The 572196-nt window shown below is 43.1% G+C and overlaps 18 protein-coding genes, 23 non-coding genes and 1 pseudogene across 73 annotated transcripts; 24 read left to right on the top strand and 18 right to left on the bottom strand.

Moving 5' to 3' along the window:
- Positions 1-6200: 6200 nt before the first annotated feature.
- Positions 6201-6273, bottom strand: TRNAV-CAC (transfer RNA valine (anticodon CAC)). Its single transcript has one exon. It is a non-coding gene; the product is annotated as a tRNA-Val (tRNA).
- Positions 6274-16401: 10128 nt separating this feature from the next.
- On the bottom strand, positions 16402-16474 carry TRNAV-CAC (transfer RNA valine (anticodon CAC)). Its single transcript has one exon. It is a non-coding gene; the product is annotated as a tRNA-Val (tRNA).
- Positions 16475-24563: 8089 nt separating this feature from the next.
- On the bottom strand, positions 24564-24637 carry TRNAN-GUU (transfer RNA asparagine (anticodon GUU)). The gene has a single exon. It is a non-coding gene; the product is annotated as a tRNA-Asn (tRNA).
- Positions 24638-26832: 2195 nt separating this feature from the next.
- TRNAV-CAC (transfer RNA valine (anticodon CAC)) lies at positions 26833-26905 on the bottom strand. The gene has a single exon. It is a non-coding gene; the product is annotated as a tRNA-Val (tRNA).
- A 7895-nt stretch (positions 26906-34800) lies between these two features.
- TRNAN-GUU (transfer RNA asparagine (anticodon GUU)) lies at positions 34801-34874 on the bottom strand. Its single transcript has one exon. It is a non-coding gene; the product is annotated as a tRNA-Asn (tRNA).
- A 1933-nt stretch (positions 34875-36807) lies between these two features.
- On the top strand, positions 36808-36879 carry TRNAQ-CUG (transfer RNA glutamine (anticodon CUG)). Its single transcript has one exon. It is a non-coding gene; the product is annotated as a tRNA-Gln (tRNA).
- Positions 36880-42375: 5496 nt separating this feature from the next.
- Positions 42376-42539, bottom strand: LOC132516492 (U1 spliceosomal RNA). The gene has a single exon (XR_009539327.1). It is a non-coding gene; the product is annotated as a U1 spliceosomal RNA (small nuclear RNA).
- A 4642-nt stretch (positions 42540-47181) lies between these two features.
- LOC132516504 (U1 spliceosomal RNA) lies at positions 47182-47345 on the top strand. Its single transcript, XR_009539338.1, has one exon. It is a non-coding gene; the product is annotated as a U1 spliceosomal RNA (small nuclear RNA).
- Positions 47346-52841: 5496 nt separating this feature from the next.
- On the bottom strand, positions 52842-52913 carry TRNAQ-CUG (transfer RNA glutamine (anticodon CUG)). The gene has a single exon. It is a non-coding gene; the product is annotated as a tRNA-Gln (tRNA).
- A 1933-nt stretch (positions 52914-54846) lies between these two features.
- Positions 54847-54920, top strand: TRNAN-GUU (transfer RNA asparagine (anticodon GUU)). The gene has a single exon. It is a non-coding gene; the product is annotated as a tRNA-Asn (tRNA).
- Positions 54921-62815: 7895 nt separating this feature from the next.
- TRNAV-CAC (transfer RNA valine (anticodon CAC)) lies at positions 62816-62888 on the top strand. Its single transcript has one exon. It is a non-coding gene; the product is annotated as a tRNA-Val (tRNA).
- Positions 62889-65083: 2195 nt separating this feature from the next.
- On the top strand, positions 65084-65157 carry TRNAN-GUU (transfer RNA asparagine (anticodon GUU)). The gene has a single exon. It is a non-coding gene; the product is annotated as a tRNA-Asn (tRNA).
- Positions 65158-70980: 5823 nt separating this feature from the next.
- Positions 70981-71053, top strand: TRNAV-CAC (transfer RNA valine (anticodon CAC)). Its single transcript has one exon. It is a non-coding gene; the product is annotated as a tRNA-Val (tRNA).
- A 10131-nt stretch (positions 71054-81184) lies between these two features.
- TRNAV-CAC (transfer RNA valine (anticodon CAC)) lies at positions 81185-81257 on the top strand. Its single transcript has one exon. It is a non-coding gene; the product is annotated as a tRNA-Val (tRNA).
- A 3998-nt stretch (positions 81258-85255) lies between these two features.
- Positions 85256-85328, top strand: TRNAV-CAC (transfer RNA valine (anticodon CAC)). Its single transcript has one exon. It is a non-coding gene; the product is annotated as a tRNA-Val (tRNA).
- Positions 85329-95425: 10097 nt separating this feature from the next.
- Positions 95426-95498, top strand: TRNAV-CAC (transfer RNA valine (anticodon CAC)). The gene has a single exon. It is a non-coding gene; the product is annotated as a tRNA-Val (tRNA).
- Positions 95499-105595: 10097 nt separating this feature from the next.
- On the top strand, positions 105596-105668 carry TRNAV-CAC (transfer RNA valine (anticodon CAC)). The gene has a single exon. It is a non-coding gene; the product is annotated as a tRNA-Val (tRNA).
- A 2199-nt stretch (positions 105669-107867) lies between these two features.
- TRNAN-GUU (transfer RNA asparagine (anticodon GUU)) lies at positions 107868-107941 on the top strand. Its single transcript has one exon. It is a non-coding gene; the product is annotated as a tRNA-Asn (tRNA).
- Positions 107942-115749: 7808 nt separating this feature from the next.
- On the top strand, positions 115750-115913 carry LOC132516561 (U1 spliceosomal RNA). Its single transcript, XR_009539387.1, has one exon. It is a non-coding gene; the product is annotated as a U1 spliceosomal RNA (small nuclear RNA).
- Positions 115914-122229: 6316 nt separating this feature from the next.
- Positions 122230-122303, top strand: TRNAN-GUU (transfer RNA asparagine (anticodon GUU)). The gene has a single exon. It is a non-coding gene; the product is annotated as a tRNA-Asn (tRNA).
- A 7073-nt stretch (positions 122304-129376) lies between these two features.
- On the bottom strand, positions 129377-129449 carry TRNAK-CUU (transfer RNA lysine (anticodon CUU)). The gene has a single exon. It is a non-coding gene; the product is annotated as a tRNA-Lys (tRNA).
- A 1878-nt stretch (positions 129450-131327) lies between these two features.
- Positions 131328-131399, bottom strand: TRNAG-UCC (transfer RNA glycine (anticodon UCC)). The gene has a single exon. It is a non-coding gene; the product is annotated as a tRNA-Gly (tRNA).
- Positions 131400-133676: 2277 nt separating this feature from the next.
- On the bottom strand, positions 133677-133748 carry TRNAE-CUC (transfer RNA glutamic acid (anticodon CUC)). Its single transcript has one exon. It is a non-coding gene; the product is annotated as a tRNA-Glu (tRNA).
- An 11956-nt stretch (positions 133749-145704) lies between these two features.
- HJV (hemojuvelin BMP co-receptor) lies at positions 145705-150085 on the top strand. 5 transcript variants are annotated; one of them, XM_060139103.1, is made up of 4 exons: positions 145705-145870; positions 147142-147346; positions 147761-148323; positions 148824-150085. In XM_060139103.1, the coding sequence occupies exons 2-4, from the start codon at positions 147250-147252 to the stop codon at positions 149445-149447; spliced, it is 1284 nt and encodes a 427-aa protein (XP_059995086.1). In that variant the 5' UTR covers positions 145705-145870; positions 147142-147249; the 3' UTR covers positions 149448-150085. The 5 variants fall into 5 exon arrangements, with proteins under 5 accessions (XP_059995086.1, XP_059995085.1, XP_059995087.1 ...); XM_060139102.1 differs by having other exon boundaries at positions 147160-147346; XM_060139104.1 differs by lacking the exon at positions 147142-147346 and having other exon boundaries at positions 147761-147797.
- Positions 150086-160926: 10841 nt separating this feature from the next.
- On the top strand, positions 160927-164817 carry TXNIP (thioredoxin interacting protein). Its single transcript, XM_060139108.1, has 8 exons — positions 160927-161461; positions 161992-162064; positions 162172-162319; positions 162534-162636; positions 162770-163026; positions 163128-163284; positions 163398-163549; positions 163679-164817. The coding sequence occupies exons 1-8, from the start codon at positions 161212-161214 to the stop codon at positions 163712-163714; spliced, it is 1176 nt and encodes a 391-aa protein (XP_059995091.1). The 5' UTR covers positions 160927-161211; the 3' UTR covers positions 163715-164817.
- Positions 164818-176641: 11824 nt separating this feature from the next.
- Positions 176642-189748, bottom strand: POLR3GL (RNA polymerase III subunit GL). Of its 2 annotated transcripts, none has more exons than XM_060139111.1 (9): positions 189304-189748; positions 186140-186302; positions 179798-179965; positions 179328-179457; positions 178402-178470; positions 178004-178060; positions 177690-177763; positions 177452-177565; positions 176642-177156 (listed from the first exon to the last, which is right to left on the bottom strand). In XM_060139111.1, exons 1-9 carry the CDS (start codon positions 189330-189332, stop codon positions 177070-177072), a joined length of 891 nt encoding a protein of 296 aa, XP_059995094.1. In that variant the 5' UTR covers positions 189333-189748; the 3' UTR covers positions 176642-177069. The 2 variants fall into 2 exon arrangements, with proteins under 2 accessions (XP_059995094.1, XP_059995095.1); XM_060139112.1 differs by having other exon boundaries at positions 186140-186343; positions 189304-189740.
- Positions 189118-190608, top strand: ANKRD34A (ankyrin repeat domain 34A). Its single transcript, XM_060139107.1, has one exon. It carries the CDS (start codon positions 189118-189120, stop codon positions 190606-190608), a length of 1491 nt encoding a protein of 496 aa, XP_059995090.1.
- A 2288-nt stretch (positions 190609-192896) lies between these two features.
- Positions 192897-212392, top strand: LIX1L (limb and CNS expressed 1 like). Its single transcript, XM_060139113.1, has 6 exons — positions 192897-193288; positions 201901-202064; positions 204552-204692; positions 209147-209242; positions 209541-209618; positions 210173-212392. The coding sequence occupies exons 1-6, from the start codon at positions 192997-192999 to the stop codon at positions 210413-210415; spliced, it is 1014 nt and encodes a 337-aa protein (XP_059995096.1). The 5' UTR covers positions 192897-192996; the 3' UTR covers positions 210416-212392.
- A 3021-nt stretch (positions 212393-215413) lies between these two features.
- Positions 215414-217157, top strand: RBM8A (RNA binding motif protein 8A). Of its 2 annotated transcripts, none has more exons than XM_060139116.1 (6): positions 215414-215542; positions 215821-215880; positions 216008-216085; positions 216265-216401; positions 216696-216832; positions 216944-217157. In XM_060139116.1, exons 1-6 carry the CDS (start codon positions 215476-215478, stop codon positions 216987-216989), a joined length of 525 nt encoding a protein of 174 aa, XP_059995099.1. In that variant the 5' UTR covers positions 215414-215475; the 3' UTR covers positions 216990-217157. The 2 variants fall into 2 exon arrangements, with proteins under 2 accessions (XP_059995099.1, XP_059995100.1); XM_060139117.1 differs by having other exon boundaries at positions 216011-216085.
- An 846-nt stretch (positions 217158-218003) lies between these two features.
- LOC132514437 (gonadotropin-releasing hormone II receptor-like) lies at positions 218004-222584 on the bottom strand (annotated as a pseudogene).
- Positions 222585-222786: 202 nt separating this feature from the next.
- On the top strand, positions 222787-228552 carry PEX11B (peroxisomal biogenesis factor 11 beta). 2 transcript variants are annotated; one of them, XM_060139114.1, is made up of 4 exons: positions 222787-223004; positions 223762-223877; positions 224287-224488; positions 227350-228552. In XM_060139114.1, exons 1-4 carry the CDS (start codon positions 222787-222789, stop codon positions 227753-227755), a joined length of 942 nt encoding a protein of 313 aa, XP_059995097.1. In that variant the 3' UTR covers positions 227756-228552. The 2 variants fall into 2 exon arrangements, with proteins under 2 accessions (XP_059995097.1, XP_059995098.1); XM_060139115.1 differs by having other exon boundaries at positions 222864-222946.
- A 199-nt stretch (positions 228553-228751) lies between these two features.
- Positions 228752-245158, top strand: ITGA10 (integrin subunit alpha 10). Of its 2 annotated transcripts, XM_060139120.1 has the most exons (30): positions 228754-229468; positions 230968-231079; positions 231279-231388; positions 231983-232074; positions 232300-232414; positions 233128-233255; positions 233414-233562; positions 234207-234357; positions 234561-234726; positions 234865-234938; positions 235169-235313; positions 235542-235690; positions 235912-236055; positions 236192-236395; positions 236696-236826; positions 237561-237727; positions 237824-237966; positions 238396-238509; positions 238706-238791; positions 238946-239087; positions 239237-239329; positions 239480-239556; positions 239716-239805; positions 240244-240328; positions 240499-240612; positions 240873-240953; positions 241100-241213; positions 242760-242855; positions 243132-243245; positions 243555-245158. In XM_060139120.1, exons 1-30 carry the CDS (start codon positions 229417-229419, stop codon positions 243618-243620), a joined length of 3504 nt encoding a protein of 1167 aa, XP_059995103.1. In that variant the 5' UTR covers positions 228754-229416; the 3' UTR covers positions 243621-245158. The 2 variants fall into 2 exon arrangements, with proteins under 2 accessions (XP_059995102.1, XP_059995103.1); XM_060139119.1 differs by lacking the exons at positions 243132-243245; positions 243555-245158 and having other exon boundaries at positions 228752-229468; positions 242760-243107.
- A 2158-nt stretch (positions 245159-247316) lies between these two features.
- ANKRD35 (ankyrin repeat domain 35) lies at positions 247317-264723 on the top strand. The gene is made up of 15 exons (XM_060139121.1): positions 247317-247585; positions 253174-253304; positions 254086-254174; positions 254546-254610; positions 255432-255489; positions 255682-255752; positions 256071-256177; positions 256818-257002; positions 257629-257666; positions 257832-259046; positions 259089-259886; positions 261163-261252; positions 261502-261567; positions 262143-262243; positions 262784-264723. Exons 1-14 carry the CDS (start codon positions 247547-247549, stop codon positions 262203-262205), a joined length of 3015 nt encoding a protein of 1004 aa, XP_059995104.1. The 5' UTR covers positions 247317-247546; the 3' UTR covers positions 262206-262243; positions 262784-264723.
- Positions 262145-286933, top strand: PIAS3 (protein inhibitor of activated STAT 3). Of its 14 annotated transcripts, none has more exons than XR_009538780.1 (18): positions 262145-262243; positions 269809-270226; positions 270386-270470; positions 270707-270757; positions 270994-271084; positions 271557-271691; positions 271911-272016; positions 272590-272663; positions 272798-272958; positions 273944-274077; positions 274158-274326; positions 274475-274608; positions 274864-274901; positions 275466-275904; positions 279435-279548; positions 284525-284982; positions 285589-285984; positions 286358-286928. XR_009538780.1 is itself a non-coding variant. In XM_060139122.1 (14 exons), the coding sequence occupies exons 1-14, from the start codon at positions 267832-267834 to the stop codon at positions 275730-275732; spliced, it is 1887 nt and encodes a 628-aa protein (XP_059995105.1). In that variant the 5' UTR covers positions 267757-267831; the 3' UTR covers positions 275733-276657. The 14 variants fall into 14 exon arrangements, 1 of the variants encoding a protein (XP_059995105.1); XR_009538779.1 differs by lacking the exon at positions 262145-262243 and adding an exon at positions 266978-267163; XR_009538776.1 differs by lacking the exon at positions 262145-262243 and adding an exon at positions 267757-267855 and having other exon boundaries at positions 286358-286929.
- On the bottom strand, positions 273750-281138 carry NUDT17 (nudix hydrolase 17). Of its 5 annotated transcripts, none has more exons than XM_060139131.1 (8): positions 279167-281138; positions 278640-278823; positions 278371-278396; positions 278141-278233; positions 277807-277905; positions 277442-277578; positions 276921-277073; positions 273750-274313 (listed from the first exon to the last, which is right to left on the bottom strand). In XM_060139131.1, exons 1-8 carry the CDS (start codon positions 279209-279211, stop codon positions 274310-274312), a joined length of 741 nt encoding a protein of 246 aa, XP_059995114.1. In that variant the 5' UTR covers positions 279212-281138; the 3' UTR covers positions 273750-274309. The 5 variants fall into 5 exon arrangements, with proteins under 5 accessions (XP_059995114.1, XP_059995112.1, XP_059995111.1 ...); XM_060139129.1 differs by having other exon boundaries at positions 278640-278784; positions 279023-281138; XM_060139128.1 differs by having other exon boundaries at positions 278640-278787; positions 279023-281138.
- POLR3C (RNA polymerase III subunit C) lies at positions 281360-296003 on the bottom strand. Of its 3 annotated transcripts, none has more exons than XM_060139124.1 (15): positions 295449-296000; positions 294275-294441; positions 293109-293364; positions 292813-292998; positions 291682-291770; positions 288192-288296; positions 287970-288080; positions 285920-286000; positions 285633-285684; positions 285218-285278; positions 284616-284766; positions 283765-283866; positions 283601-283650; positions 283021-283170; positions 281360-281524 (listed from the first exon to the last, which is right to left on the bottom strand). In XM_060139124.1, exons 2-15 carry the CDS (start codon positions 294419-294421, stop codon positions 281443-281445), a joined length of 1623 nt encoding a protein of 540 aa, XP_059995107.1. In that variant the 5' UTR covers positions 294422-294441; positions 295449-296000; the 3' UTR covers positions 281360-281442. The 3 variants fall into 3 exon arrangements, with proteins under 3 accessions (XP_059995107.1, XP_059995109.1, XP_059995106.1); XM_060139126.1 differs by having other exon boundaries at positions 287970-288062; positions 295449-295999; XM_060139123.1 differs by having other exon boundaries at positions 287970-288296; positions 295449-296003.
- On the top strand, positions 295624-356247 carry RNF115 (ring finger protein 115). Of its 5 annotated transcripts, XM_060139134.1 has the most exons (11): positions 295624-296063; positions 296483-296602; positions 315545-315603; positions 316469-316520; positions 319493-319535; positions 327680-327891; positions 348782-348832; positions 350009-350081; positions 351017-351110; positions 353643-353758; positions 354960-356247. In XM_060139134.1, the coding sequence occupies exons 3-11, from the start codon at positions 315594-315596 to the stop codon at positions 355089-355091; spliced, it is 783 nt and encodes a 260-aa protein (XP_059995117.1). In that variant the 5' UTR covers positions 295624-296063; positions 296483-296602; positions 315545-315593; the 3' UTR covers positions 355092-356247. The 5 variants fall into 5 exon arrangements, with proteins under 5 accessions (XP_059995117.1, XP_059995116.1, XP_059995120.1 ...); XM_060139137.1 differs by lacking the exon at positions 316469-316520 and having other exon boundaries at positions 295626-296063; XM_060139136.1 differs by lacking the exon at positions 296483-296602 and having other exon boundaries at positions 295985-296063.
- A 7453-nt stretch (positions 356248-363700) lies between these two features.
- Positions 363701-369455, bottom strand: CD160 (CD160 molecule). Its single transcript, XM_060141880.1, is given in 7 exon segments — positions 363701-363861; positions 363864-363892; positions 368278-368372; positions 368374-368567; positions 368570-368620; positions 369269-369331; positions 369440-369455. Coding segments are annotated over 7 exon segments (609 nt in total).
- Positions 369456-382245: 12790 nt separating this feature from the next.
- LOC132514445 (ras-related C3 botulinum toxin substrate 1) lies at positions 382246-383452 on the bottom strand. Its single transcript, XM_060139138.1, has one exon. It carries the CDS (start codon positions 383358-383360, stop codon positions 382782-382784), a length of 579 nt encoding a protein of 192 aa, XP_059995121.1. The 5' UTR covers positions 383361-383452; the 3' UTR covers positions 382246-382781.
- Positions 383453-389933: 6481 nt separating this feature from the next.
- On the top strand, positions 389934-432769 carry PDZK1 (PDZ domain containing 1). The gene is made up of 9 exons (XM_060139139.1): positions 389934-390115; positions 416823-417034; positions 418027-418273; positions 419990-420126; positions 421387-421582; positions 423915-424111; positions 429378-429602; positions 430276-430566; positions 432180-432769. Exons 1-9 carry the CDS (start codon positions 389983-389985, stop codon positions 432231-432233), a joined length of 1692 nt encoding a protein of 563 aa, XP_059995122.1. The 5' UTR covers positions 389934-389982; the 3' UTR covers positions 432234-432769.
- Positions 431558-473548, bottom strand: GPR89A (G protein-coupled receptor 89A). Of its 2 annotated transcripts, XM_060139141.1 has the most exons (15): positions 473390-473548; positions 464954-465013; positions 463426-463529; positions 458826-458932; positions 457561-457662; positions 454598-454718; positions 453870-453950; positions 446447-446556; positions 444432-444520; positions 443409-443501; positions 436788-436883; positions 435579-435705; positions 435066-435155; positions 434071-434136; positions 433792-433931 (listed from the first exon to the last, which is right to left on the bottom strand). In XM_060139141.1, exons 1-14 carry the CDS (start codon positions 473429-473431, stop codon positions 434111-434113), a joined length of 1248 nt encoding a protein of 415 aa, XP_059995124.1. In that variant the 5' UTR covers positions 473432-473548; the 3' UTR covers positions 433792-433931; positions 434071-434110. The 2 variants fall into 2 exon arrangements, with proteins under 2 accessions (XP_059995123.1, XP_059995124.1); XM_060139140.1 differs by lacking the exon at positions 435579-435705 and having other exon boundaries at positions 431558-433931.
- Positions 473549-490077: 16529 nt separating this feature from the next.
- Positions 490078-491436, bottom strand: GJA8 (gap junction protein alpha 8). The gene has a single exon (XM_060142376.1). The coding sequence runs from the start codon at positions 491434-491436 to the stop codon at positions 490078-490080; it is 1359 nt and encodes a 452-aa protein (XP_059998359.1).
- Positions 491437-572196: the final 80760 nt, after the last annotated feature.

Consider the following 572196-nt stretch of genomic DNA (forward strand, 5'->3'; position numbering starts at 1 on the left):
TTCTCACTTTCATTGCTTCTGATGAGAAATCTGACATTTATTTTTGTTTCTGTATGTACCCTATCTTTTTCCTCTGGTCCCTTTGGGGATTTTATTCTTTTTCAATGGATTTGAGCAATTTAATTATGATGTGACTAGATGTGGTTTTCTCATGTTTCTTGTGCTCATTCATTTTGTTCATTTGGCTCATTGGATTGGTGGGTTTATAATCTTTACTGTGACTGGAATTTTCTGATATTGTTTCTTCAAAGATTGTTTCTTCTCCCTATGTATTTTCAGGGACATCAGTCACGCGTGTATCAAGTCTTTTAATGTTGCCCTACCACTCAATGACACTATGTTCATTAAAAACATTTTTTTTGACAGTGAGTTTCATTTTGGATCTTGTCAGTTGTTCATGGCTTTGTGTTCCCTAATCTTTTTTTTTTTCCTGCAATGTCTAATCTGCTGTTCAACCTGGTGAATTTATTGTCTTAGATGTTATAGTTTTCATCTCTAGAGTTTAATTTTGGCCATGTTCCATATTTCTAGTTAACTTTTTGGACATATGTAACAGTCATGATAACTGTTTGAAGTCCTCTCTGCTGATTTTTACATCATGTCAGTTGTGGTTCAGTTTTGATTGATTGATTAGTCTCCTCCTTATGCATCATATTTTCCTGCCTCTTTGCATGCCTGGCATTCTTTGATTGGATACCAGACATTGTCAAAGTTTCCCTTCTTGGGCACTGGCTATTTTGGTATTCCTATAAAACTTCTTGAGTTTTGTTCTGGGGTACAGTTAAGTGCCTTGTAAACAGTTTGATCCCTTTGGATCTTGCTTTGATGATTTTTTAGGTAGGTCAGTTCAGGGCTGATTATTCCCACCACTGAAACAAGAGTTTCCTGGGTGTTCTTCCCAATAGCCCATGAATTATGTGTAGTCTAGTCTGGCTGGGGGGAGCAAGTACAATTGCCTGTCCTGAGTAAGCACCAGGCATTTTTCCATGATCTTTTTAAAAGTTTCTTTCCTTAGCCTCAGGCAGTTTCTTCATAAGTATACCCTGCTCATTACTCTGCTGAGTACTTGAGGGAGACCCTGTCATATCCCTGCATTCTCTCTCTCCCTCTCTCTCTTATCACTGGATCTTTGTCCCGTGAACTCTAGCTGCCTTGCTCTCCACCGACACTCAGCTTCATCCCCACAGTCCAAGGAATAGACCTCAGATCCCCCTCGTGGGGCCCAGCCTGGAAACTCTTTGAAAGCAGTAAGCTGGGCCAATGGCAGGACTCATCTTGTTTGTTTCTCATCTCTCAGGGGTTGCTGTCCTTTGCTGCCTGATTTCCAGTGTCTTGAAAACCAGTATTTCATGTCTTTTATCCTTTTTTTTCCCTTTAGGGGTGGGGAAAAGGGGAGAGTGAGATTTAGGCAGGAAGGTAAATCTGATTTCTGTCACTCCACCTTTGTCAGAAGCTGAAGGCATCTCTTTATGTTCTTATTTTTACTGCAATAGGTGGGCTAATTTATATTCCAGTGTATTTTTCCAACTCAGGGAAAGAGCCTTTTTCTTCATAGTCTTGCCATCACAACAAACTTTCTGTACATCTACCTGTTACTCTAACAAGGGGAGTGGTGCCCTACTGACTCAACTAAGTGGGAGGTACAACAGAAGGACAATGTGGGCATTACCCAGAGATACCATATTGCATATGTTCAGCAGCTATATTCTCAAGATGTTTGGAAAGTCTTCCAATAATTATAATTGTTTTCAGTGGTGACCTACTTAACTGAATCCAGAGAAGACCAGCCAGAATGCCTATGGATTGCTTCCTGTCAAGCAGCTTATCAGTTAGAGAGGAAAAAAACAAACAAGCAAACAAAAAACACTGGTCCCAGACATTTATTCCTCTTCCCTTTTCTTTATAAGTTTCATTTTTGCTTTGGTTGGATGCATACGATCTAATGACTGGTCTCCCTCCTATACCAGGGTGCATTTGCATGCCCATGACTGTCTTTATCTGATTTCTTGACAGTATGTGGCTATTTGTGCAAAAATTATCCCATTTGAGACAGGTTGTTGCAACCTACAGAATTCTGCACCCAATAATGCCTCTTGTGCAAACCTGGATCCTTAAAGTTATTGGTTCAACTTCCATTGATTCCTCTGTTGAATCTCATGAGCAAACAAGAGCTCTTTGGTTTTCACATACTAAATCTAGGATGTTTCTAGGTTCTAGGATATTTCCCTGGCTCTCTCTTTGAGTGTTTGCCTATCTGTCTCTCTCTGTCCCTTATACTCTAGGCAGCTGTGGATCTTATCCACTTTCTTCTCCTCCTCTTCAGCTTTCCAGGACCTTGCAGTAGGTTGCCTTCAATCAGCAAGCACTTATTAGTTGCTTACGGTACCAGACCCCTCTCCAGGAGAGATGCTGCATCAGGAGCAAACTCAAGGTCCCTGCCCCTACTGCATCCATATCTGGATGACTCCACATCTGGAGTCATCAAAAATAAGAATCACCGCGGGACCAAACCCCATGATGTCTTTCCCAGGCTTATCCACCTTCCAGAGCCTAAGGGCACCAGCAGTGAGTGAAACAAGAGATGCATAGCACAGGGGGAAACGGGTGACTTCAGATCTAGAAGGCAAGTAACCAAGAATCAGGATTTTAAAAAAATAAACAAGGACCTCAGGTAAACAACAGGTCCTTACTTCCTGGCTTAGAAAGTCCATGTGTTTTACACTTCTTCAAGTGACATGATGGCTGCATTCACCAACATCTCCTAAAGGTTCCCACACATCTTAATCTTTTAACCTATGGCCACTCTATAATCTATAAGAATATGAGGCAGCATATTAAAACAGTGTTTTGTTATTTCTACCTTAATTAGAAATTCTCCAGGCAAAGATTACACATTAATTAACCCGATTTAGTATCAGTCAAAGAACTTAAAGATGATAGATCTTAAAATCGCAAATTGAGCTGAATTGTAACACAGAAATGCAAGTTGGAATCACATATTAGATGATACCTAAAAACATTTACCCCAAAATTGTAAGTGGAATAATTAAGTCACTATGATTTCTAGAATTATAAGAGTTAATCTTCATTTAAAAGATGTTATATGAGGGGCTTCCCTGGTGGTGCAGTGGTTGAGAGTCTGCCTGCCAATGCAGGGGACACGGGTTCGTGCCCCGGTCCAGGAAGATCCCACATGCCGTGGAGCAGCTAGGGCCGTGAGCCATCACCCCTGAGCCTGTGCGTCCGGAGCATGTGCTGTGCAACAGGAGAGGCTGCAACAGTGAGAGGACCGCGTACCACAAAAAAAAAAAAAAAAAAGATATTATATGGTATATTTAATATACTGGAACATAATTTTTTTAAACTTTTATTGGAGTATAGTTGACTTACAATGTTGTGTTAGTTTCAGGTGTACAGCAAAATGAATCAGTTATACATATACATATCTCCACTCTTTATTAGATTCTTCCCCCATATATGTCATTACACAGTATTGAGTAGAGTGGAACACATAATTTTAAATTTTGAAAACATAAATATTTATTGGAATTAAAGTTTGCTTAAGGGATACTAAAACCAATACAGGAAATTTAGGGAGTTCACTTTCATTAGGATTTTGAATAGAAAATAAATGCAAGACTTATACAAACTAGAATACTGTACCACCCATATTTTCCACATTGTTAGAAAATCTGGAAGACAACATAAAGTAGATTTTAGACCAAAATTATTAAACCACTGTGATGCATACAAGCAGTTCTCTCTGGAACTATGATAGGACATAAATATTTTCTATGCAGTTATACATCAATTATTAGAATTCTCTAGCGTGTTAAAAGTATTCGAGATTCATCCTAATTATCAACCTGAATTTGTTTTCTTGTACCTAGTATGGAGAGCACTAATTTATCTAAAGTGAAACCTTTTTTCTTTTCCTGACGTACATTTCAGCAAAACAGAAAGTTCAAGGAAAAAAAAAACCCATGGTTGCTATCCACTGGGATCCTGGAAATAGAAGTTGGATCACTACCTCACTTTGGAGGGAGGCACAATGGAATATGTACAGTAAACCGAGATGCCTCTGAGCTTGGATTCAGACTGGACCTGGGACTGGGTCAAGGCCAGGACAAGACACGATTAAGCACTATTATCATAGGGCATACAACCACATGACAGCGCCCATGCAGGCAATTCTGGAAAGCTCTTGAGAATACTCCCCCTCCCTTTGACTCATTTCCCATCTGGTCTTCTCATCCTCCCACCAAAGGGAAGGATTTTTCACCTTTGTGTTATGTCAGAAAACTTTACGCTCCCTGCAGGGCAACGAGAGCCAGGCAACAGCCAAGGGGCAGCTGCACTTCCCTGAAGGGCCTTTCCCCAGGTAGGCGGTTCCAGCGCTCAGGATGACCCAAGACCCCACTGCCCGCCAAGGCAACCGGCAGAAGTCCGGAGGGCAGCTGGTCCGGGGTGATTCCTACTAGCACAGGGCGTGCCTGGCCTGCACTTGGGGGAGAGCCGAATAAAATACGACCTAAAGCTTCTCTACAGCCTGAAGAGAACAGATCCCAGGTTCCTGAAAGGGCAACGGGGCGTCCCTGCGAGGACAAAGGCTTCCCCTGGTCTTCGAGGACAAGTCCCACAGAAACTGGCTTTGAGAGACACGCCAAACGAGAGGAGCAATCTTGAGTGGAGATGTCTGCAAGGAACTCTCAAGTGGTGTCGCCATTCTTATATACGGAGAGAGAGTGAGAAACACAACGTGGGAAAATGTTTACTGTGTACTTACGTATAGAATATACGATGTTATTACTCTTGCAACTTTTTTGTATGTTTCAAAGGGTTTTGGTTTTGGTTTTTCATGAATTTTTGGAACTCGAGTCCCCGATGCTCTTGGGATGAAAAGTCTGTAAATAAGTCTCCGGGTTTGTAACATGCAGGGAGAAAAGAGCCGAGGCGAGAGCTGGCCAGCCCAGGCTGTTCATTACATCTCCCCTCCTCCAGCCTGCGCGATGTCAAGGACCCTGAGGCCGGGACTCACCGGCATTTGGGGACTCAGTGCAGAAGCTCTACTGCATCTGAACCTTGAAATAAAACACAGCTCTGGTCGGGGCAGGAAGAGGAAGACTCCTGCCAGTGGAGATGCTGAAGGGGAAAAAAAAGGAAAAAAAAAAAAAAAACAGAAAGAAAAAGAAAAAAGTCTTCCCTGACCGGGAATCGAACCCGGGCCGCAGCGGTGAAAGCGCCGAATCCTAGCCACTAGACCACCAGGGAACCATTGAGAAGCCTCGACTTCGCGTCTCCAGATGAAAATTGTAAAACTACAGATTGCACTTCAGAGACCCGGAGAGCAGGAACGGAGATTTCCCAGAAGCCCAGGGCTGAATGCAGCTGTGCAAGGCTCCCAGCCCTTGCCCGGCTGCTCATCACCCTTCACATCTGCAGTCTTGGGCGACGCTGTGGGCTCTGACACAGGACACAAGGTCCGTCCTGGTCTAGCTTCAGTGCTGTGTGCTGCGAGCCAAGGTCATACTCTCTTTCTGAACCTCGGTTTACTCTTGAGTCAGGTGCCGACTGGGATGTCAGCAGGTGATGGGCGGATCCGTCCACTTCCTGATGTCTGCCCTGGTTCTGGGCGCTCTCCTGGTTAACGGACCGGTACGGGCTCCTTCCCCTCCGCGACCAGCTCAGTTCGTGGAGCCTGACATTGTTCATTTCCGTGTCTTTGGCTCGAGTCCCCGGTGCACAGTTGGGTTCGGTCTCTTTTGTTCCGTCACGCAAATCAAACTGTTGCGTAAGTGTGCCGAGGTGGGGGAAAGCCAAGTGTGAAGGGATGAACTTGTGTGCAGCCAAGCCAGGGATGAACTCCTTGGTTGCCAGAGACATAACTCGCGTGAACATGTGCAAGAGATTTAGGCGCCTGCTTAGGAGGTGAGGGGATTTCCGGATGTAAAAATGAGCCGAAGTCAGCCTTGTCCTTTGCGCACTTGGGTCAGCTGGCTGTGGCCTGGACTCCGCAGTGACTCAGAGCGGAGAAAGGAGGGCTGGCTCCTAGCGCTGAGCAGGCTCTCAGGCAGCAACGGAACTCCTGGCCTGTACCTTGGGGATGGAAAATGCAGCTGCGCCCGCTGCCTCAGCCCCTGCCTTTCGGCCGTTTTGCCTTTTTGAAAGGGAAGGTAAAAGTTTCAGAAAGGAAGAACGTCTGTTTCCGCCCGGTTTCGAACCGGGGACCTTTCGCGTGTGAGGCGAACGTGATAACCACTACACTACGGAAACACGGCGGGTGCTATACCTCAGTGACACATCCCTGAAATCCGTAGGTCCTGCCAGCACTGCCCTACTCGCCAACTTTTTAAACTGAAGAATGAAACTTGAAGCCCCAAGACCTCTCAGGCAAGGAGTCTGCGGCTTCCGAGAGGCCCTGCTTTTAGGGTTCCGAGCCAGCCCCGAAGGGAGAACCCCCGAGCCTCCCACAGTCGGCCTTTGGGCTCCCGCACCGACCGCAGAGTCCTCGGATCCACAGCTATGCCCCCGAGTGCAGCGGTCGCCCCCGCTGACTCCTCAGCTCCCAGAAACCGCGGGAGCCGGGGGTTCGCGCAAGTGCCCTTTGGGCCTAAGGGGGAAAAGTAGAGAATTAGGTTCATTCCGGTGAGCTTTTCTCTCTCTGGAGCTGATCCTGTGGGTCCCAGCTGCATTTCTCCAAAGGCTTCAAACAAAATTCCTTTAATCCACACTTGACTTAGTCGTTTTCAGGGTGAATGCTAGCTTGCTACAAACACCCCATCATAACTGAAGGAGGAAATCTACAACTTCCAGGTAAATTCTATTATCTTCCTTTGATTTCTTCAAACAACAACAACCAAAGAGACATGTCACTGGTACATACTTGCACTTTTCTTATAATACTAAAGGTATGTCTGACTATCTATGAAAAGCTCTTGCTATAGATACATGTGCAAGAGATTGTCTACCATGAGCTAAACAATCGTCATGCCTGCCCAGGGTCCAAGAATCTGATGAAGCTGGATGCAGTGCCCCACTGTCTTTAGATCACCAGTTAGATCACCATCCAAACCAGCCAGTTTTCCAGATGCAGGTCACTAATATGAGGGAGAAGAGGTCATCTAAACATTTAAACAATCGTAATTTGTTCTGGGGAATGTTGAAGGTCATCAGTGGTACAGTTAGAAGGGGAAATAAAAGCCTTCATAATAAGGATAATAGCAGCTTTCTCGAGCTTTACTGAGTGACCAGCACTGTTCCTCAGTGCTTTACTGTGGAATTTACTAAGTCCACATAACAGCCCTGGAAGATAGTGTAGGACTTTACCACCCTTGTTACAGATGAGAACACTGAGGCACTGAAAAGCTGAGCTAACCTTTTCACGGTCTCACCCCCGTGACAGTGAGAGCCAGCACTCAGACCCAGGCACTTTGCCTCCAGAGCCCTTCCCCTTGGCCACCATGCTCACGGGTAACTGAGAAAACTTCACTGAGATTTGCATCCCTTCCTTGTTCAACCTCCAAGATTTCAAAAGGAAAAGAAGTTTGAAGGGTAGGCCTACAAAACTCCCAAGACTAATTAATGAAATGAAGAAGAAGAGGAGATAGAGGAAACGGGCCCTTTGGAGAAGCCACGACGTTAGACGCAGAGAGAATGACAATGAGCTTGTTAAAGACATACTAACTGGAAACTATTTAAAGACTAAGAAGGACCTATCTTCCAACAATTGAAGGCCTAAACTTTCCCTTTCCGTGGCAGTCTCCACCCAAGAATACATTTCAAAGCTACCAATATAGTATATACAGTTGTGAATATGAAAATCATACTTCAACATTAGTAGTAAAGAAGATTATTTTTGAATTTTCTTTATATTTATACAGCAGGTTCTTGTTAGTAATTTTATACATATTAGTGTATATATGTCAATCCCAATCTCCCAGTTCACCCCACCACCATGAACCCCTTTGCCACTTTCCCCGCGTTGATGTCCGGTGTTTGTTCTCTACAGCTGTGTCTCTCTTTCTGCGCTACAAACCGGTTCATCTGAACCATTTTTCGAGGTTCCACATATATGCATTAATATACGATATTTGTTTTCCTCTTTCTCACTTACTTCAAGTAGTAAAGAGACTTTGAATGAGTTAGCTCACATGGTTCCTAATAAAAATGGGAAACAGTTATTAGGATGTTGTCATTAAAAAAAGACAGGATTTATAAAAGAGCCAGAAGTGAGAAGAGAGGAAACACACACACACACACACACACACACACACACACACACACTCACACACACACACACAAAGCCTGAGAAAGGGGAGTTTTCCCTTTCCTTGAGGAACAGATAGCTGAAAGCCATCAAACACCTAGTCTGGACGGGTTAATCTCGTGACGTTCCGAACTAATCAGGTAAACGCTTTTGGCTATGTGTGGAGGCTCCAAAACTTCTTCAGAGTTTAGTGGTGACGTGAATGTGGCGGCTTTTCTTTGTGTACGACCTGCCAGTGTCCTCCCTTTGGCACCTCTGAGTTACTTAAGCCTAATTGAACTACTTTCCTCATCAGAATTTCTCAATTTCATATACCCTCCCCCTTCCTTGACTCATATTGATTCTTAACAGAGCAAGATTTGATCATGAACACTTGCTTCTATCTTTGCCGCAGTATTAACAGTGGAATGTCAGCTTAGGGTCATGGTTGTGAGCAACATACAAGTAAGTAGTCAGATATCCAATACTGAAGGGAAGCCAAAAATCTGAGGACAACAAAAATATCCCAGTAAGTACTTTGAACTTACTTTTCCTCCTAGCCCAGGACAAAGCAGAAGAAAAAGTATCAACATCACTTTAACAATAACCAAGTGGCATTAAACTTTTAAAAACTTAGGCATAATATGCATAAAGTACAAAGAGTGTACAGTTCCCAAACCATTACCAGTGTACACCAACGTGAATAACTGATGAAGCAAGCTGAATAACTAAGGTATGGAAAATGACCAGACCACAGAAGACTTCCTCATGACTCTTCCCATGCAAGAGCTCAGAGGAATCACGCACATACCCCTCCCAACCTCTCTGCCTGTTACTTTCACATAAATTGGATCACAGGGCATGCACTGGATTTGGGGGCCTGGAGGGGCATGGGTCTGACTTCTTTCACTCAACATTATGTCTATGAAATATAACCCTATTTTTTACGTACTTCTTTGTCTCTCTGTGTACTCCTTGTAAGAATATAACTCTCCATAGATTTCTACTGTTGGACATTTCAGTTGTTTCCAGTTGAGGATATTCTGAAATGGTACGAACATTTTTTTTGTGTGAATTTTGGTGGACATACACATTTTTCTATGGCACCCCATTCCAGCAGAATAATGCCAGTGTTGACTTTAAAAATAATACTTTTGGGGGCTTCCCTGGTTGCGCATTGGTTAAGAATCCGCCTGCGAAGGGAGGGGACACGGGGAGACCCCACATGTTGTGCAGCAACTAAGCCCGTGCACCCCAGCTACTGAGCCTACACTCTAGAGCCCGTGAGCCACAACTACTGAGCCCTCATGCCACAACTACTGATGCCTGTATGCCGACAGCCCATGCTCCACAACAAGAGAAGCCACCACGATGAAGAGTAGGCCCCAATCATTGCAACTACAGAAAGCACTCCCCCAGCAAAGGAGACCCAACGCAGCCAAAAACAAAGAAGCAAAATAAATGTAAAAACTTTATAAATATAAAAATATATAAAAGTTGGGTTTTTTTTTGTTTTTTTCCAGCAAAAAGGGTTTATTCAGGAATAGCAGAAGAATTGCAATTCAGGACAAGCAAGCTATAGCAAAAGCCATAGGCAAGTCCTACAGACAAAGGACAGGAAGGAACCTTACTTTACAGAGAAAGAGGAGGAAGCTGAGGGAGGTTGTTGTGAACCCAAGCCCATTGGAGAAAAGTGAAAGTTCAGGGTGATGACGGTTTCTCATTGCCAAACTGCTGATTTCTTGCAGGAGATGCTACGTACATGTTTTTCTGTTGGGGCCTGTAATCGATGATTCTTTCCTATTGATGCTCCTTCTGTTTGGGTCTGTAATTGACGATACTTCCTGTCTTTGGACTTGAGTGGTACCCCATGACAGCTCCCACTTCTGGTCTCCCGACTTCATTTTAGTGACGTTTCCCTTTATTGGTTTTCAAACCTGTCACAAGGAATTTTGAATTTTCAAGTTTAATCTATTTTAATGCTTTAGGAGCCTAACTACATCAAAATATTATCATTACAACCTGTGGCCCTAGCAACTTTCAAGTGTTCAGTAGCTACATGTGGCTTGTCCCTATCATATTGGAGAGCACAGGTCAAAGGTGTAGCACAGCTAAAAGTACGATTTCTGGGCCACAGCATATAACTGTGTATGTATGACCCTCAGCTGATGCTGCCAAATTTTTTTCCAACCTGTTGAACTTTTTTTTACCCTTTCCAGAAATGAATAAGAATTTCCAGTGCTCTCCATCCTGTCAACATTTGGTGTTTTTTGTCCTTTTTTGTTAAAAGTAAGCTTTATTGAGGTGTAATTTACATAGTAAAATCTGCCAACATTAGATTATCCTACATTCTTTTCAATGATATCATTTCTGTGCAAAGCTGGATTTTGGTGCTTGCTGTGATAAAATGCAAGGGCCATGCAAAAATGAATGTGTAACGAGAAGCAAGGAGGCGACTCAGAAGGTTTCAGAGGCTGTGCAGTGCGCAGCATTAAGGTTATGATTCTGCCGTGTCAGAGCAGTGAAAACACAAGCCATGCTACTGAACTTTTGTCAAGGGGACACATAAGAATAGCCACAGCACCAGCCGCAAACCTACAAAATATAGAAACATATGTGAACCCAGAAAACAACAGCATTCCCCAAGGAAAGCGCTGTTGTCAGCCAACCTATCAGGAAATCAGGGCAAATGGGAAGCACAAAGACAGAGAGAATTTTCAGGCAACCAAAGAGAATTCGTTAATTAAATCAATTTAATATCAGTCAAAGGATTAAAGTTAACTCTAGATATTGAATTTGTAATTTAAGCGGACACATGATGGAACATGAGAATGTTGGAATCATATATTGGTATATATGGAATCATATATTAGATGACACCTAAAAATATTTACCAGAAATTGTAAGTGGAATAATTGAGTCGTCTGGTTTCTAGAATTACAAGTATTCATTCCTCTTTAAAGATATTAGTATATTTAATGTACTTGGCTAGTATATTTAATATACTTCAACACATAAATTTAAATGTTTAGACGTTGAAAACTTATTCGATATGTTTGCTTATTTAACCGGTACAACCAGTATAGGAAATTTAGGAAGTCCAACTTAACTCAGACGTTCAAGACAAAATAAAGACAAGAATTACGTACCAGAATACTATACCACCATTATTTTCTACATTATATGATAAACTGAAAATATATATATATTAGTTTTTAGACAAAAATTATTAAACGAATCTAAGTTTTCTGAGTAACCTCGATAAAAACACACCACGTGATATAAACATTTTAAATGCCATTATATATTAAATGTATAACTAATTTAAATTGCTTAAAAATATTAAGGGTCATGTTTGTAATCAATTTCATTTCGTTTCTCACTGTTCTTCCAAGTAATCAAGACCATTAATTTAATCTACAGCTAAATCTGTTATTGTTCCTTATCACCAGTTCAACAACAAAATTTTTCCTTATATAAATACCACATTGAAAGCATAAGTAGTAAAGCATTTTTCCCAGATATTCTTAATTTTCTTATTTTAAAGTTATATAAGTGATTATTACTTTCCCGAAATTAATTGGGGAAGTAATTTTTAATTAATTAAAATTTTAGAGGCCTGATTTATCTATTCTCTCCCAAGGAAGAGAAAGTATATTGTTTAGTTTCTGAGAAAATATATTTAAAGGGGAAAAAATTCATCAAACTAGTGCGCATTATTTAACGTGAAAGCAGAGGCAACGATATGTATTAACAGCAACTGACAGTGAGGGAAAAAAAATGAAATAAGTCAGCCACATTAGGTCCTTGAAGGAATCTCATTAGTGAAAATCGGAGTGCTTCTGTGATATGCTTTTGAGTCTCCAGGGTATGTATCTGTGCAACGTCATTGCTCCTCATCCATCTGTATTAAGGACTGAACTGGCTTACAGTTCTGGAAGGTTTAAATCTTGACTTGTAGGGTTGTCACAAATGCTCGTTGCTAACTTTGTTGCTTGTTTCTAATGATATAAATGTCTTTCCTCTGCTTTCTGTAGTCTGATATAAGCAATTCCTAAAGGACATTTGTTTGAATTTTTTCAGTTTTTTAGAAACTTCGGTATACTAGTGAAAGAAAATTGCCTATTCCATTCTAAAAATTCAATATTCTTCCTCTATTAATTCCCCTTACTACTGTGGAGCTCCATTTGAGGGAACCATTGCATATTAAGATCATCCTTATTGTAGCTCCTACACTTTTGCAGTTATTGACAAGGATTGCCTGGGCCCATGTGGTTTTTACGTAATACTGGAAATACAAGAGGTGGACAGCTTCTCATTGTTGCGGTGTCACATACCGGGAAATACCAGAATCCTCAGGACAAGCATCAGACAAAAAAGACTCATGGTCCAGATTAGCTGTCATCTTCTACCTAACAGGGAATAGATCCCTGTAAACCACCACCCAACAGGGATTATCCCCGAAGTTCACTTCCTAAAATTAAAACCAGAATCCCGCACTGAGAGGAGAAATTAGTGATGCACAAATGAGAGGGAGAGAGAGAGAAAATCCTTGTCCAGTAACCACACAGTATGAAAAAGCCAAAATGCTCAATTTCTGCACATGAGATTTAACAGAACAGAGGAAACATGAGCTAATAACTCTAAGGGTCCAGGTCTGAAGCAGGAACCTGTGGGGGGGCAGGATTCTGTTGGCTCCCACGATGTGTCTTACATGGGCTAATTTTTATAGTCACAGCCAAAAAACACAGAAACAAAGAAACAAATAAAAAACTGACAAGGAGTAACATAGAAACACTTATTCCCATGCTAATTCCCCATTTTATAGGAGGAAGGACAGGCATTAGATTGTTTTCATCAAATTAAAAGTATAAGCAAAATTTATAAATAAAAGAGAAAAGGGGAGAAGGTAAAAACCTCTGGGATCAGTGAGATTCTTCTCTTTGGATAAGATGCTTGGCAGGACGTTATCAAAGAGGTCATTCTGGGCAGTCTTCTCTGGACCCTGTTGACTAGGTCAGCAGAGAAAACAATTACATTTATTGGAGGATTTTTAAAATATTGAATGTTGAGCTTTCGAACATATGCAATAGAATATCTCTGGGTAATGCCCACAATGTCCCTCTGTTGTCCTTCCCCTTAGTTATGTCGGAAGGGCACTGCTCCCTTTATTAGTTAGACTATCTTAGAGAGATGTATACAAAGATTGCTGAGTTGGCAAGTAAATGAAGAAAGGGACATTGAAAGACTGGAAAATAAAATAGAACATGATCAGTCCCACTTCTGTGGAAGGAAAATTTGAAGGATTTACCAACATTAGAAGCATAGAAACACTAAAGGTAGCACTTGCACTTCCAGTTCTCTAAGCTATGGAAACACCTGCATGGGTGGTCAGAGGTGTGTGTACAATAATGATGGTTGCAGCATATTCGTCATCGTGAAACCATGAAACCAAGTAATACAAAACCAGGGAAGAAAGCCCTTTATCAAAAATAATGCAGAGGAGAATTATGATGATGAGTTCACTGCTAATATCATTCATAGAACAATTACTAACGTTCACACATGAAAACTTTAAGACACATAAAATATGACTTTCTTGTCCAAGAATATAGACTTGGCCGAATAAAGACTATCCCACCAGACCGCGGATTCCTGGATCTCTTTCAGGAGGCCGTAAGTTAGGCAAGTATAGAGTCCAATAGAGACGACAGACAATAGAGCTGGGAAGGGGAGTATGGCCCAAGACTGGCAGCAGTTGTGAGGTGGATAGAACCCCGAACACAGTTCGGTAAACTTTGTGGAAGCAGATGTACAGGTAATAATCAGCATGGAACACCGGGAATGGTAATCAACACGGAAAACCTTGAATTGGTTCTAAAACCTCTCCCACCGTCCCTGGGTGGGCTCGAACCACAAACCTTCCCATTAACAGCCGATCGCGCTAACCCACTGCACCACAGAGACAGCAACACGTGACTCTTCTGGACTCCCTGTGGAGTAGACACTTACGAATTCCCAGGATGTGCCGCCTTTCTCGCAGGAAAATGGTACCAGTTCCAAAGCCTCGGAAGAATGGACGGTTTAGAGCACTTAATCACACAGGACCTGAGACTGGGTCAAGGTCAGGAAAAGACAACACTAAGCACTAGTATCACAGGGCATCCACCCATGCAGACAATTCTGACAAGCACTTGAGAATACTCCCCCTGCCTTTGACGCATTTCCCATCTGCTCCTCTCATCCTCCCACTCACTACAGGGAAGGATTCGTCACCTTTGTGTCAGAATCCTTTACGCTCCCTGCAGGGCACAGAGATCCAGGCAACAGCCAAGGGGCAGCTGCACTTCCCTGAAGGGCCTTTCCCCAGGTAGGCGGTTCAGGCGCTCAGGCTGACCCAAGACCCCACTGCCCGCCAAGGCAACCGGGAGGAGACCGGAGGGCAGCCGGTCCAGGGGGATTCCTACTAGCACAGAACGTGTCTGGCCTGCACTTCGGGGGGAGCTGAATAAAACTCCTCCTGAAGCTTCTCTACAGCCTGAAGAGAACGGATTTCAGGTTCCTGAAAGGGCAAGGGGGCGGCCCCGCGAGGACAAAGGCTTCCCCTTGTCTTGGAGGACAAGTCCCGCAGACGCTGGCTTTGAGAGACATGCCAAACGAAAGGAGCAATCTTGAGTGGAGATGTCTGCAAGGAACTCTCAAGTGGTGTCGCCATTCTTATAGACGGAGAGAGAGTGAGAAACCCAACGTGGGAAAATGTTTACTGTGCACTTACGTATAGAATATACGATGTTATTACTCTTGCAACTTTTTTGTATGTTTCAAAGAGTTTTCCTTTTGGTTTTCAATGAACTCGAGTCCCCGATGCTCTTGGGATGAAAACTGTGTAAATAAGTCTTCGGGTTTGTAACATGCAGGGAGAAAAGAGCCGAGGCGAGAGCTGGCCAGCCCAGGCTGTTCATTACATCTCACCTTCTCCAGCCTGCGTGATGTCAAGGACCCTGAGGCCGGGACTCACCGGCATCTGGGGACTCAGTGCAGAAGCTCTTCTGCATCTGAACCTTGAAGTAAAACACAGCTTTAGTCGCGGCAGGAAGAGGAAGACTCCTGCCAGTGGAGCTGCTGAAGGCGAAAAAACATGGAAAAAAAAAAGTCTTCCCTGACCGGGAATCGAACCCGGGCCGCAGCGGTGAAAGCGCCGAATCCTAGCCACTAGACCACCAGGGAACCATTGAGAAGCCTCGACTTCGCGTCTCCAGATGAAAATTGTAAAACTACAGATTGCACTTCAGAGACCCGGAGAGCAGGAACGGAGATTTCCCAGAAGCCCAGGGCTGAATGCAGCTGTGCAAGGCTCCCAGCCCTTGCCCGGCTGCTCATCACCCTTCACATCTGCAGTCTTGGGCGACGCTGTGGGCTCTGACACAGGACACAAGGTCCGTCCTGGTCTAGCTTCAGTGCTGTGTGCTGCGAGCCAAGGTCATACTCTCTTTCTGAACCTCGGTTTACTCTTGAGTCAGGTGCCGACTGGGATGTCAGCAGGTGATGGGCGGATCCGTCCACTTCCTGATGTCTGCCCTGGTTCTGGGCGCTCTCCTGGTTAACGGACCGGTACGGGCTCCTTCCCCTCCGCGACCAGCTCAGTTCGTGGAGCCTGACATTGTTCATTTCCGTGTCTTTGGCTCGAGTCCCCGGTGCACAGTTGGGTTCGGTCTCTTTTGTTCCGTCACGCAAATCAAACTGTTGCGTAAGTGTGGCGAGGTGGGGGAAAGCCAAGTGTGAAGGGATGAACTTGTGTGCAGCCAAGCCAGGGATGAACTCCTTGGTTGCCAGAGACATAACTCGCGTGAACATGTGCAAGAGATTTAGGCGCCTGCTTAGGAGGTGAGGGGATTTCCGGATGTAAAAATGAGCCGAAGTCAGCCTTGTCCTTTGCGCACTTGGGTCAGCTGGCTGTGGCCTGGACTCCGCAGTGACTCAGAGCGGAGAAAGGAGGGCTGGCTCCTAGCGCTGAGCAGGCTCTCAGGCAGCAACGGAACTCCTGGCCTGTACCTTGGGGATGGAAAATGCAGCTGCGCCCGCTGCCTCAGCCCCTGCTTTTTGGCCGTTTTGCTTTTTTGAAAGGGAAGGTAGAAGTCTCAGAAAGGAAGAACATCTGTTTCCGCCTGGTTTCGAACCGGGGACCTTTCGCGTGTGAGGTGAACGTGATAACCACTACACTACGGAAACACGGCGGGTGCTACAGTTTAGTGACATATCCCTGAAATCCGTACGTCCTACCATCACTGCCCTACTCTCCAAGTTTTTAAACTGAAGAATGAACCTTGAAGCCCCAAGACCTCTCAGGCAAGGAGACTGCGGCTTCCGAGAGGCCCTGCTTTTAGGGCTCCGAGCCTGCCCAGAAGGGAGGACCCCCCGAGCCTCCCACAGTCGGCCTTTGGGCTCCCGCACCGACCGCAGAGTCCTCGGATCCACAGCTTTGCCCCCGAGTGCAGGGGTCGCCCCCGCTGACTCCTCAGCTCCCAGAAGCCGCGGGAGCCGGGGGTTCGCGCAAGTGCCCTTTGGGCCTAAGGGGAAAAGGTAGAGAATTAGGTTCATTCCGGTGAGCTTTTCTCTCTCTGGAGCTGATCCTGTGGGTCCCAGCTGCATTTCTCCAAAGGCTTCAAACAGAATTCCTTTAATCCACACTTGACTTAGTCGTTTTCAGGGTGAATGCCAGCTTGCTACAAACACTCCATCATAACTGAAGGAGGAAATCTACAACTTCCAGGTAAATTCTAGTTTCTTCCTTTCATTTCTTCAAACAACAACAACCAAAAAGACAGGTCACTGGTACATACTTGCACTTTTTTTATAATACTTAAGGTATGTCTGACTATCTATGAAAAGCTCTTGCTATAGAAACATGTGCAAGAGATTGTCTACCAGGAGCTAAACAATCGTCATGCCTGCCCAGGGTCCAAGAAGCTGATGAAGCTGGATGCAGTGCCCCACTGCCTTTAGATCACCAGTTAGATGACCATCCAAACCAACCAGTTTTCCAGATTGAGGTCACTTATATGAGGGAGAAGAGGTCGCTAAACATTTAAACAATCGTAATTTGTTCTGGGGAAGGTTGAAGGTCAGCAGTGGTACAGTTAGAAGGGGAAATAAAAGACTTCACAATATTAGGATAACAGCAGCTTTCTCGAGCTTTACTGAGTGAGCAGCACTGTTCCTCAGTGCTTTACTGTGGAATAACTTACTAAGTCCACATAACAACCCTGGAGGACAATGTAGGGCTTTACTACCCCTTGTTGCAGATGAGAACACCGAGGCACTGAAAAGCCGAGCTAACCTTTTCAAGGTCTCACTCCCGTGACAGTGAGAGCCAGCACTCAGACCCAGGCACTTTGCCTCCAGAGCCCTTCCCCTTGGCCACCATGCTCACGGGTATCTGAGGAAACTTCACTGAGATTTGCATCCCTTCCTTGTTCAACCTCCAAGATTTCAAAAGGAAAAGAAGTTTGAAAGGTAGGCCTACAAAACTCCCAAGACTAATTAATGAAATGAAGAAGAAGAAGAGGAGAAAGAGGAAACGGGCCCTTGGGAGAAGCCACAACGTTAGACGCAGAGAGAATGACGATGAGCTTGTTAAACACATACTAACTGGAAACTGCCTATTTAAAGACTAAGAAGGACTCATCTTTCAACAATTTAAGGCCTAAACTTTCCCTTTCCACGGCAGTCTCCACCCAAGAATACATTTCAAAGCTACCAATAGAGTGTATACAGATGTGAACATGAAAATCATATGTCAACATTAGTGGTAAAGAGATTATTTTTGAATTTTGTTTATTTTTTATACAGCAGGTTCTTATTAGTAATTTTATACATATTAGTGTATATATGTCAATCCCAATCTCCCAATTCGCCCCAGCACCACGAACCCCTCTGCCACTTTTTCCGCGTTGGTGTCCATATGTTTGTTCTCTACAGCTGTGTCTCTCTTTCTGCCCTGCAAACCGGTTCATCTTAACCATTTGTCTAGCATCCACATATATGCATTAATCTACAATATTTGTTTTCGTCTTTCTAACTTACTTCAAATAGCAAAGAGACTTTGAATGAGTTAGCTCCCATGGTTCCTAATAAAAATGGGAGACAGTTATTAGGATGTTGTCATTAAAAAAGACAGGATTTATAAAAGAGCCAGAAAAGAGAAGAGAGGAAACACACACACACATATACACAAACACACACACACACACACAAAGCCTGACAAGGGGAGTTTTCCCTTTCCTTGAGGAACAGATAGCTGAAAGCCATCAAACACCTAGTCTGGACGGGTTAATCTCGTGACGTTCCGAACTAACAAGGTAAACGCTTTTGGCTATGTGTGGAGGCTCCAAAAATTCTTCAGAGTTTAGTGGTGACGTGAATGTGGCGGGTGTTCTTTGTGTACGACCTGCCAGTGTCCTCCCTTTGGCACCTCTGAGTTACTTAAGCCTAATTGAACTACTTTCCTCATCAGAATTTCTCAATTTCATATACCCTCCCCCTTCCTTGTCTCATATTGATTCTTAACAGAGCAAGATTTGATCATGAACTCTTGCTTCTCTCTTTGCCGCAGTAAGAACAGTGGAATGTCAGATTAGGGTCATGGTTGTGAGCAACATATAAGTAAGTAGTCAGACATCCGATACTGAAGGGAAGCCAGAAATCTGAGGACAGAAAAGTATCCCAGTAAGTACTTTGAACTTACTTTTCCTCCTAGCCCAGGACAAAGCAGAAGAAAAAGTATCAACATCACTTTAACAATAACCAAGTGGCATTAAATTTTAACAAATGAGGCAGAATATGCATAAAGTACAAAGAGTGTACAGTTCCCAAACCATTACCAGTGTACACCAATGTGAATAACTGATGAAGCAACCTGAATAACTAAGGTATGGAAAATGACCAGACCACAAAAGGCTTCCTCATGACTCTTCCCATGCAAGAGCTCAGAGGAATCACGCACATACCCCTCCCAACCTCTCTGCCTGTTACTTTCACATAAATTGGATCACAGGGCATGCACTGTGTTTGGGGGCCTGGAGGGGCATGGGTCTGACTTCTTTCACTCAACATTATGTCTATGAAATTTAACCCTATTTTTCACGTACTTCTTTGTCTCTCTGTGTAGTCCTTGTAAGAATATAACTCTCCACAGATTTCTACTGTTGGACATTTCAGTTGTTTCCAGGTGAGGATGTCTGAAATGCTACGAACATTTTTTTGTGACTTTTGGTGAACATACACATTTTTCTATGGCACCCCATTCCAGCAGAATAATGCCAGTGTTGACTTTAAAAATAATACTTTTGGGGGCATCCCTGCTTCCGCATTGGTTAAGAATCCGCCTGCGAAGGCAGGGGACACGGGGTCAAGCCCTGGTCCGGTAAGATTCCACGTGTTGAGCAGCAGCTAAGCCCGTGCAGCCCAGCTACTGGGCCTACGCTCTAAAACCCAGGAGCCACAACTACTGAGCCCTAATGCCACAACTACTGACGCCTGCGCGCCGAGAGCACAGGCTCCGCAAGAAGAGAAGCCACCATGACGAAGAGTACGCCCCAATCACTGCAACTAGAGAAAGCCCTCGCCCAGCAACAGAGACCCAACGCAGCCAAAAACAAAGAAGCAAAATAAATGTAAAAAATTTATAAATATAAAAATATATAAAAGTTGGGGGTTTTTTTGTTTTTTTTTTTTCCAGCAAAAAGGGTTTATTCAGGAATAGCGGAAGAATTGCAATTCAGGACAAGCAAGCTATAGCAAAAGCCATAGGCAAGTCCCACAAACAAAGGACAGGAAGGAAACTTACTTTACAGAGAGAGAGGAGGAAGCTGAGGGAGGTTGTTGTGAACCCAAGCCCATTGGAGAAAAGTGCAAGTTCAGGGTGATGACGGTTTCTCATTGCCAAACTGCTGATTTCTTGCAGGAGATACAACGTACATGTTTTTCTGTTGGGGCCTGTAATCGATGATTCTTTCCTATTGATGCTTCTTCTGTTTGGGTCTGTAATTGATGATACTTCCTGTCTTTGGACTTGAGTGGTACCCCATGACAGCTCCCACTTCTGGTCTCCCGACTTCATTTTAGTGACGTTTCCCTTTTTTCGTTTTCAAACCCGTTACAAGGAATTTTGAATTTTCTAGTTTAATCTATTTTAATATTTTAGGAGACTTACTACATCAAAATATTATCATTACAACCTGTGGCCCTAGCAACTTTCAAGTGTTCAGTAGCTACATGTGGCTTGTACCTATCATATTGGAGAGCACAGGTCAAAGGTGTAGCACAGCTAAAAGTACGATTTCTGGGCCACAGCATATAACTGTGTATGTATGACCCTCAGCTGATGCTGCCAAATTTTTTTCCAACTTGTTGAACTATTTTATACCCTTTCCAGAAATGAATAAGAATTTCCAGTGCTCTCCATCCTGTCAACATTTGGTTTTGTTTGTCCTTTTTTGTTAAAAGTAAGCTTTAGGGCTTCCCTGGTGGCGCAGTGGTTGAGAGTCTGCCTGCCAATGCAGGGGACACGGGTTTGTGCCCCGGTCCGGGAAGATCCCACATGCTGCAGTGGCTGGGCCTGTGAGCCATGGTCGCTGAGCGTGTGCGTTCAGAGCCTGTGCTCCGCAACGGGAGAGGCCAAAACAGTGAGAGGCCCACGTACCACAAAAAAAAAAAAAAAAGTAAGCTTTATTGAGGTGTAATTTACATAGTAAAATCTGCCAACATTAGATTATCCTACATTCTTTTCAATGATATCATTTCTGTGCAAAGCTGGATTTTGGTGCTTGCTGTGATAAAAAGCAAGGACCATGCAAAAATGAATGTGTAAGGAGAAGCAAGGAGGCGACTCAGAAGGTTTCAGAGGCTGTGCAGTGCGCAGCATTAAGGTTATGATTCTGCCGTGTCACAGCAGTGAAAACACAAGCCACGCTACTGAACTTTTGTCAAGCGAACACATAAGAATAGCCACAGCACCAGCCGCAAACCTACAAAATATAGAAACATATGTGAACCCAGAAAACAACAGCATTCCCCAAGGAAAGCGCTGTTGTCAGCCAACCTATCAGGAAATCAGGGCAAACGGGAATCACAAAGACAGAGAGAATTTGCAGGCAACCAAGGATGATTCGTTAATTAAATCAATTTAATGTTAGTCAAAGGATTAAAGTTAACTCTAGGTCTTGAATTTGTAATTTAAGCTGACACATGATGGAACATGAGAATGTTGAAATCATATATTCGTATATATGGAATCACATATTAGATGACACCTAAAAATATTTACCAGAAATTGTAAGCGGAATAATTGAGTCGTCTGGATTCTAGAATTACAAGTATTCATTCCTCTTTAAAGATATTAGTATATTTAATCTACTTGGCTAGTATATTTAATATACTTCAACACAGAAATTTAAATGATTTTTTCAATGACATTGAAATCTTCCTGAATATTTCCTTATTTAACTGGTACAACCAGTATAAGAAATGTAGGAAGTCCAACTTAACTCAGATGTTCAAGCTAAAATAAAGCCAAGACTTACATTCCAGAATATTATACCACCATTATTTTCTACATTATAAGATAATCTGAAAAAAAATATGTAGTCATTTTCAGACCAAAATTATTAAACCAATCTAAGTTTTATGAGTAACCTTGATAAAAACACACCACATGACATAAACATTTTAAATGTCGTTATATATAAAATGTATAAATTATTTAAATTGCTTAAAAGTATTAAGGGTCATCTTTGTAATCAATTTCATTTCATTTCTCACTGTTCTTCCCAGTAATCAAGACTATTAATTTACTCTACAGCTAAATCTGTTATAGTTCCTTGTCACCAATTCAACAACAAAATTTTTCTTCATATAAATACCACATTGAAAGCATAAGTAGTAATGCATTTTTCCCAGAAATTCTTAATTCTCTTATTTTATATTTACATAAGTGATTATTACTTTTCTGAAATTAATTGGGAAATTAATTTTTAATTTATTTAAATTTTTAGAGGTCAAATTGTCTATTCTATCCTAAGGAATAGAAAGTATATTGTTTTGTTTCTGAGAAAATATATTTAAAGGGAAAAAAATTTATCAAACTAGTGGGCATTATTTAAGGTGAAAGCAGAGGCAATGATATGTATTAACAGCAACAGACAGTGAGGGAAACAAAATGAAATAAGTAAGCCACATTAGGTCCTTGAAGGAAGTTCGTTAGTGAAAATCGGAGTACTTCTGTGATATGCTTTTGAGTCTCCAGGGTATGTATCTGTGCATGACGTCATTGCTCCTCATCCATCTGTATTAAGGACTGAACTGGCTTACAGTTCTGGAAGGTTTAAATCTTGACTTGTAGGGTTGCCACAAGTGCTCATGTTGCTGACTTGGTTGCTTGTTTGTAATGATGTGTCTTTCCTCTGCTTACTGTAGTCTGAAGTAAGCAATCCCTAAAGGACATTTGTTTGAATTTTTTCAGTTATTTAAACTTGAGTATACCAATGAAAAGAAACCTGCGTATTCCAAGCTAAAAATTCAATACTCTTCCTGTAATAATCCCCTTATTACTGTGGAGCTCCTTATGAGGGAACCATTGCATATTAAGATCATCCTTATTGTAGCTACTACACTTTTGCAGTTATTGACAAGGATTGCATTGGCCCACGCGGTTTTTACCAAATAGTGGAAAGACAAGAGGTGGACAGCTTCTCACTGCTGTGGTGTCACATACCAGGAAATACCAGAATCCTCAGGACAAGCATCAGACAAAAAAGACTCATGGTCCAGATTAGCTGTCATCTTCTACCTAACAGGGAATGGATCCCTGTCAACCACCACCAAACAGGGATTATCCCCAGAAGTTCACTTCCTAGGATTAAAACCAGAATCCCGCACTGAGAGGAGAAATTAGTGATGCACAAATGAGACGGAGAGAGAGAAAATACCCTTGTCCAGTAACCACACAGTATGTAAAAGCCAAAATACTCAATTTCTGCACATGAGATTTAACAGAACAGAGGAAACATGAGCTAATAACTCTAAGGGTCCAGGTCTGAAGCAGGAACCTGTGGGGGGGCAGGATTCTGTTGGCTCCCACGATGTGTCTTAGATGGGCTAATTTTTATAGTCACAGCCAAAAAACACAGAAACAAAGAAAAAAACAAACAACTGACAAGGAATAACATAGAAACACTTATTCCCATGCTAATTCCCCTTTTTATACGGGGAAGGACAGGCATTAGATTGTTTTCATCAATTTAAAAGTATAAGCAAAATTTATAAATAACAGAGAAAACGGGAGAAGGAAAAAACCTCTGGGATCAGTGAGATTCTTCTCTTTGGATAAGTTGCTTGGCAGGACGTTATCAAAGAGGTCATTCTGGGCAGTCTTCTCTGGACCCTGTTGACTAGGTCAGCAGAGAAAACAATTACAGTTCTTGGAGGATTTTAAAAATATTCAATGTTGAGCTTTCGAACATATGCAATAGAATATCTCTGTGTAATGCGCACAATGTCCCTCTGTTGTCCTTCCCCTTAGTTATGACGGGAGGGCACTGCTCCCTTTATTAGTTAGACTATCATAGAGAGATGTATAGAAAGATTTCCGTGTTGGCAAGTAAATGAAGAAAGGGACATTGAAAGACTGGAAAATAAAATGGAATATGATTTAGTCCCAGTTCTGTGGAAGGAAAATTTGAAGGATTTACCAACATTAGAAACACTAAAGGTAGCACTTGCACTTCCAGTTCCCTATGCTATGGAAACACTTTCATGAGTGGTCAGAGGTGTGCGTACGATAATGATGGTTGCAGCATATTTGTCATCGTGAAACCATGAAAGCAAGTAATACACAACCATGGAAGAAAGGCCTTTATCAAAAATAATGCAAAGGAGAATTATGATGATGAGTTCACTGCTAACATCATTCATAGAACAATTACTAACGTTCACAGATGAAAAGTTTAAGACACATAAAATATGACTTTCAGTCCAAGTCTATAGACTTGCCGAATAAAGACTATCCCACCAGACCGTGGATTCCTGGATCTCTTTCAGGAGGCCGTAAATTAGGCAAGTATAGAGTCCAATAGAGACGACAGACAATAGAGCTGGGAAGGGGAGTGTAGCCCAAGACTGGCAGCAGTCAGGAGGTGGACAGGACCCCGAACTGCATTCGGTAAATTTTGTGGGAGCAAATGTACAGGTAATAATCAGCATGGAACACCGGGAATGGTAATCAACACGGAAAACGCTGAATGAGTTCTAAAACCTCTCCCACCGTCCCTGGGTGGGCTCGAACCACCAACCTTCCGATTAACAGCTGAACGCGCTAACCCACTGCACCACAGAGACAGCAGCACGTGACTCTTCTGGACTCTCTGTGGAGTAGACACTTACGAATTCCCAGGATGTGCTGCCTTTCTCACAGGAAAATTGTACCAGTTCCACAGTCTCAGAAAAACGGACGGTTTAGAGCACTTAATCACACTGGACCTGAGACTGGGTCAAGGTCAGGAAAAGACAACACTAAGCACTAGTATCACAGGGCAGCCACCCATGCAGACAATTCTGACAAGCACTTGAGAATACTCCCCTGCCTTTGACGCATTTCCCATCTGCTCCTCTCATCCTCCCACTCACTACAGAGAAGGATTCGTCACCTTTGTGTCCTGTCAGAACACTTTACGCTCCCTGCAGGGCACAGAGATCCAGGCAACAGCCAAGGGGCAGCTGCACTTCCCTGAAGGGCCTTTCCCCAGGTAGGCGGTTCAGGCGCTCAGGCTGACCCAAGACCCCACTGCCCGCCAAGGCAACCGGGAGGAGACCGGAGGGCAGCCGGTCCAGGGGGATTCCTACTAGCACAGAACGTGTCTGGCCTGCACTTCGGGGGGAGCTGAATAAAACTCCTCCTGAAGCTTCTCTACAGCCTGAAGAGAACGGATTTCAGGTTCCTGAAAGGGCAAGGGGGCGGCCCCGCGAGGACAAAGGCTTCCCCTGGTCTTGGAGGACAAGTCCCGCAGAAGCTGGCTTTGAGAGACACGCCAAACGAAAGGAGCAATCTTGAGTGGAGATGTCTGCAAGGAACTCTCAAGTGGTGTCGCCATTCTTATATACGGAGAGAGAGTGAGAAACCCAACGTGGGAAAATGTTTACTGTGCACTTACGTATAGAATATACGATGTTATTACTCTTGCAACACTTTTGTATGTTTTAAAGTGTTTTCCTTTTGGTTTTCAATGAACTCGAGTACCCGATGCTCTTGGGATGAAAACTGTGTAAATAAATCTTCGGGTTTGTAACATGCAGGGAGAAAAGAGCCGAGGCGAGAGCTGGCCAGCCCAGGCTGTTCTTCACATCTCCCCTCCTCCAGCCTGCGCGATGTCAAGGACCCTGAGGCCAGGACTCACCGGCATCTGGGGACTCAGTGCAGAAGCTCTTCTGCATCTGAACCTTGAAATAAACACAGCTCTGGTCGGGGCAGGAAGAGGAAGGCTCCTGCCAGTGGAGATGCTGAAGGGGAAAAAAAAGAAAGAAAGAAAAAAGTCTTCCCTGACCGGGAATCGAACCCGGGCCGCAGCGGTGAAAGCGCCGAATCCTAGCCACTAGACCACCAGGGAAACATAGAGAAGCGTCGGCTGAGCATATTCGGATGAAAATTGTAAAAGTAAAGATTCCACTTCAGAGACCCGGAGAGCAGGAACGGAGATTTCCCAGAAGCCCAGGGCTGAATGCAGCTGTGCAAGGCTCCCAGCCCTTGCCCGGCTGCTCATCACCCTTCACATCTGCAGTCTTGGGCGACGCTGTGGGCTCTGAACCAGGACACAAGGTCCGTCCTGGTCTAGCATCAGTGCTGTGTGCTGCGAGCCAAGGTCATACTCTCTTTCTGAACCTCGGTTTTCTCTTGAGTCAGGTGCCCACTGGGATGTCAGCAGGTGATGGGCAGATCCGTCCACTTCCTGATGTCTGACCTGGCTCTGGGGGCTGTCCTGGTTAACGGCACCGGTACGGGCTCCTTCCCCTCCGCGACCAGCTCAGTTCGTGGAGCCTGACATTGTTCATTTCCGTGTCTTTGGCTCGAGTCCCCGGTGCACAGTTGGGTTCGGTCTCTTTTGTTCCGTCACGCAAATCAAACTGTTGCGTAAGTGTGCCGAGGTGGGGGAAAGCCAAGTGTGAAGGGATGAACTTGTGTGCAGCCAAGCCAGGGATGAACTCCTTGGTTGCCAGAGACATAACTCGCGTGAACATGTGCAAGAGATTTAGGCGCCTGCTTAGGAGGTGAGGGGATTTCCGGATGTAAAAATGAGCCGAAGTCAGCCTTGTCCTTTGCGCACTTGGGTCAGCTGGCTGTGGCCTGGACTCCGCAGTGACTCAGAGCGGAGAAAGGAGGGCTGGCTCCTAGCGCTGAGCAGGCTCTCAGGCAGCAACGGAACTCCTGGCCTGTACCTTGGGGATGGAAAATGCAGCTGCGCCCGCTGCCTCAGCCCCTGCCTTTCGGCCGTTTCGCTTTTTTGAAAGGGAAGGTAAAAGTTTCAGAAAGGAAGAACGTCTGTTTCCGCCCGGTTTCGAACCGGGGACCTTTCGCGTGTGAGGCGAACGTGATAACCACTACACTACGGAAACACGGCAGGTGCTACAGCTCAGTGACACACCCCTGAAATCCGTAGTTCCTGCCAGCACTGCCCTACTCGCCAACTTTTTAAACTGAAGGATGAACCTTGAAGCCCCAAGACCTCTCAGGCAAGGAGTCTGCGGCTTCCAAGAGGGCCTGCTTTTAGGGCTCCGAGCCTGCCCCGAAGGGAGGACCCCCGAGCCTCCCACAGTCGGCCTTTGGGCTCCCGCACCGACCGCAGAGTCCTCGGATCCACAGCTATGCCCCCGAGTGCAGGGGTCGCCCCCTCTGACTCAGCTCCCAGGAGCCTCGGGAGCCGGGGGTTCGCGCAAGTGCCCTTTGGGCCTAAGGGGAAAAGGGAGAGAATTAGGTTCATTCCAGTGAGCTTCTCTCTCTCTGGAGCTGATCCTGTGGGTCTCAGCTGCATTTCTCCAAAGGCTTCAAACAGAATTCCTTTAATCCACACTTGACTTAGTCGTTTTCAGGGTGAATGCCAGCTTGCTACAAACACCCCATCATAACTGAGGGAGGAAATCTACAACTTCCAGGTAAATTCTAGTTTCTTCCTCTGATTTCTTCAAACAACAACAACCAAAAAGACATGTCACTGGTACATACTTGCACTTTTCTTATAATACTAAAGGTATGTCTGACTATCTATGAAAAGCTCTTGCTATAGAAACATGTGCAAGAGATTGTCTACCATGAGCTAAACAATCGTCATGCCTGCCCAGGGTCCAAGAAGCTGATGAAGTCGGATCCAGTCCCTCACTGCCTTTAGATCACCAGTTAGATCACCATCCACACCAACCAGTTTTCCAGATGCAGGTCACTAATATGAGGGAGAAGAGGTCAGCTAAACAATCGTAATTTGTTCTGGGGAATGTTGAAGGTCAGCAGTGGTACAGTTAGAGGGGGAAATAAAAGACTTCACAATATTAGGATAACAGCAGCTTTCTCGAGCTTTACTGAGTGAGCAGCAGTGTTCCCCAGTGCTTTACTGTGGAATAACTTACTAAGTCCACATAACAACCCTGGAGGACAGTGTAGGACTTTACTACCCCTTGTTGCAGATGAGAACACCGAGGCACTGAAAAGCTGAGCTAACCTTTTCACGGTCTCACCCCCGTGACAGTGAGAGCCAGCACTCAGACCCAGGCACTTTGCCTCCAGAGCCCTTCCCCTTGGCCACCATGCTCACGGGTAACTGAGAAAACTTCACTGAGATTTGCATCCCTTCCTTGTTCAACCTCCAAGATTTCAAAAGAAAAAGAAGATTGAAAGGTAGGCCTACAAAACTCCCCAAACTAATTAATGAAATGAAGAAGAAGAAGAGGAGAAAGAGTAAACAGGTCCTTTGGAGAAGCCACGACGTTAGACGCAGAGAGAATGACGATGAGCTTGTTAAACACATACTAACTGGAAACTGTCTATTTAAAGACTGAGAAGGACCTATCTTCCAACAATTTAAGGCCTAAACTTTCCCTTTCCACGGCAGTCTCCACCCAAGAATACATTTCAAAGCTCCCAATATAGTGTATACAGATGTGAATATGAAAATCATACTTCAACATTAGTGGTAAAGAGATTATTTTTGAATTTTGTTTATTTTTTATACAGCAGGTTCTTATTAGCAATTTTATACATATTAGTGTATATATGTCAATCCCAATCTCCCAATTCACCCCACCACCACGAACCCGTCTGCCACTTTCCCCACGTTGGTGTCCATACGTTTGTTCTCTACAGCTGTGTCTCTCTTTCTGCCCTGCAAACTGGTTCATCTGTACCATTTTGCTAGGTTCCACATATATGCGTTAATATACGATATTTCTTTCCCTCTTTCTGACTTACTTCAAGTAGTAAAGAGATTTTGAATGAGTTAGCTCACATGGTTCCTAATAAAAATGGGAGACAGTTATTAGGATGTTGTCATTAAAAAAGACAGGATTTATAAAAGAGCCAGAAAAGAGAAGAGAGGAAACACACACACACAGACACACATACACACAAACACACACACACACACACAAAGCCTGAGAAAGGGGAGTTTTCCCTTTCCTTGAGGAACAGATAGCGGAAAGCCATCAAACACCTAGTCTGGACGGGTTAATCTCGTGATGTTCTGAACTAACAAGGTAAACGCTTTTGGCTATGTGTGGAGGCTCCAAAAATTCTTCAGAGTTTAGTGGTGACGTGAATGTGGCGGGTGTTCTTTGTGTACGACTTGCCAGTGTCCTCCCTTTGGCACCTCTGAGTTACTTAAGCCTAATTGAACTACTTTCCTCATCAGAATTTCTCAATTTCATATACCCTCCCCCTTCCTTGACTCATATTGATTCTTAACAGAGCAAGATTTGATCATGAACACTTGCTTCTCTCTTTGCCGCAGTAAGAACAGTGGAATGTCAGCTTAGGGTCATGGCTGTGAGCAACATATAAGTAAGTAGTCAGACATCCGATACTGAAGGGAAGCCAAAAATCTGAGGACAACAAAAATATCCCAGTAAGTACTTTGAACTTACTTTTCCTCCTAGCCCAGGACAAAGCCGAAGAAAAAGTATCAACATCACTTTAACAATAACCAAGTGGCATTAAACTTTTTAAAAATGAGGCATAATATGCATAAAGTACAAAGAGTGTACAGTTCCCAAACCATTACCAGTGTACACCAACGTGAATAACTGATGAAGCAACCTGAATAACTAAGGTATGGAAAATGACCAGACCACAAAAGGCTTCCTCATGACTCTTCCCATGCAAGAGCTCAGAGGAATCACGCACATACCCCTCCCAACCTCTCTGCCTGTTACTTTCACATAAATTGGTTCACAGGCCATGCACTGGGTTGGGGGGCCTGGAGGGGCATGGGTCTGACTTCTTGCACTCAACATTATGTCTGTGAAATTTAACCCTATTTTTCACGTAGTTCTTTGTCTCTGTGTGTATTCCTTGTAAGAATATAACTCTCCATAGATTTCTACTGTTGGACATTTCAGTTGTTTCCAGTTGAGGATATTCTGAAAAGGTACGAACATTTTTTTGTGACTTTTGGTGAACATACACATTTTTCTATGGCACCCCATTCCAGCAGAATAATGCCAGTGTTGCCTTTAAAAATAATACTTTTGGGGGCTTCCCTGGTTGCACATTGGTTAAGAATCCGCCTGCCAAGGCAGGGGACACGGGGTCAAGTCCTGGTCTGGGAAGATCCCACGTGTTGTGGAGCAACTAAGCCCGTGCACCCCAGCCAGTGAGCCTACGCTCTAGAGCCCGTGAGCCACAACTACTGAGCCGTCATGCCACAACTACTGACGCCTGCGTGCCGAGGTCCCATGCTCTGCCACAAAAGAGGCCACCACGATGAAGAGTAGGCCCCAATCACTGCAACTAGAGAAAGCCATAGCCGAGCAACGGAGACCCAACGCAGCCAAAAACAAAGAAGCAAAATAAATGTAAAAACTTTATAAATATAAAAATATAGAAAAGTTGGGATTTTTTTTGTTTTTTTCCTGCAAAAAGGGTTTATTCAGGAATAGCGGAAGAATTGCAATTCAGGACAAGCAAGCTATAGCAAAAGCCATAGGCAAGTCCCACAAACAAAAGACAGGAAGGAACCTTACTTAACAGAAAGAGGAGGATGCTGAGGGAGGATGTTTTGAAACCTAGCCCTTTGAAGAAAAGTGAAAGTTCAGGGTGATGACTTTCTCATTGCCAAGTTGCTGATTTCCTGCAGGAGATACAATGTACATGTTTTTCTGTTGGGGCCTGTAATCGATGATTCTTTCCTATTGATGCTTCTTCTGTCTGGGTCTGTAATTGACGATACTTCCTGTCTTTGGACTTGAGTGGTACCCCATGAGAGCTCCCACTTCTGGCCTCCCGACTTCATTTTAGTGACGTTTCCTTTTATTAGTTTCAAACCTGTCAGAAGGAATTTTGATTTTTCTAGTTTAATCTATTTTAATGCTTTAGGAGACTTACTACATCATAATATTATCATTACAACCTGTGGCCCTAGCAACTTTCAAGAGTTCAGTAGCTACATGTGGCTTGTACCTATCATATTGGAGAGCACAGGTCAAAGGTGTAGCACAGCTAAAAGTACGATTTCTGGGCCACAGCATATAACTGTGTATGTATGACTGTCCGTTGATGCTGCCAAAGTTTTTTCCAACCTGTTGAACTTTTTTTTACCCTTTCCAGAAATGAATAAGAATTTCCTGTGCTCTCCATCCTGTCAACATTTGGTTTTGTTTGTCCATTTTTGTTAAAAGTAAGCTTTATTGAGGTGTAATTTACATAGTAAAATCTGCCAACATTAGATTCTCCTACAATCTTTTCAATGATATCATTTCTGTGCAAAGCTGGATTTTGGTGCTTGCTGTGATAAAAAGCAAGGGCCATGCAAAAATGAATGTGTAACGAGAAGCAAGGAGGCGATTGAGAAGGTTTCAGAGGCTGTGCAGTGCGCAGCATTAAGGTTATGATTCTGCCGTGTCAGAGCAGTGAAAACACAAGCCACGCTACTGAACTTTTGTCAAGCGAACACATAAGAATAGCCACAGCACCAGCCAGAAACCTACAAAATATAGAAATATATGTGAACCCAGAAAACAACAGCATTCCGCAACGAAAGCGCTGTTGTCAGCCAACCTATTAGGAAGTCAGGGCAAACGGGAAGGACAAAGACAGAGAGAATTTGCAGGCAACCAAAGATGATTCGTTAATTAAATCAATTTAATGTTAGTCAAAGATTTAAAGTTAACTCTAGATGTTGAATTTGTAATTTAAGCTGACACATGATGGAACATGAGAATGTTGGAATCATATATTCGTATATATGGAATCACATATTAGATGACACCTAAAAATATTTACCAGAAATTGTAAGCAGAATAATTGAGCCGTGTGTTTCTAGAATTACAAGTATTCATTCCTCTTTAAAGATATTAGTATATTTAATGTACTTGGCTAATATATTTAATATACTTCAACACATAAATTTAAATGATTTTTTCAATGACATTGAAATCTTCCTGAATATGTTTCCTTATTTAACTGGTACAACCAGTATAAGAAATTTAAGAAGTCCAACTTCACTCAGATGTTCAAGCGAAAATAAAGCCAAGACTTACATACCAGAATATTATACAACCATTATTTTGTACATTATAAGATAATCTGAAAAAATATATATAGTCATTTTTAGACCAAAATTATTAAACCAATCTAAGTTTTCTGGGTAACCTCGATAAAAACACACCACATGACATAAACATTTTAAATGTCATTATATATAAAATGTATAAATTATTTAAATTGCCTAAAAGTATTAAGGGTCGTCTTTGTAATCAATTTCATTTCATTTCTCACTGTTCTTCCCAGTAATCAAGACTATTAATTTAATCTACAGCTAAATCTGTTATAGTTCCTTGTCACCAATTCAACAACAAAATTTTTCCTCATATAAATACCACATTAAAAGCATAAGTACTAATGCATTTTTCCCAGAAATTCTTAATTTTCTTATTTTATATTTACATAAGTGATTATTACTTTTCTGAAATTAATTGGGAAATTAATTTTTAATTTATTTAAACTTTTAGAGGCCCAATTTGTCTATTCTATCCCAAGGAATAGAAAGAATATTGTTTTCTTTCTGAGAAAATATATTTAAAGGGAAAAAAATTTATCAAAGTAGTGCGCATTATTTAAGGTGAAAGCAGAGGCAACGATATGTATTAACAGCAACTGACAGTGAGGGAAACAAAATGAAATAAGTCAGCCACATCAGGTCCTTGAAGGAAGCTCATTAATTAAAATCGGAGTACTTCTGTGATATGCTTTTGAGTCTCCAGGGTATGTATGTGTGCATGACGTCATTGCTCCTCATCCATCTGTATTAAGGACTGAACTGGCTTACAGTTCTGGAAGGTTTAAATCTTGACTTGTAGGGTTGCCACAAGTGCTCATGTTGCTGACTTGGTTGCTTGTTTGTAATGATGTGTCTTTCCTCTGCTTTCTGTAGTCTGATGTAAGCAATCCCTAAAGGACATTTGTTTGAATTTTTTCAGTTATTCAGAGACTTGAGTATACCAATGAAAGAAAGCTGCGTATTCCATGCTAAAAATTCAATATTCTTCCTGTATTAATCCCCTTATTACTGTGGAGCTCCCTTTGAGGGAACCATTGCATATTAAGATCATCCTTATTGTAGCTACTACACATTTGCAGTTCTTGACAAGGATTGCCTTGGCCCACGCGGTTTTTACCAAATAGTGGAAAGACAAGAGGTGGACAGCTTCTCACTGCTGCGGTGTCACATACCAGGAAATACCAGAATCCTCAGGACAAGCATCAGACAAAAAAGGCTCATGGTCCAGATTAGCTGTCATCTTCTACCTAACGGGGAATAGATCCCTGTAAACCACCACCAAACAGGGATTATCCCCAGAAGTTCACTTCCTAAAATTAAAACCAGAATCCTGCACTGAGAGGAGAAATTAGTGATGCACAAATGAGAGGGAGAGACAGAGAAAATCCATGTCCAGAAACCACACAGCATGAAAAAGCCAAAATGCTCAATTTCTGCACATGAGATTTAACAGAACAGAGCAAACATGAGCTAATAACTCTAAGGGTCCAGGTCTGAAGCAGGAACCTGTGGGGGGGCAGGATTCTGTTGGCTCCCACTATGTGTCTTAGATGGGCTAATTTTTATAGTCACAGCCAAAAAACACAGAAACAAAGAAACAAATAAAAAACTGACAAGGAGTAACACTGAAACACTTATTCCCATGCTAATTCCCCATTTTATACGAGGAAGGACAGGCATTTGATTGTTTTCATCAAATTAAATGTATAACCAAAATTTATAAATAAAAGAGAAAAGGGGAGAAGGAAAAAATCTCTGGGATCAGCGAGATTCTTCTCTTTGGATGAGTTGCTTTGCAGGACGTTATCAAAGAGGTCATTCTGGGCAGTCTTCTCTGGACCCTGTTGACTAGGTCAGCAGAGAAAATAATTTCAGTTCTTGGAGGATTTTAAAAATATTCAATATTGAGCTTTCGAACATATGCAATAGAATATCTCTGTGTAATGCCCACGATGTCCCTCTGTTGTCCTTCCCCTTAGTTATGTCGGGAGGGCACTGCTCCCTTTATTAGTTAGACTATCATACAGAGATGTATACAAAGATTGCTGAGTTGGCAAGTAAATGAAGAAAGGGACATTGAAAGACTGGAAAATAAACTGGAATATGATTCAGTCCCACTTCTGTGGAAGGAAAATTTGAAGGATTTACCAACATTAGAAGCATAGAAACACTAAAGGTAGCACTTGCACTTCCAGTTCTCTAAGCTATGGAAACACCTGCACGAGTGGTCAGAGGTGTGTGTACGATAATGATGGTTGCAGCATATTCGTCATCGTGAAACCATGAAAGCAAGCAATACACAACCATGGAAGAAAGCCCTTTATCAGAAACAATGCAGTGGAGAATTATGATGATGAGCTCACTTATAACATCATTCACAGAACAAGTGCTAACGTTCAGAGATGAAAAATTTGAGGCACACAACATATAACTTTCTTCTCCAAGTCTACAGACTTGGCAGAATAAAGACTTTATCCCACCAGACCGTGGCTTCCTTGATCTCTTTCAGGAGGTCGTGAGTTAGGCAAGTATGGAGTCCAGTAGAGACGATAGACAATAGAGCTGGGAAGTCGGGGTGGCCCACGACTGGCAGCAGTGGTGAGGTGGACATGACCCCGAACACAGTTCGGTAAACTTTGTGGGAGCAGATGTGCAGGTAATAATCAGCATGGAACACCTGGAATGGTATTCAGCACCGAAAACCCTGGATGGGTTCTGGGGAAAAAGAAGAAAAGAAAACTCTCCCACCGTCCCTGGGTGGGCTCGAACCACCAACCTTTCGGTTAACAGCCGAACGCGCTAACCGATTGCACCACAGAGACAACAGCACATGCCTTTTCTGGACTCTCTTTGCAGTAGACACTTAATAATTCCCAGGATGTGCCGCCTGTCCCGCAGGAGAACGGTGCCCGTTCGAAAGCCTCGGAAAACGGAAAGTTTACAGCGATGAATGATGTTCTTTATCCTGTTTGAAACTGGTGCCTCAGGTGCCTTATCCGAAACTAAAAGGGCAGCAGAATGGCCTGACCCCGCCTTGCCCCTCACTCGCCTCAGACGCCAGCGCCCCCGGAGACACCCGGAGCCCGGGCCGGGACCCTCCGGGCCTGAACCGAATGGGGTCCAAGGATAGCTGAACTCCCGGTGGGCATCCATGACGGCTCTTCCGGTTTCCTCGCCGACACCCAATGAATGTGACTTTGCCCACCCTCCCGAGAGGCCTCCGGGGGCCGGTGTGGTGTTTTGGTTTCCTGTGTCCGTCACGCGATTTCCACAACGGCAGCAGTCGCCGTGATGGTCGCCCCTGCGTCCCCACGCCCAGAACAGGGTCTGGCACTCAGCAGGACGCTCCGAGTTTCCCGGCCATTCTGTGATCCCTCAACGTCCTTTCCACGGATTTCTTTTCTTCCTGTATCAGCCAGAGACCCCTTGTGGTCCTTGCACTCATAAACCTTGACTGACCTTGAAGTTCTCCTGGAGGAGCGCTTCGTGTTGTTTGTTGCTGCTCAGCTTCTTGATTTTCCAGAAGGAAGTTTCATCTTCTCCTCAGCCCGGTGCTGTGAACTTCCTTCTGGTAACAAGGGCCTCCTTCCTCCTTGAGTCAACTCTTGTCCAGTCCCTGGGACGTCTCCCAGCAACACTGGGCATCTTACTGACTCTGTTTTTTGGCCGACAGCTCTTTTCTTTTAATGCGAATTTTTCTGTTCTGTGTATTGGATAAGGGGTGAAATGGCTTTGGGAGAAAATGAAGAAGTAAAGGGGAAATGAAATAACGCAGATTATTATTTTGAGACATAGTGTGGATTTATACCTATTACACATGTGAATATTTAGTGTGGTGGTATTTTGTGTACATAAATACTGTATACACTGTCAGACAACTCGGAGGCACGTGCTCTATGACCCAGCAATGAGTGCTCTTGGGTACCTGGGTATGTGTACACTTCTTTTAAGCCGTGCAACTTCTGGGTCATGATATATTAAGAAATTGGAATGAAACTGACTTGCCCACGCTGTGAGGAAAGAGTCTGTGACTGCCGAAGTGTCAGAGCGCTGCCTTGTGGCCTCCACAGCATGTCGTTGATTTTGAGTCACCCCAGGTGAGTATGGCCTGGTTTGTCTCAGTGTTTGGTGTAAACGTTAATTTTCACTTGCGCGGTAAATCTAACGAATCTACAGTGGTTGTAAGAAAAACTTAGCCCCCCTTCATCAGAAGTGTATGAAGAAGAAAAGGAGAGGTCTCCTGCCTCCCATGCCCACTCCACTGCGGACACACTTTATATATTACACGTAGGAGGTGGTGGCAGCTTTGGAGTGTCATCGGTGCTGTGTAGCCAAGGGACCCAGGAAGTCCCAAGTCCTGCCCTGACAATCGTCTGCCCTCTCTGGGCAATGGGAAAAGTGTGAAGGCGAAGAAAAGTAACACTATTATCTGCAGAAATTTTACCTCAGGATGGGACACTCTGGCAAAGTGAGGCAGAATATGTGGTTTATGATGGAGACTTTCAGGGGCTTTTCCCTGGCCCGAAGCCCAAAGTGGATTTTACCTCGTTTTCTGAGGTGCAAGTGAACTGAGAGAAGTCAATCAAAGGAGAGGAGCAGAGAGAAAGCAAGACGGAGGACCACCCACGCGGGTCAACCGTATTCAAGTCTTGTCGGGACCGTAGAAGAAATGCCCTGGGATTATCGCTGGGACGCGTGGAGGCTGAATAAGTACTTCCCCATCTCTGGCGGCATAGAGCGAGCACGTTTCGAGCAGGTTCCATGGTGTAATGGTGAGCACTCTGGACTCTGAATCCAGCGATCCGAGTTCAAATCTCGGTGGGACCTTTCTGCTTAGTTAGAAGAAGGGCTTTTTTTTTACTCCTCAGATGGGACGTGCTTTCCCGCTCCCGCGTCCCGGAGAGGCGCGGTCCGCGCGCTGCACGCGGACGTGGAGGGCAGGTGAGGGGACGAGCCCGCGGCGTCCCCGCTGGACCCTGGCGACTCTGCCCGTCGCTGGCCACCGGAGGCCCCGGCCCCGCCGCCCAGGGGCGCAGCGACCGAGCCGGTGGCACCCCCTCGTCGGGTCACCCTGGGTCTCGGGGGCAAAAGGCAGAGGCTGCGCCCACTGACTCCTGCCCCGCGAGAGGGGTTCGCACCGCACGTCCTGTAACTAACTGCGCGCTTGTCCCTGTGAGTAAAGGGTCGCGGTGCGGGGCTGTGACGTCGCTGAGCAGCCAGGGTGACAGCGTCTTAGCTTTCGGGTCGAGGGTTCCAGACCTGGATGGGAAGTACTGTATTGTATTCAGGTGCCCTATTTATTATTCCGAATATCAATGGATCCTATCCCAGTTTATACCCATTTTATTCAGAACTGCTCGCTCCTAAGTCTCCGTTGGACACGAAAAGCTGCTGTTAGGCTAAGATTTGAACCTTCACTCCAGGAAACCTCGTCCTTTCTTTCCAAGCTCAGCCAGAAAGGGGAGCCCCGGCCGCGGATTCCGGCGTCTGAGGAGACTCCAAGTCCCTGACCCACGGCCGCCCGGCCCGGCTCCTCCGGGGCCGAAGGTGAGACGAGCCGGGGCCGCTCCGAGTCCGGGACCGGCGGGCGCCCCTTCGTCCTGCCGCGACTCTGCTCCACCGAGAAGACGCCCCAGGACGTGACCGGATGGAAACACTTTTGTCCTCTACTGCTCGGTAGAAGCGTATGGATGAGGCTTGTGATGGACTTGAATAGCTAATTAAAACGTTCTCTTCCAGGTGCTAAGGAGCATCTCTCTGAGTTTGAGATTTTGGAACTTTCAGAGGTTACGAAGGACCGAACGACACAGGTGTCTTTGGAGGACTTGACGAGAAAGGTGTGAGGCCGGCGAAAAGATCCGAGGAAGGGCAAGAGCAGGAAAGAGGAGAGAATGACACAGAAGGGAGAAAGGGGCTGGAAGGGAGAGGAGCTGGGCGGGCACTGCAGCGGGGGCAGTCGCTGGGTTTGGGCGACCACAGCTCCTCACTCTGGAGCGCTCCCACCCTTTACCGACCTACCCGAGAACCCGGTTCCACCCCAAATCGCCAAGCTGCTTGCCTGGCATTTGTTCTTGCAAAGTTTCCTTCGCCGTTGGGTTTGGAGGGGTGAGGTGGGCTGTGTTGGTTTGCAAGCCAGTGGAAGTCCTGGCGGCTGCCTTGGAGACGACTGGCGGGTAGGGAAACACACAAACTCCACTCTTCCCTTTGCAGGCCGGTCTGCAGGGCCTGGGGTGGGAAACTGGAAAATCAGAGTCTCAATATTTATTTAGAGATAAGGAGATAAATAGCCAAACAGTAGGTTGTGTGAGTTGAAAGTGGTTATCCCTGGAAAAAAAGAAATGTGGGATGGGATCAGGGGACTGCTGTTTCCCATAACAAGTTTTGGGGCATATGTAACTTTGTACCACATGTATGATATTTTTAAAGTTCATTGCTTGTATTTTGAATATAAATTTTTATGTAGTCATATGTATCACTCTTTTAAAATTCTGGGTCTTGTGTCATGTGTAGAAATGTTTTCCACTGTAAAATCATGATTTTTATTTTGTTTACATTGGGGCATTCTTGAAGCAAGGAATTGGACCATTATTCCCCCTTTGATGAGCTGATCACATGAGCTAATACACTTGCAGATCCTCCCAGCCCAGGAGGTTACTGCTGGTCAGAGAGGATTGCTTTACTCTCTCTAGGAGGGTCCACAGCCACTCAAAAGTATCAGTAACTTAAATAAAATCCCACCGAGTCTTTATGCAGTGCTGTGCCCAAAACACAAGAGCTTACACTCAATGATTACATGTTAGTGCCGTGTGCCCAGGCATAGTCTACAAGTTTCACATGGGTTTACTCATTTAATCCTTTCAACAGGCCTATATCATATCATCGTCCTCACTTCCCACATGAGAAAACTGAGGCGTGGAAAGGTTAAGTAACTTGTCTCATCGCTCAGTCAGTGAGCGGGATTTGAAAGCAGGAATTTGAACGGAAGCCCGCCTGGCTCCACAAGATACGCTCCCAATCAAAGAGGAACAAAAATGGTAAAGATGCTTGACAAGAAATTTAAGTCTGTATATTTCTTTTGAAAAAAACACCAAGGAGGAGTCACGTAACGGGCATAAAACTGTCCTAAATATCCTCATGACCCACCTGCCTCCCAAACATCCTTCTTATCCCAACAGCTGCTCCCCGCACATCTCCAACTTAAACACAATTCCTGCCAGAACTAGGTTTTTCCTTCCCCTTATCTTTTCCTCTCACCTACGCCATACTTCTTCCATAGCTATTCTGTTCCTTCACTTCCAGGTCATTCATTTTCTTTAAATTTAAAAATGTTAAATATATATATAAAGAAGTAAATAAGCAGCCATCCATAGTCCCACCTCCTGGAATTAACTGCTGGTAACATCTTTACGTATTTTTCTTCGATTCTATTTTTAAGTTACTCTAATTTTTGCAAAAATTATATATGCTTATTATGTAAAATTCAAATGATGCAGAAAATGCAAATATGTAAAATTTTGAAACATCTGAAATTCAAAAATAACTTCTGTTAAGGTAGGTAAATATTGATGGAGTCATTTTGGTATATCTATATCTATATTTGTTTTTATAAAATTGAGCTCTTATAGATTCTAGTTTTATTTTAAAGTATGCAATTTAACAGTGCATAAAGTTAATGGAAGAAAAAGATACAAAAATGAAGAAATTGCTGAAATTTCAATCAAATTGTTTACCACAAGAGAGAGATTTTTCTAAAAGGACCCTCTAAGGCTAATAATAATAATGATAATAATTAAGACATTAAAATTTGGAATGATTCTTCTTATTACTTTTTAAAATCAAATTTCTTGAGTTGTAATTTGAAAATAATACAATGCATCCATTTCAAGTTTGATGACTTTTGACAGCTGAATGTACCCACGTAACCACTACCCTGTTCAAGAAGGAAGAACATTTCCAGTACTCCAAAATGTCCTCTGCCGTCGATCCCCCTACCACTTCCTGTCCCAGGAAATCAGTGATCTAGTTCCTGTCACTATGGATTAGTTTTGCCTGTTCTAGAAATTCACATAAATGGAACCACAGACTATGTACTCTTTTCATCACTCAGCATGATGTTTTCGGGAGTAATGCATATTGGGGCCCTGTATCAGGAATCTGTTTCATTTCATCAAAGAGTAGTTAGTATTCCTTTGAATGAATATATCACAATTATATCCGTTCACCTCGTGCTGGACATTTGCATTGATGAACAAAGCTGCTATAAACAAGTCCCGTTTGTGGGCATATGTTTCATAAATTCCATATAAAATCTTTTCTTCTTTAATACGAATTTATTTTGTGAATGGATGTTACATCCGCAAATACAAAATGTATTCAAATGTTACAAAAACCTGAAGTACAAGCTTATCTTTGATTGTTTCCTATCAGGACATACTTAATATAAGCCACACACTATGCTAGGTGTGTTATTAGATTATCTCATTTAATCTACACAAGTTCACGAAGTACGTAATATTATTTTCATATGACGCTTGCAAAATCGGCCTAGCAAATCGGAGTTGGCCCAAGCTCCAACAGAAGGCACCAGGACTGAAAAGGAGCCCTCCCCCGGAGCACCCCCCCCCCCGCGCGAGGTTGGGCTCCTAACCCCAGAGGCAACCCAATGTCTTCGTAATAACCTCGCTATGTCTGATAGGCCTGGAAACCAATATCCAAGCAGTTCCTAGTCCCGGTATTTATTGTTCGGCTTCTTTTGGTCAGAAACTCCTCGATCCGGGATCCAGAGCATAATACTGTGGACAACCTTGAGACTAAGGAAATCTGTTAAAAACTCTAAAAACCCGTTCTCTCATCAGTAGGGCATTGAAAGTTAACTTTCGTCTTGGTTCAGCTATTTTATATTTGAGCAGGGAAAACGCCCGCTGCTGGGGAGAAGAGCACTTTTGTTTTTTACTTTCACTTCCAATGATCTACATACTCGACCTGGGTCCTGTGCTTTTCAGTTAGTTTTCTTTGGACCTAGTTTTCTTTAGACCTACCCTTAAGTATCACCCCTTCCCCCACCTCCATCTCCATCTCCACTCGCCCATCTTCACTCCCCCTCTCCCTGACAGCACCCCCACGGGTCGCAGAGGCTTCCGGAGCTGAGCGGATCTAGGAGTGCCGTCCCCGAGGTAGCCACGCGGGGGCGACAGTCTTTTCGTCCATGGTCCTACCTTGACTGTTTGGCCCAGCAGATTGTTTGCCAGGACTTCGTGGATCAGCAGTGACGGTGAAGCAAGGGAATACCACATCCTGGGAAAGGAGTTTGTGAAAAGCCCACAACTGCCAACGCTGGGCCTGGGGTTTTTTCCTAAACTGTAGTTCAATAGGGAAAAAACTAAAACTACTCCTTAGTAAATGAAAAAATGTTATGTACAACTCCTGCGGCTACTTAACGAAAACGGATGTGAAGGTAATTTCTTAACTTGCCAGGCCAGTGAAGCAGGTCTCGTGCAAACTGAAGACTGAAAGAGAACTGCTGTTTTTTGTCTATGCAAGTAAGTAGTGAGAGAAGGACTGCAAAGAAAGGCTAAAGGAAGGAAAAGGAACAGGACTGAGAAATACGAAGAGACTGCTTGAGACGGAAAAAAGGAATGAGTAGGCGGGTACCTACCGAAATCCCCAGCCATGATTGCAAACGATGCAGCTGATCACTTCAGAATATTAGTTCAGAATTACAAAAGCATGGAACCGGTCAGAAGCGCATCTATCTGCTCTTTGGCTTCTCACCACACAAACCGGTAAAAAACCGGTTACGCGGCACCCGGTTATTTTCTTCGGGTCCGTTCGCGGAGCGAACGCTGACGTCCCAGTGTAGACCTAAACTCCAACCACAGTTGCGTTTCACGTCGTTTACACACGAAAAGCGTTCCGCGTACCGCAAAGCACAGCCGTGGTTTCATACGACAGCCCGAATTTTCGCCGCTCAGCGGTGAAAAACTCAGTACACCACATACAGGCGAGTCGCGCGGGCGCCGCTATTTTCAGCGCAGTAACGCTGGCATCGTATTCCAGTGATAACAACCGAAACCCTCACGAGACCAAATCGCGTCTTTAGTAACTCAGCTGCCGGCACTTTACACAACGTACTGCGGGCAGCTAAACCCAAGCGCTGTCTCCAGCCGGGTGGCACTGACGTGTTCACCACGTAAACCAACACCATATCTGACCACAGAAGCAAGTACATCACAGCACCGCCCCGACAATAAAACCCTATAAACCACGGAACTCGGTACACCCCGCACGCAGTTCCATAAATCTGATTTTATACCTCATAAATGTCAGGGGAAAGCGCGAACGCAGTCCCCCACTATCACAAATTTTGCAGTCGAGTTTCCCACATTTGGGGAAATCGCAGGGGTCAGCAAACCCGCAGTGCAATGGGTAAGCCTCGCCCTGGGAAAACCACCTTCGTGATCATGGTATCTCCTCTGCCAGGTAAGTATGAACTGAAGTCGCTTCGGCCCTGACACACCCTCAGACGCCTTATACTGTACACACACGGTCACTTTCCTCCCCGCAGCCCCGAGCCTTCCTGCCCCTTCCAGACAGCTGATCCATGCACTTGCAACCAACAGCCCTCGATTCGCTCCCATACCACGGGAGATCATGTGTCTTTCACCACCAGATCACGAACCAGCAGACCCTGCGCTGAGATATCTACATACGACACGCCCCATCCGTCAAGCCAACGGGAATTACCGCTCCCATCCAGCCCACGCCCCGCCCTACTCCGCGCCTCCCTCCTCCCACGCCGTCCAGCCAAGCCTACCAGAGGGCCGGCGCCCTCTGGGGGAAGTGACGTCGACCGCTCGCTCTTTTCCTCCCACCCGCCCCCACCCGCCCCCACCCGCCCCCACCCGTTGGGGCCGTGCGCGCGTGGCTGGCTGCTTAATCTCTGTCCTGCCGAGCACCTGTCTGGCGGCCTGCTGAAGCCTGAGCACCTTTTGGGAACTGTAACGGCTTTCAATGCGCAGAATAGAGAACATTCAGGAGTCCAGGGGAAACCGGTTCCTTTCAAATCCAGTTGTCTTTGTGATGTACTATTGTGTGTACGTCTAGTAAAACGCATTAACCATTATGACTGGCGGTGAACTCTGTTCCATTCTTGAAAGTTCAATTTCGTTCATCGGAAATTTCATTCCTTTTATTCCCCGTCTTCAGGTGTTGTTTTGACTCTGTCCTTGAACAGATTTTAACACCTATCTGTTACCCTCTGACTTCGGAGTCAAATACCTTCTTTAACACAGGTTCATTTGTTAATTATTTTAGGTCTAAGTAAAAAGAGAGTCTTTCATTTTGAAATGTCACTTTTCCATAAGTTATTGTTTTTCATGTGTGCAGAGAGCATGGCCTAGGGGTCATTAACTTACTGAGCTCACTGGGCAGGATGTGGCTCTCATGCCAGGATTATTTTATTGTTTTGGGGCATATCTCATGCTCTGTTGCATGGTTTAGTTGCTAAGCAGGGCTGCTTGGTTTTGTGGTTGAGCAAACCCGCTTTCTTGAGTGATCATTAACTTTCGGGGGTCTCCCATACTTTTTTCTTTACCAACAAACCCCTGGTGGGATTAACTATTTAATTACCTACTTTGTCCCTTTACTCTGTCCCTATCACTATCATATAAGTTAGTTTCAAGTTACCAAAATTTGGAGAGACTATTTAATAGCCTTTCTTTCTTTTTTAAAAAAATTTTATTTATTTTTGGCTGTGTTGGGTCTTTGTTGTTGTATGCGGGCTTTCTCTAGCTGTGGACAGCGGGGGCTACTCTTCATTGCAGTGCGCGGACTTCTGATTATGGTGGCAAGGGCTCTCGGTTTGCGGGCTTCAGTAGTTGCAGCACTGGGCTCCGTAGTTGTGGCGCATGGGCTCTGTAATTGTGGTGCGCGGGCTCCAGAACGCGTGGGCTCTGTAATTTGTGGCACATGAGCTCTTTCACTGAGGCGCACGAGCTCGGTAGTTGTCGTGTGCAGGCTTAGTTGCCCCATGGCATGTGGGATCCCCTACCAGGCATGAAACCCACATCCCCTGCATTGGAAGGAGGATTCTTTACCACTGGACCACCAGAGAAGTCCCAGATCTGTATTTATTTTTGAAATCTTTTTTTTCACCTTAGGTCAACGAATAATTGTATCATAGCAACCTACGATTGATTCTATCTGACCAGGTGTTTTAAAACTTTTTGAGATTTTTGACAGACTTCCCAAGTATCAAATTCTAACTAAAGTTCTTTTGACCTCCAGCTAACTTTGGGGTGCTTCAAAGGGCACCTGGAACATCCCAAAGAGAGATCCTAAACATACTGGGTTCATTTGATATGTTAAATTACATGGGAAACATTGTCCAAACTCGCTGTTGCCTGTGTCAGCTGGAATCATCAGGCTCTCCCCAATCTTATTGCAGCTGCCAAACAGATAGGAGAAAGGGTTTTAGGTTCTTTTGCTGTCTAGTCTCTCACCTTACTCTATGTCCAAAAAATCCCCTGTGGGAATACTCCCACCTCTAGGCCTTCGGGTCCTGACCCCTCCGTGACATTTTCCATTGCACCCAACTCCAATTCCTGTAGGAGTTCCTTTTTGCACCTCTAGGACCCTCTTCACTCCAGGCCTTGGCAGCCCATACCTTTACAGACTACCTATTGGGCTCGCCACTTCCAAGCAGCCCACATCCTAGGCTTTATAAATGCTCAATCTCAAGGAATACACCCCAACATAGGGAAACTTGTTATAGGACATAAGCTTTATAGACAACAGATCCTCCTCAAGGAGAGTCCTGGCAATGCACTGGCACTGGTTCAAACGTCCCCTATCGGGGACCCCTCACGCAAGGGACTGGGTCGACCTGAGAATTCTGGTTAGGAATTGATGGGAGAGTAGACGACGCTCAAAATCCCGTTAGGTAAGAAGTGTATTCAGAGGACACTCCGACCCGCTTTCAACAGAAGCCTCCTGGTAAAATGTCTCTGGGACGCCAGACTTCATTTCTAGGAGTGCTCTCAGTTGCAGGTTACTCAGCATGGGAGGGTCCTCTTCTAAGCCAGAAGAAATACCTCTGGAATGTATCCTTAAAAACTGGAAAATTTTTTAAATAGATGGGCTGAAAAGGAAAATACTTAAACTCTACCGTAACACGGCCTGGACTTTATATAAGTTGGGGGGGTGGGGGTGGGGATGGAGTTAAATGGCCTGAAAATTTGTCTCTAAATTACAATACCATCTTGCAATTGGATCTTTACTGTCGCAAGATGGGAAAATGGACTGAGATTCCATATATCCAAGCCTTCATAGTCCTTTACCAAAAGCCTGCTCTATGTGACTCCTGTAATCAAAAGCCTGGGGAATCAGAAAGCACTCCTGACGTTTTAGATGATCCCCTTCTAAGCTTCCCCAGCTCCCGGGGGTGGGGGTGGGGCGCGGGGAGCCAAGTTTCCCCTGCTTCTCCGGAGGCACCTACTTCTCCAGATCCTCTGACCAATCCCAAACTCCACCTTCCTATGTCCCTTTATACCCGCTGTTACCCCAGGAGGGAGAGACTAGTCACTCCGGAGTAACTCATAGTGGAACTTCCTATCACCCAGGATCGGGAAAAGGATGCCCTCTTAGGGAAGTGGCAAATGGCAAAGGGACAATCGGAGTACATGTGCCCTTTTCTTTAACCGATTTAGCCCAATGCAAACAGAGAACGGGCCGATTTTCTGAACACCCTAGTAAGTTTGTTGAAGGGTTTCAGGCCCTAACTGTGGCCTTCGATTTAACTTGGAAGGATGTCCAAACAGTCCTATCAACTTTCTGTGCCCGTGAGGAAAAACAGAATTCGGCAGCAGCACAGGGGCACACTGACCAGCTTGCCAAGGACCAGCCTGAACATTTTGTTATGGGTGGAGACACAGTCCCAAATCAGAAGCCTTGTTGGAGTTATAATTCCCGGGAGGGAACAGAAGCCAGGAAACACATGATACAGTGTGTATTAGAAGGGATGAGAAAGTGTATCAAAAAGCCAGATAAGGGCTTCCCTGGTGGCGCAGTTGTTGAGAGTCCGCCTGCCGATGCAGGGGACACGGGTTCGTGCCCCAGTCCGGGAAGATCCCACATGCCGCGGAGCGCCTGGGCCCGTGAGCCGTGGCCGCTGAGCCTGCGCATCCGGAACCTGTGCTCCGCAACGGGAGAGGCCACAACAGTGAGAGGCCCGCGTACCACAAAATAAATAAATAAATAAATAATAATTAATAAAAATAATTTACAGAGAAAGGTAAAATTATGACTCGCGTAGTGATAACAAATGAACCTGTGTTAAAGAAGGTATTTGACTCCGAAGTCAGAGGGTAACAGATAGGTGTTAAAATCTGTTCAAGGACAGAGTCAAAACAACACCTGAAGACGGGGAATAAAAGGAATGAAATTTCCGATGAACGAAATTGAACTTTCAAGAATGGAACAGAGTTCACCGCCAGTCATAATGGTTAATGCGTTTTACTAGACGTACACACAATAGTACATCACAAAGACAACTGGATTTGAAAGGAACCGGTTTCCCCTGGACTCCTGAATGTTCTCTATTCTGCGCATTGAAAGCCGTTACAGTTCCCAAAAGGTGCTCAGGCTTCAGCAGGCCGCCAGACAGGTGCTCGGCAGGACAGAGATTAAGCAGCCAGCCACGCGCGCACGGCCCCAACGGGTGGGGGCGGGTGGGGGCGGGTGGGGGCGGGTGGGAGGAAAAGAGCGAGCGGTCGACGTCACTTCCCCCAGAGGGCGCCGGCCCTCTGGTAGGCTTGGCTGGACGGCGTGGGAGGAGGGAGGCGCGGAGTAGGGCGGGGCGTGGGCTGGATGGGAGCGGTAATTCCCGTTGGCTTGACGGATGGGGCGTGTCGTATGTAGATATCTCAGCGCAGGGTCTGCTGGTTCGTGATCTGGTGGTGAAAGACACATGATCTCCCGTGGTATGGGAGCGAATCAGGGCTGTTGGTTGCAAGTGCATGGATCAGCTGTCTGGAAGGGGCAGGAAGGCTCGGGGCTGCGGGGAGGAAAGTGACCGTGTGTGTACAGTATAAGGCGTCTGAGGGTGTGTCAGGGCCGAAGCGACTTCAGTTCATACTTACCTGGCAGAGGAGATACCATGATCACGAAGGTGGTTTTCCCAGGGCGAGGCTTACCCATTGCACTGCGGGTTTGCTGACCCCTGCGATTTCCCCAAATGTGGGAAACTCGACTGCAAAATTTGTGATAGTGGGGGACTGCGTTCGCGCTTTCCCCTGACATTTATGAGGTATAAAATCAGATTTGTGGAACTGCGTGCGGGGTGTACCGAGTTCCGTGGTTTATAGGGTTTTATTGTCGGGGCGGTGCTGTGATGTACTTGCTTCTGTGGTCAGATATGGTGTTGGTTTACGTGGTGAACACGTCAGTGCCACCCGGCTGGAGACAGCGCTTGGGTTTAGCTGCCCGCAGTACGTTGTGTAAAGTGCCGGCAGCTGAGTTACTAAAGACGCGATTTGGTCTCGTGAGGGTTTCGGTTGTTATCACTGGAATACGATGCCAGCGTTACTGCGCTGAAAATAGCGGCGCCCGCGCGACTCGCCTGTATGTGGTGTACTGAGTTTTTCACCGCTGAGCGGCGAAAATTCGGGCTGTCGTATGAAACCACGGCTGTGCTTTGCGGTACGCGGAACGCTTTTCGTGTGTAAACGACGTGAAACGCAACTGTGGTTGGAGTTTAGGTCTACACTGGGACGTCAGCGTTCGCTCCGCGAACGGACCCGAAGAAAATAACCGGGTGCCGCGTAACCGGTTTTTTACCGGTTTGTGTGGTGAGAAGCCAAAGAGCAGATAGATGCGCTTCTGACCGGTTCCATGCTTTTGTAATTCTGAACTAATATTCTGAAGTGATCAGCTGCATCGTTTGCAATCATGGCTGGGGATTTCGGTAGGTACCCGCCTACTCATTCCTTTTTTCCGTCTCAAGCAGTCTCTTCGTATTTCTCAGTCCTGTTCCTTTTCCTTCCTTTAGCCTTTCTTTGCAGTCCTTCTCTCACTACTTACTTGCATAGACAAAAAACAGCAGTTCTCTTTCAGTCTTCAGTTTGCACGAGACCTGCTTCACTGGCCTGGCAAGTTAAGAAATTACCTTCACATCCGTTTTCGTTAAGTAGCCGCAGGAGTTGTACATAACATTTTTTCATTTACTAAGGAGTAGTTTTAGTTTTTTCCCTATTGAACTACAGTTTAGGAAAAAACCCCAGGCCCAGCGTTGGCAGTTGTGGGCTTTTCACAAACTCCTTTCCCAGGATGTGGTATTCCCTTGCTTCACCGTCACTGCTGATCCACGAAGTCCTGGCAAACAATCTGCTGGGCCAAACAGTCAAGGTAGGACCATGGACGAAAAGACTGTCGCCCCCGCGTGGCTACCTCGGGGACGGCACTCCTAGATCCGCTCAGCTCCGGAAGCCTCTGCGACCCGTGGGGGTGCTGTCAGGGAGAGGGGGAGTGAAGATGGGCGAGTGGAGATGGAGATGGAGGTGGGGGAAGGGGTGATACTTAAGGGTAGGTCTAAAGAAAACTAGGTCCAAAGAAAACTAACTGAAAAGCACAGGACCCAGGTCGAGTATGTAGATCATTGGAAGTGAAAGTAAAAAACAAAAGTGCTCTTCTCCCCAGCAGCGGGCGTTTTCCCTGCTCAAATATAAAATAGCTGAACCAAGACGAAAGTTAACTTTCAATGCCCTACTGATGAGAGAACGGGTTTTTAGAGTTTTTAACAGATTTCCTTAGTCTCAAGGTTGTCCACAGTATTATGCTCTGGATCCCGGATCGAGGAGTTTCTGACCAAAAGAAGCCGAACAATAAATACCGGGACTAGGAACTGCTTGGATATTGGTTTCCAGGCCTATCAGACATAGCGAGGTTATTACGAAGACATTGGGTTGCCTCTGGGGTTAGGAGCCCAACCTCGCGCGGGGGGGGGGGTGCTCCGGGGGAGGGCTCCTTTTCAGTCCTGGTGCCTTCTGTTGGAGCTTGGGCCAACTCCGATTTGCTAGGCCGATTTTGCAAGCGTCATATGAAAATAATATTACGTACTTCGTGAACTTGTGTAGATTAAATGAGATAATCTAATAACACACCTAGCATAGTGTGTGGCTTATATTAAGTATGTCCTGATAGGAAACAATCAAAGATAAGCTTGTACTTCAGGTTTTTGTAACATTTGAATACATTTTGTATTTGCGGATGTAACATCCATTCACAAAATAAATTCGTATTAAAGAAGAAAAGATTTTATATGGAATTTATGAAACATATGCCCACAAACGGGACTTGTTTATAGCAGCTTTGTTCATCAATGCAAATGTCCAGCACGAGGTGAACGGATATAATTGTGATATATTCATTCAAAGGAATACTAACTACTCTTTGATGAAATGAAACAGATTCCTGATACAGGGCCCCAATATGCATTACTCCCGAAAACATCATGCTGAGTGATGAAAAGAGTACATAGTCTGTGGTTCCATTTATGTGAATTTCTAGAACAGGCAAAACTAATCCATAGTGACAGGAACTAGATCACTGATTTCCTGGGACAGGAAGTGGTAGGGGGATCGACGGCAGAGGACATTTTGGAGTACTGGAAATGTTCTTCCTTCTTGAACAGGGTAGTGGTTACGTGGGTACATTCAGCTGTCAAAAGTCATCAAACTTGAAATGGATGCATTGTATTATTTTCAAATTACAACTCAAGAAATTTGATTTTAAAAAGTAATAAGAAGAATCATTCCAAATTTTAATGTCTTAATTATTATCATTATTATTATTAGCCTTAGAGGGTCCTTTTAGAAAAATCTCTCTCTTGTGGTAAACAATTTGATTGAAATTTCAGCAATTTCTTCATTTTTGTATCTTTTTCTTCCATTAACTTTATGCACTGTTAAATTGCATACTTTAAAATAAAACTAGAATCTATAAGAGCTCAATTTTATAAAAACAAATATAGATATAGATATACCAAAATGACTCCATCAATATTTACCTACCTTAACAGAAGTTATTTTTGAATTTCAGATGTTTCAAAATTTTACATATTTGCATTTTCTGCATCATTTGAATTTTACATAATAAGCATATATAATTTTTGCAAAAATTAGAGTAACTTAAAAATAGAATCGAAGAAAAATACGTAAAGATGTTACCAGCAGTTAATTCCAGGAGGTGGGACTATGGATGGCTGCTTATTTACTTCTTTATATATATATTTAACATTTTTAAATTTAAAGAAAATGAATGACCTGGAAGTGAAGGAACAGAATAGCTATGGAAGAAGTATGGCGTAGGTGAGAGGAAAAGATAAGGGGAAGGAAAAACCTAGTTCTGGCAGGAATTGTGTTTAAGTTGGAGATGTGCGGGGAGCAGCTGTTGGGATAAGAAGGATGTTTGGGAGGCAGGTGGGTCATGAGGATATTTAGGACAGTTTTATGCCCGTTACGTGACTCCTCCTTGGTGTTTTTTTCAAAAGAAATATACAGACTTAAATTTCTTGTCAAGCATCTTTACCATTTTTGTTCCTCTTTGATTGGGAGCGTATCTTGTGGAGCCAGGCGGGCTTCCGTTCAAATTCCTGCTTTCAAATCCCGCTCACTGACTGAGCGATGAGACAAGTTACTTAACCTTTCCACGCCTCAGTTTTCTCATGTGGGAAGTGAGGACGATGATATGATATAGGCCTGTTGAAAGGATTAAATGAGTAAACCCATGTGAAACTTGTAGACTATGCCTGGGCACACGGCACTAACATGTAATCATTGAGTGTAAGCTCTTGTGTTTTGGGCACAGCACTGCATAAAGACTCGGTGGGATTTTATTTAAGTTACTGATACTTTTGAGTGGCTGTGGACCCTCCTAGAGAGAGTAAAGCAATCCTCTCTGACCAGCAGTAACCTCCTGGGCTGGGAGGATCTGCAAGTGTATTAGCTCATGTGATCAGCTCATCAAAGGGGGAATAATGGTCCAATTCCTTGCTTCAAGAATGCCCCAATGTAAACAAAATAAAAATCATGATTTTACAGTGGAAAACATTTCTACACATGACACAAGACCCAGAATTTTAAAAGAGTGATACATATGACTACATAAAAATTTATATTCAAAATACAAGCAATGAACTTTAAAAATATCATACATGTGGTACAAAGTTACATATGCCCCAAAACTTGTTATGGGAAACAGCAGTCCCCTGATCCCATCCCACATTTCTTTTTTTCCAGGGATAACCACTTTCAACTCACACAACCTACTGTTTGGCTATTTATCTCCTTATCTCTAAATAAATATTGAGACTCTGATTTTCCAGTTTCCCACCCCAGGCCCTGCAGACCGGCCTGCAAAGGGAAGAGTGGAGTTTGTGTGTTTCCCTACCCGCCAGTCGTCTCCAAGGCAGCCGCCAGGACTTCCACTGGCTTGCAAACCAACACAGCCCACCTCACCCCTCCAAACCCAACGGCGAAGGAAACTTTGCAAGAACAAATGCCAGGCAAGCAGCTTGGCGATTTGGGGTGGAACCGGGTTCTCGGGTAGGTCGGTAAAGGGTGGGAGCGCTCCAGAGTGAGGAGCTGTGGTCGCCCAAACCCAGCGACTGCCCCCGCTGCAGTGCCCGCCCAGCTCCTCTCCCTTCCAGCCCCTTTCTCCCTTCTGTGTCATTCTCTCCTCTTTCCTGCTCTTGCCCTTCCTCGGATCTTTTCGCCGGCCTCACACCTTTCTCGTCAAGTCCTCCAAAGACACCTGTGTCGTTCGGTCCTTCGTAACCTCTGAAAGTTCCAAAATCTCAAACTCAGAGAGATGCTCCTTAGCACCTGGAAGAGAACGTTTTAATTAGCTATTCAAGTCCATCACAAGCCTCATCCATACGCTTCTACCGAGCAGTAGAGGACAAAAGTGTTTCCATCCGGTCACGTCCTGGGGCGTCTTCTCGGTGGAGCAGAGTCGCGGCAGGACGAAGGGGCGCCCGCCGGTCCCGGACTCGGAGCGGCCCCGGCTCGTCTCACCTTCGGCCCCGGAGGAGCCGGGCCGGGCGGCCGTGGGTCAGGGACTTGGAGTCTCCTCAGACGCCGGAATCCGCGGCCGGGGCTCCCCTTTCTGGCTGAGCTTGGAAAGAAAGGACGAGGTTTCCTGGAGTGAAGGTTCAAATCTTAGCCTAACAGCAGCTTTTCGTGTCCAACGGAGACTTAGGAGCGAGCAGTTCTGAATAAAATGGGTATAAACTGGGATAGGATCCATTGATATTCGGAATAATAAATAGGGCACCTGAATACAATACAGTACTTCCCATCCAGGTCTGGAACCCTCGACCCGAAAGCTAAGACGCTGTCACCCTGGCTGCTCAGCGACGTCACAGCCCCGCACCGCGACCCTTTACTCACAGGGACAAGCGCGCAGTTAGTTACAGGACGTGCGGTGCGAACCCCTCTCGCGGGGCAGGAGTCAGTGGGCGCAGCCTCTGCCTTTTGCCCCCGAGACCCAGGGTGACCCGACGAGGGGGTGCCACCGGCTCGGTCGCTGCGCCCCTGGGCGGCGGGGCCGGGGCCTCCGGTGGCCAGCGACGGGCAGAGTCGCCAGGGTCCAGCGGGGACGCCGCGGGCTCGTCCCCTCACCTGCCCTCCACGTCCGCGTGCAGCGCGCGGACCGCGCCTCTCCGGGACGCGGGAGCGGGAAAGCACGTCCCATCTGAGGAGTAAAAAAAAAGCCCTTCTTCTAACTAAGCAGAAAGGTCCCACCGAGATTTGAACTCGGATCGCTGGATTCAGAGTCCAGAGTGCTCACCATTACACCATGGAACCTGCTCGAAACGTGCTCGCTCTATGCCGCCAGAGATGGGGAAGTACTTATTCAGCCTCCACGCGTCCCAGCGATAATCCCAGGGCATTTCTTCTACGGTCCCGACAAGACTTGAATACGGTTGACCCGCGTGGGTGGTCCTCCGTCTTGCTTTCTCTCTGCTCCTCTCCTTTGATTGACTTCTCTCAGTTCACTTGCACCTCAGAAAACGAGGTAAAATCCACTTTGGGCTTCGGGCCAGGGAAAAGCCCCTGAAAGTCTCCATCATAAACCACATATTCTGCCTCACTTTGCCAGAGTGTCCCATCCTGAGGTAAAATTTCTGCAGATAATAGTGTTACTTTTCTTCGCCTTCACACTTTTCCCATTGCCCAGAGAGGGCAGACGATTGTCAGGGCAGGACTTGGGACTTCCTGGGTCCCTTGGCTACACAGCACCGATGACACTCCAAAGCTGCCACCACCTCCTACGTGTAATATATAAAGTGTGTCCGCAGTGGAGTGGGCATGGGAGGCAGGAGACCTCTCCTTTTCTTCTTCATACACTTCTGATGAAGGGGGGCTAAGTTTTTCTTACAACCACTGTAGATTCGTTAGATTTACCGCGCAAGTGAAAATTAACGTTTACACCAAACACTGAGACAAACCAGGCCATACTCACCTGGGGTGACTCAAAATCAACGACATGCTGTGGAGGCCACAAGGCAGCGCTCTGACACTTCGGCAGTCACAGACTCTTTCCTCACAGCGTGGGCAAGTCAGTTTCATTCCAATTTCTTAATATATCATGACCCAGAAGTTGCACGGCTTAAAAGAAGTGTACACATACCCAGGTACCCAAGAGCACTCATTGCTGGGTCATAGAGCACGTGCCTCCGAGTTGTCTGACAGTGTATACAGTATTTATGTACACAAAATACCACCACACTAAATATTCACATGTGTAATAGGTATAAATCCACACTATGTCTCAAAATAATAATCTGCGTTATTTCATTTCCCCTTTACTTCTTCATTTTCTCCCAAAGCCATTTCACCCCTTATCCAATACACAGAACAGAAAAATTCGCATTAAAAGAAAAGAGCTGTCGGCCAAAAAACAGAGTCAGTAAGATGCCCAGTGTTGCTGGGAGACGTCCCAGGGACTGGACAAGAGTTGACTCAAGGAGGAAGGAGGCCCTTGTTACCAGAAGGAAGTTCACAGCACCGGGCTGAGGAGAAGATGAAACTTCCTTCTGGAAAATCAAGAAGCTGAGCAGCAACAAACAACACGAAGCGCTCCTCCAGGAGAACTTCAAGGTCAGTCAAGGTTTATGAGTGCAAGGACCACAAGGGGTCTCTGGCTGATACAGGAAGAAAAGAAATCCGTGGAAAGGACGTTGAGGGATCACAGAATGGCCGGGAAACTCGGAGCGTCCTGCTGAGTGCCAGACCCTGTTCTGGGCGTGGGGACGCAGGGGCGACCATCACGGCGACTGCTGCCGTTGTGGAAATCGCGTGACGGACACAGGAAACCAAAACACCACACCGGCCCCCGGAGGCCTCTCGGGAGGGTGGGCAAAGTCACATTCATTGGGTGTCGGCGAGGAAACCGGAAGAGCCGTCATGGATGCCCACCGGGAGTTCAGCTATCCTTGGACCCCATTCGGTTCAGGCCCGGAGGGTCCCGGCCCGGGCTCCGGGTGTCTCCGGGGGCGCTGGCGTCTGAGGCGAGTGAGGGGCAAGGCGGGGTCAGGCCATTCTGCTGCCCTTTTAGTTTCGGATAAGGCACCTGAGGCACCAGTTTCAAACAGGATAAAGAACATCATTCATCGCTGTAAACTTTCCGTTTTCCGAGGCTTTCGAACGGGCACCGTTCTCCTGCGGGACAGGCGGCACATCCTGGGAATTATTAAGTGTCTACTGCAAAGAGAGTCCAGAAAAGGCATGTGCTGTTGTCTCTGTGGCGCAATCGGTTAGCGCGTTCGGCTGTTAACCGAAAGGTTGGTGGTTCGAGCCCACCCAGGGACGGTGGGAGAGTTTTCTTTTCTTCTTTTTCCCCAGAACCCATCCAGGGTTTTCGGTGCTGAATACCATTCCAGGTGTTCCATGCTGATTATTACCTGCACATCTGCTCCCACAAAGTTTACCGAACTGTGTTCGGGGTCATGTCCACCTCACCACTGCTGCCAGTCGTGGGCCACCCCGACTTCCCAGCTCTATTGTCTATCGTCTCTACTGGACTCCATACTTGCCTAACTCACGACCTCCTGAAAGAGATCAAGGAAGCCACGGTCTGGTGGGATAAAGTCTTTATTCTGCCAAGTCTGTAGACTTGGAGAAGAAAGTTATATGTTGTGTGCCTCAAATTTTTCATCTCTGAACGTTAGCACTTGTTCTGTGAATGATGTTATAAGTGAGCTCATCATCATAATTCTCCACTGCATTGTTTCTGATAAAGGGCTTTCTTCCATGGTTGTGTATTGCTTGCTTTCATGGTTTCACGATGACGAATATGCTGCAACCATCATTATCGTACACACACCTCTGACCACTCGTGCAGGTGTTTCCATAGCTTAGAGAACTGGAAGTGCAAGTGCTACCTTTAGTGTTTCTATGCTTCTAATGTTGGTAAATCCTTCAAATTTTCCTTCCACAGAAGTGGGACTGAATCATATTCCAGTTTATTTTCCAGTCTTTCAATGTCCCTTTCTTCATTTACTTGCCAACTCAGCAATCTTTGTATACATCTCTGTATGATAGTCTAACTAATAAAGGGAGCAGTGCCCTCCCGACATAACTAAGGGGAAGGACAACAGAGGGACATCGTGGGCATTACACAGAGATATTCTATTGCATATGTTCGAAAGCTCAATATTGAATATTTTTAAAATCCTCCAAGAACTGAAATTATTTTCTCTGCTGACCTAGTCAACAGGGTCCAGAGAAGACTGCCCAGAATGACCTCTTTGATAACGTCCTGCAAAGCAACTCATCCAAAGAGAAGAATCTCGCTGATCCCAGAGATTTTTTCCTTCTCCCCTTTTCTCTTTTATTTATAAATTTTGGTTATACATTTAATTTGATGAAAACAATCAAATGCCTGTCCTTCCTCGTATAAAATGGGGAATTAGCATGGGAATAAGTGTTTCAGTGTTACTCCTTGTCAGTTTTTTATTTGTTTCTTTGTTTCTGTGTTTTTTGGCTGTGACTATAAAAATTAGCCCATCTAAGACACATAGTGGGAGCCAACAGAATCCTGCCCCCCCACAGGTTCCTGCTTCAGACCTGGACCCTTAGAGTTATTAGCTCATGTTTGCTCTGTTCTGTTAAATCTCATGTGCAGAAATTGAGCATTTTGGCTTTTTCATGCTGTGTGGTTTCTGGACATGGATTTTCTCTGTCTCTCCCTCTCATTTGTGCATCACTAATTTCTCCTCTCAGTGCAGGATTCTGGTTTTAATTTTAGGAAGTGAACTTCTGGGGATAATCCCTGTTTGGTGGTGGTTTACAGGGATCTATTCCCCGTTAGGTAGAAGATGACAGCTAATCTGGACCATGAGCCTTTTTTGTCTGATGCTTGTCCTGAGGATTCTGGTATTTCCTGGTATGTGACACCGCAGCAGTGAGAAGCTGTCCACCTCTTGTCTTTCCACTATTTGGTAAAAACCGCGTGGGCCAAGGCAATCCTTGTCAAGAACTGCAAATGTGTAGTAGCTACAATAAGGATGATCTTAATATGCAATGGTTCCCTCAAAGGGAGCTCCACAGTAATAAGGGGATTAATACAGGAAGAATATTGAATTTTTAGCATGGAATACGCAGCTTTCTTTCATTGGTATACTCAAGTCTCTGAATAACTGAAAAAATTCAAACAAATGTCCTTTAGGGATTGCTTACATCAGACTACAGAAAGCAGAGGAAAGACACATCATTACAAACAAGCAACCAAGTCAGCAACATGAGCACTTGTGGCAACCCTACAAGTCAAGATTTAAACCTTCCAGAACTGTAAGCCAGTTCAGTCCTTAATACAGATGGATGAGGAGCAATGACGTCATGCACACATACATACCCTGGAGACTCAAAAGCATATCACAGAAGTACTCCGATTTTAATTAATGAGCTTCCTTCAAGGACCTGATGTGGCTGACTTATTTCATTTTGTTTCCCTCACTGTCAGTTGCTGTTAATACATATCGTTGCCTCTGCTTTCACCTTAAATAATGCGCACTACTTTGATAAATTTTTTTCCCTTTAAATATATTTTCTCAGAAAGAAAACAATATTCTTTCTATTCCTTGGGATAGAATAGACAAATTGGGCCTCTAAAAGTTTAAATAAATTAAAAATTAATTTCCCAATTAATTTCAGAAAAGTAATAATCACTTATGTAAATATAAAATAAGAAAATTAAGAATTTCTGGGAAAAATGCATTAGTACTTATGCTTTTAATGTGGTATTTATATGAGGAAAAATTTTGTTGTTGAATTGGTGACAAGGAACTATAACAGATTTAGCTGTAGATTAAATTAATAGTCTTGATTACTGGGAAGAACAGTGAGAAATGAAATGAAATTGATTACAAAGACGACCCTTAATACTTTTAGGCAATTTAAATAATTTATACATTTTATATATAATGACATTTAAAATGTTTATGTCATGTGGTGTGTTTTTATCGAGGTTACCCAGAAAACTTAGATTGGTTTAATAATTTTGGTCTAAAAATGACTATATATATTTTTTCAGATTATCTTATAATGTACAAAATAATGGTTGTATAATATTCTGGTATGTAAGTCTTGGCTTTATTTTCGCTTGAACATCTGAGTGAAGTTGGACTTCTTAAATTCCTTATACTGGTTGTACCAGTTAAATAAGGAAACATATTCAGGAAGATTTCAATGTCATTGAAAAAATCATTTAAATTTATGTGTTGAAGTATATTAAATATATTAGCCAAGTACATTAAATATACTAATATCTTTAAAGAGGAATGAATACTTGTAATTCTAGAAACACACGGCTCAATTATTCTGCTTACAATTTCTGGTAAATATTTTTAGGTGTCATCTAATATGTGATTCCATATATACGAATATATGATTCCAACATTCTCATGTTCCATCATGTGTCAGCTTAAATTACAAATTCAACATCTAGAGTTAACTTTAAATCTTTGACTAACATTAAATTGATTTAATTAACGAATCATCTTTGGTTGCCTGCAAATTCTCTCTGTCTTTGTCCTTCCCGTTTGCCCTGACTTCCTAATAGGTTGGCTGACAACAGCGCTTTCGTTGCGGAATGCTGTTGTTTTCTGGGTTCACATATATTTCTATATTTTGTAGGTTTCTGGCTGGTGCTGTGGCTATTCTTATGTGTTCGCTTGACAAAAGTTCAGTAGCGTGGCTTGTGTTTTCACTGCTCTGACACGGCAGAATCATAACCTTAATGCTGCGCACTGCACAGCCTCTGAAACCTTCTCAATCGCCTCCTTGCTTCTCGTTACACATTCATTTTTGCATGGCCCTTGCTTTTTATCACAGCAAGCACCAAAATCCAGCTTTGCACAGAAATGATATCATTGAAAAGATTGTAGGAGAATCTAATGTTGGCAGATTTTACTATGTAAATTACACCTCAATAAAGCTTACTTTTAACAAAAATGGACAAACAAAACCAAATGTTGACAGGATGGAGAGCACAGGAAATTCTTATTCATTTCTGGAAAGGGTAAAAAAAAGTTCAACAGGTTGGAAAAAACTTTGGCAGCATCAACGGACAGTCATACATACACAGTTATATGCTGTGGCCCAGAAATCGTACTTTTAGCTGTGCTACACCTTTGACCTGTGCTCTCCAATATGATAGGTACAAGCCACATGTAGCTACTGAACTCTTGAAAGTTGCTAGGGCCACAGGTTGTAATGATAATATTATGATGTAGTAAGTCTCCTAAAGCATTAAAATAGATTAAACTAGAAAAATCAAAATTCCTTCTGACAGGTTTGAAACTAATAAAAGGAAACGTCACTAAAATGAAGTCGGGAGGCCAGAAGTGGGAGCTCTCATGGGGTACCACTCAAGTCCAAAGACAGGAAGTATCGTCAATTACAGACCCAGACAGAAGAAGCATCAATAGGAAAGAATCATCGATTACAGGCCCCAACAGAAAAACATGTACATTGTATCTCCTGCAGGAAATCAGCAACTTGGCAATGAGAAAGTCATCACCCTGAACTTTCACTTTTCTTCAAAGGGCTAGGTTTCAAAACATCCTCCCTCAGCATCCTCCTCTTTCTGTTAAGTAAGGTTCCTTCCTGTCTTTTGTTTGTGGGACTTGCCTATGGCTTTTGCTATAGCTTGCTTGTCCTGAATTGCAATTCTTCCGCTATTCCTGAATAAACCCTTTTTGCAGGAAAAAAACAAAAAAAATCCCAACTTTTCTATATTTTTATATTTATAAAGTTTTTACATTTATTTTGCTTCTTTGTTTTTGGCTGCGTTGGGTCTCCGTTGCTCGGCTATGGCTTTCTCTAGTTGCAGTGATTGGGGCCTACTCTTCATCGTGGTGGCCTCTTTTGTGGCAGAGCATGGGACCTCGGCACGCAGGCGTCAGTAGTTGTGGCATGACGGCTCAGTAGTTGTGGCTCACGGGCTCTAGAGCGTAGGCTCACTGGCTGGGGTGCACGGGCTTAGTTGCTCCACAACACGTGGGATCTTCCCAGACCAGGACTTGACCCCGTGTCCCCTGCCTTGGCAGGCGGATTCTTAACCAATGTGCAACCAGGGAAGCCCCCAAAAGTATTATTTTTAAAGGCAACACTGGCATTATTCTGCTGGAATGGGGTGCCATAGAAAAATGTGTATGTTCACCAAAAGTCACAAAAAAATGTTCGTACCTTTTCAGAATATCCTCAACTGGAAACAACTGAAATGTCCAACAGTAGAAATCTATGGAGAGTTATATTCTTACAAGGAATACACACAGAGACAAAGAACTACGTGAAAAATAGGGTTAAATTTCACAGACATAATGTTGAGTGCAAGAAGTCAGACCCATGCCCCTCCAGGCCCCCCAACCCAGTGCATGGCCTGTGAACCAATTTATGTGAAAGTAACAGGCAGAGAGGTTGGGAGGGGTATGTGCGTGATTCCTCTGAGCTCTTGCATGGGAAGAGTCATGAGGAAGCCTTTTGTGGTCTGGTCATTTTCCATACCTTAGTTATTCAGGTTGCTTCATCAGTTATTCACGTTGGTGTACACTGGTAATGGTTTGGGAACTGTACACTCTTTGTACTTTATGCATATTATGCCTCATTTTTAAAAAGTTTAATGCCACTTGGTTATTGTTAAAGTGATGTTGATACTTTTTCTTCGGCTTTGTCCTGGGCTAGGAGGAAAAGTAAGTTCAAAGTACTTACTGGGATATTTTTGTTGTCCTCAGATTTTTGGCTTCCCTTCAGTATCGGATGTCTGACTACTTACTTATATGTTGCTCACAGCCATGACCCTAAGCTGACATTCCACTGTTCTTACTGCGGCAAAGAGAGAAGCAAGTGTTCATGATCAAATCTTGCTCTGTTAAGAATCAATATGAGTCAAGGAAGGGGGAGGGTATATGAAATTGAGAAATTCTGATGAGGAAAGTAGTTCAATTAGGCTTAAGTAACTCAGAGGTGCCAAAGGGAGGACACTGGCAAGTCGTACACAAAGAACACCCGCCACATTCACGTCACCACTAAACTCTGAAGAATTTTTGGAGCCTCCACACATAGCCAAAAGCGTTTACCTTGTTAGTTCAGAACATCACGAGATTAACCCGTCCAGACTAGGTGTTTGATGGCTTTCCGCTATCTGTTCCTCAAGGAAAGGGAAAACTCCCCTTTCTCAGGCTTTGTGTGTGTGTGTGTGTGTTTGTGTGTATGTGTGTCTGTGTGTGTGTGTTTCCTCTCTTCTCTTTTCTGGCTCTTTTATAAATCCTGTCTTTTTTAATGACAACATCCTAATAACTGTCTCCCATTTTTATTAGGAACCATGTGAGCTAACTCATTCAAAATCTCTTTACTACTTGAAGTAAGTCAGAAAGAGGGAAAGAAATATCGTATATTAACGCATATATGTGGAACCTAGCAAAATGGTACAGATGAACCAGTTTGCAGGGCAGAAAGAGAGACACAGCTGTAGAGAACAAACGTATGGACACCAACGTGGGGAAAGTGGCAGACGGGTTCGTGGTGGTGGGGTGAATTGGGAGATTGGGATTGACATATATACACTAATATGTATAAAATTGCTAATAAGAACCTGCTGTATAAAAAATAAACAAAATTCAAAAATAATCTCTTTACCACTAATGTTGAAGTATGATTTTCATATTCACATCTGTATACACTATATTGGGAGCTTTGAAATGTATTCTTGGGTGGAGACTGCCGTGGAAAGGGAAAGTTTAGGCCTTAAATTGTTGGAAGATAGGTCCTTCTCAGTCTTTAAATAGACAGTTTCCAGTTAGTATGTGTTTAACAAGCTCATCGTCATTCTCTCTGCGTCTAACGTCGTGGCTTCTCCAAAGGACCTGTTTACTCTTTCTCCTCTTCTTCTTCTTCATTTCATTAATTAGTTTGGGGAGTTTTGTAGGCCTACCTTTCAATCTTCTTTTTCTTTTGAAATCTTGGAGGTTGAACAAGGAAGGGATGCAAATCTCAGTGAAGTTTTCTCAGTTACCCGTGAGCATGGTGGCCAAGGGGAAGGGCTCTGGAGGCAAAGTGCCTGGGTCTGAGTGCTGGCTCTCACTGTCACGGGGGTGAGACCGTGAAAAGGTTAGCTCAGCTTTTCAGTGCCTCGGTGTTCTCATCTGCAACAAGGGGTAGTAAAGTCCTACACTGTCCTCCAGGGTTGTTATGTGGACTTAGTAAGTTATTCCACAGTAAAGCACTGGGGAACACTGCTGCTCACTCAGTAAAGCTCGAGAAAGCTGCTGTTATCCTAATATTGTGAAGTCTTTTATTTCCCCCTCTAACTGTACCACTGCTGACCTTCAACATTCCCCAGAACAAATTACGATTGTTTAGCTGACCTCTTCTCCCTCATATTAGTGACCTGCATCTGGAAAACTGGTTGGTGTGGATGGTGATCTAACTGGTGATCTAAAGGCAGTGAGGGACTGGATCCGACTTCATCAGCTTCTTGGACCCTGGGCAGGCATGACGATTGTTTAGCTCATGGTAGACAATCTCTTGCACATGTTTCTATAGCAAGAGCTTTTCATAGATAGTCAGACATACCTTTAGTATTATAAGAAAAGTGCAAGTATGTACCAGTGACATGTCTTTTTGGTTGTTGTTGTTTGAAGAAATCAGAGGAAGAAACTAGAATTTACCTGGAAGTTGTAGATTTCCTCCCTCAGTTATGATGGGGTGTTTGTAGCAAGCTGGCATTCACCCTGAAAACGACTAAGTCAAGTGTGGATTAAAGGAATTCTGTTTGAAGCCTTTGGAGAAATGCAGCTGAGACCCACAGGATCAGCTCCAGAGAGAGAGAAGCTCACTGGAATGAACCTAATTCTCTCCCTTTTCCCCTTAGGCCCAAAGGGCACTTGCGCGAACCCCCGGCTCCCGAGGCTCCTGGGAGCTGAGTCAGAGGGGGCGACCCCTGCACTCGGGGGCATAGCTGTGGATCCGAGGACTCTGCGGTCGGTGCGGGAGCCCAAAGGCCGACTGTGGGAGGCTCGGGGGTCCTCCCTTCGGGGCAGGCTCGGAGCCCTAAAAGCAGGCCCTCTTGGAAGCCGCAGACTCCTTGCCTGAGAGGTCTTGGGGCTTCAAGGTTCATCCTTCAGTTTAAAAAGTTGGCGAGTAGGGCAGTGCTGGCAGGAACTACGGATTTCAGGGGTGTGTCACTGAGCTGTAGCACCTGCCGTGTTTCCGTAGTGTAGTGGTTATCACGTTCGCCTCACACGCGAAAGGTCCCCGGTTCGAAACCGGGCGGAAACAGACGTTCTTCCTTTCTGAAACTTTTACCTTCCCTTTCAAAAAAGCGAAACGGCCGAAAGGCAGGGGCTGAGGCAGCGGGCGCAGCTGCATTTTCCATCCCCAAGGTACAGGCCAGGAGTTCCGTTGCTGCCTGAGAGCCTGCTCAGCGCTAGGAGCCAGCCCTCCTTTCTCCGCTCTGAGTCACTGCGGAGTCCAGGCCACAGCCAGCTGACCCAAGTGCGCAAAGGACAAGGCTGACTTCGGCTCATTTTTACATCCGGAAATCCCCTCACCTCCTAAGCAGGCGCCTAAATCTCTTGCACATGTTCACGCGAGTTATGTCTCTGGCAACCAAGGAGTTCATCCCTGGCTTGGCTGCACACAAGTTCATCCCTTCACACTTGGCTTTCCCCCACCTCGGCACACTTACGCAACAGTTTGATTTGCGTGACGGAACAAAAGAGACCGAACCCAACTGTGCACCGGGGACTCGAGCCAAAGACACGGAAATGAACAATGTCAGGCTCCACGAACTGAGCTGGTCGCGGAGGGGAAGGAGCCCGTACCGGTGCCGTTAACCAGGACAGCCCCCAGAGCCAGGTCAGACATCAGGAAGTGGACGGATCTGCCCATCACCTGCTGACATCCCAGTGGGCACCTGACTCAAGAGAAAACCGAGGTTCAGAAAGAGAGTATGACCTTGGCTCGCAGCACACAGCACTGATGCTAGACCAGGACGGACCTTGTGTCCTGGTTCAGAGCCCACAGCGTCGCCCAAGACTGCAGATGTGAAGGGTGATGAGCAGCCGGGCAAGGGCTGGGAGCCTTGCACAGCTGCATTCAGCCCTGGGCTTCTGGGAAATCTCCGTTCCTGCTCTCCGGGTCTCTGAAGTGGAATCTTTACTTTTACAATTTTCATCCGAATATGCTCAGCCGACGCTTCTCTATGTTTCCCTGGTGGTCTAGTGGCTAGGATTCGGCGCTTTCACCGCTGCGGCCCGGGTTCGATTCCCGGTCAGGGAAGACTTTTTTCTTTCTTTCTTTTTTTTCCCCTTCAGCATCTCCACTGGCAGGAGCCTTCCTCTTCCTGCCCCGACCAGAGCTGTGTTTATTTCAAGGTTCAGATGCAGAAGAGCTTCTGCACTGAGTCCCCAGATGCCGGTGAGTCCTGGCCTCAGGGTCCTTGACATCGCGCAGGCTGGAGGAGGGGAGATGTGAAGAACAGCCTGGGCTGGCCAGCTCTCGCCTCGGCTCTTTTCTCCCTGCATGTTACAAACCCGAAGATTTATTTACACAGTTTTCATCCCAAGAGCATCGGGTACTCGAGTTCATTGAAAACCAAAAGGAAAACACTTTAAAACATACAAAAGTGTTGCAAGAGTAATAACATCGTATATTCTATACGTAAGTGCACAGTAAACATTTTCCCACGTTGGGTTTCTCACTCTCTCTCCGTATATAAGAATGGCGACACCACTTGAGAGTTCCTTGCAGACATCTCCACTCAAGATTGCTCCTTTCGTTTGGCGTGTCTCTCAAAGCCAGCTTCTGCGGGACTTGTCCTCCAAGACCAGGGGAAGCCTTTGTCCTCGCGGGGCCGCCCCCTTGCCCTTTCAGGAACCTGAAATCCGTTCTCTTCAGGCTGTAGAGAAGCTTCAGGAGGAGTTTTATTCAGCTCCCCCCGAAGTGCAGGCCAGACACGTTCTGTGCTAGTAGGAATCCCCCTGGACCGGCTGCCCTCCGGTCTCCTCCCGGTTGCCTTGGCGGGCAGTGGGGTCTTGGGTCAGCCTGAGCGCCTGAACCGCCTACCTGGGGAAAGGCCCTTCAGGGAAGTGCAGCTGCCCCTTGGCTGTTGCCTGGATCTCTGTGCCCTGCAGGGAGCGTAAAGTGTTCTGACAGGACACAAAGGTGACGAATCCTTCTCTGTAGTGAGTGGGAGGATGAGAGGAGCAGATGGGAAATGCGTCAAAGGCAGGGGAGTATTCTCAAGTGCTTGTCAGAATTGTCTGCATGGGTGGCTGCCCTGTGATACTAGTGCTTAGTGTTGTCTTTTCCTGACCTTGACCCAGTCTCAGGTCCAGTGTGATTAAGTGCTCTAAACCGTCCGTTTTTCTGAGACTGTGGAACTGGTACAATTTTCCTGTGAGAAAGGCAGCACATCCTGGGAATTCGTAAGTGTCTACTCCACAGAGAGTCCAGAAGAGTCACGTGCTGCTGTCTCTGTGGTGCAGTGGGTTAGCGCGTTCAGCTGTTAATCGGAAGGTTGGTGGTTCGAGCCCACCCAGGGACGGTGGGAGAGGTTTTAGAACTCATTCAGCGTTTTCCGTGTTGATTACCATTCCCGGTGTTCCATGCTGATTATTACCTGTACATTTGCTCCCACAAAATTTACCGAATGCAGTTCGGGGTCCTGTCCACCTCCTGACTGCTGCCAGTCTTGGGCTACACTCCCCTTCCCAGCTCTATTGTCTGTCGTCTCTATTGGACTCTATACTTGCCTAATTTACGGCCTCCTGAAAGAGATCCAGGAATCCACGGTCTGGTGGGATAGTCTTTATTCGGCAAGTCTATAGACTTGGACTGAAAGTCATATTTTATGTGTCTTAAACTTTTCATCTGTGAACGTTAGTAATTGTTCTATGAATGATGTTAGCAGTGAACTCATCATCATAATTCTCCTCTGCATTATTTTTGATAAAGGCCTTTCTTCCATGGTTGTGTATTACTTGCTTTCATGGTTTCACGATGACAAATATGCTGCAACCATCATTATCGTACGCACACCTCTGACCACTCATGAAAGTGTTTCCATAGCATAGGGAACTGGAAGTGCAAGTGCTACCTTTAGTGTTTCTAATGTTGGTAAATCCTTCAAATTTTCCTTCCACAGAACTGGGACTAAATCATATTCCATTTTATTTTCCAGTCTTTCAATGTCCCTTTCTTCATTTACTTGCCAACACGGAAATCTTTCTATACATCTCTCTATGATAGTCTAACTAATAAAGGGAGCAGTGCCCTCCCGTCATAACTAAGGGGAAGGACAACAGAGGGACATTGTGGGCATTACACAGAGATATTCTATTGCATATGTTCGAAAGCTCAACATTGAATATTTTTAAAATCCTCCAAGAACTGTAATTGTTTTCTCTGCTGACCTAGTCAACAGGGTCCAGAGAAGACTGCCCAGAATGACCTCTTTGATAACGTCCTGCCAAGCAACTTATCCAAAGAGAAGAATCTCACTGATCCCAGAGGTTTTTTCCTTCTCCCGTTTTCTCTGTTATTTATAAATTTTGCTTATACTTTTAAATTGATGAAAACAATCTAATGCCTGTCCTTCCCCGTATAAAAAGGGGAATTAGCATGGGAATAAGTGTTTCTATGTTATTCCTTGTCAGTTGTTTGTTTTTTTCTTTGTTTCTGTGTTTTTTGGCTGTGACTATAAAAATTAGCCCATCTAAGACACATAGTGGGAGCCAACAGAATCCTGCCCCCCCACAGGTTCCTGCTTCAGACCTGGACCCTTAGAGTTATTAGCTCATGTTTGCTCTGTTCTGTTAAATCTCATGTGCAGAAATTGAGTATTTTGGCTTTTACATACTGTGTGGTTACTGGACAAGGGTATTATCTCTCTCTCTCTCTCTCTCTCTCCCTCTCATTTTTGCATCACTAATTTCTCCAAAAGTGTAGTAGCTACAATAAGGATGATCTTAATATGCAATGGTTCCCTCAAATGGAGCTCCAGAGTAATGAGGGGGATTAATACAGAAAGAATATTGAATATTCAGCGTGGAATACGCAGCTTTCTTTTCATGGTATACTCAAGTTTCTAAATAACTGAAAAAATTCAAACAAATGTCCTTTAGGGATTGCTTACTTCAGGCTACAGAAAGCAGAGGAAAGACATTTATATCATTACAAACAAACAACAAAGTCAGCAACATGAGCACTTGTGGCAACCCTACAAGTCAAGATTTAAACCTTCCAGAACTGTAAGCCAGTTCAGTCCTTAATACAGATGGATGAGGAGCAATGACGTCATGCACACATACATACCCTGGAGACTCAAAAGCATATCACAGAAGCACTCCGATTTTCACTGATGAGCTTCCTTCAAGGACCTAATGTGGCTGACTTATTTCATTTTGTTTCCCTCACTGTCAGTTGCTGTTAATACATATCGTTGCCTCTGCTTTCACCTTAAATAATGAGCACTAGTTTGATAAATTTTTTTCCCTTTAAATATATTTTCTCAGAAACAAAACAATATATTTTATATTCCTTGGGATAGAATAGACAAATTGGGCCTCTAAAAGTTTAAATTAATTAAAAATTAATTTCCCAATTAATTTCAGAAAAGTAATAATCACTTAGGTAAATATAAAAGAAGAAAATTAAGAATTTCTGGGAAAAATGCATTACTACTTATGCTTTCAATGTGGTATTTATATGTGGAAAATTTTTGTTGTTGAATTGGTGACAAGGAACTATAAGAGATTCAGCTGTAGATTAAATTAATGGTCTTGATTACTGGGAAGAACAGTGAGAAATGAAATGAAATTGATTACAAAGACAACCCTTAATACTTTTAAGCAATTTAATTAATTTATACATTTTATATATAATGACATTTAAAATGTTTATGTCATGTGTTGTGTTTTTATCGACATTACTCAGAACACTTAGATTGGTTTAATAATTTTGGTCTAAAAATAACTATATATATTTTTTCAGATTATCTTATAATGTAGAAAATAATGGTTGTATAATATTCTGGTATGTAAGTCTTGGCTTTATTTTGGCTTAAACATCTGAGTTATGTTGGACTTCTTAAATTTCTTATACTGGTTGTAGCAGCTAAATAAGGAAACATATTCAGGAAGATTTCAATGTCATTGAAAAAATCATTTAAATTTATGTGTTGAAGTATATTAAATATACTAGTCAAATACATTAAATATACTAATATCTTTAAAGAGGAATGAATACTTGTAATTCTAGAAACCAGACGACTCAATTATTCCGCTTACAATTTCTGGTAAATATTTTTAGGTGTCATCTAATATGTGATTCCATATATACGAATATATGATTCCAACATTCTCAGGTTCCATCATGTGTCAGCTTAAATTACAAATTCAACATCTAGAGTTAACTTTAAATCTTTGACTAACATTAAATTGATTTAATTAACGAATCATCTTTGGTTGCCTGCAAATTCTCTCTGTCTTTGTCCTTCCCGTTTGCCCTGATTTCCTGATAGGTTGGCTGACAACAGTGCTTTCGTTGCGGAATGCTGTTGTTTTCTGGGTTCACAGATTTCTGGGTTCACCTATTTTGTAGGTTTGTGGCTGGTGCTGTGGCTATTCTTATGTGTCCCCTTGACAAAAGTTCAGTAGTGTGGCTTGTGTTTTCACTGCTCTGACACGGCAGAATCATAACCTTAATGCTGCGCACTGCACAGCCTCTGAAACCTTCTCAATCGCCTCCTTGCTTCTCGTTACACATTCATTTTTGCATGGCCCTTGCTTTTTATCACAGCAAGCACCAAAATCCAGCTTTGCACAGAAATGATATCATTGAAAAGATTGTAGGAGAATCTAATGTTGGCAGATTTTACTATGTAAATTACACCTCAATAAAGCTTACTTTTAACAAAAATGGACAAACACAACCAAATGTTGACAGGATGGAGAGCACTGGAAATTCTTATTCATTTCTGGAAAGTGTATAAAAATGTTCAACAGGTTGGAAAAAACTTTGGCAGCATCAACTGAGGGTCATACATACACAGTTATATGCTGTGGCCCAGAAATCGTAGTTTTAGCTGTGCTACACCTTTGACCTGTGCTCTCCAATATGATAGGTACAAGCCACATGTAGCTACTGAACACTTGAAAGTTGCTAGAGCCACAGGGTGTAATGATACTAGTCTGATGTACTAAGTCTCCTAAAGCATTAAAATAGATTAAACTAGAAAAATCAAAATTCCTTGTGACAGGTTTGAAAACTAATAAAGGGAAACGTCACTAAAATGAAGTCGGGAGACCAGAAGTGGGAGCTCTCATGGGGTACAACTCAAGTCCAAAGACAGGAAGTATCGTCAATTACAGACCCAGACAGAAGAAGCATCAATAGGAAAGAATCATCGATCACAGGCCCCAACAGAAAAACATGTACATTGCATCTCCTGCAGGAAACCAGCAACTTGGCAATGAGAAACAATCATCACCCTGAACTTTCACTTTTCTTCAAAGGGCTTGGTTTCAAAACAACCTCCCTCAGCTTCCTCCTCTTTCTGTTAAGTAAAGTTCCTTCCTGTCTTTTGTTTGTGGGACTTCCCTATGGCTTTTGCTATAGCTTGCTTGTCCTGAATTGCAATTCTTCCGCTATTCCTGAATAAACCCTTTTTGCAGGAAAAAAACAAAAAAAATCCCAACTTTTATATATTTTTACATTTGTAAAGTTTTTACATTTATTTTGCTTCTTTGTTTTTGGCTGCGTTGGGTCTCCGTTGCTCGGCTATGGCTTTCTCTAGTTGCAGTGATTGGGGCCTACTCTTCATCGTGGTGGCTTCTTCTGTTGCGGAGCATGGGATCTCGGCGCGCAGGCGTCAGTAGTTGTGGCATGACGGCTCAATAGTTGTGGCTCACGGGCTCTAGAGCATAGGCTCAGTGGCTGGGGTGCACGGGCTTAGTTGCTCCACAACACGTGGGATCTTCCCAGACCAGGGCTTGACCCCGTGTCCCCTGCCTTGGCAGGCGGATTCTTAACCAATGTGCAACCGGGGAAGCCCCCAAAAGTATTATTTTTAAAGTCAACACTGGCATTATTCTGCTGGAATGGGATGCCCTAGAAAAATGAGTATGTCCACCAAAAGTCAAAAAAAAAAAATGTTCATACCTTTTCAGAATATCCTCAACTGGAAACAACTGAAATGTCCAACAGTAGAAATCTATGGAGAGTTATATTCTTACAAGGAATACACACAGAGACAAAGAACTACGTGAAAAATAGGATTAAATTTTATAGACATAATGTTGAGTGAAAGAAGTCAGACCCATGCCCCTCCAGGCCCCCAACCCCAGTGCATGCCCTGTGATCCAATTTATGCAAAGTAACAGGCAGAGAAGTTGGGAGGGGTATGTGTGTGATTCCTCTGAGCTCTTGCATGGGAAGAGTCATGAGGAAACTTTTGTGGTCTGGTCATTTTCCATACCTTAGTTATTCAGGTTGCTTCATCAGTTATTCACGGTGCTGTACACTGGTAATGCTTTGGGAACTGTACACTCTTTGTACTTTATGCATATTCTGCCTCATTTTTTAAAAGTTTAATGCCACTTGGTTATTGTTAAAGTGATGTTGATACTTTTTCTTCTGCTTTGTCCTGGGCTAGGAGGAAAAGTAGGTTCAAAGTACTTACTGGGATATTTTTGTTGTCCTTAGATTTTTGGCTTCCCTTCAGTATCGGATGTCTGACTACATACTTATATGTTGCAAGTATGTACCAGGGACCTCTCTTTTTCGTTGTTTTTGTTTGAAGAAATCACAGGAAGAAAATAGAATTTACCTGGAAGTTGTAGATTTCCTCCCTCAGTTATGACGAGGTGTTTGTAGCAAGCTAGCATTCACCCTGAAAACGACTAAGTCAAGTGTGGATTGAAGGAACTCTGTTTGAAGGGTTTGGAGAAATGCAGCTGGGATCCACAGGATCAGCTCCAGAGAGAGAGAAGCTCACTGGAATGAACCTAATTCTCTACCTTTTCCCCTCAGGCCCAAAGGGCACTTGTGCGAACCCCCAGCTCCCGCGGCTTCTGGGAGCTGAGGAGTCAGCGGGGGCGACCCCTGCACTCGGGGGCATAGCTGTGGATCCGAGGACTCTGCGGTCGGTGCGGGAGCCCAAAGGCCGACTGTGGGAGGCTCGGGGGTCCTCCCTTCGGGGCAGGCTCGGAACCCTAAAACCAGGGCCTCTTGGGAGCCACAGACTCCTTGCCTGAGAGATCTTGGGGCTTTAAGGTTCATTCTTCAGTTTAAAAAGTTGGCGACTAGGATATTGGTGGCAGGACCTACGGATTGCAGGGGTATGTCTCTAAGCTGTAGCATCTGCCGTGTTTCCGTAGTGTAGCGGTTATTACGTTTGCCTCACACGCGAAAGGTCCCCGGTTCAAAACCAGGCGGAAACAAACGTTCTTCCTTTCCGAAACGTTTACTTACCTTCCCTTTTAAAAAAGCAAAAAGGGCGAAAAGCAGCGGCTGAGGCAGCGGGCGCAGCTGCATTTTCCATCCCCAAGGTACAGGCCAGGAGTTCCGTTGCTGCCTGAGAGCCTGCTCAGCGCTAGGAGCCAGCCCTCCTTTCTCCGCTCTGAGTCACTGCGGAGTCCAGGCCACAGCCAGCTGACCCAAGTGCGCAAAGGACAAGGCTGACTTCGGCTCATTTTTACATCCGGAAATCCCCTCACCTCCTAAGCAGGCGCCTAAATCTCTTGCACATGTTCACGCGAGTTATGTCTCTGGAAACCAAGGAGTTCATCCCTGGCTTGGCTGCACACAAGTTCATCCCTTCACACTTGGCTTTCCCCCACCTCGCCACACTTACGCAACAGTTTGATTTGCGTGACGGAACAAAAGAGACCGAACCCAACTGTGCACCGGGGACTCGAGCCAAAGACACGGAAATGAAAAATGTCAGGCTCCACGAACTGAGCTGGTCGCGGAGGGGAAGGAGCCCGTACCGGTGCCGTTAACCAGGAGAGCCCCCAGAGCCAGGGCAGACATCAGGAAGTGGATGGATCCGCCCATCACCTGCTGACATCCCAGTGGGCACCTGACTCAAGAGAAAACCGAGGTTCAGAAAGAGAGCGTGACCTTGGCTCGGCAGCACACAGCACTGAAGCTAGACCAGGACGGACCTTGTGTCCTGGTTCAGAGCCCACAGCGTCGCCCAAGACTGCAGATGTGAAGGGTGATGAGCAGCCGGGCAAGGGCTGGGAGCCTTGCACAGCTGCATTCAGCCCTGGGCTTCTGGGAAATCTCCGTTCCTGCTCTCCGGGTCTCTGAAGTGTAATCCTTACTTTTACAATTTTCATTTGGAGACACTAAGTCACTGCTCATTAGTGGTTCCCTGGTGGTCTAGTGGCTAGATTTCGGCGCTTTTACCCCTGCGGCCCGGGTTCGATTCCTAGTCCGGGAAGCTTCTTTTTTTTCCCCTTCAGCATCTCCACTGGCAGGAGCCTTCCTCTTCCTGCCCCGTCCAGAGCTGTGTTTTACTTCAAGGTTCAGATGCAGAAGAGCTTCTGCACTGAGTCCCCAGATGCCGGTGAGTCCGGGCCTCAGGGTCTTTGACATCGCGCAGGCTGGAGGAGGGGAGATGTGAAGAACAGCCTGGGCTGGCCAGCTCTCGCCTCGGCTCTTTTCTCCCTGCATGTTACAAACCCGAAGATTTATTTACACAGTTTTCATCCCAAGAGCATCGGGTACTCGAGTTCATTGAAAACCAAAAGGAAAACACTTTAAAACATACAAAAGTGTTGCAAGAGTAATAACATCGTATATTCTATACGTAAGTGCACAGTAAACATTTTCCCACGTTGGGTTTCTCACTCTCTCTCCGTATATAAGAATGGCGACACCACTTGAGAGTTCCTTGCAGACATCTCCACTCAAGATTGCTCCTTTCGTTTGGCGTGTCTCTCAAAGCCAGCTTCTGCGGGACTTGTCCTCCAAGACCAGGGGAAGCCTTTGTGTTCGCGGGGACGCCCCCTTGCCCTTTCAGGAACCTGAAATCCGTTCTCTTCAGGCTGTAGAGAAGCTTCAGGAGGAGTTTTATTCAGCTCCCCGCGAAGTGCAGGCCAGACACGTTCTGTGCTAGTAGGAATCCCCCTGGACCGGCTGCCCTCCGGTCTCCTCCCGGTTGCCTTGGCGGGCAGTGGGGTCTTGGGTCAGCCTGAGCGCCTGAACCGCCTACCTGGGGAAAGGCCCTTCAGGGAAGTGCAGCTGCCCCTTGGCTGTTGCCTGGATCTCTGTGCCCTGCAGGGAGTGTAAAGTGTTCTGACAGGACACAAAGGTGACGAATCCTTCCCTGTAGTGAGTGGGAGGATGAGAGGAGCAGATGGGAAATGTGTCAAAGGCAGGGGAGTATTCTCAAGTGCTTGTCAGAATTGTCTGCATGGGTGGCTGCCCTGTGATACTAGTGCTTAGTGTTGTCTTTTCCTGACCTTGACCCAGTCTCAGGTCCAGTGTGATTAAGTGCTCTAAACCATCCGTTCTTCCGAGGCTTTGGAACTGGTATCATTTTCCTGCGAGAAAGGCGGCACATCCTGGGAATTCGTAAGTGTCTACTCCACAGAGAGTCCAGAAGAGACACATGCTGCTGTCTCTGTGGCGCAGTGGGTTAGTGCGTTCGGTGTCAATCGGAAGGTTTGTGGTTCGAGCCAACACAGAGAAGGTGGAGAGGTTTTAGAACCAATTCAAGGTTTTCCGTGTTGATTACCATTCCCGGTGTTCCATGCTGATTATTACCTGTACATCTGCTCCCACAAAATTTACCGAATGCAGTTCGGGGTCCTGTCCACCTCACGACTGCTGCCAGTCTTGGGCCACACTCCCCTTCCCAGCTCTATTGTCTGTCGTCTCTATTGGACTCTATACTTGCCTAATTTACGGCCTCGTGAAAAAGATCCAGGAATCCACGGTCTGGTGGGATAGTCTTTATTCGGCCAAGTCTATATTCTTGGACAAGAAAGTCATATTTTATGTGTCTTAAACTTTTCATCTGTGAACGTTAGTAATTGCTCTATGAATGATGTTAGCAGTGAACTCATCATCATAATTCTCCTCTGCATTATTTTTGATAAAGGCCTTTCTTCCATGGTTGTGTATTGCTTGCTTTCATGGTTTCACGATGACGAATATGCTGCAACCATCATTATCGTACACACACCTCTGACCACTCGTGCAGGTGTTTCCATAGCTTAGAGAACTGGAAGTGCAAGTGCTACCTTTAGTGTTTCTATGCTTCTAATGTTGGTAAATCCTTCAAATTTTCCTTCCACAGAAGTGGGACTGAATCATATTCCATTTTAGTTTCCACTCTTTCAATGTCCCTTTCTTCATTTACTTGCCAACACAGCAATCTTTCTATACATCTCTCTATGATAGTCTAACTAATAAAGGGAGCAGTGCCCTCCCGTCATAACTAAGAGGAAGGACAACAGAGGGACATTGTGGGCATTACACAGAGATATTCTATTGCATACATTCGAAAGCTCAACGTTCAATATTTTTAAAATCCTCCAATAACTGTTATTGTTTTCTCTGTTGACCTAGTCAACAGGGTCCAGAGAAGACTGCCCAGAATGACCTCTTTGATAACGTCCTGCCAAGCAACTTATCCAAAGAGAAGAATCTCGCTGATCCCAGAGGTTTTTTCCTTCTCCCCTTTTCTCTTTTATTTATAAATTTTGCTTATACTTTTAATTTGATGAAAACAATCTAATGTCTGTCCTTCCTCCTATAAAATGGGGAATTAGCATGGGAATAAGTGTTTCTATATTATTCCTTGTCAGTTTTTTGTTTGTTTGTTTGTTTCTGTGTTTTTTGGCTGTGACTATAAAAATTAGCCCATCTAAGACACATCGTGGGAGCCAAAAGAATCCTGCCCCCCCCACAGGTTCCTGCTTCAGACCTGGACCCTTAGAGTTATTAGCTCACGTTTGCTCTGTTCTGTTAAATCTCATGTGCAGAAATTGAGTATTTTGGCTTTTTCATATTGTATGGTTACTGGACAAGGATTTTTCTTCTCTCTCTGTCTCTCCCTCTCATTTGTGCATCACTAATTTCTCCTCTCAGTGCGGGATTCTGGTTTTAATTTTAGGAAGTGAACTTCGGGGATAATCCCTGTTGGGTGGTGGTTTACAGGGATCTATTCCCTGTTAGGTAGAAGATGACGGCTAATCTGGACCATGAGCCTTTTTTGTCTGATGCTTGTCTTGAGGATTCTGGTATTTCCTGGTATGTGACACCGCAGCAGTGAGAAACTGTCCACCTCTTGTCTTTCCTATATTTGGTAAAAATCGCATGGGCCCAGGCAATCCTTGTCAATAACTGCAAAAGTATAGGAGCTACAATAAGGATAATCTTAATACGCAGTGGTTCCCTCATAAGGAGCTCCACAGTAATAAGGGGATTAATACAGGAAGAATATTGAATTTTTAGCATGGAATACGCAGCTTTCTTTCGTTGGTATACTCAAGTCTCTGAATAACTGAAAAAAATCAAACAAATGTCCTTTAGGGATTGCTTACTTCAGGCTACAGAAAGCAGAGGAAAGACATTTATATCATTACAAACAAGTAACCAAGTCAGCAACATGAGCACTTGTGGCAACCCTACAAGTCGAGATTTAAACCTTCCAGAACTGTAAGCCAGTTCAGTCCTTAATACAGATGGATGAGGAGCAATGACGTCATGCACACATACATACCCTGGAGACTCAAAAGCATATCACAGAAGCACTCCGATTTTCATTAATGAGCTTCCTTCAAGGACCTAATGTGGCTGACTTATTTCATTTTGTTTCCCTCACTGTCAGTTGCTATTAATACATATTATTGCCTCTGCTTTCACGTTAAATAATGCCCACTAGTTTGATGAATTTTTTTCCCTTTAAATATATTTTTTCAGAAACAAAACAATATACTTTCTCTTCCTTGGGAGAGAATAGACAAATCAGGCCTCCAAAAATTTAAATTAATTAAAAATTAATTCCCCAATTAATTTCAGAATAGTAATAATCAGTTACATAAATTTAAAATAAGAAAATTAAGAATTACAGGGGAAAATGCATTACTACTTATGCTTTCAATGTGGTACTTATATAAGGAAAAATTATGTTGTTGAATTGGTGACAAGGAACAATAACAGATTTAGCTGTAGATTAAATTAATGGTCTTGATTACTTGGAAGAACAGTGAGAAATGAAATGAAATTGATTACAAAGATGACCCTTAATACTTTTAAGCAATTTAAATAATTTATACATTTTATATATAATGACATTTAAAATGTTTATGTCATGTGTTGTGTTTTTATCGAGGTTACTCACAAAACTTAGACTGGTTTAATAATTTTGGTCTAAAAATGACTATATATATTTTTTCAGATTATCTTATAATGTAGAAAATAATGGTGGTATAATATTCTAGTATGTAAGTCTTGGCTTTACTTTGGTTTGAACATCTGAGTTAAGTTGGACTTCCTCAATTTCTTATACTGGTTGTACCGGTTAAATAAGCAAACATATTCAGTAAGATTTCAACGTCTAATCATTTAAATTTATCTGTTGAAGTATATTAAATATACTAGTCAAGTACATTAAGTATACTAATATCTTTAAATAGGAATGAATACTCATAATTCTAGAAACCAGACAACTGAATTATTCCACTTACAATTTCTGGTAAATATTTTTAGGTGTCATCTAATATGTGATTCCATATATACGAATATATAATTCCAAAATTCTCAGGTTCCAACATCTGTCAACTTAAATTACAAGTTCAAGAGTTAACTTTAATCTTTTGACTGACATTAAATTGATTTAATTAACGAATCATCTTTGGTTGCCTGCAAATTCTCTCTGTCTTTGTCCTTCCCGTTTGCCCTGATTTCCTGATAGGTTGGCTGACAACAGCGCTTTCCTTGGGGAATGCTGTTGTTTTCTGGGTTCACATATATTTCTATATTTTGTAGGTTCGCGGCTGGTGCTGTGGCTATTCTTATGTGTTCGCTTGACAAAAGTTCAGTAGCGTGGCTTGTGTTTTCACTGCTCTGACACGGCAGAATCATAACCTTAATGCTGCGCACTGCACAGCCTCTGAAACCTTCTCAATCGCCTCCTTGCTTCTCGTTACACATTCATTTTTGCATGGCCCTTGCTTTTTATCACAGCAAGCACCAAAATCCAGCTTTGCACAGAAATGATATCATTGAAAAGATTGTAGGAGAATCTAATGTTGGCAGATTTTACTATGTAAGTTACACCTCAATAAAGCTTACTTTTAACAAAAAAGGACAAACACAACCAAATGTTGACAGGATGGAGAGCACTGGAAATTCTTATTCATTTCTGGAAAGTGTATAAAAATGTTCAACAGGTTGGAAAAAACTTTGGCAGCATCAACTGAGGGTCATACATACATACACAGTTATATGCTGTGGCCCAGAAATCGTACTTTTAGCTGTGCTACACCTTTGACCTGTGCTCTCCAATATGATAGGTACAAGCCACATGTAGCTACTGAACTCTTGAAAGTTGTTAGGGCCACAGGTTGTAATGATACTAGTCTGATGTAGTAAGTCTCCTAAAGCATTAAAATAGATTAAACTAGAAAATTCAAAATTCCTTGTGACCGGTTTGAAAACTAATAAAGTGAAACGTCACTAAAATGAAGTCGGGAGACCAGAAGTGGGAGCTCTCACGGGGTACCACTCAAGTTCAAAGACAGGAAGTATCGTCAATTATAGACTCAAACAGAAGAAGCATCAATAGGAAAGAATCATCGATTACAGGCCCCAACAGTAAAACATGTACGTTGCATCTCCTGCAAGAAATCAGCAACTTGGCAATGAGAAACCGTCATCACCCTGAACGTTCACTTTTCTCCAATGGGCTTGGGTTCACAACAACCTCCCTCAGCTTCCTCCTCTTTCTCTGTAAGTAAGGTTCCTTCCTGTCCTTTGTTTGTGGGACTTGCCTATGGCTTTTGCTATAGCTTGCTTGTCCTGAATTGCAATTCTTCCGCTATTCCTGAATAAACACTTTTTGCTGGAAAAAAACAAAAAACAACCCCCCCCAACTTTTATATATTTTTATATTTGTAAATTTTTTACATTTAATTTGCTTATTTGTTTTTGGCTGTGTTCGGTCTCCGTTGCTGGGCGAGGGCTTTCTCTAGTTGCAGTGATTGGGGCCTACCCTTTATCGTGATGGCTTCTCTTGTTGCGGAGCATGGGCTCTCTGCGCGCAGGCGTCGGTAGTTGTGGCAAGAGGGCTCAGTCGTTCTGCCTCACGGGCTCTAGAGCATAAGCTAAGTAGCTGGGGTGCATGGGCTTAGTTGCTCCACAACACGTGGGATCTTCCCGGACCAGGTCTCAACCCCGTGTCCTCTGCCTTGGCAGGCGGATTCTTAACCAATGTGCAACCAGGGAAGCCCCCAAAAGTATTATTTTTAAAGGCAACACTGGCATTATTCTGCTGGAATGGGGTGCCTTAGAAAAATGTGTATGTCCACCAAAATCACAAAGAAATTTTTGTACCATTTCAGAATATCCTCAACTGGAAACAACTGAAATGTCCAACAGTAGAAATCTATGGAGAGTTATATTCTTACAAGGACTACACAGAGAGACAAAGAAGTATGTGAAAAATAGGGTTAAATTTCATAGACATAATGTTGAGTGAAAGAAGTCAGACCCATGCCCCTCCAGACCCCAAAACCCAGTGCATGGCCTGTGATCCAATTTATGTGAAAGTAACAGGCAGAGAGGTTGGGAGCGTGATTCCTCTGAGCTCTTGCATGGGAAGAGTCATGAGGAAGCCTCTTGTGGTCTGGTCATTTTCCACACCTTAGTTATTCAGGTTGCTTCATCAGTTATTCTCGTTGGTGTACACTGGTAATGGTTTGGGAACTGTACACTCTTTGTACTTTATGAATATTATGCCTCATTTTTTAAGTTTAATGCCACTTGGTTATTGTTAAATTGCTGTTGATACTTTTTCTTCGGCTTTATCCTGGGCTAGGAGGAAAAGTAAGTTCAAAGTAGTTACTGGGATACTTTTCTTGTCCTCAGATTTCTGGCTTCCCTTCAGTATTGGTTGTCTGACTACTCACTTATATGTTGCTCACAACCATGACCCTAAGCTGACATTCCACTGTTCATACTGTGGCAAAGAGAGAAGCAAGAGTTCATGATCAAATCTTGCTCTGTTAAGAATCAATATGAGTCAAGGAAGGGGGAAGGTATATGAAATTGAGAAATTCTGATGAGGAAAGTATTTCAATTAGGCTTAAGTAACTCAGAGGTGCCAAAGGGAGGACACCGGCAGGTCGTACACAAAGAAAAGCCGCCACATTCACGTCACCACTAAACTCTGAAGAAGTTTTGGAGCCTCCACACATAGCCAAAAGCGTTTACCTGATTAGTTCGGAACGTCACGAGATTAACCCGTCCAGACTAGGTGTTTGATGGCTTTCAGCTATCTGTTCCTCAAGGAAAGGGAAAACTCCCCTTGCTCAGGCTGTGTGTGTGTGTGTGTGTGTGTGTGTGTGTGTGTGTGTGTGTGTGTGTTTCCTCTCTTCTCTTTTCTGGCTCTTATAAATCCTGTCTTTTTTAATGACAACATCCTAATAACTGTCTCCCATTTTTATTAGGAACCATGTGAGCTAACTCATTCAAAGTCTCTTTACTACTTGAAGTAAGTCAGAAAGAGGAAAACAAATATCGTATATTAACGCATATATGTGGAACCTCGAAAAATCGTTCAGATGAACCGGTTTGCAGCACAGAAAGAGAGACACAGCTGTAGAGAGCAAGCATACGGACACCAACGCGGGGAAAGTGGCAGAGGGGTTGGTGGTGGTGGGATGAATTGGGAGATTGGGATTGACATATATACACTAATATGTATAAAATTACTAATAAGAACCTGCTGTATAAAAAAAATTCAAAAATAATCTCTTTACTACTAATGTTGAAGTATGATTTTCATATTCACATCTGTATACACTATATTGGGAGCTTTGAAATGTATTCTTGGGTGGAGACTGCCATGGATAGGGAAAGTTTAGGCCTTTAATTGTTGGAAGATAGGTCCTTCTCAGTCTTTCAATAGTTTCCAGTTAGTATGTGTTTAACAAGCTCATCGTCATTCTCTCTGCGTCTAACGTCGTGGCTTCTCCAAAGGTCCTGTTTACTCTTTCTCCTCTTCTTCTTCTTCATTTCATTAATTAGTTTGGGAGTTTTGTAGGCCTACCTTTCAATCTTCTTTTCCTTTTGAAATCTTGGAGGTTGAACAAGGAAGGGATGCAAATCTCAGTGAAGTTTTCTCAGTTACCTGTGAGCATGGTGCCAAGGGGAAGGGCTCTGGAGGCAAAGTGCCTGGGTCTGAGTGCTGGCTCTCACTGTCACGGGGGTGAGACCCTGAAAAGCTTAGCTCTGCTTTTCAGTGCCTCGGTGTTCTCATCTGCAATAAGAGGTGGTAAACTCCTACACTGTCCTCCAGGGTTGTTATGTGGACTTAGTAAGTTATTCCACAGTAAAGCACTGAGGAACAGTGCTGGTCACTCAGTAAAGCTCGAGAAAGCTGCTATTATACTTAATATGAAGGCTTTTATTTCCCCTTCTAACTGTACCACTGCTGACCTTCAACATTCCCCAGAACAAATTACGATTGTTTAAATGTTTAGATGACCTCTTCTCCCTCATATTAGTGACCTGCATCTGGAAAACTGGTTGGTTTGGATGGTCATCTAACTGGTGATCTAAAGGCAGTGGGGCACTGCATCCAGCTTCATCAGATTCTTGGACCCTGGGCAGGCATGACGATTGTTTAGCTCATGGTAGACAATCTCTTGCACATGTATCTATAGCAAGAGCTTTTCATAGATAGTCAGACATACCTTTAGTATTATAAGAAAAGTGCAAGTATGTACCAGTGACATGTGTCTTTGGTTGTTGTTGTTTGAAGAAATCAAAGGAAGAAAATAGAATTTACCTGGAAGTTGTAGATTTCCTCCTTCAGTTATGATGGGGTGTTTGTAGCAAGCTGGCATTCACCCTGAAAACGACTAAGTCAAGTGTGGATTAAAGGAACTCTGTTTGAAGGCTTTGGAGAAATGCAGCTGGGACCCACAGGATCAGCTCCAGAGAGAGAGAAGCTCACTGGAATGAACCTAATTCTCTACCTTTTCCCCTCAGCCCCAAAGGGCACTTGCGCGAACCCCCGGCTCCCGCGGCTTCTGGGAGCTGAGGAGTCAGCGGGGGCGACCCCTGCACTCGGGGGCATAGCTGTGGATCCGAGGACTCTGCGGTCGGTGCGGGAGCCCAAAGGCCGACTGTGGGAGGCTCGGGGGGTCCTCCCTTCGGGGCAGGCTCAGAACCCTAAAACCAGGGCCTCTCGGAAGCCGCAGACTCCTTGCCTGAGAGGTCTTGGGGCCTCAAGGTTCATTCTTCAGCTTGAAAAGTTGGCGACTAGGATAGTGGTGGCAGGACCTACGGATTTCAGGGATGTGTCACTGAGCTGTAGCACCTGCCGTGTTTCCGTAGTGTAGTGGTTATCATGTTCGCCTCACACGCGAAAGGTCCCCGGTTCAAAACCAGGCGGAAACGGACGTTCTTCCTTTCTGAAACTTTTACCTTCCCTTTCAAAAACTTGAAAATTCAAAATTCCTTGTGACAGGTTTGAAAATTAATAAAGGGAAACGTCACTAAAATGAAGTGGGGAGACCAGAAGTGGGAGCTCTCATGGGGTACCACTCAAGTCCAAAGATAGGAAGTATCGTCAATTACACACCCAAACAGAAGAAGCATCAATAGGAAAGAATCATCGATTACAGGCCCCAACAGAAAAACATGTACGTTGCATCTCCTGCAAGAAATCAGCAGCTTGGCAATGAGAAACCGTCATCACCCTGAATTTTCGCTTTTCTTCAAAGAGCTTGGTTTCAAAACAACCTCCTTCAGCTTCCTCCTCTTTCTCTGTAAAGTAAGGTTCCTTCCTGTCCTTTGTTTGTGGGACTTGCCTATGGCTTTTGCTATAGCTTGCTTATCCTGAATTGCAATTCTTCCGCTATTCCTAAATAAACCCTTTTTGCTGGAAAAAAACAACAAAAAAAACCCCCGAAACTTTTATATTTATAAATTTTTTACATTTATTTTGCTTCTTTGTTTTTGGTTGCATTAGGTCTCCTTTGCAGCGAGGACTTTCTCTAGTTGCAATGATTGGGGCATACTCTTCATCATGGTGGCTCTCTTGTTGCGAAGCATGGGCTCTCGGCACGCAGGCGTCAGTAGTTCTGGCATGAGGGCTCAGTAGTTGTGAGTCACGGGTTGTAGAGCGTAGGCTCAGTAGCTGGGGTGCACGGACTTAGTTGCTGCACAATATGTGGGATCTTCCCGGACCAGAGCTCGAACCCGTGTCCCCTGCCTTGCCAGGCGGATTATTAACCAATGCGCAACCAGGGAAGCCCCCAAAAGTATTACTTTTAAAGTCAACACTGGCATTATTCTGCTGTAATATGGTGACCTAGAAAAATGTGTATGTCCACCAAAAGTCACAAAAAAATGTTTGTACCATTTCAGAACATCCTCAACTGGAAACAAGTGAAATGTCCAACAGTAGAAAACTATGTAGAGTTATATTCTTACAAGGACTACACAGAGAGACAAAGAAATATGTGAAAAATAAGTTTAAGTTTCATAGACATAATGTTGAGTGAAAGAAGTCAGACCCATGCCCCTCCAGGCCCCCCAACCCAGTGCCTGGCCTGTTATCCAATTAATGTGAAAGTTAGAGGCAGAGAGGTTGGGAGGGGTATGTGCGTGATTCCTCTGAGCTCTTGCATGGGAAGAGTCATGAGGAAGCCTTTTGTGGTCTGGTCATTTTCCATACCTTAGTTATTCAGGTTGCTTCATCAGTTATTCACGTTGGTGTACACTGGTAATGGTTGGGGAACTGTACACTCTTTGTACTTTATGCATATTATGCCTCAGTTTTTAAAAGTTTAATGCCACTTGGTTACTGCTAAAGTGATGTTGATACTTTTTCTTCTGCTTTGTCCTGGGCTAGGAGGAAAAGTAAGTTCAAAGTAGTTACTGGGATATATTTGCTGTCCTCAGATTTTTGGCTTCCCTTCAGTATGGGAAGTCTGACTACTTACTTATATGTTGCTCACAACCATTACTCTAAGCTGACATTCCGCAGTTAATACTGTGTCAAAGAGAGAACCATGTGTTCATGATATAATCTGCTCTTTTTAGAATGAATATGAGTCAAGGAAAGGGGAGGGTATATGAAATTGAGAAATTCTGATGAGGAAAGTAGTTCAATTAGGCTAAAGTAACTCAGAGGTGCCAATGGGAGGACACCGGCAGGTCGTCCACAAAGAAAAGCCGCCACATTCACGTCACCACTAAACTCTGAAGAATATTTGGAGCCTCCACACATAGCCAAAAGCGTTTACCTTGTTAGTTTGGAACGTCACTAAATTAACCCGTCCAGACTAGCTGTTTGATGGCTTTCAGCTATCTGTTCCTCAAGGAAAGGGAAAACTCCCTTCTCATGTTTTGTGTGTGTGTTTGTGTGTGTGTGTGTTTGTGTGTGTGCGCGTGTGTGAGTGTACGTGCTTTCCCTTTCTTCTCTTTTCTGGCTCTTTTATAAATCCTGTCTTTTTTAATGACAACATCCTAATAACTGTCTCCCATTTTTATTAGGAACCATGTGAGCTAACTCATTCAAAATCTCTTTACTAATTGAAGTAAGTCAGAAAGAGGAAAACAAATATCGTATATTAATGCATATATGTGGAACCTCGAAAAATGGTTCAGATGAACCAGTTTGCAGGACAGAGAGAGAGACACAGCTGTAGGGAACAAACTTATGGACACTAACGCGGGGAAAGTGGCAGAGGGCCTCGTGGTGGTGGGGTGAATTGGGAGATTGGGATTGACATATATACACTAATATGTATAAAATTACTAATAAGAACCTTCAGTATAAAAAATAAACAAAATTCAAAAATAATCTCTTTACAACTATTGTTGAAGTATGATTTTTATATTCACATCTGTATACACTATATTGGTAGCTTTGAAATGTATTCCTGGGTGGAGACTGCCATGGAAAGGGAAAGTTTAGGCCTTAAGTTGTGGGAAGATAGGTCCTTCTTAGTCTTTAAATAGACAGTTTCCAGTTAGTATGTGTTTAACAGGCTCATCGTCATTCTCTCTGCTTCTAACGTCGTGGCTTCTCCAAAGGACCTGTTTACTCTTTCTCCTCTTCTTCTTCTTCATTTCATTAATTAGTTTGGGAGTTTTGTAGGCCTACCTTTCAATCTTCTTTTTCTTTTGAAATCTTGGAGGTTGAACAAGGAAGGGATGCAAATCTCAGTGAAGTTTTCTCAGTTACCCGTGAGCATGGTGGCCAAGGGGAAGGGCTCTGGAGGCAAAGTGCCTGGGTCTGAGTGCTGGCTCTCACTGTCACGGGGGTGAGACCGTGAAAAGGTTAGCTCAGCTTTTCAGTGCCTCAGTGTTCTCATCTGCAACAAGGGGTAGTAAAGTCCTACACTGTCCTCCAGGGTTGTTATGTGGACTTAGTAAGTTATTCCACAGTAAAGCACTGAGGAACAGTGCTGGTCACTCAGTAAAGCTCGAGAAAGCTGCTGTTATCCTAATATTGTGAAGTCTTTTATTTCCCCCTCTAACTGTACCACTGCTGACCTTCAACATTCCCCAGAACAAATCACGATTGTTTAAATGTTTAGCTGACCTCTTGTCCCTCATATTAGTGACCTGCATCTGGAAAACTGGTTGGTTTGGATGGTCATCTAACTGGTGATCTAAAGGCAGTGGGGCACTGCATCCAGCTTCATCAGATTCTTGGACCCTGGGCAGGCATGACGATTGTTCAGCTCACGGTAGACAATCTCTTGCACATGTATCTATAGCAAGAGCTTTTCACAGATAGTCAGACATACCTTAAGTATTATAAGAAAAGTGCAAGTATGTACCAGTGACATGTCTCTTTGCTTGTTGTTGTTTGAAGAAATCAAAGGAAGAAAATAGAATTTACCTGGAAGTTGTAGATTTCCTCCTTCAGTTATGACGAGGTGTTTGTAGCAAGCTAGCATTCACCCTGAAAACGACTAAATCAAGTGTGGATTAAAGGAATTCTGTTTGAAGCCTTTGGAGAAATGCAGCTGGGACCCACAGGATCAGCTCCAGAGAGAGAGAAGCTCACTGGAATGAACCTAATTCTCTACCTTTTCTCCCTAGGCCCAAAGGGCATTGCGCGAACTCCCGGCTCCCGCGGCTTCTGGGAGCTGAGGAGTCAGCGGGGGCGACCCCTGCACTCGGGGGCAGCTGTGGATCCGAGGACTCTGCGGTCGGTGCGGGAGCCCAAAGGCCGACTGTGGGAGGCTCGGGGGTCCTCCCTTCGGGGCAGGCTGGGAACCCTAAAAGCAGGGCCTCTCGGAAGCCGCAGTCTCCTTGCCTGAGAGGTCTTGGGGCGTCAAGGTTCATTCTTCAGTTTTTAAAAGTTGGCGAGTAGGGCAGTGCTGGCAGGACCTACGGATTTCAGGGATGTGTCAGTGAGCTGTAGCACGCGCCTTGTTTCCGTAGTGTAGTGGTTATCACGTTCGCCTCACACGCGAAAGGTCCCCGGTTCGAAACCGGGCGGAAACAGACGTTCTTCCTTTCTGAAACTTTTACCTTCCCTTTCAAAAAAGCAAAACGGCCGAAAGGCAGCGGCTGAGGCAGCGGGCGCAGCTGCATTTTCCATCCCCAAGGTACAGGCCAGGAGTTCCGTTGCTGCCTGAGAGCCTGCTCAGCGCTAGGAGCCAGCCCTCCTTTCTCCGCTCTGAGTCACTGCGGAGTCCAGGCCACAGCCAGCTGACCCAAGTGCTCAAAGGACAAGGCTGACTTCGGCTCATTTTTACATCCGGAAATCCCCTCACCTCCTAAGCAGGCGCCTAAATCTCTTGCACATGTTCACGCGAGTTATGTCTCTGGCAACCAAGGAGTTCATCCCTGGCTTGGCTGCACACAAGTTCATCCCTTCACACTTGGCTTTCCCCCACCTCGGCACACTTACGCAACAGTTTGATTTGCGTGACGGAACAAAAGAGACCGAACCCAACTGTGCACCGGGGACTCGAGCCAAAGACACGGAAATGAACAATGTCAGGCTCCACGAACTGAGCTGGTCGCGGAGGGGAAGGAGCCCGTACCGGTGCCGTTAACCAGGAGAGCCCCCAGAGCCAGGGCAGACATCAGGAAGTGGACGGATCCGCCCATCACCTATTGACATCCCAGTCGGCACCTGACTCAAGAGAAAACGGAGGTTCACAGAGCATGACCTTGGCTCGGCAGCACACAGCGCTGAAGCTAGACCAGGACGGACCTTGTGTCCTGTGTCAGAGCCCACAGCGTCGCCCAAGACTGCAGATGTGAAGGGTGATGAGCAGCCGGGCAAGGGCTGGGAGCCTTGCACAGCTGCATTCAGCCCTGGGCTTCTGGGAAATCTCCGTTCCTGCTCTCCGGGTCTCTGAAGTGGAATCTTTACTTTTACAATTTTCATCCGAATATGCTCAGCCGACGCTTCTCTATGTTTCCCTGGTGGTCTAGTGGCTAGGATTCGGCGCTTTCACCGCTGCGGCCCAGGTTCGATTCCCGGTCAGGGAAGCCTTTTTTTTTTTTCCCTTTTTTTCCCCTTCAGCATCTCCACTGGCAGGAGTCTTCCTCTTCCTGCCCCGACCAGAGCTGTGTTTTATTTCAAGGTTCAGATGCAGAAGAGCTTCTGCACTGAGTCCCCAAATGCCGGTGAGTCCCGGCCTCAGGGTCCTTGACATCGCGCAGGCTGGAGGAGGTGAGATGTAAAGAACAGCCTGGGCTGGCCAGCTCTCGCCTCGGCTCTTTTCTCCCTGCATGTTACAAACCCGAAGACTTATTTACAGAGTTTTCATCCCAAGAGCATCGGGGACTCGAGTTCAGTGAAAACCAAAACGAACACCCTTTGAAACATACAAAAAAGTTACAAGAGTAATAACATCGTATATTCTATACGTAAGTGCACAGTAAACATTTTCCCACGTTGGGTTTCTCACTCTCTCTCCGTATATAAGAATGGCGACACCACTTGAGAGTTCCTTGCAGACATCTCCACTCAAGATTGCTCCTTTCGTTTGGCGTGTCTCTCAAAGCCAGCGTCTGCGGGACTTGTCCTCCAAGACCAGGGGAAGCCTTTGTGTTCGCGGGGACGCCCCCTTGCCCTTTCAGGAACCTGAAATCCGTTCTTTTCAGGCTGTAGAGAAGCTTCAGGAGGAGTTTTATTCAGCTCCCCACGAAGTGCAGGCCAGACACGTTCTGTGCTAGTAGGAATCCCCCGGACTGGCTGCCCTCCGGTCTCCTCCCGGTTGCCTTGGCGGGCAGTGGGGTCTTGGGTCATCCTGAGCGCCTGAACCGCCTACCTGGGGAAAGGCCCTTCAGGGAAGTGCAGCTGCCCCTTGGCTGTTGCCTGGATCTCTGTGCCCTGCAGGGAGTGTAAAGGGTTCTGATAGGACGCAAAGGTGACGAATCCTTCCCTGTAGTGAGTGGGAGGATGAGAGGAGCAGATGGGAAATGCGACAAAGGCAGGGGAGTATTCTCAAGTGCTTGTCAGAATTGTCTGCATGGGTGGCTGCCCTATGATAATAGGGCTTAGTGTTGTATTTTCCTGACCTTGACCCAGTCTCAGGTCCAGTGTGATTAAGTGCTCTAAACCGTCCGTTTTTCTGAGGCTTTGGAACTGGTACAATTTTCCTGCGAGAAAGACGCACATCCTGGGAATTAGTAAGTGTCAACTCCACAGAGAGTCCAGAAGAGTCATGTGCTGCTGTCTCTGTGGCGCAGTGGGTTAGCGCGTCCAGCTGTTAATTATAAGGTTGGTGGTTCGAGCCTACCCAGGGACGGTGGGAGAGGTTTTAGAACCCATTCAGCGTTTTCCGTGTTGATTACCATTCCCGGTGTTCCATGCTGATTATTACCTGTACATCTGCTCCCACAAAGTTTACCGAATGCAGTTCGGGGTCCTGTCCACCTCACGACTGCTGCCAGTCTTGGACCACACTCCCCTTCCCAGCTCTATTGTCTGTCGTCTCTATTGGACTCCATACTTGCCTAACTTACGGCCTCCTGAAAGAGATCCAGGAATCCACGGTCTGGTGGGATAGTCTTTATTCGGCCAAGTCTATAGACTTGGACAAGAAAGTCATATTTTATGTGTCTTAAACTTTTCATCTGTGAACGTTAGTAATTGTTCTATGAATGATGTTAGCAGTGAACTCATCATCATAATTCTCCTCTGCATTATTTTTGATAAAGGCCTTTCTTCCATGGTTGTGTATTACTTGCTTTCATGGTTTCACGATGACAAATATGCTGCAACCATCATTATCGTACACACACCTCTGACCACTCGTGCAGGTGTTTCCATAGCTTAGAGAACTGGAAGTGCAAGTGCTACCTTTAGTGTTTCTAATGTTGGTAAATCCTTCAAATTTTCCTTCCACAGAAGTGGGACTAAATCATATTCCATTTTATTTTCCACTCTTTCAATGTCCCTTTCTTCATTTACTTGCCAACACAGTAATCTTTCTATACATCTCTCTATGATAGTCTAACTAATAAAGGGAGCAGTGCCCTCCTGACATAACTAAGGGGAAGGACAACAGAGGGACATTGTGGGCATTACACAGAGATATTCTATTACATATGTTCAAAAGCTCAACATTCAATATTTTTTAAATCCTCCAAGAACTGTAATTGTTTTCTCTGCTGACCTAGTCAACAGGGTCCAGAGAAGACTGCCCAGAATGACTTCTTTGATAACGTCCTGCCAAGCAACTTATCCAAAGAGAAGAATCTCACTGATCCCAGAGGTTTTTTCCTTCTCCCGTTATCTCTTTTATTTATAAATTTTGCTTATACTTTTAATTTGATGAAAACAATCTAATGCCTGTCCTTCCTCATATAAAAAGGGGAATTAGCATGGGAATAAGTGTTTCTATGTTATTCCTTGTCAGTTTTTTGTTTGTTTGTTTGTTTCTGTGTTTTTTGGCTGTGACTATAAAAATTAGCCCATGTAAGACACATCGTGGGAGCCAACAGAATCCTGCCCCCCCACAGGTTCCTGCTTCAGACCTGGACCCTTAGAGTTATTAGCTCATGTTTCCTCTGTTCTGTTAAATCTCATGTGACGAAATTGAGTATTTTGGCTTTTACATACTGTGTGGTTACTGGACAATGGTGTTTTCTCTCTCTCTCTCTCTCTCCCTCTCATTTTTGCATCACTAATTTCTCCTCTCAGTGCGGGATTCTGGTTTTAATTTTAGGAAGTGAACTTCTGGGGATAATCCCTGTTGGGTGGTGGTTTACAGGGATCTATTCCCTGTTAGGTAGAAGATGACAGCTAATCTGGACCATGAGTCTTTCTTGTCTGATGCTTGTCCTGAGGATTCTGGTATTTCCTGGTATGTGACACCACAGCAGTGAGAAGCTGTCCACCTCTTGTCTTTCCTCTATTTGGTAAAAACCGCATGGGCCAAGGCAATCCTTGTCAATAACTGCAAAAGTCTAGGAGCTACAATAAGGGTAATCTTAATATGCAATGGTTTCCTCATAAGGAGCTCCACAGTAATAAGGGGATTAATACAGGAAGAATATAGAATTTTTAGCATGGAATACACAGCTTTATTTCGTTGGTATACTCAAGTCTCTGAATAACTGAAAAAATTCAAACAAATGTCCTTTAGGGATTACTTAAATCAGACTACAGAAAGCAGAGGAAAGACATGTATATCATTACAAACAAGCAACCAAGTCAGCAACATGAGCACTTGTGACAACCCTACAAGTCAAGATTTAAATCTTCCAGAACTGTAAGCCAGTTCAGTCCTTAATACAGATGGATGAGGAGTAATGACGTCATGCACAGATACATACCCTGGAGACTCAAAAGCATATCACAGAAGCACTCTAATTTTCACTAATGAGCTTCCTTCAAGGACCTAATTTGGCTTACTTATTTCATTTTGTTTCCCTCACTGTCAGTTGCTGTTAATCCATATGGTTGCCTCTGCTTTCACGTTAAATAATGCCCACTAGTTTGATGAATTTTTTTCCCTTTAAATATATTTTTTCAGAAACAAAACAATATACTTTCTCTTCCTTGGGAGAGAATAGACAAATCAGGCCTCTAAAAATTTAAATTAATTAAAAATTAATTCCCCAATTAATTTCAGAATAGTAGTAATCAGTTACATAAATTTAAAATAAGAAAATTAAGAATTACAGGGGAAAGTGGTTTACTATGTATGCTTTCAATGTGGTACTTATATAAGGAAAAATTATGTTGTTGAATTGGTGACAAGGAACAATAACAGATTTAGCTGTAGATTAAATTAATGGTCTTGATTACTTGGAAGAACAGTGAGAAATGAAATGAAATTGATTACAAAGATGACCCTTAATACTTTTAAGCAATTTAAAAAATTTATACATTTAATATATAATGACATTTAAAATGTTTATGTCATGTGTTGTGTTTTTATCGAGTTTACTCACAAAACTTAGATTGGTTTAATAATTTTGGTCTAAAAATGACTATATATATATTTTCAGATTATCTTATAATGTAGAAAATAATGGTGGTATAATATTCTAATATGTAAGTCTTGGCTTTATTTTGGTTTGAACATCTGAGTTAAGTTGGACTTCCTCAATATCTTATACTGGTTGTACCGGTTAAATAAGCAAACATATTCAGTAAGACTTCAACGTCTAATCATTTAAATTTATCTGTTGAAGTATATTAAATATACTAGTCAAGTACACTAAATATACTAATATTTTTAAAGAGGAATGAATACCTGTAATGCTAGAAACCAGATGACTCAATTATTCCACTTACAATTTCTGGTAGATATTTTAGGTGTCATCTAATATGTGATTCCATATATACGAATATATGATTCCAACATTCTCAGGTTCCAACATGTGTCAGCTTAAATTACAAGTTCAAGAGTTAACTTTAATCCTTTGACTAACATTAAATTGATTTAATTAACGAATCATCTTTGGTTGCCTGCAAATTCTCTCTGTCTTTGTGCTTCCCGTTTGCCCTGATTTCCTGATAGGTTGGCTGACAACAGCGCTTTCCTTGGGGAATGCTGTTGTTTTCTGGGTTCACATATATTTCTATAGTTTGTAGGTTTGCGGCTGGTGCTGTGGCTATTCTTCTGTGTCCCCTTGACAAAAGTTCAGTAGCGTGGCTTGTGTTTTCACTGCTCTGACACGGCAGAATCATAACCTTAATGCTGCGCACTGCACAGCCTCTGAAACCTTCTCAATCGCCTCCTTGCTTCTCGTTACACATTCATTTTTGCATGGCCCTTGCTTTTTATCACAGCAAGCACCAAAATCCAGCTTTGCACAGAAATGATATCATTGAAAAGGATGTAGGATAATCTAATGTTGGCAGATTTTACTATGTAAATTACACCTCAATAAAGCTTACTTTTAACAAAAAAGGACAAACACAACCAAATGTTGACAGGATGGAGAGCACTGGAAATTCTTATTCATTTCTGGAAAGGGTATAAAAATGTTCAACAGGTTGGAAAAAAATTTAGCAGCATCAACTGAGGGTCATACATACACAGTTATATGCTGCGGCCCAGAAATCGTACTTTTAGCTGTGCTACACCTTTGACCTGTGCTCTCCAATATGATAGGTACAAGCCACATGTAGCTACTGAACACTTGGAAGTTGCTAGGGCCACAGGTTGTAATGATAATAGTCGATGTAGTAAGTCTCCTAAAGCATTAAAATAGATTAAACTAGAAAAATCAAAATTCCTTGTGACAGGTTTGAAAACTAATAAAGGGAAACGTCACTAAAATGAAGTCGGGAGACCAGAAGTGGGAGCTCTCACGGGGTACCACTCAAGTTCAAAGACAGGAAGTATCGTCAATTACAGACCCAAACAGAAGAAGCATCAATAGGAAAGAATCATCGATTACAGGCCCCAACAGAAAAACATGTACATTGCATCTCCTGCAGGAAACCAGCAACTTGGCAATGAGAAACCGTCATCACCCTGAACGTTCACTTTTCTCCAATGGGCTTGGGTTCACAACAACCTCCCTCAGCTTCCTCCTCTTTCTCTGTAAGTAAGGTTCCTTCCTGTCCTTTGTTTGTGGGACTTGCCTATGGCTTTTGCTATAGCTTGCTTGTCCTGAATTGCAATTCTTCCGCTATTCCTGAATAAACACTTTTTGCTGGAAAAAAACAAAAAACAACCCCCCCCAACTTTTATATATTTTTATATTTGTAAATTTTTTACATTTAATTTGCTTATTTGTTTTTGGCTGCATTGGGTCTCCGTTGCTGGGCGAGGACTTTCTCTAGTTGCAGTGATTGGGGCCTACTCTTCGTCATTGTGGCTTCTCTTGTTGCGGAGCATGGGCTCTCTGCGCGCAGGCATCAGTAGTTGTGGCATGAGGGCTCTGTCGTTCTGCCTCACGGGCTCTAGAGCATAGGTTCAGTAGCTGGGGTGCATGGGCTTAGTTGCTCCACAACACGTGGGATCTTCCCAGACCAGGGCTCGACCCCGTGTCCCCTGCCTTGGCAGGCGGATTCTTAACCAATACGCAACCAGGGAAGCCCGCAAAAGTATTATTTTTAAAGTCAACACTGGCATTATCCTGCTGGAATGGGGTGCCTTAGAAAAATGTGTATGTCCACCAAAAGTCACAAAGAAATTTTTGTACCATTTCAGAATATCCTCAACTGGAAACAACTGAAATGTCCAACAGTAGAAAAGTATGTAGAGTTATATTCTTACAAGTACTACACACAGAGACAAAGAAGTACGCGAAAAATAGGGTTAAATTTCATAGACATAATGTTGAGTGAAAGAAGACAGACCCATGCCCCTCCAGGCCCCCAAAACCAGTGCATGCCCTGTGATCCAATTTATGTGGAAGTAACAGGCAGAGAGGTTGGGAGGGGTATGTGCGTGATTCCTCTGAGCTCTTGCATGGGAAGAGTCATGAGGAAGCCTTTTGTGGTCTGGTCATTTTCCATACCTTAGTTATTCAGGTTGCTTCATCAGTTATTCTCGTTGGTGTACACTGGTAATGGTTGGGGAACTGTACACTCTTTGTACTTTATGCATATTATGCCTCATTTGTTAAAATTTAATGCCACTTGGTTATTGTTAAAGTGATGTTGATACTTTTTCTTCGGCTTTGTCCTGGGCTAGGAGGAAAAGTAAGTTCAAAGTACTTACTGGGATATTTTTGTTGTCCTCAGATTTTTGGCTTCTCTTCAGTATTGGATATCTGACTACTTACTTATATGTTGCTCACAACCATGACCCTAAGCTGACATTCCACTGTTCATACTGCGGCAAAGAGAGAAGCAAGAGTTCATGATCAAATCTTGCTCTGTTAATATGAGTCAAGGAAGGGGGAGGGTATATGAAATTGAGAAATTCTGATGAGGAAAGTAGTTCAATTAGGCTTAAGTAACTCAGAGGTGCCAAAGGGAGGACGCTGGCAGGTCGTACACAAAGAAAAGCCGCCACATTCACGTCACCACTAAACTCTGAAGAATATTTGGAGCCTCCACACATAGCCAAAAGCGTTTACCTGATTAGTTCGGAAAGTCACGAGATTAACCCGTCCAGACTAGGTGTTTGATGGCTTTCAGCTATCTGTTCCTCAAGGAAAGGGAAAACTCCCCTTTTTTAGGCTTTGTGTGTGTGTGTGTGTGTGTGTCCTCTCTTCTCTTTTCTGGCTCCTTTATAAATCCTGTCTTTTTTAATGACAACATCCTAAAACTGTTTTTATTAGGAACCATGTGAGCTAACTCATTCAAAATCTCTTTACTACTTGAAGTAAGTCAGAAAGAGGGAAAGAAATATCGTATATTAACGCATATATGTGGAACCTAGCAAAATGGTACAGATGAACCGGTTTGCAGGGCAGAAAGAGAGACACAGCTGTAGAGAACAAACATATGGACACCAACGCGGAGAGAGTGGCAGAGGGGTTCGTGGTGCTGGGGTGAATTGGGAGATTGGGTTTGACATATATACACTAATATGTGTAAAATAACTAACAAGAACCTGCTGTATAAAAAATAAAGAATTTTCAAAAATAATCTCTTTACCACTAATGTTGAAGTATGATTCTCATGTTCACATCTGTATACACTATATTGGTAGCTTTGAAATGTATTCTTGGGTGGAGACTGCCATGGAAAGGGAAAGTTTAGGCCTTACATTGTTGGAAGATGGGTCCTTCTTAGTCTTTAAATAGACAGTTTCCACTTAGTATGTGTTTAACAAGCTCATCGTCATTCTCTCTGCGTCTAACGTCGTGGCTTCTCCAAAGGTCCCGTTTCCTTTTTCTCCTCTTCTTCTTCTTCATTTCATTAATTAGTTTGGGGAGTTTTGTAGGCCTACCTTTCAAACTTCTTTTACTTTTGAAACCTTGGAGGTTGAACAAGGAATGGATGCAAATCTCAGTGAAGTTTCCTCAGATACCCGTGAGCATGGTGGCCAAGGGGAAGGGCTCTGGAGGTAAAGTGCCTGGGTCTGAGTGCTGGCTCTCATTGTCACAGGGGTGAGACCGTGAAAAGGTTAGCTCAGCTTTTCAGTGCCTCAGTGTTCTCATCTGTAACAAGGGGTGGTAAAGTCCTACACTGTCCTCCAGGGTTGTTATGTGGACTTAATAAGTTATTCCAGAGTAAAGCACTGAGGAACAGTGCTGGTCACTCAGTAAAGCTCGAGAAAGCTGCTATTATCCTTATTGTGAAGTCTTTTATTTCCCCTTCTAACTGTACCAGTGCTGACCTTCAACATTCCCCAGAACAAATTACGGTTGTTTAGCTGATTTCTTCTCCCTCATATAAGTGACCTGCATCTGGAAAACTGGTTGGTGTGGATGGTGATCTACCTGGTGATCTAAAGGCAGTGAGGGACTGGATCCAACTTCATCAGCTCTTGGACCTTGGGCAGGCATGACAATTGTTTAGCTCATGGTAGACAATCTCTTGCACATGTTTCTATAGCAAGAGCTTTTCATAGGTAGTCAGACATACCTTAAGTATTATAAGAAAAGTGCAAGTATGTACCAGTGACCTGTCTTTTTGGTTGTTGTTGTTTGAAGAAATCAAAGGAAGAAAATAGAATTTACCTGGAAGTTGTAGATTTCCTCCTTCAGTTATGATGGGGTGTTTGTAGCAAGCTAGCATTCACCCTGAAAACGACTAAGTCAAGTGTGGATTAAAGGAACTCTGTTTGAAGGCTTTGGAGAAATGCAGCTGGGACCCACAGGATCAGCTCCAGAGAGAGAGAAGCTCACTGGAATGAACCTAATTCTCTCCCTTTTCCCCTTAGGCCCAAAGGGCACTTGTGCGAACCCCCGGCTCCCGCGGCTTCTGGGAGCTGAGGAGTCAGCGGGGGCGACCCCTGCACTCGGGGGCAGCTGTGGATCCGAGGACTCTGCGGTCGGTGCGGGAGCCCAAAGGCCGACTGTGGGAGGCTCGGGGGTCCTCCCTTCGGGGCAGGCTGGGAACCCTAAAAGCAGGGCCTCTCGGAAGCCGCAGTCTCCTTGCCTGAGAGGTCTTGGGGCGTCAAGGTTCATTCTTCAGTTTTTAAAAGTTGGCGAGTAGGGCAGTGCTGGCAGGACCTACGGATTTCAGGGATGTGTCAGTGAGCTGTAGCACGCGCCTTGTTTCCGTAGTGTAGTGGTTATCACGTTCGCCTCACACGCGAAAGGTCCCCGGTTCGAAACCGGGCGGAAACAGACGTTCTTCCTTTCTGAAACTTTTACCTTCCCTTTCAAAAAAGCAAAACGGCCGAAAGGCAGCGGCTGAGGCAGCGGGCGCAGCTGCATTTTCCATCCCCAAGGTACAGGCCAGGAGTTCCGTTGCTGCCTGAGAGCCTGCTCAGCGCTAGGAGCCAGCCCTCCTTTCTCCGCTCTGAGTCACTGCGGAGTCCAGGCCACAGCCAGCTGACCCAAGTGCTCAAAGGACAAGGCTGACTTCGGCTCATTTTTACATCCGGAAATCCCCTCACCTCCTAAGCAGTCGCCTAAGTCTCTTGCACATGTTCACGCGAGTTATGTCTCTGGAAACCAAGGAGTTCATCCCTGGCTTGGCTGCACACAAGTTCATCCCTTCACACTTGGCTTTCCCCCACCTCGCCACACTTACGCAACAGTTTGATTTGCGTGACGGAACAAAAGAGACCGAACCCAACTGTGCACCGGGGACTCGAGCCAAAGACACGGAAATGAACAATGTCAGGCTCCACGAACTGAGCTGGTCGCGGAGGGGAAGGAGCCCGTACCGGTGCCGTTAACCAGGACAGCCCCCAGAGCCAGGGCAGACATCAGGAAGTGGATGGATCCGCCCATCACCTGCTGACATCCCAGTCGGCACCTGACTCAAGAGAAAACGGAGGTTCACAGAGCATGACCTTGGCTCGGCAGCACACAGCGCTGAAGCTAGACCAGGACGGACCTTGTGTCCTGTGTCAGAGCCCACAGCGTCGCCCAAGACTGCAGATGTGAAGGGTGATGAGCAGCCGGGCAAGGGCTGGGAGCCTTGCACAGCTGCATTCAGCCCTGGGCTTCTGGGAAATCTCCGTTCCTGCTCTCCGGGTCTCTGAAGTGGAATCTTTACTTTTACAATTTTCATCCGAATATGCTCAGCCGACGCTTCTCTATGTTTCCCTGGTGGTCTAGTGGCTAGGATTCGGCGCTTTCACCGCTGCGGCCCGGGTTCGATTCCCGGTCAGGGAAGCCTTTTTTTTTTTTCCCTTTTTTTCCCCTTCAGCATCTCCACTGGCAGGAGTCTTCCTCTTCCTGCCCCGACCAGAGCTGTGTTTTATTTCAAGGTTCAGATGCAGAAGAGCTTCTGCACTGAGTCCCCAAATGCCGGTGAGTCCCGGCCTCAGGGTCCTTGACATCGCGCAGGCTGGAGGAGGTGAGATGTAAAGAACAGCCTGGGCTGGCCAGCTCTCGCCTCGGCTCTTTTCTCCCTGCATGTTACAAACCCGAAGACTTATTTACAGAGTTTTCATCCCAAGAGCATCGGGGACTCGAGTTCAGTGAAAACCAAAACGAACACCCTTTGAAACATACAAAAAAGTTACAAGAGTAATAACATCGTATATTCTATACGTAAGTGCACAGTAAACATTTTCCCACGTTGGGTTTCTCACTCTCTCTCCGTATATAAGAATGGCGACACCACTTGAGAGTTCCTTGCAGACATCTCCACTCAAGATTGCTCCTTTCGTTTGGCGTGTCTCTCAAAGCCAGCGTCTGCGGGACTTGTCCTCCAAGACCAGGGGAAGCCTTTGTGTTCGCGGGGACGCCCCCTTGCCCTTTCAGGAACCTGAAATCCGTTCTTTTCAGGCTGTAGAGAAGCTTCAGGAGGAGTTTTATTCAGCTCCCCACGAAGTGCAGGCCAGACACGTTCTGTGCTAGTAGGAATCCCCCGGACTGGCTGCCCTCCGGTCTCCTCCCGGTTGCCTTGGCGGGCAGTGGGGTCTTGGGTCATCCTGAGCGCCTGAACCGCCTACCTGGGGAAAGGCCCTTCAGGGAAGTGCAGCTGCCCCTTGGCTGTTGCCTGGATCTCTGTGCCCTGCAGGGAGTGTAAAGGGTTCTGATAGGACGCAAAGGTGACGAATCCTTCCCTGTAGTGAGTGGGAGGATGAGAGGAGCAGATGGGAAATGCGACAAAGGCAGGGGAGTATTCTCAAGTGCTTGTCAGAATTGTCTGCATGGGTGGCTGCCCTATGATAATAGGGCTTAGTGTTGTATTTTCCTGACCTTGACCCAGTCTCAGGTCCAGTGTGATTAAGTGCTCTAAACCGTCCGTTTTTCTGAGGCTTTGGAACTGGTACAATTTTCCTGCGAGAAAGACGCACATCCTGGGAATTAGTAAGTGTCAACTCCACAGAGAGTCCAGAAGAGTCATGTGCTGCTGTCTCTGTGGCGCAGTGGGTTAGCGCGTCCAGCTGTTAATTATAAGGTTGGTGGTTCGAGCCTACCCAGGGACGGTGGGAGAGGTTTTAGAACCCATTCAGCGTTTTCCGTGTTGATTACCATTCCCGGTGTTCCATGCTGATTATTACCTGTACATCTGCTCCCACAAAGTTTACCGAATGCAGTTCGGGGTCCTGTCCACCTCACGACTGCTGCCAGTCTTGGACCACACTCCCCTTCCCAGCTCTATTGTCTGTCGTCTCTATTGGACTCCATACTTGCCTAACTTACGGCCTCCTGAAAGAGATCCAGGAATCCACGGTCTGGTGGGATAGTCTTTATTCGGCCAAGTCTATAGACTTGGACAAGAAAGTCATATTTTATGTGTCTTAAACTTTTCATCTGTGAACGTTAGTAATTGTTCTATGAATGATGTTAGCAGTGAACTCATCATCATAATTCTCCTCTGCATTATTTTTGATAAAGGCCTTTCTTCCATGGTTGTGTATTACTTGCTTTCATGGTTTCACGATGACAAATATGCTGCAACCATCATTATCGTACACACACCTCTGACCACTCGTGCAGGTGTTTCCATAGCTTAGAGAACTGGAAGTGCAAGTGCTACCTTTAGTGTTTCTAATGTTGGTAAATCCTTCAAATTTTCCTTCCACAGAAGTGGGACTAAATCATATTCCATTTTATTTTCCACTCTTTCAATGTCCCTTTCTTCATTTACTTGCCAACACAGTAATCTTTCTATACATCTCTCTATGATAGTCTAACTAATAAAGGGAGCAGTGCCCTCCTGACATAACTAAGGGGAAGGACAACAGAGGGACATTGTGGGCATTACACAGAGATATTCTATTACATATGTTCAAAAGCTCAACATTCAATATTTTTTAAATCCTCCAAGAACTGTAATTGTTTTCTCTGCTGACCTAGTCAACAGGGTCCAGAGAAGACTGCCCAGAATGACTTCTTTGATAACGTCCTGCCAAGCAACTTATCCAAAGAGAAGAATCTCACTGATCCCAGAGGTTTTTTCCTTCTCCCGTTATCTCTTTTATTTATAAATTTTGCTTATACTTTTAATTTGATGAAAACAATCTAATGCCTGTCCTTCCTCATATAAAAAGGGGAATTAGCATGGGAATAAGTGTTTCTATGTTATTCCTTGTCAGTTTTTTGTTTGTTTGTTTGTTTCTGTGTTTTTTGGCTGTGACTATAAAAATTAGCCCATGTAAGACACATCGTGGGAGCCAACAGAATCCTGCCCCCCCACAGGTTCCTGCTTCAGACCTGGACCCTTAGAGTTATTAGCTCATGTTTCCTCTGTTCTGTTAAATCTCATGTGACGAAATTGAGTATTTTGGCTTTTACATACTGTGTGGTTACTGGACAATGGTGTTTTCTCTCTCTCTCTCTCTCTCCCTCTCATTTTTGCATCACTAATTTCTCCTCTCAGTGCGGGATTCTGGTTTTAATTTTAGGAAGTGAACTTCTGGGGATAATCCCTGTTGGGTGGTGGTTTACAGGGATCTATTCCCTGTTAGGTAGAAGATGACAGCTAATCTGGACCATGAGTCTTTCTTGTCTGATGCTTGTCCTGAGGATTCTGGTATTTCCTGGTATGTGACACCACAGCAGTGAGAAGCTGTCCACCTCTTGTCTTTCCTCTATTTGGTAAAAACCGCATGGGCCAAGGCAATCCTTGTCAATAACTGCAAAAGTCTAGGAGCTACAATAAGGGTAATCTTAATATGCAATGGTTTCCTCATAAGGAGCTCCACAGTAATAAGGGGATTAATACAGGAAGAATATAGAATTTTTAGCATGGAATACACAGCTTTATTTCGTTGGTATACTCAAGTCTCTGAATAACTGAAAAAATTCAAACAAATGTCCTTTAGGGATTACTTAAATCAGACTACAGAAAGCAGAGGAAAGACATGTATATCATTACAAACAAGCAACCAAGTCAGCAACATGAGCACTTGTGACAACCCTACAAGTCAAGATTTAAATCTTCCAGAACTGTAAGCCAGTTCAGTCCTTAATACAGATGGATGAGGAGTAATGACGTCATGCACAGATACATACCCTGGAGACTCAAAAGCATATCACAGAAGCACTCTAATTTTCACTAATGAGCTTCCTTCAAGGACCTAATTTGGCTTACTTATTTCATTTTGTTTCCCTCACTGTCAGTTGCTGTTAATCCATATGGTTGCCTCTGCTTTCACGTTAAATAATGCCCACTAGTTTGATGAATTTTTTTCCCTTTAAATATATTTTTTCAGAAACAAAACAATATACTTTCTCTTCCTTGGGAGAGAATAGACAAATCAGGCCTCTAAAAATTTAAATTAATTAAAAATTAATTCCCCAATTAATTTCAGAATAGTAGTAATCAGTTACATAAATTTAAAATAAGAAAATTAAGAATTACAGGGGAAAGTGGTTTACTATGTATGCTTTCAATGTGGTACTTATATAAGGAAAAATTATGTTGTTGAATTGGTGACAAGGAACAATAACAGATTTAGCTGTAGATTAAATTAATGGTCTTGATTACTTGGAAGAACAGTGAGAAATGAAATGAAATTGATTACAAAGATGACCCTTAATACTTTTAAGCAATTTAAAAAATTTATACATTTAATATATAATGACATTTAAAATGTTTATGTCATGTGTTGTGTTTTTATCGAGTTTACTCACAAAACTTAGATTGGTTTAATAATTTTGGTCTAAAAATGACTATATATATATTTTCAGATTATCTTATAATGTAGAAAATAATGGTGGTATAATATTCTAATATGTAAGTCTTGGCTTTATTTTGGTTTGAACATCTGAGTTAAGTTGGACTTCCTCAATATCTTATACTGGTTGTACCGGTTAAATAAGCAAACATATTCAGTAAGACTTCAACGTCTAATCATTTAAATTTATCTGTTGAAGTATATTAAATATACTAGTCAAGTACACTAAATATACTAATATTTTTAAAGAGGAATGAATACCTGTAATGCTAGAAACCAGATGACTCAATTATTCCACTTACAATTTCTGGTAGATATTTTAGGTGTCATCTAATATGTGATTCCATATATACGAATATATGATTCCAACATTCTCAGGTTCCAACATGTGTCAGCTTAAATTACAAGTTCAAGAGTTAACTTTAATCCTTTGACTAACATTAAATTGATTTAATTAACGAATCATCTTTGGTTGCCTGCAAATTCTCTCTGTCTTTGTGCTTCCCGTTTGCCCTGATTTCCTGATAGGTTGGCTGACAACAGCGCTTTCCTTGGGGAATGCTGTTGTTTTCTGGGTTCACATATATTTCTATAGTTTGTAGGTTTGCGGCTGGTGCTGTGGCTATTCTTCTGTGTCCCCTTGACAAAAGTTCAGTAGCGTGGCTTGTGTTTTCACTGCTCTGACACGGCAGAATCATAACCTTAATGCTGCGCACTGCACAGCCTCTGAAACCTTCTCAATCGCCTCCTTGCTTCTCGTTACACATTCATTTTTGCATGGCCCTTGCTTTTTATCACAGCAAGCACCAAAATCCAGCTTTGCACAGAAATGATATCATTGAAAAGGATGTAGGATAATCTAATGTTGGCAGATTTTACTATGTAAATTACACCTCAATAAAGCTTACTTTTAACAAAAAAGGACAAACACAACCAAATGTTGACAGGATGGAGAGCACTGGAAATTCTTATTCATTTCTGGAAAGGGTATAAAAATGTTCAACAGGTTGGAAAAAAATTTAGCAGCATCAACTGAGGGTCATACATACACAGTTATATGCTGCGGCCCAGAAATCGTACTTTTAGCTGTGCTACACCTTTGACCTGTGCTCTCCAATATGATAGGTACAAGCCACATGTAGCTACTGAACACTTGAAAGTTGCTAGGGCCACAGGTTGTAATGATAATAGTCGATGTAGTAAGTCTCCTAAAGCATTAAAATAGATTAAACTAGAAAAATCAAAATTCCTTGTGACAGGTTTGAAAACTAATAAAGGGAAACGTCACTAAAATGAAGTCGGGAGACCAGAAGTGGGAGCTCTCACGGGGTACCACTCAAGTTCAAAGACAGGAAGTATCGTCAATTACAGACCCAAACAGAAGAAGCATCAATAGGAAAGAATCATCGATTACAGGCCCCAACAGAAAAACATGTACATTGCATCTCCTGCAGGAAACCAGCAACTTGGCAATGAGAAACCGTCATCACCCTGAACGTTCACTTTTCTCCAATGGGCTTGGGTTCACAACAACCTCCCTCAGCTTCCTCCTCTTTCTCTGTAAGTAAGGTTCCTTCCTGTCCTTTGTTTGTGGGACTTGCCTATGGCTTTTGCTATAGCTTGCTTGTCCTGAATTGCAATTCTTCCGCTATTCCTGAATAAACACTTTTTGCTGGAAAAAAACAAAAAACAACCCCCCCCAACTTTTATATATTTTTATATTTGTAAATTTTTTACATTTAATTTGCTTATTTGTTTTTGGCTGCATTGGGTCTCCGTTGCTGGGCGAGGACTTTCTCTAGTTGCAGTGATTGGGGCCTACTCTTCGTCATTGTGGCTTCTCTTGTTGCGGAGCATGGGCTCTCTGCGCGCAGGCATCAGTAGTTGTGGCATGAGGGCTCTGTCGTTCTGCCTCACGGGCTCTAGAGCATAGGTTCAGTAGCTGGGGTGCATGGGCTTAGTTGCTCCACAACACGTGGGATCTTCCCAGACCAGGGCTCGACCCCGTGTCCCCTGCCTTGGCAGGCGGATTCTTAACCAATACGCAACCAGGGAAGCCCGCAAAAGTATTATTTTTAAAGTCAACACTGGCATTATCCTGCTGGAATGGGGTGCCTTAGAAAAATGTGTATGTCCACCAAAAGTCACAAAGAAATTTTTGTACCATTTCAGAATATCCTCAACTGGAAACAACTGAAATGTCCAACAGTAGAAAAGTATGTAGAGTTATATTCTTACAAGTACTACACACAGAGACAAAGAAGTACGCGAAAAATAGGGTTAAATTTCATAGACATAATGTTGAGTGAAAGAAGACAGACCCATGCCCCTCCAGGCCCCCAAAACCAGTGCATGCCCTGTGATCCAATTTATGTGGAAGTAACAGGCAGAGAGGTTGGGAGGGGTATGTGCGTGATTCCTCTGAGCTCTTGCATGGGAAGAGTCATGAGGAAGCCTTTTGTGGTCTGGTCATTTTCCATACCTTAGTTATTCAGGTTGCTTCATCAGTTATTCTCGTTGGTGTACACTGGTAATGGTTGGGGAACTGTACACTCTTTGTACTTTATGCATATTATGCCTCATTTGTTAAAATTTAATGCCACTTGGTTATTGTTAAAGTGATGTTGATACTTTTTCTTCGGCTTTGTCCTGGGCTAGGAGGAAAAGTAAGTTCAAAGTACTTACTGGGATATTTTTGTTGTCCTCAGATTTTTGGCTTCTCTTCAGTATTGGATATCTGACTACTTACTTATATGTTGCTCACAACCATGACCCTAAGCTGACATTCCACTGTTCATACTGCGGCAAAGAGAGAAGCAAGAGTTCATGATCAAATCTTGCTCTGTTAATATGAGTCAAGGAAGGGGGAGGGTATATGAAATTGAGAAATTCTGATGAGGAAAGTAGTTCAATTAGGCTTAAGTAACTCAGAGGTGCCAAAGGGAGGACGCTGGCAGGTCGTACACAAAGAAAAGCCGCCACATTCACGTCACCACTAAACTCTGAAGAATATTTGGAGCCTCCACACATAGCCAAAAGCGTTTACCTGATTAGTTCGGAAAGTCACGAGATTAACCCGTCCAGACTAGGTGTTTGATGGCTTTCAGCTATCTGTTCCTCAAGGAAAGGGAAAACTCCCCTTTTTTAGGCTTTGTGTGTGTGTGTGTGTGTGTGTCCTCTCTTCTCTTTTCTGGCTCCTTTATAAATCCTGTCTTTTTTAATGACAACATCCTAAAACTGTTTTTATTAGGAACCATGTGAGCTAACTCATTCAAAATCTCTTTACTACTTGAAGTAAGTCAGAAAGAGGGAAAGAAATATCGTATATTAACGCATATATGTGGAACCTAGCAAAATGGTACAGATGAACCGGTTTGCAGGGCAGAAAGAGAGACACAGCTGTAGAGAACAAACATATGGACACCAACGCGGAGAGAGTGGCAGAGGGGTTCGTGGTGCTGGGGTGAATTGGGAGATTGGGTTTGACATATATACACTAATATGTGTAAAATAACTAACAAGAACCTGCTGTATAAAAAATAAAGAATTTTCAAAAATAATCTCTTTACCACTAATGTTGAAGTATGATTCTCATGTTCACATCTGTATACACTATATTGGTAGCTTTGAAATGTATTCTTGGGTGGAGACTGCCATGGAAAGGGAAAGTTTAGGCCTTACATTGTTGGAAGATGGGTCCTTCTTAGTCTTTAAATAGACAGTTTCCACTTAGTATGTGTTTAACAAGCTCATCGTCATTCTCTCTGCGTCTAACGTCGTGGCTTCTCCAAAGGTCCCGTTTCCTTTTTCTCCTCTTCTTCTTCTTCATTTCATTAATTAGTTTGGGGAGTTTTGTAGGCCTACCTTTCAAACTTCTTTTACTTTTGAAACCTTGGAGGTTGAACAAGGAATGGATGCAAATCTCAGTGAAGTTTCCTCAGATACCCGTGAGCATGGTGGCCAAGGGGAAGGGCTCTGGAGGTAAAGTGCCTGGGTCTGAGTGCTGGCTCTCATTGTCACAGGGGTGAGACCGTGAAAAGGTTAGCTCAGCTTTTCAGTGCCTCAGTGTTCTCATCTGTAACAAGGGGTGGTAAAGTCCTACACTGTCCTCCAGGGTTGTTATGTGGACTTAATAAGTTATTCCAGAGTAAAGCACTGAGGAACAGTGCTGGTCACTCAGTAAAGCTCGAGAAAGCTGCTATTATCCTTATTGTGAAGTCTTTTATTTCCCCTTCTAACTGTACCAGTGCTGACCTTCAACATTCCCCAGAACAAATTACGGTTGTTTAGCTGATTTCTTCTCCCTCATATAAGTGACCTGCATCTGGAAAACTGGTTGGTGTGGATGGTGATCTACCTGGTGATCTAAAGGCAGTGAGGGACTGGATCCAACTTCATCAGCTCTTGGACCTTGGGCAGGCATGACAATTGTTTAGCTCATGGTAGACAATCTCTTGCACATGTTTCTATAGCAAGAGCTTTTCATAGGTAGTCAGACATACCTTAAGTATTATAAGAAAAGTGCAAGTATGTACCAGTGACCTGTCTTTTTGGTTGTTGTTGTTTGAAGAAATCAAAGGAAGAAAATAGAATTTACCTGGAAGTTGTAGATTTCCTCCTTCAGTTATGATGGGGTGTTTGTAGCAAGCTAGCATTCACCCTGAAAACGACTAAGTCAAGTGTGGATTAAAGGAACTCTGTTTGAAGGCTTTGGAGAAATGCAGCTGGGACCCACAGGATCAGCTCCAGAGAGAGAGAAGCTCACTGGAATGAACCTAATTCTCTCCCTTTTCCCCTTAGGCCCAAAGGGCACTTGTGCGAACCCCCGGCTCCCGCGGCTTCTGGGAGCTGAGGAGTCAGCGGGGGCGACCCCTGCACTCGGGGGCAGCTGTGGATCCGAGGACTCTGCGGTCGGTGCGGGAGCCCAAAGGCCGACTGTGGGAGGCTCGGGGGTCCTCCCTTCGGGGCAGGCTGGGAACCCTAAAAGCAGGGCCTCTCGGAAGCCGCAGTCTCCTTGCCTGAGAGGTCTTGGGGCGTCAAGGTTCATTCTTCAGTTTTTAAAAGTTGGCGAGTAGGGCAGTGCTGGCAGGACCTACGGATTTCAGGGATGTGTCAGTGAGCTGTAGCACGCGCCTTGTTTCCGTAGTGTAGTGGTTATCACGTTCGCCTCACACGCGAAAGGTCCCCGGTTCGAAACCGGGCGGAAACAGACGTTCTTCCTTTCTGAAACTTTTACCTTCCCTTTCAAAAAAGCAAAACGGCCGAAAGGCAGCGGCTGAGGCAGCGGGCGCAGCTGCATTTTCCATCCCCAAGGTACAGGCCAGGAGTTCCGTTGCTGCCTGAGAGCCTGCTCAGCGCTAGGAGCCAGCCCTCCTTTCTCCGCTCTGAGTCACTGCGGAGTCCAGGCCACAGCCAGCTGACCCAAGTGCTCAAAGGACAAGGCTGACTTCGGCTCATTTTTACATCCGGAAATCCCCTCACCTCCTAAGCAGTCGCCTAAGTCTCTTGCACATGTTCACGCGAGTTATGTCTCTGGAAACCAAGGAGTTCATCCCTGGCTTGGCTGCACACAAGTTCATCCCTTCACACTTGGCTTTCCCCCACCTCGCCACACTTACGCAACAGTTTGATTTGCGTGACGGAACAAAAGAGACCGAACCCAACTGTGCACCGGGGACTCGAGCCAAAGACACGGAAATGAACAATGTCAGGCTCCACGAACTGAGCTGGTCGCGGAGGGGAAGGAGCCCGTACCGGTGCCGTTAACCAGGACAGCCCCCAGAGCCAGGGCAGACATCAGGAAGTGGATGGATCCGCCCATCACCTGCTGACATCCCAGTCGGCACCTGACTCAAGAGAAAACCGAGGTTCAGAAAGAGAGCATGACCTTGGCTCGGCAGCACACAGCGCTGAAGCTAGACCAGGACGGACCTTGTGTCCTGTGTCAGAGCCCACAGCGTCGCCCAAGACTGCAGATGTGAAGGGTGATGAGCAGCCGGGCAAGGGCTGGGAGCCTTGCACAGCTGCATTCAGCCCTGGGCTTCTGGGAAATCTCCGTTCCTGCTCTCCGGGTCTCTGAAGTGGAATCTTTACTTTTACAATTTTCATTTGGAGACACTAAATCGCCCCTCCTCAGTGGTTCCCTGGTGGTCTAGTGGCTAGGATTCGGCGCTTTCACCGCTGCGGCCCGGGTTCGATTCCCGGTCAGGGAAGGTGGGTTTTTTTTCCCCTTTTTTTACCCCTTCAGCAATTCCACTGGCAGGAGTCTTCCTCTTCCTCTCCAGACCAGAGCTGTGTTTTACTTCAAGGTTCAGATGCAGAAGAGCTTCTGCACTGAGTCCCCAAATGCCGGTGAGTCCTGGCCTCAGGGTCCTTGACATCGCGCAGGCTGGAGGAGGTGAGATGTAAAGAACAGCCTGGGCTGGCCAGCTCTCCCCTCGGCTCTTTTCTCCCTGCATGTTACAGACCCGAAGACTTATTTACAGAGTTTTCATACCAAGAGCATCGGGGACACGAGTTCATTGAAAACCAAAACGAACACCCTTTGAAACATACAAAAAAGTTGCAAGAGTAATAACATCGTATATTCTATACGTAAGTGCACAGTAAACATTTTCCCACGTTGCGTTTCTCACTCTCTCCGTCTATAAGAATGGCGACACCACATGAGAGTTCCTTGCAGACATCTCCACTCAAGATTGCTCCTTTCGTTTGGCATGTCTCTCAAAGCCAGCTTCTGTGGGACTTGTCCTCCAAGACCAGGGGAAGCCTTTGTGTTCGCGGGGCCGCCCCCTTGCCCTTTCAGGAACCTGAAATCCGTTCTCTTCAGGCTGTAGAGAAGCTTCAGGAGGAGTTTTATTCAGCTCCCCCCGAAGTGCAGGCCAGGCACGTTCTGTGCTAGTAGGAATCCCCCCGGACCGGCTGCCCTCCGGTCTCCTCCCGGTTGCCTTGGCGGGTAGTGGGGTCTTGGGTCAGCCTGAGCGCCTGAACCGCCTACCTGGGGAAAGGCCCTTCAGGGAAGTGCAGCTGCCCCTTGGCTGTTGCCTGGATCTCTGTGCCCTGCAGGGAGCGTAAAGGGTTCTGACAGGACACAAAGGTGACGACGAATCCTTCCCTGTAGTGAGTGGGAGGATGAGAGGAGCAGATGGGAAATGCGTCAAAGGCAGGGGGAGTATTCTCAAGTGCTTGTCAGAATTGTCTGCATGGGTGGCTGCCCTATGATAATAGGGCTTAGTGTTGTCTTTTCCTGACCTTGACCCAGTCTCAGGTCCAGTGTGATTAATTGCTCTAAACCGTCCATTCTTCCGAGGCTTTGGAACTGCTACCATTTTCCTGCGAGAAAGGCGGCACATCCTGGGAATTCGTAAGTGTCTACTCCATAGAGAGTCCAGAAGAGTCACGTGTTGCTGTCTCTGTGGTGCAGTGGGTTAGCGCGTTCAGCTGTTAATCGGGAGGTTGGTGGTTCGAGCCCACCCAGGGACGGTGGGAGAGGTTTTAGAGGTTTAGAACCAATTCAAGGTTTTCCGTGTTGATTACCATTCCCGGTGTTCCATGCTGATTATTACCTGTACATCTGCTTCCACAAAGTTTACCGAACTGCGTTCGGGGTCCTGTCCACCTCACGACTGCTGCCAGTCTTGGGCCACACTCCCCTTCCCAGCTCTATTGTCTGTCGTCTCTATTGGACTCTATACTTGCCTAACTTACGGCCTCCTGAAAGAGATGCAGGAATCCCCGGTTTGGTGGTATAGTCTTTATTTGGCCAAGTCTATATTCTTGGACAAGAAAGTCATATTTTATGTGTCTTAAACTTTTCATGTGTGAACGTTAGTAATTGTTCTATGAATGATGTTAGCAGTGAACTCATCATCATAATTCTCCTCTGCATTGTTTCTGATAAAGGCCTTTCTTCCCTGGTTGTGTATTGCTTGGTCTCATGGTTTCACGATGACGAATATGCTGCAACCATCATTATTGTACACACACCTCTGACCACTCGTGCAGGTGTTTCCATAGCTTAGAGAACTGGAAGTGCAAGTGCTACCTTTAGTGTTTCTATGCTTCTAATGTTGGTAAATCCTTCAAATTTTCCTTCCACAGAAGTGGGACTGAATCATGTTCTATTTTATTTTCCAGTCTTTAAATGTCCCTTTCTTCATTTACTTGCTAACTCAGCAATCTTTGTATACATCTCTCTATGATAGTCTAACTAATAAAGGGAGCAGTGCCCTCCCGACATAACTAAGGGGAAGGACAACAGAGGGACATTGTGGGCATTACACAGAGATATTCTATTGTATATGTTCAAAAGCTCAACATTCAATATTTTTAAAATCCTCCAAGAACTGTAATTGTTTTCTCTGCTGACCTAGTCAACAGGGTCCAGAGAAGACTGCCCAGAATGACCTCTTTGATAACGTCCTGCCAAGCAACTTATCCAAAGAGAAGAATCTCACTGATCCCAAAGGTTTTTTCCTTCTCCCGTTTTCTCTTTTATTTATAAATTTTGCTTATACTTTTAATTTGATGAAAACAATCTAATGCCTGTCCTTCCTCGTATAAAATGGGAAATTAGCATGGGAATAAGTGTTTCTATGTTATTCCTTGTCAGTTTTTGTTTGTTTGTTTCTGTGTTTTTTGGCTGTGACTATAAAACTTAGCCCAACTAAGACACATCGTGGGAGCCAAAAGAATCCTGCCCCCCCACAGGTTCCTGCTTCAGACCTGGACTCTTAGAGTTATTAGCTCATGTTTGCTCTGTTCTGTTAAATCTCATGTGCAGAAATTGAGCATTTTGGCTTTTTCATACTGTGCGGTTACTGGACAAGGATTTTCTCTCTCTCTCTCTCCCTCTCATTTGTGCATCACTAATTTCTCCTCTCAGTGCGGGATTCTGGTTTTAATTTTAGGAAGTGAACTTCTGGGGATAATCCCTGTTGGGTGGTGGTTTACAGGGATCTATTCCCTGTTAGGTAGAAGATGACAGCTAATCTGGACCATGAGTCTTTTTTGTCTGATGCTTGTCCTGAGGATTCTGGTATTTCCTGGTATGTGACATCGCAACAATGAGAAGCTGTCCACCTCTTGTTTTTCCACTATGACGTAAAAACCACATGGGCCCAGGCAGTCCTTGTCAATAACTGCAAAAGTGTAGGAGCTACAATAAGGATGACCTTAATATGCAATTTTTCCCTCAAATGGAGCTCCACAGTAATAAGGGGATTAATACAGGAAGAATATTGAATTTTAGCATGGAATAGGCAAGTTTCTTTCATTGGTATACCCAAGTTTCTAAAAAACTGAAAAACTTCAAACAAATGTCCTTTAGGAATTGCTTACATCAGACTACAGAAAGCAGAGGAAAGACATTTATATCATTAGAAACAAACAACAAAGTCAGCAACGAGCACTTGTGACAACCCTACAAGTCAAGATTTAAACGTTCCAGAACTGTAAGCCAGTTCAGTCCTCAATACAGATGGATGAGGAGCAATGACGTCATGCACAGATACATACCCTGGAGACTCAAAAGCATATCTCAGAAGCACTCCGATTTTCACTAATGAGCTTCCTTCAAGGACCTAATGTGGCTGACTTATTTCATTTTGTTTCCCTCACTGTCAGTTGCTATTAATACATATCGTTGCCTCTGCTTTCACCTTAAATAATGCCTACTAGTTTGATGAATTTTTTCCCCTTTAAATATATTTTCTCAGAAACTAAACAATATACTTTCTCTTCCTTGGGAGAGAATAGATAAATCAGGCCTCTAAAATTTTAATTAATTAAAAATTAATTCCCCAATTAATTTCAGGAAAGTAATAATCACTTATATAAATTTAAAATAAGAAAATTAAGAATTTCTGGGAAATATGCTTTACTACTTATGCTTTCAATGTGGTATTTATATAAGGAAAAATTTTGTTGTTGAACTGGTGATAAGGAACAATAACAGATTTAGCTGTAGTTTAAATTAATGGTCTTGATTACTTGGAAGAACAGTGAGAAACGAAATGAAATTGATTACAAAGATGGCCCTTAATACTTTTAAGCAATTTAAATAATTTATACATTAAATATATAATGGCATTTAAAATGTTTATATCACGTGGTGTGTTTTTTTCGAGGTTAGTCAGAAAACTTAGATTGGTTTAATAATTTTGGTCTAAAAACGACTATATATATATTTTCAGATTATCATATAATGTAGAAAATAATGGTGGTATAGTATTCTGGTACGTAAGTCTTGGCTTTATTTTGTCTTGAACGTCTGAGTTAAGTTGGACTTCCTAAATTTCCTATACTGGTTGTACTGGTTAAATAAGCAAACATATCCAATAAGTTTTCATCGTCTAAAACTTTAAATTTATGTGTTGAAGTATATTAAATATACTAGTCAAGTACATTAAATATACTAATATCTTTAAAGAGGAATGAATACTTGTAATTCTAGAAACCAGACGACTCAATTATTCCACTTACAATTTTTGGTAAATATTTTTAGGTGTCATCTAATATGTGATTCCATATATACGAATATATGATTCCAACATTCTCATGTTCCAACATGTGTCCACTTAAATTACAAATTCAAGATCTAGAGTTACCTTTAATCCTTTGACTGACATTAAATTGATTTAATTAACGAATCATCTTTGGTTGCCTGCAAATGCTCTCTGTCTTTGCGCTTCGCGTTTGCCCTGATTTCCTGATAGGTTGGCTGACAACAGCGCTTTCCTTGGGGAATGCTGTTGTTTTCTGGGTTCACATATATTTCTATATTTTGTAGGTTTGCGGCTGGTGCTGTGGCTATTCTTCTGTGTCCCCTTGACAAAAGTTCAGTAGCGTGGCTTGTGTTTTCACTGCTCTGACATGGCAGAATCATAACCTTAATGCTGCGCACTGCACAGCCTCTGAACCTTCTCAATCGCCTCCTTGCTTCTCGTTACACATTCATTTTTGCATGGCCCTTGCTTTTTATCACAGCAAGCACCAAAATCCAGCTTTGCACAGAAATGATATCATTGAAAAGGATGTAGGATAATCTAATGTTGGCAGATTTTACTATGTAAATTACACCTCAATAAAGCTTACTTTTAACAAAAAAGGACAAACACAACCAAATGTTGACAGGATGGAGAGCACTGGAAATTCTTATTCATTTCTGGAAAGGGTATAAAAATGTTCAACAGGTTGGAAAAAAATTTAGCAGCATCAACTGAGGGTCATACATACACAGTTATATGCTGCGGCCCAGAAATCGTACTTTTAGCTGTGCTACACCTTTGACCTGTGCTCTCCAATATGATAGGGACAAGCCACATGTAGCTACTGAACACTTGAAAGTTGCTAGGGCCACAGGTTGTAATGATACTAGTTTGATGTAGTAAGTCTCCTAAAGCATTAAAATAGATTAAACTAGAAAATTCAAAATTCCTTGTGACAGGTTTGAAAACTAATAAAGGGAAACGTCACTAAAATGAAGTCGGGAGACCAGAAGTGGGAGCTCTCACGGGGTACCACTCAAGTTCAAAGACAGGAAGTATCGTCAATTACAGACCCAAACAGAAGAAGCATCAATAGGAAAGAATCATCGATTACAGGCCCCAACAGAAAAACATGTATGTTGCATCTCCTGCAAGAAATCAGCAGCTTGGCAATGAGAAACCGTCATCACGCTGAACTTTCACTTTTTTCCAATGGGCTTGGGTTCACAACAACCTCCTTCAGCTTCCTCCTCTTTCTCTGTAAAGTAAGGTTCCTTCCTGTCCTTTGTTTGTGGGACTTGCCTATGGCTTTTGCTATAGCTTGCTTGTCCTGAATTGCAATTCTTCCGCTATTCCTGAATAAACTGTTTTTGCTAGAGAAAAAAGAAAAAAACCCAACTTTTATATATTTATAAAGTTTTTACATTTATTTTGCTTATTTGTTTTGGGCTGCATTGGGTCTCCGTTGCTGGGCGAGGGCTTTCTCTAGTTGCAATGATTGGGGCCTACTCTTAATCATGGTGGCTTCTCTTGTTGCTTCTCTTATTGCTTCTCTTGTTGCTTCTCTTGTTGCCTGTCGTCAGGCATCAGTAGTTGTGGCATGAGGGCTCAGTAGTTGTGGCTCACAGGCTCTAGAGCGTAGGCTCAGTAGCTGGGGTGCACGGGCTTAGTTGCACCACAACACGTGGGATCTTCCCGGACCATGGCTCTACCCCGTGTCCCATGCATTGTCAGGCAGATTCTTAACCAATGCGCAACCAGGGAAGCCCCCAAAAGTATTAATTTTAAAGTCAACATTGGCATTATTCTGCTGGAATGGGGTGCCTTAGAAAAATATGTATGTTCAACCAAAGTCACAAAAAAATGTTCGTACCATTTCAGAACATCCTCAACTGGAAACAAGTGAAATGTCCAACAGTAGAAAACTATGGAGAGTTATATTCTTACAAGGACTACACAGAGAGACAAAGAAGTACGTGAAAAATAGGGTTAAATTTCATAGACATAATGTTGAGTGAAAGAAGACAGACCCATGCTCCTCCAGGTCCCCAAACCCAGTGCATGCCCTGTGATCCAATTTATGTGAAAGTAACAGGCAGACAGGTTGGGAGGGGTATGTGCGTGATTCCTCTGAGCTCTTGCATGGGAAGAGTCATGAGGAAGCCTTTTGTGGTCTCGTAATTTTCCATACCTTAGTTATTCAGGTTGCTTCATCAGTTATTCACGTTGGTGTACACTGGTAATGGCTTGGGAACTGTACACTCTTTGTACTTCATGAATATTATGCCTACGTTTTTAAAAGTTTAATGCCACTTGGTTACTGTTAAAGTGATGTTGATACTTTTTCATCGGCTTTGTCCTGGGCTAGGAGGAAAAGTAAGTTCAAAGTACTTACTGGGATATTTTTGTTGTCCTCAGATTTCTGGCTTCCCTTCAGTATCTGACTACTACAGGATATCTGACTACTTAGTTATATGTTGCTCACAACCATGACCCTAAGCTGACATTCCACTGTTAATACTGCGGCAAAGAGAGAAGCAAGAGTTCATGATCAAATCTTGCTCTGTTAAGAATCAATATGAGTCAAGGAAGGGGGAGGGTATATGAAATTGAGAAATTCTGATGAGGAAAGTAGTTCAAATAGGCTCAAGTAATTCAGGGAGTACACTGGCAGGTCGTACACAAAGAAAAGCCGCCACATTCACGTCACCACTAAACTCTGAAGAATTTTTGGAGCCTCCACACATAGCCAAAAGCGTTTACCTGATTAGTTAGTCATCTTCACCAAATTTACCTATCCGGACTAGCTGTTTGATTGTTTTCAGCTTATTTGTTTACCAAGGGTTCTTGGCCTTTCTTAATCAATAGAAATTGATAACAGGCCAGACAAGGAATTCAGGCAAGTCTTTACTGCGATCCCTGACGCAGGAAAACAAATAACAGGTTCCCTTGCTTGGAGGTGGGGGCTGGGGGCAGCGGCCAGCTGGTTCCTTATATGGGGCCAGGATAGGGGTGGGTTCCGGGGTTGGGCTGAGCTGTAGCTTAGGTTTGCCCATCCATTTAGTGGTGTTGTGTGCAGGGGGCATGTGCAGTTCCCTATTTTTGCTACCAGCTCTTCAGAGATGGCAGTTAGGTTTTTGGTCTTTTTGTATCTTGTTGTTCATAATTCTTCCCAACGGAGCATGCACGCAGTTATTTTTAGTCTCATATAGTTTCTTTGTATTTTGTTGAAGAAGGAGACGTTTTGATCTCGAGGAGATAGCAGCCAGTGGTGGCTTGAATTGAGATTTTTGTTTCCTGCTCAGGAATTGAATGTGGCTGGCCTGGGTGAAAAGCAGGAATCCTAGCCACCAGTCCACAAGGGGCTAGGGCTAGAAGCAAACTTGCCCTGGCTCTTGCCCGTATTGAAAAATGAATTTTTCAAGGAGGCAAAAACTGTAAAAACAGGCTCAAAGTTTATTATTAAAGCCACAGCACAAGTGGGAGGGCACACAGAGAAACAGTTTAAGACGGAAGCAAGGCAGAGATACACACCCGGAGATAAAGGGTGTGGCCATCCTCCCTAATGAGGAAGAGCGCACCAGAGAGGTGATTCAAATCACTTATATATTGCATTTCTTCCGGGTCTTTGTTTACCTTTAGCCAATTATCTCGATTCTTTTTCACACCTAACCTGTCCTAGCGCCCTTCCCGACATGCGTGTGCATCTTTTTGCCAAGATAGATTCTGGCCCAGAGGCCTACGTGGAGGTTGACATCACCTATTATGGGGTGGCTCCCTCCCTCCCTTTTGACCCCAGAGGAACCTTTCTGAGCATGTATAGTTTGGGAGGTCTCCTTGACCTCAAGAATAAGAAATATGTGGTCTCTTGATATTCTATCCAAGTAGGACTCAGCTCCACCTTGCTGCTGCTATTAGCTTTACCTTGGAGTATCTGTCCACAGGGGACGGATTCCAACTGCTCAGCCTGGGGCCCATCTATCTTCTGCCCCAGTTTTTCCAGGTGCAAACACTTCAGGAAAGGGTCCCAGGTCCCAGCCTGTCTCGGTAAGACAGAGGGTAGTAGATAGATGTTAAGATCTGTTCGAAGATAGAATCAAAACAACACCTGAAAATGGAAATAAAATGAATGAAATTTCCGATGAATGAAACTGAACTTTCAAGATGGAATAGAGTTCACCGCCAGTCATAATGGTTAATGCGTTTTACTAGACGTACACACAATAGTACATCACAAAGGCAACTGGATTTGAAAGGAACCGGTTTCCCCTGGACTGTTAAATGTTCTCTATTCTGCGCATTGAAAGCCGTTACAGTTCAAAAAGGTGCTCAGGCTTCAGCAGGCCGCCAGACAGGAGCTCGGCAGGACAGAGGTTATGCAGCCAGCCACCCGCGCACAGCCCCAACGTGTGGGGGCGGGTGGGAGGAAAAGAGCGAGCGGTCGACGTCACTTCCCCCAGAGGGTGCCCGCCCTCTGGTAGGGTTGTCTGGACGGCGTGGGAGGAGGGAGGCGCGGAGTAGGGCGGGGCGTGGGCTGGAGGAGAGCCGTAATTCCCGTTGGCTTGACGGATGGGGCGTGTCGTATGTAGATATCTCAGCACAGGGTCTGCTGGTTCGTGATCTGGTGGTGAAAGACGTCATGATCTCCCGTAGTGTGGAAGCGAATCGAGGGCTGTTGGTTGCAAGTGCATGGATCAGCTGTCTGGAAGGGGCAGGAAGGCTCGGGGCTGCGGGGAGGAAAGTGACCGTGTGTGTACAGTATAGGGCGCCTGAGGGTGCGTCAGGGCAGAACATAATAAGCTCATACTTACCTGGCAGAGGAAATACTATGCTCACGAAGGTGGTTTTCCCAGAGTGAGGCTTCTTCATTGCCCTTCGGATTTGCTGACCCCTGCGGTTTCCCCAAATGTGGGAAACTCGACTGCAAAATTTGTGGTAGTGGGGGACTGCGGTCGCGCTTTCCCCTGCTTATTTCTATATATAAAAAACAGCGTTAGTTTTAGTTGCTTTGGCAGTAGTTTGCACTGTGATACCGGTATTTTTATCAGATAAAATCACTGAGTGTTACCTGAGGGTTAACTGTGTGTTTTCAGATATGACAATCGGAGTACGTATGTGAAGCAGTACTGATTTTCCAGAAATACCTTTTCATTTTATTACTGCAGGAAGATTATTTGTTATTAGGTAATTAAACGAGCTAAGTTAGTGATTGTCAGGGAGAAAGAAAATAGCTGCAGATCATTGAAATACTATTAACAGCCGTGAGTGAAAAGATTCGGTTTTTTTGCGAATCTCTGTTCTGGTTCGGGAAGACAGTAGAGCGCACAGATCTCTGGTAATGCAACGTATCGCGGCGTGGAAGTTGAAAAAGCGTTTTCGTTCTTGTATGTATGTCGAGTTCTTTGTTTTTCTTTTCAGTTTCACTGTGCTTCCTTATTACACCTTAGAATTTAGGAAATTTCAATTGTTTTACGTTTGTGTCTGGGAATTATTGTTCTTTACCACACAGACTTGCGTGAGATCAGATGCAAGAAAGTTTTTGCAGGATCCTGAGCAGATGCTTCAGGAAACTCAATGAAGAAATGAGAAGTTCTCAAGAAAAGAAAAATTGGAGTTCTCGTCGGTCTGTTACTACTGTTGTTGGCCGAGAAAAGTGTTTTGTTACTGATGTTTGCCAGAAGCTAAACACCTTGCTGGGTCAAGGATCCAGAGCAGTAGGAAGAAATGTGAGAGGAGCTTTAGGTTGTTGCAAGCCTGCCTGTTATCAGCTGATAAATTGCATGTGCAAGTAGTAAAAAGCGCTGGTGACTTCTCTAACCTTTTCAGGGTCCAAATGAATGTGGTAGCCGCTTCCTTTTCCGTTTTCAAAGTCTCAGCTGATGTCGTCCTATGGTCGAAGTTAACCCAGAACTATGCAGAGAAGGGAGTTCTGGGAGATTTTTTTTCTAGCCTAGTAATATCGACACGAATCTTCCACAATAAACATCTTCTGCACTTGACATCCATATATATGGAGGTATCTATATTTATATATCTTTTCCTTTTCCTCCTTTGGTAGCCATTCTTAACTTTCAAACAAAGCCAATAACAAAATTATGCTTATCTCAAACAATGAAAACATGCCAATCTTTCCACAGAAGAGGGTAAAGTTTGAATGTTTTTTGTTCTTCCAGCAGAGTCACATTCTTTTTACCTTAGATATGCTGTAATAAATACTGCAATTAAAAGTTAACTCCTAGCAACAGATTGTGTTAGCTGGTAGTGGGATGAAAGAGGAAAAGAGAAAAATATTGGTTGATACATATAAAACTATTAGTAATATAATAAGGAAATATTCATACCTGTTATGGACCTCCTTTCTGCAACTGTCAGTGATATCTATAACAACTGTCTTCTTAGCTACTATCAACAAATAAAATTCAGCCAGATAAATGTGAACATCTAGTTGTCTTTATTCAACGATTTAGGGACTGCTGTCATTATCAGGGGCGGAGTTGTTCTCTGCTGTTGACTGTTTGGGCACCACTAGTGATTGTAGCTAGATTAGCCATGATGAGTGGAACCCACGTTGCTGAACCACACATAAAATGCAACCCTGCTTTAAAGTCTGCTAAATCCAACATCTGAGACATCTTGGAGTTGGTTTCTTTTACCTGCTTTGTTTTCCTTTTTAAGAATATGTATTGAACGGGTCACATTTTTCTGTTTCTTTGCGTGTTTAGTATTTTTTATAGTTTACTGGACACTTTGAATGATGCAATGTAGAGACTCTGGATTCTGATATCTTCCTCCAAAGAGTATCAACATTTGTCTACTACGCACTTTGATTACTGGCCAGTGACCTTGAACTTGTGTAGGACTGGATTAATGGTTTCTCAGTAGATCTGAGGAAAGTCCAGGGTGTTTCCCAAAGCCCTCTTTGGTGTGACTCAACGTCCAAACCCTGCTCATCTTGTCAGGTCTTGGTTTTATCCTTTTTTAGGGAGGATCAAGAGTAGGCCTCACACTAGGTTGTGGTCTTTACTCCTAAAGCAGCCTTTCTGGAGTATCAACTGGATGCTCAGGGTGGTAAAGAGGCATTAACAAAGCCTGAATTCCAATGTTGCCAGCAGAGACTTCTAAGATCTCTGTTCTGTTTTCCATCCTGTAGCATCTGTTGTCCGGTAAGCCTTGGTAGTAGCTCTCCACACACGAGCAGCCCAGCACTCAGCAAATGACTCGCAGGAGACCCAGTATGGATTTCTGAAAACTAGCCTGTAAACTGTCTTCTCCTTTCTGGTTCTCTGCAGATTCCAGTTGCTTCAGCTGTCCTCTGATATCTACATTAGCTCGGTGTGAACACCATGCTCTCCTGGGATTCCAGCTTGCTATATACCACCATCAGGTCATTTCCGCAACCCTCTCTCAGGCAATCATAGTCTTGCACTGCCTCTGTCCAGTGTCTATAACAGGTGCTTCACATATTTTGTCCATTTTTATAGTTGTTTACAGCAAGAAGACTAAACTGGTGGCATTACTATACTATAGCTGTAGGTGGAAGTCCTGGATTCTTTTCAGTGCCTTAAAATTAAGTTTTAATCGCACGCATTACTGATGTCTAAATAATTTGAACACTGTTTTCCACATTTAAAATGACCTGGTCCAAGGGTTTTGTTTTTACTTTATTAACAAGTACAACTAAACCAATCTAGGCTTGCTGGATTCACTTTCAGCATGGTGACCCCCCAGCACCACAAGGACATCTGCGCTGAGGATCCTGTTCTTTGGCTATATTCCAATGCTTTGACTATATGCCACTCCAACGTATGCCAATTTGGCATAAAAATTATTTTGAGCTAAAGGCATTTGGAAAACAGCAAGTACAATCATTCTTGTCACCAGAGACAGGAAGTCAAGGCCGAGAGAAATCCACACAAACAGACTTTGTTTAAATAACTTGTATCTTCCTTTAGTCTTCCAATGTGTTTTACTTTTCCATAATCACTTCTCTTTGTTCAACCTAGTATATAAATACTTAGGCCTAGCCACTTCTTTGGGTTTTCATTTTCCTATTGTAGCTCCCATGTTCATGTGAAAATCTGGATGCTTTCCTCCTCTTAATCTGTCTTATGTCAATCTAATTCTCAGGCCTAGCTGGAGACCCTAAGAGGGTTGAGGTGAAGTTTGCCTCCCCTACAGGCTGTCCTAGGACCACAAAAGAAAGGATTAGTAAAAGACTATCTGTAAGGGGCCAGAACTGGTCCTGGTAGAGGGGACTTGGTGTAGGCTTGGTAGACCTCATAGGAAATGCTAGAATTCCCAGAATCATATGGGTGGAAGGGTGAGAGGCTACCTTAAAAGACAATGGTTGCCTGGGGAAGCCCAGAGAGACCAGCTGTCATACAACTGGGGACCAGTAAATACATTTCTCCTTTGAATCCATCTCTTTCCTCCCCTTTCCTCTTCCTCCTCCCAGTTCTGCCGTTCTTCCCTCTGAGTCTTCCTTCCCATTTCTACCCTGCCTGTGTTTAGGCTGCACCCGGGGCCTGGGTCTTTGTCCCACCAATGTCTCTCTCCATGTGTTTGGGTTTTTAATCTTTCTTCTACCAAGAACTCCTCTGGTGATCTGCTGAAACCTGCACACCCTTCTCAGAATAATGAATTTTTTAATTAAAAAAGATATTTATCGAACATCTCCTATTTATATCCACTATTCTAGGTCCTGGGGTGATAATAATGAATTTTAATATGTTGAATCAAATACAGTTTTCTTTGTGAGGCTTCCCCAGTCTGATAGAATGAGCAGGAAGGCTGAGCTTACACAATCAACCTCCCATGCCTCGACCCAAGATGACCCTAGAGTTGAGGTGGTGAAAAATAAGAGATCTTGGGTTCCGCCGGTCTCAGAGGAATTAAAACTACTGGACATCACTATTCTATACTAGCCAAACTGAGACAAAGTAGTGGTTCCTGGGACGGAGTTCCAAGGAGAAGGACCACGCGCCCTCTCGTGGCCACTGCGGGGAGCAGTACAGCCCTGCAACTGCGGATACTAATCCAAAGAAAACCAAATAAAACGCACTGGAAGCTGGGCTATGCTCAAGCCTTTGAAATTAGAAGTCGTGCACGCTACAAACTGAGCTAGCAGGAAGACGAAAAGCCGTGAGCGTCTCTTCTCCCTACCAGCTTGGTATCAGTTGCCCAAATGGAAAATGTCTGCGCCAAGACTGAAGGCAACCACGGCGAGTTGCTGATGAGGAAATAGGTTTGTAGAGAGTTTAATGGATTTCCTCCGGCCCAGGGCTCATCGGCAGTAAGTCACGGACCAGGCCTACGATCGTCCTACTTCCGACTTCAAGGAGGAACCGGGGTAGTGGGTAGAAACTGCTGCGCAGAGGTGGAGTCGGGTTGAGGGAGCGACTCCGCCCTCCTCTGGGACTTTTACAACGGCCTCTCCCTGTGCTCATTTCCGCTCAGATGGAACCCCAGACTTCAATGGAAAGGACGTCCAGGATAAAAGGGTCTTTTCCAATTCATCCCAAAAGGTCCCACCGAGGTTTACCGGATCCACCTCCTTAGTCCTGTTACTGGAATTTTCTAACTTTCCACGACAATCGTGAATGCTTTTCTCCAAGCTCTTCAGTCACGAGGAAGAATTCAGGCAGCGCCAAGTGCACTTTCGGTGCTTCAGCCCTGCGCATCCTCCACCTCTTCTGTGGGGCTGTTGGGGAAATAAGAAATCGAGACTCAAAGGAGCACGCATGTTGACCAACTGAGTATTAGCTAATTTTATTATTGAGAAAAAAAAACCCTCAGAGTGCATGCTTGCAGGTAGCCCGCACATGACTACAAAGCTATTGTGGACTTCCAGCTCTATTTATGTGGGATTAAAGCTACAGTTGTCATCATCCTACCTTTAGTAAACAGTCAGCATTACTCAGTCTGCTCCAGGAATGAGATTAAGCTTACTCAGACGTTCTGTTCTTCAGAATTTTTATCAGTATCTCTCTACGGTTGCTTCTGACAGTGCATCTACCCGACAGTACAAGTGGTTGGATAACATTCTTCAGCATTCCTCCGCAAGGCACAGGGCGTAGGGGAAGGGGGAGAGGAGGCGCGCAGCCGACTCCCGGCCTCGGAGGGCTGGGGCGGAGTCGGAGTCCTGTCTCACCCTCCAGCGGTGAGCAGGGGATTGTGCGCCCCCTACGGCGCGGGGCCGGGGGCGCCTCGCCACCTGCTCCGAGGTCTGGACTCCGGTGACATCTCACGGCGTTGCGGTCTTTAACCAAGCATTTCAAAGAGGAACCTCAGTCATTCGGATTCGAGAGCATCCAACAGTACACAATCATGGTCAGCGCGGTGGCCGACAAAGAGGAGGCAGGGGGAGGGTAATCAAAGTTATTTAACGAAAATAGGCATTTTCCGTTTTCTTTTCGCCTTTTCCTTCAGTGGCCAGAGCACTAGCTCGCTCTCTCCCCGTCCGTCACTGGGTTGCCTCCACTCCCACTCGCTTTCTTCTCCTCTTCTTCAGCTTTCCCTATTCAACCCCTCAGGACGGACGACCCCAGACCGAGGCTGAGTCGCAGTCCAGGGTGGGGAACTCAGCTCGGTCCCGGGGCGCACGTGTCCAAAGTCAAGATTTTTGCCTTGTTCTCAGTCAGCTGCGGGAATAAAAGCGCCTCCGGCTTTGAGAAACCTTTCCAGCCTTCCGTTTCCGGAGTTACTCGTAGGCCTAAAAGCTTACAGCACACACTGGAATTCTTGGTTGCCTAGGACCCTGCGGCAGAATGCATCCTTCACCGGGCATTTATTGAGTGCCTACTAGGTGCGAGGCCCTGCCCTGGAGGGCGGGCTGCATCGCGAGCAGTTCTGAGGTCTTGCCGGTCGGAGTCCACATCTAGAGAGAGGCGCAGAACGTGGGCAGCGCAGTGGGGGCACAGCTGGTTCGTGTCCTTCGCACGCGCGCCCACAGAGTCAACTGGGGACTCACGGCGAGCGAAGCTAAGAAGGGTAACGTGGCCTTCAGCCCGGGAGGCTGCGGTCGTCACCTGGAGCCGGGCGGCTGTTGAGGCGGGGAGCAGGTGGGAAGGCCATTGATCTGGCGTTCGGCAGTCAGAGTCCCCTAGCTGACTCCCAAATGTTCTATCGATGTCCAAACGTGCCCGATGACACCAACTCTTGGCTTCAATGTCTCCCGCGCGCACCCTCGGCTTCCGGAATATGAGAATCTAAGGATGTCCCCAGCCAGAGGTTGAAAAGCAATTTCTTGAATCAGGAAACGAGTTAGGGGGAATGTGCTCTCATGTCTCTGTAGCGCAATCGGTTAGCGCGTTCGGCTGTTAACCGAAAGGTTGGTGGTTCAAGCCCACCCAGGGACGTCACCTTTTGCTTCATCGAAGTCCTTGCTAGCTACTTGCAACTTTAGGTTATCTATTCACTTTACAGCCTCTCACAGTTCTGGAGGCTGTAAAGTCCAAGATCAAGGTGCCGACAGAATTCAGTTCTTGTTGAGGGCCTCCTCCCCAGCTTGCAGAAGACCTTGTCACAGCATCCTCACATGGCAGAGAAAGGAAATTCTGGTGTCTCTTCTGTTTTTATAAGTACTAATCCCAGCATGGGGGCTTCATCTTCATGAACTCATTTAAACCTAATTACCTCCCAAAGGCTCCACCTCCTAATACCATTACATTGGGGAGTTAGGGCTTCAACATAGGAATTTGGGACGGACAACAACATTCAGTGCAGAATAGGTGGTAACACAGAGAGACATTCCTCAAGTGTCTAAAATGCCTTTATGGTGACCGGATTGCACAGACTTAACAGTCACATGAAGGTGGGAGAGAACTTGTCCAGCAGTTCTTTTCTTTCTTCCTGGAGGCACTGTGTGTGTGTGTGTGTGTGTGTGTGTGTGTGTGTGTGTGTGTGTGTGTGTGTGAACAGAAAAATCAAGGGATTATAGAAAGGTACATACATTGAGAAAATTCTCACCTCCACTACTCAAGCTCCCAGTTCCCAAAGGCCAAATAATACCAACCTGGTGGTTTTTAATAAACAATTTTATTTTTAATAAAATAAAATAATTTTATTTTCAATAAAGTCAACCGGCATGACTTTATTATTTTTATAACAAAGTAGTCACCTACTTTATAAGTATATATTAAAAACCTCAGACAAACCCAGCTGTAACTCAGACTTGACTATAGGAGGCTGAAGCCACAAGGCAGGCCATTAACCACACTCACAGCCTTTCCTCTGGGAGCTTGGGCAAGTAGCAATCTCTGTGAACTTAAAGCATCATGATCCAGAGGTTCCGAAGGATTTTCTTTTGCTTCTTTCTTCCATTGTCTGCTTGTCTGATCTGAGCTAGAAATTCACAGATATTAATCCAACAAACAAAAACGAAAAGAAAGAAACTAAAACCCCTGCATTTTGAAATTTCATTCACATTACCAGCATTTTTGTGGAAAAGAGACTCTAGCTATGGTATGAAAAACATATACCAGTTATAGAACTTTGCTTTAATGAAGTTGGAAAGCTCTGACAAGAAAATAAGGTTCTGACAAACAATGATTGGAAGAAAATTTAACCTAGGGTTTATAATGATCAGAGGGAAAAAAGATGGAATCAAATACATACATACATATCTCCAGTCCAGATATCATACAGGTCTAAAGACAACAAACAGATGTCAAATAAATGAAAGAATTCAGGAAATACAAAACCTTTTTTGAAAAACCTAGTTGACACTAAAACTCACCTCATAATGAGATGCTTTCACAATTAAAATCTCAGGAATAGAACTATGCAACACAAAGCATGAACCCTAATGGAAACTATGCACTTTAGTTAATAATAATGAATCAATATTGGTTCATCAATTGTAACAAATGTACCACACCAATGCAAGATGTTAATAACAGGGGAAGCAGTGTGGGTGGAGGAGAGGGAGTATATGGGATTTTTTTTTTAATCACAAGAATGAAAATTGCTGAGTATTTTGCATTTGTCCCTCCAGATACATTCTCAACATTTTCCACCCTATTATATGCCCCAGAAAGTTAATCTTTTTGAACTGTGCAAAAGGGCTCCTCTACCCACCGACTTCTTGCTGGCTACAGCCAATGGGATTCACTGACTGGGAATGGGAGTGTAGGAGGAATATGAGGTCAGGGTAATTATTTCCTGCAGGTTGGCAGTAGCTGTGTTCTCCGCCACCCCCCAAGACCACAGTTATTGTTTAGTGGCACTCTACTACAGTTACAGCCTTACCTACAACTATCACTTTCCCAGGTTCCAGGAACAGCTCTCTCCCCTTGCCCAATCAGGTCTAGTAATTGCTCTCCACTGTTGCTAGGCCTGGGATGTTGCACCATCTGTTTAGTGGCTACATCCCCCTCTTAGAGCCCAGGGTTCCTGAGTTGGGAGGTCCCAGGAAACCCTCTCAATCCTCAGCAGGTCTGGGTTTCAGAGAGCCTCGGGGAATGTGCCACAAAGTTATCTGGGAGCTCATTGCATCTCTGTTCAGCTCATAAGCAGAATAATTACACCTTTCTTCCTTCAAAAAATACCCCAAAAAATTTTCAAAAAATTTTTAGTCTTGTAGGGAAAATCCTTTCTAAGCATGACAAAACTCAAAATCCCTAAGGAAAAAGTTTAATACATTTAGCTACATAAAAAGTTTAAGAATTTGTTTAACAAAAAATCAATCAAGCAAGCACTCAACATCTGGCAAAGCCAAGGCCTGAGTGATTCAGCTTGTAAAGCTATAACAAGTCACTTTTAGATTCAGAAAGTTTATTACTTACATAGACAGCAAAAGGAAGAGTAGTTGAAGGTATAGACTTCCTGGGCCTTCAACCCACACATCCAAAGGGATGACACTGAAACAAAAGGGGTCAGTGACTACAATGCAAGTTGTGGGGATACCTGTTATTGAGAAGCCAATTCTAGACTGCAGCTAAGTAGTTTTGCAGTCTGCAGCTGTCCCCAGGGAAGGGATAAGGAGGTGAGCAGAATGCCTCATATGTGATTAGAACCTGAAGGGCAATGAGAAACTGTCCCAGGGTAGACAGGGAGGGGAATGGAAGCTGTCTCCTGGCACTCTTCACAACCCTCCCATCCTCTCTTGCTTTGGGACAATCACAAGGTGCTCTGCCTTGTGGTAAGATTCAGAATAGTTTTAGTTCAAGCCTTGGCTGGTGTGGCCTGTGGAAATACATACAAGGTCACCTGGGTGCCACAGCTGAGCCATTCCCCTACAAAATTCAAAAGACAATAGTTTGGTAAAATACTTGAAAAACTACAACATAGAAAAAGCCTTTTTTATTTAGTATTTATTTTTATCAAGCTTATATATGCACATAGTTTAGAGAGTCAAACTCATAAACTCGGTAATGAAAACCAACAGGCCCCTGAAACTCTCCCCATTTCCTACTCCCTAGAAGTAATTTCTTTAAATTCTTTTAATCAGTGATTTGTTATTCACCTCTGTCTCTGTAGACAAATATTGTTAATTCTTGGGCTTCCCTGGTGGCGCAGTGGTTGAGAGTCCGCCTGCCGCTGCAGGGGACACGGGTTCGTGCCCCAGTCTGGGAAGATCCCACATGCCGCCGAGCGGCTGGGCCCGTGAGCCATGGCCCCTGAACTTGCACGTCCAGAGCCTGTGGTCCACAATGGGAGAGGCCACAACAGTGAGAGGCCCGCATACTGGAAAAAAAAAATATATTGTTAATTCTTGATTTTCTAGTTTTAGGCACTTTATCTCTCTTTTCCGGACTCCCCCTACACTTACCACTTCACACACACACACACACTTTTCCCACTCCTCCATCTTCCCAATTGTGATGGCTAATTTTATGTGTCAACCTGGCTAGGCCATGGTACCCAGATATTTGGTCAAACATCAGTCTAGATGTTTCTGGGAAGGTATTTTTTAGATGAGATTAGCATTTAAATCAGTGGACTCCGAGTAAAGCAGATTACCCTCCATAATGTGAGTAGGCCTCATCCAATCCATTGAAGGCCTTAAGAGAAAAAGACTGAGGTCCCCAGAGGAAGGGGGAGTTCTGCCTCCAGACCCTGCTTTCAGATTAGAGTTACAATATCTGTTCTTCCCTGGCTATCCAGCCTGTTGGCCTACCCTGAAGATTTTAGATTTACCAACCTCCACAACAACATGAGTCCATTCCTTAAACTAAATCTCTATATACATACATGTGTATCTTCTATTGGTTCTGTTTTTCTGGGGAACCCTAATACATCAATATACTTATATCTTAATTTTGATGAGATCAATGATTATTATTTTTAATATATAAACTATTAACAGAGAAGCCACATAATTTAACATGATCACTTTTTGAATATAATCTTCCCTTGGCAGTAACAATTATGTTACTTTTCCATTTGTTTAGTTTTCCATGTATTTATTACTGAATTATAACCAATTTCTATAAATCTCCCCTCAAGAGCTTCCTTATTCTTTTTTACAGCTAGCTGAACTATATTTCATTGTATGGTTGTACTGTCATTTATTTAGTCACCCCCAAAACTGATGGACATTTAGAGAGTTTACAATCTTTTGCGTAATAAAAAGTGCTCCGTGAATAACTTTGTATACACTTAATTTCACATAAGTATAGGAATATTGTAGGATAAACTTCTAAATGTGGATTACTGAAGTTAAAAAAAAGTTTAAATTTTTGATAGATATTGTTCAAAACACCCTGTAGAACTTAAACCAATTTACCCTCTCTTCAACAATATTTATTAACTCTCCAACATATTAAACTTTAAAAAATTTACCATATTATAGTTGAAAATATTATCTCAACTTAGTTTTAAATTGCACTACTTTCATTAATAGTAATGTTGAATGTTAAGTATCTTTTCATATGGGCAATAGCCTTTTATATTTTCTATTCTTTATATGTTTGCTACTTTTTATTGGGTTATTGGTTTACTTCTTATTGGCTTATAGTTCTGTAAATATTAGGGAAATTAGCCTTTTGTACATGATGTATGTTCTAAGAATGTAGATGTCTAGTATGGTATGGTAAATTTGGTGCCTCCACAGGAAGGGAAGAGAACCAGAAGAGAAGTTTATTATGCTCACAGGTCCCAGAGGGGGTCACCGCGGGCGTGCGCAGGGCCACACAGGAGTCCAACTGGCAGTGTGTTCAATTGAACAGGTGGGGAGCAGTGAGAGCCAGGACCTGTGGGCCAAAGCCTTCACTGGGGTCCTGAGTGGGGTCTAAGGAAAGCAAACCAAGTTGGGGAAAGAGAGGAAGGAAAGAGGAGGAGGAAGGGGGGCGGGGCCGGGAGAAGAGGATGGAGGAGGGGAAAGTTAGAGTCCAGGGGTTGGGTTGCTTATCAGGGTGTTTCAGCTGTTTTTGAGTGTGCATTCACAATTAGGGCTGTGAGAAGGATGTTGATATGCCAAAGCATTAACTCAAAATGGAGGATTTTTAACACAATGTGAGTTGCAAATACTTCCCCAAATTGTCATTTGTCTTTGGACTTTGCTTATGCAGATTCCATTTGGTTTATATAGTCAAACTCATCAATATTTTCTCTCAGGACTTCTGAGTTTGTGTCATAGTTAGAACAGGCTTTTCCACACACACCCCAAGATAATAAAATAATTGTTTCATGCTTCTACAAGAACTTTTATGTTCCTTTTCATTATTATTTAAATCTTTGATCAATTTGGAATTTACCCTTATGTAAAGGGTATGATATTCATTGACCATTATTTTTTCCCATTATTTTGTCACAGCCCTTCTGTTGACAGTTACCTAGTTATTAAAAAATTGGTCATTAGAATTATTGATTTGAGTCCCTCTTTCTAATGTATTACATTTCTTCATGTATTTTGGTCCATTTCTGGACTCTGTGCTGTCCCATTAATTGTTGTTTACCCATACACGATATTTTACTGCTTTAATCATTATAATTTATGGCATTTTAATATTTCATAGGGTTAATCCTTCCTTATTGTTCTTTTAAAAAAAGAATTTCCTGAGTATTACTGCTTATTTTTCCATTTAAACTTTAGAATTATATTGTCCAGTTTGAATAAAAAAGAAAAATATTTTTGATATTTTAATGAAAACTATGTTAAATTCAGACACCAAGTTAAAGAGAGGTGTTATCTTTATGACGTTGAGTCTCCTACCCAAGAACATGGTACATCTTGGTTGATAGGAAAGGAAGTTGCCTTAATGCAGTGGTTCCTGAACTCGAGCATTTATCCAAATCACCTGGAGAGCTTAAGTCTCAGATTGTTGGGCCCACCTCCAGAGTTTCTGAATCTGTAGGTCTGAGGTAGGGCTTGAGAATTTGCGTTTCTCAAAAGTTTCCAGATGATGCTGGTGATGTTTGTCCCGGCACAACACCTTGAGAATAATCGGCTAGTGTTTTGATGATTTTGGAGATGGTTGGCGGGATATATAAAGGAGATTAAAGCACATTTACAAACTTAAAAAAAAAAAGTATGACTGGTAAATGATCCTTAGGGAGATGTGGGAAAGACCTGTATGAGGAGTTAAAAGCGAGTGTCCGCGTTGTGGTGGAGAAGCCTGATGACTGGGGACAAACTCTGCTTCCACTCACTTTGAAAACCCACTTTACTCACACCACTCATCCCAACACTGAATGAGAGATTTAGCAGGAACAAATATCAGACAAACAACTTCAGGCCTTCGGGGTAGAACAGAGTTCTCCGGTCGATCAATAGCTAACTCGGAACGCTTGGGCGCAGCGCTCCAGAGAGTCCGCTTACATGCATCTGACGAGACCGCTGCAATCTCTCCACTTGCCAGCTCCGGGCCGTCGTCCTTGCTCCTCCCTCCCCTTCCTATCGTACTTGCCCCTTTCTTCGCTCTTCCGCGTCCCTCCTCCTCAGCTCCATTTCCAGCGGCCTCTCCTCTTTTTCGTTTCGAGATCTTCCTAAACTAGTTGTATTTTACAGCCCTTTGAGGCTGATGAACGTTTCAAAACCTAAAAAGCAAAGGCACGCTCCTTAGCACCTAATGGAGAACATTTTAACTACTTAAGAAGGCCCTTCAACACTTCATCCAAAATTTCCCGCAGACGAGAAGAGAACGAAAGTGTTTCCTTTTGGTCATGTCCTAAGATGTCTTCTCAGTGGAGCAGAGTCGAGGCAGGACGAAGGGGGAGCCCCGCGGGGAGGAGGAGGAGCCTCCTCGGAGGAGCCTGGGTTCGGGCGGCTGTAGATCTGTGACCCCTGATCTCAACCTGAGATGCTGGAATCGGTAGCTCGGATTCCTCTTCTTCGCTAGATTTGGGGCGAGTAGAGGCGGTTTCTGGAACAATTTACCGAAGTTTAAAACAACAGTGACCACAATGGCTATTTAGAAGCTGCTGGTTCAGTTGGTAGCTAACAAGAGAAGATTCAATAAAACAGAGGTAGGCGGGGAAAAACAAGTACCGCCCAACGTGGGGCTCGAACCCACGACCCTGAGATTAAGAGTCTCATGCTCTACCGACTGAGCTAGCCGGGCGCTGCTTCACAAACCTTCTTACAGGAATATAATTTCTTTTGAGGGACAGCTTGCACGGTCAAAGATATACACAGCTTAGTTTGAAAGAGTTCTCTGGCTCCAGGATTTTAAACGCAGCACTAGCTTTTGTCACCGAGAAACTCCAGGCTTCTAGAGTGATGGGATTGCACGGGGCTAGAAGAGCTTGCAGAGGGCGCGGGAATCACTAGTCCTGAAACTTCGACATTTCTTCAAATTCCTTTTAGACAGGTCTTGAGACCTTTTGGACAGCAAATTCTTTTGGAGAACCCGGTTTCTAGGACCCGGAATCCAGAAGAGGAGGCGAAAAAGCGCGAGGGAATGGGGATGAGAGGCGCAAACTGCCGCGAGTAGTAGAGGGGGCGCGGGGACTTGTGCTCCCGGGACCTTGGTGCTGCAGCCTCGTTCTTCCTTCTTCTCGGTCCGAAACCGTTTCCCCCCCAAACCGTGACCACCAGGGCATGGGGTGGGGGTGAGGCTGAAGGACGCGTCAGTCGAAGTTAGGTCCAATTGACTATTCATTTGGGGGCACGATTTTGTTTTTAAATACTAAAATTTTGTGGGACCTGAAGGTCCCGCTGAGATTTAAAGTCGGATGGGATTTAGAGCCTCAGGCGTGGGCGCTCGCGGGAGATTTCACTGCACTCTCCAAAACGTTCATTTCTTCAACCTCTGGAAGAGGCGCTGAGTTCCAGAGTCACCAGCGAAGGGCTCTATCCTCTGCTCAGGTGAAGGTAGGCCTTGCTTGCTGCTCCGAGGCGCTCCACACCGCCCTGTAGCAGCTTTGCCAGGGCTGGTTAGATTCGCTTAGGTGGGAGAGCCGCAAAGGGAGCTGAGTGGAGACAGTTATTTATCTAATTCGTAGACTGCACTTCTGCGATGCAGCCTTGAGCAGAGACGTATTACAAGCTTTTTTTAACCTTTAAAGGGTTCCAAAAAGGGAGGCCACCAAGGTGAACTACAATCATTTGCCGTGGCTCGGATTCGAACCGAGGTTGCTGCGGCCACAACGCAGAGTACTAACCACTATACGATCACGGCGCGCCACCTCCAAGGCGGCGCACTGCGGTTGGATTTAATGTCTTTACAAACAGGATTGTCTAAGTGGTGCTGCAGCTTTCTTTGCTTAGTTCGTGTGATTCGCCTAGGTTAAAATCCCAAACGTTTCCACCCATAACCTCGAAGCCCTGACACCCGAATCTGGGTCTCAGAATCCCGCCGTGCCCGCGCCATCATCACCCCCTCCGCTGGACGGCGGCGCACCCAGTCCCGACGAGGTCTGAGAGTGTCGCCTGCAGCTCAGGGACCGCGTCCCCAGTCGCCCGCCACAAGCCACTTCTCTCTTTCCCCTCCAAATAATCAAGCCGTCCCCACTAGGCAACCCGAGGATTTTCCTATTTACATCTCCACCTTGTACCCTGCGAATGTTGGAACCGGCAGAGAAGCGAAGCTGGTGAGCTGCTAAACGGCGTGAGGTCCCCCTTTATTACTTTTCTTGCTTCCCTCACTGCTCCTTGGCGCGCTCTCTCAGGAACTTCGGAGTCTTGGGCTGACTTCCTTATTCTGACTCTTTAGTAAATCTAAGTCGCCTCCGAGTATTCAGAAAAACATATCCGATCAGCCTCCATTTCTGACATTCCCTAAAGACCCCCAAAAGGAGATTTATCGTGAACTGGTGCGAAGCAAGAGGCCAAACGCAGCAAATGGGCTTGCCTTGGTAGCTGCATGAAGTCTGGAGGTTCGCTCACGGTAGAGTCTCCCAGAAGGTTCAGAGTTTGAGGACGGATGGGTGGTCAAAGGTTTTTCTTTATCCCCCTATTTGCTCTACTCGAGCTTCCGGAGAAAAGAAGAGATCAGTAGTGCGTTGGCCGGGAATCGAACCCGGGTCAACTGCTTGGAAAGCAGCTATGCTCACCACTATACCACCAACGCACACGAGAAAGTCTTTGTTTGTATCCTTATTACTAGTTCGTCATGGTTTGCTCCAACCAAAGTCTTTCATATTTAGGGATTCGTGCTAAGAGAACTATTCAACACAAAGCCAAAGGACGAAGAGGAAAAAAAGACCTCTAGGATTTTACCTATGATTATATTGATAATGTTGTGGTAGTTTTTCTAGTCGTTTCAGAGGTTTAGGGAAGGAAAATCATTAATTCTAGTTTATTGTCTTTTGAAGGGAGCCTCTGAAATCAAGTGGACGAGTTGCCTCTGAAATCAAGTGGACGAGTTAAGGCCTTAATGTGAGTGTTATCTCTGTACACATATCGTTACGCATTTGAGAGTACTTCCTCAGCACGAATGCATAAAGGTAAAGTTGCCATTGAAAAGATAACCCACATTTTAAAGCTTTGAATACATATTGCCAAATTGCTGTGTGGAGCGATATCACCAATTTTCACTTTTCAATGAGTATTACCAAATTACCTCAGGCAACTAGATATCATTCTTTTTATCTTTACGAAAGTGCAACATAAAAATTTGGAGTCTCATTTTAACTTGCATTTATTGTATTACTATTGAGGTTGATCATTTTTCATAAACTTACTAATTATTTGTATTAGTTTGGGACTTACTAAATCATACGCTTTGTCGATTTTTGCTATTGGGTAATTTATGTTATATTACTTACATATTAGTTTGGCATTTGTCTTATATTATTATTTATAGGATTTTCAGATGGGCAGTTTTCTGTTTTTATGTAGTCTAACCTATCAGTTTTATCCTTTATGATTTCTGTGTTTGCTTTTACCTTGAAAAAGCCCAATAAGATAATTATCCACCGATTTTTTTATTGTTTCAATTCTTATATTTAATTATTTAACCCATCTAATATATGATATGAAGTGGTAATTCCACTTCTATGAATTTATCCTAAAGCAGTCCCTAAGGATATACAAAGATGTATTCACACAGATGTTCATCAAAGTGTTATTTGTAAAACCAAAATTTTAGGGAGGAAAAACCTAAAAGTCCAGAAATACGATTGATGAAATCCATTTTGATGAAAACCCACATTTTTTTTTTATATTGTACATTGCTGGTGGGAGTATAAATTGGCAGGACCTCTAAGGAGGGCATATTGGCACTACCCATCCACAAATGCACATATCTTTTGAACCAACATTTTAATTCTTGGACATTTATTCTACACACGTACAAAATAACATATGTAGAAGATTATTTTTATGGCCGCAAAGGATTAGAATAACCAAAGTGTCATCAATAGGAAGCTGGTTTGATTAATTATGGAATATCAATATAATGGAATACTATGTGCCATAGAAAAGAATGAGGAAGCTCTTCATGTGTAATCTGCAACTATTTCTAAAATTAAGTGAAAAAGGCAAAGTTCAGAAAAGTGTGTATAGATTGCTATCATTTGTGCGAGCGAGGGGAACATACTGAAATATATACGTATGTGTGCATGTACTTGTATTTACAATCTATTTATATTTTATATTTACAACATACTTATATTACAATATAGTTATGAAACTTACTACTGGCTGCCTTATTAGAAGAAAACTAGATGGCCGAGGTGAAAAGTAGGTTTATCAGTTATGCCTTTTTGGATATTTGAATCCTAAACCATGTAAATATATTACCTTTACAAAAATTAAATAATTAAATTGAAAGAAAATATCATGTTGCTGAAGTGTATTTATTTCTACTGGAAAGTGTTAGAAATATATTAACTTTAAAAATAGCTGGTAAAAATGTAAAATAGGTAGCTAGTGGGAAGCAGCCGCATAGCACAAGGAGATCAGCTCGGTGCTTTGTGACCACCTAGAGGGGTGGGATAGGGAGGGTGGGAGGGAGGGAGACGCAAGAGGGAAGAGATATGGGGACATATGTATATGTATAACTGATTCACTTTGTTATAAAGCAGAAACTAACACACCATTGTAAGGCAATTATACTCTAATAAAGATGTTTAAAAAAAGCTGATAATTAAATAGTATGTACAGCATTATTCCATTTTCTGTTTCAAAAACTGGATAATAGCTACCGATGGTTGGTAGAATGGTAAACGATTTTTTCTTTATGTTTTCCTGCATTTCCTGTATTTCAGCTAAGGTCAGCCATGTGGCAACTGAGTAGAAGAAACAAAATTAATCATTAAAAGTGTTCTATAGGAACTGTCATTAAAAGTATTTTGTAGGAAGAAAAACGAACACAAAGTATTGTGTAGGTAGGAAAAAACACTCTTTCCCTGACCGGGAATCGAACCCGGGCCGCGGCGGTGAGAGCGCCGAATCCTAACCACTAGACCACCAGGGAATGTGGAAAAGCTTTGCGACAGAGAATGTATGAGGCTAATTCAACGTGTGTCTCCACCCTTTTTGTGACACATATTGTTTCAACCACCTAGATTTTGAGATTCTTGACTACTGGGCCTTCCCCACGTCAAAGCTACCTTTTCCTCGTATTTCTTTTTTGGAGTAGAAAACCCTTGAGAGAACTCCTCTGCATGGTTCCCAGAGCTGAGGGAGGATCGTGTACACACGATCGCAGTTCCCAAGACCAGAGACAAATGTCTGGAGAAAAGATAGACGGACAAATAGGAAACTCTCAGCTTCCTGTAGTTGCAGTGATTTCCTGAATTGGGATCAGCAGAAAAGTAGAGGTCTCCAACTGGGCTTTGCCAAATTGACTAGGAACTTTTCCTTAAGGAATATAAAGGTTGTCGTGTAAGCAACTCTAGGAGATCCTGGTCCTATAGCAGCTTTTTTTTTTTTTTTCCATCTCGTGTGAATTTAAGCCGAACTCTGTTGGCCAAAACGAATATTACAGACAAGTGAAAGTGACTCAGCCTACGGGTGCTTGGTGGTCAGCAGGATCTGAGCACAGCTCGCTGGTGGGAAACTAAGAGAAAGAGTTTTGGAGCTTCAAAATTTTCAAATATGAAGAAGGAAGAGAGGAAGTGAGGAGAAAGAAAAGAAAACTAGGGTGCATACCTAGACTAAAGGAACCTTGAAAGCCATACCTATCAATGTCTGCAAATAAGCTTTATATGAGACAGAAAAGAAAGCAAATATGGCAAAATGTTAACAATGAATCTAGGTGAAGGGTAATTGAATGTTCAATATTTTATTCTTTTAACTTCTCTGTAGGTTTGAAATTTTTCAAAATAAAAATTTGAGAAAACCAAAAATGAAACAAACAATCAAAAGCCTCCCCTCAGACCTTTTTTGGTCAGATGACTGCAGTGTGATTAATTCTTTGCACATGAGTTCAAATATAAATTTTAAAAAGCCACCCCCATGCACTAACATCAGAAAACACCTTTGACAATAAGTGAAAACGAGAATTAAAAAATTGAATCATATATGTGTACATATCAGCAGGGCCTGATAGAAAAAATGAGTGATAGGATATGGGGTGTTTCTGGGGGTTTTGTTGCGCTTTCAAAGTATCAGTGTTGTTTAAAGAAAGTATTAATTCTCCAGTCATCCAATCTCCACCTTCCTAGGGAGAAGAGTAACTAAATGCTAGACATTTATTTTCACAAAACCCAAGTAATCCTGGTGTCATATGTCACCAAGGAGCCTAACAAAGCCCATTCCTTTTACTCCAGCTCTATTCCCACTGGGCAGCTACCTGTACTCAAAGGCTGATAAAGAGTATCTAACCCTCAGAACAAAATCTTGGGATTGTATCCAGGGTGGGTGCAAGGTAATAGATTTTATTTCCCTATGTCACAAAGGAAATCAGCCTTCTTATGTTTTGGTGAACAGTCCATTTTCATCAGCTATTCTGCCACCTGCCGGTAATTTTCGGTATCATGGGAAACTAGGAAGTATCAATAGTATTAACAACAACAAAACCTGCTCTCTCTAGCCAAAGGACCAGGGAAGAGGTAGCCTAGCAAAATAGAAAACTTTTAGATAATAACTGCTCTACTTCCAGCCAAATGCCACAGAAAGAATTGTGGCTCACTTCTACCCATACCTAGTAAAGTCTAGGTATATGGGGTACCTAGACTTCCTCTCAGCAGGCCAGTAAAGAAGTGGTCCTCCTCTTCACTGCTGGATTGGTATCAGAGGAAACATGGTAGAGAATCGTACTTTCACCAACACCTGGTGATAGCAAGGTTATTCCTATTTCCCAGTATCAGTGGAGGCCATATGGGAAGGTGGAACTCCTACCCCTGCCCATCAGTAATGAGGAGCCCCTCTTCTCAGGTGTTAATGGAGACTAAGTGGGGAACCTGGATTCCTACACCTACCTGGCTGTAACAAGGTACCTTACTCCCACTTCCTCTACTTGATTAGTATCAGAAGAAGCCAACTGAAACAGAAGGTTTAAATATGATCCAGAGTCCCAAATGTCCAGGCTTTAATAAAAAAGCACTCATCATATCAAGAATGAGAAAGATCTTGAACTGAATGAAAACAGACAATACCTAGATGATCAACGCGGTAGAATTATCTGACAAAGATTTTAAAACAGTCATCATAAAAATGTTTCAACAAGCAACTATGAAGATACTTGAAACAAACAAAAAAATAGAAAGTCCCAGCAAAGAAAAGTTTCAGCAAAGAAATAGAAGAACTGAATGGAAATTTTGTAACTAAAAAATACAATAACAACAAAACCCCTCAATGGATGGGCTCAACAGCAGAGTGGAGGGGACAGAGGAAAGAATCAGTGACTTGAAAGATAAAACAATGGAAATTACTCAATCTGAACAACAGAGAAAATAGAATGAAAAAAAAAAAAGGACAGAGTCACACGGACTTGTGGGATTATAACAAAAGATCTAACATTTGTGTCATCAGATTCCCAGAAGAAGAGAAAAAGAACAGGACTGAAAAACGTACTAAAAGAAATAATGAGTAAAACTCCCCAAATTTAGCAGATGATAAACCTACAGATTCAAGAAGCTGAGCAAACCCCAAAGAAGATAAACCCAAACAAATTCATGCCAAGACACATCATAGTCAAATTGCAGAAAACTAAAAACAAAGAAAAAAAATCTTGAAATCCGTGAAAAATGACACCTTACATACCATGGATAAACAATTTGAATGACAGCACATTTCTCATCAGAGACCATGGAGGCCAGAGAAGTGGTACAAATTTTTCAAGCACTGAAAGAAGACTGTCAACCCAGATTCCTATATCCAGCAAAAATATCCTTTAAGAATGAAGGGGCGGGCTTCCCTGGTGGCGCAGTGGTTGAGAGTCCGCCTGCCGATGCAGGGGACACGGGTTCGTGCCCCGGTCCGGGAAGATCCCACATGCCGCGGAGCGGCTGGGCCCGTGAGCCATGGCCGCTGAGCCTGTGCTCCGTGACGGGAGAAGCCACAACAGTGAGAGGCCCGCATACCGCAAAAAAAAAAAAAAAAAGAATGAAGGGGCTACCACTCAACAACAAAAAAGACAAACAACTCAATTAAAAAGTGAGCAAGAGATTTGAATAGAATTTCTCCAAAGAAGATATCTAAATGGTCAGCAAGCACATGGAAAGATGTTCAATGCCATTAGTCATTAGGGAAATGCAAATCAATACCACAGTAAGATACCCCTTCACACTTTCCAGAATGGCTGTAATTTTTAAAAATGGAAAATAACAAGTGTGGTGAGGATGAGGTGAAATTGAAACCCTAATACACTGGTGGCAGGAATGTAAAATGTTGCAGCTGCTGTGGAACACAGTTTGGAGGCTCCTCAATATGTTAAACATAGAACACAGTCCAGTAATTTCACTCTAGGTAGATCCCAAAGAACTAAAAGCAGGTACTCATACAAATACTTGTACGTGCATACTCATAGCAGCATGATATTCATAATAGCCCAAAGTTATAAACAACCCAAATGTCCATGGATGAATGAATGGATAAAAAAAACTGTGGTATATACATACAATGGCATATTATTTGGACATAACAAAGAAGTACTGACGTGCTACAAGTTGGATGAACCTCGAAAACATTATGCTAAATGAAATAAGCCAGGCTTCAGTTGTTGCAGCACGCAGGCTCAGTAGTTGTGGCACACCGGCCCAGCTGCTCCGTGGCACGTGGGACCCTCGCGCACCAGGCATCAAACTCATGTCCCCTCGCACTGACAGGCAGATTCTCAACCACCGCGCCTCCTTCCCTTGCGGGAAGTCCCGCAAACTTTTACTACAAGGTGAATTTATCAAGTAGGCCCTTATACCCATAACAACTGAACACCATAACCATCACTGGCTTTATCTGAAATGAATTTGAAAAAGTATCTTGTGGGCTTCACTGGTGGCGCAGTGGTTGGGAGTCTGCCTGCCGATACGGGGGGCGCGGGTTCGTGCCCCGGTCCAGGAGAATCCCACATCCGGCATGTGGCGGGGCGGCTGGGCCTGCGTGTCCGGAGCCTGTGCGGCGGGAGAGACCGCAGCAGTAAGAGGCCCATATACCGCAAAAAAAAAAAAAAAAAAAAAAAAAACACAAAAAAAGTATCTTGTTTCCTTGTTTGTTTTTTTGTTTTGTTTTTTCATTTGACACAAAATAAAGAGGCTATCAAATGTTATCTTCTTTTTTTTTTAGCATACTGCTATAAGTTAAGGGTTGTAACATAGTTTAAATGAGTCAAAACACAAATTTTGTTGAACTCCTTAGGTATATAAAAGCTGGATGCCAGCCTGTCTCTATTCTTATTATTTACTAATGATAGGCCCATTCTCCGAGCCAGCATTCTAATTTGAAGATCTAGGGATTGTTCTTTCTGTTCTGCCAATACTGTCTCTCACATCCCTGTCTAAATCTGTATCTTTTCTGTTTTCCTTTTCATCCTTTAAACTCAGCCACCGTTGAACCTATAAAAGACATTATAATGCAAAGAGTATTGGCACCTGAGTCAGGTAAATCTGGGCTTGAATTAGGTAAACCTTGGGCAAGATGGTCCTTTGAACTTCAGCTTCCATATCTGTAAAATGGGAATAAAATCTACCTTTCAGGGTTGTTGTAAGGATTAGAAATATTATCATGCAGATCACTCAGCATAGCATATGGCACCAGCAGATATTCAGCAATGCTATTATTTAAACTACTTTCATTACTATGGTTACCCTTGTCCAGGTTGGTCTGCTTTACTGTGTCACATGACAATTCTCCCTACCCATTTCTAAGACTACTCCCCTATTGTAAAACCAACATAATATTCTCTGCTGTGTTTCTCCTATCATTTAACCTTGTCTATACTTTCAAAGGTAGCACTACCCTCAGCCACAGCTGGGATGTTTTTTATCCTAGCACAAAGAGTACACAAATTAGTAGCTGTTATCCGGTTCATTCCACTACTTTTCCTGTTGCAGCTTCTTTACAGCTTCCTAACACTGAATGAACATGTAGTAACTTACAACTACAATATAAATGAATCCAAAGGGGTAAAGGAGAAAGGTCTGTAAATGGGATGGGAAAGATCTAAAGGACCTGAACCATGCTCCAAATCATCCTGGGGCAACAATGAGTTAGTGACCATCTTCTAGGAGAGAAGGGAAACTTTTCCTATCAAAAGCCATGGATTTAGAGAAAATAGACTAGTTTAAAGCTTTATAAGGAACAGAATCATGAGAGAAATGATCTACCTTTAAAAATAGACATTGTCAAAAGTAGTAAAAATTAGTCTCAAGAACAATATCTGAGCATCAGCAAGTCCTATAGTTTTACCTGCAAAATATATCCTAAGACTGACCACTTCTCATTGTTTCCTTGGCCACAATCATAGTTCTGAATGGCTGACCCTGCTTCCACTCTTCCCCCACTTCCAAAATCATTTTCTACAGATCAGTGAGAATTACCTGATTTTAAAATTTGGCTTATGATATTATTATGGTGTTTTGATTTATACTTTTTTTCCTCCTCTTTCTTATCTTCTTTTGAATTAATCAAGTTTTGGTCTTATTTTGTTATTTTAATTCCCCTTTTTCTCCTCTTGGTTCAGAAATAACACACTGTTTTTTCCTATTATTTTGGTACCTACCCTTACAATACATACTTAAATATTCATTAATTAAAATAATTAATTAAAGCATAAATCCAATAAATCTTGACAAAAAATATGACAGCTTTAATTACAATTCCTCTCCTGCTTTATGTGTTACTATTGTGTTTTTTTACTGCCAGAAGCAGTTGTTTTTTTCTGATGTAATTTTATTTTATTTATTTATTTTAACATCTTTATTGGGGTATAATTGCTTTACAATGGTGTGTTAGTTTCTGCTCCATAACAAAGTGAATCAGCTATACACATACACATGTTCCCATATCTCCTCCCTCTTGCATCTCCCTCCCTCCCACCCTCCCTATCCCACCCCTTCAGGCGGTCACAAAGCACCGAGCTGATATCCCTGTGCCATGCGGCTGCTTCCCACCAGCTATCTACCTTAAGTTTGCTACTGTATATATGTCCATGCCTCTCTCCCGCCCTGTCACAGCTCACCCTTCCCCCTCCCCGTATCCTCAAGTCCGTTCTCCAGTAGGTCTGTGTCTTTATTCCTGTCTTACCCCTAGGTTCTTCATGACATTTTTTTTTCTTAAATTCCATATATATGTGTTAGCATACGGTATTTGTCTTTTTCTTTCTGACTTACTTCACTCTGTATGACAGACTCTAGGTCTATCCACCTCATTACAAATAGCTCAATTTCGTTTCTTTTTACGGCTGAGTAATATTCCATTGTATATATGTGCCACATCTTCTTTATCCAATCATCCGATGATGGGCACTTAGGTTGTTTCCATCTCCAGGCTATTGTAAATAGAGCTGCAATGAACATTTTGGTACATGACTCTTTTTGAATTATGGTTTTCTCAGGGTATATGCCCAGTAGTGGGATTGCTGGGTCATATGGTAGTTCTATTTGTGGTTTTTTAAGGAACCTCCATACTGTTCTCCATAGTGGCTGAACCAATTCACATTCCCACCAGCAGTGCAAGAGTGTTCCCTTTTCTCCACACCCTCTCCAGCATTTATTGTTTCTAGATTTTTTGATGATGGCCATTCTGACTGGTGTGAGATGATATTTCATTGTAGTTTTGATTTGCATTTCTCTAATGATTAATGATGTTGAGCATTCTTTCATGTGTTTGTTGGCAGTCTGTATATCTTCTTTGGAGAAATGTCTATTTAGGTTTTCTGCCCATTTTTGGATTGGGTTGTTTGTTTTTTTGTTATTGAGCTGCGTGAGCTGCTTGTAAATTTTGGAGATTAATCCTTTGTCAGTTGCTTCATTTGCAAATATTTTCTCCCATTCTGAGGGTTGTCTTTTGGTCTTGTTTATGGTTTCCCTTGCTGTGCAAAAGCTTTGAAGTTTCATTAGGTCCCATTTGTTTATTTTTGTTTTTATTTCCATTTCTCTAGGAGGTGGGTCAGAAAGGATCTTGCTGTGATTTATGTCATAAAGTGTTCTGCCTATGTTTTCCTCTAAGAGTTTGATAGTTTCTGGCCTTACATTTAGGTCTTTAATCCATTTTGAGCTTATTTTTGTGTATGGTGTTAGGGAGTGATCTAATCTCATAGTTTTACATGTACCTGTCCAGTTTTCCCAGCACCACTTATTGAAGAGGCTGTCCTTTCTCCACTGTACATTCCTGCCACCTTTATCAAAGATAAGGTGTCCATATGTGCGTGGGTTTATCTCTGGGCTTTCTATCCTGTTCCATTGATCTATATTTCTGTTTTTGTGCCAGTACCATACTGTCTTGATTACTGTAGCTTTGTAGTATAGTCTGAAGTCAGGGAGCCTGATTCCTCCAGCTCCATTTTTCGTTCTCAAGATTGCTTTGGCTATTCGGGGTCTTTTGTGTTTCCATACAAATTGTGAAAATTTTTGTTCTAGTTCTGTGAAAAATGCCAGTGGTAGTTTGATAGGGATTGCACTGAATCTATAGATTGCTTTGGGTAGTAGAGTCATTTTCACAATGTTGATTCTTCCAATCCAAGAACATGGTATATCTCTCCATCTATTTGTATCATCTTTAATTTCTTTCATCAGTGTCTTATAATTTTCTGCATACAGGTCTTTTGTCTCCTTAGGTAGGTTTATTCCAAGATATTTTATTCTTTTTGTTGCAATGGTAAATGGGAATGTTTTCTTGATTTCACTTTCAGATTTTTCATCATTAGTATATAGGAATGCCAGAGATTTCTGTGCACTAATTTTGTATCCTTCTACTTTACCAAATTCATTGATTAGCTCTAGTGGTTTTCTGGTAGCATCTTTAGTATTCTCTATGTATAGTATCATGTCATCTGCAAACAGTGACAGCTTTACTTCTTCTTTTCCGATTTGGATTCCTTTTATTTCCTTTTCTTCTCTGATTGCTGTGGCTAAAACTTCCAAAACTATGTTGAATAAGAGTGGTGAGAGTGGGCAACCTTGTCTTGTTCCTGATCTTAGTGGAAATGCTTTCAGTTTTTCACCATTGAGGATGATGTTGGCTGTGGGCTTGTCATATATGGCCTTTATTATGTTGAGGAAAGTTCCCTCTATGCCTACTTTCAGAAGCAGTTGTTTTTTAAATGCAGTAATTATTTATTTAGATTTAGCCACACATTTCTTGGTTTACCAGTTCTTCTCCCATCTAATCCATCTTCTTTGCTCAAATCATCCTTTCTGTAGTAAATCTTTTTAAAAGTTCTTTTATTTTTTAACAGTTCTTTTGACAAGGATATATTAGTGGTAAATTCCTTCAGGTTTCAATTTGTTTGAAATGTTTTACTTATTTTTGATTCTGGAATAATATTTTAGCTAAGTATAGAAGTCAAGGTTGGCAATTATTATCTCTCAGCTTATCAGACCCACATTGCAACTTTGGAATAAAACAGAGACAAGACCACTCTGCAATTACAAAAATGTGCAAACATCCCCTCTTAACATGCATATTTGCTACTTTTTGTTGTTGTTTTAACCAATTTTAGCTCCAATCCCTCTTTAATCCTTCCATCTCCTAGATAAAAATTTAGATACCCAACCATTGAAATACCCCTGCTTCTTGACAATATTCAGTCCAGAATTGGCCCTTACTATTCTAAACTCTAGTTGAGAATCATCCAACAGCAGCCCAGTCTCTACAAGAGGCTCCTCCTAACTTCCCCTTACTGAACTGATCCCATAGTCCCACTGCAGCATTCTCTTCCTTGCTGCAGCAAGAAACCCAATTTTTTTTTTTTTTTTTTTTTTTTTTTTTTTTTTTTGCATTACGCGGGCCTCTCACTGTTGTGGCCTCTCCCGTTGTGGAGCACAGGCTCCGGACGCGAAAGCTCAGCGGCCATGGCTCACGGACCTAGCCTCTCCGTGTCATGTGGGATCTTCCCGGACCGGGGCACGAACCCATATCCCCTGCATCGGTAGGGGGACTCTCCACCACTGCGCCACCAGGGAAGCCCAAGAAACACAATTTTTTGACTTCAGGTTTGTTCCCAGTGGTCTTTGGTCAATGGGCTTTGACAAGGATGTTGGTAAAAATTCTCCAATAATCTCACAGGGCCCACAGATGACTTCTGACTTTAAAATTTTATTATGGAAAATTTCAAACATTTACAAAAAGAAAGAGACTAGTATAACAAATCCCTGTGTATCCATCGCCCAGTTTTAACAATGATCACTTCATGTTTCAATCTTATTTTACCCCCACCCACTTCTCCCCCATCCTGGATTATTTGGAAGCAAACCCCAGCTATCATATCTTTTCACCTGCAACTATTTCAAGATGTATCGCTAAAAGATAAGCACTTTTTAAAAAATGTATCACATCAACAACTTTAATAATAATTCCTTATAAATCATTAAGTATCCAGTAAGTGTTTATCAACATTCAAGTTTCTCCAAATATCTCATAATATTTTTTCTTGAATTAGAATACAATAAAGTCCATACTCTGCAACTGCTTGATGTCTCTTAATTCTCTTTTAGGCTATAGGTTTCCTCTCCATCTTCGTCTTTTTTTTTTTTCCCCCCAATTTATTTGTTGAAGAACCCAGGTCATTTGCTCTGAAGAGTATGCCCATAGTCTGGATTTGCACCTCTGAGGTATCATTTTATGTCTCCTGTATTCCTTCTAAATAAGTAGTAAGCTAACTACCGGCTGATCAGATTCAGACCGAAGGGGTTGTGTTTTTTTTCTGCAGGACTACTTCATAGGTGGAATTGTGTACTCCACCTATGATCAGAAGGACATGCTTGTCTCTCCTTTTGTGATGGATAACAGCTATCATTGATCATTGACTAGATACATTAATTCATTAGGAGTTACAAAATGCTGATATTGTAAAATGCCATTCCTTCTTCATTCATTTGCTAGAAAACTTCTAAAAAGAGAAAATTTCCCCTCATCTTGTGTTCCCACAGAAAAAATAGGATAAATGCTTACTGCTTTCCAGTTTCAACATAATGAATTAGTTGTTCCCCTAGCATTCTCCAACAATGACCAATGAGTTTGTATGTTTAAGAATCACTGTAAACTCATAGATTTAAACAAACCTGATATGTTTAGATCCACTGCATATAGTATCCATTTTGACACTCAAATTGTCCCATCTTTGGCCAGTGGGAACTGTTTTAGTTGCTTCTGAGTCCTTTTGATAGAATTCTAACAGTTTTTGAAAACTTCCTTGCTTATCTTGGACAATTCCTGCCCCATACCTGAAATTAGCCATTTCTCCAAGGAGTTCCTTTTAGTGTGAAATGGTATTGAGATAGCTCAGATTGGACACCAGGGGTGTTCATTGCTACTGGGCTATTGTTTCTAGGTCTTTTCAGGATAAAGTTAGAATATGTTTTAGGATAAAATACACCATGAGCTCTGTATAACTATGAGTATATACCATGTATAAGAGTATAACTATGAGTTATACTTCCAATTTAAATTCAGAATATAGAGTTTTTACTTAACTTCATCCATCATAAATCTGTATCTCTTTATTCTACATCAAAAATCCTGGTTCACAAAGACACTAACATTATTACTCATTTGTTTTATCCCACAATACACCCACAATACTTTCAAAATAACAATACCGACACTACCACCAACAATATGACTACCTAAAATGTTTTTGCACTTCTTTTTGTCCTTAGAGTATATCCCACTTGGGATGTCATAGTCAAATTATTGTGTTTTAAAATCATTTGGATAGTTTGGTTGGGGTCATTTTACATTTTTATAATAAAAGCCCTTGTGATACGGCTTCATGTGGTGGAGAGAAAATTTTTCAGATCTATATGTATAAAAAAGAGAAGAGTACTCTGTGGACTTCTAAATTCTGAATTAAATGTAGAGTAACTTAAGATGCTTTAATGACAGTATTTGGAATCAGTCCTTCTGTTAATTTCACTTGGCAAGTACTAAGAGATGATGATCCCTGGTGCCTATGGCTGCAAAAATACGACATGGCTAAATTCCTTGGTTGCAATATCTTAAAAGGTCACTAGATTATGCTACTTCACAAAAGTATCTTTCTGAATCTCTTTTTCTCTCAGTTTATCTCTCCAAGTTCTTCTTCCCTGTGGATTACTAACCTTCAAAAAATTCTGTCCCCATTCCTTCTTCTTCTCTTTGCCTTTGCTAGCTTCCTCCCCAGAAACTCAGGAGCTTATATGTTTGTGTGTATACTTGGGAAGAGGAATTGCTACATAAACTAGGGAGTGAGAATGGAGGAGGTAGGGGGATAGACAGCTGCAAGGATCTGAGCTGGTAGACTGAAACAAACCCTCATCCTAAACAACTCAGAGCTCAGATTTCTTCTTTAGACAGCTGGCTTTTCTAGTCTCGAAATCTCTACAAAAATGGGGGAGGGGCTGTGAACTACCTCTGCTATGCACCTTATTTAAAGTCAGCTACCTCCTAGATATGTTCTGTAGAAACTAAACGCAATATTCAGTACAGCAGGGATGAGGGTGGTGAATGAAATGCATACAGTTGTCCACTCTAATTTTTAAAGGCCAGGAGCTCATTACTGACAATGCTGAAGGGCTGCCTGCAGTAGGCAGTGACTAGAATCATATAAGCTCGAACTGGATATCTGACTTGCTTGTCATATTTCTGTCCTCCCACCCGCACTTGGCACCCTATACTCCATATTGTTTCTAATCCTACCCTCCCCACTCCCCCCACTCCAACACCCTACCCCCACCAATGCTCCTGGAATCTTGGACTTAGCTATTTTTAAAACAGTCAACTCAGTAGCCACCTCCCTCCCCTGCTCAGCTGTCCAGTACTCCAGCCAGCCATATACTCCCCCTTCCCCCCACACCAGACCTTCTCTGGTTCCCTGACCTCAGTGAGATTGCAGCCGGTCTGGGGACCTAGGGGAGACATGGAGAAAGAGACGGGGGATCCCCTGGCTGGAGCTGACTGACAGTAGACAGTCATGGCTGGAGAATTGGATATCAGACTAATGTTTGACCTCTGGAAACAGTAAGTCAAAATGAAACTGCAATTCCTCTAATAAGCTTTTGGAGTTAGAATTGAAGTTAGAATTTCATAAAATTACAAAATCTACTTGGATGTCTCTGGTCCAAAAGCTAGGATCTCTCCCATACCAAGGTGCCCCAATCTCCATTTCTCCTTCTGTCTTATTTCTTTCTGGCCTCTGGCCATTAGAAATTTAAACCTCCGTCTCTCCTCTGAGAGTCAGCTCTCTTCTTATCTTGTTACCTCAAGACTTCTGATGAAGTCTCCTTCTTTAATATGTGTCCCACATTTCCTATTCTGTGGTTTTCTCACCAAGGCCAAATTTAGCCTGAGATGATTAGCCACTGATACCCTTCTACCCTGCTCCTACTTAGCAGTGCCCTTCACATTGGGCTTCCAAGGCTGGGGGTTACTCCTCATTGTAAATGATTTCTCCCCACAACTCTAGTCCCATCATCCTGTTCTTCCTCCTGCATGACTCTCCCTCAATTGTATCCTTATCCCAGGAGAGGGTAGTTTGGCAAAAGGGAGTTAGCCCCTCCCCAAGCTCTGTTCTCATCAAAAGATTGAGAACTTCTAAACTTGAAAGGTAAGGTTAATGGAAAGAGTGGTTCTTCAGTGAGGTTTGGAAAAATACAAGAAGAAATGTTGACTTACAAACAAATATTTATTTGCATGCTTGGCTTGCATCCCATTATCCCCTGAGAGAGAGGGATTATAATTTTTGCTCTCTAGAGTAGATGAAAGAGACTGGTTCCCTTTTCATTTGAATACTGACGTTCCAGAGAACAGGGATGGTTATACCACCCTTACCCCTTCTCGCTGAAAATTCTGACACAAAGGAGGAAAATAAATGAATGACCTCTGGAGGGTGTCCCCTCCTGATAGGGAAGGGCAAATAAGAGGTATGTTTCTGAAGCATTTTCAGATCCTAATTCTGTTGGGGAGCCCACTAGTATGATTGAGATCTGATCTATCCACATGATTCCTCCTTTTTTGACATTTCTGCTGTTTGGTAGCTCAGAATGGGGCAATACAGTGGACTCTGCCCCCCTGAGTTCACTCAACCTTTCTTCCACCCCCACCTAGGGATATTGCATAAGGGACCTGAAAGTGGCCACAAGAGCAGGGCACAGAGGCTTAACAGCCTCGCTTTTAGTTCAGGGAACCCCATTCTCCCCAAACTCCAGTCTGCTCATCTTTTTCCTGATCTCCCGAGATCCTCTTCACACGATTCTGAACAATCTTCAACTCTTCTCTTTCCCCATGCCCAGCCAAATCTCTTTTTTCAGTCCCTTACAGGACGTCCGGTCAAAATTCACTAGGTAGGAGGGTCACCAGCTGGAAAGAACCGGAACCTGGGGGGACCTGGCTGGATAGGTATGGGGGATCCAGGCCAGTCCCCTAGTCCCTGGTGCCCCCATGGCAGTCCCCCAACTCTAAGCATTCTCACTCTCCTGCTGCTCCTCTGTGGACATGGTAAGGAAGGGTTAGATAAGGGTTTGGGGAATCTAGGGGGTAGGCTGCTATGTAGGGGTGGGCATGTGAGCTTGGGTGAGTGAGAAGAGATGGGTGCTGAGGAATTCCAGTCACTCGCCCCACTCTCAGATAGGTATATTTTATTCTCCATTCAACTTGGGGAAGGGCACTGGGAAAGCCCTTGATCCACAGGGAGAATAGATCTAGCAGGGCTTACACATATTTAGCAAGATTGAAAGAGGGCAAGACTAGAAAGCTGGGGGGCTGGGGGCTCGCGGCTGCGCACTGGGGACTGTGGAAGGCTCTCAGTTGGGTTTTAGGACCGGCTGGAATCCCCTGATGAGGTTTGGGAGAGTTATGGTTGAGCGGGGATCTGGGGACCATCTCACAATCCTCTCTCCCTTCCGTCCTCAGCTCATTCTCAGTGCAAGATCCTCCGCTGCAATGCTGAGTATGTATCTTCCACTCTGAGCCTTAGAGGTGGGGGTTCACCAGGAGCCCTTCGAGGAGGAGGCCGGGGTGGAGGGGTGGGCTCCAGCGGCCTCTGCCGAGCCCTCCGCTCCTACGCGCTCTGCACTCGGCGCACGGCCCGCACCTGCCGCGGGGACCTCGCCTTCCATTCTGCTGTGCACGGCATCGAAGACCTGATGATCCAGCACAACTGCTCCCGCCAGGGCCCCACGGCCCCTCCCCCACCCCGGGGCCCAGCCCTTCCAGGCGCAGGCCCGGTGCGCTCCTCTGGTCCCCCAGCCCCGGACCCCTGTGACTATGAAGGCCGGTTTTTCCGGCTGAACGGTCAGCCCCCAGGCTTCTTGCATTGCGCCTCCTTCGGGGACCCTCACGTGCGCAGCTTCCATCACCACTTTCACACGTGCCGTGTCCAAGGAGCTTGGCCCTTGCTGGATAATGACTTCCTTTTTGTCCAGGCCACCAGCTCCCCCGTGGCATCGGGGGCCAACGCCACCACCACCCGGAAGGTCAGGGACTCAATTGCTCCTCCAGATCCTCCCAGGGTCACCTCAGGGTACCACTCCCATGCCGTTCCCACTATTTCTCAGCAATGCTCCCTATTCCCTTTCCTCCTCAACCACTCTCACATCTTGAATCACTCCCTCCTACCAAACACTCGCTCCTGTAAATCACTTTCCCTCAGTGGGAATTTCATGCCAATGCAGAAAACACTGAAGAGAAATTTGGAAAGAGGAAAGTTGAGGAGCCCTGGGTTGAGGAGTTACAGAAAGGAAACTTTTCCTTCTCCTGTGGGAGTTTCCGAGGTTGAGACCAAATAAGAAAGAGAGGGGTTGAGCAGGGATAAAGCAATATTGGAACATAAAGAAGGGATCAAGGAGTGAGAACCATGATAAGCCTTTCATCTCTGCTGGGATCAGATCCCTGACTATGTAATGAGGCCTGACTGGTGGAAGCGGGTAGGATGCACTGAGCCCAAAATAAACTGTTTTCCCTCTTGCCCTCACAGCTCACCATTATATTTAAGAACATGCAGGAATGCATTGATCAGAAGGTCTACCAGGCTGAGGTGGACAATCTTCCCGCAGCCTTTGAAGATGGTTCTATCAATGGAGGTGACCGACCTGGGGGCTCAAGTTTATCCATTCGAACTGCTAACCCTGGGAGCCATGTGGAGATCCGAGCTGCCTACATTGGCACAACTATAATCATTCGGCAGACAGCTGGGCAGCTCTCCTTCTCCATCAAAGTAGCAGAGGATGTGGCCAGGGCCTTCTCAGCTGAGCAGGACTTGCAGCTCTGCGTTGGGGGATGCCCTCCAAGTCAGCGACTCTCACGCTCAGAGCGCAGTCGCCGGGGAGCTATAACCATTGATACTGCCAGACAGCTGTGCAAGGAAGGGCTGCCAGTTGAAGACGCTTATTTCCATTCCTGTGTCTTTGATGTTTTAATCTCTGGTGACCCCAACTTTACCGTGGCAGCGCAGGCAGCTCTGGAGGACGCCCGAGCCTTCCTGCCGGACTTGGAAAAACTGCACCTCTTCCCCTCGGATGCTGGGGTTCCTCTTTCCTCAGCAACCCTCCTAGCCCCACTCCTCTCTGGGGTCTTTGTTCTGTGGCTTTGCATTCAATAACTAGGCCAGCAATCTCATGACTGGTTTAGAAGTGATTTGTGGATAGAGATTGGCAAGGAAGAACGTAAAGAATCACTGAAGGAAATAATGGGGACTAAGAGACACGTGAAACAATGACATTTATCCAGAGTGAGAGAGACTGCAGTCCAGGGTTGAAATGATCACAGAGGGAGGATTCTGGGCAAGGTTTCTGCATTCCAGACCTCAGTAGGGGCTCTTCACTAATTTTCCCAGTCTTGTTTATAGTAAGCAAATTGTTCCAGTCCATCTACTCCTGAGATCACCCCTACAAGCTTAGAGGTTATGGGGTCCTGACCATCAGTAGAAAACTTAATAGAGAAGAACTGAAATAGAGAAGAACTGAAAGAGAAAGAGGTGATCATTACCCATCAGAAACTCAAAATCTAATTATATTTTCTCTTGGAAGGTGGAAAGAGGAGGAAATGATAAGGAGAAGAGTCTATTTGATAAGAATATGTGGGTAAGATGTGTGCTGCTTTCTTGGTTCAGAGATGAAGTGGGGGTTGTCTGGATTTTTGGTGAAGGGAATCTCTGTCTTTGGAGAATAGCACAGATAGGAAAGAAGCTATCATCCCCACCCCTAACTAATCTGTTATTAAAGTTATGAATTCTTCACATTTATTGCCTATGTTGAATCTCTTTACAGACGCTTAAGATGGCATAAAGACAATGTGTTCACTCCACTGGAAGAGGGCTCAGAAGTATCAGATATTGTTTCTGCCCTCAGGAAGTTTACAGGCTATTAAGGAGACAAAACTGATTCACGTGAAGGAGTGATGAGAGTGTAATTATTCACTAAATTCTACGGTACTATGAATCCAAATGGGAAGATGGTTGATGAGAACTCAAGATATAATAAGAGGTAGTAGAGGAGATGGGATTTGAAGTGATCTTTGAAGATTGGGTAGGATTTGAATTAAGGACCTTCCAGGCAATGGACACCATCTGGATTTATACATAGATTCATGATTCAGTGAGGAAATCAGCAAAACTCAAATGAAGTAGACAAGAAGTAATGGGATAGAAGGGTAGATAGACAGAGGCCAGATTATGTAGTGCCTTGAAAGTGGGGCCAAAGAGTTTAAATTCAATTAACAGCTAACATTTATTGAGAGCTTAAAACTTGCCAGGTAATGTTCTAAACACTTCTCTGGTTTTTTTTTCGGCCATGCGGCATGGCTTAGTTCCCCAACCAGGGATTGGACCTGGGCCCGTGGCAGTGAAAGCGCCAAGTCTTAACCACTGGACCACCAGTCGTTCCCTAAACACTTTAAAATTATTAATTCATTTAATCCTCACAACTCTCTAAGGAAGGTAATATTCTTATCTCTATTTTTATACAAGGAAACTGAGGTACAGGAAGATTAAGCAACTTGCCCACAGTAATACAGCTAATAAATGGTAGAGCTAGAGACTGAACCCAGGCAATTTGGCTCCAGAGACCTAACGAACTCTAAACCACAAAACTATGCTGTCAAGGAAACAGCCATTAAAGATTTTGGTTGTGGAGCTTGGCAGGGAAGGGGAGCTGCAGGCAGTGGCTGCCACCACAAAAACTATTCTCTTCTTCTATCATATGAAACCCAAAAGGGAGAGCTGGAAAAGGGTGGGAAAGGCCCCAAATTGAAGGAATCTAGTTTGTAGAAGCAAACACTGAAGATAGAAGCTGTTCTAGTTCAGGATGTTCGAAAGTAACAGTTCTGTTCTGAACAAAACTATGAAGGAGAGAACACTAACATTCAGTGTTGTCCCCCTGCTTCTGGTCTCAGTCTCCCCTTTAGGCACTCCATTATCTAGGGCCTGCCCTCCCTAACATAATTGTGTATTCACCCTGTCTCCTCCCTCTTCTCTCAGTCTCACCCACCTGACCAAACTCCCCCAGGATACACATACACACCAGCCATTGCTTACCAGACAGGGGGTCCTATCTGGGCTGCCATTTCAAAATTCTTTTGCAATTCTTCATCCTCTATTCCGGTCTCTCCACCTTCTCTAAGGACCATAGCCACTCTGCCACTCCCACAAAGCACAGTCTCTATAAATTTTTTTCTATTTTGTTTTGGCCACGCCACGAGGCATGTGGGGTCTTAGTTCCCTGACCAGGGATGGCACCCACGCCCCCAGCAGTGGAAGCAGGAGTCTTAACCACTGGACCGCCAGGGAAGTCCCTATATGACCTTTAGCTAATCTAGAAAACAATCTGTTCTAATGGAAGAAAATTGGAGGAAACATATCCATTGCTGTCTTCACTTACAAATAACTTAGGCATTTTAACTCAAAACATCTTTTTTAGAAACTGCTCTTTATATTGGTTCTCTTAACTCAAAAGAGTACGTAACTTTGTCCCTCAGGTGTGGGAATTTCAAGTAAGTTAAGAAGAATTGCATAGCGAATTGGTGAGTGAGATTCTCTTATGGCACCTGTCATGCAACACTGCTTCCTTTGCCCAAACTTAGGTTAACCCTATTACCAATGGAGTATTTAAAAATGGGTAGCTCAAAATAAGCACATGAAAAGATGCTCAACATCATTACTCATTATGGAAATGCAAATCAAATTTTAAAAAAACAATAAGAAAACACTACACACCCATCAGAATGGCTAAAATTTAAAAGATTGACCATATCAAGTGTTGACAAATTGTGAAGCTCTCACATGCTACTGGTGGGAATGTAAAATAGTACAACTACTTTGTAAAATGGTTTGGCAGTTTCTTTTAAAGCATATACTTACCTTACAATCTAAACATTCCACTTCTAAGTATTGAAAGAAGAGAAATGATAACATGTGTCTGCACAATGACTTGCATACAATATCACTCAGCAATAAAATGAAATAAACTACTGATACACACAACAATATGAATTTCAAAATAAGAATGGAAGTGAAAGAAGCCAAACAACCACAAAAAAGACTACATACTGTATACTTCCATTTATATAAAATTATAGAAAGTGTAAACTAATATATAGTGACAGGAAAAAGATCAATGGTTGCCTGGCGATGGTCAGGGGGAGGGAGGGAGGGATGGTTTACAAAGACACATGAAGAAATTTTTTGGAGTAACATGTTCATTATCTTGATTGTGGCAGTGATTTCATTTCAAAAGCCATGAAAATATACACTTCAAATATGTGCAGTTCATCAAACATCCAGTATACCCATTAAATATGTAATTTAAAAAAATAGGTAGCCTGCATTTCCCTCTTCCTTTGGTGGATCAGTCAAAGGCTTAGAATGATCACAGTATAAAAAGGAAGATTAGAACAGAATTTCCTTCTTCTAGGAAAACACAGAAAAGAGGAGGATGATGGGGAAAGGAAAGAGAATATTTAAATATTGTACACTCTCTCTTCTACTCCTATCACAAGGACCATATTCCTTCCTCCAGATTGTCTTTCTCCAGGTCAGAGATCACAGAAAGGACATTTTCTGGTTTAAAAACATCAACCCTGTGCCTCAGTTTTGTCTTTCCACTTCATTTCACAGTCAGCAGATAGTACTGATGACTAAAAAGAATTACCCAGTGGGGATGGAGCAAACCTTCAGGAAAAAGAAAATTAATTTCTTAGATTATCTGATCTGTTGACCATTTGAGAGAAAATATTAATAAGTATTTGACAGAATTGGCATTTCAGACATAAACTGAGAATAGGTGCATAATAAACTAAATAAATTGCTTAAATAATTATAACTTCATAACAAACAAAGGGTTGTTCAGGACACAAAACAATCAAAATACACTACTTAGCTCCACAATTGATGCTATTTACACAGTGATGATAATGTAAACAATGACTACTGATTTGGCCCAAACCGTTATATAACTCTATAAGGAGGATGAGGTAGGAGGAACAGGAAGGTAGGGATACAATGTGATGTAAGATGCTTAAAATTTCAAATACTATAACAAAAAAAGAGCAGATATGTCTAATATTTCTAAATTAAGAAACAAAAGAAGAAACATATAATTTAGAAATATGAAGTAAATACCAGATGAAAAAGCTGAAATAATTGAAAGAGACTATCTCAGTGGAGTGAACTGAGGACTGCTGGGTTTTTGCATAAGCATCAAATATTATGTGATTTTTAACTACATTATGTTACATTATTTTGATTTTAAAAGGAGAGGGCATTTCCACCTTGGCCAGTCCTGAGCATTTCCCCTTAGCTTCTTATATTTGTGGATACCTCAACCATTTCTCAGGTCTACCCAACCCCCTTCTTACCCACTTCACTCCACCTTGTATACTTCATGGCAAGTTCCTTCCCACATTTCTTCTCAAGGAAACAGATAATTTCCATGGTCCAGTAATTACACGTTCTCAAAATCAGTGCCAAGAAACTGCACCAGCACTAAGGAAAGGAAGGAAGATAGAACATTAGAAAATAATAGGCCTTCCTCAATTTTTCTGCCTACTCCCACACCAAATTATTCATCATCCTCCTAATAGTTAATAAGAAGAAATAAGTTACATATGTTTTCTGAGGTAAAATTTGTGTGTGAATGGAGGGTGGGCTTTGAGAAAGTGAAAGAGAAATCAGGAAAGATAACTGGATTCTGCCTCCACTGCAGGGCTATTATGGAATCATTCTTTGCTACTGGTTCAATATTTTTAATATCAAAGGTTTTGTGTAATTGGTCTTTGACACAGCATTTCTACTTCTACCTATGAGGAACTAGTTAAGCTGGATTTTTAAAAAATATTAATCAGTCTCTTCATCCTGCCCTCCAACCCTGCCTCACCCCAGTGAAGAATCGAAAGGTCCTTTGCTGAAACTGTAGCACCTGGAACAGAAAATGTTCTGCCACGGTTTAATTTTCTCTTTATGGAGATCACTGTCCTGCATCTACCACGACCAAGCCTGGGGAGAATACCATCAGTGCTGGAGAAGAAGCCAAAACCAGAAGGATGAGCAATGGGATGGGCTAAATATGCTACATATTAGCTGATCAGGCTAAAATAATCCTCTACGGAGTGACTTTTACCCTTATCTAGAATTTTTGAAGCACAGAAACTATGCCAGGCCATAAGACAACATGGTTCCTATCTTTGGGAAACTCAGTTTAGTGGGAAGGAACAGACAAATAAACAGATAAATGATCAATATTCATAATATATATAAGTATGTCCAATATGCTGTTAGGAATACAAAGAAAGTGACAATTAAATCTGCTTGTAGAAATCAGAGAAATCGTTACAAAGGAGATGACTTTTTTTTTTTTAAAGGATAAGAGATGCTCTAGTGGAAAGATTTTTGAGCCATAAATTAGATGAATTTTGTCCTAATTGCATGAAGTTAATGTCACTTGAGCTCTCTACATTGCAATATTCCTTTCTACAAAATATCTGCCTGCCTATCTAGTGACAATCTAATGCTTGTGCAATTGCTTTATAATGCACATGTATATTTAGCTCTATGTACATTTGTAAAATGCTATTAACATAGAAAGTACTCTTAAATGGATAAAAAACAGAAAACTGTTTTCATATGTAATTTCTTCCTCTCAGTCACGAACATCATATTCCCTCCTCTGCTCCTTTCTCAGGATCAAAGAATCATCTGCGTCACTCAGGGGAGTGGTCTGGGTCAAGTTTCAGGTCTCAGAAAAGCTTCTGTATGGACTAAGGATCTCAATAGTACTTTAATTTATCCACTGGGTGGCAGGGCTGAGCCAACTGGATTACTGAATTGTGTAAGAAAGAATTTCTCAGAAAAGGGGAAGTTGGTTTAAGCACAAAATGTCCCATCTCTCTCATGTTTATAAACATCAACACAGTCCAAATTTCCCTCATAGAGAAATAAACCATCACCCCTCACCACTTCACCACCCTTGCTCTATACATAATTGGGCCACAGGCCTTGAGGAGGGACTGGTTATGTTCAAGTATAGCAGAAGGAACTGAGATTGAGGTTTCTTATTGTTGATAAGAAACTATACTAGGTTCTGAATTAGTAACATATTCTACTCCAGAGACATATCCCAGTCTACCAATGCAGTTTATACTTAATAACATATTTTCTCTATGAAATGTACTCTGCTAGATGCTATGAAGAATAAAAAAATTAAAAAGACACAGATCCTGCTCTCTAGGAATTCATTACCTAGGAGAGAAAAGAAACTTTACATGTAAGTTCCATATGAGAAATATAAACAATGTGGAATGGAGTATTCAAAGAGAATGAAATCCTATCTGGTTACAAGGTGAGAGATGAGGGGATTTGGGAATCAGGAAAGGTTTCATACAGGAAAAGTCATTTGGCTGTCTACTGAAGAGTGGGTAGGATTTCAAAAAGTAGAGATGGGGAGGAAAGTCAGGCATTCCAGGCAGAGAGAAAAGCATAAACAAATGCGGAGAACGATATATTAGAGGAATACTGAGTACTCAGGTTTGGCTGATGTGTAGGGTACATTTCTGAGGAAGTAGAGAGAAATGAGACTGGAAAGTTTTGTTTAGGTCAATTTGTGAAGGCTTTAAATACCAGGTTGAAGCATTTGAATTTGATTCAGTAAGTGGTGGGTTTTGGAGCATCACAGGAACAGATAGGAACTCAATTGTGTTAGATTAAACTAGTCATGGTCTATAGGTTATAGCAGAAAGATCAGCTAAAAGCTATTAAAATAATCTAGGCAAAAGTAACAAGGACATGAACCAGAGTGAATGCAGTGGAGTAAGAAATAAGAAATTCTAGAAACACTGGAAAGATGGCCTCTTCAGAATTTGGCAGTTGATTGAACATGGGGAATGTCAGAGAAGAAGGAATTGAAGACAATTTCAGGACTTTATGCCTTGATAACCAGGGGAATAGATAATGGTCCCATTAAAAGAAACAAGGGTAAGAACTGAGGTTGAGCACGAGGGAAGATTATGAGCTCCATACTAGACAAGCTGAATTTGAGATGCCAACTGGAAATCTCAAAACGGGCTAGAGGTTTCCTTGAGTGATGTACAGATGGGCAAACTGAACAGCAAAGCTTGAAGACAGAAAAGGAGAGGGCCAAGGAGAAAAGCTTTCGGGGAGGGGGGTGGGGGTAGAGAAAAAAGGAATTGCTAACAAGGGAGAAAAAGGATAAAATCCAAAAGTCAAGATGAACGTTTAAATTTTAAAAGATGACAGTTTTCAAATTATATAGGAGTCAAGGGAAATAAGGCCTAAGAAACTACTCTGGTTTCCTCTGGAAAACTTTAAGAAAAGCATTTCAGTGTTAGCAGAAGCGAGACTACAAAGGGACAAGTTTAGCCAACAGAGAAAGCTGGTATAAGTTACTCTCTTAAGAAATTTGACAGTAAAGGAAAGAAAATATATGGGTGATAGCATGAGAGGGGGAAACAATTTTTTTTATATAATAAGGCAACTTTAAGAAATATGTCTGCAGTAGTTCTGAACAAATTAATTTACCTCCTCTCCCCATCTTTCCCTGAAGTTGGACAACTTCTACATCTCCATTCCTTCCTCAACATAGTAGAAAAATAGACCCCAATAAACACGAAATGTGGCTTCCAGATCAGGATTTTTTTTTAATTGAGGTATAATTGCCATACAACATTATGTTAGTTTCAAGTGTACAACATAATGATTGGATATTTGAATATGTTGCAAAATGATCACTACAATTAGTCTAGTTAACATCTGTCACCATATATAGTTACAGAATTTTTTTTCTCGTGATGAGAACTTTTAAGATGTACCCTCTTAGCAACTTGCACATATGCAATACAGCATTATTAACTACGGTTGCCATGCTGTACATTACATCCCCATGACTTATTTATGACTAGAAGTTTATACCTTTTGACTCCCTTCACCCATTTCACCCAACCCCCCAACCCCCGGCAACCACCAATCTGTTCAGATGAAGTATTTTTTGATAATTAAACCTAAACTGAAAAACAAGAACCCTTACAAAGCAAACTAGAGATAAGACTCTAGATTAAGTATTAAGAATCCTGGGTTTGGAGAGTGGCTCCACCAGTTACAAGCTGTATGTCCTAGGGCAAGTCACTTAACTAAAATAAGGGAATAGTCTTTTTAAAAAAAGACTGCTAGAGTCCCCTTTAACATTTTATGAGTCTTGCTTGAATCCTTTACAGTGAAGATCAAACAGGATACCATGTGTTAAAGCACTGAGAGGCAGGACAACACATTAGAAAGGGTGTCTATAGACAGATCTGGGCTCAACATCTTGCTCTATTTACAAAATCTGTGACTGCAGGCAAATTACTTAACCCTCTGAGCCTGACTTCATCAACCCTGAGTCACAGGGTTATTGTGAGAATTAAATGAAATAATCTACCCTTAAATCCTTTCTGGAACAAGATGACAGATGAACCTGTAAATAAAATATTATTGAGCTAATTATGTAAAGGAACTGGTCCATTATAGGTGCTCAATAAATAGACAAAAAGTCACTTTGAACTCTAAGTTCTCAGTTATCTATGACTTGGAGGCACACGCAAAGTTGGTCAGCCTCAAATGCCACACTCCCTTTATTTGCCTCTAAAATAATATTCCCTAGAGGAGAATGGAAAAGATAAAAGGGAATTTTACAGAGTGGAGATGACAGTAGCAATTAAAAGGAAAAAAGAAGGGGTTATTAGGAAACTTGAGTCTTTAGAGTCCTAAATGTTTATCACACCAGAGGTTAAAGAAAAGAGAAATGCAACCAGCTCCTTGTCTCTGATTGGCAGTTGAGCACTGAGGGCACTTCTCTTCATGAACGATTTGGCTTTACTGAACCACCTCCTGTAAAGCAAACAACAATCACCACTTGGTTTCCTATTGGCGCTGGGATTGAAGAGGGTGGGGAAGGAGCAGGTAAAGATGATCTAATTTGCAAAACTGGACTTAGCCCTCCTTTGCTGTTCCTTACTGGACCTGCCCCTTTTCTCTCTTGCACCCCACAAATGTTTGTACTCTGTTTTCAGGACAGCAGTTTACAAGATTTTTTCTTCTTTGGCACAGGAACTGAGAAAGAAGAATCAGAAGGCACATTTTCCTCAGAATACCAGGTTATAAGGTGAAAGGTTGTAAACAACTCTGCCAGGGGGGACTCCATTTCAGAACATGCTTTGGCTACAGGCCTGGTAGGCAGCAGCTGCTGCCAAAGTGAAATAGGTTTTTGGCATTTAAGGGAACCCAGGCGTAGCACAGCGCAAACAAGTGGTCTGTACCAAGTTTTGAAAGGGAAAGAAGAAACTGGAGCCCAAGAGAGGAACTTAGAGCAAAAGGGAATGGTATTATGGGTTTTTTTTAAAGTCAGAAGTTCACAGATGTGCCCAAATAAATATCAGCATTCCCTTTTCTCTAAGATGTCCCAAATCAACACCACATCTCCTATTACACTCACATCTCCTCTCAGTCCCTCAAAATTTATGTAGTTACACATCACACACTGTTTAACAATATTGATTCATGTATTTCTTCGTAAACATTTTGATATTTCGTATTTATGTACTTTCATATCTATCAAGCTAAAAATTCTCTCAGAAGCTACAATTCAAAATTTTAAAATTACTTTAATGAGAGTCCCACCTTCCCTGCTCCAGATAACTCAATCAATACTGTTGACTGACTGAAAATAACTCAGGCCTTATTGCTTAACTTTCTTGAACAGGGTGCTGCCTCAAACCCACACACCCTAAGGATCAACATGTTCCCCTTTTTGTTCCTGGGGGTTGGTGCTGTGCGTGTGTCTGTGTTTTCCAGTAGTCTTGATGCCTGATTTTTGAGCTTGCTTGATGGTGGGGTTGAGTTGTAACTTGTTAGCCTTAGAGTGTCAACCCAGTTAGGGTGTGTGAGGAAGGAAAAACGATATTTCACAGCAATGAATAGCCATCTTTTTGCTGAGAGGGTAGGATTTCTGGATATTCTAATGCTTATTTACTTCCCCATCTCAATCTTGGGAACATTGTCTTTCTCTTTCCAGCACAAGAAATGAAGTCATCTCCTGATTCCCCAACAAATGGGAGGGAATCAGGAATCAAAGCCAAGGGAGAAGAATCCCTGTATCTCTGCACACAAGTTTTTCTTATTGCATTTATGAAAAATTTCTCAGGAGTCGGTTCCTAAGGCATCTCACGGCCAGCTAAGTAAAAGCCCATGTGACAGAGAGACAAATGACAACACAGGATGAAGAGTCAAGGCTTCTTTTAGCATGAATATATAGTGTGCTAGTGATCCCTCTGTTTTCTCTTCCCTTTCTCAACAATTTCTAAACAGCTTAGGGAAAAAAACAAAACACAACAAAAAACGAAAAACTTTTCAAAGACAGGGGAATGCTTCTTTCAAACAGGAATACGGCCATCTTTCCTCGGACACTTTGGTTACAAACAAGAGAACTTTCTTGCTTTTAACTAATTTGAAGGCTGTGAGGAACACAGGCAGCAGATTTAGGGATGTACCTTTGATTTCGTAAGTTGGAGAGCGGACGAAGACAAGAAAGAGTTAAAGTAACAGCGGGGGGGGTAGTGAAAAAAGTGAAGCACCCTTTTTTTTTTTTCCTTTCCTGGAGAAGCAGGGAGTGAGAGATACTTAGAGCCTAAAAAACACACTTTACTGAAGAGGTAATGAGGTAACTGGCGGAACATAAAGTGTTCCCCAACTTTGCAGTTAGGGACTGAAGAGATGAGGGGATGAGCAAGAGGATGTGGACACGCCCGCACTGTTTCCGGTCCCAAGAATAGAGTGGAGGGCGCATGGGCTGAGGCACACAGCCCCGCGCCCGGGGGCTAGAAAGGGAGGGGGAAGGCGGATCAATCCCACATACTCGCTTTCCTGTGAGCGCTGAAGAAAGGTTAAAATTTTGTGACAAGCTCTTTTCCTTCCCACACATCAGGTTTTTTAGGGGGTGGGGTGAGGTGTTGTTTGTTGGTTTTTAAGAGGTGCGGGGCAACAGAAGGACAAAGGGGATGTTCCTTAACAGTAACAGCGGCACTCCCTGTCCTCCGCCCCGATCCTAAATTATTCTGGAACTCTGGGATTGTTTTTCACACGACTTGCGATTTGTGAGTCGGAAATAAACAGTTGCCTCTAAATTAACTGCATTGGCTGAGGCTAGGCACGAAATTCCCTCATAAGCACATTTTCCTTTTACCTCAAAACATCGCTGGTACCCCAAAAGTATCCTTCGAAGGACTCTGGCCTCGGATAAATTTTACGGGAAGCGAAGCATTCCTTCCTTTGGGCCCAAGGGAAGCCGCCCCACAGCCCCTCCACCCCACAGCCCCTCCGCCCCCTCCTCCTGGCCCTGCAGCGATGCACAACAACTATTTTCCCCGCCAGGAGCACACTGTGTCCACGCGCTGCTGCGACCTCACTGATTGGTCGGGCTCCTGGTAAACAAGGAACGGGCAGCCAATGGGAGGGCTGTGCACGAGGGCAGCACGAGCCTCCAGGCCAGCGCTCGCGTGGCCCTGCCTGCCGGGCTACTATATAGAGCAGTTTCCGGCTCTTAGTTGTAACTCTCCTTTCGTCTCTTCAGGCGGTGTACTTTTAGCCTTTCCGCGGAGATCCGGGGCTCTCTTCCAGCTGTTGGAGGAAAGAAAGAAAAGAAAGGGTTTATTTTTCTCTTGAAATCCCTTGGCCTAAGCCGCAGCTTACAATTTCTGTGGACATCTTATCGAAAATTTAGTAGAGGATTGAAGAGTGAAATAATTTTAACTTATTGCTAAGGGTCCTTTGATTTGGGGTTCTGTTTTTCCTCCTTCGTTTTTAACTCCTAAGCCAACCCAGTCCAATTATGGTGATGTTCAAGAAGATCAAGTCTTTCGAGGTGGTCTTTAATGACCCCGAAAAGGTGTACGGCAGTGGGGAGAAGGTGGCTGGCCGGGTGATAGTGGAGGTGTGTGAAGTCACTGGAGTCAAAGCTGTCAGGATCCTGGCTTGCGGAATGGCCAAGGTCCTGTGGATGCAGGGATCCCAACAGTGCAAACAGACATTGAACTACCTGCGCTACGAAGACACGCTTCTCCTGGACGATCAGCCAACAGGTGAGTGACCCAGCTGATTGCTGGAAGGTGAAAGCTGATTCGAGAAGAGAATTGATACGAATAAATGGAGCCTACAGTGTAGATTCTAAGTTGCTCAGGTTGTGTGGTTTGCATTTTGTGTGGCTTCCTTATCTTTTTTAGTTTTAATTTGCAAACTCCTCCCACCCCCCACCCAAAAAAGGGTGATGTGTGCAATTTCTTATGGTGCTGGGTGCTGTGTTCTGTAGGTGATCCTGAGGGATGTTGCCTTAGCTATTGAAAGATTTTCTGTGTGCATAACTTGTTTATTCTGTTTGCTTCCTGTTTGAGATGATAGTAGCTTAACTGTCCTGGTTGAGCCTTTGAGCACTGCAGGGCTTTGCAACTTTTTGGCCCAACGAAATGCATCAGAAACTCTCGTTTAAGAACATAAGGGATGAAAATGGGGGTTCTACAATACTCTTGTATGCTGCCCAAGAATTCCATATTGCACAGATGCATTTTAAGTGTAACAAGAAACCTAATGGCTACTCGCTTTTCTCTGCCTTCAGGTGAGAATGAGATGGTGATCATGAGACCTGGAAACAAATATGAATACAAGTTTGGCTTTGAGCTTCCTCAGGGGTATGTATCAGCTAAATGCATCTGTGGACTTAATCTTCCCCTCTTTTGATCACTTACTCTTCTTGGAGAGCATTTTTAAATTAATTGTTTCTTTTTTCTTGATAAAGGCCTCTGGGAACATCTTTCAAAGGAAAATATGGGTGTGTAGACTACTGGGTGAAGGCTTTTCTTGATCGCCCCAGCCACCCAACTCAGGAGACAAAGAAAAACTTTGAAGTGATGGATCTAGTGGATGTCAATACCCCTGATTTACTGGTGAGGTTCATTTTAAGATTCTGTTCTTCTGGGTTTCAGGGATAAGAAGTCAAGTGTCTAGGGCATTAGAGTGAAGCCCCTCAGGGAATCAAGTCCTAAGTCATCAGGGTGGGAGGGAAAGCTGCCTATTCTAAATTAGCAGTGGAAAGGAAGGAGAAGCAGAGAAAGGATCTCTAGGAATTCTCAAAACGTTTTTTTCCTCCATTCTACATAGGCACCTGTGTCTGCTAAAAAGGAGAAGAAAGTTTCCTGCATGTTTATTCCTGATGGGCGGGTGTCCGTCTCTGCCCAAATAGACAGAAGAGGATTCTGTGAAGGTAAGGATCTAGTGCTTAAAATGGGAGACTATTAAAACAGGAACTGTGGGTTTGGGGGTGAGGGCAGGAGACAGGGACAGATGAAAAGTCATCAACTGTATTAAGCATCAGTTTTCATCTTTCTCGTTGCTAGGTGATGAGATTAACATCCATGCTGACTTTGAGAATACGAGTTCCCGCATTGTGGTCCCCAAAGCTGCCATTGTTGCCCGCCACACTTACCTTGCCAATGGCCAAACCAAGATGCTGACGCAGAAGTTGTCATCGGTCAGAGGCAATCATATTATCTCAGGAACTTGCGCATCATGGCGTGGCAAGAGCCTTCGGGTGCAGAAGATCAGGCCTTCTATCTTGGGCTGCAACATCCTTCGAGTTGAATACTCCTTACTGGTGAGTGAGTGGGGCTGGAGAGAGAAATTGTTCATCTGTCAGAACAAGAGTGGTGTTTTCTCCAGATCTCCAGTCTAACAAACCACCGTCTCCTTTTCTAGATCTATGTTAGCGTCCCTGGCTCCAAGAAAGTCATTCTTGACCTGCCCCTGGTAATTGGCAGCAGGTCAGGCCTCAGTAGCCGGACATCCAGCATGGCCAGCCGAACCAGTTCTGAGATGAGTTGGGTAGATCTAAACATCCCCGATACCCCAGAAGGTGAGCTAGACCTAATGTCTGTTCTTCCTCTCTGGCCTGCTTGGGTTTGTAAAATTGGTGATGGTCAAGCGTTCCTTGGCCAGGCTTCTTATCCCCATTCTTTCTCTCTCTAGCTCCTCCTTGCTATATGGATATCATTCCTGAAGATCACCGATTGGAGAGCCCCACTACTCCTCTGCTAGATGACACAGATGGTTCTCAAGACAGCCCTATTTTTATGTATGCTCCTGAGTTCAAGTTCATGCCACCACCTACTTACACTGAGGTGAGAATTGTCATTTTACCACTACATTTGCCCTAAGTCTACTATAGGAAGTTGACTTGGAGGGATTGCTAAACTGGGTTGTTCTTTTAGTTCTCACCCAAACTAAAGTGTTTTCTTTCTTCCTCCCAGGTGGATCCCTGCATCCTCAACAACAATGTGCAGTGAGCATGTGGAAGAAAAGAAGCAGCTGTACCTACTTGTTTCTTTTCATCTCTCCTCCTGGACTCGTACTTTTTTAGAGACTCAGCAGTCTCTACAGTGGGGTACCGGTCCACCCCAGCCTCTGACTCTCCAGTGTAGGAGGTGATCAGCATGCAATCTCCTGGGCTTTAATGGGTGCACACTCGTCCTCAGCCAGTGAGATGTGATACGGGGTATTTTGCTGGATGGGTTTAAAAACATACTAGAAAAATTCAGGCCAATCCCATTTTCTTAAATCTCTTTGAAAATTGAGGCATTTTCAGTAGTTTTGAATAAGGGGTAGAAATGGCCTCCTGGCATGGTCTTCCCAGTGTTTTATGGAGGGGATTATAGATTGGTATAACAATAGACCTTGAACCTCTGCCATGTAGAGGAGAGCCAATTTAGCAAACCAGGAAAATGAAAAGGAAAAAAATCACGGCCAAAACTTTGGGAAAAGGATGTTCTTAAAATCGTTGGTTTGTACACTTATAGAAAAAAAAAAATCCCTCCAGAGCTGATTTGGTTTGGACTTTGGAGTGAGCTTCCCATGTGGATTAAAGGGAAGAAGCTCAAAGGTTGTCTTTGTTCAGGAAGTACTTTAATCAGGTATAAAGCGGTAGTAACTGTACCCCACCAGAGGTCTTAAAAGCCATTTTTAGAGCCTATTGCACTGTATTCTCCTGTTGGCAAACATTTTCACGTGGGAGAATGTGTTTTTCTTTTCATGTGACTCCTTGGAATTGATTCTGAGGTGATGTTCTTAGCACTTTAGTTTGTGTCAAATTTGGGATTTTTTTCCTTTCTCAAGTGTAAGCTAAAACTGGTCTACTATGTCTCTAGGGGTAAGCACAATGACAAAAAAAAAAGTGTTACTGCTTTTGAGACTTTGTCCCAGTGTACAGAATTCTGCAATTCTGACACTCTAATTATATGAGAAGGGTTGCTGCTATCAGCCTTGCCCACTGTGACTTCTCCAAACCCAAGGAGGAACTCTAAATCAAAATGCCCCAACACTGTGATCAGAGCATACAGATGTTGCCATGAGAAACTAGAGGGCAGGTCTTCACAAAAGCTGTGCGGGCTCCCTTCCTGCCCAGTGTTAGGAGACAGGGATGTTGACAGCCCCTCTCTCACTGCAGCCTCTAGCACTTGCTCAGTCTCCCTCAGCCTTAGCACTTTGTTCACTGTCCTGTGTCAGAGCACTGAGCTCTATCTTCCCTTTCCTGAGAAAGTATGTGGGCTGAAGGTGGTTTCATTCTTTTGTTGTTTTTTAATTGTATATCTTTTTGTATGACAAAAACTATATTTTGTACTTAACCAGATATATTTTTTCACCCCAGGTGGGGGTATTCTTTGTAAAAAATAAATAAATAAAATAAAGTTTTTTTTAATGGCAAAAAAGTTTGTTTTCTTGTCTCTGAGATGGTGTTGAAGACGTTATTAGAAAGAAAATGTGCCCAAAGGAGCTTTCCCCCTACTTCACAATTCACATTGTTGGAAACCTTGTAGAGAAACCATTTCCTATTGACCATAATGAATATAGTCAGAATGCGGGTTGGTGGGGTGAAGAGGGAAGGAATTTGAGCTACATTGTCTTTTGTCGAATTCACTAAAGAACTGTAGTGGGATCTTCTGGTGGTCCAAGCTAGTTTTCTACATCTATAGTTAATCATTACTAAATTCCTTCAACTTTGGAGTGCATGAAGCTTTGATTTTTGTTTTGTTTAATGAGCTCTTGAAATACAGGGAAATGAAGTTTGTGAGGGGATTTGGAAGGAAAAGGTTATGGGTCTTTTTCATAATTTGGTTTCATCATAGTTTCTTCCCAGTATAAGCCTGGTTTATATGCAGGAAGACATAATACAGGACATAAGGATTCAGTTATGACTGTCAAATTATTATTTTTTTTTTCTTTTTTGGTACGCGGGCCTCTCACTGTTGTGGCCTCTCCCGTTGTGTAGCACAGGCTCTGGACACGCAAGCTCAGCGGCCATGGCTCACGGGCCCAGCCGCTCGGGGGCTTGTGGGATCTTCCCGGACCGGGGCACGAACCCGTGTACCCTGCACCGGCAGGCGGACTCTCAACCACTGCGCCACCAGGGAAGCCCCCGACCATCAAGTTATTTGAATGCAGCTACCGTTTTTTTTTTTTATCTCTGCAGCTCCCATTACAGTTCGTATCCAAGTACACGATCATAACGTAGTAAATGTTTGCTGAATATTCAAACCAACCGTCATTCCTTATGATATGCTTCAGCAGTTTCTGTTATTTCCTTGTAGAGTAATAACAGATTGATGGCGCAATTCCACCTCTAATTGAAATGATTTTTATTATTCCGAAAGGAGTGACTAAGAGTGACTAGTGATGAGAAACCCTGAGATGGCAGAGGTTAGAGTACGTTCTGATTTCTGGTTTATTTAAATCTGCAGACAAATCTAGTCCTAGCCCTAGCCCTTATTTGGGGGTTGGCTTTTCTATGGACCTCCACATAGTAATTCCAGACCTCAGGCTCCTGGAAGTTCATAAAATCAATGTAAATTGAACAAAAAGTAGGATTGAAAAGATTCTTTTCCACTTCAATCTTTGTCTGCATCTATCTTTCATTCTCAGCAGCTCTTTTGCTCTCTACTGGCCGTTGTCGTTTTTTTTTTTTACCAAGGTGTCAGTCTCTAGCTCTGCTGCCATGGTGACTGTGACCTTTACTCTCACCTCTGCCTCCTTTTCTTACCTGTTCAAGAATTTAGTGCCTCCGCCCTTTTTCAACTCTGTGACCAGAAAACTAAGTCAAAGTTGATGGAAAAGTTTTTCTGGAGCTTGTTTTGTAGGGACTGGAGGGATAGACCAAGGACAAGAGCAGGCCAGAGGGCAGGACAAAGAGATGGAGAGACCATGGAGCACAAAAGCCTGGTTGTTTGTGTATACAGCCTGGCTACTGGTACGTGATATGAGAAGGGGATGGAGAGGGTAGATAAGTTACACCCAAGGTCTGATAGAGATTTGATCCTTGAAGGGCCAGAACATATGCACACTTCTCCTGATACCCTAATACCTCAAATCCAGCACTGGCCAACAGAACTTTCTGTAATGATGGAAACGTTCTATATTTGCCTTAATACGGTAGCCACTATCCACATGTGACTAGTGAGCTCTGAAATGTGGCTACTCTTCCTGATGAACTGAATTTTTATTTCTGTTTATTTTAAACTTAGTTAGCTCCCTGTGACTAGTGACTATCATATTGAACAGCACAGCAAAATCTGAGGAAGGAAGGAAGCAGCTATAGCTGTTCATCCAGAGGAAACGCATCCCTCCCTTAGAGCACAAAAGTCTCCACTGGACTTCCTTTTGCCTTCAATACACAACTTCTACCCTACCCCAGGACATCTGCACATAGGCTTGCTTAAGTACTCTTCCTTAGGTCCCAGCCCAGCTGTTTCTCCACTTAAGTGGGTGGATACCTTGGGTCTTCCTTTCCTTTGCTCTTCTCATATGACTTTGAATTTTTAAAGAGCTATAACCTACATGTACAGCCATTTGAGGAGATCCAGTTCTTAGTATCATTTATTCATTAGGCCCAATCTGGTATAGGAAGATCTGAGAGAAGACAGAAAGAAAACTAAAGAGAGAAAAGAGCTAGAGAAAGTAAAATTAACAAGGAAACAACAGATACTTCCACAATCAGGATCCTTGGCTACCTTGATAACTCTGAACAGACTGGAAAAACAAGGATATAACTTGGGTTGAGGCATCGGGAGGGAAAAGTATGGAGAGAAGATCTGACCAAACACCTGGTCAACAAAAAACAATCACCTAAGAGCTGAAGGTTATGAAGTGGGGTAAAAGAGTTACTTTTGCCCAGTTCTTTCAGTAGTATACAGACCCCTTCCTAGTATTTTTTCCTCGGACTATCCCTAGGTGATGGAATGCATAAGATGGAAAAGGAGAATGTTTTACTGACCCTCTGACGGCCCCTGTCCCAAGCATCCTGACCTCAATAGTTCTGGAGTGGAAAGAAAGAAATTTTGCCCCATTCTCTGTTCTGACTCTACGTTCACTTCCATTTCCAAAGCTGAAAAACTCCCTCTCAGAGATGACTGCAGAACCAGGGCTGCAGCTCCTGGCCCGATAGGTGAGTCTATAGCCTAGAAGCAGCTCAGGGATCAGTCTCCCTATACTATTAAGGAGAAATAGTATAGTGTGGTAATTAAGCACAATACCAACTGGAGCCAAACGTTTATCTAAATTCAAATCCTACTTCGACCACTTAACTAGCTGTATGACCTTGCAACTTGTTTAACCTTCTCTGTGCTACAGTTTATCTGTAAAATGGGAAAGAGTAATAGTAACAACCTTAGAAGTGAGGATTTTAAAAATATATGTGGGGAAGGGAGGTGCCATGGCGGTGGCGGGAGCACATGTGGCGGCTTCGGGGCTCGCGTGGCGGCTGGCGGGGCTGCGGGAAGAAGACGCTCCCCGCCCGCGCCCCAACCTGTGAAAAGGGGTCATGCACCCTCCTCCCGTCACCGTGCCTTCATTTCCGGCCGCCCCACGTGGTTTATCCCCACCTTCTCAGTGATGATTGAGGCTGGATTTTCATCACTTTCAGTTATTTCCAGAATGCAGCCACTTTTCCCAGTTCTTGGGGAGAACACTGAACCCCACTTCTGGATGTTCCCAGCCACAGACTGTGATCCACATCCAGTGAGGAAACTCCACTCTTTGTGCAACTACTGAGTGGCTACTGACTGGCTTCTGACCAACAGAATACAGCAAGTCATGGGAGGCACTGGAAAGAATGATGCTGACTGAACCAGAATATCCATGATGCTTTAGAGGTCAGTGACCTTTGAAGACGTGTTTGTAGAACTCACCCACAAAGAGTGGGACCTGCTGGACACATTGCAGAGAAATATGTACATAGATGTGATGCTGGAGGACATCCATTGTCTCATCTTCTGGCAAAAATCGTGACCATTAAAAGCAAGAAATAATATCCAGGCAAGTTATTTTCCTGGTGGTCCAATGTAGCTGTAAGAAAATAGTAAAGTTCTTTAAGTGTGAACCCTGGTCATCCACATGTGAAACCTGGGAATGAGGAAAAATGAAAGACATTCTCACACAAAAGCTGAAGGAGTTCAGTACTATAATACCTACCCTTCAAGAAATGCTAAAGGGAGTACTGGAGGATGCCAGTAACTTGAGGCCGTATGAAAATATAAATTTCTCTGATAAAGTGTTCCAGGACTGACGCCCTCCTCAACCCCAGCACCTATAACACGGATTTGATTGAACTAACCTGGTGATGCACCTGCTTCCCAACTAGGATGTGACATCTGATTTCTCACTGTCTTCAGCTCCTGTGTTCATGGCTTGCCTCAGCATATTGGAGGCACTTATGTGGTTCCTCAGTGAGTTGTGTGCCTTCCAAGGCCAACCACTTGGTGACAAAAACATAACTTCTTTACTTCTTTTGTGAATACGTGGCCTCACAAAGGCTGAAATATTTAGTGAAAATGTACTAAGGACATAATTTCTTTTTCACTCCCTGACCTACACTCTCAGTCACTGAGGCATGTGGTAAAACAACAGGGAATCAGAGTCACGGTCATGACTTGGCTGGGTCAAGTTCTAGGCCATGTGGGAAGACTCCTCTCTCCTCTGAGAAGAGACTTCTGCTTCAACCAACAGGGAGACGCTGCTCTTATGGTCTGAACTGAAACCCCATAAATTCATATGTTGAAGTCCAGACCCTAGTACTTCAGAACGTGACTGTATTTGGAAATAGGGCCTTAAGAGAGGTGATGAAGTTAAAATGAGGTCATATGGCTGGGCCCTAATCCAATGTGCTGATGCCCCTATAAGAAGAGAAGATTAGGACACAGACATGCACACTCAGCTCGTAGAGGAAAGTCCATGTGAGGACACAGCAAGAATGTGGACAGGGGCTTCCCTGGTGGTGCAGTGGTTAAGAATCTGTCTGCCAATGCAGGGGACATGGGTTCAAGCCCTGGTCTGGGAACATCCCACATGCCGCGGAGCAACTAAGCCCGTGCGCCACAACTACTGTGCCTGCGCTCTAGAGCCCGTGAGCCACAACTACCGAAGCCCATGCACCTACAGCCCTTCCTCCGCAATAAGAGAAGCCACTGCAATGAGAAGCCTGCGTGCAGCAATGAAGACCCAACACAGCCTAAAATAAAATAAATTTTTTTAATTAAATGAAAAAACAAAAGAATGTGGCCATCTGCAAGCAAGGGAGGGAGGCCTCAGAAGAAACTAAACCTGTGGACACCTTGATCTTGGACTCAAAGCCTCCAAAACTGTGAGAAAATTAATTAAGCCTCCCAGTCTGTGGCATTTTGTTCTGGCAACCCTAGCAAACTAATACAGCTTTATTTCTCCTAAAAAAAAGTGTGTATATATATATATATATATATATATATATATATATATATATATAAAGAGTTAGAACAATGGTGAAGTTATTTTGCTTGTTATCTAAAATAAAAGAGGAGGCATATTCACCACCACTGCCTTGATTAGCTCACTCCCAGGCATGTCCTCAAATTTGTTCCTCCTCTCTGACCTATCATAAGTAACACCACTCTCTCTTTGGTACTCTTGATTCCCTTCCTGTGTTGGGGGAGCAAAACAGTCTGAGAAGAGGTCACTGTACAGAGGCTGACTCAACCTGTGTTAATTTTGTGGTGGGAGAGGTGGCCCACTATTGGGACTCCCACCCCCAGGCCAGGACAGGCCCTCTGCACACCCCCATGCTATAGCTCTGGGACCACTAGAGTTTTCTCTCTCATACTCCCAGCGTGCTTCACAGGCCTCTGGAGTAACTCTATCACCTTCTGGGAATTCATTAATTGAGCTTTCTTAACTTTTCAGTATACAACTCCAGGGGAAAGCTTCCCACCATTTGGAGTGATAAACTGAGAAACAGAGAGTGCTGTTTGTGACACTACAAAGAACTCTCAGACTCCTTATTTGAAGGTATTGCATCTCATTTAATTTATTTCCCTGAGGTGGGCTAGACTGAGTAGCACAAAAGCCAGTGGAGGCCCCACTGATGAGGCCCAATTTAGCCTATTTAGGCTATTCCTGTCTTGTCCTGACCTCTCCGTTGGTGTGACCCTGCTGTACTTTCTATGGAGCCCGTTACGAAAAGGATGGACAGACTGAAGACTGGGATTTTTCTGACTACCAACTGATTGGTCATCTCCAGGCCATGGAGTGATGGAAGAAGGAAGAGGAAAGGCAGAGCATGGGGACAGAATTGTGACACCCATGGGCCTTGAGTCCTGGAATGTCAAGCAAGGTCCATTCTCATTCCCTGTTGGGTGATGGAGCTGCTGACCACCTCTCCAAGTCAATCAGATGGTCGGTAAACAGGTTCTTGGAAATGTCTGGCTGGGTACCCAGCTAAGATATTTTTAACCTCATGGACAGATGGACAGGGGAAGGATTTCAGTTGCTGGGAGGGGAGGCGGGGTTCAGGAGCGTGAGAACTGTGTTTCCCTTATATGGTTCTGCGGCTAAAGACCCCTCCCTCTCCAGTTTACCTGTCTAAATTCTGACTTCCTCTTTCATCTATCCAGGCTCACAGCTTCCTTCCTTCATCTCCTGTTCTCCCATTTTTCTCTATGCGTGGGCTTTCATGCTTGTCTCATCTTCCAACTCTGAGGAATCTTTGGTTTCTGTTCCAGACCCCAAGATGTTTTTAGCTCCATATCCCTGAAGATCAAGGAAAAGGTGGTTGGGCAGGGACCAATGGCTCCTTCTCTCCTGCTGGAGAAAGGTGTCACCTGCCACTGGTACCCAAAGGGCTTCTCTTCAGTTCTACCTCCCCAAGCTGTCCTGCAGGAGAGCTCCATTCTCCCCTGTAACCTCATGAAGCTCACTGCCCCCAGCTCTTGGGAACAGAATTTGAGACCTTGGAAGCCTAGATTTGGACCACATACACCTTTGGGAAGTGGAAGAAATGTTGATAGAGGTCAGAGGCAGCTAACCGAGGGCCCATAGGTGGAATCAGCTTGCAGGCATTTAGAAACTTGTATAGCTTCTTCCTAAATATTTGAATTGGTTGTAAACATTAAAAAACCAGATCTCACTAAAATCTATTGTTCTGGCTTCCCTTAAAAAGCAACCACATTTGGTAACACTGAGCCCACATTCCTTCATGGCATCAACCTGCTAGAGCTAAAAGGGTCAGGCAGACTTATATCTGCCAGTTCTCACCACTCCCTATTGCATTACACTCACCTGCTTCACTCCTTTATACCCTTGGCTCTTGTCTGGTGTTAAGGTTTTTGCCTTAGGTTGTCACCTCTGCTCTAAGTAGAGCTTCTTCTCAAATATTTCCTCTGAAGGACCCCTAAGATTAGGGAAACTGAATTTTCCCCCGGGCTTCTGGAACAGTCCAAAGTAGCCTGTCACAAGCCAGAAATGTCTTTGAAGTACCCATTTTATGTTTAAAAAGTGCAAATTTTGATTCACACTGCATAATATATTTGTGTAATTTTAGTATAAGAATAATTTATCTTCCCCCAGCAAATCTTAAAAGTAAAATTGACATTCTGGAAGGTGTGTAGTCTGCGGCTCCAAATATTCCTCACCACATCACCCATTGATAACCTAATTTAAGTAGCATAATGCTAAAGACATAAGGCAAAGAGAGACATGGAAAGAAAGACGTGGTTAGAGAGTCAGAAAAGGAAAGGAATCTGAAAGACAATAAGAGAGTCTGAGTGACAAGCTCTCTTTCTGGCTCTCAGCCACCCCTCCTGACCTGGCCCAGTCCAGCTCCTGAGAAGTTTATAAACATCCCTGATAGCTCTGGACAGGTGTTAGAATGGTGGCTCAGGATGGAAAGCAAGTCTCAAAACAGGAGCCAAGTAAGGGAGAGGTGAGGGGCCAAGAGCATCCAAGTATGGTCAGACAAGAAAGACTGTCCAAGGGCCAAGAGAGAGGCTTGGAGACAGGAAGCAGAGGGCTGAGAAAAGGACCGGTCAGCATTTGGCCTTCCTTTCACTGACCCCATCTTTGTTTCACATCCTCTTACCATCCCTGCCCACAAAAAATGAGGTAAAAGAGTTATCTTGACTTCCTTAGTTGAGGGAATTTCCCCTCTAGAATGGCTATTTCTCTGGCCATAGCAGAGCATAAGGAGGATGAGTACCAGGGCTTCTTTCCCTGTCCACATGGGATTTCATCTATTCTCTCCAAGATAGGAAATATCCCAGATCGGTGTCCGTGACTCAGGTTAGTTTGTCCCCCCAATCCTTTTGGGTAAGGCAAAGACAGGTCTAACCTCCTTCCTATTCTAGCACTATTAAGGCTGCCCTGAGTGTAACAGAGAACATAAGACACAGGATTTGGATATTTCTCCTTGTCTATTTTATACCAAGGGAAATGGAATTAGAGAATGGAGAAGATTCAAGGAGAGGCGGGGGTCCAAGTCTTGGGAACCTCAGCTCACAGCTGAGAATTCCAGGAGGAGGAGAGGTTTGAGAATGAAGAACAGTCCCAGAGTCAGAGGTCACCGGGGCATAGCCCCTCCCTGCATTGGTCAGGACTGGGTCTGAGGAATCCCTGGATTCCTTCCCCCCAAATTTTGGGTGCCCAGGGTGATCGCACTTAGCCTCTCAGGTCCTGCAATTAGGGTTGGATCACTGTCTTTCCACTGACTCCCATTAGAGTTGCAGGGGGAACCTCCCTTCCCTCCGGAGTACAATGGCAAATTAAGTCCTGTTGGGAATAAGGCAAATAACTTTCTGAGGCGATACTAGGAAACTAGAACTTGTTATTTCCCACTTTCTGGTCCCAAATGACCTTGGGGAAAAAGTGAGTCTCAGTAGGGGAAAGGTCAGTGGAGAAAGGGTCACCACTGGTCTGGCCAGATCAGCTAACTGAACTATTCCTGTCTAGCTCATTTCTCTTCTCTGTCCTCTGGCCAGACATGCTACGTGAGGGGAGATAGGGAGGACCTGCCCCACAGGCCCCTTCCTCAGTCAGAAATTCCTTGGTGGCCTGCTTGATTTGAGTCCTGGCTTGCTGATCGTGACCTTGAACTCTGCTGCAGGGGTGTCTCCTTCCTTGCTAGTTAATGGACTTGCTGATCCTTCTGCTACTTGGGCTGAAGCAGGTTCCTGGAAAGGACTGGCTAGTTGCCTGAGGTATGTTTAGCCTGCCCAACTGAGAATAAGGTGGGGAAATCCAGCAGACGGAATGAATTCAGCAAAAGCTGGACACATCCTGACCTTTGTTCTCAGAACCATCTGGATTCTTGCAGGTGGATCAACGTCAGCTTGAAGGATTTCCTAGTGGACATCTAACTCAAATTCTCTTTCATACATGAGGAATTTGACGCTTGGAGACTACATGACTTTCCCAAGGGTACAAAGCTATGGAGTGGTGAAACTAGGACCATAAACCAGTGCTTTGCCCAGTTGAGATGGCAGCTTTTCCCTTTGGCTTAGTTCTTAAACTAGCCTAGGCCTACAAGCCACCCTTCGTTCCTTTCAAAGTGCAAACAGCAATAAAAATGAATTGAGGAAAATACATGTCTTTACCTCACCAACCATGGGTGTCCTGTCCACCCAATATTTGACCCTCCAATTTTCTTTGGTCTCTACTCCCAATCTTCTAAACTGCATGCTATAACCAGGTCTCTCATTCAGCCCTCCCTCAAATCACTTGAGTCCCTGAGCTTAAATTTGCAGACCCCAATCTCAAGCTTCCTGCCCGAGGTGGGAGGGGACCAGTAGGCTAGGGATGGAACATGGGGTATGGAAGGATAGGATTCTTGACTGAGAACCTACCCTGCCTGGGGCCAGAGCAGCCTAGGCTGTGGGCATGGGAGCAATCTATTCAACATAAGCAGGCACGCAGTACAGGGCTGAGCAAGAACCACGTGGGGCCTCTCTAAATGTTTGCAAGTAGTGCTTGGACCTCTACCCTTTCAGGTGGTCCTCCCGAGGACTAGGACCCCTGACTCTATTTACTGAGTCTTAGGCTTCTGCCTCAGCCTGCCCAATAGAACCTATGGAAAGTAGGGGAAAGGTCAATGGAAACAGTCTAGCTCATTCCTGGAACTGTTCCGGAATCTGGGGAAGCTGCTGGGTCCCCTGTCTCTGGCTTTGTTCAGCAAGGTCACCTGCCAGGAAGGGCAGGAGGCCAGATAGGAAAGAGTCCAAGAATGGTCTGGTCTCTCTGACACTTTGTCTTTGAGGAAGTACAACTGATCCCAAGAGGCCACTCTAACCTTTATCCTTCCCCTGTTTCATGGGAAAAGGATGTGTGTGTATAGAGGTGGGGGCAGGGGTGTGTTCAGTTCTCCTCTACTGTCTCTTGTCTAGAATCTTCTTTGTTCCCACTCTTTTGAGTACACATGCTGGCATTAGGTGGGATTTAGGAGGTCAACTGTGCCCCCAACATAGACACAAACATAGTTAACCAGATTAGGTCTGGTATGTGTGTATATGCAGAGGAGAAAGGTAAAAGGAGATTTTCCAGGGTCTTTTATTTTTGTTTTCTGCTAATTTCTCCCTAGCTACAATCACAGGCTACAGTGTGACTATGGGAAACCCCAGTGACAGGTCCCCTGGCCCCTCCCCCTACTCCACTCACACAATACCTCAGAGAACTAGAAAAGAGAACACATCAATCATCCAAATTGCTCAATAACTCTGGAATGTTCTATTTCTATTCCTGTTTCCTTCTCTGTTCTCTTGGCTCCTACCTTAACATCTACTACCACACCCAAACCAGGCTTTTAAGGTGCTTTCCCTCAATGGAGTCACAGCCCCTATTCATTCTTTACAATTGGGTCAGAAATATCTAACACTAGACTGCCAGTCTCTATCACTTGATGCCATAGGGAATTCAGTCTGCCTACCTGAATATGGCTGGGGAATTTCTTGAAGATTCTCCTACATCCCATCTTCATGGCTTTCAAATGTTTAGTAAGGTTGCTATGACAGCATCCCAGCTATCTGTTCCTGCCTCCTTATCTAGTCCCTATTCTGGACATGCAGCTTGCCTGTGACTGTTGCATGTCAAGTGGCTGGAACCAATCAGTACATCTAGGGCTTCCTCGGAAGCCAATCAGAGCCCAGGGAAGTGACCTCACCCAAGGGAGAACTGTGTGGGTGAGAATGCACATCTCAGAGCTGAGTGTCCCTAAGTCACCCCCTTCCTCTGCACCCTCCTTACTTCCTGTAAAGCAACACTGCCTGCCCCCTCCCCCTCCCCACAAGAAGGGAGTGAGAGAAAGGCTAACTAAATTCCACAAAGGAAGAACTAAATTCCACAGAAGGGAAACTGCAACTCAGCCACACGGCAGCTTCCGGAAGTGGAGAATAGGATATTTAGGGGGCTCCTGCTTCACAGACACACCTTTCAAAGTGGGGTCTCCAGGGCCTGGAAGAGGGCCAGCGTGCTGAAGAAGAATCGGCACTTCCTCCCTACTCCCTCCCCACACCTGGCTTTCTTGACTCTCCCCACAAAAATAGTTGTAATCATTCCTTGTAAACAAGGACAAGATCAAGGTCAAGCGTGGGAAAGTGAGGGCCTGTGTCCCTGTGAACACATGTGAACACACGTGAATCATGTCGTCCCCACTGCCTGAGGACCAGAAGCCCAGAAGCCAGCTGGTCTTCAGGGCGTGGGCTGTATACAACTCTCTCTGCGCAGCCCTGCAGATGAGCTCCTGAATGTGCCTTGGCAGAGCTAGATGGGGATTAGGTGTCCCACCATGGGGGTAGGAGGGAAGGGGCAAAGGACAGGAAGGCTGTAACCCCCAGCATGTCACACTGGACTCTTAACAGGTGAGAAGAATGGCTTACTAGGCATCCCCTTCATTCCTCCAGCCCTCTCCCACTAGGCTTCACCCTGGACAGAGAGACAGGTAAAAACATTTTATTTAAAAATATAAAACTGGCCTTATTCCTCCTAACTGCTTGCACCCCCAATTATCTCCACAAAGAACTATAAATGGGTAGGGGCATGTGCACAGCTGTCTCAGCTCTAATGATTCCAGTCCTTCTTTCGACCCTCCTTTCTCACTTTCATACAATTAAGACATTGGTCCTTTGTCCTTTCCCCAAGATATCAGAGGTGATACAATACCACAGGAGAGAGGGAGGGGAAGGGTAGAAAAGAGAGCTATCTGTGGTCACTCTCTATTCCTATCTCCAGGGACCAAACAGGTTATCTGGATTCTGAGCAAATGATTTGCTTGTCCACAAAACCTAATAATAGGGGACAGCTACTCTCTGTGTCCTAAATCAAGAAAGAGATGAACGTCCAGGGTATTGTTTAGAGTCCTTCTTCAGTATATAGCCTCGTCCATATTGTCATCACTGTCACCCCCAAAGTCCTCTCCATTGTCAAAATATGACATGATGTAATCAGTTTCCTGAAATAGAAAGAAAGAAAGGAAGGAAGAAAGGTATGTCGGCATGCTTTCAGCATTCTCCTTCATCCCTGTGTACCAGTCCCCTTCCCTCCCAATCGCAGCATTCCAGGCCTATAGTTCACTCGGCATTCAAGCTGTAGTTCACTCTTGAGAAGAGCCTAGGGACAGGTAAAGTGGAGGGCGCTATCCTTTGGAGGCACTATCTCCTTCGGCCCTCCAGCCTTCAGAAGTTGAGATCCCCAGAGCTTATGAGTGGAAGAAAGGGGGCCTGAGAATGAAAGGAGGTCCCCTTCACCTCTTCATGCTCTTCTTCATCATACTCCTCTTCTTCTTCCTCTTCCTTCTCTTCTTCTTCTTCTTTCTCCTCATCTTCCTCTGAAGTCACTTCTTCTTCCTTCTTCTCCAGGGTCTTATGTGAGGATGAATAGGAAGAGAAACTCAGCTCACAGAAGGGAAAAATTGAGGCACACATGGGCCAAGGGGGAGGAATGAATCTGGGGCCCAGGTGGTCTCTATGCGCATTTCTTCCTTACCTCTAGTTTCTGTATTGTCTCCTCCTTATCTTCTGTGGTCTTAGGGGGCCTCTTGGGGAGTAGAATGGTGGTCCCTGATGAGAGGATCAAAAGGTGAACCATCAGAGCAAACTTCCTAGATGGCTTTCTACCCCACCCTCTTGCATAGACCATGTCACTCTGCTGCCCTCATGTGGCCACCGTGGCACCCAGCAACAATACTGGGTAGACTGGGTAGGTAGGAATTGGGAGGGCAGGCAAGACCACCAGCAGCCTTGGCCCTACAGCTGATGAAGGAAACCTCTCCTTTCCCTCCTTTTTCCAGATACACTCACGCTCCTTCTGTAGCTTCCGTACTCGGATCTTTAGCTCCCGGGGTAGACGTCGCCAATCTAGGAATAGCGGGAATGAAAAAGTCAGCAAGACTCTGCCCTGGGGTGTCCTGTGAATGATGACTCTTTGAAAGGACAGGTAAGGATCAGGGTTAAGGGTGAGGAAGGAAGGGGCTGGGTCAAAGCTGCTTGGAACACAACTGTGGCTTGGATGCCTCCAGAGGAGTGGGGGCCATTTAATAGGTTTTTAGGTAGAGTCTGAGAGTGTTTTGGAGCACATCTAAGGCTCCTGAATAGGGTGAAGGTGGAGACGGAGGAGGGTGGATAGGGTGGTGGCTTGTGGCTTGAGGCATCTCAAGCATTTGAAAGAAGGGAGGTCAATGAAAGGGCCCATCACCTACCAGGGTTCCAATCTATGGCGTTGTCAATCGGCCCTGACATCTGATATTTGTCTGAGTAACGCTCCACATCTGAGGGATCAGAGGTCAAGGGTCAAAGTTTTATCCTTTCAGAGCCCTAGAACAGGGTTCTTCCTGAGGTCCAGCCCTCTCAAAACTCAGAAATTGCCTTTTTCCTCACCCCAGACCCAGAGCCCAGGGGGTCAGCTTCCATGAGGACCTTCAACACTCTTCTAACCTGTCCTTTTGCCACCTCAAATTACAATGTTTTTGTTATCTCCCTAACGCAAAGGCATGGCTATATTGACTGGTAGTGTGGTACAGTGGAAAGTATACTAGAGCAAGAAACGAGGGTTTCAGTGTTCCCTTTACTCCTCGTTAATGGGACTAACTTAGGCAATTGTTTCATCTCTCTGAACTTTAGCTTCTAGGGCTTAGGAGGAAAGCACTGGTTGTCAATACATTGAAATACTGTACTTCCACACCAGTTGGTAAATATCCACTATCCCAGACCTCCTAAGTACATCCTGTACTCCAGTCCCTCCTGGCTCCCTGACCTCTCATGATCCACAAACCAAAGGGGTAATATTTTAATTACAGGGCTTCTCAGAGACCCCTTCTCAAGTTCTTCTGATTGGTTGGTACCTGCAATATCCAGATTGTTAAAAAATTTTAATACATCTCCTCATTTCTATCTGTAAAATGGGCATCTTAATACTTAACCTCCTACTGTCCAAGACTACTGTGAGATTCAAAACAAACCATGGATACCATAATGCATTTCAAATGCAGGGGTAATTACTGTGGTCTCCCCAGTTAGGCAGTGAGCTTTCTGTGCCTCTTCTGGCCTCTCTGGGCCCCAGCGGTGCTAAGTATAGGGCACTACTCATGGAAGGCACTCAGAACATGATACTAGCATTCCAACTGACCTCTCTTGGGGACAGCAGGCCGGATGAAGTAGGGGAGCTGCCTCATGGCCCCTCGAAGCTCCTGCTTCAGTGCCAGGACATATTCCCCTTCCTCTCCTGAGGGCAGAGGCACTGGGCGGAACTCCAAGGGCTAAGGAGGCAGAGGCAATGGTCAATTCAGGGAGAACATGCTGGAGTACAAATCTGGGAGGGCCTCTCCTCTCCCCACAATTCAATCCAGTGCTCCCACTGAGCAGAGGACCAAGGCAAATGGGTGGAGCAACACAGCATTTTGAAAGCTGGGGAGCTGAGAATGTAAAAAGTGAGGGTAGATACTTCCTTGTCTGGAAAACATCCCATATAAGGTGGGAGTATACAGACAGGGAGGGGCAAGATGAGGATGATTTTATGATGGCTCAGGAGGAATCCAGGATCATACACAGTCAGCCAGGGGCATATGGGAGTCTTGGGAAAGGAGGGCAGACACTCACAGGGAAGAGTGGAGAAGGCTGCAGGGTGGGTGGGGGCAAAGCATCCCCCTTCCCAATGCCCACAGCCTCCATGCTGAAGGTCAACTGGCCACGGCCACGACCCCGGCCCCCACCCCGGCTGGCCATGATGGAGGGGGCCTGGGGATTCAGACATCCAATAGGAAAAACCTGATAAAGACAAAAACACAGAGAAAAAGTACAGTAGAACAGACAGGAAGCCAGGGAGGTACAAGACACTCAATCTTTTCTCCCAGAGACCTGAAAAGCCAGTTTAATTCAACAAATTTTGAGAAGGCATAGTGCCAAGCAAGGTATTTCTAAAAATATAAAATATGGATGAGACACGGTTCCAACAGGACAGATAATTGCAATATGGTGTGACTGTAGCACAATGAGGAAAGTGACTAGACCCTTGGATAAAACTTTCCTACGCCCCTAAGTTAATTCGATGTTTATCACCATCTGCATATCTACATATGATCTTTGAATTCTTTCTCTCCCTCACTTTCCAAACCCAACCAGGCCTAAACTCAATCTAATGCAATGCATTTCAACAAAACATTTATTAAGCATCTACCATGAAAAAGGTAGTGTGCCAGACACTGGGAGGGAACAGGAATGAGTCATCAGTCTCACTGTCCTTTGATTGGGGGTGGGGATGTATGTGATAAGAGCCATTACAATCAAGTTGATCTTTTTAAACACCACCTGGAAACACAGAATCTTAGAATGGAAGGACCCATGGAGTCTTCTAGCCCAAACACCCTCCCAGTACAGTACTATCCTCTGTAAGTTGTTGGTCATTCAGCTTCTGGTGGCATTTTCCTAAAGAGAGGGTGTCCATTTTCCTCTCCAAGGCAGCCCAGTCCACTGTGATGAACTGAAAGTTCCTCCTGCTACCGTAACTGAACTTTGCCTCTTGTCATTATTTTTGAGAAGCCAGTCAGATAGCATGGGGGATAAAGTCATCAAATGAAAATGAAACTTGAAGGAAATGAAATCCCAGTAGCAGGGAAGATACCTAGCACCCAGATCTTGGCTCCTAATACCATTTTCCAATAAAAGGAACCAGGGCTTCTTGGAGAAATGGCTGATTCTAGGACTGGGGCAGGAAATATACAAGATGAGACTGAAGCATCTTGTAGTGCCAGAAAGTAAGAAAGTGCTCAAAAACACAACACACACATTGATGGGGCTGTGTCAAAGGGGCATAAGAGTCGACTGAAAGAGCTCCCAATGGCCAAAGCCTGAACAATTTGAGCAATAAAGTAGTATTGGATTATAACACCAAAGTATAAAATAAATATCCAAGAGACCATACTGATATAAATAAACGTTTGAACAAATTAATACGTGGTAGAGAAAAAACAAATTTCTCATGCAGAATTCCAAATAAATTATGTAGATTCCACCCTAAAAAGGGAGAGTGTAATTCCCCACTCCTTAAGTATGGCCTGTGTATAGGGAATTTTGTCCAAAACAATTTTGGAAAGGTGAGGGGAGTAACTTTACAGTGTAGAAACTGGACAAGCATTACTTCAGTCAGATGACCAAGGTTTCAACATGAACAAAATTAAATCATATTGTTAGTATGTACCCTTAATATGATGTGATATCCTCTTCCCCAAAACTGATAACCCCAGTCTAATCAGGAGAAAAAAGCCAACAAATTCCAACAGAGGAGCATCCTATAATATATCTGACCAGTATTCTTCAAAACTGTCAAGGTCATCAAAAACAAGGAAAGGTCACACTTCCATTGTAAAAGAGAGAGAGCTGTCCTAGCGGTGACCTTCATAAAAACAAAGAAAACCATTCCTTTTGTTTTCTCATTATAGAAGTAGTATATATTTATTCTAGAAAATTTGGAAAAACATAAAGGTATATATAAAAATACCTATTATTTCATGACCATGATGTAGTAATAATCATTATTAGTATTTGCATATGGATCCTCTCAATTTCAGTTATGTATGTATACATACATATACATATATGTTTGTGCATGTAAGTATATGTATGTATAGACATATTCCATACATAACAGGGCCATGATAACTAAATATAATGTGGTATCCTGGATGGGATCCTGGAACAGAAAAAGAGCATTAGGTAAAACTAAGGAACTCCAAATCAAGTATGGACCTTGAATAATTACAATATTTGTTCATTAATTGTAACAAGTATACCATATTAATATATGACATTAATAATAGGGGAAACTGGTGCCAGGGCATATGGAAACTTTCTGTACTATCTGCTCAGTTTTTCTGTAAATCTAAAACTGTTTTAAGAAATAAATTTTCTTAATAAAAAAAGCAAGAAACTTGAGTAGCAATTCAAAATTCACAGTTTCTCAGACATTCCTTGTCTTTCATTACCCTGACAGTTTTAAGGAGTACTGGTTAGGTGTATTACAGGATGTTCCTCTGTTTGAATTTTTCTGATGTTTTTCTCTTGATTAGACTGGGGTTGTGTGTTTCAGGGAGGAAGATCACAGAGATGAAGAGCCATTTTCATCACATCATATTAAGGGAACATACTAACAATATGTTAGCTATGGAGCAACAAGAGACAATATAGTATAGAATTATGATCTCTTAAATTAGTGATTCATAATATAATTCCTCCCACGGAAAGCTAAGAGGACTGGGATGGTGAGGGAAGGCTTTAGGAATCACAAGGTCTGAAGTTTGGAACAGACCTTAGATATCATGTATTCATTCATTCTTTCTTTCAACAAATATTTATTGAGCATCTACTATATGCCAGACATAATGCTAGATAATGGAGATCATATTGAATCCTCTACTTTAGACCTGCATCCCTCCTTTGATAAACCATATTTAGTAAATTGTTATCCACCTTCAATTTAAACTTTTTAGTAAGAGAACCCCCTCTCTCACTTTGCAGGTCATTCCATTTTGGGATATTTGTTCTTCAATCAATATTCAACAAATAAAACAAGAAATACATGGCTCAACAAAATGCACTCCACTAAAGATTAGTTAGGGGGAAAAAAGATTTTAAAATATGTACAAGGTAATCTGTTTTGTCAAACACATACACCCACCCAGATATATGATTTAAAAAGTTGTTCTTGAAGGATATACAACAAAAATTAACATTGGTTAATTGGAGGTGATGGGTTTTGGGGTTTTTTTGATGATGTGTATTTTATGGGTTTTTTTTTCCTGTACTGAATAGGGGCTGCTTTTGTAATAAGAAAAAATATTCATTAAAAAATTAAAAATATAGTAAAACAGCATAGTAGATGAGATTAATAATATGCAGCAGGAAGGAGAGGTGGGAAAATGTGTGCCTGAGGAATTTGGAAAGTTTCAAGTCCAAGTGCCAAGAAAAATGTCAGGAAAAGATGGCTGTTAGTTAATAGATTAAACTGTGATCTGACTTAAAGAACACATTAGAGGAGAGAGGATGTCTTATGGACACTAGAGAAGTAGTAAGAATTTGCCACCATGTCTTCAAGCCCTTTCAAGGGAAAAGACACTCTAACTAGACAGCTTAGATGTCTTTCCACTTGATAGATACAGTTCTAGCAGTGGACACAGGAGCTGTTTTGACTGCAAAGCAGTGAGGAGTTAAGAAAAGGCCATGAACTTTCAGGTTAGACAAATCTAACTCCATTTCCACATACTAACCAAGTGACCCTCAAGGATGTGGGGTAAAAAGAAGACAAAACTTTAGTTAATTAAGGCACTAAACTGGTTGGGAAACTGTAAACTATCTGTACCCCACTCAGCTCAGGAATCTACAATGAGTCTCTTCTATTTAAGATTGTGATTGAGTCTAAATTCTTGAAGATGTTTAAGGTTTCCCATCACCTGGTCCCAGACTGCTCCTCCATAAACATCAACCCTCCCTAGTGTTTACCCCTGTACTCTCCTTCCCCTGCAAACAACAACATCTCATGTACATTATACTCATTCCCAATTAAGCATAACTGTGTGATGTGGTAGAAGTTACTATGAAGCAGGTTTCAACAGAACGTACAGAAAAACAATTACATCAAATTTAAGAAAGGCAGTATATGTAGTGGTTAAGAACATGGATTTGAATCCCAGTTCAGTCATTTTCTAGCTATACAACCTTCAGCAATTTATTTAATAACTGTAAACCCATTTCCTTATCTGTAAAATGGGAATAATAATAATTTAAAAACCATCTAAATTCATTCAATGAATACTTACTGAGTTCTTATTAAGTGCCAGGCACTGTTCTAAGTGCTAGGGATGTATCAGTGAGCAAAATGGACAAAAAACTCCTGCACCCATGGAGTTTAAATGGAGCTTACATTCTAGTGGTGTTCTCAGTATACAAATGTTTCAAGCCATGAGACTGGGTGAGATTCCTAAAGGAGTGGATGTGAAGAGAGAAAAGAAGAGATCCAGGGACTGAGGCCTGGAGCACTCTAATGTTTACAGTTTGCTATAATTGTAATAAATAAGACAAGGAGTTAACACTCATATTAGAACTCATGGAAATCCAAACGAAAAAAAATCACCCCAGTAGAATAAATGTGCAAAGAACATGAATAGAATAAATGTGCAAATAGGCAATTAAGGAAAGAATAGCCAATAAAACCATTCTTTACCTATCAAATTGACAAAGATTTAAAAAATAATCAGGCTGCCATGGGTTTTTTTGAGATGGACACTCTCATACCTTACTGGAAGGACTATAAACACAGTCTTTTGGGGGAGCAATTTGACCCCTTGAATCTACAGCCTTTTAAAAGTTTATATCCTCAACCCAGTAATCCCACTTTAAACACTTATCCTAAAGAAATCATCAGATATATAGTCAGAGATATAAGTAAAAGCATGTTTATCAAAGAGCTATCCATGGTAGCACAAATTCTGAAATAACCTAAATGGTCCAACAAAAAAATGAATGGTTAAAAAAAAATCAAACATCCATCTTAGACCATTATGTAGACATAATAATTATTTCAAATAATATTTAAAGGCAGAAAATGTTCACAATATAATGTAAAGTGGGGGAAGCATGATATAAAGTTGTATTTGTTGTATGGCCCTATGTGTGTAATATATATACAAACACACAGATGTATACATATGTATACAAGCAGAAAATAACTTGAAAGGATACATATTAAAATAATAACACTATATCACAGTCATGAAATAATAGATATTTTATACCTTTATGTATTTCCAAGTTTTCTAGGATACATGTATATTACTTCTATAATCAGAAAACAAAAGGGATGATTTTCTTTATCTTTAAGAATGTTACCACTAGGACAGCTCTTCCTCTTTTACAGTGGAAATGTGGATTGCATTTTGTTGAGCCACGTATTTGTTTTATTTGTTAGATACTGATTGAAGAACAAAGTGAGATAGGAAGTTCTTTTACTAAGAAGTCTAAACTGAAGCTGGATAACCATTTACTAAATATGGTTTATCAAAGGAAGAATGCATATCTAAAGTAGAGGATTCACTATGATCCCCATTGTCTAGCATTATGTCTGGCATATAGTAGATGCTCAATAAATATTTGCTTAAAAATGAATGAACGAATGAATACATGATTTCTAAGGTCTGTTCCAAACTTAAGACTTTGTGATTCCTAAAGCCTCCCCTCACCATCCCAGTCCTCTTAGCTTTCTCCCTTCTCTGGACTGTGGGAGCAATTATATTATGAAACACTAATTTAAGAGGTCATAATTATATACTGTATTGTATTTTGTTTTATCTTTTATTAATTTTTCCCTAATTACATCAGGAGTTTAAATTCTTCCTCCCCAATTAATTCCATCCAATTAACCTTTATTGGGCACTGTGTATTAAATATTAGAACCTGCCCTACAAAACCTTATATTCTAAAAAGAATAGAAACATTAAAGAGGGATTGAGCACTAAGTGCTCCAACAGAGGTATGCCTACAATGCTATCCTCAGACTGGGGAACAATTAATTCTGCAAAAAAAGGTGAACCAGGAAAGCTACAGGTAAAGGTAACATTTCATCAGAGTCTTGATAGATAACAGGAGTTTGTCAGGCTCTTAACAGTAATAGATTTAGGGGAAGCTGACCCCATAGCAAAGAGTCAGAGGTACCAGAGTGAGTCTTTCACTTTCTCCTTTAATATAACTCCCCTTTGCGCGAAAGAAAACTACGGTTCTCTGGCATAAAATCAACAGAGCAATGGGAGCCCAGAGGAAAAGGGTAGGGAACTAGAAGCGGGCTGATCCAACAGGCTGCCGGAAAGCGTTGTCTATCTAGCAGCTTGGCCTTGGTGAACTAGTTCGGAAGGTGTGGAACGGAACCAGGTCAGAGCCACCAAGTCGGGGCCTTACCTGCTGCCCCTCCCCCACGCGGAAAACACGCCGCAGCCAACTTGAAATTTGCTGGTCTTCCTCAAGCTGTTGGCGTTCTAGGTCCGCCTCCCAGAGCTCCCCATTGGTGAGTTCTCCCGGCCAATCTTGGAGAAGCCGAGGAGGGAGGTCCGCCCACTTGAAGCTGAGGAGTGGAGGGAGGGAGAGAGTTCGCCGGAACTCAGGCTAGAGAAGCCGGGTGAGGAGAGAGATGGAGTTGCAGAATCAACCAAGGGTCAGTCATTTCACACCTCATCTCAGATGGAGGATCCCCTTGGCTAGCGACAGTTCACAGAGGGAACCTGACTCTCACATCTCACCGAGGGACTCTGTTGAGGGAGCTTACACAGAGAAATAAACCTCTGTGAAACCTGCTTCTTAGGCGTCGTTCTTTTTGTGACTCTGTCTTCACACTGGGCCTCTCCTTCTTTACTCCAACCTTCCCTTCAATCCTGCACTGCTTCCCTCCAGCACCACCAATGAATATTTCTTTTCTAGAAAAATATTTTCCTGTGGATTGCTGCCATGTCTGTGAGAAGATGGAAAGAGGGTTTGGGAAAGGAAGGATTAGGAATCAGATAACCAGAGTTGAGGAGACAGGGAAGGAATCCAGTGTTTCCTGCATTTCCCACTGCCTTCCAGTTCCTCCTAGCCCTTGGTAAAAGGGGGCACGGGAGGAGGAGTCCCACTTCGCAAAAAAAAAAAAAAAAAAAAAAACAGAGGGAAAGAGTTCAGAGTAGAGATAGAATCTAGGAGTTAGTTAAGAACAATAACCCAGACGTCAGGGAAAATGGCCCTGGGAGTGAAGCCTCTGGACTGGGAAGGCTGTAGGTGGAGTGGCAAGCACAAAGTCTTTGGAATAGGACAGAAACAGAGCTGTGAGGCTTTGGAGAACTTACTTAACTTTACTAAGTCTCAGTTTCTTCATCTATAACAAGAAAATAATTCCTACTTTATAGTGTTGTTGTGAGGATTGGAGATAATGTATGTAAAGTACTTGGCACATGGTTGGTTTCCAATAAATGGCAGCTAGTAAAAATGGGTGGCTTCCCTGCAAATATTTCTCTCTCCCCCTTCTCCAGGAACATTGTATCTTGTGTCTGGTGGCCTCCAGCCTCTGAATTACCTCAGGTGAGTTTTCCAAATCCTTAGGATTTTTTCCTCACTCCCCCTCCCACTCCCCCTGATGCCTTCCAGCTGGACACAAACTCATTCCTAAAATATGCAGATGGAAGCTATGGTAACCATGGAGACAGGGCAGATGGTGAGGAGAGGCAGAGACAGACAGTGAGAGAAACCGACTGCTACAGACAGGGAGAAGAAGACTTTAAGGAGCGATTCAAACAGAGACCTTTAAGTGAGATGGAAAAATAATGATTCTAAGCAAGACTGAGAGTAAAGAGATGCAATGAGAGAGGATGTGTTACAAGGTTCACTCTTCTCTGCCCCTTTTCTATCTCTCTCCTTCCCACCCCTCCAAGAATATGGAGAGGCGACAACTGGGAATGCCCCTTGCTGTATCTAAAAATGATCCCAGATATCCAACCTCTTCATACTTATCTAAGAGGTCTGTACAAGAGAGCTGAGGTCCAAGTTTATTTGTGGTACATGTTCCGTTTTGGGGGAGGTGGAATGAAGATGTATCGCTGTGTGACTCCAGCTCCCCCTGACATTTAAACTACGAGAAGGCAGCCACAACTCTTGCCTCGCTCTGCACAGTAAGGACCCCGGCTGTGGATCGCCATCGCCTCTCTCCACCCCTCTGCACAGTGTGCCATGTGCTGTGTGTGGCAGGTCAGATCTGGCGCACAGGCGCGCATCAACACACCAAGCTCGGAGAATGGGGATCTGCTGAAGCTCAACGAAGAACTAGGATGGTCCCAGTCTGGGTCGCGGAGGAGTCTCCTAAGGAACACTTAGGTTTGTTGTGACTGAGGGGAGGTCGGCTAAGCAAGGGAAGTCAGGATTGGAGCCTCTAGCTTTTGAGGGTTTATGTGTGCATGAGTGGGGTAACGGTTTGGTGCCCGACGCCCCCACCCTCAGAGACTAGGCTATAAATAGAGAGGCAGAGCTCCGCCCCCCCCCCAGCTTCTCTCCTCCCGAGCCGGCGCTGTGCCCGGGGCGCACCGGGAGGAGGGACCAGGATTCTGTGCCCGGGCGCAGATACTGACACCCAGGGAATCCGGGTGCCCACCCCCACGCCATGTGGGCCCCCAGGAACCCGGCTCCGCCACCCCAGCTGCCCCGTGGCCCTGGCCTCAGTCCTGGCCCGGAGGAGATTCTGCGGACTTACAGGTATCTATTTGGGTGCACAGCCTGGGAAGGGGAAAGAGCAAGGAGTGATGGGGAATGTAGCAGGGGCAAAAGAAACCCGCAATTCTCCCCCTACCCGTTTTAGGTCCCAAACGCAAGCTGCCTCCCTCCCCCCATTCAGTTTGTGGGGCTGTGGCAACCTAAAAGAGGTTAGGAATGGGACTGTGTGTGAATGTATGGGTGCATGTGTGTCGGGGGGTGGCGTTCAGCATCCTAGGAAGGGGGATTCCAAGTACGGATAAGAAAAGGGGGATGCTGGAAAGGTCTGATAAGCCGTGGGGTGAGGGTGGCGGTGCGGATATCCCTGCGCGTGCACGTACGCATTTGCACTGGCGCTCGTCCTTCAGTGCGGGTGCACCCTTCCCACCTCCTCAGGCATGCGCTGGGGGGATGGGGGCGGCTCAAGGCAGGAGTTAGAAGAAGGACTGTGTGCAGTGCCGGGAGGATCTCCCCCGCCCCACGCCGATCCTTCCACCAGTGCCTCAGTTTCCCTGCCTGAATCAATAAATAAGATCTTTCTCTTTTTTGCAGGGATTGGCTTCGCCACTGAGCCTTCGGGCCTCTGCCAGCCACCACCCCCACTCCCCTAGCCATCCTCGGCAGGTCCCAGTCCCGGCTCCATCGGTGCTTTCGCCCCAGCGGCAGCTATGCTGCATACCGAGGGCCACGCTCTTCTTCGGGCCGTGGGTCAGGGTAAGCTACGCTTGGCCCGTTTGCTTCTGGAGGGGGGCGCCTACGTGAATGAGGGTGATGCTCAAGGGGAGACTGCGCTAATGGCGGCCTGTCGGGCCCGCTACGACGACCCCCAGAACAAGGCGCGCATGGTACGCTACCTTCTGGAGCAAGGCGCGGACCCCAACATCGCAGATCGCCTAGGGCGCACGGCGCTTATGCACGCTTGCGCCGGCGGCGGGGGCGCAGCGGTGGCCTCCCTGCTCCTTGCCCATGGCGCAGACCCTTCAGTCCGAGATCACGCCGGCGCCTCGGCGCTTGTCCACGCCCTGGACCGCGGGGATCGCGAGACCCTTGCCACGCTGCTGGACGCCTGTAAGGCCAAGGGCACGGAGGTCATCATCATCACCACCGACACCTCGCCCTCGGGCACCAAGAAGACCCGGCAGTATCTCAATTCCCCACCGTCCCCAGGGGTGGAGGACCCCGCTCCCGCTCCTCTTAGCCCGGGGGTCTGCACGTCGCCGTCGGAAATCCAACTGCAGACTGCAGGAGTAGGAGGACAGGGATTGTTATCCCCTCGCACCCAGGAAGAAGAGGAGAAGCGGGACGTATTTGAATTCCCTCTTCCTAAGCCCCCCGATGACCCCTCCCCTTCTGAGCCACTCCCCAAACCACCCCGTCATCCTCCAAAACCACTCAAAAGGCTCAACTCCGAGCCTTGGGGCCTAGTGGCCCCTCCTCAACCGGTCCCTCCTGCCGAAGTAAGGCCGGGGATTGAGCGCCTGACCACCGAATTCAACGGCCTGACCCTGACAGGTCGACCGCGTCTTTCCAGACGTCATAGCACTGAAGGCCCAGAGGACCCGCCCCCGTGGGCGGAGAAAGTGACGGGTGGGGGTCCTCTCTCGCGCCGAAACACAGCGCCAGAAGCTCAGGAGCCTGGCCCCCCTTCAGGGCTGAGGCAGAAACTGAGCCGCATGGAGCCGGTGGAGCTCGATATCCCCGGAAATCTTTGCCCCGACTCGCCGGAGTGCAGCCGCCCGTCCCTGGAGCGCCGCAGATACAGCGCCTCCCCGCTGACCCTCCCTCCAGCCGGCTCTGTTCCCTCCCCGCGCCAGTCCCAGGAGAGTCTGCCTGGGGCTGTGTCTCCGTTGAGCGGGCGGAGGCGGAGTCCAGGGTTGCTGGAGCGGAGGGGCTCGGGGACGTTGCTTCTGGACCACATCGCGCAAACACGGCCTGGTTTCCTGCCCCCGCTCAATGTCAGCCCCCACCCTCCCATCCCTGACATTCGTCCCCAACCCGGAGGTCGGGCGCCTTCGCTGCCCGCCCCTCCCCAGGCGGGGGCGCCAGGCTCTCCCAGGACCAAGCGCAAGTTGGTGAGGCGCCACTCCATGCAGACTGAGCAGATCCGCCTGCTAGGGGGCTTCCAGAGTCTAGGCGGGCCAGGGGAGCCTGGGCGCTGAGAGAAGTGAGAGGAACCAAGGAGGGTGGGGATCAAGACCTTGGGAAGGGTGGAAGAACCAGCTCACACACACACCTCGGACATAGGGGTCTGTTGCATGTGCTCATGGGCTCGGCGCACGCACACATGGGTAAACATGTGTCTACAAGCACAGTACTTGCACTTGCAGGGAAGGGTAAGTACTCTTATTTATTGGTCATATAGACACATGCACTCATGCCCTGGCCACTTCACATGCATATGGGAATTACTCACACACCGGACCATTTGTGCTAGGGCCCCAAAAGGGTCCCAAGCTCACTTGCATTTGTTCAGAAGCGTTAGGGAGCCCCTACTTATGAGTAGTATCCAATCTCTTTGACCTCCTGCAATAGTAACCCCTTGCTTTCCATGTATGCCCTGCAACACAGCCCACTCATGATTTTGGACACTCTACCCTCTTCGTGAATATCCCACCCCCATTCTGCAGGTCTTGCTTCTCTCTCCAGGCTTGGCTCCTTGTTCACACCCTGCTTCCAGCCCTAACCACTTTTCAGGATATCTTCTTCACTCTCCTTGGGAATTTGCTGCAGCAATCCCCAGCCTCAGTTCTGCTGCTGCCCTTCCTGCTCTCAGCTTTACTTCTCAGCTTCCTGCTTTTTCTTCCCATCCTGTTCCCCCAACCAATACAACAGGTTGTCTCATTTTTCCAGGAGGTGGGTCATGGGCTCTAAGCTGCTGTTCTGTCTGTCTGAGCTTATGAACACCCCCACAGGTAGAAGTGGGGAGTAACCCTAAATCACTCCTCTCTCCACTCGACATATCAAATAAATGTGTTCAGAAGTCTCTGTTTGGTCACTTCTGCTGGGGGTGGAGGGTGTGGGGAATGAGGAATAGGGAGGGAGGGTGATGCTAACTATAGCTATAACCATCTAGGGGATACTTCGAGGTTCCAGCCACCTTCTTTCCAGGAGACCAACTGTGGTTGTAGAAGAAAAGGCAAGTGTCCCATGTCCTGAAGGTTTTATGCCATCTGATAGGTTTTCATTTCCCTCAGTCTCCCCTATGTCCATCCTCAAATTCTTTAACTTAAGATTCCTACAAAGAATCCCTCCCTCCACCATCAGCAGATATATCCCAATAGATTAACTGTCCCTCTTTCAAGCTTCCTATGTCTTGACCACTCACAGTTTTTCCTTGGGGGCCTAACTTTTATCTCACCAGGTGCATTTCATTTTCTTCTACTTCTTGCTTCTGTTTTCTGTTTCCGCATCCTTGAGTTCTGAGCCACTGTAGGGTGGAGAGAGAGAGTGAGAGAGGAATCGTATAATCTCGCCTAGGTAAAAATGGTATGATAGTCAACTGACAAACAGGGTGAGTGTGTGTGTGTGTGTGTGTGTGTGTGCGCGCGCGCGTGCGCGTGTGCATGTAAGAGTAATTGGAGGAACCCAGCCTGACAGGTACCTGTGAACGAAGGTACCTGTCTTAATCTGTCCCCCTGGACCTTTCAGCTTGCTGGTTTTCTTCCTATAATCTAACTCTCCCTTGCTCTAATGAGAGGTATGGGAGCAACCCATTCTACTCTTCCTTACTCCCTCCCTCAACCTAGAATAGGTGAAATCAGAAAATGCCCCAACGATGTGGTATAACGAAAAGATTAAAATATTGGGGATCAGAAGATCTATGTCTGAACCCTCCTTTGCCATCTTCTGGCTATTTAATTTTGGACAATTTATCTAGCCTCTCTGTCAGTTTCTTTATCCGTAAAATAATAAAGTCTAGTTAGTGATTGTGACTATTAATGACAGTGCACTAAAGTACATTGTATAGTGTCTGACAAACGGTAAGTATATGCTCATTAAATGCCAGTATCTTTCCTTGCTTTAGCTCCACCACCAATTGCATGTGATCTTGGACAAGTCACGTCACTTCTCTGAGCCAGTTTCCTCATCTACATCTGTAAAATGAAGTGGTCGGACAAAGGCTCTCTAAGAATCCTCTCACTCTGTCTACAGTTCTCCCCAGCCATGCATCCAGGCCTTTTTTTTTTTTTTTGCCTCTAGCCTCGGCCCTGGGGTCTGGCCCGCTTTCTGGTACTCCCCACAGGACTCCCAAAGACGCGCCCAAGCTAAGCCTCTCCAGTACAGAGGATGTCGCTTTTTCTCTTTGTAATTGGTTGCTCAGAACCTCCGCCCTCCTCAGTAATTTGCCTATGGCGGAGCGGCAGCCGGCCAGCTCCCGCCCCCTCTCTGGTGATTGGCATAGGACCTGGCTCACCCCCGCCCCCGCTTGACTGACGGCTGGGCTCCGGCACCTCCTTCAGTCCCTGGGCGCTCGCTGGCGGGGGAGGCTGGGACCGTTAGCTCGCCAGGCTGGCAGGCTCTGGACCGCTACTCCACTGGCGGCCGGGATGGAGACGTTGCGAGCGCAGCGGCTGCAGCCTGGAGTGGGCACCAGCGGGAGGGGCACTCTGCGAGCGCTTCGGCCCGGAGTGACTGGGGCCGCTGCAGCCACCGCCACACCCCAGGCGGGCCCCCCGCCGGCTCCGCCGCCCCCCGCACCGCCCCCGCCGCCTCTGCTCCTGTCTGGGGCCGCCGGGCTGCCGCTGCCCCCCGGTGCCGCCGGCAGCCCCGCAGTGCTGCGGGAGGCCGTGGAGGCCGTGGTGAGGAGCTTCGCCAAACACACGCAGGGCTATGGCCGAGGTGAGTCTGCGGGGTCTGGCCTCCTGTGGGACACCCTCTCTGTAAGGGAGCTTTGCTCCCACAGTCCTTTGGATCGCTTTTCCTGGCGCAGAGCCTTCACATGCATTTCCTTTTGGGGAGTTTCCTTCTGGGCTACACACACACACACACACACACACACGCACACGCACACGCACAGACGCACACATTCATACACACGTTTAAGCCTCCCACCCCTCCCCTTTATTGAGTTACTACTATGTTCTCCAGGGACCCCTTTTTACAGGTATAACCCTCTTTTCTATCCAACCTCTTCTCCTTTAGAAATGGAATCCCTCCTGTAGCTTAATGCCTTAACATCTCTCTGCCTTTAGTCCCCGTTGTGTGGGATCCTATCCTTTATCTCAGATCCAAGACATTTCTCATCCATATCCTCTCAATCTTTCTTCTGTGATCTCAGCAATTCCTGGGCTCCCTGCTAATTTACTCCATCTCCTTAACCTTGACTTTTAAATTCTTTTCTTACTTATGTCACTCTGAGATTTCCAGTGCAACTTCAGATTTGCTGGGGAATTAGGCAGTGCTTTCACAAGTTCGCTATAATTGTGCCTTTAAATCTGGACCCATACCATTGAGCCCACACCAGCTTCCTGTGACTTAATACCTCTTTGGTGTCTTTTTAAGTATGGAGCCTCACGACTCCAGCCTCTCTGTCTGGCTGGCTCTGTTTTCCTGGCCCTTGCCCAGGAACTGAGGATAAATCCCAGGCCTTGGCTCTCTCAATGTTAAATTCAGTGGAAATGAGCCAGGCAGAAACCCTATTTCCATTAGAAATCTTCATCTTAAAGATGTCTAATTTCCAGGCTTTCTGAAAAGGGGGATGTGAGAATTTTCTTTGTTGTTTTTGTTTAACCAGTGCAGAATTTCCTGAGTTTGAGTTCCAGATTTATAGTGTAACAAGAAATATATAGTGAGCGGTGTGGGATACAGCATTCAGGTCTGGAATTTCTGAGACATCACTTCTCTCTGCTTGGCTAGGTCCTGCCTGACCTGGAAGTGACTATCTTTAATTTTCTAGTTTAACATTAATACAGAGAAAGGTTGTGGGGCTTTCTCTGTAGATAGTAATGACTTTTTTTTTTTTCCTCCCTGAGAAAGTGCAGTGAAAAGAGCACACACACAGGCTTTGGAGTAAGACTAGTCTGGATTAAATCCCAGATTAAATCTCTGTCACTTGCCAGCTGTGTCTCTGTGGAAGCAACTTAACCTCGCTGAGCTTCAGTTTCCTCAAGAATTATGATGTGGACTAAATGAGATATTGCACCTGACACATAATGGGTACTTTAAAAAATGACAAATATTCTCTCAAATTTATTGGTTCATATTTCTTTGGGAAGAACACATCATTTTCTCTCATTGTTAAATCCTAACAGTGTAAAACCAATGGTGCCTATGAAAACAGATTTTTAGATCCATTTTGCTTTATATGCGCAATGATACATTTCCCATCAGTTTCCCTTTGTTCTTCAGCATTTTGAACTCCTACCACTGGGGCAGTCACTCTGCTAGGTGCTGGGAATGCAAATGCACATGATCCTGAAATTCATCATGAGGGAATATAATTGTTTTTCTAGTTTAATTCCTAGACTTAATAGAGCAATGTAATGGAATTGCCATTAGCTATTGTCCTGTTGCTTCAGGTCTCTTTTAAGTCGGGACCAAGGGAAGATCTTTGCCTCTGGGCATAGGAGTAGCCAGGAGTGGGCGCCCTAAATCTGAAGCCACCTTCTTAGAAACTTATAGGTGTTTATTAAAATTGTAGAGGAGTGGCAGTTTTCTTCTCTGGGTTACCTGGAGAGGCTCTTGTCTAAACTGAGCATCCTGTAAAACCTTTTTCATTTCCTTAGAAAGGATGAGGGAACAAGGGGATTGTACTGACCAAGAGCAATCAGTCAGGATTCAGACTCTCCCGCAATTCTCCCCTCCAACCTCCCTACCTCCCACCACAGTCCTTCTCATTATTCTTGAGTTTCTCATTTCCAGTCTGGGTGTCCAGCCAGTACTTTGGGAAAGTTTGGCAGATAGTTTAGCTTCAGGCAAGTGGAATCTCTGCTGATTTGGCTCAGAAGTCCTTCACCACATGGAATCACTTATTCTGCTTCAATTAATAGGTAAAGCTGCCATTGGCATATGTCCACATACCTTTGTGACTGATGGCATGGTATTTGGGGGCTGGCTCTATTCCCCTGAATATAATTTACTTTAGTCATTGCCCAGACCAGTCCTCAATCCAGCAATGCTTTACTGCATCATCTTCAATTCAGATCTTTCATCATCTTCTTCCTGACTGCTCTAAATTTACCTTTGCCAGGCACAGTCTTTAGACCTGACTCATGTAGGATCTCAGCATTTATTTTTTTTAATTCTTCTGTCATTTCACTTGTTTGTCCTATATCTCTCCCCGCATTCCCTGCCCAAGATACACACCTAGCTCAGTATGCTACAGGATCTTAATCAGTCTATAGCATTTGGAATCAGAGAACCTGGCCCTGTCAAATAATGGCTGTGTGATCTTGGATAAATTACTTTATCTCTCTAGGCCTCATCTGTTCCATTCATTCATTTAACGAATATTTATTAATCACCAGTGGTGAACAAGACAGGTACTCAGTCCCTATCTTCATGGAGCTCACAGTCCACTTTATAGAGCCTCTGTGAGGATTAATGGTGCAATAAAACAGGATAGTACAACAGAAAGAGGGTTGGTTTTGGAGGCAAACAAACCTTGGTTCTAAATCCTGGTTCTGCCACTGTGGCTTGTTCCTTAGCTTGTTCACCATTTGTGCAATAGCTATTATAATACCTATCTTAATAGTTCTGCATGGATTAAATGAGATAATGAATGTAAAGCACACAGCACATAGTACTCAATGAGTGGCTGCTATTATTACGCATGTGGATATGCTTTGATAACTGTGCATTTGATAGGTATTGTTAGCATTACCGTTTCCTTTGCCCCTTTTTCCGCGTGGCATATAGACCCCTTCTTCTAACGGCTGACAGCTGGTAGTCTCTAAGCTGGCACGATTGCCTGAATGACCAAGTCACTTTCCTTGCTCTGTAACTTCTGTGTTGCCCTCTTCAAACCTATCTATTTTAAAATTATTGCTGTCCCTTTATATCACAATATGGTTACATGATTGGAAATTCTGCCCAGCTACTCCACTAGGCTGAACAAATGAATCTTGTGTGGTATTTTCTGTTTACAGTTTTTCCTTTCCCTCAGAATCACAGACAGCTGCTTTGTTGTAAGTGAGTATGTAGTTAAAATGATTGATCTGAATGTTTCTAATTTTTGGAATGTTGGATTAGACCCTGTATTACTTTCCTGTGGCTGCTGTAACAAATTATCACGAAGTTGGCTTAAAACAACAGAAATTTATTCTCTCACAGTTCTGGAGTCCAGAAGTTCAAAATCAGTATCACCGGGCCAAAGTCAAGGTGTCACAGCAGGTCTGTGCTCCCTCCAGAGGCTCTAGGGGAGAATCTGCTTCCTTGCTTCTTCCAGCTTCTGGGGGCTGCCAGCATTCCTTGGCTTGTGACTGCATCATTCCAATTTCTGCCTCCATGTTCATGCTGCCTTCTCCTCTTCTGTGTTTCATCAAGTCTCCTTCCCTAAGGACACCTGTGATTACATTTAGGGCCCACCAAAAATCCATGATAATTTCCCCATCTCAGATCCCTAACTTAATCACGGCTGCAAAATTGTTGCCACATAAGGTAACATTTACAGGTTCCAAGGATTAGGACATGGACATCTTGGCAGGGGGCATTATTCAGCTTACCATAGTCCTCTCCCAAAGTCACATCACTTTTCAATCCTTCCCTTCCATCCCTTCCAGAGACTATGCACTGTGGGCTATTCAGGGATACCTTCTACAAATTGAAATAGGAAATGTCAGATGAAGTATTGTTAACCAGCTTCCCTATCTTCATAATAATGTGAATTAAGCCAGGCCAGACTATTCTCATCATCCTGTATGATCAGAGAGAACCTTCTCACTCACCTCTCAATTTCATTATCTGTTTATTATCTATTTATCCATGCTGCCCCACTACAAGATTGTATTTATTTTTATAAAATTTTTATTATAGTTTCATGTGGTTTTTTTTTTAATTTTTAAAAAAATATTTATTTATTTAGCTGTGCTGGGTCTTAGTTGCAGCAAGTGGGATCCTCATTGCAGCATGCAGGCTTTTAGTTGCAGCATGCAGGATCTACTTCCCTGACCAGGGATCAAACCCAGGCCCCCTGCCTTGGGAGCATGGAGTCTTAACCACTAGACCACGAGGGAAGTCCCCATGTGTTGTTTTAATGTTTTTACTCTGGTGGGTATACAATCTGTCTGTCTTGCCTCTTAGACATTCATCTAATATTTTATCTCCTAAGGAAAAACCAAAAGTATTATCTTTCTTGTTGTTGTTCAACATTATGGTACAAGCACTTAAATATTCCTCACTATCTTGGTCTTTCGTGTCCCTTTCAGCCCAGCATCCATCAGTGACTTCCAAAAATTAATTGTAGCTGTCAGATATGTATGTCTCAGTAATTGCTACCCTCCTACCTCACTGTCCCTTTAACCATCCTTACGTAAACCATTATATCCATGATTCCTCACTGAAAATCTGATCAAAACTATGAGCACCCTCCCTACACCCACACACACACAAATACTCATACGCACACACACACACAGACACACACACATGCTTAATTTTACTTAGAGTGTTAGGGGACTTGTGAACCCCCACGAAGTTCAACCATGGACTGGACCTTGGGCCCTGGGTTAAGATTCCCAAATTGGAAAAAACACGGGCATCAGAATTTCTACTTTCATGCCCCACTTCTGCCACAGCTATGTGACCGCAACCAAGTCATTTCTTAGCCTGACTTGGACTAGATAATCTCTAAAGTCCCTTTCAGCTCTAGAAATGAATGTCTTATGAGCATTTTCAAACGTAGATCACAATTCATTGCTTTTTTCCTGATCACTTTGCCCAGTTTCTCATTTCATGCTCACGTTTCTGAAATAAGACTCCCTGTTTCATTTGGCTTTGAGTAATCATTAAAAAATAGTCCTGTACTCTGTGCCAAAAGGGATTTAACTGGACATGGAATGGACATATGCTTTTTAATAGGACCTTCCCCATTATAGCAGTCTCCTCCCCTTCCTCTTTATTTCAATATTCTCCCTGTTGTTTGCATGTCAGGAGAGCTGTCACCCAGCACATTGTGCTAAATTGTCTCAAAGAGGGAACTGGGCCTGAAAAGATCTCAATGAAAAGAACAAGAGTGGCTAAGCTTTCTGGGCAGCAGTGACCTCTGAAGAGCCTCTGCTAAAATCAATGGTGGGAAAAAGAGAGTTTTCTTTTCATGCTGTCTTTTAATGGAAGAATGAATATTTTTAAAAGTCAGTTAAATGTAGAGTATTAGTAAAGAGCTTATGCTGCTTTTCAAACCCTGGCTGGTACATGGAGTGCTTGCTTCAGTTTCAGAGCAGGTAAGATAAGTTATTATTGGCCACTAGCTTTTGAACACCTTCCTGGCAGGGAATGTATGTTATTCATCTTTGCATCTCTAATGCCTAGAATAGAGCTATGCACCTATTAAGTGCTCAAATTTGTGTTTAATGTGTGTGTGGCAGCCATGAAAACGTGTTTAATATCTCCAGCTGCCGGGAGCATAATTGACTGACAGCCTTAAACTGCTGTTCCCTCTGAGTTCATCACCACATTTGCACTGAGGCCACACATCCTGCAGGCTGCTCCCAGTCAATGACTGAGCACAGCAGGGGTACTAACTCAGGCACATCCTAGTGAGATGTGGGATTCCTTTGGCTTGAGGACTTCCTACTGGCCTGGCCAAGCCTTTCTTGGAACGGTGCTGCAGCCTGAGACTCACATATCCAAACTTCCTGCCTTCCCTTTCTCCTTCCACAGGTGTCAGACCTAGAACATGGTCTGAAGGCTCTCCTTTCTCCTGCTTCCTCCCCAGTAAATCTCTTGCCTGTCTGTCCCATCTTGGTGTCTTCTCCTTGTCAGATCTTAACTAATGTAATATAATAGAATTAACGAGTTCTTGTTGTAACTAAGAGTAGAGAGTGGTCATGTTGGAAGATATTGGAGAATGTGTGTGATGAATTTTTATTACGAGGCTTTAGTTAAAGCCATTTGAAATGTTTGGAACCTTAGAGTCAAAAGAGATCCTTTCTAGGCCTTCCCTGGTGGCGCAATGGTTGAGAGTCTGCTTGCCAATGCAGGGGACACGGGTTTGAGCTCTGGTCTGGGAAGATCCCCCATGCCACGGAGCAACTAGGCCCGTGAGCCACAATTACTGAGCCTGCGCGTCTGGAGCCTGTGCTCCGCAACAAGAGAGGCTGCCATAGTGAGAGACCCGCGCGTGAAGAGTGGCTCCTGCTTGCTGCAACTGGAGAAAGCCCTCGCACAGGAACGAGGACCCAACACAGCCATAAATAAATAAATAAAAATTAAAAAAAAGATCCTTTCCAAAAACAAACTGATTTTATCCCTCCTTCCATTTAAAACTCTTCAAGAGATTTCCATTTCTCCAAGGTAAAGCCAATATTCTAACATGACCCACCAGGTCTGACCTGATCTGGTGCCTGCTTTTTGTGTGTGTGTGTGTGTGTGTGTGTGTGTGTGTGTGTGCAACCTCACCTTGCATTTATACTACCCCTCACTCTCTCTTTTCTGGCCACACTAGTCCCTTTATTCACCATATTTCCTGCTGCTGCAGAGCCATCGTACATGCTATTCCTTCTGCTCAGAGCACTATTCTCTCACCTTTTTGCCTAAGGAATTCATACTTATATCTGAGCTTAAATATTACCTTGTCAGGGTAGCTTTCTTTGACCTTCTTAATTAGTCAGATGCTCCTACATTTACCACCATTTACCACTCCTTTATAGCATTTATCACTGTTGCAATTTTTCATTTGTAAAAATTGTATGGTGTATGTGTATGGTTTTGCTCACTATTGTAACAGCCTAGCACCCAGCACACAGTCTAGCACAGAGTAGGTACTCAATACATATTTGTGGAATAATTGAATCCAAGTATTGAGGGATGAAGGGAACTGTTCTGGAATTTCTGGAATACAGTGTCAAGTCTGGAGTTTGATTTTACCCTATATACAACTAATAACATAGCCGGTTACTGTTTCATGGATGCTGGCCGAAGTCAAGAGACTTCTGGGTCAGAGACAAAGGACTTTATTCCTTATAGAACAGCAAGTAGCATGAGCATCCTGTTTGCTTGCATTGGTTTCCCCTGTCTCCCAAGTCTGATGTGGAGGGCTCAGGTGGATGCTTACAGGCCATGGGTTGCATTACAGGAGAGGAACACTGAGCTTGGGGAACCTGCCATTTTATAGCAAACAGTAAGCAAGCTTGTTCTTTGTCCCAGAGGGAGATGTTACTTCATCCCTCAAGGTTTCTTGCTGCAAATTAAATCCTGAGAAAGGGCCCAAGTAAGGAGCAGTCAGAGCCTTGAAATCTTGGCATACCCAGCAAGATGGAAAGTAGTGCAGGAGACCTGTGGAGGAGTGTTTCCCAATATACAGTCCTTCCAAAGATCATTTATGCCTAGGGAAAGCCTCAGAATTCATTCCCTTCCTCCCTTCCCTCCTTCCTTCCTTCCTTCCTTCCTTCCTTCCTTCCTTCCTTCCTTCCTTCCTTCCTTCCTTCCTTCCTTCCTTCCTTCCTTTCTTTCTTTCTTTCTTTCTTTCTTTCTTTCTTTCTCTCTCTCTCTCTCTTCTCTCCCTTTCTCTCTCTCTGTCTCTCTCTCTCTCTCTCTCTCTCTGTCTCTCTCTCTCATATATGTATAGTATACACATAGTATTCCAGAATGGAAAAGGAATCTATTCATGGGTTTGCTCACCAGAAGCACAGCCTTGAAAATGGCTAATAGGGCCATATTTCCTTGAGTGACAGTATTATATAATTGACTCTGGAACATTGACTCTGGAACCAAGACTGCCTTGGTTTGAGTTCTTGCTCTTCTGCTTTCTAGCTGTTATATCCTTGGGCAAGTTATTTAACCTCCCTATGTCTCATTTCCCTCATCTGTAAAATGGGGAAAATGAAAGTACCTGCCTCATAAGATTGTTGTGATTAAATAGGTAAAGCACTTGGAGAAAATGTGACATACAGTAAGTGTTCAGTAAATGTTAGCACTTATGATCATGGTGGTTATTACTCTTCTAGGCCAGCTGACCAATTGTGGAATAATCTACTTCATCAGTCAGTGATAATGGTATGCTGACCTTGGAAACTCTGGCCTCCAATATTTATGCTATTCTCCTTTGGTGTCTAGGACTAATCAAATGTGAACTAGGGAAGTAGCGGAGGAGGGCAGGCATACTCTGGTCTTCCTATGCAAATGGACTTAATCACAGCATAGGCTTATTAATTAAAGTGCTTTTAAATGGTAATAGGTAGGGAGCTAAGGGGGCTAGATTCTTAATGTAAGTACAGGTTACAGATACTGTATTGAGGCAGAGCACTGCTTGGAAGCGTTCTTACTGCTGAACTTAACTACTTCTCTTTTTGCAGTGAATGTGGTGGAGGCACTTCAGGAATTCTGGCAGATGAAACAGTCCCGTGGGGCTGACTTGAAGAATGGGGCTCTCGTGGTTTATGAGATGGTTCCCTCCAACAGCCCTCCCTATGTCTGCTATGTCACCCTGCCTGGGGGAAGTTGCTTTGGGAGTTTCCAGGTAAGAGTTCTGAGGCAGCAGTAGCAAAGATAAACGCTTAGGTGCTACTAATGTCTTTCTCTATCACTTTGGCCATTAAATCTCTATCCAAAGTCACATATTTGAGGACTTGGACCAATTCTGGGCAGATCATTCTGATAAGCATCTGAGGCTCATTTGAGCAGAAAAAACCTCAGTAGCATGCTTTTCTTTTAACCATACTCAAATTCAAAGTGGGTTTGGGTTTTTGAAGGCTGAAAGAAAAGCAGACTACTAGCATCTAACTCACGTTCTAATCTGGCTTTCCAGCTTCCTGCTATCTCTTTTTGAGGACGTAGAATAATACTCATTGCCCCCAATACTTTTTCATATCACTATCACTAAGGAAAGCAATGTTTGAGCTCTCTAAGAGATCAAAGGAGAGGGACTATATATGGTGGAAATAGTACTCATCTAAGCATTAGGAGATCCAAATTCTTGTTCCCCTGACTGCTAACAGGGCAAGTCGAGTAATTTCTCTGGGCCTCAGTTTCCCCATCTATAATATGAAGGAGATAGATTAGATTATTTCTAACCAGTATTTCTGGTACTAGCATTCTACAGTTATATGAAAGTCCTGTAGTATATGATGATGAAAAGCGTTGATGCTATTACAGGGTAATGAGAAATTTGACTAGTGTGAATATTATCATCAAAGATGGATTTTTCACATTGCAGATAGGAAGGTAGCCTCCTGAAATGTCAACTTAGAGCCTGAGTAGGAATTTAGAGAAGAGACTAGACACTTTTTTTCTGTTTTCTGTATGGTTTGTATAACCCTTAGACAAAGTTATACCCTCTGCTCTGTGCTTCCATAGTGCCTTGAACTTCCCCTATCATATCATTTATCAAAACATATCATAATTGACTGTTTCTCTCTCCTAGTGGACTATGCTCCACGGAGGCAGAGGTAGTGTCTGTCTTCTTTCTTGTTCAGTTTTAAATCTCTACCATCAAACTCAGTGCCCAGCAGAGAACAGACACTTAATAAATCTGTTGCATGAATGAGTGCCATTGTAGCTCAGTTCCTGCCTCAAACGGAAACAGACCTAAGGAAGCTTCATTTCAAATCGGGTGACTAAATTTTTCTCTCAGAACCCCAGCCATTTCAGAGAAATAAACATATGCCCAAGATGACTAATGTTTATCTTTTGCTACTAGAAAATAAGACCTTTCCTTCCTTTTCCCACCTCACCATACTGTTGATTAAAGATTTAATAATTTTATGGGGATGCCCCAAACTGGACCATCAGAGTAATTTGATTTCTGTTATTTCCTGAAAGAGTAGAATTATCTATCTTGGCCCCTTTTAGCTTATATCTTTTATATCCACTTTGGCAGGTGAAATTTCTCCTGGTGGTTTTCTTCATAGATGACTTTTCAGAAAGAGCACTATATAGTAGAAAGAGCAGCAGGCTAATAAATAGTGAGAGAAGTGGAAACAGAGAAACTGAATAAGCAAGAAGACAGGATTAATGCACAAAACTCCATATGTTGTTTCAGAGAGACCTGTCAGCTAAAGGAAACTGGGAATTACTGATATTAAGGATGGTTAAGTAGCAAACATAACCTGGTCTACTTTTTAAAACTATAACATCACTTTCTTCCTTTTCTCTCATCCTAATCACAAGTGACAGAGGGCACAGAGGCCTTTGAGGCAGCCAGTGAAGATGAATTATAAAGGTGGCTAGGGATCTGAAGTTGAGTGATTTAAGACTTTTGAAAATCAGGCTTGTTCTATGATACTACATATGTTGGAAACAATGTAAAAACATGAATTAATTTAAAAATTTTTCTTGTTTTCCTCGGGTCAGCTTTCCTTTCCCTAGCCACCTCTCTTCTCTTTGCTTCTACTGGGAGCGGGTGGGGGAAGACTATAAAATCCTTCCTCAGACCTTAGACTCTGTTCAGAGATAGCTCCGTAGCTCACTACATTATTGGGGAAACTGCCTGCATATAGCTAAAAGTCCAAGAATCCCAAATGGGTGCTTCTGATAGAGACTAGAGGGTTCCTCTGCAGAAGCAGCTTAGACATAGCTTTGTTCTAATCTTAGGTTATCTAGAGGGATGAAAAAATTCTTGCCTGTCTGCAGAATAAGAGAACAAGATACAGATTTCTAACAGACTGGCCAGAATCTGGCTTTTGAGTAATTAATTCTCTTGACAGTTTAAACAGGGGTATTTTTCATATCCAGTGATTATATGCTGACCTCAGCAGTCTTCTTCATCCTGCATTCAATTTGGTATGAGCTACAGCTGTCTCCAGTTCCTTAATGACTTCAGGATGTTGAATCAAATTTATGTTTCCAAATGCCCCAACCATTTTACAATAAAAACTTTGGAGGGTGTGTTGAACAAACTGATTTCGCCAGAGTATCCAAGTGTCTTCTATCCCAAGTGTTTCCCTCCCACTTTTCCTTCCTCTCTCAGATACACATGCGCACATATTTTCTCTGTCTCCCTGCCTAGTTTTGCCCCACAAAAGCTGAAGCGCGGCGGAGTGCTGCAAAGATTGCGCTAATGAACTCTGTGTTTAATGAACATCCATCCCGAAGAATCACTGATGAGTTCATTGAGAAGAGTGTCTCTGAGGCCCTGGCATCTTTCAATGTAAGTTACTTGGAGTTGGAAGGGAGGAGAGTGGGGGATGGGAGAATTGGCTGATTGGGAAATCTTGTATATTCCCGGGAAACAGAGCCTGAATTCTTGGTTTTCTTTCCTGTCTGCATTTCTGTTCTTTCTGTTTATTTTCTGTCAGTCTTTTGTATTATATACTCCACATGTCTCAGTCTCTAATTCTATGTGTGTTTTTGTTTTTGTCTCTTTCATTATGTCTCTTTGGTATCTAGAAACCTTTACTTCAAGATTTATGGAAGTTTAGAGGTATTACAAAATAAAAATTGAGCTTGAATTTCACTTTTCCCAATTTTGGTTTAAGACCTTAGTCCCTTCTTCCTTCACTGTTCTTTTTTTTAATGATTGTTTTTATTGTCACTTGTTTCCTGCCTCCATTACTTCATCATATTAATGAAGAACACTTTATAATACAAGTGTCTTGTCTTTTTACCTGTCTAGGAATGGGGAGTGTAATTTATTTACTCCCTTTAAAAAGAACATCTGTTCTTTAAATGATAATGATAATGATGATAACCATAGCTAATCCTAACTGAGTATTTATTTTGTGCCAGGGACTCTTTGAGGGGATTTATATGTATTTTATCTAATTTGATCTTCACAACAATCCTATGAGGTATGAGTACTATTATTACCCCTGTTTTACAGATGAGGAAACTAAAAACACAGAAGTGAAGTTTTGCCTAAAATAATATAGCTTGTAAATGGTAGAGCCAAGACTAGAACCGAAGTCAACTTACAGACTTTTCTAGCTTAGAGGTACATCTTAGAAATTAGCACTGCCTTCTTCCTCCCTCTGCACAAGATCATTGATAGGGAGATAAAGTCAGATCAATTTTCTGTTTATGTTTTCTTTGCATTTATGATGTAATTACATATACTAACTCCTTCAGTTATCTGTTTTGTAGATTAGTATTGAACACTCTGAATCATAATCCCTCTGTAGCCTAGGACCCATCTGTTTTTCTCCTATTACTTTTTGCCCCAGTCAGCAGTATCTGCAAGGAATAAAAACATTTTTATATTAATCAAATCAGTTAAAATTAAGAAAGCACATTTTTCACTCTTAAGTCACCTAGTGTATTATAAAATGAAACATTAGATTGGATTATAGAAAGCAGTGGTTATGAGCATGGGCTCTGAATTCATCGTTTTGAAATTATGGTTCTACTTGTTATGTGACTTTGAACAAGATATTTAATCTGTCTTGGTTTCCTCATCTGTAGAATAGGATAACAATTATACCTATCACATAGGATTATTGGATAAAAGAGAATATGTTCCAGCACTTAGTATATGTTATCTGTTTAGGTGCCTTTAGATGCAAGTAATATAAAATCTCACTTCAAGTTGACTTAATAAATAAAGGAAGGAAATGTATTATCTAACATGATAAGAAGTCTAGAAGTAGGGCAGATTTCAGGGCTAGATAATTCGGTGGATCAAGAATGTCATCATCTAGGATGGCAGCCCCAACCTGGACTTCAAGCCTGAAGACCAGTCCCATTGTGACATAAAGGACGAGTTCTGATGTCCCATCTGTAGGAGCACACTCTTGGGAGGGTCTGGCAGGGAGACACTCAGGTGCAAAATCTCCCACAAAATTGGCTGCCTGGGCCTCTGGTCACTGGATCTGAATAAAGCAGACATTTAACCTGGGGAAAAAAAGAGAATGTCATCATCTACTGGCCCAAATTCTTTCCATCTCTCAACTCAGCCATCCTCTAGATATTGGCTTTGCCCTTGGGCTGACTCCCCTCAGGGTACAAGACAGCTACAGAGTTCCAGTTGTTAAATACAGACAAAACTAAACTCAGAGACAGAAAGAGACCATCTTTTCTCGTGTCTCTTTAGTAGTAAGGAATCTTTTCCCAGAAGCTCTCCGGCAGAACTCCCCTCTACCACCCAATGCCCAGAATTCCCACCTTAAAACCAGTCACAGGCAAAAGGGATTAGGATTTACCCACTGGAGTTAGGATAAAATCACTCTTCTCTGACGCAATTGGGAGATGTATAGGCACTAGAATAAGATTAAGGTTCTTTAGTAAGGAAGAAGGAAATAGATATTGGATAGGTCACCAGCAGTGTCTGCTACAAAGTGTTTAAGAAATGTAAACTATTATTCTTCTCATGCCAGTATTCTTTTTTGATTAACCCCCCAAATTGAGAACTTAATGGATTTCTCATTAATATCCCAATGGAATTCCCATACTCCAGAATAACAATTTTCATTTGGTCTTAGCCATGGGCAAAGAGTGATGTCCACATTCTTTGCTTTTAGCTTTTGTCCTTCAAAGTCCTGAATCTGATACTATATTATGTCTTTTGGCAAATCACCTAGCCTCTGTGGGTCTGAGTTTCCTCATTTGTAAAATAAGTAGGTTAAATTAAAATTAACTCTAATTCCTTTCCAATTATATTCTAATGTTCCTACCATTAATCAAGTATTCTGTGATTAAATGTTTATTGAATAAATGGAGCTCATATATCACCTTGTTAGGTGTAGAAGTGTCATATGTGGTGGAACTTGCCAATGGTGGGTCATTCCACACTGGTGTACTCCAAATAGGTTACAGATGTGCCATGATATTGATCCCCTCAACTCTCAGGGGAATTGAACAAGGCCTAGGGCAGATGGACTCCTCTGCCCCACAGCCTCTGCTGGCAGCTGCTCTGCCAGCAGTCTTCTCTGTATATCCCAGTTGGCTGTACAGATAGGGTCATTATTTTCTTTGGGCCATATCATGGAAAAGTTTGGAGGTACTGAATAAGGTATTGCATTGTACTATTAAAGATAAAAATGAAAACTATTGCTTGCTTTAAAGCCCTAAATCCTAATGGTGAAAATTACCACCATTTTCCTTCCTGCCTCTAGATTTTCACTTCTAAATACAAATTTTGTGATCTTTGCTTCACCACAAAGATTAACTACATGTGGCATGATTGTTTCTCATGAGCCACAAAACAAAGTGGGTTGATTTTGAGTAGTTCTGACTTCTTGTTAATTCTAGCACAGTGAAAGCAAATAATAATAATAAACTAGCACTTATGGTATACTTACTAAGTGCCTGGCATTATTTTAGGTGTGATACATGTACAGTACAACCTCATGATAAAGCATCCCACAATAAACTGAATTTGGATATAACTTGATTGGCTCCTGACCCCTATCCAGTCCCCTTGCTCAAAGAGAGCAGAATAAAGTTCTTATCTTGGGAGGTGGGGGTGTGTGTGGAACTGGCTAGAAAGAGCAGGAAACCTCTCAGGAAGCAGGAGGAGAAAGTTGGATCCCTGTGTTCCCAGTAGTCTCCTGGCCTTATTCTTCTAGATCAGGTTGACAAAAGGGTCACTAGTAAACCAGGAGATGCCCTTATTTTGGGAGTCCCTGCAAGACCTAGGATCTGGAATTATCTCCAGTAATATGAAACCACCACCAAATAGCACAAACCAGAGCCAGTACCTGAATGGATTTGGATTGTGTAACTGGACACCAGGTCCAGTACAATAATGCACCCAAATTGTATGATTGGAATTGTTAGACTGCATTTATCTCTTTTTAAGTTTAAATTTAAAAACTCTTTAATTCTTAAAACAATCCTGTAAGGTAGATCTATGATTGTTCTCATTTTACAGTTAAGGTAGCTGAGGAACAGAGAGGTTAAATAACTTCACCAAGGCCGCAAGACTAGTAGGAGCTCTAGTCCACGCTCTTAACTTCTATACTGTATTGTTTTTTTGTACACACTAGGCTTGCAGGTAGGACAATGTATCTTAGTTCTACCCCTGCGGGGTCATGTCGCCAGTAGAAGACACATGAAGCAAATGTCCAGGAGGCCAAACTGCTACCCAGAATTTGCCGTGCTTATGACTTTTATTGTTGCCCTTTAAAATGCATTTGTCAGTTGTCCTCTAGGCTAGTCCAATCCTGTATGCTGAACTCACTCTGTTATTTTAGCTAAATCAGGACTCTTCTCTATGTTTCAGTGTTCCCCCTTTTGTAAAATAGGGATAACCAGGTTGACTTTTCTCTGTCACCTAAGTTAAAATGTGTGGTGACTTTGGAGGCCTCTAGGACTGTGCTGACCAGCAGAATAGCCACTAGCCACATATAGCTATTGAGCATTTGAGATGTGGCTAGTATGAATTGAGATGTGCTGTAAGATGAAAGAGATACCAGATTTTGAAAACTTAGTACAAGAAAAAGATGTTTCATTAATAATTTTTATAATGATTATAGTTGAAACAATATTTTGAGTTTATTAGGTTAAATAAAATATGCTATTAAAATTAATATTTATTGTATATTTTTTACTGTAATGTGGCAACTACATTAAGCATGTGGCTTACATTATATCCCTCTTGGACAGTGCTCTTTGAGGTGATAATCCTGATTGAAAATCTATTTGTCTTTTCCTTTTCTCTGTTACCAGGGCAACAGGGAAGAAGCTGACAACCCAAATACAGGGATTGGTGCCTTCCGATTCATGTTGGAATCCAACAAGGGCAAGTCAATGTTGGAGTTCCAGGTACTATACTATTCTATCTACTTCCCTGGCTCTAATAACGTGGGTCAGCCTGTATACACACACACACACATACACACGTGCGCGCACCTCCTACTAACACTCAATTGGAAAGGAAGGCAGAAAAGGTTATTAGGATATTTTTCAAAATATAAATATCTTCCTTCCCCCAAAGACGTATCAGAGTTGGTATAAGAGATGCTGCCACAACTACATTTTGTGAAAGTTTCCCCATTTAATTCTGATGCAACCCCCCGATATATATGCCACTGTCCTGGCACTTCATATTTTCTTCCTCCAGGAGCTAATGACAGTTTTTCAACTGCTGCACTGGAATGGCAGCCTTAAGGCCATGAGAGAAAGACAGTGCTCTCGGCAGGTAAGAGTTCCTATGGGTGAGGGGAGTCTGGCAGAAGGACTATTTTTTTTTTAATATTTATTTATTTATTTTGGTTGCACCGGGTCTTAGTTGCGGCACATGGGCTCCTTAGTTGTGGCATGTGAACTCCTAGTTGTGGCATGCGAACTCTTAGTTGCAGCATGCACTTGGGATCTAGTTGCCTGACCAGGGATCGAACCCGGGCCCCCTGCATTGAGAGCACACAGTCTTAACCACTGTGCCACCAGGGAAGTCCCAGAAGGACTATTTGGAGGTGGATGTTGTGTTAGAATAAGCAAGCCTACCAGGTTGTGAATCTTGAAAGCCTTACTTAAAGACTTCATTCCCATAATCTTTCCTTTTAAAATCTTAACTGTGATTCTTTTACCTGCCTTGCTTCTCCCACCAGGAAATTCCCCATAAGAATCTCCTCAAAGGACTCCAGTGCTGACTTCAGTTACGACTCAAAGGCTGAGAGTTCCTAGTCCCAGTTGGGTCAATGTGGTATGAACCTTTACTTTGTCCGTGACTTTGACATTCCTCTCCCCCTCCAGGAAGTGTTGGCTCATTATTCACACCGGGCCCTAGACGATGATATTCGCCACCAAATGGCATTGGACTGGGTGAGCCGGGAGCAGAGTGTGCCAGGAGCGCTGTCTAGAGAGCTGGCCTCTACTGAGAGGGAGCTGGATGAAGCCCGGCTGGCAGGCAAGGAGCTGCGCTTCCACAAGGAGAAGAAAGATATTCTCATGCTGGCTGCTGGGCAGTTGGGCAACATGCATTCTTCCAGTTGCTAGGCATCTACCCACATACTCCCCATCCTCTCCAGGCCCGTTTTTTATATGTCCTTTCTAAGACTTAGTGTGATTTCTGTACATACTTTCTCAGTTTTATACTTTAAAATACATATATATATATATATATATATATATATGTATAAATTCTACACCTGGATTCCTATTTGCTGAGAGATCCCTCTTCTTACTTGTAGTTTTTGGATGTAGTTGCTTTTAAAACATCTCCACACCACTTTATAAGAAGAGCAGGCTGTCTTTGGAGCTTTGTTAGCTCTTACACTCCAGTAACTCTGTGTAGTCATTTCAATAGCACAGAGTGATTGACTAATTGTTCATGTCTCCTTCTTTTAAAATAACAGGGAGCTTGAATAAGGACTGTGTGCCTCACCCTCACCCTCATTCCTGCTTTCTCTTGGACCCAACAGGACATGAAAATGAAGACTTCGGCTTTGGTTTCTCTTGAGCTGGGGCTACTTGGTACCAAGTTGTTCCTCCAGTAACTAGATATTTCCTAACCTACACCCCCCGCCTCCACACCACTACCTTACTCCTCCTCTGCCTGCAAATGGTACTTCATTTTGGAGGCTTCCTTACTTTATTATTTGGAAGGAAGTGGAGATCTGGTTTCTTATTTTTAAAATAATTGCTGAGAAACTGCCCAGAAACAAGAGAGGGAGTATAAACACAAGCTGTAGGGGTTTATCACCTACGTTGCTTCTGGGGCATGCATACCATACCATACCATTGTCCAGATTTCCAGTATACTCTACTGAAGGGGTCAGGGCTGAAGTTGCTTACCTTTCAGTATTCTTTTTTTACTCCTCCTCCCCTGCTCACCTAGCTTAGTTAAGCCCTGGCTATAGATCTTCCTGCCTGCAAAGATTGGTAGAAGATAAAGCATATTTCCCTCCTTTTTCTCCTCCCATCGTTTTTCTCTTTGGAAGCATTATCTGTCCAATTTGGTGAGGGATATGTTCCTCCTACTCCCACGAAGTGGCTGCTGTTTACGACCTTAGATGTATATACCTTAGATTCACATTTGTTTTCCCTCTTTTCTTTCCTCTTCCTCCACATTGATTATTAGAGCATGAGTTGATCAGAAAAATTAGATGAGACTTTGGCATTATGGCACTTCCTAATTGGAACCATGAGAGACTGCAGGAGGGGAAAGAGAATCAATGATCAGCTACCTGTGTTTTTAATACTATTCTCTTCCCCCACCTCTTTCCTGGGTAAAATAGGAGAGAAATGATCTGGAGTACAGCTAAAGCATTTCCCTTTGGGAGAATTTTTTGTAGGTCTCTCTAAGATATATTTTCTCCTTGTTTCTGTAATCACCTTTATACTATATTAGAGCTCAGTGCACTTCCTAAACTGAGTTTGGGAAATTAATGTTCCTGCAATTACATTTTCCATTTAACAATTATACACTTTGCTTTTAGAAATGCGTTAGGAAACAGGCTACAGTTTGCTCTTTTGGATCAGATAGGGGAAAGGTGAAAGTCAGCTTTCTTGCTTTTGAAATCATCTTAGTGACCAGTACATATGGGATCAGAAGCAAGGAATCTAGCAACAATTGCGTTAGTGCTTGAAAGGGATTTCCTTGAATTCTCCAAGCTCCATCTCTGTATTCCATGAAGCACATGTAGGGTTGGAGCAGAGGCTCCTACATTAAACAATAGGTGTGTCTATTCAATTTTTATTGATATTTATAATCCAGATATCATAAACCCTCATTTCTCCTTTCCTCTTTTCTCTGGGAAGTGTTAAGGGGTGTTGAGTTATGGGAAGAACTTGTCTTTGCACCTCCTGGATTATTTTTCTCAAATACCAACCAGTAAGATCCCAAAGAACTTGAGAAAAATTGTTCCCTGATCTGTCTACTTTTGGTGTTAAAGTTTTACTTACCTTTTAGTACTTTCTATGTATTTTATATGTATAATTTTATACAATTAAAAATAGATTTTTGTCTAGTGAGCCAGATTGATTCTTTCTTGAGACCTATGTATCAGAGGAGCTCTAAAATGACCCTTTCTTTTACATATATATGAAAAAAGAACTTTTCTTAGTATTTTTTTGGTGGTAGAAATAAGGTTGTACTGCTGGGGGAAGGCATCTGCCTCTGCTTCTCCAGACATTTGAGGAGCCTGAGTTTTGTTCTTGGCCCTTTCTCCTGAAGCTCTACCCATTCCGCTGGCAGTCGCACCCACTATCATACAATGCTCAAAACTATTCCTCTCACCCCAAACTGTTATTTTCCATTTGCGGTACGCGGGCCTCTCACTGTCGTGGCCTCTCCCGTTGCGGAGCACAGGCTCCGGACGCGCAGGCTCAAGCGGCCATGGCTCACAGGCCCAGCCGCTCCGCAGCACGTGGGATCTTCCCGGACCGGGGCACGAACCCGTGTCGCCTGCATTGGCAGGTGGACTCTCAACCACTGCGCCACCAGGGAAGCCCCCCAAACTGTTGAGCTTTTACATCTATATTTCCACATATTGGACATTACCACCTGAATGACACAAGCTCTTTGAACTTACATATCTAAAATAAACCATTTCTCCATACGTGCTCCTCTGACTCCCCAGATCTGCTATAGAAATTATTATCTGCCCAGCTACCTAAGCTAGAACCTCAGATCCATCCTCAATGCCTCCCTATTATCACCTAATCAGTCACTCACTGTTGAGTTTACTTTCGGTACAAACTTCCCAATCTGTTTTGTCCATATCTACTGTCTTAGTTCAGTCCTTTATCATCTCGGGGCTGGACCACTGCAGTAGCTTCCTAATTAGTCTCTAACTTCGTTCTTAACATCCTCCACACTACTGTCAGATTTCTTTCTAAAATACTTATGACTGTACCACTCCCTTGCTTAAACCATCACTTAGCTAGCTGTACCTTTAGCGGCACTTCCCAAATTTTATATGTGAACCCTTGGTATTATCTGAGAAGATTTTAGGTGGTACATGGCCAAACATTTTTCATTTTTACTAGTTATGCTTTTAGCTGAATTTGTAATAGAAAAATATGTTTTCCATTTATGGCAGTGATATTTAAATTTAGTGTAAATTTGTTTAAAACGCCAGTCTATTTAAGGAAAAAACACAAATTGAAAATAGTATGGGGGCTATTTGCAAATGTTAAAAATTATGAATACTAAAATATTGAATTAGAAAAATTTCTTGCCTATAGGATAAGTTCCAAATCCTTAGCATGACATACAGTTTGGCCCTAAACTATATTTCCAGCTTTATTTCCTGATTACACAGCATCAGGCATACGGAATTTCTTGCCATTCTGATATTCATTCAATAATATTTACCAAGTGTCTACTATGAACCAGGCACTGGTCTAAACTTTGAGGATATAGTTGTACATAAGAATCTCTGCCATAAGGATTACATTCTAAGGGGAAAAACAGACGATAAACAAGTTAGAAAGTAAACAAGGTAATTAAAGATTTGGATTTAAGTTCTGTGAAGGAAATAAGAATGAAAGATAGAGTAGAGAAGACCCCTCTGGGTGACAGTAGTATCTCAGGGAGACCTACAGGACGGGGTTGAACTAGCCATGTGAAAAGCTGGAGCAAGAACATCAGGGACAGAGAGTTACAAAAAGTCCAGAGATGGGAAAGAGTAGAACATAGTTGAGGGAAAGTATAGGGAGAGCTTAATGGGTGAAAGGGAAGAATGGTGGTGGAAGAGTTTGGAGACATAGGCAGAGCAGGCTGTGTGAGTCTGAACTTTATTCTAAGTGCAAAAATAAGTCAAGTAAGGGTTTTTAGTAGAGATGTGACCAACTGATTTTTTAAAAGATCACACTACATATTGCAGAGAATGGATTAGTGTATCTTAGTCTCAATACAACTCCTTTGCCTGGAAAAGTACCCAGACTTAAAGGCCAAGTTTAAATGGAAGCCCTCCCTTAAATGCACTCTTACTTCCCATCCTATTAGAAACTTTCTTTTTATTGCCTTAGTGCGTTGTGATGGCAACGATCACTTTCATAATGTTATTATAAAGTGATTGTTGATAATGCAAGTATTTCCCCTTGTCTTGCTAGCACCTCTTCTAATATTAGACACACATATAGGCATTCATAACTGTTTGATTTAAAAATTAATAAATGAGTGAATATGCAGTCCACTATTGTTTGTGTAAGGCCTACGTCGGATTCCAGAATGTGGGGGCAATATTTTCCTTGCCTCAACTCCTGGGTTTTTAAACGTGAAATATCTGTACTATCCTCAAAGAAGCTAAAGCCCCTATTTTGTTTAAATCCATGCTATTTTAATTCCCAGAGGTGGTAGGCAGAGTTTGAGAGATTTTTAGTTTTATTTTTTTGGCCGCGCCAGGCAGCTTGCAGGATCTTAGTTCCCTGACCAGGGATTGAACCCCGCCTGCAGTGAAAGCGGGAGTCCTAACCACTGGACCACCAGGGAATTACCAGAGAGATTATTTTTAAAAAAAAGAAAAGTTGATATCTGTCTCATCAATCAACACGGACACCCAGGTCTGCTGATTTTCTGAGAGAGAAAGGCCATGCTGCAGTACGTTCCAGAAGCAGCTTTTTGAGGCAGCATTGCTGACCGAACAATTTTTTTTTTTAATGCTTCCATCACAGATCCGACTGCTCCTCGGGAACAGTATAGGCCTGCAAGTTTTTAGAGAAAAAACTTTCTTCAACTTCCATTTCCTGGTATGCAATGAAAAGAGACGAAAAGCAACCCTCTAATAAAATTAGGCTGGGCTCCACTGTCAGTACTGTTTCTCGTTGTCCGCTCTAGGTAAGAGTAAGTCACTAACTCCGCCCACACCCCCAGCGTGTCCCACACGGGGTTGCCCCCTTCTGCTCGCGACCCGCTCAAGATGGCTACAGGAGCACTTCCGGCATCTTCCCCAAGTAGGCCCGCCTCCACTGCGTATTATTACCGCGCCGAGGGCAGGACTTAGAGTTAGTTTTTAATTGGTCAACTTGACTGGAGACCTTTCCCATCCGCGACAGTTTCCCGAGGAGCCAAGTGCTTGAGCGCCACGGACGAGAGTTAGAGCTTAGGCAAGATGGCGGACGTACTGGATCTTCATGAGGCCGGGGGCGAGGATTTCGCCATGGATGAGGATGGGGACGGTGAGGACAGTGGAGGCGGCTGCGGGAAGCGGGGAAGGTGCGAGAGAAGGACGTATTAGGAAAATATAATCTTTCCCCCCAGCAGGGAGGATGGGAGCCGGGGAGGTGGGTTTCGGTTGGTTGGAGACTCCGCCCCCGATGGGAGGAATGGGGGCGGGCCGGGAAGGGACTGAACCTGGAGGTGGTGGGGTCTGGTTTCTGATAATGTCTTGGAAGGAGACTATTGTTGTAAATAACTGTTATCTTTCTCACTTATTCTTTCACTTCTGGGGCTGCAGAGAGCATCCACAAACTGAAAGAAAAAGCGAAGAAACGGAAGGGCCGTGGCTTTGGCTCCGGTGAGTGTTTGTGGGTGGAATGGGGTCTAGAATGGCGAGAGCGACGAGCTTTGGAGTCCCCATAAAGACACATGGTGAACAGTGGGAGGAGGGGGATTTCCGGTGATCTCCTGTGTCTTTCTAATAGAAGAGGGGTCTCGAGCGCGGATGCGTGAGGATTATGACAGCGTGGAGCAGGATGGCGATGAACCCGGACCACAGCGCTGTAAGTAAATGGAACCTGTCTGTCTGTAGAGAATTAGGGGCCAATGAAATAAAACCCAGTAGGAATGGGGTCAGAGGTAGCTTAACCAATCTCTGTGGAGTCTGCACACTCTACTTCTGTGATCTTGCTTGAAGTTTTTCTTTCATGTGCTCAAACAACCTCCCTCCTTTCCCGAACAGCTGTTGAAGGATGGATTCTCTTTGTTACTGGAGTCCATGAGGAAGCCACGGAAGAAGACATCCATGATAAATTTGCAGAGTATGGGGAAATAAAAAACATCCACCTCAACCTGGACAGACGTACAGGATATCTAAAGGTATTCTGAGTGATACTCCATTGCTTCTCTTCACCCATGAACCTTAGACAGCATTGGTAGTTCTCCCATGTTTGCTGTGGTTGGCCAAGAGTAAAGTTGAAATAAAATGACTTTGGGAATTGATTTTGTTAGACATAGCAAAGAGACAGGCAGAAACAGACAGACAAGTTGTATATATAGTAGGGATATGTAATGTACATTTGTTGTTTAGAGTTTATGGATTTTTCTGTTTGAGTAGAAAAAAGCTTGGTGGAATAGGAGAGTTTTGATAATCTGTCTTTTCACTTGTTCCAGGGGTATACTCTAGTTGAGTATGAAACATACAAGGAGGCCCAAGCTGCTATGGAAGGACTCAATGGCCAGGATTTGATGGGACAGCCGATCAGCGTAGACTGGTGTTTTGTTCGGGGTCCACCCAAGGGCAAGAGGAGGTAAAGTGGAGAGGGGAAACACTACCTTAGTGGAGGAAATATGAGCAAAACAGAATAAGGACATGGCATTATGTCCCTCTGATGGACCCTGCCCCTTTTCCTTCTCCCTAGAGGTGGCCGCAGACGCAGCAGGAGTCCAGACCGGAGGCGTCGCTGACCCATCCTCTGTTGTCCAGGTGTCCTCTCCAGAGATTCCGTTTGACTATGCAGCCTTGGAGAAATAGGGCTGGGGTGTAACTCACTGCATCTATACTTAATCTCTTACCCTACCTGCTTAGTGTTTCTTTTGAGTTATGAATAAATGTCCAATTTTTGTTTTCTAAAATTACTTTCCTGTTCTAACATTGCAAGCTCTGAAGCACTATTTACAGTAAGACACTCTGGGTCACTGTGAAGATACTTCTTCCAGGGACTGAATTCTGTGTGAGTTTCTACATTAAATATAGTCTCAAGTCTCACCTAGGGTCAAAGTAGAAACACTGCTCAGTATTTCTTTCTTTCTTTTGGAAGCTAAGGGAGCCAGGGGTACAAGTGAGATGTTCTCATGATACTAGAGAATAATTATTCTGTTCTTAAATATGCTCTCCTGAGCAAATGGATGTCATAGGAATGTCTCTTTTGTTTCTCCTGCCTTTCTTGCTGCCACCTTTGTTTGTACTTTCATCTGTCTAAGGGTCTGAATCTCCTGTTGGGGCATTCTCCCAGAACCTCCTTCCCTGGAGGAGTCTATACTAAGTTCTTGGTGCCCTCTTCGGCAGCCAAGGGTGAAGGCCCCATAGAGGAGAGGATCCAGAGGAGCACTGAGGAGGCCAAAGAGGAAAAGGATGTGGCTGAGACTGGGAGGCATTTCAGTTAGCATGGTGGGATAGAAGCAGTACCAAAGACCCAGCAGGTTATAAGATGTCTAGCAGAGGACGAAGGTCTGCAAGACAAGCAGGGCCAGTCGCAGACCCTGAAGATGAACATGGGGGCGATTGTCTAAGGAGCGGCAGAGGGCAAATTCACCGGCAGGGGCTGGGAACTTAGAAAATACACTCAAATTCAGAACCACTCAGCTTCTGAGTTGATGGATGGGCAGAAATAGTGAGATGGAGCTCTCCCCTTATAAGGAAGAGAATGGTACAAGCCCTCTTCCCCTTCCCAACCTGGGACTATACGCTCCCCTCCCACCAGAGATTATGACAGACGTGCTGCAAAAAAGGTTTCGATTGAGGTGCTGTTGTGTTACATGAAGCTACAAAGTCTATTTGAAGTCTTGTTGGTGTCCAAGAGCAAAGGAATACTGATCACCCTTCTCCTTAATTCTTGCCCAGCTAACTCCACTTCATAGAATGATGGCTAGTGGCTGGTTAGAATTGAAGGCATTCAATAAAGTTATGTGCAGCATCAGCTGCTAGAGATATGGTTAGCAACTCACTTTTGGTTTGATAGATAGCTATCAAATTTATGAGGCTAGAGGCAATAGTTTTAGGGTATGGGTTAGGGCCTGGGGGTTGGGGTCTCACCATGGTTCCCCTTCCTTGTCTGGGGACTGGACACACTGAGGACAGTGCGGCTATAGCAGACGGTCATGGCAGTCAGTGACAGCAGGAAGAGGCAGCAGAAGGTGAAGAGGTGGTCTCTTGCCATCAAGCCTTGAAGCTGCTTTTGGTGACACTGAGTGAAGGGGACTGGACCAGCTCAGCGGACGGTGTGGAACAGGAACAGCTGGAGTGGAGTCAAGGACTATTAGAACTGGTCTCCCTTTCCCCTCCCATGCCAACCTACCCACCAGTTCAACAGTATCTCTTCCCAATTCTTTTTTTTTTTTTTTTTTTTCGGTACGCGGGCCTCTCACTGCTGTGGCCTCTCCCGTTGCGGAGCACAGGCTCCGGACGCACAGGCCCAGCAGCCATGGCTCACGGGCCCAGCCGCTCTGCGGCATGTGGGATCCTCCCGGACCGGAGCACGAACCTGTGTCCCCTGCATCGGCAGGTGGACTCTCAACCACTGCGCCACCAGGGAAGCCCTTTTTTTTTTTTTTTTTTTTTTAAATGAGATTGTTGAGAAAACTTGGGAGCTAATACAGTGCATAATTCCAATTTGTTCTTAATTTCCTGCAGTGCTGAGTATGGTGCCGTATTTAAAAGGTTAGGAATGTATCTTGAAAATCCCTGTCTTCCTCTTAGGCTATGTTTGTTAAATCTGGGACTTAAAGAACCCTGTCTTCTCAAGTACTGTTCTAACATTGCATTTTATCAAAGGATATCTCTACCACCTCACCAACATTTTTTTTTTTTTCCTCACCAACATTTTAAGCTGAACTTATTCCTGATGTGTCTGTGATTCGGTGGAAAAAAGAAATCTTGTGTAAAATGGGTGCTGCTAAAATTTCAGGCCATTTTGCAGTCACTGTGTAGTGACCTGTAGTAATAGTCATGTGTACAACTATAATGGTGAAACAACGTTAAATAATAAAATGTAACATTTTCTAAATGTTGTTGGCTGCCCCTTCTCCTTTTTGGTAAACTGCTGGGTTTTTGGTTTGAATCAGTAATGAGTATTTTTCAGTTGAGAGCTTCAGGGTTAGTACCTGAGTTTCAGGTAAGGTAGATTGAGTCACTACTAGTTTGATAAAAGGCAAGCTTAGTAGGTATCAAATTTCTAGATACAAGGAAGGCATTTGGAAAGTGATTTCAGCAGGCATGAGGGACTTTCAGGAAAGGTGAATAGTATGAGCCACAGACATACAATTTTATGAACTGCTTGGAGTTATGATCAGGCTATTCTGAGCTAGTTGGGAAGTGGTCTTTCCTCTTCCCCTATCTTGAGTCCATATGTTTCTGGCCGTTTTCTTGGGGGGGTGGGGGCGCGATTTTGCACCATGCCTAGAAATACTTGACAGGTTGTGAGAAGAGGTTTAAAAATAGGCAGGACTTCCCTGGTGTCGTAGAAGACTCCACGCTCCCAGTGCAGGGGGCAGGGTTCGATCCCTGGTCAGGCAACTAGATCCCACATGCATGCCACAATTAAGAGTTCGAATGCCACAACTAAGGGGCCCGCCTGCCGCTACTAAGACCTGGCACAACCAAATTAATTTAAAAAATAGGCAAGTCTCCTGGACTTATGTTTTGGTCCATAGCCCTACCTCTGACTCTCCTTTCCCTATTTTATGTGCAGTTTACCTACTGTGGAAGTCTTTACCTCTGATACTTGAAAACTTGAGTCTACAAAAATAATTTCTAACTACACCAATATTCCCTTTACCATACTAACAATTTTTTATTGACACTAATATTTTAAATGCAACATATGGGCAATGCAGAATTTATACAAGAGGTCGCTAATTTAGAGCCCAAAATAACACCTTTTGCACCTGAATCACGTTACCGTCAGTTTGCTATTGAAGCAAATAGACATTGCATTGTTGTCGTTGGATTGTCAGGCTCTAAGAAAGGATGAAATGCATCTCCTATTCCATAATCTTGTGGCCTATATGTTTCAAGTGATTTATCCAAAGTCATCCAGCTAGTTAGTGGTAGAGCCTAGACTCAGGAAAAACAGAGCAAAGTAATACAAACGAACAACAAAAGCAATCCTAATTCTAATTCCCAGTCCACATCTAAAATTTGCTTCATATAAACCCAACTAATTCCTTTTGCACTGAGGAAACATGCTGCTTTTTAAAACTTTGGGTAGCAGAGGTCCTGTTTGCAACATATTGTTGGAAGCAATATTTTTTGTTTGTCTTAGAACTGCAGTCAGACTAACTGTTGTTAGTTATATTTCTAATATTTGAGGATTTAAGGATCAAATCTTAAATCTGACTCTGTAATGCATTATTCCAGAGACTGAAATTTTAGCCCTCTCCCTGACAATCCTAACCCTAGACTCAGAGATGCTGCTTTCAGATGGTGATAGTGGTTTTGGTTTTTTTGAAGAAATTGCTTCATATTTAGCTTTTTTTTTCTAGATTTCTAGTTCATTTTCAATATTGAGATTTGATTACTTGGTACTCAAGTTCAGATGCTCCCTTTTGTTCCAGTTTTGACACCCACAATAAAGCTAGAGTAAAAAATACAAATCTGATTATGTCATTCTCCACCTTTTACTTTAGTGTCTCTCCACTGCCCTCAGGATAAAGTACAAGCTTAATATTTGTGATCTGGTTCTTCCTTCCCCTCCAGGCTCATTACTCACCATTTTCTAGTCCTCAACTTTAGCTGCAGCTTCTTTGAGATCATCCACCCTCCACCTTCTCCAGCATTCCTCCTGCTGTAATTTGTCTTAACACCTATCTTTCAAGAATCAAATTGTAACATCTCTGGGAAGTCAGGAATCTTTCCCTGACTGTCCAAGAGTGGGTCTTGGACAGTTCTTTAGCTCCTTATGCTTACCTTTAGCATAATGCTTAACTGCACGCTGTATTGTAATTGCGTACTAATTTGACTCTGCACTAGTCTATAAATTTCTTGAAGGCAGGACTTTGTTGCTCTATCCTTGACAGAGCATTTGAACGCACCTGGGGGATGCACAATAGTTTCTGAATTGATGAATGAATGTACCACAAAGTTTTACCCAAAGCCCCTGATTTCACTGTCTTCTTAATGTCTTCCCGTATATGTTTCCACCATGCCCTAGGGTTTTTCTGCAATAATCTGAAGAAGGTGGAACTCGGAGGAGGCAAAGAGGTGGAAGCCAAGTGTAAAAACAAAGGCTCTTAACAGAAGTACAAATTAACATGCAATGATCTTAACTTGCAAGAGAGATAGCAGAGGCCCCACGCTGAGGATTAACGGTGACCACGGCCAAGCACACCCCTTGAATCCGAAGGCTTCTGTTGTGTACCCAAATTCTTGTCCAGTCTAGCCCTGAGTTCCGACAAGTCACTCACCTTCCAGGCAAGCGGGAAAACGAGTACCCAGGCTGCTCCCAGAAGTTTCCTTCCAGTTGAGCGGGGTTCAAGCGGGTGGAGTACGGCTGCCTGGCGGTCGAGCCCAATGACCACAGGCAGGAAAGCTGCGGCATACATGGCCATTAGTTCAGGAACATGAGTGTCCGACATGCGATGTCCCCGGCCAGCCATTGAACAGTGATATTCCTGGTGGCATAACTATATCTATGGTCATAACTACAAAAATGACCAGTAAGTCGGCAGCTGCTAAATGGGCAAAGAGTCGTCTTACCGGAGAGGGGCGGAGCTGGCTGGGTTGCGGCCGTGTCACTGACAACAGCACGGCCAGGTTCCTCCAGCCGAAGAAACAAACAGCGCAACACTCACTCCCACTCGGACCTTGGCGGCAGCTGAGAAGGTGAGCAGCTCTGCGCCCTCCACCTCTACTCCTGATCCCGCTGCTGACCCCCAAGGGGTGCCGTTGCCTGCCGACATGGTGACCTGGAAGGGAAAGGGGTAGGGGGATGAAGTGTGGGTTTGAAGAGGTTAGCTGCGTCCACTGTTTCTTCTCTCTCCTTTTAAGGATATGAGTTGGGTATTTTGCGAATTTCGTCCACTAAAGCCTCTGTCTCTGGAGACTCTCCGTCTGTATTCTGGAGGTCACCTGTCCAACTGTCAGGGTCCTGCAGGGAACAGGGATCTGGTGCTGGCTTCTACTTCCATAGACTTCTTTAGCCCTTAGAGCCCTGGATTCGGGCGGAGCGTGCGAGTGAGTGTGTGTGTGTTGGGGGTGTTCTGCTGGAAACACCCCAGCGTTGGGGGCAACCCTATCCTAGCGGCCCTGGCGGGAGCACTGCGGCGCAATCTCGCTACGCCCGGACTCCTGCAAGCCCCGCCCTTGGTCCAGAATATTTAAAGAAGAATGTGCCTCTGGAGGTGTGCTTAGGAAACAGAGATCATCTGATTAGAGGACAAGGCGACGGAGACACGCACAAAAAACACGCAGGTATAGGCCCAGAGACAAGGGCTTCTCGTTCTGAAGTTCCTCTTCAGGGGCCGGCTCCACTCCCTTTATTTTCTGATGATGTTTGTCCCTCGCGCGGAACCGTTGGGTCGTCCAGGAGGCGTGACTAGGGGCGGGAAGTGGGGCGGGAGCGAAGCTGTGGAGCCGGGGCTGCCGCTGTCATGGACGCCTGGGTCCGCTTCAGCGCTCAGAGCCAGGCCCGGGAGCGGCTGTGTAGGTGCGGCCCGAATAGGAATGGGGGGAGGGCGGGCAGAGGAAGACCTTCTTGAGGCGAGGTCAGTTCACACTACGGGGGTCATAAAGGTTCAGATCGGGCTACGGGGGCCCGGACGGACCGAGAGGGGCTGATTTGAGCCGGCCGTGAGGCCATGGTTCGTTTCTGCTCGCGGGAAAGATGGGGAAACTGAGGCACGAGTGGGCCGGCGGGGAGGCCGCTCAGGGTTACGTGTTCACATAAGACCAGCACTTTCCTCACTGGGCGATGGTGGAATGAGGAGCGTTCGCCCGGTGGCAGATAGCGACCTGGACTCTTCCCAGAACAGAGGAGGCACTGCGAAGTTCCCGTGTCCCCTCACCCTACTGTCACCCGCTAGCTCCTCTGCCTCCGCCTTGCCTTCTAGTCTCGATTCATCTCAAGGGCCTGGAAAATCTCTTAGTTCACCTATTTTGAAGAATAACCTGTCCTCCAACTCTCCCCCACTCCCTCACGTATCACATGCTCACACTGATGTGCTTGTGATGGACCCCCTGCCGCCTTCATTGTCCTCTTCAGGCCTTACATTATCAGATCTCTTATTTCCTCAATTCGAAGTAGTGCTTCCCAACCCCTTCTAGGCTCCTTTTTATTCTTACGCCTGTCTCTTCCCCTGGCCTGGAGGAGAAACAGTGAGATATGGCCATGAAGAGGAGGAAAGGGAATGGTCTCAAACAGGGGAAGGGGGAGTCCATACTTGCCTTTTGAAGTACATTTTTGAGGGGGAGAGGAGGGAGGTCTCCACCTTACCTTACCTCTCTCTCCTCTCTCTCCTCCAGGGCCGCCCAGTATGCTTGCTCCCTTCTTGGCCATGCACTGCAGAAACATGGGGCCAGTTCTGAGTTACAGAAACAGATTCGACAACTGGAGGGTCATCTGAGCCTAGGGAGAAAGCGTAAGTAATTGTGCCTTTCCTTTTATTACCTCAACACTTCCTCCATCCCCAGCTATTCTTCCTTAGTCCCTCCTTCTTGTTTTTGACCTTCTCTGCCGATACTCCCTCATTTGCCTCTACCCCGTATCCTCTGCAAGCCTCCCGATTGAGGTGAGAGAGCAGGTGTAAGAGTAATGAAGGATTGGAAAGAATGAGGCAAATTTGAGAAAACTAAACTGGGACACAAATTAATAAAAATTGGACGTAAAAAAAATTGAACCATTTCTACTCTTTTTTTAAAAAATTGTTCATTATTGTTTCTATTACTTGCTCGACTTTCACTCTCTTGCTTTCTCTCTTTTTCTGTGTCTTGCTCTCTGTTTGCCTCTCTACTTTCAAATCCTTCCTTTTCTTTGCTAATCCCCACAAGTTCTACGCCTCGGTAACTCAGCAGATGCCCTTGAGTCAGCCAAACGAGCTGTGCACCTATCAGATGTTGTCCTGAGATTCTGCATCACTGTTAGTCACCTCAATAGAGCCTTGTACTTCGCCTGTGACAATGTCCTGTGGGCTGGAAAGTCTGGACTTGCTCCCCGTGTGGATCAGGAGAAGTGGGCCCAGCGTTCATTCAGGTTTGATATCCTTTTATCCTACAAGACCTATCATATTCTCCATACTGCATAGCTTGCCTTTCATGAGAGAATGATCTTTTAGGGCCTTCCCATAATATACACATCCTAATCACTTGGCTTCTAACCCTCATTTAGATCTTAAACCATCAGAGAATAATGAATGGGGGCAGATGGAAGACAGATGCTCTTTCATGATGAATGACTAAGATTGGACAAGACTAGATACTCATTACATTGCTTTAATTCCGCTTTTGTCTATACCACAGGTTTATGCCCCTCACTGCTTACTCGTTCATTCATTCATTCTAAAAATACTTAGTAGCTGCTTACTATGAGCCAGGGAATAAAGCAAAGAGCCAAAGAGCTATGGTTCCTGCTCTCATGAAGCTTCTAGTCTAGTAGGGGAGTCAGATATTAAAACAAATAATCACCAAACCAAATATTGTGGGAAGTACAGGGTGTTATGAGATACATAACAGGGGGAGCTAATTTAGATTGAAAGGTCAGAGAAGAACTCTTAGAGAAAATTAAATTTTATTTCAGACCTGATGTCTGAGTAGAAGTTATACAAAGCAAACAGTAGCAGAGAAGACCATTCCAAACAGAAAATAGCTCATTCTAAGGCCTTGAACCAAGAAAAACTTCATGGAATTAGAGCAGTAGAAAGAAAGCCAATGTGGTGGACGGTATTGAGTAAGGGCATAAGTTCAAACTGGACAGGTAGACATGGGCCAGATCATTCATGCAAGGACTTCTAGGTAATGGTAGGATTTTTTTCATTTAGTTTTGTTTAAATTTTATCCTAAGTACAATGGGTTCTAAGTAGGGGTGTGACATGATTCAAATTGCATTTAAAGAAGATCCCTCTTGCTGTAGTGCGGAAAATGGATTGCAGTAATGCTAAAGAGAAGATGTCCTAATATGGCCAAGAAATGATGTTGGCTTGGACTAAGGAGCAGGCTGTAATGAAGGTGGAAAGGAATATGATTTGGGAATAAAATGATCTCTATATACATATTATTTGTTTCCCTATGATTTGCTTTGTTATTTTATATTATATTAGCATCTTTCCGTCTCCACTTACGTCTCTCTTTTCTTTTCATCTTTCTCAGTGATTACAGTTATAACAAGACTTATGGTGTATGAAGGGTGGGGGCAGAGGCATGGCTGGAGTGGTATGGAAAAGCAACTCCCTAGAAGAGTTTATATGCCATGTTTATACTTTTATTCAGTAAATATTTATTCGGCTCTTACTATGTGCTAGGCACTGGTCTAGACAAAGGGATACAGTGGTAAAGATAAACAACATCCCTGCTCCTATGGAGCTTACATTGTCATGGGAGGGGACAAAGAAACAATAAATAAGAAAAACATCAGAGCGTGGTAAGTGCTGTGCAGGAAATTAAAATAGGGTCATGTGATAGACAGTAAATGGTTTGCTACTTTAGAATCAAGGGTCAGAGAAGTCTTCTTTGAAGAGGTGACATGTAAGCTCTGACCTAAAGTGCAAGGAAGAGCCAGCCATTTGAAGATTTTGGAGAGAGATTATTCCAGGTTGAGGGACGAGGTAGTGTAAAGGTCCTAAAGCAGGAACAAGCTTAATGGGATCAAAATATAGAAAGAAACCAGTGTGGCTGGAGCATAGTGATTGAAGGAAGGAATGGTACAAGATGGAATTAGAGAGGCAGGGTCAGATGTTGAGTTCTGTAAGCCTTTCTAAGGTATTTTATTCTAAATGTGATAGGAAGGAAACCATGGAGAGTTTTAAGAAAGGGTATAATGTGATTTACGTTTATGCCAGCTACTATATGAAACTAGATTCTTGGGGGTGGGGGACAAGAGTGGCAGTGGAGAAACCAGTTAAAAGACTAAAGTAGTAGTTCAAGCAAGATATGATGGTAGCTGAGACTGTGGTGGTGGAGTACAATAGATAGATGTGGATTCAGAATATATATTAGAGGTAGGACAGTTATATTGAATACAGACCACTGTTGTCAGAACGGATTAAAAATCAAAAAACGTAGACTGTTCTTAAGGAATTTATAATCTAACACATTTGGCAAGCTTGGCGTCGTTTTTTTGTTTGTTTTCTTTTAACAAAAGTATTGGATTTAAATGGTCTATGTGTTTGAGTCTTTGAAACAACTGAAGGTGTTTTTTTCATAAATTTATTTATTTTATTATTTTATTTTATTTATTTACTGTTTCTGGCTGCGTTGGGTCTTCATTGCTGTGCACGGGATTTTCTCTGGTTGGGGCGAGTGGGGGCTACTCTTCATTGCGGTTCGCGGGCTTCTCATTGCTGTGGCTTCTCTTGTTGCAGAACATGGGCTCTAGGTGCGCGGGCTTCAGTAGTTGTGGCATGTGGGCTCAGTAGTTGTGGCTCGAGGGCTCTAGAGCACAGGCTCAGTAGTTGTGGCACACGGGCTTAGTTACTCCGCGCATGTGGGATCTTCCCGGATCAGGGATCGAACCTGTGTCCCCTGCACTGGCAGGCGGATTCTCAACCACTGCATCACCAGGGAAGTCCTGAAGGTGTTCTTTTAAAAAATTTTGCATAATTGTAGTTCAACTTGAATGTGTGTATGCTAATGGGTTGCCAAGTGGAAAAGTGAAATATGAGATTGATCTTGGAATATTTTGTGATGCTCATTATTGTAAGCCAGAATCTTAAGGTACACATAAACTCATTAGTTACAGAAAGGTGGAAGGACATTTCTAATAGTGGGTAATAACATTCACTTCTGGTATTCTAATATGTAATCCTTTTGTACTATGGGGGAAAGAAGTTTAAATATTCTGTTGGATATGCTAAGTGGGTATATGTATCTGTACTGACCTTTCTCCCCTGTGTATCCCAGGTACTATCTGTTTTCCCTCATCATGAACTTGAGTCGTGATGCTTATGAGATTCGCCTACTGATGGAACAAGAGTCTTCAGCTTGTAGTCGACGACTGAAGGGTTCTGGAGGAGGAGTCCCAGGAGGAATTGAAACTGGGGGACCTGGGGGTCCAGGGGCTCCAGGAGGAGGTCTGCCTCAGGTGGCTCTGAAGCTTCGGCTCCGAGTCTTGCTCCTGGCTCGGGTCCTTCGAGGTCATCCCCCTCTCCTGCTGGATGTGGTCAGAAATGCCTGTGATCTCTTCATTCCACTGGACAAACTAGGCCTGTGGTGCTGTGGTCCTGGAATTGTGGGACTTTGTGGCCTCGTGTCCTCCATCCTGTCTATTCTCACCCTAATCTGCCCTTGGCTCCGACTCAAGCCCTGATATTCTGGTACAGGATAAGGAGGGGATCTGAATTGGTGAGATGGAATTTTAGATTGTCCCCGTGTACCGGCCTCATTCTAACTCCACTCCTTGGTTAAAGCTAAAATCCAGAGATTTGGGAGTAAGAGGGAGGAGCTTTGGGGAAGATGAGGTGAAGAGAGGTGACTTGTGAAGTCACTTGGATGAGTCACTTGTTCAGATCTGCTAGAACTTTTGTTCTTTTCCTCCTTCATTGCATTGTCTGTGTCTCTCTTGACTCTTTTTACTGTCTCTTAAGTCTATTTAAGGTTCTGTCTCTGTATCTCTTTTGTACCTTCTCAGTCCCTGTCATAGGAATTTAATCAGCAGGATTACTTTTTGGTATGGGAGGTAGAAGGTATGGTCTATAAGGTTCTAACTGCCTTCTTCTTTTTCCTCACAAAGGTGACTTGTGGCTGTTATTTTCCCCTTCAGACTCCAGATTTAACTTTGAAGGCTTGATGTCCCAGTGGACTCTTCCCACATGCACCAGAAGTAGTTTCATGCTTCCTTTTCCTCTCTCATGTCTACCTCACCAAGCTTTCTCATGATTTGTCCTTACCTTTCCCTCCACTCACACCTGCAGGTTTCTGCTTACACTTTGATTTCAGGGCCTTGTTCTAGCCTTTCCATACCCCTTCTTTGCCTATCCAGAATGATGCTATGTTTAGCATCTTGTTGTAAATACTGTATAGTGATTCTGTGTAAATAGCTGAGGCCCAAGCCCATGATGGATAGCAAAGCCTTCCAGGTTAGCAAATTAAAGATCAATTTGCTCATTGATGTTTGGTCTGGTCCCATGTGTTCTGGTCATCTGAGGCCCCTGTTTCTGTCACTGTGGTTTGGGTTTTCCATAGGATTAGCCACTGGCATCATTATCCACAGACTTTTATTGAGCATCTACAGTATGTAGGGCATAATACTAAGTGGTAGAGATACAGAAAGCTAAGAGGCTCCATGTTCCCAACTTCAGAAGTTTATAGCTTAGTTGAGGAGATGGGAGTCTAATGTTAAAGTAATAATACTGGTTCCACAAAGCTACCCCATACCAGTTCATGGTTTATAGTTCCTCCAAAAACTATAATGCCATAAGGCAGCATAGGCTAAGAGTCACAAACAGAACTAAGTGGAATGGAGATGGTAAGTCTTGGTTTGTGGGTGGGCTGTGTCTTCACATGTTGGGACTCTGAGTAGGTGGGGAAATGATATCACTGTTATCAGCTCTTTCATTTTCCATATTCCAGGTTGAGATAAATAAGGTTAGGAGGTAAAAAGAATCTGTCTCCCACTCCTACCTTCTATTCCAAACCTGAGGAAAGCATTATTGCTAGGCAACAACAAAGGGTAGAAAAAAGAGGAAGAGAAAGAAAGGACAGAAAGTCAAGAATTGTGTTCTCTTTGGATACTGAAATGATGCCTCCAGGGGGCAGCACCAAGGCAGAGAAATACACTAAAATCGCTCATTCCTCCTTTCCTTGGTCTGGGGCTCCCCACACTTCCCCACCATTACTCCTCCCATTCCTTCCAACTTTATTTTTAGCTGCCAGTGGGAGGGGGCAGGATAGGAGGGAAAGTACAGAAAACAGAGAAGGAGAGGGACAGAGGCACAGAGGACTTCTCACGCAGACAGAGAATATCCAGACATGGAGTTCCCCCTCATCCCCCACCTGTTCTTGCCCCTGATGTTCCTGACAGGTGAGGGAGGTTAACTGCTTGGTTTCTGGTGGGAACGAAAGATATATGGATTGTTTAGCATTGGGATCTTTACGGTTAAAATTCTTTGGGAGTTAGGTTAAGAGGTTAACTGATTCTATGTTTCGTGTGTGTGTGTGTGTGTGTGTGTGTGTGTGTGGTGTGTGCGTACACATGCGCATGGGTTTGCATTCTTTTGCCCACACATATGACTGCCTGGCAAGGGCTGAAGCTGTCCAGTGCCTTGTGTAATATTTGTGTCCAATTAAATAAAACTTTGTCCTAAGCCCTGGAAGAGTGAGGCGACCAAAAAGAAACATCATGTGAACTTCCACATGGCTAGTCTGATTACTATTATCCCCCTCCCTACTTCTCCCTGCCCTTGGTGGTCTCTGGGTTCCTGAGACATAACTGACTAACTGTGTGGTCAGAACTCTGGGTTTATCTAACCAATGTGCTACAGTTCCTGGTCATACAGCCTTGCCAGCTTCCTGGATGCAAAAAGGCTCACATACAAAACATTTCTGAAAATGAGCTTGGTTTGAGACAGAGCTATAGCCATTGGTGAAAGTGGTGGTGGGGTGGCCTGAGTGGGGGTTACTTGAAGGAGCAAGTCACAGGGAAAGAACCATGGGAGGGACAAGAGGCCTGGAATTTTTCCTCATCAGTGCCCTGTAATCTTCGTTTCCTAAAATACCAGCTCTGATTTTAAACAGATTGGGGTTGGGAGGGAAGAGTCAGCAAGAACATGATTGAGGGGGTCTTTAGAGTGGGCTGAGAGTTAAGGAAGAAATGCAAGTAGGCAGGGGGCAGTTGGGAGGGGGGATGAATTACAAAGGAAATGGATCGTGAGAAACTTTGGGAGTGATGGGACCCTTGGAAAGGATGTATGGCAAACCATGGATGTAGGCGAGTGGCTCCACCCAGTTAATTACCACTGAGGTTTCCAGGGCTGGAATCAGCCAGAGACCTAGACATTGGAGAAAGAGAGTGAGAGTGTAACAATGATACTGGGAGTCAGGAAGAGAAGAAGAGACCCAGACATGCAGTGTTCACTAACCTCCTCTTGTTTTCCCTATGGTCCTGGGTTTGGGGAGAGTTTGTAAGGAATAATTGTTCTGGGGCTGCAGAAAGGCCTTCTCCCTCTTTTGACCCTCACAGCTTGGAGAGGAGGATGTGTAGGAGGAATGATGTAGAAAAGGGGAACTTGACCCTTCCAGACATGTCTGTAAATGAAATTTGGGGGATAGGAATGGAAATACATCTGTGCAACAGCATGGCAGAGGGCCACAGGTTAGACATCCGGACCCAAACACAGGAAGAAAATCATCCTTGCTTGGAGTATATGACATTCACAGAGTCCAGGGCAGCTTATGAGTAAAAAGAAGGGAGATAGACTGAGATCAAAAAGTTCCCTCCACGGTTTCTCTCTGGTTGTACCTCTGGGCATTCATTAGGTTCTCTGGCTGATTCCTGCTAACCTTATGATCCTGGCCCCCCAGGTCTCTGCTCCCCCTTTAACCTGGACGTGCATCACCCACGCCTATTTCCAGGGCCACCGGAGGCTGAATTTGGATACAGTGTCTTACAACATGTTGGGGGTGGACGCCGATGGTGAGGAGGAAACCAGGGGGCCGTGGGATTGGGACTGTGATAGAGCTGTTAAGGGGGAGGCAAGGTAGATGGAAATATAAACTAATCTGGTTCTTTGGCAATGGCTGGGGCTCTAGACTTGCCGTCACCATGCCCTTTCCCTCTGGCCTATCTCAAGTGTCATATTTACGCTATGCTTGTATTCATTTCCTCCTCCCAGGATGTTGGTGGGTGCGCCCTGGGATGGGCCTTCAGGCGACCGAAGGGGGGATGTTTATCGCTGCCCTGTAGGGGCCTCCCACAATGCCCCATGTGCCAAGGGCCACTTGGGTAAGAAGACGCCTCACTCTTCCACTCCTAACCCCTAACCTTGATACACTAGTAGCTTTGACCCCTTACACCTCACTTTTTTTTTGTTTTTAAGTTTTTTGGAGCATAGTTGATTTACAATGTTGTGTTAGTTTCAGGTGTACAGCAAAGTGATTCAGTTATACATATACATATATTCATTCTTTTTCAGATTCTTTTCCCATATAGGTTATTATAGAATACTGAGTAGAGTTCCCTGTGCTATACAGTAGGTCCTTGTTGATTATCTGTTTTATATATAGTAGTGTGTGTATGTTAATCCCAAGCTCCTAATTTATCCCTCCCCCCTCCATGTTTCCCCTTTGGTAGCCATAAGTTTGTTTTCAAAATCTGTGAGTCTGTTTCTGTTTTGTAAATAAGTTCATAGATAACATTAAAAAAATTAGACTCCACATATGAGTGATATCACACCTTACTTCTTTACCTCCATATCCCACGTACTCCTCTTCCTGACTTGATCCGGACCTCTTCTCACCCTCTTCCAAAATCATCCTGAACTCAGTCACCCCATCTGTGACCCCATGATCTCATGCTCTTCCACTCCACTCCAACCAGGTGACTATCCACTGGGAAATTCATCTCGTCCTGCTGTGAATATGCACCTGGGGATGTCCCTACTGGAGACAGTTGGTGATGGGGGATTCATGGTAAGCTAAGGAAAGGGTGGTGGCGGGGTCTCTGACGGTTTGTGGTAGAGAAAAGGGTGGTATGATAAGGGAAACTGGTCTATGTGGAGGGGTCAAGGAGTTAAAAACCCTAGAAAGCAAGGAGGGGGGTCTTGGGGAGTGGTCTCAATGCCTCTTTTGACAAAGAGCATGTTCTGAGGGTGCCCTCCAAGCCTGGGAGTAACTGTTTCCTCTACCCATCCCCAGGCTTGTGCCCCTCTCTGGTCTCGTGCTTGTGGCTCATCTGTCTTCAGTTCTGGGATATGTGCCCGTGTAGATGCTTCGTTCCGGCCCCAGGGAAGCCTGGCACCCACTGTACAACGTGAGCCAGGAGAAGGGCCTGAGGACTCAGTTCCTAGAACGGGGTGCAGGGTGGGAAAAAGATGGGGCCACAGGGTATGATGCTTGACAGGGGAACTGCATGGCTTATCCTCACTGCTACCTAACATGTCCACAAAAGCTCCATGTTTCCTAACAGATGAGAATTCAGACTCTTTACCAGGTCGTCAAGACTCCATGAACTGATTTAATCAACTTCAAAAACTCAGCTCTCACTATATCCCTTCATACCCTGCACCTTGGCTATAGCCTTCACCTCACCATTCTCCTATGTGTCATCTATTTTTATACCTTCATCTCTTTTTGTTTAAAGTGTTCTCCACCCAAATGCCTTCCTGTTTTGTCTCCTCTCCTCAAACATCTCCAGTCTTCAGTATCTTCTCAGTCGCTGCCTCCTTTGATTCTCTACCATCAGGACTGACCCTCCTTTTTTCTCTCACATCATAGAATGGTGCTATGTTTCTACTAGCGCTTGATTCCTTCTTCTTTGTTTTTTTAGTCAATTGTATATATGCCCATCTTCTCTTTTATTCATTTTTATATTTACCCAGGACCTGGCACACTATCTTCCTTATATGTAAAAGTGCCTAATAAATGTTTGAATTAAATGTGCCCTCCTGTGACCTCTTCCCTTGTTGTCCCCATGCCCAATGTCCTTTACCCCTCTGTTCCCCATCACCATACCCCTCCTCCTAGGCTGTCCCACATACATGGATGTCGTCATTGTGTTGGACGGCTCCAACAGCATCTACCCCTGGTCTGAAGTTCAGACCTTCCTGCGAAGACTAGTAGGGAGATTATTTATTGACCCGGAGCAGATACAGGTAAGAGAAGGCAACATGGATGGGCTTGGAGGGGGAGAGACAGGGAGAGAGGAGATAAATGTAGGTAGCATCTTCAGTAGTATCCAGGTGCTCGTCTCCCCTCCCTCACATACCTTCTCCACCCCCACACTCCATTAGAGTGCACACTTTATTCTCAGGTGGGACTGGTACAGTATGGGGAGAGCTCTGTACATGAGTGGTCCCTGGGAGATTTCCGAACCAAAGAAGAAGTGGTGAGAGCAGCAAGGAATCTGAGCCGGCGGGAGGGACGAGAAACAAAGACTGCTCAAGCAATAATGATGGCCTGGTGAGGCACTGGGAAGGGGGGTGTGGGAAGCCAGAAGGGTTAGGGGAGGCTTTGGAGTACAGTGTGTACATCCCAAGATGTCTTGCCAGCTTATTTTTTTTTGCACACTAATGTAGGTGGGGGAAGGCTAAATTGGCTGTCATCGCACTCATTGCATTTCTACAAATTGTCTGTGTCTCTCCATGTTTCTGCTTTATTTATCTCTGCAGACAGAATTCTCTCTGTCTATATACCTCCACTCTCACTTTGCTCTTGGCCCTCGGGTTTTCCACCACTCATGTCCTAGCCCATTTTCCAAACGTGAGAAAACTCATCTCTGGGAAGACTCCTCTGACCTGACCATTCTCCTTTATTCTACGTTCTCTTAATATTTGTCCTCCTAAATACAATATTTGCTGAATGAATCTATGAGTGAATGGATTTTATACTTACTTGCATTGATGATATGCTGCTCTATATGTTCTATGACATTCAGACATTTGAGCTCTTACTGTATGCCAGTCTCTACGCTAGACAGTTGGGGAGATGGGCTAAAAGGCAAGAGGCCTGGCCTCAGTGAACTGCCGACAGTGTTAAGTACTGTGTGTATGTGTATCTATCTGCACACATCTGATCACACCTCACTCCTTTCTCTCTCTTCTCAGCACAGAAGGATTCAGTCAGTCCCATGGGGGCCGACCAGAGGCTGCCAGGCTACTGGTGGTTGTCACTGATGGAGAGTCACATGATGGAGAGGAACTTCCTGCAGCACTAAAGGCCTGCGAAGCTGGCAGAGTGACACGCTATGGGATTGCGGTGAGAACAGCTCTGGATCTGGAAGGATAGAAGGGATTGAGGAGGGTGACACTGAGGACTGGGAACTTAAGGAAAACAGGCATTGACCACTTCCCAGACATCAGCCGTATTCCCTTTCTTCTCTTTAGTTGGCTGTGTCCTGTACAGCTCTACCGTCTCACAGCACACAGCTAGCAGACCCCACCTTTATCTCCTGACCCCAGGTCCTTGGTCACTACCTCCGGCGGCAGCGAGACCCCAGCGCTTTCCTGCGGGAAATCAGAGCTATTGCCAGTGATCCAGATGAGAGATTCTTCTTCAATGTCACAGATGAAGCAGCACTGACTGACATTGTGGATGCATTAGGGGACCGGATTTTTGGCCTTGAGGGTAATGATTACCCTGGAGAAACAGAGGACAGGGTAGGGGGAGTTCTGGGGTATAGGTGGTCTTCTGGAATAAGTTCAGAAGGTCAAAGGGGAAACTGTCTTCCCTTATATTGCCTCATGATGTTTTCTCACACTCAAGGGTCCCATGGAGAAAATGAAAGCTCCTTTGGCCTGGAAATGTCTCAGATTGGTTTCTCTACTCATCGGCTAAAGGTTGGACAGACTCTGACCCCTCTCAACATCTGACTTCTTCCAGCCTCTAACTCAGACAGCTTCAACCCCAGGGTCTTCCAGATTCCTCCTTTAACCAATGTCCATGCTGACCTTCCCATACCCCACCAACTGACCCCAGCATGCCCTCAGTGACCCTCTCACTCCTGGAGAGCTTTTTCTTCTTATTCCCCACTGTCTTTTCAGCGACCCCATCTGGTTCTGCCCTACAGGATGGGATTCTCTTCGGGATGGTAGGGGCTTATGACTGGGGGGGCTCAGTGTTATGGCTTGAAGAAGGTCGCCGCCTCTTCCCGCCACGGACGGCCCTGGAAGATGAGTTCCCCCCTGCATTGCAGAACCATGCAGCCTACCTGGGTGAGTAGCAGAGAGCTGCAAAGGATTAGACGGTGGAGGGGGAAAAAAAAAATGCTTCCTCAGTGGGGGGTGGGATGGAGGGTATAAGGTACTCACTCTTAACTCATGCAGTTTCTCACTGATCTCCTGCTACCTTCCTTTGGGACCCCCTTCTGTGCCTTTAGGGAAACCTCCTACTCTGACCCCATCTTCTTTCCCTTTCACCTCCGATTCCTTGTCCACTTCTAGGTTACTCAGTTTCCTCCATGCTTTTGCGGGGTGGACGCCGCCTCTTTCTCTCAGGAGCTCCTCGGTTTAGACATCGAGGAAAGGTCATCGCCTTCCAGCTTAAGAAAGATGGGGCTGTGAGGGTCGCCCAGAGCCTCCAGGGGGAGCAGGTAGGGCATCCAAGGGAGGGTGAGACCCTTGGCTCCTGAGGGACCTTCAGGCTGTGGGGGAAGAGAGTGAAGGGACAAGAGAGGGGCCTTAAAAGTCTGTGTTGAATTCTGGTTGGCAGAGTCTGTCAGGGATGTGAGGACCAGATTGGCAGGTGCTCCCCACTTGTCCATAATCTTGCCTTCCCTTTCCTCTGGGGTCACCACTACCCACCGCTCTCCAGATTGGCTCGTACTTTGGCAGTGAGCTCTGCCCATTGGATACGGATGGGGATGGAACAACTGACGTCTTGCTTGTGGCTGCCCCCATGTTCCTGGGGCCCCAGAACAAGGAGACAGGACGTGTTTATGTGTATCTGGTGGGCCAGGTGAGACTTGCTGGGGTACCCTAGAACTTGTCTGTGGGGGGCAAAGGGAGTGAGGGAAGGCACACACATTTGAGGGCTGGCTGAGAGGTTGGGACTGTCAAATCAGCATCTTCTGCCTTCTCCTCACCTCCACCAGCAGTCCTTGCTGACACTCCAGGGAACACTTCAGCCAGAACCCCCACAGGATGCTCGGTTTGGCTTTGCCATGGCTGCCCTTCCTGATCTGAACCAAGATGGTTTTGCTGATGTGGCTATGGGAGCGCCCCTGGAGGATGGGCACCGTGGAGCACTGTACCTCTATCACGGGACCCAGAGTGGAGTCAAGCCCTGTCCTGCCCAGGTCAGGAGTGCCCCGACGAGGCAGGGGCATGGTGGGAGGAAAGGGAAAGGAGGTGCACCCTTTGGTTATCATTGCTCCCCTGGGCTTGAGACCCAAACTGAACAAGTGCCTTTTTTATCAGTAGTCAAAAAGGTGAGGCGGTGGGGTAGGAAACATGTTGCTGTACTAGAGACTCCTGAACACAGGCAAGTTCCTCTCATTCCTCCTCATGCGTGAGGGGAGAATTAGAAAAAGCCAGGTGGGAGGCCTGGGCAAACAGTTGTGTGAGTCTCTGCTCAGTGTCTCCTCTCTCCCTCTCAGCGGATTGCTGCTGTCTCCATGCCACAGGCCCTCAGCTACTTTGGCCGAAGTGTGGATGGCCGGTTAGATCTGGATGGAGATGACCTGGTAGATGTTGCTGTGGGTGCCCAAGGGGCAGCCATCCTGCTCAGGTGAGTGGCCCCAGCTCAGGTAGCAGTAGACAGCATGGCATAGCTGTTAAAAGCAAGGGCTTTGGAATCACAAAGCTACATTTGGCTTTCTTGATCAACTTACTCTGTGCCTCTGTTTCCTAGTTTATAAAATGGGAATAATAATCGTACCTGCCTTAGAGGTTTGTTGTGAGGATTAAACGCTATAATCTGTGAAAAGATCTAAACACAGTGCCTAGCACACGGCAAGTGCTGATTAAATGTTAGCTATTGGGACTTGCCTGGTGGTGCAGTGGTTAAGAATCCGCCTGCCAATGCAGGGGACAAGGGTTCGATCCCTGGTACAGGAGGATCCCACATGCCGCGGAGCAACTAAGCCCATGCACCACAACTACTGAGCCCGCGTACCACAACTACTGAAACCCACACACCTAGAACCCGTGCTCCGCAATGGGAGAGGCCACCGCAATGAGAAGCCCATGCACCAAGGCCAAGAGTAGTCCCTGCTCGCCGCAGCTAGAGAGAAAGGCCACACGCAGCAGTGAAGACCCAGACAGCCAAAAATAAAAATAAATTAATTTTTAAAAAATGTTAACTATTATCTTACTTCTGTCAGAAGGTTCAGGGGAGGCGGACACATGTGTCCCCTAGCTCCTTATTCTTTCCTTTGACCTCAGGGAGGCAAACACTGGGGACTGCCTTTCTCAAAGGGCTTTCTTCCCTCTGCTAGACTTTCTTTCCCACCCTGTTCCCAGCTCCCGGCCCATTGTCCACCTGGCCCCTTCACTGGATGTGACCCCGCCAGCCATCAGTGTGGTTCAGAGGGACTGCGAGCGACGCAGCCAGGAGGCAGCCTGCCTATCTGCAGCCCTTTGCTTCCAAGTGACCTCCCGCACTCCCGGTCGCTGGGATCGCCAATTCCGTGAGTGACTAGAGTGCATGCTAGGCAGCTCTCAACCCCTTGCCTGCCATGATCTTGGGACCCCTCTCCACCTGCACTCTTGCCTGCCCCATTCAGATGTGCGGTTCACAGCATCGCTGGATGAGTGGACAGCTGGAGCCCGTGCAGCGTTTGACGGCTCTGGCCAGAGGCTGTCCCCTCGACGGATCCGGCTCAGTGTGGGGACTATCACTTGTGAGCCGCTGCACTTCCATGTGCTGGTGAGGAGGGGGCAGGAACTGCTTTGCATCAGGGCCTGGGAGTGAGAAGAAGGCTGGATCAGAGGGAGGACTTTCTGCTGGATCGGCAAGAAAGCCAGAGTCAGCAAAGTGAGAAAGATCAGACTGTGGAGTCAGGCTGATCTGGGTTTGAATCCTGCTCTGCTGTTTACCACCTGTGAATTCTGGCAACTCATATAACCTGCAAACCTTAGTTTCCTTGCCTGAAAAGCGGGGATAATAATAACAACTACAAAATAGGAGTTAGCTGTCTTAGAATTAAATGTAATAATATTGATAAAACCTTAGGACAGTGCCCAGCACACAGAAAGTGCTCCGTAAATATCGCCATAATTATCACATTCTGCTAGGATTCCTGGGTCGTATCCCTAATCCTGGCTCCCCATGATCCTTGACTCTGGTTTCTCTTAGGATACATCAGATTACCTCCGGCCAGTGGCCTTGACTGTGACCTTTGCTTTGGACAACACCACAAAACCAGGGCCTGTGCTGGATGAGGGCTCACCTACCTCCATACGAAAGCTGGTCAGAAGTGCCAAGCCCTGCCCTGCCCTGGGTCCCAACACTGCCCTTCTCAGTGAATTCAAGAGAAAGGGGAGGGAGGAGACATGAGATCACAGTGAAATCTAACTTGGGCACCCACTCTTTTCACTTTTCCCTCAATCCCATTCCTTTCTCCCACGCCTTCCTCTCAGCCCTCAGCCCCTTCTCTCTCCTCTAGGTCCCCTTCTCGAAGGACTGTGGCCCTGACAATGAATGTGTCACAGATCTGGTACTTCGAGCTAATATGAACATCAGAGGCTCCAGGTGGGATGGACATGAACTGGCCAAATGGGGGTGACCCGAGACAGATCAGAAGGGACTTGAAGGGAGATGGAGGGTTGTTTCTTGCCCAGGAAGACAGAAGCGAGGCTTCTGGCGCTCCTTCAACTCTGGTCTCTCTTTTATCCACGACTCCTAGGAAGGACCCATTCGTGGTTCGAGGTGGTCGGCAGAAAGTGCTGGTGTCAGCAACTCTGAAGAACAGGAAGGAAAATGCCTACAACACTAGCCTGAGTCTCAGCTTCTCCAGAAACCTTCACCTATCCAGTTTTACTCCTCAGGTGCCCTTGGGGGAGGGAATTTGGGAGGAGGACAATTGGGGTATTGTCTGTGAGGGGCCCTAGGAAAAGGCTTGCAGTGTTTAGAGGCTGCAGGCAGGAGGGCAGTTGCAGCCCCACCTTAGCCTCCACCCCGCTTCCTCTGCTCTCAGGGGGACGGCCCAGTGAAGGTGGAGTGTGCAGCCCCTTCCCCTCACGCCCGCCTCTGCAGCGTGGGGCATCCTGTCTTCCAGGCTGGAGCCAAGGTGAGTTGGGGCCCAGGATGAGAAAGGGCCTCTGAGAGATCAGGGGCTGGAATCTGCAGGGCCTGGGAGTTTAGGAAAGGAGGCACACAAGGGCTCCTGTTCCTCTGTATTGTCCCATGAGGAGAAATCTACCATGTCCCTCTCTCCCAGGTGACTTTTCTGCTAGAGTTTGAGTTTAGCTGCTCCTTCCTCCTGAGCCAGGTCCTTGTGAGGCTGACTGCCACCAGGTGAGAACAATGGGCATTTCCTCCCAGGCCTCTCCTGTTGGGTCTTGGTGGTGGTGGTGTGCGGGTGGGAGCAGGGGTGGAAACAGCGTGGCTCCTTTACTCTAGAGAGGGGTGTCTGAGACAGGGCTGGGATGTGAGCCTCTCCCCCTGACCCTACAGCAATAGCCTGGAGAGAAATGGCACGCTTCATGATAACACAGCCCAGACCTCAGCCTACATCCAGTATGAGCCTCACCTCCTATTCTCTAGGTATGGCTCAGCTCCCCACTGAGACCCCATTCTGACCCCAGACTCATACTCTTTATGTTTCCCCCCTCTCCCTCCATGTGCTTCAGTGTTTCCAAACACCAAACCCTTAGGGCTGCTCTATCTTTTTGCCCTCAGTTCCACTCATGCTGAAGCTTCTCTTAAGCATCTTTCTTTCTTAGGTGTAGTACTTATGCATCCTAGTTGTAGGGCTTTGCTGGGCCCTGGGGGTTGGAGCTGGTGTGATGGGATATGGGGTGTGGCCATAAAGTTTGTACCAAGTCTATGTCATGTCTCATTTCTGTCTTCTGTATGTACCCCTATCTCTTTATCCATGTGCTGGCCCTACCTTCCCTGAATCCATGTCTGTGTGCTGATCATGTGCCCCTGTGTCTGTGTCATGGCTGTGACCATGTGCTTCCTGACTTGGTGTCCACGCAGTGAGTCCACTCTGCACCGCTATGAGGTTCACCCATATGGGACCCTCCCAGTGGGCCCCGGCCCTGAATTCAAAACCACTCTTAGGGTGAGAAGCTGGAGGGACCTTGGCATAAGCAGAGGGAGGGGGAGGAGTTCCTGGGCAAAGTATGGGAGGGGTCTCTCTTAGATTTCAGTGGTATTGAGGGTAAAGGGGAACAGATGAGGAAGAGTCTTTCTCTGTCTCTCACCTCTTCCCATTTCCAATCCTCCTCTTAGGTTCAGAACCTTGGCTGCTATGTGGTCAGTGGCCTCATCGTCTCAGCCCTCCTTCCAGCCGTGGCCCACGGGGGCCATTACTTCCTGTCACTGTCTCAAGTCATCACTAACAATGTGAGTCTGGGCTAGGGGTGCATGGAACCCTGCCATCTTGATTTGGTGGACTCACCCAGCTCCCAGCATCCTGGGTCACTGCTCTCGGGGCTCCTCCCTCCCTGGGGGCGCCTTTCTTTCACATACGTCGCTTCGTTGAGAAGAAAGAAAGGGATCACCCAGGGAAGAACTACAAGAGTGTGGGTGGTGTGCTCCTGCTCAGCCTGGAGTGGCCGGCCTCTCACCATCAAGAGGGTCCCTCAAGTTGGATCTTCCTCTAGGCAAGCTGCACAGTGCAGAACCTGACTGAGCCCCCAGAGCCCCCTGTGCATCCAGAGGAGCTCCAGCACACGAGCTGGCTGGTATGAGTCACAAGAGGGCGAAGAAGGTGTACGGAGTGGGAATGCAGGGGGGAGCAGTAGAGTTTGGAGCCTTGGGCTGGAGAGTAGAGTGGGGAGTGAGGGATATTTCCACCCCAGCGTCCTGATGTGTCTCTCTCTTCTGGTAGAATGGGAACAATTCCCGGTGTCAGGTCATGAGGTGCCACCTCGGGCGACTGGCAAAGGGGACTGAGGTCTCTGTTGGACTACTGAGGCTGGTTCACAATGAATTTTTCCGAAGGGTAAACTTTTCCTTTTCCACTGCTTTCCCCTGCTGCTCCTATCTGGGACTTTAGCATAGCCTTTTCCGGTAGACAGACTCGTGTTCAAGTTCGAGCTTTGCCTCCTACTCACAGAGTTATTTAATTTTTCTAAGTTTCTTTTTCCTCATCTCTAAAATGGGGAAGAAAAGACCTACTTCATAGGGTTGTTGTAAAGACTAAGTGAATAATGAAATGAACTCACTAGAAGCTAGTTACTATTCTTGTATTTTCCTCCATTTATCATCTCTTAGTGTTATATCAATAATCAACCGACATTATGCGGGCCTCTCACTGTTGTGGCCTCTCCCGTTGCTGAGCACAGGCTCCAGACGCGCAGGCTCAGCGGCCATGGCTCACGGGCCCAGCCACTCCGCGGCATGTGGGATCTTCCCGGACTGGGGCACGAACCCGTGTCCCCCGCATCGGCAGGTGGACTCTCAACCACTGCGCCACCAGGGAAGCCCCAACCAACATTTATAGGATACCTAAATTCAATCAACCCATCAAATGCCTGCTATATAAAAAGCCCTCTATTAGGTAGACACTGAGGAGAATATCCCCAACATTTAGCACCATGCCTAACTCATTGTAGTGATTTAATACATTTTTATTAAATGAATGAGTAAATAGTTGATATTACATGCAGGGTAAGCATGGAGGGTAGTGGGAAGTGATATTGTATAGTGAAAGAGATCTAGATTATCAAAGATCTTTAAAGCCAGGAAGATGAAATAGAACCTAATATGATAGGCAGTCAGGAGTCATGTGAGTTCCTAAGCAGGGAAATGACCTCTTAATTATAACAGCTGTTTAGTACTAGGGGTTTATATTGTGCTTTCCCGTGTTCCGTGTACTTTGAATTACTCAAGATCCCTGGGATGTAGGCATCTTTCAGGGAAGTTAAGTCTGAAAGGCCATCCTTCCCTAAGTCTGGTTCTCTCTTTATCTCTCTTTGGTATCCTTTTTTCATTCATTTATTTATTCTTTTAACAAAGATTTATTGAGAAACTAGGGACACATAAATTACTAACACACAACCCTTGACCTCAAGGATCTTATAGTTCAGAGGTGAAAGACAGAGAAGTAAACAGAATATTATAACCTGATCCAGGGTGATGGGGGTTAGGAGGGAACACTTTCCTACTTCCCAGAGGGGATGACATCTAAAGGAAGGGTAGGCGTTAGCCAAAGAAAGAGGAGTTGAATGCATTTCAGGTAGAGCAAACAGAGTATATGAAGGGCCATAGGCTTTCCATCTGTTACCCTTCTTTTCTTTCCCCATCAGTCTCCAACCTTTTCCTCTGGTTTTGAACGTCCTGGAAGTTGTGCCCCTCAGCCTCATCTTTGCCATTAGGGTTCTGAGAGCCTTATCACCTGATGATGGCTCACTTTATTTTTTTTTTTGAATTTTATTTATTTTTTTATACAGCAGATTCTTATTAGTTATCCTTTTTATACATATATTAATCAATCCCAATCTCCCGGTTCAGATGATGGCTCACTTTAAATGTCTTTCCATTCACAGGCCAAATTCAAGTCTCTGACAGTGGTCAGCACCTTCGAGCTGGGAACTGAGGAGGGCAGTGTCCTACAGCTGACTGAAGCCTCCCGTTGGAGTGAGGTGGGGCTGGAGACTGAGTCTGAGAACTGTGGAACTAGTAAGGGTGGCAGTAGCCTAAGGGCACCTGTGAGATTTTTCAGAACAGAGGTGTCTTCATTAGGCAGCAGTCAGGGAGTCAGAAGTGATAAATCGGAATGGTGGGGTCCCACTGCCTCCATTCCTACCTCAGTCTCTTTCCTTTTAGTCTTCTATTTTGCGGCTGGCTTTGCTACAATGTTGGGTGAGGCTAGCTGGGCAAAACGGTGCAAATAAAAAACAACTCTCCTTCCTATGCAGAGCCTCCTGGAGGTAATTCAGTCCCGCCCTGTCCTCATCTCCCTGTGGATCCTCATTGGCAGTGTCCTGGGAGGGCTGCTTCTGCTTGCTCTCCTTGTCTTCTGCCTTTGGAAGGTAAGCACTGCTGTCGTGGGGAGTACGGGGCATGGTGCTCACGAATTAAGGAATCCTTGATTATAGCCGGGAGAACCGGATTTGTGCTGGGCAGCTAAGCAGGCTGTGGGTGTCATGCCCAGATCTCCTTCACTGTCCTCCTCACTGTCCTCCACAAATGTTGGTTGAATTAAACTAAGCCAAATAAAATAAATTTGAATCTCAGTTTTGGAAGCAGAACAAAATTGAAGACTTCAGATACATCTGAGGGCTGTTGGCCGGGTCCCCAGGCAGGGCATTTGGTGAAGACTCTTATCTCTTTCCCTACAGCTTGGCTTCTTTGCCCGTAAGAAAATCCCTGAGGAAGAAAAAAGAGAAGAGAAATTGGAGCAATGAATGTAGAATAAAGCCCTAGAAAGTCCTCCCTGGCAGCTTCTCCAAAAGACTTGCATAACAGCAGAGGTTTGGGGGCTCAGATGGGACAGGAAGAAGCCTCTGGACTATCTCCCCAGACCTGCAGCCTGACTTGACCTTTGAGTCATGAGGATGCTGCTGGCAAGGGATGAGGCCTTACCTCAAACGAGAAGGGCTGGCACTAAACACTCCCACCCTGTGCTTCCCTCCTTACCATCCTGGTTCCAGAGCCAACACTGGGACCTTAGTGTAGGGTTCTTTTTTCCCCATCCCCAGGAATTAAGAATTTTTTGCCTAGGTCCCTGACTTCTTTCAGTTTCCCTCTACATCCTCCCTCACAATTTGGAAAGGACAAGGGTTATCTTCCTCCATTTCCCACCTCTCACCTTCCTGCCTTCTCCCCACTCCACAGGAGAGAGCTGACGTTGGCTTGAACGAAGTAAAGTCAACATCTGCTGCTTTCCTGTGGAGTCTGGTGATTCAGAGGGCCGGATGGGGAGAGTCAACAGGAAAAAAGGAGGGAGGAGAAAAAGCCACAAGAGACATTCTGTACAATTCCAAGGAACAGAGAAGCCTTTAGACAGGCAACTGCCATCCCCCTGAAACCTGAGACTTTCGTGGTGCACTCGCCCGCCCTCAGGTGCTGGTGAAAGGGAGCTGCCCCAGGCCTTCTGGGCAAGGGTTTCCCAACTCTCCAGCCTTCCCTGGGAGCAAAGCCAGAGCTGGGTGCCCGATTCTCTGGAGCCAGGGGCCCCCACGTGGCTAGAGCTGGAATAACAGAGAAGACTGGATACCCTAGGCAGTCTTCTCCTCTCTCAGGCCTCACACACTCATGAGCCCTCCTTGGAGCCTCCTTATAGAAACTAGAGAGAAGGGAGTTGATGGTGGGAAACCCTTTCACCTTACTAGATTTGGGAAGCAGCAGCCCCATGGGGTCTGAATTAGGGAAGAAGCTGAAGTAGGTTGCAAGAGGTCTCTGGGAAGCAAGCCCTCACTTACTTGGCACTGTTTATATAGCACAAATATCTCCTAGGAAATGTTTCTGGGGCATCTCCAGTCATACCTTGTAGGGCTTCTCTGGTACAATCAGTTGGACAGCCCTTGCTTGATGTTTACTGGAAATTCTCAAGTTAGTTTCTATCTCTGGACCGCCCCCCCACCTGACTCCCATTTTTTGGTCATGGCCAGTAAAGAGAAGTGGATTCTCATTGACAACTGGGTAACATACAGTTCTCTGTAATCAAGACTTTGGACACCAAAGTTAGTTACTGGTCTCCAGAGGGCAGCTCTGACAGCCATTTGAAGAATCAGCACCCATTCAGAGCTGAGAAGAGAGGGGACCCGATTGGGCAGTTGACTAGCCGCCACAGACTCTGTCCTCCAGGGCTGTTCTTGAGATCTGGTCACAGTGTTTATTTTGGCATGTCTCTGGCCTTTTGCAGACAGCATTGTCTCTGTTTCCTAGCAGGGTAGACAGTGTATCAGATGGTCAGAACAAATAAAGTTCAGTGTCAAATGACTTCTGGCTCTCTTTGAGTTCCCTGGGATATAGACTGCTCACAAAGGGTGAGAGGTGGAGTCTCAGTTTACCTTGAGACCTTATACAATTGAGTCCCTGGAAGGCAAGGTTATGAAGTATTGAAATGTTTTCTGTGACTCTCCCACTGGAGATGTACTCTAGCCTCCTGCAATCCTCACCTACTTAAATGAGCGTAGAGTGTAAAATGTGTAGGTTTGGTAAACACATAGGCCTATACTGAAATCTCAGGTCTGCCATTTATGAGCTAAGTGGCTTTGGGCAAGTCATAACTACCCTGAGGCTCAGATAAAAAGCTGTGTAGAGCAGTGGTTAAGAATGAAGACAGACTTGGGTTTAAATCTAAGCTCTACCACTTAAATCCTGCTTGACCTTGAACAGATTTAACTTCTCAATGTCTTGACTTTCTTGACTTTAAACTTATTAGGGTTGTGAGGACTAAATGAGATGAGTCAAGTAAAGTGAACATATAGTAAGTACTTAATAAATGGTAACTATTGTTATAGTTACCTGGCCTATTAGGCTGGGACAACCATTCTGTGCCAAGCTGGTGAGTTATTTTGTGGCAGGAGGATCCATGGTGGCCCTTAGTACAATTCATATAGGCTATAGTTTGATCAACATTTATGCAGCACACTTGTTTCTGGGGCAAGGACTGAGGCCATGGTTATGTTGACAGATTTCCCCTCTTTATCCCCAGTCAGACTGCAAAGGATATCCCCAGTATCCTTGAGGACTGGTTCATCTAATTCTCTCTCCACATGATTAAAAAAGCACTCTTAATATTTTTCTCCACCTAGAGATCCCTCTCTTCTCTCTTCCTCAGCGCCAGAATGGGACTTTCTCTAACCCCAACCTGTTCTTCAAAAAGCCTGTTACCTCTTTCTTCCTTTGAAGCAGAGCCAGTTTGAGAAGCAACTGTAGAAACACCAGGCTCTCCTCAGACACACAGGTGTTGCTTTCTTCTCATCGTTGCTCCTTTGTTCCTTTATTCATTCTTTTGTTCATTCACTCATCAGACATTAAGCACCTAATATGTGCTAGGCAATTTGAATAATATAAAATGCAACTCCTACCATCAAAGAGCCCAGTCTAGTAGGGGAAACAAACATGTAAACATATAATGGAAAATACAGAGAGCTGGTTGCTAGACGACATATCAGTATTAGAAATGTGTTGCACACAAGAGGCACACTTTTTTAGGTGAGGTTGGAGGGACTTTAAAAGTTTTACAGAAAAAAAAAAAGTCTTGAGGGGCCACCAAGTGTGAGAGGAGGCATTCCAGGGAGGATTAATCACCAGTTGGGAAGGGAACTGTAGTAGATTGGAGCAGCCTGAGCATTAGACTGTTTGTGAAAGTAGTGAGAGATGAGACTTGAACAGGCAGAGTGCAGCTCCTGATGAGCCTAGTAAACTACGTTAAGAACTCTGGCCTTTATCCTGTAGGCTTTCTTATGCATTTGAGTGTGCTCTCTCTGGCTGAAGGGAGGAGAAAAGAGAGACGGGTAGACTAACTGTTCAAGTACGAATTGCTGAGAATCTGAATTTAAAGGGCAGTGGAAATAATGAAGACGGTTTTGTGCGTATTTTTGTGGAAGGGAATGCTTAGAATAAAAAAAATCGCTCCTCTCCCTGTGCCCTTTACTAACGTAGAGGTGCGCTGGGATATTAGGCCTGGTCCCCTTTCTCCACGTTGCGGTGGGTCGTGCATCATCCACGCTCAGTCCTTTGCTCGGCACTACAATCTCCTCCCGTTTCCAAACTGCTCTCTTCAAATCCTTCTTTGTGCCCGGGTTTTTGGCCGCGGAATGGGGGGAGGAAGCAGAGGTAACTAAGTCGGCAAATATCTCTGGATATAATCAAATCTTCGTCACCAGTGGTTAAATGCGACAGTTTCTAAGAGGCTTGCACACCAGGAGACTCCTGCGGCTGCGCCCCGGGGGACGGGGCTGAGGCGGGGCTTGGGGTGGAGCCGCAGCCTGGAACTGCGGGGAGGGGCGGGGCGGGGCGGGGCAGGGGGAGGAGTTTTAGCTGGATCCCGGGTCTGGGGACCTGAGGTCCCTTTTACGATTGAGCAGGTCGGAGCTGGGGGCGGGTTCGGTTTGGGAGGGTGAGGTTTTGAGACCAAGCCCAGGCGGAGACTGCAGGATTTTTGTCTCCGCAACGGTGGAGTGAGGCTGGGCCAGGGGCGGAGTGTTAAGACCAGCCCTCGGATTCTTGCCTCTGATTGAACGGGGTGGCCCCCCCTGGGGCGGGTCCCGGTTTGCTTTTGACAGCTCTCTTACACAGCTGCAGACGAGTCCGGTGGGTTCAGGAACCTGTGACCCCGCTCTCCGCGCGTCCCCGTCCCCCCGTGGCCCCGGCCCCGGCCATGAAGCGCATCTTCTCCTGCTCCAGCTCACAGGTGGCGGTATGTGCTACAGTGTCTGGGAGGATGGGCATGGGGCTGGGGTCCAAGCCCTGTGGTGACAGAAGTCCTGAGTCCCATCTCCACGCACCGTCGCCTTTTCTCTTTATCGGTCTTTCTAGCTCTTCCGCTCCCGCAGTGCAGCCCTCCCACCCTGCCTTCCTCAAGACCCTGTCTCCCACAAGGTCCTTCCCCTTGGCCCTTTCTTGTCCTCCAAGCATCTACACCCCCAACTAATGATATGTTTCCGGCAGCCCCTGCCGCCTCCCAAAGGCTATGTTCTCTACTTCTTCTCTGTTTCCCAGTACTGAACTACCTTCAAGTATCTGTCCTATCCCCAGCCCCTGCTCAGCCCCAAGCCCCTTTCTGTCTCCCAAGTACTGCCCCACGCCCCATTTACCAGCCCTGCCTTGTCCTCACAAGCCTGCCCTCCTATATGGCCTAATCCTTGCTCTCAGTCCAGCAAGTACTTCCAGCCCCGTGCTTTCCCCTAGCACTTCCTCATAGAGTCTTCTCTGTCCTTGCCCCCATCTCACCCCATGCCACTTCCACTTCCATTCTCTCATCAGCACCACTGGCTCTCAGACATCACTCCAAACCTCTTTCCAGTCGGTGCTCTGACAGCAGCAGCCTTCTCCTGTTCTCCCCTTCAAGCTCTGCTCCTCTCTGTCCAGTGGCTGTTCAACTCCCCGACCTCCTTCTGCCTGCTCTCTGCGGGTTAATCTTGCAGTCTGGCCTGGCCGGCCCAACAGGCACTGCCAGAGGAGGACAGTTGCCTGGCTGCTCCCCAAGGAATGGGTAAATTGCCTGCAGAATCCACTCTGGCCAGTTCACTGCAGTGCCTGGTCATCATACTGGTTTTTGGGCCACTCAAGGCCTTCTGCCTGCTTCTCCCCACAATCTTCCTTCATTCTAGACCCTCACCCAGTTGTTTAGGGCCTATACTCTCTGCTTCCTTTGACTGAGCTGGGGAACGGTAATGGTGAGAGGCGAAGAGGATAAAATGGATTCACTCTGAGAGTTCCCAGTAGAAGTCACTGTCCTCCCCATGTTCTCCCAGAACAAAACACAGGGAGGAAGACTACAGAAGGGAGTGGCTAAGGGAGGGTATAGCTTCTTCTTCTCTGAAGATCTCTTACAGAGAGACCCCCTATCTAGGGATGAAATTTTGTGTGGAGACTGGGATGACAGTTCATTTTGAAGTGAAGTAGCCAACTACCTGTAGTAATATTGCTTAGCCTAACTTTGTGGTGTCATTCATTGAGCAAACGTGAGAAATGCTCAGCTCACCCTGCATGGGCAGGCCACAGAAGCCTGGAAGTGACCTACGAGGCAAGAGTAGGAACTCTGTTGAGGCCTGTTCTCATCCCACTTAATGTTTACTTCCCCACTTAGTTTCCACACATTAATCAACCAATCAAAAGGCATTTACTGAATGACTACTAAAGGTACCAGAAACTGAGGCTATCCAGAATGTCTTAACTCAGGATGATTTTCTTACTCACATGGACTCTTTCTTAGTTACTGAAAGTCCTCCACATTGCCCTGCCCTTTCAGGTTTGTGGAGTCTGCCTGCTTGTTAGGAATGGGGAAACTATCTCATTCATCCTGATTCTCCAATTGTTGGTCAATACCTACTTTCCAGGATGCTGGGATGAACAATGGGCTGAATGTTGGAATTCTAAAGCATTCCTCTGTCCTTCTTCATCCCAGCTCTACAGAGGTTTGGCCATGAAGAATTTCTACCCATTCTAAACTCTTCTGAGTACAAGATTATAGGTAGTAAATTAGGTGAATTTAGAACTACTTAGCTGGAAAGAAATGTGTTTCCTCAGTCAGGGTATGGATCCAACGAGATTGAAAATAGACCAGTTTAAGCTGTAAATTGTTTCCTCTTGAAACTTCCCCACACTTCTCATGATAAATTCCTCCACTCCCTGGGTGGCTAACCGCTCTGAACCAGTTTGTCAGAGAAACAGTGTGACAGCCTTCCTGACCACTCCCAAAGCCTGGCTTCCCAGTCATGGCAGAAGATTGCCCCTTTCCATCCCCGCTCCCACCCCTGGATCCAGATTGCACCCTCAGATTGAGATAAGGACTGAAGGATCTGTGATCATTTAAAAATTAATCTAAGTCATCCAGAATACGTATAGGAAGTTTAAGAAACAAAAAAACAAAAGCCAGCTCCTATAATCTCATTTTGATCTAGTCAAGTAGAGGATACCTTTGAGGGTGTCTTACATAGGCAGCTTACTCTGCGTATGTAGGAAGTAAGTCAGAAAATCGCTTTAAACAGTAGGCACTGGATCAGCTTAGAGGAATGTCAGTTGCATTTTAAAAATTGAGAGACAGGGCTTCCCTGGTGGCGCAGTGCTTGAGAGTCCGCCTGCCGATGCAGGGGACGCGGGTTCGTGCCCCGGTCTGGGATGATCCCACATGCCGCGGAGCGGCTGGGCCCGTGAGCCATGGCCGCTGAGCCTGCGCGTCCGGAGCCTGTGCTCCGCAACGGGAGCGGCCACAACAGTGAGAGGCCCGCATACCGGAAAAAAACAAACAAAAACAAAACAAAACAAAACAAAATTGAGAGACAGCTCCTGGTTCCTCCAGGGCAGCATTTCCATTTCCATTCACCTGTCCTACAGAGGTACCCACTCTCTCTGCTGTTTCTCTCTCTACTGTTGGTGTGTTCCACCTTGATAGGACGGTCATAGACACATGGCCAGAGATAAGCAGAGGCTGCAATTACTTCTACAGAGCCACCCCCACCCCCCCACCCCCCCACCCCCGCCAATCCTACGGGAGATACAAAGCTTATCCTTGTTTTGAGTCTGCTGATTAATTTGGTGATTGCTCCCTTGAGGCTGTGATGGTTATCCTCTTTCCCAAGGTGCTGGGGTGAACAATAGACTGGATCTTGAAATTCGGAAGCATCCCTCTGTTCTTTTTTTTGTACTTGCCATGTGGCCATGAGGGATCTTAGTTCCCCTACCAGGGATCGAACCCGTGCCCCCTGCATTGGGAGTGTAGAGTTTTAACCACTGGACTGCCAGGGAAGTTCCCCTCTGTTCTTCTTCACCCTAGCTCTGCAGAGGTTTGGCTGTGAAGAATTTCTACCTATTCTAAATTCTTCTTGGTATAACAAAATTATAGGAAGTAAATTGGGTGGATTTAGAACTATCTAGCTGGAAAGAGAATTATCTACCTTGCTAAGAAGCACCTTTACCATCTATACAGCTTGACTGTCATACATTACCCGATATGATCAAGATCCCTTCCTCCCACTCCCCTGGATGGAGAATTCTGAGCCCAGGAACACCCAAAGTGTGCCAAGCAAGGCTAGGAAGGATGGGGATTAGGGCTAACATTTATTGTGTACCTACTACGTGACAGACAGTTCTAGGTGCTTTATATAGTGTTATTTTATTAGCAAACTGAGGTTCAAAAAAGTTTTACATGCCTCAACTCACAAGGATAGAAAGTGTTAGAATCAGGATTTTAAATAGAGACCTTCAGATTGAGGTCAGCTGATGGTGGCGTCCTGTGGTGGAGGTGTAGTTCTAGCTGTCTGCTTTTTCTGAGGGTGATATGGCCCCCCATGGGGCATTGGATAACGTGTTATTACATCTCAGTCCGTTGGTATGTGGAGCAGTCATTTTGCTTATTATGTCCTTTGAGAATTAACCTGTTTGGAGACTCTTCTCCTTGTACAGAGTAGTGTCTGAAGGTGGGTGGTTTTACCCTGGAGGCGGTCTTAGACTGTTTATTTGAAAATAAGTAAACCTTCCATAGCTCCGTAGTAAATGGCCTGGTGGTGAGAACTAGAATAGAGCATCTGATGGCCTGGGTTCTAATCTCAATTTTACCACTATTTTGTGGTGTGACCCTGGACAGTTATCTAACTTCAGTGTGCTTCAGTTTCTTTTCTGTCAACTAGATAAAATAATATCAGCCCTAACTACTTTCTAGGGGTGTTGAGAGGGTAATTGAAATAGCACTTAAAAGGGCTACGAGGAATTACCTCACGAGTATTACCTCAGAATCCATCTACCTTAGATAATTTTATGGTTTAGGCATGTAAAGTCTTTCCTGTTCTTGATTAATAATTTGCCCTGGCTATGTATCTGAAAATGAGTTGGCTTCCATAGACCCCTTTTTTCCCCACCTCCTCCTATAGCCTCTTCTTGTTGCAATTACACCTCATAAAATGCAATGTGCCGCCACCAGTCCCCCACTGCTTCCTGTTTTTTTATAAGGATGCCATACACTTGTATAGCTTTTTACAGTTTACAGAGGGATTTTATATACGTTAGCTCATTTAATACAGCATGATGAGGTAGTTATTATTTTCCTCATTTTATAGATGAGGAAACAGATTAGAGGTGTTCAATGACTTACTCTAGGTAGCTGAAGTATGTGAATTACTGAAGTAGCTGAACAAGGCCGTGAACTTAGGCCTGCTGACAAATATTCACCTAGGGCCCTTTTCACCATTCCACAGATTTTTGCATCCTTTCTTCCTTTCCTTTCCTTTCCTCTCTGGACCAAACCAGGCTTTTCCATGCTTTCAGCCCTGGGTGTTTTTACACAGCTCTTTCATGTTCTGTGATACTTCAATTATTGTAATTACCCCACCACCTGAAAAAGTCAAGCTGGCATGGTAGAACAATGCGTGCCCAGGTATGGCTGTTGTCTGGGACAGCTGCTCCCTGCCAGGAAAATGAGGAGGGAGGGAAGGGTGGAGGAGGGGAGCTCCCTCCTCAGGCCGAGCTAGAGACCTGTCTTTGCCTTTTGGTTGTTGTTGCCGTGGAAGGGGAAGAAGGACTAGCCTGAGGGCATAGGTATGAGAAGGGAAAACGAAAACTCTGTGCTTCTGCTCCTAGTTTTGGGCCCCAAAGCCAATGGGTAGAGATGCTATGGATAGGTATTTGGACTCCTAGCTATGACCCAAAGCTAGGTGCCTTGATTTCTCAAAGATCTGAGAACAAAGAAACAGAGGAGCGCGGGGCTTGGGGCATTGAGAGGCAAGGTGAACCCAGTCCAGAGTGGTCAGTTTGGTTCAGTTTGCTCCAGCAAGACGTAAAGAGCAAAAGGGAAAGGAATCATGGCTACGATTGCTAGGAGGTTGTGCACCTAACAACAACAATCATAATGCTGATAAAAAGACACTTGAGGGCCGCGGAGCGGCTGGGCCCGTGAGCCATGGCCGCTGAGTCTGCGCGTCTGGAGCCTGTGCTCCGCAACGGGAGAGGCCACAACAGTGAGAGGCCTGCGTACCGGAAAAAAAAAAAAAAAAGACATTTGAATTACTATGCATTCAGTCCTCAAAAATGATTTTTAATTCAGTAGTCCAAGCACCTTTTGGTCCAGGGCTGGCAAAAACGGGCAGTAGTCCCCAGTGGCATATGAGTTGGTGACTATTTAACTGGCCCACCTAGAAGGACTAAATGATCTAGACTGAGCGACTTGTGGAACACTGAAAGGATCTCAGGGATGTCCCTTTTCCCTTGCTTGGCATCCTAAACATGTTCTTCTTTTCTTTCTCCACTCTACCCCCGCCTCTTATATTCACGCAATCTGTGGCTCTGGACCAGGTGGAGAGATGGAACCGCCGTGATCAGAAGCTTCTGGAGGCAGTGCAGCGGGGGGACGTGGGATGTGTGGCTGCCCTGGCCTCCAGGAAATCTGCCCGACCCACCAAGCTAGACTCGAACGGCCAGTCCCCGTAAGTAAGCCTTCTTGATCCCCACCCTTGGTATGTGGCTCTCTTTAAAAACCCAAACCCCAGTATGATGTAAGACCAGGAAATGCCTACAACGTCAGAGCCCTTTTTTGTCTTAATTAGCAAGTATATCAATAAATCTTTGCTACATATCAAGTGCTGCACAAAGTGGGGGAAGAAGATATTGTCCCTGAGGTCCACACACCTCATGACCCACATCAACAAAATTGACCAAAAAAGGACATAAAGCCCATGAAACAAACGGAAAACTGAAACATACACTAAATAGAGTATTTCTTCATTGTACAAATAGGAGGGTGTGTATGCTTGAGAAATTAGGAGTGCAGTGGTGGCCATGAGAGTCATGTGGCTGGAAGGAGTGATTAGAACAAGAGGGATATTAGCCCTTGTCTCTACCCAAGTCAGCCTGCAAATGTCCAGCCCTCTGCTCTGGCCCACTCTGTGACACTTCCAGTCTGCTAAGTGTCCTGTGCTGAGTTACAGGTAATTATGTGTTCCCTGGACGCCCCTGCAGTGCTCTGAGATTGCTTGAGACCTGTAGCTCTTATTCCTACCTTTGCTCCCAGCCTCCTCTGAAGTTTTAACAGTAGGCCATTTATATAGGCTTCTCTTTCTCAGAAAGTCAGGCTACGGGAGCTTCCCTCTCTGCTTTTGGGATTGGCTTCGGGGTGACGGAGCTTAGTAGGCAGTGCTTATTAAGGTTCTCCCATTCCTCATCCCCTGGTCACTTCATCCTTCTGCCTCTCGGCGTTGATTCTGGCAGGTTTCATCTGGCAGCCTCCAAAGGCCTGACAGAATGTCTGACTGTACTACTTGCAAATGGGGCTGACATCAACAGCAAGAATGAGGATGGTGAGTTAGACTAAAGCACTGGGTCATGCTGCTTGCTTTTCCCTCTACAGCAGGAGTCGGGGGGTGGGGGGCCAGTGCTGGGCCCTGCTGGAGGTTCCAACTGTAGCCCTCCTGCTTCTCTCCTCATAAGTTCTGGCCAGTCTCCTTCCAGGGGTTCCGCTCCCTGCAAGCTGGGCCTACCTCACCCCCATTCCCACCTCCACCGCAGGTACCAGGCACTTGGGGAACAGGAATTTCTGGCCCCATGTGGCTGAGAGCCTCTCTCTCTAATCTCCCTCTGATTATATGTGCGTCTCTTGCCTTCCCTCCCTGTGAGTCATCGGTATGCATGGGGCCACCCACGCTCCCTCTCCCCTTCTTTCGCTTCCCAGGGAGCACCGCCCTGCACTCGGCCACTATTTCCTGCCAGCCACAATGTGTCAAGGTCCTGCTGCAGGTAAGAGCAACCTCTGATACTACTCCTGTGAAAGGAAGAAGAGGACCCAGAGATGCCTTACTCTGTCTTGTACTCACAAGCAATATTTGGTCAAATGTACCCCTCTCATTCCCAATAAGAGAGCTAGTAATCACTTATTCATTAGTTCGCCAACATTTGTTTAACACCTGCTATGTGCAGACACCCTGCTTAATGCTGCCCTTGAGGGCATGTTGTAAAGCAGCGTTGCCAGGGACTGACTGCCAGTCAGTTAATATGCATGTATTGAGCTCAGCCACTGGCAGAGGCACTGCAGAGACTAACTGCTGTGATGATGGGCTGGTGGAAGGATGGCAGAGGTGTTCACATTAAACCCAAAGCCTGCTGTCTGTTTTGAGGAGTTTGTGGTGTAGGAGTACAAAGAGAAATATACATGTGAAATGACATATGGACAATTCAGAAATAAGTCTCCCAAAGTTCAAAGGCACAGTTCAACAGGCCACTGTGCAAATGGATGTTCTGCTTTGTTCTTCCTGGCCCTTTCCAAGTTTCCCAGTTATGATCCTAAAATACCAGACATAGACTCAGGTGTCATTTTCCCTAACATGTTTATTTACCTATAATATGATTTTTCTTAGGCCCTAGGTTTATGAACCAGGGCTGAAATTCAAGGCTGCCTATCATCTGCAAGGAATAAATTGGACTTGCCTAGTAGGTAGCCAAAGTCATGGCCCTCCTGCCCCTCCCCACAGTACTGTGAGAGCTGGCGACCCAACAGGGGGTTATGGGATGAGAATGTTAACACCACACTCCATGCTGCTTCCCTTTGTGGCTGTTTGCAGCATGGTGCCAATGAAGATGCTGTAGATGTGGAAAATCGTACTCCATTGCACTGGGCAGGTATGTGCCAGGGGACTGGTGGGAAACAGGGCTGCAGGGACCAGAGGATGGGGAGGGAGGGGGGGATAACATTTGGCGGGAAGAGCAGGCCAGAGCTGACTGCTGAAATGGTCGGAGGGAATGCTGCGTCATGGTCTGACTAGGTGTCCTTCCTGCTTTGCCTTAACCCGATCATCCCGCAACCCTCCGTAGCCTTCTCTGGCTGTGCCTCAAGTGTGCTCCTCCTGTGTGATCACGAAGCCTTCCTGGATATCCTGGATAATGTGAGTGTCAGCTGGGCAGCTGGGCAGGGCCCTACATGGGGAGACTGCTGCTTTCTCTGAACTTAATTAGCCAAGTTCCATGACCAGGGGTTGTGTAGCACCACCTCCTCTTCCTTCTCCCCATGCCCTTCCTCCTCTTCCACACAGAGAGGTTAAGGCTTATCTTCTGGAGAGCTTCTAACCCTCTGAGAAGGAGTATTTAGCCCCAGGATTGGGGCTTTTTCCTGGAGAGGTGCGGGAACAGGAGAGTTGGTTGCATTGTGTCAAAGCCCTGGTTCCCCCGGTTCCTCGTGAACCCCCTTCCCACAATCTGTGCAGGATGGACGTACACCCCTGATGATTGCATCGCTGGGTGGTCATGCAGCTATCTGCTCACAGCTACTGCAGAGAGGCGCCCGGGTTAATGTCACTGACAAGAATGACAAGTGAGCCTTCCCCGTCTTCCCACCCCAAATCCCGACCCTGACCAATATAGAAAGGAGCCACTGGGCAAAGTGTGTGTGTGTGTGTGTGTGTGTGTGTGTGTGTGTGTGTGTATTGGGGAAGAAGGCATGTTGGTCTCTGTTTTCTTGGGAACCTCTCTTCTTCTCAGTGGTGGTTCAGAAGAGCACTGCTTGTTGCTTCCCTGTTTTCCTCTTGGTGAGTTGAGAACGTTTTCCTTATACTTTCCTATTCTGTTGCTGACACTGCCATCTTCCTAGCATAGGTGACTCTGGAAGTAGAATCAATACCTCTGGATCCACTAGTTTAATTTACTGGTTTTCGAACTATCTTCTAAGCAATGGAATACTTTTTCCCCAGTAAAGAATTTATGCAGAACCTCAATATATAAAGCAGATGGAAGTGGAGCCCTTCTAATTGGCCCCCTGCTTTCTGATGCTATAGCTCCAAGGAATGACATTTGAAAAGTTCTGGTCTGGCCTCATGCTTTGTCACTGGCTGGTGTTGGTCTGTGGTTCTCCTGACCACACTGAGTGAGAGCTGACCTTGTGAGTGGATTTTTTGAAACCAGGACTCCTGGGTTCCATGAGAAAAGCTTATGCTCAGATTTGTCCCAACCCATAGATCGGCTCTGATCCTGGCCTGTGAAAAAGGCAGCACTGAGGTGGCTGAACTGCTCCTGAGCTATGGAGCAGATGCAGGGACGGTGGACAGCACGGGGCATGATGCTTTGCATTATGCCGTACGCACACAAGACAAGACGCTGTGGAGGCTGCTGCGGCAGGCCCTGAACCGGCAGGGGCGGGGAGGTAAAGCCAATACCCTTTTGTAACTTCAAGATGCTCCTCGATAGCCTTAGAATCAGAGAAGCGTCTTAGAATCCCATTTGTTTCCATGGCGATAATAATTGTCACTTTAGTTGAGAGTTTACTTATTTACTGCTGCTGCTATGAGATGATTCCAAATTCCCAAAAGCACAGTCACAAAATTCTTCAAAGCAGCCTTGTCTCTCACTGAAGGCAACTCTGGCTAGTACTATTGCTAGCATTTACGAGTTGCAATTGTACATGTATTTATGTGATTTGATGGTCAATCTCTCTCTCTCCCCTACTAGACTGTAACCCCCTCAGATGACAGGCCATCTCTGTTTTGCTCACTATTGAGGTCCTGGTGCCTATAACAGTGCCTGGCACAGTGTCCAATAAATAAGTGAGTGAATGAAATGAATGAGCTGGCATATCTCTGAGATAGGCAATGAAGGTTGCTGGACAGCTAGGGATCCATCAGATAGGGGTGGCTTTCCCTATTCGACATATGTGGTAAAGGATTAACACTGAGGGGCCACTCCTTTCAGAGAAAGTCTGAAGGCAGAGTGTGGGCTAGAAGCACGTGGGCCCTGTCTCCTCTCTCATTTTCCCCATGTCTTTTCATATAGGTCAGGAGTTAGTTCAACACCCAGATCTTGCATCCCAGGTAAGACCCTAAGTGCCTTCTCCTTTTGCTTCTGACCCACCCCAGGCTTTCCTGCTGGGATATCTCCCAGGCAGTGATCACCGGGGCATCGAGACAGTCTAAGAGAAGAAAGGCCCTCTTGGGCTAGCTGCCTGGGTGTACTTCACTGTTCCTTTTTCTCCATAGGCCTCTCCATCTGAGCCTCAGGTGGGTTCTCCACCTAAGAGCCCATGGAGAGCAGAGCCTGAGGAGGAGCAGGAGGAAGAAGAGGATGAAGATCCCTGTTCAGAGGAGTGGAAGTGGAAGTACGAAGAGGAGCAGAGGAAAGTTTCCCAGTTGGAGCAGGAGCTGCTGCGAAATACGGAAGAGCGTAAGGCTCAATCTGCAGCTTATCTGGGCCTGGAGAGCCAGATTCAAGAACAGGTTCGGGAGCTGGGGCTCCTCCTATCACAAGAGCCCGGAACTCCGGGAGACCTGCGCTCTAGTCTCCGGCCTGGAGGAGATGGCATGGAGCAGGGTTGTACCCTCGACCTGCTGGCTAAGTGCATACAAGAGCTAAAGAAGCAGCAACAGGCAGCAGCCGCAGCTGCAGCAAAGCCAGTATTAGCTTCCAAGAAGGCTGAGGATTCAGCTGGAGGGGTGATCCAGTATGACGCCCATGGAAGGTCCCCACCAGAACAGGAGCCACCCCACAGCCCAAGGTCTGAGACCTTTGGGAGATCCACAGGACAGCAATTGACCGCCAATGGTGGACAGGCCCTTGGCCCTGATCACACTGACCAACTGCATGCTGGCCAGAAGCCGAGGCCCCAGGCCCCAGGGGCTGAACCAACAGGCACAGTGGCTGAACCACTGCACACAGCAGCCATGAACCAGCTCCTGCTACAGCTGAGGGAGGAACTGGCTGCGGTGTGGCGAGAAAAGGATGCAGCCCGGGGGGCTTTATCAAGACCAGACCTGGAGGGAGCTGTGGGGACGTCCCGGGCTGAGGCTGCAGCAGCAGCCTGGGAGAAGATGGAGGCCAGGTTGGAGCAGGTGCTGGTGAGGCTGGATCGGGCAAAAGCAGGATTACAGATGAAACCTGAGGCCCCTGCCCAGGAGCCCAGAGAGGGATCCCCAAAGGCAGGCCCAGGGGCCATCACCAAAGAGGGTGAAGGGAAGGAGGAAGGGACTCCTGGGGCTTGGGGAGAGCCTCTAGGGATGCCTGGAGGGGAACAGATGCCAGGAGGCCGCCTGGCGGAGGGACAGCTGGAGAAGGAGGTGTCAGCACTGAGGCTGAGCGACAGTAACTTGCTGCAGGAGTTGGGGGAGCTGGGCCAGGAGCGGCAGTGGTTGCAGGGGGAGCTGCCGTCCCTGAGCCAGCGGCTACAACGGGAGTGCATGCCCAAGCCAGAGGCGCAGGTCCAGCTACAGCGGGAGTGCGTGCCCAAGCCAGAGGTGCAGGTCCAGCTACAGCAGTTGCAGTGGAGCATGGGGCTGCTGACAGATGAACTGGCCCTGGAGAAGGAGGCCACCGAGAAGTTGCGGAAGCGCCTGGCCTCCCAGAGCAGAGGCCTCCGGGGACTGTGGGACTGCCTGCCCCCAGACTTGGTGGGCAGGGGGAGCGCACGGTGCCCAGCAGCCGATCGCCTGGAGGAGCTGCAGGCGTGCGTCAGCGCCCTGGTGGCCAGGCACCGCGAGGCCCAGCAGGTGCTGGCTCGGCTAGAAGAGGAAAACCAGCAGCTGCGGGGCTTCCCTGCCCGATGTGGGGAACCGGGCGCCTCCTCAGAGGCCTCAGCGTCCCCCCAAGTTGAAGCTCTGGAGCAAGACCTGGGGAAGCTGGAGGAAGAGCTGCGGGCGGTTCAGGCCACGATGAGCGGGAAGAGCCAGGAGATCAGGAAGCTGAAGCAGCTGCTCTACCAAGCCACGGAGGAAGTGGCTGAGCTGAGGGCCCGGGAGGCGGCCAGTCTGCAGCAGCACGAGCAAACTCGGGGTTCACTGGTGGCCCAGGCCCGGGCTTGGGGCCGGGAGCTAAAGGCCCTGCTGGAAAAGTATAATACGGCCTGCAGGGAGATGGGACGGCTGCGGGAGGCGGTGGCCGAGGAGCGGCGCAGGAGCGGGGACCTGGCCGCGCGTGCGGCGGGGCAGGAGCGCCAGGCCAGCGAGCTGCGCGGGCGGTCCGAGCAGTTGGAGAAAACGGCGGAGCTGCTGAAAGAGAAGGTGGAGCATCTCATCGGGGCTGGCCGGGACAAGGAGGCCAAGGTGAGCAGACCGGGTAGCCGAAGGGAGCATCAGGGCAGGTTTGTGTGTTTAGGATTGGCTGACCGGAATCTATCTTGGGTTCGTCCGATTAATACCCCAAACAGAACACCAGTCATTTGCAAGGACCGCAATATGTTCTCCTGGGTCTGAGGGGGTCTGGGATTGAGATTGGAGGTGAGGTAAGTTATAAATACAAGAGAGAAGGGGGTTTAGGTATTAGAATTTGGGACGCAGGGTTCAGAAGCAGTGTGGTCAGGGCTACCACCATTGGGGTACTATGGTTTAATCGGCATTTTGACTTAGGTAATGTATTAGCCTGCGAAGACAGCGGATGCTGTGGTGAGTCGCTGTGGTTTTGCTAGGGTTCTGAGGAGGTGCCTGGGCTAGGGGTTGCTGACGGGTTAAGAGAAGTAGACTAGACTGTAGTCCCTTTCTCCCCTCCCACTTCAGTCAGAGTGGGCTCTACAAAAGATTTCCATTGGCAAAGAGGGTGCCAATGCAGAGAAAAACAAAAGTTTGAAAACCATTGTGTTAGATACCCGAGTTTCCTAATGATTGCTCCAAAGGTGAATGAATATAAGTCTACAGGCTTCCAACAGACATGTTTTACAAATTCAAAAACATCAATTTACAAATGAATTTAGTAATTGTAGAACTACCTGTGCAGTGAGTGAATTCAGACTTATCAAAGTTTGTGTACATGATCAAATTTGGAAGGATTAAAAAATATAGGGAATATATATTTTACAGACTATAAAGGACATAAAAATAGAAGGAATGTTATACAGAATAGGAATCAGTGTAAGTTAGCTAGTTTTATTATTCCTACTACCACTATTCCTATTACTGCTGGTTATCATTAACTGCATTTGTACCTCAGTCTCACAAACCACAGAAACTCATCTCCATTTCCCTCAGTGGTCAGTAGGCCAAAGTAGGTCAGGATCCAGTACAGAGTTAAGAGTGTGTCCCATGAATTCAAAGAGATCTTGGTTCAAATTATGATTTCATCACTTATTAGCTGTATGATTTTGACAAATTACTTAACTCAGGCACCTTATCTACGAAATGTGAATAATAATACTTCCCTCAGAGAAGGATTGTTCTTCTCAGAACAGAAGAAGAGCTGTTTTGAGTATTAAGTGGGACAATGTGTGTAAAAGTATCTGGCAGATATTAACTACCCAATAAAAGGAAACTCACCTTGACTTTGGGTGGTGTTGGGGTGGGAAATGACTGGGGCCTCATTGGTTCCTTTTCTTTCCTTTGACCTCAGATCAAGGAATTGTTGAAGAAGCTGGAGCAGCTTTCAGAGGAGATTCTAGTAGTTCGGGGAGAAAATGCTCACCTTGCCCGACAGCTGCAGGTATGTCTGGCTCTCGGAGGAATGGACACTGCTAGAGAAGAGGGTGCACAGTGGAAGTGATGTACCTGTGGGAGAGATTCTGGGGATTCCAGAGGCCTGGCTAGGCAGTGGTCTAGGCTGAGCCAGTGATGGGCCAAGGGAGCCTACCTGGCACAGCTGAGCACTTCACTTCATTGTTCCTCATGCTTGGGGGATGAGGGTGAGTGTGAGAGGCTGGGCACATGACTTCCCATTGATGCTCACTCCCAGGATTCCCAGAAGAACCACGAAGAGATCATCTCCACCTATAGAAATCATCTGCTGAATGCCGCTCAGGTGAGCCTGGGGACAGGTAGAGGCAGAGAGCTGGCCAGGGGGCATTGCATTTGGCATCCCTTCTCTTACCTGCACAGACTCGTCTCTCAGGAAGCTGGACTTTAGATGTCCCAGTACCAGGTTTCTGGATATCATTAGGCAGACTGAGAGAAGTTATGCATGAATGTGAGGGGGAGAGGTGTTTGCCCCTCCTTTTCAATTCCCTGATTGACTGTAAGGCTTTTTCCTGTCCCCTACACCACTTCTCAGCGTCCTCCTGAGCCAGCTTATCCCTCGCCAAGGAAGAAGAGGTGGGTGGCTCGTTCCTTTATTAGGAACAATAATAACTACAAAGAATTGAACACTTATTGTGTACCCGGTGCTTTGCTCCATAGTCACAGTTGTAACCTTCACAGCAGTTCTAAAAAGATTATCTTCCTTGTGAAGATTAGGAAACAGCTATTGAGAAGTCAGTAGTATAAGTGAGGGCACGTAGTTAGTAAGTAGCATCCTACTCTACCATAGAAACTCTCCCTTTCCTGTCTCTCTCATTTCCTTTTCTTCATCTCCTTTTGTTTCTTTCATGCTGCCTACAGGGCTACATGGAACAGGATGTGTACAGTATCCTACTGCGAATCCTCAGCATCCAGGAGGAGTGAGGCATCCTGTGCCCTGAAGAATATGGGATCTCTCTGTTGTGAGTTGTGGTCTGAGGGTGATGAGGGAAGGAACTTGGGAGAAAGGAGGCTTAAGGATAGAAACTGGAGTCTCCTTTTGCCCCATGTGGTAGCTGACACTAGGGAGTCCTGTGGGGCATAGAGCGTTTGAGGTGAGGTCAATTGAGAAGATATGATATGGGGAATCACTGGGTGGAGTCAGGAATCAGTGAGCAGGTAGACTGAAGGGGTCTGCCTTATGAGATGGAGACAGAAAAGGGGAGTTGAATGACTCTCCTAAGGTCTGGGGTAGAGAGATGCCAGTGAAAGATGAGTGATGGTGGGATAGTGGTGCACAGTTGTTTCCTAGTGTGGGACTCTACAGATTCCAGAATCTCTCCTTCACTCCCACACCATTCATTCAAAGTGTAGTCATCCTCCATCCTTCTCCCTGCCCCTATGCAGGCAGCCACCTTCTCCAGTCCAGATAGATGAGGATCATCTTTAGCATCTTGGCATGGGTGGGAGGAGACAGAGGGTATAGAAGTGTGTGCATTTCATCCTTGAATTTCTTCTTTCAGGGAATAGAGCATCCCTGGTTGCCAGAGCCTCCAACAGGCTGTGGCGGGTGGTGGGTTGGCCACTACGGGTGTGTGGGTGGGGCTTCACCTGACGTTATGGACCCCAGACCTGAGAACCTGAACCTTGGACTCAGCGTGGATGAGATCAGAGGAGGTGTGGATGGAAGCCAGCTCTGTGGAGAATAAAGCAGGAGGCAGGATGATATTGGGTGTCGTTTTTTCTGCCTAAAGGGGCATGGGGGAAGGAATCCTTTTCATTCCTTTTTGATCACAAATGGCCCCATAAGTTAGCTGCTTTCACACTTTGATTATGATCCATAGTAACAAATACATTTTACATCCTGTGTGTACATACCTGAAATAATATTTACCCTTACTATTTCTATTCTGTTCTATATTCCATCAAAAAATATTGGTTACAATACATCCACTAATGGGTCAAGACCCAGTTTGAAAAACAGCATTCTCACAGTTTGAAAAACAGCCCTCTGTAAAAATGGAGATTGACATTCTTCCTTTCTCTTTCTCAAATCTGCTTCTTACTGACTGACACACCTCTAATCTTTTTTCTCTACCTTGGGACTCCTCAGTCCACTATCTTTTTTAAGAAGGATAGATGGAGAGACCTAGATTTTCTTCAAGATGTACAATCTAAAATATTCTATCGGGCTTCCCTGGTGGCGTAGTGGTTGAGAGTCCGCCTGCCGATGCAGGGGACGTGGATTCGTGCTCCGGTCCGGGAAGATCCCACATGCCATGGAGCGGCTGGGCCCCTTGAGCCATGGCCGCTGAGCCTGCGCGTCCGGAGCCTGTGCTCTGCAACGGGAGAGGCCGCAACAGTGAGAGGCCCGCGTACCGCAAAAAAAAAAAAAAAAAAATTCTATCGTGTTAAACCATGTGTCTAGATTTGAGGTGCATGGTCTTATGTAGTCAGTGTTCTTTGCCCCAGGTGCAAAGAGGGATGAAAAGTCTGATTCCTGGAAGAGGGAAGAAAGGATACTCAGCTTTGGCTTCTTGCCCCCAGTTCTGTTCTCAGACTGAAAAAGTGTATCTCTCTGGTCCACTTCCCCTGGGTCTCCTCCCCTTCCTGCCTCTTCACCAGCCAGATTGCTAGGTGAGAGTGAGGCAACTGAGTTCTTCCAAAATCTGGAATTGCTGTTTGGTGGCCGCCGCACTGATCCCTCCCAGTTCCTTCTCGCAGCCCCCCACCCCCCCGCTGGGTTATGCTGGGTCAGGCAGCAGCGGTTTGGCAGTGGAGACTGACTGGGCTGAGAGAATAGTGGGGAGGGGCCGTCGTGGAAGACAGGGGGCCACTGGAGGGCTGCAGAGCCTCGCTCCAGGGTCTGGCCAGGAAAAGAGCAGCTATGTAGATTAGGTCCTAAAGAAGATGAGGGTCAGCTTCGGGGTTTATGTGGATGGGCACAAGACTGCTTTAAGGTTGGGAGAATGAAGAGAGGAGGAATTGATGGGGAAAAAGAAGGGTGCAGCTGCCAGAAGAGCATCAAAATGTCCAAGTCATTTCTATTAAGGGGAACAGAACCTCTCTTTTCCTTACTACCCTTAGAGTTACCAAAGAATAGAAAAGGACTGTTACATTCCTTATTATATATGCAGTGTGGGGTGGGAAGAATGAAGAAACTGCTGAGAGAAGGGTCCAGAGAGGGGGAGATCATTTTGCTAAGTTCAAGTATGAGTCAGGAAACAGCTCTGGTAATGGAAGCCAGGCCCTTGGCTTCCTCTGGAGCTCCTGGAAGCTGATCCCAGGATGGCTGAGCTGTGGGAATGGTCAGTGATGTTAATGATAACACAGAAGTGGAACCTTCTCCAGCCCCTGGTCTTCCTAAACAATCTCCCTCTATACAACCCCATAAACTGTTACCCCAACACCCCCAAGCCCTGAAATTTTCCTTGATTTCATAAATAAATCTTTCTTTCTCAAAGTAACTCTAGTCTTAATGTTCCCCTCTTTCCTCCTGGGCTGTCTCTTCAAGTCGGACTTCAGTAGGGACTTACTACTCCTGCTTCACTTCCCCTTCGTGCTCCAGGCTTCAGATGTGAGTGCATGCGTGAGAGTAGGTGAAGCTCGGTGAGCCATGATGCAGTTCAGACCATGTTTTTGAATGCCCTCGATCTGAAACTTGGTTCTGATTTGCAGGTTCCCTCCTTTGTCTGGTAACATTACTTTATTAAACTGATATTTAAAGGGCCTACTAAGTGCCAGGCACTGGGGATAGAGAGAGCTTGCAGGCAGGATCAGACTCAGGCGCCCTGGTTGCTAGTTTTATGTTATCCTGTAGGGATGCTAGCACTTATAACTGCAATTAACTCTTTTTTTTTTTTCCTTGTGAATTTGTTTTTATTGGGATATAGGGGATGGGTTGTGAAATATCTCCATGGGTTATGCCCCATCAGAGAAATGTCCATTCTAATCTCCCTGGAATAGCTTTTGGAACTTTTTCTTGGAGCTTCTGCTCTTGCTATCAGCAGCCTCTTTAGGTCCACTGCTGAGCGGCTCCTCCTTGGAAGAGAATTTCCTCTTTTTCTTGGGGACTCAAATTAACTATTAAAGGAGATCCCTCCTTCATGAAGTCACTAGGAATCAAGGTGAGGTTGATTTTTTTTTCTTTACATTTTTACAGCTTTATTTGGGTATAACTGACATACAATAAGCTGCATGTAAAGGGTACAGTTTGATAAATTTTGACATATGTATACACCCATAAAACCATCACACCATCAAGATGATGAACATATCCATCACTCCCACAGAGTTCCCCCATCTCTCTCTCTCTTTTTTTAATCTTCCCTCTTCTCCTTCCCCTGAAAATTCTAGAAGATACAAACTAGTCCATAGTAACTTTTGATATAGAGGACTTAACAGAACAAAAAATGAGCTCAGGGGGCTTCCCTGGTGGCACAGTGGTTGAGAGTCCGCCTCCCGATGCAGGGGACGCGGGTTCATGCCCTGGTCCGGGAAGATCCCACCTGCCGTGGAGCGGCTGGGTCCGTGAGCCATGGCCGCTGAGCCTGCGCGCTGCGCGTCCGGAGCCTGTGCTCCTCAACGGGAGAGGCCACAACAGTGAGAGGCCCGCGTACCGCAAAAAAAAAAAAAAAAAAAAAAAAGAGCTCAGGGCCTGATGAAGATTCAAGTGTTGGAGGGAGCAGTTGGGATTTAGAACCAAATACCGGAGCTTGAGGTTCCACCATTGCTGGCAGCAGAGCAGCAAGGAAAGAACCTGAGTGTCAGGAGAGGGCAGACATCCTCCCTAGGGACAAAATCCACAAAGTAGTTGGGTATGGTCCAGTTCAACAGGTACCTGGGGATGTTGGTATGCTGGCACCTTCAGTCTTACAGCTGTGGGGTCTCATGGGAAGGATTATACTGAAGGTTTAAGCTAAATGAGAGGATTACTCATATAATTTATTAAAGCACTCTTTTTGTATGCCAATTATTGGTTTAACCATCTTGCTGCTGCTAGACTGAGAACTCCTGCAAGGATTTTATGTCCTCACCACCTAACAATCTTTGCACAGCATTCAAATATTTATTGAACAAATGACATTATCACTTAGGTCCCAGCCGACTAAGTATAAAATGCTATGAATTTTTCCAGTACCTAGTTTGGGTAAACTGCTCTCACGTTGGTACTTTCAAGGGACCTGCCTGCGAGTGATTAGCTTAGTTGAGAATGGGGCCTCTGGAAGGTCTACAGCTTTGGAGGAAGGAGAGCAGGCAGTTCAGAGTGGCAGAAGGGTGCCCTTTTGGGGTGAGAAAACCTCCCCTCTGTTCACTTTCAGCTACTTCAAAGCTGTGGGGTCTCTGGTGACAGTGTATTTGAGGTAGGGGGTAGGGGACCACAGGCAAAGTTAGGGTTTAGGTACACTTTGGATTTTAGCAGCCCATGTTTTCTTACCCTTAGGGAGAGAGACTCTAAGTAGGAACCTCTTTATGCGATCAGATTCCAGTTCCACACCATCTTATTTGCACCATTCTTCCACCTCAAGCGCATACGCGACTTTGCAAGGGTCACAGCGGTAGTGAGAATGGGAGATAAAAGAACTTCTCTCCTGATCCACTCACTAGAGGAGTTAATCCCTCCCGGCCAGGCTCTGAGTCCCTGCCCCTCCCGTCTCAGGCTCCGCCCCCTCCCCACTTCTCCCGCGGTCCTGGCGGGCTTACCCAGGAGGGGGGCGGCCCCAGCCCCAGCGCTGGGCCGGGCGGAGCTCCCGCCCAGGCGGAGCTGCGGCTGCAGCGTCCAGCTGCCGGACCGACCTCCAGCCGGGCAGACTGCGGGAGCGGCGCCGGGCCCCCTCCCCCCACCTCTCCAGCCCACCCTCTGAGCCTCCCGAGCCCCCTCCCCGCTCCCTGCAACTGTGCTGGTAAGTCCCACTCTCCGCACCAAACTTTTTTGCTGCCGAGTTTGAGTCCTACCGCCGGACCACGAGATACAATGTAATTGGGGGGGGAGGGGGTGAATTGAGAATAGAATGAACTCTTCACGACACCATAACGTCTCTAAAATGGATCAGATCTCCCCCATTTCCCGAATTAGTAGAACTCTTGAATTTAGATGGTTAAACTTGTAGATAAGGAGCTGAGGGTATTTCCTCCAACTTCGCTACCCCCTCCCCCATTTCTCTGAGATTTAGCCCTTCCCGATACTTTCTCTCCATATTCCAAGTATCTTTGGCTCCCTAAAAGCTCATCCCTTCTCAACTCCGGCGTGGCAAAGCCCCCTCCCCCAGGTGCTTCGGGTCCACCTCCTTTCCCATTCCCCCTGGGACCCCGCGATCCTTCGGGCGGTACACTCCCTCCGGGTCTACCGGTCTGGCACACCGGCCAAAGACGTGCAGGGGCTGGGTTCGGCTGTGGAGGGAGGGGCTGAGGCTGGGTCCAAAACCCGGCGGGCGGGGCCGGGAAGGGGAGGTGTAGGGGGCCGGACTGGGCGGAGCAGGCGGCATTTGCGGCCGGCGCCGGGGTGGAGAGTTGTGCGCCGGTCCCTGGGCCTGAGCTCGGGCTCGGGCTCGGGCGCCTGCGATGTCTCAAGATGGCGGAGCTGGGCGAATTAAAGGTACCGGCCCCCTCCCCCATCCCCATCGGGACTGAGCCCGGCTGTACGCCGAGTCCGGGAAGCGACCGAGACTGGGTGCTGAGGGCTCGGGTGGGGGCCGGAGACGTGGCGGGGACTGGCTGCCGGGGATGGTGAGAAGTGCCTGTGGGCGACGAAGGGGCTGCGGCGGGGCTCCGGGGGCGGGGCCGCGGGGCAGATATAGGGGTGGGGCCGAGGGGAATTGCCGCAGTTGGGGGCCGAGGCGCAGGGGGCGGGGACGCGGGGTAGAAGTCGGATTTGGTAGTAGGGGCAGATGTAGGAGTTGGGCCAGGAGGAAAAGCTGCTGTAGAGGCAAAGGGGGCGAGTCGATCAAGGGCCAGAGATGCGACAGTAGGGGGCAGATGTTGGATGTGACTGGGGGGCAGATTACGGGTAGGCTCCTCGGGGGAAAGGCGCTGAGAGGATAGAGGCTTTGGGGCTGCTATTGGGATCTGAATCTTGGGAAGTACCAGTAGGCGGCTGAGATCTAGGGGGCGGGGCTGTGCGGGGCTAGATCGAGGGGTGGGGCAGAAGCATCCTGGAGGCTGAGAGGAAGGTCCTGCCTTAGTGAGTCGGTATCTTTGGGCAGAGGAGTGAAACTATGGGATAGAAAGGGAGAAGTTCTTGACAAAGCTAGTGGAGAAATAAAGGCAGGACGGAGGAAATTAGGATGGGGAGAAAGGTAGAGGAGCAAGTTTTTAATCATATTCCTCAAAAGGGGCCCAAAGCCATAATGTCTCCTGTGAGGGGAAGAACTGTGAAGGGCTAGGAAGGCCTGCCCGTGGCAGGGTCTCCTAGAGATTCATAGAAGTGAGTCCTTTAAAGAGAGAGCTTACCACTACCAGAGACTTGAGGATAACCATATCCGAGGACATCTCACAGAACCTTTAAAAACCATGGGGTTCATCCCCCTGTCTCCTGGCTTTATTCTGCCTTTTGAAATGGAGCCATTTTCTTGGGAGGGCCTGAGGTCTAGTTACTGGGTCTAGCTGCCTAGGAGAGCATGCAATTCTGCACCCTGGCTCAGGGGCTGCTCACCTTCTCCTCACCCTCCCAGGGCCTCTGTTTAGAGCTTCCCTCTTCCCTCTTCCACCCCTGTGGAGGAGGGGGAGGATCACTTATTTTCTCTGGGTAGGAGAGAAGCAGGATATTAGTTCCTGGCAGATGGAGTAAATGGGTAAACAGGAAGGATACCTGGATTTCACAATTCGCTGTTAACCTCTCACCCCAAGTTTTGGTCCTGTTTCTCTCCCACAGAAATAGGACTGAGGGGAGGTGGTTATGTAAATGACACTGAGAAAGGATTTGGGGGAGTTATGAGCATTGAACCCTGACCTGAAAACCCTGGCCACAAAAGCTTCAGAGGCTTGGGGAAAATAGCTGAGGTAGATCGAGGTGTTGGGAGGGGTGGGCCGTGGGGCACAATCCTCCAGCCACCTGGCCCCTTTCTTCTCTATGGGGCTGTCTGGCCTGAATCCTCTTCTCCCCCCTCCTTCTCCCTGTCTCCTATCCTCTTCCCAGGAGCTGGGATGGATCTGAGTGTCTGAGAAAGAGCAGGAGAGGAGATAAGCAGCTTACAGGAGGGTCCAGGCTCACCGCAGGGATGGAGGGAAAAGGCTGTAGTGGACTGAGAGGTGTGCTTTGGGGTGGCATGCTGTCTGCACCCTGCCCTCACCTGTTAAACTGCCAGGCACAGGGAGATAGGGCTGCTCAAGCCTGGGGGGCAGTGGTGAGGTGATCTGAGGGTTGCTAAAATGCGACCTAGATGTCCGTTTGGCCAGCTTCGCTGTCTGGCAGTAATCCACTGGCTGCAAAGCACCTTTCTGATTAGTGCTGGAGGGAAAGTGCATTGCCCACCTACTAGCTCAGCCCCAGTGTCTTTGGCAGGACAGCCCTGTGCAAGGTAGGATTCTCACGCTTCTCTGGTCTCCACAGCACATGGTGATGAGTTTCCGGGTGTCTGAGCTCCAGGTGCTCCTCGGCTTCGCTGGCCGGAACAAGAGTGGACGGAAGCACGAGCTCCTGGCCAAGGCCCTGCACCTCCTCAAGTCCAGCTGTGCCCCCAGCGTCCAGATGAAGATCAAAGAGCTTTACCGCCGACGCTTTCCCCGGAAGACCCTGGGGCCCTCTGATCTTTCTCTGCTCTCTCTGCCCCCTGGCACCCCTCCTGTAGGCTCTCCTGGTCCTCTAGCTCCCATCCCCCCAGCCCTCTTGGCCCCTGGCACCCTGCTGGGCCCCAAGCGTGAAGTGGACATGCACCCCCCTCTGCCCCAGCCTGTGCACCCTGATGTCACCATGAAACCATTGCCCTTCTATGAAATCTACGGGGAGCTCATCCGGCCCACCACCCTTGGTATGGCTCTTTGTGATCCCTGGGTCTTCCTGGACTCCATGCCTCTTTCCCAAGCCTTTCTTAGGCTTTAGTCCTATGGGATCAGCACCCTGGAATAGGGGCAACTTCTGTGGCTGCCTGTGCATGGGCTTGGGAATAACTGCCCCTTTGTGTCCTCAGCATCCACTTCTAGCCAGCGGTTTGAGGAAGCGCACTTCACCTTTGCCCTCACTCCCCAGCAAGTGCAGCAGATTCTCACATCCAGGTACATCTCTTTCAGTCGTCCTGCCTCATCCTTGGGTGGTTACCCTTAGACTCTGCTCTCTGACTTTCTTCTCTTCTGCCCTGCCCTCCTTCCTCTCCATCCTCCTGCACCTGCTTTGTCCCTCATTCTCTTGTATGTCCCTTCTCTATTCTCTGGACATATAACTTTCTGTGTCTCTTTTCACCCCTGCCCTTCAGGGGCCACATACTGACATCTCTCCTCCCTCCCTCTTCCAGAGAGGTTCTGCCAGGAGCGAAATGTGATTATACCATACAGGTGCAGCTAAGGTGAGTTGATTCTCCCTCCCCTCAGGGCTCCCACTGAGGGTGGGAATGAAGTAAGGGTATGACGGTTACTATTAGGAGGTTACTATTAGGACATGCTCTGCCATGTCCACCCCAGCCCTCGGATTCTTGTTTGGAAGCTGAAGGCTACAGATATCCATGACTGATTTTCTGAGGTTGCCTGCCTCTCTCTGCAAGAACTGCCTCCCACCCTTTCATCTTCTCTCATCTCTTACCAGGTTCTGTCTCTGTGAGACCAGCTGCCCCCAAGAGGATTACTTCCCCCCCAACCTCTTTGTCAAGGTCAATGGGAAACTGTGCCCCCTGCCGGTAAATGCTCTTCCCTTCTTCTGGCAGTAACCCCTTCCCTGTTTTAGTTCCTAAATGTTACATCTTTTATGAAAGAGACATGCCTGACATAGTAGGTGCTCACTTTACTGACTGAATCAATATAATCTAGAGAGTACCAAGATAGGGCTGAACAAGGGTTCTCTCAGAACCCAGAGGGGGGATATTAGTTCAACTCAAAGGTTCAGGAAAGATTCTCAGACGTGATGACCCTAGAGCTGAGGGTTGGAAGAAGTGGGGTATCCCTACTCTTCCTCTTCAAGAACTCAGTGAGCAGGTTTCTATTTATCTGGTCAGTGAGTAAGTTCTCCTTTTTCCCCAGGAATGAACCCTGCTGCCAACCCTAGAGAGTGCCCCAGTTTTTTATCACTGAATGGGCCCCCGTCTCACTCATCTCAGTGAGTGACCTAAGACAAGGTGTCTTAACCAGGCCCTCCCTCCCTCCCTCCCCCAGGGTTACCTTCCCCCTACCAAGAATGGGGCTGAGCCCAAGAGGCCCAGCCGCCCCATCAACATCACACCCCTGGCTCGACTCTCGGCCACTGTTCCCAACACCATCGTGGTCAACTGGTCGTCTGAGTTTGGACGGGTGAGCGTGGCTGAGGCTGGGGGCCTGGAGAAGCCTGCAGGGAGTGAGAGGGAATCATCCAGTGCATTGGGCTGGGGAAACATCTTTCTCTTCGTGGGTCTCTCTGCATTAACTTGCTGTCTCTGGCCCTCATGTGACAAGGTGGGGGGCTGCTGGTGGTGGTGGTGGTAGTGGTGTACGAAGCAGAGGCTGATTGTCTCCCCCCGCACCTCCAAGTAGAATTACTCCTTGTCTGTGTACCTGGTGAGGCAGCTGACTGCAGGAACCCTTCTACAAAAACTCAGAGCAAAGGGCATCCGGAACCCAGACCATTCCCGGGCACTGAGTGAGTAACATCCCGTCCCTCTTCTCTCTGACCAGTATCCAATTCTTCCTGGCCCTCGAGCCTTTACAGTTAAAACTCATACCCCTCTTAGGACAACTTACTTCACCTCTCACATGAACCCCAACCCGTGCCGTACCCCTGTTACCAATCTTTGTGGTTGAAAAGTGGGGCCATTTCAGGCATTGACACCCTTGCATTCCCAATTATACATCTGCTTTGCACCTCGCAGACCTTAACTCCAGCCCTGTTGGAATTTGGGTTCTCCAGACTAGAAAGTGTCTTTAAGTATCATCAACACTAACCCTCTTGTGCTGCTTCAATTCCCTCTAGGTCATCTCTGCCACAGTGTCACTCAGCTGTATTTAAGCATCTTCAGGGATGGGGAAATCTCTCCCCGCCACCTAGCCTTCGTAATGCAGATCCCAGACCACCCCCATGTGACATCCCATTGGCCCCCAAAGGCGCTCTACCCAGCCGCCTCTCAGCCAGAGCCATCTGCTTCTGGCCTCACCACCTCCCGGGCTTCTCTCCAGCCTTGCTGACCCCATGGCTCTGGCCCCACTCTTGTTTCAGTCAAGGAGAAGCTGACCGCTGACCCGGACAGTGAGGTGGCCACTACAAGTCTCCGGGTGTCACTCATGTGCCCGGTGGGTACAAGGGAGAAGAGAAGGGGGAGGAGTGGTGGGTTAAACCTCTAGACTCAGATGAGGGTTCCTAGGGCTATTAGAGTGAGGCTCTCTGGGACATGGGGACTCTGACCAGAGAACTCGTCTCTCCTCAGCTAGGGAAGATGCGCTTGACTGTCCCTTGTCGGGCCCTCACCTGCGCCCACCTGCAGAGCTTCGATGCTGCCCTTTATCTACAGATGAATGAGAAGAAGCCAACGTGGACGTGTCCTGTGTGTGATAAGAAGGCTCCCTATGAATCTCTTATCATTGATGGGTAGGGCTGTTCTGCATTCAGCTTCCTTTTACCTAGGACATCCACTAGGACTGGCCCCTGCCCCCATATATAAATATATATCTGTAACTTACTTCCCCTCCCAACTTTTAACATACCTGTCTCTTTTATCTAAATATTACCTATCTATTTATCTATCTCTCCCTCCAACATTGAGGACTTCACTACACACCGTACTAAGTACTTTGCATGCCTTATCTCATTGAGTCCTATGAGATGCCAGTAACCCTGTGAGATAGGTACGGTCATTACAGGTGAGGAAGCTGAGACCTAGTGTCTTGCTCAAAGTTACAGTGTTAGTAAGTGGCAGAGCCAGTGTATCAAACTGTTACATCAAACAATTACCTGACCTCTTACTGAACATAGCAATAAAGTTCTTTTGATCTAGCGACTCCTAACCTGCTTCCAGAGCCTACATTATGGTTCTTGTTCCCAGTGCCTCTTTTTTTTTTTTTTTTTTTTTTGCGGTACGCGGGCCTCTCACTGCTGTGGCCTCTCCTGTTGCGGAGCACAGGCTCTGGAAGCGCAGGCTCAGCGGCCACGGCTCACGGGCCCAGCCACTCCGCGGCATGTGGGATCTTCCCAGACCGGGGCACGAACCCACCCGTGTCCCTGCATCGGCAGGTGGACTCTCAACCACTGCGCCACCAGGGAAGCCCCCAGTGCCTCTTTTTGAGGTAGCTTATAGAGTTCTGTTATTTCTGCTCCTTCTGTTTTGTTCCTAGTACTACATGGAACACGTGCTTAGAATGTATTTATTTTAAAACTCAGCATTAAAAATTTTCAAAGCTCTTTTATGCACCTTACTTTATTTGATTCCAACAACTCAGAGAGGTCAGGAGGGTGGATAACATCCCTAATTTACAGGTGAGGAAACTGAGGTTCAGGAAGGTGAGTCCCAGAACTCCCTGGCTACTGTTGCAGCCATCTCCCAGCCACATGAATTCCTATCTCTCCCCTCCCCTAGTTTATTCATGGAGATTCTTAATTCCTGCTCGGATTGTGATGAGATCCAGTTCATGGAAGATGGATCCTGGTGCCCAATGAAACCCAAGAAGGAGGCATCTGAGGTTTGCCCCCCGCCAGGGTATGGGCTGGATGGTGAGTGACCCCCTGTCCCCCAGTTGAGCTAAGTCTTGTATGGCCTCTTCTCTGAGACACAGTCTTCTTACCAACCACAGGCCTCCAGTATAGCCCAGTCCAAGAGGGCAATCCATCAGAGAATAAGAAGAAGGTTGAAGTTATTGACTTGACAATAGAAAGCTCATCAGACGAGGAGGACCTGCCCCCGACGAAGAAGCACTGTCCTGTCACTTCAGCTGCTATCCCAGCTCTACCTGGAAGCAAAGGGTATGAAGAAATAGGCTGAATCTATAGCAGAAGGGAGAGGAAGAAGTCAGGAACGCTTTCTGATCACTGGGCAAACTCGGGGGCAGAGAGGGGACTTGAGAGGCTGAGCTGGGTGAGGACACCTGTGATTCCTTCTGTCTCCTCACAGAGTCCTGACATCTGGTCACCAGCCATCTTCGGTGCTACGGAGCCCTGCTATGGGCACGCTGGGCGGGGATTTCCTGTCCAGTCTCCCACTACATGAGTACCCACCTGCCTTCCCACTGGGGGCTGATATACAAGGTATGACACTGATCACAAGGTGGGGCCGTGCACTGCCATATCCTCCCCCAAACCAGCTCACAACCCTTGCTCCTTTTCAGCGCTTTTTGGCTGTTTTGCAAAGGGCCACAATCCAAGGAACTTCTTTGATATTTTGTGTGTGTGTGTGTGTGTGTGCGCGTGTGGGTGTGTGTGTGTGTGCGTGCGCGTGTGGGTGTGTGTGTGTGGTGAAGGGGTCAGATAGGAGGTTGATTTTAATTTTTCTTCTCCTACCAGGTTTAGATTTATTTTCTTTCCTTCAGACTGAGAGTCAGGTAAGTGGTCCCTTCTCCATCTCAGATTGCTGAAGCCTCCTTTCTAGGCACTGATGGGCCCCCTTACTCTCTCATTTTCCCCGGGGACCTTAATGTGCTTCTCCATGAAGGAAGGAAACTGCAGTACAGGCAGTTTATTTCCCTCCTAGGCCCCACTGGGATTTCTTCGGATTCTCACCCATGTCTTCCTCTGTCCTATGTTACTTACTGTTCTGTCTCCAGTTTTTAGTGTAGTTCTGTGCCTGTCTGCTCACCCCTCCCCACCCCCCCCAAACCCATGTGCACTTGAGCACCATGACTGCCCCAGCCGGACATTCCACACATTTCAGACGCCCACAGGGCCGAGAATCTAGCAAGCTGGTGGGGCTGTCTCCAGGCAGGGAAGAGGGGTGGGGTGTGGGGAAGTAGGGGAAGGAGTCAGAGGGAGTCTCTCCTGCTTCTCAGAGAATACTTTGGGATCCTGAGGGGTTTATTTATCCCATATGATATTTCTGAGATGAGTGACTGGGAGGCGGTTTGTAAAGTCAGGATAAAATCTTAAACCATGCTCTTGATTCCTCCCAGCACTATGGTCCATCCGTCATCACCTCGCTAGACGAACAGGATGCCCTGGGCCACTTCTTCCAGTACCGAGGAACCCCTTCCCACTTCCTGGGCCCGCTAGGCCCCACGTTGGGGAGCTCTCACCGCAGCACCACTCCGGCACCCCCTCCTGGCCGTGTCAGTAGCATTGTGGCCCCTGGGGGAAACTTAAGGGAGGGGCATGGAGGACCCCTGCCCTCAGGTCCCTCTTTGACTGGCTGTCGGTCAGACATCATTTCCCTGGACTGAGTCCCCTGGATCATGGAGCCTTCACCGCCTCGCAACACTGAGCAAGTATGCTGTGGAGTCTGGAACCCTGGCCCCTCTGACCCATCAGAAGGGCTTTGGTCAAGGCCAGAAAGATCTTCATGGACACCTGTTTTTGGCCTTATCTCTGCCTGACAAGGCTAGCACCCAAAGGGTTAATATTTAACCTCTTTTAAAGGACATTTGGGGTCTGTTTTTGGAAATGTTCTTTGATGTCCAGCCCATTCCTTTGGGTCTGTTAACCTAGGCAGTGGGAGGCAAATGGGATGGGATGTGAGTTGGGGAAAGGGCTGAATCCTCAGCCTTGACTGTCTAAAGCCTCGTGGGGAAGGGGCCCTTCTCGTGTCCCCCAGATGCCCTCTCTTCCCATTCCCCAAAGCCGGCTGTGTTCCTTCCCCATATCCATTGTCTCTTCACGTCCATTCCGTTCTCTTTGGCCAAACAGACAGCTGGAGTAACTGAGATAGGCAGACACATGGACAGAGAACTCTATTTTGGGTTGCATATTTTTTGTGTGTAAACAAGAAAAACCAAAATACTCCAAAGATGACTTTCCCTGCCTCCTGCTTCCCAGTGTGACTGAGGAGGAGATAAGGCCTTAGCCCTGATCCCCAGGGGTTTGGGAGAAGGGCCTGGCCAATCGCCTGGGTCTCTCTATTTATATATTTAAGTAAGTTCACAATGATGCTTATGCTGACCAGCCTGGAGCCTGAGCTTCTAAAGGCCCATGGCCCTGTGGTTAGGTCTGGCTCATTCTGCACCTTTCCTGGGAGGTGGGAGCACCCTTGTGCTCTCTCCAGTCTCCCTTTTCAGGCTCCTCTAGGGCCTAGGATCTATGTTGTAATTTTACTTTCTATTCCCACAGTTGTAGCAAAGTTCTTACCCATAATAAAGGTTGTGGATGTTCTGTGAGTGTCACGGAGGTGGGCTGGGGAGGGGATTAAGCACTTTGCTTTCCAGATCCCTGGTTTGTGGGGGCTGGGATGGGCCACGTTCTGTTCTTCCCTTGCAGGCCCTGGGTCCGAGTGAGCTCCACTTCCACATGGTAGGGGTGTCACACTGAGGATTTCCAAGGGCAGTTCTTTCTTCCTTTCTTTCCCCCACACCCATAAAAACACTAGACCATTCAGCCCAACACTGTGGAGTCCTTAAGTCCTTCCTCATCCTTACCTGCCCAGATGCTGTAGCCAGAGCCTGAGGGCAAACTTGGTCCCAGTGCTGACCCTCTCTTTGCTATCTGCCGTGGCTGGGGTCGTCCGCAGCAGTGTGGACGTGGGCAAGACCAGAGGTCGAGCTCCTCCATTCTCTTCTAGTTCCACCGCACTGCAGAACGACAGCTCCTGTCTGGGCTGTGCCTTGTGGCTTAGCCCACTTCCGTATCCATAAGGTCATCTGATCCTCCCAACCACCACAGGAGAGGGGTGGGTGGGTGTTAACCTCATTTTACAGAAAGAAGAGTTAAATGACTTGCCCCCATGAGAGAGTGGGACTGAAACCCAGGTCTTCAGTGCTAGCCAGTTGGACAGGAACCCTTGGAGTATCATGGGCAATATCTTTGATCTCATGTGCTCTCTTCATTATCAGTTGACCCACTCCCTCCCTAAATTTCCCCCACAGCACAAAATTTCCTCTGAACTTCTCAGTGTGTATGTGTTGGTGTGTTGGAGGGTTAGGGAGAAGCTCCTACTTACAGGACAGAAGGCGGTAGGTCCTGGGGAAGATGTCTGGGTGTCTCTGTCCCATCCTCTGTGGCAGCCACCGCAGCTGCTACATCTGGTCCCAGCCACATAAGGGCGCTCACCTCTCTTGGGTTTGGTTGGATCCGGGCCTGGAGCCAGACATGTTGATCCCTTAGTCATGGCCTCTCTCAGAAGACCTGTTCTGGATCACAGCCCACTCACAGGTGGAGTGGAGAGACTTGGGGCAGGGACAAGGGGAGAGGCTACTGGATTTCTTGGTTATCTCTGACCTTCCCTCTCCCCCTCCTTAGTCATAGTCGGAACCAGTCTGTTTGGTTGTCCTAAGCCGCATTTTCTTCCTCTACTGCCAGCCCTACCTGTAGCTGCTGCTGTGACTCCTGGGAAATGACAAGTAGATAGAGAATGATGTGATGGTATTTGGGGAGACCCCAGCTCAGCCTAGGAGGGTAGGCAGACTAAGAGAGAAGAAAACAAAAATGAGAACTTCCTGTCCCTTTTTGGGGCTTTGTAAATGCAGCTGAGGAAGTGGAGAGTAGAAGTGGTGGAGAAGGGACATGGGTAAGGATCGTGGGCTTGGGAACTCCAGACCACCCACACTCCATCGGGTCCCATGTGGTCAAGGCAAGTGTGGCTGTTCTCTGGGCTTTGGTAGGTTAGAAGCTGTTAAGGGCTCCCAGGTCCCTGTCTCACCTCCCATAACCCCAGAGGGACCCCAGAGAACTGGCCCTGGGGCAGCTGTAGTCCACTCTCCTCCCAAAGCTCTCGAAGTCCTCCGTCCAGCAGCTGGGAGTGAGGGGGCAAGAGGTCAGAGAGGCCACCGCCTGACTCCTCCAAGTCCTGTGTTTGCCCTTCCCTCAGCCCACACCCAAGGTGGTCCCTCCTTCAGGGCGGGGTGCAGGTTGGGTCAGTGGATTGGCTACCTCTTCATCAGGCTCCACGTGCCCACCTGCAACAACAGTGGGACCAGCAGGTGAATGGTGGTGTTCCTGGTCAGGGACACTCACTCACTGTTTACACCGCCCCCTCCTCCAGTGGGCACAGATGCAGCTGTAGCCCCTTGTGATTATGGGACCTGTTGATACCACATTTCTGGGCCCACTTCTCTGTCATTCTGAGACTGGGAATAGCACTGTTGGGTAAAGGGCAGATTTCTTTCCTGGACTTAGGGCCTTGCCCTCAGACCGCTCACCTGGGGGTACCCAGAGGTTGGGGGAAACGTTGAGAGTTTGTGTCCTTCGGGTCAGCAAGACAGTCTGATCGCTGGACTGCAGAACGACCGCCACAGCCAGATCCACACCTCGATTCGTGGGCAGCTCGGCCCCAGAAGCCCTGGGCTGCTGATCCACGGCCGAAAAAGGGCAGAAAGGGGGTCGCTGGGGGGAGGGAGCCGCTGGGGTTAATATCTCAGAAGCGAGGCGTGGCTTTCAAAAACTGGGCGACACCCCGATGGGGAAAGAGGCCACGGCAGGCGACTGGCCCCCAGGCCTCTCGCCTCCAGCCCCCACCCGATCCCAGTCCCTACCTTCGGCCCTTCACCCCCCGCCCCCGCCCCGTGCGCCCCCGTCTCCGGACCTGGAGCGGAAGCCTGGCGGAGGCTCCTGGGAACGGCCTGTCCGAGAGGACGAGTTCTCCCCGCTTGAGGCCGCAGTACGTGGGCCACGGCCCGAGCCCCGGCCCGGCGCCCAGGAGGCCACACACGCTCTGCGCGAAGCTCACCGACTCCGGCCGTCCGGACAGGAGAAGCACCCTCGCCGCCGCCATAACGCGGCTCTGGGGTCTCTGCGGCCCACTCCGCGCCCTCTAGTGGCCCAGCGGGCTTCCCCTCGGAGCCTTCCGCCGGGTGGGAAGGAAGCCCGGCTTCCGGGACTTCCCCCGGGAAATTTAGGCAAGACACTTGGGGATGAACCAGGGGTGTGATAGGTAAATGACAAAGGGGAACAACTCTAAATCCTCAGCTCCTCTTTTCCTCCCATCTTCTGTTTAGGAAAATGATCCCCAGACGGAATGATTTCTGGATTCACGTGTCATCTCCCACCAGCCATGGGCGGAACGATAAGCACCCCTCCATGGCACTCTGCACACCTATCTGGTATAGCAGGTAACACCTCCAATTAGTGAATTACATCTGTCTCTTAGCCAGACACCCAAGAAACATTTTTGACACCTTCCCTTTTTTTTTTTTCTCGTTTAATTTATTTATGGTTGTGTGGGGTCTTAGTTGCAGCATGTGGGATTTTTTGTTGCCGCCTGTGGGCTTCTCTATAGTTGTGACATGCAGGCTTCTCTATAGTTGTGGCATGCAGGCTCCAGAGCGCCAGGGGCCTAGTTGCCCCAGCATGTGGGATCTTAGTTCCCCAACCAGGGATGGAGCCGGGAGTCCCCTGCATCGGAAGGCGGATTCTTAACAACTGAACACCAGGGAAGTCCCACCTTCCCTTTCTTTTCACTCAAATGGCAACCAAGTGCAGCAGATTCTACTTCCTTAAACTTTCTCAAATCCATGTCTTAATCTCCAGCCACCATTGCCCAGTTCAAGCCTTCCTCATATTCTGCCTGAGATACTATTACAAGTCTTTAAATAGTCCTGCCTCCACCAATTCATTCTCTACAGTGCGGCCAGAGTCATCTTTCTAATACAGATCTGCTCACTTTGCTTCCCACTGCTCTCAGGATAAGATAAGCTACTTAACACAGCATCCTTGCTACACACCCACCAGTCCTTGCCCCTGCCTGTCAATTCTGGCAGGACATATGCCCTGTTTTTCAGTCACATGTTATTCCCTGTTCCCCCAAGAAATAGGCTCTGCTTCCCTCTGGGATCCTTTTTCCCTTCCACCTGGCAAATCCCCATCTTTCAAAATACGGATTGTGTCACCTTCTCTATGCTCCCTTTCCTGCCTGACCCTTTTCCCCTTTGCCTCTGTATGATACTTTCCCACTATAGCCCCCCCCCCCAACACTTCCTTGTACTTATCTGTCTCCCTCCACTAGGCTGTATGCTCAAGGCTATTCATCTTTGCATCCCCAAGGCCTGGGGACATACCGGGCACATAACTGGTGCTCAGTAAATGATGGTAAGTGCCTTGAAGGCAGAGATGGTATTGTATTTATCTTTGTATATTATACCTAGTATAGTGGCTGGCAATTAATTGGCATTCAAATGTTTAATGAATTAGAACTAACACTGGTAAGAGGAAACTGAGGAGATTATAAAACAACACCTGCTTTAAATGAAACTGAAGCTGCTGGGACAAATTATGTCAACTAGATTAGTCATCTGTCCATGGTACTAGGAGAGAGAAGTTAGAATTGCCAGTTTTTAGGAACCATGGTGAAGAGGAAGGCAGTGATTTATTGAGTGCTTATCACATGCCAGGCATTGTGCTAAGTGTTTCACATAGATAATTTCAGACGTGTTAGAAGCCCGGAGCTGGCAAATGTAACTTTTATCCATAGATTCTAGTGTGACTGCTTGGGCCAATCCACCTGCTAGCCCTGAAAATAGCTTTTATCCCCCCTCTGTGGTAGTCTTTCACATTCCCTACATTGTGTGTGTGTGTGTGTGTGTGTGTGTGTGTGTGTGTGTTTAAGATTACAGTTTAACAAAGTAAAGAACAGGTGTAGCCTTTTGAAAATGGAACGAACAGCTTTGGGAGAAGTTTTTCTCACTGTCAGGGATGTTCAAACACAGCCGTAGCTGACTTCTTGGTGGGAAATGATGCATGTGATAGATGATTAATCTAGTTGATTTAAGGTTCTTTCCCCTGCCAAGATTTGATGAGGGTAGAATATAGTGATGATTCTAAAACAGGATCAGCAAACTTAAAAAAATATGTCAAACTCTTTCTGGTGTATTCTGGGTGGTAGGGATAGAGAGAGGTTTACAGTACAAGAATCTGGAACTTATCCTACTGCAAAGAATGCATCTAGGCACCTCCTTTATTCTTCCTTCCAATCCCCTCAGATCTTCTGAGGAAGACTCTTCTTCTGGGTCATTGTCTCTTCACGGTGCTCTCGATGTATGACTCCAGCAGGAAGATGGTTTCATCCACCTGGATCTCACAGGCATCCAACCTGAGTGAAAAAGTGAAAGCATTTGCCCACACTGAACATTCATTAGCATATTTAAGATTAGAGGCTGGAGTGTGTGTGGTCATGGAGAATTGCTGGGTTACTCCTGAAAGTACTGGGCGGAAAGCAAGAGAACCAACAGATCATTCCTCCCACTTACTGAGCATCTCTTATGTGCCAGGTACTGTGGAAATTGCTGAGGATTCAAAAGATAAGGCCTCTGTCCCAGGAGAAGTTACATTCTAACTTGCAATGAGGAGGAAGACAGCACATGTTAAAGGCACAGGTGTAAAAGGACCTAGCGTGTTTTAAAATAGAAGCGGAGAGTGGCTAAGGCTTAAAGTGATTAGGAATAGAAGGGAACACTTCATCAACCTGATAAAAGCCATCTAGGAAAAACCCACACCTAGCATCATACTTCGTGGTGAAAGACAAAGCTTTCCTCCTGTGATCAGGAACAAGACAAGATGTCTGCTTTTACTTCCATTCAACATTTTACTGGAAGTTCTAGTCTGGAAATTAGACAAGAAAAACAAATAAAAGGCGTCCAGATTGAAAAGGAAGAAGTAAAGCTATTTCTAATTCACAGATGACATGATCTTATATACAGAAAAAGCTCAAAGGATCCACAAAAAAACCTACCACAGCTAATAAATGAATTTAGCAAAATTATAGGATATAAAATCAAAACACAAAAATCAATTCTATTTCATACACTGGCAATGAACAATTCAAAAATGAAATTTAAGAAAACACTAAAACAATTGTTTAGGAATAAATCTAACAAAAAAGTACAAGACGAATACCAAAAACGACAAAACTCATTGAAAGAGACAAAGGAAGATCTAAGTAAATGGAAAGACCTTCCATGTTCATGAGTTGGAAGATTTAGTATCATTAAGAAAGCAGTACTCCACAGAGTGATCTACAGATTCAAAGCAAAATCCCTATGAAGGTCAACGGTGAGCAGTGAAAGGAAATGAGGATGAAGAGATAGGCTGTTATGAGACTGTGAAAGGCCTTATATGTTATGCCAAGGAGTCTGGTCTTTATACTGTAAACGAGGAGTCAATATAGCATTTAAAGCAGAAGAGTGATATTGTCAATCACTTTAAAGATACTAACTGTGAAAGCATTATAAGAAATGGTTTGAAGCAGGAGGTGATTTGCAAAGGTCTGGCAAAGAGGTGAGGAGGGCCTGCATGGGAAGCAAGATGAAAGGCCAGATTTGGGACACACTGAAGTAAAATCAGCAGCTTTGGTGAATGAGAGAGTGTGTGTGTGTGGCGGGGGGAGCGGCTGGTGAGCGAGGAGAAGCTGAACATGTCTTCAGAGTTTTTAGCTTAGGGAAATAGGTGGATTAAATTCTGTTAATTGAGGTGGGGAAGAAGAGAGTGAGTTTCGGTTTCCTCACCTTAAGTTGGAGGGGTAGCAGGATATCAAGATGGATTTGTCTGCAAGGTATTTTGAAACATACGTTTGAAGTTTATGATGCTTACTTGTTGACATTACGTTTCAGGGTCTCTAGCTGCTGGCGTTCAGGGGCTGTGATCATCTCCTCTATTTCTTGTAGCTGTGCCTCCTCTGCACCTGTAGCCTGCATAGATGCAATGATGGCTTCTACCCTCTGAGACTTTTCCAGTAGACGCCTGTCAGACAAAGGCAACTCTGAGGCATGTCCTCTAGCCTTGGAGATTCTTTTATCCCATAGCCCTGGGGCATAGCTCCCCCTTTTACCATGTTCCTGGTCAAAGTGGATAATGTCACTCTCTAAGGAAGGACATTTTCTAGAAGCTTAATTAGAAATGTGACTTCACTCCTGAAACTCTTGCTGCCTCTCATTTGTACTTAAAGTTTGGTGCCAGTTTATACGTTGCTCATAAATTTAATCTGCAAAATTATTTCACTGGGGACATACAAGAAAAGTGTATACTAATGCATCTTTATGCCAACCTAAGCCAATAATTCAGTGCAACCAGACTGGTTATTGTCTCTGTTGGTTTCCACTTCTACAGGAAATTTCCCCATAAGCCTTTTGGCCTTGTAAAATGTAATTACTCAACTGAAAATGTCACTCACTTGTTTTCTTTGGTTTCAAATTGCCTCCTTTCTATCAAGTTGGCTACACTCTGAGGGGAGAGAAGACAAGAAATGCACACAGTTCTATTTACGCAGCTCAGGCAAAATGGCTAAAGGAGGCATGAGGGTGAGACATCTCTGTGGATGGACTGGGGAGGAGTTACCTTGTAGCATCTGTGCAGCAACATTCGGGCAGCTGACAGGATGTTCACAGTATATAAATAGAAGGTCCTGGATGGGGCATGGTCTGGTGTTTTGGGAATTTCCTATTTGTCCATAGAAAGAAAAATAAGACTTTATACTTTTCTTCAGAAATGGCAAAGTAAACACCTGTCCCGTCTGGAGCTACTCAGCCCTCTCTTTCACTTATACTTTCACTCTTCCCCAGTCATACAGCATCTGTGTTTATGGTACAATCAGCCACATGGAGGGTTGGGCGGCCCTGTTTTTTCCATTTGACTGTCAACATCCTGAGTGGAAAAGAAAGAGAAGGCACTTAACATTTACTAAGCAACTCTTATGTGCCAGGTAGATTGTATCTGATCTTATAACAAGCCATATTGTCTGTTACCACCATCCATCACTATTTTGTAGATGGGAAAAAAGATGGTAGGTAATTTGCTCAGTGTAACTGGGTAAGAGGCAGAGCTGTGATTCTGACTCCAAAATCCATTCTATCTGTTTCCTCATAGGGTATACTACATGGCTCTGCATGTAGTGATGACCCGATAGAGTTAATCTACAATAAACTTAAGGCTCGAGGAAAGGACAAATCACACGGACTAGGAGTTAAAGAAAAAAGGGAGGGTGATTCTGGGGTAATTTCTTGGCTATGCCTCTTTTTTATTAGGCCGGTTAAAGCTCCACAGTTATCTTTCAAGTGCTTGCTATGTCTTTGTTAATCTTTTTTTTTTTCTGTCTCAGAGCTGGATACAGTTTGTTTGGGGTTCAGAATGTTTGCTTCAGGAGTTCCTCTCATCCTAGGTCAGCTCTGTTGGTTGGTGATTACTGTTACCTGGAGTGATATGAAATTTTCTGAGAGCATTTTATAAAGCATATCCTTTGCCTCCTTTGCTGGAATCATTGCAAAGTCTTCTACCTGTTTCTGCTCCAGGTGTTTCTTTTGTAAAACTAAACGGAATATTCTGGCACAGCGAGACCCAAATCTGTAAAGGAATAAAGAAAGCAAATGGCATGCCGACGTAGATTAGCTTTAGCTCTTAGTCACAGACGGTGCTTGTTCGGTTTCCACGTGTGGAGACAGGACCAGAGAGGAACAGCAATCAGAGAATTCCTTCATAACTCCACAGACTGATGACAATACTGCTAATCATAAGAGTCACCAACTGCTGACTCACCTGAATGCCTCAGTTCCTGCATTTGTAAGTAAAGGCTTTAGGAAGGATGGTTCATTGGCATCACTGGGAATTAAGCAGCAGGGTATTTAGGGTAAAGAGCTGTAGTAGGTGGGATCCACAGCAGTCCAGCGGAAAATGGGGCAAGATGTACCAAGGTGTGTCTATATTGGTTACTGACATAATGACCAAGTCACTTGTTCAAATGGGGTGTGGAAAGGAAGTATCTGACCCCCAACCCCAATCAGGGTGACCCCCTTACCTCTCTTGTATGACCGACTCCAGAGTGGCTGTGGCTAGAGATCCTAGAGCCTTATGTAGGTCTTTATGTAGTGGGTTAAGGTTACTCCGTAATGTTTTGGCCTGGTCATTGTGATCTTAGTTTTATCCCTGAGTCTTTAATTTAAAACTTAAATACTATTTTGTTTTTCACACTAGTCTCATTTATGGTATGTAAGTATTTCGAAACCTTAATTAACTAAGGTGCTTAAGTCAGAGTTTTGCTTAACTAAAGTTTGGTTCGTTAAAAGTCCCTTTCACTTCTTTATCATCAATGTTTTAGTTCAATTTTCTAACTTACTTAGTATACTAAATATCATCAAATCTTTTCTAAGTCACCATCCTGTTTCATAGTTCACGCTGCCTGACTGTAAGGAAATAACCACCCATAAGGATACTGATGACATACATTCCTCCACCACTGTCGCCAGACTTTCCAACAAACTCAAGCTATTAAAAAAAAGGAAAAAAAAAAAAAAGAGAGCTTGTGTTATTTGAATGGAAAGTCCAGTGATCCTGTTTTCAAAAGAGCAAATCTGGCCAAGAGTCTGCAGCAGGAAGCCCTCCTATCAGATGATGGTAGAAAATTGTCTGAGCTGGCTAGGTAGAGAATGAGGCTACAGAAGACTGATAGCAGGCAAAAATTAATCGTAAATACAGCAGAAAAAAGAAAGAAAAGACTTACTGGATCATCTGCCAGCAGAGTGAGATACTGATCAAGAACTTGCTTAGAGATGTTATAGCCAACAGGTAGGGATCTGAAGATCTGTGGAGCAAAAGATACAGTGAAAATGGGTCTGGGAACTTAGAACTGCTGACATTGCTGAAATAAAGATGTTCTAATTTTAGATATCACAAGTATAACACTGTCCAAAAGCACAGCAGCATTGTTGGTAAGAGTAAAAAACTAGAAACAATTCGCATGTCCAGTAATAAGGAATTCATTAAAATAAAGTACATCATGGCCATTAAGTGGAATATGATACGGCCATTATAAAGAATGAGGCAGATCTAAAAATACTGACATGAAAAGAAAGTTTACATATACTGTCCTATGAAAGAAGCTAGTTTAGAACAGTACATAGAGTATAACCCCATATTTTTTTGTTGTTAAAAAATACAGGGCTTCCCTGGTGGCGCAGTGGTTGAGAATCTGCCTGCCAATGCAGGGGACACGGGTTTGAGCCCTGGTCTGGGAAGATCCCACGTGCTGCGGAACAACTGGGCCTGTGAGCCACAACTACTGAGCCTGCGCGTCTGGAGCCTGTGCTCCGCAACAAGAGAGGCCGAGATAGTGAGAGGCCCGCGCACCGCGATGAAGAGTGGCCCCCGCTTGCCACAACTAAAGAAAGCCCTCACACAGAAACGAAGACCCAACACAGCCGTAAATAAATAAATAAATAAATAAATAAATATCTACATTTATGTGAGACTATACATATAAAAAAGTCTGAATAAAGATATGTACCAAACTACTGACAAGGATCTCTGGGGCTGGGATTATGGGATTATGCAAAACTATGTATTTATTTAAACTGGGGTATGTTACATACAAGAAGCACAGATTTTAAGGGTACAGTTTGATGAGTATTGACAATTGTATATACCCACATAACTACCATCTACAAGATATAGAACATGCCTGGCATTCCTGAAAGTTTGGGGAGCTACAAGTTTAAAAAAATTATACATTTCTATGCTGTTTGAATACAGGTCATATAATTACTTTTGTCATCAGAAAAAAACTTGTATTTAAATTTTGTTATATAGTAAGTTAAAAAAATTTTAAATAATATAACTATATTTAATGTGGATAAATATTAGTATAATTACAAAAAATTAGTATAATTACAAATAAAACATTTGAAATATTAAATATTAAATTTTCAATAAACAAAACAATGAACAAAGCATTTAAAACAAATTTGAAATATACAAAATATATTGAAAAAAACAAATATAAGGGGCCATATAATGTCCTGAGTACTAAGGCTCAGATTCCAAACAGTGGATTCTTGGAACAATTAAGAATAACTTATACTATATATATATACACACACACACACACACACAATAAAATACTACTCAGCCATGGATGGACCTTGAGATTATCATACTAAATGAAGTCAGAAAGACAAATACCATACAGTATCACTTCTATGTGGAATCTAAAATATGACACAAATGAACTTATCTACAAAATAGAAACAGACTCATAGACATAGAAAACACACTTGTGGTTGCCAAGGGGGAGGTGGGTGGGGGAAGAATGGATTGGGATTTTGGGATTAGCAGATGTAAACTATTATATATAGAATGGATAAACAACAAGGTCCTACTGTATAGCACATGGAACTATATTCAATATCCTGTGATAAACCATAATGGAAAAGAATATGGAAAAGAATGTATATATGTATAACTGAATTACTTTGCTATACAGCAGAAATTAACACAACACTGTAAATCAACTATACTTCAATAAAATAAATTAAAAATAAAGAAAAGAATTACTTATACTTTGACTAAGGTAATGGTTTAGGTTTTTAAAGGTTGAATTCCCAAGAGACCAAATATTTCAGTACCTACCACCTCAGAATAATCCCCGTCCCTCCCCAAATAGCAAAAACCCTTCCTTTCAAGGTTCAGACCTCAACCTAATCGCAGGCTCTATGTATAATAATTATTATATCCAAGAGCCTGTCAGAAAACTAGTACAAGAACATGAAGCTCACCTCGTTGGAAGACAATGGCTGGGTGAAGGGGGCACTAGAGGAAGTGGTAATCTCACTCATCCGGAGCATGGTCCGCACGATCTCGCTGCTTGTCTGGGTTTGAAAAGTGAACTGGAAATCAGAATTCACTCTGCTGTGCTGGCTCTGGCTATATGCCAATGGCCACATCTGCAAATAAGTGAATATTCCTGATAGCCACTGTCCCACCCACTTAGATATCACCTGGTCCATCCTGTTGGCAACTGCACTGACAATGCCTTGGTCACGGAAGTGCTGGTGGAATCTGTCAAGGTTGGCCTGCCAATAAATCCCATCATCTGGAATGGGCTGAGGAGGAGAAAAAGATTAGAGAGAAACATTTAGATACAAGGAAGCATTTTCTAGTGAGAAGCTTGGATTTAACTGCTCACCGTTTCTTTTCCTATATAGTAGCAACTAAATTGGTTGGAGGAAAAAACCATTCAACCATGTGGATTTAGTGCCTCCACAATGACAAATTCACAACCCCCAACTTCAAACAGATTCTCTTTGCTTACCTCGAATCTTTGTCTAGTTTAACTCTTTACCAGTATTCTCAAAGTCTCCCATTTGCCCCTCCCCTCTCTCTCAGCAGATGACCTTGCTTCTTATTTCAGAGAGCAAATAGAAGCCGTTAGGCCAGAACTCATTCAGCGTGGTGCACACATCCCCACCACATTTCTTTATTTAAAAAAAATTTGAGCTTCTCAAAGAGTTGGTCATCCCAGCTGTATCCCATCCACAGATTTACTCAACCAATTTCCACCGTTACACTGAAATGCCAAAGTTCCTGAGGAACCTGTTGCTAAGTTCAAAGAATACTGTCCAGTTCCAATCTTATTTGATCTTTCTAAAGCATATGACATGGTTGGACATTTTCTCCTTAACTCTATGTGGCCCCTTAGACTTTATGACACCATTCTTTCTTGGTGCTCCTTCTAACCACTCTGGCTACCCTTCCTCAGTCCCCACAGATTCCTTTTCCAGATCCCATCCGTAAATACTGGTGTTCCCCAGGGTTCTGTCCACAGCCCTCTTTTCTTTTCACTCTACATATTCTACTTAGGTGATTTAATCTGCTCTCAAGGTTTCAACTGTTCCAAGTCTATTTTAATTCTAGAACTCTCTATGAAGTTCCAGGTGCATAGACTCAACTGCCTACTTCCACCTGTGACTTAAAACTTTTCTTTTAAGTTTTCAGCTAACTACACTACAACCAACCCAGTTTTTTAAGCTAGAAACTTGAATATCATCCCTAACCCCTTGCTCTCCCTCATCTACTATCCAATTACCCAGTTCTATCCTTTTTTTAAAAATTTATTTTATTTATTTATTTTTGGCTGTGTGGGGTCTTCGTTGCTGCAAGTGGGCTTTCTCTAGTTGTGGCGAGTGGGGGCTACTCTTTGTTGCAGTGCGTGGGCTTCTCATTGCGGTGGCTTCTCTCGTTGCAGAGTACGGGTTCTAAGCGCGTGGGCTTCAGTAGTTGTGGCTCGCAGGCTCTAGAGTGCAGGCTCAGTAGTTGTGGTGCATGGGCTTATTTGCTCCGTGGCATGTGGGATCTTCCAGGACCAGAGCTTGAACACATGTCCCCTGCATTGGCAGGCGGATTCTTAACCACTGCGCCACCAGGGAAGCCCCCTATCTATTCTTTATATTAATCAGAAGTCTACTTTTCTTTATCCTGACTGTCATTACCTTATTTCAGGCTCTAATCTTGACTCACCTGGTTACTACAGTAGCCTCCTAACTGGTTTTCATTTTTTTTTTTCATATAGTGGACACTATAAGAAAGGGCAACTGGGTTTTCTGCATTTAATCTTGTTCCTTTTGCTTCGTTCTCCCCATTTCTCATAGAGCAGTGCTGCTTTTTACCTCTTGGGCTCACAGTTCCCCTGAAGAAAGCTATCGAGTGCTCTAGAGAAAAATGCACATAGTACAGGTGGACTCTCTGAAACGCATCCATGGAGTTGTACAAGTTATAAACCACTGTACTATAGTAATATTTCTAAAATGTAAATCTAGCCACTTCATTCACCTGCCTAAAATTCATCAATGGCTCCCCATTGTCTTCAGGTTGAAGTCCAAACTTCTTAGTTAGTCAATCAAGAAATATTTATTGATGTCTTGCGAGTATTCCAGGTGCCAGGGACAAGATACTGTCCTTGAAGAGTTTATAGACTATTGGGAGTACAGAGACAAACACTTGTACAAATAATAAGTAATTTCAGCTACTTATAAATGCTGTGAAGATGAAATGCAAAAATGTGGTAGAGACTGGAGTAGAGGGTGGGCAATGGTGCTTGCGCTCTAAGAAAGTAGCATTTGAGCTGAGATCGGAATGATGAAAAAGAGGCAACTACATGAAGATCTGAGGGAAAAGTATTTGAAGCAGAAGAAATCCTAAGGGCAAAAGCCTGAAGACTAGAAAGAGTATGATACATTTGAAGGATGGAAGAAATGATAGAAGCTGGAACATAGTGAATGACAGAGTAGGAAGAGCTGAGGTTGGAGAGCCTTGTCTCCAGCAGATCATGTAAAGACCCAGCTCGGGCTTCCTTGGTGGTGCAGTGGTTGAGAATCTGCCTGCCAATGCAGGGGACACGGGTTCGAGCCCTGGTCTGGGAAAATCCCACATGCCACGGAGCAACTAAGCCCGCGCACCACTGCTACTGAGCCTGCGTGTCTGGAGCCTGTGCTCCGCAACAAGAGAAGGCCGCGACAGCGAGAGGGCCACGCACCGCAATGAAGAGTGGCCCCCGCTCACCGCAACTAGAGAAAGCCCTCGCACAGAAACGAAGACCCAACACGGCCAAAAATAAATAAATAAATTCATTAAAAAAAAAAAAAAAAGACCCAGCTCATGTAAGGCTTCATAATCCATAGTAAAGAACTGGATTTCTTCTAAGAGTAATGGGAAGCTATTAAAGGAGACAAAAATCAGTGATGTGTTGGGAATTTTTAAAAAGAACAATTTAGAAAGTCATTTTGGCTCTTAAGTAGGTATGAATACAGGTAGGGAGACCACTTAGGAGAGTGTTGGCAAAGTCTTGACTACAGTGATAATGGTTTGGACTGGGGTGATGGCAGTGGAAACGATAAGAAATAGTTGGATTTCAATTATTTTTAGAAATTGGGTTGACAGGTTTTACTGTGAGATCAGATGGCTCCTAGGACTTTGGCCTAAGCAAATGGTGTCCTGGGTGGTTGGCCTTGGTGGTGTCCCTAACTAAGATGAGGAAAGCTTAGGAGGGAGTAGATATCTGGGAGCAGGAAATCAATTACTCTGTTTTAGCCATACTACTTTTGAGATGCTTATCAGATGTTTTTACAGGGATGCTGAGAAGGCATTTGAATATAAGAGCTCAGGCCTATATGTATCTTTCTAAACTCATTTATCACCACTCATCCCCATGGGTCTCTATGGTCCAGTCATACTGACCAATTTAAACTTTTCTAGGCGCTTTTTCTGCCTAATCTATTACCTCTGTCCAATGACTGAAGTAAGTTAAGCCTCAGAAGGGACAGAGCAACAGAGTTCACTCTTTGTTAGTCCATCCCTGGCCAATATTTAATGAAGTTCGTAATCCTACTACTTCTCGATCCAAGAATGTTTAAGCTCTTTTGGGGCTTGTCATCTTAGTGCTCTTTCTGGCTTGCCTCAGGGTGAGGACTCCTAACCAAGAAGCCTCATTACCTCTTTGTTATCTGTGGTATGTTTTGGTCTCTTGGCCTTGGGCTCCCCAGTTGCATCTTCGTCAGATGATCTCCTCCTTTTACCTTTCCCTGCCAAACAAAACAGTTACACAGTTAGGCTACACCTCATATGATAACAGGAAATGACCGAAGGTGAAAGCAGGTGTCTCTATCCCAAAGACATCTGTAGCTACCTCTAGGTTAGAGATGTTGAGGAGACTCAGGAACTACAAGAAATTCAAGTTAATGATGAAGTCATCTGAAACTCAACAAGTTCAAAAAGAAATTCAGTCTTTCTCCCTCAAACTGCTCCTGCTCCAATGCTTCCTTTCACAGTGAACGGTACCATCATCCTCCCACATACTCAAGCCAGAGACACAGATGTCATTTTTGATTTCTGTCTTCCTCACCCTTCCTATGTCTAATTTTTCACTGGTTTGTGAAAAATTGCCCCATCCTTTCTACAGACAGAAACATATTTTAAAAATGCAAATTAGATCATGTTACTTCCTTTAAAATCCTTTAGTAGTTTTCCTTTGCTCTTAGGATAAAGAACAGGTGCTTTACGAGGTCTTGCATGATCTAGCCCCTAACTGTCTGTCTAACCTTAACTTATGGCTCTCTTTCCTTTCCTCACTGTACTTTAACTATACTGATCTTCTTTTATGTTCTCAAATTCCTATTTTTTTCCTCACTACATACTATTCCTTTTGCCAAAAATGCTTATCCTCTGTATCCCTTCATACCTTACTTCACTGGTTGGCTCCTACTTCTGCTTCAAATCTTAGTTCAAATGCCACTTTCTTCAAGAAGCACGTGCCCAAGTCCCCGGGTAAATCTGGTCCCCTGTTATATATTTTCATAACATCCCATATTTTACCCTCATAGTACTTATCGCAGTTTGTTAGTTATATATCCATCAGGCTATTTGATTATTGTAAGCCTCCTATACTAGACTTAAGCCCCATACGGGCAGGGACCATAATGGTTTTTTCATCTCTTTATACCACAGTATCTGGCATAGAGTAAATCCTTGGTAACTGCTTAATTGATTGAGTCATTCATTTAACAATCATTAAGGAAGAATCTACAATTAGGTCAAATCGCAGATCTAGGGGCCAAAATTCCTTACCTATCAAGCTCAGTTTAGGAACCAGGTACATGTCCTTTTCACTGATGACAAGAGTGGGGGCAGGTGGCGGTGGCCCAGGGTCTGCATTCTCAGTGGCAGGCACCAAGGGGCAACGCTGCACGAAGTGTGTGTCTGCTAGTCGCACAAATGTGTTTGAGACCTCAGCATAGTCCATGGTCTTGCCATCTGTATGACAGGAGGAAAGAGGCAAGTGAGATGGCCTCAGATAGCTAAGGGTCCTCTCCTGCAGCCAGCCAATCTATGCTTTTGCTAACAGCTGTGGATACAGTACTGACCCTCCATAGTCTCTGTGAGCCGATCTGCTACTTTCTTCACGACAGCTGACATTGCCATCTTGCCATTCAACAGGAGCTCCTCAACAATCAGCTCACCAGTGTCACTGTACAGTGTTTTGGCAGTATAGATGTACCGGGGATACCTAAGCATTCGCAACACCCGGCTGCACTGGGCTTCATACTCTACCACACCACGTTTGTGCACCTGATATATCACCAGGTTATGCTGGATGAGGACACAAAGGGCTTTTTTTACCTAGAGAAAACACAGAAGAAAGAGAAGAAAAATCTGAAGATGCAGCTCATTACTGCTGGCAATTTTTGTCCAACAGTTTCCTAAACATCAGGAGATGGCTGGAATCTCTGTGTGTCTTCCCTCTCTCCATTGGAATAGCTAATAAGAAGCGAATGTCAATGGAAGAAATCAGGAAGAGTCCTTGCTATGATGCTCATATTTCCTCTGATCTTTATCTTTCAAAGTACAATTTACTTCCCCTCTGTTATTCTTTTTTTTTAAATTAATTACTTAATTAATTAATTTTTGGCTGCATTTGGGTCTTCCTGCTGCACGTGGGCATTCTCTAGTTGCGGTGAGTGGGGGCTACTCTTCGTTGTGGTGTGCGGGCTTCTCATTGTGGTGGCTTCTTTAGTTGCGGGGTGCGGGCTTTAGGCTCATGGGCTTCAGTGGTTGCGGCACGCGGGCTCGGCAGTTGTGGCTCGCGGGGACTAGAGCACAGGCTCAGTAGTTGTGGCGCACAGGCTTCGTTGCTCCGCGGCATGTGGGATCTTCCCGGACCAGGGCTCGAACCCATGTCCCCAGCATTAGCAGGCAGATTCTTAACCACTGCACCACCAGGGACGTCCCATCCCCTCTATTATTCTTATTCCTTAAACACAGTACTGAAATTAATAGACTCATGAATAAATGAAGTATGGCATATGGCAGAGGAGGAGCAAGATTTGCCTCAGAAGCCACGATGAGCCACTTTGAGAAGCAGAACCCTGGGCACTATGTCTCATCATCTTTCCCCTCCCAAATAACACTATTCTGATCCTAGCACAGATTTTGCTTTCTTTTCCGTTTTGTGGGGTGGGGAGTCACAATATTCAAAGGTAGGTTAAAGAAATTAATGAAATGGAAGCAAATTACTGTGATCCAAACATACCTGATCCAACGATGTTCCTGTGTCATGGGCAATAACTCTTAGTGGCTGGCTGCCAGTTCTGATTAGGTGGACTCCAATTTTTTCTACGATCTCTCCAAAATGCTCTTGCAGCAACAAAGAACACAGCTTAATTTCTGCTTGAGTCATTGTGCTGAGGAGTCTCAGAGCTAGGAAAAAAAGAAAAAGATGGTATGATGGGAAGTTTTTCTTTTATGTTGGGAGTAGAGCTGCTGAGTGTAAATTCATGTACTTTCTGGAGAGCAATTTGACAGCAAATATATCAAAAGCCTTAAAATCTTGCATATCTTTGACCTAATACTTTTGTTTTGGATATTCTGTTCCAAGGGAATAATAAAATCATGTCACTTTAGAATACTGATATTCTGGAAACAACCTCGTAAGTGATTATTTCAATAAATTATGGTATACTCATATAATGGAATACAATGCCAACATTCACAATAAAGTATAATATGTATTAGTGTAGAAAATTGTTCATTACAAAGCAAAATGTAGAGGAAAGTTCAATTACTGTGGAAATAGCCTCACACGTATGCATGAAAAAAAAAGACTGGAAGACTATATATCAAGTTTATCTTTATGGGATCATGTGTGATTCTAGTTTACTTTAAAGATCGGATGTAGATGGTTTTGCGATCTGTCACAGACCTCAGATTCTATACTTCATTGTTTGGAAGAATTAAGACCACTATTCACAAACTATTGGGACTGAACAGGCAATGACAACTTTGCAAAATAAACTAAGAGGTAAACGAGAGCTTCTCAACAAGGTGTTTCAAATAGGGGATGAAGTATGTTGTTGGCAGGGCAGTATTTAATTCTGAAATTTCTATTCCTTGACAAAGTATACACAAAGAGAAACAGACATAGTCCACTGTATAATCACTTCCTTATTATCACGAGTGCTATCAAACACTGGTTTGTTCACTTATTTCTCCCAATTCCTCAGAAGCCAAGACTCTGCCTTTCAGTCTCACTATCCCCATCCACAGGTCTTTGGGGAAGCATCCCCAGACCCTCTGCCATCCCCGGAAAGTATTTCCAAGGAGTCCGGCTCCTGGCTCTTCACTTCTTTACCTCAGGTTCCTGTCCCGGACTGGGTCCCTGGGTCCAGAGACAGGGCCACCTCGTTCAGACCGCATTTTCCACTAACCTCTGGGTCAATGCCACGTAACGCCGCCGACTTCCCCACTGCAGCTTCGTATAGCTCCCGCTAGCCGCCCGGGCAGAGGGGGAGCCCAAGGTCCTTTCGCGCAGGAGCACGGTCACCGAGGAGGACCGGCAAAGAGGCAAGACATGTGCCGCTCTACCCCAGCGTTTCGGTGGTTTCCGGGGACGCTCTTTCTTTCTTCTCGCTGGGAGATTGGAGGACCGGCGAGGGGCTGTTTGAGGAGCCGGCGGGCGGGCCGCGGCTGGCGGACTCTCCTTCCTGCACCTCTTTGGTGCTGGGAGGCGGGCCTCGGGGTCGCTGTCTGCGCCGCCGCCTCTGTGGGCCGGGCGAACTCACGTGACCCGCGCTGGCTCTGGAGCGGCTGGCAGCGCTAAGGAAGCGGCGGCGGCGGCGGCGGCGGCGGCGGCGGCAGAGGCGGCGACAGCAGCTGGGAGGTAGCGACCTGGAGAGCGACCGGCCGGCTGCCCTCTTGGACAGCCGCGGCGAAAGAGAAAAATGGCGGAGGCCTCGGCGGCCGGGGCCGGCGCGGGCGCCGCGGTTGCCGCGCACCGGTTTTTCTGCCACTTTTGCAAGGGCGAGGTCAGCCCCAAACTACCGGTAAGAGCTCTGTGTCCTCTGCGCTCGGGCATCGGCCTGGATTCCTCTCCCCGATATCCCGGAACAGGTCTTAAGCTTCCCGCCCATCCCCGACTCCCCTGACATCGGTCTCCCAAGTACTTGCTGCCTCCCGGTCGCTGGCCCCAAACCTCGGGCGTCCCGGTCCTGGCTCCGTAACTCCCGCTCGCATGCTCCACCTGCCCCTCACTCTCTCTCCCCTCTTGACCGGCCCTCCCCCTCCATTTTTTTTTTTTTTTTTTGGTCTTCTTTAGCAAGTTCTCTTCTGACATCCCCTCAGTTTTCTTGCACTCTTCTTCACCTTGTCTCCTTCCCACGATGACCTCTCCTTTTCCCCCACTCGATACTCTTTCCGCTGTTGCTTCTCACCTTTCTCTATTTCCTTTTCCACTTTTCACCAGATCCTCCCCTCCCCCATCCTCATTGAAGCAAAATAGCGGATTGCTGAGGATTGTCCTTATTCGGTTGTCTCTAGGGAAGAAAGGAGGAAGAAAGCACGGAAAGAAAGAGAGGGTTGGAAGGTAACTGGGATGGAGAGGGGGATTTTGCTATTCAGGGGTTTCCAGCGTTCTTGTGAAAGTGAAAACAGCAGTGTACTAATGACTTGCAGACTGCCTGCGCTCCCTATCACTGTTGAAGGAAATGGCTTTAGGAAGAAGGCAGAACATACTGTTTCAACTTGCTTATTTTAGTTGTCATGCTGCCAGTGTCTTTAGCACCACCTGCCTTACCCACCCGTCCTCCCCCGTTCTATCTCTTCACTTAATAGAAAAGATCTAGGACAGAATGCTGGGGACCGCATCATCTGATGTAAAATTGGTTTTCACCACTATCTGCCAGACTGTGTTAGCCCCTAGAGAGGTAGTGCTATGGCTGTGACAAAAAGTGCTGCTGCAGCATGCTAGCTACAGCACGCCAGTCGCACAGGCTGCTTGGGGTTGGGTTATAGCTACCACAGGGAGACCCACCAGGGTGAGTGTTAATCCTACCTTTGGCCACATCTTTAGAACTAGTTATGTTTGTTCTTTTCCTTAGAAGTATCTGTGTTCAGCCTTAATACAGGGTGCCTGTCTAACAGCTTCCCTCAGTGTTTATAGTGGCTCATACAATCTGTAAGAAAGCCTACTAAAGTGTGCCTGTATGTCTTATTTCTTGGAAACACAAACGGAGTCCAGTGAAAAGTGCCCAAAGTTATTTTAGTCTTTTTCACCTAAAGGTTGTGCGTTTTCAGGCTTTTACAGCATTTTCTTTTCTTCTCTTTTTGCCCGACCGCCAACTTCATAGTTGCAGTGTCATCTACATGCTGTTTGAGTTTTGCTTGCTGATTCGGCTGTGTTTGTGTCTGTGTGCTTTTTGCCATACTTCAGTGCTGAGAAGAGCAGGTGCCTTGTTTTTTTGTCAGCGGACATCAGAGCCTCCAGAATGCTCCCTTACTACTGAGAAGGAGTCTGGAATTCAGCCAGTATGTGTGTGACCAGTGACATGTTGAATGTGATGTCCTATTGAACAGTGTGGCCTCAGCTCTTCTGATCTTTAAGTTGCTGTTCACTGTTTGCCTTTAGGAGTGAGAAAACAGTCTAACTTTCCGCAACTTTTTATATCTTTTCTTCTTACCATCTCAAGTCCTCACTTCAAAGTGCTCTTGAAAAGGGATCATTTGAAAGACTTTTTAGGTGTTTTTCTAAGCCTTAGTTTGATACATGGAGGGGAAGTTGTTGATCTTTTTAGACTGATTTATTATCTGTCATGCCTGATTTGTAAATTGAGGCCTAACACTATTAAGTGCAACTGAATACTTCCTGCAGACATACCAGGTTCTCTCAGCTGAATGTCCTGGAGGTGATACTGAGGAGTACGTGGTTCCTGCCCTTAAGCACCTCACGGTTTTGTTGGAAAAAGTAACAGCTAAGGTGAATGAGGATGGATAATAATGTGGTTTAGAATTCAGAGAGGGGGAGACATGGTAGCATTGGTGATGTGAGGTCGGGGAAGACAGATGAGATGGGATTTAAATTGAGTTTTGAAGGATAGGTAGAGTTCAGACTGAGGAGACAGCATAGACTGAGGTAGAAAAGGAAGAGTGAGTTGAGGAAGAAGGGAGAAACATTTAGTAAATCATTGTTGCTATGCATTTTTAGGAAAGGTGCAGTGAGGTTAGGAATATAGTTTTGATTTGTGGATGAGCCAGTGAGTTTCATGTTTCATGGCCATTTCTGTATCCTTAACCCTAGACTGTCATCTTGAAAATGTTGATTGTAAGAATGACCAGGTTAGTAAGTGGCTGATTCAGTACAGATCAATCTCTGCTACTGAAAAACCAATTCAGCACTGGTTAGTCAGTAATATTATCATATATATTAGACATTGAAGTTTTTTAAAAATAATTTTTTATATAAACTTGGGATTCCCTCACTGTAAGTACTCAGCATTCATTAGGCATGCATTGTTTCTTGAACTGGATCAATGTGGTAAACCTGAATGTCTTTCTGCAGATAGCCAGAATAAAGTTTTTCTTTGTCTGGGGTTAATTTACATCCCAAGAGGGTACTTTGGTGGTAGTTGGATCACAAGATCCATTACCCAGGAGTGTTGCTCTCTCTGAACACCAGAGGCTGGTATTGAGTTTTACATCAGCCTTTAGTGAGCTATTGCTAGGGAGGTTTCTTCACCCAGTCAGTGGGAGGAACTGCTTCAGAGCCATCTCATCTCTTGCCGATTTATTCACCACATAAAGTCATAATTTTGTTCATTGGGACTAGGTTGCAAGGTTTTACAATTCTTTATTTCTTTTCCCTTCCCCAGTCTTTAGGTTATAGCACTTCATGATACAGTTGGAAGTATACAGGCAATAGCAATAGCTTGCTCAATGTTCATCCCTGAAACTACCCTTAGGTTTTTATTGTTTTTCTTGTCAGTCCTGCTACTCTGAAAGATTCACAGGCCCAGCTAACTTCAATGGCTGTTTTAAAAGTTTTTGTTTTGGTTATAACTTCTGAGAGAGATTGGAGTGTGTCTAATGCTATGTAGGTTAAGCCACATTTGGTTGAATTAATTTAATTTGATGAAATAACCTCCTTACTCCTAATCCTGATCTATCCATCTCAGCTTTGTGTGTTTTTGATTTGGATCCTCCCAGATAAGAAGACAAAAGTTTCTTTTAGAAATAAGATATTAAGAAATGAGGGGGAAATCATGAAGGGAATTTTAGAATGAAAATACATTCAGTGGTATTGTTATCATTAGGTTTCTAAAAAGCCTTTATTCTAGAAGTGAGTAATGATTTAGGAATTTATTTTTTAATTAACAGTGTTTTCCTATTTACAATGGAAATGGTTTTAGTAAAATTTAGTGAATGTTAAACTTGGATTTTAAAATAAGAGATTTTGATTATATATATGGTCTGAAGACCTAGTCTTTCAAGTTTATATATATAACTGGGTAAAATGCCATTGTATATTTTTTGGTCATCAGATGACAAAGGAAATACTTAAGTTACTTAAAGTTATTTTGAAAATACAGCAGAAGCTTCTACCTCACCTGACTATCCCATTGAGAGACAATGAAGCCAAGACTGATGGAGTTAACTATGTGACACTTAGGGATGACTGGGTAGTGCCACAGAGGGCTGTGTCATGGAATGTAAAGGTGTCGTTCCATCTCCATACTACCTTCCCCCACTTTTAAATCAAGGTCAGGGAATATTACCTTATGAGATTAAATCCTGTAGCGTCATTAAGCAGGTGAGATAAATCATATGCAGAGTAAACTACTTTTGGTATTGATGAAACTAGGGTGATTCTTAAGTGTTTTATGGAGATCAGAGTATCCAAAGCCAGAGAAGAGACCAGTATAATTAAGGACTGCAAGTGTATTGCTCACCTCTGAGGCTTTGTCTGAAGGAAGTAGCTGGCTTCTCTCCCTCTCACATCTCCTTATTATATCACCTTTGATCTAATGAAATGTCATCCTTATCAATAAGTAATATTGGTTTGGTTCTTTACCAAGTGCTATACAAGTCATTGTCATTGTGCTGTGCTTGTAATGACTCTAATACAGGAAAACTTTCTAACCACCCCATAAGAGTAGGTAAAAAGTAGACTCCCTAAAGACTTTGTGATTCTTAAAACTCTAAGCTCACTGACCTTGCTTTTTAAAGTTGCATGATTCTTAGAAAGATCCTAGAACGGTATCTAAGTAATGTTAGTAGTTTTGTTGAGCTGAGGAAACAAATTAGTGATTTGAGCTGGGTTTTAGAGGTTTTAATAATTAGATTTCTTTTTTTAAAATAAATTTATTTTATTTATTTATTTTTGGCTGCGTTGGGTCTTCACTGCTGCGCGCGGGCTTTCTCTAGTTGCGGCGAGCGAGGGCTACTCTTCGTTGCGGTGCATGGGCTTCTCATTGTGGTGGCTTCTCTTGTTGCAGAGCACAGGCTCTAGGGCACATGGACTTCAGTAGTTGTGGCGCATGGGGTTAGTTTCTCCGTGGCCTGTGGGATCTTCCTGGACCAGGGCTTGAACTCATGTCCCCTGCATTGGCAGGCAGATTCTTAACCACTGCGCCACCAGGGAAGTCCCAATAATTAGATTTCTTAAATTCTGCTATTGGTGACTTCAGTTAAAAAGTGTGCTTGATTATCTAGCATCTTTCTGGTGCTATATAGCAATTGCTTATTAAAAGTCTCTTCAATGATAGTCTCTTGACCCCGTAGTTATATTTAAAAAGTAGTGGTGTTAGTGGTATGAGATCTTTATCTAAAAGGCTTCAGTGGAAGAAAATGCAGGTACTACCATGTGAAGTTTGAACATATAGTATCAGTAAGTATGTTCCCTGCAAAGATCTAGAAATAAGAAGTAGGTATTCTTACAGAATGCTAGTTCTGGTCTTGAAATTCTACTGATAAATAGACATGTATATCTTGGGTAAATCTGTGGGATTTTTTTCAGTATGAGGAAGAACAAGAATCTTTAAACTCACTGCAGATGAAATTCCTTATATTTTTTGGGGAAGTACCAGCTGATTGCTAACACTTTGTGTTTCTTTATGTTTACTTGGCTTTTTATGACCTTTGCTTACGTCCAGGGAGAGGATGCTAAGGTCTTTCAGACAGCCATCTTATTAGAAGAGGAAAAAAAAAAGTGGATTGTTTCTTATTCTCTGTAGTCAAATTAGAAGGGGTCTGAGAATAAGAAGCCTTTGGATACTGACTTATTTTTATGTCTCCACCGCTTAATATTGATAAATAAAGGAGATAATGTAGAGTAGTGGCTCTCAACGGGGGGCAGTTTTGCGTTTTAGGAGGAAATTCGGCAACATCTGTAGACATTTTCTACAACTGGGTTGTTGTCACTAATGGGGGAAGGGGAGGGTTGTTTCTGACATCTATTGGATAGAGGCCAAGGATGCTGCTAAACATGCTTCAATGGACAGGACAGCCCCCTACAACGAAGAATTATCGGGCCCAAAATGTCTAGAGCGCTGAGGTTCAGGAGCCCTGGGTATAGAAGGATAAAGGGATAGTCATTGGCTTCTCTGTCAGTCGTGCTTAAGGTTTTGTCCTGGGTTAGTTTTGATTTCGAATTTTGGGATCCTGTTGAGAATTTTCAGGAAGATAATTGAGACCATATAATTTTAGCCAAAGCCCTGATGGTTGGGATTGTTTAGAACAGGAGTTAAGTGGCTGCTATTCCATTATAGCAGTATCTCTTGGGGTCACTTTCTTTCCTTGTGGTTACTGAGACCAGAGGAATTGGATCACTCCTCTCAAGTTACACACTGTGGGGCAACTTCTAAAAGAAAAGTATCCAAATTTTTTGTCAGTTGGGAATTGAGGTGGTAACACCACATGTAACTTAGTATGACATCTGGAAATTCCAGTTTGAAAACAAAGCAAAAAGCAGACAAGTCTAACTTAGTTTTTCTATAGCTCATCTTAGCATTAATCAAGTTTTACTTTCTGTGTTTCTTGCTCTTGAAAGTTTTCCTGAGCTTAGGAGATGTTGTGCTTAGACGTTGTTTCTTCAAACTCTTGGTCGAGTGGGTGAATTAAAGTTATCAATTCTTGTTCTAATACTAATTCTTCAAAGGGCTGGAGTTAAGTCATCTGACCCTCTCAGTTTATCTTAGTATATCCCACTGTAAAATACTACTGAGGTGTGCCTATTGAAAGCTTGAGTGGGTATTCGGAGAAATGGAGCTATGTAATCTTTGATTGAAAGGTTGTGTAGGAATGAGCAGTCCTTATTTGTAGAGAAATAAGGCCTTTACCATAGGAGAAACATTTTAGGTAGTTCTTATAGTTTCACATAAAGAAGTTTAGGTTAGATTCTGAAGGATTTTTTTTTTTAATCTTTTAAGTTCAATTGTTAGCAGTTCAAGGTTCCTTAGAAGTCTCCAGATGCATATATAACAAATAGAAGTGGTGATTTTAAACTAGGCACACTTTTCTTGTATGTTAAATAGATTGCCCAGCTTCTTTTCCCAAAATAGGCCAGTTTTGTTTTCCTTGAAGAGCTGTTAAATTAGATAATCTCTCTCCTTGATGATTTCAACAGTGTCACAAGGAAGTTCTTAGTAGGCAATGTATCCTATATTCACCTCTTTGCCACTCACTTTCATGTTGTGCAGATTTGAATAGACTTAAACCTAGAGGACCATCTTCCAATAAAGGTTTTATTGTGTTTACTTTTCAGCATGCTTGGAATTTACATTCTCAGAAGAAAGAAAAAATCCCATAGTTAGGTGTCCTTTCTTTTCTTTTTCTGGATTGACTAAAACCTATAGGTATTCTACAGTGATGTTGATCTTCTAGCCCGGTAGTTCTCATACTTGTCAGACCCAGTGCCCTCTTTTTATAATAAACATTTTGAAACACTACCTTTAATGAAATGAAATTCTTAGGTAATACAACTTCCTTACATATACATTTAAAAAATTCTCTAGATGTAAGGTAAAGGATAAATAAAAAGAAAGTAACTCATGACAAAATAATATGCATTTCAATGTGTAAATACTCAGAGAAGTCCATTATAGGAAGATATATATAATGTAGTAGATATTGCCACCAAACACAGGCATAACAGCTACCCAAGGAGATTAGCTATAAGGGTAATTATACCTTAAATAGCATGAGTGGTAAGCCACCAGAATGGTGAACAATTCTTGATAAAGGTACAAATAAAGTATAATTTTCTCTTGTTTTATTCAGTAGTTGTTTTTCTGGACATACAGTGCATGGTGTTTATATATAGAAAGAGTTGGTGTTTATATATATAATGGAGTTAGGTTCTAGGCTTTGGTAATTATAAAGATATTTTTTATCTACTTAACTATCCATAGGAAATTTAAGAATAGAGACATTTCTTTGTGCTGGAGTTGCTTATGCTTATGGATTCTGCCCATTAAATTAAGTAGCATTTCTTAATTGCTGTGACAACACTTCAGTAGATGTCCAGAATGTCCCACAGATGATTGTATTATCCTCATTGAGAATGACTGCTAGTCACAGGAAAACATTTTCCCGTTTTATCACTCTTCTTTTTTCTTGCTTATTATTCACTACTTTAGTGTAGTACTTTTAACATATTGCAAGATTCAGTCTTTGTCATTTAGACTTGATTTACTTTTCCTTTAGACAATTTCTCCTATATGCCTTTAAATTTCTCATTTCCTCACCACTCTTGTCATCATTTTTGACTAACTTGTTGAATGGAACTTAGCTGCTTCTAGTGAATCTTCTGTAATTTAAGTGGTAGTCAGAGGTACTTTATTCTCAAATGAACTTATGAAGCTGTTGATTCCCTGATTTTATTTTATAGTACCAGTTATTAGGTTCTGATCTGTAATACAGTCACTTCTGAATGGTTAGAGGCATTCGTATTCCTAGTTAAGACAAGTTAGGTGGAGAAATGGAAATTTTGTACCTTAAGCCTGTTGGTTTGAAAAAAAAAATTACTGTTATTTTGATAGTTGACGTAGTGTGAAAACAATTTATAATGGTACATTTACTTTTTGTTTAATAACATGTAAAAGGCAAATTCAGCAAATTAACTTTCACTGCTCTTCTTAATTTGCATGTTTTAGATTAAAAAGTGTTTGGAAGTAATATGAACAAGTGAGAATAAGGAAAGTATTTAATTCCCTAAATTTTTCAACTTTGTTTTCCTGATCACTAAAATTATTGGTTTATTATTCTGTGCCAAGTGTAGGTGCTGATTCAGTTAGGGAGTCCTGTTTTAATAATATACTAGCATTCTGGTTCTTTGGGTTTTTAAAATTTATTTATTTATTTTTATTTATTTTTATTTTTTGGCTGTGTTGGGTCTTCGTTTCTGTGCGAGGGCTTTCTCTAGTTGTGGCAAGCGGGGGCCACTCTTCATCATGGTGCGCGGGCCTCTCACTATGGCGGCCTCTCTTGTTGCTGAGCACAGGCTCCAGGCACGCAGGCTCAGTTGTTGTGGCTCACGGGCCTAGTTGCTCCGCGGCATGTGGGATCTTTCCAGACCAGGGCTCGAACCCATGTCCCCTGCATTGGCAGGCAGATTCTCAACCACTGCGCCACCAGGGAAGCCCCTGGTTCTTTGTTTTTGAAATGCAAAATTTTATTTGAGCCAAATTGAGGATTATAATCCTGGAACAGACTCTCAGAAAGCTGTGAGAACTGTTCCCTACTAGCATTCTGTTTTAACATACAATCAGTATTAGATGAGCACATTCAGAGTTCCCAAGGTTTTTAATAAGGTCAGTAGTGTAACATACGCCTTTCTCATCTTGCAACACTAGTGTTGTAAAAGGGTTCCAGAAGTATGTCTGTTTCTAATCCTGAGTGTGAATTATTTCTCTGAACTCAAATCTTTAGTGATTGTTTCCCTGGCTGTTAATCAGGAAGAAAACCAGTTTACAAAAACAAACAAAAAAACCACCATTAGGCCACAGTTTTTTAGTGTTGTACAAAGATACCTATATAGTTTAAATATTGTTTGGAGAGCTGTGATTCAGTTCCAGGCCAATAGAACTGCCTTTATTTATGGTCTCACTCCCTAAGAATAGTAACATTAACAACCATCATCATTTTGTTCCTTCATTCCAGGCCGTGATTGAACATTGACATTATCAGGGACTCCAAATAGGAATGTATAATCAACCAACCTTCTTTAGTTCATTGTGTAACAAGGCAGAAAATCAGGTCACGAGACAAAGCGTTACTTGATATAAGCTTGATCAGATGGACAAGAAGCCAAATTTTCTAAGAAAAAAAAAAGACTAAACTATAAGAATTATCAGAGAAAAAGTTAACATAGCCAGAAAAGATTTAGTTACAGTGTTCTTTGCTTGCTTACACTAAAGGCAGCAAAAAGGAGAACAACTCAGGGGCATAGATATAAAATGGTAAATGATACTAAAAGGTTGCCCTTAGTTCTGTTGTGTACCATCATAGTTTGGAGGAAAATTTTGTCTTACGTTCAGTTTAGGCTGATAGAATCTTCTTACATAAGCTGACAGCATTCATTCAGCAAATATATTCTAAGCTCAAATTCCAAGCATTGTGCAGAAAGAAAAGCATGCTTGGTGGGGAAAGAAAAATAACCTGGGATTAAAAGTCACTGAAATCATGTACATAGTTTATGTTGTAATAATAAAATCACACTTAGGGAAGTAAAGGCACATAAAACAAACTTCTGTGAATATCCTAATCTTAAGTACTTATCCTCAAAAGAAGAATTGAATGAGTGAGACTTCTTGTTTTCCTGAAGGAGAGTTAGGGGAGACAAGTAAATGAGGACAGCATTTGTGTTCTAGTTTTACAGATGGAGAAACAAGTCTTCCCAAAGACCATGAACTGGTGGAACTGGGAATAGAACTCAGAAATTCTGTTACTGACCTGGGTCCTTGGACTCTTTAATCAATAGAAATTGATGAGGCCAGACGAGAAATTCAGGCAAGGCTTTATTGGGACTCCAGCATGAGGGAGTGAAAATAAGAAAACAGGTGCCCTTGCTCGCTTTCTGAGGTGGGGCCTAGCTGGTTCCTTAAATGAGGTGAGTGTAGGGGCGGGTTGGTCTGCCCACAGGTGGTGCCCTGTGCTTTTTCATCATGTGCTTTTTGTACCCAGCACCTCCAAAGAGTCAGTTGGTTTGTGGCCTTTTTGTATCTTACTGTTGATAATTGCCCCAACTGTGCCTCTGTGCAGTTATTTTTAGTTCCTTAGTTTGTCCAGGTGCAGGCACTCCAGTAAGGGGTTCCAGGTCACAGGTCCCAGCCTATCTCAGTTCTGTTATCTTTGTTTTGGGGCTCACTTGATGCTTTTGAAAAGGGAGGAAGTGCAACCTGGCTTGTAAAGGGATAATCATAGGGGATTATGGAAAAAGTCTCTAGAAAAAAGTAGTGTCTTTGATGTTAGAGATGTGAGTTGGCATGAAATTCATGGTGTGGTGGGTTCTAGCCTAGGTAGGAACTGTGATGTATTTCAAACAGTTTGTGTTCCTAATCCTTCTAGTTAGGAGTTTCTGAACAGTTTTGCCTTGTGATACTCAACAAAGAGAGTATGAACAATAGAACATGACTGACTTAATATTGTGATCTTAGATTTTGACTCTGTCAAATGACACAGGAAATAGGCTTCTCTGTTAGATAAAATTAAAAAAATAGACTTTGATCGTGACTGTGTAGAAAAGCAAAGCTGTGGAATTAGGAAATAAATAGTAAGCCTTTGTATTTCATATTCTGAATAAACATTGGATATAAATTTGTATAAAGTTCAAGGGTATGTAAATTTCACAGCATGGGACTTCATATAAATAAGTCCTGGCTTATAGGTCATTCTTCTACCAAGACCTCACATTTTGTGATAATTGATCCCTTGAAATATAAGAAGGAAAAGAAGATAATGCATTAAAACCACCCTTTCCCTTTCTCTCTTGTATTCCAAGTGCTTTGTGTCCTCCAGTACTGTTCTTCTAAGTCGGTAAGCATCAGGGCTAAGCTGTACTTAGGGAGTTGTCCCTGATTCAGACTATTAATGGTGAAAGATATTTCTGCCTGTGGGTATTTTTAGGTGAAATAGACAGTGGAACATCTGAAGTAGTTCATTCAAGTGTACCTGCTACTGAGTGTCCTCACTTAGGTTGTATATAGTAAACATTCAGACCCTAGAGGAAAGCAGCTTAGTTTAGTGGAAACAACTGGGTTCCTGTTTCCAGTGATTCTGGGTAAGTAACTTAGGGTTGTTATACTTCTCTTTTACAGATAGGATGATAGAAACGACCTAATGAAATTTTTTGGTAAGACTTAGTGACTGTGGGGACTACATACATTGGCAGTATTTGGGGGGAGGGGTTGGTGTGAAGATTTGATATATTCATATTTAAGTAGAGGAGAGATATCCATAGTGCCAGACATATAATGGGCCCTTAATTCACTCTTATCCTTGGTTTTTCCCTCCCCCCCAACCTATATTATGCTTAAAATTTAAAACTCTGTTACCTCAACAGATGAATGGATAAAGAAGATGTGGCACATATATACAATGGAATATCACTCAGCCATAAAAAGAAACGAAATTGAGTTATTTGTAGTGAGGTGGATGGACCTAGAGACTGTCATACAGAGTGAAGTAAGTCAGAAAGAGAAAAACAATACCATATGCTAACACATATATATGGAATCTAAAAAAAAAAAAAGGTTCTGAAGAACCTAGGGGCAGGACAGGAATAAAGATGCAGACGTAGAGAATGGACTTGAGGACACGGGGAGGGTTGGGTAAGCTGGGACGAAGTGAGAGAGTGGCATGGACATATATATACTACCAAATGTAAAATAGCTAGTGGGAAGCAGCCGCATAGCACAGGGAGATCAGCTGGGTGCTTTGTGTCCACCTAGAGGGGTGGGAGGGAGGAGATATGGGGATATATGTATATGTATAGCTGATTCACTTTGTTATACAGCAGAAACTAACACACCATTGTAAAGCAATTATAGTCCAATAAAGATATTAAAAAAAAACCAAACAGAACTCTGTTATATGAATATATAAGGATGATCATAAGGCCAAGGCCTGCGTGTGGGCGGAGTGTAGAGTCAGAGAGAGACTGTTTGGTTCTAGTTTGATCTTCTTACAAATTCTCCTTAATTCATGGATGTTCACCCAAATTGAAGTTAATAGTACCTCTGAAGAAAAATTAGGAAAAATTGAAATGCCAAGTTAGCCATCTTTAGAAGTGATCCAAGAGATAAATACTTAAAATCCAATCTTAAAATCCAGTCCAGTCTGGTTGTAATCTCAGTGTAGGGCAGGACTAAATTGTGATTGTAAGTAAGAAAATACAGCCAAGTAATTGTATTATATTCTAACAGGAGAAAGAATTTGTCTATTAGAAGAGGGTGTGGGAATTGTGGGTCAGCAGTGAAAGAATAGAAAAGGAGTCAGAGGCAAACATATGCTGTGTTCTTCTTGCCCAGAGGGAGAGGAAACCCAGATCATTGATTTTTGAGGATGTGGTTTATGTTCATAGTGGGAATGGATATATTAGGCTATCCTAGCATGATGACACAAGCTATATATCCAGTTGCCTACTGCTCTGATTCTCTGCTTATTTAGCAGGTGATTATAATCTGGAATAACTATAATAGCTATATTTATTAAATGTCTACTATCTAATGTGGCAGTCACTGAGTTAAGTATTTTGCAAATATCTTAAACTTTACAGTAATACAGCATCGAAGCAAGCGTCTCCATTTTACAGATGAGGAAATTGAGTCTCAGAAATATAATGTGACTCTCCCAAGACTTCATATCTAATAGAGACCTGAGATTAGAATTCAGGTCTCTGATTCCAAAAATCTTTCCTCTATGCGTATGCCTCTTTCCTCTATTTAGGTGGCTTTATTTATTGAGGAAGACTGTGCTGAATTGTAAAAGTAAATGGGCCACTTGATAACTCTTTTTCATTGAAATTAAGTGGGCATTCTGAGATGGCCTCTGAATTTGGTTTTATGCGACTCTTCCTCTAAGAGACAGATCTTCTCTAGGTGCTAAATTGTATTTCTGAGCTTGTAAGATTGAAGGTTTCAGACCCTGGATGGTATGTTCATCAGGGTACTGCTCCCCTGTAAGGGAAGGAGGGGGTTGAAAGGCTGCTGAACCTCCCAAGTCCTCGTTTGGCCTTGACATAAACGTTTCCATTCAATCCTCAGCAAATTATAGTTCCTGTTCCCTTCTCTAAAAGAATAGTTATTTTCAATCAGTGAAGTGTAATGAAAAGAATATGGAGTTTTGAATTCAAGAAAGACCAAGATTCAAAGCTCTTCTTCATCCTTTGGGCAATTTTCTGGTTTTCTGTTACTGCCTAAAAAATCACCCCAAAATTTAGTGGCTTAAAACAGTATTATCTTTCATGTTCCTCTGGATTTACAGAGTTCAGCTGGTCAGTTCTCACTTGAGATCTTTCATGCATTTGTAGTCATACAGAACCTGGAGAGGGAGCCATCTGAAGGCTCTATTGGGATGGACCTTCAAGATAGTTTTTCCCTTTTACAATCCAATCCTTCTCTGATGTCTTAGTGCTCCTTTACGCCAACAGAGTAGCCCAGACTTTTGTGGCTGCTCAGGGCTTTAAGAGTCAGGAAGCAGAAACTGTTAGGCAGTTAAGAGCATTATCTAGAATTGACTCAGTATTCTACAGGTAAAGAAGTCACAGGGCCCTCCCGATTCAAAGAGGGTGGAGTGGAGGGTTACATTGCAGAACAGCATGCGGGTTGGGAGATTTTGTTGGTGCCATCTTTGGAAAATCAAATCTGCCACAGACAACTTATTTCTTTCTTTCTTACAACTTCATGTTCTTATTTGTGTAGTAGAAATAACAGTGTTTTCCTCATAGAGTGGTTAACAGGAATAGCACAATGTCAAGCACGTAGGTGTTTCATAAATCTAAGTACCCTTTCCCCTTAATTCTCTAACATAATAGATTATTTCTAATCTACTTTTACTTTACACAGTTTTTTTTTTTGTGTGGTACACGGGCCTCTCACTGTTGTGGCCTCTCCCGTTGTGGAGCACAGGCTCCGGACGCGCAGGCTCAGCAGCCATGGCTCACGGGCCCAGCCGCTCTGTGGCACGTGGGATCTTCCTGGACTGGGGCACGAACGCGTGTCCCCTGCAATGGCAGGCGGACTCTCAACCACTGCGCCACCAGGGAAGCCCCTTTACACAGTTTAGTACATAGTTTGGTTAACACTTTTTTTTTTTTTTTTTTTTTTTTGCTGTACGCGGGCCTCTGACTGTTGTGGCCTCTCCCGTTGCGGAGCACAGGCTCCGGACGCGCAGGCTCAGCGGCCATGGCTCACGGGCCCAGCCTCTCCGCGGCATGTGGGATCTTCCCGGACCGGGGCACGAACCCGTGTCCCCTGCATCGGCAGGCGGACTCTCAACCACTGCGCCACCAGGGAAGCCCGGTTAACACTTTCTTGACCTGTGTTTCTCAGACTGATGTAACTTAAAACAAAAGAAACCTTTTTCATGGAAAATTTCTAACATATTAAAAGTAGGGAGAGGGACTTCCCTGGTGGCACAGTGGTTAAGAATCTGCCTGCCAGTGCAGGGGACACGGGTTCAAGCCTTGGTCCGGGAAGTTCCCACATGCCACGGAGCAATGAAGCTCATGTGCCACAACTACTGAGCCTGCGCTCTAGAGCCCGCGAGCCACAACTACTGAGCCCTCATGCCACAACTACTGAAGCCCATGCACCTAGAGCCCAGGCTCCGCAAAAAGAGAAGCCACCACAATGAGAAGCTTGCGCATCACAATGAAGAGTAGCCCCCGCTCCCCGAAACTAGAGAAAGCCCATGCACAACAATGAAGACCCAACGCAGCCAAAAATAAATAAATAAATAAATAAATTAATTTTTTTAAAAAAATAGAATAGTATAAGAAGCCCACATGTACCCAGGTTCAGTAATTATCAACTCATGGCCAGTATTCTTCATTCACCTCCACTCTTACATAACATCCCATCTCCAGATTAGTTTGAAGCAGTTGCTGGAAATCGGGGGGAAATTAGTGTGATTTCAGAAGAAAATGGCGGTAGTAAATACAGTGCTATCAGGCCTTTAAAAAGAAAATCTAGAAACTGGAACTATGGTATCTTCAGAATGTTATTTTTGAGTTTTTAGGCTTCCAAGAGAATGGTTTTCTCAGACCAGACCTTTGTTCTGAGATCAGACTACTGAAGTATGTAGGAGACAAATATGCATTTTTTACTTTGATAATTTGAGAATGACAGGCTTGTGAATTCTGAAAAGTTCTCCGTATTTCCTGTAATGTTGATTTTAGGAGGAATAGTTCATGGCTGAGAGGTTGGTTTGTTCTATAATAAGCTAGTTTTATCAAGAATAATTCACAGGGGCTTCCCTGGTGGCGCAGTGTTTGGGAGTCCGCCTGCCGATGCAGGGGATACGGGATTGTGCCCGGGTCTGGGAAGATCCCACATGCCGCGGAGCGGCTGGGCCCGTGAGCCATGGCCGCTGAGCCTGCGCGTCCGGAGCCTGTGCTCCACAACGGGAGGGGCCCCAGCAGTGAGAGGCCCACGTACCGCAAAAAAAAAAAAAAAAAAAAGAATAATTCACAGAGCATTTGGAAGGAATTTTGGTTCTCTTCCCTGTAATCAAAATAGAATTACCTAGAAAGGTTTGATTGTGCTAGTAAATGGAAGGAGTACCTAGTGGCAGGAAGAAGCCACTAGGTACTCCTATAATTATAGTACTTCTGTAATTTGGTTTATGCCTCTGAAGTGTCCGGCTCTGTGAAGGAGCTATCTATGATGGCTGACAGCCTGATTCCTAGAACCATGACTGGGATCATGAAGAGAGGATTTGTACATTTCTCTACTCTAAATCAGTGTGATTCTTGCTTCAAGTCTTTTTTGTCTTCCCAATTGTAATATCTGTCTTTTGAAATTATTTTCTCTCTACCACGGCTCTAAACATTATTGGAAGTTTAGTATCAATGTAGACCACCCTTTAAGTCTAAAGACCTTCATACCTACTCCACTTTAGCCAGCTACCCCCATAGCTGTATCTTGGACTTTGTGATCATCCAGAACATTGCTACTTCTGAAATCTTAGGCTTCACTCTCCCATGAGCAGGCCACAACTTCTTAAGCTTCCAGCTCTTTTCTTTACTTCCACTCCAACCGTCCTCTAATTGTATTAGATTCTGGTACTTTGACTCCTAGTTGTGAGGTGTGTGGCAAGTAATTTCATGTTTGTTTATTCAATAAATATTTATTGAACACCTTTCTGTCTTAGGGATATAATGGTAAACAAAACTGATCTGGACCCTGCCTTTATGAAACTTAAAACTTATTGAATGGTGACAGACATTAAAAAAGCATTAAACAAATATCTAATTACAAATTGTGATAAGTGCTATAAAGGAATGTAGTGGAATAACTGAGGACATGGAAAGGAGACGTGACCCATGAGCCCCCCCGCCCCCCCCCCCAGCAAACTGGGACCTGGCGAATAAGCCAGAATTGCAAACGGTCCTGAATGCTTTGAGCCTCCCCCGGCAAACCGGGGGCCTGCGAATAAGCATTGAGTGCTTTGGGCACTGATCCATGAGATGTCCTCAGTATAATCAGAATGGTGGGAACACAAGGAAATGTCCTTGTGCTACTTCAGTATAATCAAAATAATGGTGGGAACCTTGTGCTGCTTTTGCGCTCAAGGACGAAGCACGGCATGTTTTCAAGAAAGCCCATTATTGCTTGTATAATCAATAGAAGCATATGTTGCTGCTTTGGCACTTCTGGAATGTTAAGAAAATAAGTCTTAAAATGTAAACATAGATAATGCTTTAATAAAAGCTGCCACAGCAGGACAGACGGCGCTGTTTTGCCTGAGCGAGCGGCAGCCCTCTACTGCTGTGCTTCGGCACAATTCATCTCGTGTGATGAGCTTACTTTCTGCCCTGTCATAAGATAAACTACAACAAAGGAATGAACAGGGTGCTATAGGAGAAAATAAGAGGAAACCACTTTAGATTGGATGATGAAAGAGGGACTTTCTGACATGACCTTAAAATGGAGACCTAAAGAACTGGAAGTCCCTTGCCATGCAAAAAGTTAGGGGAAGAGTGTTTCAGTCGTAGGAGCAGAATGTATGAAAGCTTGAGGTAGGAATGAGCTTGATGTGTTAGAAGAACTGAAAGGAGGTCCTTGTAGCTGGAATTCACTGAGGGAGGGTAGCCTGAAATGAGGTTGGCAAGTTAAACAGAGACCAGCTGAATTAGGGCCTTGTAAGGCATGTTTAAGAGTTTGGTTTTATTCTAAGTGTTTTTGGAAATAGTTGAAAGGTTTTAAGATGGGAAATGATATATGGTCCATTTTATGTTTTAAAAAGATCATTCTGACTTCTTCATGCAGAACAGATGGGAAAAGGCTAGAAGAGAAGCAGGACAACACTTAAGAGGGAAGTTATTCATTGTCTAGAGCCAGTGTTGGCTTGGGTTAAGAAATGGTTTGAGAAATGTGTTCATGGTAGGTTTGAGAAATGTGTTCATGGTAGGAGTGCCAGGATTTGATGGTTGTCTGTGGAAGGTGAGAGGGAGGTGTTAGGAACGACTCCCAGTTTTCTGGTATGAACAAACTGATAATGCCACCTCTTGAGAGAGAGAGAGAGAGAGAGAGAGAGAGAGAGAGAGAGAGAGTGTGTGTGTGTGTGTGTGTGTGTGTGTGTGTGTGTGTGTAAGAGAGAGAAAGAGCATGAGAGAAAATACGTATGAGGATAAATGAATCTGGAATTCAGAAGAGTGGCCTGGGTTAGAGAGAGACATTTGGGAGTTGTTCCACATATGGGATATTTATTTTTTTATTTTTATTTTTAATTTTTTTCATACAGGGGATTTTAAAGCAATGGGAATGAGTGAGAGAGGAAGAGAAAAGAAAGAGGAGGGCCTGGCACTGGGATGGTGACAAATCACATTTTGTAATTGATATTTTTTCTTTTTAACTTTAGAATAGATTTAAGGTGAGCCTTCTAAAGTCAATCTCACTTCCTTTCAGATAAACTTTCTTAGTGGGAGAGAAAGGAATGTAGTTACTGCTGCCTGGGAGGGTGGGGGATGAAGGAGTAGAGGGAGGGGCTCAGGGATTCATATCGTCTCCAGATTATTTCATTTCTGGAGTAGTTCACAGTATGCCCATTATGAGTGTTTCTCGTCGTTCGTGTGTATAGAGGAGAGAAAAGGTTGAGAGATTTCTAATCCACAGGGTAAAGTTCATGGTAATGTGAAGTTTTCCACAGTCTGGTTCCAGCCTGCCTATTCATACTCATCATACCATTCCCCTCCAACCTCCATGCATGCTGTATTCTGTTGTTACAGTTTTTAACCCATAATTTCCTTTTTTATTGAGCAAACAGAGTACTGTTTTAAGTCTCTGTTTCAGATAAAGCCTTCCCTGATTCCATCAGGCAGACTTCGGTATTTGTTTATATTCCCAGTGTGCACTGATTAAAGAAAGTCTTTTATTAAATTTTACTGTTTCTTGCATTGACTGTCTCCTCACCAAACTAATCTCCTTGACAGAAGGGATTGGTCTTTTTTCTTTATATCTCTTTTAAGAAAGCATTTGAATATTTGAGTTACCATTCTGACTGTCTTTGTTTGAGTAGGCAAATACAGCTTACATTTCCTTCTGATAAGACAAACTTTCAGGTTTAGAAAATATAGAGAGCAAGAAAATAGTTGAAAATGTCTTTCCCAGATCTATTTTAATAGGTAGTTAAAATATACTTTTTTAAAACTATGGTAAGGCAGTCTCTAAATTATATTCTTTCTTATCAGCCCCAAAGCTTGATATTTAAAAGAAATATTTACTTATTTAAAAGAAAGATTCATGGTAGTTAAGGAAATAGAAGCTGATCTAATGGGATTGTTCTGGTTATTTAAATGATCATTTCTATAGAATACCTGAGAACATTGTTTTATTTGGAAGCACTGATAATCAAAAAGCAGATCAGAAATATTGTAAAACTTCACTGTAAATTCCTAGTCTACAAATTGATTTATTCTGTGATTCAGTTTATGTCTCCTGTATGTACATAGTAAAAAAAATACAGCAATTTCTGTACCCATGAATATTATAATCTTCTACTGCTCTGATATATGTAGTGGAACTTTTTTAGTAGATTTGAATAGAAAATTAGATAATGAATTCATTCCAGTTTATAAAAAATAAAAAACTTTGACATTCTTCTTTTAGTTCTCAGTGGGAACTGCTTGTGAAGCCATTCTGTAGACATCTCATGGAATTCTTTATTTGCCAGAGTATAACAGAAAAAACTGTCCTGGGCGTCAGCAAGTACATACTACATTTCACAGCATCAGCTTGTGTACTGCATATTATTCTGAAACTATATGCTTAGCTTTCTGATGAACAACTTTTATTTGTCTTCCTTTCTTTTATAGGAATATATTTGTCCCAGATGTGAATCAGGCTTTATTGAAGAAATGACAGATGATTCCAGGTATTGTACAAGCTCATGAATAAATCAGCCATTCTGTTATCAAAATTATTTTTCTCAGCATCAACTGAATGAATAGAAGGGAATTTGTTTTATAACATACTCTATTGAGAGAGAGAGAAGAAAAGTGGCAGAGCGAAGGGGAAGAAAAATGGGAAAATTTGGAAAATGATGTGATAGTGGGTGTGATGAGATCTACTGTGGCATTCCTTGGAAACCTCTGTATCCATATCATAGTAAATCTGGTAAGTTTTCATATATTTTCTAAGAGTTTGGGGATCTCTTGGATTATTGGTTGGTTTTTAGTGACCACTCTGTGGCCTGAAGGTAAATTTCTGTTATACCTCTTTGGTGGGCTGGTGAGTGACTTCTGACAAAGATATCTAGTAAGATAAACAGGCTGTTCTAGCCAGGGAAACTGAGTTGTTATTCTTGCAGAAGCCTTGGGTCCCTTGTCCTTATTAGGATTATTGCGGTCAAACTTATGCCATCTTGCCACTGTAATATCAGTTTGCTGGTAATGCTTGATATTGGCTCTTGTTGCTTTTACTAATGGTATAAAACCTATAAAAAGGGGACATTATTTCTGAAAGTGACAGTGTTAAGTATTCCTTCTTGGTCAATATGATTAAAACTATGAAAGCTTAACAAAAAGTAGAATAGTGTTGATAGGAGGGCCTTTTTGGGGTAAATGTAATAACACATTTGTTCTTTTTTGGCTATCTGGTTAAACATTGGTTGGACAACTGAAGAAATACTGACTGGGTAAAAAGAATCTGTAATCTGAAGCTTCTTTTAATCTTGGGATGACTTTGGGGCAGTAAAAAATAATGGCAGTAAATAATTCCTTTACTGTTGCTGTTGGCAGAATATAAAGTTGAAGGTCCCTTCCACAACCAGGAAAAACTACACATTTTACAGTATGTACGATTAGTTTAACTTTATTAATGATCAGTGATTATATATGTGTAAATGAACTGGAGCTTCTAAGGCAATATATGGCATGGGATCTAGTTTGGTACAAACACTTAAGTGTTGATATAATAATCTTGGTTTTAAATAACACAATACCAGTTCTAAATCTATAAAGATTAGCTTGATAGCAAAGTTAGCAATTTTGTGTGGATGGCATGCTAACTTGGGATATCTTTTTATTTGTGCTATTATAATTGCATCTAATACTTATTTCAAGCAGGTATGCTCTGCATGCATTGAATGAAGAGCATATTGGTTGTTGGGGGGCGATTTTTTCAAAGTTTTTAAATACTAATCCTGCTTTCTTTAGCCCTGTATACAAAGTATGGTTATAAATGAGGTTTGTGAGTAACTGCAGGATGAATCTTTTCTAACGGGGAACTATGAATTCTATGGCTCCTGCTCTCATTTGACTTAATTCTTTTCTTTGTGCCTTTGTAAGTCAAAGGTTGTCCTGTACAGGTGCTATTGGTACCAGATACTCAAATGCAAAGATTATGTCTTTGAAATATCAGTGTTTTAAATAGTTGAAGAAATCTTTGTCTTAGAATCAGTCTTAGAGGTAGCATGGTATTCCCTTCTATAAAGTTCATAAACATTTGCTTATTTGAATACTTAGCAATTACAGTAGTAAGTAGTGGATGGTAAAAATTAATGAGAGCAAGTGCTTATGTAAATACTGGATAATGGGTTCCATTTGCTATTAGACATTTCAGCTAGAGGGGCATCTTGTAAGTTTTCTTAAGCTTTGTAACATTTCTCAGAATGTTGTGGTTGTTATTATCCCTTCTCTATGATTAGCCTTATCATTCTTAAAATGCAAAGGAATTTTAAGGAAAGGGAATGCTGAGGGAGTTTCAGGGGGAGAAGAAGCCCAAAAGATAGAGTTGATAGCTTTAATTACCAAAGATGTTTGAATTCTTGAAACTATATGGTAAAGTCAGGAAAGAGCCCTGGAAGCCTATCTAGGCTTGAGTAATAAAATGGATACATAGTGGTAGTTCAATTATTTATTTAGCATAGATGTACTGGTACTTTTGGGCTTGTTCTACATTTGAAGTGTTTTTTACAAAAGATGTTTTAACTTCTGAAGCAAATACAGTTGTTAAATGGTTTCTAATTAGAGAATAAGGCCTGAGAATGATGACGTAGAGAATGGCATTAGCCTTGTTTTTCCACTTTTGGTTCCAGACTAACTGGAGTGTGTTTGTTTCTTCAATGAGCTGAGTGCAGTGCCTGGATTGGTATTGTAATTCTGAAAATGAAAGTTATTTATAATAGTTTGTGGACTTTATTTCATTGAGGTGAGTGTGTGCATGCTTGTGTGCTAGTGTGTGTACTTTGGTGCACATGTGTGTGTCTCTTGAAGTAAAAGTGATATCCAGCAGTTCTTGTGATACTTTCCATCCCGTTTCCGCCAAAGTGTGTTAGCCAGTTTCCTCTCTTCTTTGCAGATTTCGTGGGGACAGTGGGATCAAATATTTTTCCCCAGTCTTTGGGAATAGGTTTATACATGCGATATTAATTCAACAACTTTTACTTTCCAGTCATCAATATAGGGTATGGTAAAGCAGGGTTTTCACAAGTGGTGAGTGCTCTGTATAATGGCTGATACATAATAAACACATATATTTGTGGTATTAATAAAATACAGCCTTTACCCTCTGAATTTATGTTTATGAAAGGAGGGGAACAAGTAGAAATGGATGAGGAAAATTCTAGATATTTTATTTTTTATTTTTTTTGCGGTATGTGGGCCTCTCACTGCTGTGGCCTCTCCCATTGTGGAGCACAGGCTCCGGACGCGCAGGCTCAGCGGCCATGGCTCACGGGCCCAGTTGCTCCGCGGCATGTGGGATCTTCCCGGACCGGGGCATGAATCCGTGTCCCCTGCATCAGCAGGCGGACTCTCAACCACTGTGCCACCAGGGAAGCCCTAGATATTTATAATAAAAGGTTGAATTTAGAATCAAAGTCAGTGCAGAGGGGTGTGGAGGAGTCTTGTTTGGTTGGTGAGTTTAGAAAAGACTTAATGGAGGATGGGCCCTGAAGGGTGGGTAGGATAATCAGAATAGGATAAGCTATCAGAAGAAGAAAAAATATTTATTGAGCCCTTTTGTAAGGTGCTAAATATAGTACCAGACCCCTTGCATTACTACATTTAATCATTCCCAATAGTTTCAAATGTTGTTTTCATCTGGTGGTTAAATGGTTTTTTAATGAAATATTATTTTGAGAATCTTGTTTTATTTCTTAGCTTCTGAGAATAGATGTTTTTCTTCCTTTGCTCAGATTTGAGCTGCATTGCTGGCTGTGGGTCCTTCTTCCTTCTCTGTGATAGTCTCTCTCTCCCCAATTTTTTTTAAAATTTATTTATCTTATTGATTTTTGGCTGGTTGGGTCTTCGTTGCTGTGTGCGGGCTTTCTGTAGTTGCAGCAAGCGGCGGCTACTCTTCGTTGTGGTGTGCGGGCTTCTCATTGCAGTGTCTTCTCTTGTTGCGGAGCATAGGCTCTAGGCGCGCAGGCTTCAGTAGTTGTGGCTCGCGGGCTCTAGAGTGCCGGCTCAGTAGTTGTGGCGCACGGGCTTAGTTGCTCTGCGGCATGTGGGATCTTCCTGGACCAGGGCTCGAACCTGTGTCCCCTGCATTGGCAGGCAGATTTTTAACCACTGCACCACCAGGGAAGCCCTCTCCCCAATTTTTCATTTGGCTTACCCTTGATTTTGTAGTTTGTTATAATATTTTTCATAGGTTAATCCACATGCCAGTTCTTCATAATTTCCTTTGAGGGTGTCATGTTGGGATGAGTTATTTTTCCTTATTGGGATTTGCTCTCATTGTACCATTCTATATTTAGCTTCCAGGAGGGAAGCTTGTTCCTGGGAATAGAATCACTACTCATTGCTTTTTCTCTTCAGTTTTTTAGGTGGTGGCAGCAGCACATCAACACATTTTGCAGAGGTAAGTTTTCCGTTGGCTGTATGGATTCTTTAGGTAGTGGGTGGGTGTTAAAACCATGACAGATTTTCACTTCCCAGTGCAGCAAAACATCAGAATATATAAGAAAAATATGGGCAAGAGTAGTCTTAGAAAGATTTGTGTTCAATAGTTGGGGCTTTGGCATGTTACTTTTAGTAAACCTTTGATTAGGAGAGAGCTGTGCTATACTTGAAACCTGGTGGTGTTTTCAGTTCTGTTTTCTGCTTCTATATTGTTTATATGGTGTGAGAATATAAAACTTGTATTGTTTTTTAAATAACAGTGTTGCAGACTCTTAATGGTCTGACAGTCAAGTAAAGAACAGGCCAGGATGAGTTGTAATTGAAGTCACAATGAGGCACAGTCTATGATTTTACACAGAGGTACTGGTTTCTAGAGATTACCTTTAATGATTGTGGTAGTTTGTAATTGGAATTTCAGGGCTAGATTAAGGATAAGATACTTGCTTGCCTTCCAGGTCTCAAGATGGGACCTACAATTAATTTCCAGTTCTTTATATAATGCAGCATCCGTATTTTTTGGGAAAAATAATCTTAACTAGGATTTGAAAATAAGACATTAATCTGTATCCTTGAAGACCATTTTAAATTAAACGCAGTAATTTTCTTTTTCATTTAATCCATTGACTTAAAATCTGGTTTTTTTGGACCATTTTAACCATTTTTAAGTGTACAATTTAAGTGTACAATTTTAAGTGGCATTAAGTACTCTTTGTTTATTAGCATTTAGAGACTGTTACCTCACAAGGGACAGACCAGCTCTGCCTACAAAAAACACTGGTTTGCTTTTGCTCCTATTGCCGCACAGCTTGGTTAGCTCTAGAAAGCTAACAGATGCTAAAAGAAAAAAAACCCCTTAAATCCCATAATCAGAATTTCTTTGTGTTTCAGGATCACATTAGCCTTTTTTGGAGATAGTTCAAGTACCTGAAGAACTAGCAAAACTTTTTGGTAGTTATTTGTGTATAAATTAAAACTGTATTTGCAGTGTATTTGAAAACTGGTATTCAATAAGAAACCCATAAAACCCTAAGCTTCTCTCCTTTATCCTCTGAAAATCATCTTAAGACCTGTAGCTCCCAGGTTTTTAAAAAAATTTTTTTGGACTTGCTGCTCAGCTTGCTGGATCTTAGTTCCTCAACCAGGGATTGAACCTGGGCCCTGGCAGTGAAAGCGCCAAGTCCTAACCACTGGACCGCCAGGGAATTCCCCTCTCCCCAGATTTTTCCGTTGTTAGATTTATAGTCAAGAAACTTAATGAAATGTTTGGGTAACAGTCCTGTTTTATTAAGGTATTTTCTTTTACTTATGGTCTGTGGTACTTCTTTTTTTTTTTGCGATACGTGGGCCCCTCCCTGTTGTGGCCTCTCCCGTTGCGGAGCACAGGCTTCGGACGCGCAGGCTCAGCGGCCATGGCTCACAGGCCCAGCTGCTCCGCGGCATGTGGGATCTTCCCAGACTGGGGCACGAACCCGAGTCCCCTGCATCGGCAGGCGGACTCTCAACCACCGCGCCACCAGGGAAGCTCCTGTGGTACTTCTTAATATCCAGCATTCAGCTTTTTGCTTAACTCTGAACTGCCTTGGTACATGGGTTGATTAGTGTGATTCAAGACAGATTATGTCTTTGAACTCCCACTTTCTCATTTTGGTGGATGGAAAAATATTACTTAAAATTGATTCTGCTAACCAGGCCTGGAAGCCTTTCCGGTTTTAGTAATTTTTTTCCGTGTGTATGCTATTCCTGATTACACAGATTTTCACTTACTGGTTATGCATATGCATCAGAAGAGACTTCATCTGATTTTCCTTAAGTGTTAGTTCTCTTTTAGGAGATGGAAATACATTGGTCTGTCAGTTTTATAGATATGACTCACCAGGAGGAGATGCATTCAGAAGAAAAATAAATATATATAGTCAGTTTCCTAACTTCAGTAATGCTAAATCTGACACTGACTGCATAAGTTATCCTTCAGGTGTTGAAGTAATTTTGCTTAGTCATAGCCTGTGACTTCATGTTCTTAAGGGTTTGTAGCAAGGGCATGATTATGCCCAGTTTTCCCTTGTCATCATGCCTGAATATTTCAGTTTTCTCCTTTTTAAACGATATTTTGCACTTAAAAAATAGAAAAAAAAAGTATTTTCTTTTAATACTGTAGAAGTTGTCAGGGATTTAAAAAAATCATCTAAGAAGTATATGTTTAGTGCACTTCCAGCACTCTGCTAGAAGTAGGAGCAAGAAGCAAATGTTATGGTTGCCTTGCCAGCAAGGAACTTATAATTTATTTGGGGAACAAGTGCAAACATATGAAACAGATATGAAAACAAGTGTGTACAGAGAGTATAATAAACTTATTATGGGGATGTAACAAGTACAGTAGAAGGGAGAGATTAGGTGGGCTGCAGTCTTTGGGAAGACTAAAATCTTTAGGAAAGAGGTCAAATGACATAGTGATATGCACGGATCCAGACTGCCTGCGTTTAAACCCTGGGTCTACTGCTTACTGACTAGGTAACCTGGGCAGAATTACTTAGAATTTCTCTGTGCCTCTGTGTTCTCCTTTATAAGTTGGGGAAAATAATAATACCTACCTCAGAGGGTTGTCATGAGGATTAGGTGAGTTGATACATGCCAGGTGTGTGGGCCAGTGTGCCTGCCATATAGTGAGCGCTTAATAAATTTTAGCCATTATTAAGACTTCATGGAGAAGGTAAAACTCCTTCATGGAGAAGGTAAAACAAGGCTTCAAGTACTAGAGCCTTAAAGGGTATGTGGAATTTAGATAAGCAAAGAGGTGAGAAATGCTATCTCAAGATAGTATTCATAGGTCATAAGGTCTTATACCCATGTCCCTGGAGGAAAAACCTAGAAAGAAAATTATATGTGGAGAGGGCTTCCCTGGTGGCACAGTGGTTAAGAATCCGCCTGCCAATGCAGGGAACATGGGTTCGAGCCCTGGTCCAGGAAGATCCCACATGCCGCAGAGCAACTAAGCCCGTGCGCTACAACTACCGAGCCTGCGCTCTAGAGCCCGTGAGCCACAACTACTGAGTTCGTGTGCCACAACTACTGAGTCCGTGTGCCACAACTACTGAAGCCCGCGCGCCTATAGCCCGTGGTCTGTAACAAGAGAAGCCACCGCAATAAGAAGCCCACGCACCGCAACGAAGAGTAGCTCCCACTCACCGCAACTAGAAAAAGTCCATGCGCAGCAATGAAGACCCAGTGCAGCCAAAAATCAGTCAATCAATCAATCAGTCAGTCAATAAAAAGAAAATTATGTGTGGAAACGAAAGCTATTTTTCTTTTCTATATTTCAGTTGGTAATTTCAGCAAAGGCTTATGCTCAATTTTGCTCTGTTTTTCTTCAGCCAGAGTTGCTTGTACAATGAAGAGGTTATTTTCTTAATTAGCATTTACTAACAGCTGAATTCTTAAAATACTAGATATATCAGAAGAGGCTTAGTCCAAGCAAAATTTCTCATATAATTGGTATTGATTTTTTTTTCTGAATTGGGTCTGGGGTGGGGGAGATAGGGAGGGTGTATGAGGATGGAGGAGTGTTGCCAGTTAAATGGGAACTATGAGTGATGTGTGAGGGTCAGTGGAGAGTGAATCTAGAAATGTTGCTAGCAGTTTGTATAGAGAGAGGACATAGCTATACTGAGGTTCCTGTTGATAACCTGGGGAATGGAGCCCATGGCTATCTGAGGGGTTTCATTGACTACTTGAAAGCTTCTGACCATGACCTGGTGCCAGTGAGACATCTGATCGGAAGGTCTCAACTTACCTCAGTTTTATCACTTCAGTGCAAGAGCGGCTGTAGCTGCTGCCTCAGATTAGCAGAAAATAAGATAGATGGCTTTCTAGAAAAAGAACTCCCAGGTGTGCAAGAAGGCAGGGTACTCTGAGCAGTCTGATTTATATTTATTTAAATAAAGTTTGTTTTGCTACATATGCAACATTACAATGGGCAATAAAAAAGGTATTAAAAAGCATCTGGAGTCCCGCTCTACTAAGAGCCCCCTTTCTCCATACATTTCCTTTCAGGTTTTGTCTTGAGGCATAGATACTGAAAAATATTGTAACAACATTAAGAAGATTTTTTAAAAATGAAAAATCTTCCATATTCTCATTACCTTATTTTTACTTTATTTATTTACTTATTTTTAATACTTTCCATTTCTCACATTCATGCTTCATAACTTTTCAGATATAATCATAGGATATACTGTATTGTATTTCTGATTTTTAAAATTTGCTTAGGATTATGTCATAAATCTTTTTTCTTATCTCTTCATAGTTATAAGAATTACATATTTTATGACTTCATATTATTTCATGCCTGTGCTATATTAAACTGTTATCCTGTGTTAAAACCTGTCTGGTTATATGTGATGGTTGATAATTGATCATACCTCTTCCCTCCATCTGAGCGTCCAGAACATACTGAGAAATAAAACATAGACGCCAGGCAGATGGAAATAAAGATTTAGTTTTTATTCAGCCAAATGGAGAGCACAGTTGATCTGTGGCCAAATGGACATCCTAAGTCTGCACAGGATGACCCACTTGAGAATTAGAGGCTGCTGAGCAGGCACAAATACTCAGAACCACTTCTTTTGCATTTATGCAGCCTCCTTATAAATTAACTCCATCCATTGGAGAAATGCGAATTAGCAGAACTTTTGCTAATTAGCAAAAACTTTTGCCACTCACCAATCGGATGCATCACTCTTCTGGTAGGGAAGAGTAATGAGGAATGAATGAAGAGGTCAGAGGTGAACATGAAAGCTCTGATTCCTCCCTCCTCCCCTTTGGGTTTAGTAATTTAAGTCTATAGTTAGCAGGGGATTGGGACTAGTACCTCTGGTAGTTAGGGGAGGAGATCAGTAGGCTTTGAGGGCAGTTTTACTTCCACCTTCATGAAGGCTCTCTCCATTACCAGCTCATGCTCTTTTGTGTGTGCTCCTGGGACCTGTGGAGAAAGCTCTGAAATAATCAAGAACAACATAAAGTTAAATTAAATTGAACTACAATAAATAAAAGTGTTGATATTCTACTGTTTTTGACCTACAAAGATGGTAATTTTAAATGATTAAACCTAGTGAAAAGAAGTTAAAGATTTCAAACCTTTAACTTTCCTTTACCAAGTAAATCATCCTTTACCTGTTTGCTGTTCTTCCCAGTCTCAGCCAGAGGGCTTGTACTCAAATGCCAGGTAGAGTTTGGGTTCTTTGAGCAGCTGCAGCCTGGATGGGATCTTAAAGGTTGAATTAACTCAACCAAATCTTTCATCTGTCTCACTTTTTAGTATGAAGGGTTAAAATAGCTCATTTCACAGTGCTGCCTACTTCACATCCAGTCCATTTGGAAATATCAAGTAAAACTCCTGAGCTCTTCAACAGTTGTTCAAAGAATAACTATGTTTATGTCATTCGTGACTAAATTCACACCAGTAATACTGTTGCCAAGCAAAGACCATAACATAAACTCAATGGTAGCTGAAGGAAGAAGAGTGAAACAGAAAACAGTCTTGGTGTCAGCCTTGCCAGTTTTTTGTTCAGTGACTGCCAGTTGACCAGAGTCCATAGCCTCTAAATTTAAACTCATTTGGGAAAAGGTGCCTTTCAAGAGTTTGTTTATGGCAGAGTGTTTACATTTTGGGGGGTGGGTGGGCATTGGACATCGTATTTTTTTCTTTGTGAATAACATTTGAATACTCTATTTTTATAAAATTTAGGAATTTGCCATAGTCACCCATAGCCTTTTATAAAAAAATTTATTTATTTAATTTATTTTTGGCTGCGTTGGGTCTTCGTTGCTGTGCGTGGGCTTTCTCTAGTGGCTGCGAGCGGAGGCTACTCTTGGTGGCAGTGCGTGGGCTTCTCATTGCTGTGGCTTCTCTTGTTGCGGAGCATGGGCTCTAGGTGTGTGCGGGCTTCAGTAGTTGTGGCACGTGGGCTCAGTAGTTGTGGCTCGCGGGCTCTAGTGCGTAGGCTCAGTAGTTGTGGCACACGGGCTTAGTTGCTTTGCAGCCTGAGGGATCTTCCTGGACCAGGTCTTGAACCCGGGTCCCCTGCATTGGCAGGCGGATTCTCAACCACCATGCCACCAGGGAAACCCCTCACCCATAGTCTTGAGATTTGTTCTGAGAGTCCTTTCTTTCCCAGCCAGCATATTATAAACCTCTTAATTTCCTTTTATTTTTGAGCCTTATATTCCAGGCATCCGTGAGCTGATTTGAGGATGAGCACTGTTTTTATTTTTCTTTCAATATCCACTGCTCCTGGTAGTCATTCTAGTGCTTCTTATTCTTTTTAAAAAACTATTCTAATTTTCCTTAATTTATTGAACAAATAAATTTATTTTCTAGAGACCCAACGTAGCCAAAAATAAAATGAATAAATAAATTTATTTAAAAAAAAACCTTGTATCCAGGCTATGTAGAGACCTTTTAAAATGGAATAATGAGAAAACAACCCAGTTTCAGAAAATGGCAAAAGATTTGAACAATCTACTTCACCAAAGAAGGTATATAGATGGCAAAAAAAAAAAAATGCTCAACATCATTAGTCATTAGGGAATTGCAAATTAAAACCACAATGAGGGGATTCTTTGGTGGTCCAGTGGTTAGGACTCTGCTTCCACTGCAGAGGGCATGGGTTCAGTCCCTGGTTGGGGAACTAATATCCCACATGCCGCGTGGCATGGCCAAAAAATAAAAACCACCAAAATGAAATACCACTATACCACTTACAGCATGGTTAAAATTTAAGACTGACAATATTAACTTTTGGTGAGGCTATGGAGCAACTGAAATTGAATGTAAAAATGGTACAACCACTTTAGAAAACAGGCTAGCTGTTTTTTAAAAAAGATAAAAATACATCAGCCATATGATTCAGCCATTCCACTCCTCTAAGATATGTACATAATTGTTCATAGCAACTATTTGTAATAATAAAAAATTAGAAACAACCCAAATGCCTGTCAACAGGTGGATGGATAAACAGATAAATAAAATTTAAATTATTTCAGACGTAATTTGGTTTTTTTTTCCATTTACTCTTTGTTTAGTGATTCCTTGGCCAAACCCAACAAACACTCCCCCCACCAAGACCCTTTTAGTAAAAAGTGTGTACAATAGAATGGTCTTATCAGGCATTCTTACACTGCTTTGTCACAGCTTTGCCACAGCTTTCTGATGAACCTTCTATAAGTTAAGTATTTTATAGACACGTGTCTTCACTTTGTGGTGATGCTGCCTTTTTTTTTTACAAGTGTATAAATACATCCATTTTGTTTAATCTTTATTCTGTGGTGGAAATGTGGATGTCATTGTTACAAAACACAAGGTTGTAATGTTGATCTAGATGGTTGACTATGCTTAGGACAGAAGTTCATGATCACCTTTGGCTCAAGTTTTTATTTTTAGTATGGGAAACTGGTCAGAGGCATGTGGATCTGAGCTCAGTGTTAAGGTCCAGACATTGGCTTGTTTCTTTTTTTGTTTTTAAATTAATTAATTTATTTTTGGCAGCGTTGGGTCTTCATTGCTGCGTTGCGGGCTTTATCTAGTTGCGGTGAGCGGCAGCTACTCTTTGTTGCAGTGCGTGGGCTTCTCATTGCAGTGGCTTCTCTTGTTGCGCAGCACGGGCTCTAGGCACACGGGCTTCAGTAGTTGCAGCATGCAGGCTCAGTAGTTGTGGCTCGCGGGCTCTAGAGTGCAGGCTCAGTAGTTGTGGCTCCTGGGCTTAGTTGCTCCCTGGCATGTGGGATCTTCCCAGAGCAGGGCTCGAACCCGTGTCCCCTGCGTTTGCAGGCGGATTCTTAACCACTGCGCCACCAGGGAAGTCCTGGCTTGTTTCTATATGAAGGAAATAGTTTCTCGGTATATAAATTTCTCCCCCTGTGCATACACTTGAAAGACTTCTCTTTTCTCCTCCATGAAATTGGAGAAGCATACATTTCTTTAATTCGGAACTGCTGAATTTTGAAGTGTTAAAAGTTAATCCTCTCTTTTTTCAGTATTTCTTCTTCCTGTTTCCTCCTTCTCCTTTTCTGAAAAGCAGTAACATGTGCTTTATTTCTGGTTTTTACTAGTTCTGGGACCATTTGGACCCCACGATGTTTTTCCAAGATTTTAGACCCTTTCTAAGTAGCAGTCTACTGGACCAAGATAATAGAGCCAATGAGAGGGGTCACCAAACTCACACTGACTTCTGGGGACCAAGTCGGCCGCCACGGCTGTCAGTGACTCAAAGATACAGATCTCGAGGAAGTACTCGTCCTGATAGATCCCCTGCTTTTGAAAGGTGAGTGCAAAGTTGTTATTTAAGTTCTTTTAAAGGGTAGTTTCAATGAAGGACATAATGACATAATCTAATCTTTGTAAGGTTTTCATACTTATTACCTTTGTGGACAAGATGGGGATATATATACAGAATGAAAATGAAGCTAAATTGAGTGTCTATACTCAACTAGTATAATTTACTGATGATAAACTGATGGATGATAAAACTAATGATATAGGTCTCTGGTTAATATTTTTATTAATATTTCAGATTAATATATCAGTGATATGTTTGTCAAAACTTCAGAAGATACTGAAAGGGATAGCAGATATATTGGATGACATTAGGATTCAAAAAGACCTCAATAGATTAGGGCAATGGACTTAATATGAAATTTAATAATGATATAGTCTTCTGCAAAACATTCATGCAACAAATATTTATTGAGTGTCTTTTATGCTGGGACACTTGTACTGGATACTGGGGATATAATGGTAAGCAAAACAGATGGTGCTACTTGATCTCATGGATCCCTTTTAGTAGGAATAATAAACACTAATTTTTCTAAGTGTTTGCTGTATGCATAGGATTGTGCTTCATGCTTTTTCTCTTATCTCATTTAATCCATATAAAATGGTAGGTATTGTTGCTATTCTCATTTTATATAAGAATAAACTAAGACTCAGAGAAGTAAGGTAACTTGGATCAATGGTGAATCTAGGACTTGAACCCAGGGATATATGCATCTTGTGCTGCACTGAGATAGCAGCTGCTAGCCACATGCGGTTATATCAATTTAAATTAATTAAAAGTTCAAAAGACTCAAAATTCCTCAGTCACACTCACACTTTTCAAGTGCTCAGTAGCCACAGATATCGAGTAGACACCATATTTCACAGCACAGGTTATAAACATTTCCATCATCTCAGAAAGTCCTATTGGACACTGCTGTTCTAGAGTCTACACTCCCCTCCCCTCCACACACCTAGATTTTACTATTAATATTTTACTATACTTACGTTATCACATATCTATCCATTGATTTATCCATTAGTTCATCTTATATTTTGTAAATTTCAAAGTTAGTTGCAGACAGTCTTTCTTAGGACAATTATAGGCTATGGGAAGTCTGATTTAATGGGATTGTCTAGGACAAAAGCCAATGATATCTTAGACTTTTAATAACTTATGGTGCTCAGAGGTAAATCCATCATTTCGTGCCAGTTAAACTGTGTCTGTATTACTTTCCCTTTACTACCTGGCTTGGACCCTGTTGTTGAACTCCTCAACTACAGTTCATCTAAACTTTTATATCCTGTGCTTTTTCTCCCACCCGCTAAACTGCCAGTCAGTGCTGTGGTCCACTTTTCCATGCTCCTTTACTTGGCGATGGATAAGTACTGCTGGAGGAAAATCATATAAATGTGCCCACTGGTGCCCCTGCAGCTGGTAAAGGGCATTTAATCTCCATTAAACTGTCAGTGCTTTTAATTTGCATTTCCCTCTGCAAATATTTTGAACGATCACTACATTTCAGTCTCTGAATTTCCTATCTAGTAGATGATTCTCAGCAGCTTATTTGTATTCTTCATTATAAAAATTAGGACTTTAGGCATGAACTCCCCAAATCCCTGTGCCCAATTTCTTTGACATCAGTATTTATTTTTCCTTCCAGTCTCCTGAGGTGAGGTATCCTTTCTTTTTTTCAAAGCAACTCCATCAGCCCATGTACCTATTTCTTTTGGGATTTTGTTTCATTCATTTTCTTCTCCCTGTTCTCTTTTCCCCCTTTACTGCTCCCTGCCCCGTCCCCTTATACCCCTCCCTCCTCCTTTAGCTCTGTGGTTTTCAATTTTGGCTATACATTAGTGTCACTGAGGATATTTTTTAGAATACAGATACCTGGGCCATACCCCCAGGGATTCTGATTTAACTATTCTGGGTGAGGTCCAAGCATTTGTAATTTTTAAAAGCTCCTTCGGTTATTCTGATTGTAGCCAGCGTTGAGAACCACTGCTTTAGTTACTGCCTAATCTTATTTCCTTCCCCTTTGAATAAGATTTCTTAAGGGGAGCCTATGTTTATTTTATGTACTTTCTCATCTCTTATTATGCTTCTGCTCCTATAGTCTGACCCTTTTTTCACTAAAATCCCTGGTGACCTTCTATTCTGGTTACATACCCAGTGGATACTTTAAAATTTTTATCACATGGGTCCAATTCACTGAATTCAACATTTTTGGTATTTTTCTTCCCTCTAGAAATTCTCTACTTCTGTGACTTCCATGATAGTATATTTTCTTGACTTACCTATTTTCTGACTTCTCCTTCTCGTGGATAGTATTTCTGTATATTTGTTTTCCTAAGGTGTTTCCTTCATTTTGGTTTTCTTCTTACCCTTCAACAAGGTTTCTTAACTTTGGGACTGTTGACATTTTGGCTGGATAATTTTGTTCTGTAGGGCTCTCCTGTATGTTGTAGGATGTTTAGCAGCATCCCTGGCCTCTACCTACTACATGCAGTAACCAACCCCCCCTCCCCCAAAGTTATGACAACCAAAAATGTCTCCAGATATTGCCAGATGTTCCCCTGGGGAAGCAAAATTGTCTCTGGTTGAGAATACTGCTCTGTAAGCGTTTTCTGGCCATTATTAGGTTCTCTCACAGTTCTAATAATTACCTGTATATAAACACTCCCAAATCTATATTTCTTTTTGACTTTTCTCCCTAATTTAAGATTTGAATGTATAACCTCTTGTTAGACATTTCTATTTGGATGTTCCATAGGTACTACAAACTCACAAAAATGGAAACCAAACTCTTTTCTTCCAGACCTGATCCTTTTTCTTTATTTCTGATTTTGATTGGAAGTATGACTCTCTACCTAGGCATTAATCTAGAATCTTTTCTTTGTCTCATCCAGCTCATATACACATCCAATCAAACATTAAGTCTTTCTGATTTTTTTTGCTATTTCTCAACTCCCATTTTGTCCAGCCATTTTCCCCCTAGTTCATATCTACATCTTTTCTTGTTTGCCTGCACTATTGCATTAGCCTTCTTCAAAGCTTTATCATTCTTAAATTTACTCCCATATTACCCTTGCAGGATTAGGTGCCTCAGTGTTCAGATCTGTATCACTTCCTGCCTTAAAATCCGTTGTCATGGGGTCTATAACTTCATATACAAGGCCCTCTTTATAGAGGTTTTGAACTCTCCCGACTTCTGTAGCCTTGTTTCTGGTCACTTCTTGCTTTTTTTTTATTCTACCAATACGAAACTTGTAGTTTTCTACATATGCCATACTGTTTCATGCTTCTATATGTTTTCTTAATCTGTTTTCTCTGGCAGAAGTACCTCTACTGCTTTTTTAACCCAATTAATCAGTCCTTCACTGAATTTAGGAAGCCTCCCATGACCCCCAGGACTGTATCAAACGCTCTTCTTTTGTGCTTCCCCAAAGCACCTTATGCATTCTTCTATTCATACTTCTAACTACACAAATTGAAGTTATTTTAATACTAGGTAGCATTCATGAAGAATACATACCGTGCCAGGCTTGACATTCATTAGCCCATTTAATGTTCCCAGTAACCCTACGAGGTAGGTATTATTGAGGAAAATTGAGATTCTGCCTTAGTAGAGCCTCTGTTAGTTATCTATTATTGCATAACAGGTTACTCTAAAACTTGGTGACTTAAAACAGTAATAATCATGTATTCTCTCTCACCGTTTCTTTGGGTCAGTAGTTTGGATAGGGTATGGGGAAATAGTTTGTCTTTGCTGTATGATGTCTGGGACCACAGCTAGAAGACTTAAAGCTGAAGACTTGACTGGAATTTGCAGGCTTATTTGCTTACATGTCTGGTGGTTAATGCTTGCTTGTGGCTGGGGGTCTAGTTCGTGCTGCCAGCTGGAAAACCCACACATGACCTTCCTTAGTTTGAAGAGTCAAGACAAGTTTTTTGTTTTTTGGGGTTTTTGCAAGATGTCCATTAATTTGGATTTGTCTGGTTGTTTCTTCATTCAGATTAAATATCTGAGCAAGAATACAAAATAAATGATGTATCCTTCTCGGTGTATCACAACAGAGGGTGCACATGATGTCAGCTTGACTCATGGGTGATGTTAAGTTTGACCATTCGGTTAAGGCAGTGCCTGCCAAATTTTTCTTATAAAGGTGCCCTTTCTCTTTTGTAATTAATATATAATCTGAGGTGATACTTGGAGATTGAGTAAATATCTGGTTCTCTAATAGCTTTTTACCTAATGATATTAGACTCCATTGATGATTCTTGCCTGAATTATTACTATAATGGCTATACAATAATGATTTTCTATTTCTTTGATTCTTTCTACAGCTATTAGACAATCTGTTGTTAAAAAAAAAAAAGTTTTTCTCTCTCCCTGCCCTACCTTATCTGTCTACTTATTTTAGCCCAGACTCATGCATTTTGTTTTAATCATTATTCATTTTGATGATCAAATAATCTCAGTTTGGCCAGAGAAATTGGATCTAAGCATTTTAGGTAGCAGCCCTTGTTCACAGCCCTTAAATTAATAAGAGAGTTGGGACATCTAAGTAAAGTGATCATCCTGTGTTTCTCTGATTATTAGCTGATAATTTCTTGCCAGTTGGACAAATGGAGCTTCTGCTGCGTTTCCTTTAATGGAAATAAAATCTTTCAAGAAGATTTTTTTTTTAGTTGTCAAATAAGAACAGGGAGATTTACCCTAATTTGTCAGTTCTACCGTTTGAATGCTTAAAAACAATATGAATGCGGTTAGGCAGCCATATGTCCTGTCTGCAATCTACTAGAGATGTAGGTGACTAGCATTTACCAAATGCCTAGGATTTTTTAGGCACTAGGCTGTATACACTCTTCTCACAGAGCCGTTGAGCTGGGCCATGTACAGTTAAAGAAGACAGGGGTCAAATTTTAAAACGTTTTGCTCAAAAATTCCTTGCCAGACTAATAAAATATCAATGTGAAGATATTAGCTTGAATCAGTTCTCCTTGGTTGCTTTGCCTTTTCATACCATGGGAAATTGTGGTCTGTTCTGCTACTACATTGTCTCTTTAACTGATAGTAAGAGTGGGAGAAAGACATGAGCTTCCTTTTCTCACATGTCCTTTACTGATAATCATATTACCTTAGTAACATGCAAGCAACAAATAACCTGATTTAATGATGGCTCAAACAAGCTTTTTTTTTTCTTACACATAACAAGTCTGTAGGTAGGTCACAGCAAATTAGTTCAGTGTGTCAACCGTGTTAGGGTTGGATCTCTGTGATTCTCTTGGTCTTTCCCTCATGCTTACTGCCTTAGGACTTCAGGCAGGAAGAAAGGGGAAAGGGATAGCACCAGTTTATTTGTCCCATATTTTGAAGGAAAGGAAAATCTTTTTCACTGCTCCACTTCCACCTCTTCACTTCCTGCCTGGAAAATTCTATTCCCTGGGCACTTTGTCACATGCTCCCCACACTCAGCTGTAAAGAAAGCTAGGAGAGCATGGATTTAGCTTTTCTGTCCTTTGTAGTAGGAGGTGGCAAGGGAGAAGGCTGTTGAGAATGGATTGGGGTCAGCCTGTCAGTATCTGCTAATTAGCTATTTTATTAGCTACTTCAGCTAATAGAATAAGTGGCATGTTATTTCATTATTTTATATTAAACGATGTTATAGCAATCTTCTGAAGATTTTAATCCTATTGCTTGTAAAATATATTAACCATGGGCACCCCTCCCTGACCCCTTTTTTGTGGATGTCATGAACTCAGTGATTTTGGCTCTAAATCAGTGTTTTCTGCGTTTTAGTCATTTAAGTACTGTATTGATGAATTTTTTCCTCTCTGTCATCATCATTATTATTATTTAATGTTTTCTTTAAATGGACCTACGTTTTTTTTTTTTACCTGTGTTACCAAACTCAGGTTCAGCTGCTTGCTTTTCAAAAGCCAGTACTTGAGAGACCAGTGTTGGTAGGAAGGGAAAGGTTGCTTTATTTAGGAGGCTGGCAACCTGGGGAGAAGGCAGACTTGTGTTCAAAGGTCAACTCCCCTGCTTCTGATCAGGGGGCAAGAGCTTTGAAAGGGGAGTTTCAGGGCTGTATAGGTGGAGGGAGGGGCCTATGTGCAGAACAGCACAGTCAGCTCCAACAGTCATCTTGAAGTTGGTCATGTGGTGATCTGATCAGCATCATGATTGTTTTAAGCACAGTTAATCTTCAGTTCCAGGGTTGGTTTATTCCCATTTCCTTGAGGCCAGTTCTCAGAATTGTTAAGATGGAGCAGCTTATGTCATGGCTACAGTCTGGTCATCATGTAGTTAACTTCTTCCACCTGGTATGGGTTTCAGTATCTGCAAAACAGCTCAAAAGCTATGGCTCAGAATATTATCTGTAGCCCTTGAAGAGGAACTAAAGGTCCTTGACTTTGTTTAACGACTAAACTATTGTTTGGTTTTGTTTGACTGCTTTCCTTTGCTTCTGTATTTTCCCATTTCTCTGATTAATTTTATTCTAAAGTTTTTCTAGAGACAAGAGACAGGCAGAGGACATGGTGGGGTCTGTCCCAGGAAGGCCCCATAGGGTCCTTCTGTTACACTTATTTAGATGTGCTGTGAAAAGAAACTTCACAGTATTATCTGTATAAACATTATTGACTGTATAGTCATTAGCTGTTTGTTTGGTTTTTTTTTTTCCACTTAAGTAGAGACTACTTCCTGCTGTAGGATCAGAAAATGTCAGATATTATATTTTCATTCTAAGTATACACTTAGGAAGAAAATAGCCAACCATTAGAGATGTGTAAAAATGGATTTTGCTGTGTTTATATGGAAAATAAAAAATCCAATTTACGTACCCATTTATACCTGTTGTAGTTTTTTCTCACTGCTCCACGGGGGTAGGGACAATATCTAATTAGATATCTTTATTATCTAATTTTCTTCACATAGCAGGATATTTTGTCGAACTTTCCATGTCGTTACTTATAGACCTGCCAGATCTGTCGCATTTAAACACATGAATAGAATTCCGTCTTATGAATGTCTGGTAATTAATTTAGACAATTCCCTAATGATGAACATTGGAGAGCTTTTAGATTTTCTTTTTTCATCATTATAAACTATAGTGCATTGAACACTCCTCCTTATTTATATATTTTTGTATGTCTATGAGAATCTATCTTTCCGTATTTTTAATTCTTTTTTTCTCTGTACTTCATTTTGGGTATTTTCTATTGACCCACCTTCAGTATCATTAGTCTTATCTTCTGCTGTTTTTGATCTACTGTTAAACCTATCAAAGGAATTCCTTATTTCAGATATGATGATTTTCATTTCTAAAATTTCAATTTGATTGCTGTATGGATTCAGATTCTTTGGTGATATTCTCCATCTTTATTTGAACATACTAGTCATAGTTAATTTAAAGCCCTTTTTTGGTAACTTCAGTATCTGGATCACCTCTGTGTCTATTTTTTTTTTAACATCTTTATTGGAGTATAATTGCTTTACAATAGTGTGTTAGTTTCTGCTTTATAACAAAGTGAATCAGCTATACATATACATATATCCCCATATCTCCTCCCTTTTGCGTCTCCCTCCCACCCTCCCTACCCCACCCCTCTAGGTGGTCACAAAGCACCCAGCTGATCTCCCTGTGCTATGCGGCTGCTTCCCACTAGCTATCTATTTTATATTTGATAGTGTGTATATGTCCATGCCACTCTCTTCGTCCCAGCTTACCCTTCCCACTCCCCATGTCCTCAAGTCCATTCTCTACGTCTGCATCTTTATTCCTGTCCTGCCCCTAGGTTCTTCAGAACCTTTTTTTTTTTTTTTTTTTAGATTCCATATATATGTGTTAGCATACTGTATTTGTTTTTCTGTTTCTGACTCACTTCACTCTGTATGACAGACTCTAGGTCCATCCACCTCACTACAAATAACTCAATTTTGTTTCATTTTATGGCTGAGTAATATTCCATTGTATATATGTGCTGCATCTTTATCCATTCATCTGTCGATAGACACTTAGGTTGCTTCCATGTCCTGGCTATTGTAAATAGAGCTGCAATGAACATTGTGGTACATGACTCTTTTTGAATTATGGTTTTCTCAGGGTATATGCCCAGTAGTGGGATTGCTGGGTCATATGGTAGTTCTATTTTTATTTTTTTAAGGAACCTCCATACTGTTCTCCATAGTGGCTGTATCAATTTACATTCCCACTAACAGTGCAAGAGGGTTCCCTTTTCTCCAGATCCTCTCCAGCATTTATTGTTTGTAGATTTTTTGGTGATGGCCATTCTGACTGGTGTGAGGTGATACTTCATTGTAGTTTTGATTTGCAACGAAGAGTAGCTCGCCACTCGCTGCAACTAGAGAAAGCCCGCGCACAGCAACGAAGACCCAATGCAGCCATAAATTAATTAATTAATTAATTAATTCAGTATATATTAAAACCAAGTTGGAAATACTTTGTGTAGAATGGAGTTGAGTTTAGGCTCAGTTAGTTATAGACAGATGTTCCCCAAGTGAACGTCCAGGCAGGATGTTTAAAAATTATGCATGCTGGAGGACAGTTCCTTTTTGGTTCTGGCTTTCCTCCCATTTCTTTGCAGGGTGACTAGCACTGCTCTTTCCTTGCTACTAAATACAAATGGTACTACCCTATTTACTGTAACTAGCAAAACGATCTCCTTGGATTCCTAAGTTGCTGTGTAGGGACAATATTAAGAACCACGGATGTAAATTAGATGTTCTTAGATGGATCTAGGTGGTCAATCAGTATGTTATCTTCATCTGTCTCTCTCTTTGTTGGCATCATTATTAGATAGCTCTCCTGTGTAAAATGAAAGGTAGCTGATGGTAGTTCCAAGTTTATAAGAACATTAGAGCATTCATCCCAGAGGATATGTGCATCTATCAACTCCCAGGGAGGATCTCTGGCTTGGCTTGTGTTTTGTGCCCACACGTCTGGTGGTGAGTGTATTATTCTTGTGAATTTTTTGAGTTAAGGGTCTGTCCCCTCTCATTTATTGAATAATCCACCTGATTCAAAATGTTACCTTTGTTATATATAGAGTTTCATATTCATCTCTATCTGGATTCTCTGTTATGGTCTGATGTTTATTTGTGTACTCCTGTGCCTATGTCTTAGTGATTTACTTTCTATAATTTTATAGTATGATTTGATAGCTAGTAGTGAAAGTCCACTTCGTTATTGTTCCTTTGCAAAAATTTTTGGATGCTTCTCTTACATTTACTCTTTCAAATGAATTTTAAATGCAATTTGTCAATCTCTGACCTCTCTCCCATCCCATTGGGATTTTGATTGGAAGTTCATATTAATTTGGGGACAGTTGGTACTTTTTATAATATTGAAACTTCTCATCTAGGCCCATGGCTCATATCTCAATTTGTTTGGTTCTTTTTTTATGTTATTCAGTAAAGTTTTATGGTTTCACTTAATTTTAAACTGATTATTAGATAGATTGTTACCCAGCCCCGTGCTACTTAATTGAATTCTCTTATTAGCTCTAATAGTTTTTCATTTTGTTCTCTAAGGTTTCTAGATTAGCAGGTGTATCAGTTGATTGATACAAATATTGCTTGTATTTTTCCCCTATGTTTATGCCTCATTATTTTTTCTTATCTGTTGCATTAACTATATTATCAAAACAAAGTTCTCTAAGTGTAGCCATCTTTATCTTCTTCCTGACTTAAATGAGAGTGAATTAGTGTTTCTTTATTAAGCATATTCACTTTTGGTTCCTAATATGGTTCCTATCACATTAAGAAAGGTTTATTTTATTCCTAATTTATTATGAGCTTTTAATTGAGGATGACTAGTGATTTTATCAAATGACCTTTGCAGTCCTATGAAAATGACCCTTATAGTTTTTCTTCTTTAAACAATTAATGCATTATATTAACTAATTGATTTTATCACGTTGAACCAACAGTTTGAATTCAACAGTCTTCGAATAAAAACTACTTTGTCAAGGAGTGTTAATCTTTTAATACACTATTGGAGTTGATTTCTTCCTAATCTTTTTTAGGATTTTTGCATTGATTCATAAGGGAGCTGGTAATTTTCTTGTGTTATCTTTATCAAGTTTGGGTATCAGGGTTGTATTAGTTTGATAAAATGAACTGGGAAATCTTGCTTTGTTCTTAGGCTTGGGAATAGTTTAAATAAGGAATTATCTATTCCTTAAAGGTTTGGTAAAAGTTACCTGTAATTTCATCTGGACCTAGAATCTTTTGGGGGACCAGATCTGTTACAACCTTTTCAGTTACTTCTAGGGTTAATGGTCTAGGGTGGAATTTCGTTTGTTTTTGTATTCCCAGCTTCTAGGTAGTGTCTGTTTTATAGTGGACATTGTATATACTTGTGTTGAATGAATGATTAATTGTAATTATGTTGCTAAGAGGTATGTGTGGAACATATGAATTAGTAGTTATAATAGCTAAGAGTTTGTACCAGGTACTAGTCTAAGTGCTTTTCAGGTATTTATTTAATCTTCACTATAACTCTCTGGAGAAGTTACTGTGAATATCTCTGTTCTACAGTAGAAACTGAGGCACAGAGAGGTTAGGTAAATTGCCTAAGGGTTTGAAGCCAGTTAAATATGGGAGCCAGGATATGGCAAAAATGATGATATTTGTATTTGGTGGGATTATGAATGTTTCAAAATAATTGAAAAATTTTAACAGTATCTTATAGTCTTCCCAATTAAAAAAAAAAAGAATTAAGCATTTTCCTAACTTTCTCAGAAATTTTTCTTCCAAGAGACACGTACTAGTGTGTCAGTAAGTAGAACTTGGGAAGTTTTAAATTCAGTTTATTTTCTCTTTTCTTTCACGTAAGTGTAAATGGAACACAACACATCTTTGGGGCATATTACTACTCTGCCTGATTAGCAGGTCTACTCAGATTGTTCTGCATGATTGTTATTACTTTGCAGTAGTTGTCATTATAATGTCACCCAGTGTTTTGAAAACACTTTACAATTTCGCATTTTATAGGGTTTTTTTATTGATTAAATCCTGGCTTGGCTTCTTCCTGATAACAGTTTGTCCTGTTGATTTGAGAAGTAGTATAACTTTTTATCCTGCTCGTCGGGTTCTCAGCTAGTGGTTTCCATGGGCTACATCTCAGCCTTCTGATCATTCCACCCATTTTACTGTAGACAGAGTACTTTGTCATTTAAGAAATCAGATGTCAGAGATTAGCCTTTGTTATTATTAACTGTTAATTATTATTGTTATTAGTTATTATTATTAATGTGCTCCTCACACAAATTTAAGGAGCTCTCCTGAAATGAGATGTATTTTCTTTGGCTTTTTCATTGACATGAGTGAAGCCTTTTTTGCTCATATAAAGAAGGGTAAGTCTTCAATTGTTCATCCATTCTGCAAATATTTATTGAGTGTGCCTAAAGTCCTCTAATCTGCAGCTTTCAAATGATAGTCTATCTGGGTGTAATCAGGTCATCTTATCTAACCTTAAATAATTATCTGACCTGTGCCAGAAGAGTAATTTATTAATTTACAACTCGGGGAATTCTACTTCAGTGACTGGAAAACTCATTGCTGCTTACTAGCTTAATAATGTCTTTGAATTTCCTAGATATCAAGAAATCAAAAGCAATCAGATGGTTGCTTGGTGTGTATAGAGTCAGCAAAGGAAATTGCATTGTCTTTTGGAGAAATTTCATTTGGATTGTGATAAGCCTAAGGAATTATTCATATTTCATCTTTTTTTAAAAAATTAATTTTATCTTTGATTGCATTGCGTCTTCATTGCTGTGTGCAGGCTTTCTTTAGTTGTGGCGAGCAGGGGCTACTCTTCGTTGTGGTACGCAGGCTTCTCATTGTGGTGGCTTGTCTTGTTGCAGAGCATGGGCTCTAGGTGCGCGGGCTTCAATAGTTGTGGCACGTGGGCTCAATGGTTGTGGCTCATGGGCTCTAGAGCTCAAGCTCAGTAGTTGTGGCACATGGGCTTAGTTACTCCACGGCATGTGGGATCTTCCTGGACCAGGGCTTGAACTCGTGTCCCCTGCATTGGCAGGTGGATTCTTAACCACTGCACCACCAGGGAAGTCCTCATATTTCATCTTAATGATTTTTTTTTTAGGATAGAAAAGTATTTATGTTTTTCATTTGTTCCTTTGCTTTGTATTAGATCAACACTAATACATTCGTATTTTCCTGGCTTCATAGAGATTACCACCCTTTAGTTTGCACTTATTACATTAAAACCTATCTTTTGTTTCAGTATGGTACTCTTTTTCTTGTTTGTTTGTTTTTGGCGGTATGCGAGCCTCTCACTGTTGTGGCCTCTCTCGTTGTGGAGTACAGGCTCCGGACACGCAGGCTCAGCGGCCATGGCTCACGGGCCTAGCCGCTCCGCGGCATGTGGGATCCTCCTGGACCGGGGCACGAACCTGTGTCCCCTGCATCGCCAGGCAGACTCTCAACTACTGTGCCACCAGGGGGAAGCCCATCAGTGTGGTACTCTTAACATTTAAGGTTTCCTTCCTTAAGAATATGTTTTCCTGAATTTAACCCTAGGTTCTGGGACTTAACATTTTCTGACCACTGATCACAACTCAGATTTTGAGAAATGACTCTTTTCGGTTGTTAACTTTTTTTGTTGCTATTTAAAAGTAATAGGTTTGTTTTGTTTTTTGGTATGGATTAAAAAAACATTACCCAGAAATAGCCACAGTTATTATACCTTGATACATAATTATGTAGACCTTTTCCCATATATATATGAGATATCTACATCTATATAATTGAAATGGAATCATACTATACCTATTTTATAATCTCCTTTTTTTATCTTAATAGATTATATATGTCTTTCAATGTCCATCTGATTGGACCCCATCTTGGGGTCTCTTAAGTCATTCAGTAAACATTTGTGTATTACTATGCCAGGTGCTATTCAGGATGTTGGGCATACAGTAGTGAACAAAACAGTAAAAAATGATTGCCCTTGTGGAATTTACGTAGTAATGGGGGATGACAGACAAGCAAAATAAATTAAATCGATAGAACGTTAAGCAGTAGTAAATGCTTTGGGGAAAAAAAGGCAGGGAAGGGAGTTAGGGAGTGTGGGAGAAGTGATGTTTCAAAAAGTATAGTCAGCAAAGGCCTTGTTGAGAAGGTTTTTGAATAGACATAAAGGAAGTGAGGGAATGAGCCAAGAATGTGCCAACAGGAGAGTCTAGTGTGGAGCAGAGTAAGAGAGGGGAATAGTAGGAGATGAGGTCACAGAGCAGTTGTTGGGGCTGGGGCTGGGAAGCTGAGTATGAGATCATGTAGAGACTGGTAGCCTGTTATACAGGCTTTTATTCTGAGTGCAGTGGAAATCCAGTAGGAAGTTTAGGGCGGAAGAATGACATGGTCTAACTTATGTCTTAAAATGATCATTCTAACTGCTATGTTGATAATAGAATGGCCAGGGCTATGTGTGTGTACAAGAGGCACAGGGGCAAAGACAGAAGCAGAGAAACTATTTAAGAGGCGGTTGCATTAATCTAAGTTAGAGATACTAGCGGCTTGGATGAGGGTTAGTGCAAAAAAATGGTTGGATTCTAGATAAAGTTTGATAATCGGCATGATAGGATTTGCTGGCAGATTGGATATGAGGTATAACAGAAAGAAGAGTTAAGGATGACAAAAAGGTTTTTGGTCTGAACAACTCGAAAAGTGGAGCCACCATCAGCTGAAATGTGGGATACTAGGGGGAACAGGTTTGGGGGAGAAGATCTAAGAGTTCAGTTTTGGACATAACAGGGTTGAGGTGCTTACTACACATTCAAGTGGTGATGTTGAGTAGGCAGAGGTCTTGGCTAGAGATAAAATCTGGAAGTTGTTGCCTCTTTATGATACTTAAAATTATAAACCTGGATGAAATTGCCAAAAGAGTCAAGATAGAAAATAGAAGAGCTCAGAGAATTGAGCTCTGGGCCCTCATTGATTAGAAGTTTGGAAGATAGGAGGAATAAGTAGAGGAGTCTGAGAAGGGAGCTAGGAGGAAAACCTAGAGAGATTACAGCTTTGGAGACTACGTGAATACTCTTATCTGGTCTTAGCATACCCCTCCAGACCCTGTGGATTGATTTTTCTCGTCTGTGGGTTGCTAAAATTAGATACATACACCTCTTCCCCTACCCCTTTTAGCTACCTAGTACTTTAACAAGAAAAAGTTTTTGTTTAAAAAAAAATTCAGCGTAAATACTGTATGTATCAAGTGAAGATAATCTCCTAACAACAGCTCATACACTTACTGGGGTCACCCTGAGGGGTCTCTCTCTGTCACTGCTGAGGTGGAACCAACATCTCATTTCCAGAGGGTAAGCAGCCAATAAAGGGGAAATCAGCAGCTGATCCATTGAGATGTCCCTGGCAATTCCAAGTATTTGTATAGGGTCAGCTTTAGAGCTTCAAGGAACTAGGCTCTCTCTCAAACTTGATTATTACCATTTACTTATTGGTTAGTTCAAGCATGTGATAAACTGTTCTTCTAATTAGTCATCCCTCAGTATCCATCGGGAGCATTGGTTTCAGGACCCCCCACCCCCACCCCCGCGGATACCAAAATCTGAGGATTCTTACCCCTGATATAAAATGGTGTAGTGTTTGCAAACAACCTATGTACATCCTCCTGTATACTTTAAATCATCTTTAGAATACTTGTAACACTTAATACAATGCTATGTAAATAGTTATAAATACAATGTAAATGCTATATAAATAGTTGGTGGTGCATGGCAAATTTAAGTTCTGCTTTTTGGAACTTTCTGGAGATTTTTTCCCCCCCCAATATTTTCAGTCTTTGGTTGGTTAAGTTCGTAGATGCAGAACCCGTGGATACAGAGGGCTGATGTACAGCATACCCCATTTTATTGCACTTCATTTTATCGCACCTAGCAGATAGTGCGTTTTTTACAAATTGAAGGTTTGTGACAACCCTGCGTCTAGAAAGTCTGTCGGTGCCATTTTTCCAACTGCATTTGCTCACTTCATGTCTCTGTGTCACATTTTCATAATTCTTGTAATATTTTAAACTTTTTCATTGTATTTGTTATGGTGAGCTGTGATCAGTGATCTTTGATGTTACTACTGCAACTTGCTGAAGGTTCAGATGATGGTTAGCATTTTTAGCAATAAAGTATTTTTAAATTAAGGTTATGTACAATGTTTTAGACATAATGCTATTGCACACTTAGTAGACTACAGTATAGTGTAAACATAACTTTTATATGCACTGGGAAACCAAAAAATTTGTTTATTGCAGTGGTCTGGAACCAAACCTGTGGTATCTCTGAGGTATATCTGTACTAGCAAGCAGGGAGGGTATATTAGTTACTTATTGCTGTGTAAACAGGTTATCCCAGAATTTAGTAGCTTATAACAACAGACATTTATCATCTCACAGTTTCTGAGGGTCAGGAATTTTGGAGCAGCTTAGCTAGGTGTTTTTGGTAACGGTTTTCATGAGGTTATAATCAAAATGTCTGCTGTGGCTGCAGTCATCTGAACCCTGAACTGGGGCCGGAAGATCCACTTCCAAGACGGGTCAACTAACATTGCTGTTGGCAGGACGCCTCAGTTCCTCACTGTGTGGACTTCTCCATAGGACTTCTTTGGTGTCTTCATGACTTGGCAGCTGGCTTCCCCTGGAGTAAGTGATCCAAGAGAGAGAAAGGAAGAAGGGAAAAACCGTAAAGCCTTTTTATATCCTGATCTTGGAAGCCAAACACTGTCCTTCCAGCCACACTTTATCTGTAAGAAGTGAGTCACTAAGTCCAGTCCACATTCAAGGGGAGGAGAATTAAGCTCTGCCTCTTAAAGGGGAGGAGTATTAAAGAATTTGTGGACATATTTGAAAACTACCACAGTTTAACCTTTGGCCAGAAATTACTTATATTTCTCCCATGTGCAAAATACATTCACCTCCTCCCAATACCCACCAAAAGTCTTGTCCCTGTACAGCATCAACTTGAAATCCAGGTGGTTGTCATTTACTTAAGTCCAAGTGTGGATGAGGCTCTTTGCGTGTAGTTCCTCAGACATAATTCCTTTTGATGTGGAGATCTATAAACCAAAGAGGCAAGTTTTCTACCCCTCATATATACCCAACATATAGTGATGGGACAGGCGTATAATAAAGAGGTATAGAGATTTCTGTTTAAAAAGGGAGAAGATGAAAGGCACAAAGAAGTCACTGATGCGCAGCTATTTTAATGTTTGTCTGGATAAGTGTTGGACGTTCCTTGATTAGGACTTAGTTCTACTTCTACCCAGGAATGCTTCTGTGTAGCTCTTGTTTCCTCCTTCCTGGCTCTTGATTCCACCCTATGAGTCATTCTTTTCCATAAAAAGTAGTCCAGATTTGCAACTTCATAGTTTTCTTAGCCTGCTTCTTGCCAGTAGAATTTTGAGGGCCCAGAGGGTCGCTTTTCATTTTGTACTGCCTCTGTACCTTTCAGTTTAAGCTGGCAGTGTTTCTTTTTACTATTATTGAGATTCATGCCATTAACAAAACTTATGTCCACAAATCTTTTTTATATAATCTCTTTTTTACCTTGGGCTTCTGCTGGGATTGCTGAAGGACAATACTTGTAGTGGGATAGAATTATATCCCCCCCACCCCCAAAGAAATGTTCAAGTCCTAACTTCCAGTACCTGTGAATGTGACCTTATTTGGAAATAAAATCTTTTATACATGTAATCAAAATAAGATGAGATCATATTGGGTTAGAGTGGCCCCTAATCCAATGGTGTTTTTATAAGAAGAGAGAAATTTGGATACAGAAGACACAGAGAAGAAAGTCGTCTGACGACCGAGGCAGAGATTGGAATAATGTGTCTCCAAGCTAAGAAACAGCAAGGATTGCTGGAAACCACCAGAAGCTGGAGAGAGGCATGGAATAGATTCTCTCTTAGAGACTCCAGAAGAAACTAACCCTAACAGCATCTCAGTTTCAGATTTCTGACTTCCAAAACTGTGAGAGAATAAATTCCTATTGTTTTAAGCTACCCAGTTTGTGGGAATTTGTTACGGCAGCCCTAGGAAACTAATACAACACATTTAAGCTTCTTAGAAGCTCAGTTGTTTAATTGAATAGCTCTCTAGGCACTATGTGAACTTTCTGAGGTCTTTTCTTTTTTTTTTAAATTTATTTATTTTTGGCTGCGTTGGGTCTTCGTTGCTGCGCACGGGCTTTCTCTAGTTGCGGCAAGTGGGGGCTACTCTTCGTTGCCGTGTGCAGGCTTCTCAGTGCAGTGGCTTCTCTTGTTGCGGAGCACAGGCTCTAGGCACACGGGCTTCAGTAGTCGTGGCGTGCGGGCTCAGTAGTTGTGGCTTGCGGTCTCTAGAGCACAGGCTCAGTGGTTGTGGCGCACGGGCTTAGTTGCTCCACGGCATGTGGATCTTCCTGGACCAGGGATCGAACCCGTGTTCCCTGCATTGGCAGGCGGATTCTCAACCACTGCGCCACCAGGGAAGCCCCTCTTTCTGAGGTCTTAACAAAGAATTTTTATAGCCACACTCTTGGCTTCCTCTTTAACCATTTTCTTGGCAATGCCCATGATTTGATCTTTGCTCAGAAACCATTTCTTTTTTTTTAAAGCCGTTTCTTAATTTTAGTATCATTTGCCATCTGGAGAGGCCAGGAATTTTCAGAATTATCTAGTCTTAACTCCTTTTTAACTATTCTTCCTTTAATTTATTCCTCTTCTCTTGCATTTTAAAATGTTTTTTATTTGTTTTTAGTGGTACGCGGGCCTCTCACTGTTGTGGCCTCTCCCGTTGTGGAGCACAGGCTCCGGACGCACAGGCTCAGCAGCCATGGCTCACGGGCCTAGCCGCTCCGTGGCATTTGGGATCTTCCCAGACCGGGGCATGAACCCGTGTCCCCTGCATCGGCAGGCGGACTCTCAACCACTGCGTCACCAGGGAAGCCCTTCTCTTGCATTTTAATGCAGCAAGAAGAAGTCAAAAGGAACCTTCAACACTCTGGAAATCTTGTTAGCTACATTATCACCCCATTCATGAGCCACAACTTCTACTTTCCATGTTATGTCAGGCAACAGCTTTTGTCACTACATAACAAGGATCCCTTTCCCTCCCATTTCCAAAAAGATTTTTCTCACTTTCCCTTAAGTACTCACCTATAACTTCCTCAAACGCCATCATGCTTCTACAATTTCTTAAAGGCTCTTCAAACTTTTACTCACTCTGTCCTCAAAGTCCTTCCAACTCTGCCCTCTGCTGTGTTCCAAAGCTACTCCCACATTTTAGGTTTTTGTTACAGCAGTACTCACTTCTAGGTATCAAAATCTGTATTAGTTATCTATTGCTGTATAACAAATTACCCCAGAACTTAGAGGCTTAAACAACAGATATTTATTATCTCATAGGTTCAGTGGGCCAGGAATTTGGGAGCAGCTTAGCTGGGTGGCTCTGGCCCAGGGTCTCATGAGCTTACAGTCAAGACATTGGCCATTGCTGTAGTTATCTGAAGAATCAACTGGGAGTTACTCAACGTCTGGCAGGTTTGTTCTGGCTCTTGTCAGGAGGCCTCAGTTCTTTACCATGTGGGCCTTTGCACAGGACTGCTTGATATGGCACTGTCCCAGAGAAAGTAATCCAAGAGAGGCTGCAAGGAGGAAGCCACAGTGCCTTTTATGAACTAGCCTTGGAAGTCACAGTTATCCCACCATATTCTATTGTTAAGAAGTAAGTCACAGTATGGTACTGGCATAAAAACAGACACCTAAATCAATGGAATAGAATAGAGGGTCCAGAAATAAACCTTTGCATATATGGTCAATTAATTTATGACAAAGGAGCCAAGATTATACAGTGGAGAAAGGACAGTCTCTTTAATCAACGGTGTTGGAAAAACTGGTCAGCCACAGGCAAAAGAATGAAACTGGACCACTGTCTTACACTATACACAAAAATTAACTCAAAATGGATTAAAGACTTGAACATAAGACCTGAAACCATAAAATCCCTATAAGAAAACAGGCAGTAAACTCTAAGACATCAGTCTTGGTCATGATTTTTTTGGATGACTCCAAAAGCAGAGGCAACAAAAGTAAAAATGAACAAGTGGGACTACATCAAACCATAAAAAGTTTCTGCATGGCAAAGGAAATCAAAATGAAAAGGAAACCTACTGAATGGGAGGAGATATTTGCAAATGCTGTATCCAACAAGCGGTTAATATCCAAAATATACAAAGAACTCATGCAATTCAACAGCAACAAAAACAAACAACCCAATTTAAAAATGTGCAGAGGACTTGAATAGACATTTTTCCAAAGAAGACATTACAGTTGGCCAACAGGCACATGAATAAATGCTCAACATCACTAATCATCAGAGAAATATAAATCAAAACCACAATGAGATATCACCTCATACCTGTTAGAATGGCTATTATCAAAAAGCAAGAAATAACAAGTGTTGATAAGGATGTGGAGAAAAGGAAATGAAACCCTTGTTCACTGTTGGTAGGAATGTAAATTGGTGTAGCCACTATGGAAAACAATATGGAGGTTCCTCAAAAAATTAAAAATAGAACTACCTTGTGATCCAGCAATTCCACTTCTGGGTATTCATCTGAAGAAAACAAAAACACAAATTTGAAAAGATATATGCATCCCCCTGTTCATTGCAGCATTGTTTACCATAGCCAAGACATGGAAACAACCTAAGGGTCCACTGATGGATGAATGGGTGAAGAAATTGTGGTACATATATACAGTGGAATGTTATTCAGCCGTGAAAAAGAATGAAATCTTGCCATTTGCAACAACGTGGATGGACCTTGAGGGCATTATGCTAAGTGAAATAGATGAGACAAAGAGAAAGACAAATACTGTATGATCTTATATGTGGAATCTAAAAAAAAGAATTCAGTAACCGAGTTCACAGATATAGAGAATAGATTGGTGAATTGCCAGAGGCAGGGGTTGGGGGGTGGGTGAAATGGGTGAAAGGGGTCAAAAGGGACAAATTTTCAGTTATAAAATAAATAATGGGGATATAATGTATAGCACGGTGACTCTATCATCAGGGAAAGGCAAATCAAACCCACAATGAGATACTATAGTTCATTACAGTATTATCATTTTAATACTGTATTGCATATTTGAAAGTTGCTAAGAGAGTAGATCTTAAAAGTTCTCATCACAAGAAAGTAAAATTTTATAACTATGTGTGGTAATGAATGCTAATTAGTCTTATTGTGGTGATCCTTTGCATTATATACAAACATCAAATCATTGTGTTGTACACCTGAAAAAAAATCATATAATGTTATATGTCAGTTATACCTCAGGGAAAAAAAAAGTAAGTCATTAAGTCCAACCTACACCCAGAGGAGGAGTATAAAATAACTTGTGAATATATTTTAAAACAAACACATAGTATAGTTAGCTATTGTTGAACTTTTACAAAAGGGCCCTTTAAATAGTATCTTGCACAATGTGCATAACACATAAAAATGGAACTACCCTTGTTGTAGGGAGGTGGGTCCAGAATCTCCCTGGCTTAGCATCCCTTTCAGCCTCTCATTTTGCTGCCAAGTATCCAAGAATCATAGTTTGAAAACTAACCATACAATCAGATTCCTTTCCAGCTTAATTCATAAAAATCTATTAATACATAAAGTAGCAGAGCTCAGGAAGACAGCCATAATAGCAGAGTAGCACTCTACCATGTAGTGGACTGATTTCTGGTGCTCTCTATTGTATAATAGTCAGTGAAAAGCCATTGTGTTTTGGGGAAGGAGTTGGTGATTAGTCAGCCATGGATATCTATAGAGTACTTTCATTAGTCTGTTCTCTTATCTAATTTTTTCCCTTCAACAGAGTACTACAACAAATCATTGCAGGATTCATTCCTGGATCCCCATTTTCTTGGTAAGTAATTAATTGCCTTCTGTCTTACTCTCCTGCAGTAGCATCATTTTAGGTATGGTAGTATCTGTGCCATAGTGAGAAAGAAAGAGCTGCATAGGTGAGTATATAGGTGTAATTGGCAGGCTGTTAAAGACTGCCATTGTCTGCTGAGCCCAAACTTAATCAGAACTTATTCATTATAATTCAGGCTCATGAGGGCTATCCTGGTCCCACAGGATGTCTGGGTACTGGGTGTGTCTGATTCCATTCATATTCAGGTGTGAGGGTTGTGTTGAGGTGGGGAATGAGATGGTCCCTACCAGGCTTGGTATCTGATTTGTGTGTTTCTCCTGTAGATCATATGGGAAGATTTTATTCCTTAAGAATTTCTGAAATTGAAAAGATACTGCTTAACTTCCTTTTTTTTTAAGTAAGAAGGTTTTTCAGAAGAAATAAGAGTATCAGAGTGACATGTACGGTACGGGTTAAAGATGGAATTTCCTCTTGTCTGGACAGTTATTTGCCATTTCTGACTCTGCCCCAGAAGGCTTCTTTGCTCAAAGGGACCTCAGTCCTTCCACACAGTTACCCTATTTTCCAGCCTCTAGTTTCTTTAAACGTGTTCCAGCCAGAGTCTGGATATCTGTCATCCAGGCTAGTACACCAACAGCTCCAGAAAGAGGTGCTGCCAAGTCCCTTTTGTGATTCCTCTAAGTTGTGATTCAGAGACACTGCTGTGGCTGCTTCTCTACGTGAAAGCTCCTCATTGTCCAGGACCAAAGTCCGAGTCTTAGAATGAGGGAAGTCTGCTGTTGATTTTCGCTGATCACGAAGGGAAAACTCTCCTTAAAAAGCAGCTCCATCTATGTTTAAGTTAAATGGGCACAGAGAAGACAAACTTTTCTTAACCAACAGGCAATGACTCACTCTTTTTGCTCTGGTTTGTCATTTGGTATTTTAGGTAGCTTCACATTTTATGTTGTATACAGTTAAGCAAAAATTCCTAGAGAATGAGAGACTGCCTCTGGATAATCTGTTTGACCTTGAAATTATTGAGAAATTCTTTGCCACTTGATTCTAGAGAACTGGTGACTTTCCAGCTCTGAGAGAGAACAGGATTCCTCTGCCAATCTTTCTGTGGTGTAAGGCGGAGCCTGGTCACTCCATCTAATGCTCTGTGTCTCATCTCATGTATAGGAGCGGGATGCTGCACTCCAACCCTGGGGACTATGCCTGGGGTCAGACAGGGCTTGATGCCATTGTAACTCAGGTGAGGAGCTGCCTTTTGAGGGTGTCTGTTCAGTGTGTCTCATGGTTCCACAGGCTTCCTGCTTTCCTTCTGCTACTTTCTGAAACGGCAGTCACTCTGCTTTCCCTAATAGTTTGAGCTTGTGGGTTTCCATTTTACTAAAGGAATAGATGGTTTATGGGTTTAGCTCAGCATCCATGTACTTTCTTGGTCCTAGGGACTTTCTAGAAGATAGCTTCAACTCCAAAGGAAGAAAAGACTTCTGTAACAAACAATATTTTATATTTTTGGCCTCTTGTTCAGTCCTATGAGGATCCTATTAACAAGTACTTCACAAAAAAGAAGGGTCTCCTCATATGTTGAAGCAGGAATTTCTGCTAGATGGAACAAAGTAGGGGAAGGAAGCAGAGAAAAAGGTATTCCCATGCTACGTATAATTGCTTCCACTTGTTTATGTTTATTTTAATTTAATTGGTTTTTCATTTCCCTTGTGGATTGCTGAGAATAGAAAGCATGTTGTTTATATCTAAGTCTTCTTGTAGGCAGTAATTTACCTATTTCTTGGCTTACTTTGTGCTATTTTCCATACTCAGACCCTTTTCTTCCTTTCAGCAAAATGAAGTTTTTGAACTGGTTAAGTATTACGTTTTGTTACGCTGTAGTTTTATTCGTGACATCACAGCCCTTTTGCTGTCTCCGAAGTTGCTTTATGCCCAGAGGTGGGCCCTGCAATGATGGATCTGTCTGTGGGCTTATACTAATGTCACTCTGAAATTGTAAAGCAATCATGAGTGTTCTGGCAGCAGGAAAGGGAAAACCCAAGCCTCTCATAGCCTTGCAGAAGTAAGAGCAACTAACATTTTTAATATCTGCACTGTTCTCAGCTGGAACAGCTCCCCCCCTACGGATAGTTAGATGTCTACCACTTCTTCTTTTTCTTTTTTCTTTTTTTGTAGCTTTTAGGACAACTGGAAAACACAGGGCCTCCCCCAGCTGATAAGGAAAAGATCACATCTCTTCCAACAGTGACAGTAACTCAGGAACAAGTTGGTAGGTTCATTTTCATACGTATTTTGTCATCTTGTTATCTCTGTTCAGAATCTGAGCCATTTCCTGTACTAAAGATCTTCAAGTGAAGCTGTAGCACTCCTAAAATTTATACCTGGGTGCCAGGTATGGAAGATACCTACCCCTTCATTAGGGTTAGTCAACAGGTAATTCCTGAGCAATTACCATGTTGGTTTTCTAGATGCCAGGCAGGAAATAAAGAGGTACAAAGATATAGAAGACTTGATTTCTTGAAGAACTTACCAGGGGAAGCAAAACTTACCAAATGATTAGACAATAGTATAAAAAGTGGTTGAGCAGATGATACTGACTTTGGGAGAAAAGGAAGAGAAAAAAATGGGAGGCTAGGCATTTGTTTCACATCTACCCTGTACTCAGGTACATTAGACATAGACATTATTTTATTTATAAGCACTAAAAGAACTTAGTGATAAGGGACATTATTTTGGACTGGAGTTTCTTTCCCCATAAATTCCAGTTTAGAGTCAGAAGATTTTAAAGACAGGATGGGCCATATTAGAGAGATTATTCTATATATGGAAAAGTATGAACCAGTGAAGAATGTCAGCATGGACATGGTGTCTGGATCAGGTATAAGGAGTGTAACCTCATTAGACCTGAAATAGAATCTGATTTGGGGAGTAGTGAGAGGTATGACTGGATAGGAAGGGTGCGGCCTTGTTGTAGAGGACCCTGAAACTGGCAGAGTAGTTAGGGCTGGATAGTTTAGGTAGTAGGTAAGTTTTGTAGGTCCACAAATGGAGGAATGAGGGAATTTAAGTGGTCTTTAGGGAAGATTAGTTTGGAGGGTAGTGTCTAAAATAGATGGGAAGGGACTTCCCTGGTGGCGCAGCGGTTAAGAATCCACCTGCCAGTGCAGGGGACCACAGGTTCGAGCCCTGGTCTGGGAAGATCCCACATGCCGTGGAACAACTAAGCCCGTGTGCCACAACTACTGAGCCTGCACTCTAGAGCCCGTGAGCCACAACTACTTAGCCTGCACTCTAGAGCCTGTGAGCCACAACTACTGAGCCCGCGTGCTGCAACTACTGAAGCCTGTGCCTAGAGCCCGTGCTCTGCAACAGTAGAAGACACCGCAGTGACAAGCCCACGAATTGCAGCAAAGAGTAGCCCCCACTCAATGCAACTAGAGAAAGCCCACGTGCAGCAACGAAGACCCAACACAGCCAAAAGTAGATAAATAAATAAATTTAAAAAGCAATCATTAAAAAAAAAAATTGAAAGAGGGAGGAAGCAGAAACAGAGATTTAAGGGGCTGTTGCAGCATCCTGATGGGGTTCAGGTGACGGTGGCAATGCTAACAGAAAGGAAGGGGTAGACTCAGATCGAAGAAAGCCTTTTATCACTGATTGCATAATGGGATAAAGGAGGGGAAAGGGTGAAAGATGATTCTAAGATTTTGCAACTCTATAACCACAGAGGTGGTGCTGACATCAGGGATGGGGGAATTGTGAGCCGGCCCTGGTTTGGGTAAGGAGGTGATGTGATGTTTTTAATTTTGAATTTGTTGATTTTGAGGTACCAGCTGAGAATCCAAGTGAAGATGAGCTGGGAATTGCTCTGAAGCTGATATTAGGGAAAATTAGCTGGTAGCAAAATATAGGATATATCTGGAAGGCCTGGAGTCAGGGATGCTACATGGGAGGCTGTTACAGTAGAGTAGGCATGAGAAGTAGAAGCTAAAATTAGGGCTCAGGTGATGGGAATGGAGAGGAAGGAGTGAATCTGTTAAGTGGTATTTTACTCCAAATGCCTTGAGTACTGTGGAGCATGTAACATACACAGCCCAGCTACTGAAGAGATAAGACTAGCTGGTATTACTAGCCAAACTTGGGAAACTTGGAATTTACTGCCTGGTACCCCCTGTTCAGTTTGTAGCCATTTTCTCTGAGAAGAGGGCTTCCTGTCTCTGGACTTAGAGCCTGAGCTACCCTTGGGCCTTGCAGTTCTGTAGCACTATCTCCTGGTACAGCTTTTAATGAACAGCTTGTAAAAGAGGCTTTAGGGTAACCATGATGAAATAGGATGTGTAATTTAGAAAGTAGTAGGGTAAAAGTGGCTTGAGACACTGAATGGGAACAGCCAAGATTGCCGAGATGAGTTCTTTGGTTGTGGTGGACAGATTGCCAGTGTTTCCTAAGTAGAAACTGCCAGAAGGCTTTCACACACTTGGGAAGATGTTTTTCCTGTTTCACTTAAAAGATAATCTAAGCCCCAGTTCTTCCAGCTCTTTACATTGAAAAGTAGGCCTTATATAGTTCCTGTCTGGGCCTTATTGGAACAGGCCCATTAATCAGTCCTCCTTCTCATAACCCTGTCTACTATCACCTCTATCCCCAGTTTGAAATAAAATTCATGCTTCCTATCTGCCTTCACCTTGGGTGCACTTTGTCTTTACTTTGTGTATTCCTTTGGCTGTTAAAGACATTGGGCTAGTTTTTTTCTTCATTCTTTTTGCTTGCTTATTTTAAAAGGCGTTTCCTCCTCCAACAGATAAGGGTTTAGAGTGTCCAGTATGCAAAGAGGATTACACAGTTGAAGAGGAAGTCCGGCAGTTACCCTGCAACCACTTCTTTCACAGCAGTTGTATTGTGCCGTGGTTAGAACTGGTAAGTACAGACAGCTCTCATCTGTGATGGGGCAACTGTGCCAGTCATATCTTCTTGGGGGGATGGTTCACAGTAAGGATGTAGTTAACAGTTAATTGGTACATATATACAATGGAATATTACTCAGCAATAAAAAGGAACGAAATTGGGTCATTTGTACAGACGGCATAGAGTCTGTCACACAGAGTGAAGTAAGTCAGAAAGAGAAAAACAAATATTGTGTATTAACGCATATATGTGGAATCTGACAAAATTGGTATAGACGATCTTATTTACAAAGCAAAAATAGAGGCACAGACGCAGAGAACAAACGTAAGGATACCAAGAGGGAAAGGGAGGGGTGGGATGAATTGGTAGATTGGGATTGACTTGTATACACTATTGATACTATGTATAAAATAGATAACTAATGAGAACCTACTGTATAGCACAGGGAACTCTCCTCAGTGCTCTGCGGTGACCTAAACGTGAAGGAAATCCAAAAAAGGAGATATATGTATACGTGTAGCTGATTCACTTTGCTGTACGGTAGAAACTAACATAACATTGTAAAGCAACTATACTCCAATAAAAATTTTTTAAAAAACAAACAAAAAAACCAAACAGTTAATAGAGAGCCAGGCAGATCAGATTTTAGTCCCTGGCTAACTCCTAGTAGCACCATTCCTGTGTTTTAGATTATTAATCTGTTTGGAACTTCTCTGACCAGGGGTTAGCAGACTACAGCCTGCAGGTCCCTGTGTCCTGCCACCTATTTTTGTAAATGCAGTTTTATTGGAACACAGCCATGCCCATTTGTTTACAAATTGTCTATGGCTACTTTTCTGCTACATCAGCAGAGTTGAGTAGTTGCAACATAGGTGGTGTGGCCTGCAATGACTAAAATATTTACTACCTTTTCCTTTACAGGAAAAGTTTGCTGACCCCTGCTCTAGACCATCTCAGGTCATTGCTTCTAGTTAGTTCTGCTTGGTGATATGTGTTAGCTATTGTTAAGTTGCTGCCTAGAATTCTCTGTCAGTTCTGTTGAAATTCTGTTTGGGCGATGTCCTGGTGTTACACATGGAGCCCAGCGTGCACTATGTGAGAATTCATGCCCTTTTGGTTTTTCTACCTGCTAACTCTCAGGGTTTCTTAAGTGTTTAGTTCTTCCAGCTTTCGGGTCAGGCTGTTCATGTAGACTGATATCTTTCTGTTTCAGCACGACGCATGTCCTGTATGTAGGAAGAGCTTAAATGGTGAGGACTCTACTCAGCAAACCCAGACCTCTGGGTCCTCTGCAAGCAACAGATTTAGCAGTGACAGCCAGCTACATGACCGATGGACTTTCTGAAACTAAAGACCGCCTCTGAGCCAGGGCTATGGTAGACCTCTTATCACAGCTGTTAATTGTATCAAAACAAAAAAGTCGTAGGTGAATTTAGGAATCACCTAAGAAACCCCAACCCATAACATTAATTCATTGAGTGTTTTTCTTCTCTAAATTTAAAGTTAGTATCTACAGATGGAATTGTATCTACAACCAAATGCCTCTCATTCTTGAATTCAGAGCGATAATTTTGTAAGTGCGAAACTTAATTATGTGGGTTTCCCCTGCCAGAATAGAATCAGTTCCTTAAAGTCTAGCTAGGGTCCTGCTATCTGTCATGTTACCTTGTGATGGATGTTTCCACCTCTTTCTCCAACCTCCACCCTATCATAAGTGTACTTTACACTAAATACAGTGGAACCAGAGCCCTAAAGTCCTGCTGATATAAAGTCCTTCTGTTTTAGTTGTACAAAAGCATCTACTTTTGGCCACATTAGCCATGAAGTGAGATCAGATTAATTCAAGAATCTGAGACACTAATGATTCTTGTTTTTTCTTAAATTTTCAGAGAGCAAATCAAAGAAAAATTACAGTGGGAAGGAGAAAGTGGCTTATCATTGTATTCTTTGGTTTTCTCATTTTTATTTTTAAAGACTACTTCACAAGATGCAGCTTCTGCAGAAACCAACCTGACATGTCTTAGGAGTCTTATGTTGGGAGGAATCTGATTCTGGTTCCTTCTTGGGAATGAGTTGGGCAGCATACAGGCACAGAAGGACAGATGTTTGAAATCTTTAGTTCCGAGGTTTTTTAGTGATCCTCAACTCATTGTTTATCCTGGGGACCTTAAAATAATTTCCCTCACAGAAATAGAATTACTTCATTACTGCTTCTACAGCCAAGTCATTGTTTTTTGTAATTCACTGGTCTTCAGGAATTGAGATTTTATGTTGTCCCATTTTAATTTTTTAAGCCCATTTATCATCTCTGAAACCTTTCTGTTTGCTTGGTTCTGTCTGTACTTGGGAGTCATACTGATTATTGTGATCATGCCCAAACAACTTGGCCTAGGAGACGTAGGCCTTCTTTTTTCAGCCTAACAGTGTCCCATGCACATGCACATGCTCTTTGGCGCATTTAAGTGTTTAAAGTTGAATAAATGAAGAAGATTAAGAATGTTGTTGGAACTTCAAAGTCTCAAAAATAAATGATGGGGACATGTAACCACTGTTGGTGCACCAAAAAGGGTGACAGAGGGGCAACAGTGGTATGGTCATATCAGCCCTTCATAGTTTGGAATGATCAGAACAAGAAGGCTGCTCTTTGGTGAGTCTCTCTTGGCTAGGAGTCTTTCCTCGTTTTTTGTTGACTTGTTGTACACTGGTTTTGGGGGTGAGGGATGGGGTTAGAGATATCTTTGTAATTTAGTAGAGGACAGAGGAGTAGGAGAGGGAAGAGAGAAAGTGGGAGAGTTTAATTTAATAGCCTACCTCTAAAAATTGTGACCATAAGTTATGATTCAGGTTGGGCCCAGAGAGAATAAAAGATGTTTTCTCATATTTATGTTATCCTATGTAGAGATTGTTTCTTTGGAGAATGTGAACTATTTACTATGGCTATTGAAATGTAGCCCAGAAATACACACTGGTTTTGAATGGTGAGGGGTGATGAGGCTGAGGGGACATGGGAGGTATATTGTGAATATTTAATTGCCATTACTTAGATGGAGAATGGCTAGGCTGAAGTTGGAGCACATTGTAGTTTTCAAGTGGAACAATATCAGCTGTCTCAGAAAAATGATGCCAGCCTGGAAGTTTTTGTCTGCTTGTTAGTGTCTGGAGATGCCAGAACAGGCAGGTGTATTTTTACTTAACACTAGAGAACTAGAAAGAATCTGAGTAGCTTTACAAAAGGATGCAAACAAAGTGCTGGACAGGGATTTAACTTTTCAATATACGGAAGAGCAAATCGCATCAGTCTTAAGTTATCTGAAATTTTCTTCACTTTTTTTGTGCTTTTAGATAGAGTGCATAAATCTGTTTGCTGTTTCTGAGACCCCTCCTACTTAATGAATCTGTAGTGTTTCTTCCTAGAATAGGAGGCATCTCAGACTTCCAGGTTAATTTAGGTAGTGTATTAGTCAGGGTTCTCCAGAGAAACAGAACCAGTAAGTGTGTGTGTGTGTGTGTGTGTGTGTGTGTGTGTGTGTGTGTGTGTGTGTGTGTGTGTGTGTGTGTGTGTGTGTGTGTGTGTGTGTGTGTGTGTGTGTGTGTGTGTGTGTGCGTGTGTGTAGAGATTTATTATAAGGAATTGGCTCACAAACACAGTTTGATATAGTTCCCTATAGTTCCCCAGGCAGAGAACTACATAACCCAGACTTCTCAGGTGTTCATTCGTTTACAGCTGGAAGGCTTACAGACTCAGGAAACTGGAGCCTTACTAGGAGTCAAGGGAGAGATGATTCAGCTTTCCCTCATTATCAAAGAGAATAGAAAAAAGTTGCCATTTCAAATCTTGGGCCCTTAGACTTGAGGCCTTTAGATTTGTACTACATGGCCTACCCTTTGAGTTCCATGCATAGATAAACAGATTGTTTTCCTATTCATGAATGTCTTTTTTTCTTATTCTTCCTTTTGTTCATTGTAATTTGAAATAAAAGAGGAAGTAAAACTATGTTAGCACAAAATTAGGAGGGACTTGCTAGAGGTTGGTAGACCTGAAAGTTGAGAGGTTATGTAGGGCAATTCCTTGCTGGCCTCCAAGTGATTATTGCTTCTTGGGTAGTTTCCAGATGGGTTATTCTGGCTGGACAGAACTGGGCAGTTGGGTGGGCAGGGCAGAGTGGTGAACATTTAACCGATATCTCCAACAGAGAGAAGGAATAATCCTTGTATTAAAAATTAATTTTCCTGCAAATTTCCTATTGCCAGTTCTCTGAAGCGTTGGGAAACCTGAAGTATCCAGATAGCTTCCTTAGTTGTCAACATTTGCTGCATAACAGTTGACCAAGTGCTTGTTAAATGTTTTCCTTGAGCAGTACTCTTCTGGTCCAATAGTTAGTTCTCAAGTTGGAAGGAGGATTTGGGGGCAAGAATTTGTTTCTTCCCCCCCCGCAACAAGTCTCAGTTGGATTAAATAGTTATTAGGAGAAAAATTCCTTGTTTATGTCTTTGTATTGCACATTTGTATATATGCGTGTGTGTGTGTGTGTATGTATATATGTATATTCATAGACATATGCATATATGCACATTTCACTCTGGAGGAAGAAGGGATATGGTGGGCACCGAAGTAGATAAAGTGCGCAGGGGTACAGCAGAGGACTGGAGCTTTAGTCTGATTCTCTCATTGCATGTGCCTCAGGCCCATGTGTTTCTGTAGTTCTCTGTTACAGGGCACTGTTAGCTTGGGCAGGCACCCCGTTATGTGGTGTGGCAAATGGATTCACTGGAGCTAAAAGTCTGGTCATTTCTGAAGGTTGAGGATAAATGGCTTTGAGGAAAGGGTGTTGGTCATCTCTTGTTTCTGTATTATAATTAATTGAACTAAGACACAGTTATCTATTGCTTTCAAAAAATTTTCTTGATAAGTTATTGATGACAACTTGACTTCTCACATGAACTTCTGCATGCTTCAGTTTCGTTCTTCCTGGTGTCCAAGTCCTATTTCCTCAAGGAATACAGATATATCAGACTTAACAAAAACTAATCAGGAGGGGATCATAGTTTGTCTGTTTTAAACAACAACAAAACAACCCCTGGGGTTTTGGGAGGTGAAGGGTACCTCAGAGTTGGTTCTTAGAGCTCATCTAGGCAGGCCACTGACATCTGTGAAGGAAAACAGATTTTTAGGAGGAGAAGGAACAGGGCTGGTGAATAAATATTTGGATGTTAGGGAATATCCCTCTTTTATCTCTGTGGTAGAGAGGTGGGAAGATAAAGGTGCTGTTTACAAGAATAAACCAGTGGAGATTTGGGAGTTTGCGGGGGGACTAGCAGGAGAGAGTACTCCTACTGAGAGTTTCCAAAATGAATCTAACATAAGTTCTGATGTAGGGAGTTCGGGGAAAGATTTGGTGGGGTAAACATATCACAGGTGTTTATCCTACAGTGGGAAATTATAGCTTGCAGTAATGTCAGCATCTCAGCACTCAGGCTGGGAACCCCAGGTCTGCGCCATGGGTTTAAAATGGAATGTGTAGAATACAATGAGTACAACTGGAGATCTTTTCCAGGATCGAGACAGGATCAAAATGTCTTAGCTAATGGACATTAAGAGGTTTTGATCTCTCATACCTGCCAGATAAGTGGAATTACAGGCACTCAACTCTCTAATTTTATACATATAAACTTTGTGTTTTGCCAGATTATACTTAGATGGTGTCCACAGAAGTGGAGTCTATATATTGCCTTTCCTCTTTCACCTGAAACACTTATATCTGTAAATCATGAGATGTAGGCTTGTCGTTCTTTACCTTTTCTAATAAGATATACCATTTTTAAGGTCCCCAAATTATTAGACTCGCTCCCAACAAGATTATAGTTGTGTTTTTAGTATCTTTTGATGGAAAAAACACATAGCAAAAAGCTGCTATGATTTTAGTAATGCTTTTAAATCAGTTTGTCTTTATTAGTCACACCAGAATCTATATCCAGTTGAAGTACAGTATATACATATTTGTAAGATATATTATTTATTCAGACTGAAGATAATGCTTACATAGACCTCTTAAAATAACTACATGGCCTCACAGAGGTTCAAATTCCTTGGGTTGTGAATCACTCATATAGATTGAGGTTAAGATGTGTGTCCAGAAGTCTACCTGTTCATGCATGGAAATTTATAGACTGACTTGAAAGGAGTGGTATCAATACACTTTGAAAGCCGAGATATAAGTATTTCAAATTTTTGTTTAACCATCTTGAGATAAGCAGAATAAATAAAATAAATTCTTTAGAAGTGGGACCCTTGACTTGCTGTTGCTTTGTTTATTCTGCTTAGTTCAAGTCAGAGCTAGTAGTCTAATGCTCTTGAATGTCTTGATAAACTTGGCCAGCAATCATGTGTCCTTTCTGCAGATTTTTTATGTAGACTATAATTAGCATAATAGCACAATGGATAAAACCTTTTCTGTAGTTAGACGTGGCTTCTGTGTGAGACTTCCAGTGATTGTATAATATTGAGTGGTTTCAGAAGAGTCTTTGAATAGTGAAAAGTAAAAGACATCTCTACTCATGTGAGCTTAAAATTTAGTTAGAAAAACAAAACTAACACATAAAACAGGTAAAGATTAAAGTGAGTGTAGTACAGTGGAGAAAGCTTTGGAGACTTCTGAGTCAGAATTCAAGTGGTTCTGGGTTTAAAATCCAGAATCTCATTTGATTCTCAGAGCAGTCCTGTGGAAACAGAAGATAGAGTAGGAAATACCGCATTTTACAGATAAGTAGCATCTCAAAACTTAATTTGCCCAAGGACATGTAGCTGGTACGTTGCAGGGTCAGAATTTAAATCCAGATCTTCTGACTCCATGCCTAGCTTTCTACCTCCATAAGACACAAAATCCAAAATCCTTAGTTTGAGGTTCAAGGCCATCACTAATAAGGGTCTTACCCATCTCTTTCAGCCTTCTGTCTCTCTGGTCCCACAAACCTTAGCTCCCCCATTTGGCAGGTCCTGGCCAAGGATCACAGGTAAGGTGTCTGTTGCCCTTTGATGGCTTGCCATTTAGCCCCAGTTAAATTGTCTGTGTTTCTACCTCTTTATTCATGTAGTTCCTCCTAGCAGGAATATCCTGCCCTCACCTCTCTGCTTAGCTAAGACAAGAGGTTATCTGTCCAAAGAGACAAGAGGATTTATGAATTTAGAGAGAAAAGAAAAGGTTGCAGATAATTGCTTTGACATTTACTTAAAAAAAAAGAGAGAAATGACCAGAGAGATTGACAAGTACTTAGTTGAAGCTAGACAGTTAAGATCTGTGGAGCACCTGGTCTGCACAAATCTTCCTCTTCCTCCAGCACTGCTATGTGGATGCCATTCAACACCAGGGTCTCTTCGTTTCCTCATTTTCTGCCAAGTCAGTTACTGGGTCTGGTGCCCTTCCTCTCCTATCCTACCTGTCTTTGCTTGTTTCCTCTCTCTTCCCTTAACAGTGTCAAATAAAAATTTCTTCCAAAAACATTGGTGTTCTCATTTTATTTGACTCACTTGTTTATTTTACTTTGTTGGAGGGGAGGGAGGAAAAGTTCTTCTTGGGTACAAAAACACACTTATCCAATATTTGAATGAGAACTGTACACCAGCTGCTTTTGTGAGAGCTGCTTTTTTATTTACTGGTGACTGAGGTAGGAAGAAAGTTAGGTTTGCTCTGGCAGTGAGGAGGGGAGGTCAGGGAACACATTCATTTGCCCATCTTGTGTTCTCCAGATTCCTGGCATATTTAGCATCTCTTCCCCTGTGCCCTGTTATTTCCTTCTCTATGCATATTGTAATGTGAAAGATGCCAAGCTAAAGAGGGTCAGATTTATCTTGCTGTAACTTTTTTAAGACTTTTTTTTTGATGTGGACCGTTTTTAAAGTCTTTATTGATTTGTTACAATATTGCTTCTGTTTTATGTTTTGGTGTTTTGGCCACGAGGCATGTGAGATCTTAGCTCCCTGACCAAGGATCAAACCCACACCCCCTACATTGGAAGGCGAAGTCTTAACTATTGGACCACCAGGGAAGTCCCTCTATAACTTTTTTTTTAAGTTTCTTCTGGCACAAGGCTTACAAAGCTGTAGAAAGAAAAAGCAAAGTTTGTTTTATGCTACAAACTTAGAATAGTAACAAAATACCTGATGTAATTCATCCTGGGATGTGTGTTTGATAGGCCCTTATGACTAGAGGGAATGGAAAAGGAAAGAAGGGGAGGTATTGTATGTGTTGTGTCTACTGCTTAAAGTTGCAGTTGTGATCTTGTGAAATCTACCGGATCCTGATGCAAGTGCGAAAGAAGCCAACCTTTGATCTCTTCTTGCTGGAAGGTAAGACAATCGAAGAAATAGATGCCACTCAACAAGTTCAAGGTTGGTTTTCCATGTATAGCACTGAGTGGCTAGCACAGTGATAGGACAGGGATACTCATTGCAATTAGTTTCATGAGCTGAGGGAGGCATAGAGATCCAGGAAAGTTCCCTCATTTTATCACATGTAAGCATGATAACTTGACCTACATGATTTCTCTGGTCCTGAGAAAATGTGTGTACTTTGGTACTGCTGAACACTACCACTTCCATAATTCTGCTGAGTCTTGAGGTGGGAAGAGTGATAAAAGGAATGACCTATCAGAAGTTCATTCTCCTCACCTGACTAGAAAAGGGAAAAGAGCTTAGAGATTTTTTCCTCTCGCATAACTTGGGAGTCAATAGTAGGTTGTATGGCTAGACCCAATCTCCTTTTCTCTTTAGAGTTTTTAATATGTATGAAGAAATAAAATTAATTTTGCCAATGAAATAGCCTAACCATTGAGAAGATTTAGATTCAATAAAGAATTATGTCTGAAGGGTCAGACTGCTTGATGTTCACCAGTTTCTCCCTGAAAACTGGAGTAGGCTTACACTTGTCAGGGGCTTGCCAAGGATCACAGATGTGGTCTTTGTTTTCCTTTGATAGTTTGCAGTTAAGGGGCTGGAATAAGGGAGTGTTAGGTGGTCCTGTTTCTGGAAATGGGAGGAAGCAATCTCAGAATGGGGAGAGTGGTGATGGAGTTGAGAGAGAAAGTGCTTAGCATGTAGTAGATAATCACTGAGAGCACGGATTTTGGAGTGAGAAGGTCCTGTATTAATTCCCATGCACTGGGGCAACATTTAACCTCCTTATACCCATTTGCTGGTGAGTAATTGGGGAATATTTACCTGGAAGCATTGCATGAGGTTAGAGTCACCATATGGAAAGCCTAACCTGTCATACAAATTCTTTAAACAAATCTGTTAAGAGCCTGCTATGTGCCTGGTACTGTTTTTGGTTGGGGTAAACAAGACAAAGGTTCTGCACGTATAGAGCTTACATTCTGGTGGCACAGTGGTAGTTATTGAATTGAGGAAGGCCTAAATAAGGCTTGGAATTAAGAATGCCAAGGAGAGGCAAAAACCTGCATCAGTTACTGATTATGCAAACGTGTCATTGCAAGTTCCAATATCTTTTTTATCTAATAGGGAAAACTAATTGACATTGATAAACGATGCTCAGAGGACTCAACTACAAGGGTTTTATATACTCAATCTGGCCATCAACCTTTGCTGAAGAGCTGCATTGTTTAAAACCCACCTTCAGACCAAGTCTGTTTCATGCCTTGCTCAGCACATTATAGCCAAACATCTGTTGCCTCAACTTGTAGCCCTCTGTTCATCCAGTAAGTAGAGGTATTTGTATTTGCTTGCCTCTCCCACAGGCTTTCTTTCCTCATGGGTGTGACCTCCTACCCAATGGAAAGTCTGATTCATCTATCATCCCCTAGTTAGTATGAAGTCTTTAGTCCCTTTGGACCGATTTTGCCCTCATACTGGTGTGATGTTTTCATGTGGACAGCCAGGGCCTAAGGAGCATTTCCCTGTCCCACTCTGGGCTTCGTTTCCACCCTTCTCCTGGAGAGTAATCAAGACGTTAAAGGTATAGCACCCTCATTTCTTGGGGTGCTAAAAGCTCTTCTGAACATACCTTGAAGGGCCACTAGGCTGGTGACCAGCATCATCCAGACCTTTTCTTGCAGGAAGCCTGAACTGAGAGCACCTTTACTGTGGCCAAACTTGGGGTGTCCTGTTTCAATCCCATTACTGTGTAGTTCACTCTCTGGTTCAGAAGAGAATCAATGGATCAGGAGAGAGTTTTGGAAATTACTAATACCTCCTTTTGCATAATCTCAGGACATCTTTTTTATGATCCCCAAGGATACCTCTCAGTATAATCCGTTGCCCACATAAGTATTTTTTAACATTTGTGGGTGGTGATGATGACGTATATAAGTGGCAATAAATAAATATAGAATCTATGTGTGTCACAGTGGGGATGCAAATAGGCCTACCTTGAAGGAACTCAAGTCTTGCCAGAGAGACAGCTAAAATAGCTTAGTTACCTTGGAGTTGGGTGTCTCCAAGTCTCATTTAAAAACCATCTTCTGGAGTGGGTCAAGCAGTTTAAGTTAAAATCGTGGGTTTTGGGCTTCCTTGGTGGCGCAGTGGTTAAGAATCCGCCTGCCAATGCAGGGGACATGGGTTCGAGCCCTGGTCTGGGAAGATCCCACATGCCGCGGAACAACTAAGCCCGTGCGCCACGTGCCACAACTACTGAAGCCCGCGCGCCTGTGCTCCGCAACAAGAGAAGCCACTGCAATGAGAAGCCTGCGCACTGCAACGAAGAGTAGCCCCGCTCGCGGCAACTAGAGAAAGCCTGTGTGCAGCAATAAAGACCCAACACTCAGCCATAAAAAGAAATGAAATTGAGCTATTTGTAATGAGGTGGATAGACCTAGAGTCTGTCATACAGAGTGAAGTAAGTCAGGAAGAGAAAAACAAATACCGTATGCTAACACATATATATGGAATTTAAGAAAAAAAAATGTCATGAAGAACCTAGGGGTAAGACAGGAATAAAGACACAGACCTACTGGAGAACGGACTTGAGGATATGGGGAGGGGGAAGGGTGAGCTGTGACAAAGCGAGAGAGAGGCATGGACATATATACACTACCAAACGTAAGGTAGATAGCTAGTGAGAAGCAGCCGCATAGCACAGGGATATCAGCTCGGTGCTTTGTGACCGCCTGGAGGGGTGGGATAGGAAGGGAGGGAGGGAGGAAGATGCAAGAGGGAAGAGATATGGGAACATATGTATATATATAACTGATTCACTTTGTTATAAAGCAGAAACTAACACTCCATTGTAAAGCAATTATACCCCAATAAAGATGTTAAAAAAAAAGACCCAACAGAGCCAAAAATAAATAAATAAATTAAAAATGAATAAAATCTTGGGTTTTGTAATAGATATGGATTTTTGTCCATTATTTACTAGCTGAGTGAACTTACACAAATTACCTTTGAGCCTGATTGTCACAGGACAAGAATAGTACCTAACTCAAAAGGCCATGAAGATTAAATGAAATAATGTATCACTTAGCACAATGCCTGGCACGCAGTAAACACTCAGTAAATGGTAGACATTGCTTATTGATATTATCTGTTACCTGTTTGGCCTTATTAGTTTCATGTTCGGAAAGGAACCTTATTTCCACATTTGGTGAGCATCCATATTTACTGACTCTAATACTTAAATATGCTGAGAGGATGATAAAGGCTTTCTATCTTAGAACCATCACAAGTAGAAATACTTAAGGTGTATTAGGAGAACATCAATACTGGATTATAAGGGGCAGTGGCTTCGTCATACTCCCATTCTATTCTTCAAGACTTAGCACCGTGCCTGGGATACGCAATCAATAAGTTTAGATGAATGAAAGAGGAGTTTCCATTAGTGAGATCAACTGGGACAGAGTATTCACGTAAGTAGTAGAATGAAATTTTATAGAGATAGAGCGCCTCCAGTGCCAGGCTAAACTAATCACTGTCTCATAGACAGTGAAAAGCCATTAAAACTCTGGGGTGGTATGTACAAATCAGCATTTTAGAAAGATGTCTGGTGGCAGGATGGATTAGAGGCAGAGACAGTATCTAGTTGATGGACCACTTACTAGGCAATAGCTCAGTGCCAGGCTCTGAGGTGTGGGAGGTATAAAGATGAGTAAAACATGGGCAGATTTGAGATCTGGGGCTTACCACTTAGGAGACCGTTGGAATATTTTAAGTGTGAGATGATGAAGACCTGGAAAACACCTTTGGAAAGAAAGGAATGAATGTGGGAAAGAACTAGTAGTACTTAGTAACTGACTGGATGGGGGAAGAGAAAAAAGGAGGAACCAAGGTTTTGACTGAATCATGGACAGAAATATGGTCTCAGGAGGATAGGTTTGATTTTGAGTGATTTGCTTTCTTTTTTTTAAGACTTTATTTTTTATTTATTTTTTGACCTGGGCCCACATTGGTGAAAGCACTGAGTCCTAACCACTGGACCACCAGGGCGTTGCCAAGACTTTATTATTTTGTATTTTTAAATTTTGGGGGGGGCGGCGCTGCGCCACGCGGCATTCAGAATCTTAGTTCCCCAACTAGGGTCAAACCCGTGCCCCTTGCATTGGAAGCATGGAGTCTTAACCACTGGACCACCAGGGAAGTCCCAGGAGGTGCAGATTTAAATCATGAGGGTAGATCAGAAATTGGGAGAGGTAGTAAAGAGAAAAGATTGAAGGAGTGGGGAATGAGTCTTGAGGAATGAATTTTCATGTTTGAGAGGTGGGAGGAGGAAACAGGCAGAGAAGGAGAGAAAAGAACAGCCAGAAAAGTAGAAAAACCAGGGTGGGACAGAGTCACAGAGCCAATAAAGATGAGAGTTTGATAAGGAAGAGAATGGAAGTGCTGAACGCTAAGCTAGTTAGGTCAGATGGGAAGACACCAGGAAGCAAGGAAGAAAATAGAAATCAACCTAGACTGAAGTAGAAAATTTGATTAACTACTAACCGTAGGTGATGATGAAAACATTTGTTAAAAGGCTCTGGGACAGGTTTTTATTTGGGGGTGGGTGGGTGTAATTTACATCTATTTTTCTTAAAGTCGAAAAGATAGTATTTGAAAGTTCATAAAAGGTAATAGCAGTGTCTTTTTATTCTCAGAGACAACCACTATCAACTCTTTGAGGTGTTTTACCATATTCCTACATAAAATGCTAATATTACCACTCTTGATGATAGTTTAGACATTGTCTATTGATTTTCTGTTATAGAAGATGAAGATATTGTTCTCTTAAACCCCTACCCTTCTTTGCATCTTTCAAAAAATCATTATATTATAAATTTTAGTTTTTACATAATTTGGATTCTGTAAATGTTACTTATTACAGAGCCAAGTTGTGTGCTATGATTATGTTTCCTTTTGTAAAATTTAGTGTTTTCCCTGGAGATGATGATCACCTTAATTTTTTTTAAACAGGCAGAGTTTTCCATATCCATATCTTTAATTCCTCGTCAGATCTGTCATGGGCCATCAGAGAAATGGTCAATTCCATTTTCACCCCCTAGAGATGTTTCAGAGTCCTGTATCTTTTGCTTCCTTCAGGACTAACTGCCCTTTTTGGCCCTTTTTAATTCTAGAATTTTTTTATCCCCTCCCCCTGTTAGATTTCTTGTTTCCTGGATCCCATTTTATCCACTCTACCAATTCACTTTCTTGCTTTACTGAAGCACATCCTCTGGTAGCTCCTTAAGAAAGGTCATATGAAAGGCAATTTTTTTTTTTTTGGAGTCACTGTGTGACTGACAGTGTCTTCATTCTTTCCTCATGTTTGATTGGTAGTTTGATTGGGTATAGAATTCTAAGTAGAACATAATTTTCAGTTTTGAAGACTTGCTCCATTGTCTAGGAGTATGAAGAAGTCATATATATATAAAGCTGAGGCTGCAGTGGCCATATTTAGGCTGTGCCAAAGTAGTAACAGAGCAGGGGAGCATGCACAAAATGAGGAAATATGCAGAGATGGGAGGACTTGCTGCCCCAGAGAGGACACAGTAACTGTTTTGGGTTCTTTTGGCTTTCTGGTTTCTGATTCCAGAAACCAGAACTCATGAGGGCTAGCTATACTTCTTCTTTATTATTTCCCCCCCTTTAATCTATGGCAATTTGAGTGGGTTTCTGTTTCTTATGACTAAATGCTCTTTAAGACAACTATCCGTTTTATCCATCTTTCTTTCCCAGCCTGAAGGCTCAGTGCCTATATTTAGAAATATAGCCACATCTCTGAGAGACTGCATTGGGAATCAGGAGGCCTAAATTCCAGACCTTTCTGCTTTTACTGGCACTGCTCAGTGAGTGGCTTTGGATAAGTTGCTTTTCCTGCTGTGATTCAGTCTCAGTGTCAATAAAAATGGGATGGCTACCTCAGAAGGATTTTTTAAATTAAAGACAAAATGAGATACCTTTGTATCCATGCTTTGAGGAAAGGCAGCATTTGCCAATGGGAGTGATGGAAAAGGATTTGAGTAATGGGAAGGACTCTTCTCCAAGGAGACTGCCTATCCAGGACCTGAAATATCTACTTCTGTCTTTAGCTGTTGACCCTGCTTCCCACCTGGTGGCACTGGGGATATCGGGAGACCACCTGTGACTCAAACAGAAATAATGGCCCTGAAGGCGGATATCCAGCTTCTGGCTTCTGGCACACCACTCACTGGTAGGTCTCACTGTCCAATGCCATGGCTTGGTTTATGGTGAACACCAACTGAGATGATATTTCACTGATACCATCTTTCCCAGGATCCTATTTAAGTCTCAGTTGCTCCAAGCTAGTCTCAGGGGAACAGTCTCAAGACTTGTCCTTGCACAAAAACACCATACCCACCTCAGCCTCTTCTTTTTTAAGCTACACAGCTGCTTCCGCTCCTGGGAAGTTGAACTGAGGATGTGCATTCATCCTGGAATAGGAAGAGAAGTGTTAGCCATGGAAGCCGGGTGTATACATGGTAATCTAAATTCACTCACATATAAATGTTGAGGCAGAGATGAGGGCTGCTCCATGGACATTAAATACCACCCTCTTAGAAGAGTAGCCTACAGGCTATACCCGTATCTGAGGGAGATCTGCAATCCCAGTTCTTCATTAATTCAGAATTGGTTTATATTTTATTTCTACTCTTCAACTGGAACTTCTTTTGTATACATCTAATCTTTGGTATAGCCCTAGCGACAGGTATTATTGTTCCCATTTTACAGTTAAACTGAGGCACAGAGTGGTTAAGTGGGTTGCTAAAGTTGACAAATATTGTAGTATCTAGATGTCAAACCTGGATTTCATACATTTATAGTGTGTAAGAGCCTGAGGGCCAGATTACCAGGCTTTTTTGCCACATACAGCAGGGGCAGAATGTCTGGTGGGGAGGGCAATAGTATTAGTTCTAACAAAAAAGAAAAAAACTATATTTTTCACCCTTTCATTAGTGTCAAGAAGAATGGGTCCTTTTCTTCCCCACCAGAAAAAAATCATGGGATCCATCCCTCATGAGTTCAGGATTTTCCCTGATGGCTGTCTCTGCTCTGGGGATCTCGGGATGGGCTGTCCTCACGACCAAGCTTGTTCTCCACAATTGCCAGCAGAATGGCCAGGGCAAAGCAGCCTCTGCCAGGTGCTGCATGTTGTCAAGAGCCCCAGGAACTCGAAGCAGATGTTGGCTCTGCTGATGTCCTTGGCCTCGCTTTTCTGAAAGCACAAGGGGAACTCCTAGACAAGGCCTTACAGGGATCCAAGACCATCCCCCTGCTTCAGGCAGTAGCCTCGGTTGGCTAGAGTCTGATGGAGGTGTAGGAGGGCTTGGACATGAGAGTCAGCTGGCTGGGAAGTAACACAGTTAATTAAATGAGGTGTACTGGAGAGAAGATAGGGGAAAAGAGAGAAGAGGCATAGGGAGACACTAAAGGCTATATTTTCAGATTTTTTTCCCCTAGATTAAGTTGGGTTGCTGGGTTAAAGGATATGAACATTAAAATTTTTTTCTACTATGTTATTGGATTGGTCTCCAAAAAGATGGTTGAGATTCAGATGTTCAGCAAGAATAGTTAATGTACATTTCTTCATGGACTTGCCAATACTGGTTATTATCTTTTACTTTTTTGCCAATCTGATGGATGAAAAATTAGACCTTACTGTTGCTTTGCTTTCAAAACTATGACTAGTGAGGGTGAGGATCTCTTCATACATTTATTGGTCATTAGTATTTCCTCTTCTATGAATTGCCTGTTCATATTCTTTGCATGTTTTTAAAAAAATCAACTTCTAGGAATTTTCTCTATATTAGAGATACTAACCTGTTGCCACTTTTTCTTTTTTTTTAACAAATAGTTTCTTTCACTTCGTTGTCTCTTGACTTTTTTTCCGTAAGGAAAATTTACATTTGTATGTAGTTAAATACAATATACTTCTCTTTCCTAAGTCATTTGTGTTTCCTTTATTGTTTAAGTAAGTTACCCTCAGGCTGAGGTTATAATTTTCTTCCAATATTTTTATTATTTTACCTTTATATCTTCTAATTTTAGCTAAGAAAAATTATTTTCATGTCAAAAAACCCAAACTGAACAAAAATCAAAACCAAGAAAATACCTGAATTTTCATCAAAAGGGAAATGGTTGAATAAATTTTGATTAATTTACACAATAGAATATTGTATATTAAAAAGAATGAGTTCTATAAATATGGGCCTAAAGGCAGATGTCCATAATATACCATCATGTCAAAAAAAGGCAAATTGCAGAGCTATGTATATAAAATAAATATTTTTATTAAAAAAAATCCTCTGTGTAGATGTTAAAAATATATTTAAGCACTTTTGTAGTTTGTAACCAAACTACAATGGGATAGGATTTTTGGATAGGTAATTACATCCACAGGGTTTAAAATTCAAAGAGTAGAGAGGGGTATATAGTTAAAAGTTTTCTTCCTACACTGACTCCCCAGTGATCTATTATTGACCAATGTTGCTTTGTTGTTGTGGACCCTTCTACAGATATTCTGTGCATATATAAGCAATTCCCTATTTTTCCTTTTTTAAAAAACAATAATAACAACAACGAATGATGTTCTACATTTTTCTTTTTTCACTTACCAGTATGTCATGGAGACCATTCCATATCAGTTCATAAAGCGCTTTCCCTCTTTAAAAATTGCTGCACAGTATTTATAATTATGTGAATTTACTGACATAGATTTCCATCAATGAGCATTTTGATTATTTCCAATCTTTTCTTTTCCAAACCCTACCCTGGACATACATCATTTTGCAAATGATGAATCTCTAGAAATGGCATTGCTGGTCAAAGGGTATATGCATTTGCAATTTTGAGAAATGTTGCCATATTTTCCTCCATAGAGGTTGCACCAGCATACCTTTCCACCAGCAACATATGAAATGCTTCCTCATACCCATGCCAACAACATGATGCTAATTTGAGAAGTGAAAAATGGCCTTAATGTAGTTTTAATTTATATTTATCTTATCATGACCGAGGTTAAGCACATTTTTACATGTTCAAGAGACATTTGTTTTTCCCTTTCCATAAAGTTGCCCATTTCCTATTGGGTTGATGTCTTTGGTGGTGTTTTCAGATTGATTTGTAGGTGCTCTTTATATGCTCAAAAAATTAGTCCTTTGTGATAGGAGGTAGAAATATTTTTCAAGTTTGCCATTCATCTTTCCCTATGGTAGTTTTTGTTTTGCAGGAATCTTTTTGTTTTCATATAATTATGTGACATGTATACAGACCATCTCCACCCCAAGACTGAAAAAATTCTCCCATGGTTTCTTCCAGTATTCATATTTTTTCATGTTTTACGTTACATTTCTTGGTCTTCATGAAATTTATTTTGGTGTAAGGTGTGAGGTACAGAACCAACTTAATTTTTCAAGTTGTCTACCAGTCATTCCAGTACCTTTAGTTGAGTGAAACTTCTTTTCACCGTTGACTTGAAATGCTTTGTCATATATCCAATACATCTGTGTGTATGCATGCCTATTTCTGTACATTCATTCTGTTATATATGTGCCTGACAAATTTTAGATTTATATTTTAATTCCTAGAAAATAGTAATTTATATATTTGTTAATATTTTTAAATGTCTAATCATTTTTATAGATTTAGAATATTTTAATATTTAGTCCCCCTCTTTTTAAGAATTTTTCTATTAACTTAATTTTCTATCTAATTTTTATAATCTGCTTATCTGGTCTCTCCTTTTCCACCATCTACCAAGAAGAAGACCTACTGGTATTTTTAAAATTGGGTTATGTTCTATTTATATTTTAACTTAGAACTGAAATTTTTGTGACATTGAATTTTTTGATCCAAGAACATGATATTCCTTACCGTTTTTAAAGTCTTGTGTTTTGATACGTGTATAGCTCGGCCATGTTTAGAAGTTTTTTCATAAAGGTCTCGTCCATTTCTTAAGCTTATTTCTGAGTATTTAATATTTTATGTCACTGCTGAAAATATTATCGCTTTCCCATTGCATCTTTTTTTCTCCCGTTGCGGAGCAACAAGCTCCGGACGCACAGGCTCAGCGTCCATGGCTCACGGGCCTAGCCGCTCCGCGGCATGTGGGATCTTCCCGGACCAGGGCACGAACCCGTATCTCCTGCATCGGCAGGCGGACTCTCAACCACTGCGCCACCAGGGAAGCCCCCATTGCATCTTTTATGTTTGTTTGTCTCTTTACATCATTTTAATTTATATCATTCATTATATCTTTTAACTCTTCATTGTTTTTCACACCTGAAAGATAACTGATGATTAAATATTAATTTCATACCCAGTTACCTTCTCTTACTCAATTCTGTAATTGTTTTAAATAATTTTTCAGTTGTTTCTCTTGGATTTTCTAGTCATGCAATCATATTATTTGTAAATAATGATAATTACTTCCTTTTCTATTTTTTTTTTTTAATTTACTTATTTTATTTACATTTTATTTTTTGGCTGCGTTGGGTCTTCGTTGCTGCGTGCGGGTGAGCGGGGGCTACTCTTTATCGTGGTGCGTGGGCTTCTCACTGCGGTGGCCTCTCTTGTTGCCGAGCACGGGCTCTAGGCTCACGGGCTTCAGTAGTTGTGGCACGCAGGCTCAGCAGTTGTGGCTCTTGGACTCTAGAGCACAGGCTCCATAGTTGTGGCACACGGGCTTAGTTGCTCCATGGCATGTGGGATCTTCCCGGACCAGGGCTCGAACCCGTGTCCCCTGCATTGGCAGGCGGATTCTTAACCACTGCGCCACCAGGGAAGCCCCCTTTTCTATTTTTATATCTCTGATTTCTTTCTCCTGTCTAATTGTATTGGTTAATATCTCCAGAAAATATTAAATAATAGTGGTGATAATGAGTCCTGTCTTTTTTCTTAGTTTAATGGGAGATTCTTCATTTGTTTCCTTATTAAGCATTGTGCTAGCTTTGGGGATGAGATATATTTTATTATGTTAAGGAATATATATTTATTTCTATTTTATTGAGTTTTTAAGATATCTAGAATAAATACTGAATGCTTTATTAACTGGCTTTTAAACATCAACAAAAATGACCCTATGATTTTTCTTTATTCACATATTAGTATGGTGGTCAATGCTAATAGATTTCCTAAAATTGCTGCATCCTTACAATCCTAAAAAACAAAACAAAAACAAAAATAACATTTGGTCTTGGTATATTAGTCTTTTAATATGCTGCTGGCTTCTGTTTCATAATATTTAAAAAAATTTATTGGAGTATAGTTGATTTACAATGTTGTGTTACTTTCTGCTGTACAGCAAAGTGAATCAGTTATACATATACATATATCCACTCTTTTTTAGATTATTTTCCTATATAGGTCATTACAGAGTACTGAGTAGAGTTCCCTGTGCTATACAGTAGGTCCTTATTAGTTACCTATTTTATATAGTAGTGGGTGTATATGTCAATCCCAATCTTCCAATTTATCCCTCCCTGCCTTTTTTGCCCCTGGTAACCACAAGTTTGTTTTCTACATCTATGACTATTTCTGTTTTGTAAATAAGTTCATTTGTACCATTTTTTTTAGATTCCACATATAAGGGATATCATATGATGTTTGTCTTTCTCTGTGTGACTCACTTCACTCAGTATGACAATCTGTAGGTCCATCCATGTTGCTGCATATGGCATTATTTCGTTCTTCTTTAATGGCTGAGTAATATTCCATTGTATATATGTACCACATCTTCTTTATCCACTCCTGTGTTGATGGACATTTAGGTTGCTTCCATGTCTTGGCTATTGTAAATAGTACTGCAGTGAACATTGGGATGCATGTATCTTTTTGAATTATGGTTTTCTCTGGATATATGCCTTGGAGTGGAATTATTGAATCATATGGTAGTTCTATATTTAGTTCTTTTTTTAACATCTTTATTGGAGTATAATTGCTTTACAATTGTGTGTTAGTTTCTGCTTTATAACAAAGTGAATCAGTTATACGTATACATATGTTCCCATATCTCTTCCCTCTTGCGTCTCCCTCCCTTCCACCCTCCCTATCCTACCCATCTAGGTGGTCACAAATCACCTAGCTGATCTCCCTGTGCTATGCGGCTGCTTCCCACTAGCTATCTATTTTACGTTTGGTAGTGTATATATGTCCATGCCACTCTCCCACTTTGTCACATCTTACACTTCCCCCTCCTCATATCCTCAAGTCCATTCTCTAGTAGGTCTGTGTCTTTATTCCTGTCTTACCCCTAGGTTCTTCATGACATTTTTTTTCCTTAGATTCCATATATATATGTTAGCATACGGTATTTGTTTTTTCTTTCTGACTTACTTCACTCTGTATGACAGACTTTAGGTCTATCCACCTCACTACAAATAACTCAATTTCATTTCTTTTTATGGCTGAGTAATATTCCATTGTATATATGTGCCACATCTTCTTTATCCATTCATCTATTGATGGACACTTAGGTTGCTTCCATGTCCTGGCTATTGTAAATAGAGCTGCAATGAACATTTTGGTACATGACTCTTTTTTTTTTTTTGCAGTACACGGGCCTCTCACTGTTGTGGCCTCTCCCGTTATGGAGCACAGGCTCCGGACGCACAGGCTCAGCAGCCATGGCCCACGGGCCCAGCCACTCTGCAGCATGTGGGATCTTCCTGGACTGGGGCACGAACCCGTGTCCCCTGCATCGGCAGGTGGACTCTCAACCACTGCGCCACCAGGGAAGCCCGGTACATGACTTTTTTTTTTTTTTTTTACATGACTATTTTTGAATTATGGTTTTCTCAGGATATATGCCCAGTAGTGGGATTGCTGGGTCATATGGTAGTTCTATTTGTAGTTTTTTAAGGAACCTCCATACTGTTCTCCATAGTGGTTGTTATCAATTTACATTCCCACCAACAGTGCAAGAGTGTTTCCTTTTCTCCACACCCTCTCCAGCACTTACTGTTTCTAGATTTTTTGATGATGGCCATTCTGACTGGTGTGAGGTGATACCTCATTGTGGTTTTGATTTGCATTTCTCTAATGATTAATGATGTTGAGCATTCTTTCATGTGCTTGTTGGCTATCTTCTTTGGAGAAATGTCTATTTAGGTCTTCTGCCCATTTTTGGATTGGGTTGTTTGTTTTTTTGTTATTGAGCTGCATGAGCTGCTTATAAATTTTGGAGATTAATCCTTTGTCAGTTGCTTCATTTGCAAATATTTTCTCCCATTCTGAGGGTTGTCTTTTGATCTTGTTTATGGTTTCCTTTGCTGTGCAAAAGCTTTTAAGTTTCATTAGGTCCCATTTGTTTATTTTTGTTTCCATTTCTCTAGGAGGTGGGTCAAAAAGGATCTTGCTGTTATTTATGTCATAGAGTGTTCTGCCTATGTTTTCCTCTAAGAGTTTTATAGTGTCTGGCCTTACATTTAGGTCTTTAATCCATTTTGAGTTTATTTTTGTATATGGTGTTAGGGAGTGTTCTAATTTCATACTTTTACATGTACCTGTCCAGTTTTCCCAGCACCACTTATTGAAGAGGCTGTCTTTTCTCCACTGTATATTCTTGCCTCCTTTATCAAAGATAAGGTGACCATATGTGTGTGGGTTTATCTCTGGGCTTTCTATCCTGTTCCATTGATCTATCTTTCTGTTTTTGTGCCAGTACCATACTGTCTTAATTACTGTAGCTTTGTAGTATAGTCTGAAGTCAGGGAGCCTGATTCCTCCAGCTCCATTTTTCGTTCTCAAGATTGCTTTGGCTATTCGGGGTCTTTTGTGTTTCCATACAAATTGTGAAAATTTTTGTTCTAGTTCTGTGAAAAATGCCAGTGGTAGTTTGATAGGGATTGCATTGAATCTATAGATTGCTTTGGGTAGTAGAGTCACTTTCACAATGTTGATTCCTCCAATCCACGGACATGGTATTATCTCTCCATCTATTTGTATCATCTTTAATTTCTTTCATCAGTGTCTTATAATTTTCTGCATACAGGTCTTTTGTCTCCTTAGGTAGGTTTATTCCTAGATATTTTATTCCTTTTGTTGCAGTGGTAAATGGGAGTGTTTTCTTAATTTATATTTAGTTTTTTAAGGAACCTCCATACTGTTCTCCATAATGGTTGTACCAATTTACATTCCCACCAACAGTGTAGGAGGATTCCCTTTTCTCCCCACCCTCTCCAGCATTTATTGTTTTTAGATTTTTTGTTGATGGCCATTCTGTTGATGGTGTGAGGTGATACCACATTGTAGTTTTGATTTGCATTTCTGTAATAATTAGTGAGGTTGAACATCTTTTCATGTGTTTTTTGTCCGTCTGTTTGTCTTCTTTGGAGAAATGTCTATTTAGATCTTCTGCCCATTTTTTGATTGGGTTGTTTGTTTTTTTGATATTGAGCTGCATGAGCTGTTTTGTTTGTACATTTTGGAGATTAATCCCTTGTTGGTTGCTTCATTTGCAAATATTTTCTCCCATTTTGTGAGTTGTATTTTCATTTTGTTTATGATTTCCTTTGCTGTGCAAAAGCTTTTAAGTTTAATTAGGTCATATTTGTTTGTTTTTATTTTTTTTTCATTGCTCTAGGAGGTGGATCAAAAAAGATATTGCTGCAATTTATGTCAGAGAGTGTTCTGCCTGTGTTTCTCTCTAAGAGTTTTATAGTTTCCGGCCTTATGTTTAGTTCTTTAATCCATTTTAAGTTTATTTTTTTGTATGGTGTTAGTGTTCTGATTTCATTCTTTTACATGTAGCTGTCCAGTTTTCCCAGCACTACTTATTGAAGAGACTGTCTTTTCTCCACTGTATATTCTTGCCTCCTTTGTCATAGATTAGTTGACCATAAGTGTGTGGGTTTATCTCTGGACTTTCTATCCTGTTCCATTGATCTATATTTTTGTTTTTGTGCCAGTGCCATACTGTTTTGATGACTGTAGCTTTGTAGTATAATCTGAAGTCAGGGAGTCTGATTCCTCCAGCTCCGTTTTTCTTTTCCAAGATTGCTTTGGCTATTTGGGATCGTTTGTATGGAAACACAAAAGACCCTGAATAGCCAAAACAATCTTGTTTCATAGTATTTTATTTAAGACATTTGCTTCAATATTCTTCAGTAAGATTGATTTTTTTAAATTTTTGGTGTTACTTTCATTGGGTTTTGGAATAAATGTTATGCTCACTTCACAAAAAGAATTTGGAAACTTCTTTTTTAAGCTCAGGAACAATTTCAATAGCATTGGAATAATCTGTGTTTTAAAGGTTTAGTAGAATTCTCTAGTGATACTAACTGGGCAAATGTTTAGGGAGAAAGTTAGGCCATAATAATTTTTCTCTATTTCTTGTTTGGTAATTATTCTATTTAGTATTTTTTCTTTACTGGAAACAGTTTTTGTGCATTGAAATTGTTTTTTAGAAAAGTATCTGCTTTGTCTATGATTTATATTCATAGAATTGAGAAAAGGGGTTTTTATGTTCTTTAAATTTCCTCTGCATTCATAGTTCTTTTTTTATTTTGTGTATTTGTGTTTTCTTTCCCTTTTTTCCTTGATTATATTAGTTAATTATCTATTTTATTGCTTGTTTTTCCTGAATAAACTGCTCAACTTACTTAATAGTTCTATCATTTTCTATTTTCTTGTTGATTTCCACATTTAACTTGATTCTTTCCTTCTACTTTCCTTAGCTTTATTTATTACAAAATTGCTTATGTACTAGCCAATAAAGCAAATATCAAAGAATCTTTGTCAAAAAGATCACATTCTCTGCCATAATGCAATTAACATAGATGTAAAAAAAATTTTTAAATCCTATTTTTCACAAATTGCATCTTCTTTGCCTATCATTCTTTCTTTGTCAGTAAGATGGTATGGGGAGAAATACATAGGTAGAGGATGCTTTTGTTTATGTTCTAAATTTGTGGTTGTGCCGTGGGCTCACTGGTGTTAATTATATTGTTATGCTTTAGATTTTTAGATATATGTTACATATTTTGTACATATAAAATAATATATTAAAAATATATGATAAAATCATATATATACATACCTATGTACATACACACTATGACACCATGCATATAAAATTGAGAACACTGATCTGAGAAGGTTTACCACCCACCCACCATTTATGAAGAAAATTACTCAAGTAGGTACTACACAGCCATAAAGGAAGAAAAAACATAGTGTTACTGTAAGATATAAGAAACCCCAGCCACTGAATATGATCTGAAGAATGGAAGACATCTGGAAAGAAATGAAAAGGAAGTCCATTTGACCTTGACATTTGTAACATTCTCTTTTGAGGCAAAGATTTAATTAATGTCATAAGATTATATTTCTTTTTCTTTGGATCCAATCAAACTGCTTGATTTAATTGAATATTTACATAATTGTAATGTTGTTAGTACTCCTTATAGAATAAACCTACAGGCATAACATGGATCAGTTAACTGGTATTACAGAACAAATATAAATGTTACAAACCTTGACAATGTAAAAAGTTTTAAAGTAACTTACAAAAATTAGGTGGGTTAGAGTTAAAGGAGAGTAAGAAAGAAGTCTAACTGGTATTTCCTCAATTTTCAGAGGGGAGTAAAAAAACATGTAAAATTAGTAAAGCAATAAAGATGTAAGTATTTTTAAATTTATGAAGATGACCACTAGAAGGACTAAAACATTTAATATCATTAACAAATATTGGAAAGCAGGAGGTGATGTCAGGGTGTTAAATTCCTCATGGATGAGGGCCAATAGATACTCTTTGAAGTAACAGAAAATAAAGGTATATAATTAAAAGTATAACCTTAACCATCAAAGGGGTTAAATGAAAAAATTTTAAAGTAGTGAACGTTTTTTTTGGGGGGTGTACTGTGGGTAGGGAGAGAGGTAAGTGTAAGGAAACTTTTTTTCTCACTGTATGTTCTTTTGCTTGATTTATTTTACCTTAGGGACATATTACTTTTAATTAAATTTTTTTTTCAAGAAACATAGAGTGTATTGCAAGCACATAACCTATGAAAAGTAATTTTTAGAAATGAAATGGAGGACGAGGAAAAAGCAACTGTAATTGTAGGGGCCTATGATATGTCAGGTACTTTATATGCTTTGAATCATTTAATTTTCATAGATATTGTTATCTGCTCTTTTCAGGGAAGGATGCTTGCATTCTTTTCCTCCAGGGTATTTCCTAAACATTCCTAAATCCAGAAAACCAAGAGGAACTCTGATTCCAACTCTTTTTTTAAAGCAAATACTCAATAATTTTATTATAATGAACTAACTTTGAGGCCAGATCCTGAAAACTGGCTTTGTTTGCAGTAAGATATTTGGGAAGTTTATAAACTTTTTGCTATTTGCTACATTAAAATAAACTCTTATACACATTTCTCCAAAGAAGATATACAGATTGCCAGGAAACACATGAAAGAATGCTCAACATCTCTAATCATTAGAGAAATGCAAATCAAAACTACAATGAGGTATCACCTCACACCAGTCAGAATGGCCATCATCAAAAAATCAACAAACAATAAATGCTGGAGAGGGTGTGAAGAAAAGGGAACCCTCTTGCACTGTTGGTGGGAATGTAAATTGATACAGCCACTATGGAGAACAGTATGGAGGTTCCTTAAAAAAATAAAAATAGAACTACCATATGACCCAGCAATCCCACTACTGGGCATATACCCTGAGAAAACCATAATTCAAAAAGAGTCATGTACCACAATATTCATTGCAGCTCTATTTACAATAGCCAGGACATGGAAGCAACCTAAGTGTCCATCGACAGATGAATGGATAAAGATGTGGCACATGTATACAATGGAATATTACTAAGCCATAAAAAATGAAATTGAGTTATTTGTAGTTAGGTGGATGGACCTAGAGTCTGTCATACAGAGTGAAGTAAGTCAGAAAGAGAGAAACAAATACCGTATGCTAACACATATATATGGAATCTAAAAAAAAACAAAAATGGTTCTGAAGAACCTAGGGGCAGGACAGGAATAAAGATGCTGACATAGAGAATGGACTTGAGAACACGGGGAGGGGGAAGGGTAAGCTGGGACGAAGTGAGGGAGTGGCATGGACTAATATATACTACCAAATGTAAAATAGATAGCTAGTGGGAAGCAGCCGCATAGCACAGGGAGATCAGCTAGGTGCTTTGTGACCACCTAGAGGGGTGGGATAGGGAGGGTGGGAGGGAGACGCAAGAGGGAGGAGATATGGGGATATATGTATATGTATAGCTGATTCACTTTGTTATAAAGCAGAAACTAACACACCATTGTAAAGCAATTATACTCCAATAGTTTAAAAATAAATAAATAAACTCTTTAGTACAATAAATATTTTCAGAATTAAAATAATTCTGAAGGTATTTCAGTTACACACTTCAGAAGGTTGCTCACCAGATATCTGATGAGTGTTGCTGACATTGAATATAGTCTTACATAAATAAATACAGAATATTTGACTCTGTATTTGGACAAATAGTATCTGGACAATAGTTCAAAAGAATCCGGCTTTTTCTTTTGTTTTCATCTTTTTTTTACATATATGTATATATCTATTTTCTTTTCAGATTCTTTTCCCTTATAGGTTATTACAAAATATTGAGTATAGTTCCCTGTGCTATACAGTAGGTCCTTGTTGGTTATCAGTTTTATATAGTGTGTTCATCCCTCCCCCACTTTCCCCTTTGGTAATCATAAGTTTGTTTTCTATGTCTGTGGGTCTATTTCTGTTTTGTAAATAATTTCATTTGTATCATTATTTTTTTTTAGATCTCACGTATAAGTGATATCATATGATATTTTTCTTTCTGTCTTTAACAAGATTTCTGTTAGGACCTATAAGATAAAAACTATAAAGTACCATTAAGGAACATGAAAGAAAATCTAAATGGAGATAATTGTTAATTTTCTTTATATTTACCTATAAAGTTGTCACAATCCTAATAAAAAATCCCAGCAGCAACAGCAGCTCAGTGATCTGGCCCCCCGTGCTGCTGCCTTAGCCTCGACCTCTTGTTCCCTCTCCTATGTTGTTACACCTTTGTGCTTCACCATGTCTCCAACAGAATGTCCTGCTGACTTTTTTTTTTTCATGATTCAAGGATTTATTAAGTCATACATGCAAAACATACTGCTAATCGCAGTAGCAGTAGATCAATGTAAAAACACTCCACAATTCTGCAACTGTCAATTTAAAAAATTTTGTTCTAGTGGTTGAAAGGTCCAAGCTCGTATTCTTGCCAGTGGGTAAGTTGTACAGAACTTCGTTAGCACGAGCACGGGGTTGACAGAACCTCACAGACCCCAAGGAACATCGTTAGGGCAAGGACAGGAAGCGTGTGCACGCTGTGAGGCAAGAGGCGGTCAGTGTTATTAGTCCAGGTGCAGTGTCGGAGATCTGGCAGGGTTTACAGTTTAAGAATATCTAAGTATTTTAAAAACTGTAAAGCTGCAACATAGGATTTTTACACCTAGTTACTAGAAAACCAAGGAAAGCACTTACTAGCTTTGGATAAGGTAACATGAAAACAGGAATGCACTTTTACTAATCTACAAAAAAAATTTTCTAATGCATATTCAGAACGATTTTATAATACAAGGAGGCATATTGCTCATTAAGAAGGGGTTCTATAAGAAAAGCACTTACTAAGTTAGCAACTATGAGAATGATGAGGTCAAAGATGGATTAAATGCCCAATTTCAGGAGGGATGGGCACGTTTAAGGAAAAGCTTAAGAAAACACTTACTGATAATACCGGCCTTTCTTCATCATCTACTGCATTTGACAGAAATTAACCTTTTAAAACGTTTACCCGTGACACTTTTAATAGTTTATTACGTATACAATGTAGTGTAAATTAATCTCCATATTTTGTTAAAATACTGTTTTCATCCTCTGATCACAAGTGTTCCACACACTCCACCCAGTGCACCCGCGGCCAGAGCAGAATGCCTCATCGGAGGGAACACGGCAGTAGAAGCTCTGTTCAAAATCTCACCAAAGCTAATACACTAATTTGTTTTAAAAATCTCACTACGAAATCAAAACGATTGATCTAAAGAGCTGAGCTGTTACACTCGTTCATTATGATGTACAGTACAGTGTTAGGTAGTGAACATGGGCTGGTAAATCAGGATGCATTAAATGGCAACGTTTCAGGAAGGAGGCTGTACTGCTCTTCGCGTCTGAAACTCATTAGCGAGCGTCTGCATCTCCTGCCTCAGAAGCTAGTCTCTTCCAGACAAAGGTCTTTGAACAGTTTAGTGCTTAGTGTTCTTAGCCCAACAATGCAACTTAGTTCACAAGGTATTTTGGCAACTCTTAATCTGAGCAAGAATAGGGGCTTTGAGAAATAAGGCTTTAAGGAAGCTTGTCATCTTAGGGCTAAACTTTAATAGGATGTGAAAGTTTGAACTCTTACACCTTAAACAAACAAAACCTAGAAATTACTGATTGGTTCAAAACGGTTTTATGGAAAAACTAATCTGTAACAAAAACTTGGCATTGAGTGCGAAGGCTCCACCGTTTGAGCAAAGCGTACAAAGGGTCCTGGGGGACGGGGACAGGCGGGAGGGGCCCGGACATTCACAACAGCAGGCATTTTCTCTTCCTCTTCTTGACGGGGGGCGGGCAGAGAACCGCCCGGATAGCTTCATCAAACACCGTCTTAAGACCTCGCTGCGTGAGCGCCGAGCACTCCAGGTATTTGACGGCACCGATCTCCTTGGCCATGGCCAAGCCCTGCGGGTAGGTGATGGGTGTCAGCTTCTTCTCCTTCAGTTTCTCAATCGTGTCTTTATCATCCCTCAGATCAAGTTTCGTCCCCACCAGGATGATAGGAGTGTTGGGACAGTGGTGTCGCACTTCAGGGTACCACTTTGCACGAACATTTTCAAATGATGCAGGACTCACAAGAGAAAAGCAAATCAAGAATACATCCGTTTGCGGATAGGATAGGGGACGTAATCGGTCATAATCTTCTTGTCCAGCTGTATCCCACAAGCCCAGATTCACCGGTTTTCCATCCACCATAACATTGGCAGAATAGTTGTCGAAGACAGTGGGGATATACTCTCCAGGAAAGGCATTGGTCGTATAACTGATCAGGAGGCAAGTTTTACCTACAGCTCCGTCTCCCACCACCACACACTTGATGGCCTGCATCTGGGCCGCTCTCTGGGCCGCGGCGGCGGCGGCCGGGCACTGACGCGAAGAGCGGAGAGCTCGGGGCGCGGCGGGCGGGCGGGCGCGCGGCTGCGGGCGGCGGGGCGCGGGGTGCCGGGGCCGCTGTCCACGCCGCCTTGCCCTCCGCCGATGGGAAGCCGGAGCCCCCCTGCTGACTTTTGATACAAAACATTGAAAGTTTAGTGATATGCTTTTGTGTCTCACTACAAGCATTATCTGATTTGAAAAGAAAGAGAAAGAGGATTGCAATTATTCCTTCAGCCAAGGGGTGTGGTTAAAAGCATAGACTCTGGAGCCAGACAGCTTGTGGCCAAGCCCTGGTCCCAAAACTTGGTGACAAGCAAATTTCTTAGGCTCCTGGGACAGGCACTATGCTCAGCCCTTAATAAATGAATGTCTTTGACAAACACTGAGCAACTATGACGTGTCAGGCGACACAGGGCACAGAGAGATAACTAAAACAGAGACAGACTATTTTAGTGGTTAAATGCAGCCTCTAAAATCAGAAAGACAGGTTTGTAATCTGGCTTTGACAATTATTAGCTGTATAATGTTCGGCAAGTGTTTTAACCTCTTTGAAAATCTGCTTATTGATCTATAAAATGGTGATGATAATATTCTCTTCCCAGGGTTGTTGTGCAGGTTACATGAAGCAACCTATGTAAACTACTTAGTATAGTGCCTGGCATAGAGTCAGGGCTCAGTAAGTGTTAGCCATGATTATTTTTATGGTTCCTCATATTTGAGACAATTTACAGTGTCTCAAGCACATCCACACACATGACTGTGTTTAGTTCTTATAAAACACTGAGCTATTATGGTTATTTAAAAATCTGTCATTTGAACTAAGCATATGGAGACTTAGGCATTGTGACCAGCTTAAAATCACAGCTTCTAAGTGCGGGAGCAAGGATTCTAACCCCCAAGTCATGGGGTCTTTCTCTTGGAATTTCCTTTGCCTCTTTTCTCACACCCATCCAGCCATTCAGGAACAGCTGCAACACAAGGAGGACTCTGATAACGATAATAAGGTCATAAAGTATATCAAGGAATAGGGAAGGAGAAATTCTAAATGAGGGATCTGGAAAGGCTGCAAGATGGCAGGGGAGTTAGGCCTTGACAGATGTCTGCTGACTTTGGGGAGCTGGTGCCTTACAGGTACAGCGGTGAGTGTGCTGGGGAGATTTGGCTTCCAGTCCTGGCTCTGTACTAGCTAGCTGTGAGATATTGAGAAGGTCATATGCCTTTTCCCGGCGTGGTTCCTTAGGGACTGGTGCAGCGGGATGGGAGGGGCAGGGTAGGGACTGCTTCCAAGAAAAGAGCGGCAGACAGGCTGGCCGGCTCGCAGGCGCTGATTCAAAAGTGGCCGGGCTTCGCGGTGCCTAGGGCCGAGCTGAAACAGAGTGTGTAAGTCTGTCGTGGGCCGTTGTGGAGGGCTGTGGGTAGGTGGGGTCCATGGGACAAGGATGCTCCTGGAATAGGTGACCTTTGTGCTCCGGACCGGGAGCACACTGGTGTGGTGCACAGGGCACTGCTGGTTCTGCACTCTGACCGCTAGAGGGCGCTGCCTTCCAGTTGAAGCCTTCCTGAGACCAACCTTTGGCCCCCTGAACTGCCGGGGCGCAGGGGACATGCGGGCTAGCCAGGGAAAACCTAAACTAGTAGCGGAGGTCTGGGGGGTGCAAGATCGGGTCTGGTGGCTCCTGGGGTCACAGCCTGTACTAGGGCGGCAGCTGGTCCTCACTAGCAGGAAGAGGTGGTGGGGAGGGAAGTCTGGGGACTTTTGGGTCCACCAGGTGCCGGAGGCAGTCTCCTCTGCCTCATAAAATGTGGCCAGCCCCGGAGCGGGCAAGGATGAGGGTGCAGACTAGGTTGGCACCAGGCTGGCACCCTCACCTTTCAGCCTTTTCCCGGGGATTCCTGAACTCCGTTGGCTGCCCAGGGCCTGTGGACTCTCAGTATTGAGAGCTCGCAGCCGCAGCCGACAGGACACGCCCTCCTTTCCCCGACCTTTTAAAGCGGGAGGCACCTGGGTTCAGATCCAAGCTTCGTGTGATTTCGTGCACGTTCGTAAAATTGCTCAGCCACACATTCCTCTTGTGTTTAAAGCTGCCTCATGGGAATGTTGTGACGATTAAATGACACATGAAGCTGTGCCCAAGGTTTTCTGGTGGGGACAAGATTGTAACGGAGAGGCTCCATTCTCTCCTCCAGCAAAGCCCAGACCTAGCCTGTTAGAGGAGCTGGAACACTAGCAATCCGCTCCACAAATACCTCTGTTTGCAGATCTCCCACAAACGTGAAAAAGATGCCTCAGGCCCAGAGATGGGATCTCAGTAATCACCGTAACACCAAATTCCTTAGAGTAGAGCCAGATTTGTATGTAAGCCAAAGTTAGGGTCAGGAGGCCCTTGGAGCGCTTGTCTGCTTTCTCAGGCCTCCGGCTCTGACCCCTCTCAACACACTGGAGGAGGGCTTCTCAACCTTAACATAAATGTGCTGTGGACACTTCCGTTGTCTCGTGAAGCCTGTGGAGCCTGTTCTCAGAATAACATTAAAAAATTCATAAAATAAAATATATAAGATAATAAAAGAAACAAATCATTTCAAAATGGTTGTCCAAACATTAGAAGAATGTGTGATAGAGTAGTATACATGCTTTTTTAGATGTGGCATCAACCTAATAAACTATTGTAATTTCATAATAGTGATGAGCATATAGGACATTTTGAGAAATCTGTAACAACCGTAAGGAGATTTGAAAGTAACTAATTTCTATTGATGGCAAGTTCTAATGTGGTTTGTTGCCTACATCATAGTTGAAGCAAATGCTTTCAACTAGAGACTGGTGAAAATAAAGATGTAATGTTGGGCTTCCCTGGTGGCGCAGTGGTGGCGCAGGCATCCACCTGCTGATGCAGGGGACACGGGTTCGTGCCCCGGTCCGGGAAGACCCCACATGCCGTGGAGCGGCTGGGCCCGTGAGCCATGGCCGCTGAGCCTGCGCGTCCGGAGCCTGTGCTCTGCAACGGGAGAGGCCACAACAGTGAGAGGCCCGCGTACCGAAAAAAAAAGTTAAAAAAAGATGTAATGTTTCCCCCCGATTCACGATCCCATGGACCCTCAGTTAAGAGCTCCTGCAGGACAGGGTCCTCATTTTGCATGTAGGGAAACTGAGGCAACCCCCTCTCTTGATTCCTAGGTGAAGGTTCTTCCCACTAAAGTGTATAACTCTGGAACTTGGGGAAAACTATCTCCAAACCATTATCTTCACCCTGGAATTCCCAGGTTTACTCTGCCAGAAACATGCCAGTGACCCGAAGTCTCCCTCCCATCACCCCCAGAGCATACATCTGGGATGTGAATTCCCCTCAAGGTGCCTCACACGGCGAGCACCAAGTTCCATGGAGCCCAGTGGCTTTTCCCAGGCCAGGCTTTGAGGGATCCAGAGGAGAGTTTATTCGAACCTTGGTAATTTTCCTCTGGTAACTATCTCCTTTTCATTGATAAGAACAACCATTTGTCATTCATCCCCCATGAAGACTGAAAGTAGCCTGGAGGATTTAAAACAGCACAAGGAATTTAGGCTTTGTCAGATGCAGTTACTTCAAGGAGTTCACCTGGATTTCCCTCCCATGAACACACAGTGTGGTTCTTTCCCATTTGAGGATATTGTCAGAACAGGCTGTATCCCTGAAAGCCTCCTGGAGAAGAGCGAGCATGCCAGCCCCGTGGGCATGAGGAACACTTCTTTTCCCAGGCTCCCGAGGGCAAAGAACATTTCAAGAAACGGGGTTTTTCAGGGACCTCGCTGGAAGCCTGTCCTTGTCTGAGCAGTCCTGTCAACTGTCCCATCCCTGCTCCCAGACCCCAGGTCCCCAGTGGGGCTCTTTACGTCAGGACAGAAATTCTTCTTTCCTGCTCTCAGGCAGGGGGCTCTGGTGAAAGCACTTTGAATGAGCTCTCAGCCCTTGACTTGTTCATTTTTGTTGAAACGCCATCCCCCACTTATGTCATTGCAGGTGCCTTCATTACTGGTAGTTATGGTCTTTGAAAGCCAGAGAATGGGTTCTTTTTTAGCAGTCAGGGGTCTTCCTGCTGTTCTCCTCCTCCACCCTCACTGTGAAAGTTTTTCTCCTCTCTCTCCTCCGCGTCCTCCTTTGCCACTTTATCCTTTTTTTTTTTTTTTTTTTGGTTGCATGTTAGAAATAGACTAATGTGCTGAAAGGGCTGAGAAAAACCACTCTTTGAAATTATTTTCTTCACCTTGGGGGAGAAAGCTTTTTCACTTGATAGTTCATAATAAGGATAAGACCGATAATAGAATAACTAGAAGATATAAGGACAGGATGTGCCCTCAAGTATAAAGAAAGGTGCCTAGTCTTTTCTTGAGAGAAGACTTTGCTTAGAAGTAGGACAGAGAACAGAGCTGCTGCAGGATGAAGGGGAAGATGGGCTAGGAGCGATGCAGGGAGGCTGGGGGAGCAGGGGAGATGAGGGGTGAGGGCGGCCAAAATGGTCCTGTATGTACGGGTGAAGGGATGGATGACTGACCTTATTTCTTCACTTGTGACCCCCTCACCCATTTCTGTTCTGTTCTGTTCCTCCTTGGTTGTTGATGGCTGGGGAGATTGCAACGATTATTCCTAAATTCTAGGGTTGTGCACTTTGGTGGAAAGAGCATTGGTCTGAGAATGAGAAGCTTTGGGTTCTAACCTCTGCAAGAGTGGGCCAGGCTCTGTGCCAGAGGGGACCCAGCACAACAGGAAGTCTCCTGGTTCTGCAGCAAACACCTGTCACGATTGCCACCCAGTGCTGTGCTACCCAGGAGGCCAAGTGGGGTTGGGGGAAATTTTTCATGACTAATCTAGAGTCCCTTTCACCCTTGTGTGGACAGGGAATTCCTGTTTTGTAGTTCTCTGTGCCTCCCTGCTCCAAAATTGTAATACGACTTCTGGGGTTTGAGGTCCTTTCACGTGGCCCCATTGAAGCCATCATCCTAAGTGTTGTCAGGTGAGACAGACATCAGGAACACCTCGTTACTCCACCAAAGTATTCAGGTTTCACAGTAGAATGAGTCAATTCCAGGAGCCTGGGGTACAGAAAACCTTGTTGGGGAGGGGGGTCTTTCATCCCATTTCCCTGTCTCTCACCAGCATCCTGGTCACAGGGCCAGTCCACCACAGCCCACAGGACACCTGGCCCTGCAGACATAAGCTTTTAAACTGGGCCTGGTATCTGGTGACCCAGTATCCTTCTTTGCTGTCCTTACACTAGTGGTCTAATTTATGACCTCTCTGTTCTCTAAAAAGGAGTTTTGTCCATGCTTGTCTCTGTGGGATACTTGGAAGGTTGGCTGAGAGGGCATTCAGTATTTCACATCATCCAGGGATTATGCAACGAAGATTGTTACGAACATGAAGAGGAGTTGAAGATAACAGGGCTGTAGCTGTGTGAAGGTGGGGCACCTTCATCCCGGCAGCGCACACATGCATTCACAGTGGTTATTGCAAAAACCTCAAAGTTCTGCAAAGACCTCAGGACTTGAAACTGAATCACAGAGGGCTCCCTTCTCACCTGTCAGGCAGCATCAGTTCATCTTGTAAATAGTTGCATACATCATTTTCCTAAAATGTTGCCTCTGATCCCTCCTCATAGTGCATCATCGTATGGTAGGTGCTGGGGGGCTCACATGACTAAGCGCCAGGAGAACGCCGCTCTGCTGAGAGGCTCCACCCCTGTGAGACGAGGCTGACCGCTCTAGGTGCTGCGAGTTGCCCAGAAGTGAGACAAAACCCAGGAAGGAGAGAGGGAAGGAAGGCTGCCCCGTGCACCAGATACTGTCGGCAACTTTCATGGACAGTGACATTTGAATTGAGCTTTCAGAGAAGGGAGGATTTCAAAAGGTAAGTGTTTTTCAGATAGAGGAACAACAGGAACGAACAAGGAGTGGGGACGTTCGGGACTTGTTTGGAAACCCGTGGAGCGACAGGTGGCTAGAATGTAGGCTGCTTCCTGGTCGGGGGTGGGGGGCTGGAGGGGCAGCCCCTTGCCCACAGCCTTCCAAATATTTATTCTGTCAGCCTTGGGATGTCTAAGTTACCTGAGTGTAATCACACAATTTAGCAGCTGATATATTGTTTCCAAGATATTACTAGAATGCGCTCAATGTTAAAAGAAAATCTGGTTAGATGTTAAATCATATTTGTATCTCGCTTCTACAGAACTGTGAGGTCTTAGAGACAGAAGGAACTAACACCGTCAGCTAGTCCAGTCCCTTGCCGGGTGCAGAAACTTCTATGCCGGTGGTTCTCAAACTTGAGCATGTATCAGAATTACCTGGACGGCTTGTTAAAATACAGGTGTCTGGGCCCAGTCACAGAGTTTCTGATTCAGTAGGGCTGCGGTGGGGTCCAGGGATTTGTACTCCTAGCAAGTTCCCAGATGGTGTTGCTGCCGCTGTAATTCTCCTTGCAAACTGTCTTACGTAACACCTCTTGCCTGCCCTGCTTTCATCTCTCTAGTGGTGTGTAGCTCATGACCACCCAAAGCACCCGCCCACTGTTCTTTGTTGCCTCCAGTTGTTTAAAAAGTCTTTCTCATGTTACCTTCAGATCTGCCTCACTTTCACTTCCAGCCACTGCGTCTCGTTCTGCCAAGGGCTCCACACAGAACATGTCTCTGGATGGTGGTTAAGTCTCAGGCCTGGGCTCATCTGCTGACTCTACCACTAGGTATGTGACCTTGGACAAGACTCTCAACCTCTCCGAATTTTCCTCATCTGTAGAGTGGGAATAATAATAGCACTGCTGTTTAGATTAAATGACAAAATGTGTGGAAAATAATTAGCCTGGTGCTTGGCACATAGTAAGTACTCAATAAATGTTGGCTATTGGCATCACCTGGTTTTCCTTTTCTACATGGGGTCTCATCACATCTGTGAAGAAACCTAATCATTCTAGCTAACATTTCTCCCTTCTGGGCTAAATATCCTGTTCCTTCAACTATTCCTTATGGCATAGCGTCAATATTTCCTTCATCCTTGCTACTCTGCTCCGGAGTCTAGTTTGTAAAGTTCCCTCGTCAAGTGTGTGTGGGTCTCAGACCTGCCACCAGCCTCAGCATAGTCAGAGCTTAGTATATTCACTGCAGCCAAAGATCACTTTAGCTTCTGTGACTAATTTCCACATTTCACTCCACCACGTCAGACCTGTAGGCAATGAAGATGTCTGAGACCACACCTGCATGTAGAGGAAATTTTGTTATTCTGGCGCGTTTCCCCTTGAAGCTCACCTGGCTGCATCTACACGTGGCTCTTACTGTGTGCGAGCGTGTGGGGTGTTGGGTGGGGAGAGCACCTCTGAACCTTGGTCTGATCTGGGGCTTACACTTGCTTTGTGACGGGCATGACAGTCGGCAACCTGGGTGACAGGCCACGTAAGGAAGCATGTCAGAGGCTGACAGAGAAAAGGGATCTACTCCCCTTCTCTGCCTTGCCGTCAGCCTTTCCTGGCTCCACGGGCCTGGTGGGAGACCCAGAGTCTCCCTGGGAAAGTGCGAGCTGACCCCTCTGGCACAGCCAATAGTTTTCTGGAAGAAAACCAAACCTCAGGGCCAGAGGGCACTTAGAGCAAAGCCGTGTAGGCATTTCAATCCCGCCGCTGTCTCCACTGGCCTCTTGCCCAGAGTCCTTGGTAATATCATATGAGGAGGGAGTCAGGGCTGTTTTATTGCGGGGACGGGGTGGCAGCTTCGGGGGTGTGGGGATCAGGGCGACACGGCAGGCCCTGAGAACAACACCTCTCAGTTTCAATTCTAACTTCCAGCCTGTAGTGAATGGCTCACTGGGAATATTGACCTCAAGTTCTGTCTTTTAAATAGAAGGCAGAGAAGATCTGTCTGCCCAACTCACTGGTATGAGGGAGAGTCTGCTTTGTCTCTTCCTGGCCACAGAGGACAGCAGTTCCTTTGCAGCCAGCCCTCCCTCCTGCAGAACTGCTGGCTCGGCAGCCCAAACACTGCCACCTGCTCCACACACAGATCTGTATGGGGATGACCTGAGCTTCTCCAGGACACAGCAGCTTGAGGGCAGAAATGGCTGCAGTTGCAGCTCTGTCTGTCTTCTGGGCTGGGATGTCCCCTCACCGCCACCGCAAAGCCACACTGTGCTGTATGAGCAAATAGGAAGATGGTTCCTCTCGGCATCTCCCTGCCTGTTGGATGCCAATGTCGTGTAGCACGTGGCTCTAGAGCTGCAGATCCCCGTCCTCCTCCGATTATCGCCCCTTGAGAGCTGCCCCACAAGCTGCAGGCTTGTGAGTCCCAGGGCTGAGCTCCTTGCTAAGCCTCCTGCCAAGCTTTGTCTTTGGCCAAGGGAGTTGAGGAAAGTAGCCTCACACATCTTGTGACATCTGCATTTCTTCAGCCTTCCCACAGCCGCTAAGAATCCCAGGACTTCCTGATGCCCAAGTCTTTGAATCAGCCACTTCACATTTTGTCCTCTGGAATATTTCCAGCCTGATGTAGGGGAAAGGAAAAGATAGTGTTTAGAAGAGGATCCACTGCTGAGGGTAGCATTTCAGCACTCCCGTAGCTGGCTGAGGCAGATCAGATGGGATCATCCTTAATCTGACTTGGGCTTTTGAGAAGAAGATGTACTGTCTTCAGTGGATAATGAGTATTGTAGGTTTTTTTTTGTTTTTTCTGGCATGTTAGAATTCTAAGCAATGGGGAAAAACAGGGTGCACATGAATTCCTTTGTTCTCCAAACTAGAGTGTCAGGAAGTCCTGGGACCATCCTGAAGGAGGCAATACTTTGAGGCAGGGGTGTCTTTTATTTTTTAAATTTATTTAAATTTATTTTTTTTAAGGGGTGTCTTTTAAATCATGCCACAGACTTGGGCCCACTAGGCTGTTCCTTGTCTTGATTCTCTCTCACTGGCCTTTCACCCATGGATAGGATGGTCCCCAGTCTCTCTGTGAGGACTGGAGTCAGGCTGAGGCTTTGGCCTTGAGATCCCTGGCACTTTCCTTGCTGTTTTCCTATCCCTAAGCTTGTCCCTTTGGGGTCCCTGAGAAACTGGCTCTTTCAGTCAGGGTCCGAACTTCCCAAGGACCATTGATCCTCCATTTCTGTGTCTTTCAGAAAGAGGCAAGTAGAGACCTTAATCCATACTCCGAGAGTGCCCAAACTTTGGTACATTCAGGAACCCAGGACATGGCCTGTTCTCGCTCTGCACGTCAGTTTTTTTCCCCCCAGTGGAAAAATACTGTGTATTCTGACCCCTCAGCTGGGAAAAGAAAGAGGGAGGGAATGACTACTAAAGTGTCCTTTGCAGCCAGCTTGCAAGTATTAATAAGTCACAGCTCTCCAGGGGTCCTCAGGCCTGCCCTGACCTGCTACCTGGTTGCTGAAAAAAACTAGAAAGTTTAGATCAGCAGTCATATGGGGCCACAATGTGTGAACCAGCCGAGGACCACGGCTTTGCCCTTCCTGCTGCCCATTGCCTCTCACTGCTGTAAAACATTTATCTCAGTTCTGCATCTGGACCCTGGCCTAATAAATCCCTCCAAAGGTATGCAGACTACACAGACTGCTTCTTCAGGTGTTGGATAAGGCCAGAGTAACACAGGGAATAAAAGGGGAGATTGTCATAAACATTGACTCAGGTCAGGGACAGAAAACCACTGGAGCTTAAAATGTCAGGCTCTGGGTAAGTTAATGAGCTGCTAAAAAGACAAGGATAATCAGATCTGAAGTTGGAGTAAAAATTTGAACATATCAGGGAATATCTCAAGTGTGAAGGGTGGAGGCTAGAATCTTGTACTAAACCAGGCAGACTGGTAGTAGAAAGGGCATAGCCTTGGAATTTTTTTTTAAATTGAACTACAGTTGATTTACAATATTATATTAGTTTCTGGTATACAACATAGTGATTCAATATGTTTATAGATTATATGCCATTTAAAGTTATTATGTGGGGCTTCCTTGGTGGCCCAGTGGTTAAGACTCTGCGCTTCCACTGCAGGGGGCACTGGTTAGATCCCTGGTCAGGGAACTAAGATCCCACGTGCTGCACCATGCCGCCAAAAGAAAAAAGAAAAAAAAATAAAGTTATTACAAAATAATGGCTATCTTGCCCTGTGCTGTATAATATATTCTTTTTTAAAAAAATAAATTTACTTTTATTTATTTTTGGCTGAGTTGGGTCTTCGTTGCTGCACACCGGCTTTCTCTAGTTGCGGCGAGTGGGGGCTACTCTTCGTTGCGGTAGCTTCTCTTGTTGTGGAGCATGGGCCCTAGGTGCGCGGGCTTCAGTAGTTGTGGCTTGCAGGCTCAGTAGTTGTGGCTCGCGGGCTTAGTTGCTCTGTGGCATGTGGGATCTTCCCGGAGCAGCGCTTGAACCCATGTCCCCTGCATTGGCAGGCAGATTCTTAACCACTGCGCCACCAGGGAAGTCCCTGTACAATATATTCTTGTCACTTATTTATTTTATACATAGTAGTTTGTAACTCTTAAGCCCATACCCCTATCTTGCCCCACTCCCCTTTCCTCTCCCCACTAGTAACCACTAGTTTGTTCTGTATATCTGTGAGTCTATTTCTGTTTTATTATATTCATTTATTTGTTTTATTTTTTAGATTCCACATATAAGTTATAACATACAGAATTTGTCTTTCTCTGACTTATTTCACGAAGCATAATGGCCTCTAGGTCCATCCACATTGTTGCAAATGTCAGAATTTCATTCTTTTTTATGGCTAAATAATATTCTATTATCTATACTACATCTTCTCTTTTCCTGCATCTGTTGATGGATACTTAGGTTGCTTCCATATCTTGGCTATGTTAATAATGCTGCTATGAACATTGGGGTGCATATATCCTTCAGATTAATGTTTTCATTCTCTTCAAATGTATGCCTAGCAGTGGAATTGCTGTATCATAGGGTAGTTCTATTTTTAGTTTTTTGAGGAACCGCCTACTGTTCTCCATAGTGGCTGTACCAATTTACATTCCCACCAACTGTGTAGAGAGCTCCCTTTTCCCCACACCCTCTTCAGCATTTATTATTTGTAGACTTTTTGATGATGGCCATTCTGACCAGTATGAGGTGGCACCTCATTGTAGTTTTTTTTTTTTTTTTTTTTGTGGTAGGTGGGCCTCTCACTGTTGTGGCCTCTCCCGTTGCGGGGCACAGGCTCCGGACGCGCAGGCTCAGCGGCCATGGCTCACGGGCCCAGCCGCTCTGCGGCATGTGGGATCTTCCCGGTCCAGGGCACGAACCTGCGTCCCCCGCCTCGGCAGGCGGACTCTCAAGCACTGCGCCACCAGGGAAGCCCTCATTGTAGTTTTGATTTGCATTTCTCTAATAATTAGCGATGTTGAGCATCTTTTCATGTGCTTTTTGGCTATCTGTATGTCTTCTTTGGAGAAATGTCTATTTAAATCTTCTGCCCATGTTTTGATTGGGTTGTTCTTTTTTTTTTTTTTTTTGATATTGAGCTGTATAAGCTGATGGTATATTTTGGAAATTGAGCTCTTGTCAGTTGCATCATTTGTAAATATTTTCTCCCAGTCTGTAGGTTGTCTTTTCATTTTGTTTATGGTTTCCTTTGCTGTGCAAAAGCTTATAAGTTTGAGTAGGTCCCATTTGTTTATTTTTGCTTTTATTTCTTTTGCTTTGGGAGGCTGACCTAAGAATACATTGCTATGATTTATATCTGAGAATATTTTGCCTATGTTCTCTTCTAGGAATTTTATGGTGTCATGTCTTATATTTAAGTCTTTAAGCCATTTTGAGTTTATTTTTGTGTATGGTGTGAGACTGTGTTCTAACTTCATTGAATTGCATGCAGCTGTCCTGCTTTCCCAACACCATTTGCTGAAGAGACTGTCTTTTCTCCACTGTATAGTCTTGCCTCCTTTGTTGAAGATTAATTGACCATAGGTGTGTGGGTTATTTCTGGGCTCTCTGGTCTGTTCCATTGATTCGTATGTTTGTTTTTGTGTCAATGCTGTTTTGATTACTGTAGCTTTGTAGTATTGTCTAAAGCTGGAGTTTTGAGAGGAAAAGTAACTGCTAAGCGATAGAATCATTTCTGGAAACATGGCAGACTAGATAATCTGAAAACCCTTTCTCTACAAAGTTCGTAGAAATACTGGGTAAAATATACCAAACTTTTTTTCAAATAGGTAGTTGAACGTGGATGAAAGGAAATAAATCTCTAAGTTCCAGAAGTGAAGAGAAAGCTGAAAACCAGTAACCAAGCAATCTGTTTTGCAGGGTCACTTTGGGACAAGAGAAAAGACCTAGAAACTGAGACCCTGCATGACACCAGACCCTCAGAAGGCTATACTCTCAGTGAAGGGGTGGGATAAAAAGCAGTCCTGTTGACAAAAGGAGATTCATTTTTCACTCACTCATTCAATTCATTTTTGGAAAGCTTGCTATAAGCTAGGCTTATGTTCCAGGCACTGGGTATACAGTGACAAAACAAGTACAAATCCCTACCCCTGGGGAATTTATATTCTGGTGGGGAAGAGACAGAAAATAATTAATAAACATATAAATATGATAAAAGGAGATATGTTTATGGAAAAAACAGGACAGGGTAAAGCAGATCAGGAATAACAAGGAAACCATCTGTCTTGGCCTAGACTCTGGAGAGAAAAAGGAATCCTCTCTTGCAAATTCCCAACCACAGATCTGCCTTTAGGAGGTGCTAGCGCTTTAACTGACATTAATTATTTTCATGATCTGGGAACACTAAGGCAAATAAATAACATAAATTGACCCCAGGTTTTTGGTGCCTTTCCTCATCATTCTAGGAGTATGGAGAGGTGCTGCTTGACAAAAACAACAGAAAACCCTCCGCCCAAGCTGTCAAGGTTTCCGGAGATAAAGCCCAGACAAACTTGAGCTCACAATAAAAAATATAAAACTATTAATGGCAGATTTAAGATCTTAAATCTGCCATTAATGGCATCAGCATCTGATGCCAAACCCCATGCTTGTAACTCTTATCTGCATGTCCTCTACCTACACACCAGGGCAGGACTCAACGATGCCATCATGGGCAGGACCCACAGCATTTAGGTTCACAGAACCTTAGAGTTGGAAGCAATCCAAGAAATCTCCTACTCCAGTCTCCTAACAATGCAAGACGTCTTTCTGTAACATGACACAGGTCAGCATCAGCCTCTGCTTGAGTACCTTTTGGGAAGTAGAGCACATTCCTTCCCTGGATAGTGGGAGGGCTTATTGTAGAGGCAAAACAGTACGACCTAAGGAGACAGACAGGCCCTTTAAGGAGCCAGGAGATCTCAGACAGGGTAATTAACCAGATGAATTTAAGCCTTCTTATCTGTTAAATGGGGATATTGTCTCATAAGATCATGCTGAGTGTTAACAGAATAATAGATATAAAGGCTTACCAGACACACAATAGACAATGTTATTTTCCCTTCTGCATTAACCAGATCAGAGCCACTGATCTGGTAAATCTCATTCAGTTCCACATAACGGAGGGAAAGAGTTTTGTCATTAAAAAAAAAACAAACAATTGCTCATTTCTATTTAACTTTGAACCAGCACTGTCTCTATATGTCAAGGCCTCTTCTATTCCCAGTTTGAAGGCTTGTGGTTATTTATCCCACCTGGACTGGGGTAAACGGTGAGTTTGAGAAGTCTCTTGATTGGGGACTGAGTGTAAGCTCCACTGTGAAGACTGCCTTTTTATTTTTTTGACCCCGTGGCATGTGGGATCTTAGTTTCCCGACCAGGGATTGAACCTGTGCCCCCTGCATTGCAAGCACAGAGTCTTAAACACTGGACCACCAGGGAAGTCCTGCCTTTTCTTTTGATCATCCAACTTTTTTCATTTTAGAAGTTTCAAGAATAAATTCTACTGATTTCGCCTCCTTAATTTAAAAATTAAGGCATTATTTAAATGCAATACAATTCATCCATTTTAGGTGTATAGTTTGGTGAAATTTGGTAATCGTAGACAATTGCATAGGCACCCCACACTCAAGATATAGGACAATTCCCTCACTTTCAAGTTTTCCCTTTAGGCCTTTGATTTTAGAAGGGACATTGACAAGTTGGCTGGGACCCAGGGCAAGAAGTCTTGAAGTCATGACATAGGCAAACCACCTGAAGGAATGAGGGGCCTCCACTGCTACCCAGAGAAAAGAAGGCTTATGGGGGATACATCAGCCTTCAAATAGTTGAAGGGCTGCTATGTAGAATAAAGAGTAGACTTAGTGTAGCTCAGAGGGAGCCATCAGGACTCAGGGACAGAAATGAGAGATATTTTGATTCAATATAAAAGAGTTTCTAAAAATAATATTATAACAACTATTTACAGATGATGAAGGTAAGTGAGACAGAGTTAAAAATGAATTCTTCAGCAGAAACTGACACAGCAGTATAAAGCAACTATACTCCAATTTAAAAAAACAAAGAATTCCTGTAGATCAAACACTTGGGAAGTGATGGAGTCAAAATTTGAACCCAGGTGTTCACATCTTTTTAAAATATTTGTTTATTTATTTTTGGATGCATTGGGTCTTTGTTGCTGTGTGCAGGTTTTCTCTAGTTGTGGCGAGCGGGGGCTACTCTTCATTGTGGTGTGCGGGCTTCTCATTGCGGTGACTTCTCTTGTTGTGGAGCATGGGCTCTAGGTGTGCGGGCTTCAGTAGTTGTGGCACGTGGGCTCAGTAGTTGTGACTTGCGGGCTCTAGAGCGTAGGCTCAGTAGTTGTGGCGCACGGGCTTAGTTGCTCCGCGGCATGTGGGATCTTCCCGGACCAGGGTTCAGACCCGTGTCCCCTGCATTGGCAGGCGGATTCTTAACCACTGTGCCACCAGGGAAGTCCCCAGGTGTTCAGATCTTAAATCCAAACTTTTCCCCTTCTACCCTGCACTTTGGAAGATATACAGGAGGCCCAGGGAGTATAGAGTGAAGGTAGAGGTAATCTGGTATGAGTTAGCTGCTCAGATGTTTGTCATTGACCACCATTTACCCCCTGGCTCCGGCCATGCCTTCACCCCAGGGCAGCCAAGACCCAGCAAAGACAAGAGGTCCTTGGAGCATGGGTGGAGGAGGGCAAGGCTACCCTGCCCTCAGCCTGTGGTTCGCTCTGCTTCCCTGCTTGGAGCAATCTCTTGCCCTGATTTCCAGTGTGGGCTGAGGATCGAGGTCAGTGAGAAGCCCAGCCCTAGGTTTGCCCGTGTGGGTGCTGCTGACGGGGGTCAGCTGCTCGTGTCTGGGACTGAGCACAGGTGCCAGCCCGCTGCCCAGGCACTGGCCCAGGAGTTGCGGCAAGTACCTCCACCTGCCCAGCGGGGCTTGCCTGAGAGGTTCTGAGCGTGGACGGGGAAGGCAACTGTTGGAGAGTAGAGACAGAGCACCCTCAGGTGAGAGAGAGAGAAAGAAAGAGGAGAGAGCGTCTGAGAAGAGGAAGGGAGCTGGGAAGTAAGAGCAGGAAGGGGTTTTACTGGCTCAACTTCTAGGGAGCATGCAAGTAAGAACTAACAGGCAGGCGGAGGAGGAGGAAGGATGGGCGCGCGAGGGGCTTTGCTCCATTTACTGGGACTCCTTGACCTGCTGGCCTCCTGTGGGGTGGGGGTGACACAGGTACTGCTCCCCAGGAAGACCTCAGGGCTCGAGGATGGTCAGGTGATGGTCCTCAGCCCTGCCCTCGCCATGGGGGATGGTGGAGGCTCCTGAGGCTTTGGGTGCTGTTTGGGTGTGACTGAGGCATCTGCCAGGGGAGAGAGCCGAGGAAGGCCCCTCCTCCCTAGCTGGCCTCCCCCTCTCCCCTCCTTTTCTCCGGGAGGGAGGGAGCGGGGTGGGGTGGGGACAGCAGGGCGCCCGGCATCACTAGGCAGGTGGGCCGGAGCGTCGGGTCCGGTTTGCTGAGGGTTTTCCAGCTTTGCCCAGATCAGGGCCCAGCCAGTTGGCAGGAAGCAGGACAGAGGTCACTTGAACTCAGACCACACGTCCCTGTTAAATACATCAGCTTTTAAATCAACCTTTGCTCAAAGTCCAGTGAGTTCCAAGACTAGAGCTCACCAGCAGAGAGAGAATTCCCTGGTGAACCCAGTGGCTCCTCTTCTTCCAGGACCCAGGTAAGAAATGAGTCGGCTTCCCCGTGACTGAGGGCACTGACCACCTGGGCCCAAACCCCCTTCTTTCTCCTTTTCCTTTTCTACACAGTAGCTGGCTGTCCAGGGCAGAAGAGAGGTTGGTGGGGAAGGAGCCAGGTGGTGTTGGGGTTGAGGTGGAGGGATTCTCCACACTCTGAGGTTCTCTCTGCTTGAGACGCCCCAACCCTGGCAGGCTGGGGTCTGCTTCACAAAGGAATTGGTAAACTGATCCTGAGAAAAAGCTTTCCCAGGGTTGCATGGGGGTTCGATGTGCAGCCAAAGGGAGTGAGATAACAGACTTCACAGGTCGCGGGGAGATTCTCTCTCACAGGACCTTCCCACTGTACAAGGGCTTTGGGTAGTAAAGATTTTCTTCTGGAAGCAGCCCTTAAAGGATACAACCTAACAACTTTCTCACTGGATAATAAAAACATGCGTCTCTCCTCTTTTTTATCACATTATAGCGCTGAGAATTGTGGCGAAACCAGTGGATTTCTAGGCTGGCTGAATTTTAAAACATAGATCCCCAGGCTCTGCCACTTGGAGTGTCTAGCTCTTTGGGTCTTGTGAGGTCCTGAAAAATCTTTTTTCTTTTTTTTCCCCCAACATCTCCCCCACTCCCTCCCCAGATGATTCTTGTGGGCAGGTAGGTTTGGGAACCACTAGTAGCTTATTTCCTAAGCAGAAGTGGTCAAGGGATTTAAATGTGACTGTCATCTCAGGGCTTCCCAGCTAAGGAGATTCCTGATCTGGGCTGGCTCTGCAGGAACACGTTCCTCTTTAATGATAGTCCCTGCAATGTTGCACCCACGAGCTCTCAGTCCCCTTTCCAAAAGTCACAGGGGCTCTTTGTCTCAGGCCACGGTTGTCTAGTCACCTGGAATCACATGTTCTTTCCTGCAGCAAATAACTCAGGGACTTTGAGTTTGTGTGTTATGACAAAGTGAATTGTTTTTATCTTTGACTCTTTTGTTTGTTCTTTGTATCGTAAACCATGAAGTGGCTAGTAATGATGTCCTGTGTTCATAGACCACTGGCTAGACAGCCGTTTCTCATCCTGGGGAAAGAACATGCGACTGGAATACAAATAACTTGGGTTTTGATTCAGTTGTTTGTGACGGGCCATCAGACAAGTCGCTTCAGCAACCAGAGCCTCAATTTTATTGTCTATCAAAGACTCTCATCTTTTCCCCAAGGCTGTATTGAAAATAAAATTATAAATATGTGTTCATGCATAACCACAAGTGTGCTTACATTTCTTTTCTTTAAAATTTATTTATTTAATTTATTTATTTTTGACTGTGTTGGGTCTTTTTGCCGCGCGCGGGCTTTCTCTAGTTGCGGCGACTGGGGGCTACTCTTCGTTGAGGTGCGTGATAGCTTTTGTTGTGGAGCACGGGCTCTAGGTGCGCAGGCTTCAGTAGTTGTGGCACGTGGGCTCAGTAATTGTGGCTTGTGGGCTCTAGAGTGCAGGCTCAGTAGTTGTGGCGCACGGGCTTAGTTGCTCCGCGGCATGTGGGATCTTCCCAGACCAGGGATCAAACCCGTGTTCCCTGAATTGGCAGGCGGATTCTTAACCACTGCACCACCAGGGAGACCCCTGTGCTTACATTTCAAATGTGTCTTTCCAAGGGCTCTGTGGAACAGTGGGGCAGCCTTGCCGTCAGCTGGGGGATCTTGTCTTTTAATCTCATCGAGCCTCTATTTACTCATTTACCAATAAAGAGTTGAGACTAGATGATCTCGAATGTCCTTTTCAGCCCACCAAGTACAATAGATCCTGGAGCTTTGAAGGCTGCTCCTGCTTGTCATTTGGGTAGGATTTAAAATGTTACCTCCCCAGGAATGGCTTTTAAATTTAGCTTCCTCCCTCCACCTCACCACTGCATCTCATCATTTGTAGCCTTTATCATCAGAAGTCATCTTCTGCACTTTTTGTCACCCCTGGCAGACGTTAAACTTCAAGAGAGCAGGGGTCTTGTCCTTTGTGTTACCTGCTGTAATACCAGTTCTTAGAACAATACCTGGCATAGAGTAGATGCTTAGCTATCATGATAAATGGAAGTTAGTGTGGCAGGGAGGGAGCTACAGGCATAGAGTCAATATGTTTGGATAAAATGCTCTTATCAAAGATGGGCTGAAGAACTCTGATAGTCTCTCAGGCATCTAAGGTCCCGGGTCTGATCAGGTGGGAATGGGTGTCTCCGGTCACACCTTGGTTAAATGATTTTCACATTTGTTGCATAGGAGTTCGATGAGAGTAGCAAGGTAGAGCTAGATGTATTTTCCTCGAGATCTCAGCAATGCCTTTCCTTGGCCCTTCATGATAATCTCTTTGCCTGGTGGGTATCATGGCTAAATGATTAAAAATCAGAAACCTGAATTCCAGAGCAGATGTATTCTTCCTCTCTTATTTCCTCATCGGTCAAATGGGCGTAATAGAACCTAGTTCTTAATGAGGATGAGATTGGAGAAGCTCACAGTGTCTTGTGCACCTTAAGTGCTACTATCCTGATGATCTTCAGACAGCTTTATGACAGGCATGACCCCAGGGAAGGAAGGAACCCAGGCAGTGGGAAGGAGTTTTGATAAATATGAAAGAGAGCCCCTCGTCAACTCAATGGCAGCTGTGGTCTGAGATGGCCAAGCCTCACAGGACATAAACACCAAAGCTCCTCTGTAGTCTATATAACTGAGTCTACAGTGCTTCCCAGTCTAACCTGACCTGCTTCTGACGTTCAACATATGCCTATTCTCTGGGCTTTGGGAACCAGTCACCATCCCTGAACATCCCTGTGCTACTCCTTTTGCCTGGGATGCCTTCCCCCTCCAAGTCTAACTACTTGGGTTCCCTAACACAGCCCTCAAGGTTGGGAGGCTGGGCGGAGGAACCCGAACTCAACTGGGTTTGAATCCAGGTTCTGTTGCTTATCCAAATAGCTATGGGAAACCAACTTATATTTTCAGGGACTTTTTTTCTTGTAAAATGGACCATTAAGATTAAATGAGAACTCATAAAAGGTAACCTAGGCTGGCGCTTGGAGCCTAGCAGGAGCTCAGTAAGAGTGTATAACAATAACAAACATTTTCTTTTCCGTATTCCAGCACCCGTGTTTGGTAGTTGTGTCTATAACTTTCTCCACTTCACTCTGGGCTCTGTGAGGGCAGAGCAGTGTCTAATCTGGGTTGGGCCTCGGTAGTAGGTACTCAATGTAAGTTGTTGATTATATAAATGGTACTTGAAATTTAGAGGCTGGAGTGATTGCTTCAGACTGTGGTGGTTGGGGAAGGATTTGTATTTATATGACCTAAAATTTGAACTGAGCCTTGAATAGGTCTTGAATTCATTCACTTGGAAAAAATGTGACCTACTATAAATAAATAATCGGAGGGTGGGGGCAAGTATTTCAGGCAGAGCATGTGGTGTGAGCGAAGGGCAGGCTGGGTGTGGGTGACCGCACGTGGGCCAGTTTGGTATCGCTGGGGAGCAGAGGAGGATGGAGTCGGGCTGGATTATGTTGAACCTCAAAGCCTGAGAAAGGAGTCTGGACTTTAGGTTCTTAAATGGTTTTTTTTTTTTTTTTTTTTTTTTTTTTTTTTGCGGTACGCGGGCCTCTCACTGTTATGGCCTCTCCCGTTGCGGAGCACAGGCTCCGGACGCGCAGGCTCAGTGACCATGGCTCACGGGCCCAGCCGCCCCGCGGCATGTGGGACCTTCCCGGACCGGGGCACGAACCCGTGTCCCCTGCATCGGCAGGCGGACTCTCAACCACTGCGCCACTAGGGAAGCCCTTAAATGTTGTTTTTAGAGACTAACATGGTGAGAGTAAGATCAGGAAATTTGTCTTGGGGCAGTGACTGGGAGAACCTAGAGGCTGGATACATAGGAAAAGAGCGAGGGTGCAGAAATGCAAGTTCAAAGGGTCTTGTAAAACAAGACGCCAGTTTTGGGAGATACTCTTGTTCCAGCCAACCCTCGGCTATTTTCAGGTACCAGTTCTATCAGCAGCACAAGGATACCCTTTCTCCGAGGGCACCTCTGTGCCCACACGATATCGACTTTATCTCTTTCCCAACTTGCAGAACTCTTAGATAAGCAAGTAGAGTAGGGAAGGTCTTGAACTCCAACCAAGAGTCCTACCATATAGGACAAAGTATCATTCATGATGCGTGGGTAGGGGGAAGCGATATTTAGTACCAGCAGCCCAAATGAACTTCAAGATAAGCAGATTCCATTCCTTATCATAGATGAGAAATAAGAATTACTCACTGGTCCTATGATCACCCTTCTCCATTGGAACACATTTCATTAATTTCCCACACTTGGAATCTATGGCTACCTAAGACCAAACAGTAACCATCACGGTGGGAAAGTATAATTAGCATAAACATATTTTGGAGCCCTACTTATTTTTCTATTTTTGACACTAATCATTTAAAATTAATAAACTTGAGTGTTTGAATTTCCACACCTCTTGCTTTTTTTCTTTTTAAAAAATATTTATTTATTTATTTTTTGGCTGCATCAGGTCTTAGTTGCAGCATGCGAGATCTTTGTTTGCAGTGTGTGGGCTCTTCGCTTCGTTGTGGTACAGGCGTGAGCTTCTCTCTAGTAGTGGCACGTGGGCTTAGTTGCCCTGTAGCACGTGGGATCTTAGTTCCCGGACCAGGGATCGAACTGGGTCCCCTGCATTGCAAGAAGGATTCTTAACCACTGGACCACCAGGGAAGTCCCCCATACCTCTTGCTTTTCAAAGGAGGAATCCAGGTGGCTTAAATATAATCTGCAGCAAAGATATTAGATCTGCTCTAGGTAAAATATTTTTGAAGAAGGATGAAATTGAATTGCATTTATCTTCTCCTAACTCAAGACATCTGTCAACACCAGCTGAGCTATACTAGGATTTCTTTTATGCTGTTGGAAGAAACAGTATGTCCCGAGGCTCTGAGGCAGGCTTTGATAGAAGGCAGATATTCCTGACCCAGGGCTGGAACCCCTTGATCAGGGCTGGAACCCCTTGATCAGGGCTGATGGTTGTAGGGAATTCACCATCTACAGTTGCTGACTTAACATCACCAGTCTCCACCAGTTGTATTTTTCCAACAAAAGTCTAGTGATTTCTTTGTCTTACTTATGACATGGATGCATGTAAATGCTGAAGAGGCAGCATTTCTCACAAGGGCACGATGTGCAGACATGCCTGGTCAAGCTTCCTCCTTGCTGAAGTTCAAAGTGTTTTATAAACCAGCATGGAGTTTAGTGCAAAGTGAGTCACATTCAAGTTGAATGTTACCCGAGAGTTCCTGCCCTCTCTTCCCCTCTCTTCATGCCTCAATGAAACAGAAATAATTTACTCTATGGTTACATCCTAGGTTATACAAATATCCTTCCCCAGGTGCAGTAACTAGGATTAAACATTATTCCCCACTGTCTTGCTAAGTCTTCACTGTTTAGTTTTTCATGGCTCAGGTGTGGGTTACATAAGTGCCTTGTGAGGAGAGGCTGTGTTTTCTTTGTGGTCTGATAATGACTGCACCATTGATTCCTAACTATTAGATAAGATGGTGGTGGGTCCAGGGTACTCGTGACTAACAGTTGTAGGGTTACTGTATTTATAGAATGATCCGCTACATCCTGGATTTTGGGAGACAAAGAAGACAATATTGGGGCATTTTCTTTCTTGACGGTAGTCATTGCACCTGACTGTCACTGATGACAGTGCCCTTCTGATTTTCCCTCTCTAAGAAGAATGCTATTTATCCCACATCCTTTCTCCAATCTTTTGGAAATCGAGTGATGTTGTCTGGTGAGTGAACCTGTTCACTCATCACTCCCTGGTGACCATGATCCACCCATACATCCGTATATCAGGTGATGCTTCCCTCACTCCATCTTCTCCACGTTTTTCTGTCCCTTGGGTCCCTTGGCTGGTGTATCTTGTACTCACATCTATTAGAGATCATCTGCTCCAGGTGTTGGGACTCTCTGGTCAGCTTAGTTCTATAAAAGCTCCCTGGAATCTTATACCTCCTCGATATATGGCATTTGGTTCTATTTTTGTAATTCCCTAGCTTTCAGACTTACATGATACTTCTGGGTTTAGGGAAATCTGAGTTTGTTATTTGAGCTTGATTTCACGGAGAACAAAATCTCAGCCCTGACTTTTCAGCAGCTAAAACTAACGTTGCAGAGGTGGTCCAGAGTGAGGAGATAGAGAATCCCTGACCTGACAATCAAGATTCCTGCCCATCCTTAGTGCATCACTCAATCTCTTGACTGCTTCAAAAGGAAAATCAGGAAGATTGCTCAAACGTCCTCACAGGAAATGGGATTCCCATTGACTCAGGACTCTCACCAGAGAGCAGGGAAGATGGGGCACCTGGAGTGGGCTTCTCTGCTCCAGATGCTATGCTTAGATTGCTTTACATGATCCATCTTCAGTAATCTTTGCTGTGTCCATATGCACTTCCTGTTTTAGGAGTATTTCTATCTCCAGCTCAGAATTAAGGAAGTCACGCATGTTCTCACAGCTGGCAAGTGGTGACACCGGAATCCAAAAGTGGGTTTGGCTTTAAAACTCTTGTTCTTTCTAATGTATTTACCCAAACTAGAATGCTGAGGGAAGATGGAAATAAAAATACAAACTCCCTTCACATCAGCTGCATACCTATATGGCCACTTTAGACTTTTTGTTAACTGGAAACTACTCTGTTTTAGACATCATCTTAGAAGACTTTTCCTGTGTCAACCCCTTAATTTGCAAAACTGCTCCCTCAGCCCCTTCTTCTTCCCTCTCCCCATTCATCCTGCCCAGCCAGTCCCTGCAGCACTTCATCTTTCCCAGGGGACACTTGTGGCTTCTCTTCCTCGAAATTCACACTGGCCCCACTGTCTCACATTCTAATGAGTTCTGGGCTCACTGTGAACATAGAAACCCTCACCTCCTAGCCTTCTGTTTGTAAACATGTCATGCTCCAACTTGGGGTAAAAGTTACCACTTTCTCCTTCTATTCTTGTTAAATATTATAGTGAGAAAAAGCCATGAGAAACCATGCTGATTGTTCTGCTATAAATGCGTGAGATCTGTTTATCTCTCTAATGAAGAAATATATTTAGCCTACGTTGTTCCTTAGAAATTTTTATTCAACGTGTTGACTCATTATAGTGAAACAATGCTTCGGCTTTGGGTAGCCATTTTGCCAGGGTTATAACCTGCCCGTCCAGGGATTCAAGTCTGTTACTTTATGTGACGTTTCTTAAAACTTTGAAATAGCTGCCAGATTTTCAAAATGGGGACATTTTGCGTAAATCTAGACTTCCAGGTTCTCTAGAGAGATTGGAAGGCCTGGCACACCGGGCTCTTATTTCCTCATAGCAGCTGTCTTTTGGTGGTCAGTACAGCTAATCCACCATCCTCTCCTGGCCACCTTCATGGATTTAGCAGTTTGAGCTCAGTGGAGATTTTGGTCCACATTCTTGAAGTTCCTGATTTTTCTTGGTAACTAGACCTTGTCTTCCTCTTTATCTCATTTTTTCCACTTCTCTCCTGCCTCGGTAGAGGTGTTCCATCTCATCGAGGCCAAACCCATTTGCTGTGCTCTCTATATCATCCCTTGATATACAAACATTAAAAATAAAACCATCCACCAACCCTGCTTTCCCCTTAAGCTGCTATCCCAACGCTCTCATTTATCTGTTTCAAGATGTAACTTTATTCATGGCCTCTGTTATTTACTAGTATTCACTTGCTTCTTAGTCCCTTATCTGTCCTGAACTTGCATTTCCTAAACTTAACGGCATTTTCTGTTTTCATTCTCTTTACCTCTTAGCATCATTTTGCATTGTTAACTATCCTGTCTTGAAATTCTTCTTTTAGCTTGGACTGTAAAATCTTGGCCTTCTGATCATTCCTTCTCAGCTTCGTCTTCTTGTCGCCTAGATGTCGGTATCGTGCAAGGCTTTATCCTCGGCTCTCTTCCTTTCATGTTCTCACTCCCTTGTGTCACCGAGCCCTGCCATGAGGACTCTAGTCCATCATCTCCTGAGCTCCAGGCCCACACTTCTGTCTACCTGCAGGATGTTCTGCCAAATCCTCTGATGTAAAACGAACTCAAACTGACTTTGCCATCTCATTCCTCATAACTACACCATCTTTTTTTTTTTTTTTTTTTTTTAATTAGCGGTACGCGGGCCTCTCACTGTTGTGGCCTCTTCCGTTGCGGAGCACAGGCTCCGGACGCACAGACTCAGCGGCCATGGCTCACGGGCCCAGCCGCTCCGCGGCATGTGGGATCTTCCCGGACTGGGGCACGAACCCATGTCCCCTGCATCGGCAGGCGGACTCTCAACCACTGCACCACCAGGGAAGCCCACCATCATTTTTTTAAATTTAATTTTTAATATTTTAAATTTATTTTAATGTTTATTTATTTATTTATTCATTCATTCATTTTAGCTGCACCGGGTCGTTGTTGTGGCCTGCGGGATCTTTTAGTTGCAGCATGTGGATTTCTTAGTTGTGGCATGCATGTGAGATCTAGTTCCCTGACCAGGGATCGAACCCAGGCCCCCTGCATTGGGAGCATGGAGTCTTACCCACTGGTCCACCAGGGAAGTCCCAGCACCATCTTTTATCTTTTTATTTATTTATTTATTTATTTATTTATTTATTTATTTATTTATTTATGGCTGCGTTGGGTCTTCGTTGTTGCGCGCGGACTTTCTCTAGTTGCATCGAGCAGGGACTACTCTTCGTTGTGGTGCGCGGGCTTCTCATTGCGGCGGCTTCTCTCGTAGTGGAGCATGGGCTCTAGGCGCGCAGCCTTCAGTAGTTATGGCACATGGGCTCAGCAGTTGTGTCTCGCGGGCTCTAGAGCACAGGCCCAATAGTTGTGGCTCATGGGCTTAGCTGCTTCGCGGCATGTGGGATCTTCCAGGACCAGGGATTGAACCCGTGTGCCCAGCGTTGGCAGGTGGATTCTTAACCACTGCGCCACCAGGGAAGTCTCCAGCATCATCTTTTAATGGTACAATTTTTATGCCAGTCACCAAGGCATGAATTTGTGGGGTTTTGTGTTTTGGGTTTTTTTTTTACCTCTTCCTTTCTAACACCCAGCCCAAGTGGGCAGCATTACTTGGAAGATGTATTAAGTCTTGATCTGCTGTAACAGAATACCACATGACAGAATAACAGAAGCCCATGTGGCTTAAACAGAAATTTATTTCTTCACAGTTCTAGAGGCTAGAAGTCCAAGATCAAGGTGCCAGCATTGTTGGTTTCTCCTGAGGCCTCTCTCCTTGGTTTGCAGATGGTGGCCTTCTTACTGTGTCTTCACATGGCCTCTTCTCTGTGTACATGCACTTCTGTGTCCTCTTATAAAGATGCCAGGCCCCACCTTTGTGACCTTATTTAGCCTTAACTATCTCTTTATAAGGCTCTATCTCCAAACAGTCATAAGGCTTCAACATAGAAATTTTGGGAGTGACAAAACTGATTCCACACAGAAGGGGAGTCTAGGAAAGGTATCAAGGGCGGTTAGTAGAAAAAACTGAGCAAGGGTAATAAATCCAGGGAAAGTATACCACTTATGGGGAAACAGACAGAATGAAAAGATGGCCACGGAATTAGGGTATCCTGGCAACTCAGAGCTCAGAGGAGCCAAAAGCACAGCTACGTTCACACTGAGTGGTGACCTTAGAAGACTGAATTGTGCATGTACCACTCTGTGCAACGAGGCCTCTTGAACCCACAGCAAAACTGTGCGTGAGTGAGGTAAGCAGTAATTAGGGAGAGGAATAGGGACCTCTTGTATTTCCTGGACACTAGCCACGGTCAGTGTAAATAAATATTTTGGACATCTGTGTTGTACCTGTCCTGTCTGAGGCCATCTCTGCATGGAGAAATCTGAGAGGACAGGATTGAAGAGTTAATACCACATGTCACTCAGTCCTCTCTGTAGTTCCTCCACCTCTGTCACCTCCATTCTATTCTCACAGCTGCCGGCTGGGGCAGGCCTTCGTTGCATGTGAGTAGGACCATTACAAGAGCCTCTTTCTTGACTTACCTCCGGTATGTCTTTGCTTCAGGCCATCCCTCTTGGAGCCCAACTCTGATCCTGTCCTTCCTCTGCTTATAACCTTTGTGTGGTCCCTGACCACCAAACTAAGGCCAGATCCCTTGGGCTGGTATTCGAGGCCTTTACAGTCTAACTTGTCATCCATGACAAAAGGACATCTTGGCTGTCCCCCTGTTGGCTCTCCTTCAGTCACGTTGAGTTTTAGCTCTTCTTTGACCATACCCAGGAACTTTCCCACTTCCATGGCTGAGATCCACACTATTCTTTGTGGCTAGAATGTTCTCTTCTTACTTCTGTACCTGTTGAAATCCTACCTATCTGTTGTCAATGTCTAAATCAAATCCTACCTAATTAGTGAAGCTTTCCTTAATTTGTCCCATGTTGTAGGTCTCATGGCATTTATACTCTGCTCATAGTGGTAGCTCTTTTTGTCCTAAAACGTTTCCTTCACCCCCATTTAACTATAAAGTCCTTGAGGATGGAGCTGTTGTTTCACTTTATTCCATCAACCACTTAACAGTGTTTTGCGTGTAAGTGTGAGGCAAATATCTGTGGCATGGACAAATGAAATCACATTTGGGGTAATGTGTCTTCTTGATGTTCAGTAGAATTTTGAGGGGCCTGTGTGCACGATCCCAAACAATCTGCACCCACTTCCATATGCTAATTGGAGAATCTAATTGGCCTCAGACAGGAATGGAGCTTGGGTTTCCACCCATAGCGTGATGGAGGAGGAGAAATGGCCCCAGCTCTTTGGGTGGTTAGGTTTGCTGGCCAGGGGAGGGCCCCCTCAGACTTAATTCCTTGGACAAAGAGACCACGGGAGCTGTTAAAGGTTGTTTTCAGCTGCTGGATTCTGTTTCCTGGCTCAGAGCTAGAACGTGGGGAGGGAGGCAGGGTCACAGCCTTTAGGTTGCCACAAACTTCCATGCTGTTGGCCGGGCAGGACTGTGGGCAGAGCTGGATCCTGAGGGCCTTTCCTAACCAGGCTGCCACCTTGGTTTCTCAAGTTGAGTAAAGGTGAGCTCAAGGTAGCTGTTAATATTTCACCCAACCTTGACATTCTTCTCTGACCCATGAGGGTGTTATCCCAAGACTGAGGGGAGAGAAGGGAAGCTGGGAGCAGCAAAGGGTGGTTTTGATCACTAGTTTCTTAAACTCGTGGGGATTCTAAAAATGCTTATGTTCAGGTTTCAAGCCTGGATTGAGTCAGTAGATCTGAGGTGGGGTTTAAGCATCTGTTTTTATAAATCTCTGCAGGTGATTCTGTGGGCCCGCTGGGATTGAGATTAAATTTGTAAGGTGATTGTGAGGATTAAATGAGATAATGTGGCATGCCTGACATATGGTGAGTTTTTAAACGGTAACGTGATTTATTATTACTGGCATCACCTGATGGTCTATAGATTTACACTGACAACTAAGTAGATCTGTTCCCTCAGATGAAACCAGCTGCTGACTTTGGGTAGACAGCTCCCAGGACTGAGGAGACAAATAAATATCCTCGAATTCTTTCTGACTTCGCTTTTCCAGGAGTTGTCTTTTCCTTCCTCAGAAGAATTTGCTCTTCCCTGGCTTGTGTGTTAGCTGATCTATAGCAATTTCAGGATTCTTTTACAAAATAATACCTGGAAGCTTACAGGAGTTAGACAAATAACTCTGCTTTAGAGCAGGAAATAATTCGGAGAACGCTGTGCTCCATTTTATATTGGGAGAAGCTTTGTGTTCTTGTCAGGTTCCCACTGACCTTGAGACTCTCAAATACTTCTCAGGAGATCATGGATTTTTGATGAGCTAAGTGGCTTTAAGATCCCTTCACTCCTAGCCCTCCCCTGCACTGGAGGGGTACGGGGTGGGGGCTTAAAAGCATTCACGCCCATGGTATTTTTTAATGGGACCTTTCCATTTACAGCACCTATCGTGGAACAGGGGACTCTCTGACGTGCCGGGTGACAAGGCAGGCAAGCTTCACTACAAGTCCCACTGATGTGGGAATCAACTGAAATGGAGTCTCACTCTTTCTCCAAGTAGCCCTGCTGAGGAAGGTCCTGTAGGTTCCAGCCCCAAACACACAAACTGAAGGGAAAATGAGGCTTCCTCTTAGCCTGGGCCAATTAAGCTGAACCCTTCTGGCTGTTTGAGTCTCACTTTTGTGGTTGTGTTCCTCTCAGGAACAGCTCCTGCCCGGACTCCTGGCTCTGTGCAGCGCCGCTGGGGAGGGTGGGTGTTGACTCGGATCGTGTATGGGTCCATGTCGATGGCTGCCTGGAGCCGGGAGACCTTGGCTACCTTGGCCTTGGGAGAGTCCCCTGGGTCCCACCAGCTATTTTTTCTCCTGTGGAAAATAGCCCAGTGGCTTCAGTTCTTTCCTTGGTCACATTCACAGGTCCTACCTACCCTCCTCTGTTGTCATTAGCTAGAGTTCCTAACTTCTAAAATGTACCTATTTTTTCTTCTCGACCTTGGATATATTATTGCCTTTCCTGGTAGCAATAATCGAATCCTTTTAGAAGAAGGTGGGGTCTAAAGGTATGATTAATAATAAAGTTTGATTAAAAAAATCTCTTTGCCTCTCACCACTGAGTCTTTCCTGCCCACCAGCACTTTGTTCTTCTTCCCACAGACAAGCAACTTTGTTGCCAAAAATTGACTTTTTCCCCCAGAGCTCAGAAATGGTTAGAGCTTTCTTCCATTTCTAGTATTTTATTTTGGCTGTTTGAACTGTGGAGTAAGGCCTGCTGAGGGTTTGATGGACTCCAGCCTGAATCAGATGATCGCTGATATGATATTACGGAAATCCATAGGCCTTCACTGATTGCATATCTCTCCACCATAGGGTTCTGATCTCTGGATTCTCAAGAAGCAGAAGTTGGGGGTGGGGGCTGAAGAAACAGCAAACAGTATCCTTTTTTCTTTTTTAAACTACTACCTTACTTATTTTTAATTTTTAAAAATTGAGGTATATTTGATTTATACTATTATATTAGTTTCAGGTGTACAACAGTGATTCAAGATTTTTATAGACTGTACTCCATTTAAAGTTATTATAAAATAATGGCTATATTCCCTGTGCTGTACAATATATCCTTGTAGCTTATTTATTTTATACATAGTAGTTTGTACCTCTTAATCCCCTACCCCTATCTTGCCCCTCCCTCCTTCCCTCTCACCACTGGTAACTACTAGTTTGTATCTGTGAGTCTGTTTTAAACAAACAAACAATTCATTTGTTTGTTTTACTTTTTAGATTCCACATATAAGTGATAATATACAGTATTTGTCTTTCTCTGTCTGACTTATTTCACTAAGCACAGTACCCTCCAAGTCCATCCATGTTGTTGCAAATGGCTAAATTTCATTCTTTTTTATGGCCGAGTAGTGTTCCATTGTGTGTGTGTGTGTGTGTGTGTGTGTGTGTGTGTGTGTGTGTGTGTATCACGTCTTCTTTATCCATTCTTCTGTTGATGGACACTTGTGTTGCTTCCATATCTTGGCTACTGTAAGTAATGCTGCTATGAACATTGGGGTGTGTATCTTTTCAAATTAGTGTTTTCATTTTCTTTGGATATATACCTAGGAGTGGAATTGCTGGATCATATGGTAGTTCTATTTTTAATTTTTTGAGGAACCTCCATACTGTTTTCCTTAGTGGCTGCACCCACTTACATTCCCGCTAACAAGTGTACGAGGGTTCCCTTTTCTTCACATCCTCATCAACATTTGTTAATTGTGGTCTTTTTGATGATAGCCATTCTGACAGGTGTGAGGTGAATGATATCTCACTGTGGTTTTGATTTGCAAGAAAAGGAGGAAGAAACAGGAAACAGTATCCTTAAATACAGAGATCCTTCCTAGTTAGGCCCTGTGTTCCAGAGTTCCAGGCATCCTTATCATGGAGCAGTGACAGAGTCTTGCTAAAGTGACTGATGCCAGCCCTGATTTAGGGGCCAGTGTAAACCAGGCTGTGGACTAGACAAACCCAGGACTGGAGCTGGACCAGAGCCCAGCCCTCGTGATTCCTAGTTGAACTGTCTCTCTACAAGATGGCACAGGAAACAAACAGTTTCAGGGCCCTATGTAAGGCCAAGCTTTGGGGGTTTTGATCAGCTTTCTCTATCGGTACAGTTGAAGGTGTTAAATATTTCATCAGTTTGGTGTGGGGGGCAGCATTAATCCTTTAGTGGCTGAATTGTGGCAAGAGCAGACAGGGTGGAAGGATGTAATCTGGGCCTGGGGACAGCAGCTGTTTCCCACCCAGAGTGGTAGCATTTCTATCAGTATGTTTATCGGTGTGAACTGGCTCTAATTCTCTGTGCTTCAACCATAGATGTGAAAAGAAACTCTGACCTCGAACACCTGAGGCTTCAAAGACATAAGTGCAGATCTGAGTGATTACTGTCTGGCTGTTTGAAACTTTAAAGAAAGAAAGAAACACACAAACAACTTGAGATTTTGCCCAGAAACAGGGATTTGTGTTTCCTTGTATATCAGACTTTCAGGTCTCTATTGAGATACAGGAAAACTTTGTCTCTTCTCTCCCCAAACACTGGACCGCCCTACGAGCAAGGAGGATTCATCTTCCATCCTTGAGAAAAAGAGTAAGATCCTGTAGTTGCCATTGCAGAGTGTGAGAGGGCTGAATTGTAGGGGTGGGTACCTTAGAAACGAGCATTCATATGCTGATCAGAAACATACTCATCTCTTGATGAAAACATAGCATCTAATAGCCCTTATTTTGAATTTTTTTTTTTTTTTTGCGGTACGCGGGCCTCTCACTGTTGTGGCCTCTCCCGTTGCGGAGCACAGGCTCCAGACGCACAGGCTCAGCGGCCATGGCTCACGGGTGCAGCTGCTCTGCGGCATGTGGGATCTTCCCGGACCGGGGCACGAACCCGCGTCCCCTGCATCGGCAGGCGGACTCTCAACCACTGCGCCACCAGGGAAGCCCAATTTTGAATAGTTTTAAGGACATGTTTCAAATTTTGTAGGATTTGGATGAGGTTTCTCTATATTGATACTTCCAAATTTCAGAGGGCTTTTATTTTTTTTCCCTTCAAGGCTTTTCAGGCCTATGAAATTGAGAGCTGATAGGGATCTAGGGGTACGTTTGGACATAGATGTGGATTCCAGTTGGAAAACGGAATGCTTGCAGGCTGGATGATCAGTAGAAAGAAAAGTCATGGGTCAGAGTCAGAGGGGCCACACACAGGTTCCTGCACGTGAGGAAGCCCCACTCTGGCGCTGCCCTCTCCTCCCCTAACTCCCTACTTTCCCCCTTTCCTCCCAAAGCAGCATCTTCCTGGCGGTTGGTCATGATAAGACAGAGCTGCAATGCTCTCCCAGATGCGGACGGTGATCGTGGTGACTGTGGTTTCACTTTTCTCTGCCCTTGATCCTCATTGGGGTGGGCTTAGGCCTCAGGCCCTCCTAAGAGATCACTTGAAACCTTGTCTATTTATTTTTTTATGAAAAAATTTTTTTATTGGAGTATAGTTGATTTACACTGTTGTGTTAGTTTTGGGTATACAACAAAAGTGAATCCGTTTTACATATACATGTATCCCCTCTTTTTTTTGATTCTTTTCCCATATAGGCCACTACAGAGTATTGAGTAGAGCTCCCTGTGGTCTACAGTAGGTTCTTGTCAGTTATCTATTTTATATAGACTAGTGTGGAAACATTGTCCATCCTTGTTTCCTTGGCTTCTTAGTCATTCATGCCCCTGGTGGCTCGGCTGCCAGACCCTGCAATAGCCCAGGGATCGGGCCGTGGGAGGCTTTCTGCTCCATTTGTACTGTATGTTTCTGTGGGCACAGAGTCAGAGGTGGCCACCTCCAATCACCGTGCCGTGGCTTCTCGGGAGCCTGGAGCACTTTGCTGTCTCTCCTCCGCCCTCCACCCCCATACCCCGTGCGGTCATCTGCTCCTGTCCCTCCGGGAGAAACGGATGGTTTATTCTGAGTTACTGGAGGGAGCTGTGACGAGGGGAACGTGAGGGCTTGCCGTGCAGGCAGATTAACCAGCAGAGTCTAGCCTACTGCTCTCGGGGCTCTGCTCTGCACCAGCAGTTCTTGGCCTCTATTCTCAAGTGCTTAAGCCAGGAGGTGTTGGGGACCCCTGGCAGGAATCTTTTTTTTTTTTAATTTTATTGAAGTATAGTTGATTTACAATGTTGTGTTAATTTCTACAGCAAAGTGATTCAGTTATACATATTTTTCATATTATTTTCCATTATGTTTTATCACAGGATATTGAATATAGTTCCCTGTGCCTAGCAGGAATCTGACCCTTAATCACTGGGTGCCTGTTGGTTTTCACACTTTTCCTTTCCTCCTCCTGTGGCCCAGAGCCTTGCTCTTGCAATGGGGTGAAAGGAGGGGCAGGATGGGTGGAAACGGAAGCGCTTCAGGAGGGAGAGATCTGACGTGGCAGCAGGAATCCTCTCTCTGTCGGGCATCCCCACTCTGTTCTGACTAGAACTTCAGCGTCCTAGAAACCACTTTTCTATCTGTTTCCAATGTACCAGGTCAGCTCTCAGGCCTGGCTTCTCTGATTTTTAATTGTTTGAAGTCTTCCTTATCTTGTCTCACCTCACCACTCTTACTAATTCTTCAGCTCTTGGAAAAGTCATTTCTCCAGGAAGCCATTCTTAATTCTTCCCACCCCATTCCCTACTACCAAGACACTCTGTTATATTCTCCCTTATCACGCTATTCTTCCCTAGTAGATCATTCATCACGTGTTTCTGTAGAAACATGTTCTTCCTGATATGAGAGGCAAAGTATAGGTCTGTCTTGTCCACAGATTTATCTTCAATGCCCAGAACTTGGCAAGCTCTTCAAATATTTAAATGAAAGTAGACTTGGATTTTCTTAAAATTTTTAGGTAATGTATTTGGAACTAATTTCTTTTGGTCAGGGGACAAAGGGGAATTTGGTTTTGCAGCTATTGAAACGGAAGCATCTCTGTCCAGTACCTAGCCGAATACATGGGTCTGAAATTCACGTGAAAGGTCATCTTTGGGGAGAAATAGATTTAGAAGTCACTAGCAAGTCCTGGAAGGTGGCTTCCTATACCCCGAATGTTGCTACCTGAACAGTTTGGATTTGGTGTGACAGAAGAATAGAGGTATAGGAGATGGAGGACAGATTTCTCACCCCAGTTAGATTTTCTGTCTTGTGGATTTACCCATTTGTTTTTCATCACAGAAATGGCCTCCACCTTCAACCCCCGAGAATGCAAGCTGTCTAAACAGGAAGGGCAAAGCTATGGCTTCTCCCTGCGAATTGAGAAGGACACTGATGGCCACCTGGTCCGGGTGGTTGAGAAGGGTAGCCCAGCAGAGAAGGCAGGTCTCCAGGATGGAGACAGAGTTCTTAGGATCAATGGTGTCTTTGTGGACAAGAAAGAGCATACGCAGGTAAATGGGACATTTGGGGTTCTTCTTCTTCTAGGATCTCTTCAGCTCCCACATCTCTGCTGATTCTAGTTTTGGGGGTCAGTGGAGCCTTCCTGGCTGCCACTGGCAAGGCAGGACACCTTTACAGCTATATTCTGCCGGCTAATCAAGTCTCCCATGATTGACCAAGAACTGTAAAAATTATTCCTAGGTTTGAATAGTGTCAGGTCTAATGTGCGTTGCATATTTGCTACATGAAAGGAACTACACCAGGCAATTTCATATTCATTATTTTGTTAAATCCCCACCACAACTCATGAGGTTCATATTACTATTTCATAGATGAGGAAGTGGGGGCTCAGTCACCTTAGCTTGCTAATGTGTTCATGTAGTGAACATGGGGGAGGGTCTGACCTTACCCCAATTCTGTCTGCCTCTAAGTGGGTGCTCTTTTCACTGTACTATGCTGTCTCCATAGACCCAGGAGGACCTGTTGTGCTCTAGGGCAGCATTCGTCCCCGGAAAGAACCAGTCCTAGTAAAAGTCCCCTGGGCTCGGGCTTCCCTGGTGGCGCAGTGGTTGAGCGTCCGCCTGCCGATGCAGGGGACACGGGTTCGTGCCCCGGTTCGGGAAGATCCCACATGCTGCGGAGCGGCTGGGCCCGTGAGCCATGGCCGCTGGGCCTGCGCACCGCAATGGGAGAGGCCACAACAGTGAGAGGCCCGCTACAGCAAAAAAAACACAAACAAACAAAAAAGACAAAAGTCCCCTGGGCTAGGGTTGGGCTATTACAGTAGTGCTAGAGGCCCAGCCTAATCTGTATCTGGATCTCGGGAGGGGCCTGGGCAGAGGGGGCTGGGGCACAATCGGCTAACTATTCGGGTGTCAGGGGTCAGCCAGTAGAATCTCCAGGGCCAGATAATGAGCCAGATGGTGAGCCCTCCCCCGGCCCCCACCCCGGTGGTTGATAGAGGGTTATTGTTAAAGTTAACCTTTTTCTTTCTTCCTCCTAGGTTGTGGATCTGGTCAGAAAAAGTGGGAATTCAGTGATTTTACTGGTCCTGGATGGGGATTCTTATGAGAAAGCTATGAAAAAACAAGTAGATTTGAAAGAGTTGGGTCAAAGTCAGGAGTCGAGTTTGAATGATAAGAAGCTGCCCTCTGTAATGAATGGAGGGGCACAGACTTGGACACAGCCACGGCTCTGCTACCTGGTGAAGGAGGGGAGTAGCTACGGCTTCTCTCTGAAAACTGTCCAAGGTGAGCTTGAGGGTGGGGCAGGGACAAACAACTTTCCAGAAGGAAGATACTGTTACCTGTTAATGACTCCTTTGACTAATTTTCAGTTGCTATGGAGATCCAACAGCAGCCTCTCTCTCCCTTTCCCACCCTGGCCTTTCCCTTGCTTTGCACAGTTGTGCAAAGACACAGCAGCACTGCGTGGGGGACACTGGGCACTCCGGTCCCCCAGTGTTTGTCAGTCTGAGCCTTTGAGGCCAGAGGGTTAGAGGGTTGATGCTTCTTCGTGGGTAAAGACGGAGGGGAGAATGGAGAAAAAGAGGCAAGAGAAGGGAGGCTCTCCACGATAGCCACGCTTGAATTAGAATGATATCTCTTTTCATCTCTCAGAATGCCCAGGTAGTCACTTATTCAAAAAATTCTTGAGTACCTATTTATGTATTAGCCGCTCTTACAGTTGCTGAGGACACTGCAAAAATCCCCACCCTCCTGTGGCATTTAAATAGTACCCTCAGCTGTGGCCAAGCTCTGACGTGACTTCCTGACCTCTAGCTGAGAGGTACAGTGATTTGAGAAATCCCAACCATCAGAAAACACTAGAAGTTCTGTTTCTAGAATTTCAGAGCTGCAGGCTGACCCACGCGCAGTTGACCATGGTTTTCTAATGATTCCACTGGCATTGAGGTTGGAACCATAGCTGTGTTAGCCTTTTGGTTCCACCTCTAAGGTTGCCCCTTCCCTGTTCTTTCTGGTATTAGAGAGGTATGGATAGTGGGTCATAACTTGGTAAGTGCTAAACAGCAGACCAATAGTAAACATAAAATAGTTTCCAAGGCTTCTTTAACCTGTAGCAAGAGAAATAAACTAGCTATAAGAGGTATTTCTCAAGTTTGTCAGTTATTAAAACACAGTGATGTAGGTGGTCAAGGGAAGCTTGGCATTTCTCAGAGTTTGGTTATCAGTAAAATGGTAAAAAAAAAAAAAAAAAAAAGAAAGAAAAAGAAATTGTAATTCAGACTCTACTCATCTGGCCTTTGTGTAATGTCCATGGTGAATGGTTTAGGTTAGCGTTATGAAGAAAATTTTTTCTTCATGACAAATACATAGCAAGGTAACAGGAGAAATGTTAAGTATTTAAGGAAGCAGAGTTTAAATTACTATTATTCTTTGCAAATTGTTTATGTAGTCATTATGAAGCTATCGTTTGCCTAGGCTGATATGTTAATATCTTGAAAGAACTGACAGCATTTCTTTAAGAAGCACCTAAATCATACCACCTACTAATACACAATGACTGTGTGGATGCTTTCCTCTCCTCCTGTGCCTCTGCCCTCTTTAGCCTGCATCGGTTGGTGATAGCATTAATTAAAGAGGACAGAATGGAGCAGACGACTTCTAATTCTACAAATGCAAAGAAAGGGAGTATGACACAGGGATGCAGTGTGGGTATGATTTGGTACTTTCTGGTTCAAGAAGCCAGTGCCACCTGAGATTGCTTCTTTGCATTTAGTTGGGCTCAGGAATCCTATTCAAATCAACAAAAGCCAACTGAGTAATGGCTCTGTCAAGCTTTGCGCTATGAGCTCTAATTGTCATTCTAAATCAGAAGCCAAAGTCTATTGGAGTTAGCCCTAAAATTTGAAGTTCTAATATTGTATTATTGGGAGAAAACCCTTTGTTGTTGGACTTTCCGTGTAATGGAGTTGTGACACTTGTTCACCTGTTACCCTCTTTCAGGTAAAAAGGGAGTGTGCATGATTGATATAAAACCTCAAGGTGTGGCTATGAAAGCCGGAGTCCTGGCAGATGATCACTTGATTGAAGTGAATGGAGAGAATGTAGAGGAGGCCACCCATGAGGAGGTGGTTGAAAAGGTATATCCCAAAGGAGTACTTTTCTTACCGTATCTTTTACTCTGCTCTCATTGGAAGTGACAGGAAGACAGGAATGGTAGTTTATGATGGGAGGACTATAATAATGGGAAGTTAACCCTTTGTATTAAGAGCAAACAGACTCACTAGTGGTATAAAGTGTTAATATAGGGTTTTGGAATAAGGCCTTTGCTAGTTTCATGTTGTCTTGAATAAGGCCTTTGCTAGTTTCACGTTGTCTTGAAGAAAAGTGTTCTAAAGAACCATTAACTTTATCTTTTGGATCTTATTTGTAATTGATTGAATTAATTCCAATTTAGAGGGGGTTGGAATCCCCCTCTAAATTTATAATAAAGTGAATGTTGAGCCAATGTTACTAAAATGTTTTAATACAAGCTGGAAGATAACCAGTGTGGTGATGAATATTGAGCTACACGTGGGGAGTATTTGAAGACCTGTTATATCCCAAATCTTATGTCTAGCATGGTTCCATGACACATGGAAAACACTCAGAGGATTTTTTAAAATAAATTTATTTACTTATAAAATTTAAAAATAAATTTATTTATTTATTTTTGGCTGTGTTGAGTCTTCGTTGCTGTGCGTGGGCTTTCCCTAGTTGCGGCGACTGGGGGCCACTCTTCGTTGTGGTGTGCGGTGGCTTCTCTTGTTGCGGAGCACTGGCTCTAGGCACGCAGCCTTCAGTAGTTGTGGCTTGGGGGCTCTACAGCACAGGCTCAGTAGTTGTGGCACACGGGCTTAGTTGCTCCGCAGCATGTGGTATCTTCCCGGACCAGGGCTCGAACCCGTGTCCCCTGCAATGGCAGGCAGATGCCTAACCACTGCACCACCAGGGAAGTCCGGCAGAAGTTTTCCTTTGGGGTCATATAGAACTTTGAAAATTGACCAACTTTATCTTCTCTTGGTAGAAGGATCTTTCAAAGTAGACCTTTACTTTCTTTTTCAAACTCCTTTCCTAGTCTTCACCTATATACCTTTCTGGGTACACAGCTTTCACTTGGGTTCAGTTAGCATCTGTGTGGGTGAGGTCATACTTAAGAAGGCGAAAAACAACAACTGTACGAGGGAAGATACATAATACCAGTGAGGTGGTAGAAAACAGTATTACAGCTTAAACTCAGGCCTCACATCTCATTATTTCCTATTGAATCTATAGACTGTGCCTTGATACAGAAACTTTCCTATTTCCCAGCATCATTCTTGGAGATTGATGTTGGCCCTCACCTGTGTATGTTGTTGCAGGTGAAGAAGTCCGGAAGCCGCGTCATGTTTCTGCTGGTGGACAAGGAAACTGACAAGCACCATAGTGAGCAGAAGATAAAATTCAAGAGAGAAACAGCCAGTTTGAAACTGCTACCCCACCATCCCCGGGTTGTGGAGATGAAGAAGGGAAGCAATGGCTATGGTTTCTATCTGAGGGCAGGCCCAGAACAGAAAGGTAAGGCACTAGAAGAGCAGAAAACCTGGTAGTGTAACCATCCAGTTCCTCATCCCAGTCTGACTCCAGAGTTCCTTTAGGCCCCCAACCCCCCATCAGATTCATGAAGGAAGTAGTAAGAAACTAGGAAGCGTAGCTGGGTCAGTTTAAGTCCGTGCATACGGGGGCCTGATGATGGGCATCCCTAGGTTTCCACAGCAGAATTATAAGGCAGAATTTTGGATCTGGGCAGTAGTATGCTGGTAAATTGGCTCTCTGGGAAAAAAAAGCCCTAATTTGTAGCATGTGTTGTTTTTTGTGGTGTAAATACTCCCACCATGTCTGATTTCAAGCCACCAACATGCTGTCACAGAATGCAAAGTTGAGAAGTGTTTTCATGAGCTGGTGTGAGGCAGCTCCAACACACCCCTAGGTCTGAGGCAGAGGGTGGGTTGGGATCTGGGACTTGAAGAGAACCAGGAGTCTTTCTGGTTCTTATAATTCAATAAGGAAAGAACTAAGGTCCTCCTACAGAAGCTGAACACATTAGAAAAATGTAGGTTCAGGCCATGTGAACTGTTATTCACCCAGAAGTTGCTATTTTCTTTTAATCATATATTTATATTAATTTATGAAACATTAATTTGGTTCATATAATGTAAAAATGTATTCTCAGGGCCCTTGAGAATATCAAGTGAATCAGACAAGAATTCTTCAGTCAAGAAGCCTCTTGTTTAGTAGAGGAGATAAGACATGTGTGTCCATAACTGAAGGTAGATGGTGAGAAGCACCTTAATACAGGGCAGATAAAATACTGTGGAGATTCAATGTTGGAGCAAGTTTTTCTCACTAAAAATGTACTGGGAGGCCTCTTAGTAAAGGCAGCACTTGAGCTCAGGCTTCGTAGTATGAATAGAATTTGGGCAAGCTGATGGAGTGGGGACAGGAAGGCCAGTCCATGAAGACAGGATTGTGTGAATAAAGCAGGAAAACACAGGCACGGTTTTACTGGCATCTAACGTGTAGCACAGAAGACCAAGTTAGAAAGCTTGGTCGGCGAGAAATGATGGACCTTTAGTGCGTGTTGAGGGGCTTGGACTTGTTTCTATAGTCAGTGGGGAGTTAAATGTTTTTTGAACAGTGTGAGAGAGAAGAAAAATTAAGCCTACAGTGTCTCGGGAGCTTTACACATCTCAATTACTCCTAATAATTCTGCAAGAATTGCTGAAATTGAGGACCTGAAGAAGATAGGATAATTTCTATAAGGTCAAACAGTTAGTTGTGGTACAGCTAGGATCAAATTCAGGTCTGTTTAGTTCCAAAGCCCATGTTCATGCTGTTGCCCTGGGGAGTGACTCGGTCAGACATTGCATCAGGATGAACCTGGAGGCAGGTCTGCATTGGAGAAGGGGAGCATTAAGGACAGGGAGAGCAACTGGTAAGGTGGTGTGGCAGTTTAGGTAGAAGTTCAGGTAGAGGATCTAGGACTCGAGAAGAGGAGATGCATAAAAATATTAAGGTAGCACTGAAGGACTTGGCTGATTAGACATGGGGAGTGGATGCTGAGGAAGAATCTGTTGCGAAGTGTCAGTGCCTGGGGAGATGGTGCTCCCACTAACAGGTGACCAAGATGAGGGAGACGGGCCAAGATGCTTTTTGGTTTGAATACATTACATTGGAGGAATCTATGGGATATCCAGTTGGAGATGCCAAGCAGCTAGCTGGAAAAGTGAAACTGGAGCTTGTTAAAATTGAATGAAGGACCAAAAAAAAGTGTGAGAGATCTGGAGGCATCCGGTGAAGATAGTTTAAGTCACGAGAATAAGGCTAAAGACACATCCTTGTGGCGTCCACACACAAACGCGTTCACAACTGAATTTGCCCAACTGCTACGAAAATGCCAGCATGGGTTTCCTAGGGTCTGAATTCTTTGGTTTTGTTCATCATTCTTCCCTTCCCCCTTTTTTCTTTACGGCAACTTCTACATAAGATGTACAGATACGAGTATGCACACTGACTTCCTGGGACTTTGCTGACCCTTCTTACTGCTGAGCATGCTATTTTGTTAAGGTTGAATCCCAAACACTTTTAGAATGTTTTAGTAACAACATTCTTTAAAACCCTTTCAGTATTAATGGCTGGGTTTTTTCTTGGGATGAGCTCTGACCAAAGAATGAGGCTGGATAGGATGTGTGTAGACATCCTAGGGTGCCAGTGGGAAGGACAGGAGTTGTACTCAGCATGCCTTTTATATCTATTTTATAAGGGCCTTAGGTTCCAGCAGAAATCCCTCAGTTTGTTTTTTAGTGGTCTTTCTGATAATTTTATTCATTGTTTTGGTGGGGGTGAGTAGGTCAAATCGTTAAGGACATAGATTCCGGAAGTCCGGCAGAGAAGGCTGGCTTGAAGAACAATGACCTGGTGGTTGCTGTCAACGGCGAGTCTGTGGAGTCCCTCGATCATGACAGTGTGGTGGAAATGATTAAAAAGGGTGGAGACCAGACTTCACTGTTGGTGGTGGACAAAGAGACGGAAAACATATATAAACTGGTAAGTAATACAAGGCCACATATTCATGAATTAAGGTTGGGTCCATTCAGTCATGCCCTCAAACTTTGGCTAAGTTACCACTTTGATCTTCATACTGGAAGGGGCATAAAATCATAATAAAGGCTGCATTGAAGCTCAAATTGGTAGAGATAAGAGAATGCCAAGTGATTGGTACATGAGTTTTAAGTCCTTAGATTCAAGATTTTGAAAGAATTTGCAAATATAACTGCAGAATCTCTCTTGGTGACCTGGGAAGAACCTATGAACAATAGCCTGGAAATAAGCAGATGTAGCCCTAACTTTCCCAAATAGGGAATAACTGGATTTTAAACTATAGACCAATACATTCTATCAATCCCGTGTAAAAGCCTAGAAAGGATTATTAAACAGTTTATAAGCCCTTAGCAAGGGAGTAGAAACACAGATTCACCGAGACCAACTGGTGTCAAACTAACCTTATTTCCTCTAATCACGACAGGTATTATCTGCACATTTTAAGGTTTTTATAACAGTTTTGTCACAAGAACTGAGGTTCACTCTAGCTTAGCAGACATTTGGGGGCCTCCTAAGGCACCATCTGCCTTGCTGGGTGTTGGTCACAAAAATGAACAAAGATGAACTTGTTCTATGTGATATGCAATAATAGAAGCATCCAAAGGTGTATAAGTGATATAGAGGGAGGAATATTATGAGAGGTGGTGGTAGTACTAGCCTTTTTGTTTGTTTGTTTATTTATTTATTTATTTATTTATTTATTTTTGCGGTATGTGGGCCTCTTACTGTTGTGGACTCTCCCGTTGCGGAGCACAGGCTACGGACACACAGGCTCAGCGGCCGTGGCTCATGGGCCCAGCCGCTCTGCGGCACGTGGGATCTTCCCGGACCGGGGCACGAACCCGTGTCCCCTGAATCAGCAGGCAGACTCTCAACCACTGCGCCACCAGGGAAGCCCCCTAGCCTCCTTTTTGGATGAAAAAAATGGAACTTAGGCTAAGTGATGATTGGCGCAAGTCACACAGCTTAGCAGACTGAAGCTGGTGTGTGAATGCAGGTTTTATTATGCCATAATCCCTCCCAGCACAACGTTTTGATTAGATACTTCAAGACACTTGTCTTGATGACACTCTGCCCCATCCAAAAAATGCAACTTAAGGTTACATTAATTGACACTTAGCTTCTGGAGATGGTAGTATTACCGTACTGAGTTGGTCAGACTATACCTGAAATTACCAGTAATGTAATCTTGGGTAAGTTACCCTCCCTGTGCCTGTTTCTTTCGTTGTAAAATGGGCATAGCTACAGTGAAGGGTGGCTATGAGTGTTAAATGAGTTAATATTTGGAGCATTCAGAATAATGCCTGGCACATATAAATGTTTGTTAAATCAACATTGTGTCCAGTTCTGAGAACCTCACTTTAAGGCCAGTGTCAAGAAAGGTAAACAGGGCAGAGGTTTCGTAAGACACTACGTGAATATTTCGCTTGAATAAGCATAGACTTTGGGGAAGAAAGAACATCTTCAAGAATTTGAAAGGCTAAATGGTAACTATGTAAGGTGATGGATGTGTTAATTTAACTTGATTGTGGTAATCATTTCACAATGTATATGTCTAGCAACTCATCATGTGTATACCTTGAATATATATAATTTGTCAATTATACTTCATTAAAGCTGGGAAAATGTATGAAGCAAAAATTGACAAAATTGAAAAGAGAAATACAGTTCTACAATAATAGTTGGAGACTTCAATATCCCACTCTCAATACTGGATAGAACAACCAGACAGAAGTAAGGAACTAGAGGACTTGAACAACACAAACCAGCTAGATCTAACAGACATACGCTCTATCCAACAACAGAATACACATTCTTCTCAAGTGCACAAGGGATATTCTCCAGAATAGACAATGTTAGGCCACAAATTAAGTCACAATAGCCAAAAGATGTAATCAACCCGTGTCCACTGACAGATGAATGGATTTAAAAAATGTTATATCTATCTATCTATCTATCTATATCTATCTATCTATCTAATCTATCTAATGAATTTGGAAGGCTATTATGTGCAGGAAGTAGACTTATTTTTGAGGTGTTCTATGGGGCACAGCTTGACCAAATAGAGCAGGCACAGGGAGCTAGCTTTTGGCTTAAGGACAACTGAAGCTGCCAGGAACAAGCTCTGCAGAGCAGGGAGCTCCCAGTTGGTGGAAAAAATCAAGCAGAAGTCAGGTCACTGCTGTAGCTGTTGTAAAGGGAATTCTGGCATCAAGTCCTTGTCAATGCCTCCTAAACTTATGACAGCATGACTGAACTATAATTTTAATGTTTTGGTTAATATGAGAGAAATTGGACCTAAAAAGATGCTTGTTGCCATCTTCTTCCTCCGTCTTCACTACCGCCTCCACCCCAAAGTAAGTTCCATAGATGGGTAGGCGGGAGGTGGTTGGATCTTTGATATATATCAGTGAATAAAACAAACACCTAAAACAGTTCCTGGAACATACTAGACACCCAAATATTTGAGTGAAGAATGAGTAAAAACTCATTAAGTGTTACTGTCCTCTGCCTCAAGATTAGCTGCTACTGTCAGATACAGTTGATTTGCTTGTTTGGGTAGTGACATCAGTGGTATTTTTGCATGTGATGAGTCACTTTGACAATTTTCCACATTCTATTTTATTTTTTAAATTTATCTTTGGCTGCATTGGGTCTTTGTTGCTGTGCACGGGCTTTCTATAGCTGCGGCGAGCAGGGGCTACTCTTCATTGTGGTGCGCAGGCTTCTCATTGCGGTGGCTTCTCTTGTTGCAGAGCACGGGCTCTAAGCACATGGGCTTCAGTAGTTGTGGCTTGCGGGCTCTAGAAGGCAGGCTCTGTAGTTGTGGCGCATGGGCTTAGTTGTTCCACGGCATGTGGGATCTTCCCGGACCAGGGATTGAACCTATGTCCCCTGCATTGGCAGGCGGATTCTTTTTTTTTTTTTTACACATCTTTATTGGAGTATAATTGCTTTACAATGGTGTGTTAGTTTCTGCTTTATAACAAAGTGAATCAGTTATACATATACATATGTTCCCATCTCTCTTCCCTCTTGCGTCTCCCTCCCTCCCACCCTCCCTATCCCACCCCTCTAGGTGGTCACAAAGCACGGAGCTGATCTCCCTGTGCTATGCAGCTGCTTCCCACTAGCTGTCTATTTTATGTTTGGTAGTGTATATATGTCCATGTCACTCTCTCACTTTGTTACAGCTTACCCTTCCCCCTCCCCATATCCTCAAGTCCATTCTCTAGTAGGTCTGTGTCTTTATTCCTGTCTTGCCCCTAGGTTCTTCATGACATTTTTTTCCTTAAATTCCATATATGTGTTAGCATACGGTATTTGTCTTTCTCTTTCTGACTTACTTCACTCTGTATGACAGACTCTAGGTCCATCCACCCCATTACAAATAGCTCAATTTCGTTTCTTTTTATGGCTGAGTAATATTCCATCGTATATATGTGCCACATCTTCTTTATCCATTCATCCGATGATGGACACTTAGGTTGTTTCCATCTCCTGGCTATTGTAAATAGAGCTGCAATGAACATTTTGGTACATGATTCTTTTCGAATTATGGTTTTCTCAGGGTATATGCCCAGTAGTGGGGTTGCTGGGTCATATGGTAGTTCTATTTGGCAGGTGGATTCTTAACCACTGTGCCACCAGGGTAGTCCCAATTTTCCACATTTTTTTAAATTATAAATTTATTTACTTATTTTTATTTTTGGTTGCATTGGGTCTTCATTGCTGCACGTGGGCTTTCTCTAGTTGTGGCCAGCAGGGATACTCTTTGCTGTCGGGCATGGGCTTCTCATTGCGGTGGCTTCTCTTGTCGCAGAGCACGGGCTCTAGGCACGTGGGCTTCAGTAGTCGTGGCACAAGGGCTCAGTAGTTGTGGCGCACGGGCTTAGTTGCTCCGCAGCATGTGGGATCTTCCTGGACCAGAGCTTGAACCCGTGTCCCCTGCATTGGCAGGCAGATTCTTAACCACTGTGCCACCAGGGAAGCCTCCAATTTTCCACATTTTAAAGAGAAAGAAATGTGGGAAGATTTGCAAGTATATCATTGAAAGGTCTGAAGTTAGCTGAATTAGGTAACTAGCAGGTTCTGTGCTGGTGCTTCTCTTGATAAGAAAGGAAGATGTGGTCTTGGGGTTAGTAAGACAGATGATACCAGGACCCCAAATCCAGTTTTATCCAGGTTGCTGAACAGTATGATTTGGGGCAGAGCACATGTACTCACCTTCAATTGCTTGATTTTCTACTCATTGCCTAACAAATGTCCTGGATGCTTGTGGGCAATAATTTAACTACTGATCCAAGATCTTACTATACCCAAATATACCCTTTTAATTCTCTCAACTAAAACCCACACTCAGCTAAACTCTTCATTCTGTAACACAAACCAGTCATGTGTTTCCTGTTCTATGCCTCTTTTATATTTGAGACCATCACTGCCTTCTTCACATGGATGGTCTGGGAGTTGAGATGGATTAGAAGTATTTAAAGATAGGAGTCTGGCTTAACAGAAGTGTCAGCTAATGGTTACAAAAATAAATAGTAAAATAAATTGAGTACAGCAGATACAGGACTGGAGGGGGAGGGGGAGAAGCAAGTAGCAAATGGCTGGAATTGGCTTTTGTTACCATATGTGATCACATGATTGCCAACCTCCTCTACCCGCTCCCTCAATTAATTACTGCGTGTAATTCAAATAGTGGTAAAAATGAAGTCTCATGTTTCACTTTCTCTAATGTGTTTAAGGAGCTCTGAAGAGTTCTGAAGACCATCTTATTGAAGGGGAAGAGCCAGGTGAACCTGCTCCGCATGAGGTACTGGGCAAGTCACCCAAGGTCTATAATCTCCTAACAGGGAGATTGCCTATGGTTTGTTCAGTGACTTGCTCACTATCATGGAATCAGAATAAACTGGCAGTTCTGTTAGACTTATTTTTGGATCCTTGTACAACATTCTATACTGCTTTTATTTTATATATATTTACATTTGTTTACACGTTTACACTCATTACTCTATAACCAAGCTCAATCTTCCTTTATACCTTTTCTGTTTGGGGTAGTAGAGAAATTTTACAGCCCACAGCCAGATGTATCTGGAAGAGGAGTGGAACATGGAGGATACCTTATAAATTAAACCACCGCATTTAATAAAGTGTAACTTCCCATACTTACAATTAATGGGTTTTTTTTTTTCCCCTTTATTTTCAAAAGGCTGGCTTTTCTCCATTACTCTACTATCAAAATCAAGAACTGCCTAATGGGTCTGTCAAGGAGGCTCCAGTTCCTACTCCTGCCCCTCTGGAGGTCTCAAGCCCAGATACTACAGAGGAAGTAGCAGGTCATAAGCCTAAACTCTGCAGGCTGGTCAAGGGTGAAGATGGCTATGGCTTTCACTTAAATGCGATTCGGGGTCAGCCAGGCTCATTCGTCAAAGAGGTATGGTGATCTGGTTCCGGCAGCCCAACAAACAGTCACAATTAGGAGAGTCCCAGTTCCTCCCACTCACTGATGGCTCAGTAAAAAGGTTACATTGAAGGCTTACACTGAGGGTCTCATGTGGGTTCAAATAAATGCTGTTATGGTCTTGTACCCTTTAAGATAGGTACTAGTACATCCTAAGCGCACATCTTTCATTTCTTAAACATCTGTTCCACCTAATTGTCTCTATAGATACTTTCAAATCAAATACTGTAAACAGAGTGAGTTGACATGACTGTGGTGACCGTCACTAATGATTCTGGGAGTGATACTTGTTTGCTTCTGTGCATTTGGCATAATGCCCCTACCCTGCAGGGACTGACAGTGAGGAGGCTATCTCTACAGCTCTCAAGTTGGGAACAAAGAAGGCAGACCTATGAAATCTAATGCCTTCAACCCAGAAGACATATGATATTCAACCACTGTGACACTACTCATTTGAGTACAGAAGTTGTAGCTTTCATAAGGAGAAAAGCAATAGAGCACCATTCTCAACTTCTCTACCTCAAGGAGAAATAATAACATGATTAAGAATAAATTCTCAATGTCCTCATCTCTCCTCTGAAGAATAGCTAGTCTAACATTCTGTTTTCTGTGTTTGGAAGTGATAACTCAGAACCTCTGCCCACAGGTACAGAAGGGTGGCCCTGCTGACCTGGCTGGGCTAGAGGATGAGGATGTCATCATTGAAGTGAATGGAGTGAACGTACTGGATGAGCCCTATGAGAAGGTGGTGGACAGAATCCAGAGCAGTGGCAAGAATGTCATACTCTTAGTCTGTGGAAAGAAGGCCTATGATTATTTCCAGGCTAAGAAAATCCCTATCGTTTCCTCCATGGCTAATCCACTGGATGACACCCCTGATCCTGAAGAAGGAACGCCGGAGGAAGCAGAGCAAGACTCGCACACGGCAAAAGAACGAGTGAGTGGTGATGCATTTCTTTTACTGATCTAACTAACCAGAGTCCGGTAAAGTCCTTAATAAGTGCACCATGTGTCTATGTTTACCACAGATTTCCTAAAATACTAGAAAATGACAGTGTAACGAGAACTAGCAAATTTATTTATCGTGGCAGAGAGGAGATGGTATAAGAACAGCGAACATCTTATTTTTCATAGCATGGAGTTGGTGATAACTTATCAAAATTATAATGGGAACCACCAGGAGAAACTGAATCAGACTATTTATGTACAAATTCTGGATCTACCATTTATCAGCCTTGGGTAAATGGATTTATTTTCCATGCCTCAGTTTCCCCACCTATAAAACAAGGATAATTTGTCAGATTGTTATCAGGATTATATTAATTAAGACTGTTAAAGTGCTTTGAGCAGTGCCTGCTTCGTGGTAAGCATGAAAATGAATGGTGGTGGTTAGTGACAGTATTGTTTTAAAAATAATTGGCAGATATTCAAGTTTTATTACTGGGGAAGAGTAAGCATTATTCCATATGTATTTGGATTAGATAAATTCCTTGGTAAGTCTCAATTTCTTTTCACAGGTGAACTTGAGGTCCAAAAGTAAACTGACCTAAGTTCATAAAGAAAATGTATGGCAAAGCCAAGACTCTAAAAGTTTTATATTCTTTCTGTTACATTATTTCTATTGATTGGTAATATAAAAAACAAATACTCATTTTTTTGGGTTTTTTTTTTTTTTTTTTTTTTTGTGGTACGTGGCCACTTGCGGAGCACAGGCTCCAGACGCGCAGGCTCAGCGGCCATGGCTCACGGGCCCAGCCGCTCTGCGGCATGTGGGATCTTCCCGGACCGGGGCACGAACCCATGTCCCCTGCATCGGCAGGCGGACTCTCAACCACTGCACCACCAGGGAAGCCCAACAAATACTCATTTTTAATGAATACATGCTGTCTTAGTCTGTTTGGGCTGCTAAACAAAACAGCATAGACAGGTTGGCTTATAAACAACAGACATTTATTTCTCACAGTTCTCGAGGCTGGGAAGTCCAAGATCACGGCACTGACAGATTCAGTGTCTGGTGAAGGACTTCTTCCAGGTTGCAGACTGCTGACTTTGGCCACGCCTTACATGGAAGAAGGGGCTGCGGAGTTCCGGGAGGCCTCTTTTATGAGGGCACTAATCTCAATCATGAGAGATCTGCCCTCATGAACTAATCACCTCCCAAAGGCCCTACCTCCTAATAACATCACCCTGGGGAACAGGATTTCAACTTACCCATTTTAGGGAGATACAGACTTGCAGACCATAGCATACATGATAGCCATTGACCTTGTATTCTAGGTGTCTTTAAAAAATTCTATAATAACTCTATAGGAAGTCATTATAGTACTATGCTAACTGTATAGAAAAGAAATTATATATATATGGACATTAAGAAATATGTTAGTGTCAAACAGCAAACTGGAAACAAAGCCAAGTATAGAATTCAGGTCACCTGGCTTCTAGTGAGTGACTCTACTCCCTGATTTAAGTCATGCAACTCTAGAATAGATCATCCATCTCCTGATGTTCACACTCTTACCACTTATAGATCCTTTGTTTTCTTTTGAACAGGCCCACAGTACAGCCTCTCATTCTTCTTCCAATTCTGAAGATACAGAGATGTGATGAGAACAAGCAATAGCTTTGGCTGATAGCTGTTTCTGGGTATTTAATAGGAATCCTTTACTAAGGAATGAGCTACCACCGGTTTACTGTCTCTGTTAGAGAAGAACTCCTCTGGAAACCAGTTTGTCAATGTGTGATTGTCTTCTGTTGTCATCTGTTTTAGGGGCGGCTACTGCAGATAGATAGCTTATTTATGGTCAACTTAGGAAAAGTTAAGGCAGGAGCCAGATGCTTTTCATTTGATTTCTTTCAAGCTTCAACTTAACTACATTTCTCTGTATGCTGTTATCTCTTCTGTAGGTTCCTAGAGCACCAAAGATGATTTATAAATTTGTATGTGTGAGAACTGTTAACTAAAGTACCTGAGCAGATAAGCCTATTAAAATTATCCTTTGTAAGAATGTTGTTGTTGCTAAAATAAATGCCATTAAAAATGCCTTTTGAGTATGCTTAAATTTTGCCTGTTAGCTGATGTAACCTTAATAGTGCTTTTGTTTTTGGTAAACTTTTTATGCTTTAACCTTCATGTTGCCTCTAGAAACACAAAACACAATAAAACTCAGAATAAGATCTTAGTAATAAAAAGAGACTTCCTGGTAATAAAATTCAGGATTTTCTTAAATTGCATATCTGAGTGTGCTACAAATTTTCCAACAGCTTCCTTGTACAGATGAAGAAATTGAGTCGTAGGATAGGAAAGTGACTTATTCCAGTTAACAGTTATTCACTGTTTTACCCCACAGCACGAGGGGCAGATGAAAAGAAAAAATGAGATATCATCACTGACTTGAATTTAGAATAATTCACTTTTAAATAATAAGTTGAAAGGAAATCAAGAAAAATGACATACTTTGAAGTCTCTCTTGGTAGACTCTAGTTCAGTTGCATACCACTCCTTCCCCAGGACAGATAACCTCTTGGTTATTTTAAGGGGACAGGGGCTGGGGAGGAAGGGTGGGATGCCAATTCATATTAGATCACACAAGCATAACTTCTTAACCAAGCTATCCTTGATAAAATGATGCTAAGTCCAAAGTGTTAACAATCTCTGATTTTAATGATAGTCAACCTCAAGGGAACGTTATAACCTTCTCCATGTGATCCTTGACTTGAACAGAATCTCATGTGTTTGGCCCAGCTACCTTAGATCTCTCTTAGCCCAGAATTCCAGTGTATTCTCTCCCCTTAGTTTCTTGGCTCTGTCCAGTCCCACCACCCGGCATACTGCACCAGCCTCAAGCCCAAACAGGGTGCTCTTGGCTGAGTACTAGCTTGAGTTACTTCTCTCTCTCATTTCTGTGATCATGAGTAGCTGATGCTACTCATGATTACAGTATCATCTGAGGAGGCAGGTGTAAGCTGGAGGTAGAATAGGCTACCACAACATTTTGTTTGTTTAAAAAATGTTAGGCCCCGGTCCCCTCCATTTTTTCCCTCTTATATCCAAATTCTGACACCACTGGCCTGTAGCAGTCTATAATAGGCATGAGTTCAAGGTGTCATATGCTTCTCTGGTGCCTGTTTGTGGGCCAAATAGAGGAAGAGTATGCTGGAGAGAGCACTGACCAGGAAGATGACATCAAACCAACGGTGATAGAAGTTGAACTGTAGCTCTCCAAGGACCTCGGTGACTATGGTGCGGTACTCCAGAGGCATGCTCATTCGGATCAGCAGCACAGAGGAGACGAAGTACATGCCCTGCAAGTCAGATTAATCAAGAAGTCCCTCTGAATGTAGTGACAGACGAGTCCCAGCACATTGTTAAAATATTTAAAAGTATAGAGCACATTTCTGGCATTTTACAGCTGTGCACATAAAGCTAGTTCATTAAACTTACCATTATCTGTGCTAATAGCAGGACAATGACATTGGAGGACTTACTGCTGGATATGGCATAAAAGAACTGTCAAGAAAGGGAGGAGAGATGAATTTATATAGTACTGCTAGATTCCTGTGTCAAAAACATTAAGTAGTACACTTAACATTTAAATGAAAATGTCTCTTCCATGCCACAATCCTGTATAGAACCATTCATATGATTAAGGCTATAAATAAGATATTTAAATAGACTGCCCCAAAAGGATCCAGTTATACTTTTCCCATATGGGTAAGTTGGTGGTTTTAGGTATTATAACATGAAAGGATTCCACCTTGTCAGAAACTATGTGATACATATGATTTTAACATCATTATAAGTCATTAAAACAAATTACTCCAGGCCACTCCAAGCGCTTGAAATTGTTACTAGGCTCCTGAGCTCTTCCTAAAATTGTGCTAGATGCTTGGTGATCCCTTCTTCCCTCCCAACCTCTTCTCTCCTTTCATTCAAACAATTCTTGGATTTTGAAATCCTTACCTCTTCTGACAGAGAGGATTTACCTTCCAGCTCCATGAAGCCTTCCTATGCTGATCAGAAAACAGCTGAACATTCTGCTTCTCCTACTTCCATATCCTCCTTACAAGCAACTCTCACAGTTATTCTCCTACCCTCAAATACTATCTCATTTATTCATTCCAAATACCTGCTCAGCACCTACCATGTGCCACGTTCTATTCGAGATGCTGGTGACATATCAGTGAATGAAACAGACTGTGACCTCATTCTATGACCTTTGGTAACTAACTGTACTTATCTGATTGGTGTATGATGTAAATACATCATCATCAACTCATGTATTAGTTTAACTTTTTCTTTTACTCTGTTGTATGTCTTTTAAATATTTGAGACTGTTGTTTAAGATCTCAGAAGGCAGAAATGTTAATTAGGTAAAATCATCTCACAGTGGCACATGTAATTAAATTAGTACTTTTAAACTCTGTGATACAACCTACCTTGGTAAGAGTGATCAGCAGTCCTCTGATAGATGTGACAATGATTATTCCAACCAGAATGAAGGAAATGTGTTGGGACCAGAACTTCACCTGTCAACACAATAGGAAGGAAAAATATTTGTTAAATCTCTGTTCAGAGAGATGGGAAAGCTAAGAAGATGCATTCTTATCACTTATGTAGCTGTGAGAGGGAACTTCACTAGCAAGTAAGTGGCAGCGAAAACATGTACAGGAAGACTGCAGTGGATATCTTAACTAGCAGACTTAAAACTTAAGGCCAGAAGAAAGCAAGTGCAATGAAGTGATGAAAATAACTCTAATAACCAGAAGAAACACAAAGCTAATAACACAGCTTCAAGTGAAAAGCATGAATTAAAAGGAAACTAAATAGCAGCCTGATAATTTTAATACCTGAATGACAGTTCTCTGATCACCCAAAACTATAAGAAACTTTTCTTCTTATAATAAAAGAATACGTAGACATTCTCAGCTATAGTCTAGGAAATAGCTGACCTTCATCTGAATCACATGATGATACTTTCTTCTCCTCTTGGACTGCTTCAGAGTGAGAGGCAGCTGTGATACCCTGTGCTTGATTCAGGGCTGAAAAGCATCTGAGGGGGAGCTGCATTGCTAACATCTAAGAGATGTTATTCAGAATTATGAAATGTGAAGTACGTATATAGATGAGTTATAGATGGAATACATATACACACACAGCAGCTAGCCTCAAAGCACTGATAAGGGCATTTCTAAAAACTCACCCCAGTAAAAAAGTGTAAAAGAGGAAAACACATGTGAATAAAGCGTGAAGCATACTTTACCATATAATTTATACACTACTTGAAGAAAAGATGCCATGCTCCTTCACATGAAAAAGGATACACTATTGATCTATCATCAAAAAAATGTGTGCTTTGAGCTGTTTCTCAAGGACTGGCGCTCAATTTGCTCTGGTGTATTTTCATTTTATCCAGCTATGAGGGGCATGTCCAGCTGAGATGGCTGGCTGGGGGTAGCATGCAGTCTGTGGCCAGGATCATAGCACAGCTAAATGGCACTCATAGGGACTAAGAACATGACATTGGTCTTATTATCAAAGTGCTAATCAGCTAGAATCACTGGCTATATATATATCTGGAAAATATACTATTCTACAAATAAAGACATTAAACTTAAATTGGGACAAGAATGTGTTTAATAACAGTAGTATTATAAAACACGTAGAAAGATGATTAAAAAAACCTTTGTGCACAGGTGACAGTTAACACTTTTAGCTCAAAACTCACATGAATTAACTGATACAGTTAATTTTTTATAGCAGAAATCATTTCAGTTCTAACACGAAAACACTAATTAGTATTTAATTTTCTACCAGAGGAATCAAAGGTGAGTTATGTTTGAAGATGTCATCAAGTATCACAGAAAGAAGTATTTGAATATTTGTTACGGAGAAGCTGGTGAGTGGTAGCTGCTAGAGAAGAAGAGGAGGAACTACAGAGATAATCACTATCCATGACAATAATAATTGCCAGTCGTTACTTATGGTTTTATGCCCTTTATGAATTTGCCATAGGAATACGCCAAAATATAGAGGAGAGTGAGAATAATGAAAGCAGAAGCAAGTACCTAGAATAAGGAGTTAGAATCTAAAGAATTGTTATTTAGAGCAGATATAATAGAAAGAAACATAAGAAATAAGGATTTTGATAGAACTCTTACATCAAATTGGATCCCCAGATAATTCACAGTGATCTCAATGCCTCTTGTGACTGGATCAGTTTTCCCAACTCGGTCAAAAACGATATTAATGGTTGCCTGCAGAGACACAGACCTTTACATTAGAGTATCTCAATAATCACCATTTAAAAAAATGATTCAAAATAATGAATTAATCACCAAATGTACCTTACAGGTAGATATTCCTAAAAATGCAATTCTACTCTCAATCTAAATCATATATAAGAAATCTATTTTGGCTATTCACACATAGGCAAACAAAAGTCCCTATCTACACTATCTTTCTTTTCTGTAGAGTCTAAAGGGGAATAAGGCTATGACATATACAAATTAATTTAATAGGATCCAGCAAGGAAACATTTTGGTAGACGAACTCAGGGTAAGAGAATCAAGGAATTCCAGGGTAATTCCCTGTGGTTATTTTCTGACAGCTCTAATAGCAATCACTAAAACAACAAAAATAGAGTTATAGCTGACAAGCCAACAAAGAAGATCAAATGGAATTACAAAAAATACCCAATTAATCCAAAAGAAGGAAGAAAAAAAGGAAAAAGGGGAAAAAAGAACACGAGATGAATAAAAACATACAGCAACATGGTTGTTTTAAACTCAACCGTATCAATAATCACATTAAATATAAATGGTCTAAACCAGGGGTTGGCAGACTCTGCCACTGTCACATAACTGTAGCTACAGACAATATGTAGATAAATGGGCTTGGCTGTGTTCCAATAAAACTTTTAAAATAAAAGCACGTGGTGGCTGGATTTGGCCTGTGGGCTATAGATGGCTGACTCCTGGTCCAAATATGACAATTAAATGGCAGAGAGCACCAGATTAGATAAAAAAGCAAGTTGCTTACAAGAAACCCACTTTAAATATAAAGATACAAATAGGTTAAAAGTAAAAGTATGGAAAAAGATATATTATGCTAACGCTAATCAAAAGAAAGTTGGAATGTCTATATTAATATGAGACAAAGTAGATTTCATAGCAAAAAATAAAAGGGTCATTTCATAAGAATAAGAGAATAATTTCAACAAGGGGCACATAATGACCCTACATGACATACATGAAGCAAAAAAGTGATAGAATTAAAAAAAAGGCAAATCCACAACAATAGGTGGAAATTTCAACACCCCTCTCTCAGTAATTAAGTAGTCAGAAAATCAGTAAGAGTACAGAAAACTTTAACAATACTATCAACCAACTTGACCTAATTGACACTTGCAAGCCATTCCACCCAACAGGAGTAGAATACACATTCTATTCAAGTGTACATAGAACATTAACCATGGTTAGCCATATTCTGGGTCAGAAAACAAGTCTCAATAAATTTAAAAAGATTCAAAGTATATTCGCAGATCACATGAAATTAAATTAGAAAGCAATTACAGAAAGATATTCAGATGATCCCCAAATATTTTATAACATACTTCTAACCCACAAGTCAAAGAAGAAATCAAAAAGGAAATCAGAAAGTATTTTGAACTGAATGAAAATATAAACATCAAAAAAGTTGCATTTTGTGAGACGCAACTAAAATCGTGCTTAGCAAGAAATTTATAGCATTAAGACACCTATATTAAAAAAAAGGTTTCAAACCAATGATCTTAGCTTCCACTTTAAGAAATTAGAAAAAGAAGACCCCTAAAAAGCAGAAGAGAAATAATAGTAGAAACCAGAAAAACAACAGAGAAAAATCAATTAACCCAGATGCTGGTTCTTTGAAAAGTTCAATAAGATTGATAAACTTCTATTGAGACTGATCAGAAAAAAAGAGAAAAGACACACATTATCAATATCAAGAATTAGAGAGATATCAATTCATATCCACTAAAATTATTATAATTAAAAAGATAGATAATAAGTGTTGGAGAGGATGTGGAGAAATTGCAACCATCACACATTGCTGGCAGGAATGTAAATTGGTACAGATGCTTTAGAAAACAGCCTGCTAGTTTGGCAGTTTATTAGAAGGTTAAACATATAGTTAGCGTATAACCCAGCAATTCTACCCCTACAGGTATCTACCTAAGAGAAATGAAACATCTGTCCACATAAAAACTTATACATGAATGCTCACAATAGCATTATTTACAGTGGACAAAAAGTGGAAACAACTCAAATGTCCATCAACTGATAAGTGGATAATTTAAATTAATGTGGTATATCCATATAAGGAAATAAATATTACTCAGTCATAAAAAGGAATGAAGTACTGATAGAGGCTACCACATAGATGAACATTGAAAACATTTTGTGAAGAAGCCAATCACAAAAGATCACATTGTATGATTCCATTTACATGAAATGTCCAGAATAGGGAAATTTATAGAGACAGAAAGGATCAATAGATTAGTGGCTGCCTGAGGCTGGGGGAGAAATAGGGAATGACTGCTAGTGAGTATGGGATTTCTTTTTGGGGTGATAAAAATTGATTGTGTTGATGGTTACACACTTTGTGAATATTAAAAACCATTGAATTGTACACTAAATGGGTGAATTGTATTGCATGTGAATTATATCTCAATAAAGCTGTTACATAAAAAGAGAATGAGAGAGGTGACATCATTACAGACTTTATAAATATTAAAAGGATAATAAGAGAATACTATGAACAATCTTATGCCAATAAATTTGACAACTTCAATAAAAATGGATAAATTCTTTGTAAGACACAAGTACAAAAGTTCACTCAAGAAGAAACAGATAACCCTGAATAAACTTTATAAATATTAAATAAATTATATTTGTAGTTAAAAAACTCTCTGCAAAGAAAACTCCAGGTCTAGATGGCTGATGAAATCCACCAAACATTTAAGAAAGAAATAATAACAATTCCACGCAAACTCTTCTGCTAATTAGAAGAGAAAGAAATACTTCTCAACTTATTCTCTAAGGTTAGACACCTAAACCAAACAAAGACATTAACAAGAAAACTACATTCTGGTATTCCTCATAAACATAGATGCACAAATTCTTAACAAAATTTTAGTAAATTAAACCTAACAAAATATAAAAAGGATAATACATCATGGCCAAGTAAAGTTTACTGCAGGAATGCAAGGTCAGTTTAATATTCAAAAAGTAATGTAACACTATATTAGCAGACTAAAAAAGAAAAACCATATGATCATCTCAATAGATGCAGAAAAGCATCTGACAAAATCAAACATGCTTTCATGATTAAAAACACTCAAGAAACTATGAATAAAAGAAAATTCCTCAGCCTGATAAAGGGCACCTAGGAAAAACCGACAGCTAACATCATACTTAATGGTGTAAGACTGGATGCTTTCCCCCTAAGATCAGGATGACTGCTCTATTTAACTCTGTAAGTGGAGGCTTTGGTCAGTGCAGTAAGGCTGGGGGAGGAGGATTAGAAGAACGGTAGGATGGAATTGTTTATGTAGAAAAATCCTACGAAATTTATAAAAAGCTTCTAGAAATAATAAGGGAGTTTAGCGAGGTTGCAGAATATAAGATCAATATACAAGAATCAATTGTATATCTATATACTAGTAACACTTGGAAATTAAAATTATAAAAACATTTTCATTTATAATAGCATCAAAAAATTAAATACTTAAGAGATAAGTCTGATGAAAGTTTTGTACACTAAAAACTATAAGGGCTTCCCTGGTGGTGCAGTGGTTGAGAATCCGCCTGCCAACTCAGGGGACACGGGTTCAAGCCCTGGCCCGGGAAGATCCCACATGCCACGGAGCAGCCGGGCCCGTTCGCCACAACTACAGACCCTGTGCTCTACAGCCCACGAGCCACAACTACTGAAGCCCGCGGGCCTGGATCCCATGCTCTGCAACAGGGGAGGCCACCGCAGTGAGAGGCCCACGTACTGCAACAAGGAGTGGCCCCTGCTTGCCGCAACTAGAGAAAACCCGTGTGCAACAACGAAGACACAATGCAGCCAAAAATAAATAAATAAAATAAAATAAAAAAAGAGTAATAAAAACTATAAAACACTGTTGAGAGAAACTAAAGAAGATCTAAATAAATGAAGAGTTGTACCATGCTCATGAATTGGAAAACTCATTGATCAAGACAGTGTGGTATGGGCAGAAGTAAATATATAAGATACATATAAATCTCAATAGAAGAAAAGAGAGTACAGAAACAGACCCACACACATATGGTCAATTAGTTTTTGACAAAATTGCAAAATCACCTCAATGGAGAAAGGATACTCTTTTCAACAAATGGTGCTAGAACAATTGGCTATCTATATGAAAAAAATGAACTTGGATTCATACTCCAATATCATATTAGAAAATTAACTCAAGATGGATCATAGACCTAAATGTAAAACCTAAAACTATAAAATTTCTAGAAGAAAACATATGAAAAAAATCTTTGTGACAAATCTTTAGACAAATATTTCTTTTTTTTTTGCGGTATGCGGGTCTCTCACTGTTGCGGCCTCTCCTGTTGCGGAGCACAGGCTCCAGACGTGCAGGCTCAGTGGCCATGGCTCACGGGCCCAGCCGCTCCGTGGCATGTGGGATCTTCCCGGACCAGGGCACGAACCCACGTCCCCTGCATCGGCAGGCAGACTCTCAACCACTGCGCCACCAGGGAAGCCCTAGACAAAGATTTCTTAGATACAACACCAAAAGCATAATCCATAGTTGGAAAAAACAGATAAATAGGACTTCATCAAAGTGAAGAATTTCTGGTTTTCGAAAGATACTGCTAAGAGAATGAAAAGCCAAGCCACTGACTGGGAGAAAATATCTGAAAATCACATATTTGATAAAAGGCTTCCAGACTATATTGAAAAACTCAAACCCAATAAAAAGAAAACAACCTAATTAAAAAATTGGCAAAAAAATTTGAATAGATACATTGTCAGAGAGGATATACAGGTGGCAAAAAGGCACATAAAAAGTTGTTCAACATCATTAGACATTAGGAAAATGCAAATTAAAATGATTCAATACCACCTCATACTTATTAAAACATTTAAGATTAAAAAGACTGATTACACAATGTTGGTGAGGATGTGGAATAACTGAAACCCTCAAACACTGCAGGTGGGAATATAAAATGGTGCAACCTCTTTGGAAAAGTTTGGCTGTTTCTTCAAAAGTCAAACATACATCTGCCATATGATCCAGCCATTCTACACTTAAATGCTTTCTCCCAAGAGAAAAGAGAGCATATGTCCAAATACAGACTTGTACATAAATGTTCACAGCAGCTTTATTGTAATATCCCCAAATTGAAAACAAACAAATATCGATCAGCAGGCGAACAGATAAACAAATTGTGGCACATCCATACAATGGAACACTACTCATCAATATAAAGGAATAGAGGGCTTCCCTGGTGGCGCAGTGGTTGAGAGTCCGCCTGCCGATGCAGGGCACACGGGTTCGTGCCCCGGTCCGGGAAGATCCCACATGCCGCGGAGTGGCTGGGCCCATGAGCCATGGCCGCTGAGCCTGTGCATCTGGAGCCTGTGCTCCGCAACGGCAGAGGCCCCAACAGTGAGAGGCCCCAACAGTGAGAGGCCCGCGTACCGCAAAAAAAAAAAAAAAAAAAAAGAGTAATAGGCATTACAAAGGGGCCTGAGGAAACTTTTGGAAGTGATGATGGATGTGTTCTCTATCCTGATTGTGGTGATGACTGTTGCACAGGTATATATATATATATATATCAAAATTTACCAAATTGTATACTTTAAATATGTACAGTTGTTGAATGTCAATTACATCTCAATAAAGCTGTTAAAAATGTTATGCTCTCCTAAAGGCTGCATCTCAGGAAAAGCCTTTAGTAGCTTAGTTAATTGAATACACTATCTTCATTTATCCTCTCCCACTGAATGAATCAAGATTTAAAAATGTCATCTGAATGGGTATTAGCATCAATTTATTATAACATTAGATCTGTTAAATCCAGAATCCTCCATTCATCTACACTGATCAAAATTAACTAACAAGCTGACAAAGCTCCTCTTTGTGCAAGCACAGCCCCAGTGGGAAAGTCACCGAACTAGAACGTCAAATCAGCCTTTTCTATAATCACACTGAAATCCATTAATACCTGCAGATGAGTCACAAGTAAAGACAAATAATGCAGTACATAAAATGCACATAAAGAATAGAGCGTTAAGGGAGAGCCACAAAAGAATAAGAGCTGTAAGCACAGAAGATGAATTTATCTGTAGAAATATGTTTTAGAATTTACTTTTTTGGGTATATACAGATTATTAAAAAGGACAGGTGGTTTCTATTCTGAGCTGAAGGTAGGAATTGCGTTATATACAATCACGTACTCATGCGTAATATGGAAAGCAGGGTGTAAAATAAGAAACTTCAATATTCACTCTTCATATATTTCATAATCTAAGAACTTATTCATGATTTCTGACAGAAGAAAAATGCAACCTCCCTCTTCTAGGTGACCCAAAAAGGAGAGGATGAAAAAATGAGGCTCAGAGATGTGAAAGATCACATTTTCTATTGACTCAACTGGATTTGGAGTTTAGTTCAATGCCTCAACCGAACTCAATTTTCTCTCTCTGCCATTACCAGGGAAAATCACCTAAATCCTGACAATTAAAAATAAAATACTTACCATGAAAATTTTCCAAACACAGTAAATAGAGAAAAAGTAACCCAGAAAATTAAAATATTTCCCCTTGAAAGTTTTGGAGTATTCTATTCTCTCCTGAGGGAAAACAAACACAAAACATGGTTAGTCTCAGCAAAATTACATTTATATTCCACAAAATTCCTGCCTCTATGAATCATTGTTCGGGCTAAGAATTAAAACCACACATGATAATAATATTAAAATAACAGTAATAGTAGTAGTGGGAAAAATTTATTGAATGATTACTTTAAGCCAGAAATTAGGATAAACACCTTACATGCATTATCTACTTTAATCTTCATAACAACTCTTATGAGATATGTTCTCTTTAATTTTACAGATGAGAAAACAGAGGCTTAGAGAGGTTAAATAACTTGCTTAAGGTTGCAGAGCTAGTGAGTAAGGGAAGCTAGGCTCAGGTTTATCTGTCTTCAAAGCCTATGTTCACCTCTATCCTACATGGCTATTCCTGTGAAGTAATCCTCAAAAAGGAGTAAAATAGTTTGAACAACCTTAACTAATAGATTTTGCATATTTAAATTACATTGCATTTTAGGTGTACAAAGGAAAGTTACTTCTTGTAGTTAGGTCCCTTCTTGATCTGGATCCTTTAAAATAGGGCTAGACCATGGCAGATGGGTGTCTTACTGCTCTTACACTATTATTAACTTGCAAGAGAACAAAAAACAGAGGAGCTACCATAGGAGCTACCCTCTTGATCCTGGATCATCAGTAGGAAGTGGTGTGTGCCACCTGCCTAGATGACTAAAAGCCTCTTCTGACTATCCCACTAATTTCTATTTTTGAGAGTGTTCCATTAAGGGTTTTGCTACTGGTAGGAGCAATGTCACAAAGAGTGCAGCCATCAGTGCTTCGTGGCTGATATTGAAGCTATGAGGTGCCTCTTACATGGCTTGGCCATAGAGGATGCTAAAAAGCTAGTTAGTCTTGTTCTCTCTTCTATCATATTAGTAAAAACCACACTTCAGTTTCCTTGTTCTGTACCTTGGTAGCATATAGATCAGCCGTTTCCAGAAAAAGCTGCCTGCTTAGTTCTTCCAAAGCATCCACTTCCTGTTGAATAAGAGTAAGATCTGGCACAAAATGGGCATCAAGGTTTAAATCACATAGAAGTTTCAAGGAACAGCAATAAAGAAAGCATATGCTTTTGGTTTCTTCTACAGTGGGTCCTAGGAACTGCCCATAGTTTCAATTTCCTGCTTATAGCCAGCAGTACTACTTTAGAACAATTTTTCCAACCTCAGACACAGGTGTATAAAAGCTTTTCCATCAAGAGCGTCACCAGCAAACACCTACCACTCAGTTCCTCACTAGCTCAAGTGGCTCAGAGAGATGGTTCTGTTTATTTTTGCTTTATCTAGTTAGATTAAGTCAAATGTAATCTTTGGAATCTCAAAAGGTTACATAGTAAGAAAAACACCTATAATATAGCAAAGTTTTCTCCTGAAATATCTGAATAAATACAATGTTAGGGAAGGGAACTAATGTTTACTGAGTTCTAATACAGGCTGGGATTTATAGACATTACCTTCTTTAGTTCTTTACGATATTATCTTCTATTATTTACAACAATCCCATGAGATAGGTGTTATAATCCATTTTGCAGATAAGGAAAGTAAAGCTCAGAGAGTCAAATAACTTGCTCAAAGTCACACAGCTGATAGGCATGGAAGCAAAGTCAGATCTGCCTTACTCCAAGGCCTGCTCTTTCCATTACGCTATGCCACTTTCGAAGAACTCAGTGAGGTTGTGTGATTATCCTCTCCATTTAGGAAAGGACTCAGAAATCTTAAATAATCCCGATACTTTTTTGACTTGACTTAGTGTTGCTAAGATAGCTTAAACCTAAACTTTGGCTTTTATGAATTTTTAAGTAATAAAAATAGTAAAGACAGCCCTTTCTAAAACAGAAGCATTGGCTTTAATCCAAATCCTCCCTCCTCTCTGTGAGTTTTCCACTATTACCCAAATCAGCAAATGCCCTTCAGCTCCTTCCTCAGTACTGGCTGCTGTTGGCATGGTCCAGGCCACTGAATAATGTGGTTTAATGAGTTACACGTTTGGCTCTTCCATGATTAGGCAGTAAGCTCCTTGGAGGAGAGAGGCTATCCTCTGCTCATCATTTTATCCCTTAGCACTCTGCTGGAAATAGGAGATGAGAAATGAATTTAAAGTCATCTTTTTTTTCTCTCTCCTGTGGTCATCTTACTTTTTTTTCTTTTTCTTTTTCCAATTCTTACCTGCATTTCACACCAGAAAGATATATCATAATTTATAGCAAGAATAGGTTACATTCTTTTTCTCCAGTTGAGGCACAGGGGAATCTGTTCTTCCTCAGGCCAGAGAATGAAGCAGGAATATGCTATTTTACCTCTAGTCCCCCACCCCAAATTCCAGCTTAATAACCTGGTAGCCACAAAGAGATCTGGTTACTCAATTTGGCAATCAGTTTAACACTGCAACCAGCTGGGCCAAGACAAGTCCATTATCCCAATCTCCTTGATTCTTTAAACCAAAAAGTCACTGGAGATACAGAGCTGCTTAAAATTTGTTTGTTTCTAAAACTGACTGCTTTAGAAATGGGCCCTTACAATCTCATATACAAACCATCCATCTGGGGGAGGCATTGTTTTGTGGTGGTGTTTCAGAGGTGGGAAATACAATAGTGTAGTGGAAAGAACTGAGGAGACCACAGTTCTGGTCTTATCTTTGCCACAAGCCACTGTGTGACAACTTCTCTGGGTCTATTTTCTCATCTGTAAAATGGAAAGACTGACATGTTAGCACCCCTTCAGTTCAAAGACAATGGTTTTATTATTTTATGATCTTCTATGGCTGTTGGAAAGATGACTGTATACATTGTATTTCCTAAGCCCAGCCCTGGCCAGCTGAACTCTGTTGCAGTCAGGTATCTTAGAAGAGAATATCCCAATACTATTTTTTCTTCTGCCCTTGGTCCAGAGTTGAGAAAAAGAATCAAGCAGAGGGATAAAGGATACTTTCACTTCCTGGTGCTGAAGTGGTAACACTCTTTATCATTCCCCAGAATCCTGATGGTTTGTTATGCACCTCCCCCTTCTGGAACATAGTCCTCCGTGTCATTGCCATCCTGAAATAAAATATAAAACCTCAGCAAGGAAGCATGGACCCTCGTACTCCATTCTCATTTGCTTTCCAGTCTCATAACTGCTCCTTTCATTTGCTGAGCTGTTCAGGGAAGGATTCAAATTCTGGAGTCCCACTTTTCCACTGCTTACAACTGAGGGAAAAGCATACACTCCCAGAAGGAATGTGGAATAGGTGAAGGAGCACAGAATTGGAGTAGGCAATAAATTTGAGGACTGCCTCTACAACTTGGAAACTGTGAGACCTTAGAGTTTTCATTTCCTCATCTCTGGATGATTGTGAAGATCAATGAAATAATATATTTAATTATTACCATTATCATTTAAAAACAAAATAAAACAATAGCTAACATGCCTAGCTAAAGGATCAGGTACAGGGTAGGAACTCAATAAATATTTTTTTCTTTCCTTTTTAAAAGCAGACAAAAGAAAAACAAACAAACAAACAAAAACCTCAGAAAATCACATAAACCTGGCCTCTTCTAAAACACCATTCTCCCTTTAATGACAGTCTCCCCCTACTACCGAATAAATCAATGGAAAACTTGTCCTTCCTCTTGTCCTGTCAGTCTGTGGAAGGACCTACCGCCTCAGTGGTGGCTGCTGGCATGTTCCAGCCCACCACATAGAATAGGGTCCTTGTGAGGAAAAATAGAGCATTTGTGCATAAATGGCTTCTTGAAGAGTACAATAGGCCAAGGCCTACAGGCTTAAAGTAAACCAGAATGAGTCTAATAAAAAGAGTTGTAGAACTAAAGAAAACTTTAACTCAAGGTTAACCTCAAAAGGATGACAAGAGATAGAAGTGGTAAGGATAAAGAAGCAGCATTGGTATTCATGGTTAGGACCAATAAAAATGGAACCAATGGTACCAAATACCAAATGGTATTTTTGTGGGCTAAATTCTTTAAGCCATTGGCTAAAATGATATTAACAATAAAGAATATTAAGTGTGTTAGCCACACTGACTTAATTGTTTCCTCCTTAAAATGACCTTTACCGCGATACTGAGTAAATGGAATATAGCTCCCAAGTTGTATTAGCTCCTTCTGCATTTTCCTTTAATTACGCATGTGCACCGTAACTCAGCATTATTGGAAGATGTAGAACAGCCAAGAAGAGGCTCAGACCTAGGGAGATTTTGACTTGGCGAGACTCATAAGTCTTAGTTTTCCTATTTTCATAGTTGGGAAAGCTGGAGCAAAAGGGAAGAGGTTCTATCCCACTCATTTACATCAACCTACCATGCTGAATTAAAGGAAGGCAGAGGGAGATAGGGCACACAGAAGCGCATTTCTGTTGTCTTTAGTTTCAATGTCTATAATACAATAAACATAATGACTGGCTGTGGAGTGGAACCTCTTGAACATGTAAAGATGACAGACACTGCATTGTGGCCCCACAACAGGCAAAGAGGTAATCACTAGAAGAAGTATGTACTTGGTAGTAGTTTGCACGTAAAGAAGCTGAAAAATGTCTACTATGGTTTAAATACTCCATTCTACCGTTTTCTGGTATCCATCGCTTCTGGTTGGAAGTCAGCAATTACTTTTTTAATTAAACATTTTCTTTTGAGATAACTGTAAATCCACATGGGGTTATAAAAAAAATACAGAGATACCATGTACCCTTTACCCACCTTTCCCCAATGGAAATCTTGTGGGTACAATATCACAACCAGGATACTGACACTTATAGAGTCAAAATACAGAACATTTCCATTACTACAAGGATTCCTCACGTTGCCCTTGTATAGCCCACTTCCCTCCTCCCACCCCCAGGCCTTCTTTAACCCCTGGCAACCACGAATCTGTTTCCACTTCCATTTTGTCATTTAAAAAATGTTATATAAATAGAATCATACCGTATGCACCCTTTGTGAATTGGCTTTTTTACTCAGCATAATTTTCTGGAGATTCATACAGGTTGTTGCATCTATCAGTAGTTCATAACTTCTTATCACTCAGCAGTATTCTGTGGTATGGATAAACCACACTTTAACTATTTATCCATTAAAGGATATCTGGATTACTTCCATTTCTGGCTAATATGAATAAAACTGCTATAAACATTAAGGCACAAATTTTTGTGTGAAGATAAGTCTTCATTCCTCTGGAAAAAGTACCCAGGAGTGCAATTGCTATGTTGTGTAATAGTTGCATGTTTAGTTTTTTTAAGAAACTGCTAAACTGTGTTCCAGAGTTACTATACTATTCCACATTCTAACCAGCAATGTATGAGTGATCCAGTTTCTCTGCATCCTTACTAGCATTTGTTGTTGTCACTAATTTTTATTTTAGTCATTCTAATAGGTATGTAGTAATAGCTCATAGTTTTAATTGCATTTCTCTAATGGCTAATGATGTTAAAAAGCCTTTTCATGTGCTTAATTGCCATTTATACAACGTGTACAGTGAGTGTCTGTGCAGGTCTTTTGCCCAACTTCTAACTGGACTGTTTGATTTTTTTTTTTTTCTCTAACTTGTGAAAGTTAGTTCTTTCTCAGATATGTGGTTTGCAAATACTCTCTCCCAGTCTGTAATTTTTCTTTTCATCCTCTTAGCAGGGTTTTTCACAGAGTGAAATTTTTTCATTTTGATGAAGTCCAATTTATCAATTTTTCCTTTTATAAATTGTGCTTTTGGTGCCAAGTCTAAGAACTCTTGTGTAGCCCTAGATTTCAAATATTTCTCCTATTTTCTACCAAGTTTTACAGTTTTACATTTTGAATTAATTTTTGTATAAGGTGTGAGACTTACACTGAGATTCATTTAAAAAAAATCTATGGATGTCCAATTGTTCAAGCACCATTTGTTGAAAAGGCTATCTTTCCTCCACTGAATTGATTTTGCAAATTTGTAAACAAATTAGTTGGGCATTTTTCTGTTGGTCTGAGTCCTCTATTCTGCTCCATTGGTCTATGTGTCTATACCTCTGCCAATATAATCCTTGATTATAGCTGTATAATAAGTTTTGAAATCAGATAGACTGATACTGTTCATTTTACTTTTTCAAAATTGTTTTAGCTATTTTGAAAAAGTGTCTAGTACTTTCGTGTCTCCATATAAACTTTAGAATAATTTTGTGTGTATCTACAAAAAATCTTGCTGGGATTTTGAAATGACTTACATTAAACGTGTACATCAATGTGGGGAGAATTAACATCTTTACTACGTTGAGTCTTCCAATCTATTAAACATGGGATGTTTCTCTATTTAGACCTTTGATTTCTTTCATCGGCACTTCATAGTTTTCAGCATATAAGTCCTGTATGTGTTGTGTTAGATTTATACCTAAGTATTTCTTTTTTTTTGAGTGACTGTATTTTTAATTTCTAGTAATATAAAAATACAATTAATTTTTGTATGTTTACTTTGTATTCTACAACCTTGTTCAGCAACCATTACTTTTTTTGTTGTTCCCCTATATTTATCATTTTTCTCTTGATGCTTTCAAGATTTTTTCTTTATCTTTTAGCAATTTGACTATATGAACCTAGGTGTAGTTTTGTGGTTCCCCTACTTAAGCCTCTTAGATCTGTAAATTAATGTTTTCCACCAAATTTGGAAGGCTTTTGGCCATTATTTTTTCAAGTACTTTTTTGGCCCCTTTCTCCTTCTTCTAGGACTCCAACTACAAGTATTTAGACTGCTTGATATTGCTTCATCCTGAGATTTTGTTCATTTTTCTTCCATCTTTGATTTCTCTATTCTTCAGACTGAATAATTTCTATTGATCTGCCTTCAAGTTCACTGATTCTTTCTTCTGCCATCTCAATTCTGCTAAGTCTACATAGTAAAATTTTCATTTCAGTTACTGTAGTTTTCAGGTTTGAATTTTCTTTTGTTTCTTTTTTAAAATATAGTTTCTATTTCTCTTTTGAGACTCCTTTTCTGTTCACTAATTAATATTATGCTTCCTTCATTTCTTTGAATGTATTCATAATAGCTGTTTTCAAGTCTGTTTGCTAAATGTGTTATCTGGGCCCCCCTGGAGTTGTGTCTATTAGTTGCTTTTTATCTTGAATATGGGTTGCACAATTCTGTTTCTTTGTATGTCTAGTAAGTTCTGATTGAAAACTTGACATTGTAGATATTATGTTTTAGTGGCTTTGGAATCTGTTTTATTTTTCTGAGGACTGCTCTTTTTTTGTTCTAGTAAGCAGTTAATTTACCTGGACTCGAAATGTGAAACTGTCATACTTACTGTGTGCAGTAACTAACGTTTCTGCTCAGCTTTTCAACTCTTAGCGGCTCTTTCTTTAGCCTGACTCCCTGGTCGTTTCCTCTGAGCCTGAGCAGGTTAGTGGTCAACAAAGAATTTGGGCAGATTTTATAATCAGATTTTAGGCCTTGCTTACCCTCTCTGTGGTCCCTTTGTTTCTAGGGATCCCTCCTAAATTTCTAATTGCTTTGCCAGTCCTGAGTTGTACCTTCTGACACCTCAAGCCAAGTAAGAATTTCACTTTCTGTCATCCTACTTGTCTAACTTACATACCTGTCACTTTCTGTCATCCAACAATGTCTAACTTACATACTGTTCAGACAATGCACTCAGTCAAAGACACAACAAACTTGCAAATCTCATTAAGAGGCAATGCTGTCTTTCAAGGGTAGACCCCTTTCTAGTTTCCGCCTACTTCTCAGCTCTCTGGTATTTCCTCTACACATGCATAGTTTAGTGATGAGGCAGGGATTTGGGCAGAGTTTATATGTAGATTGTAGATCTCAGTCCTTCTGCATCTCTCTTGCTTTCAAAATTTTCCCTTTAAATTTTCCAGTTACTCTGCTGATTTGAACTCTATCAATCTGTATACTTGAGTGGGCAGTGGTTGAAGAGCACTCCGAGGCAAGAAAACCACAAACATGCAGTTACCTGACACTCTTCAAATTTCTACCTGTCTCTGTTCATTTTCCATTGCCTTTGAATATTTGTTTTTAACAATTTTTCCTGTTTCTAATTCAAGGGTAGAGATAAGGTTTTTCCTCATAGTAATAGCTTGCATTAACTTTTACATACTCTACGTACTCTAGGTTTTTTGTTTTTGTATGTCATAAGCTGTGTGAAAAAGTATAAATTCAGAATTTGTGGGTTGAAAGGGATCCTAGAGACCCTTTAGTTAACCCCACCATTTTACAAATGAGAAAACTGAGACAGTTTAGTATTTGCTCAAGATGACTTAACAAGTTTCTTGTAAAGTGATTGTCTAGTTCAAGTTCTTTTCCTTATACCATGGTGTGTAGTTGCATAACTGTATTTTTTATCTTCTACAAAACTACAATTTCAAAACTAATATTGTTTGTGAAAAAAGACTATACTTCAGTTATATCATAGATCTCCAAAACAAAAGCTTTAAAATCTAAGTCAACAGAAAAATAAAACAAAATAACAGGTCACTTAATTCTCTCAAACTGAAAAAAGCTGAAAGGCTTTGATCACTAACTCAGCATATTTATACTATCTGAACTAGGTTTTTGATGAATATTTTCCAAATACTATAAACCTTATCCTCTATTCGGTGTTCCAAGTGAGAAGACAGTATGCCTCTTTCCTGCCCCCATTTTCAACCATTAACTTTTCTGTACATAACAGATACTATTTTTCGTGTATGTCATCTCACTAGGGCCCTCTGCTGTTAAATTGAAAGATGTTTTCTGGTCACTACTCTTCTGCAGCTACGAGTGTTTCTGGAAACATTTTTTCAATATTTTGGTAAATAGCTAAGACATTGTATGAACCTCAAAGGTTGCAGTGTTGTCAAGTTAGCTGTCTATCTGCCCTGTTAGCTCCACTGGGTAAAGAACCGTGATAATTAGGTTAAGTTGGGGGGCTGATTCTTCTGAGAGCCACTCAAATTAGTAAGACCTACGGCAGGACCACAAACCATCCCAGACCCTGACTTAACAAGGTCTATAGGGGTACATGTATAGATCAGAGCCAATTCCTCAGCATGACTAGTGATGAAATGGCTTAAAAGTACACATCCACAATGACATGGGTCATGACTTTATATTCATCTCTCTATATAAATAAAATAAATATAGTACAAGGGAGAATGATCATGGGAATCAAAATAGTATGTTCCTATACAAGTATCTTTTAATATTGAACAATGTTGCCCTTGTTGTTATATTCTAAAAATCTACATTCATATTCATTCATGTAAAATAAACTGTAGAGCATGAATGTGAACAAAACATATATAAGTAAACAAATGTATACACATGTGTATCTACTTCCACTCCCTTAGTAAAGATGTATACAAATGGAGATAAATAATTAGTTGGTGAATCTGGACCTCTTTATCATTCTAATGTCTATTGTTCTCTCTTATATTAAGTCTGCTTTGACTTGATTATGTATCTTACTACAGTAAAGTGTTGAAAGAAGAAACATGAAATGGAAAAACACTCATGCAATTTAAAACTTCTATGACATCATTTTTATATGAGTACTAATAACTCTAATAAAAACAGTAGACCAATAAGCTTCATGAAGGTAGGAACTGATTACCTCGTTCATCATTCTATCTCTATGTAGTATTCAGCATTTAGTACAGTGCCTCGCATAAAGTAGGCTTTCTATATAATTATTAAGTGAATGACTATATGAATGAATAAATAAAGGTAAAGTATTAAAACCAAATGATTCTCCTGCTGAGATTATTAATAAGTTAGATAGTTTTCCTTGGCTATGTATAGTTCACTGTTCTAAGAACTCTACATGTTAGTCAACTCATTATTATTATTTCCATTTTACAGATAAGGAAACCAAGACATAAAGAAATAAAGCAACTAGCTCAAAGTCACACTGTGAGTTGTAGGCCAAAGATTCAGATTCAGATAGTCTGAATCTAGAGCCTATGCTTTTACCCGCTGTGATATAGATTTCTAGAAATGTCACCTCGAAAACATACATTTTAAAAGTAGTTTTTAAATAATAAAAACAACAAAAATAGCTGGAAGACTTGAAGGATTTTTTAAAGTAGTTGGAGAAAGGGAAGTTGAAATAAGGCATGAAAAAGTTTGTAAAAATGCAGCACAATAGACTTTTAAAACATCCAGTGTAGAATACCTTCAAATTTAAAAGTTATTCTAAAATTTATCTCAAGAGAATTTATCTAAAGTTAGGAACTAAGGTTGAATTTGAAAATTTTCTTTCACATAAGATTAGACACTAAGTCTTTGATGGTTCCCTAACTTAAAAATGAAATGAGATGAAATTCCCTGTTAGCACCAATTCATGTCAAATTTCCTTGTTGAGAAATTCTAACAGCATTAATGTGCTGATATCTTACCTTTTCTTTTTGCTTATGATCATATCCATGGTTTGGAGTAGTCGCCGTTCCAGGGCTACAATATCTGTGTCAGTCACATTCCTATAATAAGCACAAGCTGTTAGCAAAGTTTTGGGTTCCATCCCTGGGCATAATACAAGGCAGCTGGAGAAACACATAAACCTCAATTGTTACCCTATAATTCAAGGAATTGTATTTTTTCTGAGGAATATTAAAATAACTATAATAAGCAAAAATGTTTTTGTTGTCATTTTTTAATAGCTAATTCTTCTGGGGCCTCAGGGAAGTGGAAGGTAACTAGCTCTCTTATAGACTTGCTTAACTTTGATCCAGTGACATTTAGGATATACGTGTATGCACAGTTTTAACTTGGCATTGTCATCTACTGTTCTACTTTTGGGAGGAACTGATTTGCTGAAGTTGAGACTAGCTCACATTGCTGTCCACTAAAAATGTGTCTTTAAAAAGTGGGGGTGAAAAGGGGGTGGAGAAGGTCAGATTGAAATTGCCATTTTAAAAATAAATAAATGTAGGACAAATAACAAGGGCAAGCAATATAAGTGATAAGATTTATTTGAAAGATTCCTAGGTCAATGCCCATAAGGACAGAGAAGAGTAAAAAGGCAGTGTCATAGATCTAATATTTAAGTATTAATGATGGTGGCACGATATGACATATGTATTCAATAAGTAATGGGGAAAAAGAAAAGAGACAAAACTCTTGTTACCTGAGGAAGTAGGACAGGTAAGTGTATGGGCAGTTGACAGCACCAAATCCAGAAAGAAGAGCCATGAGAGTCACCCCAATCACACCTACCCGGCTGATGAGTTGTTCTATGGACAAGATCCCTAAAAATATCAAAGCAATTAATGCCAGGTGATACAGGTAAAACGGCTTTCACCTGCACAGCAGAAGGAAACATCACTGAAAACAGCAACCATTACTTTTAGCTAACTTACATAAGCTAAATTTTAATTATTAATATGTAGATTTTTCTCTAATAAATATGTCTATTGATTTTCTTCTTATCTCAAATGCTTCCAGAATCATTCTATTCTTGGGTAATGGTAATAGTAAAATAATAACAACAGTTATAAGTAACACTTATTGTCTATTTATTCAAGGTAGTGTGAACTCTAACAAAGTAAGGTAGTACTTTTAGTAAAAGGTTTGGCAAAAAAATTAGGAAAGCAAATCTGCTGGAAAAGTATAAATAGCAGATACTACTTCTTACTATAGTTAACTTCAATCTATACATTTTCCCCTAATGTCATAAGCTCTTTACCTACCTTTGTCTTATTCATTTTTGCCATCAATACACACATAATGCATCTAATAAATGGGCTGAATTTACAGAATGAGTAATTCAAATGTAAGTACGTGAGTTTTTGATACTCAGTTGTATTCTAATTATCAATGGTTTCCTATTATTTGAGAAGGCTGAAAATCAACTTGGTAGTTAAAATAAATACTATTGTTGATGTATTGGGGATACATGAGAGAAAGCAATGCTAAGAATAACTCAGGTAGTGTCACAGGAAAAAACTAGTTTAAGTTTGTTTTCACTTCCTATTTCTAGGATAGAATCACTTCAGCCAACCACTCCTAAGGCCTAATGCCAGAGCTGCCGTTCAGGAATTCTACTAGCTTTGAAGCTGAGCTTCCAATATTTGAGTCCTCTTGTGCCTGTATTTCCACTACACCATTTTAGAGGTCATTATGACTGCTGGTCTCTAATCTTTTGCCTCCTCCAAGCTTCCATTTCCTTCTCTGCTGAGCTTGGACTCCAAGCTTGTTTGCTTTAACTTCTCTCTCCAGGACTTTCAGTCCTCTACTCTTCTCCTGAAGCACTGATCCTGCAAACTCCCAACTCTGGATCAGTCTAACACTCTGCCTTCCCTGTGCCCATGACTGAGCTGCCCCAAACTGCTAGAATGCATACTGACACTGATGCCATTACAGGTGTATGGTCTCCAGTCTTAACAGAAATCACACACTACTAAGGAATCCTTATCTCGCCCTTGGTCAGCCATTTCTCCCCCTACCCCTCAGCAGATACTCTTTAACTCATTTTTCCAATCTGTTCTTTTTAGCTAATGTGCTTATTATATAAGAAAGAAGTTATTAGACATAAACTACCTTCATTCTACTATAACTATTTACATCTGTAATCATCCTTCCAACTTGCCCCCCTCAGAACAAGATGGTGTCCGAAGCTAAGACTTCTCTACCTGTGCTTTTGATCTAATTTCCCTTCCACCTCCTCCAAAATCTTGTTCCATTTCCTGTCCTCTTATCTCTTGTATCTTCAATCTTTCCTCCTTTGCTGGTTCTTTCCTTTCAGTTTCAAGTCTCTTTCCTAAGAAAAAGTCTGTCCTTGGCCTTGAGTTTACATCTAGTTACCAATCCTCTCTATCTACCCCTTAATAGCCAAGCTTCTTTCAACTCCATTTATTCTTCAATTGGCTGCAATTCAGCTTTTAACCCATTCTTCTTCACCCAATGAAAAGTACTTTCATTAATAATTGTAATGACAATAGAATAGGTAACACTCACCAAACACCTGTTATATAACAGGTACTGTTTTAAGTATTCTACTTACAATTAATTTAATCCTCATAACAACCCTATGAGGTGGATATTATTGAATATCACATTTTACAGATGAGGAAATGGAGGCACAGAGAGGTCAAGTAACTTAGTCAAGGCCACACAGCTAACAAGGGGCAGAGTCAGGATTAAAACCCAAACAGTCTAGCTCTAGAGCTTGGACTCTTAGCCATTATTATAATATGGTCACAAATTTTCTTCTGGTTGCAAAATGCAACAACATTTTCCAATCCTTGTTTTATTTAATCATTTATGACATTGAATCATTCCTATTTAAAATTATTTTCCTTTCTTGGCTTTCATACCACAATTTCCCTTGGTTTTCCCATTTTCTTCTCTACTTGCTTTTTCTTGGTCTTTTTTTTTGCTCTGCATGGGCCAGAATTCCTTCTTTCATTTCTGTCTATATATTTTCCTTGGGTGATCTTGCCTGTTTCCCCAGTCTCACCTAATAGCATTTAGCTGACATCTAACTTTTCAGATTCCTGAAATTATCTCCAAGAGGACAGATAAATCCATACCTTTTTCCTAAGTTCCTGACTTGTGTATCCAATTACCTACTGAATATCACTTAGATGCACACAGGCAAATCAAATTCAACATATTCCAAACTAAAATTATCTTCCTTCTTCTGTATTACTTATCTCAGCAAATGACATCACCAGCTATCTAGTCACCCAAATAAAAAATCTATACCACTAGTCTCCATTCTGTCTCTCACTCACTCTTGAATACACCAGTCTTTTTTTACCTCAGGGCTTTACATGATGTTTCCTGTGCCTTCCTGCTGGGTCTACCTTTGATCTTGTCCTTTAAATCTCAGCTTGAATACCACCTCCTCAGAAAGGTTGATGCTAAGGCCTTGCATTAAATTTGATATCCTTATCTGCATTATTCTCTATCATAGCAACCTGTTTGCTCCGTGATGATAATAATCACAATTGGCAACTATGTGTTTATATATTTACTGTATATTTACTATGTGTATATATATTTGATATTTATAACTCAAAATTGATTTTTTTCAAATTAGAAAATTATAAACAACACTTTCCCTCTCCCCACCACATATACACTCACCATGTTTTGGGCTGAGAATGGGAAATGGATCTCCTAGTTTCCAGAAGAAATACATAAAGGTCAACCATAAGAGACAGGAAAAAAGCAGTCGCTGTTTATGCACTAAGAAAGAGGAGACAAGGTGAAATACATATATGATAAAGAGCTTTCTCCACATAAGTTTATGGGATCATTCTAATTAATATTTGGTTGGCTTGCTCACTTGGCAAATGAATGATGGAACAATATAAGTTTTAGAAATTGTTTTCTAAACCTCTTACCATCATAAGAGAAATTTGGCTGAAATTAAGATGTGGGTTGAGTTAGGGGAGACATTTCTTTTTCTTTAAGAATGCAAGAATTCTTGGGTTTCCCTGGTGGCGCAGTGGTTAAGAATCTGCCTGCCAATGCAGGAGACACGGGCTTGAGCCCTGGTCCAGGAAGATCCCACATGCTGTGAAGCAACTAAGCCTGTGCGCCACAACTACTGAGCCTGTGCTCTAGAGCCCGTGAGCCACAACTACTGAGCCCTTGCGCTGCAGCTACTGAAGCCCGCGCGCCCTAGAGTCTGTGCTCTGCAACAAGGGAAGCCACCGCAATGAGAAGCCCCTGCACCGCAACAAAGAGTAGCCCTCTCTCCCCGAAACTAGAGAAAGCCTGCGTGCAGCAACGAAGACCCAATGCAGCCAAAAATAAATAAATTAATTAATTAAAGAAAAAGAATGCAAGAAGTCTTTTAAAATGACAGTTAAAGGGGGGAAAAAGGTCATTTTCTGATAAAGTACTAATAACAATTCCCAGTACAAATCAGAAAGTACAAATAGTACCCTGCATTGGAAAAATGAAAGGAAAGATATTATAGTAGAAACAAATAAAGCTGTGGCAGGACAAATAACCTAATCATTCATTCAGTATTTATTTTGTACCAATCTTTTTTTTTTTTTTTTTGTGGTACGTGGGCCTCTCACTGTTGTGGCCTCTCCCATTGTGGAGCACAGGCTCCAGACTGCGCAGGATCAGCGGCCATGGCTCACGGGCCTAGCCGCTCCGCGGCATGTGGGATCTTCCCAGACCAGGGCACGAACCCGTGTCCCCTGCATCGGCAGGCGGACTCTCAACCACTGCGCCACCAGGGAAGCCCCTTGTACCAATCTTTTAAAGATGCTGTGTATGAGGTGCCCTCAAACAACAGTAGCTACTGAAAGTAATATAGAAATGAAACTCTCTACACCCTCAATCCCTAAGAATACTCATCTTATGTGCTGACACAAGGGTAAAATACTCACATAGTCGGATGTTGCTCACAATAAAATAGCCAATGTAAAAAGGCACCATGAAAACCAGGATCAACAGAATTACACACAGGTTCATTTTCCAGTGAAAATAACGGGAGCTGAAACAAATGTCAAAGAATATCACTAGGAGGGGAAGAGGGCAGCTACTTTCACTCTCTTTAGTCTTCCAAAGGATCTCTTGCTCTTTGAACTCAATACTGAATATATCCCATCTAATTAGTCAACTAGGTTGTTACTATCTGCTCATTTATAGAGATTAAAAAATACAAAGTTCTGAAAGGTATATATGGCCATCTTAACCTCCTAAGAATTTTACTTATTAAATTGAGACTGTTAATGCTCTAGTCATATTCATAGACAATGTATAATAACATTTATCAATATATATTATTGGTAGAATGACTTGTTTCACTTACCACTGGGAGTCCTATTTCAATATGAGTTAAAAGAAAATAAATGTTAATATGTGTTATAAAGACACATAAATACTTCTTCTGTACTCTCAGTATAAACATCTGATTTGCATGACCACTTTTACTACTGCTTATAAAATATATTTTACTTATTGATTAAAATATTTTAGGGCTTCTTTTTATAACAATTTATTGAGACATAATTCACATGTTTAAAGTGTACAATATAATGGTTTTTAGTATAGTCACATCATTGTGCAACCATCACTACAATCAATTTTAGAACATTTTTCTCACTCCATGATGAAACCCAGTACCCATTAGCAATCACTCCCCTTTCCTTTCAACCTCCCCAGCCCTAGGAAACCACCAATATACTCTCTGTCTCTATGGACTTACATATTCTGGACATCTCATGTATGTGGAATCATGTAATATGTGATCTTTTGTGACTGACTTCTTTAACTTAGCATAATGTTTTCAAGGTTCAACGATGTGCAGCATCTATTGATACTTCATTCCTTTTTATGGCTGAATAATATTCATACTGTTGTATGAATATACCACATCTTGTTTATCCATTCATTAGTTGGTGAACATTTGGGTTGTTCTACTTTTTAGCTATTATAAATAGCAATGCTATAAATATTCATATAGGAGTTTTTTGTGTAGACATGTTTTAATTTCTCTTTAGGTATCTACCAGGGAGTGGAATTGCTGGGTCATATAATAACAATATTTAATTTTTTGAAGACTGCTATTATTTTGCAAAGTGTCTGTATCATTTACCTTTTACCATAGCAAATGAGGTTTCCAATTTCTCCACAGCCTTGTCAACACTTGTTATTGTCTTTTTGGTTATAGCCATCCTAGTGGGTGTCAAGTGGTATTACATTGTGGTTTTGATTTGCATTTCCCTGATGGCTAAAGATGTTGAGCATCTTTTCATGTGTTTATTGTCCATTTGCATATCTTATTTGGAGAAATGCCTATTCAGATCCTTTGTCAATTTTTTAATTGTGATATTTGTCTTTTTATTATTGAGTTGTAAGAGTTCTTTATATATTCTAGATTGAAGTCCCATAGCAGATTCATGATTTACAAAAATTTTCTCCAATTTGTGGGATATCTGTTCACTTTCTCGATGGTGTCAAGTTTATTGATTTTAAACTTACTTAAAACTAGGACTTGTTTCAAAAAAGATTAAGTGGTTAAGTGGTTTATGAGTACATATAAAATACAGGATGATGAAATAAACTATAAGGAAATAAGAAAGGAAGGAAAAACAGTAGCAAAATATAGGTAGAATATCAGGGCAGGCCTGATGGTTATTATGAAAATGCTCACCATAAAGTTCTAGAAACTTGCTACAGGTGGGTCATAAATTTAGCTTTACGTTTTCTAATAGTCAATGTAAAATAGAAAAATTGATCAGTTAGATAAATCATAGTGTATGTAAGAAAAACAAATTACATAAAGTAAGCATAATTACTATTGATTTATTATTACTGAATTATTACCACGATCATATTGAAATTTCTCCAAAGATTTCATAAAGAAGAAAATATGAGGGCAATTAACAATGTTCTTCACAACATCCTTTCAAGAGAAACACTAATGAGTTTCAGAGGGCTATTTCTTCTGCTTACTCCTTAGTGTAGATGGCAGGAATCATAAAATAAAGAGCTATTCAGTAAAGGCTACCCTACAGAGAGCCAATACCATTTGGTTTAGATAAACTGACAGCTTTTGCTCATCTGGATTACCCACTTTTGAGCATATGGAGAAACAAACAATATGCACATCCTCCAGGCAATCATACGTAGTATTTCAGCTAAGTTTCTGAAAGATATTGGGAGGCAGTGGGTTTGAAATGACATGTGTAATCCATATTGCCAATTAAAAGCAAACCATATATTTTAACTGTCATTTGAGCTGAGGGTAAAATGACATTCTCTTGAGAAAATTAAGGATACCAACAAGATTACATATTTGAATAGGAGGCTATACCACTTCTGTTTAGAGAGGAGCCAAAAGAATACTCTTGGTCAGGTCCAAGATTTTCCTTTGAAAAGTATTCTGAATAGTCAATGCACAGGTAATAATATATGATCACGGTCCATAATTCTGTTACATAGTAGGACCAAATGTTAGTATGAAAAAATAGGTATAACTGAAGACATGTCTCAGCCTACCCAATCCCCCAAAAAAGCACCTAAAGAAGAACGAGATTTTAGCAACGCTACTTCCATACTCTTTAAGATAAGCTATTTGAGGAATATAAATCCAAGTAACTGAGTGAGGTGTCTTACTATATGGGATTGTGAATTATAAATGAGTCAAAAGTTGGGGGACACCAGCTACCAAAAACAATAATTTTGGTTTTAGACTATCTGAGTCATAGTCCTTTCTACACTACTTAGATCACTACTTATGGCCAGCCAGGCACCTGTTTTTATAAATGAAGTTTTACTGGAACACAGTCACACCCATTTGACTACATATTGCCTGTGGCTGCTTTGGCTCTACAACAGCAGGGCTGAGTAGTTGCAATAGAAACGGTGTGGCCCACAAAGCCTAAAATATTTACTATCTGGCTCTTCACAGGAAAGGTTGCTGACCTCTGCTTAGATATCAGTAAAACTTCCAGGTTGTGATAATAAATTTTATTTTCTAGTTTTATTGAGAAATAACTAACATAGACCACTGTATAAGCTTAAGGTGTCTAGAATGATGGTTTGACTTACACATGCTGCGAAATTATTACAAAAGGTTTAGTTAACATCATTCTCTCGTATAGATACAAAAAAAAATCTCCTTGTGTTGAGAACTCTTAGGATTTACTCTCTTAAATTTCCTATATATCACACAGCAGTGTTCTAGAACTTATTTACCTTATAACTGGAAATTTGTACCTTTTGACCACCTTCCTCCAATTCCCCCTCCTCAAACACCCTGCCTCTCGCAACTACCAATCTGATCTCTTTTTCTATGAGTTTGGTGTTCTTATTTTTGTTTTTAGGTTCCACATATAAGTGAAATCATACAGTATTTGTCTTTCTCTGTCTGACTTATTTCACTTAGCATAATGCCTTCAAGGTCCATCTGTGTTATCACAAATGGTAGGATTTCTTCATTTTTTATGATTGAATAATATTCCATTGTATATACATTCCACACTTTATCCATTCATCCTTTGATGGACACTTAGGTTTTTTCCATATCTTGGATATTGTAAATAATGTTGTTATGAACATGGGGTGCAGATACTCTTTCGAGTCAGTGTTTTAATTTCCTTTGGATATATTTCCAGAAGTGGAATTGCTGGATCATATGGTAGTTCTATTTTCAGTTTTTTGAGGAGCCTCCACACTGTTTTCCATGGTGGCTATATCAATTTACAATCCCATCAGCAGTGCACAAGGGTTCCCTTTTCTCCACAACCACACCACTATTTGTTATCTTTTGTCTTTTTTAATTTTTGAAAAATTTATTTATTTATTTATTTTGGCTGTGTTGGGTCTTTGCTGCTGCGTGTGGGCTTTCTCTAGTTGTGGTGAGAGGGGGCTACTCTTCATTGCAGTGCGTGGACTTCTCATTGCAGTGGCTTCTCTTGTTGCGGAGCATGGGCTCTAGGCACACAGGCTTCAGCAGTTGTGGCGTGCAGGCTCATTAGTTGTGGCTCACAGGCTCTAGAGCGCAGGCTCAGTAGTTGTGGTGCACTGGCTTAGTTGCTCCATGGCATGTGGGATCTTCCTAGACCAGGGCTCAAACCCGTGTCCCCTGCATTGGCAGGCGGATTCTTAACCACTGTACCACCAGGGAAGCCCTCTTTTGTCTTTTTGATGTAGCCACTCTAACGGACCTGAGGTGTGGTTTTACTGTTTTCATTGTGATTTTAATTTGCATCTCCCTAATGACTGGTAATGTTGAGCATTTTCTCATGTACCTGTTGGCCTGTAAATCTTTGGAAAAATGTCTATTCAGGTCCTTTGCCCATTTTTAAATTGGATTATTTGGTTTTCTTGCTATTGAGTTATATGAGTCCTTTACATGCTTTGGATATTAACCCCATATCAGACACATTTTTTCAGGTATGGGACCCCAGTAAATCTTGCACCATAAAGAAAGTAACATAGGTCTCTTTAAGAGGATAGCTAATTAGTACTTTTACTCACCTGCTATTCAATACTCCTAAGATTTCAAAGATGATGAGCTCAAACATGGTGCAAGAAAATGCAAAAGTCACAGAGAAGATCACCTGTACCACATACTGACGCACCTGTTAAAAGTCAAATAGAGACTAAAAGTCATTTCCTTATGTGAAATATTGAGTTGATAACCTTCTGGTTACAAGTCAGAAAACTTATATTAAGGAAATTCTCAAGTTATTAGAAACAGGGCCATGACAGTAACTAGTTTGGAGCTAAAGAAATAGATGAAAGTAGGTAGTACTTCTAATTCATGGGTCACTATTATCATCCTCCTCCTGTGGATGAAAAATTTAAAGCACAAGAAGATGAAGTGACAGGGTCAGAAGTAGCATTTAGAATTCCTGATGCACACTGACAAAAAAAATTTACAGATTTATATATACAGGTTAGTGCTAAAAGGGTTACTTCAACATTCTGCAGACCTTGGACCAGTTTTAGAACCTTCCCTAGGAGGCCTTAAAGTATTGAGCAGAACAGAATCTCTGGAATTCTGGGCTACTTCAGACAATAACTCAAACTCCCTGGGGAAGTTTAATGGAGAACATACTAGAAATGACCCCAGATAGTCCATAACCATTGAGCTTATTACTAAATGAGAAAGATTAATTAGGAAATGTCCAGTGTAGGCTGTTGTCTTTCTGAATTCAAGGCTTAAGATACGAATTGAACCAACCTTAGAATTTGGTATTAACTTAGGATGTACGATTGGTAATTAACACTGAAGGCCAGATACCAAATGAATGAACACATTTATGAGACATTATAAGTTAAATTCTCTCCCAAAGAATAACTATCTGCTATTGGTATATATACTGATATGACTAAGGCATGATATTTCTTGATCCTGGCTCCTGGGCTATACACAACTTGCCTAAAAAAAAAAAAAATCAACTAAGCTTGATTATATTCTCCAATTTAAGAATTATATAGTGGCAAAAACTTCCCATCTTGGGAGTAAACGTGATTTTTCTTTTTTTTTCTTGACCATCACAGGTCATGGAAGTTCAAGCATAACTCATTTTGTTTTTAATTGAAGTATAGCTGATTTACAATGTTTCATGTGTACAGCTGATTCAGATATATATATATATATATTTATATATATATATACGTTTTCAGATTCCTTTCCATTATAGGTTATTACAAGATACTGACTACAGTTCCCTGTGCTCTACAGTAGGTCCTTGTTGTTTATCTACTTTATATATAGTAGTGTGTATATCTGTTAAAACCAAACTCCCAGTTTACCCCCCCCAACCCCCCACTTTCCCCTTTGGTAACCGTGAGTTTGTTTTCTACATCTGTGAGTCTACTTCTGTTTTGTAAATAAGTTCACTTGTATCATTTTCTTTAGATTTCACATATAAGTGATATCATATGATATTTGTCTTTCTCGAACATGATTTTTCTTTAATGGAGGTATTTTTCTTGTCTCATTTAAAACAATCTAAATTCATATAATATTAGCATAATCAAAATGATCTCTTCTCACCTCGTAGTCCTTAAACAGTTGTCGCATGAAAAAAAGCCACCCAAAGCCAAAGAAAAATATCTGGGGGAGAAAGAAGATAGAAGGTCAATATACATAATCTTTTGAGAAATGTCTTCTACAGACTATTTTACGATAAAAGGTCGCCTAACTAAATAGCTTATTTCAGAGATTAAAGACGACATCCACCCATATAAGATCTACTTATTAAAGTCCTCAACACTGGGACTAGATGTTGAAAGGCTCTTCAATTTTTGAAATTATCCTTGTTTAAGTTAGACAAAAAATTAAAGTATATATTTTTCCTGTAATCTTATGATAGTCATTTTATGAGCCAGAGAAATTAGCAAATAAAAAAGGAGTCACTGAAACTTGCTTCTTACAGATGATTCTTGCTTACAAGTATTTAGAAAAACAAAACAACTTCAAGGAAAAGGAGTTATTTTTAAGATTTTTTTAAAAAAAGGAAAGTAGTGGGGCTTCCCTGGTGGCACAGTGGTTGAGAGTCCGCCTGCCGATGCAGGGGACGCGGGTTCGTGCCCCGGTCCGGGAAGATCCCACATGCCGCGGAGCGGCTAGGCCCGTGAGCCATGGCCGCTGAGCCTGCGCGTCCGGAGCCTGTGCTCCGCAAACAACAGTGAGAGGCCCACGTACCGCAAAAACAAAAGGAAAGTAGTAGACAGAGTGATATTTTCTATATGTTTTCCTTCATGGACCTTTCTCTGATTCTCCACCGTCTTGCCTAATCCACTAAAGTGGTTTCCATCTCAGTATAAGGCCAAAAGATTGCAGGATCTCACGTTGTCAGTTTTGGTTCAAGCTGGCATCAGAGACCGTAGCCACATGACAGCTCTGTTCAGCTTTCTAAAGCTCATTTGTTTTCCACTGGTAAATAGAACTTTCTCTACATACACACACTCTGACACAACTCCTCTTTTCTTCTTATATTGGCTAGGAACTTTATTGAAGAATAACATTTTTAAAAAAAAATTATAGTTGCTTTACAATGGTGTGTTAGTTTCTGGTGTACAGCAAAATGGTTCAGTTACACATATATATACATATTCTTTTTCATATTCTTTTCCATTATGGCTTATTACAGAATACTGAATATGGTTCCTTGTGCTATCCAGTAGGACCTTGTTGTTTATTTTATATATATAGTAGTTTGTATCTGTTAATCCCAAACTCCTAATTTATCCCTCCCCCACCCCTTTTCCCCTTTGGTAACCATAAGTTTGTTTTCTATGTCTGTGAGTCTGTTTCTGTTTCATAAAAAAGTTCATTTGCATCATATTTTAGTTTCCACATATAAGTGATATCATATGGCATTTGTCTTTCTCTTTCTGACTTACTTCACTTAGTATGATAATCTCTAGGCCCATCCACTTTGCTGCAAATGGCATTATTTCAGAAAAAAAAATCTTTTATGCCTTCGCACTGACTTTAGGAGCAAGTGTGAACTTTTGAGCATGGTTTAGCAGACTCCTCCTCCTCTTGTTGTGTCCCTCCTACCCACCAAATTCATATTTTCAGCCACATGGAACTGCTTTTGCTTCTTTAGATACAATATTCTTTCATACCAAGACCTTGGCAGATGTTATCCTCTGATGGGAACTTCTCTCCAGTCCCCTCCCTACTTATCCTACAGATAGCAACTTAATTATTACTACCTCTTGAAGGCCTTCTCTGGTCTCCCAAATACAGGTAACTTGCTCTTTTTATATAATCCTATTCTACCCTGAATTTCCCTTACAAAAGCACTCACCACACAGTTTTTTAATGTCTAATTTAAATACACGCTTTTTTTTTTTTTTTTTTTGCAGTACGCGGGCCTCTCACTGCCGCGGCCTCTCCCGCTGCGGAGCACAGGCTCCGGACGCGCAGGCTCAGCGGTCATGACTCATGGGCCCAGCCTCTCCGCGACATGTGGGATCTTCCTGCACCGGGGCACGAACCCGTGTCCCCTGCATCGGCAGGCGGACTCCCAACCACTGCACCACCAGGAAAGCCCAAATACATGCTTTTTAAAAAGGCATTAGATTGTAAGTTCTGTGAGGATAAGGATCATGTTTGTCTTGTTAATCTTTGTATCTTCAGCACCCAGCACAATGCCTGGCACATAGCAGGCTCTCCATAAATGTTTGCTGAATGGATAAACGGTCCACAGTGAAAGATGTTTTGTTCTTCAGGAACATTCAATCTCAATTTTTTGGTAATAACTTCTATGTGCTGTGCTAGGTGCTGGGGACAAAAAGATGAGTAAGATAGTTACTACCTCAAGGAGGTATAGTATAGTGGCAAAGACACTAAATAATCATAATGTGAGACATGCACATGATATTGTAAAAGAATATGAAAGAGGGAAACTAAACCAATCTGGCAGGGGGTTAGGACACATTTTTCTGGGGATGATAATACCTTAGATGAAGGAGGATTTAATTTAGGGTTAAAACCTGATATCATGTGCAAATTTGGGGGTTATATGCTATATGCATTTCTCTAGAGAGAGGTTCCAAGGTATTCACCACACACTCAAAGGTTTCCACCATCCCTAAAATATTAAACAAACAAACACTCTTAAAAGATGAAAAAGAATTAGGCAGGTAAAAGACAGGTAGTGGGGGTAGAAGGACAGGGCTTTCTTTTCAGACAGCAAAGAGCATGAGTAAAGGCACAAAGGTAAGAAATACTGGGTTGGCCCAGAAGTTCGTGCGGGTTTTTCCATAAGATGTTATGTTACGGAAAGACCTGAACGAACTTTTGGGCCAACCCGATAGTATGGTATATACTGGTAACTACACACGGTTTGGTGCTGCTGGAAGATAAAATTCAAAGAAAGAAGTGGTTAAAAATAAGGCTAAGAGAGGAGGAACAGAGAACTAATGACTGAAAGCCCTGGAGGCCACTGTAAAGAGCTTGGATCATAGTCTGTAGGTGATGAGGAGTTATTTAAATACAGAAAAGACATGGCTGGGTTTATTTTGTATGGAGCATTATGGTAGCTGTTTGAGGGAAACAACACTGTGGAAAAAGAAACATGATAGGAGGTTGTTGCAGCAGTCCCGATGAAAGATGATAAAGGCCTGAATTAAGACATCAGTGGTTAGAGAGGAGGCAACAGATCTGAGTACTTAGAAGGTAAAATCAGCAGGGAGGAATCAAAGGTGACTAGTTTGGGATACAGGATGAAGAGTGAGGCCACCCACTTTACACAAAGACTACTGCAAGAAAACAAAGGTTTGGGAATGAGGGTGGGAGATAGGACTATGATGGATTCACTTTTAGATGTGCTAAGTGCTTGAGGGCAATCCAAATTGACATAAAAGACAGATTAGGAAGGCAGGGCTGAGATGCACCTAAGAGCTGAAACCACCAAAGAATATGAGATCACCCAGGAATAGTATGTAGAGTGAAGAAGGCAATATGCCAGGAAGAAAACAGTAGAGGGAAGGAATGGGAAGAAGAGACCAGGAAGGAGACAGAGAAGGAATGGTCAGAGAAATAATAGGCACCAGGACACCATGGTATCCTGAAACCAAGGAAATAGAGTTTAAAGGAGTGTTAAATGAAGCAGAGACGGGCAATAGAACCAGGACTGAAAATGCTCAAAGGACTTGGTAACTTGTAGGTCAACGCTGACCTTTGGAAAACAGTTTGAGTAGTGAGGTGGAGGCAGCAACCAGACTCTAGTGGGCTGGGGATGCCTGCGGGGGGGGGGGGGGCGGGTAAGGCAGTAGAGACAGTAAGCACAAATCACCCAAGGGACAGCCAAGAATGAGACAGAGAGAAAACATTAGAGAGTAGCCCAAGGAAGCATGTGGGGTAAAGAGAAACATTTACAGGCCAAGGGGAAGAAAGCAGTAAAGAGATAAACAAATATGAGAAGGAACTGATAGAACACTGGAGGTGAGTTGATGATGTTATTAATTTATTATTATTAGCAACAGCTACCTTTTACTGACCATGTGGTATAGTCCAGAAACTCTAAGTGCTTAGCCTTGCAATCTCATTAATCATGAAAACCAGATAAGGTAGGTTTGATTGTCTTCATTACAGAGAAGGCTGAGGCTTAACAGAAGTTAACCCACTTATAGTAAGTTTCGGAATCAGGATTCAAGCTGAAGTCTGGGTGGCTGACTCCAAAGCTTGTGCTTTTAACCACTTCCCAATAAGCTGCTCCATGATCAAAGGCACAGGTGGAAAACATTGCCTTAAACAGGAGTAAGGGGCACCTTATTTTCTCACATGGGAGGAAAGGAATTGGGAATGGTTGCGGATATAAATAACTGTTTAGATTAAGATATAGGAAATAGAAGGAGCTCATACCTCTTGGCCTCAGTTTTGTTGATAAAGTAGGAGGCAAGGTGGTCTGCTAAGAGTAGGAGAGGTGAAAATGGAAAAGGGAGCTTTGAAAAGAGTGATAAAGACTCAGAGAAATTATGAGGGGAAGGGAACAAGCAGCTGATTAAAGTCAAGAAAAAAAATGATTCAGTGAGCTAAGGGTGTCCATAAACACCCTTATGGCATTGGCAATCTGCACATTGTATGATTTTCTACAGAAGGCTTTAGGCCCGAGTTAGTAGTAGACAAACTATAGCAGTGATCCGAGCGTGGACTTTTATATGTAGGTAAAGAAACAAGAAGGTATGAGAAAGTAGCTTGGATCCATGAATCCAGACCGAGTAGAAAAGGAAGAGGGTGAATAGATTAGGAGAAAATACCCCTAGACTACCTGGGAGATCCTTTGGCTATTATAAATCATTACCAGGGGCTTCCCTGCTGGCGCAGTGGTTGAGAATCTGCCTGCTAATGCAGGGGACACAGGTTCGAGCCCTGGTCTGGGAGGATCTCACATGCCGCGGAGCAACTAGGCCCATGAGCCACAACTACTGAGCCTGCGCATCTGGAGCCTGTGCTCCGCAACAAGAGAGGCCGTGATAGTGAGAGGCCCGCGCACCGCGATGAAAAGTAGCCCCCGCTTGCCACAACTAGAGAAAGCCCTCGCACAGAAACGAAGACCCAACACAGCAAAAATAAATAAATTTAATAAACTCCTACCCCCAACATCTTAAAAAAAGAAAAACATTACCAGTGGAGACATTTAAATTTATAGTTTAGAGGCCATATTTAAATGACTTCTGAAGTCATGACTGCAGATGGAGAAGTTAGAAATTTAGGGAGTAGTGTATATGGTGGAGATGGATAAAAAAGAATAAAATATTTCACTAAGAGCACTCTGAAATGGGATTTAGACAAGGAAAAGAAAACAAATGAAATTGATAAGTCTATATGAGGGGGTGGGAAACGGAAGAAAAAAAGAAAGAGATACATACCTTTATATTTCATTGTGGGCTCCTTTCACATTGAAGAAACACTTAAAAAGAGTTTTACACAACTAATATAAAAAAAAACCAGGAGAATTCAAGAAGTCCAAGATTAATATGAATTCTGGCAAGATTACAGAGGGTCTAAAAAGCATGCAAAAGGTAAAAGCGATTTCAAACATTTTTGCAAATAAAATAGAAAGTGCACAGCTCTTATTCAAAAAGAAGATTTTTGAAATTGTGCAGAGTCTTGACCTTGGGACTTAAGAGTGTACTTTGAAACTGATAAGCCTTACGACTGCAGAGAAGGCTGAATACAGAGGTTAGATAACAGTTGCTTTTACAAAAAATAACTCCTACATTGAAAATTAGCTACAGATTTGAAAAAATAGATGGCCATTGGCAGGACAGTTATTAAAGAACTGACAATAAAAGATCCCTTTCTTGGATCATTTATTTACACTTTTATTTATTTAACAAATATTTATTAGTGTCTAATACGTGCCAGGCCCTAGGGGTAGAATGGCAAACAAGAGAGCATGGGCACTGCCTTAAGGAATTTATAATCTACGGAGGAGATAGACAAGTAATTATGAAACAATGTGATAGTGCTGTTATAAGTGAAGCGGGCAAAGGGTACTAGGAAAACATGTATAGGGACATCTCGTCCAGTCTGGAAGAGGTTTTTTGGATATCCATGTTGAGATCTGAAGGCTGAATAGGAGTTAGCCAGGAGAAAGAAGTGGAGGGATATGGGGAAAAGGTCCAGAAAGAGAACAGACTGGTGGAAACCTGGAGGCATGGTAGCATGGCCAGGTTAAGGAACGAAAAGAAGTTTAGTAAGGCTAGTGTGTTATAAATTGAAGGGAGAAATGGTGAGGGCCAAGGCTGAAGTGAAGAGGTAAGAGCTGGGTCTCATCATAAGAGACCCCATAAGCCACATTAAGGATGTGAACTTTATCCTGTGACAATCTCTACACCAGGATGTTGCCTGAGGCAGACCAGCTTCAATATGTGACCTCTGATTTCAGATTTCGTTTCAAATAAATCTTTCAGTTCCTACAAAACAGGAAAAATGAGGGGAAGGTGTTTCTAAGGTACTCACACCTCTCCAGAAAGGTGCTTTTTATTAAATATTTACTAGGACTACTATGTGCCAGAAACTGATCTAGATGCTGGGGAATACAGCAGAAACAAGACAGAGAGTATCCTGGACCTCATGGAGTTTACATCTAACGAACACAAACAAACAAGTGATAGATATGAAGAAGAAACTAAAACTGGGACATGAGACAGAAGGTGGCTGGAATGGAGGCTACCTTGACTGGGGGTAGGGCGTCAGGTAAAGCCTCCCTGAAGTGACATTTTTACTGATACCTAAATGATGATGAAGTAGCCACAGAAATATATGGACAGAGAACAATTCCACACAAAGGATTCTCCGGGTCTTAGTTCCTCACTTGTAAAGAGTAGGCTTGAGAATTAAATTTAATATTGCATGTGAATGCATGTGTGAAAGTTAAAGTATTATATGGCATACAAGATCAGAAAGCCACTTTCTTGGTTCAACTTGTCAATCAATTATATCCATGTTAAAAATGTTTATAACCATCTTAGTGTTATAATGTAATGCCAATTTCCTCACTGACATTCTTATTTTTATTCTGAGTGAAAAAAATGCTACTTAAATATTGTCATTTTTCTTGAGTTGGTACTAGGGCTAAAAATAACCCTGAGTTGTCATAAAGGGCAACAGGAGGCCTTGGAAAAGTTAGAAAAGCAAGAGAATTACATGTCCAGGTTTTTGTACATTGATGCATTTGAATATTATGCAGCCAATAAAAACTATAGTTATGAAAACTTACAAAGAATGGTAATTTTAAAAACAAAAAATTTATCGTATCAGGATGTTCCTTGTTTCATGCTCTCTAAAATGTTTTAATAAAAGGATTTCAAGAAACAAGGACAATGCTCCACTCCGAAGACAGAAGCATTAGGATAAAGCAATACAAAAACACAAGAAAAAAACCCCTAAGATTTAGTTTACTTTAAACCCCCAGAAGGAACTGTTTCTGTCATGTGCCACTTGAAAAAAAGGAACAATTAAGAATACTTTAAACTACTGGAAAAATGGGGGTGGGGTGGAGGGAAGATCAGTAATTAGGTAGTCTGAGCTTCTACAAATTTTATCAGTTGGCCAACAAATATTTATTGAGTGCTTGCACTTGGAGGGAGGATAGAGCTATGAAGAATTTATCTCAAAAAATAAATTCATAAACAAATACATAAATATCAGTGCTATGATAAATGCTGTGAAGAAAATAAAACAGAGTAACTCAATGAACTGACATGGTAAAAGCAAAAGGCTCACTAGATGAAGTTTCTATAGAGCAGGGACAAGTCTGTCTTATTTTAGGTTTGTATCCTCAGAACTTTATATAATGATCGATAAAAGTTTGCTGACTGTACGGATGAATGAAGGTGGCCAATCGGGAAGGAAAGAGGGTTAGAAAAAGATCCGAAAGCGTGGGCAGCAAATAGAGGATGAAGGATGGAGGTGTTACTGTACAAACGAAACCTGATACTTATTAGATCTCTGAAGTGACGGCGGCAAATTTCTCCGCATCCGGATTCAGGATTTGACAGCTAAACCAGCAAAGCCCTCACGTGTCCCCAGGAGCCAGCAGGGATTGGCGAGTCACTCCCTCCGCGCCCGCAACCACACTCTTCCCTAATCCATGAATCAGCGGCGCAGTCCAGAGCTTCGGCGCGCTTTGGGGGCAGCTCCCTTCTCACGGCACCCGCTCTGAGAGCTAAGGCCACCTGACCTCTCCCAAAAGTGAACGGAAAACCTGGGGGTAGGGTGGGGTGAGGAGGAATGGAGGCTGGGCGGGGGGCGCGGACCGCCGCAGGATGCCTCCTGACAGCTAGGTGGCAGGGAACCGGATGCAGCAAATCCCACACCCTCCCCGAGCTCTGGGCACGGGTGAGGCAGGCACTGCCCGCGGGCGAGAAGACCGAGACTCCGGGCCAGCCCGCATCGCTGAGGCCCGGAGGAGACGACTCGGGAAAGGGAGGCTGAGGAGTCCTGGGGCGGAACGCGGTGGCTCACCTGGGAGGTAATCATGATGCTGGAGTCGATCAGGAAACTCATGGCGAAGTATAAGGAGGGCTCGTACCTCCACTTCCCACTCCCCAAGGCCACGGCACGCTCTGACCACGGGCCCCCTCACACTGGCAGCTGTCGCCCGCGGGCCACTGCCAGAACCTCCGCTCGCCAGCCCGACGCCATCAAGCTGCGCCCCAGCCAGCCAATCAGCAGCTACGTCCAGCGTTTCCCGCCTCGGGCTAGGAGTGGGCGGGTGCTGAGGAGCTGAGGGCCAGGGGAGGGGCCAGGGAGGGGCCGCTCTGGGGGCGGGCCTTAATTAGAAGTGGCCTGGCTAAAAGGGGCGGGATACAACAATGTGGTCTGAAAATTCAAAAGCAGATGTATTGCAAGGTAGCATTCCCATTTCTGAGGCTAAAGGAGGTGGGGCCTGAGCTAACATTTTAAGTGGTAATTTTATTTTATAATGGTCATAGCTAATAAGATGAAGTTAATAATAATGATTATTATTATATTGAGTTAGACCATTAAAAAAAATGAGTTAGACCATACATCAGGCATTGTGTTCTAGATGTTACAACTTATACTTGGCTCCACAAACAACTGCATAAAGAGGGAAGAGTGGAAAGGCAGGTTTTAGCAAATATAGCTAACCCAGTAAATTTCTGATGTGATAACAACAATAAAAGCACACCATCTTTAACAAGGGAGTGATCCATCTCATTGTACTTGATGCCCATCAGACCACACCTGGAGTATTGCATTCTTTTACCACGGTTTTAAGAGGCAAGTAGATGTATTGGAGAATGCTCAGAGGTGAGCCACCAGATGAGGACAGATGAAAGGAATCGAAGAAAGAAGACTCAGGAACATTGACAGCTGTCTTCATTTGAAAGAATGGATAGACTTGATATGGCCCCAAGACATATTTGTAGGGCAAAGGACTGGAAGTTAAATGAGGATAGACTTCATTCAAAACAAGGAATAATTCTTTAAGAGTCTGAAGATGAGTTATTTTAGGAAATAATCTCCCCCACCCCCTCCACCCATGTTGGAATTGCTCACATGTAGACTGAATCACTACTTTATCCATTCAATACTCATTGTGTGAAGGCTTAATGCACTGCTGTAGGGCTTATCCTTTCCCACCAGGACTCTACCTATTCCTTGTAGTCCCTGTAGTCTTGTCCTGAAGCCGGCTCCAGCTGAGGGCAATCACCCAGTGTGGGATTCAAGGCTGCAGTCAATACTGGAAGCACAGCCTTGAGTGGACCTGCATCTTCGACCAGAGTGCTTAGATTACTGCAATCTGAGTAACTGAGACTCAGATTTATTACACACAAGGGAATGTGTCTTTCTTTCTTAGACTTGAACTCTACTCATACTAAGCAGCCCAAACTACCTATCAGATGTCCAATCCCCAATCCCGAAGGCGAGGGACCAGTGGAGGCAGCCCTACTAAGGGAGAGTCTTCAACCAGAGAACTTTGTGTCCCTGGCTACATCTATCAGGGAAGCAGTAGCATCTGTGTAGGCATATGATGAGTTAAGACTGTCATCTATCAAGACTGTGGGATAGTGCAGAATGCTGGGTTAGCCTATCAAGGCAAACAGTTTACCTTGGTGGCTTACTGGAGTGCATGGTGGGGATCAGGGTCTCAATGAATCTGGCAGCAGAAAAACGTATGCAATCTCATTGGCCCCAGGGCTGTGTAAAACCCTGAAAGACACCATTCAGGATTCTTCCTATTGTTAACAACTGTGTCCAGGTCAAGGACAGGCATGGGTCACCCAAAGAACCACTGCCCCCTGCTTTTGATGGAATGTCTCCAGAAAACCTTCACACTAGATTAACGTCCAATTGACTGTCCTTTCAAAGCAGGTCTCTTTCCTGGTGGTGGTGGACTCCGTCACCAAGATGGCTTGTCCTCCTACCCTTACCTCAGTACTGTTCTCCCAATTCACTCTAGCTGCTGCAGTCCTGTTCAACAGTGAGATCTGCTTCTGCCTCCATGGACTGTCAAGCCACCTGGGCTCTAACTGAGCCCCCTGTTTGTATCCATTTTCCAAGGATGCTTTCCAAAATAGTTCATGTTCATAGTTGCTGGCCATTGTTTACCATTCATCTAGAGATTGACAGCCAGACAGCCACATAGATCTACTCTCAAAGAGTCTGCTGACAACATGACCAATCTGTGTCCCTTGGACCAGTGTTTGTTCACATCAATTTTTTGCACTCTTTTTCATAGCAGCTATAGCACCTATCTTCTCACACCGTCCAGTACCATCCACATCCTGACAGCTAACTATATTCCCCTCTTCCTCCAAATTCATACAAAAGACTGAGCCTAGGAGCTGACACAAACACTAGATCCTTGGGAAACATCCTAGCACCTCTTCTCCTGCCCATGCCAGTGGCTGGATGACTTCTGTTAGGAATTTTCATTTTAAACTTTTTGTTGTGATGTAGTAGTAGATTCACATGCAGTTGTACTAAACGTACAAACGGATTTTTGAGATATATGACATCGCCAATTCCATGGCATCCTACTCCAGTTGTCTCCCTCCATGTATAGCCATCCTACCATGTAGCTTTCCTTGCTACGTCAGGTTCACTGAGACCTTGAACCCCACTCTATACCCCAGTAATCCACCAAGGTAGGCTGGCCAGGAGGCCCCAAATATTCAGAGAGGAGACACTTCCTTCCCAGTGGTCCCATGGACAGCATCTATACTTGGTACCTAAAAAGTGTATAGGTGCAGTTTTCTCAAAGTGTGGTGCTGTAGCTGCTTGGGAAGCTTGTTTAAAATGTAGATTCATAGGCCCTAAGGCAGACCTGTGGACTCAGGATTTCTGAGGGTGGCTCCCAGGAATCTGCATTTTTAACAGCTTCCATACACACTGACAGAACTGGGGGACTGGTTGTGAGACTCTGCTTCCCACCTCAAAGCCCTTCTTCAGTGGGGAAAGGTCAGCTCTGATTTGCCTGGAGAAAGGGGACCGAGGGCCAGAGTGTTTTTTTTGTGTGTGTTTTTTTAAATTGATTTATTTTATTTTTGGCTGTGTTGGGTCTTCTTTGCTGCACGCGGGCTTTCTCTAGTTGTGGTGAGTGGGGGCTACTCCTCGTTGCGGTTCGCGGGCTTCTCATTGCGGTGGCTTCTCTTGTTGTGGAGCACGGACTCTAGGCACGTGGACTTTAGTAGTTGTGGCACACGGGCTCAGTAGTTGTGGCTCACGGGCTCAGTAGTTGTGGTTCGCGGACTCTAGAGCGCAGGCTCAGTAGCTGTGGCGCACGGGCTTAGTTGCTCCGGGCATGTGGGATCTTCCCGGACCAAGGATTGAACCCGTGTCCCCTGCATTGGCAGGCAGATTCTTAACCACTGAGCCACCAGGGAAGCCCCGACTCATTATTATTATAATGAATTTACATTCACAGTTTTCCTTCATTATTACTCTGTTTAAACATATATTTAAAATTTCTGGTAACCAATTATTCCTGTTGGATTGAAAAGACTGATGATTGTATATCTGCCAAATTTGGAAAGACTCAGAGGCATTATTTAAAATATATAACATTAAATCTTTTCCCATTTATTAAAGCTAATTTGGGGATTCCTTATTAATATAATTATAATGCAGAGTTAATTTGATCCATGTAATTTGTGAATAAAAGGGAAGAATATATAGAGAGGAAATTTAAAATTGAATATATAAATTGGAATTCATGAAAAAAAGTAAAAGATGTGCATGCTTTTCCCATAAGAACTGTTGTGAACTTCTCCACACTTAAATTTGGGTTTCCTCTCCTCTGGGCCTGCACAGAGCAGAAAGCTTTCCTTATCTCCCCACCACTTCCTGCTCCAGGACTAACTTCTTCTCTGGATGACTAACATCAAGAACATTCCCTCATTTTAGAGAAGCCCCCACCTTTCTCACTAGATTGTGATTTACCATCAGGACTTTGGAAAGACAAGTACCAAGGAGCTCAATCCTGGCATATTTCCAAAGTCTGAGATATTCAGTCTTATTCTTGGTTACTCTGTTATATGCCCACACTTATGCAGGTATAATTTTTCAGTTTTCCCACAATGGATACAATGAGCATGATATTTTGTTCCACTTAGAAATATATCATGAACATATTTTCTCATGCCAAAGATTTTACATTTTTCATTGATTCAATAACGTTCCAATCATCTGATTACGCCATGATTTATTTAACCAGTATGCTTTTTTGTTTGTTTTCTGTAATAAGATAATAATGTGGTGAAGAATTTGGCCCACAAGAAACACTTACCCAAGCCCTCAAGTTTCCCTGGGCAAAGGGCAGTCACCATGTCTGTGACTCAGCAGATTTGGGGCCACACACATTAGCTCCTCTGAGGTTGGCTCCTGTGGCAGCCTGAGGTGGGCCTGCAAACTTCTGAAGATTAGTAGGTGGCTAATGACTAGTAAGATGTCAGGCTTCCCTCCAAGCAGGTGTTTCCCAGAAAAAACTCAGAGGTTTTCCTTGAACGCTTATTTGGAGGGGATGGGGGGGACACATTGCAGCTCTTTATTTTCATATGACCACTCTCTTCAAAGAACGCCTTCACAATTAAACCTTATCATTCTCTTAAATAATCTAGAGCAGATGGTGGATTAAGGGTTGCAAGACCATTTGGGGGGGGGTCACCTTTTTTTTTTTTAATAGCAGTTCTGGAATGTTTTTGCTTTGTTTCACTCTTCAGAACGTATAGGCACTGAGCATTCATCGTCCTTGGTTCTGCAGCCTTGGCTGAAACTCTAAGACATAGGAAATATTCCATTTAACATTCTGTTACATATCCACTAAGTCGGACTTGTAAATTATATTCAGGTCCTCTATATTTTTGTGTTCTATTTATTTGTCAAGAACTGAAGGAGGCATGTTAAAGTCTCTAACTACTACTATTTTTCTGTCTATATCTCCTTGTATTTCTGAGGACTTCTTACAGATGCCGTATCTTACAGTGCAAAATGATCCATACTATGTCTTTGTTCCCTGTTATATTTTATATCGATACAAATAAATATTTGGTTTGGTTTAATGATTCTGCCTTCTTGTTTTGTGTGTCTGTTGTTAATTTTTCTTTTTTCTGTTCTCTCTTTTTTCTGTATGGACTATGTGTTCCTTAATTTTTTCCCCTGATACTTTGGAAGGCATACATTTTGTTTTAAAATAACACACGCAACCCTATATTTTTCTAACTGCTAAAATAGAGAATAAAATAATATCTTTGTAAGTAAAAAATATCAGGGCACTCTACTTCCTCATATTTCTCCTTCTCCTTTGCTCCTTCCACCTCACACAGTTCCCAAGTTTATGTTGGTATAAGCTGGGATTTTAAGCCTTACTGTTAAAAAATTACTATGTGTTAAGAATTATGTATGACATTTGTATTCTGTTTTGTAACTATTCTTACTACAGTTACATTTAATTTATTTTATGTTTAATGCCTTCAGTATTCATCACCAGCCTCTTTCATACTTGGCCTTCTTAAATTCTTTTTAAAAATTCTTTCTCTTTTGGCTTGAGTGAATCGTGAGATAAATTTTTCTTTAAAGAAGGGTTTGCAGGAATTTTGAGTTTTGGCATAATTGAGAATGCCTTTCAATTGCCTTTACTCATGAATGCCATTTGGCTTGTTGTGGGGTTCCTGGCTTAAACTTTTCATCCTCAATATTTTACAGATGTTCTTTTCTGAAATTTAATATGTTATGGAGAAGAATGAAGCCAGGCTGATAGTTTCTTCCTTTTTAGCTAACTTAATAAATATCCTGTTAATCAAAGTTGGCTCCGGAGGGACTAACTCCACATTGGGAGGGATGAGATGGCTACAGTTGAGAGCCAAGAGTTTTGCTTTCTTGTCCTCACCCTAGCTTCTCTTTTTCTTTAGAGCTATCACTGATCCCCATGGCCAACAGTGGTCTCTGAGAGAGAGGGGAGATTTCTCCTTCTTATCCCTCTAGACCAAGTGCACAAACCCTTCTCTTAAATCTCTGTATCCCAGTTGAGTCTAAGGTGTATCATTTAATAATAACACTATACTAAATGACAGTAATTAATCACATAGAAATAATATTTATGATAATGATAATAGCTAATACTTAGCAAGTGCTTACTATGAGCCAGGTAATGTTCTATGATCTTGACAAGGACTAAATCACTAACTCCCTAATTTAGTCCCTGACTTGCTTCTATATGGCACACGCCATTGTCCCTTTATCTGTTGGAAGTATATTGAGCACGTTGGAACTCTTTGGATTCCAGCCTTAAGCGAATGAGGGTCAGGCAGAGAAAGGAATTCCCTCTTCTTCCTATTTAAGGCTCAACTTCCAAGTCCTCTTTTCTCAACCAAGATCTTTCCCTTTCCAGGATTATACATTGAAATATATATTTTCTTCACAGGAAGCCTCAGCTCCTATTGACAAGTTGTGATCCTACTCTATGTTCACAACTGGGCAAGAATGTGAACACTTAACTGTTCATTAGCAGTACACAAACCACAGCAGAAGTTGTTTCTTATATTTCTAAAATTGTAGAATTATCTCTTTATACTTTCAGATCACAATTTATCTAGCTTTTTTTTCTGGGTACATGGTGAATTCCTTCCAATTTGTGGTTTCAGGTCTTTTATCAGCTCAAGGAAGTTTCCTCCCATTATGTCTTTGATGATTGTGGTTCTCTTGTCCTGACTCTCCTTCAGGAGAACCAATATCTATGTATTGGATTTCTATTGCCTTCTCTCCATATCGTTTATCTCCTCTCCAATAACTTTCATCTCTTTGTTCTTCCCCTGGGCATTATGGGAGAATTTCTGATGTTGACACTTTACAAAACTGATTTGGCTTTATGTGCTCTTAATTCTGCTCTTTATTCTTCTTAAATTCTACCATGACATTGTTTGCTAACTCTGCCAGCTCCTTTTCCAATCAGTTTGTTATCTTATTATCTTGTGTTTCATCTCTTGTTTTATGGAGCCCAGGTTTTCTTTACATCTTTTTGAGAGCATAAAATAGATTTCAAGATTATTTTTGTTTTCTTAAGTAAATATCTTTTGAAATTACTATATTCTTTTATTCTTGGTGACCGCTGTTTTCTTCTCATGTTTCCTATAGCTTTCATAGATTCTAAGCTGTTAGCTGTCTCTTTGTTGTTGTTTTCTTTGTCTGTTACTCATCTGTAAAGATGAGAGTCTCATCTGTCCTGGTCTATGTATAGGACCTAACTAGACACAGTAATTAGGTCAACAGGATTTTTTACAAGTCAAGAAGGGTCTTTGACTACTGGATAAGTATATAAAAAATATTTAAAGGGAGGACAAATAGTCTGTAATTCATGAAAGATAGAGTTGTCCTGGAAATTATTGCTTCATTCTGATACAATCATGAAAAAAGAAATTGGAGAAAGTTGAGGTTCTGGTCTGAGAGACATTAGAGATGTCCCTATTTGTTGTAATGTCATAAGAATGTCCCTTGTCATAATGTCTGCCTTAAAAATGTAATTGGGGGCTTTGTTGTTTTTGTTGTTACATTATATTCTGCTGGTTTAGCTCACGTGTGTTTATTTGATCTCATCCATTTTCTGCTGGTTTTATTAGCCTAACTCAATTCCAGAGGTGCCTTGTTCTTTCTTCCATCTACAGATCTAGCCAGTGAGGAGATGACAACTGTAGCAAATGAGAAAGATAGAAAAATGCATTTGGAAAACTTAGATGAATTAGAAAAGCTGAACAGTTTTCAGGAAAGCTGAACGTTAGAGAAGAACAGAAGCTGGAGGGGGAAAAAAAAGAACTCAAAACTCTGTCCTGGCCAAAAACATTATCCTTGGCTGAGGACTTCCCTGATGGTGGCAATTGTACTGTGGTCTGGGATTTGCATTATAGTTATCATTTATGATTCTGATCCTGCCTACTTCCAAGAAGCATTTGGAGATGATTACAATACATATCATATGTACAAGGAAATCATTAAAACAGAGAAAAAGGAGCCAAAATTGGCATCTTTTTCTCAAATCTTGCTCCTCTCTAGTTTATTCTCTGTACAGTAATTGGAGCAGTCTGAGGGAAAGTGACTAATAAAATGCAGTGAAACTGATGGTATGTGACTTCCAAGCTTAGGTCATAAAAGGCATTGAAGCATTTGCCTTGATCTCCTGATTCAGTAGCTCTGGGGGAAACGAGACACCAGGTCATGAGGACACTCAAGCAGACCCACGGAGAGGCCCAAGTAGAGAGATACCAACTTGCCAGCACCAACCTTCTGGTCAAGTAACCACGTGAGCGTGTGGATCCTACCACCTCAGTCAAGCCTCGGACGACTGCAGGCCCTGTCAAAATCTGACTGCAACCTCATGAGAGACCCCAAGCTGCTCCAGAATTCCTAACCCTCAGAAACTACGAGAGATAATACACGCTTATTGTTGTTTCAAGCCATTAAGTTTTGGAGTGATATGTTACCAAGCAGTAGATAACTAATACACAAATCATCACAGGTGACATTTGTACTAAATATTTGCATGGTATAGCCTGAGGCTCTATCCTTGTAACCTTTGATTTTCATTTCTTCACCACTCACTGTTCAACTGTTAAACCAAAGCCACATAGTTTAGGTTTTTGTTATAGCCACACCTAGCCTCAATTTCTGTCAACAGATGAGATAATGCTAGAACCTGTAACAGAGAAATCTTGAGAGCTCAGAAGATTAATACAATAAAAGTTTAGTTTTTGTTTCATGTAAAGTCCAAAAGTGCAATTAGTGGGAATTGGTAGGGGTGTCGGTGGGAGGGGGGGCTGGTCCTCTAGTCTACAGTCATTCAAAGGCTCTGACTGCCATCGTCAACATATGGCTTCCAAGGCTTCTCTGGGAGATGACATCCAGCAACTCATGTGAAAATTTCCCTGCCTTCCTTTATTTATGATAAAGCAAGCCTGCCTGCCTTCAGCCTGGAACTCTTGGGACCTTCACGGAACCTCTTCCTCAGATGTATTGCTATGTAGTGTCAGCCTGCTCTGGTGCTGGGGAGTGCTTAGCCAATTATCTCCTTCCTGCTCTGGGAGATGTCTGAGTAGTGTTCATTCATTCACCAAACATTGCTATGTTCTAGGCACTGTGCTAAGTACCGAATATTCAGAGATATATAGTATGAAATCTCTTTTTGAAATCACTTTTTTTTTTTTTTGCGGTACGCGGGCCTCTCACTGTTGCGGCCTCTCCCATTGTGGAGCACAGGCTCCGGACGCGCAGGCTCACTGGCCATGGCTCACGGGCCCAGCCGCCCCGCAGCATGTGGGATCTTCCCGGACCGGGGCACGAACCCGTGTCCCCTGCATCGACAGGCAGACTCTCAACCATTGCGCCACCAGGGAAGCCCTGAAATCACTTTTGATAAGTGCTATGATAGAAGTGTACACAAACACTGAGAGATCACAAAGGAGGGAGCAACTCACTTTGTATAGGGAAGTTTGTGAAATTCATAAAGAAGACAACTGAGCTGAATCTTGAAGGATGAGAAAGAGCTGATTACAGAAAAAAGGCAGGACAGGGCAGAGTCCTGAAATACCATGGAATTTCTTCATCACTAAGTGCCAGGCTTGTCCGTATTTGGGGACCAGCCAATGTTTTTTAAGGCTGGGACACATGCATATGTGGATGGATGTGGGAGACGAGGCTAGAAAGGTGGTGTACCTACCAGTCAGAGGCTTGTAATTAATAGAGACAATTTTGGCAACATTAAATTAAAAAAAAAAAATGGAGCTCTGGGCTGGCTTAGAGAACTGAAGGAAGGCCGATGAACCATGATCTGAAAAAAGAGGAACTAAGCATCTCCCAGAAATCTAGGTAAGCAGGAACTAATTGTGAGTCTCTTTAAGGGCTTCTGTCAAGACAAATGAATCTCAACCAAGTTTTGGTCCCTCGGTTACTCCACTCAAGATTCACATTCCAGGGAGTGAGTGTATGGTTGGCCCATTTGAGTTAAAAATAAAAAAATAAAAACAAACAACAAGACCTGACTCTTGACCACGGGAAGTCAGGGTAAACATTACTAAGAGTCCCACCAAGACTATATCCAAATGAGGAAGAGTATTTCCCAATAGAAGATGTTATTATAGAAGAAGGGAGAATAGATTCTGGGCAATTAAAAATAGACCTCCTCTCTAGGTGGGTTGCAATCAGTTATAAAGGCTTTGTAAGTCATGTTAAGGAATTTAGAATTTCGGGGTAAGCAATTGAGTCATTGAAGGATTTTAAGCAGAGAAGTGACATGATAAATCTCAGGCAGAATCTAATCTCAGGCTAATTTTATTTTATCTATTTTTATCTGTAATGAATAACTTTAACTCTTTCTACAGTTCTCAGTGACATGGAAGAGAACAAATCCTATTATTTTGTCCCTTCCCAAAGCACCAAAGAAGTATACTTCGTTTTTTCCTGAGATTTGTGTAGAGAAAGAGAGGGGACAAACTGACCAAACCTCAATTGATAAGGAGAGTTTCATGTTCTTTCTAAATCAGATTCTCCTCCATTCCACCCAGCTGTGTGCTGGAGCTGGCTTGTACTGGCTCGTAAGAGCCATTTGCTAAATTTCTTGGGATTTTGTGAGGCAGTTTTAAGTGTACAGTCATTATTAACAATTAAACTACGTAAACTTAAAAATGAAACAAAGGTAATGCACAGAGTTCAATCACTTCTTAATTATTTTACTATTATCTATGCTCTTGAGGTTATTTATATCTATTGTATGGTGGAAATATTTATAATTTTATGCTACTGTACATCTCTTCTCATCTCTGTGTCTAGTGACATTATGTTGGTGGGTTGAAATTGGTGATGGTGGGAGAATTTATAGCAAGGAAATTGGCAAACACTACAAACCAGGGCCTCTTTACCCTGGAAAGATCTGGTTGTTACACGTTTACCAGCATATCACTGCCCCTCCCGGTCCCCCAGTGCTCTTGTCCCTCAACCCCTTAATTTCAAAGGAAGAACACCAGAAACTGCTCTTCACAGGGTAGCATGGCTGGCAGGTCAAAAGAAAAAACAAAGATGGTGAAAAGTCAAGTTAGTTTTATTGTTTTGTAACAGTCTAACATGTAACTATTAGCTCTGACATAAAGATGTGGAAGGTTGGAGAATTCAGGACACAATCCCAATAATGCCTTTGCCAGAGATTTTCCCCAAGAAGTTTGTTGTGAACATATTTCTTAGCTGAGTCTTTACTAATCCTGTTTCATAGATGGAAAATTTGCAGAAAAAGGCAGTGACGCCATCTACTTTTCCCTCCAGGAGACTATGAATTCTTCCATAATATACTTTGTCTGCCTGGGAGAACTTCCAGAATGCGTGGGGCTGGAGGCTACAGTATATCCCATTGCTACCTCGTTGGCTGCAGTGGAGAACCACTCTCTCCTGGTTTTGGGAGCAGCAATGTCTAGGGCAGTGGAGATGACTTGTCTTTCATAAAAATCTTTCCTCTTATTTAACTGCTGAACCTAGAATTTTATTTCCTTTTTCTCCTTCCTCCCCAAATTACATATTTAGTTGTAATATGATAATTACAGGAAGGAAAGCTCTCCGTGCCTATTTCACTATCACTTTTAGGTACACACCTACTTCGCTTTACAGATTGTATTTATGTTTTTGGTTTTTTTTTGCGGTACGCGGGCCTCTCACTGTTGTGGCCTCTCCCGTTGCGGAGCACAGGCTCTGGACGCACAGGCTCAGCGGCCGTGGCTCACGGGCCCAGCCGCTCCACGGCATGTGGGATCTTCCCGGACCGGGGCACGAACCCATGTCCCCTGCATCGGCAGGCGTACTCTCAACCACTGCGCCACCAGGGAAGCCCCTGTATTTATGTTTAAGAGTAGTTTCCAACCAACCAGGCAAACGTTTTTCATCTACACTTTGCTACCTTGGGTTGTGTGATCATTTGTGCACAATATGCGTAGAGGGGTAACTCAGGGTTAGAGGAAGGAGACAGGAGGAGGTGTGGGGGGATGGGGGGGTGCTGTGTAGTTAATATGCTCATTCTTACCTGGGCATGCCCCAGTGACCCTCCTCAGGAACTCAAGAAGAGCAGCTGTTTACACCCGTCTCGCCCCAGGCCTTCCCCATGTCTTGGACTAAAGAGCTGCTGTATGTAGCCCTTTCAGCCTCCATGAACTCCCTTCTGCCCTGAATCAGAGACTGTCTCAGGGACTGGTGCATCTCTATACACGAGCCCTAGTAAGCTGAGTCCCTGCAGCACCACTTTCAGCAATGAATTTCTTGCATGATTAAAGATGTTCTTTTTTTGCACTATAATTCTCAGGAATTTAAAACGACAGAAGAATTGACCTCCCCCCACCACTCCCATTTTCTCCCTTCACTTTACTCACTGGCTCACTTTTAATCAGTCTCTTAGTTAACAATCTGTGCAGTTTATGAAAGTGGTGGCTGTTATTGCTTCAGTATACATTTTACAAAAAGGACTTAACAACAGATTTGGATAACACCTTCTTCCCTTTCCTTTTATTTCCAAATGAGTGAGTTAAAAAAAAATCACTTATTTCTTCTAGCATGCTCCTAGTGTTTCTTTTTTCTTTCTTTTTTTTGGCAGTACGCGGGCCTCTCACTGTTGTGGCCTCTCCCGTTGTGGAGCACAGGCTCAGCGGCCATGGCTCACGGGCCCAGCCGCTCCGCGGCATGCGGGATCTTTCCGGACCGGGGCACGAACCCGTGTCCCCTGCATCGGCAGGCGGACTCTCAACCACTGCGCCACCAGGGAAGCCCCTCCTAGTGTTTCTTGCATATCAATTCACTTGATCTATCTTGTGGAGGAGGGGCAGAAATTATTACCCACAATTAACCTAAGGAGAATTGTCATATCAAGCAGGTAAATGACATCTTGGGGTTCCCAGAGTCAGAGAGGTGCAGTCCACACTTCTGATATGAACGTCAGTGTTCTTTGTGGGAAAATCTGATCCCCAGGTTGCACTGATCTTCAGGAATATTTGCCCAATTCTGTGTTGCATGCTTCCTCCGGGTGCCAAGTAACAAAGTCATGATGAAAAGCAGATAGGCCTTTCTATGATGCCCCAAATATGAGGCCTAGGGATTACAGAGCCAAGTTTGAAACTTTCTAACTGAACTTGAGTAACTCTACCCCTCCTGGTCATAGATCTCCCCTGATGGAGGTGTTATAACTGCTATTAGGCAATTAGCCCTCTTATTCTGGAGAAAGCTGTGCTTTTGATGTCATGCTGTCCAGTGCTTTTTTTACATTGGTAGATCCACATACTGTAAAGGTTTAATCTAACAGAGGAAGGACCAGGATTAGGATTTAAAGCTTGGACTTCATGGAGCCCAGGGGCGATTACCATCTTGAGTCAGTCATAATTATTTGCCTCAGAAGAGATACTGAGGGATCCAGCTGTACAGAGTGAGGTCCTCCACAGACACAACACTGCCTGTGAATGGAACCTGGCAGCAGTTGTGTGGCAGCTTAAGGTGAGGCATGAGGCGACATTTTCCATGGGTAGAAAGTAATTGCCCATCTGTCCCCAGTCATTTTTCAAGGTCAAATAGGTTCCTACCAAACATATGGTGTCAAGATTCTGTTTTGAGGCTTCTCTGAGAAAATGGATCTCCTGAGTGTCTATTCCACATTGAAAAACTCTCACCAGATAACTGCAAGGTAGGTTGGGAGAGTCAGATAGAAGCTACCCACCTGCCCTTCTTCCCAGTCTCCCTGCTGCTGGAGGGATCTCTCAGACACCACTCAACAGGCTCTAGACTTGGCGGCTAACTTATTAATCCTTCTGATTCTCCTGGAGGTACATTGGTGGTAAATGCCACCTCTAGTTTGTAGACAGAAAACTGAGGTACAGAGAGGTTAAGAGATGACACAGCTACCAAATGGCAGAAATAGAAAAAAAAGTCCTGGTCCTTTGATGCCTGTGTCTGTTTCTTCCAAAATAAGCTTCCTCGTTTGTTGGGAAGACTGAGAGGGAAAATGGCAACTTCCCCGCTGGTGGGGTAGGTACAGACACTGAAGCAGGCTGCTGCTTCATTCAAGGAAATACACTCACACACTTAGGCCCCAGCAAGACAAGGAGACAAGCAGCCTTCACCCACACCTCTACAGCTGGTTCCAAAGAGCACCAGCAGTTTTCACTTGGAAGAAGACACAGTTTTTTTCTTTTCTTTTTTGGATTAAGTCCTAGTTGATATAGACACTTTATTCTGGTAATGATCAAGCTATTTTCAGGCTCTGAGTTTACAACTTCTTAAAATGGGTCTTCAGTAGCAAAACTGTAGAAGCAATAGTGCAGCCATTAGGGAGAGTGCAATGATGTCTGGTTCTCAGGCCTGGGATTTTGTTACTTCTGTCATCATACTGAAGAAAATCTGTCTGGAATAGTGTTGATTGCAAGGGGAAGGAAGATTCAAGTAGTAGCCAGAAAGTCACCTGTCTACAAGGCAAATATACCTCTTCTATTCAACTGTCCATAGCCTGATACATTCCTTCATTGAAAGGATTGGATTAACCTAGGTAAAATACATTTTAGTTTGGATTAACCTAGGTAAAATACATTTTAGTTAGGCTTTCTCTTTTAAAATGTAAAATTTCCCTGGATTAATTACAAAAAAAAATCATACCTTAGAATGAATTTCATTTTTAGACCATTTTGCTTTAGAATGGAGCACCAAGGAATGGGAATACTGTCACAGGGGAGGAATAGTTTCGGAGGAGGCTTTGCTCTAGAAAAGCATATCTAAAATGAATATCTTAAAAGGAAGGTGGTAAACAGGGCAGCACAAGGGATTTGCATTCTTTGGGATGGTGCTGGTTGGGGGTAAGATAGAATGAAGGCAGTTTTTTCTGGGTACCCTGGTGATCTCCTATCCAGATCCCAATTGTGGTTTCTATCCCTCCTATCTTAGCCTTGGCACTGCAGCCCATGAAGCATAGCTTTGTTTTAGATGGACCAGCTTGGATAGCAATTTCTCCCTCTGCTCTGGGAACTGATTGGCTCTAGGTAAAATTGCTCCCTGTGTGAAATATGTATTTATACCTGAGGATTTTCCCTGACTGGACTCTATGTTTGAAGAGAGTTGGTTGGGGGGATAAAGGGTAGGAGACCTTCAAGATCCCTGTTGTTCCCTTGTTAAGCCTTTATGTCCCTTCCGGGGATGAAGTCTGGCCTGGGGCTAGACTTTGAGACCCTCGCTGTTTGTGTTCCCAATTTGTACGAGGCTCTCTCTAGTGCTGCTCTGATGGTCCTTTTTGTACATGTCTTTTGCCTGAGCAAGGCCTGAGGGTTAATCTCCTCAAGACAGACCAGTAGGCAGGTATCGTCTGGCTCAGAGCTGGGCTTGCTCCCAGCCCCTGATGAAAGGAGGTGTAGATTTCAGGCTGAGCACTGATGTTGGAAGATGACAGGAAAGAAAAGGACCTCCTTTGCTTCAGGGAAGAAAACTGCGACCAGGGTTCAGAGCCTTTTCAGTTCTGAGAGAGGCTATGGGGTTTGTTCTCCTTTTCTGAGAGCACCCAGTAGAGAATTCCCACCAATACAAGGGATGTAATTATATCAGAACCCAGGGGCCACAGTGACCCAAAAGAAAGGCCAGTGAGAACTCTGGACATCTCCTAGACTGATGATTTAAACCAAACACTCCAAAATGGTGAAATGAGGTTTGGAAGACACAGGAACAAGTTGAGACCCTAAATAATATGACCAATTCCATAGGAAAGCTGGGCTCATGAGTAAAAGCTGAACTTGCAGATTGGTGCCCCACAGGTTAAATTTGGCTTGCACACATTTTCTTTGGCCCACATGGCATATTTAAAATTTAGTTGGCAACATTAAAAATGTGGGAGGGCTTCCCTGGTGGCGCAGTGGTTGAGAGTCCGCCTGCCGATGCAGGGGACACGGGTTCGTGCCCTGGTCTGGGAAGATCCCACATGCCATGGAGTGGCTGGGCCCGTGAGCCATGGCCGCTGAGCCTGTGCTCCGCAATGGGAGAGGCCACAACAGTGAGAGGCCCGCGTACCGCAAAAAAAAAAAAAAAAAAAAAAAGTGGGAAACTTCACTTAAACGTTTGGATTTCTGGCTTCTCTTGAAAAATCAGATGGCCAGGTAACACTGTCTGGTAATTGCTGCCTGGAAATGAGCAGTCGTTGCCCTCTGCTTCCCAAATTCCACAGCCGTAGCTCTCCCATGGCATTAGAACAGGCGCACTTCACCAGTTTCAACCACCGGCCCTTAAGTTTGGGATCCCTGATATATGTCACACGGTGTCTGCTAGGGAAGTGCTGGGGTGAAAAAGTTCAGTGGAGTTTGTGAGCTTGAGACAAGACTGGTGAAAAGCTATGAGACAATCACAATTCTGATTGGAAGGATTTCTATGGGGACATGGGGATGAAAGCAGAATTCCCTGTGGCACAGAGGGGCAGGGCAGTCATGAGACTGGGAACTTTGACGGGACAATGGGTTCATCTGGATAGCCTTTATATACGGGAAAGGCAGTTTCCTAGTTGTACGCCATGCACGGTTCTACCGCAGTGCCTGTCCAACTAGGGTGGGTGTGAGGGCAGGGACAGAAGACTCAAAGCATGTTGGCAACTTTAGGTTTCATCTTGCCATAGGGTAGCTCGGGTGTTTTCTTTTCTTTTTTCCTTTGGCACTGCTTCATACCGTTAGATCGTCTGACCTGGCCCGGCTGCTGGCTTTGCTCAGCCTGCTCAGGGGTCTGGTGTCATCCCCAGGCAGCTCCGGACACATTGAAGGCGCCTTCTCAGGCGGCAGCCCCTGCTTTGATACCTTCTCAGGCGTCAGCTCTTGTTTCTCAACCTCCTTCCCCACTTCGGGGGTCTCCATTTTCTCCCCCTCCAGCACGGCCAGGGTCTCCTGGCCTTCCGTGCTCACTCTCTCTGCCTCCTGCCTGTTCTCTCCCACCTCTGGTTCTGCTTCCACCTCCGGTTCTGCTCCCGCCTCCGCAGGCTGCCCCTCCCCCTCCCCCTCCCCCTCCCCCTCCCCCTCCTGGACTCCCACCTGAGCGTAGGAAGGCAGTGTCTCTTGGTAGGCCCTGGACAAGTCCCCTAGGGGCCCGGTGCCCATCTTCTCCTCGAATTGACTGAAAGGCTTGGCAGAAAGTGGGCTGGCCTCCACCATCCCAACCTCAGTAAAAGGGAAATAATGGGACACGATTTTCTCTTCTTCGAGGAGCTGGTAGCCCTTGGCCTTCTGGATGGAGGAGACAGCAATGGAGTGGAGGGACTTCTCAGGAATCTCCCCCAGTGGCTGCTCCACTGGCTTCTTGAAGGCCGATCGGATTCTCTTCAGGCCCAGGTAACTCACCTCCAGAATATTGAGGAGGAGGGACACAGAGGCCATGGCCAGCATGAACAGGATGAAGATGGTTTTCTCGGTGGGCCGTGACACAAAGCAGTCCACCACGTTGGGGCAGGGCCACCTGCTGCAGCGATAGAGAGGCAGGATCCGGAAACCGTACAGGAAGTAGTGGCCCACGATGAAGCCCACTTCAAAGAGGGTCTTGAAGATGATGTGGCAGACGTAGGTCCTCAGCACGGTCCCCTCCAGCCGGAACTTGGTGCCTTTGCTGCTGCTGCCGCCCTTCTTGATGCTGCCCTGGTCCACTGGGACGGGCGACCTCTCGCCGCCGCCGTTGCCAGGCGACTGCTGGCACAGCTCCTCGGCCGCGCGCTCCTTGCGCTTCTCCTCCATGCGGATGTGGTGCACCGCGTGCCCCACGTACACCAGCGACGGCGTGGAGACGAAGATGATCTGCAGGACCCAGAGGCGGATGTGGGAGATGGGGAAGGCCTCGTCGTAGCAGACATTCTCGCAGCCTGGCTGCTGGGTGTTGCACACGAAGTCGGACTGCTCATCCCCCCACACGAGCTCCGCGGCCGTGCCAAGGATGAGGATCCGGAAGATGAAAAGCACCGTGAGCCACACGCGGCCGATGACCGTGGAGTGCTCATTCACCTCCTCCAGGATGTTCCCCAGGAAACTCCAGTCGCCCATGTCTCACCCACCTGGAGGAAGGAGAAGGCAAGCTGAGCCGCTACAATGCAATCTCGACTCAGCCTCTCTCTGCTAACTCTCAGGGTACCTCTCCTTCCTGAGTGACTGGCAAGGTCAACGGCGTAAACAGCATGTACTGAGTGCTTCCTCTGTGCAGACTAGTATTAGGGAACGAAAGAAGCATAAAAGAATCTGCTTCCACTGGTTTCCTCATCTGTAAAATGGGTTCACTTCACAAGCTGCCTGAAAGGATAAATGAGGCAGTATCTGTATAAGCCTTGAACTCCACCCCAAAATAAGGGTTCATTGTTGATCGTAAATAGAAACCCATGGTTACGTGGATTTAAATCAGAACCGTAAGCTGAACTGAGGTTCATGAGTCATAATGCTGAAGAAATATTCTAATCCATTTGTGTCTGGGCCCCCAACAAAATTTTGCTATGTATGAAATTGCCCGCAGTCACCTTACTTTTGACTGCGTTAGGGTATATAACGATTGGATGTTGGAAGTGGAAGGAAACATTTTTTTGAATATCTACTTTATGACAGACCTTTGACATTACATTTTTTCATTCAGTTTGATCCTGCTAGACCGTAATCTTCATGAGGGTATGAACCACACCTGTTTTATTTACTGCTATATACTCAATGCCTGTCACAGAGCCCAGAACATAATGAGAGCTTGATAAGTGTTTAACTGATTTGATTCCACCACCTGAGAAAACTGAGGCTCAGAGAGGTTAAATAATTTTTCTAAGATCAGACAGCTAAATAGTAGTGGTTCTGTCTGTCTGATCCCAAAGGCTGGGTTCTTTCTGTTGCCCCATTGAGATACATTGCCTGTGATTGGAGCTATACAATTTTGTGACCCCTGTACTCTCTCTCTTTTTTTTTTTTTTAAGGGCAACGTATTAGTTTTTTCCTGCTGTGGTAAGATTACCATAAACCTAGTGGCTTAAAACAATACAAAATGATTTTCTTACAGTTCTGTGGGTTATGTGAGCAACATGTACCTTACTGAGCTAAAATCAAGGTCCCAACAGGACCGTGTTCCTTGTTGGGGGTTCCAGAGGAGATTCAGTTTCTTTGTCTTTTTCAGCTTCTCGTGGTTGCCCACGTTCCTTGGCTTGTGGCCCTCTTTGTCCATCGTCAAAGTCAGCAATGTCGCAACTCTCCCACCTTTCTTTCTTTGTGACTCCTGTACTCTTAATTTACGTTTTCTCTTCTCTACGTTGAAATCTGGAAACCTTTCTTAATAGCTTTACAAATTGAGAGCAGTATATATATTATTATTATTATTATTACTCTTTTAAACCCAAAGAACGGGAAGAGTGCTTTCGGAAGAAATCATGTTACAGGGTGAGGAAAGTCCTCTAAGACAGTTTTAGTGTCCCACAGAATGAAAAGGGTTTAGGGTCTATAACTGTGGCTATTTTAATAGAGCTAAAATTTGGTCTGTAGGAAAAAAAAATACCATTAAACATGCTAGTATATAATGCCCCTAGCAACAGCAATGACTAGTGAACATGGGATTGAACTGACAGGGGTGATGTGTGCAAACTGGGTCACTTGTCCAGTGCGAACCTGTGGGGCAAGCTGGTAATCTCTGAAAGACTCTGATCAAAACCTCCACCTCAGCTGATGTTCCCCATGTTGAACTTCTCTAGCGCTGTGACGTTTACTCATCATTGCCCTCAGACCAGGGCATGAGCCCATGCTACAGATGCTGGTCCAGGCTTCTCCAGCTGTGCCCCACCTTATAGGATCAGAAGTCCGTGGGGCCAGAGGAATACACCCACCACATTTAACGACAGGGATATTTGCTAAACACTTGAATGAGTGATGAGAAGTGGTATCTTAAATTAGGTGGGCTTTTCATCTTTAGGAGAGGATAAGCTTCCTTCCAACCTGCGGTTTGGAGCCTGGCCAGACAGAACTTGGTGAGCGATACTGATTGCAGGTGTGAACAGTGCCCAGGCTATGCTCTCAGCTGTTTCTTGGTGAAGAGCAGAGAGTGTTGCTCCCCTTGAACCAGAAACTTCTAGTTAGGCAAGGCATCCAACAGCAGCTTCTTTCCTTCTGGGAAGGTGAGAGCAGCTGTGGCATCCCTAGTCGTGACCCTGACATTGGGAAGAGTTCCATTTAGGGATGGGGAATTGAGAGTGGGAGAGGGTCCTCTACTCAAAACCAGCCATTCAGAATCCCAGTCACATGTATGTAGTTACACTTCTACCTTTAACACTCCTCAAACTGCAGCTAAATCTAGTATTTGCCCTATTAAAGAGTGGCAGCCATTCCCATTGCCTTCTGGAAGAAGGTGGAAAACACTACAATCAGGTAAACAGCCCAAGCATAAATCCTATTGGTGGAAGAACCAGGAAAATGCAAGGTTTTTTAACCAAAAAGTGCAATCTAAAATTCATGTCAAAACAATAATTTGTGGGCTTCCCTGGTGGCGCAGTGGTTGAGAGTCCGCCTGCCAATGCAGGGGACACGGGTTCGTGCCCCGGTCTGGGAGGATCCCACATGCCGCGGAGCGGCTGAGCCCGTGAACCATGTCCGCTGAGCCTGCGCGTCCGGAGCCTGTGCTCCGCAACGGGAGAGGCCACAACAGTGAGAGGCCCGTGTACCACAAAAAAAAAAAAAAAAAAAACAATAATTTGTGTAATTTACTCCTATGAGATCAAGTCTGGCTTTAACGAACTCTAAATCTAGTGGTGTTGATGCCTCATCCGCATTGATATATCAACTCATTTTACAGTATTACTTGTACCATATTAGTCCCTTTGGGATTTTGGGTGTATTTCACTCATGTACCCACATGAATGTGTGTGGCGAGCACAAGCTCTCAGGACTGTATGTCCACCAGTCTTGTTTCCCCTTTTTAGGAGCAAAAGCTCTTGGTGGACAGGAACCATTTTGCCTTTATCCTCCGTGAACCATCATGACACAGAACAAAGACCTTACAGACTGGGAGCTCCATAGATACCCGTGGATAGGACTAATGGTAATCATTTGAAACATGAAATTCTCAATTCCTGAGTGCATGTAATACCAGTATTATATACAGCCTAGGGAACTCCAGTCCTCTTCGCTGCAGCTAGCAGTGGGAGACTGACAACTTGCAAAGAAATGGTAAATTCCAAAAAAGAATAGTAAATTGATCCAAAACTAGCTATTTTGAGGTATTGTTTTGTATAAAATTAAAGCTATAAACTGGGGCCAATAATTCTTGACCCATGAGTGTCACGACACATGTTCATGACACATGAAGACCCTCCTGACCAACCCATTCATAATTTCCAAACTAAAGCCAGACAGAGCTGTGTCCTTCCATACCCACCCTGCAATGCTAGGATTGCTTGAGTGGTTTTCTTTGTTACTTTTTTTTTTTAATGTCTAGTTACAAAATTTCTTATAATATAACGGAAGAAGAGAAACTATAACTTAGGACAAAATCTTTCCAATGTCATGCTATTGAAACAGGTCAACTATGGCATTAAGGAGAAAAGCTTTAGAGGTGCTAAGGAAAAGTGCCTTGGGTTCTCCACTTTTAAAAATGAAAATTATAATGAAAGGAAGTCAGATCAGAGTAAATCTGGGCAAACTGTTCCACTAGAGCAGGGCAAAATCTAAACCAAAGGATTTCTCGTCATCAAAGAGGCAATTCTCTGTTTTATTTTCTTGTGAAAATCTATTGCAGATGGAAAATAAGCTGCCAGAATTCAAGCCTCCACCCCCAGGGTGTCCACCAGAACCCCACTGGAGGATTATGGTTTTAAGTAATGATTGAAATAACACCTTATGTTTGGGTAGCCCTTATCTATTTATAAATGATACATTTTAGCAAATCTTGTTTCAGTCCTCATAACAACCTGTGAACTATGCCAGTGGCCCTCAGACTTGGATTTCAGAGACTAGTACAATAACAACCACAAAATATGGTAACCAACATAGGGCTACTGACTCCTTAGTTTGCCAAACAAGGACCTAAAACTTATTTAATTGCTAACTATGACTGCAGTCTATTTTCACCATCATTTCATAAAAGGGGAATTTTAATACCATAAACCTAGGCAGGACATAATTTCAGAATAAAAGACAGGCCTTTAAATCAAACACATTTAACTTGGTGAAAAATTTACTACACTGTTTACTACGTTATTGTCACAGGCTGCCGAAAAATTCATCTCGGACCGGAACTGACAGGTCTACAGATGGATGTTTGAGAACCAGGGAACTAGGCGTTATCAGCCCCGGTTACCAGAATGGGAGACGGAGTGGGAGGTTAAGTAAGTCTCCCAAGAGGGGGCTCAGCCGGTGAGGGCAGAGCCGGGATGTGAGCCCTGGTCTTCAGCTTCAAGCCCAGGGTGATTTCCAGGATAGCATTGCCTTCTCCTGCCTTTTAAGGGGCAGAACAACACATACACATTCGTGTTAACAAGTTCCACAAAAAGGATTAGAGGCCCCTTACCACTCTGGTGGGTGAGGGAGTGTGAATGCGCCTCCGTGTTTCTAGAGCAGCCCCTTTAACCTCCAGCTCTTGTAGGGACCACGGAACCAGCTCCCAGGAAGAGTTTAATGGTCCTCAGCAAACCCATCCCTGTGTTCTAGTAAACGCTCCAACATCAAGAATGCTGAGCGTGAAGCCTCTCCTACACCCACAGCACTCACCAATTATTACTATTACTCCTATCGCAGAGTTTAGGTGAAAAATTACAGAAATCTTTCATAAACCTCAAATACTTGGTTTGAATCCTCAGGATAACCGGGGACATGTTAATTCATTCTGAAAAATGAAAGGCCTTAAAAAGTCAAGTTGTAGTTAGAATTTGGACATCTCTGCCACCACCCCACCCTTGTGACCCCAATTCCTACATTTCTTTCCCTTCCAAACCTCTGCCAACTCTTAGGGCGATTCCAAGAAGGTTTTCGGAATTGGACTCTAAGTCCAGACATCCCAGTCCAAGACCGAACTTTAGTGGCAAACCTTTTTCCTTGTGGAGAATTCCAGATATAGCCCTTAGATCAGGCTGGGAAAGGAGGGGGGCGTGGGAAGCCTGCAAACTAATATCACCCACGGAAAACTTGCCAATAGGAGTAGGGTCCCCCGGAGAAATAGGTACTCTCTTCTTCTCTTGGCGCTCAGCAGTAAAATGGCGAGCTTGGCCTCGAAATTTCCTTTGGTGCCTAAAAGCCCACCTCCCACTTCTCTACCCCGCCCCTACTGTGCTGCACGACTAAGCAGATATGACTGGATTGGCCCTGATGGGTAGGTTTTACTGTCCAGCAATATTTTAAGCTCCCAGCCAGACAGCTTTTATGAAGGGAGGGATGTTGGAAAACAATAGGAGAGAGAGAATGGGAGAGCTGCGCTGGGCACTGATGGGAGGAGGGGTGGGGAAAAGCTGATGTGGGAAAGCGTAGCTGGGGCTTCTGCAGTCTCCAAAAGTTTCTTTTAGCAGCAGACTGGCCTTCTACAACAGGAAATCTTTGGCTTCCCTCCAGAGGGCATGAGCCCTGGGGGTGGTTTCCTAATGCCTTTTTATCAGCTTAGAGAATCTTAGGGATGTAGGGACAGTCAGAGGTCACCGAGTCAGACTGGGCCAAAGTCACCCCAGCAAGAGGTCAGTTGGTCCCTTTAAAGGATGACGTTTCATCTTCCATTGGTGGTTTGTCCTTGTGTCTCGTAACTTTCAGCAGGGCAGTCTCCCTCTTTGAAAAGGAGTCTTAATGCTCCAAAGAATTCTGGCACCATTTGTCAAGGCAATGACATTTCCCACTTCGTTTCACCCATAATTACAAATACTTTTGAGAAGCTGAAGAATCAAGGGGATTATGCAACGTCAGTGACAGGTTTAGACTTTAGTGCCTCCATCTGTGAAATGGGGGTATGATGATTTTGCTTACCAAGAGGCTCTTGGATGAAACACCAGTATGGCTTAATGAGGAACGATGCTTGGGAAGCTAGTGTGGAGGGGGCATGAATGCATGTTCTCTGCCTCTCTGAGCCTGCTCCCTTTCCACTGTCTGGGACTGTCTATTGCACTGGTATAGAAAATGGTTGTTTTGACCACATTTTCCAAAACAAAAATTGGGGCATTTTATTCCACAAGCTTACTTGTGGAAACAATGGAGCAAAAATGGTTGAAACTGGGATCGTTTTAGGAAATCTGCAACGTATGATACTAAATCGAAGGCAACTTTGAGAATAAGCCAGGGGAAAAAGGGTGCTTGCTTCAGCCACACCTCTTATTTCCTGTCCTTTCTGGTGTCGTGGGCTTATTGCATTTTGACGGGGGCAGTTTGAACGAGGATGGTACCAATGTTGTGTGTCCTAACTTCCATTTTTATTAAAACGTTCATTAGCCCACAGCCTTATTTACTTTAGAATTCTGATTTCTTTCCAACTTCTAGGTTTGAGGGCCTGCACTGATTGAGACAATGCCTTCTAGGGAATCCCTCAGTTAAAAACAGACGGTCAAGATTGTTCCCAATATCAATAAGGCAAGAAGTCAGAGATGAGAGGGAAAGAAACCCAGTCATCCTTTCTTTTGAGAACATTCAGTAAATATTGATTCCTGAAGCTTGTGCTTTCCCTGAGACATTCCACAACGTTCCAAATGAACTTTACTCATCCAGGGCATCCCAGACCAATTTGGCTACTGTGGTGGGGTGGCCCCACCTCTTGACATCATTGCGTGAGAGATGATAGTAGAGCACGTACTTGCATCTGGAAAAACAGGGAACGTCCACATGGCTCTGAACCAATTAGTTTCACAGGTTTGGATGAATCCAGCTTTCTAATTGAGCCCTTCCTTTGCTTTTTTATTCTGTTGACACTGAAGACATTCTACTAATAGTGCCCAATTGATTGAATTATTTTTGTTGTCAGCTGCAAAGTCGTTGGAAATATAAACACTTAATTCCACACCTCTTGAGGAATGTTTTGAAAGAGATGGGGAGAGAGACTCATCTTAGCTGTTGCTGAGAGTTGGGTTGTCTATTCCTACCAGGAATCAGAGTCAGCTTCTCAGGTCTTTCAGTGGGATGTCTTCTCATGATGGCCCTATTATTTTATTGGATGTAAATAAATCCATAACCACATTCAAATTCTAATTTTATATTCGGTAATTACTTAGAATAGATTGTTAACATTTTGGATAATATAATGGTGGCATTCTTTTACCAGGGTGCATTTTCGAAATAGCGAAGCAGTTACATGTTTGCAAAGATTATGGGATTTGTAGCCAGGAGACCCGACTCTGGGTGTGGCTCTTTTGCTTCCTATTTGTGGGCAATTTGCTCAGCTTCTCTGAGGCTCAGTTTTCTCATCTGTGCAATAGAGATGCTAATAACTGCCTTTCTGTTTTGTAAGAAGGACTTTTTATGATGATGGTGGCTACCGATATAACCCACACAATGCTGTGAGTCCTTGTTCACTTGCTGGTTATGTTTGCTGTGATCTCCTCTTGCTCTGAGTACGGCTGTGTCCTGCACCCCGGGGTCATGGGTTGGTCTGTTTCTAAGTGAACCTTGACCACAGGGAGTGTCAGAACTGGCAAAGACCAGAAGAGATCACTGGCTCCAACCCCTTCATTTTACAGATGAGGAAAACCAGGCTCAGGGTGGAAACGACGCTGTAATGTTGTGGTATGTCTCCGAGGCCCAGGCACTTTCCATGGCTCCGGTGCCTCCATGTCGGGGGCACAGACTTATATAGGCAGCAGGGTTCTTTAGGGAGAACCAGGTGAGCCCTGGCACGAGTAGAAGGGCAGGCAGATACATGGGGCCTGAGGGGACTGTCCTCAGTCAATCCCAGTGACTGGAATTAGGGGACTCAGAATCTCTCTCTCCTAGATGCTGAGATGTGGAAGGGGAATGGGGTTCTGAGAAACCCAGGACCAGGGGCTGTGGGTGAATCGGGTCCCTTCCCTGAGTGTCTCAGTCCTGGCTCTGACTTAGTGGGCGATGTTCAGAGATTCATTCAAGTATTTGTTAAGCTCCCACATTTTGAGGTGTTTGGGACACATCGGTGAATAAAACAAAGAGCGCTGCCACAGCAGATCTTATATTTTGTGGGGGAGGCAGATAATATTCATTAAATACAATAACCCAGTGAATCATATAGTAGGTGAGAAGGTGATAAGTGCTACCAAATATGAAAAAATATGACAGGATGTGTGGGGGGATTGGGAGAGCCAATGGAGGGGAGGTGGTCCTGACACAGACCTCACAGAGAAGGTAAGGTTTGAGCAGATGTTGAAGAAGGTGAGGGACGGAGGCATGAGGGTGTTTGGGGAAGGCGCTCAGCAGCAGAAGCAGGCCCGAGGGGCTGAAACAGAGTGGGCGAGGACAGAAATTCTTGGGAAATGTAATTTTTGTCTCTTGTTTGTCCACGTATGGTTTGTTCACCCACATGTCTTTAAGACTCCAACACCACCGAGAAACGAGATGCCACCCAGCATCCAATGTGCAACTTTGCCCTTCCTTTCCACTACATACTTTAAAAATGTTTTTTTTTATTTCAATTTTTTTAAAATTGAAGTATAGCTGGTTTACAATGTTGTGTTAGTTTCAGGTGTACAGCAAAGGGATTCAGTTATACATACATATATATATATATATTTTTCAGATTCTTTCCCCTTATAGGGTATTTTTTCTCTTTCTAAAAAATTTTATTTTATATTGGAGTCTAGTTGATTTACAATGTTGTGTTAGTTTCAGGTGTACAGCAAAGGGATTCAGTTATACATACATATATATATATTTTTTCAGATTCTTTTCCCTTATAGGTTATGTTTTCTCTTTTAAAAATATTTATTTTATATTGGAGTATAGCTGGTTTACAATGTTGTGTTAGTTTCAGGTGTACAGCAAAGTGATTCAGTTATACATATACATATATCCACTACACCCTTTTTGCTCAGCTGTCACGGTACCTGGCACTGTGCTGGGAACACAAAGATGGGTAAGGCACGGGCCCTGACAGGATGCCTACCACACATACGTCTGCTCAAGGAGAGGGGGACTGTGGGGATCTGGTCTCCCAGCCCCCAAACCCCAGATCTGGCCTTAGGGTGAGGCCTCCATCTTGTAGGAAACTGAACAGCGATGCTGTGATGCCAGGCTTTGGAATGAGACAGTCTCAGCATCGCCACTAGCCCGCTGCCTGATCTCGCGCCGGTGACTTTCCATGTCTCCGCCTCAGTTGTTTCTTCTGAAAAATGGGAACCAGTGTCCACTGCAAAGAGTTGTAGTGATTAAATAAAGCAACGCGTGAAAAACTGAGTTCAATATTTGGCATTTGGAAAGCACTTGATAAATAGTAACTGCTATTCCCACTATTAGGAAGAAGGTTCGGATCAAGGTTTCCTTGCTTCACCAGCATAGGGATCGATACTTCCTTTTTCTTGTTTGCGCTGCCTGGGAAGGTGAGCCATGGCCCTCTCTGTCCATCCTCCCTGGCCAGCTTGGTTGTGAGACAGATTCTTCTTCATCACAGCCATTTGGCCGAGGTTCAAGGGCTCCCGTGCCCTGAGGGGCAAGGGGTGGGGTGGAGGGCGGATCGTGGGGCACTTTCACTGGGGAGAGGATTTCCCACACAGACGAGTTGTCAGGACAAGGCCCGGCTCTCTATTGAATGGAGCAGCTCATGCATGAGAGCAGATTGTGCCAGTTCTATAGAGCACGACCCCTCGGCCCAGACTTCTCCTGCTAACAAAGTTATCTTTCTCAATCTGCTTAGGCAGAAGGGGGACACACTTCCCGTTCTTGTGCTGAGCACACGGAACAGGCAGGACCCAGGCCAGGGCTGGGACTGGCTCTGGCTCTCAGCATGGCCCCTCCACTCCTCCCCTCTCCTGGCTCAGAGTCTTGGATTCTCCTCAGCAGCCCCATCACCTTGGCGAGAGGAGCACAGGCTGCAGAAGGTGGCCATCGGCTGGCTAGGGGCGAGACAAGGGAGTGTCCTGGCATTCTAGGTGCCTGTGGAAGGGTGCAGACACAGCATCCAAGAAGAGGGGTAGGGGAAGAGGCTGCTGCAGCCTAAAATTCACTGCGGTGGGAGCAGTTATCGATGCTCCAGGTCGGTGGGTTCTCCAAACCAGCAGCATCAGTATTGCCTGGGAACTTGTTAGGAAAGCGAACTCTCAAGCCCTACCCTGGACTTCCTGAATCAGAAACTCTGGGGTTGGACACCAACAAGCTGTTTTAACAAGTCCCGCAGGTGATTCCGATACTGCTCGAGGTAACCCCAGCTACTAGAATCGATCATCCTGGCCCTGGTGCCCAGAACTTTGGTACGACAGCCCTCTCCCACACCCACCGCAGCTCCTGACACGTTGCCGCCAAGACAAGGCCCTAGAAATATTTCTTTGGGTCTATCCAGAAAGCAAACAACTCTTGTTGAGTTCCCTGCTGTCTCTCAGTTGCCCTGTTAGCCCATCCGACATCTGTAATATCATAAATCAGAAGGGGAGAAAAAAGAATGTTGTACTTTTATCTCCATTTTATCAAGCTCTAGTGAGGCTAAGTAATTTGCTCACGGTCACAGAAAGAAAGGGGCAGGGGCAGGACTGGAACCAGATCTGCTTGACTCCAGAGCTTGTGTTTGCTCTGGCTGCTCATCTTGTCTCCTTTAATTAGGAGATTCAAGTCTACAGCGCTGACCCTGCAGAGCATTTGGGATCTCCGGTCTTCGTGCTAACCAGTTAACATCTGGGTATTTAAAAATGTCTTTTCGTTTGTTTGTTTGTTCTGAGATACCAGCATCATTGCAAAGATTTTCTAAATAGATGAATTCACTAGGCACATATCCATATTAAAAAAAATTACAAAGGTATGGCTTGTGTACTTGCACGTCGGAAAAAAAGAAATCAAACAAGATAGGAGCCTATAGGATAAAAAGTAAAGATCTCTTTTTACCCACTTCTTCCTATCCCAAGATCACTATAACCATGCTTAACAGTTTGGTGTGTGTTCTTCCAGACCCTTTTTGCTTTTTTCACTTGATATATCTTGATATCTTTGAAGTACACATAGAAATCAAAGGCATCCTTTTAATGTCTGCAAGAGTATTCCGTAATAAGGACATCCTATAAATTTGTTCAGTCTGTTCTCTATTGAAGGACATTTAGGTTGCTTCTTTTTTTGGCTATTACAAATTTTAAAAATAAACATCCATATGTACATATTTTTGAGCACGTGCAGGAATATGTTTGAAGGATGTCTTCCTAGGGGTAGCATTTTTGGTTCAAAAGGTAGGTAAAATGGAAAAGTTGGCGGGTACTCCCAATTACTCTCCATACAGACTGCACCAGACTATGCTCTCAGTATAGCTTGTGATAGGGCACTTCATGATATATTCTAACCATCACTCGCTATTGTCTATCTTTACATTTATTTGGCAATCGGTTGGGCAGAAAATATTTTTTTATTTTAATTTGCATTCTTCTGATTACTGGACAGAAGGAGTGACACATTACATGTTTACTAGCCATTTGCATTTCTTTTCCTCTGAACTGCCTACTCATATCCTCTGTCCATTTTTGATGGGTTATTTGCCTTTTCCCTGTTGATTCATAAGCTCTTTTTATAGACTATGGTTATTATTTCTCTGTCATGTATGTTGTAACATTTTTTTCAAAGTATCCCTTGTAACTTCATTTTTAGTTGTTTTGCTATAACAGAGGATATATATATATATATATATATATATATATATATTTTTTTTTTTTTTTTTTTTTTTTTTTTGCGGTACGCGGGCCTGTCACTGTTGTGGCCTCTCCCGTTGTGGAGCACAGGCTCCAGACGCGCAGGCTCAGCGGCCATGTCTCACGGGCCCAGCCGCTCCGCGGCATGTGGGATCTTCGCGGACCGGGACACGAACCCGCGTCCCTTGCATCGGCAGGCAGACTCCCAACCACTGCACCACCAGGGAAGCCCCTATAGACTATGGTTATTATTTATCTGTCATGTATGTTGTAACATTTTTTCAAACTATCCCTTGTAACTTCGTTTTTAGTGTGTTTTGCTATAACAGAGGATTTATATTTTTATCTAATCAAATCTGTCATGAAAAAATTTATGGTTTCCTGACTTTGTGCCTGGCTTGGAAAGGCCTCTACCTGTCATTCAAATTCAGGAAACCAGTTAGAAAAAAAAAATCTGCCAGGGTAGATTCTGTTTCAGTTCAGCGTTTAAGCCCGTATCCTTGAAAAAACTGAATTGTCAGAGCAATGTGAGTACTGCTGATTCTCCTCCTAGTTTTTAACCTCTTTTTTTTTTCCTCCTGGCCCTTTTTCTTTATAATAAAGGAATTATACAATTTTTATTCATCAACTTTGTGTAATTGGCCACAGATTTCATCATCATCCCCATTTTCAGGGGCCTGTTCTGATTTGCGAATCAGAAAACCAAACCTGGGAATCATCTGTGTCCTTTTGCTTCCTGTAGGTGTTTTTGCTTCGCCTCTTTATGATTCTGGATGCCTGATTTTTACTTATATTCAGATATCATGTGTGGGTGGAGAAAGAGAGAGCAAGAGTGTTATTATTTTCTGTTTTACAGGCATATTTTCTACTCTTTTATGAGGAGGAAATTTTCTCTTTTACAGGCATATTTTCTACTCTTTTATGAGGAGGAACTTTTCTCTTTTTCTTTTTCCCTTTGCCCTTTTTTTTTTGGTGGCAAATAAAATAGCTATAGTCTGGGCCAGTTACCCTGAATTCCTAAAACGCCTGACTCTTACCACTTGATTTCTTTTTTGACTTAAGTGAGGGGTTTGTATCTGACCGGATTCATCAGGAAGAATATGGTTCTGGCAGCAGAAAAACTTCATTGTCTAGGGCTTAGTCTAGTTGCTCTCTCAATCACTAAGGACTTCAGTTTCTCCATCTTTGGAGTAGGGATAATGCCAATCTCATGTAAATCATCTAACATGGCTCCTAGTCCAAAGAAGACTCAAAACAAGTGGTATTTCCCATCAAGCCCTCAGTTTCCTGACCTGTAACATGGATGAACATTGAGACACACCTTGCTGAGTTGTTTTGAGTGTTAAACAGGAGAATAGAGAATTTAACAAATAAATGGGACACAAAGGTTCTTCCGAAGCAATCTTGGTTCCTTTTAGAGTCATGCTGCACTTGTACCACTAGATGGCGTCATCAACACGGCCAGCTGGCTAAGATGGTTCTGCCTGAAGTCCGAGCGAAAGGGGATCCCTACTTCATTTTCTTCCCTCTGAATGCAATCAGTGTGGCAACAATTATCACGGTTTAGCTTTCATGTTTGCTGTAAATCATTTATTACTGTCAGACCTTTTCTTAGGCAATAGACTTGCCCTGAGGAATGGTTGGAAGTGAGACCCAGAAGCCAGAGAGTTCTTTCTGAAACACAAACTTGACCTGCCTATACTAAGAACCCTTCTGTAGCTTGCTATTACACACAGAGGTATTGTTCAACATTTTTACTTCAAATTAAACCTTACTCTGGAAATGAGTATGTAAAATAAGTCACTCAGGTGGAGGGAGACAGGCCCCAGATCCTGCCTCTCAGGAACTCCAGGAAACAAGGCTCATTAACCACTGCAGGATGAAGCTTGTGCCTTTTAACAAGGCGTATAGGGCCCTCTGCCGTGTGGAGCCTGCCTATTACTCCAGCCCATCTCTTGCCACTCATAGCTTTGCCCTTGACCCTCAGCATTCATGATCTACTGAGTTCCCTGTACATGTCACCTGCTTTTTGCCTCCATTCCTTTGCCCCTGCAGTCCCCTCTACTTCAACCTCCCTTCCCCAACTGACTCATCTGTTAAGGCTCAGTTTGGGCTTTACCTTCTCGAGGAATTCTTCTCTGACCTTATCTAGTTTGTTTTCCAATAGTTCATTTATGTTTCTGTCTCCCCCACTAGTCTATGAGGTTTCTGAGTGCAGGAGATGTGTCTTCCCTGTGTCTATTGTAGGGAGGCTGGGCAAATGAAAGAACTCAATTTGTTTTCAGTAAACAAATAAATGAATGATTGTTGAGTAGAGGGAGAGCAGTTCAGGTGGATGAGATGGCAGGAGATGAAGACGTAGAAGTGGGAAAGGAAAAGGGTGCTTCAGGGAGTGGATGGCTTGAATCTGGGAGTAAGGGGAGCACTTCCCAGGCTCCAGGCTGAGCCTCCCCCGGGAGACCAGGGTGAGCTCTCTCCTCTCAAAGCCCCAGTGGTAGCCCTCATGAGGAGTCACGGGGGGTGGGGGATTGTAACTCCTTCAGCCATACGGAAGCTGTAAGAGAAGCTGCAGCAGTGACCTCTTCTAAGAATCATCTTAAGGAGCCTTGGATTGAGGGTCTAGAGCCATATAGGTTGCACCTAAAAGCAAGGACCCTACCAGGGATGACCCCTGCCAGAATTCTCTTTTCCCTTCCTCTTCTGTGATAGAAAGATACCTGAGGACGTCCACTGAGGGTACCTGAGAAGGATAGGAAAAAGTCCCTCCAGGTTAGTGAAGGTGACCTTTCTGTGATGGGCTGATATAGGGGAAGCAGCCAGTATAGTTCCAGGGGAAAATCCTGCAGGGAAAAAGGGGCAGAGAAGCAGGCAGGTGATTCTGGTTACTTGTGGTTTCAGGGCATCAGTCCTGAGCTAGCGCTGTGGGTGGGACCCAAAAGAGCTGACCACAAAGCTGTCACCCTTCGGTCTCTAGCCTTATAGGGCATGAAGCTTTCAAAGCACTGGGAGATTTGTTTTCCCCCTAAAAACAGCCATGGAATTGCCGTACTCCCTTGGTTCCAGGTCGGCCTTCTGAGGTATTATGTCACCTTCCCGTTGCCTCGTCCTGAGCCTTTCCCATGCGGACGGCACCACAGTGTCCTGTTGTCTGGTCCCTGAATGTGGAGTCTTTACTTGTTCACGCCTGTGAGGTTATAAATCCCTGCAAAAGCTTAGTTTGAGGGTCTCTGGCCAACTCGTTCCCTACCCCACCCTCCAAGGTAACGCGGGGAAAGAGGCTGCCCATTTCCTGAAAACTGGCTACCTCAGGGCTCTGTACTTCCTCAGATACTGTGGCTTCTGAGGGATTTCCCTCAACTTTTGTGCTTCTGACATGACTCGCCAAGGCCAGTCTCCCAGGTACCTGGCCCTTTTTCTCTAGGCTGTCCATCAAACTAGGTCAGAGCCAGGTTATACTCTCACAGGCATGAAGGGACTCTGGACACATAACAGGGAGGGTGTGGGAGCCCCAGAGGAGGGACCTCTAACCCCCCTGGCATTCCTACAGTCAGAGGGCTTCAGATGTGCCCCTGGGACCCACTGAGGCATGTTAGTTGCTCCCCCAAACTGTGTAGGGGGACATCCTGGTAACAAGCCCTGTTTTACCTTATGTGTGAGAGCTGGCAAAGGATAGAGAAGAGTGTTGAGAAAGCAGAGGTGGAACTGTAAATCCTCCAAAAGGAGGAATTCCGCTGGTGGGTAAGTGCAGCTCATGGCCGGCTTTGCTCACATTAACCCAGGGCTCCAGGGAGGCAAATGCCTTCCTCTCTCAATTTCAAACAAGAACCTCCCTGAAGGCCTGAGGGGGCTCTTGGCCTGAAACTGGGAGGGAAGCCACTTGGAATTTATTTTTTGTTGAATTTTTTCTTCCTTTTCCTTCTGAGAGGGTCCCCAGGCATCCAACACAACAATGCCTCTGCAGGCAGCCTGACACGGCTGTCATCAAATGCAACTGAAATCCGTATCTATGGAAACAGGCTGACTCCTTCTGCCTCCCTCATTCCCCGCTTCTGCGTTGGCCAGGATGGGTCTAGACTCCGGGCCCTGCGCTCTGATGTAAGGGCTGCTCCAGCCGGCGCCCTGACCATCCTCTGGGGTCCACCCACCTCTTACCTTCTCCTATCAGATACAGATGAGGTGCTGGGAGGAGGGTGACCTCAGTGTGGCGGCAAAGCCTCAGACGGTGCCAGAGAGACGGTGCAGAAGGAAGAGTGCTTGTGTGCAGGGATTCCAGGGAAGGCAAGCAGGGCAGCTCCGTGGAGACAGAGCAGACCTGGGTACCCAGAGCTCGATGCTCCCATCCTGGCTTCTGAGCTCCGGGCCCAGACATTTACGCGGTCAACAAAATGTATTCCCTGCCTCCTTCCATTCCCTCCCAGGCTTGGCTAGCATTCTCTGGGCCTTTCTGTCCTTTGCCTAAAAAGGTAATTCATTATTCCTTAGGGGTCATATGTGATGGTGTTTGGCTTGAGAGGTTTATTTATTTATTTGGATTTGAGACAAATGAAAAACAGTCTGCTTCAACTTGGCCGAATGGACCGAAATGGAAACAAAGACAGCAGAACTCTCTTTTCCTCCCCAGTCCTGATCTGCTGACTTACTAACCCACAAGTTTTCTTGCAGAGGCAGCATACCTAAGAATATGATACAAATGAATTTATTTACAAAACAGAAATAGATTCACAGACATAGAAAACAAACTTATGGTCACCAAAGGGGAAACGGGGGAGGGGGAGATAACTTAGGAGTTTGGGATTAAAATATACACAGTGCTATATATAAAATAGATAACCAACAAGGACCTACTGTATAGCAAAGGGAACTATATTCAATATCTTGTAACAATCTATAATGCAAGAGAATGTAAAAAAAGAATATATATATTTATGTATGTATAACTGAATCACTTTGCTGTACATCCGAAACTAACACAACCGTGTAAATCAACTATATTTTAATAAAAATTTTTAAAAAACCAGACACTGCAAACAGTTTTAGTTTGTGCGGGGAAGTTGGCTGGGAGGCGGGGGGTGGGCAGGGTGATGATATTTGGAGACCTCGCCATTCAGGCAAAACATGTCAGTTAACAGTCAGAGGTTCTAAGGAAATTATTTCCATTCCATCTGCGTGCCTCTGCCTGGGGAAGTCCAGGAAAGCTTCTAGAACTCCACAGGTATTGGCCTTGCATCACTAGGGGGCGATGCTGTCTCTTTTTTGCTCCAGGCACAGTTTTTAGGACAACTTCAGACAGTGGGCCAAGAGAGAAGCCAATTCCAGGTCTGTGAGGAAGTTGAGTGAGCCTTATTTATCACACCAGAATAGATGGGCATGGTCTCAGTGGGACAGGCTGAGATGATAGGAAATGCAAAGGGGCAAGACCTGGGCCTTCTCTGGGGTACTGTGTATTGTGTGACCACATTTCCTGGGCTAGTCTTCTGGTGCCATCCCTGGCGGAGCTGGATGCCCCAGAGGACATCCTCCACCCACCCCCTGCCCTCCTTTTCTTCCTACTCACTAGCCCCTTTCATCACTGAAATATTCGTCCTGTCTCCCACAGTCCCCCAAACCCCAAACTACCAAACCTCAGAGTTTCTCTGCTACATCTCCCTTCCCTCTCCCAGGCTTGCCCCTGTTTCCTCTGGTCCTGCACAATTCTGCTATATCCCTGATTATACCACGGGCAATATTCGATCATAAAATGGCAAAAGTTGGGCTTCCCTGGTGGTGCAGTGGTTGAGAGTCCGCCTGCCGATGCAGGGGACACGGGTTCGTGCCCCGGTCCGGGAAGATCCCACGTGCCGCAGAGCGGCTGGGCCCGTGAGCCATGGCCACTGAGCCTGTGCGTCCGGAGCCTGTGCTCCACGACGGGAAAGACCACAACAGTGAGAGGCCCACGTACTGCAAAAAAAAAAAAAAAATGGCAAAAGTAGATTGTATAGAGTGTTGGTTCATGTGATGGCAAAGCAAAGGATAAACTTGAGCAGATGGCAGACCCCGATCTCGGAGATTAGAGGCACAAGAGATAGAAACATTCTGGGGCCATTCTGGTTAGAGTAACAGAGAGTCCATTCTAAGAGTCAAGGCTGAGACTGTGTGAATTTAACTCATCCACCTGAACGCTACAGGAAGGCTCTGTTGCTGGGGGCAGAGTTGGTGGATCTGCTGGGGCCGTGGAATGTGGTCGGAGAGGACTTTCTCTGCTGTGAGCTACCTACCATTAGCCTTGTCCTCCAAAAGCCTGCTGGCTGATTACAAGCGATAGCTTGCATCAACAGAGACTCCAGGCACCTACTTGGGAGTTCATTCTCCCCTTGGCCTGTCTGCACACCCCTTAGAGTAGAGACTCCAGAGGAATTTCTCTCCTCACCAGATCCAGCAAGCACATTTGCACCACCTTCTGCAGGATGAGGGAGTCTTGCACGGAAGACCCCGTAGTTAGAGTTCATCATTGGCTTTCTCAACATGGTCTCTAGTATTTTCTTTGTTCTCAGATGCTAAAACCAGACAGCCTGGCTCTGAGCCTCCCACTCACTAGCTATGTGATATTTGGCAGATTAACTCTTTGAAGTCTCAGTTTTATCATCTGTAAATGGGGATGATTGTTATGGGGATTTAATGAGATAATCTCTGTAAAGTACTTGGCCCGATGGCTGGCACAGAAATGGTCGTTATCATTATCTGGAAATGCAGTAGAGTGTGGTGGCTAAGCCAGCTGGCTCAAATCTGGACTCTACCACTTACTAGCTGTGTGATATCAAGCAAACCATTTAATCTCTCTGTGCCTCAGTTTCCTGGTATACAGAATGCAGTTTAATAATAGCACCTACGTCATAGAGTACTTGTTAGGATTGAAGAGCTAATGCACGTAAAGCACTGAAAACAGTTCCTGGCACACAGTAAGTACCCAAAGGAGGCTATAGCCCTCATTGCCTGTGGAGCAGTGGGTTAGATTATCCAAAAGTGATCTGCATCTGGCTCTGGAATGCTATGATGTGTGTTTTAGGAGAAGTATTTCAACTTACTTTGCACTAAGATGAATCTGTGCTGTTGCTTATACAGCTAGTAAATGCTGGGGCCAGGGACTCAGTACACAGTTGAGGGAAGCTTGTTAGAGATACAAGATGTGACACAGAGGGTTCAGAAAATGGATCATTTTGAGGTGCTTGCATGGCACCTTTTCACCAGTGGTCCTGGATAGTTTATGTTTTACTATATATCCACGTGGAGAGACAGATTTTATTGTCATACCAGTTTTGCAGGTGGACAGATAGGTGAAAGAGACAGATTAGGTGCCCTGCTCCAAACTTGCAAAGGCAGGATCTGTACTCCACCCACACACCAATTGCATTTAAAAATAAAAATTAATCAAAGCCGCTTTTGGCATTGCCTGACAAGACAGGTCATCTACAGTGTGTATGACATGTCATTCAGCCCTGTTGGCAGCCTCAGGCACAGCTGCAGTGCACCTGGGGTAACGCCAGGAACGAAGCACGTCTCAGGGCTTCTATCACACATCCCTGATTATTTATTTATTTTCAGAGTCTCCAATAAGAAAATGTTAAGAAAAAAAGAAAAAATAAAAGAAAGAAAGAAAACCTATGGGTAGGAATCAGGAAAGCCCAATCTAGAGCAATCTAAGAATTTCTTAAAATTAAAAAAAAAAATGTAATGAATTTTAGGATGCTTTCTAGGTCCTGGACCACTTTGATAAGAAAATCTCTAAATTATATTGTTATCTTCTAGGAGGAAGATATTGAAGAATAGAAAGATCAGAGTGGGGGTGATGTGCCGTCAGTCGTTCTAAAAAAGTGAGCAGAATTAATCTGCAGAAACAACCTATTAGAGTCGACAACTGTTTAAGTAAAACTGATGAAGTGGAATTGGGAAGAAAATACTCTGCTCACTTCTTAAATGAGATGATGATTCATTAGCAGAGAGAGTTAAGGGGGTCTATAGTCCTTTTCTGATGATCTGTGGAGCAGTAGCCTGGATTATCCAAAAAGATACTTACTTTTGGCTTTGGGAAATGTCATGACATTTGTTTTGGCAGTAGATTAATTTTCCAGCTAAACTTGTTAGCTTGATTAAAAATATTTTATTGAAGATTGATGGGCAGGGCTTCCCTGGTGGCGCAGTGGTTGAGAGTCCGCCTGCCGATGCAGGGCACACGGGTTCGTGCCCCGGTCCGGGAAGATCCCACATGCTGTGGAGTGGCTGGGCCCGTGAGCCATGGCCGCTGAGCCTGCGCGTCCGGAGCCCGTGCTCCGCAACGGGAGAGGCCGCAACAGTGAGAGGCCCGTGTACCGCAAAAAAAAAAAAAAAAACCCACTTTGTGCCAGGCACTGGGTTAGGAGTGGAAATACAATGTTACACAAGTTAGACATGGTCCCTGTCCTCCTAGAGATAGACATGGACCAAATAATATGTATAAGTAATGGGTTAATTAATATTTTCTCAATGAAGAAGACATAGGGAGAGTTAAACATACATACAGTGAAAAACTGGCCTTCCCAGAAGGTTAGAAGTATGAAAGCCCTTTGAAAACTGTGAAGTGCTAACTGAAAGATGGAGCAATCCCCTGCTCTGTCTTTGTCTAGACTCATGGTTAGTTTCTGAATGGACACAAGGTTGCTCCTGCATAAAGTCTGGGCCACTGTTTCTGCTGGAACTTTCTCTCTTGAAGGAGGCCAACTTCCTTCTCCAAACTCTACATGGTGAATGTGAAAGGCCCCAGGGTTGGGTGGGATTAGGTTAAGAAATTGTTCTGTCCATTACTGGAACAGAAAGATCGGTTCAGCTGTATGAACTCATCACCCAGCTTGGCTGGAAATCTGACACACAAGAAGAAAGCACAACAACTTCTCCATCAAAATTATAAGTTGGAAGTTCTGCTACTGTCCATCACTCATGCTATCAGGGACTGACGCAATGTAGTTCTCATTCACCAATAATATTCTAAGAGTTAGACATAGTGGATGTGAATGTCAATGTTATTGTGAGAATGAAAACAGTACACGCCTAAAATTCAAGAGTCTTTTTTTCCTAATAGTTAGCACTTACTAAATATACATTAAGTGGCTTGCACGTTTACATTTAGCATTTCGTTTAATCATGGAAGCCCTATAAAGTAGCTCTTTTATTCCCATTGTACAGATGGGGGAATGGAGGTTAAATACATTGATTCACTTGTCCAAGGTCGCAGTGCTAAGAAGTGACAGAATCAGGATTTATACTCAGTTCCCCCTGAACTTTAAAGCCTGTGTTTTTTCCACCACGTGGTACTTGTCCTTTGGAGAATGTAGAGATAGAGATAACAGCTGGAGTTCAAGACCCTGGTAACATTATTTGCTTTCCCTTGATAAAGAGACAAGCAGGCGAGGGGAGGAAAGAGTCTACAACTGAGCTTTAAACTGGGGATTAGTGGAAGCAGATCCTACATCATTTTAAGTTCAGCATGTTTTATTGGGTGGGCCCTGGAATGAAAGGCTAGGAAATAAGATGTCTGCTCTGAGATGGGGGTGGAAGATCCTGTACTCTCACATGCCCATTAAAGTGAGAGATAAAATATAATCAGTCAGGAGAGGGCTTGGATAAAAGAAACCGAGACACATAACTGGCAAATATAAAAGAGCATAAAAGGGACCAAGACGCAGAGGATCACAGAAAAAAGGGACACAGAGCTCATCGCCAAGCTCGAGTTATTTCTGTTTAGAGAGACACCAAAGTCCTCCCCTTCCCCTTGTCCCTTAGTCTTGGGAATGTGAAACTCTGGGAGTCATTCATGCCAACTCCATCTCCTTTATGGCTCCTTGTATAATTAGATCCAACCTTTTAAGGAAGAGGGCCCTGGCAGATATGTCTCATGGTTTATGCATAACCCAGTATCTTTCATGTTTCCTGCTGTAAATTTTTGCTTATAAACTGCATTTTTGAAACTCTATTGTAGCCATTCCTGGGGGTGGGGAATTCCTTTGTAAACAGACCAGTCAGCTGCTATTTGGCTGACTGCTATAGTAGATTGGAAGAAGAGGCAGTAGAAGAACTGTGCAGGGAGAGCAAAGTAAGAACCTTGAGAAGATTAGTGTCCGGGGATTTTTCTTCTCCAACCTTCCTTCATTTTGTTCTGTCCATAAGAAATCAACCTTGGGGGACTTCCCTGGTGGTGCAGTGGTTAAGAATCCTCATGCCAATGCAGGGGACACAGGTTCGAGCCCTGGTCCAGGAAGATCCCATATGCCGCAGAGCAGCTAAACCTGTGCACCACAACTACTGAGCCTGCGCTCTAGAGCTGGCAAGCCACAACTACTGAGCCTGCATGCCACAACTACTGAAGCCCACGCGCCTAGAATCCGTGCTCTGCAACAAGGGAAGCCACTGCAGTGAGAAACCCGCGCACCGCAACAAAGAGTAACCCCTGCTCGCCCCAACTAGAGAAAGCCTGCGCACAGCAACAAAGACCCAACACAGCCAAAATAAATAAATAAATAAATTTACAAAAAAAAAAAAAAAAAGAAATCGACCTTGGACTGCCTTCTCCTCTGAGTCCTCTCCATGTGCCTTATAAAATGTTAAACTTCCAACCGTATGATTTTGCCTGTTGCCATTTCTTCTATTCTTAGAAATGAAAAAGCTTTTGCCCCAAAGGGATCTTTTTTCTCCCTCATGTTAGTTTTAAGTTTAATAATTTTTATAACCTCTTTAAACTGGCCTTTTTTCCACTAGCATAGTCAAATAGAGTTCGTGATTATACCTGCTTAGGAGTTAATTAGCTTAGCTTAAGAATGGACTTAATGTGGCTCTAACTTAAGAACCACTGAAATAATAACCATAATAATGATAACACTGAATATAGTCAATGAAAGAAAATTGCACTGCAATAGGGGACAGTGGCTGATTCATTTGTAGTATTTGTGTCAACACACTCAGCTGTTGGTCTGACAAAGATCTAAAACCCATCATTCTTGACAATCTGTTCAAAGTCTGAAAGTGTTTACAATGAAGATGATCACCCTTGTCTCTTGAAAAACTTGAAAAAACAATTAGTTATCCCCTTGTTTTGTTGGGATAATCCCATCCTAGCCATACCTCTATTATGGAGTTTATTAAATTGCATTATAATTATTGGTTAACTTAGCTAGCACCTCCAATAAAATGCAAGTTCCTTGAGGGCATATTAATTAAAATTCATGTCAGTAAAATTTCACTGATCCTTAAATAGTGTCCAAAAATTCCTTGAGGGCATATTAATTAAAATTCATATCAATAAAATTTCACCGATCCTTTAAGTAGTGTCCAAAAATTCACTAACAAAAAAAAGAGGGGTCAAATTAATTAGGTTAATGAAATAATTGGGGCTAGCCAGTGCAGTCAGCCAGCAGGGAGTTCCCATCCAAATTTATCACCACCTGGCTGAGTTTTGGCAACTCCTGGTGGTAGTTATCTTTTCTAGCTTAAATATTGATGGGGATGCTTCCGGGTCCTATTGTTGAAATTTCTAGGGCAAGAGCAATAATTCTAACAATGTCCTGGTTGGTAGTGCCCATTTGTTGGCCCAATTCAAGTAGATACATCCAGAAGATACTGGGGATGCTGGAATTCATTCTCTACTTCTCTGCTTCCAAAGGCAAATTTATCTATTATTTCCCCAATTTTTCCCCATCCTGCCTTCACTTTCATTCCACATTCCTTCTCTTTTCCCCAAATTAAAAACAAAAAAAAATTAGACTACCATATTTGAGAATGGGGGCTGGATGGAGGATAGGAGCCAACGTTCAATTGTCTTAATCTAGTTCATTGTCACTGCAGGAATTTTACGGTACTAGGTGCTCAAAAATTGTCAAGCAAATGAATAAATGTAGTTTGTCTCACTTAACATCGCCAAGCACTAACTTGAACTTCTTTGAAACTTAGACAAAAAAAGGTATAGATAACCAATAGAAGAAATCAACGTTTGGCCCCATTAAATCTTGGGTATCTAGAATACAGACTAACCAATAAGGTACAATGGCATACCAGCAAGTCTAGATTTAAAAACCTGAAAGAGCTACGTTGCATATACACCAGATTAGCCTAAATCCTATAGTCAAAACTGTGCCTAATTGTAGCCTAAAGGGAGGCTTGCATTTAGGTGGAGCTGAAGGTGGCTGTGGTTGTGACTCTGGATTGGATAATTGGTGCCAAAATAGAGCAAAGTGTACTAAAGCTTCCAACATGGTTGATGGCAGGAGCAGAAAATAAATGGCAAAGAAAAAGTAGACATTTAATTTTTGAATATATATTATTAGATCCTGGGACCACAGCATTCATCAAATTATGTTGGCAAAGACTATGTACAACTATTTGTACATAGCGTGTTGGAAAAAGCATGTTCAGATGTATTGGAACAGTGTCATCATAACAGATCAACAAATCCTGGCCAAAGATGAACTAGTTTAACAAACGATGATGAGACTTAGTATTAATGGTTAGCAGGTAAATTGTCTGTGGTATAAGAAGAAAAGCAAGAACAAATGTGATGGCTGAGACATGTGGAAGTATTTCCAATGATCACCTGGGTGACTACAGTGGTTTTGGCTCCACTAGGTAAGCAGCTTTGGGAACTGGGGTTTCTTTACATGATACTATCAATTTATACAGTATTCCTTTAGAATCATCCACATATTTATCACTTCTGTTGCCTCTTTTCCTTTTTGCATCTCCAATCTACCATCTGGGATAATTTTCTTTCTCCCTAAAATACTAACTTTAGTTTTTCTCTCAGTGCTAGCCTACTTTTGATGAATTCTCTGTTTTTGTTTGAAATGGAAGAATTTAAAATTCATTATTGGTGATGGATTTTTTTTTTGATGGGTTATAGAATTCTAGACTAGCAGTTATTTTCCTTCAGCACCTTAAATATGTCATTGCCTTCCAGTTTCTATAGTTTCTGGTGGGAAGTCATCTGTCAGTCTTATTTTGCCTCTTTGTAGGTAATGTGATTCCAACTCCCCCTTCCCTTGCCCCCTGCCACAGATTCCTTTAGTTTTTTCTTGATCTCTGTTTTCAGCAGTTTTGCTATAATGTGCCTAGTTGCAGGTTTTTGTTTTTTCTTGGTTTCATTTTGTTTTTGTATTTATGTTGCTCGGATTCATAGAGATTCTCAATATGGGGTTTGATGCCTTTAATGAGTTTTGGAAAATTCTCAGCTATTATCTCTTTGAATATTGCTTCTTCCCCATTCACTCTCTCACTTCCTTAAGGACTTAAATATCATGTCCATTGGACCTTGCGCCATGTCCATATGTCTCATGCTCTTTTTCATATTTCTCTCTCTCTCTCTCTCTCTCTCTCTCTCTCTCTCTCTCTCTGTGTCTGGAAATTTTCTATTGATTTTTTTCTAGTCTGTGAATCTACTTTTCAACTGTGTCTAATGTGCTGTCAAATCTGTCCATTGAATTCTTAATTTGAGTTATTGTATTTCTTTCAGTTTTAGAATTTCCATTTGATTCTTTTAAAAATAGATTCCAGTTCTCTGGAGAAAGCTTTCCATCTTATCTATTTTTTGAATATATTATTCATAGTTATTTTAATTTGATAATGTCAAGATTTGATTCTCTCATGGGTCTGGGTCTGGATCTCTCATGGGTCTCTCATTTTCTGGGTTTTTTCCCTCTTGTTTTTCACATATCTGGTCTTGTCTCCTGATGCACCCACACCTTTTGTTTAAATGTTAGGCATTGTGTATAAAATTGGGATAATTTGAGGCTCTTACTGACATTATTTTACTTCAGAGAATATATACATTTCCTTCTAGCAAAAGTCTAGAGGGAAATTATCGCAATCCAATTGATGATTGAGTTCATTGAGAACTGAGATTTATCCTTTTTGAGATTTATCATTTTTTGTCTATTTCTAGTTCACATTGACTCCTAAAATGTAGCCTTTCAGAGGTCCCAAGTGAAAGCCTAGGGTGTTATCCGAGCTTCTCCTCTTTGGTGGACTCTGACCCCAGTTTTTGTTTCCCCAATGTTTAAGGCTGCCAGTGGCTCTGCTCAGTCTCCCAGCCTCACAGACAGCACTTTTGAATCAACAAACATGTCTAGGAGAAGAGTGAAGCTGAAAGTTGTACTCATCTCTCCCTTGTCAAATTCTTTGTCCTCAAGTGTTTGATCCCTTGGTAGATCTCTGAACCTTCAAATTGATGTTTTTCTTTCAAATATTTTATCCAAATTTTCTATCTGGAAGGAGAATTGATCTGTACAGTTCCAGTCACAGCTGGAAATCTCAATTATGTCAATTTCAAATATGAATTTTCCAGATACCTCTGATGTGGTCAGTCTGTATTGAGCTCAGCAGTAAACCTGGCTTATAATGCTCATATTGCATTAAGAATAAACAACAACAACCCAACAACAATAACAACTTACTTTAGATTAGGTGCCCAGGGTAGCATGAGGATGGTTTTTCATGATCCAGTAATCAGTATGATCCCCCACCCCTGGTCCAAGGTAATACTGCAAGGAAAGAGAAATCCACCTCCCTTTCTGTACCTTCTTCTCAGAAAATCTACAATCTCTCCATCAGGGTAGAATCCCTGCTTGATTTATCCTTGTCACCACAGCACTTACAGTATCTTGCACAAGGCTTGTGCACGTGTTCGATGACTTACCCCTCCATTACTTTCTGTTACGTAGTAGCTGGAGCAAGATCTCATTATCCAGTGCAACAATAGCAGTCTGGTGGTTTGCAGACTTGTATTCTTGCCACTGTGTGACACAGGGAAAATAATTTCCTCTCTCTGGGACCCAGTTTCCTTATCCACAAAATGAGAGGTTTGGACTAGATGCTTTTAAAGAGACAGCTTAAATTGTAAATATTTATAAATATAACCATCCTAGCCATATTTCAATCTTTAAAGTAATTTTTAAAAATGAATTTCTAAGTGACAGGATATGTGCCGGATGATTTTGAAATAAGAATTCCTTCCCCTAGGAAGTTGTTCCCATTATCATTACCTCTACTACTTCTACCTGGAAGGAAGAACACTTACTGGGAGCTTGCTGTGTGTCAGACACTGTGCTAGTGATTCTCAGCCTTCATTCTCCACTAGAAACTACTGTGGAAATTTATACACTGTCCAGACCACATCCCCAGAGAATTTTTTAAATGACCTAGGTGGGGCCAGGGATTAGTACTTTTTGAAAGCTCCCACATTCTAATTCTAATGTATAATCAAGATTTAGAACCACTGTGCTTGGCACAATGATGCTTACTGCATCCTTACAACAACCTGATGAGGTAAGTGTTACCAACTCTATCTTATAAGTAAGGAAACTGAGCTCCATTAAAGAAAAGAGTCTGGCTCATGGCTACACAGCCACTAAGTCTGATCTTTTGATTGTAAGTCCAGAGCACTTTCCTCACTCAGCAAACACTGATCGAATATTTTGCAAGTTCAAGATGCTAAATTAGGTACTTGGAGGGATGCAAAGATGATAGGGATATGGTGTCTGCTCTCCAGGTGAAAGAACCCTGGGCCAAATGCCTATTAGTTAATTAGTTAGGTGTTTTTATACACATTGTCTCTTTTAGTTCTAAGAATTACTCTCTAATGGGGAATATCATCAACTCGAATTTAATACGAGGAAGCGGAGAGTCAGAGAAATTCAACAATTCAGTAACTTGCCTAACTCCAAATAGAAGTAATAAGTGATAGAGCCTGGATTTGAATCCAGATCTATCTGCCTCCAAAAGCTGCTTCACCAGGACTTGTACTTTAGTAAAGTAGGTGGGAAACATACACTAATGACTATATTATGAACTGGAATACAATTAAGTGTAATAACAGAGCACAACCTGGGTTAGGGAAGGTTTCTTGAGGGATGTAGCAGTGCTTTGGTAACTGACTTCTGAGGGATTTCCAGCTCTGCCTTCTCCTGTAGAATGTAGCTACCAGGATATTTTGAAGAGTATGATAAATGTAATCGTGTCAATAGTTTCCTATAGAATTGGTAAGAAGGACAACCCTTTAATATCCAATTAGCAAGTGGAAAAACATCTTCTCCAGCAAACCACAGGGTGATCCTGGCATCAGAAAGCAAGTCAGTGTCACCCTGGTCAGGGGATTAATCTATACTGCCTCACAACCCTGGAAGGAGGCTGGACCCAGCCCGAATGAAGACTTTAATTGGCAGTAGTATCCATCTCCTCATCAGGAGCACTGCAGCTCAGTCATTTGAGACATGTTGCTTGGCTCTGAAGGCTCAGGGTTCTGCTATCCTCTTCTCTAACCTGGTAGTTAGGACACTCCATGTTCTGGGCCAAGATGTGTCTTCACTGAGTGAGAGAGCATGCCATGGATGTCTCCTGGCCAGCAGAACCTAGAGAATTACAAACCCAGTCACTACATATACTTTGTGTATGATCATACTATAGTACAGTGGTTAAGAGAAGAGGCCTTAGAAACAGATCTGGGCTTGAATCCTGATCTTGCTGCTTACTAGCAAATTACATTTACTCTCTGGGCTTCAGTTTTCTCATTTTAAAGTGTTAATAACAATACCTAGCCATAAGGTTGTTGAAGGAATGAATAATATAATGTATTTAAGATACCTAGGTCGGTATATACATAGCACATAGTAGATATTCAGTAAATATCAATGATAATAAAGTATACTTTTCTAAGTTTGGCTTTTAGTTCTGGGAAAGCATTTCATCATGCTCAGTTTCCATTTTAAAAAGAGGGAGAAAGAGATCTGTCCATCTTGTAAACCTAGCTTGATTGAGATAATTGGTTCACAAGAATAGAGAAGATTTCAAGTGACTATATAGTTCATTCCTCTGTCTACAAGCATTGCCTGATTACATTTTAAAATGTCCCAGATAGATGAGAATCTATCCTATTTTAAAAGATTTACAAGAAAGGGATACAAATTACAAAGCTGCTGTGTTGAACAACTGAGCAAACCCTTTCTTAGAGCTATTCTAAATCCTTAGTGCTAAAGCCTAGATTTATTTCTTCTCATCACTTTGCTAGATGAGTAAATTCCAGACAGAAACCATGTCTATTTTACTCACTGTGTTATTCCTAGCACTTAGCACATAATAGGCATTTGGTATTTGTTAAATAAATGAATGGATGAAAGAGAACCCCAAAATTTTGAAATTGAATTATAGAATACTAGAGTTTGTTGAAAACATGGATGTTGACTAGCCCATCCCTAGGCCAAAGACAGAGCCATCTTCTCCAGATTCTTTGTAAGGACTCTTGCTGCTCGTATTTCGATACTTCAGTGACGGTTAACTCACTTCTCTGAGATAGCCTATTTCATTATTAAACAACTCTGATTATAAAAATTTTACTTAGGTAGAGCTAAAAAATTGATTTAATTATTGTTAGGTATCTGTGCATTTTCTCTTCATGAGTCCTTTCTGACTCCTTATCTTTCAGTATAATAATACTTTAACCTTTTCTCGTGGCTTTTTTTTTTCTTGCCTCCTTGTTCTGGGTATCTAATCCCAATATTCTCCAAGGTCTTCAATGCCTTCTTAGCTGGGAAGCTGGGAAATAGGCTAAAGTATAAGAAGAAATGTTTCCAGAGATTTAACCTACAATCTGAACATGCTGGTCCAATTTCAGTGTTCATCAATTCAATTCCTGTTCAGGAAATTACATCCAACTGATGAAAATCCAAAATAAACAGAAAATCATAAAGCATCCAGATGCAGGGAGTGGACAAATTAGATATAGGAGAACAAAGAAAAAATTAGAGTTGACTTCTCATAAGAAACAATGGAGGCTAGAAGAAAATGGAATGACATATGTAATAGGTGGGAAAAAAAACCCCTGTCAACCAGAATTCAATATTCTGTGATAATATCCCTAAAATCTGAAGTGGAATAAAGTCTTTTTAGATAAATAAAAGCTGAGAGAATTTGTTGCCTGCAGACCTGTATTACCAGAAATGCTGAAGGATACTTATTAGGCTAAAGGAAAATTATACCAGATGAAGATTCAGATCTACAGGAATGAATAAGGAACATAAATACGTAGGTAAATGTAGAATACTATCTTATTTTTTTCGCTTAATTTCTTTAAGAAAAAAGTGACCACTTAAGACAAAATGAAAAAATATATTGTGGGGTATATAATATAAGTAGAAGTATAGTATATGACAATAGTAGCACAGAGAATAAGGGAGCAAATGGAAACAGAATGTTGTAAGATTCTTATATTTCATGTGGAATAGTACAATATTAATTCTAAGTAGACTATGATAAGTTAAGGGCACTTATGATTATATCTAGAGCAACTACTAAGAGGAAAAAAAACCCGAAGAGATAAAGCTTAAAAGCCAATAGATGAAATAAATTAGAATACCAACAATGTTCAATTAATCAAAAAAACTAAAAGGCTGGGAAGGAGCAATAGAGAGGGAAAAAATCCAGATGGGACAAATAGAAAAGAAATAGCAAGTGGTAGACATAAACCCAATGATCTTGATAATTACATTAAATGAATATGGACTAAATACTTTATTTAAAAGATAGAGAGATTTTTTCAGATGAGAAAAGAACCCAAGGCTCAATTATATATATCTAGAGGAGACACAGTTTAAATACAAAGAACACACATATAGATTCACAGTCAAAGGATGGAAAAAAAGATATACAATTAAACAGTAGTATAAGCAACTTAATGTGGTTATATTAATATCAGTAGACTCAAGTCAAGGAGTATTTCCAGAGATTAAGAGGGATGTTTCACAAATGATGAAAGGGTCAATTCATCAGGAAAACATAACAATCCTAAATATAAATGCATCTAATAACAGAAGCAAAATGTGGCAGAACTAAAAGGACAAATGGAAAAATATCCAATTATAGTGGGAGATTTTAATAATATTCTCTAAGTAATTTATAGAACAAGTAAATAAAAAAATCAATAAGGATAAAAAGCTTAGAATAACACAATCAACAACTTGCCTTAATTGACATTTATAGAACACTCCACCCTATTACAGCAGAATAAACATTCTTTTCAAGAGCCCAGGGAACATTGACCAAGTTGGACCATAAGCTAAGCCATAAAATAGATCTCAGTACTTTGAAAAGATTATTATCTTACAGAATATATTCTCTGACTATAATAAAATCAAATTAGAAATCAGTAACAAAAATGTAACAAGAAAAATTCTCAAATATTTGAAAATTAAACAACACATTTATAAATAATCCATGTCTCAAAGAAGAAATCACAGGAGATACTGGAAAATAGTTTTCACTGAATGAAACAAAATGTTGGCATATATCTAAAGAAATGTTTGAAGAGAAAGTAAAAGCTTTAAATACTTTGAAGAAATGTTTAAAATTGATGGTGTACATTTCCACCTTAAGAAGCTAGAAAAAGAAGAACAAATTAAACACAAAGAAAATAGAAGGCAGGAAATAATAAAGAGCTGAAGTCAATTAAATAGAAAAAAAGGAGAATAATGGAGAAAGTAATAAAGCTAAAAGTTGGTTCTTTGATAAGATTAATAAAATTCACAAATCCTTAATAAGGCTGATCAATGAAGAAAACTCCAAAATTAGGAAAGAAAGAACATAATTACAGATGCTACAGATATTAAAAGGACAATAAGAACAATTTTATAAATAATTTATGCCAATAAATATGACAATTTAGATTAAAATAGATAAACTCATTGAAAAACACAACAAATGGACCCAGGAAAAACAAAAAAAATTGGAAAAAAAGAAAAAAGTTCTAATTATAAGCCTTTTCATGAAGAAAACGTCACGTCCTTATGGTTTGATGGTGAATTTTATCAATCATCTAAGCAGGAAAAATACTATTCCTACATAAACTCTTTCTGAAAACAGAGGAGGAGAGAACGCTTCCCAAATTATTTTATGAAGTCGGCATTTCACTGATTCCAAAATCAGAAAAAAAGACTTCACGAGAAAGGAAAACTGAAGACTGTTATCTTTCAAGAACATAGATTAAAAAAAAAAATCCTCAACAAAGTACTGGCATACTAAATCCAACAATGTATGAAAGGATAATTTTTAAAAAAAATTTTAAGGTTAATTTATTAAGACCAAGTGGAGTTTATCACCAAAAATACAAGGATAGTTTAATGTTTGAAAATCAATCAGTATAATTCACCACATTTAGAGAATAGAGAAGAAAAGTGATATGATCAACTCAATAAATACAGAAAAAAATGGGAAAAAATCCAACACTCATTCACGATTAAAATGCTCACCAGAGAAGGAACAGAACCTCTTCAATCTGATAATAGGCATCAATGAAAAATTCTACAGCTAACATCATATTTAATAGTAAAATATTGAATGCTTTTCTCCTCAGATCAGAAAAATGCTCCCTCTACTTCTACTCACTACTATATTGAAGACCCTAGCCAGTACAATATGACAAGCAAAAGAAATAAAAAGCATATAGTTTGAAAAAGAAGAAAAGAAGCTATGTTTATTCTCCAATGGCATTATTGTTGTGTATTCTAAGGAATCTAAAAAAAACCCCCAAAACCACAAAACCCTACTGGAACTAAGAAGTGTACTTAGAAAGTCATAGAATACAAAGTCAATATGAAAAGATCCGTTATGTGTGTATATACTAGTGGCAAAATATTGGACAATAAAATTTTAAAATATTGTTACAATAGTGTCAAAAACATCAGTTACTTAGGAATAAATTTAATAAAAGTGCAAAATATCTACCCTGAGAAGTACAAAACATCATTGAAAGAAATTAAAGAAGACCTAAACAAATAGAGAATGATATCATGTCCATGGACTAGAAGAATCAGTATTGCTAAGGTGCCCATTCTCTGCAAATTGATCTATAGATTTAATATAATCCTAATCCAAATTCTAGTGGGTTTAAAAAAAAAGTAAATTGACATGTTGATTCTAAAATTTACATAAAAATCCAAAGACTTGAATAGTCAAGATAATATGAACAGAAAACATCCAAATTTGGGAGTTCCCATTATCGGATTAGATAAATATTTTAAAACTATAGTATTTAACACAGTGTGGCATTGATATAAACATAGAAAAATAGATCAATGAAAGAGAATATAGAGTCCAGAAAGAGACCCATACACATATGGTCAATAGATTTTTGACAAATTATCAAGTCAATTCAGTAGAGGAAAGGAAAATTTGGGGACTTCCCTGGTGGTGCAGTGGTTAAGAATCCGCCTGCCAATGCAGGGGACATGGGTTTGAGCCCTGGTCCAGGAAGATCCCATATGCCTTGGAACAACTAAGCCCGAGTGCCACAATTACTGAAGCCCCTGCACCTAGAGCCCATGCTCCCAACAAGAGAAGCCACCACAGTGAGAAGCCCGCACACTGCAACGAAGAGTAGCCCCCACTTGCCACAACTAGAAAAAGCCCACATGCAGCAACAAAGACCCAACGCAGTCATAAATAAATAAAAAGAAAAATCTTTTCCCAAACGGTGCTGGAAAAGCTGGGTAAATGTATGAAAAAAAAAGAACATTTACTCTTCCCTCACATTACATGCAAAATTAATCTGAGATGGATCATAGACCTAAACATAAAAGTTAAAACCATAAAAATCCCAGAAGAAAACATGGGAGAATATTTTTGTGACCTTGGAGTGGAAAATATTTCTTAGAGAGGTCACAAAAAGTGTTAACCAAATAGAAACAAAATGTAGATAAATCAGATTTATCAAAATTCAAAACTTCTCATCAAAAGGCACCATTAAAATGAAAAGGCCAGCTACAATCTAGGAAAAAAAAATTGAAAAAATATCTGACAAAGAATTTCTTTCCAATATATGTAAAGAATTCTTACAAATCAATCATAAAAAGATAATCTAACAAATAGAATGGGCAAAAGACTTCGGAAACGAAGATGTATAAATGGCTAATATGCACATGAAAATCTGTTCAACATCATTAGTCATTAGGAAAATGCAAGTTAAAACTGCAATGAAATATCACTACATACCCACCCGGATGGCTAAAATTATAAAGACTGACAACACCACATGTTGACAAGGATGTGGAGCAACTGGAACCCACATACATTGGTGGGGGGAGTGTTAAGTGGTACAACCAATTTGCAACAGTGTTTGGAAGTTTCTTAAGAAATTAAACATACACCTACTCTATAAGCCAGCAATTTAACGCTTAGGTATTAACCCAAGAGAGGTAAAATCATGTCAGCAAAAAGACTTTTGCAAGAATGTTCATATCAGCTATATTCATGAAAGCCAAAACCCATAAACAACCCAAGTGTCCATCAACAGGAGAATGATTAAACAAATGGTGGTATTTCCATACAGTGGAATTTTATTCAGCAATAAAAGGTACAAACTACAGATATACAAAACATAAATGAATTTCAAAAGCATTATCCTAAGTTAAAGAAGCCAGGCACAAAGGACTATGATTTTATGATTCTGCTTATATGAAAAACTAGAACAGGCAAAATTATAGTGAAGGAAATCAGATCCATGATTGCCAGGGGACAGAGAATGGGGCAGGGGGAGGGGGTTGACTGTAAAGAGGCTGGGGGAATTTTCTGGAGTGATAGAATTGTTCTGTATCTTGATTGTAGTGGCGAATATATGACAGTATACCCTTGTGGAAACTTAGCGAATTGTATGCTTTAGTGGGTGAACTTTATTGTGTGTAAATTATATGTCACTAAAGATGATTTAAAAACACAATCTTGTGAGGATAGGCACTATTATCCCTATTTTACAGATGGGAAAACTGAGATCAGAGAGGTGATATTAACTTGCTTAAGTTCATACACCAAGTAAGTGGCAAAGCCAGAGTTTAAACTTCCATATGTCTTTTATGCCAAAGGCCAAGATCTTTCTGTCACATAAAGAAATTAAAAATGATTTATGTGTGTGTGTTGGGGGGGTTTATACATGCAGGCATCTTCTATTTCTTTAACTAGCATGGAAGCTCTTCAAAGGCAGGGGCTTTCATATATTCCTCTTTTCTGGGTCTAGTTTGCATAATGCTCTGTAACAGAGTTAGAAAGTCTGTAGACATGAGCTTGACCATCACTCCTGTGTGCAGTGACTTTGAATAGATCACAGGTGTGTCTCAGGTATTGATACCCTTTTCCTACGGGCATCTGGGGTCCCTGGGCTAGTTGCCCTGGCTGAGATCAGCTCCGTGTGTTTAACCCTGGGTGCTATACAAATATTTTTTTCTATTCCATGAAAAAGATAAAGAAACACCGACTTAGGAAGTGCTACTGGGATTTAAAAGTGAGAAAGGATAACTCTGGCTGAGATGCTCTGAGTCAAGGACCCATGGGGAAAAACTTGCTAATCAGAGAGGAAGGGAAGGGAGTAGGTAGAAGGGGAAGAGAAGGTTGGACTGGAGCAAGACTGGGCTTGACACATGTTTCGGGACAGTGAGCAGAGCCACTGGGTTGGAGCTGGGCTTATGGAGATGTATTTAAGTGAGAGAGATGGATGCTTTTCTGGTGAGGGTCTGTCATCAGGTCTAAGGAGCTGGAATGTGCTTTGCAGTACAGAGCTCCCTGTTCAGATTTCACACAGGATTTAACGTGTGAGGCTGGGGGTAGGGAAGGAAAAGTGTGCGTTTTTAAGAATAACATGCTGTTCCTGTACTTTGTGGCTGAGGGTCCTGCTGGATGCTGGGAAGGGCCAGCCCCTCAACCTGGAGCCTCTGGTGTAGTCCAGCTTTCCTTTCACACAGCATTTGTTCCCAGCCCCTGGCTGCCTCCCCAAGGGAGGACATCCGTGGGGACAGTTCCTGTTTCCCTGCCTTTGCAGCCCTTGCCTTCCTGAATGTGATACGATTGTTTCTCTGGGCACGGTGAAAAGATGCCAGTGGAGAACGGAAGTATCTCATGCCTCAGCAATTTTTTTAAGGCAAAATAGAAAAGGCTATTGAACTTGGGAACCCTGGACCTGGAGTCCTCTCTTCCTGGTGTGGGAGCGGGGACATTGTACGGAGTCTATCTATCAGCCCTGTGGGCCAGATACCCAACATGGGAACGATTTGACTCCCATCCATCAGCTAAACGGTGACAATAGTACTACATTCTTTCTTGCTCTCAAACTGCTATATTTATGCTTTTCCCCTTGGGAATCTTGGGACATGGAAATGGAGGACTTTATCCTCTGACCCCTCCCCCTCCTCTCTTTCCACATCTTCATCCTCTTTAAATATTCTTTTATTCACTCATTTATTCACTTGTTCAACTGATATTTCTTGAGTATCTATTACGTGTGAGATACTGTGCTAAATACTGAAAAAAAAAAGCATTGCTTAAGAGAGACCCCCATTCTTGACCTCATGCACTTATAGTCCAATGGAAAAGATCCTCCACTGTGTGAAGGTATAGTTATCCCAGGCATGGAAAGACAGAAAAAATACAGAAAAAGAGAAATGACAACATAAAGGAGTATATCTCAAAGCTCTTTGAAGGCCAGGTTTTTGTCTAATTGATCTTTAACCCTCTTATAATACATACATGCATTGCACATATTAGGTACACTATGATTGTTTGCTGAATTAGTAATGACAAAGTGGGTGAGAAATCACATAATATAAAAAGAACATAGGCTCTGGAGTTCCACAGACCTGATTTGGATGTTCAACTCTACCACTGCTGTGACCTTGAAGAAGTTGCATAACCTCTCTGGGTCTCAATTTCCTCATTCGAAAAATGAGGATGATAATACTATTGCTAATATAATATACTATTACACAGTAATAATAATATTACTATGGGAATTTGGTAAGAATCAATGAGTATGTAAAGTATGTAAGTATGGAAACTACCTGGCACGCAATGATCAGTAAATAGCTTACATAATTCTTTGGTGTCATCAACAGTGAAGAATAAAGGTGAAATGAAGAGTAGAGAAAAAACGTTAAACGTTATAGAAATACGGAGAAAGCCCTCTGTGGTTACAGAGGGCTGAGGCTCACATAGAGATGGAGAGGCACTGAGCTGTGCCTGGAAGTTCACCCCCAGGTGGATAAATGGAGAGGAAGAACGAGGTAGTGCAAAGGGCATAAGCAGCAGTGAGGTGCTGGACATGATCATGGCAAGCCTCTGGGACATGGCAGAGGAGGGGGTGGACTAGCTTGGAGGGCTCCTTCAGGACTTGGCTCCAAACCAGTGGAGTCTTAAAGGTGGAGCTGGCATGTGCTAAGAGGTGTTTGGAATAATCAACCTGGAGCAGCATCTAGGGTACCTAGAGAGGAAGGTGGGGAGAAGTTAGGAGATTACACAGTAATCCAAGTGGCATGGGGGCCTAGATTCAGGGGACAACAGAATAAAAAGGAAAGTGTGGATGTGACAGAACTTGTGATAGAACAATGAGCAGGACCAGCTTTAGAGAAGCTTTTCTAGGGTCACAGAGTCAGGAGGTAAAAAAAACTCCTCCTCCCAAAGAGATGGAGTTCACCAGGATCCTTCAGAGGTCTTTTCCAAAATCTCTGCCGTATTGAGTCTTGTTCTGATACTTTTTTTAAAAAATTTAATCTCTTCAGACTATGTTTTTCTACCTCTAAGTATGCCTTGTAATTTTTTTTAAAAGGTTATATCATATAGACTATATTTTCTGTTCAAAATGCATTTAAACTAGAAATCAATAACAAATTACAATATATATTTGGAAATTATGAAACATAATTCTAAGTAACTCATAAGTCAAAGAAGAAGAAATAATGGAAATTAGAAAATATTTAAATCTTAATGATAATGAAAAATACTGCCTTTCCAAATTTGTGGGATTTAGTTAAAACAATATGTAGAGGGAAATTTATAGCATTTAAATGCTTATGTCAGGGTAGAAGGGCTGGTGACTAATGAATATATTATAATAGTTTCTACTGTTGCAAGACGAATTACACCAAAAGCTAACGGTGCAGAACAACAATAAATATCTATCCTCATAATTTTTGTGGCTCAGGATTTCAAAAGCATGGCTACGTGGTTCTGGCTTGAGGTGTCTTGTGAGGTTGCAGTCACATCATCTGATGCCTTGTAATTTTTTGTTGAAAGCCATATGTGATAAATCTGAGGAAAAGGAACCAAGGTAGATTGGTCTTTGGTGTGAGGCTTTATGTTTATCTAGTGAGGAGTTAGGCTGTGTTGACTATTTGCTGTAGCTTCAGTGTCAGAGGATAAAATGTTCTCTAGTGTCCTTGTTTTTGTCTCCCCTGTTGTCTCTGGGTTTCCTTAGAGATTCTTCCCAAATAAGGTCATGGAAGTTTCGAGGGGGCAGGAATTGAGCATTTTCCTTCCCCAGGTCAGTTAGGCTCTGGTAAAATAGCTTTCCTTGAGGGAAGGCCTTATTAAGGAGAACAGAGAGCTCTGGGCATATCTGAAAATGGTTACTTTCTCCACCCTCCACCCCCTTGCTGGAAGAATGATGAGATTTTTCTCTAATTTTCCCAGTGAGAATCCAGTGAAACTCAGGAAAGTGTGGGGGACCCCTTAAGACTGCCATCCCTTCAGGTTTTAACTCTCGAGCTATTCCTCACTACACCTCCAGCAGTTCATCAATTGTAATTTAAGTATTGGCTCCATCTATGGACTTCTGCTCCTAGTAAGTGGTGATTCTCTGTATCTGCCTAGTAGCCTCTCCAGTTTTCAGGGCAGAAGTTTGCTCTATGACCTCATTCTCTGATGGATCTGAGAAGAGTGATTGATTTTCAGTTTGTTCACATTTTTTTCTTGTTGTGAGGAGGGGAGTGATGACTTCCAAACTCTTTACACATTGGATGAGAAACTGGAAGTCCCAGGGGTCTTTCCCATTTGAAATAAACTTACTTTTGACTGGCTGGTCTGAAAGCCAGAGAAAAACAGTTACCGAAGTTTTTAGAGGCAAAGGGGAGGAATCGTTTTGTTTTGTTTTTTTTAATAATGATTATTCATCATTCACTTATTCAAAAACATTTCTTGAAGGCCTCAGAGTGCATTGCATTGTGCTGGGAGTAATAAAAAACAGTAAGAGGTGGTTCCTGATCTAAAACTCATGATATCCTCCCAATTTCATTCTCCCTACCTAAAGTTGTCTTCCACATCTGAAACTTGTTTTTCCTCTCCATTTCAACCAGTGTAGCATAAGAACTAGCACATTATTGGAATCAGAGGGATCTCAGCCCAAATACTAGCTCTGCTACTCATCAGCTATGTATCTTGTTTACATTTCTTCGCCTCTCTCAGGATAATTGTCCATATCAATGGATTTTCATAAGGATTACTTTATAACCACATGGCATGGAGGAGGTAGTTAGTAAATAGTAGCTATTTTAATTATTTTCTCTGATAGTACCAGAATGCTATCACGTAAAACACACACAACATAAAATTCACCATCTCAACAATTTTTAAGTGTATTGTTCAGTATTGTTAAGTATATTCACATTGTTGTGCAACCAATCTTGAGAACTTTTTCATCCTGTGAAACTGAAACGCTATAGCCATTAAACAATTCTTCATTTTCCCCTGCCCTCAGCCCCTGAAACCATTGTTATGCTTTCTGTATTTATGAGATAGCCTCTTTTCTGAAAAAACATGAATATGAGTATTCATCTTGAATGGGCCTCTGGAATGAGACCTGAAGACATTACATCATTCCCTGGGCTGGCCTTTGGTATATTCACGCAAGAAAACTCTACACTTTGCCCAGCTGAATCATGGGCTGAGCACTGGGTTCTCCCAGCAAAATGCCAGGCTCCCTGGAATGATCAGGAATAAGCCAGTGATCCCCCACATTGTGATCTCCATGATTTCAAGATGAAAAGGGTGGGGACACGATCCCTGAGCTGCAGCTCACCTTCTCATGCTGTGTGTTAAGATCGTTGCTGGGCCGCTTGAGCTCTGATCTGCAACCCTTGTCCCCATTAGGAGCAGATTCTGACCTTCATGTAGGTGACTCCAAACTTCTGGCTTCAACTTTAGTCTTTTTTTTAAAAAATTAATTTATTTATTTGGCTGCGTCAGGTCTTACTTGCAGCTCATGGGATCTTCATTGCAGCATGCAGGCTTCTCTCTAGTTGCAGCATGCAGGCTCTAGAGCGCGTGGGCTCAGTAGTTGTGATGTGCGGCTTAGTTGCCCCGTGGCATGTGGGATCTTAGTTCCCCGACCAGGGATGGAACCTGCATCCCCTGCATTGGGAGGCGGGTTCTTAACCACTAGACCACCAGGGAAGTCAGTCTTGAGTATCAAACTCTTTAAATATTTCACTGGCACTTTAAACTTAACAGGTCCAAAGCTGAACCCGTTATCTTTCCCTCAAAATTTTCTGTGCTTTTCTGTCTGTGCTCTTAATCTCTATAAATGATATTTCCATATTTCCAGCTTCCTATTCCTTATTCTTTGGAATCTTCTTTTAATTCCCTCCCTCTCCTTCATCCCTACATGCCATCAACAGCCAAGGCCAGGTAAGTCTACTTCACATCTTCCCTGTCTTCCCTCTCCTCTCTTTTTCTTTTTTTTTTTTTTTTTTTGCGGTATGTGGGCCTCTCATTGCTGTGGCCTCTCCCATTGCGGAGCACAGGCTCCGGACACGCAGACTCAGCGGCCATGGCTCACGGGCCTAGCCACTCTGCGGCATATGGGATCTTCCCAGACCGGGGCACGAACCTGCGTCCCCTGCATCGTCAGGCGGACTCTCAACCACTGCACCACCAGGGAAGCCCTCCCTCTCCTCTCAATGGCACTATTCAAGTCTTCTTTGCTTCTCACCAGGGAATCATGTGTTCATCAAGAGTTTTGTATAATTTCTTAACTTGGGAGTCTTCATTTTCCAGCTCCTCTTGTGTATCACTGTGAGATCAGTGTTTGCAAACCTGTTTCTGTTCACAGCATTACTTACAATCTTTAATATTTCACAATTGCCTATCAGATATTGGCAAGATATATCAGTCATAGGTCAGACATATCAGTCTGCTATTGAATGTCCTCCGAATCTTGCCTCTAATCCTTTCTATGTATATTAACGATCTGCGGCTGCATAACAAATTATTCCAAACTTAGTTGCTTAGAACAGTGCATATTTACTATCTAACAGTTTTTATGGGCCTGGAATCTGGGTATGGCCTAAATGGGTTCTCCAGCTCAGGGTATCTCAGAGACTGCAATCAAGGCATCAGCTGGGGTGACATTTATCTCCAGGTTTGACTGGGGAGGATCTGCTTCCAAGCTCACCTGGTGGTGGTTGGCAGGACTCAGTTCCTTGTGGGCTTTTGAACCGAGAGCCTCAGTTCCTCATTGGCTGTAGGCCAGAGGCTGCCCTCAGTTCCTTGTAAATTGGGCTGTTCCATAGGGCAGCTCATAACATGGAAGCTGGTTTCATCAAATAGAATGAGAGAGAGAGGAGAGAGAGAGATGATGAACAAGATGGAAATCAGCCCAGTCTTTTATAGTCTATTGCATGGTGGGGGCAGGGAGGGATTACACAGGGAGGGAGTGGGTATCAGGAGGCCATCACTGGGAACCATTTCAGAAGCTGCCTATTCTACCAGCCTTCTTGACTGCTCCTCCACTGTTGATGCCCTGGGTTCTGGCCCAAATCTTGTGCTGGCTGAGACTTGAATACCTCCCACTCTTTCACACCTCTATGCCTTTACTTAGGCCATTCCTTCCACCTAAATGCCCTCTCTACCTCCATAGCTATCTATTAATCCTTACGAGCACAATTCAAATGCCACTACTCCTGCAGAGCCTTTTCTGACCAGATCTAGAGTAGATCTTCCACTTTGGAGTCCACTTTAGGAGCACCCAGGGACACATCTCTTTCTTGGCTATTATCACGTTCTGCTCTGTGGGAGACTGGTTTGTTTAAGTGTACTCCTCAACCCTCAGTAAGCTGAGTTCTTTGAGGGTAGAATTATGTCTTAGTCAACTTGTAAATCTCTTTTGGCCCTAGCACAGTTCCTGAAACACAGTAAATAGTCAAACATTTGTTGAATTGCATACAATTCTGAGGCCTGAGAGCCCAGGTTCTATGCTGTTAAAAGCAGTGGCAGGAGAAAGAAACCCCATGCTTCTCAGAAAAGCAAGTCCTGCTGCGATTCCAGGGATTAGTCAGGGACTGTTCTAGTCCCCCACAGCCCATGGTTCCTGCAGATGGATCTGCTGGGGACTAGAAGTCACTGATATCTGATCCTGTATAGGAACTCATGAAGAATAGAGTCAGGTTCCATTTAAAGAAACTCTCCTCATGACCTCAGCAAAGCCAGTGAACCTAAATACAGGACTTTACATTTATCTTGATTATATTTCATCTTGTTATATTGGGGAGGTCATTTTGGATCCTGACTCTTGTCAATCTTTGTGTTTTCTATTCTCAGCTTCATTTGTGCTATACATTGATAAACATATCCCTGTGTTTCCATCCAATTTATTGTTTTGAGTGGGACAGGGCTGAGGCCAGTGGGCCGAGGCAGACAGCAGTGGGTCTATAATGTCTGGGTACAGCCCTCTCCTACAGCAGCTGGTAGGGCTTGGCAGGGACACCTCTGGTAGGCACAGTGACACACTTGGTCCCCTCCACCCAGAGCGGTCAGAGCAAATGAAAACAACCACTTTCTAGTGTTGTATAAGACTCTGCAACAATAAAAACTCACATGTCTGCATTTTCTAATTGCTTTCACACTGATTATCTTGTTTAGGCTTCACAAAAACCTCATGAAAGAGGGTGTAAAAATATTGCTAAACTGAGTTTCAGAGAATTTTGATGAAATTAAGGCTGTCAGAAGTGACTTCCTGAGGCTCATGTAACATTAAGCAGGAGAGCTGGGTCTCAAATCCTCTTCTGACTCCCAAACCAGTGATTTTTTTTTTTTTACTTGTCGAATAATAATAGCCATTTTCATTGAAAGTTAAAACTTCTTTTTTCTCTCTTATTGTCGCTCACCTCACGTGTAAGGACTGGCTAGTTGTGTCTCTCCACTAGACTCTATACTGCATGAGGGCAGGGACCATGCTGTCCTGTTTACAGCTGCGTCCTTTGTGCCTAGATGGTGGTCAGCACAGTGTATGTGCTCAATGAATATGTGTTAACAAATAAATGATTAAACACAAACTATTATCTATAATGTAATTGTTAATAATACCAATCTTTATTTTATTTAGAAAGGCTAGGGTTTAAAATTGCTCCCTTCCACTAAGCACTGAATAAATACAGCAATAGGGCTATACCCTGTTCTCTTAATAAAGAACTCAAGACACTTTCTAAATACACTCTGTGTATCCTCACGTGCACCTTGACAATAGGTGTGGGGTAGAGGTGTTATCATCATATCATCCACAAGAATAGAGAGATCCTTTATCTCACCGAAGACTGCACAGACATTTTCAGAGCAGCTGTTAATAGATTTTATGTTTCTTTATCTTCAGTCCATTGCTGAGGCCACTAAAGCCTACTAAAGCTATCAGGCACCAGAGCCTTAGGCAGCTTTTCAATTCTACAATTCTCCCAAGTTCATTCACGGAAATGGCTGCAGGATTGTGCAAAAACAGCTGGTTACCTCCCCGCAGAATTAGCTGTAACCAGTTTAGTCACTTGCTGAGAGAACGCAGGAAATCTCATACAAAAGTCAGCAACATTCCTCATCATATAATAGCAAGTAAATCTATTTCTGAGGAGACCCAGGTGCCTGGCTGGTTGAGGAATATTCAAGGGCAGACAGAGATCTGTAATCTAAAGAATGGGAGAGATTTTAGAGCCAGAACTGGGTCTTTGATTTGGTGACTCTGGTATAGATGGGCCAAATATTTTGAGAATGGTGAGAATGATTTGTCAGTGAAATTACAGCAGAAATGTGGACAGATGGAAAACCTTGAGCCCCACTCAGGCAGCGGCTGCTGTGCTGACAATAGCAGCTCCTTTCCCCAAACTGAGATGGGCAGCAAACTATTGCTCTCCATTCCCACAGGTCGGTGATGGTTTGCAAGGCAGAGATGGAGGACAGTTGCCCAAGGGGAGTCAGACCATAGCCTATTTTTCAATTATATATATACGTATATGTTTTGTTTTGATCTTGGTTTATAATTCCTAAAAGGGTTTGTTTTTGTTTTTTAATTAATTTATTTATTTATTTTGGGCTGTGTTGGGTCTTCGTTTCTGTGCGAGGGCTTTCTCTAGTTGCGGCAAGCGGGGGCCACTCTTCATCACGGTGCGCGGGCCTCTCACTATCGTGGCCTCTCCTGTTGCGGAGCACAGGCTCCAGACGCACAGGCTCAGTAGTTGTGGCTCATGGGCCCAGTTGCTCCGCGGCATGTGGGATCTTCCCAGACCAGTGCTCGAACCTGTGTCCCCTGCATTAGCAGGCAGATTCTCAACCACTGCACCACCAGGGAAGCCCCCCTAAAAGGGTTTTTTTAAAAATTTTTATTGAACTATAGTGATTTGCAGTGTTGTGTTAATTTCTGCTGTACAGCAAAGTGACTCAGTTATACACACATTCTTTTTCATATTCTTTTCCATTATGGTTTATCACAGGATATTGAATATAGTTCCCTGTGCTATACAGCAGGACCTTGCTGTTTATCCATCCTACATATACTATTTTGCATCTGCTAATCCCAAACTCCCAATCCTTCCCTCCCCCATCCCTCAGTAGCATTATGTATTTTTTAATTAAATTTTTTGGAAAGAATTATGAAGTTCCAGAAAAGCTACAAGTACGGTAGAAGTAACTATTTTTTCTTAACCGTTTGAGAATTGGTTACCAACCTGATTCCCTATTACTCTGAAAACTTTGGTGTGTATTTCCTACAAATGAAGACATTCTTCTATATACCAACAATACAATGAACAAAATCAGAAAATTAACCTCAAAGCATAACTGTCATCATACCCCATTTAAAATTTGTCAAGTGTTGCAGCAATATTCTTTATAGCAAAAGTATCCAGTTCAAAATCATGTGTTGCATGTGTCAAATCTCTTTAGTTAACTTCAATTTGGAAGGATTCTGTGATCTTCCTTGACTGTCATATCCTTGACACTTTTGAAGGATTATAGGTCAGTTATTTTATAGAGTGTCTCTTCATTTAGGCTGTTTCCTCAGATTAGATTCAGGTTATGCATCTTTGGAAGGAATAACACAGAAGTGATTCTATGTTCTTCTTAGTGTATCATACCAGGTGATACAAAATTTCACTTTTTCTGGTTACTGATGATGTTAACTTTGGTTGCTTTATTAAGATGATGTTCCCCAGGCTCTCTAGTCTTAAGTTACTTATTTCCTTTTTGTAACTAATAAATATTTTGTGTAAAAAAAAGTAAAACTATGTAACTATCCTATTCCTCAACAAACTTCCAATTTATTCATTTACTATTTTACTTCTGTAAGGATTCACTGTTTCTCTCCTAATTTATTCAATGAATTATAATTTTTACTATCATTATTTTGACATTCAAATTGTCCTAAATTTGACCACTGGAAGCCTCTTTAAGCTGGCATTTGTGTGGTTTTTACATATCTTTATCATTCTTTGAGTACTCTGTTGTCTCTGGCCAAAAAAAAAAATGTTATAGGCTCATCTTATATTCCCTGCCCCAGTCTTCAACTCAGACATTTCTCTAAAGAGCCCTAGTTCCTTTAAGTGGAGAATGATACTTAGAAGCCAGGATCTGGGCAATAGGTGTGCTTATTACTATGGGGTGTTGCTGCTCCCAAGACCCCTCAATGGAAAGAGCTAAGGAATATGTGTGTATATATATATGCACACACTCAATTCTGTATTTATATGTATAACTATATATATATTGCAAATTATACCTCTACTTCCAATCCAACATCACAGAGTTTATTCTAATTTTCTTCTTTTCTATATTTGTAACTTTGTTTTGTGATGATGAGAAACCTGGCTCCCACTGTCTATAACATATATATATATATTTTTATTTTTAATAAATTTACTTATTTATTTTTGGCTGCACTGGGTCTTCGTTGCTGCATGCTGGCTTTCTCTAGTTGTGGTGCACAGGTTTCTCATTGCAGTGGCTTCTCTTGTTGCGGAGCACGGGCTCTAGGTGCGTGGGCTGCAGTAGTTGCGGCACGTGGGCTCAGTAGTTGTGGCTCGTGGGCTCTAGAGTGCAGGCTCAGTAGTTGTGGCACATGGGCTTAGTTGCTCTGAGGCATGTGGGATTTTCCCGGACCAGGGCTGGAACCCGTGTCCCCTGTATTGGCAGGTGGATTCTTAACCACTGTGCCACCAGGGAAGCCCCTATAACATATTTAATTACTTGATCAATACCACTGTGTGAAGCCAATCTCCCATCTCCACGGCCATCCCCTCACCTGCAAAGATGCTCTCCTCACTCTACTCTAGCTCTTCACACAGGCTAGGAAGATGGTCCTGAGCCTGGAAGGAGACTCATAAAACTACTCAACTGCAAATGTGTGCTACCTTGGGTGAAAAAGGAAGTATGACTCAGAGTCCAGAGAGTGAAAGGCTATAGAATATTTATTCCCATGCCTTGAAACCTAATCAAGGAAGTCTAACATTTGAGGATTTATTCCCATGCCTTGAAACCTAATCAAGGAAGTCTAACATTTGCCTAGCTTAATGTCAGAACTGTCATGGACCAGGGACTTATTTTTTACCTTCTATTTTCCTCATATTTGAACCAGAATGTCTATAGATATCATCCTATAATGGCTCCACTATTGCATGTTGGGAGTTGATAATTGGTCTCTTTAGTTTCACAGGTCCTTAAATGGAGAGTAATTGTGTCCAGGAGTGGTACTTAATAGGTTACACCCAGGATCCTCATCAGCACCTGATTTAAATGATTAGATTTTGGACTTTGAGATGATGAGATTTAGATTTGGATGATGAGATTTTGTTGATGATGTGATGGGATAAGGATCATGGGATGGTGTATTAATCAGCCAGGGCTGCCATAACAAAGTACCACAGACTGGGTGGCTTAAAAAATGGAAATTAATTTTCTCACAATTCTGGAGGCTAGAAGTCTAAGATCACAGTTCAGCAGGGTTAGTTTCTTCTGAGGACCTCTTCTCTTGGCTTGTAGAAGGCTGTTTTCTCTGTCTTTACATGGTCTTCCCCTGTATACCTCTGTGCCCAGATTTCCTCTTCTAATAAAGGCACCAGTCATATTGCATTGGGACCTACCCTAATGACCTCATTTTAACTCAAGTTACTTCTTTAAAGACCTTATCTTCTAATACAGTCATAATTCTGAGGTACTGGGTGTTAGGACTTCAACATATGAATATTGGAGGGGTACAGTTCAGCCCATAGCAGATGGGCTATTTTGTATGTGGGAGGGACATGAATCACTGGGGACTTGAGGGGTTGACTGTGGTAGGCAGAATTCTAGGATGGTTCCCAAGATTCCTGCCCTGCCTCCCTGGTGTGTATACCCTGTATAATCCTTTCCCCTTGAGCATGAGTGGGACCTATGAATATGATTGGATAGTCACTCCTGTGATTACCTTGTGTTGTATAAGATTCCACTCTAACTGACTGGAGAGAATGAGATTTTCCTTCCATCCTTGAAGAAATAAGTGGCTAGGTTGTGAGAGAGCCACATGTCAGGGAACTGCGAGGACCTCTAGGAGCTGAGATTAGCTCCCACTGACACCCAGCAAGAAAGCAGGGACCTCAGTCCTACAGCCACAGGAATTGAGCTCTGCCAACAGCTGTATGAGCTTGGAAGAAAAGGCAGAGCTCCATAACAAAATGCAGCCCAGCTGACACTTCAACCGCAGCCTTGTAAGACCCTGAGTAGAGGACCCCACTAAGCCATACCTGAACCTCTGGCCCACAGGAACTGGGTGATAATAAATGTATGTTGTTTTAAGCTAAGTTTCTGCTAATTTGTTACATGGCAGTAGAAAACATTACACCATCCATAGTTTCTAGCCCTTGTCTGCTATTAGCTGTCATTCTCTGCACTTGCTACACTCCCAAGATCTAACCAACTTTGGACTTCCTACCAACAAACAAGCATACAAACAGTTTTTGCAATAAGTATTGGGATTCATTAAGCTCATTTTTGCTTCTTGGGAATCTCTAGGGTTGGGTTTCATGGAAGGAGCCAACAGCTGGTACCAGTTTGTTATCCTGTCTCCATAGTACCCAGATATGCATTTGAAGAAGATTGCCCTTGATTCTATGTGGTGAGTGAATTGGCAAGACCAGCTGCAGAGAGCAATTAGGAGGCTGCTGTAGAAAGCCAGGTGAAAGAGGATAGTGACTTGGTGATGGCAAGGAATATGGGGAGAAGGGGTTGGATTTGAGGAAAGGCAGTAGAAGTCACACTCAACCTCAGTTCCCAGAGATAACCAGTGTTAATATTAATATCAACCATGTTAATATTTTGGTGTATTTTCTTTCTGTCTTCCTTTTCTAAATATCAATATGTATATATGTAATACCCTATTTTTACAATGATGGGATGACGTTGTGCTTATAATTTTGTATATTGACAATTATCCTTATCTTGTTGTGATCCATTATCTGAAGCATTAGATATTGTTTTAAAATATTATATTTAATAAGTGATTGTCTTTTTCATGGCCCCTGGGGCCACACTAAAACATATTAATGGAAAACACCTAGAAGAATTTAGGAGGGGGAGAATGGAGTGAATGATGCTGAGAGCTAGGGGGAATATACACCCATAGATGCCACTGATTATCTTACTGTGAGAGAGGGTAAGAGCGGATGCCATCTGTATTGACCATAAAGCTGGGAGGTGTGGTTTGGGGAGCAGCCCGTGACAACGGTACATCCCACCCACTGCATCAATCATAGCTCACTGTCCCCAGCTGCCAGATGCTGGTTATAACCTACAACATCCCATACCAGTCAATGTTTGTCATATTGTAACTACTCACTGGGTGCTTAATGTGATCTGGAGTGGATAAGGGTAAATTTTCAAATGGCCTTTTAGAAGGGAAGCAGGAACAAGTTGGATATTAGGAGAGCAACTAGCTGTTAAATTAAAAAAAAAATCCATTAAATGACAAATCAACTATCCCTCGAGAACCCATATGTTCTACTCAGGTCCCACCAACTTCCCTGCAATCTTCTTCTCAGAACTTGCTTTCTGCTTTCCAAGAGTCCTTACATAGGTAACACAACACACACACACACACACACACACACACACACACACACACACACACACACACACACACACACACACACACACACACACACACACACACACACACACACACACACACACACACACACACACACCCTTCTGCCTCTCCCCTGACCCTCTCCCACGAGTATGTAGGAGTGCAGGGCAAGCAGAGCAAGTGGTCAAGTTAGTGAAGACTTATCTTTGGTCTCTTCTCCCTTCCCACTTTTCATTCTCCCAACCTATCTCCACTCTTCGCCTTCCCTTACCAGGGACAAAGCAGGGTCTCTTTCCCACACGCACTTGGAAAGTTGTCAAATAATTTAAGCCAAGGTGTTTGCTGATAACAAAGCTGCTGTGGCTGATAAGGAAAGTGTTAGCTGATAGGCTTAACATCCCAGAAATATTTGCATTTTCATAGGGGCCTTCTGAAGGGAGAAGCTGTCTGGGGCCTCAAAGAAAGAAAACACGTTGGGATGGCTGTGGGGGCCTGAGATTTGGGGGCACAGTTCCCTGGCATAGTCTCAGACCATGCTAGTCTTTGTTGAAGTGTTCCCCACCCACCTGCAGCATCCCTTTCAAATAAATGCCTAACTGCTCCTAGATGGATAGGCAGAGCAGCTAGCTGGACTCCTGCCCTGCCCTCCAGTTCTGCTTTCCTCCTGGTCTCTCTGGGAGGTTGGGGAGTGCTTGTTTCACCCAAAATTGGGAGATGTGATATTAAAAGATTATTTCCTTTGTTGACTGCATAGGTATATGGGAAACAATTTTCTATAAAGACTGAGATTTGAAATGAGCTACTTAAACAAGCTGGACTATCAAACTCCACTTCTTATTGCGCTGTTGAATATAAATCTCCAAACGGGCAAAAAATCACATACAACTTAGTATCATAAAATAACAATTGATCTTGTACTTCTCCTGTGTTTTGTTGGTATAGGTTCTACATAATCTTTCATGGGAAGAACTTAATTTTATTCTGAGATTCTCTCCTATTCTTCTTTTTTTAAATTATGCTACTATTTTTTAAAAAATAAAGTTATTTATTTATTTACTTTTGGCTGCGTTGGGTCTTCATTGCTGCCCGTGGGCTTTCTCTAGTTGCGTTGAGCGGGGCCTACTCTTTGTTGCGGTGTGCGGGCTTCTCACTGTGGGTGGCTTCTCTTGTTGTGGAGCACAGGCTCTAGGCGCACAGGCTTCAGTAGTGGCACGCAGGCTCAGTAGTTGTGGCTCGTGGGCTCTAGAACACAGGCTCAGTAGTTGCAGTGCTCCGCGGCATGTCAGATCTTCCTGGACCAGGGCTTGAACCTGTGTCCCCTGATTGGCAGGCGTATTCTTAACCACTGCACCACCAGGGAAGTCCTCTCCTATTCTTTAAAACATCCTTCTTTCCTGTGTTTGCTATTTTTCCTATGTTTGGTACTGTTATTTCCAACCCTTTCTCTTGTGTTTTATATTATTATTATTTCTATGTTTAGAAGTATTATCTATGTATGGTATTACTATTTCCCATGTTTTTATATTAACATATCTTTTAAACATCTTTTTGGTATTAAAACATCCTTGGTATTAAACATGATAAGTGATAATGACACGAGGCAGAGGCTTGGCTTTTTTCACTGCTGTGCCCCCAGCCCCTAAGACAGTGCCTGGAACATAGTAGACACCAGTGAAAATTAATTGAATAAATGCCTATATGAATGATATATCTTAGAAATTATTTTCTTATCCGTCACAAGGTTGGCGACTTTATATCACTTCCTAAATTTTTAAAAAGTTATTGATTCATAAAATCCATGGATTTAGAACACAGAATTGGGAGTCAGACTAACCTGGTTCCACTTTGACTTGATCTTGTGCAAGTTGTTCAATCTCTACAGGCCTGTTTCCTCATCTGTGAAAAGGGAGTAATGCCAATAGTTACTTCACTTCATTTGAGGGTGGCAGGAGACGGCACGCAGGTGCTGGGGGGTGGGGGGTGGGCCTCCGGTCGGGATTATCAGATTCCACCCCGGGATGGGACTGGGTGCTCATCACCCCGGGCAGTGAGGTGTGACTTTGCATCCCTGTTTGTGCTTGGCTAGCCCTTTGGAGGCAGCTTATCCCCCAGCTCTAGTAGCTCTGCTCCTTACACCTGAAGACCTTAGTGGTATCTTGATGGTAGAATTACCGGACACTAGGCTTTCCTTAGTGGTAGATAACGAGAGTAAACTGAGCATGCTCTTCAGTGAATTATGATTTTCTTTCTTAAAAGTTTAAAATTTAATTTTTCAATAATTCCTATTTTTATTACTCAAAAAACTAAAAACTTAATATTAGCAATTTTATTACCTAATTGTTGTTTTTTAAACTCAAAATAACTAGGAAGTATTATTACTATTTTATGGTTATGGAGACGGAACTCAGAGAGATTAAAGAGCTTGTTCAAGGTCTCTAGTTAGTAGGTCAAAGAGTTAAGGTTGGACCCTAGTTCTGCTTGACTTCCACAACTGTACTGTAACTACATGTGCTGCTGCATGGTAGAGAGAAAACACCTATTGTTTATTTTAGTGGAAATTTTGGAGATAGGACTCTCTTTATTACCTCCCTTGGTGAGATGAAAGTAAAATAATCCATTCAGCCTTTTAACTAAATCCCTTTCCACTCTCAGCGCTAAAGAACAAGCCTTGCCACTTACTAGATGTGTGACTTTGAATAAATTACATACCCCCTCTGAACTTCAGCTTTCCCCCCTGTGAAGTAGGAATAATAACTCCTGCTTCTCTCTCTAGGTTGTTGTATGTGAAGATACCTTGTAAAGTGCTATATACACCTGAGGTCTTTTTGCTGTTGGTGGGTCCCCATGATTTCCTAGCTGACTTCCTCTCTTTCACAGAACTGTTTTATTGATTAGAGTCCCTTGTAAGGCTATTCCTTATATATTTTTAATTAACTGGTTTCTACTTTACCCCTAATTGTCCACTTTCTTCAACTTTCCCTTTCTTTTCCCCCCTTGGACTGTCTTTCCATTACACTCTGCTGATTAGTCAGGGAGCAGAAGTTTTTCAAGTGCCTGGTATTTTGGTCTGTTTCATACTCCCCCACTATTCCCCCACTAGTTCCCAATCTGCCGCTGCCCTTGGCTTTCAGTTAGTTGTGCTTAAGTAGTCTCCAGAGGCTTCCGATGCATTACTGCATTTTAAAATTCTGCCTTCCAGTATTTTCCTTTTTTTTTTGCGATATGCGGGCCTCTCACTGTTGTGGCCTCTCCCGTTGCGGAGCACAGGCTCCGGACGCGCAGGCTCAGCGGCCATGGCTCACGGGCCCAGCCGCTCCGCGGCACGTGGGATCTTCCCGGACCGGGGCACGAACCCATGTCCCCTGCATCGGCAGGCGGACTCTCAACCACTGCGCCACCAGGGAAGCCCTATTTTCCTTCTTAATACTCCCTGTTTTGTTACAATTCCTTTTTCCAGGCGAGACAGCTGATTGCACTGCATAAACGGTGGGGAACAGTGGCTCCTGACCTTGGACGGTGGCGTGGCTAAAATAGGTGATGTTGATACAGAAATGTCTCAATATTAGGTGGGATTCAGTCCTGCTTCTAAATGGGTTTCAGTGGTCTGAGTCTGCATTTAGGATCAAAAACGTACAGACATGCTCCCTTCAAAATGATCCTTATTGTAAGTGTTAAAGAAATTCTCGAGCCACCACCCTCCTTTCATCAGAGAGCGATTGCGCCGGCTGCCAGGCTCTGTGTGTGTGTCAGGAAGGAGGCACAGTCCCTGACCAGCAGGGCGACCGGGGGCCACACCCACAGACAGCAGAGACACGAGCAACAGCTAAGCGGAGGCATTCATCCCCGCTGGGGCTTCTTCCCACGCCCCAAAAGGGGTCAGTGTCAACCTGAACTCTCCCAGCCTGTACAAACCCCAGGCTTCTGGAGACCTCACCAAAATAAAAATGAATTCCTCCTTTTCCTCCTCAAACAAATGAAAGTCAATCTCATCACAGTACTTCCAGGGGTTCATATGTAACCTCCAGTATCTACTCGGAGCAATCCTGTCTAAGCACGACCTCCCGAGTGGAGCCTGGTCTCAGAGCCCCGATCACAGCTGTGAGTTTGCCCCAGAGAGAGGCCTGGCCCGTGTGGGCCTTATGTGTGTCGACCTCACGCTCCTGCACCCTGTCCCCACAGTGCCCCAGGGAGTCAGGCTGGATGTGGAAAGCAGGTGTTCCTGGATGGGGAAGGGAGGAAGACTTTTCCCATTTGATTTCTCCTAAAAGCGCCACCCTTACTGCATTATCTCCCTGGACTTAGCTGGAAGCCTCTCTCCAGAGGCTGTGTGGCATGAGGAACACGTCTTCTATTTCCTGATAGGCCCAGGCCACTGTGTTAGTTTGCCAGGGCTGCCATAACAAAGTATCGCAAACTGCCTGGCTTAAACAACAGAAGTTTATCCTCACAGTTTTGGAGGCTAGAAGTCCGAGATCAAGATATTGGCAGAGTCGGTTCCTTCTGAGGGCATGAGGGAGAATCTGCTCCATGCCTCTCTCCCAGCTCTGACAGTATTTGGTGATCCTTGGCTTCTAGACCTATGACCCCAATCTCCGCCTTCATCTTCACATGGCGTTCTCTCTGTGTCTATCTCTGTGTCCAAATTTCCCCTCTTTATAAGGACACAGTCACATTGGATTAGGGCCCATCCTGCTGACCTCATCTTAACTTGATCATCTACAAAGATTCTACTTCCGAATAAGGTCACATTCACAGGTACCAGAGGTTACGACTTCAACATCTTTTGGGGGAGACACAATTCAACACATAACAGCCACCCATCTCAGATTACTCAGCTTCTCCTCAAAATTCCTTGGTATTTCCACGCTCTTGCCCCTCTCTGTTCCTGGCCCAGGCTAACTCCTTCCCTGGGCCTCCTAATTCCATCCTTTTTAACTTCCTCCTGAATCCTCCTATGTCAGTTAGCCTGTCTTGGGCCCCTCTTTAGGATCTCCCAGACTTATACATTTGTTAGGCTTTATGTCTGCTTCCCTTGGCCCTGCCATTGCTGTTTTATGTTCTCTTGTTTGTTTTTTCTCCTTCACTACCTTTTGTGTCCACTTCCCCATAACTTACTCCCCGCCCCCGCCTCCACCCCCCAAACTTGCTCTGTTGAAACAACACTTGTAGAGCCTGGTGGCCAAGACTTCAGGCTTTGGAGTCAGACTTCTTGGGTTCAAGTCCTTGTTCACTCAATCTCTTTAACGTGCAGTTTGGTTCCTCTGTAAATGTGGATAATGACAGCGTCTACCATAAGGGGTATTGAGAGGATTAAATGAGATAATGCATGTATTACCTTAACACATCTCCTGGTACACAGTGAAGTCTCAACTATGTGCTAGCATTTCAATTTTTGGTGATTTCAACTACTCCTATTGCTATGAAGATGATAATTATGTCTATATATTCAGTTGTAATTTATTTACTTTCTATATTTTAACTACCTGCTAGACAGTTTATTTAGATACATTACTAACATTTCAATACATCCCCAAACTAAGCCCTCTCCTTGCATACTGTCTCCTACCATACACAGTCCTGAACTTCTATCTGATTTTTCTATTTCTGTTAATGACACTGTTACACTTTTATCAGTTCTGGACACAAAGACTTGGAGTCACTACTCCCTTTTCTGTACTAAATGTATCCAATCAATAGCTACGTTCTGTAAGTTTTATCAATGAAATGTTAAAAATGTCTGTATCTATATCTATCCCCTCCTTCCATTTCATTGCCCCAAGCCTAGTTCAGGCTATTGCTCCCCCTTAGACTATTCCAGTAGCCTTCTAACTGGACTCCTAGTCTCCAGTCCCTTCCCATCAGGATTTCTTACACACACTGCTTCCAGACTACTCCTTTTAAAATGCAACTTGATCATAAATCTCTCCTTCAGGAAAACATTCAATGGCTCCCTACTGTCTGCCAAATAAAGCCCAAACTCCGGCATTCAAATGCCTTTATTATATGGCTTTTCTTCCTTTTAGCCTCATCTCCCTGAAGCCCCCTAAGAGCTGACTACACAAAACAAATTGCAATTGTTTCAAACATGCCCAGTGCTTTCCCACTTGTGGGTCTTAGTTTAAGATATTTCTTTTTAATTGGAGTACTTTATCCCACACCTTATCTTTCAATGGTTTTCTTAAATATACTTTCCTTTGGTAGGCTTCCCTGAGCCACTTTTACAGGTGAGTTTTCTCCTTTTGCTGGCCCTCAATATCTTATTTAACATCTACCCCTCCTGTGGCCCTTAACACAATCTGTCCTGTATTCCCTAGTAGGTGAGAGGACAGAGACACTCCTGTCTCATTTTCATATCTCCTGTACCTTCTAAATTAGCGCCTCATACCCATAAATGCACAGAATTGTTAGGACTCCTGACCTGACTTGAAGAGTACTCAACTTTCCACATCGAGTTTCTTTTTCAAAAGGACTTCAATGGGCTAAGAGTGACAGAGCAAATGTGAATGAATACTGCAATGAAGTGTAAAGGCAGATCGGTACCCTACCCATCACCTTCCAGTGGTATAAATGAGTAGAGTCTGGGGCTGGGCTGGGAACGAGAACAGGGAGAATCAGGCATTGGCTGGGGAAAGGCTGGCCCACTGGGCTGGGTCATGGCCCCTCAGGCTTCCTCTTTGTCATCTCAGTGCCTTCCTCACTAACTCAGGACCCTCAGACAAGCAGCAACTTCTCTTTGCCCTGTTGGCCTGAGTTAATCAAGAACAGAGAGGCTTTCAAAGCCATGGCTTTATTCACAGAGACCTGTGGAATGCAAAGTACTTTCTTCTTCCATTTTCAGAACAAACAGCTGAGGGTCAGGAATTCTGCTCCCCACCCCCCAAGCCCCGCTAGCCATCCCTTTCCTCCCCCTGGTGTCTCACCTCCAGATCCCTCTACCCAACAAGTGCACTATCATATGACTGTGGGCACCCCCAGGGAGGCGCAATTTAATCTTCAACCTGTTTCTCCAAGGAGATGACTTTTCTGGAGCACATTTTTGGGAGACCATAAATGTTTTAGGTCTGATCGTCCAGCATTCCTTTTCCTGCCCATGACCAGCCACTCTATTAATGCATGTCCTTGCTTCCATCAGCAGTCTCTTTGTAAACTTGTTTTGTTATCTCTAGCTGCATTAGTAACCCTTCCCTTTCTATCACGATTCCTCAAGCCTAGTTTACCCCAAATCACTTATGTGTTTAGAGACCACTGCACTGGGCATGGGATGGCTCACTAGGGCATGCCCAGGTGCACAATCATCCTTGGTCTGTCACGGAAACAATCCCAACACACCATGCACTTCAAATACTCTCAAATCAACCAAGTCTTTTTAACCATTTGTGAAGTTGAATTCTGCTTCTGGGGCAAACATTTTCAGAAACTAAGAGGACACTTTGTAAAGTATTTAAGCTCACCAGAAACATTTGTAAATAAATCTAAGGTAATCTTTATATCCTTGTCACTACTATTATCACTCAGATGAATCTGGTTTCAGTACATTATAACAGAAAGGCAGTATTCCTCAAGGGCACTAGAACTAACCACAGTTCGATCCAAAGTTCTTGTAAATGTAGCAAATGTCAAGAGATTTTTGCTTTCTGAGCTGACCTCAGTAATATGATGTCAGTAACTCCCGGGGCCCTTGGGGACAGCCAGCTGGTGCAATAGCCATCTTTTGAAAGGGGTTGGTCAACTACGACCATACCCAACAATATGGATGAATTTCACGAAAAAAATATTGAGAAAAAGAGGCCAGCCTTAAAAGATAAAATACTATATGATTCCATGTTTTAAAGTTCAAAAGCAGGGAAAACAAAGCTGTTGTGCTAGGTGTCAGAAGTCATTACCTTGGGGAGGTAGTGACTGACACAAGATGTGGCAGGTGCCATGGATGTTGGTAATATTTCTCGAACAGGTATGTTCACTTTGTGAAATTTCATAGCACTCTACATTTGTAATTTGTGTATTTTTCTGCATATGTGTTATATTCAAAATATAAAAGTAAAAAAAAAGTGGGGGGAGGGGGTGGTGGTTTGTTAAGGTTCTGGCTGCTATGCTGGGGATCAGGGTGAGGTGAGAGCATCATGTTACTACAGTGCTAAATTAGCTACTTTAATGACTCTTGAAGGTGGTTAACTTCCTTACAATTCCCACACATGGCCATAGAAGGGCAAGTAAGAGCATATGGTAAAAACTGAAGGAATTCTAGGAATTGTACTGGGCATTCCTCGTGTTCTTGGATACTCTGCTTTTGAATCCCAAAATAAGGAGGCAGGGTGAGAAAGACAATTCTCCCATTAGGAAAGCCGAAGAGAGGAAAGCAGTCTTCTTCCTGCTCTCTGGACTGGGGCACGGCTATGCAGCCCAGGCTTGGCCAATGGAGGCTTTGGGCCTGACCTTTGAATCTTTGGGGCAGCTGAAAATGTTTAAGGCAGCAGAGGCAGAGATTCAGGTACCTAGGGATTCAGTGTTGAGTTTCCAGTAGAAGCAAGAGTCTCTCAGCAGTGGAGCTTACCACAGCTTTCTAGATTACCTGTTTCTGTTGCTTGATCTAAATGAGTTCTCAGGTACCTAGCCTTTCTTGGGTTCTGTCTGACTTTCAAGCCTCCTCATCAGTTGAAGATAATACTTAATATCCTTTCTAAATACCTTTTCTGATTAAGGCAACCAGAGTAAGTTTCTGTTATTTGCATTCAAGGAGCTTGACTAGCACAAAAGCCCCCCCAGTAAAAGAGATGTCCCATTCTGCTTGCATTTCTTTACCCCAATTTTACATGGCTTCTAATTCACTAACCAGAGATTATTTGGGGTTAACTATGCTCCTGTTTCAAAAATACCAACATTTTTGCGGGGCAATTAATTATTCATACTTCATTTCAAATCTAGTTGCTTTATCCCTTATATCTATATAAGATCAGTACTTTAAGAAAATAGGATGGAGGAGGGAGGGGGAGTTCATTTTGGAACCTGGGGCATTGCAGGGAGGACAGGAATGTGATAAGATTTCGAGGTGGGGAGCCTTGGGAAGTCAGAGGGTCTCATGAGGTCACAGGATTCATATGGGGTGAGGAAAAGAGGACACCGTGAAATAGGAAAGGGCTCAGAGCTATGTATCAGAGGACCCGAGATAAATTCTACAATTTAACTTTAGGCTGGGCTTTTGCATTTAAGTAGTTTTTGTTTGTGTTAGGATAAGTAATTGGGAGCTCTGGCCTGTTAGAGTTCTGGGAGTGATTCTAAGTGATTTATCATGTTATTGCAACTCCCAGTTTATGTACAGACACCATCAGGAGAAGCTGTGTGGGTTCAGGATCCACCCTGCCAGACTTTGATCTTTGTGAAACAACAGGAGCTCACTCAGAACAAGTTATGCCAGGCTAAGCTCATTTCCTTTGTTGACGGGGTTACCAGGCTGGTGAGTTTCAGCAGGATATAGGCCTGGGAGCCCAGTACAGTTAAGTGGATTTGTAATTGGTTGAACAATCACACACAAAGACTGATGATTAACGAATCTGTGTCAACTTTAAGGGAGGTCTCTAGTCATTTGCTGCAGGGTCTCCGTCAACGTTTTTATTAATGACTTGGATGGTTTCAGAGAACATACTGATCAAATTTGCTGAGAGGGTAAGCGGCTATGTTGGATGATAAGATCAGGATTTAGAAAGCTCTCAGCAGACTAAAGGATGTCCCAGATATAACAAGATGGGATTTAATAGGGATAAATGGGAAGTCTCACACTTAGTCCTAAAAAGCCAGTCCTAAAAAGCGTGTATGTGAACAGGCTGGAGATGACTTAGCATAACAGGAACACAGCTGAGGGAGACTTACCCTGAAGCGGGGGGCACCATGTGCCCTAGTGGGTAATGCTGCTCAGGCCACACCTGGAGAGTACGGCTTGTTCACGGTGCTGCCTTGGAGAGCAACCGGGACAAAGTGAAACACGTTCCGAGGTGGGGGTTAGAAGCCATTTTGTAGATGTCTCCTGAAGGATCTGTAGGCTGGAGACGAGAGGGCTTGGATTCAGGCCACCTGTTTTTAATTATTTGTAGGCTGGTAAAGTGGAAGGTGAATTATGTACGTATTGGTGGTCTCAAAGGGTAAAACGCACAACTGTGGGTGGGAGTTGCAGCTTCCACCTAAACTATAAAACTTAGGAAAACCTTCCCACAATTAAGGAAGCAGGAAGGCCTAGTGGTAAGACCACAGGCTTAGGAGTTAGACCTTGGCTCGAGTATCTCAAATACGTCACTTATTAGCTGTGCCTTTGGGCAAGTTTGTTTTGCTTTTAAATTTTCATGAGAATTAACTGAGATACTATGGCACCTACATGTGGTGTGCTACACATAGGAACTCAATAAATGAGAGATCTTTTCCTTTTTTTTTTTTTTGCGGTACGCGGGCCTCTCACTGTCGGGGCCCCTCCTGTTGCAGAGCACAGGCTCTGGACACGCAGGCTCAGCGGCCATGGCTCACGGGCCCAGCCGCTCCGCGGCATGTGGGATCTTCCCGGACCTGGGCACGAACCCGTGTCCCCTGCATCGGCAGGCGGACTCTCAACCACTGCGCCACCTGGGAAGCCTGAGAGAGCTTTTTAAGATGGCAGTTATAGTTGCTTAAAAGTCGAATGAGTGGCCTCAGGTGGAAGTGAGTTTGAGCACAACTGGAATGATGGAGAGGGGATTTCATGTATCTTATGTGGTGGTGGTGCAGAGGTTAGTTAGTAGGGCCCCTTTAATTCTGAGATGTGATATCTTTTGTATAAAGTGACGTGGATGTCCCAGCAGATGAGGGAAAAAGTGGTATGCCTCATAGCTGTAATTTCTTTCATTTCTTTCCAGAACTGCTAGGTTTGTGATTTACAATGCCCAAGAAGTTGTTTTTTTCCCCTCAAACTGTGTACACGTAAAACTTGACCTAAGGGTTAGATATAAAGTGTAATTCATAATCTTAATAATAGCTTCTCTTTATTGAGGCTAGATTTTAGGATAGTCAGTGTGTAAATCATCTTCCACATACCTTTATGATAACATTTTAGTATAATGACATAAGAATATTGTATAATAAATATTATATAACATTTTAATATAATCCCATGAGAATATTCTACAATAAATGTCACAGGAACATTGGGAAGGAAGCAATTAATTCTAACTGGAGGATTAGAAAAGGCTTCTTGGAGAAAGTGGCATTTGAGCTGGGTCTTAAAGAATGAGTAAAACTTTAATTGATGGGTGTCATGGGGCAAAGGCCTTCCAGGCTGGGAAATGGCTTAAACAAAAGCACAGAAGTAATTAGTGGAGATAACAAGCCATCTTCCCAGGGCAGACTCTGCCTTTTTTCTTATGGATGCCATCATCCTTGCCATCACTGATGGTAGTACGTTAATATGAAAATATAGGAAAGGTTTTGTAGTCAGTGACGTTATCATTGCCCCCATACTGACGTTATTTTTTTTGTTTTATTATTAAAATAGATGGAATGCCTATAATACATATGCAGAGCCCTGAGGTCTGAGGCAGATGACCTAGGGCAACGCAGGGAAGGAGATTCAGACAGTGAGATCTGCACAGCAGGAAAGGAAATGTCTGATCTCACGCTGAAGTGGGTCTTCTCCACCTGCCTGGGAGAGGTTTTTGTGACTTTAAGAAGGCCATTTCTGGTGAGATTAAGTCCACCACCTGGAAGGGGCTCTGTGGATGGGAATCCATCAACACTCAGGCTTGGAGGCCCTTCACTGTTTTTTCATACATTGCTTTATCCACTGGACAAGGCCTGGAAGATGAAAGTGACTAGGGGCCAATGTCAGGTCACAGGGAAGCAAGACCCAAGGCCAGGGTGGTTTTCCTATAAATGGAAGGAAAAAGACACCCTCTCTGCCCACCCTGATCTGTTTGCTCCCAGCAAACTAGACCTTCTGGGAGACACTATACCTAGCTCTAGACCAGCCTTAGGATGGGACCACAGCTGGTCTATCAGTGAGCAAGGGACATGATTAGTGATGACTCCAGAATTTCCATATTGGTGGCACTTAGGGACAGAAATTAGGTTGGAGGGGATGTTAGGATGCATGTCTTAAAGCTATTTTTGCATAGCAAGCACTGTTTTTACTTAGATTGTATAGTATAAATCAATAATGATGTGTCAATGTAGGTTCATCAATTATAACATTGTAACACATTTTATATAAGATTAAGAAAATGACCATTGTCCACATCAATGAGAGAGGTGTCGATGGAAGTGAAAAGGACTGGGCTTTAAGTCACCCCTTAGCTGATGGGCCATGTAGAACCTGGGGCAGGACATTGATTCCTGGGATTATTCCTAGGCTTGAGCCCCAGCCTAAAATGGGATTCAGGGGTAGGACTCCAGTGTCTTTGGTAGGGAAAATGTTTAGTCCTCTCTGGAGAACTGGGAAACTAGAAGGGAGCTCAATCAGAAGCCCAGTTGAAGAGGAGCTGTAACTTAGGGAATAATTCAGGAGCCCAGGAGTCAGCCCCACTACACCTTATCTAAGAGTATTGGTCCCATTCCATCACCCAGCGTTTGTTTATTATTATTATTATTTTAATTGGCTGCACTGTGCGGCTTGTGGGATCTTAGTTCCCTGACCAGGGATTGAACCCAGGCCCTCAGCAGTGAAAGTGTGGAGTCCTAACCACTGGACTGCCAGGGAATTTCCCCATCACTCAGCATTTATTGAGCATACACTTTTTGTTAGATGTGGGGAACTGAATAGGGTGCCACAGATGGACATATTAAGATCCTGACCTCAAAGTACTGCAGGTTCAGGGAGAGAGTGATCAAAACTAAGTATATGATTGAGGTGGAAGTCAGGAACTGGGGAGGTGAGCATAAGAAGGTGGGATTGCTTAGATCAAGAGTAATAACAGACACCTTTTATCAGGCACTTACCATGTTTCACGTCCAGTACTAAACCCTTTGTTCATATTATCTCACTCACTCTCACAATAACCCCAAGAGGTAGGTATTCATTGTACCCATTTTACTGAAAGGCTACGTGAATTTTTCAAGGTCACACAGCTAGACTCCAAAGCCTGTGCTTGTAACCATCACACTAACAGCCTTGCAGTGGGTCTGAGAAATTGGGGAGGGCTAAGACTGGAGGGAGGTGCCACTAATTAAGGGGCTGGAGAAGAGTAGGCAGAGGCAGGAGTTGACCTACCCCTTCAGACTAACAGATGCTAACTGATGTATATTTATCCAACATAATTTATCTCCCCAAGGATTCGTCCTGATAAGAAGAAGTAAGATCTTGGACACTGTAGCCATGATGGAAGTGGGAGAGGAGGCAGCAGTATGGTGAGAAGATATAGGGGAAAAAAGAGTTTAAGACACATTTTGCTAAACTCATAATTTTTGTCAAGGGATGGCCCTGGCTATAGATAAGACTTGTCCAGCAATTGGGGAGAATTTGAGAATTGAGCCAGCTGAGAGGGACATCACTGTGCTTCTCAGTCCAGTCAAGCTGGAGCCATTCCATCTGAGGAAGAGAAAGCAGCTGTAGAATTCTCTGTGGATTTGGGGATTAGCTCCATGAAGAATGGTGCTGGCCAAAGAGAAATAACTAGTACAGGTCACCCAGCCGGGACTTTGATGTCAAATTCATTAGTTAAGTAATTAATTAGGACTTTCATTCAATCTTTGAGTTCAATTTTTTATTGGAAGGCACAGTCCTTGCCCTCAAGCAGTTTTTCTCTGAGATGGTAGGGAGGGTGGGGGACAGGAGAATGGGAGTAACCAGTCTTTTTACCTCAGCTAAAAGTTGTAAGAAGTGAGACACAAATGAGCCATAGCATTAAACCACTAAAAGCAACAAAATAATACGGTGATTTGACTTATTTCTCAACCTTACATCTGTTTATATTTTATTTTTGGAGGATTTTTCCCTTCCTTCCCATCACTTAAACACTGACCTCTTTCCAGGCATCTCAGCTCAGTCACACTCACAGCGTGTGCCACGAGATCCATGGTTCTGAGGAAATGGCAGCACACGGCCAGAGGCCAAAATGTCCCAGGCTTCTGGGCAAACAGAGGTCAACCTACAGCTGGCGACGGGGACATAGCATTGTTGGCAACCAACTCCAGCCATCCTCTGTGATCAGCAAATGAAAAGGTGTGTCTGTGATGACTGTGCTGTCTCATACAGTCCTGATGTCAAATAATCCAGGATTTTTTTTTTTTGGCTGAATTTGCTTTCTTTTGATGTAATTTCATTCTTCAAAAAGATAATTCTTTACGTATATAATAGAATGTACCTCAATTATTTTGCTTTTAAGAGACTTTTCACATAAATAAGTTAACATATCTGAAGTAGGAAGAAAACCCAATCCTGCATTTTAATCTTTGGTTTTGGAAAATACGGTCATGGGACAGTGAGGAAATCAAGAATGAGATTTAGGAGTTTGGGCATGGTAGCTCCCCACAGTGAGTTCTGGCTTACAGTCTGTTGAGAGAAATTGGAAAGGGAGCTAATATCCATGGCCACCTCCCTTGTGCATGGCTGTGGCCAAGTGCTTCACACACCACCTCATTTAATCTTCCTCTGAGGTGGGCACTATTAACCCCATTTGTAGATAAAGACACTGAGGTCCACCATTAGTGCCCCTTGAAAAGACTGAACAGTGGATTCCTTAAGTTCAAATTTTCTTTTTCCAAGGTGCACCTATAAAGAAACTACATTTTTCCCAGCAGAAGAAAAAAACAAAAGCAAGGGAAAGTTTAGTTTGCTTAGAAGGCATGAGACGTCCTTCCCTGCTCTGCTGGTGTCACAGCCCCTACTCTTCCTCCAGTAAATCTACAGGTGATATGTCATTTGGCTCGATGACAGCTTTGGAGATGATCTTATATTTGCACCTTCTTCACACCAGAAGGGGAGCTTTGAATCTCCCCCAGGACTCCGATATCTTGCATGTGAGTTATTTGAGATAACTCCCTGGACGTAGCATGATAAATCTGTCCTGGAACCTTCTGCTTTGACTCAAGAGAAACTAAATAAAAGCTTTCAGAGTGCCATTGTGTATTATCCACACTGTTTCAAAGGGATCCCAGGTGGAGGATACAATATATTGTTTTAATTACAAGGGGATAATAGCCTAAAGTAAAGGAGTTTTACCAAGAAGAACTGACTCTCACAAAAGGAGCAATAAAAGCTAGTGTGATTGTTATTATTGGTTTTATTCAGGGACAGACCTCAGTAAGATTGGGACAGTGGCCAACTTGTACTTGAACGCCATTCTTCCCTGCCCCATACATTCCATTCTTCTCTGGGCATCGTTTCTTTCCTCCTCTTTCCTAATTCTCAACCCCCAGAGGAGCCCAGTTCTTTCTATTAAGAGGAAAACCTGGGTTAAATGCATTTATACAAAAGTAATAGGGATGTAATGTGTTACTTCTCCCAGTGGTATTTACATTTTAAAACTTTGGCCCAGGGAGGGCAATACTTAATTCAAAGGAGCAAGTCTCCAGTGGTGGAATTGCAGGCCTTATGGAAGCGAGAATTTCAAGAGATCTTTTGAGAGGAGGATACCAAGGGGATCAGAGGACGGACAATAGTATCTTCTTATTTTTCATGCAATAGGATAATGGCCTAACATAAGGCATTTGAGTAGGATGAAATTAGTTTCCTCATTTCCCCATACCAAATTTATGAAGGTGTTTGTTGGCCTTGCCTCTGCATAGGTATAGCCCTGGTTTCACTAACTGCTTTCTAAATCCAAATGACTCATTTGAGAAGTGGCATAGCTCAGCTCAAGTCAATTCAACTGGTGAGGATATAAATTCACCATCGAGTGGTGACACAAAGGAGTAAAATGTGGTCCTTACCTTCAGTGAGATTATAGTTCCCCTGGGAGAGGGTGATGATTCTCCTCAATCTAAGATAGTGCATTATTGAGGGCTGTTAGCTTTAAAACATGAAACTCAAAAACAGTCTTCCATCTTTTCCCTCTGCTCCCTTGCAGCAAGATTGCCATTTCTAACACACTATATAGAAGATTTGAGCCTCTACTTGGTGTTACCAATTTGCTGGGACACAAAGGCATTTACTAAGAAGTTTATAGTGTCCCTTTCTCTGCAACAAATCAGCCTGATGCCATCCACAGTTCTTCCATTTCTATGGTGTGATACTGTGGTTCATAATAAGAAATATATATTTGGTCTTCTCCATTTTTGGCACAGATCTCCTAAAACTCTTGGGATTTTCTAAGAGATAAGAATGGTAAAGGGATCTTTTGTTATTAATAACAAGCTCCTTTCAACAACACCTGAGTTTATGTTAATAAAGCCCCCGTCCATATCTGTCTTAACCTCCCATTCACTCTCTCTCTGTCCCATTGATTTGGGTTGCAGCCCTTCAGCCTCATCTTTCTTTCTGGACCATTGTGGATTGGACACTTTAGTTGGACTATCTCTGGGTCTCAGGCCCTCTTTTACCCCTCAATGCTGATTTCTTTTCCCCGTTTTCTCAGTAATCCCGCTGCAGTTGCCTCTGGTCCCTTGCCCAGTTCAAGCTCTAGGAGACGGGCGCAGTTCAGAACCCTAGGCCTGTGTTTACTTACGAGGGGAAGTTAGGCACCGTGACCTTGCTTAGCAAGAGTGGCAGCAGTAGCCACTGTTCTTTGAGGTTATTTAGATCAACTGACAGGGACTGAGTGATTGGGTAAGCCCCTGGAGAGTCCTGAGGTCCTAAAATAAATTTTGTACCATGCAGTTTCTCCATGAGGTATTGTGGAAGCCAGGAAATCCTCCCACATCACCCTGGAGGGATAGAGTGAGGAATATATATGTATTAAGTGTAGAGGATGTATTAAGCTTTGTACAAAGGTAGTACTGACGGTCAAAACTAAAAAGAACTATGCACCTGAGGCATCTACCTGAGTCAATCGAGGTCCTCCAGCTCATGAAAACGTGTTTTTTACCATACAGATGGGATGTCTGCCATCATTTTAGAGCCGAGTTTCTCAAGATATGATTCCTAGACCACCTGTATCAGAAGCAACTAGGGAGCTAGTTAAAAATGTAGACTCCTAGGATGGGGCCATGTTAGGATGCTCTCAGCTGCAAATAAGAGAAAAACTCAACCCAGAGGGACTCTAGGAACTCATTAATTCAGAGGTTCAATAACCTCTTCAAAGACATCCTTTCTATCATTCTTCCCTTGTGTCAGCTTTGTCCTCAGGTTTGTTCCCGTCATGCTTGGAAAATGGCTGCCACATCTCCCAAAGACAGCCACAGTGATGTCCAGCAGAGGAAAAGACTCCTTTAATGAGCGATGAACACTTTTCCAGGAGTCTCCCTGCTAGGGCTGGCTTTATGGGCATGAAACCTGTGCAGTCACATAGGGCCCTGTGCTCAGAAGGGCCTTCCTTGTACTTGGTTTAATGCTTGCTTAAGACTCTCACTGTCGTGAAATTCCTGGTAATTTTATCTTTGAACTTGTGTTTTGTAAGCGAAGTCTGATGGGACAATGGAGCGTGTACACGAGCAGAACAGTTATGTGTCTCTGCCCTTCTTTGCTACTCCATTCGCGTGTAACATTCGCAGTGTCCCGTGAGCACAGAATGTGTGGGCGTTCAGCAAGACTCAAAGCTTGTACAAAGTAAGCATGTTATGGAAGCTGTTGGCTTCAATGGAGTGTTCATAGAATGTATGTACATCAGGAAGTAAAATAGGGCTTCCCTGGTGGCGCAGTGGTTGAGAGTCCGCCTGCCGATGCAGGGGACACGGGTTCGTGCCCCGGTCCGGGAAGATCCCACATGCCGCAGAGCGGCTGGGCCCCGTGAGCCGTGGCCGCTGAGCCTGCGCGTCCGGAGCCTGTGCTCCACAGCGGGAGGGGCCGCAACGGTGAGAGACCCGCGTACCGCAAAAAAAAAAAAAAAAAAAAAAAGAAGTAAAATAAAAGAGTTGAGGTTTGTACAGACTTTTCACTGTTCTGGTAAGAACAAAGTATGTCTATAAGCTATATAATATAAACTGTGTGATTTCAGTGATTCTGCAAACAAGTTAAATGTTCTTATATTTGTATTTAAAATTGCTGTTACACAATATAAAGGTAAACACATGATAATAAAGAAATACCATGACAAGATTAGAGAGAGATTACAGAAGAAAGGAAAAATACAAAATCTCCCTCCATTTTCCTCAAAAGTCAACAAAGCCCTTGTAAGATTTGTGGGGTGTGTCAAGGAAAGGGACTGAGTTTCACTTCTGGGTTAGAAGAGGGACCACATGCACAGGAAGGTGAGAGCTGATGAAGTGAACTAATTCCAGAACCAGAGACCACAAAAATGTAAGTGTTCTGAGAAAGTGCAGACATCTTGGGGAGGGCACTGAACTTTCCACAGGATGTGGACTGGAGATTCAAGCCAATCTTATCTGGATCTCAAGTGGCAGAGTGCCTGCAGCTGACATTTAGGTTATGTTTGATTTTTATTTCATTTATGACATCAAATTCATTTCCTTGGCCTTCCATAATCTTGCCTCACCCTATGAAGCCAGCCTCAACACAGAATCCCTCTGCTCCAGCTAAGGTAATGCTGGAGTCATCTTAAGAACAGGCTTCGCTAACTTGGGGCACCCAGCCTTGCCTCCATTTTCCCCGGTTCTCTAATGCTCTTCCTTCCCTAGTATGCAAACTCTATGTCCCTCTGTGCTTTGCCTAAGCCTCCTCGTAAAGGTTTGACTGCTTCCTGTCTACACACTCTCTCTGTTTCTGGCTGCTTTTTGCTCCTATGAATCGTAGCCATGAGGTCTCTCTCTCTCTCTTCTTTTATCTTCCAATAGACTGTTTTTTAGCGCTGTTTTAGGTTCACAGCAAAATTGAGTGGAAGATACAGAGATTTCCCATATACTTCCTGCTCCCACACATGTATAACCTCCCCCATTATCAACATCCCACACCAGAGTGGCACATCTGCTACAACTGATGAACCTATATTGACACATCATAATCGCCCAAAGTCCATAGTTTACTTTAGGGTTCACTCTTGGTGTTGTATACTCTTGGTGTTGGACAAATGAATAATGGCATGTATTCATCATTATAATATCATACGGAGTATTTTCACTGCTCTAAAAATTCTGTGTTCCACCTGTTCATCTTTGTCGCCCTCCACCAACCACAGATCCTTTTATTGTCTCCATAGTTTTGCCTCTTCCAGAATGTCATATTGTTGGAATCATATGGTATGCATACCCTACAGATTGGCTTCTTTCACTTAGTAATATACATTTAAATTTCCTCAATGTCTTTCCATAGCTTAATAGCTCGTTTCTCTTTAAGTGCTAAATAATATTCCATTGTCTGGGTGTATCACAGTTTATTTATCCATTCGCCTACTGAAGGACATCTTGGTTGTTGGGTCTACTGTTAATCAACATACTGTTTTGCATATGTCTCCAATTACTGTTCAGATTTGCTTGGCTTTCAACACTGCCATGCTGTGGGCTCATTAAAGCCAGAGCCCTTCTTGTTCCTTGGATGCCCCACAGTGCTTAGCAAGGGGCTTTGTATTTACACAAGATGCTGACAGCCTGACTTACACCTTTACCTTTGGGGCAGTCCATGCCCCGGACCCTCTGCTTGTTCTGCTGCCTTGAGCCTCGCAGTTTTGTTCCTACACTCAGCGAGGACCCTCCTCTTCTGGAACTGTTGAAGCCCCTGCTCAGCTCACTTTCAAATCAAATTTCTCTGCAGATGCACTGATACCCCTGAACCGAGGAGGTGGGTATTCCCCGGCAGAGTCCACAGCCCTCAGTTCACGAGCGCCCAGTTTGCCCTTAATGAGTTGGTAGGATCAACCCCAGCTTTGGAAGACCCTCTGCCACAGTCTGTAATAGGTACTGCTCTTTGACGGGCAGACTTTGTCATAAGCACAGTACCTCAAAGGGTGGCCACTGGGGAGAGGTGCTGGTTCTGGGTGATCCCTCCCCTTGCATCCTCCTGCAGCCTTGCAAATTCAATGAAGGTAAAGAATTAGCACGAGAGACATCTGAGTCCCCTCACTAGTCTCTGGGCCAGGTGGGCAGCTTCCTGTAGAGTAACAGCCGAGAATGGGTTGGGGGTTCTCCAGTGGGGGCTGAATACTCCATGCCTTGTTGTACTGTGAGCTCTGTGGACACTCAGGACAGTATCATGGTGGTGTTCAGTAAATGCTTATTGAATGGATAATTGAAGCGTGATGAGCTCCTGTTTCCATAGTTCTTTTTTGGTGGCTACTGACAAGGGAAAGGCTCTGGGGAGAGGGACGATGGGGAGGAGGGAGGGACGAACACAAATTCTCACCACCAGTGACACTTCTGGGTGGTGAAGCATCTAGGTGTCAGCCTTGCAAAAGGCAGACACTGGCCGGGGTGTCCCCTGGGCTCCCTCTGCAACCAGAAGTGAACCTTCTCAGTGAGGGTCAAGGACAAATGCAGCCTTTTCACGGCCTTTGCCCGTGGACAGCATTCTTGGGGCTGAGCGGAGGAGAGACCGTGGGGCAGGAAGAGGGAGGGAGGTCCTGAGGAGATAACACCGGCTGTGGCATTTTATCAGGGATGCTGCTCACAAAAGAAGAGGTGATGAGGAAGCGTTAAAAGTCAATAAGGTGCTACTGATGTGCTCTGGGCCAACCTCTTCCTGCCGGTCATGGTCACACAGAGTGGACAGTGGCCCCGTTCAGCCCTCTCCCCAGGGCCTATCTCCCCACCTCCCAACTCAGTGCCCTCTCTGGGCCAGGACACAAAGCTCTGCAGGCCCGTAGGGTGCAGGGATCCTCTCCACGCTGCTGCCCTGATCCTGGGAAGCAGAAGAGGCAACTGCTGTGTCTCCATGGCAACCTGGAGGGCCTGTCTCACCTTGTGTGGGAGTGTGGGCCACCCTGAGCTGGGTGACCTTGGGCAAGTTATCGAGTTATTTTAATTCTATTTAAGTGTCCTCATCGATTAAATGGGGCTTGACAATACAGTATAGTTTCTGTGAAGATTAAAATGAGGTTAACTTATATCAAGTCCATAGCACATAATTAATTAATTAATTCAACAAATATTTAATGACTAGCTGTTACGTGTCACTCTCTATTCTAAGTGCTGGGGATACAGGAGTGAACAAACCCTGCTCTCATAGAGCTTATATTCTAAAAGGGGGAGTGAGGTAATAATTAATAACAAAAATAAGTAAATATATAAAACATCAGATTGTGAGAAGTGCTTTGGAGAAAAGTAAATCAGGGTAAGGGCCACAGAGGATGATTGGGGAGGAGGTTGTTATTTTATACAGACTGATCAGGGAAGGTGTTATGGACTAAATGTTTGTGTCTCCCCAAAATTCATATGGTGAAGCCCTAATCCTCAATGTGCTGGTATTTGGAGATGGGCTCTTTGGTAGGCAATTTGGTCATGAGGCAGGGACCTGATGGGATTAGTGCCTTTATAAGGTGAGATGCCAGAGAGCTTGCTTTCTCCTTCTCTTTCATGTGTGGACACAGCAAGAAGGTAGGCTTTGTAAGTCAGAGAGAGAGCTCTCACCGGAAGCCTGGCTGGCTGGCATTCTGATCTTGGACTCCAGCCTCCAGAACGCTAAGAAAATACATTTCTGGGGCTTCAGCCACCCCATCTGTCTGACATTTTGTTATGGCAGCCTGACTAGACTAACACAGAAGGCCTCTCTGACAAGAAGACATTTGAGCAGAGACTTGAAGAAGTAAGAGAGCAGGTCATGCAGATGTTTGGGCAGAATATTCTAGGAAAATGGAAGGGTAAAAGCAAAGGCCCTGAGGTGCCAACATGTTTAGTGGATTCAAAGACTATCAAGGTGGGGCTTCCCTGGTGGCTCAGTGGTTGAGGGTCCGCCTGCCGATGCAGGGGACACGGGTTCGTGCCCTGGTCCGGAAGGATCCCACATGCCACGGAGCAGCTGGGCCTGTGAGCCACGGCCGCTAAGCCTGTGCGTCCGGAGCCTGTGCTCCGCAACGGGAGAGGCCACAACAGTGAGAGGAAGAGAAATAAGAGATGAGGGAGGAAGAGATCTTAATAAATAAGAGATTATCATGAACCCCTATAAATAATCAATTTTTTTCACCTGCTCTTTTCCTGAGCTTTGCATTTGGAACAACAGAACAGGCTTGTGGGGAGAGGGATGGACTGGGGGCGGGTGGGAATAGGAATAGGGTTTGACAGAGCCCTGCCTTTCCTTCTGTCTCCATCCTTCTCTAAGTCCACCTGCACCTCTCAGTTACCTGTGAGTCTATTTACTGACTCAAGAGCAGTGGCCAACAGAAGGCCATGTGTGAAAGGCTGCTTTACTTGTTGGCAAATATCTCCCCTGCGTTTGCCTCGCTTCTCTGTAGGTGACAACCCACCCATTGGCTTCGGGCTGGGCCATGGGACTTACCTCTGGCAAGTGGAGCACGGGCAGATGCATCAGAGCTGAAGATTTAAGTGTGCTGGGGTGGTTTGGCTCTGTCCCCTTTGGAGCCTCTTCTCCTCCGGGAGTGGCTGCCCCTTCATCATGGGTCACTGAATGAGAAGACAGGTGGGAAACCAGTGGAGTCCCACTAGAGCCACAGCCAATCCACAGCCCTCAAGAAAGAATTGTCTGTGCTTGTAAACCACTGAGATTTGGGTTTTGGGGTTGTCACTGCAGCAAAAATCTGACCAATAGAATCAGATTCTGAGCTAGGCACTTTCAAATGTTACTTCATTTAATCCTCACACCAGCACTTGCCTGGACATTCTCGTCCCAATTTTGTAGATGAGGAAGCAGAGGCCCAGCAAAGTCAAGCAACTTACCATGATTGTACAACCCACAAGAGGCAACGTTCACACGTAGGTCTGGCCGACTTCCCATTCCATGTGCCACTTCTGCTCTTTCACACACGATCCAGTGGAAGATTAATAGACAAAGCTGTCCCCATGACAACCCCCAATCCCCTCCGAGTAAGGTTGGACCTCTTTCCCCCGCAAGCCCAATGGACCCCTTTCCTCTCTTCGGGCCCTCCCTCCCCTAACCCCCACCCCTTCTACCTCCACTGCTGAAAGTGTTCTTTGCCTCTCACTTTCTTCCAAATGGCTATTCAAAACTACCTTTTGGGGGGAAATCTTTACCAAATGACAAAAGAGAAAGTTTGGTCTCTCTTGCACTTATTATTTCCAAAAATATGTGAAAAATCTCTTGGCAGTTTCCTCCCCATTCTTGATCCCCAAATGCACTAATTTTTTTCTTTATACCATAAATGTGTAAATGACCACATTTAGTGAGCACCTACTAGGTACCAGCCACTGTACCGGGACTGGGGAGTGAGAGGTGAGTGAGATACTTTGTTGGAAGACTTTAAAACCTAGCGGGAGCCAGCATGTAAACAGATCGTGTTATTAAAAGTGCTGTAAAATAAGTAAGAACAGGGTTATGGTTGCACAGAGGAGGGGTCAGTGCTCAGCTGGAGAGCGACGAATAAGAAGGTTCTCTGGGGAAGATGGTACTGAGGTGAGTCTTGAAGGAAAAGTGGGAGCCAGCCAGATGAAGAGGCAGGGAAGGGGACAGCATGAGAAAAGGCTGCCAGGGATTCTTGGAGAACCTCGAGAAGTTGGGTTTAGCTGAGGTATAAATTGCAAGTGAGGTCTGCAGTGGTGGGGGGAAGGTCTAGAGGGACAGAGAAGATGTGACACCTGAGAGCCTGGTACATATAACTCAATGGGTTAAAATGCCAAATGAAGGTAAGAGAGTCAGCCCACACCCTGGCGTGTAGCATTGCTTGAGTCAGAACAGCACTGCTGTGCAGGCCTTAAGGACAGTTTTCGTTTTCTTGAGCAGAATTTTTATTTATTAAAAAATTTTTATTTTATACTTGCAGGATAGCTGGTTTACAATGTGTTAGTTTCAGGTGTACAGCAAAGTGATTCAATTATACATACACACGTATCTATTCTTTTTCAGATTCTTTTCAAATGTTATTTCATTACAGAGTATTGAGTAGAGTTATTGTAGGTTATTACATATAGGTTATTACAGAGTATAGGTTGTTACAGATTATTGGTAGAGTTATTACATAGTATTGAGTAGAGGTTATTACAGAGTATTGAGTAGAGTTCCCTGTGCTATACAGCAGGTCCTTGTTTATCTCTTTTTTGTATAGTAGTGTGTATATGTTAATCCCAACCTCCTAACTTATCCCTTCCCAACCTTTCCCGTCTGGTAACCATAAATTTGTTTTCTAAGTCTGTGAGTCTGTTTCCACTTAGTAAATAAGTCCTTTTGGGTCATTCTTTTAGATTCCACATGTAAGTGGTATCGTATGATATTTGTCTTTCTCTGTCTGACTTACTTCACTCAGTATGATCATCTCTAGGTTCGGTTTGTTTTCGAAGCTTCCAGTCCCCTCGCACCCTTTCCCCCGTTGCATCCTGTGTGTTCCTCCCCTGACCCCATAGCTTATCAAAACCTTTTCTGATAGCCTTCCTTCACCCTAGAGTGCAAGGGTGAAGCACCCCTGTTTCCAGGCACGTCTACATTCTCACAAGGGGTCAACGGCACCCACAACAACAAACATCTGCCGACGCTCCATGAACCAGGCTCCGTACTAAGCGCCACATGGGCACACGTTACGTCATTTGATCCTTAAGATTACCCTGCAAGGAAGGCACTATAATTATCCCTGCTTTAGAAATGATAAGCTTTAGGGAAGACCCTAGGAAAAAAGCAGCCAACAGGTGGGAGAATTTTGGGGGGAGACTCAGAGGGTGAGCAGGATTCAGCGGGTGGGGAGCAACTTCCAGCTCCCACATCCCATCACACAGACTGACTATTGACATGTATTCCTGAGCTCATCGTTCTTTTTTTTTTTTTTTTTAAATATTTATTTATTTATTTGGTTGCATTGGGTCTTAGTTGCGGCATGCGGGATCATCGTTGTGGCGTGTGGGATCTTTCGTTGCAGAGCCCCAGCCCCTAACTTGACTTACTCAGATTCCTCCTTCTGGTTCTCTGGGTTCCCTTGGTTCCAGTGCTCACTGGATCTGGCTCTACTCACGCAAAGCCAGCTTCTTACCCTCAGAGGCAGGCAGACAGGATGCTGAGCAGGGATGCTGGTACAGTTGGGTGCTCAATAAAGCATACTGATGAAGGAAATATGGTAGCTGACATTACTGAGAACACCTCTGACCAAGTCTCATGGGTTATGTCAGTTAATCAACAAAATCCCCATGTTGCTAAATCCCACGGTTAGTTCTCAGTCCTCATCTTACTTAAAATGACCTATAGGCTACGCTGACTTTCTGTATTTGCTCTCCAAGACACCACACTCTCTGCAGTGGTGCTCTAGTTCTCTCAGTGTAAAAGCCAAAGTGCTCACAGTGGCCTAGACACCATCTGGTCCCGTTACCTTTCCCACCTTATCTTCTACCTTTCTCCTACTCAGCTCCAATCACACTGCCTTACTAATGAAGGGAATCCGAATATGCCACCCCAAAATATGCTACTTTGGTGTATGGATTATTCTGAGCAGAAGACAATTGAGAAACAGCAGATGTAGGCTGAGCTCTCTGTCCTCTCCCTGTTGACCTAAAAGCAGGGTATAAATTTTCCCTTGGGAAGGCGTCCCCTGATCCTCTTCCCATATCAGGAAAAGGAGACAACTCTTACTGGAGATGGCACGGACTTGAATCTGCATAAGTAAACGTTACCGAAAGAACTCTTATCTTCCATTAGCTTCTCTCCATGTGTTTACCTTCCCACAATTTACTTCCCCAAGAAGCCCTAAAGTTTTCCTTTGTCTTGTCACTTCTCCACAAATTTATTGCTTTTTTTAAAAATGGTATATAAGATGTCAGTCCTAACTACTTCTTCGGGTTTTCACTTCTTTTTCTGTGAGACCCCTGTGTACGTGCAAACAAAATTAAAATGTTAACATCAAATAAAATTTGTTTGCCTTTCCTCCTGTTAATTTGTTTTTTGTCAGTTTAATTTGCAGGTCACCAGGTATAGAACATAAGAGGATAGAGGAAATTTTTTTTCCTCTACACTCACTATTCCTCAAGCATGCTAGGTGCACACCCCCACCTTAGGGCTCTTGTACCAGCTGATCTCTCTGCTATCATATATAGGTTTGACCCACTCCCTTTACCCTCAATTCTTTGCTCAAATGTCACCTTGTCTACCTAAGAGGCCTACCTTAACCACCATGTTAAAGACTGTGACCCACCCCGGGCACTCTCAATCTGGCTTTCCCTGCTCTATTTCCCCCCTTAGCACTTGTCGTCTACTAACATATTGAAATAGTTTCCTTGTTTATGACTTTTTGCCCCTACCTCCCATTAGAATGTAAATTTCAACCAAGAATGCTGTACCTAGAAAGATAGCTAATAGTTATGTAGTATTGTGTTCCAGTCCCTCTTCCAAGCCCTTTACATATGTTAAGTAATTTAATCTTATATCAGCTCTATGAAGTAGGTACTCTTATCTCTATTTTATGGCTGAGAAAACCAAGATATGGAGAGGCTAAATGACTTACCTAAGGTCACATAACTAGTAAGTGGTGAATCATGGACCCAGATATTATGACTCCGGAGTTCATGCTTTTAACCCCAAAGTATACTGCCTTTTGTTGCATAGCACACAGTAGGTGCTCAATAAAGGTAAATAGTGTTATTGTTACCTTACAGATGCGGGCACTGAGGGACAAAGCTCATGATTTAATAAGTAACTTGCTTACACAGGGAGTGGCTGAGCTGGGCTCTGAACCCAAAGTGCTGCTTCTATTTCCAGCTCTTAACATCATGGATGGGGGATGAATATAAACTGCTGATAAACATCACTTTTCGTAGTTTCTCACTGCATGAGAAACTATGCAAAATTTCCCCTTAACGCCCATGTCCAGGAATTCTCATTCAATGCCACAAAGGAGGTAGGAAAGAGCATCAGTCTCCAACATACTGATACGCAAACTCATCTCATACAGGTCAATTAAACACAACTCAGGAGCAGAGCTTCTGTTTCCCAGAAGGATTCCAATTTCCCAGTAACCTACAGAAATGCAGAGGAAATGAAGAATTACTTCCACTAACCTTACTCTTTTGTCTAAAGAAAAATGCTGAAGTTGAGACCTGCGTCATATTATGACACTAGACCTGGGTGGAGACTGGCTATGCACGGTCATTGCTGTTCCTGATTCTGGCCTGATTAGTGGCTCAGAGTCATTTTTGTCAGTTTTCCAAGTGCGTGTTGGTTGTGTGTATTCCAAGTAGTCCTGGTGCTTGCCCAGCCAGCTCTCCATCTCAGGGAGACATTCCCACTCTGAGAAAGTCATTTATTTACATGTCTGCATTCCTGACTTTGCCCGCCATCAAATCCGTTAAGAAGCACTGAAGGCAGATGCCAGGGATATCAGGAAATGGGACCCTGGAAGAGTTTGTGTTGTTTCTGAATGCTGACCACACAGGGAGCTTAGAGAGAGAGGGCAGAAGGTAAAACCTCTCCTGGCTAGAGCAGCATCTGACTGCTAGGTCTTATGCAGAACTGTCCTGTTAAAGGAAGAGTCTTAAAAACCCCTCGAAGTTTCTTCTTCTTTATCCCCAGCTCAGTCTGTGTCTTCAGCTCTCCCCGGCAATGAGTCATCTCCCCTGGGCTCCATGATAGCCCTCCTCACCTTGGATTGCCACCATCTGTTCCCCGTGTCTCCCCAACTAAACTGTGAGATCCTTGGTGGGCCTTATTCATCTTTGTATCCACAGAGCTCAGTGCACAGTCACACAATATTGGGTATGAAATGATAACAGAAATAAAACCCCATGTGGTCTCAGTCAAAGGGAAATGGTGAGCACACAGCATTTATTTATTTTTTTTAATTAATTTTTTTGGAGTATAGTTGATTTACAATGTCATGTTACTTTCTGGTATACGGCAAAGTGAACCCGTTATACATATACATATATCCACTCTTTTTTAGATTCTTTTCCCATATAGGCCACTACAGAGTATTGAGTAGAGTTCCCTGTGCTATACGGTAGGTCCTTATTAGTTATCTATTTTATATATAGTGGTGTGTCTATGTCAATCCCAATCTCCCAATTTATCCCTCCCCGACTTTCCCCCTTGGTAATCACATGGCATTTATGTTCAAGTTGTGGGACCCATTTTCAGCTCTGACCAACCTGTCAGTTATACTTTTTGCAAGAGGTTTGCAAGCCCTCTCTCCTCTGCCACATGACAGATAGGACCACACAGAACATGGGGGGCGAAAAGAAGGCAGGCAGCTGAGGGACTCTAAGATGATGAAGGGATGCTGGTGGATGAGGTACCACATGTATTGGAAAAGATCAAAACCTTCGTAACAGTGAGGATACATTCTCCGTTTTCAGGGTGTGCTCAGACCAAACTTCTGGTGATGACGCTGAGATTTTCCTGAAAGCAGTGATGAGATTTTCCTGAAAGCAGGGAAGTGACCTGTCCCCCAGGTAGGGCTGAGACAAGGATAGTGGGGAACATGGGAAAGGAAGGATCAGAAGAATCAGGGTAAGGGAAGGAGAGAAATCTGGATCCACCAAAACTGGGACACTCCTTTGAGTACTGTTGGCTAAGAGCTGTCATCAGTTCCTCACTGAGGAGGGGCTGCTTGGCACCAGCAGGGTCCTGCTGTGAGGCGATTGCACCTGTATATAATTATGTCTGCCATTTACCAAACAGTAAACATACACAGTTCCCATCCCCTCGGAAGGATGAAATTCATCCTTTTAATGTTTTCATCACTCTCCAGGTGTTGGATCTGAACCCTGTGGATCTGACAACTATTTTGGTCCTGATCCTGCAGTTCAGTCTGGGTAGGACTTGGTTCTTAACAAAGCTTATTCTTGTACGTGTGTGCTCTGGCTAAGCCTGGAACATAGTAGGTACCCCATTGTTGTTCAATGGATGAATGAATTTGGCTCAGGTACCTGATGCTATTACTGGTACAGCCTCTCCACAGTGCCCACTCAGGACCATCTCTCCAAGGCTTGTGCCCCCTACGCTGAACCCACCTGTCTCTAGTGTGCTTTTTTTAAATCCTAAACAAATGGCTAAGCATTAAGGAATCAGGGTACACCTCACAGTACAGCTCTCTGCTTTGTCACTTCACTGAAGAGAGAAAAACAAAACCCACTCAAAGGAGTATCTGAATGGCTGAAATTTATTCCGTCCAATCATTTCCTCAAGTTCAAGTTAAACAGTGACAGATTCTGTTTTGGTTTCCCTTCTTTCAATTCCCCAGATAGGAAAGCATCTGCCTTGATGAAAATGAGTTATCACTGGAATTGTGTGTAGTGGAGAGAGAGAAATAGGGCCTGCTTGGCGAATACTGACTATGAATTTCTGGTGTGAACCAACCAGAGCAGCTCTTCAGTTGGAGGCACCACTGGTGAGGACAGGTGCACAGCCAGCTGACTCTACCCTTCGGGCTCAGGCAGCTCTGCATTTGAGTCCTGGCTCTAATGCTTTCTACCTGTGGGAACTTGGGTGTGCTCCTCAATGTTTCTGAGCGTCACTTTCCTCACCTATAAAATGGGGAATTATAATGCCTACGCGACAAATTGCTCTTGTGAAGTCATATTATTATGGGAAGGAATCTTATCAATAAATTCACCCAAAGGTACTGATAATGGACTTTAACTTAATGTACTAGATCCTTCCAAAGACATTTTAATAGGGCCCAGTACATTACTCCAGGGAATGAAGCTCTGATGGGGGCACAGGACACTCGAGGTCTTGGGAAAATCACACTACGTGAGTTAGAAAAACAAAACCTTCCTAAATCAACAGAGCTAAGAGAGTGGGCCTCCGAAACAGGGAGGGTAGGATGTGCCAGGCACTGTTCTTAGGACTGGAGATCCCGTGGTCAATTGAGACAATCAAACCCTTACCCTCATAGAGCTTACATCCTAGTTGGGACAGACAGGTAATAAGCATATAAATAAATTAAATATATGGTGTGTCATGGGCTTCCCTGGTGGCGTAGTGGTTAAGAATCGGTCTGTCAATGCAAGGGACACGGGATCGAGCCCTGGTCTGGGAAGATCCCACATACCGTGGAGCCACTAAGCCCATGTGCCATAGCTACTGAGCCTGCGTTCTAGAGCCTGTGAGCCACAACTACTGAGCCTGCATGCCACAACTACTGAAGCCCGTGCGCCTAGGGCCCGTGCTCCACAACAAGAGAAGCCACCGCAGTGAGAAGCCCATGCACCGCAATGAAAAGTAGCCCCTGCTCACCACTACTAGGGAGAAGCCCGCGTGTAGCAACGAAGACCCAATGCAGCCAAAAATAAATAAATTAAACAAATAAATTTTAAAATATATATATATGATGTGTCAAAAGATGTATAAAGCAAGGGAAGTTTTGGGGGGGTGGGGTGCCGCTGGGATTTACAATTTTAAACAAGGTGGTGAAGTATACCATTCTGAGAAGGTGACATTTGAGCAAAAACGGAAGGGATGAGGATGTCTCTAAAAGGTAGTGGGCAGTCTGGGTGGGGGTGGAGCTGGGTAGACAAAGGGTAGAAAAGGTTGTTACCAGGTCCCAGCTTCAGTCCTACTGTCAGTGTCTGGTGACATTGGAGAGAGCCAAGGGCAGTCTTCGTGCTCATGATGTTTTTGTATAGGACAGGTTGGCAGGGATCCTCTCTGCTCCTTCCCGTCACTGCCCCACTGGATCTCTGCGTCTGCTGCCTCTCCAGCAGCTTCACTTTAACAAAGCAGATGGGTGAGCCCTTCTCCGGTCAGATTGCTATGTGTGGTTGTGCAGGTTGAGTACTGTAAGGATGACACATTGAAGGAGGTTCCATTTATACTTTACACATTCTCGATTTGTATACAGTATAACAATTTTCTGGCAGGTGGCAGTAAAGTGTGTGTTCTAAAGAAAGCAGTATATTACAGTCCTTTTCTGACAATTGGAATAAAGCATCTCGAGGGCTTGGCTTCCCTGGTGGCGCAGTGGTTGAGAGTCCGCCTGCCGCTGCAGGGGACACGGGTTCGTGCCCCGGTACAGGAGGATCCCACATGCCACGGAGCCGCTGGGCCCGTGAGCCATGGCCGCTGAGCCTGCGCGTCCGGAGCCTGTGCTCCACAACGGGAGAGGCCACAACAGTGAGAGGCCCGCGTACCGCAAAAAAAAAAAAAAAAAAAAAGAAAAGCATCTCGAAGAAGGGGAACGTTTTCCCAATTCACATTTAAGACACCTTGGAGCCAAGGGGCAGCCCTGAAGTTCCAGATTTTCAAAAGGTCCCACCAGTGGTTTGTTGGGGATAGATTGATTGGTTAAGTCAAGTCCTTCCTCTGCTGAAAATTCTACTGTGGCTCCCATCGCATAATGAAGAAAATTCCCCAGAGAGGCATATAGCAGTGGAACTTCTAGAATTTCTATGCTGAAGAGGCTCTAGGTAGCAATCTGATTGGAAGGATGGAGAAGCCAAGGAAACACAGGGTGAAGGGGCACTATCAGGACAAGCATATAGTGTTCATTTAGTTTGGGGAGCAGCACAGCACACTGTCCCTTGACCCCAATTCCTTCTCAACTTGGTCTCTGCTACTTTCTCTTGCCTCATCTCTCATTAGCCCTCCACCGAATCTGTGGCCCAGTGGCACTGGCTACTAGAGGTGGCAGATCATTTGCATGCAAGGCGCAAGATATTCACTCCCCTTCCTGCCCCACTGTGGTTGCCCTTAATCATTGCTTCCTCTGCAGAGCCTTCCCTGATGCCCAAATCTCGCTCCATGCACACTTGGTCACTCTATTCTTGTGCTCACAGACATTTTATAATAGTCCCTTTTAAGTATTGTTTTCTCTCTCTGTAATAAAGTGACAGGTTCATCTGTCTATATAC

Source organism: Lagenorhynchus albirostris, chromosome 2 (assembly GCF_949774975.1).
Source record: "Lagenorhynchus albirostris chromosome 2, mLagAlb1.1, whole genome shotgun sequence".
NCBI classification, from domain to species: domain Eukaryota; kingdom Metazoa; phylum Chordata; class Mammalia; order Artiodactyla; family Delphinidae; genus Lagenorhynchus; species Lagenorhynchus albirostris.

Coding starts and splice junctions, on each gene's coding strand:
- PDZK1 (XM_060139139.1), top strand. CDS start 389,983: ATGTTACCTTCAGATCTGCCTCACTTTCACTTCCAGCCACTGCGTCTC. Junction 390,116..416,822: donor TCTGCTGACTCTACCACTAG/GTATGTGACCTT, acceptor TTTTCATCACAG/AAATGGCCTCCACCTTCAAC. Junction 429,603..430,275: donor CAGGCTCATTCGTCAAAGAG/GTATGGTGATCT, acceptor CTCTGCCCACAG/GTACAGAAGGGTGGCCCTGC.
- PEX11B (XM_060139114.1), top strand. CDS start 222,787: ATGATGTTTGTCCCTCGCGCGGAACCGTTGGGTCGTCCAGGAGGCGTG. Junction 223,005..223,761: donor GAAGACCTTCTTGAGGCGAG/GTCAGTTCACAC, acceptor TCTCTCCTCCAG/GGCCGCCCAGTATGCTTGCT. Junction 223,878..224,286: donor TCTGAGCCTAGGGAGAAAGC/GTAAGTAATTGT, acceptor AATCCCCACAAG/TTCTACGCCTCGGTAACTCA.
- RNF115 (XM_060139132.1), top strand. CDS start 307,588: ATGTGGCACATATATACAATGGAATATCACTCAGCCATAAAAAGAAAC. Junction 307,693..315,544: donor AGACTGTCATACAGAGTGAA/GTAAGTCAGAAA, acceptor TTTCTTTTATAG/GAATATATTTGTCCCAGATG. Junction 327,892..348,781: donor AGATCCCCTGCTTTTGAAAG/GTGAGTGCAAAG, acceptor TCCCTTCAACAG/AGTACTACAACAAATCATTG.
- NUDT17 (XM_060139127.1), bottom strand. CDS start 279,211: ATGGCGGCGGCGAGGGTGCTTCTCCTGTCCGGACGGCCGGAGTCGGTG. Junction 277,579..277,806: donor AGTCACAGCAGCAGCTACAG/GTAGGGCTGGCA, acceptor GTCTGGCTCCAG/GCCCGGATCCAACCAAACCC. Junction 277,074..277,441: donor GACCTACCGCCTTCTGTCCT/GTAAGTAGGAGC, acceptor GTCGTTCTGCAG/TGCGGTGGAACTAGAAGAGA.
- LIX1L (XM_060139113.1), top strand. CDS start 192,997: ATGGAGACGTTGCGAGCGCAGCGGCTGCAGCCTGGAGTGGGCACCAGC. Junction 193,289..201,900: donor CACGCAGGGCTATGGCCGAG/GTGAGTCTGCGG, acceptor CTCTTTTTGCAG/TGAATGTGGTGGAGGCACTT. Junction 204,693..209,146: donor AGGCCCTGGCATCTTTCAAT/GTAAGTTACTTG, acceptor CTCTGTTACCAG/GGCAACAGGGAAGAAGCTGA.
- POLR3GL (XM_060139111.1), bottom strand. CDS start 189,332: ATGTTGGGGTCCGCGCCTTGCTCCAGAAG. Junction 179,966..186,139: donor GCGTGGGGGAGGGGCAGCAG/GTAAGGCCCCGA, acceptor TGTCTTTATCAG/GTTTTTCCTATTGGATGTCT. Junction 177,566..177,689: donor AGACAATACAGAAACTAGAG/GTAAGGAAGAAA, acceptor TCCTCACATAAG/ACCCTGGAGAAGAAGGAAGA.
- PIAS3 (XM_060139122.1), top strand. CDS start 267,832: ATGGCGGAGCTGGGCGAATTAAAG. Junction 270,471..270,706: donor CAGCAGATTCTCACATCCAG/GTACATCTCTTT, acceptor TCCCTCTTCCAG/AGAGGTTCTGCCAGGAGCGA. Junction 272,664..272,797: donor GGGTGTCACTCATGTGCCCG/GTGGGTACAAGG, acceptor GTCTCTCCTCAG/CTAGGGAAGATGCGCTTGAC.
- POLR3C (XM_060139123.1), bottom strand. CDS start 294,421: ATGACTCAAGCAGAAATTAAGCTGTGTTCTTTGTTGCTGCAAGAGCAT. Junction 293,365..294,274: donor CAGGAACATCGTTGGATCAG/GTATGTTTGGAT, acceptor TGTTTTCTCTAG/GTAAAAAAAGCCCTTTGTGT. Junction 291,771..292,812: donor TCCTAAACTGAGCTTGATAG/GTAAGGAATTTT, acceptor TTTGTTTGGCAG/GGAAAGGTAAAAGGAGGAGA.
- ANKRD34A (XM_060139107.1), top strand. CDS start 189,118: ATGCTGCATACCGAGGGCCACGCTCTTCTTCGGGCCGTGGGTCAGGGT.
- GJA8 (XM_060142376.1), bottom strand. CDS start 491,436: ATGGGCGACTGGAGTTTCCTGGGGAACATCCTGGAGGAGGTGAATGAG.
- RBM8A (XM_060139116.1), top strand. CDS start 215,476: ATGGCGGACGTACTGGATCTTCATGAGGCCGGGGGCGAGGATTTCGCC. Junction 215,881..216,007: donor GGGCCGTGGCTTTGGCTCCG/GTGAGTGTTTGT, acceptor TCTTTCTAATAG/AAGAGGGGTCTCGAGCGCGG. Junction 216,402..216,695: donor GACGTACAGGATATCTAAAG/GTATTCTGAGTG, acceptor CACTTGTTCCAG/GGGTATACTCTAGTTGAGTA.
- TXNIP (XM_060139108.1), top strand. CDS start 161,212: ATGGTGATGTTCAAGAAGATCAAGTCTTTCGAGGTGGTCTTTAATGAC. Junction 162,065..162,171: donor GGCTTTGAGCTTCCTCAGGG/GTATGTATCAGC, acceptor TTCTTGATAAAG/GCCTCTGGGAACATCTTTCA. Junction 163,027..163,127: donor GAGTTGAATACTCCTTACTG/GTGAGTGAGTGG, acceptor CTCCTTTTCTAG/ATCTATGTTAGCGTCCCTGG.
- LOC132514445 (XM_060139138.1), bottom strand. CDS start 383,360: ATGCAGGCCATCAAGTGTGTGGTGGTGGGAGACGGAGCTGTAGGTAAA.
- ITGA10 (XM_060139119.1), top strand. CDS start 229,417: ATGGAGTTCCCCCTCATCCCCCACCTGTTCTTGCCCCTGATGTTCCTG. Junction 229,469..230,967: donor GCCCCTGATGTTCCTGACAG/GTGAGGGAGGTT, acceptor CTGGCCCCCCAG/GTCTCTGCTCCCCCTTTAAC. Junction 240,329..240,498: donor AATTCAAAACCACTCTTAGG/GTGAGAAGCTGG, acceptor TCCTCCTCTTAG/GTTCAGAACCTTGGCTGCTA.
- HJV (XM_060139103.1), top strand. CDS start 147,250: ATGGGGGATCCAGGCCAGTCCCCTAGTCCCTGGTGCCCCCATGGCAGT. Junction 147,347..147,760: donor GCTGCTCCTCTGTGGACATG/GTAAGGAAGGGT, acceptor TTCCGTCCTCAG/CTCATTCTCAGTGCAAGATC. Junction 148,324..148,823: donor ACGCCACCACCACCCGGAAG/GTCAGGGACTCA, acceptor TTGCCCTCACAG/CTCACCATTATATTTAAGAA.
- ANKRD35 (XM_060139121.1), top strand. CDS start 247,547: ATGAAGCGCATCTTCTCCTGCTCCAGCTCACAGGTGGCG. Junction 253,305..254,085: donor GACTCGAACGGCCAGTCCCC/GTAAGTAAGCCT, acceptor TGATTCTGGCAG/GTTTCATCTGGCAGCCTCCA. Junction 254,175..254,545: donor CAACAGCAAGAATGAGGATG/GTGAGTTAGACT, acceptor TTCGCTTCCCAG/GGAGCACCGCCCTGCACTCG.
- GPR89A (XM_060139140.1), bottom strand. CDS start 473,431: ATGAGTTTCCTGATCGACTCCAGCATCATGATTACCTCCCAG. Junction 457,663..458,825: donor TGTGAGCAACATCCGACTAT/GTGAGTATTTTA, acceptor CCTCTTTCTTAG/TGCATAAACAGCGACTGCTT. Junction 435,156..436,787: donor ATCTGGGGATCCAATTTGAT/GTAAGAGTTCTA, acceptor TTGTGTTGACAG/GTGAAGTTCTGGTCCCAACA.